The following is a 540,430-nucleotide window of genomic DNA, read 5'->3' as shown; positions in this document are numbered from 1 at the left end:
CCCAGGGCAGAGAACCAGGGAGGGGAGAACTACACAAAGGAGAACTCCAGAGACCTGCAGAAGGTACCCCTCAGGTATTCAACAATGTACTGGTCAGGACACGTACACGAGCAAACTATCCAAGGCTGGGGAAAGGTTTAGAGGAAATAGTACTTGGAACGCACACAAGGCCAGGAGTAGAGGCTGTTTCCACTAACCCAGACCAGAAAGCCTCTTAATCCAGGGAGCACTGGGTAGATAATTAGCCAGTGCAGAACTGGGGAACAATTAATCCTAGAACAAATGTTCTGCTCTCTTAACAAAGCTTAAAAAGCAAGATCTGAAAGGAGCCAACTGCTGTCAAGAAATTTAACTATGTCCCAGAACAAAAATAACCAGCACCCGACAAGTTAAAATTTACATCTGGTATGCAATAAGAAACTACCAAGCATACAAAGCAACGGGAAAGTTATGACTTATAGTGAGAAAAAAATCAATAGAAACTGACCCAGATGTTAAAAATTGATACATGTTCAAAACGTAAAGCTGGAATATGTGGAAATATGAAAAACACCCAAACTGAACTTTTAAAAATGAAGACATCTGAAGTGAAAAGACTCCAGGTAAGATTAACAATAGATTAAACACAGTAGAAGAAAGTATTAGTGAATTTAAAGACGGTAATAATCTGACATGAAGTAGAAAAAAAAACCAAAACAGTGCATGGGTAAATTTTAAGTCACCTTCTAGCAGCCTCTGTGGAACTGAAGTCCCCAGCACAGAGAATGGGAAGGACAGAAAAAGATACCTGAAAAAATAATAGCTGAAAGTTTTCCAAATCTGATGAAAAACCACAAATCCAAGACACGCAACAAACCTCAGCCACAAGAAACAAAACAGCATCAGTTCAGTTCAGCTCAGTCGTGTCTGACTCATTGCAACCCCATGGACTGCAGCATGCCAGGCTTCCCTGTTCATCACCAACTCCTGGAGCTTGCTCAATCTCATGTCCATGGAGTAGGTGATGTCATCCCACCATCTCCAACCATCTCATCCTCTGTCGGCCCCTTCTCCTGACTTCAACCTTTCCCAGCATCAGGGTCTTTTCGAATGAGTCAGTTCTTCCCATCAGGTGGACAAAGTATTGGAGTTTCAGCTTCAGCATCAGTCCTCCCAATGAATATTCAGGACTGATTTCCTTTAGGATGGACTGGTTTGATCTTGCAGTCCAAAGGACTCTCAAGAGTCTTCTCCAACACCACAGTTCAAAAATCAATTCTTCAGCCCTCAGCTTTACAGTCCAACTCTCACATCCATACATGACTACTAGAGAAACCATAGCTTTGACCAAACAGACTACAGCATAGCACATTACAATCAAAATGCTCAAAACAAGTGATAAGGAGAAAAATCTTGTAAAAGCAAGAGGAAAAAAAAGACACGTACTGAGGAACAAAAGATAAAGATGAGATTTCTCATAGGACACAATGCATGTGAGATGCTGGATCATCATTATTAAAGGACTAAAAGCAAAAATGTCAACCTAGAACTCTATCCAATGAAATCATTCAAAAACGAAAGCACACAAAAACTGTAAGAACTCATAACCAGTATCTGTACCAACAAAACTAGAAATGTTGAAGGTTAAAAGACATCCTTTAGGCAGAAGGTGAATACCAGCAGCAACATGGTACCTACACAAATGAAGGAAGAGCACAGGCATAGTAACTACACGGGTAATACACAGGACATCAATCATTAAAACAGTAACAAAAAACAAAACACCCCATCTACTGTGAACACCATGCTCATCAAAGTAACAGTTTGTCTTTAGCAATGTTCTAGGGGTCTTCAATCCACTCTTCTGGGCTTTAAGGCTGATAGAAGAGTGTTTATTCTCTCTTCTTTAGTCCAAGTTCTGCAATTTCATATAGAATGTAATTTTGCCCCAAACATGGGCCTACAGAATCAGATTTCACATACCAGCATGTGGCTTGGTACTAAATATTTATACCAAAGACTCTGAATAGAAACCCAATTTTACTTTACATGCAATCTGAATGAGGCAGAAAGTCGCAAACAAGCTTTCAGATATCTAACAGCAGATGGTATTCTCATAAATACTTGGTAAACTAGCACCTAAGTAGATGATTTCTATTTGAGGAAGATCAACTTTTTTGTCAATAGCAAGGCAAACCAAGTCCTCCCTCCAACTATCCTTTCTAAGGCTCTGTTCTCCACCGGTAAAAACATCCCTTAGCTACTATCTGCTGGTCTCGAGGAGCAATGAAACACTGAGTAGACAAGCCATTCCCAACAAGACTAAGGTAAATTCACTAGCATTAAATTCCATAGTCAAAATATACACACACACTTCAGTTAATAAAAAAAAAGCAGATTAACCCAATAAACATGTAGATTTATTTTAGATTGGTTTGGTACATGATACAGATTGGTTTTGCAGTTTTTAATGAACTGAAATAGAAATTTCTAAATACAGCAGTGTCTGCCTGTGCAACAATTATCCATAAGGTAAGATATGGGATTTTAATAGAACTACAATCTGCATGAACAAATCAGGTGAAAAATCTGAAAATGTTTCTGTATACTTTCTGGATTAAAAAAAAAAAAAAAAACCAAATCATTAATGGCTCAAGATACTAAACTGCTCAAGAGGGGAAAAGGCTGTGAGTTCACTTTAAGAGCTCTTCTTGTAAAATCTAATTCCATATTATGATTCTGTTAGAGCAGTATTCAAAACTACAGAAGATGAGAGGCTTCGTCAGCTACATTTTCACAGAAATAGCTATAGCGTTAACATTAATGTGTGGCAAGGTATTCGTATCTAAGTAAATGACAATTACACCATTGTAGCTAATTTTTACCCCTTTGGGAGAATGGAAATTCTGTGTATTTTCAACTGAATTTTGTACTTAAAGCAATTACTAAAAGCTAACAGCCATGGCACCATAATAAAAATTTTTGTGAGGTACCTAGAATATCACTACTGAGAGAAACACAAAAATGTGAGGTAAGCCTACCTTTTCCCAAAAACCTTTGAAGCCAGAGATTTTAAACAATTAAGGCACTTGAAAACATTAGGTATATGTACAAATGTGCAAGTAAAACAAACTTTAGCTGTACCAGCAAGTAACAAAGAAACAGTAAATCTTCACTTTAAGAACCTTTAATTATCTAAATATAAGGAATTCTGGCTTATGAAATGGACCAAAGCAACTTGTCTTGTACTATAAAATATTGAAAACCAGTACTAAAATCGGCCCCTACAGGCTAAAGAAACTAAAACAAAACATCTTAATGACCTAGAAAAGCAAAAGTTCATTTTAAACTGATTTAAGCCCCTGAACTAATCCAATGTGTCAAAGGCAGGGAAGAAATATCCCTCAACCTGAAAAAAAACTAGTGCTTCATGAGGAAACTAAAAAATAAAAAGTACACATGCTTTTCCTACAACAGGAATTGAAACTAAGAAGAAAGCCTGGGAGAGGAGAAACAAAAAGTTCAATCTGTTTATCCAGGGCAATTATCAATAAAAATTTAGTCATCTGATCAACTAAATTTTTTCTGAAATTATACTGCTCACATTTGCTATTTCAAAACTTAAAATGACTGTCTCATTTAAAGAGTTAGTAAATGATTGTAAAACAACTTATTTCTTCCTTGTCTTATAGAAGTTACTTTTCAAAAAAGCTCAGTGGAAATCTTTTTAAGGTACAACAGTGTTAGGATACTTTTTTGAAGTACAAAGGAAAACACAATTAAATCAACTTTATCTTTATACTTTTTAACAGCCGTAAGAAAAACGGTGGGAGGTCCAATAGATGAAGGCTTTCGACTCTGTAGAACATCATTTAAGTCACTCAGGCTTGAAATAAAGTAGCTAAGTTTTCAATTAAATACTAATAGTATGGTATCTAAAAGCAGGTTTACTACTGCTCACATCAACAGTTACATCCTCAAACCAACTTTTCCCTTCATTAACGTAAAAGAACAAATCACCAACATTTTTAAGTTACAGTCTACCTTTCAGTCTGTCTTTTAAGGCACTGTTCTTTATTTCTCAATGATATAAGGTGCTTTACAAGTATGAACAATAACCTGCTATACTTTTCATGTTGTGTATCCTCTCATTTCTTTAAATCTGGAATGTAATTCCCTGTGTGGCATCTTTTTTTCTAATGTAGAAAAAAATAACTGTTATCAAGCACAAAATTTTACTCTAAGGGTACTAAATTTATAAATTTATTCCACTTTTGAAACGATAGCCAAAAATCCACCTGACTGATGCTCATTTGGCACATTCTTCTCAATTCTGGTCACTAAACTACATCCTGAGTTAGGATGAAAATAATGCAGCTTTCAGGCTTAAAATGATTACATTTAAATTGCCAAAAGAGTCATGAGGTTGTCTGCGCAGGACAATGTTTTCCATCACTTAAAGTTACATTTGGCATGTCAAGCAGAGAGAACACAATCCCACAGCAGCAGCCATGTAAAATGAAAGACAGCCACAAGGACTCATGCAGCGTACTTTAAATAGGCCCGTTGAGCAAAGTGACTGAACTGATTCTTCTTCAAGGGTGATGCTCCTATATGCATCCTTTGAAAAATTAAAGATCCTAGAATAGCGTCTTCCATGTGGGACATCTTGAAAGATAATATTTTGGTTTCAGTGAGTTACACGCCAGTCCTTGTTAATTTAGTGGGTCTCTTTACAGAGTGTGGTAGTTTCGTTCTTTAGATTTGCAGAATTTATAGAGAAAGAAAATTACAGCCTGCACACCCAAGACAAGGACAATTCCTCCAATGAAACTGGCTGCATCAAAGGTAGACTTCCGCGTAGGTTGTATAGTTGGAGATAGAGTGGTATTAGTTGTACCTGGTTAAATGAGATAAAAGAAATAACAATACTTAGTAAGATACTCAGGAAGTCTCATGATCCTCTATGATAATTTCAAGACTCATCTGAGGCTTTTTGTCATGTGTTTCTATAAAGTATTTCCTCTTGTGTCAACAGCTTCCTAATTGAGGAAGACAATCATTTATCAATCCCACTCTTCATTCTATCCAACATCAAGTGGTCAATGGTGCTAATATAATTTCAAATATGAAAAGGAAAATTTATTCTCTTGGCACATTATGCCCTGTGAACATATTAAGCACTTTTAAAATTTGCAGTTTCTTCAGACTACATATCTTAGTTAATTGCTAGAGTAAATATTAATATGTGTTTAAAATTCATACTTTGCATTTTTCTAAATTTATAAAAGGTAAATGAAAATTTGATTACAGGTTTTCAAATTACAAAAATAATCTTAATAAAGCCAAAAAAATTCACAGAACCAAAATTTTCAGTATTACCTAGAAGTAAAAAGGATGGCTATATTATCTTCAAATTGACACAGTCTAATACAGCACACAACCAATCTCCAACAGTAATCAGTGTTTAATTTTTAAGTTATAAGAAATTAGATTTTACCTACCGATTGTACTAAAAGGGTTTTAGAAAACCGTTACTATTTAATTCTAACATTTCACGCCAAATGTGATTACAATTTTAAAATGTTTTAGAGGACTCTCAGCAAACCTATCCTTATTGCTTTAACAGCCTACTACCTTGGTCTTCCAAATCTAAGAGATGAATTTCAGTTCCTAACTATTTAAGAATAAAATTGGGACATGATAACAAATAGTAAAAGCTAACACTGCACACACATCCTATCTCACTTAGTTTTAAAACCCACAATTACCTGATGTAGTAGCTGTGGTGGAAGTTGTAGTAGTGGAAGGCAGAGTTGTGGTTTTAGCTGGAATGCAAATGAAATGTATTAAAAACTTAAATTTCTCAATTATCTAGCATCTATCTTTTAAAAACATAACTACCACTTCAACATGCTTCCAGTTGTTTTTTTTAACAGAATAAAGGCCAAATCTCAGTTAATGGTTTACTAACATATCTGCACATTCAGAACATTAGCTTTGAAGTGTATTCTAAAACATTAAGCAATCATCAAGTTGTATCTATGTTAGCATCTATGTACATATATAAAAATTTATATATACACCTGGATACAGTTTGCAAAAAAAACACATAGGTGGGCAAGAATTTAGGTGAGGGAACTATTGGTTCTTTCTCAATAATCCTGCTTCTAAGACAAAACCCATTAACTTAGTAAGTTATGGTAAGAAACGAATACAATTCAGTATTTCTTAAAGTAGATATCAAGATTTATCTTCTTCATTTCAGGGGTTTGGCAAACTTCTTAACGAGGCAGACAATAAACACTTTAGACTTTGTGCACGGTGTAATACACAAGCAGCCAAAGACAAGGAGCAGATGAATCCACATGGCTGTGTTCCAAAATTTTTATTTATAAGAACAGGTGCCCTAAGGCCCTAATTTCCCTCATCTAAATGATGTTAAGAGCCCAAGGGTAAGCTCTCCTCTACTGTAGCACATGAGTTCAAACAATTATCTTCTGGTGTCTCTAAAGAAATGCACACTCATGGGAAGAATAAGTTTGAATGTAAATACATTTTAGGAACTACAGCACTATGTTAAAAGAGACTTCAGACAGTATCAATACTACCAATAAACATTAGTAAACACTATGATATGTGCACACACTTATTTGTACTCCTTTCTCTGTCATTGTAAGCACTGTGGTCCCACTCTTGGTTGGACAGTTAGGTCATCTTTCATTTCTCCAAGCTATGAACATCTCACAGGGAAATATGTGATCTCCTCTCTGATAGGATGGATTCTTATACAGATTTCCTAGATTAGAGGGTATGGTTATTTTAAGACTCATAATCTGTTCAAAGTTTTCCTTACTTGTACCTTTTGTGAAACCACAAAAAAATGTACTTTATAAATTAAACATGTATCAAGTCCTTTACAATACTAAAATACTATTACTAATTTTGTCTGACAACACTGGGAGAAAAAATTCGCAAATTTGCCATTTGTGTCTCACTATTCGGGCACCGCACTCCAGTACTCTTGCCTGGAAAATCCCATGTACGGAGGAGCCTGGTGGGCTGCAGTCCATGGGGTCACTAAGAGTTGGACACGACTGGGCGACTTCCTTTCACTTTTCACTTTCATGCATTGGAGAAGGAAATGGCAACCCACTCCAGTACTGTTGCCTGGAGAATCCCAGGGACGGGGGAGCCTGGTGGGCTGCCGTCTATGGGGTCACACAGAGTCGGACACGACTGAAGCGACTTAGTAGTAGTAGTATTCACCCTCTGAACATGGCAAAAAAAATTATTTTTTAATTTGCATTGGTTTCAATCTCTGAAGCACTAGAAGCCTACTACATAATCAATGAAGACAGGGCTATGAGGTTTAATTTTTAGATACTTGTAGAAGTTGCCCTCATTTTTAAAAACAGTTCTCTAGAATTATCACAACGGAATACCCATCTGTGTTCAATCTTGCCTCTTTCCAAAAGCCTCTCTACACAGAATAAGTTATTATAATGCAAATCTCATCATATGATCTACATGGTTTAAACATGCCAGCAAGGCATACAATGGCACTTCTCAGTCTGGCTCTTGACCTGTTGATTGTCGTGCTTGTTCTCATCTTATTACTGGATACTCCAAATGCAATTCCCTGACTTTATTATATTACACTCTTTCACCTCTCCTTCACATGTGCTGTCTGCCCTGCTCTACTTGGGAAGTTCCCCTCTTATTTTACCAGGTAACTTCAAGACTCAGACTGTCAACATCTCCAGGAAGTTGTCACCACATATTACTCAACACACACACCTTCCCACAAATACCCCAACACACTGTGCTTTCTGACCTTTCATAGTTCCTACAAGAGACAAAATACTATCTTACTTCTGTTCCTATGTCCCTATCTTCTAACCTAGTACTTGTCCTGGAGTAGATGTTTTTATTTACTCTATTAAACTGGTAAAAAATTTATACAAGGAGATAATATTTAATGCTGTTGAAGTGAAGTGACAGTCACTCAGTTGTGTTCGACTCCTTTGCAACCCCATGGACTGTACAGTCCATGGAATTCTCCAGGCCAGAATACTGGAGTGGGTAGCTGTTCCCTTCTCCAGGGATCTTCTCAACCCAGGGCTCAAAGCCAGGTATCCTGCATTGCAGGCGGATTCTTTACCAGTTGAGCCACCAGGGAATGCTGTTGAAGGTGTGGTTTAAAAACTTTCCGGTTTCTGGAAAGCAAACAGTATTAAGAGCCTTAAGATTATCATATCCTCTGACCCAGAATGCTGTTTGAATCAATCCTACCAGAGCTGACAGCAAGTATTTTCCTGTAAGATATTCACTGCACAGAGAATGAAAGATGACCTATCCAACTAAGAGTAGATGAGTAAAGTGCATACAACTACATGTGCAGTACGAAGGCAATTCAAATGTGCATGGGCATGTCAACCAATTTCCTAATAAGTGTATTTATTAGGAATCTATAGATATAAATATAGTTAGTTCTGAAAGAACTGAAGACATTTTGGTGTACCTATGGATGACAAGAATTAATTTCCTTTAGGCTTCTGTATTTCCTTAAGAGTTCCACAAAATCCACAAAACGCAGTTTTCAGACTCAATGTACAAAACTACAACAAATCTGTTCAGATTCAATGAACGTGAAACACTACAGTTATCCGTCTGTCACAAACAGTACATATTAATGTAATTATTGCAGTCCAAGACTAAATGTCTACTCATTTTTAAAATTAAACTAATGATTTTTAGGTATTAATTACTAAAGTTACTCATCAACAAAAGTTTAAAAAACCCTCAAAGGAGGAGGAAAAGAGTCAATTATCTTGTATTACCTGTAGAATTGGTTGGCGTTGGTGTGGTAGTGGGCACTATTTAAAAAACAAACATGTAAGTCAAAGCTGTCTAAAATATCATAATCAAAGCTGCTAAAATATCATAGTCTATAACACTATTTCCCAACCTGCAGTCATTTGAGTACTTTTACAATTTTTTCATTTTAGTACCACCTATGGAGGAGACAGACAGTTGCTGTCCCAACATCGGTCCTCCATTCTTTAGAAACAGCACCAATTTTTAGTGACACCCTCCCCTGCAAAAACATTTCTTAGTCTCCCCTGCAGCTAGGTAGCCATGTGTAACTGCTAGAAAGCATCCGTAAGGTAGACACAGGTCTCTCACTTTCCTTTCCTCTTCCTGTTGGCAGAAAAACCATTCTGATGGCTGGAACATGAGCATTCACCTTGGACAATAAGGGCAAAGCCATTTCTGAGGAATGACACAGTAAAAGCATAGAAAGAGCCTGGGACTCTAATGATTGCAGATGCTACTCTAGCCTGCTAGCTCCACTCAAGCCCAGATTTCCTTTACATGAGAGCCAAATTAATCTTATCAATTAAACCACTTTAATTTGGAGTTTTGTGTCCTTGATGGCCAAATGAATAGAATTATTCAATTTTTCCTTAACATATTTTAAAATTTTATACTCTTATTTCTAAGCAATATTATCATATAATTAAATACTAAAACTATTCATTCATTTACTACCTAAACCATATTATGGACTGTATGTAGGGTATAACTGATCTCAATCTAAGGAAAGTTTCAGTTAGAAAGTTCAAGTTGGGGTGAGGGAAGGGAAGGGGAAATGACTACTGAAACTAGTTACAGGTAGACTTGAAGGTTATTTACTCTAGAAAAATCTTTTATTCTATTTAATTATTAATATACCAAATTAGGAATTTGACTTTCCCATTAATTTATAATCTTTTTAGAAAAACCAGCTTTCATCCAGGAATTTTAACTATTTCCTGGGCAAAGATGAAAGGTTAAACCATCAAGTTTCTCAAACTAAAATACAGAAAACGGATGAATAAAGCAGGGATTCATTTAATCACAGCAAAAACTAAGCTGACTGTGATAATCACCAGTACCATAATAAAGAAAGTGACAGAACAATGTTGTTCAAGCCTGTAAAATGCAGCAAATAGAGAGGGTCTAAAATTCAGTGAGTATCTGGAAGAGGTTAAAGAAAAATAAAGTAGAGGAACAGATATCTGTACTTACAGCATTCCACATTATGTACCACCCAACGACTAAATCAAGCTTCAATGCAATGAGTATGAATATGCTATTAAGATCCAAATTTCTTGCAAGATAGAATTATGGAAATGCTTCAAACCAAATATTGAAATAAGGTTTCCTAAGGCAATGATCTTCCTCATCTCCTCTTCTCAGATACCAAAGTGAACACTTACCAGAACAGAATCCTGTGGTGTTCACCACCTTGCAATCACCAGCTGTTGAATTATCTGAACAGTAGCTTTTACCTGTTATGGGAAGTGAGGGTGGTGTGGGATGAAGGAAAGAAGAATATCAATTACTCACTTATGTTATCTCTGACTTTGTTACTATGCTCCAGAGTTCCTCCCCAAAATAGAACTCAAGTACAAACTCTCTAGAAGTTCACAAATACTCCATTATTATCTTTTCCCCATTGTTTTAAATACTACACAGGATCTCTCCAAACATCCTTCTAAAATCCACATGAATATACTGAACAGATAAGTCAGAAACACACAGACCTCAGAACTGTGGTATAACGAAGGTTGCTAGAATTCACAAGAGGGCTGAGTCAGTAGGGAGAAGTGCTTAGAAACTAATAAAGGCTTAGTAAACATGGGAGGTGCTCCAGAGCAGCAGCTCTGTTCCAGACCTCTGCTTTAGTCTTCTACACTTTCTAAAACTGCTTTCCTGGATGGGAAGATGTGTAGCAAGAGTAAGAGAAAGTTTTCCCCAACATATTCAATGGTAAGGCATCCAATCTCCAGAACTTGCCGATCCTGTCATACAAGAGGGGAGGGGCACACTCTTAAATTCCATTTTATGACCTAAAGAAAAGTGACCCTTATATAACAAAAAAGTTAATTCAATTCAAACTTAGGCTAATTCCTTATTTTTAAGAGGTTCTTAAACTTTCTTACATACTGATATAATTTCCAGAACTCTTAAATTTTTCAATGAAGAATAACAAAGTTTAATACCATGTAGCTTTGGATTTTTCTTTATATAAAAAGGAAACCTGAGAGATTATTTTACCAATAAGAAAAAATTCAACCATCTTATATTTGCAGAAGATAAATATGGTTCAAACATTTTTCAGGGCAACAGTTTTCAGGGGAAAATCCCTTAACTTTCTTTCATGGCTAATTTCAGTGTACTAGTACACTTAACCTAACCACAAAGGTCTAAAATTTCTCTTCCTTTTAAAGGTATTGAGCCTTAACTATCAAGCCTAAGAAATTAAAGGGGGGAGCATGGGAGACATGGGAGACAAGCATGGGAGACAACAAAAGATTTTAGGGGGAATATTAAGCAACTGATATTTTAAAGGAAAAGTATTCGATTTGCAAAACAAACAGTGCCCACCATCCTAAATGTTTTACATTTCCAAATGTTCAAGAATACCTTGCAGCAATTTTTTAAAATGTTAGAACAAAACAATATAGCATTCTCAAAATTAAAGCAAACCCAAAGATCTTACCTTTACATTCTATCCAAAAGCAGGTAGCATTACCATCAACACAGGAAACACAACTGTTTCGGCTTCCACAGATATCTAGGGGTGGGAGTTAAAATACATAAAATCCATCAATCGGTAGCTCATTCCGAGTCTGTACTACTTATCTTTGTTAAACAGCAGCAAGCACTGCATACACTACCAGACTTACTTTTTCACAGAAATGGCAAAACTTTATAACTCATTCACAGAGGAATGGATACAAATGTGCTACACAAGAGAATATTATTCAGCCATTAAAAAAAAAGAAATCCTGTTATACACTAAAACATGGATGAACCTTGAGGACATTATGATGAATAAAATTACCTGGTCACAGAAGGACAAACACTGCACGACTCTACTCACATTAAGTATCTAAAATAGTCAAAGTCTGAAGCAGAATGTAAAATGGTGGTTGTCAGGGGCTGGGAGAGGGGAAAATGTTTGCTGTTCAATGAGTACAAAGTTTCAAACAAGATGAAAACTTCTGGAGATCTGTGCTTCTAGTTTATTATGGTACAGTACACTTACAAATCTATTACGAGGGCTTCCCTGTTGGTCCAGTGGTTTGGAATCCGCTTTGCAATGCTGGGGTTACTGATCCCATCCCTGATCAGGGAAGACCCCACACGCCTCAGGGCAACTAAGCCCCTGTATCAGAAGGGCACACCTAGAGTCTGTGCTCTGAAACAAGACAAGCCACCCCACCGAGAGAGGTCACCTCTGCAGGAGGAAACTAGAAAAAGCTGGCACCTAGCAACAAAGACGACCCAGCATAGTCAAAAATAAAGAACAAAAATATCTTCTTTTTAAAAGCTATTAAGAGGGTAGATCTTATGTATTTTTAAACCAGACACATAAAAAACCCCACAAAACTATAAAGCGGTTTACTAAAAAATTCTTTCCAATCATTATAAAAGACTTATGAAACCAGAAGGCAACTCAAGAGAAAGGGGGAACAAAGCACAAGCTAGTGTTAACACTCAATACTTCATGGTGCCTATCTAAACAACCCCTTGTGCACAGCAAAAATTTCAGATGCTCAGTTTCTTGAGGCATTTTTAAAAAAGAAAAAAATTGGAAAAAAGGCTGTTAGAAGGCCAACACTACACACAGGGAAATCACCGCCCCCAAACACCAGATGTGAAATGGAATTTTTAATAGTAATAAAGATTTATTATAGGTTGAACCCAAGCTCCGATGATGTCTACTCTGAAAAACCTGAGATCATAAACACAAATGATCCAAGCTTTCCAGGGTTTTCCATGAGAGGATAAGAGACAACTCACCTGGAAGGGGCTACATTCACAAAATTTAACAAGTTAGCATGGTCTTTGTCAATAACTTAAGCCAAACAGCTCTGAGACAGAACACTGAAGAAGGCTACATACAATTCAGTGTCTGGACTATGGAACTGGGCTCTACACTTTCCTAGAAGCTAGGTGCCTCCAAAAATATTCTCATTTGCTTTCCCCCTGCCTAAAAAAAGAGTTCTGCAAAGAGGAATTGCATTTCAATATTTATCAGAAATTGGAACAAATACAGTACTTTTTTAGGGGTAGGAGGAGAGTTGCAAAGTAAGTTCGTTCAGAGGTTTGTATACACCTGAAAAACGCTAGTTTAAAATCTTTTGTGCTTGTAATGAATGCTTGGTTAGCATAGCGTGTGTTACTTACAATGAACTAAACTGCTGCCTTTCAGACTGCAGTGTATCCAACCACCACTTAACAGAAGAGACTAATCATCTCCTTTGCACTCATTTCAAAATACACAAATACAATTAACGTATCTCCAAACCTCTCTTCAAACACACACACACACCCTACCAAAAAAAAAAAAAAAAATTCTAGGAGGAAAGTACCAAAAGAGCACAAAACAAATTCTGCTCTATCATCTTGGAAATAGTGAGGTTAGAATCTCCAGTACTGTACTGCATTCCTCATTAAAAGATGTTTACAATCTTTCATTATATGTTTTATTTAAACCCCTATAAAACACAAAAACTAGAGAAGATATTTTCAAATAGATCGGCCTGGAAAAAAATTCTTACACTGCAGCAATTCTTAGGTCAATATGTTACTCCTTACCCAGTATTAACTAGGATAACCCATCAAACTGGACTCTTAAGTTTTAAATATCTAGGGAGGGCCTTCACTTTATTAACTCAAATTTATCTCCCCCTCCGTTGCGCGTGTTGTCATGACATTGATTTTTCTGCTGTAAGACTCTCAGCGTACGTTTCAACCAGTCCCCAAATGGAGTCAGAGCTTAACGAAAGGTCCCGATCGGGTTCTGAAAAATCGATTGACCTGGGTTCCAATGTCAGCTTCACAATCTCTAAACACAGGATTCTAGTGGAATTACTTTATCTCCATCCAGCTCCTAGGTTTCACCACTTATCTTCCAGTTTAGCCTAAATTACTAAGAGATATACGCGAAACACCGGGTACACAAATAGGTACTTTTCCTCCTTTGCACACAGCACCGAGTATAAAGTTTTAATTAATTAAATGCTCAAACTTCAGATATATCCTGCAAAATCTATGTAATTAAGTCCCAAGCGACTAATTTTTTCAGACCCAGGACTGAGACACCAGCGCGGATTTTTGTCTCCCACCTCTCTTTCCTTCTTTCGCCAACTTCGGGAGAAACCTCCCTTCGAAAAGACGACCTGGGTTGCCCGGGTGGACACAAACGACTAACCTCGGGGAGAGGGAGTTGGGTCTCATCGCTAACTTTGGAGGCGGTCGCCTCGCCCCCCAATCAACCTCACTGCCGCCACCGCAGAAGGAAGCCACGTCCCCTCTTCAGAGCCTCACGTGAGGCTGGGGATTACTAGGCGCTTTTATACAACACCTCGGCGCCGAACACTGTGGGGTCGCAAACAACCCTACGCCCTCCGAGGCTCCCCCAACCCTTCCAACCAGGGCACTCCGCAACCGCGGCCACCTCGGCCCGGCCCCAGCCGGACTCGGACGGGCCGCCATGTTGCCGGACCGCGGCCCGCCCCGGCCCCGCGCACCACACGCAGGGACGGCCGCTCGGCCCGACTGGCGGGCGGGCGAGCGCAGAAAGCCCGTTGGGCCGGCGCCCACCTGGTGCTGGAGTGGTGACCGGCAGCGGCGAGAGAGTCGTCGGTGACACCGGGACTGTCGTGGTGGTGGGCGGTGGAGACGAGGCTGTAGTCACGTTCGGGGCCAGGGTGGTGTTCCCAGCCGCTGTGATTACGCAGAGCGCGGCCAGGCAGCCGACGGCCAAAAGCAGCGGGCGAGACAGCCCAGACATCGCGTCCTCCGCGCTGGCGCTAGAGCGAAAGCTGGGACAACCTGGCTGCGTCCGTCCCTCTGTCCACTGCAGCGTCGCCTCCGAGACTCCACTCCCCCAGCGGGATCGCGCCGGCGTCACTTGAGGGCGGCGTGCGAAGGCGGGGCGCCGGCAATACCAAGTGGAATCCTCTGGGAGGAGGGGAATGGAGGAACCGAGAGGAAACCGAGGAAAGGTTTTCTCTCAGGCGACTGTATTGGCCAATCGAAGAAACTGGCCAGATACAGGAAACTCTTTTCTTTGCCCTCAGGTTGCCACACAGGGCGCTGCCGGGCTTTTCTCGTTCCTGCAATAGAGAAGGATCCCACCTCGACTCAGATGGAACAACCTACATGATGTGGCGACGGCGTCCTCGCGAAAGACTTGCTAGGCCCCATGTGACCTCTGGGGCGGCGCCTTCCCGGACGGATTCGAGCTGGGCGGAAGTTGTTTCCGAGCGTTTCGGTTAGAACCCCGGCAAGAGTTAAGTTTTTACCGTCCTCCGGCGTTCCCAGCATGCTTGCATAGGTATCCTTCGTAGGACCCGCGCATTTCCCCGTGAAAGTCGATTTCGCTGAAAGTAACCTTGTGTTTGGACACCCCAGGGAGATGGAGACCCCACGCATTTAAGGAATTTGTGCTCCGCCGCCCATGTAGTGAGAGCGGCTGAAACACCGAAAGCAGTCTGCTGGTGCCGCGCTCCGTCTACTCTGCCACGCTTTCCCACCCTGACTTATCTTGGGGATTTCAGCCAGCGGTAGAAACAGCTAGTCAGTGCCACCTTTGTAGTCGAAGAATCAAAGACAGTATGGGTTGGAGATTGATCCGGTCTGTTCCCACTCCCACTTCACAGGTGAAAACACCGAGACTCAAGAGACTTGACCCAAAGGCGCAGTTGCTTAGCCTCAGGACTGTGTTTCAAAATCCCTATCACGGCTCAGCCTTTTAGTGAGATGAGCGCCATCTGATGTCCAGTCTCACAAAAATATTTACAAGTGCAGCCATGCTTAATATCAAGTGGTTAAAGTTCGGTCATAAAAGCTGTATTTAACTCTTATTTTCAACTATTTGTATTTATCATCTAATTTTAATTACAAACATTAACCCTTTAAAATAATAGGACATCAGTTGCTTTTTTTGAGATCTGCTTTGCTATGCAAACCCCAAAAAAGACTGTATATATGCACCTTTAAAAAAAATCTAAACTTGAAGTCTTTCCTAACCCAACCCTAAAATCCAATCAGTACCCTCATGACTATGAACATTTGTTCCATCAACTACGCTAGTTGGAGATTTGCTTGGATGTAAACAAAAAACTCGGTTTTTGACTGATCCAACCAATGGCAAGAAGTGTCAGTACAGCCAAGTAAGTGAGGTCTCATCCGTCTTCAAACAAAAAAAGGTATCTTCTCTCAGGATATCCCTCACACGGTGTTTATTTAGCGCATAACCTGACTCTAGAGCAAATGAAGGCTACTAGTCAACCGTTATTATTTTTAAGGTTAAAAATATAAATTCTCTTTTCTTCGGATAGCTCGATGGAGTGTCTTGTTTACCTCACTGTGGAGGCCATTGTTTTACAAGTTGCCATCTCGGTGTTTACCCCTTGTCCTCAAATTTTTGTTAGTGTTTTTAGGGGGACATTTTACTTTCTTGAATTAAGACTAGAAAAGCATCACCAGTTTTTTTTCTTTTTAATTTTTTTTTACATGGCATCTGTTGAGCTAGATCAAGAACTTCAAAAGTTTTTTTCACCCTTTCAGATCAAGGACTGGGATCTAAAATACAGGATTTTTAAAAATTGAAATCTAGTTGATTTACTGTGTTGTGCTTTTTCACTGATCAAAGTGATTCAGTTATACATATATACGTATATATCTGTTTTTAATTCTTTTCCATTATAGTTTGTTACAAGATATTCTTTATAGTTCCCTGTGCTATACAGTGGAGAAGGCAATGGCACCCCACTCCAGTACTCTTGCCTGGAAAATCCCATGGATGGAGGAGCCTGGTGGGCTGCAGTCCCTGGGGTCGCTAGGAGTCGGACACGACTGAGTGACTTCGCTTTCACTTTTCACTTTCATGCATTGGAGAAGGCAATGACAACCCACTCCAGTGTTCTTGCCTGGAGAATCCCAGGGACGAGGGAGCCTGGTGGGCTGGCGTCTATGGGGTCGCACAGAGTCGGACACGACTGAAGCGACTTAGCAGCAGCAGCAGCAGCAATGTGCATATGTTAATCCCATACTCCCAGTTTATCCTCCCAAACCCCTTCCTTTTTGGTAACCATAAGTTTCTTTTCTATGTCTGTGAGTTCATTTTGTAAATAACGTCATTTGTACATTTTTTTAGACTCCACATGTAAGTGATCTCACATGATATTTGTCTTTGCCTGACTTCATTTAGTGTGATAATTTCTAGGTTCATCCATGTTGCTGCAAATGGCATTACTTCATTCTTTTATGGCTGAGTAATATTCCATTGTATTAATACATCTGTGTACCACATCTTCTTTATCCACTCCTCTGTCAGGAGACATTTAGGTTACTTCCATGTTCTGGCTATTGTAAATAGTGCTGCTCTGAGCAATGGGGTGCACGTATCTTTTCAAGTTACAGTTCTCTGCAGTTATATACACAGTGTTCTTGCCTGGAGAATCCCAGGGAAGGCGGAGCCTGGTGGGCTGCCGTCTATGGGGTCGCAGAGTCGGACACGACTGAAGCGACTTAGCAGCAGCAGCAGGATTGCTGAATCTTACGGTTATAATTTTTAGTTTTTTAAGGAGCCTCCATACCATTTCCATAGAGGCTGTATCAGTTTACTTTCCCACCAACAGTGTAGGAGAGTTCCCTTTTTTCCCTTTCTAGCATTTGCTATTTGTAGACTTTAATAATGGTCATCCTGACTGGTATGAGGTGATACCTCATTGTAGTTTTATGTTTCTCTAATAGTTAGCATTGTTGAATATCTCTTCAGGTGCCTGTTGTCCATCTGTATGTCTTCTTTGGGGAAATGTCTATTTAGGTCTTCTATCCATTTTTTGATGCAGTTGTTCATTTTTTTTGTTATTGAGTTGTGTGAGCTGTTCGTATATTTTGGAAATTAAGCCCCTGTTAGTTGCTTCGTTTGCAAATATTTTCTCCCAGTTCATAGGTTGTCTTTTTGTTTTGTTTGTGACTCCCTTTGCTGTGCGAAAGCTTTTATGTTTGATTAGGTCCCATTTGTTTATTTTTGCTTTTATTTCTGTTGCCTTGGGAGACTGACCTAAGAAAACATTGCTCCGGTTTATGTCAGAAAATGTTTTGCCTATGTTCTCTACTAGGATCTTACGGTGTCATGTCATTAAGTCATTTTGAGTTTATTTTTGTGTATCATGTGAGGGAGTGTTCCAACTTCATTGATTTATATGCATATAATACAGTTTTAACATGTTTTATTTTTTTTCCTTTCCCTTTGCTATATTATACTTTTGGCTTTTATAGTTTTTTTTTTTTTTTTTAACTCTTGATTCATGTTTATTTAATGGAAAACGGTAACATGGAAATAAATGGGTTTGGGAGCCAAAGCATGATCTAGAATCCCATCCCTATCATTTTTATTTTATTTTTTAACTTTACAATATTGTGTTGGTTTTGCCATATATAACATGTTTTAAAGCTTAACTAACTTTGAACAAAGTTAGAGAAGGATTGTAATAAGGCAAAGATTAATAGTGAGCTAAAACTGTATATTCAGATTCTTAACGTTAACACTGTGATTAGGGTTGGCGATAAAATACTAGAGATGCTCTCCACTTTGACTGTGGATATTGCTTTGATAATTGTTCCAGGGTTTCATAGGGAAGCATTACATTTTATAGAAGTTGTTCTCAACTTCGGCTGCACATAAGAACCACCAGCAAGTTTTGAAAAGCAGTGATGCCTGGGTACTGATTTAATTCGTCCGGAATGAAGTTTGGGTATCAGGAGTGTTAAAAGCTCTGCAGATGTTTTTATTCTGCATCTTAGGTTGCAAACCACTGCTTTACTCTTGCTTCTCAAAGTGTGGCTTATGAACCTGTACCATTCATAGCCCTTGAAGACTTGTTATAAGTGCAGAATTCAAGCCTCACCTCAAACCTCCTGAATCACAGTCTGCATTTTGTTCCATATGCAGATCAAAACATACACCTACTAAAGTCTAAGAAGACCGCTTTACACTTTAACCCATGGAGAACTATTCTACCCTCCCGAGTGGCTGCAATACTTAGTGGTGAATCCTCTACAAAATTACATCAAGCAGGACATGTTGTGAAGTTTTTGTTTCTTTGTTTGGGTTTTTACTTGTTTTACAAATGTATGTAAGGTTGGGGTACAAACAACACAAAACTCCTGGATGTGCAGGAGTCTTGGAGCCCAGCCTAGGTTCCCTGTAGACTGGCACTTGGGATGCATTTCTTTTTATTTCTATACTGCTTTAAATCCTGGGCAGGCTAGAACTTTCCCCATTATATCTCTTAGTCCTTTAGGAAACAGAGAAAGTCTTGTTAATAACTCATTCCTTAGGAACAACCCCAAAGTTCAAGCTGAACTATACCCAGGCAGCTTTCTGATACTCAGCATTACTTGCTACCTTCTCCTGTGCCCAGGCATCTTTGTGCTCCTCCTAATCAAACCAGTGAGTGGTAAAGGAAATCAGTTCTGAATATTCATTGGAAGGACTGATACTGAAGATGAAGCTCCAATACTTTGGCCACCTGTTTTTCAAAAAACTGACTCATTGGAAAAGACCCTGATGCTGGGGATGATTGAAGGCAGGAGGAGAAGGGGACGACAGAGGATGAGATGGTTGGATGGCATCACCACCTCGATGGACATGAGTTTGAGCAAGCTCCGGGAGATGGTGATGGATAGGGAAGCCTGGCGTGCTACAGTCCATGGGGTCACAGAGTCAGACACAGTTGAGCAACTGAACTGAACTAACCCTATTTTGGAGTGCTGCTTTTCAGCCACAACACACCCTGATGAATATTCTGCTTCTTAGCAACACACCCTGATGAATATTCTGCTTCTTAAAAATATTCAAGTGATTCTGTTCTGAATGGTGAAGGGCACCACCCTGAGCAGCCTAAGGGTCCCCGACCCCTCCTCTGAAACCCCAGACTTGGCCCCGTTGCCTCTCCAGCAGTGGAGGGCTCACCTCCAACCCAGCCAAGAGCTCTGGGACCCTGCATCAGGCCTCTAGTTGCTATCCCTTGTGATTGGCCAGTGTTTGCCTACCTCCCTTCTGCCTTGATGAAATCAGTTTCTTAACCATTTTTCATTCTTTTCTCTGTGTGTGTGTGTGTGTGTGTGTGTGTGTGTGTGTTTGTGTGTTGTTTTGGGTTTTTTTTGGCCATGCCACTTGCAGGATCCTAGTTCCCTGACCAGGAATCAAACCCCGGCCCTCTGCAGTAGAAGCCCGGAGTCCTAACCACTGGACTAGCAGGGAATTCTCCTCATTCTTTTCTGTTGTCACACTTCAGTGTTTAGTAACTTTTATCTTTGTTCTGCATACCTGTATGCCCCAAGTCTCATGTATCTATGACTTCAGTACATTCCAGTGGTTCTTTTTTTTAATTTTTAGGTTTGGGTGCACCGGGTCTTCGTTGCTACGAGTAGGCTTTCTCCAGCTGCAGCAAGCAGGGGCTCCTCTTCATTGTGGTGTGCAGGCTTCTCGTTTCAGTGGTTTCTCTTGGTGCAGAGCACGGGCTGTAAGTGTGCTGGCTCAGTAGTTGTGGTGCGCGGGCTTAGTTGCTCTGTGCCATGTGGAATCTTCCTGGAGCAGGGATTGAACCCGTGTCCCCTGCTTTGGCAGGCAGATTCTTGTCCACTGTACCACCAGGGAAGTCCCCAGTGGTTCTTAATGTGTGGTCTCCAGATCGGCATCACCTGGAACATGTTAATGCACATTCTCCAACTCACTCCAAATCCACTGAACCAGAAACTGGTGTGAGGTCCAAGAGCCTGTGGCTTAAATAGGCTCAAGCATTTTGATGCACACTGAAGAACGTATGATTCATCACATTTTCAAAGCCTGCTTTCAAGTGTCAGACTTTATGTTGTGTTACTACTGAGTTTGTTACAAATATTTTGTATGGTGTATAAAACTTACTGGAGATATGGACTGACTAGATTTGCTAGTTTAAGTCATGATTCCATTTTGGGAAGGGTATGAGCAATATAGTAGTTTAAAAAGTGAGTTCCCATGAGGGAGAGAGTATCACAGGTTGATAGAGATTAATTTTTATTTTGAGGATTATACCTTTGAATTAATTCAGTCAATTGGAAATTAGTATGTTAGTGAGAATAGCTAACACTGAGCGTAACAGGGATTTGTTGTTCTTGAAATGATAATAATGTTCTGTTAGTGGCAGTTTCTCTGGTTTTTGTGGGTTGACATTCCAGAAAGGAAACCAACTTTTGTTGAATTTATGCTTTATGTCAAGCATCATTAGAGGTGTCTTCACAAATTAGTTCAATCCTCAAGCCGTTATGAGATGTGCCCCGATTTTACTAATGAAATTGAAGCCCAAAAGTAAATTATATGTTGTTATTGATCATATAAATTTACTCGGGGAACCACCACAGTATTAGAGCCAGGGGGTAGCTGACAAGCTTCTTTACTTCTTTTAACAAATGAAGAAAATGCAAAGTTAAGTGATTTGGCCACCATTTTGCTAACTAGCTGGGACTAAAACAAACACACCTGATTTTAAATATGTATAAAATGTAAATACTCTTGAGTATGGAATCCTGAGGTTGCCAGCCTTTCATTCATTAACAAATAGCTGGCATTGTTTGGAGTTGGGGAAAACATGTCCTTTGGGTAGAATTTTAAACATTTATCTCAAATCTCCTCCAAAATGAACAGATACCACACTCTGCTTATCAGCATGGCTGGCTGTAAGATACAGCGTTATGTGCTTGCCTTTGTTGCATAACTAGCATTTTGTATAAATCATCAGAATGCCCTTACTCTTGTATTTGTGGACTTGGAAAAATTTAGAATTCCTTCTATTTAATCAAATCAAAATCTTTCAGTTTGGTTAAATCAAAGTCTTATATTTGGATTTAGTTGGATAAGCTTGTGTCCCTTTTAATGGTTTCTCCAAATGTTACAGTTAAATATATAAATCATTCTAAGATAGAATATATTTTAATACAGAAGTATCAGTGTGTGTGCCTTTAAATGATGATGATAAGAACCACTGCATATGTAGATTTGTGATTAAAGTTTCTACACACCCTGAAAGTGGGATGGGAGAGCAGACAAAGGGACCGTGAACTTGCTCCTTTAGGTGGTCAGTGGAGTTCTACCTTTACAGTGCAGCTAAACTAAAAATAAAGAGTTTCTTGTGTCCATGCCGATACCCCAGTTCTTTAACAATATTAGATGAATGCTTAATTCTCACTGTCAGTAAGAATTGTTCTGCTGCTGCTTATTACATGACTAATGCTTGTAATGTGTTTTAACCAGGATTTTTGCAAAGCGTCAGTTTGATTTATCACATGCTTCGGGAGTTGCTGAGACTCTGTGGCAAGCTCAGCACCCCTTTGTTCGAGGTGTCATCAGTGTGACCGGAGGAACCCTCCAAATACAAAGAGCTGGGATTCTTAGGTAGGGTGCAGGTCCTCAGAGTAGAGGAAAAGGAGATAGCTCCTCTTCAGTGTTTTCCAAATTTGGCTGTTAATCAGTCATTGCGGGAATTTTTAAAAATGCAAGTTCCTTGACAACACTTTGAAGGTCATACACCAGGAATTTATTAATCATACATATATTGAGCATTTAGAGCGTAACAGTTAGTATTCTAGATCCTGTCTACAAAGTATTGATTCCCTGAACTCTGAGAGCTGCCCTGTGTGGTAGGTACTACTGTTTTGAGACGAGGCAAAAAAGACAGCAAAGTTCTTGCCTACGTTCATGCAGCGAGGAAAGGGCAGAGCCAGGACTCTAACTTTGGCTGTCTGGTTCCAGAACACACGTTCGTAATACTCTGCAGCCCCCAGATCATTGATAGCGTGACACAGGCAGTACGCTTCTTCCTCATCCACCTCAGACCTGAGGATGGAACCATATCACTGTAGCAATGAAGCTGTTATTAGGAAGGAAGAGAGGGAGGGAGATAGATGGACAGATGGATAGATATATAGATACTGGTTGGCAGGAATTAGGGATGGGGGGAACCAGAGAGGTAGGTGTAACTATGAGGGCTAGCCAAGGGAGGTCTTTGTGGTGCTGAAAAAGTTCTGTGTCTTGACTGTGGTGCCAGTCACGCAGATCTGCACAGGATAAAATGACAACGCTGCTACTGTCGACTGCCTGGCTTTAATATTGTACTTTAACATAAGATGGGCTTCCCTGGTGGCTCAGATGGTAGAGAATCTGCCTGCAATGCGTGAGACCCAGGTTCAATCCCTGGGTCAGGAAGATCCCCTAGAGGAGGAAATGGCACCCACTCCAGTATTCTTGCCAGGAGAATCCCATGGACAGAGGAGCCTGGTGGGCTACAGTCCATGAGGTTGCAAAAAGTTGGACACAACTGAGCATCTTTCACTCATAAAGGTAGGACCTCTGGGGAAATGGTGATCAGTATACAGGACCACTCTATTTTTGCAGTTTCCTGCGAATCTATAACCATTTCAAACAAAAAAATTTTTAATCCTTTGCCTCCCTTTGGCAAAACCCAAGTCAACTAGAGGGCTGTCTCCTGAAGATTGAGAGATCGCTCTTGGAAGACAGACCTTCATTTAAGTGCAAGAAAAGTGTGGTGGCTCTGGGCAGAGCAGCAGTGTGGCAGCAGAGGTGGTGAAAACTGAGAGTGGCCACCACCAATGCAGACAAGCGTGCACTAACTACAGAAGGGGGCCGAAACTTGCTGCTGTGTCTTGCAGTGATTCCCAAGTGACCAGTGCTCAGGTGACTAAGTAAGAACCTGGGGAGAGAGCTGGGTGAATGCCAACTATCTGTGTCCCATGTTTAGAGACTCTGTGGCTCAAGGATACGTTCCAGCCACCTGCGTTGAAAAAGTTCCCTAGTTGATACCTCTTAGCTTAAGGAGCAGCTGATAAAACTGGATCCCAATAGCATCTCAGGAATCTACTACCGTGGGGACTGTAACTCAAGCCCTTGGTTTTCACATGGTTGGTGTGACTCAGAGACAAGCTTTCTACTCATTAAAAACATCCAAAGTGTATACCCTTTTCTGAATGCTATGTATAAACAAATATTACAATGAATTTTTTTCTATTGCCTCTCCTATTTGACTATTTACCAAGCTTCTTATGGAAGAAATATAAACAGCAACATAATTCTATTATAGTTACAAATGTTTTAGGATTCAAGGCCATTAAGTACTGCTGCTAAGTTAAGAATGGTTTTGGCTACAAGTAACAAAATCAACCAACCAACAAACAGTAGTCTATTTGTCTCTATAGTAAGAAGTCGAGACATAGGTAGGTCCTTACAGCTTGAGAACTGGAGCTGATATCTTTGTGTTCTCTTGGCCTTTCCTTCATGGCTCCAGCCTCTCTGCATTCAAGACTGGATAAAAGGGAAGGGGCAGGACCACTGGCATTCTGCTCCTGTCTGACTGGCCGATACAGTAACCCATGGCTACTCCTGATGCAAAGGAAGTTGGAAAATTGTGTATTTTGCTTTAGATAAGAAAGGAAAATGGGGAGGGATTGGGTGTTGGAGAGCTACCCTACAGCGTCTGCCAGAGCTTTCAAATTAAATTTTGTCAAACACCATTTAATTAAATCTAGAAACAGCTGATCAGATATATAATAAAACTGTCAGAAAATACTGATGTGAAAGTTAGGCATAAAGCTGTCCACTGGCAGTAATTACACAATTTTGTATTGGTCTTTCATTCTCTGTTGGAACTGATTCTAGATGATGAAGAACATCTGTTCCTTCAATCAATTGCCTAGATCGGAGAAAAAAATGGAAAAAAAAATTGTCAAGTTTCACGTATACCTTACATTCTTAAATTGAGTCCTGTCTAGCTTAGCTAAGGCTACAAATTAAATTAACCTCAGTCATAAATATCTTAAATTTTTCTAGATGTGTGTACTCTGTCACGCTCCTCCACACCTGCTCCGGGACTCTTCCAGTCTGTTATCCTCACTGCCGCCAGAGTGATGTTTTAAAAATGCTAATATAGTCTCACCTCCCCACTTCAATAATCTCCCATTATCCTTAGGATAAAGATCGAAGGTCTTTACCATCACCCACCTCCCCACTCCCCTTGAGGGCGCCCTGCAGCATGCTCCCTTGCTCTCGGCTCCAGCTGGACCAGCTTGCAGCACCTCAGCCACCCCATGTGCCCTTCCTGCCACAGCTGTCTGCTTTGCTCTTGCCTCCCACTCCTCCTGCCTGGTCACCTCCTGGCCTTCCTTCAGATCTCACTCAGTCATCACTTCCTTGGGGGATGTTTCCTAGACGCTACCCTGCTTCCCCACCCGACTTATATCAAGTTCCCCTTCTTTATAGGAGTGATCAGGGATAAATTTGACACTTATTTCTATGCTTCCTGAGTTAATTTCTGATTCTGCCCTGAAGGCAGAGATCATGCTGTCGCTTAGTGCTACTCAGTGCCTGGCACAGAGTAGGCACCTCATCGGCATCCACTGAACACATGAATTAAAGGCAGCCCAAAGCCACACTAGTTTGAGTCTCTGTACTCATTCAGTGGCCACAAGCCAGAACTCCCTGATTGGAACTAGACTTCTGATGGTTCCACAACTAAAAAAAAAGGCAGCAGGGGCCAGAGAGCCAGCCCTAATCATAGAACTGTGCCCCCTGCCAGGGTTTGGGTTGAAGCAGTGGTTGGAGGGAAGGTGTGATTTCCATTTCATGATCCTTTATGGGGACACGGTCAGTGCTGACACTGACCATATGCTAGTCATCTCTCTCTTTTTTCTTTTTTTTTGGGGGGGGGGGTGCTGTATTTTTTCCATCCCAATTAGAAAACATGACAGAGCAGGACAATAAGTATATTCTCAGGATGGAGAGCAGGGAAGAAATGGACAGACTCACCTTTGTCCAAAGAGGATGTGAAGCCTATTCTCCAGATTGGTTTCATAGACACTGAATGAGCACCTACCATATGCACCTCTCCAGGTGTTAGGGCACAAGATAAGGGAGGCCCAGTCCCTATTTCCAGTTGTTCACACTGTGCCAAAGAGGACAAGGAAGCAGCTTGACTTTGGTAGTTGGTGGGGATTTCTGACCTAAGCCCTGAATGGGATTTTGGCAGACTGAAGGAAGGCAGAAAGTGACAAGACAAGCAGAGGCCCAGAGGGTGTTCTGGGAGGGATGGTACTCTGGGTCTGGCTGCAGCTCAGCCGCCATGTTGAAAGCTTCCAAATGTACACCTCCAGCCCTGGTCCAGCTTGAATCCCTTACTTCTGGTATTGAGGAGTTGCCACCTGCCTGTAATAGAGCTGTCTTCACTTGAAACATAACTTGTCCCTCTTGAATTCATGGTCTTCTCTCCCATATCTTCCTTTTTGTATTCTCTGCTGAAGTGAATGGCACCAACCATCCAACCAGTTCCAAAATCCTCGGAGTTCCTCCAGCTCTTCACTGCCAGTATGGTAGCCACTAGTCATAGGTGGTGATTACATTTAATTAAATTTAGTTCCTCAGTTGCACTGGCCACATTCCAACTTCTCAGTGGCTCTCTATGGCAGGGGCTATCATATTGGGCAGCACTGATCCTAGTATATTTCCATCTCTATGGAAAGTTCTATTAGGTATCATTGCTCTAGAATTTTCCCATAACCTCACCACCAACATCTAAATAGTCATAAAGTCTTGTTGAATCTAAGTTCCAAATATCTCTTGAATTTGTATTCTTTTATCCCCTGCTCATATGTACTGCCACTGCCTTAGATGAAAACTTCATGGCCTGCTGTCACCATCACTTGTTAACTGGCCTTTCTCCCTTCATTTTCATCCTTTGCTAATTAATCCCTCACTTCTGCTAAAAAGATACATTTTTCAGAGCGAAAACCTCGTCATGTTGCTCCTAATTTAAAATTCTTGCATGGCTTCCTAGGGCCTTCAGGTGGGGGTCCATGCTCAGCAGCATGGCACCCTCAGCCCTTTGAGAGTTGGGCCCTGGCCGTCTCATCTCCAGCCACCACTCTCTCCGTTTCCCCTGGGCACTAAGCTCTAGCCAGACTAAGTGATTGGTAGATAGGATACTCCTCTTACTTCTCAGGTCCCTCTGCAAAGGCTCTTCACTGCTTCCAAAACGGATTTTACTCATTTTGATTTCCACTGTGCTCTATCTGCCTAACTTCTCTATGACTTTCAGTCCTCATTTCACCTTCTCATGAAACTTTCTGTGACTCCCCCCCACTTTAGGGGTCCCTTATAGTGCAATTAATTCCTCCCTAGCACTATTCCCCACATAATATCCCTTCTACCTTTGTGTGAATGGACTTGTATTTTGATATTCTTTCCCCATGAAACCACTGGGCAAGGGCATCAACCAGACCGGCTGTGGGTTGACACCGCCTCCCCAAAGGGCATTCCCAGTGTTATCCTTCTGAAGACAAGGCAAGGTAATGCACCAGAGATGAGGGCTTGGATGGAGGGTCTGTCTCAAATAGGAGAGGAAATTTCTGTATATCTCTGGACTTTGCCAGCCATGTCTGAGCTTCTGGAAGCTCAGATGAAGCTGGGGGTGCTCTGTGATGACAGGGAAGAAGCATCTCCCACTAGAGGCAGCCCCACAGTAGGGAAGGAGGATATCTCTGAAGGAGTTGGTTCTATTTTGTCGGATTATCTAGTTGCCTACTATGGTATTACTTTTCTGCTTCTCCCTTAACCTTCTGCAAGGTCTTGTTTAAATAGTTCAGCCCAGACTCAGCTGTTATTTGGAGGCTTCAAGGGGGAAAAAATGAGATTATACTTAGGCTAGAGCAATAAAACGGTGCAACTGCCTCTCTGAGGCCAATAGTTGTTGGTGATAATGATTCAGTGGGAGAGATTCCCCCAAAGATGAATCACATGGGAAAAGCAATCATCAAAAGGAGACCAAGCACTCCTCTACTCCACTACCGTCCTGTAAGGATCTGCGTTGGCTTTTACTAAGGAGCTGGAGGGTATTTATTGCCTTGCCCTCCCTCCTGTATTCTCAGTGCACTTTTTACAGGGCTTGCTGTCTCACGGCTCACTGTCTCACAGTTGTTGGGTTTTCTAACATATTATAGGCTCCCTGAAGGCAGGAATTGTGTCTCATCACTCTTTCCTCAGGACTGAGCACAGGGACCAGCATTTGGTGGGAGCCTAATAAAATGCTAGTTGAATAAATAGGTCAGAAGGCCAGCCGCAGTGAAGGCTGAAAAAAGGTGGGGGGCCAGAGGGTGCAGGACCTAAAATGCCACTCTGAACTCCAGGCTGTATGCATCTGGGGGTGGAGATGGTGAAAGAGGCATTAAGTGTTGCAGAACGGTCACTGTGTGTTTGAGAAAGGTTCTTTTCAGAAGGATATAAAGAATCATCTCAGTATGTGGTTGAGGGCAGTGACACTACCAGAAGGTGACAGGAAGATATTTAAAAGATCTAAGAAATTGTGAGAATTATTTGGACTTAAAAAATATTGAAAAATGCATTTTCAAAATCAGAATATAGTTTATAAAAGTCCAGGGAAGATGGAGGAAAATGCATTATTTTAGCTTATGTAGCTGTTAAAATTACCTCTTTAAAGAAATCTCCTTTGGCTTAAAATACACTTTATGCTTTTTCAACCTGGAAATATCATCCACATTACCCTGAAGGAATAATTGTGCTTAAAATTGGCCTGGAAGTTTTCCTTAGAATGAAGGGTCAGTAATTATCCCTATGGAGTAGCTGGAATAATCTAAATATTCAGAAGTGTTCTGACACTTTATACATCATTTCAAGAAAGACTAAGTATAAGCTTCAACTTATATTCATTTCAGTAATCAAATAGAGATATGAAACACAGGAATGATGAATAGTATCATCACCATTCACTTTAGGTCCACATACCTATATGCATCAGAGAAGGCAATGGCACCCCACTCCAGTACTCTTGCCTGGAAAACCCCATGGATGGAGGAGCCTGGTAGGCTGCAGTCCATGGGGTCACTAAGAGTTGGACACGACTGAGCGACTTCACTTTCACTTTTCATTTTCATGCATTGGAGAAGGAAATGGCGACCCGCTCCAGTTTCTTGCCTGGAGAATCCCAGGGACGGTGGAGCCTGATGGGCTGCCGTCTCTGGGGTCGCACAGAGTCGGACACGACTGAAGCAACTTAGCAGCAGCAGCCTATATGCATCTTGCTAATAATATTCTAATAATTATTACCTGAGACATTTCTATATTTTAAGGGCTTCCCTGGTAGTTCAGATGGTAAAGAATCTACCTGCAATGCAGGAGACCCAGGTTCAATCCCTGGGTCAGGAATATCCCCTGGAGAAGTGAATGGCTACCCACTCCACTGTTCTTGCCTGGAGAATCCCATGAATGGAGGACACTGGCTGGTACAGTTTGTGGGGTCTCAGAGTTGGATGGACATGACTGAGCGACTAAGCATGCATGCACATTCCACGGTTTAAATTGCTCCGTAACAGAAAGTTACTTGTAACTTGGATGACTGTCATCTTTCTCTTCTCAGTGTTCATGGATAGTTACTTAAATGGCTTTGCCTCACTTCTGCATCTAAATATATATATACATTATTAAGAGCTATGGTATTATTCACTTTCATTGACAATATCCTTGAGGCTAAAGATCCACAGAAGGATGGATGATGGATGAATGGATGCACAGAACATTGTAATGGCTGAATAGTTTCTGTGTTTTTAATAGCTGGCAAGCTTCTTGTATGTTCAGTCGCTCAGTCATGTCTGTCTCTTTGTGACGCCATGGACTGTGGCCTGCCGAGTTCCTCTGTCCTCAGAATTTTCCAGGCAAGAATACCGGAGTGGGTTGCCATTTCCTTCTCCAAGCAAGCTTCTTATGAAATACTTATTTCTAAATATATTTGTCTATAGTATTTGTATTACTTTTGTTTTTTTAATTGTTTTTAGTTTATTCGTAGGCTATGTACAAATACTCACCCAAATATTTTTGAACCACATTTTAACATATATAAATATTACATAGACAAACTTAAAATGCACATACCCAAAAGCCACATATTTTTTATCTAGATACGGAGCAGCCTGTAGTGTGATATAGAATTGTGACCCATTGCTGTGACGGCCTTTGTTGACCATTCCAAGAACTCCCCTTTTATTATGAGGAACTGAGAAGTTTTCATCTAGAAAAGATAATACATAGTAGGTTATTAAAATATTTATTTTCTTGGCTGACTGTAACACATAGAGCACAAACAGAATGCTTGGTTACAAGGATTCACAATCATATTTATCAATATATTCCAAATTGTAAATATTCTATTTGTTTCATATAACTTTCACTCAACTAGGCTGTTAAAAAAGATAAGCTGGAAAGTCGTATTAGAACTATTTAAACATTTACCTTTAGTTTATCATTAGCATCATTAAAAACAAGTGTGGTAAGAAAATTGATAACGTAAAAGCAAAAACTTGAAATTAAAAATGTAAAAGGAAGTACATACTTTTTTTAGGAATTAAAGTCAGTAAACATTCTTGTATTGTTTTGACAGTAATATGCAAACTACCAATGTGATTATTAAAAATGTCTCCTTGGAGATACCTTTCATGGACAGAGCCTTCCCTTCACAGCATCTTCTACAGGCCTCTATTGTAGTCTTTAAAATACCCTGTAATTGTTCACAGGTTGTTTCCTGTTTGTGAAGGCAGGGATATCTCATCATACCTTTTATCCCCAGGGCCACCTAGCACGCACATGTGTGACCTTAAATATTGATGATGAAAATAATTTATGCTTATTGTTAGTAGTCTTTAAGTAAATTTTCATCTCAAACCTTACATGGATTGACCAAGATTTTGTGGAAAGTGATTTTTTTTTAGCAGAAGATTTAACAAGTAAAAAGAATTATACGGTGATTATCAGACCACCATTTGCAGGAAGAACCATTTCCAGCATGAAATAAGATTTGCCTCCAAACTCAAAAACACAGAAGGAAGTAATAGAAGAGAAATTAAGTAAAAGTTTTCATTCAGGAACTATATCAAATTCTGGGGATAATTGAGAGAGGAATATTAACTGTCAAGATTTTCCTAAACTGCAGTTGCTGACTATTCTTATTTTAAGTTTCAAAGCTAAGTCAACGAAACAATTAAGCCATACCCATGGTGGTTACTTTTAGCTTGTTAAATTGCACACTGAATAAAGACCTGAAATCTTATGAAATGCAAATAAAGTATTATTGTGCAAATGTATCTTTATAATGACATTGATACTCCATATTCATTTTGGTGGAATAAAGAGTAACCCATTAATTTCACAGAAAATGGCATGGCATAAGAAATCTGCCCAAGCAAAGATTCAGAGAATTTTAACAAAATGATTTTTGTCATTGCTTTTAGATATTATGATCAATTTTTCCTAAAATCTGGAATTAGTTGGAAAGAAAATTTATAGAGTTGTAACATTTTTACCAAAAATTCTGTGATTATGGGAGAACTTTTAAAGCATTAAAGGTGTAACTTTGTTTGAACTAGAAATCAGAATTCAACTGCCGATGAAAATCAGTTTCTGAATTTAATATAAAACTCATTGTGATGTTTATAATGAAAGCAACTACTACTTTACCAGGTTTAGGGAAATTGCCTTGCATTCTCTCTGGTAAGAGAATAATCAGACAGTTTAGGGGCGTTTGCATATAATTTTCTGAAGACAGTAACGTCAAGTAGAAGTTGGACTTGAATCGTGCAACATCAGTTTTTTAAACCTACTGCTCTAATTTTACCAGCATCTTTAAATAATAGTAGATATTCACTAATTATTGCTATATAAAAGTAGGTGTGCTACCTAGCATTTTTAAACTGCTGCTTCAATGAATTATTTTTTATATTTTTAAATAAATTATAGTTGATTTAAAGTATATTAGTTTCAGGTGTGCAGCATAGTGATTGAGTATTCTTACAGATTATATTCCATTAGAAGTTATTACAAGAAAATGGATATAATACCCTGTGCTATGTAATATGTCCTTGTTGTCTATTTTATACATAGTGGTATGTATCTCTTAATCCTATACCCGACCTTGTCCCTCCCTGCTTCCCTCTCCTCTCTGGTAGCCACTGGTTTGGTTTCTGTATCCATGAGTCTGTCTCTGTATTGCTAAATACCCTTGTTTATATTACTTTTTAGATTGATGTATAAATGGTAACATACAGTATTTGTCTTTCTCTGACTTACTTCACTAAGTATAATACTCTTAGGTCCATCCGCACTGCTGCAAATGACAGTATTTCATTCTTCTTTATGACTGCATGTGTATTGAGAGACGAATATTAACTGTCAAGATTTTCTAAACTGCAATTGCTGACTATTCTTATTTTACATTTCAAAGCTGAGTCAACGAAACAAGCCATATACATGGTGGTTACTTTCATGGTTATGATATTCAAAATGGAAGATTACACATACATAAACACTACAAAAACACATACACACATATATGCACTATATTTCTTTATGTGTGTGTGTGTCTGTTGATGGACACTTAGGTTGCTTCCATATCTTGGCTATTATAAATAGTGCTCCTTTGAACACTGGGGTACCTGTATCTTTCTGAATTAGTGTTTTTGGTTTTTTTTTCTGGATATATACCAAGGAGTGATATTGCTGGATCATGTTGTAGTTCTATTTTTAGTTTTTTAAGGAACCTCCATACTGTTCTCCATAGTGTCTATACCAACTACATTCCCATCAACAATATGCAAGTGTTCTTTTTTCTCCACACCCTCTCTAACATTTGTTATTTGTAGATTTTTTGATGATGGCCATTCTGACTGATGTGAAGTGATATCTCAATGAATCAGTCATTTTGATTTATATTTCTCTACCCCATGGACTATAGCCCACCAGGCTCCTCTGTCCATGTAATTCTCTAGGCAAGAATACAGGAGTGGGTAGCCATTCACTTCTCCAGGGGATCTTCCTGACCCAGGGATCGAACTTGCTCCCCTCATTGCAGGCAAATTCTTTGCCTTCTGAGCCACCAGGGAAGCCCCAGTGATTAGTGATACAGAGCATCTTTTCCTGTGCCTGTTGGCCATCTGTATATCTTCTTTGGAAAAATGTCTATGAAGGTCTTCTGCCCATTTGATAGGGTTGTTTGGGGTTTTTTGAAATTGAATTGTATGAACTGTTTATATGTTCTGGATATTAAACCCTCATCAGTCATATCATTTGCAAATATTTTATTCTATTCAGTAGGTTGTCTTTATTTTTGTAGATGGTTTACACTGCTGTGCAAAAGTTTAATTAGGCTATTTATTTTCACTTTTATTTCTTTTGCCTTAAGAAACAGATACAAAGATGCAAAGCAACCTACAGATTTAATGCATTCCCTATCAAAATACCTATGACATTTTTCACAGAACTAGAAAAAATTCTGTGGAACAACAAAAAATTTTACAGAACCACAAAATATCCCAAATTGCCAAAGCAACCTTGGGAAAAAAAGAATAAAGCTGGAGGTATCACCCCCTCAAACTTCAAACTATACTTTAAAACTACAGTAATCAAAACAGCCATGGTACAAGTGCAAAAACAGACACACAGATCAATGGAGCAGAATAAAGACCCAGCAATAAATCCATGGTCAATTAATCTATGACAAAGAAGGCAAGAATATACAATGGAGAGAAGAAAATCTCTTCAATAAGTGGTGCTGGGAAAACTGGACAGCTACTTGTAAAACAAGATTAGAATACACCGTCACGCCCTCAAACTATATACAAAAATAAACTCAAAATGGATTAAAGACTTCAATGTAAAATCTGAAACCATAAAACTCCGAGAAGAGAACATGGGCACAACATTCTTTGGCACTGAAATATTTATTTTAAAACATGTTGACTCTGTGCATGACATTAGGAATAAAAAGCCAAGTGTTCATCAATACATGAATGGATAAAATCTTTAAGAATTTTCATAGTATTAAACCAGGAAAATGAAGAGAATTCCCGCTGTGACAACATGGACAAAGTTGATAGGCAGTGATGAACAAAGGAAAGGACACAGAGCACCCGCCATACAAGTCCACTCATTACTGTTGCTCAGTTGCTGCAGACTCTGCAGCCCCATGGACTGCAGCACGCCAGGCTTCCCTGTGCTGCTCTGTTTCCTGGAGTTTGCCCAAACTCATATCCACTGGATCAGTGATGCCATCCAACCATCTCTTCCTCTGTCGCCCCCTTCTACTCCTGCCCTCAATTTTTCCCAGCATCAGAGTCCTTTCCAGTGAGTCGGCTCTTCACATCAGGTGGCCAAAGTATTAGAGCTTCATCTTCAGCATCAGTCCTCCAGTGAATATTCAGGGTTGAAGTGAAGTGTTAGTTGCTCAGTCATGTCTAACTCTTTGTGACCCCATGGACTGTAGCTCTTGGGCTCCTCTGTCCATGGAATTCTCCAGGCAAGGATCCTGGAGTGTGTAGCCATTCCCTTCTCTAGGGGATCTTACCCCTCTGCGCCCCCGACCCCGCACCCAGGGATTGAACCTGGGTCTCCTGCATTGCAGCCCAATTCTTTGCTGTCTGAGCCACAAGGGAAGCCCAAGTCCACTTTATATAAAACCAAAAATAGGAAAAACTTAATTTTTTTAATTTAGGAATTTATGCATGAGTGATTGGAGAATCCCGTGGATCAAGGAGCCTGGCAGGCTACAGTCCATGGGGTTGCAAAGAGTTGGACACGACTTAAGCGACTTAGCATGCACGCATGCATGAGTGGTAAAACTAACAAGAAAAGAAAGGGAAAAGTTAGGTTAGAGGCTACCTCTAAGAGGGAGACGGAGTTATTATTGAGGATGGGCAGATGAGGTGCTTCTGGCATGCTGGTGGTTCTTTCTTGACAAGGACAGTAATATAAAGGGTTGCTTTATAATTAGTTTTAAACTGTATATATGAAATTTATATATATATTATAAATCTCAGAATTAAAAAAAAGTAGCCCTTAAATGGCTACCCAGCCATATTATCTTCAGTTCTTAATTCTACCAAAAAATACTTTTGTACAACTTTAAGTTGCATTATTGAATATTAACAGTGCATCAGGCGCTCTGCTTTTTGTTAATGTCTGCTGCTGCTGCTGCTAAGTCGCGTCAGTCGTGTCCAACTCTGTGCGACCCCATAGATGGCAGCCCACCAGGCTCCTCTGTCCCTGGGATTCTCCAGGCAAGACACTGGAGTGGGTTGCCATTTCCTTGTCCAGTTATTAATGTCTACTTACATTTAAAGGTGATCTAGGAATTAGACAAATGGATTTTAAGTGCTGTATCTGTTTGTTAATTAGAGCACATGCTAATATTAAGAAACTGGTCTACTTAAAGTAATAAGGATAATCCAGTATTTAAATACATTACTGACTTCCCTAGTGGTGCAGTGGTTAAGAGTCCACCTGCCAATGCAGGGGTCACAGATTCAGTCCCTGGTCCTGGAAGATTCCACATGCTGCGGAGAAGCTATGCCCGTGCACCACAGCTACTGAGCCTGTGCTCTGGAGCCCATGAACTAAACTCCCGAACCGCACGCAGCAACTGCTGAAGCCTGCATGCTTAGAGCCCATGCTCTGCAACAAGAGAAGCCACTGCAGTGAGAAGCCTGCTCACCATAATGAAGAGTAGCCCCTGTCCACCACAGCTAGAGAAAGCCCTCGCAAAGCATCAAGGACCCAGCACAGCCAAAATGAATAAAATTATTTAAAAATACATATATCTTTTCTTTTCTTCTGCTGTTCACATAAATAGCCTTTTCTCTAGTCAGCCCAAGCCATGGAGTCACCAATCCTTTGAGAGTGGGAAGGATTAGGGATATTATACAAGGAATACAAAGCAGGGGAAGAGTTGATATTTAGCTTCTAACATTCACAACAGGATCTGGGAAGACAAAAAAAAGTTGTGATTCAAAATAAAGCAAAACAAGGCTTCCCTGGTGGCTCAGTGGTTAAGAATCTGCCTGCTAATGTAGGAGACGCAGCTTTAATCCCTGGTCCGGGAAGATCCCACAAGCTGCGGGGAAGCTAGGCCCGTGCACCACAACTACTGAGCCTGTGCTCTGGAGCCCATGAACTACAACTCCCGAGCCTGCACGCAGCAACTGCTGAAGCCTGCATGCTTAGAGCCCCCGCTCTGCAACAATCTGCCTGCCAATGCAGGAGACGCGGCTTCAATCCCTGGTCTGGGCAGATCCCACATGCTGTGGAACAAATAAGCCCACGTGCCACAACTTCCGAGCCTGTGCTCTGGAGCCCAGGAACCACGACTACTGAGTCTAAGCCCCACAACCTACTGAAGCCCACATGCTCTAGAGCCTGTGCTCTGCAACCAGAGAAGCCACCACAAGGAGAAGCCTTCATGCCGCAACTAGAGAAAAACCCACGCAGCAACAAAGACCCAGCACAGCCAAAAATAAATAAAAAATTATTCAAAATAAAGCAAAACAGACTTTCCTCAAGTTAAAGACTAACCAATTTATAAAACAACAATTATATAAAATTTATTTCATTCTTTTAAATTCACTGTGTTAAGCTTAATAAAAGTGGTTTTTGTGGTTCTAACTTTTTAAGAAGCCCTGGGTTTTAACTGTGCATCTCATGGAAGTGACAGTCCAGTGAGAGAACGTAGAAGAAGGTCTGGCTGTCGATGTATTAATTAACATTCCATGGGGCTGGGGAGGGTGAGTCTGCATGAAGAGGGAACCCGTGCTGTGGCTGTTTTGAATACTGGCCCCACATTCTGTCTTTCATCCATTTATCTTTCCTTTGGGAGCATCTCTTCACTTGACAGTGTACTGAATTCCCGATTCTGCACTGCCAGACAAACAGGAATGAAAGCTTCCCTAAGCCCACCAGGCTCCCTGGGCACCAGAGGAGCCAGGCCTCCAGCTGGAGAGGAAATCCCCACACTATCTAATGCGGGCGAAAGGGGAATGGATGGAGGCATGGGGATGTCCAGAGGGACAAGTGAGCAGATGAGCCAAGAGATCGATCTCCCAGACAGAAGACCCAGGCTCTGCCTGGGACTGCACTTCCAAGCAGAAAGAGTTTGGGTGATCTGATAATGGCTGTGGGGTGGAGAAGTTTGGTGGACCCTGATGGGAGATTAAGGATTTCAGGAAAGCTGCCCAAATGCCCTTTCCTCGTCTGCAATGTCTTATTTTAAGCCCTAGCTCAGAGCTTCTCTGGTCAGCACCCTCAGCTCTCCCAGGCAGTTGTTTCCTGATTCTCTGGCTTCTTCCTCTGTAAAGGCATTGGGCACCATACCAGTACTTTTATCTGTTTAAACATCTGTCTGTTTAAACATCTGAAATCCTTAAGGGTGGAAACTTTGTCATAACATCTATGTTTCCTAAGGTCCTAAGCACCATGTTGGCACCTAAGAATTTAAAGTTATATGAGCAAATAAATGAGTGGTGTCACTTGCATGATTTCATTTGATAAAGCTGTCTCCGCATGAATTTAGAAGGAAAACTAGCTCTTACTTTTCCTGTTCTCTTTGGCCATTGATTCAATATGATTATTTAAAAAAAAAAAAAAAAACAACTTTTCATTCTATTAAAATATAGACACAAAAAGCCTTGTAAAACTAATGTATAGTTAGAGTTATTGTTAAGGTTATTATAAGGCAAATACCCTTTTAAACACCATTCGGGCCAAGAAAAAGAACTTTGCCAGCCTTCCCCAGAGTCAAGTCCCTCTCCCCCTCCAAAAGCATGTACTTAATGTTTTATGTAACTCACATAGTTTTACCATCCAAGTATGCCTCCCTAGGCACTATAGTTCAATCTCTCTCATTTTACCAGACTTGTGATGCCTTTTAAATCTCTCTTTATCCACAGGTTTCCTCTCTGTCCCTTTCTTTTCCTTGCACTGTATCTGTTCCTGAACCTGAGCTAGTTCACCTTTAGGATTTCTCCCAGGCTGGAATCTGCCAATTGCATACACGCGGTGCAGTTCAGCAGGTTTCTCTTGTTCCCTGTCCTGTCAGTTCTGTGTGAATGCTTGTGTTGAAGATGCATATTGCTTCACTTTGATTGATACGTGAGGGAGGGAATGACTTGAGCATGATGAAGCTCACCCCTGCTTAATGTGCCGTTCTCTCCGGGAGAACCACCAGGTAACAATGGCCTTCACTGAACTGAGCCTGCTGCCCAGGAGCACAGACACCTCAGACGTGACCAACCACCTTGGTCACCACATGTGAGTCGCGTCCACCCACATCTGGAGTTACAGCCTCCCTCCGACTGCAGAGAACGCTCCTGCCGCCACCTCCAGATCACTCACAAGATGCAGCTCTTCCCACACCGCCTCCACAGACATCAGGGGCTTTTCAGGGTAAAGTGCCTTATTTATTATCACACTGATGTGTTTCTTGACCAAATAAAACATACAAAACTATGTTACTGTTTTTATTGCGAACTTATTTTTTAATATGTCACCGAGGAATTTTTTTTTTACCTCAGTTATGGCATCAGTCAGCCCTGTGGTTTTTACTGTGTGGTTTGACAAAGCACAGAGATCTTTGAAGAACATATTACTAGCAGAACTGGTTGCATTTCTCACAAACTGGATGCTGGGTCCAAAAGCTTCATCGGGCTCATGTTCTATGCCTTTGGTAGTGTGTTCTCTCAGCAGAAGGCCCAACTGTCTGACTGTCCCTGTTCTTGTGAAGGCAGTAGATTCTGATGCAGCAAATGCCCACATCCATTACTTCACTGGGGGCAGCAAAGTGGTGACATTCTAATTTCCTTTTCACTGTTAATTGGAATTCTTTTATAACAAGATGTTTCCCCTTATCTATGATTTAGTATAGTTCCTATAGGAGAGGCAAGAGAAATGCTTGATTTTTACCTATATTTATCATTTTCAAGACAATGAATTCATTTCCTATCATTTCCCCGAAGGTAAACAAGTAGGATTTATTTTACAATATCATTATGAACTCATGGATTTAAAATCTTTGTTGGGTTTCAGTTAGCTGAAATTACCACTCAAATTACTCCATCTTTGACCAGTGAGAGACTCTTCAAATTGACTCCTGAGCCCTTTGCCATGACCCCAGTAAAGTTTTAATAGTGCTCTTGGCTAAGTCATGACAGCATGACTGAACATGAGCTTCCACGCTCATTTTGAAATTTCCTGTCTCAAAACTGGAATCTGCCATGTTTTCCAGAGACCCTGGTTTATTTAAGCATGAAATGACATTTTAAAACAACAATCCAAATTCCAGGAGAATGTATCACTACGGGGCTGGTCACTGTAGATAAATTCCATGGCCAGAACTAAGATATAGATACAATACTTCTTGAGTTTAACAGGATATTTCCAATTCATATTCAGGACTACGGAATATTTTACTTATTAACCTCTATTATATTTCATCTGTATTTCCTTTCTTCCACAATAAAGATTCTAACTCTGAAGGACAGGAAATTATAAAATTAGACTATCTCATACTTACTTGTTTTTTCCTACATTGTATATACCACAATCTCAGTATAATACAACTATCACCAGTAAAATTTAACTGAAAGTAGTTTAAAATTTTGTGTATATTCTCCCCATTTCTTTCATTTTTAAAAAATTGTTAGACTAAGCATATAGTCATTATATATCATACTCTCACCCTTTTATTCCTCATTAAATTTTAGTTTTATAAGTAATTATGTGATTAATGCTCACCACCAATTCTTCTGTCAGGATCCCTCTTGTAATCTGGCTGAATGAAACTCATTCTGCAGTCATTGATTCCTCAGGAACGACCCATGACAACACTATTCCCTGAAGTTTTACATACTGATAACTCTGTGTGCCCTTTAAAATTCACATTCAGTTTGACTGGATATAAAGTCCCCAGGTCACATTTCATTTTAATTGAGCATCATAAATATATTACTCAGTTTTCTTCTGGCATAAGAATATGATGATAATGTACTTTTCTTTCCCTTATGAATCACTTACTGTTTTTGTCTAACTGCCCAAAGATTCTTTTTTCTTTTTCTTTAATATCTAATAATATTAGTAAAATATGCCTGTGTTGGTTGTTCTGGTTCAGTATTGTCAGGTAGCTGTCTGTTCTTTCCGTAAGTAGTTTCAGGTTTTTAAAAAGATATTTTTACTTGAGGTATGAATATGCAGTAAAATGCATATATTTTAGATGTTCGGTTTGATGCATTTTGACAGTTGGGTGTAGTTGTGTCACCACCACCCAAACAAAATACAGACTATCAGATCCTTTTTTATTTCATGAAAGCTTCTTAAAATTATGATTTTTAGTATCTGTTCCATTCCCTTCTATTGGTTTAATTCCTTAAGGATACTTATCATCTGTATGCTGGATCTTCGTTCTGTATCACTTTGTTGTAAATCCTTTTCATCTGTATTCATCTCGTTTTGGTTTAAAAAATGTTTTTCTCCTTCTGCCTTTTGCTTCTTTTAATACACATATCAGTTGTTTTTATTTGACCTTGTGTTCCTTATAATTTGTTCATTTCTGGAATTTTCTTTTATTGTTAATTCTTTTATTCAGTTCTGTAAACAGCCTCGTATCTGAGGTTTTCTAATTCTGATTTACGAGTTCTTTCCTGTCGTATCATTTTCTTTATGTCTTTTATAGCTTATTTTGAAATCAGTTTGACCTGTGAGCTTTATTTCTATGGTGCTTTCATTATCCGTAGTTATATGACTATGCATCTTTTTTTTTTCCAAGAAAATTTCTGCTGCTTTCTAATGCAACTTTATTTTTATGTAGAATTAGTCTCCCTCAGTGTTTAGAAGGAGGTGTGGCTTTAGAAGGAAGGTAGTTTCCCGACTTCACAAACTCCCTCTAGTGCTGTTTTCGTGTGTTGGTCATCTGTGTGGCAGCTTGGTTTCTGGGATTCCTAGCTCTGTTCCCTTTCCCTCTTCATCACTGTTACCCCAATACCTGCTTAATTTTGATTCCATTCCCAGCACTTCTTCTCAGTGTGGGCCTGTCCTGGAACAGAGGGCTTTCAGATCAGTTTTGAGAGTTCACAAAAGTTTGACTGCTCTGGCCTCAAGCCTTATGAGGGGTCCCATGCACTACCCTGCTCTTGCATATTGTGGGGTTTTATATCCTCAGCTCTGACAAAAATGTCCTGCTTTCACTCACATCCATGCTAATACCATGCGGATTGTGTGACTGTTGGTAGTTTGACCTCACCTGTTTATATTTGAAATTCGTGTAGATACCTTGCATGTAGTTTTGTTGTGTTATCCATGGGTCTTTAGTTTTCCCATCGAGTTTTTTGTCTATTTTTAGGTTGGGATTTCAAAAAATTAAAAAACTATGCCACTACCACTACCATCTTCCCAGGATCCCCAATGACAATCTTAGTAGGATGGTTATCAGGTACCAATTCTAAGTATGAGCATAGCAAAGTACAAGCCTTAAAAATATAAATTCCCTTCTATCCTTACAATCCTAATTTTAGAAACTTATTCTAAAGAAATAATACAACGAGGCAAGTGAAAGAAAGTACAAAGCTGTTCTGAACTGGACAGGGGGGCCTCCCCACCCACCCCATTTCTAACTCCCACTTCTGGCATGTGTCCTTGTAGTGTATCACTCCAAATGCTCTCTTATTTCAGATCGTGAAATTGTCCAGTCCTGTTAAATTTGAATAATCAATTAAAATATGACTGACAAAATTTAGAGACACATACCTTCAAATGTTGGTCCATAAATTGACTCTCCATTATCTCCTTTCCCAGCAACTATATCTGAGAAATAGCAGTAAATAAACATTAAAATTCTGAAACTAAAAAAGAGATAATGGCAGGGGAAAATGCTTTAAATTATGATTCCATTTATAACAATAACTAGAGCAAGTGACCTAATTGTTCAGTGTCTATACCATGAAAATACTTCTATAATGATTTCACTTGTATTTTGTAAGTACTTTAACATTCCTGATCCCTTTTTTTTCCCCTCATAACTCCCAAGTAGGCTAAATTTAATGTAAAGCCTTTGAAATGATGAAGTATTAAATTATAATTGTGGCCAGAATTTAAATTAAGTGTGTTCATATAGGTTCGACTTATTTCACAAGTTATTCCATGGTTGATCTTACTTTTCAGATAAAAAATGGAAAGATTTAGCTGAGGATGACACAGGAACAGTGAGGTCTTTTAAACACAGAATGAAAATAGATGCTCCAAAAAGAATTAATGTTCAAATTTTTATTCTTTGGAACTCTGTAGTGATAACTCATTTATCTGGTGTTTTAGAACTGAAGTTCCTTTGCAATATGAAGATTTTTAAATGGTATTTATAGAACCTGTTTCACATTATATGCATTATATGCATATTTTGGCTTAGGCAGTGATCCTACTATAAAACTCCTCTCTGCACAGCTACAACAGAAGCAAGGCTTTCTGTAGTGAAACTAGAGGTCTCCGAGGTCTGTGCTCTCCCCTCAGCCCCTTTCCTTCTTTCAGCCCTTTAGACGGCCTCCTCGAATAATGTGCAATAAATAAATGCTGAAGAACTGGCCCATTTAAACTCAGTACGAGTGCTTTATCATAAAAGTATCTGTGCTATTTAAAGAAATCTGATGCAACAGCAAGCATGTGAAGAGAATTTATGCAGGAAAGGGTCATATAGAGTTTAAATTATACTACTCATAAAGCTGGTTCAAAAGTTAACTGATAAACCTTAAGTCTTCAACCTACTCTGCCAGATATATACTTCCTTCCTGCCACTCCCGCCGCATTCAACACACAGCCCAAGGCTGTTCTCAGAAGCCTGCTGCAGTAGCCACAGGCTAAATCTGGGTTTGGAGAAGATGCATGTCCTCTAGCACCAATTCCTTCCTGTGCCAGAGTTTGCTTTGCTTGGTGAACCTGCCCAGGTGATTCCCCTGTCTGCTGACTTATGTAAATACCAGTGACACTCCCTTGCTTTCTTTCTCCAACACTTGTCACTACTCTTGCCCTTTGCTTCTGATCTCCCAGGTGAATATTTTATATTGACACCATGTCAGTCAGTATTTAATATTTTTTATGACCATAACCCACCCCTTTGAATTCAGCTCTGGGATATCTTCTATACTTCTGACAACAGATTCAGCAATGCAGAACAGTGGTTAAAGGTAAACTCCAAAGTCAGATGATTTTTATTTTGATCTTGATGTTGGTTACCTTTCCCAACACTGTTTCCTCATCTGCTATAGACAGAGATGATGGGAAATGCCTCCCAGGTAGTTCTGAGTGTGAAATGCAGTCATGTAGGGAGAGCACTACACATGGACATCACCAGACGGTCAACACCGAAATCAGATTGATTATATTCTTTGCAGCCAAAGATGGAGAAGCTCTATACAGTCAGCAAAAACAAGACTGGGAGCTGACTGTGGCCCAGATCATGAGCTCCTTATTGCCAAATTCAGACTTAAATTGAAGAAAGTAGGGAAAACCACTAGACCATTCAGGTGACCTAAATCAAATCGTTTATGATTATACACTGGAAGTGAGAAATACATTTAAAGGACCAGATCTGATAGACAGACTGCCTGATGAACTATGGATGGAGGTTCATGACATTGTACAGGAGACAGGGATCAAGACCATCCCCATGGCAGAGAAATACAAAAAAGCAAAATGGCTGTCTGGGGAGGCCTTACAAATATCTGTGAAAAGAAGAGAAGCAAAAAGCAAAGGAGAAAAGGAAAGATATAAGCATCTGAATGCAGAGTTCCAAAGAATAGCAATGAGAGATAAGAAAGCCTTCTTCAGCCATCAATGCAAAGAAATAGAGGAAAACAACAGAATGGGAAAGACTAGAGATCTCTTCAAGAAAATTAGAGATACCAAAGGAACATTTCATGCAAAGATGGGCTCGATAAAGGACAGAAATGGTATGGACCTAACAGAAGCAGAAGATGTTAAGAAGAGGTGGTAAGAATACACAGAAGAACTGTACAAAAAAGATCTTCATGACCCAGATAATCACGATGGTGTAATCACTGACCTAGAGCCAGACATCCTGGAATGTGAAGTCAAGTGGGCCTTAGAAAGCATCACTATGAACAAAGCTAGTGGAGGTGATGGAATTCCAGTGGAGCTATTTCAAATCCTGGAAGATGATGCTGTGAAAGTGCTGCACTCAATATGCCAGCAAATTTGGAAGACTCAGCAGTGGCCACAGGACTGGAAAAGGTCAGTTTTCCTTCCAATCCCAAAGAAAGGCAATGCCAAAGAACGTTCAAACTAGCGCACAATTGCAGTCATCTCACATGCTAGTAAAGTAATGCTCAAAATTCTCCAAGCCAGGCTTCAGCAATAGGTGAACCATGAACTTCCTGATGTTCAAGCTGGTTTTAGAAAAGGCAGAGGAACCAGAGATCAGATTTCCAACATCCGCTGGATCATGGAAAAAGCAAGAGAGTTCCAGAAAAACATCTATTTCTGCTTTATTAACTATGCCAAAGCCTTTGACTGTGTGGATCACAATAAACTGTGGAAAATTCTGAAAGAGATGGGAATACCAGACCTCATGACCTGCCTCTTGAGAAACCTATATGCAGGTCAGGAAGCCACAGTTAGAACTTGACATGGAACAACAGACTGGTTCCAAATAGGAAAAGGAGTACGTCAAGGCTGTATATTGTCACCCTGCTTATTTAACTTATATGCAGAGTACATCATGAGAAATGCTGGACTGGAAGAAACACAAGCTGGAATCAAGATTTCCGGGAGAAATATCAATAACCTCAGATATGCAGATGACACTACCCTTATGGCAGAAAGTGAAGAGGACCTAAAAAGCCTCTTGATGAAAGTGAAAGAGGAGAGTGAAAAGGTTGGCTTAATTAAAGCTCAGCATTCAGAAAACTAAGATCATGGCATCTGGTCCTATCACTTAATGGGAAATAGATGGGGAAACAGTGGAAACAGTGTCAGACTTTATTTTTCTGGGCTCCAAAATCACTGCAGATGGTGACTGTAGCCATGAAATTAAAAGACGCTTACTCCTTGGAAGGAAAGTTATGACCAACCTAGATAGGATATTCAAAAGCAGAGACATTACTTTGCTAACAAAGGTCCACATGATTTTTCCAGTGGTCATGTATGGATGTGAGAGTTGGACTATGAAGAAAGCTGAGTGCCGAAGAATTGATGCTTTTGAACTGTGGTGTTGGAGAAGACTCTTGAGAGTCCCTTGGACTGCAAGGAGATCCAACCAGTCCATCCTAAAGGAGACCAGTCCTGGGTGTTCATTGGAAGGACTGATGCTGAAGCTGAAACTCCAGTACTTTGGCCACCTCATGCGAAGAGTTGACTCATTGGAAAAGACTGATGCTGGGAGGGATTGGGGGCAGGAGGAGAAGGGGACGACAGAGGATGAGATGGCTGGATGGCATCACTGACCCGATGGACGTGAGTCTGAGTGAACTCCGGAAGTTGGTGATGGTCAGGGAGGCCTGGCGTGCTGCAATTCATGGGTCACAAAGAGTTGGACGTGACTGAGCAACTGAACTGAACTGAGGGAGAGCACATGTATGGTGACTGGCAGAGTATCATGCGCCTTCATTAGTGGCCATTATTATTGTGCATTATCACATACTTACGGAATGCATCTTCTCATTATCATTTTCACTATCATTCTGATGACCATGATGATGATAAAATATATTAAAGTAAATCTCAAGAGATCCTTCTCAAGGCAGTTTGCCTTGTGGGAGCCACAAAGAGGATCCTGCCAAAGTGACTTAACAACTTGGTATCTTCATTAACTTCAACTTTAGAAACAAACAGAATGTATGCTTTCTGTTTATCTTCATTCATTCATTCTTTGAACAAACTTTTAAAAAGCATCTACTAATACTGTATGCTAGGCACTGTTCTCTAACTTGAAGATGTAACAGTGAATGAAATAGATAAAAATCTGTGCACTCATGGAACTTACATTCTACTGAAAAGAAATAGAAAGTTAACAAAGAAGTATTAATAGTATGTCCTGTGGTGAAAAGTGCTAGAAAGAAAAATAAAGCTCGGTAAGGGGACAGGAGAGCAGCCCAGAAAGGGGAGAGGAGAGGTATATGGAGAGGAAGGTGGGAGTTTTTGAACAGGGTGGTCAGGTAATTCCCTCCTGAGATAAGCTCTTAGCAAAAACCAGAAACAGGTCAGGGGGTGATGCAGGGGATATGCAGAGGAATAGCTGGGTGTACATAGCTCTGGCAAAAGAAACAATGAAAGACCTCAGGGCATACATATGCTTGGTATACTTCAGGAACAGCAAGGAGCCCTATGTGTGGAGCAGAATTAGCAAGAGGGAGAGGTCAGATGATGAGATGGGGTCGAGGGAGGAAGAAGACGTTGTAGGGCCTCTTGGTCCCAGCAAGCAAGCAGTAGTGCTTGGAAGCATCCTAAGGCACAACACCAAACCACAGTCAGTTCCTGTACTCCAAAATGCTACCCAAAGCCCTCTGAGAATCTGACATCTGAAGGAGGAGGGTGCTTATGGAGCTTAGCGGTTCAAAATACCATGTCCTTGAATCCTCACCATATCCTGTAATATTATAATTATCCCCATTTTGTGATTAGGAAACTGACTGAGAGATGACAAGTTCCTTATCCAACATGGTGCAACTTACACGTGTCAGTTTGGAGCTGAATCTATTAACCAGAATTTTTTTTCCAAACTCCTTAAACAGCATTGCTTTGTTATCTGAAAACATGAACTGAGACCTATGCAATTTTTGGAAATTTTGCTTCAAATAAATAAATATCATGGTCCACTTTCCCCAAATCCTGGTCTGGCTCACAGGGGTGAGAGGAGGTCTAGCTAAAAACAAAATGGAAACCGCATCTGGAAGATCAGTGACTACAGTGAACTAAGTACCAGGAGACACGGATTTGGCCCTCTTGAGGATTATCTTATACTAACAAAAATCAAAACTGTCTAAATGTTCACCAATGGGAAACTACTTCAATTGGCATAGCAATAGGATGAAAAACTAGGCAGATCCTAAACATTTTCTATGTCAATATACATAACCACATAAAATTTTTAGGGGCTTCCTTGTTGGCTCAGATGCAGGAGACCTGGGTTCAACCCCTGGGCTGGAAAGATCCCCTGGGGGAGGGCATAGCCACCCATTCCAGTATTCTTCCTGGAAAATCCACATGGACAGAGGCACTGGGCAGGCTACAGTCCATGGGGTTGCAGAGTCAGACACAACTGAGCGACTAAGCACAGCATAGCACAATTTTTCATTATATTGCTATGCTGATTTAATTAATTTCCCATTGGTGAACATTTAGACTGTCTTTCACTTTTTGTTAGTATAAGACAATCCTCAAGAGGGCCCATAAAAATTTGATATATTTATGTGTACTGACATGGGCTTTCCCAATGGCTCAGGGGTAATGCAGGAGACTTGGGTTTGATCCCTGGGTTGGGAAGACACCTAACAGGAGGAAATGGCAACCCACTCCAGTATTCTTGCCTGAAAAATCCCATGGACAGAGGAGCCTGGTAGGCTACAGTCCAAAGGGTTGCACAGAGCCAGACATGGCTGAGTAACTGAACACATGTGTGCACGCACACACACACACACATATACTGACATATTTATGTGTACTGACGTGGGCTTTCCCAATGGCTCAGGGGTAATGTAGGAGACTTGGGTTTGATCCCTATGTTGGGAAGACACCTAAGAGGAGGAAATGGCAACCCACTCTGGTATTCTTGCCTGAAAATTCCCATGGACAGAGGAGCCTGGTAGGCTACAGTCCAAAGGGCTGCACAGAGCCAGACATGACTGAACGACTGAGTGTGTGTGCACACGCACACACTGAGTGTGCACACGCACACACACTGACATATGACCAGGCTTTCCAGGTGGCGCTAGTGGTAAAGAACCCGCCTGCCAATGCAGGAGATGGAAGAGACATGGGTTCGATCCTTGGGTTGGGAAGATCCTCTGGAGCAGGGCATGGCAGCCCATTCCAGTATTCTTGCCTGGAAAATCCTGTGGACAGAGGAGCCTGGCAGGCTACAGTCCATAGGGTCGCAAAAAGGCAGACACGATTGAAGTGACTTAGCACACACCATAAACATTAAGTAGAAAAACAACTGGATTAGAAACAGTACTGGTGATATCTCATTTTGGAGAAGCTGATTTACATACAAGAGCTGATTTATATACAAGATACTTGGATTAAATCTATATTTTTCTCCTCATCAGCCTGAGAATGTTCCAGATTATAGAAAAATAATGAAACATTATTAATTTAAGCCTTTGCATATTTCATCAAGTTCAAGAAAATCTCCTTCCACACTAAACCAATTATTTTTAAATTGCTGCCTGATTGCTCCCTATGGGATATCTCCTAAAAGGCCTCTAAAATTGAATTTTGTGTTGCTAATCAAGGTACCTCCTTTGTGTAAAGCCAAAGGATTGACCTGAAAAGAAAGCAAAGATGGAGACCAAAATGCTTTTGATCTTATTTCAGTTGTAACAGTGTAATATCTTTGGTGAGAAATAAGCTGTTTTTCATTTATTCTGTTTTCAAATTCCTACCTTTAGCATGTTTCTTAAAAGCACTGTATTTTCTATATACTTTATTTTTAGGTGAGCATTTAAAATTATCTTTTGGTTAAAAAAATGTTACCCATCCTACTTTCTTATACCACTTTTTAATCTGGAATATTCCTAGTAACACACTTTAGATTTATTTTAATAATGATGGAATTTTTAAAAAGAGTATGAATATCAATTCATCATTTGACCATCCTTTAAATATATCTATATAACATATAATGTTAAATATATTCTAATTCTATATGAATTTCAAAGAGGCAGATAAACAGAAGTTTGGATATTCGGATTTGATGTTGCAACTAAGTTGTATTTAAGGTTTCAACTTAAATAGTTTAAAAAAACTCACCTCCTCCTTGTACCCAGCCATTCCTTACCACTCGATGGAAAATGGAACCTGTGTAATGTAGCTTGATGCCACTTTGAGAAAACCCTGCTTTTCCTGTGCACAAGATCTGAAAATTTTTACATGTTTTGGGACATGTATCAGAATATAGCTAAAAATAAAGATAAAAGTTTTCAAAGATTAAACATTCTGATAGAGAGTCTCACTCTCCCCAACTTATTAAAAAACAACCACCAAAATCCTCTTACCTCAAAAATCAATCTTCCAATTGGATAAAGATCAATAGAAATGTCCAAGAACACAAAATTATGCTATTAAAATTAAAGAGAAGAAGGCAATGCAGGTCAATGTTTTGGAAGAAAGTTTTAGAAGTGACCAAAAATATAACATCATAATGTTTTCTGTGTTAAGATGACTGACAGCATTAACATAGATGATGTAACAGCAAAATTAAATGGATGACTTTAAAAAGTTTGTTTCATTTTATTATACTACAATTTTATAACTTAAGTAACATGCTTTTTAAAAGCTTTCAGTAGTAAGTCACATTAACCTATCACACAAGACTGAGAACACATGGCCTAGATAGCAACCACATCACAGACTGGGTGTGGAAAGGGACACTGATCAGTCCCTTTGGGAAAAAGAGCAGACTGGGAAGCCTTTTCTTTCCTGAGTAATTCTGGAAAAAGATCCACATGAGCCCATAGATTTGGTTACTGTGTGTTCTGGATTTTGAAAGACTGCACAGATTAGCTAAGCAGAGCCAGGCCACAGTCTCTCTGAGTGGAAAAATAAGACCACTGTATGCATAGGTACTATGCAAGAGATAGGGAAGAGAGGACGCTGTACCTTTTAGTTCTCTCTTTTATGACCTCATACTCCCAGACGCCCCAAGCTCTTATTTTCAATTGACATCCTTTCTGGTAGAGGCAGCTAACATTTGTGAGCCCTTGTCTAGCCCTACAAAGAGGCACCCAAAATGAAAACACTGTTCTCCATCACAGTGGCATTCATTTTGGTAGCAAACCACATCTAATAGAATACACTGCAACTCTTAGGCACCATTCTCCTACATAAAAATGCTACCTGATTTAACAAGTACATAATTTGTCCTGCCTTATTAAGAATCTAGGAGGCATAAATGAAATCACTTTTAAATGTATCACTATCATTATTTTATGTTGCTCTAAGCTCTTTTTTTTTCGGAGAAAGCAATGGCAACCCACTCCAGTACTCTTGTCTGGAAAATCCCATGGGCAGAGGAGCCTGGTGGGCTGCAGTCCATGGGGTTTCGAAGAGGTGGACACGACTGAGCAACTTCACTTTCACTTTTCACTTTCATGCATTGGAGAAGTAAATGGCAACCCACTCCAGTGTTCTTGCCTGGAGAATCCCAGGGACGGGGGAGCCTGGTGGGCTGCCATCTATGGGGTCGCACAGAATCGGACACAACTGCAGGAACTTAGCAGCAGCAGCAGCAAGCTCTTTTTTAAATTAAAGACTAAGATAGTATTATAATACCTGGTATCCAGGAATGAAGTATTTATATCCATGCTATTAATAATTATGATTATGTTTGTGCCTCTCTGCTTCTATATTACAAGTTCTTAATCATAAAAGAATATTATAACTTTAAGAGGCATAATATCGTAAACTTCACAGGTTTAGGAGGAAAAAGAGGACATATTGGAAGTTATGATTGACTTCTAAAATGTGTGAATCCATTCAGGCATTATTAAATTTCCCTGGGCATCAATATATTATCTTTATGTGGTTGTCAAGAGTAGATAATTTTAGAAATCCTAATGAAAACAGAACAAGTGACTTGTAACACAAGGTAATGTCACCTATCAGCCAAACCTAATTATCTACTCTATCATTTCAAACCAGAAGTAAACAAGTCTCCCTGGGTTTAACTCAGCATGAAAAATCTAGCCTCTGGGCAAAAAATCCAAGGGTTTTCTCTAGAATCTGGGTCCTCTTTCCTCAGTCACTAATTAATTCAGGCTGCCATTATTTCTAGCCTGCACTACTCCAGCAGCTTTCCAAATGGCCACCCTGCCATCAAGCTTTCCCTACTCCATGTTTTCCTGCTCTGTGGCCTCAGCCCTAAACTTTTTTCTAAAACACCAAAGAAGGTTATGTCATACTTCTGATGAAAAGTTCTGTTGGCCTGCTTTCTTCTAGATAAAATCTAACTCCCTGGTTAGAGTGGACAGTAAGTTCAACCTTTGCTTAGTGGATCTGGTTTGGGGGGTTTTCTGTTTTTTGTTTTTATAAAACAAAAAAATAGGAAAAGAAAGCAGCTTTCCTATTTGGGAAACTCCTGCACCAGCCTCTGCAGAACATTCTTTCTTTCCCCACCATTTGAGAGCCAGGGTGTAGGCACATAACCTGGGCTTGACTGGTCAGGTGCTTCTGCCTGGGGCCTTCGGCCTCTGGGGAGCCACAGAGACCCAAGGAGAACAGAGAAGTTATGCTCAGTGAAGGCGGCAGGGAGACTCAAGGGCCAGTAGGCACCCATGGCAGCACCCTGGCTGCACTTGCCTGGGGCGTGACTCTGGCCATGTTTTCCTGCTGCCAGGTCTCCCTTGGTTCCTGCCTGCTTTCCAAAGCTGGTCTCCAACTTTTTTTGTCAGTTGTGGATTTACCAACATCCCTCAGTACATACTTTTTCTCCTTAAGTTAATCAGAACAGCTTGGTACTGTTGGCACCAAGAATCCCGACTGATGCTCTCATTTTCCCAGCCTCCTTCCTGCTCATTCAGGCCTCCTTACTGTCCTCTGCCGTCCCCAGAGCACACCATGTACTTTGAGACTCTTGACCCTTTGGGAATGAACTGCTATGAATGTTAAATTCCTCTCCACGCCTTAGAGTTTAGAGCATTTTGCAAGTATACTGTTTATTCAACAAAATATTCACTGAGCACCTCCTATGTTTCAAGTTCTGTTCAAGGCAGTGGCTGAATAAGGGTGAACAAGAGCCAAGGTCTTTGCCATTGCATGGCTCAGATCCTAGCTTTAGGTAGGCACAGGCCACCATGGGCATGCCATGATTTTCAGCATGTGGTAGCTGTTGCTGCAACAAGGTTCCTGAGCAAAACTGCATCCATTTACCAGCCTCACGGCGGTTGCCCATTCCACCCTGATGTCTGTCTCTTGCTCTCTGGACCTCAAGCTTCATGACTGTCGTCTACCATCGGAAACCCCAGGGCCATCACTCGACTGCTCCTCCTGCCGCCTATGCGTCACCTTTCTTCTCAGACTTGCCAGTCTCTCCATGCAGGAGCTCTCACTTAGGCGTTACAACATACTAATCAAAATATTTCATGCTCAAAGTGAGTAAAGGATAGGTTCGACTTTGTCTGAGGGAGGAGGTCTTAATATTTTTAAATAGATGCGAATTAACGCACATAAGCTTCTCGTGGAGAGTCAAAATGTTTGAATAGGGATGCTCTTCTGCCTGTGCCATCTACCTGCTGTGAGATAGGCTGGCTTTACACACCACCAAGCCAAACCCCATCAGTTCTTTGCAACTAGAGATCACAAGTTCATTGAGAACTTAACCTAGTCCTCTACTCTTTTATATTCCCTTTTCTAGGTTTATCAGTAATTAGTGCTTAATATAAATGCTCAAAGATTTCACTATTTTCCTTTTTAAAAAAAATTAGTGTAACTTGCCTTGGTGTCTCTTAAGAATTTGGCAGAATAATCCACAGTAAGTGCTTCGTAAAGTGCAGGAGGCTTAAAATCAACTATATCCCACACTTTGTGGGCCCATTTCTGTAGATCAAGTGCATCACCCAGGAGCTTATCATTAATAAAACACATCACATAGGAAGAATATTCCCAGACTTCATTCTTAAGTTCCTGTAAAGGAAAAGGGCCCCCCCCCAAAAAAAATTAATGGGGCATGGGGATGGGGAGTGAACCTTGCTAAACCCACAAGCCAGAGCTTTGATCAATCCCAGGACTGAACCTTTAAAAAAATGTAATTTTTGCCATCTTTCAGAATTTTGCTCTCAAAGGGAATTTAAGAACATTTCAAAATTCTGAAGGTGCTGAAATCAATAACCTAAAAGTAATCCTTAAAATGGTACAATCTTAGAAAATAGATGGTAATCTGGTAATAAAAGTCAGTGTGCACAGCATACTTGTTATATATGAATATAAAAACAAAAATGCAGTCCTCTAGCTTCATTTCTAGAGCACATTTTACTGTACGCATACTTGGTTAGGGGTCCTAAATAAGACCTGGTTTTCAATGCCAAGGATGGAAAAGAGTGCTTTTTGATGGAGGGAAGTCAGAGCAGGTGAGGAAATGCCTCCTGAGGGCCAGCAGGGTTTCTGGGACACACGAGGGCCATGAGGAAGGGAACTCACCTTCTTTAACACTTTTAAGTCCTAAACCCTTCAAAATTAAGTGTGTAAGTGTTTTCATCCACACAACAGTGACGGCCAGTGTGCTAAACCTCAGTGTGTGGCCGCTGAGTAATGTCACCTCGGAGGAGATCTGGTTTATTAGTACCCAGTGCCAGTCCTGGCAAAACCATGCATCATCTGGGACAGCTGTTCTCCAGTTTTAGTGGGCAGTCAGAATCATAGATTCCTGAGCCCCACCCCAAGTTTCTGATTCTGGGATGGGGACTGAGACTGCATTTTTTTTTTTTTTTAACTAGCATCTCATGAGATGCTTCCAGTTTGCCTTGATTCATGGACCTAACATTCCTATGCAATATTGCTCTTTACAGCATCAAACCTTGCTTCTATCACCAGTCCCATCCACAACTGGGTGTTGTTTTTGCTTTGGCTCCATCCCTTCATTCTTTCTGGAGTTATTTCTCCACTGATCACCAGTAGCATATATTGGGCACCTACCGACCTGGGGATGGGGAGTTCATCTTTCAGTGTCCTATCTTTTTGCCTTTTCATACTGTTCATGGGGTTCTCAAGGCAAGAATACTGGTAATAGTTTGGCCTTCCCTTCTCCAGTGGACCACATTCTGTCAGGCTATGGTTTTTCCAATGGTCATGTATGGATGTGAGAGTTGGACCATAAAGAAAGCTGAGAGCCAAAGAATTGATGCTTTTGAACTGTGGTGTTGGAGGACTCTTGAGAGTCCCTTGGATTGCAAGGAGATCCAACCAGTCCATCCTAAAGGAGTCAGTCCTGGGTGTTCATTGGAAGGACTGATGTTGAAGCTGAAACTCCAATACTTTGGCCACCTGATGCGAAGAGCTGACTCATTTGAAAAGACCCTGATGCTGGGAAAGATTGAGGGCAGGAGGAGAAGGGGATGACAGAGGATGAGATGGTTGGATGGCATCATCAACTCAATGGACATGGGTTTGGGCGGTCTCTGGGAGTTGGTCATGGACAGGGATGCCTGGCGTGCCATGATTCATGGGGTCACAAAGAGTCAGACGCGACTGAGTGACTGAATTGAACTTAACACGAGATGCTGTTGCTGCTGGTCTGGAGACTGCACTTGAAGAAATGCCAGTTTGGGGAATGGTGTGCCTTTAGCTGCCCACATGCTCCATTCCTGGCTCCTGTCTCAGGAGGAGCTCACTTCCAGTTCCTCGCTTGTTCATGCTGAACTGTCAGTCACTAAGATAGCCCCTGGGTCAGTACTCCCTGGAATGTTTACATTTATCAGGGGTCTCACATTTTACAGGACACAAAACTTGTGTGAAAAAAGAGAGGTAAAGTGTTAACTGTGGATATTTCAGTTAGCCTGGTAGGAGAAATGCAGGAACAGATAGACTTTATTGGGAAGTTGAAGGTTATTACATGCTTTGTCCGCATGTCTTCTACATGTAAGGAGCCCTCACCACCTGCCTCAAGATAGCGGGCTGGACCCGATGGTTTCCAGGGCTTTCCAGCACTAAGATGTATGATGCTCCCTTTTTTGAGGTGGGGGAAAGGCCTTCCTGAAGGTTCAGAAGCCATCCCTCAGAGTTGGCGTTACATTCTGCTGAAGCATAAGGCCACCTCAGACTAGCCTCATATGTGCTAAGAAGCACTACGTATAACGTAAGACAGTGCTCTTTTTAAAAAACTATTTATGTGTTTGGCTGTGCTGCATCTCAGTTGCAGCACACGGGACCTTTTAGTTGTGGCATGCAGCATCTTTAGTTGTGGCATGCAAACTCTTAGTTGCAGCACGTGGGGATCTAGTTCCCTGATCAGGAATCAAACCCAGGACCCCTGCACTGGCAGTTCAAAGTCTTAGCCACTGGACCTCCAGGGAAGTCCCATGACAGTGCTTTCGTAGGAGAACAAAAGACTGAAGAGGAAGAAGAGGTTAAGGTGGCAAGTATCCAGGAGATGAGGGTCGGGTGGAGGTGGAGAAAAGAAAGACAGGAGTTAAAGGGTATGTGGGAAGAAGCAGCAGTAATGACCTAGGAAGCCTCATTCAGCCCCCATGGGAAAAGCAGAAGAGAACACAAAACATCTCAACATCAGCAACCCAGACTGACGGGTCAGAAACTGCAGAAGGGAACCCACGCCAGTCTTCCCAGTATGGTGGGAATATGGGAGAGAGTGGGTGCAAACCTCGAAGCATGAAATCATGGCTCTCTTGTAGGTGGAGAAAATGGTATGATAGGCATTTTAGGAAGTTTGATGATAAAAATTAAGAAAACCATTGTTTTACATTAGAGTGCCCAACTATCTGGGTTTGCCTCAGACCATCCCAGCTTAAATCAACCCTGTATATTCATTGGAAGGACTGATACTGAAGCTGAAGCCCCAAAACTTTGACCACCTGATGCAGAGAGCCAACTCATTGGAAAAGACCCTGATTCTGGGAAACATTGAGGGCAGAAAGGAGAAGGGGACAACAGAGGATGAGATGGTTGGATGGCATCACCAGCTCAATGGACCAAATGAACTCTAGGAGATAGTGAAGGGGAGGGAAGCCTGGCAGGCTATAGTCCAGGGGGTTCACAGAGTCAGACATGCCTTAACAACTGAATAACAACAACAATCCCAGCTTTAGCAATGAAATTTGTGCATCCCAGGAAACCCCTCCAATCCAGGCAAACCAGGACCATTGGTCACCATAGCTGTTGTAATGATTAGAGTTAATATTTATAGAAGTCATTAGAATAGAGCCTGGCATATAATAAGCACCATAGGCTAAGTGTTTGTTATATTTCTATTTGAATTCCAATGAAAATGTACTGTGGCTGTGAAAATGGTATGAGACTTAAATGGTATTCTTAACTTTATCTTGCACTATTCATGTGACTGGGGAGACAGTGATCTGGTAAAGCAGCACAGTCTGCATGACAATCATAGGACATCCTCGTGCAGTCAAACACAGGACAATCAAAACTGCTCTGATCAGGAGAAATTCGATCTCATCAGCCAGTGAGAGATGGGGTGGGGCAGGGAAACCAGGACTGGGGCTCTCTACAGGACTGGGCCAGGAGATGTATCCGTTCCAGTCTGCCCCCAAACACGAGCTGTAACAGAGCCAGGATGCCACCTTAGAATCCTTCATATCGCACGTTCCAGGCAGCACTACCAGTTAATTAGGGTTGGCATTCAAGAGGAAACCAATCTGCCATCTCTGGATAATCTCTGCCAGCCTTAGGACCTGGGGTCCTCAAGGGGTACTGTTATCAGGAACAGTGCAGAGAAGGCAGCTCCCATTTGGACATGGTTATCCTGTGGGAAGCTGATGCCTGCCCTCAGAGCTCCCCTGGAACCCCACATGCTCTCCTGCTGTTTCTGTGCTGGACACCACTGAAACCTTCCAGAATTCGGGCCTAAAAGAGTGCCAAGCCATAGTAACCTGAGTGCCAGGGTGTCACAGGAAGTAGGACTAAGTGATATGCAGGGAAAGAGGGGTAGTCATCAGCAAGAGTAAATAGCAGCATTGACAGTGTCAAACTTACCTTTATTGCTTGCCTTCCAAAAGAAAATCCTGGAAGTGTTTTACTTTTTCTTAATATCAGCTTGGTAAAATGACTGAAATAATTTAGGAAAAGTGCATAATTTAGAGAAATAAAATCTATTTGTATGAAAATCACTGCTTTCGTTTTTCCAAAGCAATGCATAGGTAAATAATTCAGGCAAAACTTTGCTCATTTCCCATACCCCAAATATCCTTTACCCTTTTTTTCTCTTGTAGATATTGATGCCATGCAAATTCTTGAACAGGAATTATTATTGGATCTTCAAAATTGGATGGATAATTACTCTTCAGACTCTAGGTTTCAAAACAGAATATTATTTTAGAGTACATTCTCTTTTAAAGTAGAAATCACTCCCCCTGATTTTTATGGAGTCTTCAGGAAGTTTTACATGGTGTACACCCAAGTCACAAAGTCTGGCTTAGATGCCCCCTGCCAGCTCCCAGAGGGCCCTATGCTTACCTCTATTGAGTCCCTCCCCAGGCCACACTTATTTGTCTGTCATCTGAAGAGAATAAGCCCCTCGAGGGCAAAGACTACGTCTTAGTTTCCCACTGGCCTCAATATTTGGTACATAGTAGACCATCCACACATAGCAACTGCATAAACAAGTGAACAAATGAGTTTATGCCAACAGTTTTGTGATCGGCCATGTTCTTTTAGGACCAGTTTTTCCCTAAATTAACTCTTACTACATCTTAGTGGAGCCATGATTACTTTTAACTAAAAAAAAAAAAATTTATTACTTTAATTCACTGACATGGAGAATAACCAAAAGATATGGTTGTGGTTATAGCCCCTGGGGAAAAGAGAAGTAAATATTAAATATGTTTTGGTCTAGATATTGAGCATGTATTGACTTAATGTATTTTGTTTTGTCTGTATGTATCAGAGAAAATTCTTTCTGGTTAACAATACCTGTTTAAAAAAAAAGTTTTTTTTAATGTTAATGCTCCTTTTAATGCTATAGTTTGTCTTCTTCTAAAGCAAGAGAAGGCAGTTGAGGTAGCACTCTTCTGAGCAGGTCTGAGGAGTAAATGAACCAACAGGGAAAAGTGTCAGCTGGCTGCTTCTGTCATGGTCTAAGGGGACACTGGCTTAGCACACTTCCTCAAGGGCGGATAGTCCAAGGGGGAGAAAGCCAGGACATGAGCGTACCCTGCCTTGGGACCAGGGGTAGCAGAAGAGGGCAACAGCAATCTGGCCATTGCCTTCCTAGACCACTGTGCCCAACCAACAGCTGATGTGTCCTTTTCCCTCAAATCTAGTGTCTGGGCTCTGAGGCAGTCATACAAGATGACTGCTGTTTCTCACTGAGGGACCACCTGGTATAACTAATAAGCCCAAGAGTTTTCAAATTAAGCATACTTAATCATACTTTCTTCATAATTTGTTCCAGAATGGACTATATTATGTAATGCTACACTTTATAAATCTAAATATTTCAGTTAATTAGGTATCGGAGATTGCCTGCAAGTGATCATGTTGGAAACATATTCAAGGATCCTTTATTAACACAGAACTAACTGAATTTACATTGATATATTTTCATTGAAATATATATATATTTCAATATATATATATTACAGTAAGCAAAAGCTTAAGAAAGTGAAAACCAACATTATTAATAAAATAAAGACATTGTTTTCTTGACTTAGTGTTCTCTCTGACAGGGATGGGCAAGCTGAACAGGAGGCAAAATCTGGACCACTGCCTGTTTTTCTGAGACCTGAGAACTAAGAATAATTTTTAGATTTTTAAACAGTTAAAAAAGAATCACAAGAAGAATCATTTCATGTCATGTGAAATTATATACAAGTCTAATTTCACGGTCCAGAATAAAAATCTTATTGTAAAATCACCATTCATTTACAAACTTTCTATGGCTGCTTTTGCACAAGGACAGAGTTGAGTAGTCATGACTGACAGCCTGTGGCTCCAAAGGCCTAACAATTTTATGTATGGACTTTACAGAAAAATCTCTGCCAACGTCTTCTCTACAGTATGAAGAAAACATGCTCCTTCAATAAGGAGCTAAGAAAAAGCAAGAGAAAAAAGTCCCTCCAACTCATTAAATACAGTTGTGGGCCGTATAACTTTGCTGATCCCATCAGCCCAGCTAACACAGACTGTTTTCACAGACTTCTTATCACTTGTTCTCTTCATCTTGAGACTTCACCTATTTCACAAATTAGTCACTATTTCCTGATTTGATATAAACTCAAAACTGTAACTCTGTGGACTTGGAGCAGGCAACAAGTTAGGAATTTCTTAAGATTTCTTCTATTTGGGAACATTTTGTGTCAACTGATCCAGCTGGGTACTTTGGGAGATACAAACTTTAATAAGGCTTTGTCCTGTAGTCTAAGTGTAGTTTTGAAGGAGGGAAGCTTGGCCTAATCTTATAACAGCATATGTGGAGCAAACCCCAAAGACATGCTGAATTTTACATTTCAACATTTCACAAACTTCTACATTTCTCCTGTGTTTGGGTTATCGGAGTGTTGCAGCATTGCAGACCTGGCCAAATTCTTTCAGTTCCTTAAAGTGTTTTTCATTTTACAATGTTCTGCCTGTTTACAAAGAAATGTCTGGATTCTCCAGAGCACTTGGGGGTCATTTGTTAAGAAATCCCTTAAGCAATAATTCGACTGGGATGTAGTGACTGCTATAGAAAATTTAAGGAAAAAAACAAAAAACAACTCCCCCCGAATGAACAGCTTTCAAAAATCATTTGGGGAAGGAGTTTGTAAAAATTCAGCTAGTTAATGGTAATATTTTTTTAGATTAGAATATCTTTAATTTAGTATAAATTTCTAGTAGATCTAATCAACTGTGTTTTCAATGACATTCAGTTAATGATAATGTTGCTTGTTAAGTATTTTATGAAGTTATATGGTAATATTTTTTTCCACGGAGTTTCAAAAGCTATCATTTCAGTGAAAAATTAATGTGGAATAAAATGTGTGTTAATGTATAGATAGGAATCACCTTCCATTCCCAGCAAGGTTCTGAACGATTCCTTCACTCGAATCTCCCCTTAAAGGCAGCCCTTCTCGAAGTGGAACTCCCGCCCAGACCGGCACTTGTCACCTGCACGCTTCGATCCATTCTGACACAGCCAACCCCAGTCGGGACAACCCTTCCCTGAACCTCGACTCCCGCCACCAGGTGGTGCAAGACCAGGAAGCGGGTCGCACTTGCGGTTTCTTCGCAGTTACCTCAGCGGCGCTCTTAGCGATCTGAAAGCTGGAACTCTTGAAAAGCCCCACCACCTTCACCTGAAGCGGCTGCTCGGGTGGCGACCGCGAGATGCACGGAACCGAGTGCTGCTGGCTCGCCATGCCTGCGCGCGGGGACTCCTGGGGTCACAAACACTGCGCGTCGCCAGGGCAACCACGGCGCGGCCCCGCCCCCGCTGCTCGCGGGGGGAAAGGGGGGCGGGGCGACGGGCGGGGCGGTCGGCGAAGGCCCGGCCTTTCCTCAACTTTGCGCCTGTTGCTGTCGAACCGGCGGAGAGGCTGGAGAGGACCCATAGGCAGTCGCCACCAGGGACGAGCTTCAGAGAAAAGGAACGCGGAGTCCACGTCCCGAGTGCCTCAGTCCGGTTCGCCGCTGCCCAGAACCTCCTCTGGGAGCCCCCACCCGGGGAGCCCCCAACCGCCCCCGCCTCTGGGATCCCTCTGGGATCGCCCAGGGTCCTCCAGCGCGGCTGTTGCCTCGGGTCAGCGCCAGACTTTCCGGGTTGGCGCGCCGCCAGGTTGGGGCCCCGCCGGCCGGTTGCCTGGGTAACGCGAGAATCTGCCCCCAGGCGCGTGCACTTGGGCGCCGCGGCCTTCCGGGGAGCGCGGGAGCCGGGCGGCCACCTGTACGCAGTGCCCCGGGAGGACCGCCGCCCGCCCGTGTCCCCCGCCGCGGCCGTCGCTCTGGAGGCCGAACCGTCCCGCGCCGCCCAGCGTCCCCGCCATGAAGCCCAACTTCACCCTGCGACTGAGGGTCTTTAACCTCAACTGCTGGTGAGTGCGCCCCCTCACGCGGGTCTGGGGCCGCGTCCCGCCCGCACCCGCACTGCCAGAGGAAGGAGGCCTTCCTCACATCCGGGCCACGGCGCTCCCCTGCCCTACAGCTTCGGGGTGCGGGGGGCAACCCGCACCTCCACAGCCGGCCCCTGGCCCCAACTCCGGTACTGCCCCGGAGCGCCGAGCGCCCGCAGCCGTCACCTCCCCCCTGCGCTTCTCGTCCTCAGGGGCATTCCCTACCTGAGCAAGCATCGCGCCGACCGCGTGAAGCGCCTGGGAGACTTTCTAAACATGGAGAGCTTCGACCTAGCTCTACTGGAGGAGGTGGGGTGCGGAACCAGGCTGCAGGGGGGCAGCGGCAGTGGGGGCGCTCTCCCAGGGGGAAGGGCCGGGAAGGTATCTTTAACCCCTTCCCCCAGGTGTGGAGTGAACAGGACTTCCAGTACTTGAGACAGAAGCTGTTGCCCACCTACCCAGCTGCACACTACTTCAGGAGGTGAGCAGCCAACTGGCCTGGAAGCCTAGTTTCAGACCTTGAGGTGCTTGGCCTGCCAGCCCCTCCTCCCTATGCTGCCTGCACCCTGCTTCCTCTTCCCCAGCATCCTCTCCTCTGGGTGTGGAAGCAGAAGGTGGAATGAGGAAAATCTAGCTCTGCAGCTCATCAGACTTACTCTCAGGCCATCCTATCACCCCACACAAACAACTAACACTTTGTGAGCTTCCATCAGCTGCAAAAAGAGAAAAAAAAGCTGATAAGAGCTGGGGGAAGGGGCTGGGTATTTCTCTCCCTGCTTTTGTGACCGCTAACCAGGATTTGGCTTTCAGTGGCATCATTGGCAGTGGTCTCTGTGTCTTCTCCAAACACCCAATCCAGGAATTCACCCAGCATGTCTTCACCCTCAATGGCTACCCCTACATGGTGAGCCTGATCTCGAACTCATCCACCACCCTCCCCCACCTCCACTAACACATGGTAAAGGAGGTAACCTTCCCAGGACTGCAAGGGATGGGCAGAGAGAGGGTTGCAGTGCTCTGAGTTCTGTCCCACTCCTGCCTGCAGATCCATCATTGTGACTGGTTCTGTGGGAAGGCTGTGGGGCTGCTGGTACTCCATCTAAGTGGATTGGTGCTCAATGCCTACGTGACCCACGTGAGTGAAGCCCACAGTGCTTAGGGCTGGGAGAGGCAGCCTGGTCCTGGGAGGGAGAGAGGGGACACCTTTGGTGGAGTCTCCTTGGGGTGAGTTGTAGGGGCAGGATTCCTAAGGTCAGTAGGCAGAGTTCACACATTTTACCAAGCACCATGCCAAATGACAAACTTGATTTACATCTGCCCTTGGGACCTTGAGTCTCACCTGTTACTGTCTCCTCTATCTTTCGCAGCTCCATGCCGAGTACAATCGACAGAAGGACACCTACCTAGCACATCGCGTGGCCCAAGCTTGGGAACTGGCCCAGTTCATCCAGTGTGTGAGCCTGGGCTTAACAGGGGAAATAGGGTGGGATCGAGGGATTGAGTGGTGGCTGTAAGGTCCCACTTTTAGGGCAGAGCTGATGAGGGAAGAATTCCTGCCTCACCATCTTGGTTCCTCCAGCCACACATCCAAGAAGGCTGATGTGGTTCTCTTGTGTGGGGACCTCAACTTGCACCCAAAGGACCTGGGCTGCCGCCTGCTGAAAGAGTGGACCGGGCTGCATGATGCCTATCTGGAGACCCGGGACTTCAAGGTGAGGACCTGTCTAATTATTTCCCCACCTACGCCCTCAGCCTCTTTCCCTCCTCCTTCCCCTGCATCCTCACTCAAGCCCACTCTTCACCTAGGGTTCTGAAGAAGGCTGTACAATGGTACCCAAGAACTGCTATGTCAAGCACCAGGAGCTGGGGCCATTTCCCTTAGGCATCCGCATCGACTATGTACTTTATAAGGTCAGGCCTCTCCCCGCCGCACCCACCATGTCTCTTCATCTCTCACCAGGCTGTGCTGATCCTTTGTCCAGCTGGTCTAGTCTTACGTCACTGGCAGCTGGAAAATGGATAGCCAGGAACTGGTTCTCTGGAAACATACTTCCAAATAGAAGTTTCTCTTTGGCCCTTTTCCTAGGCAGTGTCTGGGCTATACATCTTCTGTAAGACTTTCAAAACTACTACAGGCCATGACCCTTACAGCGGCCCCCCCTTCTCTGATCATGAGGCCCTGATGGCTACCCTGTGTGTGAGACACAGCCCCCCGCAGCACAACCCCAGCCCTACCCATGGTGAGTCATCCGCATCCTTTTCTTTGGCACTTCCGCACCACAGGTACGCCCTCCACTCTGACTGTTATTCTGCCTCCCCACTCTCCTGCCTTGTAGGACCAGCAGAGAGCTCGCCGTTGACCAGTGTGCTAAGGGAGGCCTGGGCAGAAGTGGACCAGGGCATGGCCCAGGCTCACTGGTGGGCCACCATGGCCGGCTATGCAGTTGGTCTAGGGCTTCTTCTCCTAGCGTTGCTGTGTGCCCTGGCGGCCGGAGGATGGATCAGGGAAGCTGCTCTACTGCTCTGGACCCCCAGCGTAGGACTGGTGCTGGGGGCAGGTGCCTTCTACCTCTTCCACGTGCAGGAGGCCAAGGGCTTGTGTAGGACCCGGGCCGAGCTTCAGCATGTGCTGGGAAGGGCAAGAGAGGCCCAGGATCTGGGCCCAGAGTCTCAGCCAGCCCTGCTCCTAGGGCAGCAGGAGAGAGAGAGAGCTGAGGAACAATAAAGCTTGACACTTTTGTGGCTCGGCCTTTTTCCTTGTAGAGGCAGTGACTGGGGCCAGGGGTCAGTGTGATTGTCACAGTGTAGACCTTTGGGCTCCCACCCGTCTGCCCTCCCTGCTCAGTCCCCACCTCACACCTGCAGCTAGCCAGAAGTCCTGTTTATGTCAGAAACTTTTTATTGTAAACACTGAGGCACTCTCCCAGGCAGCCCAGATGAACACAGGGTAGCACTGTCCTGGGGTAAGGCGGTCTTCCTGGCAGATAAGTCAGGCAGCCTGCCCTCTTCTAGCCCTGGACCCCGGGCTCCGAGGCCAGCTCACTGAGCCTGCGCTCCTCCTGGAGGCGGATGAGAGCATCTCGCTGGTTCACCACATCCAGTAGCTTCCTCAGGACCTGGTCCTCAGCCTGCCGATCGGCAGCTGTCTTTAGGGTTTCTGAAGGGAGGAGATGAAGCTTAGAGGACAGAGGATGCGGCAGAGAGGCCCAAGAGGCACAGCCTAATCCTAGCCTGTGTGACTTCTATAACCCCTGCTGTTTCCCACCCTGTGAAATTGGCTTATCAACACTAATGGTTTTCTAGCATTGTTAGCTGCAACATCATTCTTAAAGGAAATCTGGTGTAAAAGCTGAGTTGTGCAGCTCTGACTGAAGGTGCAGAGTAGGCGCTTGGAGCCCCATCCTCTGGTGTCCTTCAGTTCAAGAGGCAATTCAGGAGGCATTTCAGCCTCAGAGGTACTCAGATTGGAAGACTGTTGCTGGGCAGTATCTGCAGTCACGAGGCTTGTGCAAATACCAGCCTCTCCCCACATCCTGCTTACCTTCCCGGTTCATGTAGGTTCGCAGCTCTTGGTCCAGCTGCCACTGTTTCTCCTCCAAGTTCAGCTCCTGCACTCTGTGGAGGGCAGGAATAGAAAAGGCTTAGATGCCTAGGGTGAGCAAAGCCCTGGCTGGGGCCTGCCTGACTCAATGCCACTGTCCCCCACTCCCCAACCCTGACACCCCTTACGTGATCATGAGCTCAGCCTCCTCGGCCACTAGGCTGTTTTTCTTCTGGACGAGCTGTAGCAGCTGTTCCACCCATAATGCCTTTTGCTTTTCAGGGGAACCTGATAAGGAAAAAAGGGGGCCAGTCAGGCCTCCAGCCAGGATCATAGGAGTCATGGCATGAGGAATAGAGCCTGCTGTGAGCCAGACCTAGCAGTTTGGGGGTTGCTGGGGGCAGAACACAGTGCCAGGAGGCAGAGGTCTCCTAGTTTTATCCCTCCCCTATCCTTACTCACTGCTTTGGCTCCTCAAAGCCAGCTCCAGCTCTGTGCCCCTGGCCTCCAGCTCCCTTAGAGCAGCCTCGATCTCATTTAGTCGCCGCTGGATGGCCTGAGGAGTACAAGACGGGGCCCAGGAGTCTCATGATCGCTCAAGAACAGAGTCCCAGGGGAGCTCTTATCCCCAGTCTCAGGATTCTAACCCCATCAGAACCTCGGAACCCTGAGGCCACACCTGAGCCTTGCAGAACCGCTTCATCTCCTCCTCCTTGGCCCGGCGCAGCAGAGTCCGACGCCACGTTGGATAATTGTTCATGGTGCCTGAGTTCTCAGCCAAGTTCCTCAGAAACTGTGACAGAGTCAGTGGATAGGGGTTGGGGAAGCTCCATTTAAGAAGGACCAGAAAGACCCTAGACTGGAAGTGGGGTAAGTCTGATAGAAAAGGTAGAGGCTTAGGGACATGAAAGAGTCAGACCACGTGAGAAGGTAATTTGGGCTCAGAAGAGGCTGGGTGCTGTGGGTTTCTCCTGGGTGAGGGGAGGCGTGTGTTGAGTGGATGTGTGCTGGCTTGGGCAGAATAGGTGGCCAGGTTCTTCCCACTCACATGTTCCATGTCTGAGTCCAAAGGCACATCTTCCTCTTCCTCTGTTTCCTCTTCACTGGAGGAGGACCTCTCTTCTTCCCCCATTTCCATGGCCTCAAGAACTGAGCAGGACGTGGACATGGGCTGGAATCCCCACGACCTCCCTCCCCATGCCCCACATACCTGTCCAAGAATCCAAAAACCACCCATGCCATCCCCACCCCGAGCCAGCAGCTACCTTGAGGGCTCTGGACTGGCATTCCCCAGCCCTTGAAGCTTGCTTCCAGGGCTTGGTGGGCCAAAGTGGAGCAGCTTCGGGGGGGCTTGGGTGGCGGCTCCATTTCCGGGTCAGGGGTGAGATGAAGGGAGGATAAACGCTGGCGTTCTGGGCTGGAGAGGCGGATCAATCGACGGGTGGGCTGGATGGGGTTTGGGACAGGACTGGTCCCTTGATGGAGGTCCACGGGAGTTGCGGGGCCTGATGGCGTGTTATTCTCACTCGACATGGGAAGGTCCTAGAAAAGCCACCAGATGTTCTGGTCAGTGAGTGACCTGCCCAGCATGGGCTGAGGCTGCCCCTTGAGACAGATGTGGTACCTGGCATTCATCCATTTGTGCCATTTACTGAACAGTGTCAGGCAGTGTTGTGGATACTTGAAAATATGTCAGTAAGTAAAACAGGACAAAGATCTCTGCCATCATGGAGTTTACACTCTCGTGGAGGACATTCAGTTTCCCCCCATTCACTCTGCTGGGCCGGGGAGCCCTTTCCTCCTCCTCACCCCCCCACCACACACTTCCACAGCTTTTACCTGACTCTCAGGACCTCTATCGCTGCTATCTTCTTCGTGGCCTGTCTGAGGCAGGTGCTGGAGGCAGTATAAATATCCTGAGAAGGTGGGAGAGGGAAGGAGGCATCAGATGTAGGCAGACCAAGGATCAGATATTCAGTCTATCAGGGAAGGTGGGGGTGACAAGACTGCATTTGTTGGTGAATTTCTACCAGCCTCCTGGTTTCTCAGAACCCCACATTTGGGGCTTTGGAGGGGACAGAGAAGACTGAGCTTAGGAGAAGAAAGCGTAATCTTTAGTTTGTTTTTCTACCTCATGCGCAGCACCCCAGTTCCTCTCCACTTTCAAGCTCCTGACCCTGCCTGGTAGGGCCAAATGCAGAGTCCCTCTGAATGCTTCCCAGGCCAACTCACCATCTCCTGGGTGCTGCCTATAGCCACCTGGCCATAATGTGGCCTCACAGATATGACAGCGGAAGCAGCTCCGGTGGAAGAAACGGCCATCAGCACAGAGGCGTTCCAGGATATAGAGGTGTTGCCCACAAAGTGCACACAGATCCTCAGCACTGGCCTGCAGTGATCCCCAGGTCCCAGGTTAGCTGGAGTCAAAGCCAAGGTCGGCCCTTCCCCTGAAACACACCTCCCTGCCCTTCCCAGGTCTTTGCCTGCAGACAGGGCCCCCGTGCTCACATCCTGCTGCTGGGATGGTGGTGTCATTGGTTCATCAGGCTTTGGGACAGGTGGCTCCTCAGTACTTGGGGTCTCCGCCTTTACCTGAAAAGGCCGAGAGGTAGAGGGACAGGGTCAGTTAGGGAGTCATGTGTGCAGATGAAAGAACTGGAAGGGAAAGGCGGTGAGACTGGATGGGGGGTTGGGTACAGGAGCTTGGGTAGCAAGCAAGACCTGGGGGACAGGACGTGGGAGAGCACCTCAGGGAAGGGACTGTCCAGCCCCTGCGTGCACTTACCTCCAGGCGAGGCTTCTTGCCACCAGCATCCTCCCCATTTTCCTGCAACAAGCCCTACATTCTAAGCATGGGCTCTGAGCCCCCACTTCTTTCCCCCAACTCTGGATGTCGTCCTCTTCATCTCAGGGACCCCCACAAGAACCCCACTGCCCAGCCCAACCCCACCCAAACTCTCTACCTGAGTTCGGGTCCGTTGCAGGGTCCTCTGCAGTTTGCCAAGGAATAGTACAGCGCTGGCAGTGCCCGGGGAGCCTTGGCTGACCGAGCCTGTGAGGAGAGTCGTGGAGATCAGGGGCGATACTATATCCCCAGAAGAGAGCTATGAGCCAGCCCAGAAGGCTAAAGGATACCTCTCCCAGGATGTCCCTTAGAGGGCGCTCTCTTGCTTGCTCTGTCTGTCTGTCCCTCTCTCACACACACACACCCTTGTCGTCCCACCCTTGTCTTCCAGCTCACCTGGGTTGTGTGGTACGCTCTTGAAGGCACTATGGAAGTGGCTGAGGTAGGCAATGAGGCCAAGTGGGTCACTCCCTGCCACCATCGCCTGTGCGGACAACACTGGTGTGATGCCCAGCTCATGCTCTGCCATCTTCAGCGCCCAAGAAGTAGCTTCCAGAGCCCCCATTCCCTGGAGCTCGGAGGGTTCCCTATGGGGCAGCAGGGAGAAGGGTCAGTGGGAGACCCAGAACTTGAGCCCACAGAAAGGGGAGGGATAGCGGGAAAGGGAGGCAAGGGCAGGAAGGGTTTTTATTCTCCGCTGCACACCCACCACCACCCAGCCAATCACAACGGCTTCTGGCCTTGGGGGCCTCCACCACTCACAAAGCTCTCCCTATTGAATGCATGCTCATGGGCAGAGGGGCAGGAGTACTATCTCTACAGAGGTGAAGCGACTAGAGCAGGATTATTAGCAAGTGATGGTGCTGGGATGCAGTGGCTGTACCACCTCCTACATGGTGATCCCCTGTCTCCTACATGGTGATCCCCTGTCATTCCACACTGCCTGGAGGGGGCGGTGGAGAGGCATGGAAGAGAGGGAGGGTCTATCAGGGACCCCCAAGCCCAATCCCTGACTCACAGTAGGGCGGGCCGCAGCCGGTGCACCAGGGCACACAGAGCCAGCCCATCAGCCCAGGAGGAAGACAGGTCAGTGACATGGACACCTGGGTATCCAGCCGTCTGCTCCTGGCACCAGCGCAGCAGCTCCTCCTGGGAGCCCACTGCCCCTAGGAAGAGGAGGTTGCACTTGTACCCAGGGCACCCCAGCCCGCAGAGAGAGCCCAGCTGCTGGCTGTGGGGTCTGTATGGGAGCCAGAAGCAGGGACCCACCCCGACTGAGCACCAGCCTAAGAATGTGAGCAGTACCTCCTTCATCCCCATTTTCTCATTTGAAAAAAAATCTTTTGGGGGAATAAAGTGAAATCACTGCTAGCCACAGAGAGGCCAGCAGGCTATGAACTGAGGGGCAAGGGAAGCCCAGAGGCTGAAAGGAGAGGCAGGTTTGGGGTCTGCCAGGTGGGAAGGGGCAGGACAGCCAAGAACAGCGCAGCACGGCTGCCATCCAGTGTTTCAGTGGTGGTTAAAGTGCTGAGATACTCCGCACAGGCTGCCAAACGGCTGCTGCCAAGCGCCTGCTGCCCTGTGCTCTCCAGGATGCCCCCAATCTCCACCCCCCAACCCAGCGGGGCTCCAGCACCCTGCTCCCTGCTGCCAGCAGCTGCAACTGCTGTCGGTGCCTACGCATCACTGTTCGGTCAAGGTTTTAGACGTGCCCGTGGAGGAGGACTGCTCACCAGTGGCTGCCTTTCCGGAGTCTGTCTCGTCACTCATCCTCTGCACAGGCTCCTTGGCCTCCATGTCGTATAGGTCTCGTACCTACGGCAGCCCCTTTCAGGTCTCCAGGCGGGCTGACCACACACCCGCTCAGCCCATGGGGGAGGGCTGCCTGGGTGGGGCTCACCCAGAGGGACAGTGGCTGCGGGGACCAGGAGGCAAGGACTGTGCTGGGGTGGAGTGCTGACCTGACTGGGGGTCACAGCCCGGAGGTTCAGGTTGGGGTAGCGGGTGGCGGGGTCCAGCCCGTACTGTGCCACGTTGCGGTGCATGTTCTCCGGGGACGTCTGTGACAGGAGCTGGTACAAGCTCTCTCTAGGGGATGAGGGTGAGGGACGGGCACAAGCAGGAGGCCACCATTAGCGCTCACCCCTCAACCACCACCGGGCTTTTGCCTTATTCTCCTTTATCCACTCCCCTATCTACTCCCCCAGCATCTCCGAACCTATTCCCGTGTCTTGTCCCACATCCAGCCCTGCCCTGCCCCACCCCCCAACTCAGGCCTCACCTCTCTGCCAACACCTCTAGGGGCCCAGCGCCCTCTGCCCACCGCTTCACCATCCAGGCGGCATCAAAGGCTGCCAGGAAGCCCCGGGCCACTCCAGTGCCCAGGGGCCAGAAGGGCTGCAGGGCCAGAAGGACAAGAAACAGCTCAGTGAGGGCCCAACGGAGGACCCAACCCCCAACAGGGTTGCCCGAGCCCACATGCCCCCAGGGGCAGAGCTGGAGGCCCCCTGACACCACCAGGCCACCCTCAGCTCCTCTTTACAACAGTAAACATTTTATTACCCTCCCCCCCCCCACTTCCCATGAGGCTGCTTCTTCCCCCAACCAGGGAATCCCCGTGCCTCCTTACACAGAACCCAGAGAGCCACTCCCCAAGCAGGGAACACTGAGCCCTTACCTCCACCAGGCAGTCCCCGACCAGCCCCAGCAGCAGGCGGGTGCCGTGCCTCTCCTGCACCCGAGCAGAGCTCTCTGCCCGCATCATACTTGTGAAGTCAAAGGCAGAGACGTCCGGCCGCCCGTGGGCGTCCCGGGCAAACTCCAGCTTCCCAAGTTTGCCGTGGGTGGCGAAGTCGGCAGCTGCCCGAGCAAAGCGCTGCAAAGCCTCGGGCACCACATTGGCGCTGCCCAGCAGCCGTTCAGTATCGGGCCAGTCCTGTGTGGCCGACAGATCAGAACCATCAGTGTCCCATCCCCTCAGGTACACATCCCTGAGGCCCCAGGAATGGGCTTCCCCAGATTAAACAGCAGTTGGAGGCTGAGCTGGGACTAGACGTGAACATCCTGCCTCCCAGGCCCAGCATCATTACATGTGTTCAACTAGTTCATTCAGCAGATACCTTCAGGGTGCTTACTACATAGCAGGCACCATTCTAAGCTCTGGGAATCATCAGCAAGGAAGAGACAGACAAAACCCCTTGTGGAGCTTAGTCCTCATGGAGTGCAGTGCTGTGACTGGTATATGGTGTTGAGCCCAGAATAGGATTCAAGTGGCCATGTAAGTCTCAGAGGAGAAGAACTTACTGAGGTGGAGAAAGTGCCACTGCAGACAGGATGGACTCCCTCCACACCCAGGGGGAGACCATGTCCAGGCCTGGACCCTACCTCCCAGGGTCCACCATTCAGTCCCCCCATGCCTGGGCCTGGGCCCCACCTTATGCAGCACTCCCAGCCGTAGCAGGCACTGCTTCTTGGCTGTCATCACAAAGTAGTGGGTGTCATCTTTGTAGTACACGATATTCTCCAGATCGATGCCTGTGGGGTCAGGGTAGGGTGCAGGGGATGTGTCTCCTCTAGTTATGTGTCACTTCTCCAAATACACCAGACATGCCTGACCTCTGAGCTGGGATCACAGCTTAGCCTGCAGTGGGTCCTTCCTACACAGGGACCCATGAGTTCTGGTGGCACCATGGACCATCTATCTCAGGCCCAGCAGATGGAGGAGCAAAGAGAGAAACCAGGGTGGAGTGGCAGCAGGGAGACATGAACCACACGGTCACAGGCTTACAGAGGACAGCCTGGCTTCTCCAAATGAGATGCGTACACTCCAAAGGGCGTGGTAGTATGAAGCCAAAGAAAACCTAGAACACCTTCTGGAAGTACCACTTACACTTTGAATTTATGTCACTTTTATATTAAAGCCTATGTACAGAAGCACAAAGCAAAAGCCCATGCATTTGGCAAGAGATTTCTAAGACTTGTCATGCTGGATGGCCAAGTGCGGTTGTGCCTGCTGACTCCCTGAGGGCTCAGGTTCTTTGCTGCCAGGACCACAAAGATGGACAAGTGTGGGATTCTTTGGACTGTGGACAGGTCTAAGAGGGAGAGTCGGGAGCTAGGCCACAGTCAGGCACTCGGAAGGGAAACCCTGTGAGGAAGGGCCCTGACCTGTAGCTTTGAGCAGGCTCTGGAAGAAGCTCTGGTTGTAGATCCTGGCCACACCACTGATCTCGGGCACCTGTGTCTCTTCCACGGTGCGCCCGTTCACAAAGTTAGCCGTGATGCCAATTGCCAGTTTGCCGCGCATTTCTCGCACTGTGAAGCCTAGAGGTGGGGACAGGTGGGGAGTGGCCGGGGGATGAGGGGCGTAACAGCCTAGAAAGGCCCAGGAGGAGCTCAAGATGCTGGCTTCTTCAAGGGAAGGGATCACTCACCTTCAGGGACGAATTTACCTCCAGCCGCAGAGATGAGGACATCAAATTCATACTTGGCCAGTTGGGCTGGGGGGCTGGGCTGGAGCTGGGCACGCCAACCACTCCCTGGAGCAGAAGATGTGAGTGGCACAAAGATATAGAAAACTGAAGGGGTGTCTATATTCCCAGGACAATCCAATGAAATAAATAAACATTTAAAGGGTTTTGTGGTTTACAAAGCAGTGACACAGTCTATCAAATGACACCTTCACAACAGCCATGGAAAGGAGGTAAAGAAAGAAATACTTCACATTTTACAAAAGTCCAAAATGAGGCTCAGCAGGGTTTGAAAAAGGCCAGGCTGTGAGAAAGGGAGACTCAGCTGACTCCCAACCCCACCCTTTTTCTTTTGCAAGGCCAGGGTATCCTTGGTACATGGGGGTTCTCAAGAGCAGAAAAATACCTACCCTTTTTGGGAGGAGGCTGCAGGCCAGTGAAAGTGATGCCCCAGTGGATTTCCACCCCCAGCAGTAATGCCACTTTCAACAAGAGGAGCTGCAGTTGCCGGATGCCTGGAAGGGAGAGGACATTAGCGACAGGGACCCCAGGATCCTACAGCCTCCCCAAATACCAGTGTGTACCTGGTCTGGGCTGGAGAAAGTCTTAGAGCTCACTCAGTCCAAGTGCCTGTTTTACAGGTGAGGGACCTGAGTCCTGAAAGCCATCTGACTGCAGTGAATCTTGACCACCCTGCCCTGGGCTGGCCCAGCAGCCCCCAACCCCCACCCTACTGGCCTGTCTCTAGGCCCAGGCTCATCCGCCCCTCCAGGCCACCACACGGTGCTCACTGATGTGGTCCAGGGAGCCTGTGCAGAAGCGCCCATAGAACTTCTTGGCGCCGAGTGCCCGAAGGTCGTGGATGGTGAAGGGCCAGAGGTGGAGCACGTTGTGGCGAGAGAACTTGGTGCGCTTTTCCACCAGCACCACTCGGGCCCCCAGCATCGCCAGCTCCACAGCAGCCCGCAGACCGCAAGGTCCCGCACCCACCACCAGGCACTGCGAACACATAAGGCAGCACAGGCATGGCGGGGGGCGGGGGGAGAGGGGGCTCCTCTGACTCCGCCCACTCTCCAAGCCCCACCCCAGGCACTGAGACACACCTTAGTGCCGGTGCAGGCCCGGCCCTGCTGGTAGACCGGCTGGCTCGCTCTCTTGTCCAGCTTGGCCCACAGCGACTTGGCATTCCAGTAGTTGAGCTGGGCCTTGACCTTGTGGTACTGGGAGAGCCCCCCACCAGGCTCCACCCCCAGGGCCCCGCATAGCCCTTGAAAGCTGCTCAACACATCCTGGCACAGCTGGGCCTGCAAGAAGCTCTCAAAGTGGGCATGCGCTGGGTTGGTGGAGATGGTTGAGGCCATGGAGACCCCTGGGAGGGGATCCTGGGGAGGGGCAGAGGCAAGTGGTTGCTGGAAAGAAGAAAGGAAGAGATTGCAAGAGGCTGGAGAAAGGAGGAAGGGAAAAGAGGAGAAGAAGGCAGTGTGGTATCCCCAGGGAGCTCCAAGTCCTACCCAGATGGGCTCCTCTCCTCTCTGTCAGCTGCTCCACAGACAGCCGCAATCCATTCAACTTCAAGTGAAATCTGCCAAGTTTGGAAATGAAAAATCAGCAGTCCTGAGCCCAGTGGGCCTGCAGAAAGCTAGGGAGCCTCCAGCTCAGCCTTGTCAGCCAGGAATCTCCAGGCCCTACTCCAATCCCTGGGGGACAGCAGTTCTTACCCGGCCTTAAGCGAGGCCCTGCAAGCAGGCCAGGGGAATTTCTCAGACATGAAGAGAGCAGGGTGTCAGAGAAATGGGCTTTCCTTGCAGTACAGATAGGGACAAATCTAATATCTGCAACACCAGCTGCCAGGCACACATACTGTCCCATCTCACCCCATGCCTCCTTGTGCCCGGCAGCCCTCAACGGACTCAGTGTGCTGTTGGGTGTGGTGTGTCTTATGCCAGGGGCAAAGTTTTCCTCCTTAGCACTTGCCATTGCCTCTTAAAGGGGAGGAGGAGGTGGTGGTGGTGGTTTAGTCGCTAAGTCGTGTCCAATTCTTGGGACTCCATGGACTGTAGCCCGCTAGGTTCCTCTGTCCATGGGATTCTCCAGGCAAGAACTCTGGAGTGGCTTGCCATTTCCTTCTCCAGGGGATCTTCCCGACCCAGAGATCGAACCCTGGTCTGCATTGCAGTCAGATTCTTTACCAACTGAGCCGCTAGGGAAGCCCCTTCTCTAACCACGTAGGATCCACTTCCCACCACCAAACTACCTTAACAGACAGCCCCAGGATGTTGCATCTGTCTGGTGACAAACAACTAACTGGGCCTATTTCTGACTCACTGTGGTCAGAATACTTCCCCTGTGACTTGCTGCTGCTCCAGTGGCCACAAGACCGTTGGGGAGTTGGGGGGCGACAGGGCAGCAGGATTCGCTCCGCCCAGCTTCTCTCGCTCCCATAGACACCCCGCCCCATCCCTGCTCGCTCTCCCAGGAATCTCTCCAGACAAGGCTTCTCTTTGTCCCCTTCTCCCTCGCTCGGGCACCCACGCAACTTGAGGGGTGGCAGAGCTTTCTCACTTTGGGACCAGGAGGAATCAGAGGGTACGGGGATGTGGTTTCCCACGGGGGAGTTAAGGACGGTGGTGGCGTAGACCAGGGAAGACCCTTGAGCTGATCCCCCTGACCCCATCAGTCGCCTTCCCGGTCCCAGCCCGGAGCCCCGCAGGCCAGGCCCAGGCAGGAGATTAAAATCACCGCCATAGGTCACCTGGACGAGGCGGACTGAATGTCAGTAAGAGCAAAGGTCTCTCTTGTAAGGTGGAAAGGAGGAAGACCTCAGCGAAGTGGGGAGAGGAGCGACCCAATCTGGAAACACCAAAACAAAGAATGTGCGAGCGGTAGGGCGGTCCAGGATGGAGGGAGCTGGACCACTGGCAGCGGGCGGTTGGGAGTACTCACACTCTGGACCGTAAAGTTTGGGAGGGGCTGGGCAGGACGGAGGCGCAGAGAGACGGCGCCTGACGGGCCAGGCGGGATTCACGAGGGCCTCGAGCCACGGTTCCCAGGAGGCGCGTCCCTACCCCCCCACCCCGGGACCCCGCGGGGCGGGGGGCGCACATTTGGCGCAGCTGGACAACTTACCCGGGGGCTTGGGAGCCCGCAGGGGTCTCTTCCTGCCAGGCGGGAGTCCCAGTCCGGGCGGGTTGGGAGGCGGGGACAGAGGAAGGGGGGTGGAGGCGGAGGAGGAAGGGGGGGTGGAAGAGGCAGAGGAGGCGCGGACCAAAACCCGGGATTGAGGGGCTGCGGGCCTGTGCGCCCGACCGGCGAGTCTAGCTGGGCGTGGGCTTCGGCCAAGCAAGCTCAGCCGGCAGAGCCTTTATTGGAGCCTCATTAACATCTCATTAGCCGGCGATCCCCGGCTGGGGGCAGCCAGGGGCCCGCCCACGGCTGCAGGGTGGTGCCCGAGGGCGTGGCGCCGCAGACTCAGTGTTCCGGCTAGGGGCGGGAGACCCCGGCCCAGCCTAGCCCTGTCGCTTAAGCCAAGCGTAGGAGGCTCCGGGAACCCAGCAGCACACTAGCGGCGGAGGCTCCGGGAGCCCGGCAGCACACTAGCGGCCTCCGGCTCCATTCCGGAGCCTGCGCCTAAAAGCTTGTCCTTCCCAGGCGGGCGAGGCAACCCGCCCTTGCGCAGTACCTACTGAGCTGCCGCCTTCGAGACCTGGGCCGGAGAAGGAGCTCGCGCTGAGCAAGAAGTTTGCAGAAGCTGTAGGGTAGCGCCGAAGCATCTGCGTCCTTTACACCTCTCCTACGAGGAGATTCACGGCCCGGGTACTCCACGATGGATCCAAGCTCGGTGTCCACCTACCCTGCAACCAGTCTGCACCTAGACCCGGGCTGAGGGCATCCGGCACGGACGCAAAGTCCTGGAAACTCGGCAATATGCAGCATCCACAGCGGCAGAAGTGAGAGGGCAAGAAGGTCTTGGGGTAGGGCTGGGGGTGTTGGACCACTACTAAGACAGACAGAAATGAGAAGGGTGTAAATGAGAGGCTGGCTCCCCAATATTCAAGAATGCCTGGGAGAAAGGACCCACAGAACTGTTTGGTACCAACTTCCTCATATTCCCAATGAGGAAACAGCTGAATGTGAAGGCACTCTTCCAAGGTCATTCAACTAGTTAATATTAATAAAACATCAGTTTTCCTTTATTAAACGTCTACTATGAATATTAATCTCAATGATCACAAATGTCCCCTTTTACTGAAAAGGAAACCGAAGGTCACCCATGGCAAAGTTACACAGCAAGTGGCAGAGCTGGTATGGGACCCAGGTCTATCTACCACCACACCAGTGTTGATCTAATGTGACAAGTGAAAGGCTGGCATCCTGAGAGACTGCTTCTTGTTTAGAGGAAGTGACACCATTACACTGGAAACACTCACAAAACAGAGGAATGAATGGCACTGGAAAGAGCTGGGGACCCTATGGCTCTCCCCTTCTCTTTATTCTCTCTTTGCATTGCCTGGAAACCCTCTGAGACCCAGTAAGACCTATATATACACTGCTCCCAGCTTGAGATGAGAAGCAGGGAAGGAGAAATGCCTACTTTCTGCTGGCAGAGGCAGGGAATTGAGCCAGGTCCAGCTCAGGAAACCAGGGCAGTCTCCCAGCTGGGCCCATCCTAGCCCTTGGGTATGACTAGTCATTTGGCTTGAAATCAATTTGCCAAATATGAGACACACCCATATTTAAATACATTGTGTCAGAAGGATTCTAAGTCCACTCTGAATGGGTTACCTGTTTTAGAATCATTCCATTTCCCTTTCACTAGTAGATGGTAAATAATCAGCAGCTCTGACTTTGAGGTTAGCAGAGGCCCTGCAAGGTCTGGCTCTTGACTCAATGACTTGCATCTCAACCAAATAGGGGTTTGTGGCTCTCCAAATGGCAGAAAGTAAAATTTGTCTTTAAAAAAGAAAACAGAATAATGACTTCATCAGTGCTTAAAAATAACTGCTGACTTGGAGTTTCACTCTATGTTAATTAAAGATACATGGTAGAGCAAAGAGCAATGGGGAATGGTTTGTAATCTAGAAGATCTGGCCAGATGGCAGCTTTACTTCACATGAACTTAAGCGACCTTGAAAAGTCACCAACCAGTATGTTTCAGTCTCAGCTCTAAATGGAGGCACTTTAATTACTGAATCTTTTCAATGCATTTTGATTCTAAAATCCTGTTACTCATTGTTGGTGATTCTAAGAAATGTACAGTCTAGAAGGCCCAAAACAAATTCTATTTTAGACTTTCTTCAAAGACAGTCATGATCCACATTATTGAGTCATGATCCATATTACATGTGTATACAAAACTAAAAATACTGGCACAGACACACTGGCTAATTTATACTGGGTCAAATAAGTGGCTGATATGTGAAAAATCAGTTGGGTTTTTTGTTTGTTATTGGCCATGTGGGACATGGCCTGTGGGATCTTAATTCTCTGACCAGGGATCAAACCCAAGCGCTGGATATGCTGAGTCCTAACCACTAGATTGCCAGGGAATTCCACAAAAAGTCACTTTTAAAAGAATCTCAGGACTTCCCTGGTGGTTCAGTGGTTAAGAATCTGACTCTCCAACTGGCAGATGGTAAAATGTCTTTAAAAAAAGATCACAGAATAATGATCTGACTGCCAATTCAGAGGACATAGTTCCATCCCTGGTCTGGGAAGATCCCACATGCCATGGGGCAGCTAAGTCTGTGGGCCACCGTGACTGACCCTGCGCTCTAGAGCCTACAAGCGGCAACTCCTGAAGCCTGCGCACCTAGACCCTGTCCTCTGCCAACAGGAGAAGTCACTACAATGAGACCCCCCTACCGCAACTAGAATAGTCCCTGTGTAGCAACAAAGACCCAGTACAACCAAAACTAAATACACATTTTAAAAAATAATAAGCTCAAGATGAACAGAGAGTGCTTCCAGAGAACTTGTGCATCTGGGTGTGAAGGGAAGGCCCCCGCTAGAAGATGATGCCTGATTTGAGAAAGAAGAGTTACTCAACTGAATAAAAGCAGGAAGCAGATTTCAAGAACATAAACAAAAAAATAAATAAATAAATAAATAAATAAATAAAATAAAAAAGAATAAAAGAATCCCATTCTAATGTTTTTGCAAATAAATCATGCGAGTAGTGGCCTAGGTTAAAAACCTGAGCCATTAAAACAGGGTTCCTTTCCTCTAATTTACACCATGTTGTCTTTCTGCAATGCCATCCTTACCTCACCTGTCATCCTTTCATCTCCTAAACCTGGAGTCAGAAACTGGATCCCATACTGCAGGTGATGGTTCTAAGCCATCCTATATATGACTTTACACCCGTAGGTCAGTGTGTTCAAAGGCCACACCCACAGTCCTGGGTCAGGAGCCACAGCTGCTGTCTAACCAAGCAGACACAGGAGCAGACACAGCTCCTAATGTAAAAATAATTACCAGCTGAGTCCAAAGTGTAGCGTGCTGTGGACAGATATGAAAGGTGGCTTGACTGAGATTAAAGGGTAAGAGACAATTAGAGGGTGGGGAAGTGACACTTGCACTGAATTCTGACAGATGTGCAGACGCTGAGACGGAGAGGAGGTGCAGAAACCTTTCAAGCCTGAGAAACTGCCTGCCTCAAAGCCTAAGGCAGGAAGTTGCTGGCTGTGTTTCGAGAACAGCAAGGAAGATCGTGTGGCTGGAAGTGAGAATGGGGGAGGGACCCAAGAGGAAGATGGGCTGGGGATTTTATTCTGAGTGCAGTCGGAAACTGCAGAAGGATTATAAGCAGAGCAGAAGTAATGATCATATTTGCATTAAGCACACAATATTCATGCATTTAGCAAGGCACTGTGCTTGATGCTCAGGACAGAGCAGTGAGCCCAGATGGATCATCATTTCCAGCAGAAAAGGGGGCGGGGGAGGGGAAGAAAGGCAGGCATACCGGCAAGAGGACATGCTGATGGTGCAGCAGTTGGGATGGAGGAAGTGGATGGACTCAAAATACAGTCTGAGGTGAAACTGATATAACTTGATGATGGATTGGGAGTGGAGGGTGAGGAAAGGCCCATCAAGAATGAATTCCAGCTTTCTCTTAAGGCTGGTAAGAGTGAGTGACTTGAAAATTTGGGTCCCTCATCCTTTCTTACTCTGCCCTGAAACCTCATCCTCTATAGGCTGCATTTTATTCAAATACTTTCCCCAGAAATCAATGATGATTTCATATACTCTGAGATAACACAAAGGACAGAGATTAAAAACACAAATAGGCTCAGGATGTTTAAATACTTTCCTATATTTTTGTTAAGAGAGTACTTGCATACTTCAGACATTAAGATTATAGGAAAATTTGTCCAGAAGCCACTTAATCATACTAGAATTATGTATAAGAGGTAGATTTTTTTTTAAATGTAGACATTCTTGTTTATAACTAATTTAGCCTAAGGAAGCTTCAGTTTAACTTTTCATCCAAGGATGAAACAAACTAAAACAAAAGCCAAACTATTCCTTTGGAATATTTTCAAATCCATATATTAAATGATCTAATATTATGGATAAGATTTCCCTGGTGGCTCAGATGGTAAAGAATCTGCCTGCAATGCAGGAGACCTGGATTCAGTCCCTGGGTCAAGAAGATCCCCTGGAGAAGGGAATGGCAACCCATTCCAGTATTCTGGCCTGGAGAATTCCATGGACAGAGAAGCCTGGCAGGCTACAGTCCATGGGGTTGCAAAAAGTCAGATAAGACTGAGCGACTAACAGTATCATGGATATTAAGAATTCAAAACAAATTGGGACTTCCCTGGTGGTCCAGTGGTTAAGACTCATGCTTCCACTGCAAGGGGTGAGGGTTCAGTCCCTGGCTGGGGAACTAAGATCCTCCATGCCACATGGTGTGGCCAAAAAAAAAAAAAATTCAAAACAATAAATTATGCTCTGAGACCAAGAAACTTCCCTGACCTCTGCTCAAATTTTTTCCTTTCTATATGTCACACTGGATATAGTACTATTTTTCACTTATATTATAAAGGAAGAAAGCTAAGATCTCTTCCTAATGTTATCTAAAGTTCCTACACTTTGTTGAGAAGGTAATCAAATGAGCTTCAGTATAAAAGCTCTTCTGAAAGTAGTGAAAGTGGGAGTCACTCAGTCATGTCCAACTCTTGGACAGGCTCCTCTGTCCATGGAATTCTTCAGGCAAGAATACTAGAGTAGGTAGCCATTCCCTTGTCCAGGAGATCTTCCCCACCCAGGGATTAAACCCAGGTCTCCTGCATTGCAGGCAGATTCTTTATTGTCTGAGCCATCAGGGAAGCCCAAAAGCTCTCCTAATGCTGATGCTGATGCTAAGTCGCTGCAGTCGTGTCCGACTCTGTGCGACCCCATAGACAACAGCCCACCACGCTCCCCCGTCCCTGGGATTCTCCAGGCAAGAACACTGGAGTGGGTTGCCATTTCCTTCTCCAATGCATGAAAGTGAAAAGTGAAAGTGAAGTTGCTCAGCTGTGTCCGACCCTCAGTGACCCCATGGACTGCAGCCCATCAGGTTCCTCCACCCATGGGATTTTCCAGGCAAGAGTACTGGAGTGGGGTACCATTGCCTTCTCCTAGTGTGGTACATTTCCAGTAAGAATGATGATATGTATATATATTCTAGTCAACTCATGTGTTTGTTGTTTAACTATGTGTAAAGAATTTGAAAGCAAGATAAACTATCGCAGTGACATTCCAGCTTCTTTTAGAGGTCATTCCGTTATACCTGCTGTTTACAAAAGGCAAAGGGAATTTTTTTGGGGGGGGCGGGGGGCGGGTAACTCCTCCAGATCTACTCTTTACAAAAGCAGGACAAAGCATTTTCTTTAAATTCTTGAGAATTTAAGCTTATTTTAGTTTGGAAACTAAGGATGAACATTTACAAGGTTAGCAAAAATAAAGCAAATCTGCCCTAAATACAAAATAGCTTCAGTCAGAAATCTGAAAAAAGGGCCCACTTACAGAAGTTCTATTTTCACTTTAGTAGAAACTTCTATTCAATTGGCAAATTGCGATTAAGCTTTGAAGCTTAATAGTAGTAAAATACCAACATGAGTATTATTAATATGGTAGTTACTGCATTTCTGTAGGATAGAGACTAACTTTTACTATTATTGTTTTATATAAAAAGCTTATGATTTTATGCTAAAATTTCATAAGCAGATCCTCTAGTCAATAAGGTTCTACTACATGAAGCAGATCATATGTAAAGAGAAACCCAGCTTAATGTTTCAAAAGGCTGATGGTATTAAGCCCATCCGGTAGAATAGCCAGCCCTGTGCTCTAGTTCCAGTTCTGCCACTTACTGTGTGACCTTGGGCAATGGGCGTCATCTGTTGGTGCCTCAGTGTTCTCATGTGTAAAATAGGTGTAATAATATAGAAACGTCATGACAATTAAGTAAAGTAAGATTGTGCTTCAAATGGGTTATGGGTGTGTCCCAGACACTACTTCAGATGCCAGGTGTTACTGATGCCCATACATCAAAATGTGACTATTTGGAGATACTGCCTTTAATGAGGTAACCAGGGTAAAATGTGGTCACCAGGGTAAGCCCTAATCCAGTATGAGTAGTGTCCTTACAAGGAGATTAAGATAAAAACACAGAGAGGAAGAGCATGTGAAGACACAGGAGGAAAAGATGGCAAGGAGGCCTCAGAAGACACCAGTCCTCACCAGTCCAACACCTTCATACTAGACTTTCGGCCTCTGGAACTGTGAGAAAATAAACTTGTCATTTAGGCCACTCAGTTTGTGGTATTTGTTATAGCAGCCCTACCTAGCAAACTAATTTGCCAATAATGGCCAGAGATGCCTGAAGTCCTCTAACTGAAGGGTACCATGTAAGACCTTCTGTGCACCCTGATACAGAAAAGGTTTCAGAGGCCCTAAGATAGAGACCTGAAACACCGGCTTTGCTCAAGGCCTACAGTAAAGATTCAACGTAGTAGATATTGTTATTACTCCAGCTTATGAAAACCTAGGTGTAAGCATCTCTAATGAGACTCTCATATCCCTCAGCATCATGTGACCAGTTGCTCACATTCACAGCATAAGAACCAGATGCAGAAAAATAACACAGATGAGAGACAGAAAGAGTTTCAAGAAACACACAGGGCAAGCTCAAGGACAGCTCATTTTGATGGCAAGAGCTCAAGTCTTCCCAAGGCTAGCCTCCTACTGAGAGAAAACCAAAGATTCACCTTCAAAAGTGATAGGGTCATTTCAGCAGCCTGGAAGCGTAATATTCTGCTATAGTTCTATAGTGTTAGTCGCTCAGTCATGTCCGACTCTTTGCGACCCCACTCAATGTGGCCCACCAGGCTCCTCTGTCCGTGGAATTCTCTAGGCAAGAAGACTGGAGTGGACTGCCATGCCCTCCTTCAGGGGATCTTCCTGACCCAGGGATCGAACCCGGGTCTTCTGTTTTGCAGGCAGATTCTTAACTGTCCGAGCCACCAGGGAAGACTTACTAGGCTTCTACTAGTACTACTTCTCTACTGGTCCCTAAGAACCGCAATTTGTATTTCTGTACTTGTTAAAACAATTATTTCAATTGCACAAGCTTAATACAAAATAAGTTGTGAAACAATGAGCCAACAACTTCTCAAAGACAATAGAAACATTTTTTCTGTACATGTCATTTCCTTTGGGTGCAGTTACTGAATTTTAAAATTAGGATTTCAGGGACTTTCCTGGTGGTCCAGTGGCTTAGACTCCATATTCCCACTGAAAGGGGCGAGAGTTTCAAGGAAGGAGAGTTCAGTCCCTGATTGGGGAACTAAGATCCTGTGTGCCCACACCTGGGCTGGCCAAAACAAAAACCAAAACCGATGAAACCTTAAAATTCAGGATTTAATTCAAAGGGACAGAATGTGTATTTGGGACACAGAAGAGAGACTTGATTTATAAAGCTTTCCTTTTCTCACTTCCCTTTGACAGCTGGTCAAATAACCCAGAATCTTCCAGGAGAGATTTTTATTGCTGAGCCCGGCTCTCATGCTAGAGACGGGTAACAGGTGCTCCAGAAGCCACTAGCTAACATGTGGGTACCAAGCGCTCACAATGCAGCTAGTGTGACTGAGGAACTAGGTTTTATTTTTAATTAATTCTAATACAAATTTTAAAACACACTTGTTTCAGTTATTGGGGAAAAACCTGTATCTGTAACCTAGATATGTGAACCTAGGTTTTCAACTGTAAACTGTATGAACCCTAAAAACGTGTGTCATGAACATTAGCATCCAAACTCAGTGTGCAGTCCCCATGGAAAATACACCAGATTTTGAAGAATTTGTCAAGTATGATTATAGTTTAATATTTCATATTGACATGCTGCAACACTTGGCACATGTTAGATTAAATAAGTGATTTTATTAAAATTAATCTCATCTTTCATGTTTTTAATGTGGCTACTAGAAAATTTTAAATTATGCATGTGGCTCACGCTACGTTTCTCTTAGAGGCAGACTGTCATAAAGCTAGTTAAACCTCACTTGGAAATAGTCATATGATCATGATCATACTTCCTGAATAATTAATTAATAATTATCCAGCTACCCACAATGAGTAATTAGGCATTTATCTGCTTTAATATTACATATCTCCAGGAGAAAAAGATGTGGGCCAGTAGGCTTTGAAAAGCTGGTAAAAACAATACATTTTAACAATAAGGTTAAGATAAATAGTTTAAATGACTAAGTCAAGAATCTGAAATGGTATTTAGGACATAACTGTATTTATAAAAATTGTCTCCAGTCAGGCCTGATTTAGCATACTTTGGCTGATACATATAAGATAAATCATTTAAGAATTTTTGAATTATATACAATAAAACAACTATAGTTTGGTAGATATGTTAGAAAAAGACTTTCATCCTCTCTCAACCTGAACAATTCTAAATTTTCTCCAAAAACTTATTTGACTCGGGTAGAAATCAAAGATCTCTAAAACAAAGAAGTGACTGATGTGAAGATCCTGTTAATTTTAGTGGCGATTACTGCTACTCTCAATCAACATTGTTAATTTACATACACTAGCGCCCACCTTCTTTTCTCAATAACCCTCTACCAGTTTACTTGAGAGAAAGTGGTCAAAGTATTCAATAAAATAGGCTGGGCTGGAAAACTTAACAAAAACATAATTTAACCTTCTGACAATTATTTGAAATCACACTATTATAGATAATGCTGGCTTACTAAGACGCTGAGGCTCAAAAGTATTTTTAAAATTAGGAAAATTTACTTTTAAAAATTATGTGTCTATTTAGTGAGATTTAACCTACTTTGTGATAAAAACAGGTTATAGTAAGTTCCTATCAAAAAACTTACCAGACACAATACACAGATCAACATTTTTAGAGATCAATTAGAATCCAGTATATTTAACACAAATTACACTGAATTTTGCACTCCAGGATAATTAATAAAGAATTTACCTTCATCATGGAGATTAATATCAACGCTGACAGAAAGTTCAGAATTTGGGGTGAACATCTTGTCCAATTTCATACCTTAATTACACTTTAAAATTTCCAACAACCTGCTTTTAAAAACCATGTCAATCTATGCTTTTCAGAAAAGCTCAATTCAGAATTTAAAAAATGGTCCTATCTTTCTGGCTTTCCTCTCTTGTAAATTTCAAGTTAAAACAGACACTTAGTTTCTATGTCTTTGAATATATCTTAAACATGATGTGATGAGCCCACTGTACACGCAAAGATTAAATTTTGAGAAGTTACTCTATCTTAAGGGATTGGAAGTTATTAAAGGACAGAGTCCCCAAAGTCATAATCTGTTACATTCAGCCCCAACTTGTAGTAGCAACTGTGTTGCCTAAGACAAATACGGAAGGGGAACCAACCATTTTACCCAATTCAACATATGACTTCATTTGTTCTAAAAAATCAAAAATATAACTAGAAAGATCAGCAAGACCGTATCTATAGCTGTGAATATTTAATACTCACTTAGAAAAAGTCTAACACAATGCCCTCAAAGAAAAGTTACCCAAGTCTTTAAGAGATGTAGTAAATGAAAACCACTCATCAATATCGAAATGTTAAGTCCAAATCAACATTAGATATAAAACATGATACACACATCCTGCTCCTCAGATGGAAAGCATTAAGCTATTGGCTAGCTTAGCAAGCTACCACTTCTCTGTAAGAATCCATAAGTGAGTGTTGCAGAAAGCCTAACTTCAAGCACACAGTCCGGTCACAGCGGGCTGACGGAGAAGAGACCGACAGAGCAGCCAAGCCTGTGAACAGGTCAGCTCTGCTCCTGGCTCAGCGACGTGGGCTGGGGCACGTGGTGGGTGGCTGGCGGCGGAGCTGGCTCCTGCGTCAGCTGCAGGTGCTGAGCCGGATCTGAAGCGCTCGCTAAATGAAGCTCCCCTGTTTGCTCCTGATGGGCGTGCAGATGTTCCAAAGTCTCCTTGGAGAGTGTGATGACGTGCACCGGCTCAGTCTGTGAGGGCTCCATCTGGCTTTCAATCATATTGAGGCTCTGGATGTGTTCTGTTTGCTCCTGTTGAGCTGAAAGAATTAAGTTCTGCAGTTGCTCTGGCTGCTGCGTGAGTAGGGTGAGGTTTGCAGTCTGGTCTGCTGTCATGTTCTGGGAACTCTCTGCAGTGACGATGCTGATTCCTTGGCTAGGACCTGGCATGAAATTGATGTTATGTACGGAATCGGTTACCAGAAGCTGAATTTCCTGCTCTCCGGAGGTAGAGAGTTGATAGGGCTGTAGCTGAAGAATATTCCTGACCTCTTCGCCATTATTATTGCCAGAAATACTGCTGGCATCGGACGCGTGTTTCTCTTTGCTGTGGATTTTCAAGTGAGCCTTCAAGTTGTCTAAGCGAGCAAACTGTAAGTTACACTCAGGGCAGGTGAAAGGCTTTTTGCCTGTGTGTAGAATGCAGTGTCTCCTCTTGGCACTCGAGTCAGAGAAGGATTTGCCACACACGGCACAGGAATATGGCTTTTCTCCTCTGCAAGAAAATATACATTTTATTTTTAAAACAGAAAGATTTCACTACTTCCTGACTATTTAGGGAGAAGCAGTCCAGAGGAGAGGAAAATTAACCTGACTTGGAGACTTAAGTCATGGGTTCTCTTACTAACTTAAGGACTTGGAACAAGTATCACACCTGCCAAGGGCTTCAGTTTCTAATCTTAAGGAAAAAAAAAAAAATGGGGGAGGGGAAGGATGTCTAAGGATGGGGCTGTGGGGCTGAGTCAGATGTGATAAAATTTTATGGTCACAGTGTGTACTTCAGATAAGAAGGTAAATATTAATATATGTCACAAAAGTTCTTTTTTTTGTTTTTAGTTCTCACAGCCAATTTTTAGATTCTAGATGCCAAACGAGTACATATATGATTGATTTCAATATTAAAAATATGCTGCTACTGCTGCTAAGTCGCTTCAGTCGTGTCAGACTCTGTGTGACCCCACAGACGGCAGCCCACCAGGCTCCCCCGTCCCTGGGATTCTCCAGGCAAGAACACTGGAGTGGGTTGCCATTTCCTTCTCCAATGCAGGAAAGTGAAAAGTGAAAGTGAAGCCGCTCAGTCGTGTCTGACTCTTAGCGACCCCATGGACTGCAGCCTACCAGGCTCCTCCGTCCATGGGATTTTCCAGGCAAGAGTACTGGAGTGGGATGCCATTGCCTTCTCCATAAAAATATGAGTAGTGCCTAAATATTTGTGTTAGAGGAACTACTAAATCAATTCTGGAAACAAGTTGCGTGAACAACAACAAAAAAATTTATTCAGAAAATATTAAGTTAAATTTAATTTAGTTTTAGGGGCTTCTTTGGTGGTCCAGTGGTTAACAATTCACCTTGCAATGCAGGGGACATGGGTTCGATCCCTGGTCCGTGAAGATCCCTCAAGCCTCAGAGCAACCAAACCCCTGCTGCTAGAGAGTAGCTCCTGCTCACCAAAACTAGAGAAAAGCCCTCACACAGCAACAAAGATCCAACACAGCCAAAAATAAATAAATATATATATTTTTAAATTTAGTTTTGATTGAAGATTTAAGTTTTGGATCATCCCCCAAGGCCAAAATCAAAATTCAACAAATGACACCAGTAACTCAAACTTTTGCTGGTCAGAATCAGTTTTTCTAATTTTGCCTGCATGAGGAATTTCTTAAAGCAAAATAACAAGCTTCCCAGGAATTTCTCCTAGGGTAATAATTTGGGGGAAAGCACTATACAGGCTGGGACTTCCCTATAGCTCAGATGGTAAAGAACCAGCCCGCAATGCAGGAGACCCAGGTTCGATCCTTGGGTCAGGAAGATCCCCTGGAGACGGCAATGGCAACCCACTCCAGTATTCTTGCCTGGAGAATCCCATGGACAGAGGAGCCTGGTGATCTATAGTCCACGGGAGGTCACAAAGAGTCAGACATGACTGAGTGACTAACACACACACCAAGTAGGTAATGGATGTCACCCTGCTGAACGCCAGGGCTGGACGAGAACTCCACGGGAGAAAAGTATGAGGGAAACTTTACCGATGGATCCTGATGTGGGTCTGAAGAGAACTCTTTGCTGTGAAAGATTTGCCACAGATTTCACACGTAAATGGCTTCTCACCTAAAAAAAACGGGAAAACGTTTGTTTTATCCTAGATAAAACAAAAAGCGAAAACCACTCCCACAGTTTCACAATATAAAAAAGAACAAAGGCAATACCACTTGAACCCTCAATAAGCGTGAGTGACTAAATGCAGCACTTAGTAAGCACCTACTATGTACCTGAGCACTGTGTCCTAAGTGTCAGGAGGACACAGAGAAAGAGTGAGGTGTGGTTCTTTCCCTCAAACATGTAAACACCGAAGCAAGGAGGAGAGCAATTCTGTGGAGGAAACATTTGCTCCTGTATAGTCCACCCATGAGTAACTTACGGAAAAACCCAAATGGACTTTTTTGGCCAACCCAATTTTCTGTGGCATGAAGTGAGGTTTCATTTATGAATAGTGCTCAGTAAGTACGTCTCATCTTGCTAACCTACAAAGATGTGATTTCCCCACAGAATAGTGCGACACAGGATAGTGGGCTTTCAAAGTAGTCTACTTATAAAGTTCCCACACAATCCACAATACGCACAGCCTGAGGAAGCGATTCTGAATATTTCATTTCTTGCTCTCCTGAAAACACGAAATACACTGGAAAGAAAGGGTGAGATGGACTTTTACCCGTGTGTGTTCGCAGATGTTTCTTTAGCTGAGACACATCCATGAATTTGCGGTGGCAGTCGTTGCATTCCGGTAATGAGTGGCCTTGTCGCAACAATAAAAAAAGTGTCAGTGCATATATGCTGTCCCTGCATTTCTTCAGTGATTTGTGTTAAAGCACTTCCCTGAAAAATAATCACTTTAAATATGGTACTTTAATACAACAACAATTTTTAAATTAATTTTGGTAACAGTTAATATTTTCCTATGCATCTCAACTCACTGCTTCCCAAATAAAAGGTGGGACCCTTCCCATCTCCCTAAGTGTAAATCTCCTTTTCCCCTCAAAGCACTGGTGCAACTATGGCCAACTGATCTCAAATGATGCTCCCAATCTCCTCTTCATCTTTCATCAGCTGGCAGGAAGGAAAAAAAAGGACAATGGGTGGGGCCAGGCTGGAGAAAGCCTGGACTGACAGCTACGGGGTGGTGACACCTCTGTCCAGACACAACTAACAACCAATCGACTGGTGTCCTCTTAGCCAAGTGGCACCCTGAATGGCACCAATTCTATAGGGTTTCTGTGTGTGGCACAGAAACTGTCATATAAAAATTCAATATAAATTGCAAGGTGGTAAGAGTAACCCAAGGACATCTAATTTAGACTGCTTCCCTAAAAACTCACTTATCTTTTACAACATGAACCTACTGATTCAGAAACAATTTGTATTTGCATTTCTCCCCCACCAATCCAAATTTTCTCTCACTTTATTGTACCTGTATGAACTCGGTAATGGCTCTTTAGTTGTCTTTTCTGGCTGAAATATTTTCCACACTGATCACAGGTAAAAGACTTCTGTCCTGCCAAATAAAAAACAAAACAGCAAAAAAACTGTAACGAACTAGAATGCTCACTAATGAAGCAATTAAGTATCACAGTGGGCCCAGGTCTACAAATAACACAAGTGACTTGTCTACAAACCCAAACGTCTTCAGAGTCATCAATGTGCAAAGGCACGTAGGGCAATAGGGAGTGGTGGAGACTAGGGCAGCGCTAAAGAATTCAAGTTCCCCCCAACATTGTCCAGAGTAAAATAATTCTGAAGCCTGGTGCTTAAACACATCCTGATTATACATTCAACTTTCAGTAGCCAGTTTAAAAATGCTAGTTTAAGGCTCAAGGCTGGGCAGAACTGTTAACTACACTCTGAGAGATACACAATTCTGTCTTTAAATGAAACCACATGGGGAATGACCTGAGACTGAGAAAAGCCCATTTAAATGAGCACAGTAATGCCCACCCCGGGAGCGAGCACCCGGCGGCACCAGGCTCCCGAGTGCGGGCCGTACCTGAGTGCAGGCTCATGTGCTCCAGCAGCGAGTGCTTGGTGGTGAGAGCCTTGCTGCACACCGTGCAGGTGTACGGCCGCTCGCCTGTGTGCATCCGGGTGTGGACCTGCAGGGAGTGCTTCTGGGCAAAGCCTTTTCCACACTCATTACATTTGAAAGGTCGCTCCCCTGGAAGAAGAGCCCCAGGAACATGGTGTGAGCAAGAATCTGCACATCTCTTTGTTCCCTCCCAAATGAAAATCACAATTAGCAGGAGAGACAACATCAGCAATAACATTTTACAAGTGGGAGCAGACAAGTGTGATGCCAGCGGCGAGGAGCACTGATACACAACCTAACTGAAGACAGAGCCTTCACGAGGTCAGGAACTGTTGGCATCTGTTATCTCTGAAAATGGGGGTGAGGAAGAAATAAATGACAGTCTGTTTCAAAAGTAGTTTGGCCCCCCCCAACCCCCACCCCCACACACAGATCCAGTCTCCATGCAACCAGGAGACTGGCCTTCTCCCCAGTGGAAGATGGAGACTGTTCTTGAAGCGGCTAAATCAGATAAAGGATCTCCAGACTAGGGGTCTCTGGGTTAGAGGTCACCCGGCGCAGTGGAATAGGACTACCATGGGGACAGCAAGTCAGAGTTTACACCTGGGATGATGAGACTACCCGGAAAACGTCTGCCTCCTCCTGCACCGGACACTGGCAGCCAGGCCTACGGCTCCAGGTGGGCGCTGGAGCATCTTTTCCTGGAATACAAAAGGCCCGCAGTAAAAGAACTGAGGACCTGATGCCACGTATCAGCCAGGATGTCTACAGGCCCTCTCCACACCTGCAGAGCTGCAAGTAGCTATGAGCAAACCATTCTTGCATATAATTAAATATGAGTTAAAAAAAAACCCACCAGACACAGTAGAAATAGATAACAAAACAGAGAAGAGAAAAAGCAACCTGCAGAAAACAGACACTTCCCAGAGTGAAGAAAACATTAAAAAATAACAAATAAGTAAAAGTTATTAAGAGGCTCATAAAAGCAAGACGTTATACTGTGAAAGAAAAAGATTCTACTTAAACAAAAAAAGAATTTCAAAAAGAGTTCCCAGAAGTAAAAAAAAAAAAAAGTAGAAAAATAAAAGTTGAAAGATAAAGTAGAAATGTCCCAGAAAGTAGAGCAAAAAGTAATGGAAAATAGGAGAGAAAAGATAAAGTTAGAGGATGAGTCCAGGGGATTCAACATCCAAATAGGAGGAGTTCCAGAAAGAGAAAGCAGGGATTACTATGAAATCATTCAGGAAATGTTTCTGGAACTAAAAGATAAGTTTCCATACTGTATGGATCTACTGGTATCCACTCAAATGGAAGAAGAGCCCCGCACTAAAGTGATTCAATGTACAACTCCAGGACACCTTGAGGGAAAGGGAAGAGCCTACACATTGTTTTCCGTAAAATCTTATAGAACTATTTAACTCTTTAGCCTCTGTCACAAACAAGCAAATATGTCTTAAGTGTCTATTTTGTTCAAAGAACCAACTTCAGGGTTCTCAGGCTCTCTGTGCTTAAAATCTCCGGGGAGCTTTTAAAAACACCACCGCTCAATAAAACCAGAAGCTCTGGGGCTGGGACCCAGGCCCTGGTAGTGTAAGAAGCTCCCTGGGAGACTGTCGGTCCGTCCGCAGGGCCCCTCGCCTGTCTTTCCCTAGGAGGAAGGCAGGGGTTGGGTGTGGCCTGTGGCCCTGACCTTTGGTCTCCTGTCCCCCGCCTCTGGGCATCTGTGGGGCCAGGTTGAGAACCACAGTGCTGGATGCTGCTGGGTCTTAAGGCAGCAGGTCGCTTGATGACAAGAAGTCTTAAGTACCAGACTCTATACTTAACGCTTACAACTAGGCAGAAGGGTATATAACTACTGCCTGATCCAAAGCAGACTGAGGTAGGTACATAAGAGACAGCTCAAAGGAGGACGGGATTTCTGCCTAGGGCTGCACTGTCCAACACAGTGGCTATTTAGTGAAAATATTCAGATCCTTAGTCACAGTCCCACATGTCAAGCACTCAAAATACATCTGTGGCTAGAGGTCACCAAAAAGAACAGCACAGATACAGAACATTTCCATCCTCACAAAAGGGTTTATTGGCCAGCCTTGGGCTAGAAGGATCAAAAAGCAAACATTTACAAACAGATGGCTGAGTGAGAGAACTGTCCAGACATATCCAAGCAAAAATACAACTATGGTCAAGATGAGGAAGCTTCAAGAATCATAAAGCAGATTAATTTTGGCTAGAGCTCGATTCCTGAACATTCAAGCCTTGAAGCAACAACTTCAGGTAAGAAGAGAGGTTCTGGAATCAGGTTCCTTGTGTTCACATCCCACCTCTGTCACTACATGGATGCCCTGGGCAAGTACTTTAAGGTTTCTACAACCTAGTCTCTTTAACTGTACAATCGGGATAACATTTCGTATTTCACCAGACAGTTTGGAGAATTTAATGCAGTAACACATACTTTGTTACAATGCCCATCATATAGATGTTGCACAATAAATGAAAGCTGTTATTACTGTTACTTCTCCAAAACACATTCCAATAAGCTGCAAAAGCATAATTACCTGTGTGGCTTCTCTGGTGGATTGCTAAAAAGTGATTGTACTTAAATACTTTGCCACAGTCTTTACAACGGGCCTCAGGCCCACCGGGGCGCTTTCTCCGTCCACAGACCCTCTTGGCTGAACCCTGGTCATCTTCATCCCCTACAAGTTTGTAGTCTTTCAGTTTGACAGACCTCCGAATCCTCCGCTTGCTGCACCGACTCTGGCTGTCCTGCCCAGAGTCCTGGGTCTTGGGATCACAGTTCTCATCTTTCTCAACTGGCATCTCCTCCCCTCTAGCTGGCTCACAAGTCGGCTCAGATTCTTCCAGTTCTTTTGCTGTAATCTGTTCATTCAGTACACCACTGTCTCCCTCTTTAACTACAAAGTTTTGCCTGTTTTGGACAGAATTGTTCACTCTCAGCTGTATTTCTTCCTCTGCAGCCAGTTCTGACTTCCCTTCCTGTAAACTGTTGACTTTCCTTGGTCTTCCCCGTTTTCGCTTTGGATGATCACTTTTCTTATTAGAAATAACAACCAATGGAGCACCAGCTGTGTTCAAAGTCGGTGGCTTTGGGGAACTATGATTATTTTGAAAGTCCGTGTAAGCCTTTACCAGGTCATAGACTTTTAAGAACTGGGCAGTAGCCAGGATCTGTTCTGTACTTTTCTCACTGGCCTGGAGACAACCAGTGTAGATAAATTCTAGCAGGATACCAAATGTGTCCGCAACCATGCCTTCTAGCATATAAATGGACTGGCCGATCTCCCCCTCTTCAGCAAACATCATTGAGAAGTATTCACTACTGGCAGCAAGCAAGGCTTTGTGGGCCCGGAAATGCACATTCTCCACGATTAAAGTAATGTCACAGAGAAAGCCTTTCTTCCTCTGATCCTCAAAACTGGCCAGGACAGTGTCACTGTGTGTGTCTGAGTGTACAACCAGCTGCCCAGAAGGCTCTGATGATGTTTCTGCCATTTTCTTTAGAAGCTCAAGAAGGATTAAGCCTGAAATAAGAAAGTAATGTTTAAAAGGGAGACATTCTCTAGCAAAATTAACCCCAGCCCAAAGGAACTATTCACTTTTGTTAGTTATTTTTTTTTTTACCATTTTTAAAAGATTATGTAAAAACTTATAGTTTGGGGTTCTTATTCCTATTGTACCATTATCCAGCTGGGGTGCACTTCCGACGTCCACGTGACCTCTCGGGGTCTGTTTTCTGCTCTGTAAAATGAAGGAATTGGGATCAACTATCTCTAAAGTCCTTCACTGCGCTAACTTTCCACAGTTGCACACACACGAGAATAAAAACTACGGTGTCTCGATTTCATATAATAGGAGCCATTTTGTCTGTGAAACAAAAATGGAAAGGGAGAAGAAAACGTACAGGTACGATGTAAATTTGGAGGTGGTTGCAATGGACAATAACGTAAGGCCCATTGGCCCTCGCTTTGGAAAGGCGGCACAGATCGCCCAGCCTGGCGCCCGACCGCGCGCGGCGCAAGGGGCCGGGCTGGCGATTCCCCGGAGCCCACCCAGCGGGGAGCCGGCCGTAAGGGAGGCCCCCTACCTCCAAGCCTGGACCCCTGGGGACCGACCGGGGAGCGGCCGGCTGGAGAGGAGTCGATACGCGCACGAGTGCAGCGCCCACCGACAGAGGGCTGGTGGCGGACATACCTCTCTGGACGCCCGGAAGGGTCCGGATCGCCGCCCGCCCCCTTGGCTGCCTGGCGGGCGCGCCAGCGCCGGGCCCGCCCAGGCTCCCAGTTCCGCCCGGCCAGCCGCTGGCGTCCCTGCGCCGCCGCCGTAGTCCCAGCCAACCCGGAAGCTCCTGCGCGGGATCCTGCTGCGCGCGCGCCAGACCAAGTGATCCAAGGAGGTGTCAGGGGGCGGGGCGGGGCGGGGCGGCGCCTGCGATCCCTGGAGGCTCTGCAGGGACAGTCCCGGCAGGGCGTGTGTCTGGTGTGAGTGGCGATCAACGGGCGGTAATGGTGTCGTCACTCTTGCCGTTAGGGGAGTTTTATATCCTGTTAGCCTGGTAGGCTGCAGTCCATGGGGTCGCTGAGTCGGACTGGACTGAGCGAGTTCACTTTCACTTTTCATGCACTGGAGAAGGAAATGGCAGCCTACTCCAGTGTTCTTGCCTGGAGAATCCCAGGGACGGGGGATCCTGGTGGGCTGCGGTCTATGGGGTCGCACAGAGTCGGACACGACTGCAGCGACTTGGCGGCAGCAGCAGCAGCTGCTCACTGACACCTTCATCAGTTTTGTCTTTTCCGCTTTTTGAATGCTGAAGCTGGCTTTCAGGTCTCGAATGTATGAGGAATGAATGAAAACGCCTTTACATTCACCGTTATCACCGAGATCATCAGCACCAACATCCAATACCTTAGTCCAAGGGAATGAAGAGAACGCTGCAGTCAAACAGATCTAGGTGCTGAGTGACCTTGATCAAGTTATTTGTACTTATCCTCTCAACCTTCTTTGAGTGAGTGAGTGAGTGAGTGAAGTCGCTCAGTCGTGTCCGACTCTTTGCGACCCCGTGGACTGTAGCCCACCAGGCTCCTCCGTCCATGGGATTCTCCAGGCAAGAGTACTAGAGTGGGTTGCCATTTCCTTCTCCAGGGGATCTTCCCAACCCAGGGATCGAACCCAGGTCTCCCACATTGCAGTCGAAGCTGACACCAGTGCCAACACTGGGTGGCTGTGGGGTAAACAAGATTAAATATGTGACGGGCCTATTGGTTTAATTCATGTCTGCTGTCATTTACATGATTGTTATTATTCAGACTTTCAACATCTTTTTTCAGTAGACGATTAAAGGTTTCTAAGTAGCCTTAGTTACAGTGTTATTCCTGCTAATACACAGGAATACAGGAGATCTTCCCAAATGCAAATCACATCCAGAGACTGGAGTCACTCCCTTGCATAGAATCCACTGTGGCTCCCATGTACCCTTAGGAGAAAGGCCCAGCTTCTGGATATGGCTACAAGCACCACTTAGATTCAGTCCCCTCCTACTCAACTATTTCAGCATTTTCTCTCAATTTATGCTTCACTAACACCTAACTTTTTAATTGAGGACACCCAACACACCCTCCCAGATCCCAGCATGCCATCTCTAGTCTGAGATTTTGAGAAAGCAGGTGTAATTACCTCCTGGCTCTTTAAACATTTTTTTTTTTTTACTAGTTTTTATTAAAATTAGCTCCTTCTTTGAAGTTTCCCTCTTTGTCCTTAATTGCCTCTAAACCCCAGGGTTTGTGGAGTCCAACGGGGAATCTTTTTATTATCTCTAGAGTTTTGCCTTTTTCAGAACATGTAGCTGGAATCACATGGTATGTAGCCTTTTCACATTAGCTTCTTTTTTAAATTTATTTATTTATTTGGCTGTTCTGGGTCTTCATTGCTGTACTGGGGCTTTCTCTAGTTGCAGTGAGTGGGGGCTACTCTTCTCTCTTTGTTCTGCTGGCTTATCTTGTTGCAGAGCATGGGCTCTAGAGCACAGGCTCAGTAGTGTGGCACACAGGCTTTACTCCAGCACTTTGCTCCAGAATCTTCCCACACCAGTGATTGAACCTGTGTCCCCTGCATTGGCAGGCAGATTCTTAGCCACTGAAACACAGAGGGAAGTCCCTGACTCTTGGTTAGAATCTCAATTTTTTTTTTTTTAAATCTCAATTTTGAAAGGTCCATTTAATTCAGATGTTACCCTTCTAATAATTATTCCAGAACCATCCATAGTTAAGAGCCCTCCAGCTTTGTAGATAAACCTTTACTCAGACTTTCATTTGTAAAAGCAAAACAAACCAAAAAGATAAAACAAAAAATCACCCACAGTGAGACTGAGGCATACATATATAAAATATATCTTATTCTTTCCCTATTCTTGAACTGCTCCTTAACCAATGAATTTATGAAAACTTTCAATAAATGCACTGAGAATAAAATGAAATATATGAAACTTAAAATATTTTTTAAAAACATATTTACTATTATGAGTTTTGGAAAATTTAAAACAACAGCTCACAACACATCCAGAAATGAATTCTAGGCAGCTTAGAGAATTAAATATAAACATATACACCAACAGTAGAAGAAAACAGAATATTTAATCCCTGAAGATGGAATAACTTCCAGAGTTTAGAAAAGGATTCAATATCATACAATATAGATGAACAGCTTTCATACCTTAAAAATCGGACTTATTTACTGCAGATACATTGGTGTGTATTTTACATAAAGAATTTTTATAAAAGAACTGAAAAACAGCCAATGAGTTAAAGTGCAAAAGGCATGAAAAAAAATTCACAGAAGTACAACTGGTGACCAACATATATAATAATGTTCAATATCACTGTTAATTCAAGTTAAAGTAACAAGGTTCTGCTTTCTTCCCATTTATTATTATGGGTCACAATTTCTATTACTAAGCTGCCTTCCAAATAACAATTCACAATGTTTCTAGGAGTATTTCCAAGAGCATCACTTTGGAGAAGGAAATGGCCACCCACTCCAGTGTTCTTGCCTGGAGAATCCCATGGATGGAAAAGCCTGGTAGGCTGCAGTCCATGGGGTCGCACAGAGTCGGACACGACTGAAGCGACTTGGCAGCAGGCAGCTTTATATTTTTAGTTTTTTAAAGTCATTCCCTTTCACCCTGTACTTTTGTTTCTTAGAAAATTTTTTAGACTAATAATCCCAAATATGGTGAAAAAAAGTTCATCACAGCTTTTAAAAATACAGTAAAACAGTACATGGTCCAGCAATCAGTTTAGTTCAGTCGCTCAGTTGTGTCTGACTCTTTGCAACCCCATGAATCGCAGCACACCAGGCCTCCCTGTCCATCACCAACTCCCAGAGTTTACCCAAACTCATGTCCATCGAGTTGGTGATGCCATCCAGCCATCTCATCCTCTGTTGTCCCCTTCTCATTCTGCCCCCAATCCCTCCCAGCATCAGGGTCTTTTCCAGTGAGTCAGTTCTTTGCATCACGTGGCCAAAGTATTGGAGCTTCATCTTCAGCATCAGTCCTTCCAATGAATATTCAGGACTGATTTCCTTTAGAATTGACTGGTTTGATCTACTTGCAGTCCATCTATGGGTATGTATCAGTAACTGTTCAAAGGCTTTTGGGGTTTATCCTAAGTTTGACAATAGGCATTTAGCTTTTGTTTAAAAATTGTTTTATTATGAAATATATAAAATAAATCTAAAACAGGCTTCTAGTTTTTAATTAATGTTGAAATTATAGATATCAAAGACAAGATGAGTGAATTTGAAGGGTATGATGCTAAATGAAAAAAGCCAGACAAAGACAAATACTGTATGGTATCACTTATATGTGGAATCTAAAAAAAAAAAGACTCATAGAAGCAGAGAGTAGAATGGTGGTTTCAAGGAGTCTAGGGAAGGGGCACATAAGGAGCTATTGATCAAAGGGTACAAACTTTCAGTTATAAGATGAGTAAATTCTGAGAATCTAATGTTTAACGTGGTAGATATAGCTAATAATACAGTAATAATACTTGAAATTTCCTAACAGACTGATTATTAAGTATTCTTATTACTCACATACACACAATCACAGAAACACACTGAAATAATGATGTGAGGTGGTAGGTGTGTTATTAATAATTAACCTGATTGTGGTAAATATTTCATAATATATAACTATATCAAAATCATGTGGTACAGTTTAAACATATAGAATTTCATTTGTCAATTCACCTTAGTAAAGCTGAAAAAAAGAGCTAAATCATTCACTTTAGAGATTAAGAAACAACAAAAACTCATAGAAACTGAGATTTACCTAAGGTTAAATAAGATAATGGTTGTATTTTTTAATTTTTTAAAAGAGCCAATCTTGCTATTTCACATTCTAGATTTGTTATACGCCTGCCAAAAAAATGATAATTTATTTTTAAAATCTCATCCAAATTCAATATAGTAATTTTCCTCTAGCATATATGTCTTGACAATGTCATATAAAAAGACTCTAGCATTCATCCTCAAGTATCCGGTGATTTCTAACTACAAAATAACGTATAAAATGTGTTTCCTTGAACACTTGAGAAAAAGAAAAGCAGCAGCCATTTAGTTGTCTCTAAATCTGTTTATTTGGTTGGGAAAGTGATAAAGTATTTTTAGGTTCACAAAGTTTACAAACAACTCTCTAAGTTAAAAGTGCAACCAATATTTCTATTTTATTTATAGCAATGTTAATTCTTTTCTTGAAGCTTTCTAACATTTACTGCATAAGTTTCTTTAACAGAGACAGACTTCTCTAATAAAAATATTAAAAAGGAAAATGAACAAAGGATTCATTAAGTCAAATACGTTACCTAAATATTCTAAATGAAATAGTTTTTGTTGAAGCATCAAAGTTCAGGCAAACAGCAATAAGCTTTACAAGTATATGAGAATTTAGGCTTACAGAAGAGTACTTCTTCCTGGCTGGCAGAGCTCAGAATTCATTGGAAGTCTAGAAGCCAAGGCGTATCACTCAGGAGGGAAAAGTACATCAGAGAGGCCCAGATTTTCAATCTACTTCCTTTTATCCCTTTCAGATAACTCTTAAGATTCTGGGTGCATTTAGGCAAACATTCTAACCATTGACTGGGTCTATATTTCTAAGAGAGAGAAAGGTCTGTAATTTATGATCAAAGTCAATGGCTCTAAACTGAGGTTCCTTGTATTTCTTGGTCATCTTGGCACTCAAGTATGTAATGAGTTCACATCTCTCCACAAACTGCTCCATCTTCTTCTTGTATTTTTTTCTTGTATATTCAGAACTATTGGGATTAAAGGCTGTAGAAAATTTTACAGGACTGTGAATGTTTTCTGTTAGGTTAGTGCATCATTAAAGAGAAGGAGAACTATGTGTGTGATTGAGCTGCACAGTTTGACCGAGAAGATATCTAAATCCCAAATAAGATTTGGGGATTATTCTATTTTAGATCATAATTGTCACTATTCACCTTCGGTGTGGATTATTATGGTGTGAATAATACAGTGTGGATTATTGAGAGCTGGTTATGTTACTCATGGTACCTGCTTTAAAAACTAGAAACTCAGTTTTGCTAAAATATTTGCTACCAGCACACACACACACACGCACAGCACACAAGTGACCAACCCAGTTTGACAATCCTATTTATCACAATTAGTGCTAAATTAGTTCTGAGTAGCATGTCATTTCTAGCAAAAAAAGAGACATACCTTTCAGATGAAGTGCTATATAAAGTAGCGCAGATCTCCGTACACTTAAGAAGGGGAATTTGGGCTTTAAGCATCCCGCTGCATTCATGGCTTTAATTAGAGCAGTTGCAATACCCTGCAGGTAGGGAACGAATTATGTGTAATTTGAGTCTGTTTTCTTTTCTTGTGGCAAATAGATAGAGGCTATTCTTTGCTTCAAATAGCCTCCTCAGGATTGAGGATGGAGCTTAAAAAGATAGTTAAATGAGCACTTGCTGCTGCTGCTAAGTCACTTCAGTTGTATCCGACTCTGTGCGACCCCATAGACTACAGCCCACCAGGCTCCCTCATCCCTGGGATTCTCCAGGCAAGAACACTGGAGTGGGTTGCCATTTCCTTCTCCAATGCATGAAAGTGAAAAGTGAAAGTGAAGTTGCTCAGTCGTGTCCAACTCTTAGCAACCCCATGGACTGCAGCCTACCAGGCTCCCCCATCCCTGGGATTCTCCAGGCAAGAACACTGGAGTGGGTTGCCATTTCCTTCTCCAATGCATGAAAGTGAAAAGTGAAAGTGAAGTTGCTCAGTCGTGTCCAACTCTTAGCAACCCCATGGGCTGCAGCCTACCAGGCTCCCCTGTCCATGGGATTTTCCAGGCAAGAGTACTAGAGTGGGCACTTAGCTCTACAGAAAAGAAACACAAAATACATTTGAATAGGAAAAATTTAAAACTATTGATTGGTTTAGTGCCAGGTAGGTGATGGATACATGGGTTTCATTATGCAATTCTATTTTTATATGCTTGACATTTTCTGTTTAAAAATAGTTGAAAGAAGGAGACACCTAGTTGTCTTGGTCCATCTCTGCTTCCGTTGCTCAGAATTGGCCAAATTCTACTCAGGACCCTGGGCCACCTACCCGGGAACTCCAGAGACCACAGTTACCACTATAGTCAAGATTCTGGGGCCCCGAGTAGGCAAAGAGGAGGACACTCTTCTCTGGGTGAGTGTCCTCTTCCCTTTTGATATTAAACTTGATCAAAACCTAACCATCTAGGGGAGATGAAAAAAAAAAAAAACTGGTTAAGAATTTGTAAGAAATATATGAAATTGTGCCCTGGGCATCTGTTTTATAGAATTTTTTTAAAAGGCCTTTTAAATAGTGGTTGGTGACTGATACATCTGACTGTATTTAGAAAGTGTTAGAGAAATAAGAGTGACTTGAGTAGATAGCTTCATCCAGATTTTGGGCAAAATATGTATTTGGTGGTTCAGTTGTGGTGACATCTTAACTCTTTCAAGCCGGTGGTGGGGGGGAACCTCTCAGAGACTGAATTTGCATATTTCACATTACAGAAAAGTTCTACAGACACTGAAATTTCAAAATAAGAAACAAACTATATGTCAAATGTAAATAATTTTCTACAATCCTACTCTTTCTTCACTTTAGTGCAGTTATTTGGGAATTAGCTATGAAAAGGGGGGCTTTCCTTACATTTTATTTTCATAACTACTCAAAACCAAAATAGGTTAAAAGTGGATTTGCAGCTTAAACTCAGGACACTCTGCCTTTAATTTCATTGTTACCAAAATAAAAATGATTTTTGAAGGAGAGATAGCTGTCGTCTTCTAATATCTAAACAGAGAAACCCATGTGAGCGAACCTGTTCCAGATATCCAGGCAAAGGCAGGCTGGTGAGAGACATTGGTTCCTTCAATGGGGGAAGTTTGTAAGGAAGCTTCTGATTCCAGTATTTCTGTGGTGACCTACGAATACCAAATCCGTTAAATGGATGATCACAAATGTCTTCATTGTGTCTACACAGGAAGATAGGTACACAAGGCAACTAAAAGATAATGTTCATTACTCATTTTTCTTGAGTGGAGAAAATGATACAGAAGCAGGAAGACTGAGGCTCCTAGAAATTCATGACCACCAACTTCACCTGGGGCCCTAGCCCTGCTCACCGCTTCTCAGTGTTCTTGCTTTTAACAGCACCTATATGAAACTTTCTTTATATACTTTTATCCTCACACTTTTATTTTGAATTGACAAGATACTTCAATTCCGCATGTAACTTCTTCGTGAAAAGTGAAAGTGAAAGTCGCTCAGTCATGTCTGACTCTGCAACCCCATGGACTTTACAGTCCATGGAATTCTCCAGGCCAGAATACTGGAGTGGGTAACATTTCCCTTGTCCAGGGGATCTTCCCAACTTAGGGATCGAGCCCAGGTCTCACGCATTGCAGGCGGATTCTTTACCAGCTGAGCCACAAGGGAAGCAACTCCTATGCTGGCATTGTTTTTATCTTGTACTACAATTCTCTCACACTAGTAACCCTCTCAGGGACGCCCCCCCAACACAAGGTGCCAGGCTATAAAAAGAGAAGTCTTCAGAATAGAAAGTCCTCGGCTGCTCACCATAAGCAGAATCACACACAGGTTGCTTTCTCCATGGCAGAGCTTACCTCCCACCTAAGATCAATCTCCACACATTCTTTGGATGCCTACTCCACCCTGTCTCCAGAAATCTTAAGTAGCAATAGAGAGATAACTCTCTTCCGCCTTCATGACATTTCCTTTATTAGATCCTTCCCATGTACCTGCATTTAAACATGTTTATCTCTTTCCCATTGGAAAAAAGAAGATAAAAGAGAAAAACCACCTTATTCCTTCAATCCTATATTCCTTTCGGCAACTAATGTCTCTTCTCTTTTTACTATTAAATTTCCTCAAACAGCTTCATGAGAGGTCACAAACCACTGCACAAATTCTAGCTGCATGTATGATTTGATGGACTTCCCTGTGGCTCAGACGGTAAAGCATCTGCCTACAATGCAGGAGACCTGGGTTCAATCCCTGGGTCCTTAAGATCTCCTGGAGAAGGAAATGGCAACCAACTCCAGTATTCTTGCCTGGAAAACCCCATGGACGAAGGAGCCTGGTAGGTTACAGTCCATGGATTCGCAAAGAGTTGGACATGACTGAGCGACTTCACTTTCCTCGTTTCCTTTATGATTTGATCCACATTGTCATTTTTGAAAAAACTGAAGTGCAAGTGAAGTTGCTCAGTGGTGTCTGACTCTTTGCAAACCCATGGACTGTAACCTACCAGGCTCCTCCATCTGTGGAATTTTCCAGGCAAGAATACTGGAGTGGGTTTGCCATTTCCTTCTCCAGGGGATCTTCCTGACCCAGGGATGGAACCCGGGTCTCCCACATTGCAGGCTGATGCTTTACCATCTGAGCCATGGGGAAGCCCCCCCCCCCAAAAAAAAAAACTGAATCAGTCACAAAAGTTTAAAAATCAGATAAACATAAGAAGAAATTTGGTTTCCAACTTCTTGTGAAAGACAGAAATGTGTGGCAGTAGGTAAAGGCTGCCCCTTTCAGCTGTGTGTATGTATATGTGTACATATATGTATGTGTTTATGAGTGTGTGTAAACTCACATATCTTTCTGTCCCAGGATAGTGCATTTAACATAGATATTCAATGAATATTTGTGACTTAGTGAATGGTCTCACCTCAAAAATTTCTGAAGTTTTTCTCTGCTCTCACAAATATATATACGATCACGATATTCTAAAGCATAGTGAATGTTACCAGGTACTAGGGCTTCGTATCTGAAAGACAAAGGAACAAACAAAAACCACTATGTATTGTATCATTAATATGCAGCTGGGAAAGACTGAAGGCAAGAGGAGAAGGGGGTGACAGAGGATAAGATGGTTGGATGGTATGACTGGCTCAGTGAGTTTGAGCAAATTCCAGGAGATGGTGAAGGACAGGGAAGCCTGGTGTGCTGCAGTCCATGGGGTTGCAAAGAGTCAGACATGACCTAGCAACTGAACAACAGGAATGACAACTATGTAAATAAAATGTCATAAATATTTTATTTTTCTATCATCACAGCTCAAGGAAGAAAAAGAATACTTTCCAGTTAAACAATAGTGACCTTTTGATAAAAATGCTACGATTGTCGTATAGACCACTTATTCCAAGTAGAGCTATTGGCCTGTACTCACACGAGGGCAAGGACTTGCCTTTGTCTGCCATCCTGGTAAGTCACTGGACAGTAACCCTGGAGCTCAGCACACTTAGGGAACCGGCTCTTCAGCTCTGACAGTGTCAGCCTCTTGGGGATCATGTCGGTAGGTGGAAGTGGATGAGGTGCTAACGGAGGTACGTAGAATTCTGGATTGTCCAAAAATTTCTATTAAAAAAAGATGACAGCAACATGACTGTTTGAAACAGGAATACTTTGCCAACAAAAACCCACTGAGGCTCTCCTGCTGCTCTTCCCATTTTCGGCAGCAATGTTCAGTCCCGCAAACCATCTGAGAGGAGCTTTCTGCACTACAGCAACTCTTTCCCTGACTGGAAGTTCCTTACAGTAATACCTGCAAGTGATGTCACTTACAGTCTCTCTCCTTTTAATGCTTTCACACACTCACTCATCCACCTATACTGAAAAACATTTGTTGAGCTTTTACTTTGTGCCAGACCCTGGAGTGCATAGTCCCCTGCCCTGCTGTCCACCTGTCCTGCAGTATAACTAACTAGAGGGTGCACTTTGGCAGGTGAGTTAGCTTCTCCAGCTTCAGTTATCACACTGTAAAATGAAGGGGGCAGACCAGGCACATGGTTGCTAATGTCATTTCCAATTTTAAAATTCTGTGATTATCACTTAAATAAGCAGAAAGAAAGTAATGTCTTCTTTATAAAGTGATTTAAAAAATTCAGATTCTTCAGAGGAAAATAAAATGTTCAGAGACACCTGATTAGTTTTCAACTACAATCTTTTTATGTCACCATATTATGGTCAGTGGAATACTGGAACAAATCTATATTCTGTTCCATTAAATAGAAGCATAAGGTACCCAGGAGAATAAAGTGATAGAAGAAAGTTGAAAGCACAGGCGAGTCATTTCTACTGACTCTGACTTCCCTTCTGCACCTTTGAATGGAATGTCCTGGATGCCCACTCCAGGGCTGAGCTCAGATGCTCAGCATCCCCTCCATGTTGGGGTTGCCCTTGGGTCTCCCCACCTCTTATGCTGACCCAGGTGGAGGGGCCGTCACCGACCCTGAACTTCTGCTTTGTGCCAGAATATGTCTTGGGATGCCGTCTTAGGACTGGCCTCTGAGTTGCCTTATTGAACCCAAGGATCACAGTTTCCGAAAATGGGGTCCCTGGTCCCCAGCGCCTGGTGTTCCCAGCTGTGCCCACCCCTTCCTGTCTGATGAATTCTAAGACAGGTATTTTCTTTCCCTGGTAAATATTTGGAGTTAAGAACAAACTTACATTCAATTTCTCTAGAGAACTCATTTTATAATAGTGCCCTCTGAACTCTGCTGCAAATTCCAAGGAATCATTTGAAGAACAATCAACTAATTCATATGATTCTGCCAGGCTGACAGGGCAGAACTGTCCAAATTCACCCAGGCGAGAAATCAGTTCTTCAGGGGAGATACATAACTTGTCAATGCAGGCGGCTTTTCCTATTATTAACAAATTAACTGTTGTTATAAATATATATTTTCACAGAAAACACAATCATTTTCAAAATGAAAATAAATTCAATTATGCTAGCACTATACCAATGAGTAAACGCTGTAAAATTCCCAGAGTAAAGAGCAAAGGTTTCTTTTCATATGTCCATCCTCTCAATCCAACATTCCTCCTGAGAGATAATCACTGTTGAGTTTGTATCTTTTTCAGATTTTTTTATACATTTGCATACACACATGTATATATTTTTTGCAGATAGGATGCTTATGCCACTATACTGTAAATCTTATTCTGCAACTTGCTTTTATCAGTTAGTTATAGCCTTTGACATCTTTCCATTTCAGTTTATATGATTTACCTAATTCCTTTTAGTTTATGCATAGTATTCCATTGTATAAATGTACATATAGATTATTCAATCAATTACCTGTTGATAAATATTTTGGTTGTTTTTAATTCTTAGCTATTATAAACTATTTATGTTATATACTATATACACATACACACACATATATATACGTATCCACTTACACACATACACATGAATTTGCTACATATTTAAAATTTTTCTGTGAGATAGATTTCAGGAAGTACAAATAGTTTGTTGACACAATGTTAGTGACATAAAGCTCTCCCTGTTCCCTGATGGCATCCAAGAAATAGAAAGAAACATTTAATCCAGAAGTGACTAGGTTTACCTTAAAGAGTCGATTTAAAAAGAAAGGCCCAAGTTCATTCAATGCATAAGTTTGAGTTGTCTTCCCAGGACTCCACTAGAATGGAGACTCCAAAGCAGTATTAGATTTTACAGAAAATAAAATTACTTCTTTATACATCTTAGTTATAATGAGTAAATTTTGATCCTGATATATTTTCTTAATAGCTCTTTTCACCAGTGGAAAAAAAAATTTTTTTTAAGTATTCCAAGGAACGTCTAATGCTAACTCAAATTATGAAGCATACATCATAGTTTAGTTTGCTATGTGACAGTGTAAGCATAAAACTGACCCTTAGGACTGCAGTGATGTGTCTATATGCAAAGAATGCAGGGGCCTCGTGGCAATGCTGGACATGAAGAGAAAGGCGTGGAAGCGAGTCTCTCCTAGAAACCTCAGAGTGAGTACAGCCCTGCCAACGCCTTAATTTTGGACATCTAGCCTCTGGAACTGTAAGAGGATACATTTCTATTGTCTCCGTTATCCAGTGTGTGGTAATTTGCTATGGCAGCCTTGGGTAACTAGAACAGTTACAACAGACTATGATTTCTGTTCTTTTGGCATTCTTTCTTGCTTTGTCTTGTTCACTTGGTAAAGCAAGCTGCCATGTTGGAAAGGTCCATGTGGCAAGGCACTGAAGGTGGCCCCTGGTCAACAGCTGGCAGGAAACTGATGCCCTAAGTCCAAGAACCCTCAAGGAACAAACTCTTGTCAGCAATACATGAATGAGTATGACAGTATATTCTTTCCCAGTAGGACCCTCAGATGAGACCTTAATCCTGGCCAACACCTTGGTTGTAGCCTTGTGAGAGACACTGAAGCAGAAGACTCAGTTAAACTGTGCCTGGACTCTTGACCCACAGAAATTGTGATGGAGTGTGTATGTGTTGTTTTAAACTGTTAAATTTTGGAATAATTTATTATGAAGCAATAAACAAACTAATCCATGATTCCATCTATTGTATATGATACAGATGAAAAGGCTAAGACGGTTCTTTCCTACAAAGAATATTATACTACTACAATGCTACAATGGTGTAATATTGTTATTCTAAAGTACTATAATGCACAGTATTATGGTATAATAATAGTGTTGGTAAAGAATACACTATTGTATAGCGCTATAATATCATACTAAATGGCACTATAGTTTTACAATTGTGTGTTGCTCTTTAGCTCAGATGTGCTGACCTCACCTCATAGGTTTTGTGACAGGATCATTTAGAATCAAATCACTTCAAGTCTTAAAAGACACTCAAATATCTTTTTCTGATTCTTGGGGTATTCTTGATGACATCTGACAATGTCTATCTATCTTTTTCTGGAATGCGACAGAATGAGAAGGAATCTCTGGTTTTCTGGTCCTGACCTCACTCTATCTCATTAGTGAGAATAAATTGGTCACTAAATCAACACTAAATTCAAACAGTCAGATACAGATTACCAGGTAGATGGTGAAGCAGAAAAGTAGGAGGACAGTTTTAATTAAACTCTTCCAGGCAGAGGCATGTGTATCTGGAATAACATGGTGGATACTGTGGTGCTCCATGAAGATCCCTCATCAGGGCTGATGCACCCATCCCCCAGCTGCTGAAAATATCTGTGTTGATGGCTCGTAGTTGCATTGGGACTTGCCCCTGTTCAGTATATACTCCCTCCCAGAGTGACCTTTATACAAGTCAATGGGAGGATATAAAGCCTGGCCTCTCCCCTCAGTTTGGGAAATTCTCAAGGTCCATCCCAGCTGCAGTGCTTCCCTGTAGGGCCTACCAAGGCCTCTGTTTCCACCACACTGCAGGCTAGTGTCTCCCTCTGCCAGGTCTACTAGCCTCGGTGTCTCTCCCTATTAGAGTTGACAGATAAAGCACAGGATGCCCCATTAAGTTTGAATTTCTGATAAACAATGAACAGTTTCTAGTATGAAATGTCTCATACCACATTTGGGATATACTTAGACTAAAAAATTATTTGTCATTTATCAGAAACTTACATTTAACTAGGTATCCTATATTTTTATTTGCCTAATCTGTCAACTCTACTCCTGAGTGTCATGCATGTTCAGTCATGTCTCTTTGCGAGTCTGTGGACTGTAGGCCAGTAGGCTCCTCTGCCCATGGGCATTATCTAGACAAGAATACTGGAGTGGGTCACCATTTCCTCCTCCAGGGCATCTTCCCAGCCCAGGGATTGAACCCACATCTCCTGTGACTCTTACATTGGCAGGCAGATTCTTTACCACTGTGCCAGCTGGGAAGCCCACTTTTAAGAGTACTTCCTGATAAAGATTCTGCACACAGCTTTTCATCCTGAGTCTCTTCTCAGGCAACCAAGTCTGAGGCAAGAAGGGTGAAGCAGGGTAACAACAAGATGAATGAGGCACAAGTTTTGCTTTCCAAGTCAGCTGTGGAATGTTTTACTAGTGTGATGCTATCCAGAACTTATTGGGAGTGGGTTTCTAAAACTCATTTATCTTTTCACTTGCACTTTTATCTTCAAGCCTTATAATCTGCAGGCAAACAGAACCAGAGATACTGGGGATGCCCAAATAATGAAGCAAATCAAGATTCAATGATGCCATTATGATCAGAATCCTCACTGCATTTTCCCTTGTACAATATTCTCTTTGTCACGTTGATCCCTCATACCTCCAAGTACCTTCTCCCTATTTTCCAAAGTCAAAGTCATCAGATGTCTGTGACACCCCTCCAGACAAAGTCTTTGGTGTCATCGTTCTTTTTAGAGACATGAGGAGTTCTAGATAACTTTCTTTTTTTTTTTTTTTGATAACTTTCTGTCTGTTTTGTGTATTTTTGGAGAAAAATGAAGAAACTTCTAGGAGTATACAATCATTTTCTTTCATAGATTCCAAATATAGATTAAAAAAAATTCTATGTTCAAGTAATATTTTTTAAGAGAATCAACATTTATATAATAATACAATTTTATTATGTAAATAGTTCACAGTAACTAATTCTAGATTCCTAAACAAAACTTTTCCAAGTGTCACACCACAGACCCCTCCCCTCATATAACTACCATTCTTGAAACTAGCTTCTTATGTGGCATTCCAAACATTATAAACTCTTCTAGTGAGAGACCATGTATTGTTTTATGTAATAGGTTCACATGGACATTCAGTATATGACAGCTTGAATAGAGGCAGTCATTTATTAGAACAAATGTACATGCCCACAATAACTTGGAAATAATATGCATTTAAAATACTGACTAAGGTTCATTAAATACTGATTAAGGGGACAAATGTTCAAATTGAATGAATTATGGCAACATGAGTCAGGCATGCGTAGACTTCAAATTCACATTTTTTTGTTTTTAGAGTTATAGGTCTTCTTACCTGCTTTTATTCTTTCCATATATATCTGCATGTATTTATTCACCATTTTAACCTTCTTAATGACTTCATTCCATATCCACCATTTGCTGTGAAAGCCATCAATCACATACCAGTTCTGATGTTGTACTTCATAATATTGCCTAATCTCACCAATATTTTTGCGGTACCTTGAGTTCTTGACAGCTATAATCTGTGAGCTGTTGTGCAATGGATAAGGCAAACTAAGAGAGGAACAGAAAAGAAATGGAAAAAGCTGTCAAAAACCTGCTGCTTCTTCTGGATTATTAATGTTCACTCTTTTATCATTGTTTTCATCACATACATTACCTTGACTCCTTTTTTTTTTCCAGGAGCAATCTTCTGAAAATCTCTTTGGAAGGCACATCCAGCTCAAAGATAATCATGGGGATGATTGACCTAGCTTCTAAGAGACTCACTTGATACTTAGTTACAGGATATCCATCAATGACAACACTAGTAAGGAGAAATATGAAAATTAAAATTCCAGATTTCTTTACTCTCAGACCTTCCTTTCTGTCTTCCAGAAAAAGTCTGTCTTTAGGATTAGCCCCATACCATTCCTTACGGAACTTGATTTACCTTGTCACCTTGCCCTCTTCTATATATATACATATATATTTTTAGGAGGCTGTACTTTGCAGCTTGTGGGCTCTCAGTTCCCCAACCAGGGACTGAACCTGGGCCCTGGCAGTGAAAGCTTGGAATCCTAACCACTAGGTCACCAGAGAACTCCCTTTGTCTCTGTATTTTTAATCCCAGTCAGCCCAAGAGCCAGAAGAGGGCTGCATACATACAGACACAGCTCTGACTCATATACTTAGCATCATAGAGCTAGACTTTGATGGACTTTGAGAGATATTACACATAATACCTTGAACCTTGTGTTATTTAATTGGTGCTATTATTCTAAGCATGAAACAGTGGGAAGAGGGACTTCGCTGGCAGCTCAGCTGATAAAGAATCCACCTGCAATGCAAGAGGTCCCGGTTCAATTCCTGGGTCAGGAAGATCCCCTGGAGAAGGGATAGGCTACCCACTCCAGTATTCTTGGGCTTCCCTGATGGCTCAGACAGTAAAGAATCTGTCTGCAATACAGGAGACCTGGGTTCGATCCCAGGGTTGGGAAAATCCCCTGGAGGAGGGCATGGCAACCCACTCCAGTATTCTTGCCTGGAGAATCGCCATGGACAGTGGAGCCTGGAGGGCTATAGTCCATGGGGTCACAAAGAGTCAGAACACTGAGCAACTAAGCACAGCACAGAGCACTTGAGTCTAAGCATGAGACAGTGGGAAGAGTATAGGTTTCAGAGGCACACAGACTTAAATTTGAAACTGGGTCTGACCTCTCTGAGCCTCAGTTTTCAGTAAAGTAGTAAATACTAAATATAATAGTGAAATAATGATATTTAACCCTTGTGTGTGTATGCCCATGTTTGGTCATGTCCAACTCTTTGCGACCTCATTGCCTGTAGCCCGCCAGGTTACACTGTCCGTGGGATTTTCCAGGCAAGAATACTGGAGCGAGTTCCCATTTATTTCTCCAGGGGATCGTCCTGACCCCAGGATAAAGATTGAACCTGCGTCTCTTGTGTCTCCTGCATTGGCAGGCGAATTCTTTACCAGTTAAGCCAACAGGGAAGCCCTATTTAACCCTTAGATTTATCTTAAAGATTGTAGATCAAGTGTGTAAAGCAATTAGCAGATTAATTCACATTCCTTATAATAGAATGCCTGGCATGGGAAGAATTACCCAACTCTGATCTTAATATTGTAGTTTTGTAGCAAATTGTGTAAAATTTTTTGTACAGAAAGGTCAGTGTAAGATAAGATGTCTTGTAAATCAAGATTTTAAGTACATTAAAGTGTTTTAAAATTTAAAAAAAGCCCTGCATAATTGATAGTATTTTAGCAAGAGATTAAGCAAATATGGGAAACATTGTGTTCTAAACTTGATTTTCTAGTAAAATTCTGTAAGGAGGCTGGGTGTGGAAGGGGAGATGAAGAGCTGGTGAGAGAGCCCTGTGGTCTCTGGAGAGAACCATTCCATCAGGACCCATCAATCCTCTAGGCAGAAATAATAGAGAATTTGTTAGTCCAACAGACTAAGCTAAAGAGTGTCATCAGCAAACTGACAGGATGAATGAAGGCTATCTGCAAATTTCTAAGTCAGGAAACTGACTCTGTGGGGCCAAGTTGGGCATACTGGCTGCTGGTCACCAGGAAGGGCTGGTTCATCTTACCTTGGTGCTCTCCAGACTTAGGCACTACCTAGTCCTACATCCCATGGCAGAGAGGACTATTAATTAACAGAGCCCAAAAGCCAACTAGAGAATGTATGCAGCTGCCATTGTTGGTTTTTTAATGGCTCAACTTCTTTGTCCTGTGAAGAATCACTTGAGAGGCCCTCGGGATTAGGGAAATTCAGGGTGACTGGGCAGTCACTGTCCTGGTATTAAAGTGAAATAAAACTTTTGTGAGTCCACAGTAGCCCTCAGTAAGATCTCTTGTATGCAAAGTTGAATTTCAGGAAGGAGGTAACTCAATTTGCTAGAAAGTCCCAGGACTTTCTCTGCAGGGGGGATGGGGGGGTTTGGTGGGATGGGGTTGTGGGTGGGGGTGGATACTCGACACTCCAGAATCTGCTCCCCACCATAACAGGAATTAGGAGAACTGATACGGACTTGATTAAGGACCAGTGGTAGGGAAGGGCAAGGAGGTTCCTGATAGAAAACAACTTTGCGTGACTCAGCAAGATTTTAAGTCAATGACCTGAGCTCAAGAGCAGGGCTTTAGGTTTTATGGGCTTTTACTACTGGGTGGTTTCCCTGAGGGCTTCTCTGGTGGCTCAGAATCTGCCTGCAATGCAGGAGACCCGGGTTAAATCCCTGGGTCAGGAAGATTCCCTGGAGAAAGGAATGGCAATCCACTCCAGTATTCTTGCCTGGGAAATCCCATGGACAGAGGAGCCTGGCGGGTTACAGCCCATGGGGTCGCAAAAAACTCTGACACGACTGAGAGACTAACACACTTACTTTCTACTGGATGTGAGCTGGGGAAGTCATGGTTGAGTAGAGGAGTGTAAACTGAAGACCAGCTCAAGCACAGGGCTCTCCTGTCCAAACGCAGCATTAAGGGAGGGGCGCTGCTACCTGTGCAGAGACTGGACCGGTGAGAGACTGTCTCCATTGGACCAGTACCATCTGGGGAAGGGGAAGGCCACACCTTCATCACTCCATCGGGCAGTGAGAAGTTCTCCTGGGCTGTAGAAGTCACATGGGTCTCCTATAGACTGTGTAAACCTGGAGACTTTGGGACAACTCAGGAGTTGCTGCAGGGAGTGAAGTTGGCCTGTGAGTGTTTAAGCTGAATTTTAGCCTGACCGAAAATTAAATTATTAATATGCAACCATATCGGTGCCCAGACTTTGAGAAGCAGATCACACACCCTTTACAAGAGCTTTAAACTCTGTTTAAGGTATTTTAATTAATTCCAATGAGTAATTTCTTAAAGATTTAACTCCCTCCCACTCTCTCCCATCCCTATGGCCCCCACTTACCCTGCGGTATTACATACACTTCCCATCAGAGATAATTCTAAGGCCTGAATAGCCAGTTCATCAGGTGCCGTCATTCCTTTATGAAGATGCCAATTTAGCATAAGTGCCAGCTCTGTGTCTGGTTGGTTGTTTAATACATAACGCAAAGCATCTCCTATCGACAAACGCTTTAAGCCATATTCACTTGAAATCTTTTTGGCAACTGAAAAACATTAAAATTTTAAACTTATTCTGTTTCACAAACCCATCTGTTAACCTTGGTTTCAGATTCTAGTTAACTGACAACAACAGCAAGTTAATCTTCACATTTCTCAAAGAAATTTCAAAAATTAAAATAGCTACATTTTATTGAATTAATGGGCTTCTCTGGTGGTGGCTCAGACGGTAAAGAATCTGCCTGCAATGTTGGAGACCCGAGTTCAATCCCTGGGTCTCGAAGATCCCCTGGAGAAGGGAACGGTTACCCACTCCAGTATTCTTGACTAGAGAATTCCATGAACAGAAGAGCCTGGTGGGCTACAGTCCATGGAGTTGCAAAGAGTCGGACATGGCTGAGCAAACAACACTTTCACTTCACTTCATTGAATTAATACTATTCAAAGGTCAGTCATTATTAGCACTTCAGGTATGTGGCTGACAGATCTGGTTAATGAGCCAACTATGTTAGGTTTTTCCATAACCAAACCATTTAAGTGTTTTTTCCTTCTGTACAAGGTAGCAAAAAATTTGAGAGCTTTATAAGGCATCCTGTGTGTACTATTAATATTTGGTCTTTTTATATCCAAAATAACAATTCAATGTTCTTGTGTCATTGGGTTAACCCATTTCCCTATCTATACACTTATGACTTCAGGCTGCAATCAGGATAACTTACCCTATACAATTAAGTGCACTCAAGCCTCTAGGACATAATTTTTTAAATTTATTTTCTAAAAATTATAGTGGTGATAGTGGTGTATCTGACACTTTATTAATAATTTACAGTTTATAAGGCAGTATTTCTTCTGTGACTTTATTTGATACTTTCAACTATTCCATCAAGTGTGGAGAGTGGGTACTGAAATTCCAGTTTTACAGGTGAAAGAACTGCAGCCCACTGAAATGGAATGGTTTGTCCAAGGGCACACAGATGTTGCCACTGGCTGAAAGAGGACTCGGCCACAGCCTCTGCTTCTGCTACGTGAGGCCATAGATTAGGCTTCTGTGTGTGTACATGCTCAGTTGCTTCAGTCGTGTCTAACTCTTTGCAATCCTATGGACTGTAGCCCTCCAGGCTCCTCTGTCCGTGGGGATTCTCCAGGCAAGAATACTGGAGCGGGTTGCCATGCCCTCCTCCAGGGGATCTTCCCAACCCCGGGATTGAACCCGTCTCTGATGTTTCCTGCATCAGCAGGCAGATTCTTTACCACTAGCGCCGCCTGGGAAGTCCAGTGGTTTCCAGTTACTGTTAAATGCAGGTGTGCTCTGATGGAGTCTACAAACCTTGCCTCATCATGGTCTGGAGACAGGGTGTATAGAGGACACTGGAGACAGCGTGTGTAGAGGACATTGAGACTCACCTGGTCCCATGGGGAATGCAGGTTAACTGGCCACAGTTAGGGCCACTGGGAGAGATGCCCCTGTGAGGGCTGCAGAAGCCTTCATCTCAACTTTGCCACAAACACTAGGGTCAGACCCATTATTTTTCAGCTATAAAAACAAACTTTTACAATTTGGGATTCTGTTAAAAAAAATTAGCCTCTATTTTGACAAAGACCAAGAAATCTGATTGTACTGTATACATGTTACTTTTTTGCTGTGTTGGAGGATCTTATTTTGAATGTCAATGTACATTAAAATACACTTTCCATCTAAAGAGCTAAAACACGAAACTCTCTTTTATTATTTCTGGTGACAAATCAATATTTGACCTAATCCCTCCCTTTCATTTTCTATGCCATCAGTCATTAAGTCCTGCTGTTTTCCTTTTAAATATTTCCGGTATCTATCCTTTCCCATTTTATTCTCATTGTGACCAACCACTACTCATGTGATTATCATGTCATTTTGAAATACCACACTCACCTATTGTTGGACTACTTGCTTTAAAAAATATATAGAAAATTCAAACATTATAGTTTACTAAATGCCTTTATCAGCAATGATTAAGATAATGAATTTTCACTCTTTAACTTATTAATATAGTAGATTATATTTATAAATTATAAATATAATTTTAATTAAATAAAATCAATATACTATTATTTGACTATATATATAAATAATATTAGTTTGTAATTTCTTTTCTTATATTATCTTTGTTTAGTTCTTATATCAGGGTCATACTTAAAAATGAATTTGTATTTATACCTTTTTAATTATTTAAAAAAAACTGAAAATAAATTGGACAGCTTACTTTCATTTCCCTTGCTCTGGAAAAGCTTATAAAATCACAGGAAGTATCTCTTGAATTTTTAATTTTTGAAAGGTTGACATAATTTCCCTCTAAAACCATTTGATTGTGGCCTGTTTTGGAGTGGGGCTATATTTTTGAATGCCTTCTCTTCAGTGGTTATTGGTCTGTTTAGTTCTTCTGACTCTTACTGAGTCAGTTTTGATAGTTTTTTTTTAAAAATAGTTCTCATTTTCAGGAGATTCTTGTATGCTTAAGGATAGCAAAGGCAGACACACCCTTACCTGTAGTTTTTCCAGATTTTGGAGGCCCCAGAATTGCAATCCTAATGGGGATAGTAGGCTTAGGTTTGGGTTGACAGATATATTTGATTGGATTCTTCATAAATTTTTCTTTAGTTTCTTTACTAGATAAAAAATAAATATACTGACGATGGATTACAGGATGAAGTGGATTCTCTGAATTTTCTACTGGTTTGATGGTCTCTCCTTCATGTAGCTGCAATATATACACAATTGAATTAACAAATTAGCCTTATTTTAAACAGCATTTCCCCAAAATATATTTCTAAGAACAAATTTGTAAAATCTTTCTTATAGAACAAGAAAACTAATTATAATTGAATATTGGTATTAAAAAACTGTGTAAAAAGAACAAGTTATTTTACACTCACATGCAATAAATGTTTTTCTTTAATGGGTTTCAGTTTCTGACAATTATAGTTCTACTTCCTTTATAATGTGTTTAGTGTATACTGAATGTTTCTGCCAAGGTGTGTAAAGGTGTTCGGATATATTCATGGGCCAATTTATCTACACAAACAGGTCCATTCCTAAGGTGGTGTTGTGTATGGAAATGTGCCTTCCTAAAATCATGGTTTGAAGCCCTAACCCTCAAAGTGACTATATTTGGAGACAGGACCTTTAAGGAGATGACAAAGGTTAAATGAGGTCATAAGAATGGGGTTCTAATCTAAGAGAACTGGGGTCCTTAGAAGAGAGACACCAGGAGTGCATGAGCACAAAGGAAAAGCATTGAGGACCCAGTGAGGAATGGCCACAGTGAGACACACCAGAAAAACCACCCCTGCTGGCACCATGATCTTGGACTCCAGCCTCCTGAGCAGTAAGAAAATACATTTCTGTCATCTAAGTCACAAAGTCTGTGGTATTCCAATATGGTAACATATGCAGACTAATACAGAATTCTAATTTGCTGTCCAAAGATGTTATTCCAGTAAGACAGCATGGATAGGCTAAAGTATGTGGTATTCCAATATGGCAGCATGGTATCCCAATATGGCAGGTGGAGTCCTGGGATATCTTTGGGAGTATACTGGTCAGACAAATCTCACTGACTTCTCTTTTACATTTTTATACAGACAAAATCCCACTCACATAAATATGAATAGCGGCCATAAAAGGGAAAAATACACCAAAACAGCAGCCTAACGTATTGGTATGGAATGGAGAGGAAGGACTGGTCTCACGTCTTTGCACTGGTAATGATGATAAATGGGTAATTAATGGATACCTTTTTTATATCATCAGATGGCCCAGCATCAGTTATCCCTGGACTTGACAGAGTAGGTGGGCAATGGTGTGGTAATATTGCTTCTCCCCTAGAGTTAGAGTATTCCATGGACAGAGGAGCCTGGTGGGCTACAGTCCATGGGGTTGCAAAGAGTCGGACACAACTGAGCGACTATCACACACACCTAGTGTTACACCAGGTCAGTTGTCACAGGTAAATGGAGTTATCAGCATCATCATTTTGGGGCTGGAGTGATGTTCATGGCTGAGTGTAAGTGCTAGGGATAAGAAGAAGCTTAGGGATGGGGTGGGAATGTCTGCTCTATTTCTTATGTTTGGTAGTAAAAGAAAAGCTGAAAGTTTAATGATTCCATTTCAAATTCCCAAATTAACTATGAATTCTTGCAATGGTTTCTGCTATTTCCCAAAAGATCTACCATGTATCTTTCTCTTCTATAGGTCAGAATACCCAAGGTGTCATCAAATCTGAAACATCAAATTGTCAGGACCTGGAAAGATTCCCAACAGCCCTGAAAAATGATTATTTATATGCTTAAAGCCTTCCTATGACCATGCACTCATTTATTCACAAGACATTTTTGTGCAGTCCTAATTATGTTCAGACATGGGCCCTTGAATAGGGTTCGGACTTTGCCTGCTTCTTCCCCTCTCTTGCCCATCTCAAAGAGACAGTTAGGGTGTGACTGTGATTTTTCAAAAGCTTTCTAAACGATCCTGCTGCTACTGCTGCTAAGTCGCTTCAGTCATGTCGACTCTGTGCGACCCCATAGATGGCAGCCCACCAGGCTCCTCCATCCATGGGATTTTCCAGGCAAGAACACTGGAGTGGGTTGTCATTGCCTTCTCCAATGCAGGAAAGTGAAAAGTGAAAGCGAAGTCACTCAGTCATGTCCGACTCTTAGCGACCCCATGGATTGCAGCCTACCAGGCTCCTCCATCCATGGGATTTTCCAGGCAAGAGTACTGGAGTGGGGTGCCATTGCCTTCTCCGCTAAATGATCCTAATACATGCTTAATTTTATCTGATTATTTATGGAGGGACTTGTCATAATGTTTCTATATTTTAGCATGATATTTAAAAAGATTTCTCTTGACACCCTTATGGTTAAGGTAAAGAAGATATTAATATAACAATTAAGTAAAACTGAAAATGACTGTATCAGTATCAACCAAGAAGGTTTCAAGTAATATGCATATTGCTCTATTTTGGATCCCTTCCTCCAAAATGTTTTTTATCAGTGACCAATAAGAGTAATACATATTAATAACAACATTGTTATTATAATGTTGTATGTATACTGTTATAATGTTATAATTTATACTATTGTTGTATATTTTGTTATTATATATGTTATATATAAAACATATTTAATATAATATTTATATTATGTATATATTATATATATTGTTATTGTAATGTATTTATACTATTATAATATATTTATACTATTATAATGTATGTATTTATACATACATACATGTAATTTATTTTACATGCATATTATGAAGTAAAAGTGAAAGTCACTCAGTCGTGTCCAACTCTTTGCAACCTCATGAACTATACAGTCCATGGAATTCTCTAGGCCAGAATACTAGAGTGGTTAACTTTTCCTTTCTCCAGGTGATCTTTCCAACCCAGGGATCAAACCCAGGTCTCCTGCATTGCAGACGGATTCTTTACCAGCTGAGCCACAAGGGAAGCCCAAGAATACTGGAGTGGATAGCCTATCCCTTCTCCAGGGGATCTTCCCGACTCAGGAATAGAACTGGGGCCTCCTGCATTGCAGGTGGATTCTTTACCAACTGAACTACTTATACATATTTTATATATGTATTATTTATACACATAAATATGTATATTATATAATTTTATATACATATTATATACATATCTCCTGCAATACGGGAGACCTGGGTTCGATTCCTGGGTCAGGAAGATCCCCTGGAGAAGGAAATGGCAATCCACTCCAGTATTCTTGCCTGGAGAATCCCATGGACAAAGAAACCTAGCAGGCTATAGCCCATGGGTTCTCAAGAGTCAGACACAACTTAGCGACTCAACCACCAATATGTAATGAACATATATGAATAACAGCATTGCAGGCAGATTCTTTACCAGCTGAGCCACAAGGGAAGCCCATTAATAATAACAGCTTATGTTAATTGAGCACTCATGAGAAACCACGCATGGTTGCAAACACTTTCCAATAACTAACTGATTTAATAATTGTAATAATATTGTGAGGTAGGAACTATTCTTATTCCCATTATGCAAATGGGAATGGCTCAGAGAGGTTCAGTAATTTGTCCAAGGTCACTCAGCTAGGAAGCCGTGGTTTTCAACTCAGGCAGTCTGACTCCGGAAGCCATGTTTTCTCCACTCTACTTCTGTGCTACTTCACTGACGGAAATAGGAAGGTGCACTGGTCGAGAGGGTCGGTGTACCTTTACAAGGCATTTCTTTACTGTCTTTCTAGCACTTAATACAACCTGACTAGAACCTATTTGTTTACTCATGTATTGCCTGTTCATCCTCTCCAAACCAGCTATCATATAAAGCCCATGACAAAAGGAACCTTGCCTGTTTTGTTCACTGCTCTGCTCCCCGGGATTGGAACAGCAGCTAGAAGGTTCTTATTTAAAATTTGTTGAAAATCATCCCACATTTGAAGTCACTGAATTCCAATTACATCAAATATGTTTGTCCACACTACATAAAAATATTCTACTTGGCAGTAAGTTTGTGATGAACATTAAAGGCACATTTTGTTTGGTATCTCACACTTTCCAGAGGACTTCATATTCTTGCATTTGATCACATTGGCCTGATGGCATTCTCCCACTTTACAAGTGAGGAAACAGAATCAAAGAATTTAAATGGCTTGCCTAAAACTAAATAGCAAATTAGTGCTGAAGCTCAGCTCACTAGATGTCTAGTTTGAAAATATTTCTACTACGAACTTCCTCTGCTGCAGAGTTAGAACCAAGTTGGATCTGAATTATCTCTACAGAAATAGATGAAAGGAATTTAAACCCTTCAAGTACTTCTCCTACTTCAGAAAGGCAAAACAACAACACATATTTTTATAGCTATTTAAGAATACTGTATAATGCTTACAGTTTTTAAAAATTATCCACTGTCTTCTTCTTAGACATACTTCAAAAAGAAATAAAAGAAGAAACGTGAGTTTCAGATGCATTTGCTGATATTACCTTTACAGGGTCCCAGTAGCCGAATGAGCTTATATACTTGTAGGTAAAGCTGAGCATTTTCTGGGCAAGGCGTGATGATATTGGATAACATTTCTCAAAAATGCTTGCACGATTCTCTACTAGTGGTTTCAGTTTTGTATTCAATGTGTATTGGACAATGTGGATTTTCCGAGATCCATTAATGAGAATTACTGGTATCAAAAACTTCTCAAATTCTTCCTGATCAGAAAAATCATAAAACCAAATATTTTTAGTGGGAAGGAGGCTGGTAGTATTCAGTCACAGTGCATAGACTACTTCAGTCTAGAAAACAAATACTTTTAAACTTCCAGGTGACTCTGTGGTGGTAGCTAAAACTTTTGACCCTATGTGGTTTCCGTGTTGCCCTTGATTTATTAACTAGTTTTTATAATTGTAAGTGGTACTCAGGGACTTAACCCCTAAAAATATACATTTCTTTTGAAATGTTAAAAAGAAACCAAGGAATAAACCAAATTTCTTTTGTTTCCTTCTCACATGTTAATTTTTGAATTATGAAAAAGTCATAACCTGTATTATTTGTAAATTACTCATATCTGCTTCAAATTTTTCTCCGAGTTCACCCCTCAGGCGTTCGAGAGCATCAATTTCCTGCTCTTCCTCTTCCTCACTCATCACTTCCTCATCTTTTGGAAATTCATCTTCGAGAATGTTATCAATATCATCTTCATTGTTATCAGGTTCTTCCTCACTCATGTCTTCGTCTTCTCTAACAGTCTAAGGAAGAAAATATTCCCCTTTGTTATAAAACTGAAATATGGAACAAATGTCATGGCTAACTAATCATCTGGGATATTCTGGAATAAGTGGATATTGGTTAGTGTGGTATGCAATATGCAACATTCATCAACTGATACAGTAAAATTTCAAATATCTGGTACCCAGAAATGTAATGCCTTCAAGACTAACACCACAGTGATCCCTAGATAAATACACAGACAAGATATTAGCTTCTAACAGTTAATGCTATGGTCGTCAGAACATTACGTGCTTTTCATGGTCTTCAGCAACAAAGTTCCATGCAACTCAAAGAGTATAAATCACTCCAACCTATGTTAGCTTGGACAAGATCAGTTTTCTCATCTATAAAACAGGAATAATGAAAGGACCTCCCTCACATGATTGTTGGCAGAGTTATATAAGTTCATACGTGCAAAGCCCTTAGAAAACTGTCTGGTAAGCATGCAAATGATAGCTATTATTCCTATTATTATGTTATAATAACTATTATATTATTGTCATTTTGTATAAAGCACTGTTCTAATAGAATAGTACATGCCCCTGAGGAGGCTGCAGCTTATCTGAGGACACAAGAATAACAGATAAATGATTATTAAAGACTGTGACAGGATATTGATACTAAGTGGTGTTGTATAGGCTTTAAGTGCTGTGGTTCAATTTGCATAAAACTGAATCCTATCGTATTGATTCTCCTGCACTGTCTCCTGGCATGTTGCCCTGAAGTAGTCCTTGTCCCACCCAACTGGAAAACTGCCTTCCAGTCAGAAACCTGGGAATTACCTCTGCTCCTCACTCCCCATTATTGCACATCGCATTTCCAAGGACAGAATACTTAAGCTCTCTCCTCCTTTCTAGTCCTGCTCTGCTGTTTGCCCTCTCATTATCTCTTGCCTGCACTCTTCTGATTAATTTGATGTTTCCTAATCATTCTAACTAAAGAGCCTCTTGATGAAAGTGAAAGAGGAGAGTAAAAAAGTTGGCTTAAAGCTCAACATTCAGAAAACTAAGATCATGGCATCTGGTCCCATCACTTCATGCCATCACTTCATGGCAAATAGAAGGGAAACAATGGAAACAGTGAGAGCCTTTATTTTCTTGGACTCCAAAATCACTGCAGATGGTGACTGCAGAAATGAAATTAAAAGACGCTTGCTCCTTGGAAGAAAAGCTATGACCAATCTAGATAGCACATTAAAAAGCAGAGACATTACTTTGCCAAAAAAGATCCGTCTAGTCAAAGCTATGGTTTTTCTAGTAGTCATGTATGGATATGAGAATTGGACCATAAAGAAAGCTGAGTGCCGAAGAATTGATGTTTTTGAACTGCGATGTTGGAGAAGACTCTTTAGAGTCCCTAAGACTGCAAGGAGATCAAGCCAGTCCATCCTAAAGGAAATCAGTCTTGAATATTCATTGGAAGGACTCATGCTGAGGCTGAAACTCCAATACTTTGGCCACCTGATGGGAAGAACTGACTCATTGGAAAAGACCCCGATGCTGGGAAAGATTGAAGGCAGAAGGAGAAGGGGACAACAGAAGATGAGATGGTTGGATGGCATCACTGACTCAATAGACATGAATTTGAGCAAGCTCTGGGAGTTGGTGATGGACAGGGAAGCCTGGCATGCTGCAGTCCATGGGGTCGCAAAGAGTGGAACATGACTGAGCGACTGAACTGGACTGAACTGAATCTTTCTAACTGATGAGACCCTGCTTCCTTGAAAAGAGTCTGCAGCTGGAATTTGGACTTGTAAGGGCTGAGAGGAAGATGAAAAGATAAGGGCCCTTCCTTGCTCTGTGCCCAGGCTTTTCTCTCCCCAGAAGGAGAGACTTCTGTTGGGACTACAACAGATGTTTGGTGTTGGGACTGTGCTTCTCAGTTCTTGCTATTTTTTGTTTGAATTTTGAAGTCATTTGGTTCTCTGACTACTTTTTCCTTTTTCTTGTATTTTGACAATTTTTTATGGTGAAATTTGATTTGCTAAGGAACATCGGAAGTACGGTGGGGTGAGTCCACACTGCCAGCTGGGACATCTTAGCTTCTGATGACCTGTGCTCACCTCGCCAGCTCTACCTAATAGGACTTCCAACTTGTTTGTGATAGAAAGCTCTGTCTTTTGTCACCTACAAAAGGTGACTTGGCACTTACCATCTACTTCTAAAAGGAGTAAATTATGAGCTGCTACAGCTGCTGATCTTCAACACCAGAAATGAGGCACTCTGTGCTTTGGAAAAAACTATCAGAACAGGTCTTCAGATAGATATATTCAGGAGATGATTTTATGAGCCCAATTATTGCATTTCCTCATAATTAGAAAAACACTAAAATCCTTCATGGTGATGTCTGCTCCTTTTGACTAGTAGTAGCCATGAGACTAGCAGAACTTTCTGTAAAAATATGTGCTTTATTGCATGTACTCCCCCTTCACCAAAATCACATATATACTGGCCTTGCCCCTTACCTCTTTGGGGCAGTTTCTCAGAGTATCTGAGGCTATTCTCCTCATTTTGCCCTAAATACAACTTAACTCACAATTCTCATGTTGTGCAATTCTTTTGGAGTCAGCACTTTCAGTTGGAGCAAGCAGGGGGAGAGAGCCACAACCAGGGGACTGGAGAGTGAGAAAAAACTTTAGAGTTGAGAGAGCCAGCAAAGGATATACAAATCAGTTCACAAAGATTATCCAAGTCTCTGGCTAATCTCTGAAAACCCCACACATATTGGCTGTTTACAACAGTATAAACAGAACTGCTGCCCATTCGTAGGCATGACAGAGTTTGCAGGTTTAGTCTCGCCAAGTTAATTGTCTGCTAGAACAATAACACCATCCCTCTTTGAAGGCATACAACAGAATCCAGAATCCCCACAATATAACATTCACAATTCTAGGATATAATCCAAAATTACTGAAACTATAAAGGCTCATGAGATGTGACCCATTCTCATAAGAAAGATAATCATTAAATACTCAGTTCAGGTGCTAGAGTTACCAGCTGAGAACTTTATCACAGTTATTATCACTGGGATCAATGAGGAAAAGGAAAAAGAAGTGAAAATATAGGAAATTTCATGATGGAAATAAAAAATATAAAAACAAACCAAATTGAAAGTTTAGAAATAAAAACAACAATATTTGAAGTTTTTAAAAACATTGGGTAGGCTTAATACATGAACCGTGAACTTCCAGATGTTCAACCTGGTTTTAGACAAGGCAGAGGAACCAGAGATCAAATTGCAAACATCCGCTGGATCATGGAAAAAGCAAGAGAGTTCCAGAAAAACATCTATTTCTGCTTTATTGACTATGCCAAAGCCTTTGACTGTGTGGATCACAATCAACTATGGAACATTCTGAAAGAGATGGGAATACCAGACCACCTGACCTGCCTCTTGAGAAATTTGTATGCAGGTCAGGAAGCAACAGTTAGAACTGGACATGGAACAACAGACTGGTTCCAAATAGGAAAAGGAGTACGTCAAGGCTGTATATTGTCACCCTGCTTATTTAACTTCTATGCAGAGTACATCATGAGAAACGCTGGGCTGGAGGAAGCACAAGCTGGAATTAAGATTGCTGGGAGAAATATCAATAACCTCAGGTATGCAGATGACACCACCCTTATGGCAGAAAGTGAAGAGGAACTCAAAAGCCTCTTGATGAAAGTGAAAGAGGAGAGTGAAAAGTTGGCCTAAAGCTCAACATTCAGAAAACGAAGATCATGGCATCTGGTCCCATCACTTCATGGGAACTAGATGGCGAAACAGTGGAAACAGTGTCAGACTATATTTTGGGCTCCAAAATCACTGCAGATGGTGATTGCAGCCATGAAATTAAAAGACGCTTACTCCTTGGAAGAAAAGTTGTGACCAACCTAGATAGCATATTGAAAAGCAGAGACATTATTTTGCCAACAAGGTCTGTCTAGTCAAGGCTATGTTTTTTCCAGTGGTCATGTGTGGATGTGAGAGTTGGACTGTGAAGAAAGCTGAGCACTGAAGAATTGATGCTTTTGAACTGTGGTGTTGGAGAAGACTCTTTTGAGAGTCCCTTGGACTGCAAGGAGATCCAACCAGTCCATTCTGAAGGAGATCAGCCCTGGGTGTTCTTTGGAAGGAATGATGCTCAAGCTGAAACTCCAGTACTTTGGCCACCTCATGCGAAGAGTTGACTCATTGGAAAAGACTCTGATGCTGGGAGGGATTGGGGCAGGAGGAGAAGGGGACGACAGAGGATGAGATGGTTGGATAGCATCACCAACTTGATGGACGTGAGTTTGAGTGAACTCCGGGAGTTGGTGATGGACAGCGAGGCCTGGCGTGCTGCAATTCATGGGGTCGCAGAGTCAGACACGACTAAGCGACTGAACTGAACTGAACTGATAAATATTTTAGACAAAGAAATGAGTGTTTCAATCCTTCTGCATAGTTTTGACTTACAGTTAAGTTTTACTGTATCAACAGTCTTCTGTACAACATAAGCATATTGGCGGGGGGCGGGGGGCAGGGATACATGGTTGCACATGCAGCAAGTCATATTTTCTGTTATTTCTCTTTTCTCCTTCCCTTTCTTGACTATTTTTGAACAGATGGAAATCAGATTACAGGAGGGTCAGCCCTGAGAAGATATTATAAGGGTGCTGAAGCCAGAAGGAAATGGAAGAAGGCAGGGACTATCTTATCTTTTGTCTTGGTTACCAGGGCACTGGTAAGCTGATTATATAAACAGGAGCTTTAAGTCCTTTGCAGAACAAGCTTCTCTACTCTGCCTCCTCTTTAACTTTGGCACCTCTGAGTTGCTTGGCTGTAGCATTTGGGTCAGGTAGGTCAACTTGGGACTAGCTCCTCTCTAAATAAAACAAAATCCATGATCTTCAAGGTTTCTCTTTTTTTAAAAAACCAGCGGATGGAAAAGAGGAACCATATTGAACATTCTGCAGAGTATGTGACTCTGTCCACAGGCTCTGCCTCATTCCATTCTTTATCTCAATGAAAGCATTTTAGCTCCAGCACAACTTTACAGTGTGTGTGTGTGTGTGTGTGTGTGTGTGTGTATGTGTGTTAGTCACTCAGTCATGTCTGACTGTTTGTAACCCCACAGACTGTAGCTCACCAGGCTCCTCTGTCCATGGGATTCTCCAGGCAAGAATACTGGAATGGGTAGCCATGCCCTTCTCCAGGGGATCTTCCCAGCCCACGGATCAAACTTGGGTCTCCTGCTCTGCAGGTGGATTCTTTACTATCTGAGCCACCAGAGAAGACCACAACTTCATAAGCTCTTGGTCTAGACCTTATTCCCATTCTCTCAGCCTATCTCCCTGTGACTTGGACTGAAGTGTGAAAAGCACAAAAAATCAGCGAGAAACATAATTTAATGTAGTATTATTATATTTTGTATTAGATTGTTTAAACATCTTTAGTGATTTCCTTTCCTTTAAAAGTGTTCATTTTTCTTATCATAAAAATAATAAAAGTTCATTGTAAGCAGTTATAAAATACCAGAAGTATAAAAAATGATACATAATCTAAGTACTAGTACATAAACTTGATATTTGCTTCAAGACTTCTATGCATCATTTTGATGCTCAATATCATGAATTATTAGAGAAATGCAAATCAAAACTACAATGAGGTATCACCTCAAAACAGGCAGAATGTGCTGTGCTGTGCTTAGTCGCATCCGACTTTGCAACCTCCATGGACTGTAGCCCCCTTGGCTCCTCTGTCCATGGGGATTCTCCATGTAAGAATACTGGAGTGGGTTGCCATGCCCTCTTCCAGGGGATCTTCCCAACTCAGGGATTGAACCCAGGTCTCCCACATTGCAGGTAGATTCTTTACCATCTGAGCCACCAGGGAAGCCCCAGAATACCAGAGTGGGTAGCCTATCCCTTCTAAAGGGGATCTTCCTGACCCAGGTATTGAACTGGGGTCTCTTGCACTACAGACAGATTCTTTACCAGCTGAGCTACCAGGAAGCCCCAGTCAGAATGGCCATCATCAAAAAGTCTACAAACAATAAATGCTAGACAGGGTGTGGAGAAAAGGGGACCCTCCTACACTGTTGGTAGGAATGTAAATTGGTACAACTACTATGGAGAACAAAATGGAGGCCTTAAAAAGCTGAAAATAGAACTACCATATGACCCAGCAATCCCACTCCTTGGCATATAGCTGGAGAAAACCAAAATTTAAAAAGCTACATGCACCCTAGTGTTCACTGCAGTGCAATTTACAATAGCCAAGGCGTGGAAGCAACCTAATCGTCCATCGACAGATGAATGGATAAAGAAAATATGGTGCATAAATACAGTAGAATATTACTCAGCCATAAAAAAGAATGAAATAATGCCATTTGCAGCAACATAGATGGACCTAGAGACTATCACATTAAGTGAAGTAAATCAGAGAAAGATAAACATCATATCATTTATATGTGGAATCTAAAAAGTGATACAACTGAACTTTATGAAACAGAAAAGACTCACAGATTTAGGAAACAAACTTATGGTTACCAAAGGAGAAAGGTCAGAGGAGGGATAAATTAGGAGGTTGGGATTAACAGATACATACTATTATATATAAGATAGATAATCAACAAGGGCCTACTATATAGCACAGGAAACTCTACTCAACACTCTGTAATAAACTATATGGGAAAAGAATCTGAAAAGCAATAGGTATATGTATATCTGAATCACTTTGCTGTATACCTGATATTAACATAACACTGTAAATCAACTGCACTCCAATATAAAATAAAAATTAAAAAAGACTACTGTGCATCTTTTCATTTTATATGCTTGAGATTTTATATATATATATGTAAAATATATATATGTAAAATATATATTATATATATGTAAAATATATATTGTATATATGTAAAATATATATTGTATATATGTAAAATATATTTTTTATATATGTGTGGGTGTTTGTGTGTGTATGTGTCCATTTTATTTTTTGAGAAAAGCAATTTTATTTACTTACCACCCCTCCTTTCCTCCTTTTTTCTCTCTCTGTTATAAGTTCAGCCCTTCTTTTAGCAATCATATCATCCTGTTAAAGAAAGAAGCATTAAAAATGTCAACAGATAATAATAAAATTACTTTCTATGTATTAATATTTTTCCCAAATGGGAATAATATTTGGTCAGAGGATACTTTCCAGAAAAGATTGTGATGGTGATAATTATGTCACATGTATCTTTGGACCTCTGGCCCTCTTGATCAGCTGTTTCCCTCCAGAGGTATAAGTGGCACTTGGGATCAGTCAGTTTTTCTTCAAACTTTAGAATCCCTTTTCAAAATGTATTACTTATTTGTTTGCTTTGGTGGAGAGGTGGATTTTGCACATGGAGAAATAGGGAGGCTATTTGTTGAAAATGTCTGATAATTTTTCATCATATTATTAAGATGTAATTGTCTAAAGAACCCTAAAAGCACATATATACATGAGGAAAGCATTTGTACTTTGGATACTTTCACACATATGGTATATGGGTAGTCCTCTAGTTTTTTCGCGGCCTCTAAATCTAACGCAATGAATGGGTCCTCTGATGTGACCTTAAGGTTTGCATGAAAGCTAATCAGCTACCCTTGGGTTCTGGGGCTCATTGGTTCACGACTCTTGAAATTGCAGTCCCTTTAAATACTCAGAGATCAGAGAGGTGCCTTAAAGACATGCCCTGGGGGCTCTGGTCTAGGCCAGTAGCACCCTGCTCCTTTTATCTGGCAGTTACTGAGTATACATCCCAGATAACGTATGTTTGCTTGACATTCAAGAAAGAATTATAAAATCAAATGAAATAAAATTAATTTCATATATGAATCCCAGAGAGATTCTGTAGCTTTTCAGAAGGTGAGGATTATAAAAACTCTAATTTCCTTTTTTTAAACCAAAGTTTTACCATAGGTACTTTAACTGTAAAGCTATAAAAATAGTCCCTTTTGCCTGAGTTGTGGGTGTGAAAAGAAAGGAGCAAATGCACAAGGTTATGAACTAGCTCCAGAAATCTGTCCTTTCCTGTTACACATGCCCTACAAATTTTAGGGCATGTGATGGCTAGGATGGGGCTTGATTGCTTTACAGCTGCTCTGTCCAATATGGCAGTTACTAGCCATCTGAAAAGGATTTAAGGCAAAAGGACAAGGGGGTGGCAGAGGATGAGATGGTTAGATAGCATCATTAACTCAATGCACATGAATATGGGCAAACTTTGGTATGCCCTCTGCTTTCTTTTCCATTCTCATGCTTACAGAGCCTCTTGCCTAGCAGACAGTTGGGCCCATTTTCTTTAGAGATCAGCAGCAGAAAAGTGAAGGATGTCACACAGCAGAGTGTGAAGCTTGGTGTCTCTCCATATCTCCCTCCTTACTTTCATAGTACTTGGAAGACTGAGAGCTGGGCTTGCTTTGATTGTGCTGGCCACAGATGACCTGGGACAGGCAATACTTTTTTTGGCTTCACAGGATCTTTGTTGCTATACACAGGATCTTCTGTCTTTATTGTGACACGTGAACTCTTAGTTGTAGCATGTGGGTTCCAGTTCCCTGATCAGAGATCCAACCTGGGCCCCCTGCATTGGGAGCATGGAGTCTTAGCCACTGGATCACCAGGTCCATGTTCCAGGGCATGCAATCTTAGTTCCAGGGCATGCAGTCTTAGTGTGGTGGTGCAAGGGATGGATGGAAATGCCTTTAGAGGGATTTCCTCCAACTAAGTCCAAGATGAAAAGAATTTGACAACTGTGTCTGAGCGGTGAAAGAAGATCTTCATGGTTTTAACACGTGATACATTAATGAGTACTGAGTTGTGATAATGAATCCAATAATTTAAGTCATTGTATCTCAGAATTGGAATTAACTGATTAGCTCTTTGACACTAGAGAGCTTTCTTCCATATTCTCCCTACCAAATGTCTACTTAGCCTATGCTTATCTGCCTTCGATAAGTAGCTCACTGCCTTCGGTCTTTGTTCTTTTGGAAAGTCTTACTAGTACTGAAATACATCTTCCTGTACCTTTCTCCTACCAATGGTGTTTCTTTTGCCCATGGCCACATGGAACACAACAATTTCTCTTCAGCATAAAAGACTATCACATAATTTACCACTGCTCTCATGCCTTATCTTGGTCTTCCTAGTTCCAGACTTGGGAAGCTCCATTCATTCTACTCAATCCAGAAGAGAAGCGAAAAGCAAAGGAGAAAAGGAAAGATATAAACATCTGAATGCAGAGTTCCAAAGAATAGCAAGAAGAGATAAGAAAGCCTTCTTCAGCGATCAGTGCAAAGAAATAGAGGGAAACAACAGAATGGGAAAGACTAGAGATCTCTTCAAGAAAATCAGAGATACCAAAGGAACATTTCATGCAAAGATGGGCTCGATAAAGGACAGAAATGGTATGGACCTAACAGAAGCAGAAGATATTAAGAAGACATGGCAAGAGTACACAGAAGAACTGTACAAAAAAGATCTTCACAACCCAGATAATCACAATGGTGTGATCACTGACCTAGAGCCAGACATCCTGGAATGTGAAGTCAAGTGGGCCTTAGAAAGCATCACTACGAACAAAGCTAGTGGAGGTGATGGAATTCCAGTTGAGCTATTCCAAATCCTGAAAGATGATGCTGTGAAAGTGCTGCACTCAATATGCCAGCAAATTTGGAAAACTCAGCAGTGGCCCCAGGACTGGAAAAGGTCAGTTTTCATTCCAATCCCAAAGAAAGGCAATGTCAAAGAATGCTCAAACTACTGCACTATTGCAGTCATCTCACATGCTAGTAAAGTAATGCTCAAAATTCTCCAAGCCAGGCTTCAGCAATATGTGAACCGTGAACTTCCTGATGTTCAAGCTGGTTTTAGAAAAGGCAGAGGAACCAGAGATCAAATTGCCAACATCCGCTGGATCATGGAAAAAGCAAGAGAGTTCCAGAAAAACATCTATTTCTGCTTTATTGACTATGCCAAAGCCTTTGACTGTGTGGATCACAATAAACTATGGAACATTCTGAAAGAGATGGGAATACCAGACCACCTGACCTGCCTCTTGAGAAATTTGTATGCAGGTCAGGAAGCAACAGTTAGAACTGGACATGGAACAACAGACTGGTTCCAAATAGGAAAAGGAGTACGTCAAGGCTGTATATTGTCACCCTGCTTATTTAACTTCTATGCAGAGTACATCATGAGAAATGCTGGATTGGAAGAAACCCAAGCTGGCATCAAGATTGCCGGGAGAAATATCAATAACCTCAGGTATGCAGATGATACCACCCTTATGGCAGAAAGTGAAGAGGAACTCAAAAGCCTCTTGATGAAAGTGAAAGTGGAGAGTGAAAAAGTTGGCTTAAAGCTCAACATTCAGAACACGAAGATCATGGCATCCGGTCCCATCACTTCATGGGAACTAGATGGGGAAACAGTGGAAACAGTGTCAGATTTTATTTTTCTGGGCTCCAAAATCACTACAGATGGTGACTGCAGCCATGAAATTAAAAGACGCTTACTCCTTGGAAGGAAAGTATGACCAACGTAGATAGCATATTCAAAAGCAGAGACATTACTTTGCCAACAAAGGTTCATCTAGTCAAGGCTATGGTTTGTCCTGTGGTCATGTATGGATGTGAGAGTTGGACTGTGAAGAAAGCTGAGCATCGAAGAATTGATGCTTTTGAACTGTGGTGTTGGAGAAGACTCTTGAGAGTCCCTTGGACTGCAAGGAGATCCAACCAGTCCATTCTGAAGGAGATCAGCCCTGGGATTTCTTTGGAAGGAATGATGCTCAAGCTGAAACTCCAGTACTTTGGCCACCTCATGCGAAGAGTTGACTCATTGGAAAAGACTGATGCTGGGAGGGATTGTGGGCAGGAGGAGAAGGGGACGACAGAGGATGAGATGGCTGGATGGGATCACTGACTCGATGGACATGAATCTGAGTGAACTCTGGGAGTTGGTGATGGACAGGGAGGCCTGGCGTGCTGCGATTCATGGGGTCGCAGAGTCGGACACGAATGAGCGACTCATCTGATCTGATCTCATCAAGACATGTCATATAAATGGAATGAATCATAGAGTACATATAATACTATTTTCTTTGCCTGGTTTCTTTCACTTAGCATAATGATCTTTTGTAGGGAGTATCAATACTTCATTCCTTTCAAATACTGAGTACTACTCCATTATATGAATATACTATATATTTATTTATTATTTTCCCAGCTTTGTAAAAATGAGAGATATTTAACGTGTATGTCATTAAGATTTGATGTACATATACATTGTGAAAGGACTCTTCCCCCATTTGGTTAAGTAACACATCCATCACCTCACATACGTATCCTGTGTGTATGACAACATTTAAGTTCTACTCTCTTGCCAAATTTCAATTATACAGTACAATATTATCAACTATAGTCATCATGTTATACATTAGATCCTCAGGCCTTAATCGTATTATAACTGAACTTTTTTATATCATCTTACCAACCTCTCCCCATTTCCCACACCCCCCAGCCCATGGCAACCACTTGTATACTTTCTGTTTCTATGAGTTTGATTATTTTTTCCCAAGATTTTACATACAAGTGATAGCTTGCAGCATTTGTCTTTCTCTGTCTGGCTTGTTTAACTTGGGATAATGCCCTCAAGCTTCACCTGTGTTGTTGCAAATGGCAGGATCTCCTTCCTTCCCATGGCTGAACAATGTCCCATTGTGTATATATCTACCCCACATCTTCTTTGTCCATTCATCTGTTGACAGACACAGGTTGTTTCTATACCTTGACTATCGTGAATAATGCTGCTATGAACACGGGAGAAGAGATATCTCTTTGAGATAATGACTTTGTTTCCTTTGGATACATATACCCAGAAGTGGGATTCCTGAATCATATGGTAATTCTATTTTTTAATTACTTGAGGAACCTCCATACTGATTTCCATAGTGGCTGTACTAGTTGACATTCCTATCAACAGTGTACAAGGGTTCCTTTTTCTTCACATCCTCATCAGCATTTATCTCTGTTCTCTTTTTTTATTTAGACATCCTAACAGGTGTGAGAGGTGATATCTCATTGTGATTTTGATCTGCATTTATCTTATGATTACTGATGTTGAGCACCTTTTCATGTCTCTGTTGGTCATGCCTTCTTTGGAAAAATGTTTATTCAGTTCATCTGCCCACTTAAAAAATTAGATTGTTTTTTTTTTTTCCTCTCTCAACTCCCTCTTCCCTATTCCCTTCCCACAATTTACTCTTCTCTATTTCCCTTATTACAACTGAATATAATACTACACTTTATTTATTACTTACCTGTCTCTCATGGAAATGGTATTGCCACAAACACAGAATTTTTTCTGTTTTGTCTACTGTTATTTATCTCCAGCCTGACACATAATAAGTGTTCCATAGTATGTGTTCAATGAATGAATAAATGAACACATACTGAGTACTTACTATGCACTGAATATTATATAAGTCCTTCACATAGATTTTTTCTGTTTAAACTTTTTATTTTGTACTAGTGTATAGCCGATTAATAATGCTGTGACAGTTTCAGCAAAGGGATGGAGCTGTACATATACATGTACCCATCCTCCCCCAAGCTCCCCTCCTATCCAGGCTTCCACATAACATTGAGCAGAGTTCCATGTAATTGTTTGGTTTTTTGATACTGAGTGGTGTGAATTCTTTATGTCTTTTGGACTTTAACCCCTTATCAGGTATATGATTTGCAAATATTTTCTCCTATTCCCTAGACTGTCTTTTATTTTGTTGATGGTTTCTTTTGCTTGGAAGAAGATTTTTTTAGTTTGATGTAGTCCCACATACTTATTTTTGCTTTTGGTGTCAAATAAAAGACATTATTGCCAATATTGATGTGAAGGAGCTTACCCCTTTTTGTTATAGGAGTTTTAGGGTTTCAGGGCTTGTGTTTCAAGTCTTTGACCTACTTTGAGTAGATTTTTGTGTATGTTATAAGATAGGTGTCCAGTTTTATTCTTCTGTGTGTGGCTGTACAGTTTTCCCAATGCCATGTATTGAAGAGACTGTCTGTTCTCCACGTGCATTCTTGGCTAGTTTGTCATGAATTATGGGATTATTTCTGTGCTTTCTACTCTGTTTCACTGATTTATGCATCTAGAGTCTGCTATTGAACCCCTCTGCTGAATTTTTTAGTTTGGTTACTCTATTCTTCAGCTCTATGACTTCTGTTTGGTACTTTTATTTTCTGTTTGTTGAAGTTTTCACTTTGTTTATGCATTGTTCTCCTGACGTTGGTGAACATACTTATGACCATTATTTCTAACTATATATCAGATAAATCACTTATCTTTGTTTCAATAAGGTTTGTTTCTGGAGTTTTATCTTGTTCCTCTGTTCAAAATATAGTCCTCTGTTCCTTCATTTTCTTTGACTCTATGTGTTGGTTTCTGCACATTGGATAAAGCAGCCACCTCTCCCAGTCTTGACTGGGGGTCTTGTGTAGACGATGAATACAGCTCAGGTTGGCCTGAGGTCCTGGCCATCTCTCAAGCCTTTGTGCTTGTGTAAGACATGTTCTTGGTTTTCAGTGGCTCCCGTAGTTAAGGGTGTGCCATGACCTATCAGTGTCCCAAACGGAGGATCACAGTCATTACAGATTGATAGGAAGCTAAGACCTTCAGGTAGCAGCTGTTTTGATGTATTAATAGGTGATGTGGGTATTTTCTCAATTACCCAATGTGCAGGAATCTAGCTTCTCCTAGACTAGTTTCTCCAGCTAGTTTCTGCATTTCTTTCAGAGTAGACTGAGTTCAGAAGACTCATGTGTTGCCACCTTGAGCTGTAACAAGGGAACCTGTCTGGATATTTGTCACATTTTGTTTATCCATTCATCAGTTGATGGACATTGAGTTGTTTCCACTTATTGGCTATCATGAACAATGCTGTGTGAACTTTCACAAACACATTTTTACATGGTCTGCTTTCATTTTCGTTAGATTCCTAGGAGTGCAATTACATAGGTTCACTATAACACTTTTGAACATTTTATGGAAACTTCTCAGAATACAGTTTAGGAAAAGATATTTTAAGCTAATACCTGGATTTATTTTACTATGGGCTAAAATGACCTTGATGGTTGGTGTTGGAGCTAGTGAAAGTCAATGAAAACTTTGAGTTTCAAGGTTTGCTCTACTTGCTGCCTCGTCCACTGTGCTCCCATGTCTAGTACAAGGATACTTTGGTGCAGCCACTATCTTTAATTTTGTTTGCCTTGAAGAGAGAAGCATTAACATGCAGATAATCACAAAGGCCTCAAATAATTCTTAACTCTTTCATGATAAATTGTTAAAATTTGATGAAAATAGTTTGCATACTGAATGTGGTATTAAAATCAGAAAACTACATTTTTGTAAAGGTCACTTTATAAATTGGATAGTTGCTGAACACATTTACCCTCATGCTTTTTCAAATGGATACATACCTTGATTTTTGCCTTCATTTCTTTGATGAGTTTTTTCCTTTCTAATTTCTTCTTTTGTTTTGCTTTCCACTTTCCAATTTGGACAGGAAGGAGGCGATCAGAAATATCTTGATCATCAACTTGTATAAACACAGCAGCATCTGGGAAAAGCCCATGTTCCCCCAGGAACTGGACCTCATCTGGATACCGCGGGAAACCGTCTAATACAAAACCTGTAGAACTATGTAGAAATTTCATAACTTACTTTATTTGCTTAAACTATTATAATATTGATTTAAAAATGAAAAAAAAGTACTGCTAAATCTCAACTTTATATTAGATGTCCAATGAAACTTTTAAAAAGTTTAAATAGTTTATTGTAGTATCTTTTATTTCTTTTAATATTTCTACTTGTATAAACATGCTGCTTCTTCTCCCAAATGTATCAAATTAGATTAAAGTTATAATATTTGATATTTATAGTATAAAATTGTAGTCAATCAGTTTATAGACAATTACTGTTAAATACAAGTTTACTAAAAGTTGTGAGAAGATCACAGGAAAGGAGAAGGTAAGTTCTCTGCTTGGGGTGAGTGCCCATCCTAATGATGGTGTCACCCTTTATGTAAAGAGTTTGTTTGGCTGCCTCCCTACCCCCACCCCTCTTTACTGAGAATCCTTTTAGTCATTTTTCTCCTAATGATGTTCCTCTTCCCTCCCTCTTTTTGTAAACAGTGACAATTATTAATGTTTTCGTGGCTCGTATGTGTAGGATGACTATATTCAAATAGGATCATCAAACTTGCCCAAGTATGATAAAACTTTAAGAATCATGAAAATAACTTGGAATGTTAACACATTTTCATTAGGGAATATTTATAATACAATCAGGCTTGGAGAGGGCTTCCCTGGTGGCACAGTGGGAAAGAATCTGCTTGCTAATGCCAGAGATGCAGGAAACATGGGTTCAGTCCTTGGGTCAGGGATATCTCCTAGAGGAGGAAATAGCAGTCCACTCCAGTATTCTTGCCTGGATAATCCCATGGACAGAGGAGCTTGGCGGGCTACAGTCCATGGGGTCACAAAGAGTCGGACACAAATGAGTACTGAAAACATACCCAGGCTTGGAGAACTTGGCTTGGTTTAGTTTGGTCCCTTTTTGAATGAACTTATTCTGTTTCTCTAAAATTTGGTTTAACTATTTATATTTAAATATACATTTTCTTCTTCATATGAATATGGTTTTCAAGAACATTTGATAATTTTAGCTCTTAACTGGCATTTAGAAATGTTGTATCCTTTCTATTTAAATGGGCAAATTTATATATATTGCCTTAAGATATGTTTCCTTTTCTTCAGAGATGCCTTCAGCAAAATCTCTTTTGTTCTAGTTGTCACTTCTTTGTCAATGACATCTAAATCTTTTTTTTTTTTTTTGATGATACCCTTACTTGCTTTATTTTTTTTCACCTTTATTCTCTTTATTTTTTTTAATTTTATTTTTAAACTTTACAATATTGTATTAGTTTTGCCAAATATCGAAATGGATCCGCCACAGGTATACCTGTGTTCCCCATCCTGAACCCTCCTCCCTCCTCCCTCCCCATACCCTCCCTCTGGGTCGTCCCAGTGCACCAGCCCCAAGCATTCAGTATCATGCATCGAACCTGGACTGGCGACTCGTTTCATACATGATATTATACATGTTTCAATGCCATTCTCCCAAATCTCCCCACCCTCTCCCTCTCCCACAGAGTCCATAAGACTGATCTATACATCAGTGTCTTTTTTGCTGTCTCGTACACAGGGTTATTGTTACCATCTTTCTAAATTCCATATATATGCGTTAGTATACTGTATTGGTGTTTTCTTTCTGGCTTACTTCACTCTGTATAATAGGTTCCAGTTTCATTCATCTCATTAGAACTGATTCAAATGTATTCTTTTTAATGGCTGAATAATACTCCATTGTGTATATGTACCACAGCTTTCTTATCCATTCATCTGCTGATGGGCATCTAGATCGCTTCCATGTCCTGGCTATTATAAACAGTGCTGCGATGAACATTGGGGTACACGTGTCTCTTTCCCTTCTGGTTTCCTCAGTGTGTATGCCCAGCAGTGGGATTGCTGGATCATAAGGCAGTTCTATTTCCAGTTTTTTAAGGAATCTCCACACTGTTCTCCATAGTGGCTGTACTAGTTTGCATTCCCACCAACAGTGTAAGAGAGTTCCCTTTTCTCCACACCCTCTACAGCATTTATTGCTTGTAGACTTTTGGATCGCAGCCATTCTGACTGGTGTGAAATGGTTACCTCATAGTGGTTTTGATTTGCATTTCTCTGATAATGAGTGATGTTGAGCAACTGACAAACAACTAATTTCAAAAATATACAAGCAACTCCTACAGCTCAACTCCAGAAAAATAAATGACCCAATCAAAAAATGGACCAAAGAACTAAATAGACATTTCTCCAAAGAAGACATACAGATGGCTAACAAACACATGAAAAGATGCTCAACATCACTCATTATCAGAGAAATGACATCTAAATCTTTACCTCTACATCCAAGCTCTTTTTTGAATTTTTATTTAGAATTTTCAACATAACTGCCTTGTTTCTCTATCTGAGTGCCCTTCAGGAGTTATATATACATCATACTATCAAAAATCATGCTCACTGTTACCCTTCTACATGGCTCTTCCTCTGACTCACTAGGGTCCAGGGGCCAAACTTCAGAGACCCTTCAACTCCCTCCTGCTTCTCACATACAGTAGCTGCTCCTGCTAAGTCGCTTCAGTCGTGTCCGACTCTGTGCGACCCCATAGACGGAAGCCCACCAGGCTCCCCCGTCCCTGGGATTCTCCAGGCAAGAACACTGGATTGGGTTGCCATTTCCTTCTCCAATGCATGAAAGTGGAAAGTGAAAGTGAAGTCGCTCAGTCGTGTCTGACTCTTAGCGACCCCATGGACTGCAGCCTACCAGGCTCCTCCATCCATGGGATTCTCCAGGCAAGAGTACTGGAGTGGGGTGCCATTGCCTTCTCCCATACAGTAGCTAAGTCTTGGCAAACCCTCTTCTGAATCAACATTTTCATTTCTACCATTATATCTCAGTAATGTAATGCAATTAGCTATACCTCAGTAACTAATAGGAGAAGGCAATGGCACCCCACTTCAGTACTCTTGCCTGGAAAATCCCATGGATGGAGGAGCCTGGTAGGCTGCAGTCCATGGGGTCACTAAGAGTCGGACACGACTGAGCAACTTCACTTTCACTTTTCACTTTCATTCATTGGAGAAGGAAATGGCAACTCACTCCAGTGTTCTTGCCTGGAGAATCCCAGGGATGGGGGAGCCTAGTGGGCTGCCATCTATGGGGTTGCAGAGTTGGACACGACTGAAGCAACTTAGCAGCAGCAGCAGTAACTAATAAGCTCTCTCTAGGATTGAGTGAGGCCTTTTAAAAATGTGCTGATTTTTTCCTAATTATAAAAGCAATATATTTCACTATAGAAAATAAGAAATTAAGAAAAGCACAAAGAAAGGACAAAATTATCTATAATCTCATATCCAATAAGTTATTGACATTTTGTTTTGTTTCTTTCTAGTTTGTTCTTCATTTGTTGAACTTTCTATCATAAATAACTGTGTATCCTCTTTTTTTAGTTTAACATTATATACTAAAATTTCTCATGCTATTACAAACTTTTCATTATAATAAGTTTTGATGGTAGTGCTAATGTTCAGCTATTTTATTTAGGCTTTTAGAATTTCACTTTTTCCTTTTCTTCAATCCATATGTTTATTTGTTTGTTTTCATGTGTGATGTAAGATTAGGAGCTAAGTTAATGAAGAACATCCCATGATTATGTTGTCGCAAGCAACATGCCTAAGTTTACCTCAACTGTTGATATAATACAGGGAATAAGAAATTAAAATTAAAGTGACTAATAATCCCACTTACTCAGTTAGGTCAGGGACTAAGTAAAAGAGAATGACCAGAGAAGCACTGGGACCTGCTAGTTTTTTTTAATTCTCATTGATATAGTTTCCTTATCTCCAAAATGAGAAAATAAAAGTTCCTGTCCCATAGGGTAGTTATAAGGATCAAGGAACTTAATATGAATACAATATAGAAGAACAGTATTTTGCACACAGTAAGTTCCATATACGTGTTTGCTATTAGCAGTACTGTAAATATCATTTCACTTTCTTTTGGTGGATATCAAGGTAAGAGATTGTGGTTAGGAAATTGAGGCAGAGTTTTACATTCTGGTGACCTGTAACTCTTAAATTTGTTCTGTCTGGGGTCAAGTTGTTCCTGGCTTTTGGTAAAGGTATAAGACTATGGACAGCTATTAAGTGATGTGAACAATAACCACAATATAGAGTGTTGCTCACCAACCAGTAGTATGGGGGTTAAATCACAACCCACTGTAGTCACCTACTGACAATGCACCCTGAAAAGAATTCAGAATGAAAAAATAGGGTGAGGCATTCTGTCTATTGGATAAATGGGCCCCTAGATAGTAGACTGCCTATCTCAGGAAGGATTTCAATGACCCCAGATTCTTGCATTTTCCCAAATGTAGAAAAGCACTAAAATCATTAACTTGGGATATTTGTTCTTCATGATTAGCAGTAATCTTTTTATCAAGATGTATGCTTAACTACATGTATTTCCTAATCATGACTGAGCTTTCCTGGTGGCTCAGATGGCAAAGAATCTACCTTTGGGTTCCATCTCTGGTCTTGGGATTGATCCCTGGTCAGGGGTCTTGGGAAGATCCCCCGAAGAAGGAAATGACTACCCACTCCAGTATTCTTGCCTAGAGTATCCCATGGACAGAGGAGCCTGATGGGCTACAGTCCATAGTGTTGCAAAGAGTCAGACATGACCGAGCGACTAAGCACACACACACAGCCACGACTACACATTATAATCCCCTGGGAGGCTCCAATGGCTAGGTCCCCCTTGCACCTCAAATTTTAATTCAATTGTTTGGAACCTCTGGCATCAATATTTTAAAAATAATCTCCTAGATGTTTTTAATGTGTGGAATCACTAGTTTACATTGGAGTAAAGGAGAAAATTCTTAACTTTATGTTGGATTACATTTTTAACTTTTAAGAATAAAGCAAATGAAAGTCAATAAGTGTATAAAAGTCTATATAAATTAAGATACCATATCGGTTCCTTAAACCACCACTCAGAAAGAATTGCTTCAAGGATTTCAAGAGGCAATGGCTCATTTTCAGTTAGGTTTAATCTGATTGCTTCTTCTTCTTCTGTAAGTTGCACTTCCTGAGGCTACAAACAAGAATTATAAAACAAACAAAACTTAAAATTCTATAAATAGTAATATGTTACATAGTTAATATAAGACCTGTTTTTCTCAGGTCACTTTTCACTGTTGTTTGTAAGCATTTAAAAATCTGAGTACTTTTCTTCAAACCAATATTTAATATCAGTTCAGTTCAATTCATTCACTCAGTCGTGTCCAACTCTTTTCGACTCCATGGACTGCAGCACGTCAGGCCTCCCTGCCCATCACCAACTCCTGGAGTTTACTCAAACTCATGTCCGTTGAGTCAGTGATGCCATCCAACCATCTCATCCTCTGTTGTCCCCTTCTCCCTCCACCTTCAATCTTTCCCATCATATGGGTCTTTTCCAATAAGTCAATTCTTTGGATCAAGTGGCCAAAGTATTGGAGTTTCAGCTTCAGCACGAGTCCTTTCAACGAATATTCAGGACTGATTTCCTTTAGGATGGATATGAAATTATACTTACTATTGCTAAGAGGTGGAGAAGGCAATGGCACCCCACTCCAGTACTCTTGCCTGGAAAATCCCATGGACGGAGGAGCCTGGTAGGCTGAAGTCCATGGGGTCACTAACAGTCGGACACGACTGAGCGACTTCACTTTCTCGCATTGGAGAAGGAAATGGCAACCCACTCCAGTGTTCTTGCCTGGAGAATCCCAGGGACGGGTGAGCCTGGTGGGCTGCCGTCTAAGGGGTTGCACAGAGTCGGACACGACTGAAGTGACTTAGCATAGCATAGCATAGCATTGCTAAGAGGAGCTACTAGCAAATAGCATGACTAATTTTGATTGTCTCATCATTTTTACTAAAACCAAGATCAATCTATATCACACACCTATAAAGGTTAACTGATTTTTGTCACCTATCTTATAACTACTCAATCTAGATCCTGATTAAAGGATGGGCCAGGCAGGCAGTCATCTAATATAATCTGTACCTGTGTCCATTTATAGAAGATAATTTGGAAAAAAAGGGTTCAGATATATCAGAAATGGTTAAAAGGCGAGTTAAAATAATGAACTTTCTCTATACACCCAGATAGAAACCACCTAAGAGATACATTGAGGGCAGGAGGAGAAGGGGTGACAGATGATGAAATGGTTGGATGGCATCATCGACTCAATGGACATGAGTTTGAGCAAACTCTGAGAGATGGTGAATGACAGGGAAGCCTGGCATGCTGCAGTCCATGAGGTCGCAAAGAGTCAGACATGACTGAGTGACTGAAGAACAAAAAGATACATACAAACTTTCTTATGAGGAATCATTAGAAATTAATATTTTGAGATCTCTACTGGTGCAGAGGCAGATTTTTTATAGTATTATTAATAAATAGAAAACACAGAACACAATAACAGAAATCTTATCATCTAGATCAGACATCTCAAATAACATTGTTGTTTAGTCACTAAGTTGTGTTGGACTCTGCAACTCCATGGACTATAGTCCACCAGGCTCCTCTGTCACGGGATTTCCTAGGCAAGAATATTGGGGTTGGTTATCATTTTCTTCTCCAGGAGAATCTTCCTGATGCAGGGATTGAACCTGCATCTCATGCATTGGCAGATTCTTTATCACTGAACCATTTGGGTAGTCCATCAAATAACAGCCCCAAATAAATGCTATACAACACTCTTGTCAGGGAAAGCTTTTCTGTTTTTCATTGGAGTCATGTAAAACTCAGTACTCTATATTCTAGATGAGTAGCAAGGTCTGTATTTAACATATTGAGAAGATGACTCTTAAATTACTTTTATGGGCTATTTTTTTTTACTTCTTCGAAATTGTATATAGAGAGTTTTATACTACTTATATTCTACTCCCTCAAAGTAACACTAGTAAGCACAATTATCTGCAAAGAAAGTATTAATATTCCTACCAGCTTCTTTGTATTTTCTTCCTCAATTGTAACATTGGCCTGAATTGCAAGCTCTTCAAGTTCTTGTTTTACAAATTGTTCATCCTCAGAATCGTCCTCAAATTCAGGTCCCACTTTCTTTTCAGTTTTGAGCATTAGTTTTTCTTGAAGAAATTCTTCAAACTGAATATGAAAAATGCCCAATTTTTCTGCCAGCTGTCTTCCACAGACAGTTTTGCCAGAGCCATGGGGGCCGAGAAGGCATATTCTTAATGGCGGAGCCTGAAATAGGGGATAAGTCAAGGATTGGGGTAGAGGAGAGGGACAGTGAAGAAGAAGAAGCTTTAAGAATTTAGAAAACCTTACTTAGGCTTATTAACTGCTCTCCCTAAGACTGAATTATCACTTCACAAACTCAAGGATGTTTCGACATTAGGATACCAATTAACATGATTCATGGCATCAACCATGAATTCAGGAAGCATCAACAAATACAGAGCATCTTGATATTAAGTGCTCCAAAAGGCATTTAATAAAATAAAATTAATTTTGTTTCTTTTTAAAAGTTTTAATTGTGGAAGAATGCAAAGACATTTTCTTAGTACGAAAAAAACACCACCACCACCACCACCAAAACCTCTCTACCAAACAAAAAGCCCACTGATACAGGAATGTTAGAGGTGCCTTCATTAAATCTGCAATCTCTGTATTGGAGACAAAGTGAAAGTAGTGAAAGTGTTAGTCGCTCAGTCATGTCTGACTCTTTGCGACCTGTGGAGTCCACTAGGCTCCTCTGTCCATGGGAGATAGGGAAGCCCCCAAACCAGAGAATCCACAGAGATCCAGGTGTATGGACTGTCCACTGATGCTCAAGCTGGTCAAGAACAATGATGAGGTTTGGGATGAAGGAGCAGATAAATCTTTTGTAAATGTGGGGCAATGACTCATATTTATAGATGACAGCAAGAGTGGGAGATGGTGATATATTTGGATGGAATGAGCCTCAAAGAGGCTCGTAGTAATGAATTTTGAGTAGCAGAGGGAAGCAAGCACAGCCTCATCACCTTTTGTCCTTGTGAAGGAAATGGTCAGAAAAGAGTTTAAAAGTGTATGCAATAGCCATGAAAATGGCCCAAATTATCCAGAAGAGTTTAAATTGTGTTTTACATGCTCTGTTTAACAAGGCATCAGTATTATTGAAAGTCCTGACAATATGTTGTTTAGTGGCTGAGTCATGCCCACCTCTTTGCAACCCCATGGTCTGTAGCCTGTCAGGCTCCTCTGTCCATGGAATTTTCAAGAATACTGGAGTGGGTTGCCATTTCATTCTCCAGGGTATCTTCCATACTAAGGGATCAAACCCACCTCTCCTGTACTGACAGGCAGATTCTTTACTGCTGAGACACCAGGGAAGCCCCACGACAATATACTTTGATTTATAATTTTGATCTTGTAATCCCATTCTAGGGAATTATACTAATAAAATAATTAAGAGAAAGAAAGAATGATATGCCCAAAGATTTCCTAAGTACTATTTCATATCTATAATGGCAAAATCACAATATTGTGAGGAAAAAAGTCTAACAAGAAGTTAGATGTTAAAATGGTACATCAAAATGATTAGGAAATAAATAAGTCCAATAAAATTACAAGCAATAAATTCAACTGTGACTTCCTATAAAATACTTCAGCTAAAAAAATGTGTTGATTTGATGTAAGGTATTACTGAAGAAATAAAATAGATAATTAGATTATCTTGTTCTTAAAACCTAGATATTGCCACCATACTGTTTTATTATACTGGTGACTTCACTATTGAGTAAAATGGTGGAGACTGCTAACAAGTCTCTAAACAAGGATGCAGGAGCATTCATCAGGATGGGAATATTGTTTTCACCTTTAATGGTTCATCATGAGCCACATACTCTTCAGGCTGCTCCAAAAACTTTTCTTTAGCTTCAGGACTTGAAAAGTAATAGATCTTTTCTCGGTATTTAGCTGCTTCTTCTGGGGTGCCTGGTTGTAGGACGAAGTTTTCTTTGAGAGCCACTGGACAAAAGTGCTTTGTATCTCCCAAATGCCTTCTCTTCTCCTTAATTATATCTTCATTCTAGAAATATCATCCAAAGTTTGGAGAACACTATTAATGCACTGTTCTCATAATACTAAAGAGGGAATTATAAAAATGCATCTTTGAATAGTATTTAATCCATAACAATATCCCTTTAAAACAATCCACAAAAGACCAGTTCTTGTACTATTTGAATTCATCAAAAAATAAGTTTCTTATATTCCTCTGAGTTCAAATCCCAAGTGTCTTTATTTTATAAAGAAAATGAAGCAGCACTGAGAATGAAGGTGTCCCAAGCCCTTTATAGACAAATGTGTAATAAAAACCCTTGTAATGTGTGGATGGATGCAGGGTCACTGTGAAGTCAGTTTCTAAAATAAAATTATTTCCAAGAAGTAAAAGCTGAGTCAGGGTCACAACTTCTTAGTCATTGAAAACGAAAATGGGCGATGTCTCAGGATTTGCTTTGTTTCCTACTCAGTGGATATATAATCAAATACTTTGGAAAAATTTTATTTTATTCAATTGGAAATGCGATAGATGAAGAAACCATGTGTAAAGTCCCTTAGGGACTCTTGTACTTGAAGTAAGTGAAAGTGAAAGTTGTTCAGTTGTGTCTGACTCTTTGCAACCCCATGGATGGTCCATGGAATTTTCTAGGCTAGAATACTGGAGTGGGTAGCTTTTCCCTTTTCCAGGGGATCTTACCAACCCAGAGATCAAACCCAGATCAAACCCAGGTCTCCCCTATTTCAGGCAGATTCTTTACCAGCTGAGCCATAAGAGAAGCCCAGGAATACTGGAGTGGGTAGCCTATTCTTTCTCCAGGGGATCTTCCCAACCCAGGAATCAAACCGGAGTCTCCTGCATTGCAGGCAGATTCTTTCCCAACTGAGCTATGAGGGAAGCCCTATATTTAAAGTAAAGTATATTTTAAAAATAATTTTGTGTTGTACAATGCATGCTTGCTGTAAAAATATTCAAAACGTAACCACAATGCATGAAGAGTGAACATTTCCTCTCACCTTTCCCTTCCAGTACTGTCTTAACACTCAATCGTTTTATGTGTATTCTTTCAGACTCATTTTTCTCAGTATAGCTTACACATTTACATACAAAGACACAAATTTAGGCACAAATACATTATTTTTTAAGATAACAACGAAATAATACTTTGCATGACTATTCTACAACATGCCTTTTTTTCTTCCCCCAAACAGGATGTAAAAAACAACTTTCTGTAAATGTGCAAAACTAATCTCTACTTTTCTTGTGTCACTCATTCAATTTTTGTGTCAGGGTTATGCAAGCTTCAAAATGAGCTGGAAAGTATTGAAATTTTTCTATGCTATGGAAGATTTATAACATAAGACTTATCTAACCAACAAGAAAAGCCCTACAACTCCCTACAGTTATTTTTGTTTGTCCAGCTTTTATCTTTTATCTTAAGCACATTTTAGTAATTTGTATTTTGAAAATGCTTTGTATTTTGACTTTACAATTTGTTAGTATAAAGTTGTAATTTAAAATGAACCTCTTTCAAATCTGATTTCTGTTTCAAATGTTATTTACTCCTCCTTCTTTTTACTTCATTTTGTTTGCCAGAGGTTTGTCTATTTTATTGCTCTTGTCAGTAAACCAATTTTTCATTTTTTTTGAAGGTAGGCCTACTGCTTTTATTTGGTCTTTTTTTCCTATTTCATTAATTTTGGCCTTTAATTTCCTTCTTTTTACTTTATTTGGTCTATTTTGTTATGCTTTTTTTCTCTAGGTTCTTGACTTGAATGCCTAATTCATTTCTCTAGTCTTTCTTGTTTTTCAATAAATGCACTTAAAGTAAGGTTGCCAGACTTTTAGCAAATAAAAAATGAAGGCTCACCAGTTACATTTGAATTTCAGTTTAAAAAAAAGTGAGATATGTGTGTAATAGTGATAAGGATTGGGGCGTCTTGGAGCAAGGGATTCTGGGAAGATGGTGCTCTAAAGACTCTCCTCATTTCTCTACCACCTCCTCAGTGTTTAACTTCTAGAGCAGGTGGTGGTTGGCCTCTGTGGACGTCTGAGGGCAGACAACTGTACAACACTCTTCACCACTATGGACTGGATGAGTATCTGGAGACAAGCATCAGAGGGACCAGAGCATCCAGATGGCAAGTCTTAGGAGGAGTTTTCCTGTAGAAATCTGTGGATTTCCTGGGGAATGTTAGCATCAGCAGCTACCACCCTTTGTGGTCTCTGTGGCCTGCAAGAGACCAAGAAGGAGCTGTATGGGTGGGAGGAGTCCTCCCTGACCTTGCATCCGGGCAAGTATGAGGAATTCAGGTAACTGGGCTTGTCTCAGGCCTCAGCAACAAATAGGTGGCCTATCTGTCACTATACTCCTGAATGCTGGGGAGAAAAGTCAGTTTGCCCTTCATAAATTTTGAGGATGTTGTCACCTAAAGCACTCCAGCAAGACTTGTGAACTCCACTGAGCCAAAAAAGAAAAGAAAGAAAGAAAGAAAACAACCACCCCTCTCAGGAAGCCTAACACACACTGGAAGAAGGGATGATAAATTAGGAAGAGTAAAATGAGGTAAAGACACTATGTTATCAATGAAGACCATACTTAAAAATTTAAGTTTTTAAAATTACAGACAGCTTGAGAACTGTTTGCAGGTACAAGAAAGACACCATGTTCTTGCAGACCACAGCAGGTCACAAAAGAAAAGAGAGAGTCTAAACATTATTGGGACAAAACCCACACCCTTTAACCACCCTGACTGAGAGTCTCAGCAGTTTCTTAGGATAAAGTATCGAAAGCTATTAGCAGAATCACACTGCATAACATTTTTTGTTTGACACATACATATTTGGATTTAAGTCAAGCAACAAGTTAATTACAAATGAATGTTTGTCTAACCTATTATTTTGCTTTATTTATAAAGACCAGAATTAAAGGAATCACTTCCTATTTTATTATTGATACATGCCTTAATTAGGAGGCTATCCCTTGAAAATAGTTATCAAAATTGTGGTGCCAAGGGAGTAGATTGGTGCCTAAAATGAGTTGTTCCTCTTTGAGAAAACCACTTGTTTTCATGCCATCAGCCCTTCAAAGATGCCATTGTTGTATTTTACATAAAACACCCACTTCTGTTAAATTTATAAAATATTTCTGTCTCTAATATGTATAGATTTTTCCATGGGAAAAAAATTTAAAGTTTTCTCTTTCCTTTTTTCATGGGTGTAACATACTGTCTAAGTAGCTCTGGCATTTCAGAGGTCAAATGAAGCTGAGTGGAGGCAAAATGTGTTGAAAATGTTTACAAATCTGAAGATCCCTGCTTGTTTTCTTGAAGCCTAGAAGTGCCAGTAACCACTCTGGATATGTGCACCTTCAGTGACGTGACCACGGGCAGTGAGCAGGAGAAAAGCCCCCCACCTCTTCCTCTTCCTCTTCTTCCTCTTCTAGCTCCTCATCGACATCGGCTTCAGCCTGATAGTCTTCTGTTTCTTCATCATAATCTTCTATAGTTAACTCCCAAGCAGCATGGTGAAAGGGTTCTTTCAAAAACAAACACAGTTGGGAAGACATTTTTAGGATAAAAGCATATGAACATATTACAGTAGCAAGATTAAGAAAATTAACTGTAGGGCTGGTCTCTTAGCTTACATGTGTAGGCAAATAGGCCTTTCCAAATTCTTTAGGTGACAAGTGGCCAGTCTGGCCAGTGCTGTGTGTCCAATGGCTGTTCTGATGGGTGTTCTAGGACAGTTGTTAAATATTTTAAATATCATCCCTGGATATACTGAATGTTTTACTTCATAAACCATAGGCTTTAAACTTTCACAGTACTTTTAATAATATGGCTTGCTCACGACAATAAATGTTATGATTACAGCAGCCCTTACTTTCCATAATTTCAATGACTTTTTGAAGTAGTTCCTCTGGAGTTTTGCCAGCAATCTCCAGGTTTAAAATTTGAGTAAAAGAGTCACTGATAGCTGTTTCCATCTGTCTCCAGGCAGCGTAGAAAGAGCTGACATTCTCTCTAATTGAATCCATTTCAGGAACATCAGGATAACCATCTTCCGGAAATTCAGGTAGTAGAACTTTTGAGTAAAATTTAAAAGAAAGAAAAAAGAGACTTTAAGCATTATATGTTTAGCTATATTGCCAAAATAATTTATAATACTTTTTAAACATTTAAAAGAAATAAACTTAGAGTTCTAAGCAATAATATGCATTTATAAATTCATATTTCAACTATGCTTTGTTCATTGTTTTGGCTGTAGATGAATTGTTACTTATAAATAAAATCCAAATTATTTAGATAATATGAATTTCATATGGCAACTTTTTTAATAAAAGTAGAACATAAAATTTGTTGAAAAACTATTATAAGTTGGCTAGATACACTTTTTAATAAGTTAGGCAAATATAACACACATCAACCAGCATATAACTGGCATAGAAAGAAATAGGTAGGAAATTGGTTTTATGCCTAAAATTGTAAGAGAATATGAAAAGCATTTCTATGCACTACTTTTATTTTATAATCTAACCTGTTTCAGGTAATTCTTTAGTTTCCAGGCCCTCTCTGGATCCTTTTGGAAATTCTGCTCCGACTGTAGCATCCTCAGGAGGCTCAGATACTTAAAAAAATATCTAATAGTTAGTGTTTGAGTTTTAAAAACATTATTCCTTTATGAAAATTTTGGCACAAAGAAAATATCAAAAGTTTAAATTGTGTATACTATGTCAAATTGATAATACAGTTCTCACTAGGTAAAGTACTGCTGCTGCTAAGTTGCTTCAGTCGTGTCCAACTCTGTGCGACCCCATAGACGGAAGCCCACCAGCCTCCTCCGTCCCTGGGATTCTCCAGGCAAGAACACTGGAATGGGTTGCCATTTCCTTCTCCAATGCATGAAAGTGAAAAGTGAAAGTGAAGTCGCTCAGTCGTGTCCGACTCTTAGCAACACCATGGACTGCAGCCTACCAGCCTCCTCCGTCCATGGTATTTTCCAGTCAAGAGTATAGGAGTGGGTCGCCAGTGCCTTCTCTAATTAGGTAAAGTACTGATTTCCCCTAAAACCGAGTTCCCCTGCTGAGTTTATGATTAATCTCTTTATTCAAAACATTATTCCCTTTCTTGTCCCCTCTGACCTCATTTCTGTGCTCAGTTCAGTTTAGTTCAGTTCAGTTGCTCAGTCGTGTCCAACTCTTCGTGACCCCATGAATCGCAGCACGCCAGGCCTCCCTGTCCATCACCAACTCCCGGAGTTCACTCAGACTCACGTCCATCAAGTCAGTGATGCCATCCAGCCATCTCATCCTCTGTCGTCCCCTTCTCCTCCTGCCCCCAATCCCTCCCAGCATCAGAGTCTTTTCCAATGAGTCAACTCTTCGCATGAGGTGGCCAAAGTACTGGAGTTTCAGCTTCAGCATCATTCCCTCCAAAGAAATCCCAGGGCTGATCTCCTTCAGAATGGACTGGTTGGATCTCCTTGCAGTCCAAGGGACTCTCAAGAGTCTTCTCCAATACCACAGCTCAAAAGCATCAATTCTTTGGCGCTCAGCCTTCTTCACAGTCCAACTCTCACATCCATACATGACCACAGGAAAAACCACAGCCTTGACTAGACGGACCTTTGTTGGCAAAGTAATGTCTCTGCTTTTGAATATGCTATCTAGGTTGGTCATAACTTTCCTTCCAAGGAGTAAGCGTCTTTTAATTTCATGGCTCATTTCTGTGCTAAGTGAACACTAATCAACCAGAATCAGATAACATCATTAATGTACATACTCAGGTTGTTTCTCCAGGGCAAGATGAGCTAACAGATCCCTGGATCATGAATCACCAGATACTCATAAAAAGATTCATAAACATGGAGAAGGAAATGGCAACCCACTCCAGTATTCTTGCCTGGAGAATCCCAGGGACAGAGGAACCTAGTGGGCTTCCGTCTATGGGGTTGCACAGAGTCGGACACGACTGAAGCGACAAAGCAGCAGCAGCAGTGTCCATCTTACCCATTGACTAGGGCTCATCCCCATTCAGGGCAGGGACTGTCTTGCACACATTTGTTCACTGTACTAGTCTCATATCTGGTCTCTTTGTATACTGGCTCTTAGTAGACCCTTGGTAAATATCTAGAAGTCACACATTCAACAGCCATTTATTGAAGGCTACCAGTAGGTTCGAGGGATACAAAGGAAAAAAAACCAACAACTGCATTTAAAGAATTCCTCCTAGTGCAGGAGGTAGACAAAGAAGCATAGTTACAGGGGGAGACAGGGAGGGAAAGGGATGACTGGGAGTTTGGGGATGGTAGATGCAAACTATTACACTTCAACACATTTAGGATGGATAAACAACAAGGTCCTATTGTATAGCACACGGAACTATATCTAACCTGGGACAAATTATAATGAAAAAGGATATTAAAAAAAAAAAGAATGTGTATAACTGAATCACTTTGATGTACAGCAACTAGACTTCAATAAAATGGGGAAAAAGCAAAAAAAAAAAAGATTCATAAACAGTAGGCATCCTGACCCCCAAAACAACGATTAAGAAATGTCACAGGATGATGATTAACTGCAGATTCTTTGTTCTTCCCCTTTGTGCATGAGCTAAGTTGCTTCATTCATGTGCAACTCTTTGCAGCCCTATGGACTGCAGCCCACCAGGCTCCTCTGTCCATGGGATTCTCCAGGCAAGAATACTGCAGTGGGTTGCCACACCCTCCTCCAGGGGATCTTCCTGACCCAGGGATTGAACCCATGTCTCTTACATCCCCTGCACTGGCAGGTGAGTTCTTTACTACTAGTGCCACCCGGGAAGCCCTCTCCTCCTTAAATGCCCGCAACTCAAAGACCAAGTTGGAGTGGATCTCAGGCTTGTCTCCCACTCCCTCCCTTGGTGTCCTACTACTAAGCCCTTACTTTGCTGCAGACATCTGCAGTCAGAGTTTAGTTTTCTACACTGCAAACACACGAACCCACTGGTTGGTTCCAGGGAGGCATAAAAATACATAATAAAATAAGGCAGAAAATGAAGAATATTCTTAAATACACAAAAGGATGTTGACCAGAATAATAATTGATACATACAGTTCTGATAACTGTTGTTAAATATCATTCAAATGTCTATTCACATGGCATCAAAAATGCCTGAGCATTCTTTTAATTTCTTGACATACCCATAAAGATATTCCTAAAGACTGTAAAGTGGCCAAAGTCTCAGTTGTGGGTGTAGGTGTGGTGAAACTGAGGAGAATCTCAATTAATAGCACTTTTGAAGATACAGATCAACAACTGCTTTCCTGGATAATAAAAGACATGATTCACATACAGATCTAGTGTAGATAGTTTCAGGGAAGGAAGGACTAATTATCTTTCTTCTCACCCCTTAGTCTTTCCTAGTTCTGAGACACAAGTTTTGTGTGTCTCACACACACACACATATATATTAACAAAAAAATGTATATATAGCCATTCTGTAATATTGTGCAAACTGTCCTGCAAGTTAGCTAAAATAATAGTTGGGTCCTCTTTCAATAGAATCTATAATGTTTAATACTCAAGAGAAGAGGGAGTAATTCAACACTAATTGTGCTTCGAGGCATTTATGAGCCCTGCTTCCACCACCATGAAGTGCCTGATCTTGCTGCTTAAGTCCACTCTCCAGTCATGAGAGTGACTCTCGTTGCCTTATAGACTCCTTCTTGCCCTGTCCCAACCCAACAAACTGGACATTTGAGGAGGGCTGGCTTCATGGGTATATAAGCTGTGTGGGTGTCCTGTATCTCTTGCCCAGAATGGCCCCATACTTAGTTTAATGCACTTTGGTTGTCATTTTGATCTTTGAACCGAGTTTTGTAAGCAAAATCCAAAGGGACTCCAGCAGGACAATAGGGCACACCTGTGAGCAGAGATCTGTCTGCCATTCTTTGCCATCTCATTCCTATGAGTGTTCCTGATACCCCATCATGAGCACAGAATTCTAACAGGGCCCACGATGTGTGGGAAAAAGTGTGACTTAGTGATTTGGGGATGGGAAGATGCTGACAGGCCTGACCATGGTTCCCCTTCAAATTAGAACTTGCTCCAGATGCAGAATGAAGGTAATGGCATTTAAAGAGACATGAATGACTATGGAACCTCATCACATCCTTTCTTAGGTTTGCATTTAAAAGTGGCATTGGGCAACATAAAGATGAATGGTAAAATTCATGCTTAAGAACTTAAAATTTTAATTTTTTTTAGAATGACTTTTTTTTTTTTTTTAGAATGACTTTAAACAGCAAACATAAAATACTATGACAAGTTAAGAGAGACCGTGGAAGGAAAGAAAGAGCTTTATATTCTTGTACTTTTAATGAGTCTTTTTTCCTGATATTTGAACACTGTGCCCCCCAAATTATATAACAGACCCTGACAAGAGTGCCAGCACCCGGGCAGAGCACTCAGCTTTCTTACCATACTTTCAGCCACCTGCTGCTCTCTGGGGCCACATCTCTGCAATCTCAACCTGCTTCCACTTTATACCACATCAACAGACATACACACACATGCACACAAACATGCCAATAGGCAGCAGTGGAATTAAGGACGCACTCTTTAATAAAAGTCTAACCTGATTCATGTTCTGTTTCTGGGGCCTCAAAAATGTCAGACTCCTCGGGTAAGAACCCCCTGGTCTCCTCAGCAACCTCAGGGGTCTCAGACCCTTCGTGAAGTTCAGACTCCTCAACTTCAAAATCCTCAAAAGCCTCGGCTTCAGCTTCTTCTGCTTATACAAAAAAATGAGAAGAAATAAATTATTTAGTTTAAGTCAGCAGATATTTAATTGGGAACAACCCCTGGAGCATGATGCTTAATGAAAAAGATAGATACAGTCTCTCTATATTATATCTATTAAAATGGAATATAAAATATATTCCCAAATATATGCCATAGCATATAGCAGTCCCAAATATTATAACAGTAAAAGACAGGAAACAGCCCAAATGTCCATTTAATAGGGAATGGCTATTCCTGCACTATCTGATACATAGCCACAAGCCACATGTATCTACTGAGCACTTGAAATGTGGCTAGTCCAAACTGAAATGTGCGGTGAGTGTAAAATACACAATGACTTCAGAGACTTTGTGTGAAAAACTGAATATAAAAACATATCAATAATTTTTGCATTGATTACATGCATGAATCAATGTTAATTAAATTTAACATAATTTGCATTATGTTAAAATAATAATTTGGATATAGTGTATTAAATAAAATATACAGTTGGTTTTCTGAATCTTCAGGTTCTGTATCCATGGATTCAACCAACCACAAATTGAAAATATTCGAAAAAAAATTTCAGAAAGTTCCAAAAAGCAAAACTTGAATTTGCTAGCAACTATTTACATAGCATTTACATTTTATTAGGCATTATAAGTTATCTAGAGATGATTTAAAGTATATGCCAATGTGTTTAGGTTATACACACATACTATGACATTTTATATAAGGGACTTAAGAATTTATGAATTTTTGGTATCTGCAGGAGTCCTGGGACCAATTCCTGATTGATATTGAGGGATTATTGTAATTCATTTGTTTCTTTTTATTTTTTATGTGCTTACTAGAAAATTTAAAAACATGTTGCACATGCTGATCCTGCCGTGTATCCCTCTTACAAGGTGGGTGAGTAGGTGTCTGTGTTAGGAATCCATTTTCTATGAATTCATTACTGCTGTGATCATACAGTGCATTATCCAAATTGGAACACAACGAGAAGGAGAGGGAGTCAAACAGATATTTCAGGAACCTGGGCATAAACCTGGACTCTAACGGGCAAACTGGGAAACATGGTCACTCTGTTTATGCTGCCGCTGCCGCTAAGTCGCTTCAGTCGTGTCCAACTCCGTTCGACCCCATAGACAGCAGCCCACCAGGCTCCCCTGTCCCTGGGATTCTCCAGGTAAGAACACTGGAGTGGGTTGCCATTTCCTTCTCCAATGCAGGAAAGTGAAAAGTGAAGTGAAGTCACTCAGTCGTGTCCGACTCTTAGCAACCCCATGGACTGCAGCCTACCAGGCTCCTCAGTCCATGGGATTTTCCAGGCAAGAGTACTGGAGTGGGGTGCCATTGCCTTCTCTGCACTCTGTTTATAATTCTCTGTAAATACTGCAACTTTGCAGTCACAACACAAAATCAAATGACACATTATTAATCATATAATCTTGTGTTTGCCTTTTGCTTTTGCAGTCATAGCTTCCAATAGCTTTCGATTTTCTTCTTCTATTCTTAATGCCTCTTCCTTGACTTTTCTGAAATGAAAAGGTCCAAAATGTAGTTATCTTTGGAAATTCAAATATCTTACAATATCATAGAATTTAAGGCTTATAATAGTAAAAATAAAGAATAAATCATTTATAATATTCACTATACTTTTTACTTTACCACATAAACATTTAATTTACTCATATTGAGGCTAGTTAATGTTCAGAATTTTTTGTGTGTTTTGGGGATCTTTTTTTGGTAAGGAAAGTTAAAATGTTGTTTTTAAAAAACTCTGGCTATTAATTAGGAAACCTGGAAAAATTGATAAAGAATTGTCTAACTCTCAGCTGGTATCATTTTCCCTCTGACTAAATGAGAAATGTTCACAGCATAGAGTTAAGTGAAAAAAGATATAATACAAAACTATGTATAATACAAATTTTTTATTTAAAATGTATATAAATGAAGATTAAAAGACTAGAATAAAGTGAATCAAACTGTTAATAGTAATTATCTATGGATGGTGGCATTCTGACAGCTTTTAAATTTTATTTCACATTTTTTGCACTTTAAAGTTTTTTCTGTATGAATAAGTTGAAAATTTGCAAATTTCCTTTGTATTCAGAAAATTAATTTATTTTCTTTTCAACAAAGTAATGATGAAATTTAAAGAGGTTTGGGATAAGGGAATCTGTTTTTCATTAGGGTTGAAGAACTAGGAATTTAGCCCTCAGGTATTGGCATACTATTACACAAAGAAACATGTATAAGAATGTTGACTGCATTTTTAAAAACAGTATCAAAAAACTGTATCGAGCAGTCACCAACAGGGGACCAGTTAAGTGGAGCAGAGCCCATTCATGTGAGTAGGCCACTCTGGACAGTCTTCTTCAGACTGTTCTGTAGGTGGGTCATTCTCTCATACTCAGTGTTCTTTTGGTGTCCTTTTCCCCTTCCTTTGAAAATCTTTACACATATTCTCTTCAAATATATCACTACACCTCTCCTCCCAACAGTGTGTACCTTGGTTTATTTATCTTTGGCTGTGCCGGGTCTTTGTTGCTGCACCCGGGCTCGTCTCTAGGTGTAGCAAGCAGGCGCTACACTCTCGCTGTGGTGCTTGAGCCTCACATTGAGGTGGCTTCCCTTGTTGCAGAGCATGGGCTTTAGGGTGTGTGGGCTTCAGTAGTTGCAGCTCACAGACTCTAGGCTGTGGGTTCTATAGTTGTGGTATGTGGGCTTGGTTGCCCTGAGACATGTGGAATCTTCCCAGACCAGGGATTGAACCAGTGTCCCCTGAACTGGCAGGCAGATTTGTAACCACTGGACCACAAATCCTGTTTCTTGTTAATAGGAAGTGTTGTCTCACTATATTCTAAACCCTGTGACCCTGTGATCCAGACTGAAGTCTTAGTGTAATTTGAGTTCTCTTGTTCATGACCCAGACCTTTGAGACTACTGAGCATTGTTTCTGCATGGCTTCCCTACTTGGTAGTGTGTGAACTGGCAATTCTTCTACTTTTCTAGTTAGGTAGGGCTCTTTTGTGATGCTTTCCTCATCCAAAACCTGGATACTATATGTTGCGGCTGCTAAGAATCTAAAATCTGACAAGGAGGAAGAAGAATTTTGCTGCCAGTTTCTAGCTACTTCCATATACTACTTGGGTAGATCAAAGACAAATGGTGGTAAAAGAAATTATCTTGCATTTGACCAGCACATTTGGAAACTAATGCTGGAAAACAGGTATAATCAGCATGTCTGTAAATATTTGGCCAAAAATGTAATTCTAAATCCTATACATTTTATCTCTTTTCCAACCAAGTTGCATTGCATCTCTGACCAATTTTTTAAAAGCATTTAATTAATTTATTTATTTGGCTGCACCAAGTCTTAATGTGGCATGTGGGATCTAGTTACCCCACCAGGGATTGAGTTGACATCCTCCATATTGGGAGCTCAGAGTCTTAGCCACTGAACCACCAGGAAGTCTCAAGAATAAGCATTTGATGTTGAACCTATCAGTTATGAATAACTAGTCTTGTTCTTGGGAGAAGGCAATGCAACCCACTGCAGTATTCTTGCCTGGAGAAACCCAGGGACAGGGGAACCTGGTGGGCTGCTATCTATGGGATCACAGAGTCGGACATGACTGACGCGACTTAGCAGCAGTCTTGTTCTTTACCTTATGTAGAACTTAGTCAAGCTTTGAATTTAAGTCATATGACACAAGTGTATTTTCACTTTTTATATTATTTCTTTGACCTGTGGATTCTAGTTAGTAAAATTAAGTCACAGATAAATAGAGTAGAAAATATATACTTTCTCTGTGTTCATTAAAAAATATATATTTATTTATTTGACTACACTGAGTCTTAGTTGCAACATTCAAACTCTTAATTGAGGTATATGGGATCTAGTTCCCCAACCAAGGATCGAACCCAGGCCCCCTACATTGGGAGCTTGAAGTTTTAGCCTCTGGACTATCAGGACTTTTTTTCACAATGTCTTTTGAAAGTAAACATTTGGTTTAGAATGTCTGATTTGGGACTGTGAAAATACCCACAGCTATATACTTTAGAGATTCTGGGAATATTTATGAAATTACTATTTTTCTTAGAATTAGAATTGGATCTTGTTAGTAGGCCTGTTTTGATGTTAAAGGCATTTTATGAATATAAATCATAAGTAGATTTTTAACAGTTGTAAAAGGTTAATTAATATCATTTATTGTGCCAGGCAGATTACCTTGCTGCTTCTTCCTCTTTTCTTTCCTTTAGTAGTTCATCTAATAATCTTTCTAAAATCTTAGAGTCAATTTCTTGTTTATTCTCTAAATACAGTCTATTATATAAATATTTTCCTGAAATACAGATAAACAGTAATATTAATTTTAAAGCTCTATAAAATATAGTGAGATATATTTTGGAAATTAGAAATGAAAAATTATTTCTGTCTATATCCAAATATACTTTCCTTTAAGTATTTATCTAAATAGAGCCCAGATTTTTTCAGACCATCTTAAATCCTTCTAAAAAGGTATATATTATACTGTAAGTAACTAAAACATAAAAAGTAGTATAATACAGTCTCCCCCTGGAAATTCTCTTTTCAAATATATTTCCTTAAGATGCAAAATAACAATATTTTTGGCTCCCTTATCAAATATTAGTTGACTGTATATGTGTGAGTTTATCTCTGGGCTCTTTGTTCTGTTTGATTGGTCTATGTCATTTTTTTCTGGTAGTGCCATAATTTTTTATTACTATAGCTTTATACACAGTGACAGAAATTAAAATTTAGTTCTGCTATCTTTATCTACTTAGTATTTCCCATTTGAGGGGAAAAAGGATTAATAGATAGTTTTGCCCTCAGCCTTATATATTTTTCATTCAGAAGTTATAATGCTGACTGGGATGAGGGTTGTTAAATGCTCAGCTCCAAAGAATAATGATAAGAGTGTACTGGAGCATCCAGTGACCCAGCATACCATCCGTGGCCACCTACTCAGTGGTTGGATGTTTCCTTTTGTGTACTTCTAGGTCATGAAGGGACTGCTGGGGTGGTATTTGTTGTATCCAGGGAAGGTGGAGAGTTTTCCATTTTATAGTTCATAAAAATATAAACTAAAAATATTATCAGCAGTAAAAACTTCACTCTGAATTGACATGATAAGTATTTACCAACCATTGTTTTCTGTGTCTGATAAACAGATGACTAAATCGGGTAGAACTCCTTTGTCGACTAAGACCATCCAGAGTTCTTTCACAAGAGGGCAGTTGTCCAGTATCCATCCTCCATATTTGGGGGCACCATAAAACCTATTCTTGTTTTCTTCAACTACCTGTGAAAAATGACACACTGAAATTACCATCATAGGCATCCAAGTCAAGGATGTTACCCTGATATGTCACTTTCCTGGACCTTAACCAAATATCTTTTGAGTTCTTCTGACTTTCAGAAGAAAAAAAAAGAGCCACTTAATTTTAAAAGAGAAACAATTTGAAAGCACTAAAGCTGTACATTAAGAACAAGAAGCAAAAGCCTCTGTTAAATAAATATAACAAAACATGCTTGCTATATCTTACTCAGTATTACAGAACCTAGATCCTGATTCAGAAGGTCAAGGGCAGGGCCCATGAGTCTGTGTTTCTAACATGGTCTCAGGTGACAATGGCCCCTGGTCTACTCTACTCCCTGGTCCCTGGAGTCACCAGGTCTGTGCTCAGTCTGCCTTTTTAAGTGACAATGCTCTTTACTTCCCTTTAGATTTTTAGCCTTTAAAGTGAGAGCTGAGAGGTCCTGAGATGTTTACTAACAGCTATAGAAAGAAACTGATTCAAAACAAATCTTGCAGGTGCTTTGTGAGTTCTGCTAAACTATCCCCCACCTGCCACCCAATTATAACAACTTCAATACAAATGTGGAGATTAGTGATGTGGGTCTGTGAATACACCAGTTCCGAAGGTTTTAAACAAATCTGTATGCAATCAGGAAGTCACAGAATATTAGAAGTCAAGGGAAAGAAATCTTGAGAGGACCAGTGTAACCCTTTGGCTTATGCAGATTTACCTGCTTTTTGAAATTTCCATCTGAATGAAGAGCATTTGGGGCAAAAAAAAGAATTTTAAACACTTGGAAAAGTTTCACATGAGAGAATTAGGAGGGAAAAGCTATAATGAAGTAGTATAAGTGAAATAAGTTAGAGAAAGACAAATACTATATGACCTCATTTATTGTGAAATCTAAAAAAACCAAATTCATAGAGAAGACACTGGTGGCTGCCAGAGACAGAGGAAAAGGTGGGAGGAAATGAGTCAAAGGGTCAAAAGGTAGGGCTTCCCTGGTGGCTCAGCAGTAAAGAATTCACTGGCAATGCAGGGGCCGCAAGAGATGAGGGTTTGATCCCTGGGTCAGGAAGGTCCCCTGGAGGAGGGCATGGCAACCCACTCCAGTGTTCTTGCCTAGAGAATCCCATGGACAGAGGAGCCTGGCAGACTAGAGTCCATAGGATCACAAAGAGTTGGACATGACTGAAGCAACTTAGCATGCACACATACATGGTCAAAAGGTACAAACGTCCAGTTACAAGATAAATAAGTACTGAGAGTGTGATGTACAGCATGGTAACTACAGTTCACATGCCATGCACATGGGTGTGAGATATCTCTTCAAAACCCTGCTTTCAATTCTTTTGAATATATAGCTGGAAGTAGGTTTGTTAGTTCATGTGGTAGTTCTGTTTTTAAAAAATAAACTTTACTTTTAGAACAGTTTTATTTTTTATTAAGTTAATTTCATTTCTTGGCCATGCCATGAAGCTTGTGAAATCTTAGTTCCCCCACCAGGGATTGAACCTGGACTCTGGCAGTGAAAACCCTGAGTCCTAACCGCTGGACAGCCAGGGAATTCCCTTTAGAGCGGTTTTAGATTCACAGCAATCTTTCTGTTCTATTTTTTCCATTGCCCTATACAACTGTATATCAAAATAAAAAGTTTAAAAAAGCCACTTGTAACCAGAGCATTTTTAACAGTCTTTTTTCATGTAAAGAAGTCCTTTTTATTAATAAACTTACTATCATACTTAGATAAGCCTGCAGTGTGCCTGCAGTGCCACCTGAGATCTGGGAGACCTGGGGTTTGATCCCAGGGTTGGGAAGATTCTCCTGGAAAAGGGAAAGGCTCCTCGCCCCAGTACTCTGGCCTGGAGTCCATGGGGTCACAAAGAGTCCTGACAGGACTGAGAGATTTTCACATCATACTTAGAAATGTAGCAACATAGATGCCATATTAACACTTTCAAGGAATAGGAAGTTGCAATTGAGAGAAATCTATAGTTTGAGGTAGAAATTCCGTCTTAATTTTAATCTTTGTTTGAACTTCTTGTGCTGTTTGGAAAATGTGAGAAAAGATCACCATAAAAGCTCATTTATTGAGCACTTCTGTTCAGTTGCACTGAAAAACGCAGAGGGAATGAAAAAGATAACTTATCTGGTATTCTTGCCTTGAGGTGCTACATTTAATAGGCATTGATGGACGTGTAAACAAAGTTATAATGCTGTCAGTTCAGTTCAGTCCCCCAGTCGTGTCCAACTCTTTGTGACCCCATGAACCACAGCACACCAGGCCTCTCTGTCCATCACCAACTCCTGGACCATAGCCAAATTCATGTCCATTGAGTCGGTGATGCCATCCAACCATCTCATCCTCTGTCGTCCCTTTCTCCTCCTGCCCTCAATCTTGCCCAGCATCAGGGTCTTTGCCAATAAGTCAGTTCTTCTCATCAGAAGTTTCAGCTTCAACATCAGTCCTTCCAATGAACACCCAGGACTGATTTCCTTTAGGATGGACTTTGGATCTCCTTGCAGTCCAAGGGACTCTCAAGAGTCTTCTCCAACACCACAGTTCAAGAGCATCAGTTCTTCTGCACTCAGCTTTCTTTACAACTCTCACATTCATACATGACTACTGGAAAAACCATAGCCTTGACTAGACAGACCTTTGTTGACAAAGTAATGTCTCTGCTTTTGAATATGCTGTCTAGGTTGGTCATAACTTTCCTTCCAAGGAGTAAGCATCTTTTAATTTCATGGCTAGAGTCACCATCTGCAGTGATTTTGGAGCCTAAGAAAATAAAAGTCTCATGTTTCCACTGTTTCCCCATCTATTTGCCATGAAGTGGTGGGATCAGATGCCATGATCTTAGTTTTCTGAATGTTGAATTTTAAAGCCAACTTTCTCACTCTCCTCTTTCACTTTCATCAAGAGGCTCTTTAGTTCTTCACTTTCTGCCATAAGGGTGGTGTCATCTGTATATCTGAGGTTATTGATATTTCTCCCGGAAATCTTGATTCCAGCTTGTGCTTCTTCCAGCCCAGCGTTTCTCATGATGTACTCCGCATTGAAGTTAAATAAGCAGGGTGACAATATACAGCCTTGACGTACTCCTTTTCCTATTTGGAACCTGTCTGTTGTTCCATGTCCAGTTCTAACTGTTGCTTCCTGACCTGCATACAGATTTCTCAAGAGGCAGGTCAGGTGGTCTGGTATTCCCATCTCTTTCAGAATTTTCCACGTTTATTGTGATCCACACAAAGGCTTTGGCATAGTCAATAAAGCAGAAATAGATGCTTTCCTGGAACTCTTTAGCTTTTTTGATGATCCAGCATGTTGGCAATTTGATCTCTGGCTCCTCTGCCTTTTCTAAAACCAGCTTGAACATCTGGAAGTTCACGGTTCACATATTGCTGAAGCCTGGCTTGGAGAATTTTGAGCATTACTTTGCTAGCATGTGGAGAAGGCAATGGCAACCCACTCTAGTACTTTTGCCTGGGAACTCCCATGGATGGAGGAGCCTGGTGGGCTCCAGTCCATGGGGTTGCACAGAGTCGGACACGACTGAGCGACTTCCCTTTCACTTTTCACTTTCATGCATTGGAGAAGGAAATGGCAACCCACTCCAGTGTTCTTGCCTGGAGAATCCCAGGGACAGGGGAGCCTGGTGGGCTGCCGTCTATGGGGTTGCACAGAGTCGGACACAACTGCAGCGACTTAGCAGCAGCAGCAGCAGGGTACATTACATATTAACAGTGTTACTGTAAAATGCACGTGAATTAGGATGCTATAGATTTCAACACTGCCATATGGGATTCAAATATAATTGTACATATACCAGGTTAACATTTTCTCAGATACTGTGAAATCAGAGATAAAAATAAAGATTCTGGATTTCTTACCTCTTGCAGAACTTCATCTAAGATCTCAGCAATTTTTTCATGTGGCTGTTCAAAGTTCATATTCTTTGCCATTTTTACTGTCTCATTTATTATGGAAAGAACTTCTGGATGATCAGCAGTTACCTCTTCTATCTCATAGTCTGTTACATCTAAAGTAAAGTAAATCAATACATTAATGCCCTTAATAATTTTAGTAGACAATGTTATTTGCAACAGAACATGATCGTAAATACCTAACCCAAGAAAGCACTCTTTGTGTTACTGCTGAACATGCCAGAAAAAGGGAGAAATGAACTAGAGAGGAAATAAGTCTGGAATCACAAAACAGTAGAATAGTGGCTTAAAGCCAGTGCATCAGAACAAAAGCATATGAGGCAAGAAAAAAACTCATGTCAGGCAGGAGTAAAAACTCAGAAAACCAGGGAGAAGAGGTAGGAAGCAAAGGCTTCCAGGAGTCAAGCTAAAAGACAGGCAACTAAAGAATGAGTCAGAAAACAAAATAAATGCTTTCAATTAATAATTGTTTTTATTATTTATTGTTGGCTGTGTTGGATCTTCGTTGCTGTGCGGGCTTTTCTTTAGTTGGGGAAGAGTTCTAGTGGGGGCTTTTCTCTAGTTTTGAAGACTTCTCTTGTTGTGGAGCATGGGTTCTAGGGCATGTGGGCTTCAGTAGTTGCAGCACGTGAGCTCATTAATTGCATCTCCCGGGCTCTAGAGCATAGGTTCAATAGCTGTGGTGCACAGGCTTAGTTGCTCTGTGGCATGTGGGATCTTCCCAGACCAGAGACTGAACCCATGTCTCCTGCACTTGCAGAAGGGTTCTTTACCACTGAGCCACCAGGGAAGCCCTAAATTGTATGCATGAGACTACATGGGACAATAAAAGGAGAGGGGGTGGGCAAGAGGATGGTAAAAAAAGGTAGCATAGGCTGGTTTTTCAGGTGTTAGCCTTGATTCCTGCCTCACTGTGTGCTGAATGTTTTCTTACATGGCTGAGCTGGCTTATAGGCTGCACCATGATATAAACATTTATCCATGTGTCTAACAGGACATGAGATTGGCAGCGCCACCAGACTGTGGAGCGACTCTTCTACCTCGGCCTTTCCAGTAGTGCTTTCTGAGCTCCATCCATCAGGGTCTCCTGCCAGAGCCTAATTGATCCTCTCGCAGAAAAAATCCCAAAGGACTTTTGAGGAGCAGCTTCCTGCTGCCCTCTCTGTCATGAAGTGAGAAGTCCATTCTCAGAGATACAGAAAACCAGCAATTCCTGGATAGTCAGACATAAGAACCCAAGATCTCATAGCCTGGGAAAGGGGACATGAGGAAGCAGAAATAGCCAGGCAAAAATACTAAATGTGCCACAAGATACTACTTGCCTAAACAATATCCAGTTCTCCTTTCCTGTAGTAACAGAATGCTGATTTTGTTAGGGTCAGCAATGTGCTTAGCTGTTTAAAAACACTACATCTCCTAATTTCCCTTATATTGATAGTTTCACTGGTAGATAAAATGCAAGAAGAACTTTTTGGGGGTGAGTCTTGTTGTTTTCTCTTTAAAGAGGAATAACTCAGCAGTGGCCACAGGATTAGAAAAGGTCAGTTTTCATTCCAATCCCAAAGAAAGGCAATGCCAAAGAATGCTCAAACTACTGCACAATTGCACTCATCTCACATGCTAGTAAAGTAATGCTCAAAATTCTCCAAGCCAGGCTTCAATAGTACGTGAACCATGAACTTCAGATGTTCAAGCTGGTTTTAGAAAAGGCAGAGGAACCAGAGATCAAATTGCCCAACATCTGCTGGATCATCGAAAAAGCAAGAGAGTTCCAGAAAAACATCTATTTCTGATATATTGACTATGCCAAAGCCTTTGACTGTGTGGATCACAATAAACTGTGGAAAATTCTGAAAGAGATGGGAATACCAGACCACCTGACCTACCTCTTGAGAAACCTATATGCAGGTCAGGAAGCAACAGTTAGAACTGGACACGGAACAACAGACTGGTTCCAAATAGGAAAAAGAGTACATCAAGGCTGTATATTGTCATCCTGCTTATTTAACTTCAATGCAGAGAACATCATGAGAAACGCTGGGCTGGAGGAAGCACAAGCTGGAATCAAGATTTCCAGGAGAAATATCAATAACCTCAGATATACAGATGACACTACCCTTATGACAGAAAGTAAAGAAGAACTAAGGAGCCTCTTGATGAAAGTGAAAGATGAGAGTGAAAAAGTTGGCTTAAAAGCTCAACATTCAGAAAACTAAGATCATGGCACCTGGTCCCATCACTTCATGGCAAATAGATGGGGAAACAGTGGAACAGTGGCTGACTTTATTTTTCTGGGCTCCAAAATCACTGCAGATGGTGATTGCAGCCATGAAATTAAAAGATGCTTACTCCTTGGAAGGAAAGTTATGACCAACCTAGACAGCATATTCAAAAGCAGAGACATTACTTTGTCAACAAAGGTCCGTCTAGTCAAGGCTATGGTTTTTCCAGTAGTCATGTATGGATGTGAGAGTTGTAAAGAAAGCTGAGTGCAGAAGAACTGATGCTCTTGAACTGTGGTGTTGGAGAAGACTCTTGAGAGTCCCTTGGACTGCAAGGAGATCCAACCAGTCCATCCTAAAGGAGATCGGTCCTGGGTGTTCATTGGTAAGACTGATGTTGAAGCTGAAACTCCAATACTTTGGCCACCTGATGAGAAGAACTGACTCATTGGATTTGCTGGGAAAGATTGAGGGCAGGAGGAGAAGGGGATGACAGAGGATGAGATGGTTGGATGGCATCACTGACTCAATGGACATGGGTTTGGGTGGACTCTGGGAGTTGGTGATGGACAGGGAGGCCTGGCATGGTGCAGTTCATGGGGTTGCAAAGAGTCAGACATCACTGAGCAACTGAACTGAACTGAATTGACTGAACTCAGCTGGATGGAGTGCTATTTTTTTGTCTCTTGCCTTTTCTCTCTTCTTGCCCATTGATGTAACAACTGGCACACTAGCAGCCATCTTGTGAATTATTATGGTAGCCACATGCCAGGAATGACAGAACAGAAAGACAGATATCCTATCTTTCCAATATTCTTGTTCATGAAAACAGTATATCACATTCTTCTATCTGTGTTTCTGCATGTCCAACTGTTCATATTATAGTAGTCTTTAAGACAGAGTAAAGGTTTCCCTGATAGCTCAGTTGGTAAAGAGTCCGCCTGCAAGTAGAAGACCCTGGTTCGATTCCTGGGTTGGGAAGATCTTCTGGAGAAAGGATAGGCTACCCACTCCAGTATTCTTGGGCTTCCCTTGTGTCCCAGCTGGTAAAGAATCTGCCTGCAATGCGGGAGACCTGGGTTTGATCCCTGGGTTGGGAAGATCCCTGGAGAAGGGAAGGGCTACCCACTCCAGTATTCTGGCCTAGAGAATTCCATGGACTGTATAGTCCATGAGAAGTGGAGGGGGTGGGTGGGACAAAGAGTTAGACATAATTGAGTGACTTTCACTTAAGATAGAGTAAGTTGATATTAATAAGATTTTTAAGTAAAAAAGTACATGGTTATCCTTCAAAATTCTAAAGGAATTATTTGTGATTTTTACCACAGTATAAGAGAACCAATTAAAAGACATTTATGTGTAGCAGAACCAATACAATATTGTAAAGTAATTAGCCTCCAATTAAAATAAATATATTTAAATTAAAAAAAAAAGAAAGTTATGACCAACCTAGATAGCGTATTAAAAAGCAGAGACATTACTTTGCCAACAAAGGTCCATCTAGTGAAGGCTATGGTTTTTCCTGTGGTCATGTATGGATGTTAGAGTTGGACTGTGAAGAAAGCTGAGTGCCAAAGAATTGATGCTTTTGAGCTGTGGTGTTAGAGAAGACTCTTGAGAGTCCCTTGGACTGCAAGGAGATCCAACCAGTCCATCCTAAAAGAGATCAGTCCTGGGTGTTCATTGGAAGGACTGATGTTGAAGCTGAAACTCCAATACTTTGGCCACCTCATGTGAAGATTTGACTCATTGGAAAAGACCCTGATTCTGAGAGGGATTGGGGGCAGGAGGAGAAGGGGATGACAGAGGATGAGATGGCTAGATGGCATCACCGACTCGATGGACATGAGTTTGGGTAAACTCCAGGAGTTGGTGATGGACAGAGAGGCCTGGCGTGCTGCGATTCATGGGGTTGCAAACAGTCGGACACGATTGAGCGACTGAACTGAAGAGAACCAAATCACCCTAGTAATAATTTACCTTTTTTGGAATCCTTCTTTAGATCTCGACTAGAGTCTTGCTGACTTCTTTGACGTGTAAACATTTCACTTATTTCTTTTTCATCTGAAAATAAAACTCTGTTAAACACATAAAGAACAGTACTTAAACTGTAGGTGATTCCTAAGGAAGATTGTGGTATGAGCCCAAGGACCCAGGACTCAATGCTCCTAATTCCTTAAAAATTTAAAATAACAACCATAATAAACAAATAGGTAGACATATTTATCAGCAGTAGAAAATACAGATAAGAAAACCAGGAGTAATTTCAGTTTCATATGATGCCAATGGATGTAAATTGGAAAAAAATAAAATTTTCCCTTCCTGGTGTCACAACAGACTCTCTTGCTCCAAGAGGTAAAAGGTGTGTTTATCTCAGACACATGGGGGAGAGAGGCTGTCTTTTACCACGGCACACCAGCAGTGCTGGTGATCCTCTGGCAGTGAGTAGAGGTACTGATGATGTTGCTACATTGGACGGCTTCCCCTAAAGAGGGAACAGGTAGTACGGGGGAGGGCCTCTCTGTGTACATATTGGTGCTGGGAACTCTCCAGGAGCAGAGATGGGGTTCCCAGATGTCACTTGGCAAAAATGTTAATGTCCAGGTCCTTCTGTGAAGTGTGTGTGTGCGTGTGCATGCAGGCTGGGAAAGGAGGAATGCCATATATGATTCTGCCAGTGCCCAGTTCAATTCCTACTCAGCTTGAAATAAACACAAGGCAAAGACACATCTGTCTGAATCAGGAGGAGGAACCAAATAAAGAAGATCAGCCCTACATTATACAACACAATAAACTGTAGATGGAGTTGAAAGCTAAATACAAAAAGGCAGCACCAACTTAAAAAAAAAGTATATATGAAATCTCTGGTTGAGAGGAAGACTTTTAAGCCAGAAAGTAAATGGAAGAAATTAACAAATGGAAATTAATTGACTATGAAAATGTGAAAAACTCTGCTACCTCAAAGTCAGCAAGATGACTTAAAAGACAAACCACTCAATTTGGAAAAAAATATGAAAAATAAGTGACTAATACAGAACATTTATATTAAAACCATATAATTGATACAACAATTTAGAAAAATGGGCAAAAGACAAAAATGGTCACCTCAGAAAAGAAGAAATATAAATGGCTAACACAGTATTACAACACTAAACTTCAGAAATAGTCAAATAAAAATTAAAATAATATTTAAAAAGAGAAAATACTGAAGAACCTAGGACATGTATTTGCATATTCCTGATGGGAACATAAATTGAAACTTTATGCAAAGCAATTTGACTCTCTATTGCTTCTTACTCATTAAACTAGTAACTCCATTTGTGTCAACATACAGGCAAAACTTTATGTAAAAAATACAATGGAAAAAAATTCTTTGAATTTTTTAGTAGCAAAAATATAAGTTTTCAATGTAATGAACTAGTTAAAACTAATACCTCTAAATAAAGAAATTATGCAGTAATTTTAAATGATGGTTAAATTATTTTCTAATGAAATTATGTAATTAAATGTAACACAAATAAAAAATAAAAGTAGTTTACTTTGTATGCTCTTGATTATGTTAAAATATAAATGGAAAAGTTTTAGAAGAGTATAAAGTGAAAGTGTTAGTTGATAAGTCATGTCTGATTCTTTGTGACCCCATGGACAATTAGCCTGTTAGGCTCCTCTGTCCACGAAATTCTCTAGTCAAGAATATTGGACATGGTAAATAGCACTAAATGATAAACACTTCACAGCTACAACTCTGGGTTTATGATGCTCTGATTCCAGTCCATTAAAGGAAGCAGAGAGCTTTTAAGAAAGAATTTGTTATTGTACAATAATGATTGTATCGTGTTTGGAAAGATACAAAAAATTTTGTAGAGCGTTCCAATAGTATTAGACTTGTGTTCTGTTTTCTCCTTCATTCTAGTAGATCAATTTCTGTTCTACAGCTGGTCAGTTTAAATCTGTAAGAGAAAAACTTAACTCTTTTACTCCTAAAGTTTCCAATTTGAGGGTGAAGGGAGGATAAGTTTAAGCTTCAATATAAACATGATAACACATGAAATAAATGGAAATAAGATCTACACGCATGGCATTAGCAGCTCATTTTGTTACCATCTTTATCATCTGACTTCATTTTGGCTTCTTCATTGTCTTCTAAAGAGCTTTCTCTTTGGGATTCAAAAGTGAACACTGCAGTGAAAGAATAAGACACTCCATCAGCTAATCTGTTTATACTAGGAAAGATTTGGCCAATAACATTAGCAACATTTTCTTTACCATCTTCATCAAGTGACGACTGCAATTCTTCTGCACTTCTGTATTCATCAGTTGGGACTTCACTTTCCCTCCTTTCAGATTCTCCTCGAAGGTCTTTTGAAGTTGACTGAGCTGTAAGATAGTAATTGACTGTGTTAGCAAAAGGTAGCTGGGGGGCAGGTAGACAACCTTGGGCATGTGAGTTCTAACTGAGTCAATGTGACTTTTGCGAATCATTTGCTTTCCCTGTCTCAGTTTGAATCATTTGATCTTCCTGTCTCAATTATTACTGGGCAAAATGAGGATCATTAAACTAAAAACACAGTTGCAACATCAAATAAGATAATGGGTGTCAACAAGGAACATAGAAAAGGCTTGGCACCCGGGAAGCCTGCTCCATGTTAGCTCCCATCTTTTGTGTTATTATATTATATAACTTTCTATGCTAAAAAGCCTCAATATTCTCCACTGGCAAAATTTCTTAAAAAATATGTTGGAGTAAAATCCCTGGCAAAAAAATATACAATTTTTAAAATTTTAAGAAGGGCTATGCAGAGTACATCATGAGAAACGCTGGGCTGGAAGAAGCACAAGCTGGAATCAAGATTGCCGGGAGAAATATCAATAACCTCAGATACGCAAATGACACCACCCTTATGGTAGAAAGTGAAGAGGAACTAAAAAGCCTCTTGATGAAAGTGAAAGTGGAGAGTGAAAAAGTTGGCTTAAAGCTCAACATTCAGAAAATGAAGATCATGGCATCTGGTCCCATCACTTCATGGGAACTAGATGGAGAAACAGTGAAAACAATGTCAGACTTTATCTTTTTGGGTTGCAAAATCACTGCAGATGGTGACTGCAGCCATGAAATTAAAAGACACTTAAAAAAAAAAAAAAGACCCTTACTCCTTGGAAGGAAAGTTATGACCAACCTGGATAGCATATTAATAAGCAGAGACATTACTTTGCCAACAGAAGTCTGTCTAGTCAAGGCTATGATTTTTCCTGTGGTCATGTATGGATGTGAGAGTTGGACTGTGAAGAAGGCTGAGCATCGAAGAATTGATGCTTTTGAACTGTGGTGTTGGAGAAGACTCTTGAGAGTCCCTAAAACTGCAAGGAGATCCAACCAGTCCATCCTGAAGGAGATCAGCTCTGGGATTTCTTTGGAAGGAATGATGCTAAAGCTGAAACTCCAGGACTTTGGCCATCTCATGCGAAGAGTTGACTCATTGGAAAAGACTCTGATGCTGGGAGGGATTGGGGGCAGGAGGAGAAGGGGACGACAGAGGATGAGATGGTTGGATGGCATCACCGACTCAATGGACGTGAGTTTGAGTGAAGTCCGGGAGTTGGTGATGGACAGGGAAGCCTGGCGTGCTGCGATTCGTGGGGTCGCAAAGAGTCGGACACGATTGAGCAACTGAGCTGAACTGAACTGAATCTTATTGTCTGGGGGCTTACCTGGTGGCTCAGATGGTAAAGAATCTGCCTGCAATGCAGGAAACCTGGGTTTGATCTCTGGGTTGGGAAGGTCTCCTGGAGAAGGGAATGGCAACCCACTCCAGTATTCTTGCCTGGAAAATCCCATGGACAGGGGAGCCTGTCAGGCTACAATCCATGGGGTTGCAAAGAGTCAGACAGGACTGGGCACACATACCAGCTTCCCTGGTGGCTCAGCTGGTAAAGAATTTGCCTGCAATGCGAGAGACCTGGGTTTGATCCCTGGGTTGGAAAGATCCCCTGGACAAGGGAAAGGCTACCCACTCCAGTATTCTGGCCTGGAGAATTCCATGGACTGTCCATGGGGTCGCAAAGAGTCGGACACAACTGAGCGACTTTCACTTCACTTTCACCTCAAGGACAGGAGCTTCAGGTGTCTTGTTCACCCCTGTAGCTCAATGTTTAGAACAGTATCTAACACAAGAAGGTGCTCAAGTGTTTGTTGATAGAATTATTCATTTTTGAATGAATTCATTTTTAATTTTAAAATTATTCATTTTTAATGAATTTTGAGTTCATTTCAAAATTCAATTTTGAATTCAAAAATTCATTTTTGAATCAATTATTCATTTTTGTTATTCAAAACTGAATGACAAGCCATCTTAGAAGTTTGAGTCAATATTTCCAGATATCTTACATATTTATTAATTGTCCAAGAGTATTTTTTAATTTTGGTCTTAATTCTGAAGATAATATGATAAACACATAAATTCATTCTTTATTATCTGTGCTCAATCGATCAGTTGTGTCTGACTCTTTGAGACCCTGTGGACCATAGCCCACTAGTTTCCTCTGTCCATGGGATTACCCAGGCAAGAATACTGGAGTTTGTTGCCGTTTCCTATCCCAGGGGATCTTCCAAACGCAGGGACTGAAGCTGTGTCACCTGTGTTTCCTGCATTCCAGGCGGATTCTTTACCACTGATCCATGATCATTTGGATGGCATATTATTTCAATGCTGGTCTTTTTGTGGTTGCTTTTTGTAATCTCTCAGGCACCAGGTTGTACTTTCTTACTTGATTATAGGTTAATGAGAAAGAAGAGAGGCAGATTTATTAGGCAAAACCTGTGTTCTTTCCTAGCAAAAGCTCAATATTGCCATGTAAGAAGTAATTTCCTTGATCTTTAAATAGTTTCCAGCATAGGAAATGATGGGGAGCTTTCCAGTGTATGTAAAAAGTTAGTGAAATCCTAATAGCAGATTCGGACAAATAGAGGATGTTCAAGTCTTAGCTATGCCACCATCTGGATGAATTTCAGGAAGCCATTTAACCTCTTGTGCTTCTGTCTCCTCATCGATGACTTTTTCATTTATAACATTTTGAATCTGAAAATAATATTCCCCAAATAAAAACACTGACTTACAATCAAGGCTGACGCAGAGGCCTAGAACAACAACAGCAGCAGCAATAACACAAACTCCATGAGTCAAAGTGTCGTTGTTGTCATTGCCCCTGGTGTAAATAAAGGGGTAAATTCTGCCCAGGAAGCAGATCCATAAAAGAAAAGAAATTTAAGTTTGAAAACTCTTTATGATTCCTTTCCTTAGAAATCCACAGAGTTGGAATCTTTTTCTCAGTGTATGATTTGGGTTTATGTGTATTCATTTCTCCAACCACTTATTCTGAGGCTGCAGTGTGCAAGATGCCAGGGATATCAAGACAAACCAAGACTGTGCCCTCAGGGAGCCAGGCTTAACTACTGTTAAAACACACATTAAAAAAATAGTTCACCATTTTTAGCTTGTAGTTCTAAGAGAAGCCGTTCTTTGACAACTTTAATGGCTGCTTCAGTGGCCTCAGCTATAGTGTTTCTGGTTAACATTTCAAGGGCTTTATCAAAACGTGGTTGAATCACTTTATCATAGTCAACTACCTGCAAAGAATATTTGAGAAAACCAATATAAGCACAAGTTACTCTGAAAACTAAGCACATTGTTCATCAACATCTATTTCTACGGCTATACCTATGTATCTCAAAAATCTTAATGCTGCTTGAGGTATGTTATTTTCAGAATTCACCGATTTTTAAGAACTAGCTTTCAAAGAAAGCTAGTATATATATTATATATGTATGATCATGTAATATGTATTCAAATTACATATATATTTTAAACATCAACATTTTATTTATAGTCTAATACAATAAAAGGCACCCATTTTAAGTACAGAGTTTGATGAGTTTTTATAAATATGTACATAAAAACCACTACAATAAAAATATAGAACATTTTTATCACCCTCTAAAGTCTCCTCATCACCCTTTATAGTCAGTGCCTGGCCCTTAGCAACCACTTTGTTTACCATCATATACAGACAAATTTTGCCTTTTCTAGAATTTCATATAAATGGAAACAAACAGTATATAATCTTCTCCAAGCTTTTCTCCCTTAGCATAATGTTTTTGAGATTCAACAATATAACTGTATATCTCAGTGGTCTATTCCTTTGTGTTTTTGAGCAGTATCATTGTATGAATATATAGTTGTTTTTTTTTTAATTCATTCATCATGGACGTTTGGGTTATTTCTAGTTTCAGTTCAGTTCAGTTCATTTCAGTTGCTCAGTCGGGTCCGACTCTTTGCGACTCCATGAATTGCAGTACGCCAGGCCTCCTTGTCCCTCACCAACTCCCAGAGTTCACTCAGACTCACGTCCATCGAGTCAGTGATGCCATCCAGCCATCTCATCCTCTGTCGTCCCCTTCTCCTCCTGCCCCCAATCCCTCCCAGCATCAGAGTCTTTTCCAATGAGTCAACTCTTCACATGAGGTGGCCAAAGTACTGGAGTTTCAGCTTTAGCATCATTCCTTCCAAAGAAATCCCAGAGCTGATCTCTTTCAGAATGGACTGGTTGGATCTCCTTGCAGTCCAAGGGACTCTCAAGAGTCTTCTTCAACACCACAGCTCAAAAGCATCAATTCTACGGCGTTCAGCCTTCTTCACAGTCCAACTCTCCCATCCATACATGACCACAGGAAAAACCATAGCCTTGACTAGACGGACCTTTTTTGGCAAAGTAATGTCTCTGCTTTTGAATATGCTATCTAGGTTGAACATAACTTTCCTTCCAAGGAGTAAGCGTCTTTTAATTTCATGGCTGCAGTCACCATCTGCAGTGATTTTGGAGCCCCAAAAAATAAAGTCTGACACTGTTTCCACTGTTTTCCCATCTATTCCCCATTTCTAGTTTGGGCTATTATAAATAAAGAAGCAATGAACATTTGTGAGAAAGTCTTTTTGTGGACCTATGTTTTCATTTCTGTTGGATAAACAGCGAGGAGTAGAATTACTGGGTCATATGATAAGTGTACGGAGAAGGCAATGGCACCCCACTCCAGTACTCTTGCCTGGAAAATCCCATGGACGGAGGAGCCTGGTAGGCTGCAGTCCATGGGTCCGCAAAAGTCGGACACGACTGAGTGACTTCACTTCACTTTTCACTTTCATGCATTGGAGAAGGAAATGGCAACCCACTCCAGTGTTCTTGCCTGGAGAATCCCAGGGACAGAGGAGCATGGTGGGCTGCTGTCTATGGGGTCGCACAGAGTCAGACACGACTGAAGCGACTTGGCAGCAGCAGTAGCAACATGATAAGTGTATGTATGACTTTATCCTAAACCACTGAACTGTTTCCAGAGTGGTTGAAACTAGTTTATATTCCTAGCAGCAAAGTATTAAAATTGCAGTTATTCTATCTCATCATTAGCACTTGATTTTGTGAATCTTTTACATTTTAGCCACCCTAGTTGGTGAGAAATCTCATTGTATTGTAAATTTAACTATCCCTGCTGCTGCTGCTGCTAAGTCGCTTCAGTCGTGTCCGACTCTGTTTGACCCCATAGACGGCAGGCTCCCCCGTCCCTGGGATTCTCCAGGCAAGAACACTGGAGTGGGTTGCCATTTCCTTCTCCAATGCAGGAAAGTGAAAAGTGAAAGTGAAGTTGCTCAGTCGTGTGCGACTCTTCGTGACCCCATGGACTGCAGCCTACCAGGCTCCTCTGTCCATGGGATTTTCCAGGCAAGAGTACTGGAGTGGGGTGCCATCGCCTTCTCCATTAACTGTCCCTAATCACTAACAATTTTATGAGTGTATTGGTAGTTCATTTACCCATATGTTTTTAAGCATATGTTCAACTTTCAAAAAACTAGGTTAGAATTCTACATATTTTTGAATATAAGTCCTTTGGTAGATACTATACTTAATACTGAATATTGGGATGTTAGATTTCTATATATGCCTTTTAAGTTTAAATAATGTTTTCATACTTCTAGATTTCATTTTGCTTTTCCTTCAATATGCTTGTATTATTTTATTTTATGCCAATAAAAATACATCCAGACCATCACTTTTTTTCACACCAACATTTTTTAACTTAAAAATATGGCTTTATTGAGATATACCATCCAATTCACACAGTTAAATTAATCCATTAATTTTTAAAAATTTTATTTTTAACTGGGGAATAATTGCTTTATTAATACAATATTGTATTGACTTTCGCCACACAATTATGTGAATCAGCCATTAAGTATACATATGCCCCCTCCCTCTTGAACCTCCCTACCACCCCCTACCCCATCCTGCCCCTCTAGATTGTCACAGAGAACGACATTGAGCTCCCTGGGTTATACAGAACTTCCTATTAGCTACTAGTTTACTTATGGTAATGTATATGTTTCACTGCTACTCTCTCAATTTGTCCCACCCTCTGCTTTCCCTGCTGTGTCCAGAGTCTTGCCTTTATGTCTGTATCTCTATTCCTGCCCTGCAAATAGGTTCATCAGTACCATTCTTCTAGATTTATTAAATATGCATGAATATATGCCCTATCATTTTTAATGGATGTAAGTATTATATTAGATAAAAATATTACAACTTATTTAAAGTACCAATAATACATATTTTGCTATTATACACTAGGCTATGGGTATGTATATGTCTTTGACAGTTTTTTCAAGAAAAATCTATAGTTCAAAGGATATGCATAGATTTTAGACTTTTCTAGATATGTCCAATAGCTATCCAGAATGGTTACACTCTAACCAGCAATGTATGAGAATGTACTTTCCTAATCCTAGCCACACATTGGTATTGGGTGATTTTTCAACAGTGAGGTTAACATAATATATCTCTGGGTTTTTTGGCCTCTCCCTGATTATTAAGGTGATAATCCTTTTCTCATGTGTAATGGCTATTTGAATCAATTATTTCATGAATTGCCTGTTTGCTATCTTTTTCTACTGGGGCTTTAAAATACTGATTTGTAAAAATGCTTTACATTTTAAAATTATAATTCTTTTGTCTGACACATACTCTGATGGTTTTAAAACATATCCACAAATTCTTTAATACTCTTTTCTTCAGAAGGTGAAGCCTAATTCCCATCTTCTTTAGTTCAGTTCAGTCGCTCAGTTGTGTCCGACTCTTTGCGACCCCATGAATCACAGCACGCCAGGCCTCCCTGTCCATCACCAACTCCCGGAGTTCACTCAGACTCACGTCCATCGAGTCAGTGATGCCATCCAGCCATCTCATCCTCTGTTGTCCCCTTCTCCTCCTGCCCCCAATCCCTCCCAGCATCAGAGTCTTTTCCAATGAGTCAACTTTTCGCATGAGATGGCCAAAGTACTGGAGTTTCAGCTTCAGCATCATTCCCTCCAAAGAAATTCCAGGGCTTATTTCCTTCAGAAAGAACTGGTTGGATCTCCTTGCAGTCCAAGGGACTCTCAAGAGTCTTCTCCAACACCACAGCTCAAAAGCATCAATTCTTCGGCGCTCAGCCTTCTTCACAGTCCAACTCTCCCATCCATACATGACCACAGGAAAAACCATAGCCTTGACTAGATGGACCTTTGTTGGCAAAGTTAATGTCTCTGCTTTTGAATATGCTATCTAGGTTGGTCATAACTTTCCTTCCAAGGAGTAAGTGTTTTTTAATTTCATGGCTGCAGTCACCATCTGCAGTGATTTGGAGCCCCCAAAAATAAAGTCTGACACTGTTTCCACTGTTTCCCCATCTAATTCCCATGAAGTGATGGGACTGGATGCCATGATCTTCATTTTCTGAATGTTGAGTTTTAAGCCAACTTTTTCACTCTCCACTTTCACTTTCATCAAGAGGCTTTTTAGTTCCTCTTCACTTTCTGCCATAAGGGTGGTGTTATCTGCATATCTGAGGTTATTGATATTTCTCCCGGCAATCTTGATTCCAGCTTGTGTTTCTTCCAGTCCAGCATTTCTCATGATATACTCTGCATATAAGTTAAATAAGCAGGGTGACAATATACAGCCTTGACATACTCCTTTTCCTATTTGGAACCAGTCTGTTGTTCCATGCCAGTTCTAACGGTTGCTTCCTGACCTGCATACAGATTTCTCAAGAGGCAGGTCAAGTGGTCTGGTATTCCCATCTCTTTCAGAATTTTCCACAGTTTATTGTGATCCATGCAGTCAAAGGCTTTGGCACAGTCAATAAAGCAGAAATAGATGCTTTTCTGGAACTCTCTTGCTTTTTCGATGATCCAGCGGATGCTGGCAATTTGATCTCTGGTTCCTCTGCCTTTTCTAAAACCAGCTTGAACATCAGGAAGTTCACGGTTCACATATTGCTGAAGCCTGGCTTGGAGAATTTTGAGCATTACTTTACTAGCATGTGAGATGAGTGCAATTGTGCAGTAGTTTGAGCATTCTTTGGTATTGCCTTTATTTGGGATTGGAATGAAAACTGACCTTTTCCAGTTCCATGGCCACTGCTGAGTTTTCCAAATTTGCTGGCATATTGAGTGCAGCACTTTCACAGCATCATCTTTCAGGATTTGGAATAGCTCAACTGGAATTCCATCACCTCCACTAGCTTTGTTCATAGTGATGCTTTCTAAGGCCCACTTGACTTCACATTCCAGAATGTCTGGCTCTAGGTGAGTGATCACACCATCGTGATTATCTGGGTCATGAAGATCTTTTTTGTACAGTTCTGTGTATTCTTGCCACCTCTTCTTAATATCTTCTGCTTCTGTTAGGTCCATACCATTTCTGTCCTTTATCGAGCCCATCTTTGCATGAAATGTTCCCTTCGTATCTCTAATTTTCTTGAAGAGATCTCTAGTCTTTCCCATTCTGTTGTTCTCCTCTATTTCTTTGCATTGATCGCTGAAGAAGGCTTTCTTATCTCTTCTTGCTATTCTTTGGAACTCTGCATTCAGATGCTTATATCTTTCCTTTTCTCCTTTGCTTTTGGCTTCTCTTCTTTTCACAGCTATTTGTAAGGCCTCCCCAGACAGCCATTTTGCTTTTTTGCATTTCTTTTCCATGGGGATGGTCTTGATCCCTGTCTCCTGTACAATGTCACGAATCTCATTCCATAGTTCATCAGGCACTCTATCTATCAGATCTAGGCCCTTAAATTTATTTCTCACTTCCACTGTATAATCATAAGGGATTTGATTTAGGTCACACCCGAATGGTCTAGTGGTTTTCCCTACTTTCTTCAATTTAAGTCTGAATTTGGTAATAAGGAGTTCATGATCTGAGCCACAGTCAGCTCCTGGTCTTGTTTTTGCTGACTGTATAGAGCTTCTCCATCTTTGGCTGCAAAGAATATGATCAATCTGATTTCAGTGTTGACCATCTGGTGATGTCCATGTGTAGAGTCTTCTCTTGTGTTGTTGGAAGAGGGTGTTTGCTATGACCAGTGCATTTTCTTGGCAGAACTCTATTAGTCTTTGCCCTGCTTCATTCCGTATTCCAAGGCCAAATTTGCCTGTTACTCCAGGAGTTTCTTGACTTCCTACTTTTGCATTCCAGTCCCCTATAATGAAAAGGACATCTTTTTTGGGTGTTAGTTCTAAAAGGTCTTGTAGGTCTTCATAGAACCGTTCAACTTCAGCTTCTTCAGCATTACTGGTTGGGGCATAGACTTGGATTACTGTGATATTGAATGGTTTGCCTTGGAAACGAACAGAGATCATTCTGTTGTTTTTGAGATTGCATCCAAGTACTGCATTTCAGACTCTTTTGTTGACCATGATGGCTACTCTATTTCTTCTGAGGGATTCCTGCCTGCAGTAGTAGATATAATGGTCATCTGAGTTAAATTCACCCATTCCAGTCCATTTCAGTTCGCTGATTCCTAGAATGTCGACATTCACTCTTGCCATCTCTTGTTTGACCACTTCCAATTTGCCTTGATTCATGGACCTGACATTCCAGGTTCCTATGCAATATTGCTCTTTACAGCATTGGACCTTGCTTCTATCACCAGTCACATCCACAACTGGGTATTGTTTTTGCTTTGGCTCCATCTCTTCATTCTTTCTGGAGTTATTTCTCCACTGATCTCCAGTAGCATATTGGGCACCTACTGACCTGGGGAGTTCCTCTTTCAGTATCCTATCATTTTGCCTTCGACTTAATGACTTACTTTAAATGAATTATATTATGGTACATTTTTCATTTAAGAAGTGAAAAGGCAAAGCAGAACAGTAGAAAATATTTATAATGTCTATAACAAAAATTTGTATGTATACAACATAAGGAACTCCTGCCAATAATGATGCAATAAAGTTGGAATGAGCAAGAAGCTTGAACAAACACTTCTAAAAGAGAACACATGAATAACATATAAAAAATGTTGAACCTCATTAGTCATAAGGGAAATGCAAATTGAATCAGCTAAGTAGTTACCTTTCCTTTGTAATGTTTTGCAAGCAAATTGCTAAGTGTTGTTTTCCCTGAAGACTGAGGTCCAAATATGAATACTTTAAATGGTGGTGCTGGCATAGGTGGAATAAGATAGGGACGTGGGTTCAATAGAAATGTTTTTAATGCCTCTTCTGATGAAAGACAGTACATTTTACCTAGAAAACTAAAAATATGTCATTATCATAAACAACTGAAAAGAAGTATGGGCACATTTTAAAATTAAATTCTGAAAATCTTACCTACCTCACAGAAAAATCTGGCAATCCTTGAAAAATGTTACCTTCTTTTAAAGTCACAGGACATGTACGTCCCCATCGGCTTCTCTGCCATCTATATCTTGGTGCAATAAGTTTATAAGATGCGAGAGTACGGAACAGCTCATCCTGTTAGTAACAAACATTAAACGTGTGGGCATAAGTTTTGCTGAAATTCACATTATTATTTCATTTGTTATTTGACCATGCTCTACTATTTAAGAAATAATTAAGACAGGATTTTTTTTTCTTAATTGCAGCCATCTGCACTTGTCCAACATTTACTTAGATAAATAGTTTTCATTTCTGTTTTAAGACCTTGTTTAAATTTTACCAAGTATTTTCTGTTGTAGGTTAGAATGAGCATAAGGTGGATAAAGGGTTTTCTATAATCTATTTCAGGAAAGTTGGAAAAATTCTTATTGAAAAGGTTTGAAAATAGTTACTTTAGTTAATTTACCTAAGTTTTAAAATAGTAAGATGCCATAGGCATATTTGTATTGACTTAGCTCTTTCATTTTTCTTAAATATAAAGTTTCCCTCAGTAATCTTCCATTTATCACCTCCCAAGAAGTTAAGAACCACTGTTGCAGCATCAGAGAGCAAAGAGGCATGCTGGTTGTGGGGATCCTGCCTGGATGTCCCCAGTTGTAGGCTGCAAGAAGCTAAACTTGAAGGAAACTGTCAATGCTTAGGCGAGCTGTAGGAGACTGAGAACTTTGTCAGTGGGGTACACTGGGCTACACCCTTCTCCATGAATCAACAGACAGTGAGCTAGGGACTGAAAGTGAAAGTCGCTCTGTTGAGTCTGACTCTTTGCGACCCCACGGATTATACAGTCCTTGGAATTCTCCAGACCAGAATACTGGAGTGGGTAGCCTTTCCCTTGGTACACAGTTAAGTCAGGAAGCAGCTGCTTTTTCCTCACTATCCCTATTTCCTGTCCAAACTTGGGAAAAGTGTTTGGATAGCTGACCATGCTCCCCTCTCAAGTCTCTGGGCCATGTATCTATTGGGGCAATGAGAAGATAATCTTTCAGATGACTTTGATATCACAGCCTTAAAAAAGATCAGGACTGCCTCTGGTTAAACAAGGCAGACTAGCACACGCATTTGGGTTTGCTGATTTCCTAAAACCTTGCGGAAATCACAGCAGAATTCATTTCATGAGAAATGGACAGAGGAACAGGAGAGAAAGACCAGAAGAGCTGACAGCTGGGCAGTTGCAGCTAAATACTTCCGTAAACTAAAAAGCAGGTGGACTAGTGGTAACTGAGGTCAGAGGAAAGTGAAAGCTCAGTGTCTGTGGTGGCAGGGAGGGTGATGGAGGATGGGCTGAGGACAAGAAGCAGCAAGTCAAGTTCCCGAAAGGCTCAGGACCTGACAGCAGGCACCTCTGAAGAGGAGGAATGGACAGCAGAAGACAGGATTGGCTGAGAATCTTTAAGAGGAGGTTCTAGTGGCCAGGGCTGCACCCCACTTCACTTAGTCAGCCATTGCCTCTTCAGAAGACCTCAGCCAAAAGACTGGATGCTTCCCTTTGGGAGAGGCTGAACCAAAAGAGGAGAAAGATTAAGCCCATTTGGCTTTTCCTTGTGAAACTACCCTCCACTAGCCCTCTCCCTCTCTAGCGCCCTCCTCTCCTGCGGTTCACTCTTCCAGGGCCTCTCAGGCTCATTCTCATTCTTTTCCCGCGAGAAGTTGAGAACTAGCCACTGTGGCCTGCCGCCCACCATGCTCGGAGCTGCAGCAGTGCCCAGAGCTGCCCTATCCTGGCTTGCATCCTCCTCCATGCCATCATCCTTTCCCTGACGCCGAGACCCCGGGGTCTGCAGGCTGAAAGAACCTCCAGGTTTTCTGAATACTTTAAATTTTTCCTTCAATGATGACCTAGAAGAAGAGGCTCAGTACAGAGCCTCTGTGTGCATCAGGCCCACCTTTCCTCCTCTTCAGTATCAATTCGTGTTACCTATTCCCAGCTATGTTCACCCATTAAAATCTAGGGATTACACAGTACAGGAAAACAAAATGATCTCTATCCTTAAAGATCATTTTATTTGAATTATAATACCTACTTATGATTCTGGCATTAGTTGTTTAATTCCTATTTTTTTAAAAAGGCGAATCTAAACTTCCCAGAATAGATTAAGTCCTCCAGCTAAAAAGTCCTGGTGGCTCTTTTAGCACTCGGCAATTTATAAGTTGAGGACCGTCACATCCACATTACGTCACTTTAGTAGTTATTTTAAAAACTGGTTGAATGATGGAGGGAATGAACAAATATTTAGAGAATTGAGGGCTGTTGTGTCTTTAGTGTTGCGATTTTTTAAAACTAAACTTGGGTTTCTTTATTTCTTATTATACTTATGAAATTGTTCTGATTTATTGTCTTTCTTTGTTTCAAAACTTCTGTTTAGTGTTTACAAGGATATTGTGCCAATATTATAGCTTCTGAAAAATCAAATCTATTTTTATAAAAGGTATTCTGAGATCCCTTTAAACCTTGAAAGGATACAAATTAAGGGTGCAACATAAAGGGGAAGGGTAGACTTTCAAACAGTTAAAGGTAACTTACATTTTCCATTGTGTCATTAATATCTTCCTCTGTACTCTGAAGTTTGGTTATAACAGCTGCTCTTTTTAGGTTTAGATATTTAAGTCGATCCATAACCGTCTAAATTTAAAGGAGAAGTCTTTTTAATACATTGGCATTTGAACATTTCAAATATTTTGAAAAAGTCATGTGCTCATGAGCAGAATATTTACTTGTTCTTCCTGGCTTCTGGTAGACTGCTGGCAATTTTTAGTGTTGCTTGGCTTGTAGTTGCATCACTCCAATCTCTGCCTCTATTGTGAGCCATTTTCTCCCTGCATTCATAAATCTCTTAAAAGGATGCCAGCCACATTGGATTAGGGCCCATCCTAATTCACTGTGGCCTCATCTTAACTTAATTACATCTGAAAAGATCCTATTTCCAAATAAGGTCACACTTATAGGTATTGAAGTTTAGCTCCTCAATATTATCTTTTTTTGGGGAAACAATTCAATCCACTAGAGTCTGCCCTTTGGTCCTCAAATAGTCATGCCCTTTGAGGTCTAACACTGTGGGAGGTCTTCAGGCAGAGGGAAGAAGGCAGCCATGTAAAGATGGAAGCAGATGTTAGCATTAGCTACCACAAGCCAAGTGGTGCCTGGTGTTACCAGAAGCTGCAAGAGGCAACGATGGATCCCCACTTAGAGGCTTTGAATGGAGTGAAGCTCTGCCAATACCTCGATATTAGACTTCTAGCCTCTAGAACTGTAATAAATATCTGTCATTGTAAAATACCTAGTTTGCAGTACTTTGTTATGGAAGCACTAAGAAACTAATATACTATGTAGAAGACTATGAAACAGAGTCTGAGATGAGAGATGGTAAGATAGACAAGGTCCTGATGGAGTATTGCAATCTATGGTAGATTGTATTGTTTATTCACAATCCATTCTTTCCTCCTTTCCCTTGTTAATGTCCTAGTTTATGTGAGAATACTTAGTTCATTGGTATTGAGCTTCTCCATGTAACTTGTTCTGGCCAATGAACTGTAGGCAGAAGTACCAGGGTGCCAGTGCCAGCTGGGGCCTTAACAATCTTGGTGAATTTCAACCAGGCCTGGTGGAACTTCTGCCCTTTCCCTTGAGGAAAGTATCTCCCAGGTTGTAAAAAGTAGTCAAATTCTGAATGTATTTTGAAGAAGAAAAAGCCTGCTGTGTATGCTGACAGGTTGGTTGTTGGATGTGAGAAAAAGAGCGGCTGGAAGGACGGATGTGGCATTTACTGAGAGGGGAAATCTCTGGGAGGACTGTCTTTGGGGCAAGATGGTGGTGATGGTGGACCAGAATTTGTTGAAAATACTTTACTTTATGTATTTGGCTGTGCTGGGTCTTAGTTGTGGCACGTGGGATCTTCAGTCTTCCTTGCAGCATGTGGGATCTTTAGTTCCTGCATTCTAACTTAGTTGTGGCATGTAGGATCTAGTTCCCTGGTCAGTTCAGTTCAGTCACTCAGTTGTGTCCGACTCTTTGTGACCCCATGAACTGCAGCACTCCAGGCCTCCCTGTCCATCACCAACTCCCGGATATCACCCAAACTCATGTCAATTGAGTTGGTGATGCCATCCAACCATTTCATCATCTGTCATCCCCTTCTCCTCCTGCCCTCAATTTTTCCCAGCATCAGGGTCTTTTCCAATGAGTCAGCTCTTCTCATCAGGTGGCCAAAGTATTGGAGTTTCAGCCTCAACATCAGTCCTTCCAATGAACACCCAGGACTGATCTCCTTTAGGATGGACTGGTTGGATCTCCTTGCAGTCCAAGGGACTCTCAAGAGTCTTCTCCAACACCACAGTTCAAAAGCATCAATTCTTCAGCACTCAGCTTTCGTTATAGTCCAACTGTCACATCCATACATGACTACTGGAAAAACCATAGCCTTGACTAGACAGACTTTGTTGACAAAATAATGTTTCTGCTTTTTAATATGCTGTCTAGGTTGGTCACAACTTTCCTTCTAAGGAATAAGCATCTTTTAATTTCATGGCTGCAATCACCATCTGCAGTGATTTTGGAACCCCCAAAAATAAAGTCAGCCACTGTTCCACTCTTTCCCCACCTATTTGCCATGAAGTGATGGGACCAGGTGCCATGATCTTAGTTTTCTGAATGCTGAGCTTTAAGCCAACTTTTTCACTCTCCTCTTTCACTTTCATCAAGAGGCTCTTTAGTTCTTCTTCACTTTCTGCCATAAGGGTGGTGTCATCTGCATATCTGAGGTTATTGATACTTCTCCCAGCAATCTTGATTCCAGCTTGTGCTTCTTCCAGCCCAGCGTTTCTCATGATGTACTCTGCATATAAGTTAAATGAGCAGGGTGACAATATACAGCCTTGACATACACTTTCCCCAATTTGGAACCAGTCTGTAATTTCATGTCTGGTTCTAACTGTTGCTTCTTGACTTGCATACAGATTTCTCAGGAGGCAGGTAAAGTGGTCAGGTATTCCCATCTTTCAGAATTTTTCACAGTTTGTTGTGATCTACACAGTCAAAGGCTTTAGTGTAGTCAATGAACCAGAATTACATGTTCTTCTGGAATTCTCTTGGTTTTTTCTATGATCCCATGGATGGTTGCAATTTGATCTCTGGTTCCTCTGCCTTTTCTAAATCTAGCTTGTACAAATGGAAATTCTCAGTTCACATACTGTTGAAGTCTAGCTTGGAAGATTTTGAGCATGACATTGTTAGCATGTGAAATGAGTGCAACTATGTGGTAGTTTGAACATTCTTTGGTATTGCCCTTCTTTGGGATTGGAATGAAAACTGACTTTTTCCAGTCCTTTGGCCACTGCTGAGTTTTCCAAATTTGCTGGCATATTGAGTGTGGCACTTTAACAGCATTTTCTTTTGGGATTTGAAATAGTTCAACTGGAATTCCATCACCTCTACTAGCTTTGTTTGTAGTGATGCTTCCTAAGGTCCACTTGACTTTGCACTCCAGGATGTCTGGCTCTAAGTAAGTGATCACACCATTGTGGTTATCCAGGTGACTAAGATCTTTTTTTGTACAGTTCTTCTGTGTATTCTTGCCACCTCTTCTTAATATCTTCTGCTTCTGTTAAGTCCATACCTTTTCTGTCCTTTATTGTACACATCTTTGCATAAAATATTCCCTTGGTATCTTCAATTTTCTTGAAGAGATATCTAGTCTTTCCCATCCTATTGTTTTCCTCTCTCTCTTTGCATTGTTCAGTTAGGAAGGCTTTATCTCTTTGCTATTCTTTGGAACTCTGCATTCAGATGGGAATCTCTCTCCTTTTCTTCTTTGCCTTTCGCTTCTCTTCTTAGATATTTGTAAGGCCTCCTCAGACAACCATTTTGTCTTTTTGCATTTCTTTTTCTTGGGAAGTTTTAGATCACTGCCTCCTGTACAATGTTATGAACCTCCATCCATAGTTCTTCAGGCACTCTATCAGATCTAATCCCTTGAATCTATTTGCCACTTCCACTATATAATCATAAGGGATTTGATTTAAATCATACCTGAATGGCCTAGTGTTCTTCCCTACTGTCTTCAATATAAGTCTGACTTTTGCAATAAGGAGTTCATGATCTGAGCCACAGTCAGCTCCTGGTCTTATTTTTGCTGACTGTATAGAGCTTCTCCATTTTCAGCTGCAAAGAGTATAGTCAACCTGATTTCGGTATTGACCATCTGGTGATGTCCATGTGTAGAGTCATCTCTTGTGTTGTTGGGAGAAGATGTTTGCTATGACCAGTGAGTTCTCTTGGCAAAACTCTGTTAGCTTTTGTCCTGCTTCATTTTGTACTCCAAAGCCAAACTTAGCTGCTACTCCAGGTATCTCTTGACTTCCTACTTTTGCATTCTGGTCCCCAGTGATGAAAAGGATATCTTTTTTAGCATTAGTCCTGCTGCTGCTGCAAAGTCACTTCAGTGGTGTCCCACTCTGTGCGACCCCAGAGACAGCAGCCCGCCAGACTCCCCCATCCCTGGGATTCTCCAGGCAAGAACGCTGGAGTGGGTTGCCATTTCCTTCTCCAATGCATGAAAGTGAGAAGTGAAAGTGAAGTCACTCAGTAGTGTCTGACTCTTAGCGACCCCATGGACTGCAGCCCACCAGGCTCCTCCGCCCATGGGATTTTCCAGGCAAGAGTACTGGAGTGGGGTGCCATTGCTTTCTCTGGTGTTAGTCCTAGAAGATTTTAAATGTCTTCATAGAACTGTTCAACTTCAGCTTCTTCAGCATTAGTGGTTGGAGCATAGATTTGGATTACTATGATACTGAATGGTTTGCCTTGGAAACAAACTGAGATCATTCTGCCATTTTTGAGATTGCGTCCAAGTACTGCATTTCAGACTCTTTTGTTGACTGTGAGGGCTATTCCATTTCTTCTAAGGGATTCTTGCCCACATCAGTAGATTTAATGGTCATCTGAATTAAATTCGCCCATTCCCATCCATTCCCATCCCGACACAACTGAGCGACCAACACATCCATTGTATGAATATACATTTTATTTATCCATTCATCAGTTGTTAGACATTGGGGTTGTTTCTACCTTCTGGCTATTGTGAATAGTGCTGCTATGAATATTCACATACAGATTTTCATTTAAACACCTGTATTCAGTTATTTTGGGCATATACCTAGGAGTTAAATTGCTGATTCATATGGTAACTCCATATTTAACCTTTTGAGGAACTGCCAAACTTTTTTCCAAAGTGGCCACACCATTTGCAGTCCTACCAACAATGTATGTTGGCCTTTGCTCGTGGCTCAGCAGTGCAGGAGATTGTAATGCAAGAGACTCCAGTTTGATCCCAAGGTTAGGAAGATCCCCTGGAGAAGGAAATGGCAACCCACTCCAGTATTCTTGTCCAGGAAATCCCATGGACAGAGGAGCCTGGCAGGCTACAGTCCATGGAGTTGTAAGAGTTGGACATGATTTAATGGCACTACCACACAGTGTATGAATGTTCTGATTTTTCTACATCCTCACCAACATTTGTTATTCATTATCTGTTTTTTTGTTTTTCTTTTTAATTTTAGCCATCTTAGTGGATTTGAAGTGATATCTCCTTACAGCTTTGGTTTGCATTTCCCTATTACTCATGTTAAGCATTGTATCATGTGTTTATGGCTCTTATCTGCTTTTACTCTTTTTCAAGATACTTTTTGTCACACAGAGGTTTTAAATTCAAATGTAGTTTTGATTTAAATATGGACAGATGAATAAATATCATATCAAATTTTAAGTGTCAAAATGAATTTTTCAAAAATAAATGGTATTCAAAATGTAAATCTATTTCTGATACGAAAATAAGTATCATTCAGTCAATACTTTTTTGATTTTCCAAACTGTGACATATTCTTACTGAGCATTGCACTTACCATGAACAGCTCCTCTGGGGGCTTATTTCCATCTAGCTCAATGAGATACTGGGAATCATGTTCAGCCATTACTTCCTGCAGATAATCAAAAAGAAGCCTTATCATTCAGGATCATTGGCAAAAGTTCAGTCTTCATATACCATGAAGAAATCTTAAATGCTAAATTATTTGCTATATACATGACATACTGGATGTTATTTTCAGTGCTCAGGAGAACTTTTACAAAAGCCTAAACTAGTCATACCATGAATTCTGCTCTTTCTGTTTCTTCTGTTTTTCTCTACAGTGAAGCCAGGCTTTCCCAACAGAGATGTTTGGGGGCATCCATCTCTCTGCATATATTCATAGAATAATTTCTGCCAAACTGCTAGATGAAGAATGGCTTTGGTTTGTTTCACTTTTTATTCCCCTGGCTGTGGGTGATGTTCAGTATCTAGAAATCCATCTCTGTAAACTACTGAACCATAACCTCTGTGCATTTTGTTAGACCTTTCTTTTCCTTAACATTCATGAAAAGTCTTTAACCTTTATCTGCCATATGGTTTGCAAATGTTTTACCTGACTATGATTTATCATTTGACTTTGTTTATGGTATCTTTTGTATTATAAAATATATTTATGATTAAATCTGTTATCATTGTTTCTGGATTTCCTTTCTTCTTTAAATTAGATTTTTCTGTATCTCAAGATTATATTAATATTCTTGTAAATTTTCTTCCATTCACAGAAAGTAGGGATGGTGGAGAGATAAGATCCATCTCTACCCTTCCTCAAAGACTCAGATAAGATCCATCTCCATCTTTTTTCATGGTTTCCATAAGACCCTTATTTACCTGCCTCCATAAAACCCTAGCCCCTCTCTTTGATAAAGTCTTCATTAGTGAATATTTTCCCTGTTGCCACAGTCTGAACAAAATCACCTACTTAAATGTCCAGTACATTTTGTCTTCCATAATACTGTGCAAGGTTAGGTTCTAAGTGTTTCTCTACTTCTAGACAGAAGAACCATTATGCCTGCATTGTTTAACCATAAATTTAGTTCAGTCACTCAGTCTTGTCCAACTCTTTGCAACCCCACGGACTGCAGTACATCAGGCCTCCCTGTCCATCACCAACTCCCGGAGTTTCCTCAAACTCATTTCCACTGAGTTGGTGATGCCATCCAAACATCTCATCTTCTGTTGTCCCCTTCTCCTCCTGCCTTCAATCTTTCCCACCATCAGGGTCTTTTCAAATGAGTCAGTTCTTTGCATCAGGTGGCCAAAGTACTGGAGTTTCAACTTTAGCGTCCGTCCTTCCAATGCATATTCAGGACTGATTTCCTTTAGAATGGACTGGTTTGATCTCCTTGCTGTCCAAGGGATTCTCAAGAGCCTTCTCCAACACCACAGTTCAAAAGCATCAATTCTTCGAGTAGAATCCAAGAATCCAACCATAAATTACGATGTTCTAAACAAGGATGTACATCATGCTTTTCTGCATTTCAGATACTTTCCTTAAACTAGATTCTTTTTATCTAATAGTCTTTTTACCTTAAATTAAAATTTTTTTTTTTTTTGCTTTACCACACAGCATGTGGTGTCTTAGTACCCTGACCAGGGATCAAACCCACAACCTCTGCAGTGGAATCTCAAAGTCTTAACCACTAGACCACCAGGGAAGTCCTAAGCTAGGTTCTTCAGAATGAAGTTAGTATACTAAGTCTAAAGGTATGAAGACTCTTAAGGATAAAGACACAAACACCGGGTCAGACCAGTAGTCAAGCTGGGATTTGAAGACAGGCAAGAATGAAGACGTGGCCTTGGATTACTCCTGAAGCAGGATAGAAGCCAGACACTGATGCAGTTACTTTGCTCCTGCTTGCTTTCCTCATGTCTTTTAGAGGAATACTGAATTTTGGTGGTCTTGGCCTCCCAAGTGAATCCACATCTCAGCCAGATCAGAGGAGACTAGAATTGTAGGCTCCTGCCTTTCAAGGCTCTTCCCGACCTCCCTCCACATATATCAGCACTCTGAAATTACCATAGAAGGCAAGCTATACACTAGACTTGAAGTCTAGGTTCTTGGCCTAGAAATTTTTGTCTGAGCAGTCAGTTCTTATCTATGCTTTGCTGCAGGGCCTAGTAATTTTCCACTTCTGTGCTTTTCTCAGGCAAGCTATCTAAAAACCACCATACTAATTTATATTCCTTTCAGCAGGGTATAGAAGTGTTTACTTTACCATATGTAGTTGCTAGAATTAGGAATTCTTATTCCTTGTCCATCTTTTAAAATTTAATTGGGGAAATATTTCTTTAGCATTTAATTATTATCAGTAAAACTGAATATTTTTCTATAGACTTGTTACTCTTTTGTCATTAATTTTTGTGAATTGTCTGCTCATATTTGTTACCCATTTATTATCTGGAGGGTAAGACCTTACAGGTTTTAGAAAAATCATATCTATGATCTTTTTTTCCTACGTTTTAAAAAATTGAAGGATAGTTGATTTACAATGTTGTATTAATTTCTGCTGTATAGCAAAGTGATTGTTATATATGTATATGTATATTATTGATGCTTTTGAACTGTGCATCAGACCCTGATGCTGGGAAAGATTGAGGGCAGGAGGAGAAGGGGACAACAGAGGATGAGATGGCTGGATGGTGTCATCGACTCGACGGCCATGGGTTTGGGTGGACTCCAGGAGTTAGGGGTGGACTCCGGGAGTTAGTGATGGACAGGGAGGCCTGGTGTGCTGCGGTTCATGGGGTCGCAAAGAGTCGGAGACGACTGAGTGACGGAACTGAACTGAACTGATTATGTATATATAGACATACACATTCTTTTTTTTTAATTCTTTTCCATTGTGGTTTATCATAGGATATTGAATATAGTTCCCTGTGCTATATATTAGGACCTTGTTATTTATCCATTCTATATATATTAATGCTAATTTGCATCTGCTAACCCCAAACTTCCAATCCATCCCTCCTCTACCCACTGTCCCCTTGTCAACCATGTCTGTTCTTTATGTCTGTGAGTCTATGACCTTTCAATATATTAAAGCTTTAAATATTTTATCATAGTCGATGTGGATATTTTTCTTTTAAGTAAAGATTTTTAAAATTATGTCTAGAAATTTACATGTAATGAAATGGAAGCTGTTATTTTTCCTTTGTGACATCATCATTTGTTCAACTGAACATCTGTCAAGCATTTACCACTCGCCAGACTTTGGGCACTGCACTGAACATTGATGATGCTGGGAGTCCCTATCCTTGAAGAGACTACCTCTGCTTCCCACTCCCAACTCCCTACCCATGAATATAATTTTATAATCTTCTGAATTTGATTTTAATTATGCTGTATTCATACCCAATGCAGCAGCTCAAGGAATATGTAGAATATTTTTGTTGAAGGAGAAAGAATGTTATAGATAGACATGTAAATTACTGTTAAGAAGCTATGTTTAGAGGCCAGGGATAGAAGAGGAAGAAGGGAGGAATCAAAGTCATACATAAGGAAACAAAAATATTGAATCACTGTGCTGCATATCTGAAACTAACACAGTACTGTAAATAAATTAAAAAAATAAAACAATTTGGATCTCACTGAGGGGGTGGACAATGGGAATGAAAATGATCCACTTGTCTCTAAAAATATATAAACATTATAAAACACCATGAAACAAATTATTTTAATTTCTCCATCAGATGGGAAGAGGCAGTTTGAGGACTGTTTTTCATTTGTCTTTGTAGTTCTATTGCTTAGCATGGAATCTGGGCAAATACCATATAATAAATGTTTGTTGAATAAATCTCCAATATAAATTGGGCAGAGTCTGCCCTGGATTTTTAACCATAAAAATATGCTTTTCAATAATCATAATTTCAGTAATCATCCTTTTAAAATGCTGATTCTTTTCATTATAACTTTTCTATTATAATATATAATAGCCTTATCATATTTACAAATAACCAACTTTGAATAGGATACACAGAGAAACCAGTCTTGGATGGCTTTCTTTAGATTGTAATTTAACTAAATTAACAGTTCCTTTCAGAGTAAAAGATGCACCTTAAGTGTACATTTGTTTTTATAAACCCATACATTTTGGATTCAAAATGCTTTCACAAAACAATGCCTTAATATGGACTTTCTAATCCCCAACCATACATAAATTTCCCTAATGACTTTGAAAAAGGCAATTCATTTATCACTTTTCAGCAGCACTGTTGCTTTGTAAGAGTAAAACAATGTTGCTCTGTGAAACAGCCTTTGGAATGCAATCTTATTCTGAAAGCATTTTACCAAGCTCAAGAGGAGGAGAATGAAGCAGATAATACACACGGTGAAGAAATGTGAAAGCTATTTAACTGGGGCTAAAACACAAATAGGGCTTCCCTGGCAGCTGAGCAGTAAAGAATCTGCCTGCAATGCAGGAGATGCAGGTTTGATCCTTGGGTTGGGAAGATCCCCTGGAGGAGGAAATGACAACCCACTCCACTATTGTTGCCTGGAGAATCCGATGGACAGAGGAGCCTGGTGGGCTACAGTCCATAGGGTCACAAAGAGTTGGATGTAAACCAAAGCAACTTGGCACACGTACACGCAAAACACAAGTATCAACGTTCTTTTTTCAGCAATGTAGCTTTTTCTTACTTCTAAAGGATGAAGAATTATTTCCTTATAAAGGTTAACGATGTGTTCGATATTTTCCAAATAATCCTCAGGTCTCTGAACGAGGTGTTGAAGAACTTCAGCCACTATCTGCATTTCAGCAATAAATGCCTAAATGGAAAAGAAGTTGTGTTGAATATCTTTATGTTAATGATTACTTCATTTGCAAGTCATATCCCTCTCTCCCTATACCTGCATGCCATTTTGGGGTAAGAAGCAGGGAAAAGGAGAGATTGGAAATAGGATTTTTATTTTAGAGAGACTGAACACCCTGAAGGTCTTTTATCAGATGGAATAAAGTTTTAAATTGACTTGGATACTTACTCATTTCTTTTGACCCCCAATGAGTAGGGAAGAGTATGGGAATAACATCAGATTTTTAGAGACAAAATAAAGAAGTTGGATTTTCTCTAAGTACCTGAGCTTGTAGCTCATTCACTCATTGATTCATTCATTTATTAATAGTAAAGCTTAAGTGCCTACCCCATGCCAGACACTGTTCTAGGAGCTTGAAATATGACAGAGAACAAAACTAAGGGCTTAGGGCTTAGACAGCACACATCCCAATTGAGGAAGACAGAGCATAAACAAGTAGACAAATAGATACATCACAGGTTAGGCTGTGGTGGTAAGAGCTAAGAAGAAAGATGATGGCAGGGGAGAAGGGATGGAGAGTGATGGGGGAAGGTGGTTATGAAAGGGTTCACAGAAAAAAATGACATTTGTATCATATTTATTTCCCCGTTATTATCATCATATTTGGGCTTCCCAGGTGGTGCTAGTGGTACAGAACCCACTTGCCAATGCAGGAGACTGAGATGCAGGTTCAATCCCTGGGTTAGGAAGATCCCCAGGAGGAGGAAATGGCAATTCACTCTAGTATTCTTTCCTGGAGAATCCCATGGACAGAGGAGCCTGGTGGGCTACAGTCCATAAGGTTGCAAAGGGTCAGACATGACTGAAGCCACTTGGCACGCATGCATATATTTATTATACTAATTATGATGGTATGCTTTATTCATGTTAAAATGACACATTTTTATTCATATTTACTATGAGTTTACTTGAAATATTTACCTAGAATAGTTGCTGGTTATTTATCTAATGCCTTATTTGCACAGGGAAGATTATTTTATATTTTTAAATGGGCATTCTTACATTAATAGGTTTTTAAAATTGAGCTATAATTGACATGTAACATTACATTAGTTTCAGGTGTACAATAGAATGATTCAATACAGTTGCTCTTTGGGCAATGTGAGTCTGAACTGTGTGGATCCACTGATCGGATATTTTTCAATAGTAAATACATAATGTTACATGATCTGTGGTTGGTAGGATGCAGAACCGTGGATATACAAGGCTGACTGTAAAGTTAACTTGGATTTTCAGCTGCACAAAGGGTCAGTGCCCCAACTCTGGAGATATTTAAGGATCAAGTGGATTTGTACTTATTGTGAAATGATCATAATAAATCTAATTAACATCCATCATCATACATGCATGCGTGCATGCTAAGTCGCTTCAGTTGTGTCTGACTCTTTGCAACCCTACGGACTGTAGCCTCCCAGGGTCCTCTGTCCATGAGATTCCAGGCAAGAATCCTGGAGTGGGTTGCCATTGCCTTCTCCAGGGGATCTTCCTGACCCAGGGATTCAATCCAGGTCTTCCACATTACAGGCAGATTCTTCATTGTCTGAGCCACCAGGGAAGCCCTTCATCATACATAGTTATAGTGTTTAACTATGAAGTTAACATAACCCCTTAAAAGTTCTGCTCCTAAATGAAAGATCTTTTCATTTAAGATCTGCTCTTAAATGAAAGAACAAATGTCAAAAATTCATTTAACCCATTAGTGAGGAAATCAGCAGGATGACAGAACTGAAGTGTACATAATCACTGAAATCAGAGTGCAAAGTTTGATATCCTGCTTGACATCCTTCAGGGAAATAAAACTGTTGCCTTTGGGGTTTATCTTTTCTACTAGAGAAATGATTTGCAATGTATCCTTTTCTACATTAATGTCAGATTTAACTGAGTCTAGGCCCTAATAGAAATAGTATTTATTCATGATAATTTATAAGTTATAGAAACTATTTAAAATTATTAAACATTATAAATAAGTAAATCTATAATAGAAATCACAGGTATATTTCAATAGAGCAAGGACTGGCAAGTTATGACCTGTCTCACTCACCCCAGTGGGCTAAATCCAGCCCATTAGCTATTAACAAACTTCCTGAGTGAGTGAAAGTCACTCAGTCATGTCAGATTCTTTGCGACCCCATGACTATACAGTCCATGAAATTCTCTAGGCCAGAATACTGGAGTGGGTAGCCTTTCCCTTCTCCAGGGGAATCTTCTCAATCCAGGTCTCCTGCATTGCAGGCGGATTCTTTACCAGCTAAACAGAAGGGATGCCCAAGAATACTGGAATGGGTAACCTATCCCTTCTCCAGTGGATCTTCCTAACTCTTAGTATCAAATTTTCCTCATTAAGTCTGGTATAAGATTCTTTTGAGGTCCTGTTGCAGTATGCTTACTAGTATTGACTTTAGGATTGTTATTATACGTGAAATTGGGATATAGATTTCTTTTCATGTGCTCTCTTTGTCAGAGTTTGGAATCGAGATTATGTTAACTTCATAAATTGGATTCTACCTGGGCTACCTTCTTCCTCAAATTACATATGTTTTCTGTTGCTCTGACTCTTCACACTAGCTTGCATAGTGCTTGACACATGGCAGGTGACCAGTAACTCTCTGTTGCTATGGAATGAAGCAGATTAGCTGTCAGGATATGGAGGGACTTCCATCCTGACAAGAAGGATGACCTTAAACTTGATGACCTTTACATTCTGATTTAAAGTTCTTGAAAACATGAAATATTTTTTCTGTTTCCTCTAACTAAATCAAACCTTAAGGAAAATATAATTTTCTGTATAGAATATTCATATTCTGTCATTTAATTATAGCAATTTAAAAAAATGAAACCGATACAGCAAGCAAGGTGTTTTTTATTTCTCTTTTTAAAAATGTTAATTTATTTGGCTGCACCAGGTCTTAACTGTGGCATGTGGGATCTAGTTCCCTGATCAGGGATTGAACCCGGCCCCCTCTGCATTGGGAGTGCGGAGTTTTAACCACTGGACCGTCAGGGATAGTCCCTATAGCAAATTTTAGAAGTATAGCATTTTGTGTACGGATATTACCTCTTCTTCTTCTTGCTCTTCTTCCTCTTCCCCCTCCTCTTCTCCTTTTCCTTCCTTTTGGGCTTCTTTCTTCTTTTTCCTACGATTCTCAATGACTTCAGGATCCCACTGATCTCTTGTGTATATGTATCCTGTGGTACTGTGCTGCCTTTGCCCCGAAATTCTTTGGCATAAATCATAGTCAGGGCACTAAGGAACAACATTAATCATTACTCAAAACATTTTGAGTATGCCTTTGCTTCCTGTTCATATATTATACAATACATAAACCCCCAAATTCCTCAAAACCCTGAGCAAATGCAGTACTATAAATGGTATTTTGAATCAGATTTCATCACATGCCAAGAGAGGCACAAGATACAACTTTTATGTTATGGCAACACTTTTCTTTACCGAAAAGTAATATATGAGAAAGTTTCAGAAGCTGTAGAATAAAAGAAAGAGAGAATAACAGTAGAAAGAGCTAGAGAAGTAGAATAGAAAATCTGTTTAGTTAGCAGAGGTATACAGGAGGATTTTGTCAGATTAGTTTGCAAAGGCTGAGAATGGATGAAAATGGTGGGATAGCCACATTATTCCAACAAAAAAATATATCACATATTTATAGTATTTACTATGATATCCAGCTCTATGGATGAAGTATTTCATAAAATAGCATCAGTGAATGGGATCTGAAAGGTCATCTGGTTTAGTCTAACCTTATCATTTGCAAATGAGAAAACTGAATCTGGATAGTAAAAAAGGCCAAAACCAAAGTCTATGAGTGATTTTCTCATTTCAAGTGCTTCCATGTGTATAATATTTTACTCAGTTCTTAAACTAACGCTGTCAGAGAAGTAATACAATGTTAGGATTCAAACCATTTTCAGATCGGAGAGGGACTGCTCTGGGCAGCATCAGGTCACAGTGTCATGAGGGGAAACTGCAACCCGAGCCCAGGCCTTCTGCTCCACAGCCCACTCTCTGTAACTCATTATTAATGATAAACTAAGGTTGGGGGCTGTAAAGCCCGCTCTGAGTATTTTTCAGGATAAAAACCTCTGGATGACATTCTCCAGTAGCGGTTTTAAAACATTAGAGTGTAACTCTATACAGAGGATTATAAATAAAAGTTTCTGCTTCCCTTGTGATTTATTAAGTTTGGAGTAAGGCTCAGGCATTTTAATGAACATCCTCAGTGATTCTGATGCCAACAGTTTATGCACCACACATTTGAGAAAGGGAGCAAGAAACTTTAGAACTTTTCATGCTAATATTCTGATTGCCTCAGACTACTTCTATATGGAAATGGGATGGGAATTTATTGAGGCAAGACTTTTATTTAGGCTAATTTTTCACACACAAAAGATTTCAACCCATACTGGTAATTAAAAAAAAAAAATGCATATTTGCCCTTATTCAGCAACCTAGAATACCCACATTGTGGGTCCTTGGCAAAGACTATTGCCTCTAGCTGTCTCCTCTTTTCGTGTATCAGTTCAGTTCAGTTCAGTCACTCAGTCGTGTCTGACTCTGCGACCCCATGGACTGCAGCACGCCAGGCTTCCCTGTCCATCACCAACTCTTGGAGCTAGCTCAAACTCATGTCCATCAAGTCGGTGATGCCATCCAACCAACTCATCCTCTGTCGTCCCCTTCTTCTCCTGCCTTCAATCTTTCCCAGCATCAGTGTATTTTCCAATGAGTCGGTTCTTCACGTCAGGTGGCCAAAGTATCGGGGTTTCAGCTTCAGCATCAGTTCGTCCAGTGAATATTCAGGACTGATTTCCTTTAGGATTTGATCTGCTTTCAGTCCAAGAGGTTCTCAAGAGTCTTCTCCAACACCAAAGTTCAAAAGCATCAATTTTTTGATGCTCAGCTTTCTTTATAGGCCAATTCTCACATCCATACATGACGACTGGAAAAACCATAGCTTTGACTAGATGGACCTTCTCACATATAGGAAGTGATTTAGCAGTCTTAGGGTGAGGTTGTGCCTCAGAGCAGTCCTCAAACTTCAGCAGCATCAGTGTCAGCTGGAGAACTTTTTCAACACAGACAGCTGGATGCCACCCCCCACAGTGTCTGTAGCTCTGGGTTGCTCCCTGAGAATCTGCATTTCTGACGAGCTTCTTGAGTGCTGCTAATGCAGTTGGCTCTAGGAATAAACTCCAAGGACCATTACTGTAGTAGATCACTGGCCTTTAATGCTTTTTTTTTTTTTTTAAGTACAGACTGCTTTAGAATATGGTGATGCCATTAGATTTTGCACAAGGAAAATGCCCATACACATAAAATTTGCATATAATTTCAGATGGTTCATGGGTGCTTAAGTGTTCTTGGACCCCAAGCTTAGAACTTCTGGTCTAGAAATCCCAGACTCCATTCCTAAATAAGGTCAGACCTTCAGAGAATTGTGGGCTGTACTGAAGTTCTGTTTCGCACGAGGTCCTCTGATTACACTCCAGCTACCTATAGGAACTGCCATGGACACCTACCATCACACTTATATCAGTGGGGTTAACGACTTCATTTTCTACACACAGTACAATCCTTATATTAAACCCCTGTTAAGATATATCTCTCATTTAGTTTTTCCTGAGGAATTCCTCATCTTTTCAAGGACAATGTGAATTTTATATAACTGGTCACACGTCCCCTTCTACTTCGGCTCGTCAAACTTAGAACCAAATTCATGACCCAAATTTAGTTAGCATTTGGGGCCTTACTGCCTGTATATCTGTGTGTTCTTATTCCACTAAGTCTTAATTTCCTATACACTCTCTATTTTCCATGGCCTAGACTTTATATTTGGTTTCAGTTAAATCTTTGAGATTTTTTTCTTTTCTCCATTATACACATGTTCACACAGGTAACATTCCGAAAGTCACAAAGGGATATTGATTGGCCCCTGACCGTGATCTGTGGCTGGGGCTGCAGATGACACCACCCCAGCACTGTATGCCACCTGTCTCTCACAGCTGGCCCAAACACACCACTGAGTCCCCACACCTGAGCTGAGAACCATCTCATTTATATATTTTGAGTTGTCAAACCCTTTGGGGAACCAGGCAGGGTATTATTATGAATAGCTATCATTCATTTTATAAACGAGGGATCCTCACCTCACTGTATTCTTACCATAACCCTATGAGGCAGCTATCTTTGAATCATCTTTGTGAAGAGGAAATTGAAGCTTCTAAATGTGATTTACCAAGTTCTACAGTTGGTAAAGGAAAGAACTGGGACCAGCCTAGCAATGTTATTAACATTCATACATCTGAATCATTTGTTCAGCCTTTCATTTTATTTAACTGGTAGACTTATTAGGTACCATTTATTGTGCTAGTTGATGTTTACAGGAGTAAGACATGGTTCCAGCCTCCAAGCAAGGCATGAGTCTAGAAGAAAATGGATGATTATACTATAATGCAGTATTAATAATATGATAGAAAAAAGCAACATGAATGGTTGTCAGATAATATTTAACTTTTCTGTGGTGAGTAAAGGGTGGGGTATAAGGAGAGAGAGAAAGAGCATAGGAATGAGAGTCAGTTAATGTTTGTGTTAATGTGAAGGGGGTGGTCATCAGGGAATGTTCTGTAGAGATGATGCCTGAACTGACTTTCAAAGAATGACTATGATTAAGTCTGGTGAAGGGACAAGAAGGTATTTCCTGTGGACAGAGCTACGGGAGCAAAAGAACGGAGGTATGAGAAAATACAATTCAGTCCCTAAAATTGATTCATAAGCTATTTTTCCTTAACTCCTTAAAAAATTAATAACATTCCTTGAATTTAACTACTATCAAAAAGAATGTTTATATACTCTATACTAGAAAGACATATTCTTACCTTAATATTGATTATAATATCAGGTTTCAATTTTAAATTTCTAATTAATTCTATTTGCTGCAGAGTAGTCATGGCATCCTGTGAAAGTGATGGTATTTCAGTGATAATATAGCCTGTAGAGTGAAATATAATTTTAAAAGTTTTATAATATTATCAACATCTGAGAGAGTGGGTTTATTATTATTTATAAAAACATCATTTCTTTATTGATGAATACTAATGCTGATCTTAAAATATCTGTTGACACTTAAAATTAATGGTTAAGGTTATTGCCACATGACATATAACTATGAATAATGTTTTTCTGGCAATAAAACTATTGGGCTAGAGGAGACATCTTTAAAAATTCCAAATCAGTTTATTTTAGGCACAAGAGGTGCCTAGAGAAGGAAATTCCATGCCAGTGATTCTTTAACTTATCTTAGGAAAACTCATATGATGAGTGGTAAAGGTAAATGGTAGGGGTTGCATGGTATATTATTTTTCTTTCTTGAATTAATATTTCATAATATAATAGAATATACATATACAGTGTTTATATAAGTTACAGAGAGTAAAAAAAATACCCATGTAACCCTCTTACAGTTTAAGAAACAACATTATTAATATGATTTTGGCTTATTATGTTTATTGGCTTGCATCGCTACCCAAAAACCTACATCTGCTCGTTGAAATTCACCCTTGATACCATTATCATATTGGTTTCCTTAATATACTTATTTAATATGTCACTCTTTTGTTTGAGAAACCTTTCTCTTTTTTAAAATTTATTTATTTTTTAATTGAAGGATAATCACTTTAGAGAATTTTGTTGTTTTCTGTCAAACCTCGACATGAATCACCCATGATGCACGTGTACTCCCTGCCTTTTGAACCTCCCTCCCATCTCCCTCCCTGTCCCACTCCTCTAAGTTGATGTAGAGCCCCTGTTTGAGTTTCCTGAGCCATACAGCAGAGAAACCTTTCTCTTAATAGAACAGAATAAAGTCTTGACTCTGTCACTGGAAGTTAAAGGCCTTCGACAAATTTTTCTGTTTTATAGAATATTTTTTCCTTGGAGGAGCTGACAAATTATGGTTATTAAGCTTTGATTCTTGGCACACATTTTATAAAAAGTTAGTGGAGTGAGGTTGTCAAGACTGACCAGTGCCTCCTCTGGGACACGATGGCTGGCACACTGCAGTGCCGGGCGCTGCGGTGAAGGTGACTGCATGACTCAGCCCTAGATTGAATTCAACCCTCGCCCAGCTGACCCATCTTGATCAGATAAGTCCAGAGACCAGTCAGTCCCCAGAGATCATGCCCTCCTCCTCTAAGCAACAAGGGATTACACAAGACCTCCCTCCCATCCCCTGTGCTGCCAGCACTGCTCTCCTCTGTGTATCTCAAGTGGATAACAGAAAGCTGCTTGGCACTCTGTTTGCAGTGCTCTCTAGCACCCTGCCCATTACCACAACCACTGCCACTGCTCAGAGAGCTTCTCAGGCATTCCAAGTGTGACTGTTTGCAGGCATGCCAAACCTTGGGTAGACATGTATATTCGAATGAATTTCCTACTTGGTCTCTTTCCTGGTGGAACCAGCAGGAAGGTGGAACCAGCAGAAATAGAAGGTTGTTTCCATGGGGTCTGGCTCTTAGTGTTCTGCCTCAGTGTTCTGAGCAATGGATCTGGGGGCTTTACCCATTGAGAGATGGCCAGTTATCATCATATCCAGACCTCAGAAATATATTTATGGAAGAATTGTGGCAGAGATAGTTATGTTGCTTGTCTCACCATTGAAGATTTAGAGGAATAACTTAGTTCTCTAGATCCAATTCTGGGAAGATCTCAAGGGGATACTGCTTAGAGTGGCTGAACCCACCACCAGCTTCTCTAATCCCAGAGATGTGTTGTAAAGATGGAAGCGTAGGTGAGGAATCCACCATCCCATCCCACCTTTCCTTGATGCCATTACTAAGCCCTTATACTCCATGCTTTGAAGATGGAGGAATGGTAGACCCCACACCCCTCCTTGCTGGGAAGCTCTGCATATACCATCACAGGCAAGATAGGCACTCGGCAGGCTAATGCCCAGCCTGCGTCACCCCCACCAAGGGACAACTCAGACTGTTCACACCACTGCCCAGGGGAAGCCAACTGGCCCATACCATCACTTTGCCACTGCTTTCTGGCACAGTGGGAAGAAGAAGGTATTCCCACAAAAGATGGCATGCCACTGCTCTTAGGCTGAAGTGTTGAGAGATCCATGGACATCGGGTAGCTTAGCGCCCAGCCAGCTCTGATGGTTATCTCACCTCATGCCAGCCTGACATGAATGGACACACTGGTGCCCAACGACTTACAGTACCATCTACAATACGACACCCCGGGGCAGGGGCTGCCCAGACCAGGGCTGTCCATCAGTCACTTGGGAAAATGATTTTTTCTGGAATATAGAAAGAGAAAGCAGAGAGGGGCTTCTTAGGGTACCCAGGAATTGACTCCTCCTTTTTCTCTTGGGTAAGGATGCAGCTCATGGAATCTGATTTTGGCTCAAGGCCAACACATCATGACAGGCTGTGAATAAAAGGTTTATAACTAATAGATAATGTAAATTTTTTTTTTTTTTTTTAAATAGTGATAGACGCTCCAAGTATAAAAGGGCTCTGGTACAGAAAAACATTGATTGGATCTGGCAGTACTTTACTGTGAAGGGTTCCTGGCAGCACATATCCATCTTTGGGATTTTGGAATCATTAATCACCCAGCCTCACCCAGGCCCTGACCCAAGTTAATATCTCTATTTTGAAAGCCCTTCACTTTCAATATCGCTTGTACCATCTACCAGGCTGCTGGATAAGACCAAACATCAGAAAGAATCCTTGCTTAGCAGAGAGTTTCAAACTGTGTTTAGCAAAGTGCTAGGTTCCAGAGAAATTTCTCTGGGCCTGCTGTAGGATGGATGAGGGGAGGCTGGGTAGAAGGGACTCGACATCCTGCCTTCTCTATAGCCTTTAAATGAGCCCAGTTGTGCATGCCTAGACTAAGGCCATGCACTTGCATGCTCATAGTATGGCCCTCAGGCTCAAGAATTATTATACAACTGACTTTTCCTCTGCCAGCTCCCAGGACCGGTACCAGCGTACCAGAAGTCTAGGGGAAAGAGGAATACATTGAATGATACCAGGGGGTGTAACTGGCAAAATTCAGAAGCTTAGGAAACTCAAAGACAAATAATCAGTTTCTTCAGCATAAAAAACACAAGATGCTAGACAGAGGTATGGGTAATTTATAGATTAAAAGGGAATTGTGACACATGAAGCAATAGAAATATGTGAAACCTGGTTGGTTGGATCCTGCTTCAAACAAACAAACAAACAAACAACAAACTAAAGCCAGCTAGAAAAAAAAATATATGAGGTACAGGGTGAAATTTGACCACAGATTGGTTAGTAGATGAATTATTATTAATTTTTAGGTATGATAATGATAATATGATAAATTTTAAAGGAATCCTTATCTTTTTGAGATACAAACTAAAATATTTACAGATGATATGATATGGGTTAGCTTCAAAGTAAAGTTGGTTGGGGGAGGGGTATAGTCAGAAGTATGAATGAATATGACGGGACAAGAGTTGTCATTGTTGAAGCTGGGTGATAGACACATGGGGGATTTTATACCAGTCTCTCTACTTTCATTTAACATTTTCCAAAGTAAGTTAAAAAGTTTATGAACATTGTGAATGGCAAGCTGAGTAGATTTATTTTTCTAATGTTTCTTTTTTTTCTTTCTCTTTTTGCCAGTACTTACAATTTATGCCATCTTTTTGTGACCTAGTAAGTCACTCTAAATTTTAAGAGCTAAGGTGAAGTAAAGAAAAAACAAAAAGATATTTGCCTATATACCTTTATATATAGTCTTCAGTTTCAATCATTATACTTTTTGAGGTAATTTAATGACCTATTCTGGAATTCTGTGATTGTCTTTTTTACCTTGTTATTCATTTTACTTTCCTCATTCTGAGTGCTTTTCCTAAGTTCATTCTCTGTGTTGGAGGAGGGAATGGCAACCCACTCCAGTATTCTTGCCTGGAGAATTCCCACAGACAGAGAAGCCTGGCGGGCTACAGGCCATGGAGTCACAAACAGTCAGACACAACTGGGTGACTAAAGACATTCTCTTTATTACTGATCAGTATATAGTTAAATGGATGGATAGATAAAGTGTATTTATATGAAATAAAAGAGATGATATGTGGATATATTAATATATTTATGTATTAAATAGTTCATTCTGTATATATAGATCTTTCTTCATATAGATATAGATGAGATATATATATATATATATATATATATATATATCATCTACATCTCTGGCCACTGATCAACATTGACTGCAACTAACTATATATGTATACACAAACACACACATATATATATATAGTCTTCAGTGGGAAGTCCGCTGTTGCTATTTCCAATACTGATTTTCATTGTACTGCACTTTATTTGTGCCCCTGTATTCTTAATAGTCACAGCGCCCTCTCTTAATGTACTGAGACTATAAAGCAGATCTCTATATTTTTTTCTCTCATTCAGTAAATCTCTTTCAGATGGATGATTTTCTCCCAAACATATCTTTATTCTTCTTTCTTCTTTGGCAAATGCCATAGAGTTTGCCCTTTTCCTTTTAGTCATTCTGAACTTTCGTAGTCTGTCTTGGGAAAGTAGGTCCAAAGTCCCAGTTCAACATCTGTTTGAGCACAGAGAGATTTCTCGGGTCCAGAGTCAGAGGGTAGACTGGACAGAGGCTGAAGCCTGCAAGCATCTGGAGCCAGAGGATAAGTTGGTGTCATTCTAGTTCCCATTTCTGTCTTATGAGTGTGGATTAATGCAGAGAAACCTAACCATTGACAGGGCTTAGTAATAAAACTCAGGGCAAATAGGAAAGCAGTTAACAGAGGCTGTCGGCACTGCATGAAGGACCACAGCAGGTTATTGATGCTTTTGCTGGGTAAGATGTTGCTAAAAGAAGGCTGAATCACATAAACTTAAATTTTGAAAACAAATGTAGATTCTGAAGAACAAAAACAAGTAAACAAGCAAATAAAACTATCAGAGTTACTCAGTTGAATTCAGACTCTGGGATTCCTGTGCCAGGGGGAAAAATTAAAGGTGCAACTCCAGGAATTATTTGTGCCTTAGATAAACCATGAGTTTTAAGGTTGCTCTGAGAGCCACTGATGTATAAAAATGAACATACCAAAGTGAGAGACTTCTGAGGAGTTCAGCTTATCCAACATTAACTTTGTGACAAGTTCATCTGGAATGCTTTGGCCACTGATCAGCATTGACTGCAACTAAGAACAAGCATAGATATTGTATATGACTGTACAATGTACATGTGATACACAGCTTTTAAAGAAATCATAACAGTTTCGAAACTTAGATTTACCATAGCTCCCGTTACAGTGTCACTGGCAATCTGTTCTTCCAAAATTGGTAAAGCTAAAATATGAATTCAGAATATTAGCACAAATTGTTCTGAGAATTTTCAAGTAAGAAACATATTTGTGTGTTTTTAACTAGTAACACAGATTGATCTTTGTGTCACTTTAGAGTTTACAAAGCACATTTACATTCAGTATATCATTTAAGCCTATGTAAAGGACAAGGTAGCAGAATGTATTCCATAAACAACTTCTCTCTGACATTCACCCAGCTAAAAGATCCTGGGGAAGCTAACTTCCCAAACACCTTTGCACCTTGCATGCCTGAGCTCTGTGTAGTATACCAGGGAATACGGATGAAATGGGGTTGTATATGACAGTAATTTGGAAATTAGAAAGTATTATGATACTTTTATAACCATGCATAGTTATATCTACTGCCCATTAATTTTGCACACTGATTGTATAAAAGGAAATTACACATCTAGAAATGTTTAAAATAGATAAAACTCTGAGATTAATCTAGGAAAAAGGGGTCCTGAGGGTGAAATTCTATAACTTGGTTCCTTTTTAAAATGAGATATTTAATCCCATGATGAAAGATATTCTAGGACAGAAATGACAGGGGCATAACCTAGGGGAGGACCCAGGAACCTATGATGTCCCTATCTGCTGTTAATCTATGATAAGTTTGGTGCTTTTTAAGATTTCCTACAAGTGGATTTTATTTTGATAAAGAAAAAGGAGACACTTTTAAAGTTTTGGGTGTGTTTTTGTGTTACGTGTTAACAAATTGTTCTCCCTCCAAGTTGTAAAGATCACCATTTCACTAACAGCATGTGAAATGCTCATTTGATAACATTCTTACCAACAATGATAGTAGAAACTGTAAAGATTCACTGCCAATCTATTCAGCAAATATGGATCAGATTATTTACATTAGCATTTCTTTGAATAATAACAAAGTTAAACTCTTTTTCGTATATTTGTCCATTTTTATTTCTACTTTTATGAATTATAGATTCATTCTTTTGCTTATTTTTTTAAGGAATAAATGGTTTTATTGATTAAAAGAATATATATGTACAAAGATATAAATCCCTGTCTTATATATTGCAAAGAATGAAAAGTGAATTACAAATGATAAAAAATAAAATTAATCATTGAAGATAATTTAGTCCTGGGAAATCTTCCCATGAGCAGCTGTGAGAGTTCCATCTCTTCTCATCTTTCATAGGGAGATACCCACAACACACGTACCCCCATTCGTTCTAAATTATGCAATTAGAGAACTGGAGGCAGTAGAATGGAGTCAAAGATGTTTCATAAACATCTTAAATTCTATGACCAAAATTAAGACTAACAAAAGGGCAAAACATGTTTGATGCTATTTTAAAGATAACATTAAACAGGGTTGGTAGTGATGTCTGATAAAGCAAACACAGCAAATAATCATAGACTCTAGACAGTAAGTAGATGGGCGTATGGGTGTTCATTGTATAATGCTTTACCTTTTAATGCATATTTGAAAGTTTTCATAATAAAATATTGAGGGGGGAAAGGTAAAATTTACCTTCTACACGAATACATTTCCATGCCTGTGTTATCTGTTGGGCTAATGTTGTCTTCCCAACCCCCTTAAAAAGAAAGACATTATGTAAAACCTAAGATAATAGCTATTTTCCAACAAAACACAATTTTTAAAGATTATATTAATACGTACTACAATTACATAAATATTATCAAGTAAAATTTTTCCATACAATAAATAAAGAATAGACCCTAGGTATGAAATATGTATAGCTTCATTTTTCTCTGTTAACTGTCCCACTTGTCACATTTTGTGAAGTGATTTAAGTTTTTTTTTTTTAATAGTCCTGAAACAAGGAAGGTGTACTGTAATGGTATTCTAGGTATTGCCCTCTTCAATTGTTAAATTTTATAATTCTGAATACAAATCATTGTGATAATATTGTGATTCATCATTTTATTTCCTTCCTAAAGTTTATGATTGTGAATGACTAAATGTAAAGACTTCCATATAGTAACTATCAAGAGCAAAAACTTGCTTCTTAATAGACATCTTTGAAAAGTATAATAGTTTAAAGATAAAAGCTCACTTTAATGAAGTAATGTTTACATCTGATTGCTTCCACTGTTGACTTTTAAAACTCCACTATGTTTTTAGAAACATAATAAAAGTTATTGGAAACATTTCTTGACTCTGTCCCAGGGTCGGCAGAAAAGCAAGTCAAGAATTGGGTTCAGTCCTAAGACTCTGCTATTCCAGAGAGGCTTTTATGTTAACTACCTCAGGCCCTTTAATGGTAGCTACCAACTAGCTCACTGGCTAAAAACAGTTCTCATCTAGAGGTCTTACTAGAACTGCCTAGGAAGGAAAGCTATCTTACAACAGCCATTCTTGGTTCCTTCCTGTTTTGTGGAAAACTGATAACATAGGTCCACTAACAAACTGTGGGTGAAGATGAAGCACATTCCCTCTCAGGAGCTTTAGACACTGATGGGAGAATCTTCTGTTTGTCTCTTTAGAGTCCTGCCTTCACATATCCAGAGAGCCTCACAACAAACTTCATAGAAGTTTTATGTGAAAATTGAGTGTGAAATAACTTTGGATCACATACTATTAATAATTGTCATGGAGCAGTGCTTTGATGAGTTAATTTTTTCATAATATAAAAGCAAAGATAAATACAACCTAGGTTCCTTTTCAGTAATAGTGTACAAGAGGAGAGAAAGTTATAATTTACAACCAATACTATATCAGCGTTCAAGTCATACAATGAATGTCTAAAAAACACTCAAAAAATTAGCACATTATATGGTTTTCATTTTTATATGGTAACAGTAGATTATGACTTTAAAATTTTTAAATTATATTAAATAATAAGTTAGAAGAGATAACTTACTGGTTTCCCAAATACAACAAAGCAAACAGGTTTAGACAACATAAAGTTTATGTCAGCTTCATCTTCATTAAATATATCCGCAAAAGGATGCTTTTCTGTCTTCTCTTGAGAAGTCATAATACAAAACACTATAGTAAGAAAGAGTAAGATTGTTAAAGTGCCTAATTTAGGAGAAATAGGCAGGTAGGTTGGGGAGAACTAGAATATTCTGTGAATTTACTAAGCTCAGAAGCCATTCCACTCCACTGAGAGATGGGTTTTGCCAGTAATGGCAAATAAATTAAACTGATCTATTAAAACAATACTTGGTTCATAGTTTGAGACAGAAAGCAAAAGCTAATATATGCTACATAAAAAACAGCTAAAATAAAGTCTCTTTGAAAGACTAAATTAAGGAAAAAATACACACATGTACATATACACAGGTATGTTTTGATGTGTGTATTCTATTAAAGGTCAAATTAGTGTACACACAATCACCAAAAAAAGCTCAATAACAGACACTTAAAAAAATCAAATTAAATGCTATATGTATACACACATAAAAATTTGTCTATGGGTATGTATGTAGGGCCTACTAGTGGCTCTAAAAGAAATCCTGATGGAAATGAGAAAATATGTAGAACTGAAAAACAATGAAGCTAATATATAACAAAATATGTAAGCTTACAATTTAAGAAGTTAGAAAAAGAAAAATAGGAAAAATAGAAAAAATATTTTAAAAATTAATAAATTAGGAAATAAACATTACACAAAGAAGGTCAAGAAAGCTAAATAGTGGTATTTTGAAAAGACTTACAAATAGAAAACTCTATCAAGATTTATTAAGAACAGAAGATAGAAAGCACAGACAATATTAGACATTAGTTTTTTAGAGGTGTGTTTTCTCACATCTCAAAACTAAGATTTTCCTATGTTTTTGTTTTTTATTTCTTTCATTATAGTCAGAGAATGTTCTCCATGTTATAATAATTCTTTGAAATTTGTCAAGTCTTATCTTATGGCCTAGCACATGATAAATTTCAAAAAAATTCCCTAAATCTCTGAGAAGAAGAAACAATTTATATTTGTTTGATGTAGTATTCTTTAAATGTTGACATCAAGTTTGTGAATTTCATTGGTTAAGTCTCCCATAATGCTTACTGATTTACTGTCTACTTGATCAAACAATATTCGACATAGAAGGAAGCAAAACAGAGAAAATAATGCTGCAGAGAGATAATAAGATGCTATCATAAAGTTATCCCAAATAAATGTGAAAACTTAAGCAAAACTGACAAATTACTAGAAAAATCAGCTTCTTAAGAAAAGGAGAAAAACTTGAGTGGTTCTATAACCATTAAAGAAATGGAATCAGTAACTATAAGTCTTCCCACAAGGAAACCAGATGGTTTTATTGCAGTGCTCCAAGTCTTATAATTATATAGACAGTCTTTCAGAAAAATGATAAAGTGGAGACTTCTTACATCAGTTTATGGGTCTCATATAACCTCCATACCTAAACCAGAGAATAGCACAAAAAAGCAAAATTATATGCCAATTTCATTCATGAAGAAGATTCTTAAAAATCCTAATCACAGTATTAGCAAGTTGAATTTAGCAATATATGAAGAAGATAAGATCATTACACTAAGTTGGGTTTCCCCAGGAATTCAAGGACAGTTTAATGTGGGAAAATTAATTTTCATATTAAAATAAATTTAAGGAGAAAAACTATATGATCATCTTAATAGAAGTATGAAATAATTCAGCACCCTTTAATGGTCACTAAAAGATAAACCTCTTACCTACTAAGAATAGAAGTTCTTTTATTGGTAAAGTGTATGACAAAAAGATAACCATTATATCAATGATTAAATACTTAAAATATTCTTTTTTTAAAACAAAACTGTAATTATTTCCAGATGATATGATTGTTTACATAGAAAACTTAAATATACCACAGATAAATTTTAAGAATTAATAAGATAGTCCAGTTTGCTGAATTCAAAATCATTATACAAAATTCAGTTGTATTTCTATAAATCAAAAATAGCTAGAAAGTGTAACTAAAGATAAATATGACTTAGCAGCAAAAACATCAACTAATAATTTAATGAGGATTAAACAGAACAAAAGATATACAAGCCCTTTATGGAAAAGTTATAAAACCTTATGAAAATATTTTAATGAGCAGACTTTCCATGAAAAATGGACCAAAACTTTGTCCTAGTAGTCTGGGAAATTGCTCATGGAACCATGAAAAATGGATTAGAGGGGAATATATGTGTGTGTGTGTGCTCAGTTCACTTCAGTTGTGTTTGACTCTGTGACCCCATGGACAGTAGCCTGCCAGGTTCCTCTGTCCACAGAATTATCCAGGCAAGAACACTGGAGTGGGTTGTCATTTCCCTCTCCAGGGGATCTTCCCAACCCAGGGACTGAACCCGCATCTCCTGTATCTCCTGCACTGCAGGTAGATTCTTTACCATTGAGCCACTGGAGAAGCCAGAGGGGACCATATCCTTCCGGGTAAATGTGATATGGTTACATTTTCTGTGGAAGTTAAGAATATTTGAATAGGCTTAAAATACCAATATTATTTTAAGATGACAATATGAAACAAGATGTAGTAAGAAATAATACTAATATATTAAAAAATTGAGATGAAAACTTCATGAACTAAAGGCCTGAAATTTCAAGATTAGAAAAAAAATACCGTGAAATTAGTATAAAATGTAGTTGTAAAGGGGAAAATGCATCTAAATGTTCTCAAGAGAGCATGCATTTATTAGGGAGTCTCCATAATATACAGTAAAATCAGGGCCCTGAAGCCTGGGATGGAGATATGTAGGTGGATGTCTAAGTACCTTGAATCTTGAATCCCAAATGCTCTGCATTAACAGAAGTAGTTTTCTCATATCTGGAAAAGAGCAGCTTCTCCTTGCCTCACCTGAGGCAGATGCCTCAGAAAACAAGCTTGACCTTTACAAGGTCTACCTTTATTTTCTCTCATAACTTCTAGAGCAGTAACTGGGGTTAAGTGTCAGCCCAGCCCAACTGGAGGCACTGGTCAGGAAGAAAGTTATGCAACTAAAGAGCTCCAGGGCCTGACTGTGATGTACCAACAGGAACCAGGAGAAAATGCCTAGGAAAGATCTTGAGGGTGCCAGGTGGGGGGAATGTAGACTATCCAGTTGGTTGATATGTGGGCTGTCTTACACTACTCATAGTTTAACATCCTAGCTAGGACACCTAAAGTAAATCCTAATTTTCACTGCTGGTAAGGTTACTTGATGCTTGGGAAAAACCAATAGACTATAGTAAATGAGGTGAAAATGCCAGACTGCCTTAGAGGGCATAGAGAAAGGTGTTAAATACTCATGGAGTATACTCCCCAGCCCTTCTCCAAGAGAACCTACAACCATTAACCAGAGAAACAGACACTCTGGATATAGGAATATTCTCCTTTTTCACAAGCTATAGGACACAGGGTCTGAGCTGATATCAACACCAGCAGATCCAAAATGCCATCATAGCCTCCTGTTAGAATAAGGGCAAATGGAGAACCAGTGATAAATGGGGCCTTGGCTCAAGTCCATCTTATAGTGCATCCAAAGTGTTTGCAGGATCACTCAGTGGCTATTTTCATGGTTCTTGAGTGCATAACAGGGACTGCAGCTGGCAAAACCTTCACTGGGGTTCCCTAACGGTAGAGTAAGGGCCACTGTGTAGAAAAGGGCAAGTGGAAACTTCTGAAACCGCATACCCACTCCTTAGCTTCTGGCCATGATAAACAATAGTAAATCATTCTGAATGAAATGGAAGAGTGCTACCCCTAAACTGTTTAAAAGATGCATCATATTGTTGTATCGGAGAAGGCAATGGCAACCTACTCCAGTACTGCCTGGAAAATCCCATGGATGGAGAAGCCTGGTAGGCTGCAGTCCATGGGGTCGTGAAGAGTCAGACACGACCAAAGTGACTTAGCAGCAGCAGCAGCATGTTGTTATATAGTTGCTCAGTTGTGTCTGACTCTTTTGTGACCCCATGGACTGTAGCCCACCAGGCTCCTCTGTTCATGGGATTTCCTAGGCAAGAATACTGGAGTGGGTTGCCATTTCCTTCTTCAGGGGATCTTCCCAACCCAGGGATTGAAGTTGTGTCTCCTGCATTGGCAAGTGAATTCTTTACCACGGAGCCTCCAGAGAAGCCCTTAAAAGATGCACAGTCCTGTTTAATTCTGTAGTCTGAATTTCTGCAAAAACCAGACAGATCATGACAGATAATATTGGGCCACTGTAAACTTAACCAAGGGGGCAGCCCTAATTTCAGCTGCTGTGCAGAGCCCTTTTTCTAGAGGGACACAGTTTCTTGTACTTGGTATGTAGCTACTCAACTGGAAAATGTATTTTTTTCAATACACACCAAGGAGGAGGGTCAGAAGCAGTTTGTATTTACATAGAACAGTCAGCAGTAAACATTTAATCTTACCCCAGGACTCTCCTGCTCTTTGTAACAAATATAGTACAAGGGGGTCTTGTTGATCCACAGTATTGACAATACCAGGCCTGGTAAGCAGGAAATAGCCAGTGTTCTAGATGCCCTCATAAGATATATGAGCAGCAAAAAGTGGGAAATAAACCTTTAAAGACTCAAGAACCTGTTATAATATATTGGTGAAGTTTTCAAAGGCCAGTGGCCAGTCATCTGGGACATTCTGAGACATTCTCTCCAATATAAAGTACAAGTTACTATACCTTACACCTTCTACTTCTAAAAGGGAGGTGCAATATTTTGTAAATGTCTTTAGTTTTTGGAGGCAACATGTAAAACATTTGGGAATACTGTTCTGATTCATTTAAGGGGTGACTTGGAAAGCTGTCACCTTGGGCTTCCCAGGTGTTGCTAGTGGTAAAGAACCTGCCTGCCAATGCAGGAGATGTAAGAGGCTTGGGTTTGATCCCTGGGTTGGGAAGATCCCCTGGAGGAGGGCATGGCAACCCACTACAATATTCTCACCTGGAGAATCCCATGGACAGAGGAGACTGGTGGGCTGCAGTCCGTAGGGTCGCAAAGAGTTGGACATGACTGAAGCGTGGAATCCCTCCTTGGAAAGCTATCAGTTTTCAGTGGGGCCAACAGCAAATTGCCAACATTCGTTTGATCATAGAGAAAGCAAGGGAATTCCAGAAAAACACCTACTTCTGCTTCATTGACTATGTTAAAGCCTTTGGCTGTGCGGATCACAACAAATTGTTGAAAATTCTTAAAGAGATGGGAATACCAGACCATCTTACCTCACTCCTGAGAAACCCAAATGTGGGTCAAGAAGCAACAGTTAAAACAGGACATGGAACAATGGACTGGTTCAAAATTGGGAAAGGAGTACGTCAAGGCTGTATATTGTTACCCTGCTTATTTAACTTATATGCAGAGCACACTATGGGAATGCCTGGCTGAATGACTCACAAGCTGGAATCAAGATTATCAACAACCTCAGATATGCAGATGATACCACTCTAATGCAGAAATGAAGAGGAACTAAAGAGCCTCTTGATGAAGGTGAAAAAGAATGAAAAAGCTGACTTAAAACTCAACATTCAAAAAATTAAGATCATGCCAGTCCCATGCTGCTGCTGTCACTTCAGGCATGTCCGACTCTGTGCGACCCCATAGACGGCAGCCCACCAGGCTCCCCCGTCCCTGGGATTCTCCAGGCAAGAACACTGGACTGGGTTGCCATTTCCTTCTCCAATGCATGAAAGTGAAAAGTGAAAGTGAAGTCGCTCAGTCGTGTCCGACCCTCAGTGACCCCATGGACTGCAGCCCACCAGGCTCCTCCGTTCATGAGATTTTCCAGGCAAGAGTACTGGAGTGGGGTGCCATCGCCTTCCGCAATCCAGTCCCATAACTTCATGGCAAATAGATGGGGAAACAATCGAAACAGTGACAGACTTTATTGTTTTGGGCTCCAAAATCACTGCAGGTGGTGACTGCAGCCATGAAATTAAAAGACACTTGCTCCTTGGAAGAAAAGCTATGACAAACCTAGACAGCATATTAAAAGCAGACATTACTTTGCCAACAAAGGTCTGTCTAGTTAGAGCTAGACAGGGGTTTTTCCAGTAGTCATGTATGGATGTGAGAGTTGGACTATAAAGAAAGCTGAGCGCTGAAGAATTGATGCTTTTGAACTGTGGTGGTTGGAGAAGACTCTTGAGTCCCTTGGACTGCAAGGAGATCATACCTGTCAATCGTAAAGGAAATCAGTCCTGAATATTCATTGGAAGGACTGATGCTGAAATGGAAGCTCCAGTACTTTGGCTACCTGATGCAAAGAGCTGACTTATTGGAAAAGACCCTGATGCTGGGAAAGATTGAAGGCAGGAGGAGAAGGGGATGACAGAGGATGAGATGGTTGGATGGCATCACCGACTCGATGGACATGAGTCTGGTGTGTTGCAATCCATGGGGTTGCAAAGAGTCAGACACAACTGAGCAACTGAAGGGAACACATTTACCAGTTGGAAAATCCTCTAGCAGTGAGTTCTGCGATTAACAGGGGGCCCATCTCCTGGGAAACCTAGCACTTCTACCTAGGCTAGGTTAGCTGCCATTCCAGTACATCTAACACCTCACAGTAGGTGCTCAGTAAATATTCGCTGAATGAAGACATTATCCCCTGAAAAGGGAAGTGGGTTTAAAAAGCGGGATTTATGGAGATCCCAGTTCAGTTTTCGGAGAAGGCAATGGCACCCCACTCCAGTACTCTTGCCTGGAAAATCCCATGGATGGAGGAGCCTGGTGGGCTGCAGTCCATGGGGTCGCTAGGAGTCGGACACGACTGAGCGTCTTCACTTTCACTTTTCGCTTTTCTGCATTGGAGGAGATTACAACTCACACCAGTGTTCTTGCCTGGAGAATCCCAGGGACGGGGGAGCCTGGTGGGCTGCCGTCTGTGGGGTAGCACAGAGTCGGACATGACTGAAGCGACTTAGCAGCAGCAGCAGCAGCAGCAGTTTAGTTTTGCAAGAAAAGGCACTGGTTTGGCGTCCCCGCAGGAGATGGGATTCCATTCATGCGACACCAACATGCATCTGAGCGGTGAATTCCGACCCCTACTTACCTGGCCTCAGCAGACCCCGGCAGACCCCACCGGTTGGCCGCAGCCGGCTCCCGGGACAGTCTGTTGAGCGGTTGCCAAGGGATCTGTTGAGCGGTTGCTGAGGGAACCCAAGGCCGAGAAGATCGCAAAGCCTCTTGGGGCGGGACCTACGGATGGGGGTCTATGATTTACTGAGTTATTTTCTTTTTTTATTAAATGTTCACTTTTGTACCAAATTTTGTATTCATAATTATAATACACTCCTTTTCACAAATATGGACAGTGATGATCAAGGAGGGTACGTGCACTATGTTCACGTACATCAAAAGAAAGAAATCTTTTAACGCAGCACTCTAAAGCCATTGCTACACCGTTACACTCCGCAATTCACTCTTAGAATTTAGAAATGGTTAAACTTATGCACAAACAAACATGTGACAAAGTTGGGAATTTCCAACTTTAGATGATTAAAAGAAATTACCTGAACCACACACCCTCTGGATAATATGAATTCTGTTGATTCTCCTAAGGGTAAAAATAGACAACAAAGAGATGGGAGGGAAAAACAGACACTAAGAGAAAGAACACAGCTTTTCAGGAATATAAGGGCAGAAGTGGAAGGAGGCAGGGAAAATAGACCAACTTGGGAATGAATCTGTCCGCAACTCGGAGAACCGTTTCAAAAGAAGCAATCCAGTCCCAAATTATCCACTTTTCCAAAGAGAAGGACCACAGAAGGGAGAAATTCAACTAAATCGGCAACGCTCTTCCCCTCCCACGTTTCCTCCTGCCAGCATCAAATATGGCGCTCTTTGCTTCCTCCCCCGGCAGCACGCAGGTTCTGGAAAGCTACACCACCTCTCTTTGGTAAATCCTCCAGCCCCGCCCCCGCGCGTCTGGGGCGGGGCTTGCCTGGAGGTGGGGCGTAGGGATCCGGAAACACCTGAACCATATTAGCTACTCCCTTATAAATATAGCGTGCAGGCAGTGTATTTCCCGGCTGAACTTGGCGTCCAACTGCTAAGGCGTCTCCTCTTCGAATCTTTTGGGGGCAGCCCAGAGGCTGCGGCAGTTTGGGCCGCGGCCTGGTGCCCTGCCGTGGGGGCCCCCATATTAGCTCGAGCCATGCCCGCGGCTGCTGCCCCCATCATCAGCTCGGTTCAGAAGCTGGTCCTGTACGAGACTAGAGCTGTGAGTACCCCGCGCCGTGGGGCGCCGGCGGGAGGATGGTGGCCGAGTAGGTGTGGGACAGAGACAGCATTCTCCCCCTTTGCTCCCCCCATTTTCTCAGTTCCCTTATCCCCGCAGAGGGGAATGTGTCCGGGGCTGGGGGTGGGGTTGGGAGTGGGAGCGGTCTTCGCCTTGTCATCGCACCCAGGGCACTGCTGCTTTTGCATGCAAACATTCCCACTTAAAGAGCCACGGTCGGAGCACACGGGCAACAGGTGTTTGTGGTATCTCAGAAACTGTTAATGGGGCTTTATACGAGTTAACTGAATTCTTTTCAACTTTCAGAAAGGCTTAAGAGTTCTGCAGTTCACTGGTTGCAGTACAGGCAGGGGTATGGAGAGTGTTTTTGATCATGGCACAGCATTGCTGAGATTGATGTTAATTACGTGCGCTGTACTTGCTGACGAATTTCTCTTGATTTGAAAGGAAGGAAAAACGTATTTTCTTTAAAGACAGTCGATTTGTTTGTATAACATTGTTTTGCTTTTCACTTGACTTTTCCAACACATTTTATTTTATTTCGTCAAATCGCCATGAAAATAGTTACTCGTAGAATAAGCAGACTCGTTTTTAGGTTACTGCTGCTGCTGCTAAGTCGCTTCAGTCGTGTCCGACTCTGTGCGACCCCATAGATGGCAGCCCACCAGGCTCCCCCTTCCCTGGATTCTCCAGGCAAGAACACTGGAGTGGGTTGCCATTTCCTTCTCCAATGCATGAAAGTGAAAAGTGAAAGTGAAGTTACTCAGTCGTGTCCGACTCCTAGCGACCCCATGGACTGCAGCCCACCAGGTCCCTCCGTCCATGGGGTTTTCCAGGCAAGAGTACTGGAGTGGGTTGCCATTGCCTTCTCCCACATACTATGTTTAAAACATCAATTTCAGCCCATTAAGCCGAGCATGCCTGAGGACTGGCTGATATGTGAATGTTCTTTCTAAAGCAAAATTCATATTATAGGGCTTTTCTGCTCAGAAACTTCAGTGGCTCCCATTCTGAGGAAAGGAAACTCTGCATTCCTTAAGTTGCCATTTAGTTACTGGCAACTAAGTAGATCCAAGAATAAAAGAAAGATCCAAGAAATAAAATTTCTTTAAAATAAAAATGGTCAGTCAGTTCAGTTGCTCAGTCGTGTCCAACTCTGTGTGACCCCATGAATCGCAGCATGCCAGGCCTCCCTGTCCATCACCAACTCCCGGAGTTCACTCAAACTCACGTCCATCAAGTCGGTGATGCCATTCAGCCATCTCATCCTCTGTCGTCCCCTTCTCCTCCTGCCCTCAATCCCTCCCAGCATCAGAATCTTTTCCAATGAGTCAGCTCTTCCCACGAGATGGCCAAAGTACTGGAATTTCAGCTTTAGCATCATTCCTTCAAAAGAATACCCAGGGCTGATCTCCTTCAGAATGGACTGGTTTGCTCTCCTTGCAGTCCAAGGGACTCTCAAGAGTCTTCTCCAACACCACAGTTCAAAAGCACCAATTCTTCGGTGCTCAGCTTTCTTCACAGTCCAACTCTCACATCCATACATGACCACTGGAAGAACCATAGCCTTGACTAGACGGACCTTTGTTGGCAAAGTAATGTCTCTTCTTTTGAATATGCTATCTAGGTTGGTCATAACTTTCCTTCCAAGGAGTAAGCGTCTTTTAATTTCATGGCTGAAATCAACATCTGCAGTGATTTTGGAGCCCCCCAAAATAAAGTCTGACACTGTTTCCACTGTTTCCCAATCTATTTCCCATGAAGTGATGGGACCAGATGCCATGATCTTCGTTTTCTGAATGTTGAGCTTTAAGCCAACTTTTTCACTCTCCTCTTTCACTTTCATCAAGAGGCTTTTTAGTTTTTCTTCACTTTCTGCCATAGGGTGGTGTCATCTGCATATCTGAGGTTATTGATATTTCTCCCAGCAATCTTGATTCCAGCTTGTGCTTCCTCCAGCCCAGCATTTCTCATGATATACTCTGCATAGAAGTTAAAGAAGCAGGGTGACAATATACAGCCTTGACGTACTCCTTTTCCTATTTGGAACCAATCTGTTGTTCCATGTCCAGTTCTAACTTGTGGCTTCCTGACCTGCATATAGGTTTCTCAAGAGGCAGATCAGGTGGTCTGGTATTCCCATCTCTTTCAGAAGTTTCCACAGTTTATTGTGATCCACATAGTCAAAGGCTTTGGCATAGTCAATAAAGCAGAAGTAGATGTTTTTCTGGAACTCTCTTGCTTTTTTCATGATCCAGCGGATGTTGGCAATTTGATCTCTGGTAATGGTAGCAGGTTGTATTAATGAGAATAATAGCTAATACTCTTGGAAGAGTTATATAGTCCAGGCACTGGTCAAAACACTCTACATAGTTCATTATTTAATCCTCATAAAGCTTCTGAGACAAATATTGTTGCTATTACTGTTATTATTTGGTGAAGGAAAAAATGAGGCAAAGAAAGGTTAGGACATTGAATGGTGTGGGCTGGTAACTGGCACCAGGCGCAGAGAGTGTGTAACTGGATGGCAACAAATTGCGTATATAAATTGAGAGTAAATGACTAGAAATTTTCACAGCAATTTGACAGAGTAATTGTATTTCAGATGAATCAGATAAACGTAGGGCTTATGGATAATGTCTTTGGTTTTTTGTTTTCAGCTTTATTATGGAAATTTCAAGAAAATACAAAGTAGAATAATAAACAGAATAATAAACTCCCATCTAGCCATCACCCAGCTCCAAAATAACCAACATTCTGTCATCCTCTATTACCTATAGCTTGTTCCACTTCCACCCACCACATATTATTTTATATGGTTCTTTTTCTTTAAAATGTACATAAATTGAACATGCAAATCTAAGCTACAGAATTTGGACAGGAGCATACATGTGTAACCACACCCCTGTGTTGTCACAGAAAATTCCCTTGTGTCCATATCTGGTCACCTGTCCCTTCCTTCCTGGCAATTAATATTCTGTTTTTTAAATGTTAGATTAGATACGCCCATTAAAGAATTCTATGTGAATAGAATTGTGCACACTGTCTTGAGTCTCGTGTCTTTTGCTTGGCGTCATGTCTTTGATGTTCATCCATGTTGTGTGTAACAGTAGCTTCTCCTTATGGAGTACTTATCCACTGGATACGTATTCCACAGCTTTGTTTATCCCTTAACAATATTGGCTTAGAATGTTACCACGTTTAGACTGTTGTCTCTTAGTTATGTGTCTCAGAAGTGTAGGCCAGGGAAGCAGTATGAACCAGGGGAAGGGCTGTCCTCTGTCTCAGGTCGCATGCAGACAGGAGATAGAAAGCAGGGTAGCAGACGCATTAGTACATTTAAGGTGGTTGGAGTGGAGGTCACTAACTTATTGGGGGGCTTACCTCTAAGTGGCTATTTTAAAAGGTGCTCTGGGAAAAGCAAACCAGGAATTTATGGTAGGACTCCTCAGCTCACTGGTTTATCTAAATGTCCACACTGTTGGTATGAGCAGGGAAGAATACTGAAAAATGCCTAGAAACAACTCAAAATAGTGTTTTTCTCATCACACTCAGGTACAGTGGATCTCACTACTTCTTTTTTGAAATTCACTTTAATTTTTATGTTTTACTGCAGTAAAGTTGATTTAATATGTTGTGTTTATTATAGGTGTACAGAATCTTTTTTAGTTCAACATACAGATTCTTTACTCAAATAGGTAGCAACAGGGTGTTGAGTAGAACTCCCTTGCTATACAGTGGGTCCTTGTTGATTACCTGTTTTATATGTATTATTGTGGATTTGTTAATCCCAACCTCCCAATTGATACCTTCCCTCACCTTTCCCTTCTGGTAACCATAATTTTGTATTCTAATTTGGAGACTCTGTTTCTCTTTTGTCTGTTGGTTCTTGGGCGTCAATGTTCAGATCCCACCAATATGTGATGTTTGTCTTTTTTTTTTTTCTGACTTACATCACTCAGTATGGTGACAACTACTTTCATGCATGTTGCTGCAATAGGAATTGGCTCATTCTTTCTTTTTCATGACTGAGTACTACGCCATTGTGGACATGTACCACTCTTTCTTAATGCATTCGTCTGTCCTTGGACATGTCTCTTGCTTCAAGGTCTTGGCTATTGGAAGTAGTACTGTAGGGTACATTTGGGTGCAAGTTTTTTGTTTGTTTGTTTTAAGAATTCTGGTTGTCTATGAATATCCTGTTAGGAGTGGGACTGATGAAATATATATGGTATCTCTGTTTTTACAGTTTCATAGTTCTGTATTGTACCGTTATCATTCATACACTCCTGGAGAATCCCATGGACAGAGGAGCCTGGCGGGCTGCAGTCCATAGGGTCACAAAGAGTCAGGTACAACTGAGTGACTAACACTTACTTAGCAATGTAAGAGGATCCCCTTTTCTCCACCTCTACTCTAGCGTTTATTGTTTGTAGACATTTTGATGATGGCCATTCTGAACACCAGAAGGTGATCCCTTCTGATTTGCATGTCTCTAATAATTTGTGACTTTGTACATCATTTCATGTGATTTAAAAAAAAAATAGTGTCAGTAGTACTTGCCTTTTCATATTGTCTTGATGACACTTTGCCCTTTGTAAAGATTTCTTTTAGAATACTTACTGAAAATTTTGAGGACAGGTATCTTGCAGCCCAGCGGTCCTTTTGAATATTGTCCCCTGAGCAACAGTTTTCAAGTTGTTTTTGCGTCAAACGGCCACAAGGCGGCAGCATTTCTTCGAAGCCCAACTCTGCCTCCTTTAGCAAACAGCCTCAGTGGAAGTCGTGGTTTAAGGTTGTATATTGGACTGGATTGTGCCAGAAGCAACACCCCAAAGCTTGGATCTTGTTGCTTCCTATTTTTCCCTAGTGTTATGTATAGTTTTTCTTTGAGTAACAGTGATATACGGTGTTCTGTGTGTATAGAATCTTTTACATTTACACATATACATATATCACTTGATCTTCAAATTCTTATGTCATAGAGATTATTACAGAATGTTGAGTAGACTTTTCTTGGTATACTCAAGTCCTTGTTGATTATGTATTTTGTATGTAATAGTTTTTATTCGTTAATCCCAATTTCCTCATTTATTCCTTCCCAACATCTTTCCTCTTGTGTAATGATAATTTTATTTTTGACTGTTGTGAGTCCGTCTGTCTTTGGTCAGTTGGTTTCTTGGTATTAATTTTTACATTTTCCCTCTAAGTGATATATGATATCTGTTTTTTCTGAGTAACATCTCTCAGTATGCTTAGAACTAGGTCCATGTGGGTTCCTGCAGTTGGTATCATCTCCTGTTTCGTGGCTGAGTCTCGTTGCATTGTGGACATATGCCACTTCTTCTGAGTTCATTCATCTCTCTGTGGGAACTTTGTTGGCCCCAGGTCTTTGGCCTTGTAACTGGTGGTGCAGTGCAGATTTGGATGCATGTTCCGTTTTGAATTCTGGTTTTCCCTGGATTTTCTCATAGGCGTGGGGCTGTGGATCATGTAGGTAGCTCCGGTTTTCCTTTAAAAGCACCACACGCTGTTCTCTAAAGGGAGTTCAGCCAGTTTCATCCCACTTGCGTCTTAGGAGGCTTTCCTTTTCTCCAGGCCCTCTCCACTGTGGATTCCTTGAAGACTTACTGATGATGGCCATTCGGGCTCTGGCATTGTGAGGCCTCACTGCACTTCTGATTTGCATGCCTCTAAGAAGAGGGGAATTTGTGCACCATTTCATGTGTTCTTTTCTTTAACTAAATGGTGATAATAAAATTGACTTGTAGTTGGCTCCCTGAAAGTCAACCAGGTGTTGAATTTTTCCGGATTACCTACTTCAGGACATTTATTGACAGAAGGCTATCATTTACAACCCTGCAATTCTTGTGAATATTGCATGCCCAATAAGCATTGATTTTAAATTTGCTGTTTTGGAAAACAGCCACAGTGCGGCAGGATTTCTTCACGCCCAACTGGTTACCAGAAAGCAGAGCCATGGTGGGCGTGGTGTTTCTGGGTGTAAATTAGTGTGGAACCTGCCAGCACAAACACCCCTAGTCTTGTGTCTCATTACTTACTGGTTTTTAAATTAATTTAGTTATTATTAATAACTATTATTTTGGCTACTGTAAGTGCGGCTGTAGTGCACATTTGGGTGCCAGTTTCTTTTAGAAATCTGGTTCTGTTCCAATATCCTGTTAGGATCAGACTCTCAAATCTATGGTAGCTCTGTGTTTACCTTTTTAAAAAAAATTATTTATTTTAATGGGAGGATAGTTACTTTCCAATGCCATACACCAACCTTTTAAAGACAGTTCCCTATTGTTGTGTCTCGTGGCTGTTACCATCTATATGCCGCTGGCATTTTCTCCACCCCTACTCTGGCATTCATCGTGGACATTTTGATGAGGGGAGTTTTGACTGTGATTCCTCGTAGTTTTGATTTCCATGTCTCTAATAATTTGTGACTTTGTGCATCATTTCATGCGCTTTTTAAAAAAATCATGTGAGTAGTATCTACCTTGTAATATTGTCTTATGAAATACAGCCCTTCTTAAAAAATATATATATATATTTTTAGAATACTTACCCTAGATAATTTTTGAGGACTCATACCTTAAGTCCAGTCATCCTTGTGAGTGTTAGTTCTCGTAAAGTGAAAGTGTTAGTCGCTTAGTTGTGTTCGATTCTTTGTAATCCCATGTAACGTAGCCCTCCAGGCTCCTCTGTCCATGGAATTCTCCAGGCTAGAATATTGGAGTGTGTAGCACTTCCCCTTCTCCATGGGATCTTCCTGACCCAGGTATGGAAACCGGCTCTCCCGCCTCGAAGGCCCATTCCTTTACAGTTTGAGACACCAAGGAAACCCATTTTCCTGTGTGGGTGTGTTAGTTGCTCATTTGTGTCCGACTCTTTGTGACCCTTTGACTCAAACCCATCAGGCTTCACTGTCCATGGAATTCTCCAGGTAACAACACTGGATTGTGTAGCATTCCCTTTTCCGTAACAATTTTCAAGTTGCTGTTGCGAAATATGGCCACAAGGCAGCAGCATTTTCCAAACCACAACTCGGTCCTCTGGCAAACAGCCTGAGCAGACATCATGATTTGGGGTTGGCAATTAGACCGAAATGTGCCAGAAGCAACACCCCAAAATTTGTGTCTTGTCACTTCTTTCTTTTCTAATTCAATGTTTAGGTTTTATTGGGTGTAACAGTGATGTGCAAAGCTGGATGTGTACAAAACTGTTATATTTACACATACACATGTATCTGTTGATCTTCAAATTATTTTCCATAGAGGTTATCACAGAATGCTGGGTTGATCTCCCTTGGTATACCTAGGTCCTTGTTGACTATATATTTTATATGTAATAATTTTTATTTGTTAATCTAAACATCCTTATGTATTTTACATGTTATGGTTTTTATTTGTTAAACCAACTTCCCAGTTTATCCCTTCCCCATATGTTTCCACTTTTTTTTTGTTTGTTTCCACTTTTTTAATGATGATTTTATTTTGTTTCTCTTTGGTCAGTTGTTTTTCTTGGTTAGTTTTCAGAATCCACCTTTGAGTGATATCATGTGATATGTCTTTTTTTTTGAGTTAGCTCTCTGAGTATGGTTAGAACTACTTCTATGTTCAGTTCAGTCACTCAGTCGTGTCTGACTCTTTGTGACCTCATGGACTGCAGCACGCCAGGCTTCCCTGTCCATCACCAACTCCCGGAGCTTGCTCAAACCCATGTCCATTGAGTCGGTGATGCCATCCAACCATCTCATCCTCTGTCGTCCCCTTCTCCTCCTGCCCTCAATCTTTCCCAGCATCAGGGTCTTTTCCATTGAGTCAGTTCTTCACGTCAGGTGGCCAGATTATTGGAGTTTCAACCTGTAGGTTGCTGTAGTTGTATTTTTTCGTTCTGTTTAATGGGTGAGTCGTGCGCCATTGTGGACCTACACCGCTGTCTGTCTGTGCGTTCATTCTCGATGGACACTTTGCCTGCAGGTCTTTGCTGCTGTAACTGGTGATGCAGTGCAGCTTTCGATATATGTTCCTTTTTGAATTCTATTTTTTTCCAGATATTCCCTTGGTGTGGGCTGCTGGATCACAGGTTGTTCTTGTTTTCCTTTAAAGGCACCTGCATACTGTTCTGTGTCAGGATTTTACCAGTGTCATCTCACCATCGCCTTACAGGCTCTGCTTTTGTCCAGGCCCTCTCCACCAGTATTCTTCGAAGACTTGATGATGCCCATTCAGATTGGAATGAGCTGAGCCCTCATCATGGTATGGATTTGCATGGCCCTAAAAACTGGCAAATTAAATTTTTTTTTTTAAACAAAGTGTTAATAAAATTGATTGTTGAAATTGGCTCCTTGAAAGTGGGCCATGTGTTGAATTTTTTGGATTACCTTCTTCAGGACATTTAGTGACAGTGGGTGTCATTTGCACATGTTGTCTGTGAACGCTGTGTGCCCATGAGCGTTGATTTTAAAGTTGCTATTTGGGAAAAAGCCCACAAGGAGGCAGGATTCCTTTATGCCCAACTAATTACTACAGAAAGCAGAGACTAGTGGGAGTGGTGTTCTTGAGTGTGAATTCGTGTGGAATGTACTAGCACAAACACTCATAAGCTGTGTCTCAATATTTGATTTTTTATTAATTTAATTTTTAAAATTTATTATTTTTACTAATGTTTTTACTTGTGTAGAGAATCTTGGAGAGGGCAATGGCAACCCACTCCAGTATTCCCACTCCAGAATTCCCATGGACGGAGGAGCCTGGTGGGCTGCAGTCCATGGGGTCGCTAAGAGTCGGACACGACTGAGCGACTTCACTTTCACTTTTCACTTTCATGCATTGGAGAAGGAAATGGCAACCCACTCCAGTGTTCTTGCCTGGAGAATCCCAGGGACGGAGGAGCCTGGTGGGCTGCCGTCTATGGGTCACACAGAGTCGGACACGACCGAAGCGACTTAGTGGCAGCAGCAGCAGAGAATCTTTTCCAGCTCTATGGGTATCTCTTCCTCTTTGGCTTTTTTTCAGGGTTATTACAGAATGTGGTGTAGACCTCCCTTGCTCTCCAGGAGGTCCTTTTTGATGACACCACTGATATCACTCAGCACATTAGACCTGGGTTCACATCTGTTGCTGCAGTAGACATTGTCTCATTCTCATTCTTTTTTTTTAAGCATTCGAACAGAACATCTAATTTTATTTTTATTTTCTTTATTTAAATAAAATTTCTTTATTTAGTTTTTTAACCCCCAAAGCATTTTGTATTGGGATATGGCTGATGAACACTTTGTGACAGTTTCAGGTGTACAGTGAAGGAACTCAGCCATGCGTATTATTTTTCATGACTGAATATTACGCCGCCACGGACACACACGCCTTCTTCTTTAGCCTTCCTCTGTCCTTGGACGTTTTGGTCGCTTCCAGCCAGCAGCGGTTGCAGGCGCTGCTGTGGTGCACGTTTGGTGCATGCTTCTTATAGAAATCTGGTTGTTTCCAAATGTGCTGTTAGGATGCGGCTGTGACATCAATGGTAGCTCTGTTTTTACTTTTTAAAGACAGTTCCCTGTTGTTATTTCTGGTGCCTGTTAAGTTTATCTACCACAGGCCCTTTTCTTCACCCCCTCTCTTGCATTTATTGTTTGTGGACATTTTGATGATGGCCATGTTGACACTGCAATGTGATCCCTTATTGTAATTTTTATTTCCATGTCTCTAATAAATGTGATTTTTGTGCATCATTTCATGTGCTTTTTTAAAAAAAATAGTGTAAGTAGTTTCTACCTCTTGATATTGCCTTGATGAAATTCAGCCCTTTGTAAGGAAAATTTTTTAGAATACTTACCTAGGAGGGTTTTTGAGGACTGATACCTTACAGCCCAGCCATCATTGGGACTGTTAGTCCCTTAAAGTGAAAGTGTTCGTCGCTCAGTTGTGTCCGACTCTTGGTCACCCTGTGGAATGTGGCCCACAAGTATCCTCTGTCCATGGAATTCTCCAGGCAGGAATATTGGAGTGCGTAGCCATTTCCTTCTCCGGGGGATCTACCTTGACCTGGGTGTGGAACCCAGGCCTCCTGCATTTCCGGCAGATTCTTTATTGTCCCAGTCACCAGGGACACCCAGTTTCCTGTGGTGTGTGTTAGTTGCTCAGATGAGTCCGACTCTTTGCAACCCATGGACTGGATTTCTCCAGCTCCCCTGTGCATGAAATTCCCCAGGCAAGAATACTGGAGTGGGTACCCAGCCATTCCCTTCTCAACTGGTTGTGCTTGGTGTTGTGGGCAACGTCCACAAGGTGGCAGCATTTCCCCAAGCCCAACTCTACTCTGGCAACCAGAGCCTCAGTAGACATCTTGGTTTGGGGTTGGAAATTAGACTGATACATACCAAAAGCCATTTCCTTCTCCAATGCATTGGAGAAGGAAATGGCAACCCACTCCAGTGTTCTTGCCTGGAGAATCCCAGGGACGGGGGAGCCTGGTGGGCTGCCGTCTATGGGGTCGCACAGAGTCGGACACGACTGAAGCGACTTAGCAGCAGCAGCAGCAGCATACCAAAAGCAACACCCCAAAACTCGTGTCTTGTCGCATCTTTTTAAAACAATTCAGTGTTTAGTGTTTTGGGGCGTGACAATGTTGTATAATGTCAGATGTCTACAGAAACTTTTATATTTACATATATATAACTATTGATCTTCAAGTTATTTTCCATAGAGGTTCTTACAGAATGTTGAGTTGACCTCCCTTCGTATACCAGGTTGATTACATATTTTAAATGTAACAGTTTCTATGTTAATACAAACTCCCTCATGTATATATAATTTCCTTCCTCATTTTATATATAATGATTTCTATGTGTTTCTCTAATTTACTCCTTCCCCACATTGTTCTCCTTTCTTAGTGATCATTCTATTTTCTACTTGGTAACTGTTTCTCTCGGTCGGTTGTTTTCTTGGTTATATTTTAGGTTCCATGTGTAAGAGATATCATGTGATATGTATTTTTTTTTTTTTAGTTAACTGTGCCCATGTAGGATGTGGCACATGGTTTGTTTTTTTATCCTATTTAGTGGGTGAGCCATGCACCATTGTGGACCTCGACAGCTGTCTCCTGGTCGTTCATTCTCAATGGACACTTTGCCTCCAGGTCTTTGCTGCTGTAACTGGTGACGCAGAGTAGCTTCGATGGATGTTCCTTTTTCAAATTCTGGTTTTCTTCGGATATTCCCTTAGGCATGGGACTGCTGGATTACAGGTTGCTCTTATTTTCTTTCTTATTTCCTGCATAACTGTTCTTACCAGTTTGATCTCACCATTACCTTAGGAGGCTGTGCTTTTCTCCAGGCCCTTTCCACCAGCATTCTTCAAATATTTATTGATGATGGCCATTTAGACTTGGTGAGATCAGCCCTTGTTGTAGATTAGATTTGCATAGCTCTAAGAACTGGTAATTTTGTGCATCATTTCATATGCTCTTTTTTTTTTTTTTTAACATTGGTAATGAAATTGTCTTGTAAAATTGGCTCCTTGAAGGTGGGCCGTGTATTGGGTGTTTTTTTGGATTACCTTCTTTAGGACGTCTAGTGAAAGCATGTGTCATTACAGCTGTGCAGTCCTTGTGACTGGTGTGCCCAGAGCATTGATTTAAATTTGCTGTTTGGGAAAATGGCCTCAAGGAAGCAGGATTTCTTCGTGCCCAACTCTAGTAACTAGAGAAAGCAGAACCTAGAGGAAGTGGTGTTCCTGGGTGTTAATTTGTAGGGAATGTGCCAGCAGAAACAACCATAAGCTTGTGTCTCAGTGCTTGTTTTTTTTTAAATATATTTAATTTTTAGTTTGTAATTTAGTAGGTTGTTTTGTAAAGTGTTTTTTTGTAGGTGTAGAGAATTCTTTTCAGTTTTGTATGTATCTACTCATCTTTGAGCTCTTTTCTTCTATAGGTTATTACAGAGTGTTGTATTGACCTCCCTCGCTCAGCAGCAGGTCCTTGTTGATTACATATTTTATATATATTATTGTGGATTTGTTAACCCCAACCTCCTAATCGATACCTTCACACCCACCATTCCCTCTGGTAACTCTAATTTTGTTTTCTAATTTTTTTTTTTTTAGCCCAGAAAACAATATTTAATATCTTTTTTTTTTTTTTTTACTTTACAATATTATATTGGTTTTGCCATACATCAACATGAATCCGCCACGGGTGTACACGTGTTCTCCATCCTGAACCCCCTCCCATCTCCCTCCCCATACCATCCCTCTGGGTCATCCCAGTGCACCAGCCCCGAGCATCCTGTATCCTGCATGGAACCTGGACTGGCGATTTGTTTCACATATGATATTATACATGTTTCAATGCCATTCTCCCAAATCATCCCCCCTGCCCCACAGAGTCCAAAAGACTGTTCTCTACATCTGTGTCTCTCTTTTGCTGTCTCTCATACAGGGTTATCATTACCATCTTTCTAAATTCCATATGTATGTGTTAGTATACTGTATTGGTGTTTTTCTTTCTGGCTTACTTCACTCTGTATAATAGGCTCCAGTTTCATCCACCTCATTAGAACTGATTCAAATGTATTCTTTTTAATGGCTGAGTAATACTCCATTGTGTATATGTACCACAGCTTTCTTATCCATTCATCTGCTGATGGACATCTAGGTTGCTTCTATGTCCTGGCTGTTATAAACAGTGCTGCGATGAACATTGGGGTACACACCTTATCTTTGACAAAGGAGAAAATGGAGAAAAGACAATCTCTTTAAAAAGTGGTGCTGGGAAAACTGGTCAACCACTTGTAAAAGAATGAAATTAGAACACTTTCTAACACCATACACAAAAATAAACTCAAAATGGATTAAAGATCTAAACATAAGACCAGAAACTATAAAACTCCTAGAGGAGAACATAGGCAAAACACTCTCCGGCATACATCACAGCAGGATCCTCTATCACCCACCTCCCAGAATACTGGAAATAAAAGCAAAAATAAACAAATGGGACCTAATTAAAATTAAAAGCTTCTGTGCAACAAAGGAAACTATAAGCAAGGTGAAAAGACAGCCTTCAGAATGGGAGAAAATAATAGCAAATGAAGCAACTGACAATTAATCTCAAAAATATACAAGCAACTCCTGCAGCTCAATTCCAGAAAAATAAATGACCCAATCAAAAAATGGGCCAAAGAATTAAACAGACATTTCTCCAGAGAAGACATACAGATGGCTAACAAACACATGAAAAGATGCTCAGCATCACTCATTATCAAAGAAATGCAAATCAAACCCACAATGAGGTACCATTTCACGCCAGTCAGAATGGCTGCTATTCAAAAGTTTACAAGCAATAAATGCTGGAGAGGGTTTGGAGAAAAGGGAACCCTCTTACACTGTTGGTGGGAATGCAAACTAGTACAGCCACTATGGAGAACAGTGTGGAGATTCTTTAAAAAACTGGAAATAGAACTGCCATATGACCCAGCAATCCCACTGCTGGGCATACACACCGAGGAAACCAGAATTGAAAGAGACACATGTACCCCAAAGTTCATTGTTTTCTAATTTTGTGAATCTGTTCTCTTTTTTCCGTTAGTTTATGGGCATGAATTTTAGACTCTACTGCGAAATGATATTTGTCTCTCTTTTTCTGACCAGTGTCACTCAGTATAATTACAATGAGCTCCATGAATTTTGCTGTAGCTGGCTCTGTCTCATTTTCTTCTGGACAGCATAATACACCATTGTGGAGAGGTGCCACTTCTTTACGCATTCATCTGTCTTTGGGCGTTTTAGTTGCTTCCAGGTCTTGGCCGTTTGCCATGATGCTGTAGTTCAATTGTGGGTGCAAGATTCTTGTAAGAATTCTGGTTGTCTTTGACTATCCTGTTAGCATTGGGACTGCTGGAATATATGGTAGCTCTGCTTTTACAGTTTCATCGTTGTGTATTGTGGCGGTTACCATTTACATACCACTAGAAACATAAGAAGGTCCCTTTTCTCCATCCCCAGTTTAGCATGTATTGTTTGCAGACATTTTGATGGTGGTCATTCTCACCGCCTGGAGGTGATCCCTCATTATGATCTTAATTTGCATGTCTCCAATAATTGGTGATTTTGTGCATCATTTCATGTGCTTTTTTTTTTTACAAAATAGTGTCAGTAGTCTCTGCCTTTTCATATTGTCTTGATGACACTCTGCCCTTTGTAAAGATTTCTTTTAGAATACTTACTGAAAACTTTTGAGCACAGGTATCTTGTAGCCCAGCTGCCCTTTTGAATATTAAGTCCCCTAAGCAACAGTTTTCAAGTTGTTTTTGTGGAAACAGCACAGGAAAGCAGCATGTCTTCAAAGCCAACCCTGCCTACTCTTGCACACAAAGGTTCAGTAAAAGCTGTGTTTTGGGGTTGCACATCGGACTGGGCTGTGCCAGAAGCAACACCCCAGAGCTTGAGTGCTGTCACTCCATTTTTTTTTAGTTTACTGTGTAATTCTGCATTAACAAACAGTGATTTACAGTGTTCTATGTGTTGTATGTGTACAGAATCTTTTACATTTGCACATATACATATGTCTGAAGGTGAAAGTCACTCAGTTGTGTCCAACTCTTTGTGACCCCATGGACTCTACAGTCCATGGAATTCTCCAGACCAGAGTACTGGAGTGGGCAGCCTTCCACTTCTCCAGCGGATCTTCCCAACCCAGGGATCGAACCCAGGTCTCTTGCACTGCAGGCGGATTCTTTACCAGCTGAGCCACCAGGGAAGCCCTATTGATCTTCAAATTCTTATCTCATAGAGATTATTACAGAATGTTTATTAGACTTATCTTGGTATACTGAAGTCCTTGTTGATTATGTATTTTGTATGTAATGGTTTCCGTTGTTAATCCCAATTTCCTCATTTATTCCTACCCACATCTTTCCCCTTGGTTAATGATGATTTTATTTTTGACTGTTGTGAGTCTCTGTGTCTTTGGTCAGTTGGTTTCTTGGTATTAATTTTTAGATTTCACCTATAAGTGATATCATATGATATCCATCCATTTTTTCTGAGTAATGCATCTCTGTATGCTTAGAACTAGGTCCATGTGGGTTGCTTCTTCGGTATTATCTCATTCTATTTCACGGCTGAGTCTCATTCCATGGTGGAGTGTACTGCTTCCTCTTTAATGCATTCATCTCTTGATGGAAACTTTATTGGCTTCCAGGTCTTTGCTCTTGTAACTGGTGATAAAGTGCAGCTTTGGAGGCATGTTTCTCTTTGAATTCTGGTTTTCCCTGGATATTCTCATAGGCATGGGACTGTAGATCATAGGTAGCTCCAGTTTTCCTTGAAAGGCACCTGCATACTGTTCTCTAAAGAGAGTGCACCCATGTCATCCCACCTGCATCTTAGGAAGTTTTCCTTCTTTCCAGGTCCTCTCCACCACGGATTCTTTGAAGACTTATTGATGATGGCCATTCAGACTTTGGTGATGTGAGCCCTTGTTGTAGTTTTGATTTGCATGTCTCTAAGAACTGGTGAATTTGTGCACCATTTCATGTGCTCTTTTCTATTTCTTATCAGTGGAAATAAATTGACTTATTGAAGTTGATTCCTTGACAGTCGACCAGGAGTTAAATATTTTTTTTTTGATTACCCACTTCAGGACATTTAGTGATAGAAGGTATCATTTACAGCCCTGTAGTCCTTGTGAATATTGCATGCCCATAGGTTATTGATTTTGAAGTTGTTGTTTTGGAAAACGGCTACAAGGAGGCAGGATTTCTTCATGCCCAACTCTTCAGTTCAGTTCATTTACTGAGTCGTGTTGGACTCTTTGAGACCCCATGGACTGCAGCACACCAGGCTTCCCTGTCCATCGCCAACTCCCAGAGCTTGCTCAAATTCATGTCCATCGAGTTGATGATGCCATCCAACTATCTCATCCTTTGTCATCGCCTTCTTTTCCTGCCTTCAATCTTTCCCAGAATCAGAGTCTTTTCCAAAGAGTCAGTTCTTTGCATCAGGTTGCCAAAGTATTGGAGCTACAGCATCAGTTCTTCAATGAATATTCAGGACTGATTTCATTTAGAATTGACTGTTTGATCTCCTTGCTGTCCAAGGGACTCTCAAGAGTCTTTTCCAACACCACAGTTTGAAAGCATCAGTTCTTTGGCCAACTCTAGTTACTACAGAAAGCAGAGCTTTAGTGGTAGTGGTGTTCCTGGGGTGTACATTAGAGTGGAAGGTGCCAGCACAAACACCCCTAAGCTCATGTCTCGTTTAATTACTGTTTTTTTATTAGTTTAGTTTTTTTTTTAATTAAAGAGATTTTATTTATTCTGTTTTTCGTACACACTTTAATTGGTAGGCAAAGATATTCACCATGTTTTTACCACACGTCATTAAAAAAAACAACTCTATTGTTCTTATTCCCAGAAGCTAGCCAACTCATTATAGTAGTAAAAACTTCACTGGCTCTATTAAACTATATTATGCATCATATTTTGAAAATAGAGCCAAACAGCACATATTATCATTAAAAAAAGAGCCCTTTTGTAAAAAGATTTTGTGAAAATTAACTGCAATATATAAATGAACATATAAGTGTACATATGAACATAATTTTCATTTAAACCAAAGGTATATTGCCTAAAACAATTTAATCAGACCATTTCTGCATTAAGCTTTCTGTTACGTGCTTTGCATCATCTCATTCCTTTTTTTTTTTAAATTTTATTTTATTTTTAAACTTTTCAATATTGTATTAGTTTTGCCAAATATCGAAATGAATCCGCCACAGGTATACCTGTGTTCCCCATCCTGAACCCTCCTCCCTCCTCCCTCCCCATACCCTCCCTCTGGGTCGTCCCAGTGCACCAGCCCCAAGCATCCAGTATCGTGCATCGAACCTGGACTGGCGACTCGTTTCATACGTGATACTATACATGTTTCAATGTGGATAAATTTGTTTTAAAATGTTGAGTTGGTTGTGTGTAGATAATGTTTTTCTGTTTTATATATATATATATATATATATAAATGTTCGGGTTCTTTTTTCGTGTAGATTCCTACGGAATGTTGTGTAGACCTCCCTCGCTCAGCTGCAGGTCCTCACTGACTACCTATTTTCTATGCATTACTGTGGATTGGTTAGTCCCACCTGCTAATTCCTCCTCTCACATTTCCCTTCTGGTGACAATGATTTTGTTTTCTAGTTTTGTGAATCTGTTTTTCTGTTTCAGATGGTTCATGGGCATCAGTTTTCAGACCCCACAGATAAGTGATATTTGTTGTTGTTTTTGACTGACATCACTCAGCATCATTACACTTAAGTCCATGTGTGTTGCTATAGGAGACACTGTCTCGTTCTTTATCTTTTTTTAAGCATTCAAACTGAACATCTAATTTTATTTTTTATTTTCTTTATTTTATTAACATTTTAATTTGTATTTTTAACCCCGAAATCATTTTGTATTGGGGTATAGCCGATTAACAATTTGTGATCATTTCAGGTGTGCAGCGAAGGGACTCGGCCATACGTATACATGTACCTGTTCCTTCTTTCCCATGACTGAGCAGTGTGCCATCATGGACGTGTCCGCTGCCTTCTTTAGCATTCTTCTGTCCTTGGACGTTTTAGTTGCTCCAAGCAGGTGGTGACTATTGTAAGTGCACGTCTGGGTGCATGTTTCAGAATCTGGTTGTTTTCAAATCTCCTATTAGGATTGCACTCCGATGTCAATGGTAGCTCTGTTTTTCCCTTTTCAAGTCAGTTCCCTATTGTTATATCTGTGGCTGTTTATATATCACAGGCATCTGAGAGTGTCCTCTTTTCTCCACCTAAAGTGAAAGTGTTGGTTGCTCAGTTGTCTGACTCTTTGCCATCCCATGGACTGTGGCCCGCCAGGCTCCCCTGTCCATGGAATTCTCCGGGTGAGAATCTTGGCTTGGGTAACAATTCCCTTCTCCATGGGATCTTCCTGATCCAGGTGTGGAACCCGAGTCTCCCACATTGCAGACAGATTCTTGACTGTGTGAGCCACCAAGGAAGCCCAGTTTCCTGTGTGTGTGTGTTCGTTGCTGTCGTGTCCGACTCTTTGCAACACATGGACTGTAGCCCACAAGGCTCATCTGTGCATGAAGTTCTCCAGGGAAGAATGCTTGTCTGTGTAGCCATTCCCTTCTCTTTAAGTTTAAAAATTTTCAAGTTGCTGTTGTAGGATATGACCACACGGCGGCAGCATTTTCCCAGCAACCAGAGCCTCAGTGGACGTGGTGGTGTGAAGTTGGAAAATAGAATGAAGTGTGCCAGAAGCAGCACCCCAAAACTTGTGTCTTGTGACTTCTTTTTTAATTTAATGTTTATGTTTTTTTGGGACATAACAATGATGCACAATGTCGGATGTGTGCAGAAAATTTTATATTTACTCATATACCTATTGATCTTCAAATTATTTTCCATAGAGGTTACTACAGAATGTTGAGTTGACCTCCCTTGGTATACCTAGGTCCTTGTTGATTATATATTTTATATATATAATCTATATATATATAGAAACTATATAATAGTTTCTATTTGTTAATCCAAACTTCCTTATGTATTTTGTATGTAATGATTTCTATTTGTTCCTACAGCTTCCTAATTTACCCCTTGCCCACATCTTTCCCCTTTTGTAATGGTAATTTTATCTTCTATTTTGTGACTGTTTCTCTTTGGTCAGTTGTTTTCTTGGTTACTTTTCAGAATCCACCTGTAACTGATAACATGTAATATGGCTTTTTTTTTTTTTTTAATATTACCCATCTGAGTATGGATAGAACTAATTCCATGTAGGTTGCTGTAATTGTTGTTTTTTCATTGTGTTTAATGGGTGAGTCATGCAACGTGGAGGACCTGTACAACTGTCTCTCTGCATTCATTCTCAGTGGACACTTGGTTTGCCTCCAGGCCTTTGCTGTTGTCACTGGTGATGCAGTGCAGCTTAGGATGCATGTTCCTTTTTCGAATCTTCTGTGGATATCCCCTTAGGCGTGGGACTTCTGGATCACGGGTTTCTCATGTTTTCCTTTAAGGCACCTGCATACTGTTCTGTGCCAGGACTTTTACCAGTGTCGTCTCACCATCGCCTTATAGGCCCTACTTTTGTCCAGGCCCTCTCCACAAGTATTCTTCGAAGACTTGATGATGCCCATTCACATTGGAATGAGCTGAGCCCTCATTGCAGTTTGGATTTGCATGGTTCTTGAAAACTGGCAAATTTGTGCACCATTTCATGTGCTCTTTTTTTTTTTTTAATTTAAATGGTGATAATAAAATTGGCTTGTTGAAATTGGCTCCTTTAAAGTGGGCCGTGTATTGAGTTTTCTTTTTTGATTACCTTCTTCAGGACACTTAGTGACAGCGGGTGTCAGTTCACAGCCACGCAGTCCTCGTGAATGCTGTACGCCCATAGAAGCATTGACTTTTAAAGATTCCCCCTGGGGAAATGGACACACGAAGGCATGATTTCTTCATGCCCAACTCTAGTTACAACAGAAAGCACAGCCTGGTGAAAGTGGTGTTCTTGGACGTGCCAGCAGGAACACCCATAAATTGTGTCTCAATACTTGTTGTTTTTTTAAATTAATGTAATTTTTTAATTTAGTGAGTTGTTTCAAAAAGTGTTTTTGGTAGGTATAGAGAATCTTTTTCAGTTCTATATGTACCTATTCATCTTTGCGTTATTTTCTCATTTAGATTATTACAGACCTCTCTTGCCCTACAGCAGGTAGTTTTGGATTTTTTATTTTATATGTAATATTTTATGTATTATTTTATTCTATTTTATATGTATTATTGTGGATTAGCTAATCCCAACCTACTAATTGGTACCTTCCCCCACCTTTTCCTCTGGTAGCTCTAATTTTGTTCTGTTGTCAGTTGGTTTACCGGCATGGATTTTCAGATTCCACCAAGAAGTGATATTTGTCTTTCTTTTTCCCAGTTGATGTCACTCAGTATGATTACAGCAAGCTCATGTATTTTGCTGTAGTTGGAATTGTGTCGTTTTTTTCTTGATGAGATATCTGCTGCTGTGGATATGTGCCACCCCTTATTTATTCAGTGGCCGGTCCCTGGATATTTAGTTGTTCCAGGTCTTGGCTGTTTGCTGTGATGCTGTAGTGCCCATTGGGGTGCCAGATCCTTTTAGAGTTCTGGTTGTCTTCAAATATCTTGTTAGGAGTGCTGCTTTGCTGCTGCTAAGTCGCTTCAGTCGTGTCCGACTCTGTGCGACCCCAGAGACGGCAGCCCACCAGGCTCCCCCGTCCCTGGGATTCTCCAGGCAAGAACACTGGAGTGGGTTGCCATTTCCTTCTCCAGTGCATGAAAGTGAAAAGTGAAAGTGAAGTCACTCAGTTGTGTCCGACTCTGTGCGACCCCATAGATGGCAGCCCACTAACTCCGCCATCCCTGGGATTCTCTAGGCAAGAGTACTGGCGTGGGGTGCCATTGCCTTCTCTGTGTTAGGAGTGGGACTGGTGAAATACATGGTAGCTCCGCTTTTACAGTTTCATCGTTCTGTATTGTGGCTGTTACCATTTACATACCACTAGCAACATAAGTTGGAGAAGGCAATGGCACCCCACTCCAGTACTCTTGCCTGGAGAATCCCATGGGTGGAGGAGCCTGGTAGGCTGCAGTCCATGGGGTTGCTAAGACTCAGACAGGACTGAGTGACTTCACTTTCACTTTTCACTTTCATGCATTGGAGAAGGAAATGGCAACCCACTCCAGTGTTCCCAGGGATGGGGGAGCCTGGTGGGCTCCTGTCTCTGGGGTTGCACAGAGTCAGACATGACTGAAGTGACTTAGCAGCAGCAGCAGCAACATAAGAGGGTCCCCTTTTCTCCACCAACACTAGCGTTTATCGTTTGTGAAAAATTTTGTTGATGGCCACTCTGACCACCTGGAGGTGATCCCTCATTGTAATCGTGATTTGCATGTCTCCAGTAATTGGTGATTTTGTGCATCATTTCATGTGCTTTTAAAAACTAATGTCAGTAGTATCTGCCTGTTCATATTGTCTTGATGACATTCTGCCCTTGGTAAAGATTTCTTTTAAAATACTTACCTCCTGAAAATTTTTTGAGGACAGATATCTCGCAGCCCAGCCATCCTTTTGAATATTTGTCCCCTAAGCAACAGTTTTCAAGTTGTTGTGGAAAAACGAGCACAAGGTGGGGCATTTCTTCGAAGACCAACTGCATACTCTTGCAAAGAGAGCCTCAGTGGAAGTCGTGGTGTAGGGTTGTATACTGAATTGGAATGTGCCAGAAGCAGTACCTCAAAGCTAGGGTCTCGTCACTAGTTTTTTGTTTTTAAGTTTACTGTATAGTTTTGCTTTGATTTACAGTGATTTATGGTGTTCTGTGTGTATAGAATCTCTTACATTTGCACATATACATATATCTACTGAGCTTCAAATTATTCTCTCATCTTCTTACAGAATGTTGCGTAGACTTTCGCTGGTGTATTTAAGTTCTTGTTGATTATGTGTTTTATATGTAGTAGTTTCTATTGTTATTCCCAATTGCCTTATTTATCCCTTCCCCACATCTTTCCCCTTGATTAATGATAATTTTATTTTCTACTGTTAGGAGTCTTTGGTCAGTTGGGTTCTCAGTATTAATTTTTATAAGTGATATCATATGATATCTGCCTTTTTTCCTGAGTAACATCTCTCAGTATGCTTAGAACTAGGTCCCTGTGGGTTCCCACAGTTACTATTATTTCCTTCTGTTTCATGGCTGAGTCTTGTTCCATTGTGGACACGTACCGCTTCCTCTTTAATGCATTCATCTCTTGATGGAAACTTCGTTGGCTTCCAGGTCTTTGCTCTTGTAACTGGCACTGAAGTGCAGCTTTAGAGGCGTGTTTCTCTTTGAATTCTGGTTCTCCTGGGATATTCTCATAGGCATGGGACTGTGGATCAGAGGTAGCTCTAGTTTTCCTTTAAAGGCACCTGCATCCTGCTCTCTCAAGAGAGTGCCCCCGTGTCATCCCGCCTGCCCCTAGCAGGGTTTCCTTTTCTCCAGGTACTCTCCACCATGGATTCTTTGAAGACTTATTGATGATGGCCATTCAGACGTTGGTGATGTGAGCCCTCATTGTAGTTTTGAGTTTGCATGTCTCTAAGAACTGGTGAGTTTGTGCATCATTTTATGTGCTCTTTTTTTCCCCTAAACAAAGATAATAAAATGGACTTCTTGTTGTAATTGGCTCCTTGAAAGTCAACGATGTGTTGATTTTTTTTTTCTTTTGATTGCCTACTTCATAACATTTATTGACAGAAGGTATCATTTACAGCCCTGTAGTCCTTATGAATATTGCATGTCCATAAGCATTGAGTTACGGAGTTGCTATTTTGGAAAACGGCCACCAAGGCGGCAGGATTTCTTCATGCTTAACTCTAGTTACCACAGAAAGCAGAGCCTTGATGGAAGTGGTGTTCCTGGCTTGTAAATTAGCGTGGAAGGTGCCAGCACAGACATCCCTAAGCTTGTGTCTCATGACTTAGTGTGTTAATTTTATTAATCTAATTTTTATTTTCTAATATAGAATGTTTTAAAATGTATTGTTTTTTTGGATGTGTCGAGAATATTTTTCAGTTTTATATGTATCTATTTATCTTCAGGTTTTTCTTTTTAATATGGGTTACTACAGAATCTTGTGTACGCCTCCTCCCTCTTCAGCAGGTCCTGGTTACTCCCTGTTCTATATGTATTGTGGATTTGTTAATCCCACCTGCTAATTTGTCCCCCCACATTTCCCTTTTGGGAACAATGATTTTGCTTTCAAATTTTGTGAATCTGTTTCTCTTTTTCAGGTGGTTCATGGGCATCAGTTTTCAGATTCCACAGATAAGTGACGTTTGTCTTTTTTGACTCTCGTCACACAGTATGATTACAACTAGGCCCATGTGTGTTGGTGCCTACAAGTGGGTATTGTCTCATCCTTTTTCATTACTGAGTAATATGCCATCGTGGACATATACCACTTCTTTAGCATTCAGCTGTCCTTGGACATTTTATGTCCTTCTACCTCTTGGCTCTTGTAAGTGCTGCCGTAGTGCACATTTGGGTGCCAGTTTCTTTTAAAACTCTGGTTGTCTTTGAATATCCTGTTAGGGTGGGACTCTAAAATCGATGGTAGCTCTGTTTTCACCTTAAAGACGGCTCCCTGTTGTCCTCTTTTCTGGCTGTAGCTGTTTGTATACCATGGGCGTCTGAGGGGGTCTCCTTCCTCCACCCTTACTCTAGCGTGTATTGTGTGTGGACATTCTGATGAAGGCCATTTGACTCCTGCAAAGTGATCCCACATTGTGATTTTGATTTCCACAGCTCTAATAATTTGTGATTTTGTGCATCATTTCATGTGCTTTTTAAAAAAGTAGCGCGAGAGGTATCTACCTCTTCATATTTTCTTGACGAAATTCAGCCCTTTGTAAAAAAAATGTTGTTTTTAGAATACTTACCCCGGACGGTTCTTGAGGACTGGCGTCTTACAGCCCAGCCATCCTTGTGAGTACATTAGTTCTCTTAAAGTGAAGTGTTAGTCTCTTAGTTGTGTTCTGTCCTGTCAGACCCCGTGTAATACAGCCCGCCAGACTCCTCTGATGATGGAATTCTTCAGGCAAGACTATTGGAGTGGGTAGCCATTCCCTTCTCCAGGGGATCTTCCTGACCCAAGTATGTAAACAGGGTATCCTGCACTGCAGACCAATTCTTTACCATCTGAGCCACCAGGGAAGCCCAGTTTCCTCTGTGTGTGTGTGTGTGTTAGTTGCTAAGCCCTGTTCGACTCTCTCTGACTCATAGACTGGGGCCTGCCAGGCTCCTCTACCCATGGAATTCTCCAGAAATACTGGAGTGGTTAGCCATTCCCTTAACTGTTTTAACGTTGCTGTTGCTGGAAACGTCCACAAGGTGGCAGCATTTCCCCAGTACCAATGCAAGATACTCTGGCAACCAGAGCCTCAGTGGACATCCTGGTTTGGGGTTGGAAATTAAACTGGAATGTGTCAGACACCCCGAAGCTTGTGTCTTGTCACTTCTTTTTCTTGTCAGTTGAATTTATAGCTTTGCTTGCAGAAACACGACATACAGTGTTGTATATGTTGTGCTGTGCTGCGCTTAGTTGCTCAGTCATGTGCAACTCTTTGCAGCCCCACAGAGCTTCTCTGTCCATGGGCATTCTCCAGGCAAGTATGTGTACACAGTCTTTTACGTTTGCAAATATACATATATCTATTGATTTTCAAATTATTTTCTCATAGAGGTTATAACAGAATGCTGATTATACCTCCCTTGTTATTTGTATGTCCTTGTTGATTATGTGTTTTATATGAAATTGTTTCTATTTGTTAATCCCAACTTTCTTGTTTATCCCTTCCCCATGTCTTTCCCCTGTTACAACGATAACTTTATTTTCTAGCCTTGTGAATCTGTTTCTCTTTGGCCCATTGGCTTCTTGGTATTAATTTTTAAATTCCACCTATAAGTGCTCTCAGTCTTTTTCTTCTTAGCTACTAACCCTCTAGCATCGCTAGGAGTCAGACACGACTGAGTGACTTCCCTTTCACTTTTCACTTTCATGCATTGGAGAAGGAAATGGCAACCCACTCCAGTGTTCTTACCTGGAGAATCCCAGGGATGGGGGAGCCTGGTGGGCTGGCGTCTATGGGGTCACACAGAGTCGGACACGACTGAAGCGACTTAGCAGCAGCAGCATGGTTAGAACTAGGTCCATGTGGGTTGCTGTAGTTGGTATTATTTCATTCTGTTTCATGACTGAATCATGTTCCTGGTGGACATGTAGCCGTTCCTCTTTATGCATTCATGTGGATGGACAGTTTGTTTCCAGATCTTAGCTGTTGTAACAGGTGGTGCACTGCATATTTGGGTGCATATTTCTTTTTGAATTCTGATTTGGCCTGGATATTCTCTTAGGCATTGACTGCTGGTTCATGGGGAGCTTAGTTTTCCTTTCAGGACCTGCACTCTGTTCTGTTTAGGGGCTGTTTACAGTTTCATCCCACCAGCACCTTGGAGGCTTTCCTTTTCTCCAGGCCCTCTCTACCATGTATTGTTTGAAGACTCATTGATGATGCTCATTTGTACTGTGGCGAGATATACCATTGTTGTAGTTTTGATTTTCATGTCTCTTTCAACTGGTGAATTTGTTCACCCATTTCATGAGCTCTTTTTTTTTAAGATTGGTAATAAAATGGACTTGTTGAAATTGGCTCCTCGAAAGTGAGACATGTTGAATTTTTGTTTTGATCACCTTCTTCAGGATATTTAGTAACAGCAGGTGTTATTTACAGCTCTACTGTCCTTGTAAATGTTGCCAGTCCATCAGTTCAGTTGCTCAGTTGTGTGCAGCTCTTTGTGACCCCATGGACTGCAGCACCTCAGGCTTCCCTGTCCTTCACTATCTCCCAGAGTTTGCTCATACTCATGTCCATCAAGTCGGTGATGCTATCCAACCATCTCATCCTCTGTTGCCCCCTTCTTCTCCTACCCTCGGTCTTTCCCAGCATCAGGGACTCTTCAAATGAGTCAAGTGGCCAGAGTAATGGAGTTTCAGGTTCAGCATCAGTCCTTCCAATGCATAATCAGGGTTGATTCCCTTTGGGATTGACTGGTTGGATCTCCTTGCAGTCCAAGGGACTCAAGAACCTCTACAGAACCACAGTTCGAAAGCATCAGTTCTTCAGCACTCAGTTTTCTTTATGGCCCAACTCTCACATCCATATATGACTTACTGGAAAAACTATAGCTTTGCCTCTATGCAGCTTTATTGGTAGAGTGATGTCTCTGTTTTTTAATACTCTGTCAAAGTTTGTCATAGCATTTCTTCCAAGGAGCAAGCATCATTTAATTTCATGGCGGCAGTCACCGTCCACAGTGATTTTTTTGTGGCTCAAGAAAATAAAGTCTGTTACTGTTCCCATTGTTTCCCTGTCTATTTGCCATGAAATGATGGGACCAGATACCATGATCTTATTAATTTTTGGAATGTTGAGTTTTAAGCCAGATTTTTCACTCTCCACTTTCACTTTCATCAAGAGGCTTTTTAGTTCCTCTTCACTTTCTGCCATAAGGGTGGTGTCATCTGCATATCTGAGGTTATTGATATTTCTCCTGGCAGTCTTGATTCCAGCTTGTGTTTCTTCCAGTCCAGCATTTCTCATGATGTACTCTGCATATAAGTTAAATAAACAGGGTGACAGTATACAGCCTTGATGTACTCCTTTTCCTATTTGGAACCAGTCTGTTGTTCCATGTCCAGTTCTAACTGTTGCTTCCTGACCTGCATATAAGTTTCTCAAGAGGCAGGTCAGGTGGTCTGGTATTCCCATCTCTTGAAGAATTTTCCACAGTTTATTGTGATCCACACAGTCAAAGGCTTTGGCATAGTCAATAAAGCAGAAATAGATGTTTTTCTGGAACTCTCTTGCTTTTTCCATGATCCAGTGGATGTTGGCAATTTGATCTCTGGTTCCTCTGCCTTTTCTAAAACCAGCTTGAACTTCAGGAAGTTCACGGTTCACATATTGCTGAAGCCTGGCTTGGAGAATTTTGAGCATTACTTTACTAGCATGTGAGATAAGTGCAATTGTGCGGTAGTTTGAGCATTCTTTGGCATTGCCTTTCTTTGGGATTGGAATGAAAACTGACCTTTTCCAGTCCTGTGGCCACTGCTGAGTTTTCCAAATTTGCTGGCATATTGAGTGCAGCACTTTCACAGCATCATCTTTCAGGGTTTGGAATAGCTCAACTGGAATTCCGTCACCTCCACTAGCTTTGTTCGTAGTGATGCTTTCTAAGGCCCACTTGACTTCACATTCCAGGATGTCTGGCTCTAGGTCAGTGATCACACCATCGTGATTATCCGGGTCGTGAAGCTCTTTTTTGTACAGTTCTTTTGTGTATTCTTGCCATGTCTTCTTAATATCTTTTGCTTCTGTTAGGTCCATACCGTTTCAGTCCTTTATCGACGGCCCCCCTTGCTCTACAGCAGGTCCTTGTTGATTACCTGTTTTACCTGTATTATTGTGGATTTGTTAATCCATACCTTCTAATTGATACCTTTCCCTTCTGTAACCCTAATTTTGTTTTCTAATTTTGTGAGTCTGTTTCTCTTTTGTCAGTTGGTTTATGGGCATGAATTTAAGCTTCTGCCAATAAGCGTTATTTGTCTTTTTTTCCCCCTACTGACTTCATTCAGTATAATTGCGAGAGATCCTCATGTGTTACTGCAGTTGGCAGTGTGTCATTGCTTCATGACTGAGCAGTGTGCCATTGTGGATGTGTACCACTTTTTCTTTCTGCATTCGGTCAGTTTGGACGTCTTGGTTGCTTCCAGGTCTTGGCTACTGGAAGTGGTGCTGTATGCAGATTTGGGCGCCAGATTCTTTTAGAATTCTAGTGACGTTCAAGTATGCTCCTACTAGTGGGGCAGCTGTAATGTATGGTAGCTCGCTTTTTAACTTTTAAGGACAGTTCCATATTGTGCTCTGCTGTGGTTCTTACCATTTGCATACCACAGGCAATTCAAGAGGGTCCCCTTTTCACTGACTCCACCGTGACCTTTAGTTTGTAGGGATTTTGATGATCGTCATTCTGAGTGCTGTGAGGTGCTCCCTTATGTAATCTTTATTTGCATGTCTCTAATAATTCTGATTATGTGCATCATTTCATGTTCATTTTCTTTCTCAAATATTGTGAGCTGTATCTACCATTTCATATGTATTGACGAAACTCTGTCTTTGTAAAGATTTCTTTTCTAATAATTACTCCTGGGAAATTTTTGAGGACAGGTATCTTACAGCCTGATCCTCCTTGTGACTATTAAGTCCCTTTAAGGACATTTATCAAGGTGCTGTTGCAGAAAGTGGCCACAAGGTGCCAGCATTTCTTTGATGCCAATACTGCTTACTCTGGCAAACAGCCTCAGTGGAAGTCCTGGTTGGGATTGTACATTAGACTGCAATGTACCAGAAGCAAGACTCCAAAAGCTTGCGTCTCGTTACTTTTTTTTTTTTTTTTGTCAGTTTGATGTTTAGTTTTGCCTGGAGTAACACTGATATATGGTGTTGTATATGTCGTATGTGTACACAATGTTTTACATTTGCGCATATATATATATATACACACACATATATATATATTGATCTGCAAATTTTTTTCTTATAGAGGTTGTTACAGAATGTTGAGTAGACCTCCCTTGGTATACCTGTGTCCTTGTTAATTATGTATTTTATAAAAATTGTTTCTATTTGTTAATCCCAACTTCCTTATTTATCCCTTCCCTGTATCTTTCACCTTGTATAACGATAATATTATTGTGTAGTTTTGTGAGTCTGTTTCTCTTTGGTCCATTGGCTTCTTGGTATTAATTTTAGGTTATACCGCTAAGTGTTATCTGTCTTCTACTTCTTAGTTGCCCTTCTTAGCGTGGTTAGAACTAGGTCCGGGTGGGTTGCTGCTGCTGTTATTTCATTCTGTTTCATTTCATTCTATTTCATGACTAAGTCACGCTCCTGGTGGACATGTAGCAGTTCCTCTTTATGCGCTCATCTGGACAGACACTTTGCTTCCAGATCTTAGCTATTGTAACTGGTGGTCCACTGCGGATTTGGGTGCATATTTCTTTTTGAATTCTGGTTTTGCCTGGATATTCTCTTAGGCATTGACTGCTGGTTGATAGGGAGCTTAGTTTTCCTTTCAGGCACCCGCGTATTGTTCTGTGTAGGGGGGTTATTAACAGTTTCATCCTATGGGCTCCTTCGGAGGCTTTCCTTTCCTTCAGGGCCTTTCTATCATGCATTCTTTGAAGAGTCATTGAAGATGGCCATTCAGTCTGGGGCGAGGTGAGCCCTCTTTGTAGTTGATTGGCATGTCTCTAAGAACCTGGAGTTTGTGCACTGTTTCATGTGGCTTTTTTTTTTTTAGTGGTAATAAATTGACTTGTTGAAATTGGCTCCTTGAAAGTGGCCCATGTGTTGAATTTTTTGATTATGTCTTCAGGACATTTAGTGACAGCAGATGTCATTTATAGCTCTGCTGTCCTTGTGTGTATTGCCAGAGTCTAAGTATTGGGTTTGGCTTCCCTGGTGGTGCTAGTGATAAAGAACCCTCCTGTCAGTGCAGGAGTGTAAGACATGGGTTCGACCCTGGGTTGGGAAGATCCTCTGGAGGAGGGCATGGCAATCCCCTGCAGTATTCTTTCCTAGAGAGCCCATGAACAGAGGAGCCTGGTGGGCTCTGATCCATAGAGTCACAGAGTCGGACACAACCTAATCAACTTAGCATGCATGCATGCAAGAATTGGTTTTAAAGTTGCTGTTTTGGAAAATGGCCACAAGGGAGCAAGATTTCTTCATGCCCAACTCTGTTCACTGCAGAAAGCAGAGCCTCAGTGAAAGTGGTGCTCCTGAGTGGTGAATAAGGGTGGCAAGTGCCGGGACAAACACCCATACGCTTGTGTCTCATCACCTTTTGTTTTTATTAATTTAGTTTTTAATTTAGTAAGTTGTTTTAAAAATGTTTTGTTTTTGTGTGTGTAGAGAATCTTTTTCAGTTCTCTATATATATTTATTCACTTTGGCTCCTTGACTCATATAGGTTATCTCAGAGCGTGTAGACCTCCCTTCTCTACTGTAGGTCCCTGTTGATTGCCTATTTTATGCATATTATTGTGGAATGTTACATAAGCTCTTAACTCATTCCTGCCCCCACCTTTCCCTTTTGGTAATCCTAATTTGGTTTTCTAAATTTGTGAGTCTGTTTCTCTTTTATCAGTTGGTTCATGGGCTTTTCCATCAATTTTCAGCTGCCACTGATAAGTATAATTTGTCTTTTTTTATGTCTAGGTCTGTGTATGTGGCTGTGGTTGGCATTTTCTCATTTTATCATCACTGAGTAATATGCCATTTTGGGCATGTACCACTTCTTCTATATGTGTTCATCTATCCTTCAATTTTGCTTGTTTCCAAAATCTTGTCTATTGAAAATGGTGCTAAGGTGCACTTTGGGTGCAAGATTCTTTTAGAATTCTGGTGGCCTTTGAATGTACTCTTAGGAGTGTGACTTCTGAAATATATGGTAGCTCTGTTTTTACCTTTTTATTTTATTTTATTTTTAAACTTTACATAATTGTATTAATTGTGCCAAATATCAAAATGAATCCGCCACAGGTATACATGTGTTCCCCGTCCTGAACCCTCCTCCCTCCTCCCTCCCCATACCATCCCTCTGGGTTGTCCCAGTGCACTAGCCCCAAGCATCTAGTATCGTAAGGACAATTTCATACTGTTGTCTGTTGTGACTGCTACCATTTAAATACCACTGGCATATAAAATGGTCCTCTTTTCTCCACCCTCACTCTAGCATTTATTGTTCGTAGACATTGGTGATGGCCGTTCTGACTGCTGCAAGGTGATCCTGCTTTGGAATCTTGGTTTGCATGTCTCTGATAATTAGTGATTTTGTGCATCACTTCATGTGCTTTTTAAAAAATAGTGTCAGTAGTATCTGCCTTTTCTTATTGCTTGACGAAACTCTAGCCTTTTTTTAAAGATTTCTTTTGGAATACTTATCTCTGGAAAATTTTCAGATCAAGTATCTTTATAGCCCAGCCGTTCTGGTGAATGCAAGTCCCTCAAGCCGTAGTTTTCAAATTACTGTTGCAGGAAGCAGACACAAGGTGGCAGCACTTCTTCACCGCCCAGCTCTGCTTACTGTGGCAAACAGAGCCTCAGGGGAAGTCCTGGTTTGGGGTTTTACATTACAGTACAATGCGCCAGCGGAGAAGGCGATGGCACCCCACTCCAGTACTGTTGCCTGGAAAATCCCATGGATGGAGGAGCCTGGTAGGCTGCAGTCCATGGGGTCGCACAGGGTCGGACATGACTGAAGCGACTTAGCAGCAGCAGCAACAATGCGCCAGAGGCTACACCCCAAAGCTTGTGTCTTTTCACTTGTCTTTTTTTTTTGTCTGTTTAATGTATAGTTTTGCTTGGAGTAGCACTGATATATACAGTGTTTTATGTGTTGTGTACACAATCTTTTACACTTCCACATATACATATATCCATTGATCTTCAAATTATTTCCTCATAGAGCTTATTGTGAAATGTTGAGTAGGCCTCTCTTGGTGTACTATGTCCTTGTTAGTTATATATCTTACATGAAATTGTTTCTGTTTGTTGATCGCTACTTCCTTATTTATCCCTTCCCTGCATCTTTCCTATTTGTTAACAATAATTTTATTATCGACTCCTGTGAGTCTGTTTGGTCAGTTGGTTTCTTGGTATTTTTAGATTTCACCTATAGGTCTTATCATATGATACGTGTCTCTTTATGCTGAGTTACCTTTCGCAGCATGGTTAGAAGTATCCATAGGTCCATGGAGGTTGCTGCCTTTGGTGGTGTTTCATTCTGATGCATGTTCTGTGGTGGACATATAGCAGTTCCTCTTTATTTCTTTCTCCTTGATGGACACTTTGTTTCCAGATCTTGGCTATGGTACCTGTGCCCCACTGCAGCTTTGGGTGCATGTTTCTTTTCGATTTCTGGTTCTTTGGGGTTATTCTCTTAAGCCAGGGAATATTGGATCATTGGTAGCTTTAGTTTTTTTTTTTTTGAAAGACAGCTGTGTACTGTTCTATCTAGGTGCTGTTAACAGTTTCATCCCCCCTGCACCCTAGGAGGGTGTCATTTTCTCCAGGCCATCTCCACTGTGGATTCTTTGAGGACTCCTTGATGATGGCCATTCAGACTTTGGTGAGGTGACCCCTCAATTGTAGTTTTGCTTTGCATGTCTCTAAGAACTAGTCATTTTTGTGCACAATTTCATGTGTTCTTTTTATTTTTTTTTTAACGGTGGTAATAAAAGTGACTTGTTGAAATTGGCTCCTTGAAAGTGGGCCATGTGTTGAAGTTGTTTTGATTACCTTCTTCGGGCCATTTAGTGATAGCAGATGTCATAGCCTGGTTGCCCTTGTGAATATTGTGTGCCCATGAGCGTTGGTTTTGAAGTTGCTGTTTCAGAAAATGGCCACATGGCGGCAGTGTTTCTACATGCCAAGTGGTAGTTACTACAGAAAGCAGAGTCTTAATGGAAGTTCCTGGGTTGTAAATTTTTGTGCAGTGTGCCAGTACAACACCCATAAGCTTGTGTCTTTTTATTTATTTTTTTATAATATAGCTTTTATTTTTTATGGAATAAATTATTTTAAAATGTTGTGTTTAATATAGGTGTAGAGAATCTTTGCCAGTTCTACATGTGTCTATTCATCACGAATTGGTTTTGTACACAGGGTATTACAGAGTGTCGTGTAGACCTCCCTTGCTCTACAGTGGGTCCTTGTTTATCACCTGTTTTATATGCATTTTTGTGGATTTCCTAATATCAACCCCTAATTGTTACTTTTCCCCATTTTCCCCTTTTTGGGTAACCCTAAATTTGTTTTCTAATTTTGTGAGTCTTTTCTGTTTGTTCACTTGGTTCATGGGCCTCAATTCTATGATTTCAGCAATAATGGTGTTTGTCTTTTTTTTTTTTCTGACCTGCTTCACTCGTTACGATTACAACAAGGTCCATGTACATCACTGCAGTTAGAATTGTCTCGTTCTTTTTCGTGGCTAAGTATTATGCCACTGTGGACACATCCCACTTCCTCTTTACGCGTTCATCTGTTTTTGGACATTTTGTCTGCTTCTGGATCTTGGCTTTTGGAAGTGGTGCTGTGGTGCACATTTGGGTGCAAATTTCTTTTAAAATAGTGATTGTCTTTGCTGGTCCTCTTAGGAAGGGGACTGCTGGAATGTGTATGGCAACTCTGTTTTTCCCATTGAAAAACAGTTTCATTCAATGGTCTATTTTGGCTCTGACAGTTTATATACCACTGGCAACATAAGAAGGTCCCCTTTGATCCACCTTCACTCTAGTATTTTTTGTTTATAGACATTTTGATGCTGGCTATTCTGAATCCTGGGAGGCGATGCCTCACTGTAATCTTGATTTGCGTGTCTCTCATAGTTTGTGATTGTCTGCATTAGTTCATGTACTTTTTTAAAGAAAATAATGAGTAGTATCTACCTTTTGCTATTGTCTTGATGAAATTCTGCCCTTTGTAAAGTTTTTTTTTTTTTTTAAAGAAAATTTATTTGCAGCAAATTTTTATAATAGGTATCTTACAGCCAAACTCTCCTTGTGAATCTTAGTCCCCTTAACCACAGGTTTTAAAAGGCAAAGAAACCAGAGATCAAATTGCCGACATCCATTGGATTATCGAAAAAGTGGGAGAGTTCCAGGAAAACATCTACTTCTGCTTTATTGACTACACCAAAACCTTTGACTGTGTGGATCAGAACCAACTGTGGAAAATTCTTGAAGAGATGGGAATTCCAGACCACCTGACCTGCCTCATGAGAAATCTGTATGCAGGTCAAGAAGCAACAGTTAGAACTGTACATGGAACAACAGACTGCTTACAAATCAGGAAAGGACTGTGTCGAGGCTGTATATTGTCACACTGCTATTTAATTTCTATGCAGCGTACATCATGTGAAATGCTGGGCTGGATGAAGCACAAGCTGGAATCAAGATTGCTGGGAGAAATATCAATAACCTCAGATATGCAGATGATACCACCCTTATGGCAGAAAGCAAAGAGGAACTAAAGAGCCTCTTGATGAAAGTGAAAGAGGAGAGTGAAAAAGTTGGCTTAAAGCTCAACATTCAGAAAACTAAGATCATGGCATCTGGTCCCATCATTTCATGGCAAATAGATGGGGAAACAGTGGAAACAGTGACAGACTTTATTTTGGAGGGCTCGAAAATCACTGCAGATGGTGACTGCAGCCATGAAATTCAAACACGCTTGCTCCTTGCAAGAAAAGTTATGACCAACCTAGACAGCATATTAGAAAGCAGAGACATTACTTTGCCAACAAAGGTCCATCTAGTCAAAGCTATGGTTTTTCTAGTAGTCATGTATGGATGTGAGAGTTGGACTATAAAGAAAGCTGAGCACCAAAGAATTGATGCTTTTGAACTGTGGTGTTGGAGAAGTCTCTTGAGAGTCTCTTGGACTGCAAGGAGATCAAACAAGTCCATCCTAAAGGAAATCAGTCCTGAATATTCCTTGGAAGGATTGATGCTGAAGCTGAAATTCTAGTACTTTGGCCACCTGATGCAAAGAACTGACTCATTGAAAAGACCCTGAAGCTGGGAAAGATTGAAGGTGGGAGGAGAAGCAGACGACAGAGGATGAGATGGTTGGATGGCATCACCAACTGGATGGACAGGAGTTTGAGTAAGCTCTGGGAGTTGGTGATGGACAGGGAAGCCTGGTGTGCTTCAGTTGATGGGGTCGCAAAGTGTCAGACACGACTGAGCGACTGAACTGAATTGAACTGAGTCGCTCAATCATGTCCGACTCTTTGCACCCAGGGATTGGGCTCATTAGGCTTCCCTGTCCTTCACTGTTACCTGAAATTTTCTCAAACTCGTGGCCATGGTGTCGATAATGCCATTGAACCCACCCCATCCTCTGTTGCCCCCTTTTCCTCCTGCTCTCAATCTTTCCCAGCATCAGAGTCTTTTTCAGTGAGTTGGCTCTTTACATCAGGTGGCCATGTATTGGAGCTTCAGATTCAATCCTTCTAATGATTATTCAGGGTTGATTTCCTTTTTAGAATTGACTGGTATGATCTCCTTGCTTTCCAAGAGACTCTCAAGAGTCTTCTCCAGCACCAGAGTTGGAAAGCGTCAATTCTTTGGTGCTCAGCCTTCCTTATAGTCCAACTCTCACATCTGTACATGATTATTAGATTAAAAAATCCGTAGCTTTGACTGTATAAACCTTTGTTGGCAAAGTGACATCTCTGCTTTTTGATATGCTGTCTAGGTTTATTGCAGCCTTTCTTCCAAGGAGCAGGAATTTTTAAATTTCATGGCAGGTCACCACCTGCAGTGATTTTGGAGCCTAAGAATATAAAGTCTGTCACTGTTTCCATTTTGCCCCATCTACTTGCCATGAAGTGATGGGACCAGATGTCGTAATCTTAGTTTTTTGAGTGTTGAGTTTTAAGCCAGCTTTTTCCACTCTACTCTTTCACCTTCATCAAGAGGATCTTTAGTGACCCTTTGCTTTCTGCCATAAGGGTGGTGTCATCTGCATATCTGAGGTTGTTGATATTTTTCCTGACAGTCTTGATTTCAGCTTGTACTTTATCCAGCCTAACATGATGTGCTCTGTGTAGAAGTTCAATAAGCAGGGTGACAGTATACAGCCTTGATGTACTACTTTCTCAGTTTGAAACTAGTCCGTTGTTCGATTTCCCATTCTAACTCTTGCTTCTTGACCTGCATACAGGTTTCTTAGGAGTTAGGTAGCGTGGTCTGGCATTCCCATCTCCTTAAGAATTTTCCACAGTTTGTTGTGATCCACACAGTCAAAGGTTTTAGCATAGTCAGTGAAGCAGAAGTAGATGTTTTTCTGGAATCCCTTGCTTTTACTATGATCCAAGAGATGTTGGCAATTTGAAATCTGTTGCTCTGCCATTTCTAAATCCAGGTTGTACATCTGGAAGTCTTTGGTTCACATTATTGTTGAATCTCGGATGGAAGGATTTTGAGTATTACCTTGCTAGCGTGTGAAATGAGTGCAATTGTTGTGGTAGTTTGAACATTCTTTGGCATTCCCTTTTTTTGGGATTGGGCTTCCCTGGTGGCTCAGAGGTTAAAGCATCTGCCTGCAATGCGGGAAACCTGGGTTTGATCCCTGGGTCGGGGAGATCCCCTGGAAAAGGAAATGGCAACCCACTCCAGTATTCTTGCCTGGAGAATCCCATGGATGGAGGAGCCTAGTGGGCCACAGTCCACGGGGTCTCAAAGAGTCGGACACGACTGAGCGACTTCACTTTCACTTTTTTTGCGATTGGAATGAAAACTGAACTTTTCCAGTCCTTTGACCACTGCTGAGTTTCCCAAATTTGCTTGCATGTTGAGTACAGCACTTTAACAGTATCATCTTTTAGGTTTTGAAATAGCTCAACTGGAATTCCATCAACTCCACTATTTGTTTGTAGTATGATTCCTAGGGACAGTTGACTTCATGCTCCAGAATGTCTGTCTCTAGGTGAGTGAGCACAGCATTGTGGTTATCCGGGTCATGAAGACACTTTTTTTTTTACAGTTCTGTGTATTCCTGCCACCTCTTCTTAGTATCTATTGCTTCTGTTAGGTCCATAACGTTTCTGTCCTTTATTGTGCTCAGCTTGCATGAAATGTTCCCTTGATGTCTCTAATTTTCTTGAAGAGATCTCTATAGTCTTTCCCATTCTATTGTTTTTTGCAATTTCTTTGTATTGTTCAGTGAAGAAGGCTTTCTTATTGGATCTTGCTATTCTTTGGAACTCTGCATTCAGATGAGTATATGTTTCCTTTTCTCCTTTCCCTTTTGCTTCTCTTTTTTCCAGCTGTTTATAAGGCGTCCTCAAACACCCATTTTGCCTTGTTGCATTTCTTTTAAGTTGCTGTTGCAGAAGATGGCCACAAGGCGGCAGCATTTCTGCACAGCCCAGCTCGACTTCCTCTGCAAACAGAGCTTCAGTGGGAGTTGTGGTGTGGGGTATAAATTAGCCTGTAATGTGCCAGATGCAACACCCCAATGCTTGAGTCTCATCACTTCTTGGTAATGTGTCATTTTGCTTGGAGTCACAGAGACATAAAATGATAAATGTGCTGTATGTGTACAGAACTTTTACATTTACACATATACATACATAGAGAGATCCTCATTACTTTCCCATAGCTGTTACTCCACAAAGTCTAGTGAGCTCCTGTCATAAACCTATTTCCTCACTGATTATGTATTCATAAGTAATAGTCTGTTTGTTAATTTCAGCCTCCTAATTTGTCTCTTTCCTGCATCTTTCCCCTTTGTTAGATATAATTTTATTTTCTAGTCTTGTGAGTCTGTTACTTTTGAGTCAACTGGTTTCTTGATATTAATTTTTACATTCTACCTATAGAGTTGGTTCAATCCCTGGCTCAGGAAGATCCTCTGGAGAAGGGAATGGCTACCCACTCCAGTGTTCTTGCCTGGGGCTGCAAAGAATCGGACACAACTGAGCAACTAACAGTTTCACCTAAGTGATGTCATATGATGTCTGTACTTTCGTTCTGAGCTACCTCTCTCATCCTGCTTAGAGCTAGTTCCATGTAGGTTCCCACCATGGGTGTTAGTTCATTCCGTTTCATGGCTGAGATGTGTCCCATGGTGGACATGCAGCAGTTCCTCTTGTGAACTCATTCTCGATGGACGCTTTGTTTTGTTTCCAGGTTTTTGCTATTGCAACTGTGGCCCTCAGCAGCTTTAGAGCATGTTTCTTTTTGAATTTTTGTTTTCCCCTGATATTCTCTTAAGCGTTTGATGCAGGGTCATAGGTAGCTCTCGTTTTCGTTTCCAGACCCTGCACGCTCTTCTGTGTAGAGACTGTTAGCGGTTCCCTCCCAGCAGCACCGCAGGAGGCTGCCTTTTCCCCAGGCCCTCTCCACCAAGTGTTCTCTGAGGCTCACTGATGATGGCCTGTCAGACTGGGTGAGTTGAATCCTGGGAGTTTGGATTTGCATACCGCCTGATTTGGGCATTTTGTGCACCATCACACGGGTTCTTTTTTGTTTTAATGGCTGTAAGAAAATCTACTTGTTGATATTCGCTCCTTGAAAGTGGGCCATATGTTGAATTTTTTTAAATTATCTTTTTTTTTTATTACCTTTCATTTGTTAGATATGCACTGATGCAATGATTGACCACAGCTGCTGTTTGCAAGTGTCTGAACGTGCTGGGAATTCTTGTTTTGGGTGCTGGGAGCGTATTCTTTGGTGAGGAAGGCATTATGAGATGCATTAATTGAAGAGAGACACTGGGCAAGATAGGGTCCTATCCTGAGCCTTCCTGTAGAATGGCAGCTGGGCAGAAGTGTTCCTGAGGTTACGTTTATGTTGGTGGTGTTACTTGTGTTTAATGATGGATTTTGAGGACTCTTTGGGTAGCAAGGGAGATATGTTTATAGATTATATGCTTTAGGTCTGGTTCTATTCCCTCCAGAATCTTACCTGTTCTTTTTGTCACTAAGCACCTTCATTTTCCCTTTAGCTCATTGTGACCCAGGCCTACAGATGAATTTGGGCTATACCTCACCCTGATGCTCATATACCCCAGGGTAACCAGGAGTTTCCCATTGGAGACTTACCAACCTGTTATTTTCCGGGGAGAAACTATGTGATTTCCCAGTGTCTAGTCCTTGCTTTGTCTATAATACCCCTGAGGTCTTACCATTGCAATAAGGGACCATTTTATAATAAAGGAAGGGACATTATAGTGGTTAACTTTAAAACTGATAGTTGAACAGAACTGTGGTAGATTTTTGTCTCTGAGTATGTGTTTTATGTGTATAGGTTGTTAAGATAACTTTTACTCTTGCTAGCTCAAAATTATTATTGTATGTGTATGTATGTTTGGGTTTATTTCAAGTCCCGCCTTGTTCTAAAAGGATTAAGGTAATTTCTCCCTTCTTTCCATCTCATCACATGAAATAGAATTAAGTATGTCTGAACCACTTTGTGAGGAATGCAGCTCATTTAATTAGCATTGATTTGGAAATTAGAGGACAGGAGAGGATGTCACAGGATGTGGGTCACAAAGGGACTGGAACTGGGAACCAGTTGATGTAAAGTTGGAAAGAGAATCATGGTGATGATGGCCGGTTTAGGATGTGTGGTTGGAGGTGACAAAGTGTCCACTTGTTTCCAGAGGGGATTTAATGCTTCTCCTTCAGCAAAGCCCTGACGCCATGAAGAATGAACTTGGCAGCATCCCTCTGACTGTCAGAATCTCCTTTCTCCTTCTGGGCTGGGTTACTGGCTGTACGATTGCTGGGATCAGCGAGGTGGCAGGCCTGCAAGACTGCTAAAGATTGTGAGAAGTGACTTTGTGATCTTTAAAAATAATACCTTTATTCTGAAAGTTCAAGTGCAGTTTAACATTAATCGAAGCTGTCAGGACAACCTAAAATGTCTCCTCTTTCAAGAAAGCTGATTTTCTTCCCTCAGCTGAAAACTGAGTGATTAATTAGCCTGTCATTATCAAAGAAGATGATAATGTTAGTAGATAACTGCATTTCCTGTTAAGTGGATTACCTTCTGTATTGCATGTGGAGTTCATGTGTATACTTTAGAAACACATTCATCTTTAAACCAAGTCACTGCTGTTAAAGCTGCATGGTGAGATTTTAAGCTTTTTCTTGGTATTTAACTTGCAAAAGTCAGCTCAGAGCCTTTCTGTCTTCATGGGCATCTTAAGGCAGCTTCTTTTGGTGTCCTGATTCTCCACTCCAGTTCTTGCCAACCCCTCTGCCCCTCAGCGAATCTATGGACACACACAGACGTGTCCCCAGCAGAATCGATTCCTTTCATCCACGAGTGTGCCCGTGTTCAGGCAGTCCGGCTGACGTGTGCCCGATTATGAAAGTCCCGAACACTCCAGTTACTGCTCCCTTTTTCCCTTGGTTGCTTTTGGGCATTTTGGTTACCTCCTCTTTCACCTTCACCATTTGAACTTCAGACTGCAGGTACCTGAGATGACCTTTCCTTCTTCCTAAAATCCCGTTATTCCTAATTTATAATGGTTTCAGCCCAACTTTCCAGATATGTAAGTCCCCTCTCAGCACATTCACACAGTAGGTATTCTTCTTGGCTTCATCTTCTGAAGCAGTGGCTCAGATCTGGACTGGTTGCTCCCACGGCCTCCAGCTCAGCTGCTGTCCTGGGATCTCCCTTAACCACCATCCCATCACCTCTCCTGTGATGATTTCCTTACTTTCCCAGATCCTGGATTTTTTTTTTTTTTTCCTCTCTTGAGTTATGCCCTCATTTTGGTGGAGCATCTACTTCAATTGCTTCATGAGGAAGGGTTCCTCGGCAGGAATCTTTTTGAATCCATGGACGTGTGGAACAGTAAGGACCTAACAGAAGATTAAGAAGAGGTGGCAAGAATACACAGAAGAACTGCACACACATAGAAAGGTGTTAATGACCTGGAAAACTGTGATGGTGTGGTCACTCACTAGGGCTGGACATCGTGGAGTAGGATGTCAAGTGGGCCTCAGGAAGCATTACTGTGAAAAAACCTAGTGGAGGTGATGGAATTCCAGCCGAGCTATTCATATTTGAAATTCTAAAAGATGATGCTGTTAAGGTGCTGCACTCCATATGCTCGCAAATTTGGAAAACGCAGCAGTGGCCATGGGACTGGAAAAGGTCAGTTTTCGTTCCAGTCCCAAGAAAGGCAATGCCGAAGAACTCCTGCACAGTTGTGCTCATTTCACCTACTAGCAAGGTTACGCCCAGACTCCTTCAAGCTCAGTTTCAGCAATGCGTGAACTGAAAACAGACGTACAAGCTGGGTTTCAAAGAGGCAGAGGAACCAGAGATCAAATTGCCATCATTTGTTGGATCGTGGAGAAAGCAAGAGAATTCCAGAAAAACACCTACTCTGCTTCATTGGCTATATAGTAAAGCCTTTGACTGTGTGGACTGCAGCAAGCTGTGGAAAATTTTTAAAGAGATGGGAAAACCAGACCACCTTACTGCCTCCTGAGAAATCAGTATGCAGGTCAAGAAGCAGCAGTTAGAACCGGACATACTGACTGGCTCAAAATAGGGAAAAGAGTATGGCAAGGCTATATATTGTCACCCTGTATTCAGAGAACATCATGTAAAATGCTGGGCTGGATGAATCACAAGCTGGAATCAAGATTGCCACAACAACAACCTCAGATATGCAGGTAATACCACTCTAATCACAGAAATTGAAGAGGAGCTAAAGAGCCTTTTGATAAAGATGAAAGAGGAGAGTGAAAAAACTGGCTTGAAACTCAACATTTAAACAAGTAAGAATATGGCATCCAGTCCCATCACTTGATGGCAAATAGAAAGGGAAAAAGTGGAAGCAGTGATGGATCTTATTTTCTTGGGCTCCAGAATCACTGCTGACGATGACTGCAGCCATGGAAATAAAAGACACTTGCTCCTTGGAAGGAAAGCTATGACAAACTTAGTGTATTGAAAAGCAGAGATATCACTTTGCTGATAAAGGTATGTGTAGTCAAAGCTATTGTTTTTCCAGTAGTCATGTAGGGATATGAGAGTTGGACCATAAAAATAACTGAGCACTGAAAAATTGATGCTTTCAAATTGTGGTGCTAGAGAGGACTCTTGAGAGTCCCTTGGATTGCAAGATCAGTCTAATCAACCCAAAAGGAAATCAATCCAAAAAGGAAACCTGAATATTCCTTGGAAGGACTGATGCTGAAGTTGAAACTTCAATACTTTGGCCACCTGATGCGATGAGCCAACTCATTGGAAAAGACCCTGATGCTGGGAAAGACTGAAGGCAAAAGGAGAAGAGAGAGGCAGAGGATGAGATGGTTAGATAGCATCACCAACTCAACGGACATGAATTTGAGCACACTCCAGGAGGTAGTGGAGGACAGAGAAGCCTGGCATGCTACAGTCCATGGGGTCGCAGAGTCAGACACAACTTAGTGACTGAACAGCAACAACATCTGAAAATGCCCTTATTAGGCCCCCAGGTTTGATTGATAGGCCTAATTGGAGTTAAAGATTGAAATTAATTTTCCCTTAAAAATTTGAAGGCATTGTGTCCCTGTCTTCCACCTTCAGTTTTGCTGTCGAGAATTTCTAGTGTTATGCTATTCTTGATCTTTAGCTTGAAGCCTTTTTTTCCTCCTTAGAAGCGTGTGCTAGCTCCTTTTTAATCTTCAGTTTTCTGAAGTTTTACACTTCTCCCTCCAGAGATAAGAGCTGCAACAAATTTTCATGCCTTTGGGGGTTCTATAGCGCAAATTGGATTGCTTCTTGACTTGCTACTGCTTTCTTTCTTGGGCATACTTTTCAGTTTCAAATGATTTTTTTTTTCTTTTTTCTGCAGTCTGCTTCTCTTTTTCTCTTGCCCTTGAGGCTTCTAAGAAAATGACCATAAAAAACTTTATTGTGATTTTAGTGAGGTGTTTGGCGGGGGGAGCAGAGCCCTCCATTGCTCTCTCTTTGCCTGGAAGGCTACCCATTTGCTCGTCACCCAGCTCTGCTGTGGCTTTTTGCCCCCACTCCAAGTGGAGACAACCCCTTGCCCCCAGAAAGACCACTCACAAGCTCTTGTCCTCCAACCCCACCTTTGCGGGCCCTGTCCGAAGCATTTGCTCATCAAGCAAAAGTAATCGGATTGATTACTTCTTTTTTTCCCAGTCTAATCCACTAGCAAGGCATGTGCCTAAAATATAGCTTCAACGTATCGTTGTCCTTAGGTATCTAGTCGAGTGCCTGGCACACAGGAGGCATTCACTGGTACATGGGCGGATGAGTGATGTCAATAGGAAGCCAGGAAAATTGTTAAAATTGTGGACTCTCTTAACATGTTCTGAAAGACAGTCTTTGAAAGTAAAGGCAGGGCGACTGTTCTAGATTAAAAGATATTTTATAAAGGCCTGGTTACAAGTGCTATACAGAATCCTTGATTGGATTCCATGTTTGTTTTTTTTTTATTTATAGATAGCTAGAAAGGATACTGGGCTTCTCAGATGGCACTAGTCATAAAGAACCCCCCTGCCAATGCAGGAGACATAAGAGACCTGGCTTCAATCCCTGGGTGAGGAAGATCCCCTGGAGGAGGGCATGGCAATCCACTCCAGTATTCTTGCCTAGAGAATCCCATGGACAGAGGAGCCTGGTGGGCTACAGTCCATGGGGTCCTAAAGAATTGGACACAACTGAATGGACATAGCACATAAAGGATACTATTAGGACATTTGGGGAAACTTGATGGATTATAGGTAATGTTGTATCAATGGTTGTTTTGATTATGTGGGAGGATGTCCTTGTATTTAGAAAATACAAGTTGAGGGCTTTTGGGATGATGTGTTATGTTACCTGCAACTTGTTTTTCACATGGTTCAAAAGCAAAAAAAAAAAAAAAAAGCTTATCTCTAGAAGGAAGAAGGGAGAAAAAAAATGTAGCACAAAATTAACCATGCGTGAATATAGCTGAGTGGAATGTGGGTTTTCATTTTGCCCTTCTGTCTATTTTACTGTAGGTTTGAAAAATTTTCGAAATAAAAAATTTAGAAAAAAACAGTGGAAAAAAAAAAGAAAAGAAAAAAACAGTAGAGAAGAATTTAAGGAAAGATATTTCAGGGATATTTTTAAGCCCCAAAATGCTGAAATTAATTTTGAAGCATGATGTTAAATATAATAAAGCCTAAGGATATATGTGTGTGTGTGTGTGTAGTTAATCAAACGAAATAGAATTAAGGCCTTTCTGGAAAAGTTACCTCTTAAAAATTTGGCCTGAAAGCCTGTGACTCACCCACCAGGGGGCAGTGCAGGAGCGTCATTCTGTGCACTGCTGAGCGCTGTGGATTTCCGCCACATAACTGTTTCCACAAGAGGTCGCTCTTCTCTGCACAAAACATTTTCAGGATTCTTAGACCACTTTAAAGGAGAATGTGGATAGTTACACTGCTTCCCGTTTCTTTCTTCCCACTCCGATCTGCTTCTGAGTTCTGTGGATTTTTGCCTTGGCTCCTCTGCTTCGTGGAGTAAAGACTTAATGGAAGGGTCTGGATAAGAGGGGTGCAGATCCGCTCTCCTGTGTGTGCTTCAAAGGCCAAGAGTGCATTTGTCTACTCCTACCCCAGGAATTCAGTCTTTTTATTACAAACTGCCAAATCATGGTCCTACTGAAGTTCATCTTTAGATTTCCTAGGATGTGTTGAAATTCTAGGAATTCCACTCAGCAGTTTTACCTCTCTTAAAGCTGTGATGTGGCTCCTTACTGAGTGATTCAGATATATATAGCTCAGACGGTAAAGAATCCACTTGGAATACAAGAGAGACAGGTTCGATCCCTGAGTAGGGAAGATCCCCTGGAGAAGGGAATGGTAACCCACTCCAGTGTTCTTGCCCAGAGAATCCTATGAGGTGGTTGACTTAGAAGGACTGTCTTTCTGTGCAGTTAACCAAGAAAGATGGCTTAGTGTAAATGTTGTAGAAAGTTACCCAGCAGATTAAATGGTTAGCCTGTGGTGAGTGATTGTTCTTTCATTTAACATGTACTCAGTGCCTGCAGACCCAGATTGCACTGCTGGACTAGAATTAAAAACCACAAGAGTCAGACTCCAAAGCTGCTTATAATAGGCAAACGGGATAGAGTAGCCCCAGACAGATTTATCAGGGTGCTCAGAAGAAGTGCTGACTTCAGCTATAAGCAGAAGTGCTCTGGGAGGGGGAGGAGGGAGGGATGTTACTTGCTCTGTCTTGGCTCAAAACAGAGTGCTGTCTAGAGATCCTCCAAGGCCAAACCTAGCATCAGGACACCACCAGCCTGTCTGGACAGCTTGCTCTGACCTTCCCCGAGTGAGCGAAGCGCCCTTCATGTGCTGTCATCTGTGCAGTTCAAACCTCAGTAATACGCGCTTTTCGTGCTGGTTCCTCTGCATGCTCTCCTGTCCTGAGGACAGAGGCTGATTACTCATAGGTTGGTGTATTTTCCCCACTCTGGTTCCATTCTGGTCCCATGTGTGCCTTTTTTCCCCTCTGGGCACTCTCTTTTTCCCTCTTTTTTGAAGTCTTTTTCTCAAGTACAATGACATAGACTTGCTAATATCTTAAAAAGTAAAGCAAAGCAAAGTAGCCCTCACTGAGTGCCTTTTTCTGTGTTGTACCCTTCACTGTGTTAGGTGTTTCCTAAGCATCTTCTCCGTTAATCTTGTTCCTCTAACAAACTCGGCCAGCTTCTTCGCTGTTCAAGTCTTTGCACTCACTGTTTCCTTTCCTAGGAAACTGTTTTTCCTTAAGTGCTCAAGAAGGTGGTTTCCTTTTCTCCTAACAAACATGTAGTTTATAGGCTCTTCTTCTGTGGCTGAGTTTACTAGGCTGGTGACCCCTCTTTCCTCTCTGTGGTGGGTAGGGTCTTGGGGGGAACTCACTGGGCCAGCCTGAGAACTTGGACCTCTTCCCTCTCGCTGGGTCCCTGCCCTTCCAGCTGCTCCTCCAGCGCATCCTGGTCACTGGATGTCTTCTTTTACTTTACTAATTTATTATAATTGCTCTGTTTCATCCTCATGATAACTGATACTTTCATCTAGACTCTATTTCTCCCTAGAAGACGAGGGATTCAGTATTTTGGTTAGTTTTCCCCTTAAGCATGGGCTAACCCATCATCTTTTTTTTTTTTTAATTAACATAATTGCATTTATTTATTTATTTTGGCCGCTCTGTGTGGCATGCAGGATCTTAGTTCCCTGACCAGGAATCGAACCTATGCCCCTTGCAGTGGAATCACAGAGTCTTAACCACTGGATAGCCAGGGAAGTCCCTAACCTATCATCTTTTAACATACAGATTTGTTCTTTATAATCTGAAAGTCTAGATCATACCTTTGTAAACAGATATACACTTAATTTAAAAACTCATCCGTTTTTACAGCTTTAGTATTAAAACGATATAACCAAGTTCTCATCTTTTGTTATGGGGCTTCCCAGGTGGCGCAGTGGAAGAGTCCACTGGCCAATGTAGGAGATGCAAGAGATGCGAGTTCAGTCCCTGGTTCAAGAAGATTCCCTGGAGTAGGAAATGCCAGCCCACTCCAGTATTCTTGCCTGGAGAATCCCCATGGACAGAGGAGCCTGGTGGGCTACAGTCCATGGGGTCACGAAGAGTTGGACACGTCTGAGCACATGTGTATCTTCTATTATACATATCTTCTATTATAAAATCTTACCTTAAAAAATCTTCTCCAACCTTCAAGGCTCAATTTAAGTCCTAAGTCCTCTGAGGTTTTCTGCACCTTTAGTACCTAACATTAATCTTTCCTGCTCTCAGTACCTATACTTCAGTTTGGCCATTAATCTAAAGAATCTTATTTGTTATTTAATTGCTTTGTCTATCTGTGTCTTATGTGACTGATGAGATGGTTAGATGCCAGTTGATGGTGGCAATGTGTTCTTAATTTTTGCAGTGTTTGAAAAAGAGTCAATTTAAAGGACTTTTTTGAAGCAAAATATTATAAATATATTTTTCCTAATGGAGTTTTATGTATTTTCTTAAACACAGTATAAAAATGATTCATCTGGTTTGGGTTTTCTGAAAAGCATTTTCTTTGACTAGAGGATTTTTTTTCTGTATATTTGGTATTCATTTTATTCTCAGTATTCATTTAAGAAGACTGATGTGTTCAGGTATAATGCTCCAAGGAAGTGTTTCAGAAAATAAAGAATATTAATTATTTCCTGTAGCTTATCTATAAAAAGCCATTTCGGAAAGTACATTCATTTTAATTTTTTATTGGGACTTTGCAGCTGATTTTTACAGTTGCTGTATTAAAGTCATTTTTAGTCTTCTACAGAAAATGTATAAAGGTTTATTTGATAAAATATCAATATTTTAATAGCTATAATTGTCTAAGCATTCCTAATTATGTGTTGAGCTTTCTAATTCTTACCAGAGCTGCTGTTTCCTGGCAAAGTTTAAACATCAGTCCCCAGTCAGTTAGGTTAATCTCTGTATAATATAATTAAATTCATCTGACCTGGTTACTGGGTACATTTTAAATATCAGACTGCTAATCATGACACCACGACGAATATTTCAATTTTAAAGTTGACCTTTTAGAATCAGCCTTTCTTTAATCTGCCAGTTGTACTTAACAGAAATATTTCTTTTAAAAAGTAACCTGACTTAATTCATGTATTTAATGAGAAAAAAACCCAATTTATTATAAAATGTGTATAAGGCAAGCTGTCTTAAAAAAACTAATGACATTTCTTTTTCTTTATAGAGATACTTCCTAGTTGGGAGCAATCATGCAGAAACGAAATACCGTGTTTTGAAAATTGACAGAACAGAACCAAAAGATTTGGTTATCATTGATGACAGAGTAAGTATCTCAACAACCTGAATACAGACAGAAACCTTTGTACTTCTTGTTTAACGGATATGAAATATCCTTACAGCTTCTAGTGATGTATACTTTTTTTAATCATACGTCTAAATATGACAGTTTTTCATGGTTGGCTAGAATTTTTAATCTCTAATCTGGTTTCTAAAATTACTGAAGTCAGAAAGTTTGCCAGAATTACACTTTGCCCTTCATTTTGATTTTTTACGAAGCAAACTCTTTGGATAAGATAATGAATATATTTTCTTAAAGGGGTGCCATTTTAAGGATCTGATATAACTCTCAATTTGCAGCCACCAAAGAGATTATTTATTCTTCTTCTTTAATATGAAGCTCCTTGAAGTCAAAAAGGACTTCTCTACTGCAGACTTGTTATTATACTGCTAAAAGTGATTGGTAGGGTCACTTCTGATGACTTGCTAGAGAAATGTTAAGCTATTCTTATCTACGTGTCATATTATTCAGAGTTGGGACTTAATTCAGGTTGCACAAAAATATGAGGCTTTTAGTCAAAAGAGAAATATAGTAAGGTGGAATTGAACAGTTAATTTTAACTCTCAGGTGAGAGCAGCTAACACTTTGTGGTGAAGTTCCTGTCTGAATATTTCTGAATCTGTGTGGATTCCTGGTTTTTCAAAGGTATCAATAGCTGTAGTTTGGAACTCATTTTCACTAAGCTCTTTGGAAAACTAATTTCTATGTTATAATAATTTTGGGTATATTGTATTTTGTGACTTCCCATACTCTTGGGTATCATGGTCCTCCTTCGCCCACACACATAGCATCTGGCAGTATTTATTAATATGATGTAATGATACTTGGCTTTACTTGTGGGTAGGGGTGGCTGATTGGGGCTCTCTTTGAGAATCTAAGAAAAGCTATGGGCCTTCTCACAAAAATACACATATGCACATATCACCAAAACTTTGCATACAATTTTAAGGAGTTTATAGATTTCTTGAAACTTGTCTGTGGATTCCTCATACCTCTGAATCTCTGATCCAGAAGATAAGGTTTTGGTATACCTTTTAAGTACAGCAATGTGTGATCCAGTAACCACCCTTAATTAACTGCTAATGTTAAAAAATGTGTTGGCTTTTTAAATTGTAGCTTAGTCCTGCACTTTTATATACTTCTCTGTGAAATAGCTAATGATGTAAAGCTGTAGGAAACTTTTAATTTTCAGAGGTAAATAAATAATGAATCTAAAAATCAAACACAACCTTACAGATTAATTTGCTTATTTCTAGCATGTATATACTCAACAAGAAGTGCGAGAACTTCTTGGGCGCTTGGATCTAGGAAACAGAACAAAGATGGGACAGAAAGGCTCCTCGGGGTTATTTCGAGCTGTTTCAGCTTTTGGTGTCGTAGGTAAGAAAGGTGCCTCCCTCTTTCAACCTCTTTTTTTTCCCCCCTATAGAGACTACTTGATAGTTTGCAAGGCTCATATTTATATAGGTTTGTAAATGTGACCCACCTTCTGTGTCTTTGGTTATTTAAAACTGAATCATCTATCAACCAGGTATCAAACAGCCTTTATATAATATCTGCTATATGCCCAGGACTGTGCTCAGTTTTGTATAGGATATGAACAAATGTAGCGATGGTTTGGACCTCTAAGGAGTCTGGCTTGTCAAGAAATGAAAAAGTGAAAATTGGCTTGGACTTGTAAACGTCAGCTGGAAAAACAGATACAGGTAAAACCAGCTTTTAAATTAGAGGAGTTTCTCTCAAGGACATGCTGCAGTGTAAAGTGTCACAAGCCCCTTCTCTGAGCGACAACTGCTTTCTTACTCTCAGAGAAACTTTGTTCTCTAAAATCACAGAGAGTCGGAAACTTTGCTCTTTAAAATTGTGTCAGTGAGAAAGAACATCCCCCTGTCGCCTGGATGATCTAAGTCATTTTGACGCAGAGAGGCAGCCTCGGTTGACAAGGCGAGCGCCGAGCTTCAGATAAGGGCTTTCTGGACGCAGCCGACTGTAGCTCTGTACACTTTATTGCTTTCAAGGAAATGAGACTCCGAGTCCGCTTCACAGTCCAGACCTGATGTTTATCTCTTTACATTCAGTCTTCCTCTGGTTTGAGCCTCTTCATTTAAATTTTACCTAATCTCTTTCCCAAATCCTATAATAACGCCTTTACTTATTCATGAACAAGCATAGCAATGGCCTTGGCCTTTAAAGGAGTCCATGGTCCAGCTTGTGGGGCATTTCGGACATGCCCCGCGGTTCTTCTGGTGCGTTGTCCCTCGTGACAGTGGGTCAGAAAACCTATCTTTGCTCCTGGACTTGTCCCAGGGAGTCTTAGGATGATTGGATTGGACGGGGGCGGGGTGGGGGTGGGGGGGCTGGGGGTACAAAACCCAGTGCCCAGGAAACAACTCCAGGACTGGAATTTGGATCCCAGTTGTGTAGTCAATAGTAAATGCTGGAGATTGCGTAAGAGATAGACTACTTGGACCTGGAGTGGCCAGGAAAGATTTCCTGGAGAAGACAAGACTCAGGCTGGACCCTGGAGGAGAAGCAAGCTTGGGATGGATGTGGGGAAGGGAGGGGAGAGCTCCAGGAGGGGTGACGGCAGAAGCACCGGCATGAAGATGCCCACGGGTCCTGGAATGCTGGCAAGCGGTTGGTGAGGCCAGATCACTGGGGCCTTGGCAGCCAGGCAGAGGGCAGTTGTGTTTCAGCTTCCCTGTTGGCATGGCCGTGTTTCAAGTCTTCCCCCCACCGCCCCCCAACACAAAATTATCTTTCTGCTTCTTAAACCCGCTGAACTGTCTATAATATTTACTGAGTGGTGTCTGTAGATGTTAACCAAACTAATATGGACTGACCTGTGCTATATAGTTTCATAGTCTTAGGTTCATTTTTCTGATTAGCACTTTCTATTTGGTGAATGTGTACTTGTTGAGACTTTGATTATGCATATTCTGCGGTGTTTGAAGTTTGTTTTTCTCGATGTGCTCTCATAGCCCTTCATGTGGAATCCCTTTAGGTCCATTTTGTGTCTTAGGCAGCTGCCAGGGGAGGTCGAGAGTGGTCGGTATGATTAGTTTCTTCTGCATAGGACTGGAGCCTTCTGTGTACCTTCTGCTTAGTCTTGACAAATCCCTTGAGGTTTCATGTTTAATGGATGAGTGTTTAACGGATAACATGTGTGTGTTAGTGTATGTCAGGTGAGTTCATGTGTTTCAATTCCATATATTCCATACATGTAAATTCCACTTTAAGTGTTACTTAACTCTTAATCAAAGAAAAAAATCTAGAAATAAAGTGTCTTAAATACATTAGGCTTAATCAGATACTTAATAGGTTAAACTCATTTCTTTAAATACTAATACTTTCTTACAACTTTTGAAAAAATATAAATTTCCTAAGGTATATGTAATATTGAATGCCTAATTAGTCAGAGTTAAATATTCAAAATTGAACCTTCCTTGCTAATTAAGTATAATGAGTTGAAGATCAGTTGTGGGTGTGTGTGCTAAATTACTTCAGTCACGTCTAACTCTTTGCGACCCTGTGCGCTGTAGCCTGTCAGCTCCTCTGTCCATGGGATTCTCCAGGCAAGAATACTGGAGTGGGTTGCCATGCCCTCTTCCAGGGGATCTTCCTCACCCAGGGATTGAAGCCGGGTCTCTTATGTCTCCTGCATTGGCAGGCGGGTTCTTTACCACTAGCACCACCCGGGAAGCCCATTGAACTCTATTTTAAAATAGATGCCCTTGGGTATTTTGGAGTTGTATTGGATAGTTTGCTTTTTACATTAAGTGGCCTCTAGATGCTTTCCTCGGAGAAGGCAATGGCACCCCACTCCAGTACTCTTGCCTGGAAAACCCCGTGGATGGAGGAGCCTGGTAGGCTGCAGTCCACGGGGTCGCTAAGTCGGACACGACTGAGCAACTTCACTTTCACTTTTCACTTTCATGCATTGGAGAAGGACATGGCAACCCACTCCAGTGTTCTTAGCCTGGAGAATCCCAGGGACGGGGGAGCCTGGTGGGCTGCCGTCTGTGGGGTCTCACAGAGTCGGACATGACTGAAGTGACTTAGCAGCAGCAGATGCTTTCCTGGATTTCGCAGGGGGCACTAGTGGTAAAGAACCCGCCTGCCAATGTAGGGGATGCAGGAGACGTGGGTTCGATCCCTGGGTCAGGAAGATCCCCTGGAGGAGGGCATGGCAACCCACTCCAGTGTTCGTGCCTGGAGAATCCCATGGACTGAAGAGCCTGATGGGCTACAGCCCATAGGTCGCAAAGAGCTGGACACGACTGAAGTGACTTAGCATGCATGCACGCATGCAGATGGTGTACTGTGTTACTTTAATGGTACTTTGATCATTCTTCGCTGTTCTGGGCATATTTGCTTTTAGCAATATTCCTTGCCTCATTTTAAATTTATTGATAACTAAGCTTGTAAAACCATAGCTTTATTTTAATCCACAGATAACCAAGTTTATAGCCAAATAAATACTCATTTTATACACAGCTATTAATAAACTTTGGATGAGGACTGAAGATATTGCCATGTTTCTCTTAGGTGGCATTCTTAGATATTGTGGTACATTTCTATCACAATTTGAGGCCCTTTTGAGACTCTCCTTGGATGGTGAAGTCACAACAAGGTTGACTTGCCAGTAAAGTGACACAGTAATGTGCTAAGTAAGCATTTATTACTTTCGTGGAAATGCACTTTATTTATTCTAATTCAACCATGCTTAGAATCTTTGAAGAGTAAATAAGGACATAATAAAAGGCTATGATTTGTCTAGTATTGGCTAGACAAATGAGGGCTACTGAAATAGCAAAACGCAAAATAAGGGCAGCTGAAATAACAAAACACAAAATATTTAACCTTGGAAATATATGTAGTCTGATTGTCAGAATAAGACATGTGTGGACGGACTTGAATGGTGGTCTTCTGTTCTGCGGCCGAAGTATTTTCTCTCTCAATTTTTTCAGCATGCCCAATTTGTGAGTAGTATTTTTGCTGGACTGTTTAGAACTGTTACCATGGTTTAATTTAATTCACAGTCTATAAGAATCTAAAGCTATGCTTCTCAACTGTCTGCAGTAAAGGACCAGTCTTTTTTCCAGCAGTGTATCAAGATCAACACAAGAGCCTAAATGGGCATAACTTGTCATCAGCCTGGACCACATGTGACTCACCACATAAGTTCATAATATCCAAACTAGTCTTGTCTGTTCCAGGCAGGCTCGTTGATGATGAACTCTGATGTTCCTGAGCCCTCCCTTTCAGTTCGTTTGCGTTTCTTTCCATGGACGGCTACTGAAAGCTCATGGACCGTCTCTGGTCCCTAGACATGGATTGGGCCTGCCCTGTAGCTGTGGTGCCCATTTGTGACTTGTTCCATTGTGGCTTGACAGCCAGGAGGTTTGGGAGACCACCAGATAGGTCGTGAGCATTGCTCACCCAGTTTTGTTTTTTTTGTTTTTAAGCTCCTGCCTGTGACACACTACAGAAGGCAAATCTGCAGAGTCAGAAAATCAATCAGTGGGCGCCAGGTGCTGGGGGTGGGAAGGGTGGATGGACATCGGAGGAGCCTGAGGGGGTGTTTTTGGAGTGATGGGAATATTATGTTGACCTCAGCAGTGGTTCCAAGACTGTGTGAAAGTGAAAAGCGTTAGTCGCTCTCACTCAGTTTGTGATGTGGTCCTGGGATGTTTGGGTGGAGGCCTGTAGTCCTTACTACTCTCGGTACTCTGACCATCCAGTTCCTTTTGGTATATGTCCTTTTTCTGCCTGTGTCACCAGTGAGAGGAAACGCTTGTAAGCTGCTAGTAGGCTGAAGGGGAGTGGTAGAGTATGTGTCTTCATAGTAGACTACGTGATGGGCTTGGTTGCTCTTTAAAGGAGCAGCCTTAGAAACAGATTGCAGAGTCAAGAGGAGGGGAAAATGGCAATGCTGTGGGCCTCGACTCGTGAGGGACGATAGACTTGGTGTTAGAGTGTCACTTCGGTCCCCTGTGGTTTTTGATACGTCTCTGTCAGAGTGCAGAGAGGCTCTGAAGACAGTGACGAGCTGACAAGGTGACCCAACAGGATACTGCCCTCTTCCCTGTTGGTGAGCCTGTGGGATCCTCTCCAGCCCCCAGAACGCCACAGCACTCCATCCTCTCACACTGCCCCTTTTTATTTACTTTGCTTGGTGTCCATCACAAACGACACAGCCGGCCTTCTCTACTTGGAGAAAAAGAAGTCACTTTTGCATGATGACCGTCGTCTAGGCTTCTGGGAAGAACTTGGGGAAATTGGTCTGGGATCAGAAGTGCATAGAATGAAGATGAAAAAACTTGTCCTGGTTTCTCATGTGTTAAAATGATGATGAGGCTGACTTTTGACAGAGGTCTGTGCCAGACTGAAGCCTTTTAACTGTTGGCTGTATTTGATGGGAACCTTTAAAAAAAAAAAAAGAGTGACATTTCCAATTAGTAGTAAAAAGAAAATAATCTCATAATATGCAAAAAGCACTTATGCTGGTAGAGAGTGTTCTTTTGTACAGTATATTTATTAAAAATATAAAGGGATATGTAGGATGAAATAGTCTAGAATTGAAAACATAAAATTAAAATTCAATTGGAATGCAGGTTGGGGGAACTTATCACAGAGAGGTTTTTTCCTTATATAAAAAATACATAACAAGAACAAAAGGAAAACTGATTTGTCTTGGAAATATTTATTACTTAAACTCAATTAGATTCCCTTTTTGGGTTTTTATGCTGCTTCCAGGACCCTTGATTTTGTAGGTTTTGGCCTTCCTAAAGGATAACTGCTTCCTAACTTGCTTTTAATGAGATTGACATTAAGCTTTATTTCCTATTTTATGTCCTTCAGCTTTAGTCAGGGAATTTTGAGCTAGTCTACAAGTGAAAGTAGCCAAACATGACATGAAAGTCATGTTTGACTCTTTGTGACCCTATGGACTGTAGCCCACCAGACTCCTATATCTGTGGAATTCTCCATAATACTGGGGAGTGTGTTGCCATTTCCCTCTAGTGGGGAGGAGCACAAATGAACATTTAAAAAAAATGCACTTTGTGGCTCTCCAAAATATTTTAATAGCAGTAACGTGGTTCATTTGGAGAAGGCAATGGCACCCCACTCCAGTACTCTTGCCTGGAAAATCCCATGCACGGAGGAGCCTGGTAGGCTGCAGTCCATGGGGTTGCTAGGAGTCGGACACAACTGAGTGATTTCACTTTCACTTTTCACTTTCATGCATTGGAGAAGGAAATGGTAACCCACTTCAGTGTTCTTGCCTGGAGAATCCCAGGGATGGGGGAGCCTGGTGGGCTGCCGTCTATGGGGTCACACAGAGTCGGACACGACTGAATCGACTTAGCAGCAGCAGCAGCAGCAACGTGGTTCATTAAAATCCTTATGGTATCTTTCAGTTAAGTATTTTGGCTCATTTACATTAATACGTTCAATTACTAATCTCAACTAAGAATAACACGGCAGAGACTATGGGTATTTGCCAATTCTAGAGCAAAAATTTATAGCCCCAAGATTCTAGCTCAGACTTTATAGAGTGCAACACTCGGAGAGAGAGAGAGAGAGGGCAAGTGCAAGTGGGACTCCCACATGCACACACAGGAAAGTTAGTTTTGAAAAAACATTAGGCTGTATGTGTAAGAGCCTTGGCTGAGTTTTTCTTTCAGTGCTTTGGATAAGTTGCCCCACAGCCTTCTGGCCTCCGTTGTTTCTGGCAGGAAGTCAACTGTGTGTGACCATTATCTGACTCCCGCAGTGAGTGAGCTGGGGTGACGGGATCCGGTATCTGTACTGGGGTAGAGCCTCACTCTACAAGTAAGAGCCGGTAGAAGAAAGGAGCCCCTGGTGTCAGGTGTGCTTGCCTGGAATAAAGAATTTGCAGCACAGAGCTGGAGGGGATGAGAAACGCTGGTGGCCTGCACCTCCTGAGCAGAAACCAGGGCCCTAGACTGAGAGCTGGGGAGGGGAGAGCGGGTACTGTCTTTGGGGACACCTGCTGGGAAGTAGACACCCGTTAACACTGAATTGGGAGAAGGGTATAGGGAAGGAAGCAAGCTATGGTTCGGATGCCACAGACTGGCTGATCTTTCCAAGATCTAGTAGATTGTTTTGAATTAATGTTTCTCCATTTGCTGTATGCCATTAGGAGAATTTCCAGAAACTCTCAGTGTTTTGTTTTTATAATTTTCACCAGTCACTGGGGAGAGGGTCTGCTGAGCTCCTCACATAGCCGGTTCACCAATACAGTATACTAACGCATATATATGGAGTTTAGAAAGATGGTAACAATAATCCTGTATACGAGACAGCAAAAGAGACACTGATGTATAGAACAGACTTTTGGACTCTCTGGGAGAGGGAGAGGGTGGGATGATATGGGAGAATGGCATTAAAATACGTGTAATATCATATATGAAACGAGTCGCCAGTCCAGGTTTGATGCACGATACTGGATGCTTGGGGCTGGTGCACTGGGATGACCCAGAGGGATGGTATGGGGAGGGAGGAGGGTTCAGGATGGGGAACACATGTATACCTGTGACGGATTCATTTCGATATTTGGCAAAACCAATACAATATTGTAAAGTTTAAAAATAAAATTAAATTAAATAAGCAGTTGACAATAAAAAAAAAAAAAAGAAGTGTGCCCCTCTCCCTCCCCCCAACCACCGAGAGAATTCATTTTAACTCCCAAAGCAAAAGTTCTGGGAGCCAGAACATTTTTAACCAAGACTGTATGGTAACTAGTGTGTAGTTGGGATTTTAGCGTTACTGAACCTTAACACGTATGGTCTTCTTATAATCAAATTGTTCAGAGTAGTATTTTTAAGTGAGATAAATATTTCTAGAGAATAATTCTAAAACAGCTGAAAATTTGTATGGCTGTAAATCAGAGAAATAATAAAGCAGGAAATATGTCAAAGTCTTTTCGCCTTTTAAATATGTATCTGAAAGCATTGCTAAGTTTAGGAGATGTATTTATCTTTCTGTTTTGTTGTTGTTGTTGTGTAGGTTTCGTCAGGTTTTTAGAAGGCTATTATATTGTGTTAATAACCAAAAGGAGGAAGATGGCAGATATTGGCGGTCATGCAGTATATAAGATTGAAGATACAAATATGATCTATATACCCAATGATTCTGTGCGGATTAGTCATCCTGATGAAGCTAGGTATGTACTGACAGTAACTGCTGTTTTTGTATCTGTAGACCAATTGAAAATCAAAATATAGTCGATAGATTATAAATGTTAAAATGTAAATACAGGCTCAGAATGCTACAGCTTTTGTTCAGGCGCTATTGAAGACCCTGCATTATGATAATTGATTTGGGCAAGAATCAATAATGGCTGCTAAAACCATCAGATGAGAGGTTATTGTTGACATACTGTACTTCATGAATGTCTCAACATACTGTACTTCATGAATATTTTTATTATTTACAAAGAGAAAAAAATGATAAACACACTTAACCAAATGATCAAACTTGGCACCACCAATAATGAGACAAAACTGACATTATTTGCCTCTTAATATGAAGCAGTGGGAAGGACACCACTAGCCTGTGTAGTTTTCTTACTAAAAATATTTAAATTGAATCTAAGCATGATAAAAATATTTAAATTGGATCTAAGCCTGAGGAAAATAATCAGACAAATCCATACGTGGGACTTTCTGTAAGACAACTGGCCCAGACCCTTCAGGAATGTCAGGAAGAGCCAGAGAGTAAGATTTTAGAATAAACATGACAAAGTGCAGGACTTGAATTTCTGTTGGATCCTGGGTTAAAATATGTGCACAATGTGTACACACACAGGCACAGAGCTTTAAAGGACTTTACTGGAATGGTTTTATATGAACTATATACTAGAAGCATCGGATCAGTGTTAAATTTTGAGTGTATAGTGACATTGTGGTTATTTAGGAGATTGTCCTTGTTCATAGTAGTTGCGTAATATTAAGATATATAATTTTAGGACTGTCATCATATCTGCTTACTGTAAATGGTTTAGAAAAATAAAATGTACTTGTGTATTTAAAGACAGAGAATGTATGTATGTATAAGGAGAAATATTTAACAGTGAATTCAGGTGAAGGACATACTGCTATTCATTATACTATTTCCCCTCACCCCTAATTTTTCTATGCATTTGAAAGCTTCAAAAAGTTTTTTGGGGAAATGATTGGAAACTTGGGCGTATGGGGAAAGACTGTTAATAAATAATACATTGATAGAGAAAATGCTAGAATTGGTTTGATATTATAAAGACTCAAAATGGAACAAAGTTAGGCATGTTTGAATTTTTAGGGAAGATAGCAGCTTAGGTTTTAATTACACTTTGTACCTTTATAGTGTTGTTCTAGAACATGAACCAGAATTTAAAGGTGAGGTGGTTTTATTGCTTAAAACCTTCTTAGATAGTGGTTTTCTGGAACTTTGTGACACTATCTTTGATGTTTGGAAGTGGGGTAAAAAAATAATTTTGTTTCAGACAAGAGTAAGAGTTTAGCAGATAAAGTTGAATTTTGTCTTATACTAACTGAAAAAAATTATTTCATGTAGTTTTCTGTCATTTTTTCCCAGTTTTATTGAGATAAAATTGACATATACCACTGTGCAAGTTTAAGGTGTTCAGCATAATGATTTGACGTATGTATATTGTGAAATGATGACCACGATAGGTGTAGTTAGCATCCATCATCTCATAAAGACACAATAAAAAGAACATTTTTTTTCCTGTGATGAGAACTTTTAGGATCTACTCTCTTAACTTTCATATATATCATAGCAGCGGTAACTGTAGTCATCATATTGTTAACTATAGTAATCATTTTTTTAAGGTATCTACGAATATTCCAAAATGTGGACCTATCCAGCAATTTTTACTTTAGGTAAGTTTGAGCTTAGTTTTACTCCTGTCAGTCTCTTAAATGTTTATATTATTTCCTACAGGGTAAAAAGAGAATCAGAGGACACAGTAGTACTTTGATTATTCTTTTTTAAAAAAATAGCCAAATCTTTTCATCTGAAATAATATAAATACAAGTATTCCTCCTTTAAAAAATCTAATTTTTAAAATTTTGAATGGATAAATTAAATGGTAATTATTCTTACTATGAACAATCATCTTTTCATTATGATTTTAAAGAAATACTTTTATTTTATAATTTTTTTTGAGTTTGAAGATATTTATACTTCTGAAGTTTTCAATATTATCATTATCTCTGAAACAGGAAAATTTAAAATTCCTGCATCCTTTATTCAAATGAGAGTGGCAATAATAATTTAAAATTATACACTGATCTTTTATTTTTTACATAAGAGCAAATTAAAGATTGAAGAAATTAAATTACTTACTCCTGTAGGACTGGCAAGAAGCACTCTATTAATAATTTTATTGCCAGTTCTCAAATATACATTTTCATCTAGTACACCAAATAGAAAATGTCACAAGGTACTAAATCTAAAGATTAGCACATAAACACACAGTTGTTGAATTAATTAAGGGCCAAACTGTAAAACATTAACAAAATAAATATTGAAAATCATGTCTATTTCTGCAAATTTTAAAAATTTTTATTGGAGTATAGTTGATCTACAATATTGTGTTAGTTTCTGCTGTACAGCAGCATGAGTCAGCTGTATGGGGGAGGGGATATGTGTATCTACTCTGTTTTTTTTAAAGATTCTTTTCCCATATAGGCCATTACAAAGAATTGGTCATAGATATAGAAAACAAACTTATATTGCTAAGGTTAAGTGTGGAGAGGAATAAATTGGGAGATTGGAATTGACATACATACCCTATTATATGTAAAATAGACAACTAATAAGGACTTACTGTATAGCACAGGGATCTCTACTCAATACACTGTAATGGCTTATTTTGTGATTTTGAATTACAAAAATTAAATCTGCATTGTCTATATACAGGGAGGTGGGAGGGGGATTCAGGATTGAAAGGGACACATGTATACCTGTGGTTGACCCATGTCAATGTATGGCAAGAAGCATCGCAATATTGTAAAGTAATTATCCTCCAATTAAAATAAATAAATTTTTTAAAAGTCTGTATGTAGAGTTGTAACCGTTTCACAGTTTTCAGTTAACAGTCTAGTAAAAGGTAAAAATAAACTCAAAATAGGGAGAACTTTTGCAGTACCAACATATTGTTGTTGGCATTGTAAATTAATAATTTTCCTGGGGAGGAATGTAGCATCAAGTATGTATGAAAATATATCTGAAGAAAATAAATCAGGAGGGAAAATATTAGTCCCTGTTTGTAAAGGCACCAGCTTTACAGATAGCGTCTCTATCGTGGCCCAAACAAGCAAACCAACCAATGCAGGGACAACCCAAATATGGTGAATTGAAAAATAAGCAATAAATTATGGCAGAGCATCCTGGGAGAGTGTTATACCATCACTGAAGTGACCAATATGTAGGCCAGGTATATAGCAAGTTATTATGCTGCATGGAGAATTCTGTCACTTACAACGTCCAAGGTAAAATGTAGAACACAAAATCGCAATCAGTGGACTTGGGTCATAGGACTAAGAGGACCCAGAGTGTTGTAGCCGTTGGCATTATGTACTGTTAGGGTGCTTTGCATTATTTTAAATTTATTTTTAAACTCTTAATATAGTTAACCATTTATTTATTTATGAAATAAAAACGTTTACTATGTAGAGTGGATTATGTCTTCATGATGTGAAACTGAAGAAAGTTAATTAATTTAGCAATAGTATAGTGAAGGGCTTCTAAAGAAATAATTTTCACTTCCACGAATGTTTATTGAAAGTATATTTCCATTGTATTTGTCTCCATCATTTGCTTTCCAGCCATTATTGCTTAATTGTTTATAGTCTCTGAGGTATTACTGAAGCTCAGTGGAGCTCAGCTGTTAGAAGGGATTTCTCCTTCATGGTTTTCAAGTTCATCTGCATTCTCCTACTGAGTTCTTATCAAGTTATCCCATAAGTAAAAAATACGAGGTTAAAGACTTTAAAAAAGGTTGTATTACATTAAGATTCAGCTAGGATAAATCAGTTGTTTTAAATAGGAGAAGTTGATTGTTAAAAGTAAAAGCCCAGTTTCTCACCCTGCCCCCAGCTTTATTGAGATATTACTGACATCTGTAAGTTTAAGTCGTACAACGTGATGACTAGATACATGGATGTATCACAGAATGATTACCACAGTGTTAGTTAACACCTTCATCCCATCACACAGTTGTGATTTTTGTGTGTGTGTACTGATAACACTTGATTTACTGCCTTAACACATTTCAAGCACATAATTCAGTGTTGTTGTTTTTTTTTCATTCTTTTTTTTGTTTTGTTTTAAATTTATTTATTTTAATTGGAGGCTAATTACTTTACAATATTGTATTGGTTTTGCCATACATCAACATGAATCTGCCATGGGTGTAATTACAGTTACCATGCTGTATGTTAGATAACCAGATCTTATTTATCTTATGGCTAAGAGTTTGTACTCTTTGACTGATAGTTCTCCATTTCCCCCAGCCACTGGCAACTACCATTTTTTTTATATACCCTATATTTTATTTATCTGTTCCTTTGTTAATTTATTAATGTGTTCATTTGTGGTTGTTGCCTCATCTGGGTATTTTGATTAATTCTACAGTGAGCATGGGGGTGCAGATAGCTCTTTGAGATGGTGATCTTTTTTCTTTTGGATATATAACCAGAAATGGGATTTCTGGATCCAATGGTAGTTCTGCTTTTAATTTTTAAGGAACTGCTATTTTATTTTCCATAATGGCTGCACCAATTTATGTTCCCACCAGCAGTGCAAAGAGTTCTCTTTTCTCCACATCCTTGCCAACCCTGCCGTTTCTTGTTTTAATAATAGCCATTCTAATAGGTATGAAGTGATATCTCATTGTTGTCTTGATTTGCATTTCCCAATGTGATGTGAGCATCTTTTCATGCATTTATTGGCCATTTGTGTGTCTTCTTTGGGGAAATGTCTATTCAAGTCATTTGCCCATTTTAAAATTGGATTATTTGTTTGTTGTTGAGTTGTATGAGTTCCTTATGTATTTTGGCTGTCAACCCATTAACAGTTAGGTGGTTTGCGAATATTTCCTCCCATTCAAAAAGTCGCCTCTTTATTTTCTCACTCACTCTTTCTCTGTGCAAAGCTTTTTATTTTGATGTTTCATTTGTTTGTTTTTGCTTTTGTTGCTTGCACTTTTGGTATCATGTCCAAAAATAATATTTGTGAAGACCAATGTCAAGGAGCTTTTCCCTGTGTTTTCTTTTATTTGTTTATAGTTTCAGGTCTTACATTTAAGTCTTTAATCCATTTTGAGTGGATTTTTGTGAGTGGTGTAAGACAGGGGTCCAGTTTCATTCTTCTGCAGGTGTTTGTCCAGTTTTCCTAACACATTTATTGAAGAGACTATCCTTTCTCCATTTGTCTTTTGGAAAAGGGGTTGTCAGTCACTCAGTCATGTCCAACTCATTGAGACCCCATGGACTGTAGCCCGCCAAGCTACACTGTGCATGGAATTATCCAGGCAAGAATACTGGAACAGGTGGCCATTCCCTTCTCCAGGGGATCTTTCCAACCCGGGGATCAAACCTGGGTCTCCTGCATTGTATTGCAGGTAGATTCTTTACTGTCTGAGCCATCAGGGAAGCCCATCCTTTCTCCATTCATCTTTTTGGCTGCCTGGTCAAAATTTAGTTGACTGTATCCGAGTGGTTTTATTTCAGGCTCTCAATTCTGTTCCATTGGTCTGCTGCTAAGTCACTTCAGTCGTGTCTGACTCTGTGCGACCCCATAGACGGCAGCCCACCAGGCTCCCTTGTCCCTGGGATTCCCAGGCAAGAACACTGGAGTGGGTTGCCATTTCCTTCTCCAATTGGTCTAGGTGTCTTTTTTATCTTGTAACATGCTGTTTTGATGCTGTAACTTTGTGATGAAGTTTGATACCTCCAGCTTTGTTCTTCTTTCTTAAGAGTGCTTTGACTATTAGGAGTCTTCTGTGGTTCCATACAAATTTTAGAATTGTTTTTTTCTATTCCTGTGGAAAATGTAATTGGAGTTTTGATACAGATTGTATTGAATCTGTAGATGGCTTTGGGTAGTATGGTTATTTACACAGTATTCTTCTGTTTCATGAACACTGGGTTTCTCTTATGGCTCAGCTAGTAAAGAATCTGTCTGCAATGTGGGAGATCTCGGTTTGATCCCTGGCTTGGGAAGATCCCCTGGAGAAGGGAAAGGCTACCCAATCTAGTATTCTGGCCTGGAGAATTCCATGGACTATATAGTCCATGGGGTCACAAAGAGTTGAACACGACTGAGCGACTTTCACTCACTCCATGAACACTGGATACCTTTCCATTTATTTGAGTCTTATTCGTTTATTTTATTCATGTCTTATAATTTTCAGTATATAGATCTTTTACCTCTTTGGTTAAATTTATTGCAAAGGTTTTTTTATGCTCTTGCATATGGGATTGAGAAACCAACTTCTTAATACAGTTTTTATCTCTCTGAGATCAGACGCTAATAAAATTAATGGCTCTATCAAGAAAATGTGGTAGATTTAAATTTAACAGATTAAATAAAAATCAATTTCAAATTATATTAATAAACTAAAGAAGAAATAATAATGTGTGAGAATCTGAAGTTGTAACCATTTTAAAGTATGACTAGAATACTTTCAAATTTGTATAACTTAAGAAATTCTAGATACTGTCTAAAATTCTGTGCTAAAAATATATAGCTTAAGATACTTATAAAAGTTGATTTTGTGCAATTTTATTTGCACAGACTTATAATTTTTTTAATGACATGCTTCTCAAACATGTATCACTCTAGTGGCTTGTGTTATTCACTTATTCTTATTTTATTACTAAATAAATTATGGTGCCACCTTTAGTAATTAATATAATTATTTTCATTCAGGTAAACTAGAGTACAGACCTTGTATAATACTATTAGAGTGGATATTATAGCATTTTTAATAGTCCATTTAGATAAATATAAAAGTGTGACTTTGTTATACAAAACTATGAAGTTAGATTAATTTCAGTGTGAAGCACAAAGTGCATATGCAAATCAGTGAATGTAGGTTACTAACATTTTATTGTGTATTTCTAGTTATGCAAATGCCTAAGTCGTGTAATGATTTTTAAATTTCCAATTATATTCATGATTTACTATGTTTAAGGTGCTTATTTGAACAACATCGCTTCTGTTGTTGGTGCTAACTAATTCAGTTCATAATTAGGTGCTAACTAATTTAGTTCATAGGTTTTAATTCCTTCTGGGAGCCAAGATTATGAAATATGTTTTGCTTTTCTAATTCTTATTAAGCTTTCTCTTCTCAGTTATAGCTATGATTTGTCCCACTCACTTCAGTATAATCTCACAGTCTTACGAATGCCCCTGGAGATGTTAAAGTCAGAAACCACCCAGACTCGCCAGGAAAGTTTCGACATCTTTGAAGATGAAGGATTGATTACACAGGGTGGAAACGGTAGGTGGTTTTCAGCACATCCAATATATGTTAATGTGACATCTATGAAATGGCATCTCATTAAATTCACTCACATTTCCTTCATATTTCTCCTTTCTTATTTGTTCTTTGTCTTTTCATGTAGTTGCTTCAGATATATGAATTCATATAAATGAATTCATTTTTATAGAGATCATGGTGGTGGTTTAGTCGCTAAGTCTGCCAGGCTCCTCTGTCCATGGGATTCTCCAGGCAAGAATACCTGAGTGGCTTGTCATTTCCTTCTCCAGGGGATCTTCCCGACCCAGGAATTGAACCTGGGTCTCCTGCATTGCAGACAGATTGTTTACTGCCTGAGCTACCAGGGAAGTCCAGAGATCATGTATCACCAAATTGATTTCATTTGTGGGCAAGGCAGAAAATTGTATGCTGATGTTTTCTAGCAAAATTTTATGCACCTTTTATGGAATTCATTCAACTTTAGTCTTTGGCTGGAGAATTTTCTTTTTAAATATTGAAGAATACACACCACCACCTATTTTTCTTTATAGAGACCAATTGTGTATAACTTGAATTGTAGAAAAAAGTTACCCTGGGTTTCCTGTTGCAGCCTAGACATTTATGTATCATATCTCTAATCCTCATAAAAAGCTACTCAGGAGGTGTAATGCTGCTTTCAAATAAATACATGATAAGTAGGAGGCCGAGACCTAGAGGTTAAGATCACAAGGCCAGTGTCCAGAGGAACCCTTGCAGAAGGTCAGAGGCTGTTCTGACATGATTGGTCTCAGTTTGACCCACCTGTCCCTCCCACAGCCTGCTTCTGTCAGGACTGTTGTGGGGTTACTGCAGGACCTGTGTGTGACTGGTCTAGGGTGACCCTGGGGATCTGGGACTGACCAGCCACACAGCAGAATGGATACCTTTATCTCTAGATTTAGGGATTGGTCTAGCACTCTAAGGCCAGAGACATTGCCAGAGTGAATGTTGTGAAGGCATTGCTTCAAACTTAAAGTTAAGACAGTTTAGCTGAATTGGCCTTACTGTGGAAACGAAAAGTCAGTAGTGTCTTTGGGTCCCTTCCTCAGTGCCACTTCTGTGACAGTGATGAAGATGTGGGTGCAGAGGTCGAAGGTAAGTTCCAGAAGGTTTGTCCTTGCAGGACACTCGGGAAGAGGCTGTGCTCTGTTAGCCTTTTGCCAGAAGTTCTGGTCCACTCTAAGAAGACTGAGACTTACTTCAACTGAATGCCATCTCTGTTCATCGCCTTTGACTCTTGTTCATTTATTAGATTGACTGTCACTTGAGCTAAAGCAAAACCCTGTGCACCCTCCCTACCCCAAAACATCTAGATCACAGAAATTTGCTGTGGTTCATCTGAATTGTGATCTTTGCCACTCGAGGCAGGTGGAGGGTAAGATAATGTGTACCTGAGTATTTGTCACATCATTTCTTCTAAATATTGTGCTTAGTGATAGAAAAGCTAAAAGCATTAGTAAGTATGCAGTGTGTGTCATCTCCCATGTGAATCTGAATATCTGTACTGAGATCTGAATTAAGACTCCAAAAGCTACCTAACTTTTTACTATCGCTCGAGCAGTTCTGCTTGATAGATATGAATAAACTGTGTATTAGGTTTTTATGACTGCTGTAAGAAATTTCCACAAATTAAGTGACTTAAAACTATACACATTTATTATCCTACAGAAGTCAAAAGTCCAAAAGAGATCTTGGTGGGCTAGAGTTAGAGTGTTGGTAAGGCTGCATTTCTTTCTTGAGACCCTAAGGAAAAAGCCATTTCCTTGCCCTTTCCATCTTCAGAGCCAGCAATGGCTGGCCGAGGATTGCCCACATGACGTCACTCTGACACTCTCACTCCCGTTCCCCTCTTTCACGCACAATGCCCACGTGATTACAGTGGGCCCTCTTGGACAATTCAGAATAGTCTGCCCATCTTAATTAGCAACCTTAATTCCATCTGCAGCTTTAATTTCTCCTTGCCACATGACATAACTTACTCACGGGCTCTGGTGATTAGAACATAGATATTTTTCTGTGGGGAAGGGACGCATTATTCTCCTACTACACAGGGAGAAACTGATAGGAAAGAGAAAGTGAGGGCAAAAGTTGTCTGCGTAGGTAGAAAAGGAAAATAATACATTTTTAAAAAAGTCTCTAACGTGTCAGGCAGCATGTTAGTCACTTTGCATATATTATATATTTTTTTAATCTGGATTATATCTCTGAGGTGAGTGGTATCATCATTTTACAGTTTAGAAAATTGAGGTTCTGAGATGTTATGTAACTTGCCAAAGGTCACAGAGCTGGTAAGTGACTAAGACGGGACTCCTTTCCATTATTCATACTCAATGTAATGTCATTGAAGGGGCAGAGAAGGCTTACTTTTTATAAATAAAACCAAAGGGTATTTGTCAGAGTATATATAAACACTCTTAACATACATGTTTTGAGAAGAAAAATAGTACTGATTGTCTCTAAGCAGAACTGTTACAATCTTTTAAGCCATTACTTGTATACTTATTTCTTATTTTGTACTTTATATAAGTTTTGTAAAACTTACTGATATTTAGTAAATTTATCTGGATATCCTGAAATGATGCTTGATGAAATTAATTTTGTCATATCAAAAAAGCTTGATGTAATAACTACCACTTATGGAATTATGAGTAAGACACGAGACTTGTTCTGAGCATTTCATGTGCATTATCAACTTGCCTTTACAACAATCACGCGAAAGGGGCATGCAAGAGCAAACGGGGCACTGAAATAAGTGACCCTCTTGGTCACACCTGTCACCCTGCTGGCGAGGCAGAGCTCTGATGTGGACCCAGCACTGTGACACCAGAGCCATGCTCCTAGTCACTGCTCCTGCTGTCTGTCAGCCTCATTCATGTATTTGTACGTGTGTCCTTAATTTCCCAGTTGCTTGCTTTTCTCTAGGTTCAAAACTCTCATAGATCAGAAAAATGTGTTTTTTCTTTAACTTTGTACAGGATCAGCACAGTGTTCTGGGCAATGAGATGAGTTATATCCACTGAAAACAGCAGTGAGATTTATCAGACATTTTGAAATTAAAAAACAAAAGTTTAAGAGCTTAAAAATGAATTGAATGTCAACCAATTTCCTTATCTTCCTGATACCAACTCTTATTTTTTCAGGTGTATTTGGGATCTCTAGTGAGCCTTACATGAAGTACGTGTGGAACGGCGAACTTCTAGATATAATTAAAAATACTGTCCATCGTGACTGGCTGCTATACATTATTCATGGATTCTGTGGGCAGTCAAGTATCCTTTTTTAAAGCATTAAGATATTATTAAATTTATGCTATAACATTTGTAGAAAGCTGTATATGAATTATACGATCATTATAATTATCTGTGCATCCTGCAGATAGATTACAATTATGCTTTCTGTGTGGTTGAAATACAAAGGAATGCAGATCTATTATGTCTACAGACAGGTAAATAATAAGGAAGAAAATGTTCTGGGCCCAGAAAGTGCTGTGGGTAGTAAGTGTCATTCTTACCTAAGAGCAGGAGCAGAATCGCTAACCGGAGGGGAGGATGGGGCCAGGCTCATAGGAAGAGTTGAACTTGGCTTGACTTGATCAAGAAGCAGGCCTCAGCAGTGAGACTGTGGGCTGGGGAAGCATCATGAGTGTAGAGGTGGAAAAGTTTATGGGAGTGTACTTGTGGTTTGTGTATACAATGCCTGGGAGGCGCAATGGGGTGGAAAGGAGATGGGTTAGGGAGGAGTCAGACTGCCAGTCACCAGATTACTTTGATGGTCGGATGAAGGACTTTTGGTTTGGTGCTAGAATTTTTGAAAGTTTTTTTCAAATGGTAACATACAAATTAGTACTTAGGAAGCTTGGGTGGGTAACCATTTTCAAAGTGTGTTGGTCACTCCATAATGTCCCACTATTTGTGACCCTGTGGACTGTAACCCTCCAGGCTCCTCTGTCCATAGAATTCTCCAGGCAAGACTGGACTGGATTGCCATTTCCTCCTGCAGGGTATCTTCCCAACCCAGGGATCAAACCTGGGTCTCCTGCATTGCTGGTAGATTCTTTACCATCTGATCCACCCTAGACCAAGGGACATGCATTAGGACAAGATTGCAGTGGTTCAGGCATAATGTAATGAAGATCTGGATTGAGAAGAGTCATAATAGATTAAATAGACATAGGTTGAGCTTGGTATTAAGCTGGTAAATCAATCTTATAAATATCATTTGTTGTTTTATTTGATTTCTAGGTATAGTGAATGTGTTCTTATGAGGCTTAAGAAGGCAATGTCTACTTTTTAGAAGTGGTGTTAAGTTTTTTCCTGCCCCTTTTAGAGATCCTGAAGAACATTTGTGCACCTAGCATGCTTTCTGGTTGACATTCTTCCTTGTGTCTTAGGTTTGTTAAAAACCTAGAGTGAACACTTCAAAGGAGTGGTTGTCTTGAGACCACTGAATGGGTGAATGTGATAAACCAATAATGTGCTTTCTTGCACCAGAACATTGACAGGAGTGGAGTCAGGGAGTCAAAGGGTAGGGTTGGAGAGGTTGGCCTTGGAGAGGACCTGTTTTGCTTCCTTTGTGGCAAGTGAGGGTGAGGAGAGGCTAGATGAAGATGCAGAGGACTTTTGGAATGAATTTGGTGAGATTTACCTGTTACACGTAAAATGGCTCATTACCTTATACTCATTTTCAACCAGTGAGTGGTATTATCTGCTTGATCATTCACCGAATAATGAGATTTGGCCCCAAATTACTATATATTTTTCCAAAAGTAGAATTAAACTGGAAAAAACACACAGTTTCTACCACCTTCATTAAAAAAAAATAAAATAAAACCACTGCAGATCCAAAAAAAAAAAAAGAGAAGGTGCTACAGTTTCTAAGGGCAGTTTCTAAAAAGTAATTTTAAACTGTCTTTTATTTCTCAAGAGCTAACTCAGGCCTGGCATGTATTAAGTACAATAAATGGTTGTTTCTTTAAAGTAGTAAATAGCACCATAGATTATAATTTTAAAGCTCATTAGTTGAAATGATGAATCCAGTCTCCCAGTTAACAAGCATTTAATGAATTCTGGAATGTATATCATGGTAACAGTCATTGCTATTCATTGAATGTTTGCTACAAGCCAGGCGCACATTACCAAACCCAGTCTTCCCAACCACCTAATAAAATTGGTTACTTTTTTTTTTTTGCACTTACACCATTTTACAGAAGATGAAACTGAGGTTCAGAAAGTTAACTAAGGTGACAATATTAATTGAAACTTTATTTTGGTTATACAGTTCCCAGTGTTCAGTTTTGCAGTTAGGTGACAAATTTGGGTGCTCTCACAGTACTATGCTAACTCCATTCCCTCAGAATTAGCTATTGCTTCATAATTTAAACACCCTGTTAATGGAGAGGTGGTCACTTTGATAGGTGTATGGTCTCTGAAGAATGAAGAAGGATTAATTGTACCTTTTACATTCTTACCTGGCTGCAAAGGAGGGACCACAGGTCTTCCCTTGACCAATAACCCTACATCCGGTTACCATTTCCTCTGAAATTCATGGAAACCACTCTTTAGTAAGGTTTGGTTTTACCTTAATACCTTCATACTTCAAAAGAGCAGTTAGACCCAGTGCTGTTCCATTTCTTGGGTGAAGCTTTTTGGTGTTCTTTAACCTACTGAACAAAATATATTTAACATAGAATGATTCTCTTGGTTGGGTGTGATGGTCATGAGCGCTAAACAGCTTTAACTAGATTTCTAAGAGCTGTTGATCTATGGACGACCTGTGTATGTCACTTTAATAGCTAGAAGATCCAGTAAGTTCGCTGGGACCCGTTTTCTCAAAAGAGGTGCAAACTGTGAGGTAAGATTCCTGCTGGCAATTTAACTTTTTATTTCAGCTCTGGTGACAGATAAAGCAAAGTGGAATTTTAGAAAGTGGAATATCTCAGTTTGGGACATTATCAAGAGAATAATGAATTCTCTAGAGCCTCTGAAACTTGTGAGGAATATGACTAATGTATAGATGTTCTGAAAAATCAGCTATCTTAGCGTTATGCAGTGCCTTAGGGAGTTATAAAATGTCTAATGTTTCGGAGGATGAGCCATTTCTGTAATAGATTTTAAAATGCAGTACATATTTAGTGGAGAGACTAAAATAGCAAAGCATCTCCACCCAAGGAATAAATGGAGGGGAGCGCTCTTTGGAAAAGCATCCTTGATGAGAAAATTGAGTAAAGCAAGGCCTGGAAACCCTTTACCCGCTTCCCTCTGCTTTAGTTTGGCTCAAGACAGACTCCTTCCGCTCATCCCTAGGAAAAAAACAACATATTCATCTGTTCTGCCTTTGGTCATGTAGCGTGCTTTGAGTGTTTCATCTCTTTCTGCAACAGACAACTGGAGTCTTACACTGATGTGTGATCGAGTAGATAGACTGGGTGAGACATTGGGTTTTGATCCTGCCTTAATATAGCAACATTCGTTCTTAAAATCATATCAACAATGAACATAGATATAACTGTCGCTTTAAGAAAAAAAGATGTACCCATCTGAATGCAGAGTTCCAAAGAATAGCAAGGAGAAATAAGAAAGCCTTCATAAGTGAACAATGCAAAGAAATAGAGGAAAACAATAGAATGGGGAAAACTAGAGATCTCTTCAAGGAAATTAGAGATACGAAGGGAGCATTTCATGCAAAGATAGGCACAATAAAGGACAGAAACGGTAAGAACCTAACAGAAGCAGAAGACATTAAGAAGAGGTGGCAATAATACACAGAAGAACTATACAAAAGAGGTCTTGCTGCTGCTGCTGCTGCTAAGTCACTTCTGTCATGTCTGACTCTGTGTGACCCCGTAGATGGCAGCCTACCAAGCTCTGCCATCCCTGGGATTCTCCAGGCAAGAACACTGGAGTGGGTTGCCATTTCCTTCTCCAATGCATGAGAGTGAAAAGTGAAAGTGAAGTTGCTCAGTAAGTGTCTGACTCTTCGTGACCCCATGGACTGCAGCCCACCAGGCTCCTCCATCCATGGGATTTTCCAGGCAAGAGTATTGGAGTGGGTTGCCATTCTCCAAAAGAGGTCTTAGTGACCCAGAAAACCACAGTGGTGTGATCACTCACCTAGAGCCAGACATCTTAGAGTGTGAAGTCAAGTATGCCTTAAGAAGCATTACGATGAACAAAATTAGTGAAGGTGATGGAATTCCAGCTGAGTTATTTCAAATCCTAAAAGATGATGCTGTTAAAGTGCCGCACTCAATATGTCAGAAATTAGGAAAACTCAGCGGTGGCCCCAGGACTGAAAAAGATCAGTTTTCATCCCAATGCCAAAGAACGTTCAAACTGCTATACAATTGCACTCATTTCACACGCTAGCAAAGTAATGCTCAAAATGCTCCAAGCAAGGCTTCAACAGTACATGAACTAAGAACTTCCGGATGTTCAAGCTGGATGTAGAAAAGGCAGTGAAACTGGATATCAAATTGCCAGCATCCTTTGGATCATAGAAAAAGCAAGCGAATTCCAGGAAAACATCTATTTCGGCTTCATTGACTATGCTCAAGCCTTTGTGTGAATCACAACAAACTGTGGAAAATTGTTAAAGAGATGGGAATACCAGACCTCTTTACCTGCCTCCTATGAAACCTGTATTCAGGTCAAGAAGCAACAGTTAGAACTGGATATGGAACAATGGACTGATTCCAAATTGGGAAAGGAGTACATCAAAGCTGTATATTGTCACCCTGCTTATTTAACTTATATGCAGAGTATATCATGCAAAATGCCGGGCTGGATGAAGCACAAGCTGAAATCAAGATTGTGGGAGAAATATCAATAACCACAGATATGCATATGACACCACCCTTATGGCAGAAAGCAAAGAGGAATTAAAGAGCCTCTTGATGAAAGTGAAAGAGGAGAGTGAAAAAGTTGGCTTAAAGCTCAACAGTCAAAACACTAAGAGCATAGCATCTGGTCCCATCACTTCATGGCAAATAGATGGGAGAAGAATGGAAACAGTGATAGACTTTATTTTCTTGGGTTCCAAAATCATTGCATATGGTGACTGCAGCCATGAAATTAAGAGATGCTTGCTCCTTGGAAGAAAAGCTATGACAAACCTAGATAGTGTGCTAAAAAGCAGAGATGTTATTTTGCCAAGAAAAGTCCGTATAGTCAAAGCTATGGTTTTTTCAGTAGTCATGTATGTATGTGATAGTTGGACTATAAAGAAAGCTGAGTGCTGAAGAATTGATGCTTTTGAACTGTGGTGTTGGAGAAGACCCTTGAGAGTCCCCTGCACTGCAAGGAGATCAAACCAGTCAATCCCAGAGGAAATCAGTCCTGCATATTCATTGGAAGACTGATGCTGAAGCTGAAACTCTAGTAGTTGGCCACCTGATGCAAAGAAGTGACTCGTTGGAAAAGACCCTGATGCTGGGAACAATTGAAGGCAGGAGGAGAAGGGGATGACAGAGGATGAGGTGGTTGGATGACATCACCAACTCAGTGGACATGAGTTTGTGCAAGCTCCGGGAGCTGGTGATGGGTAGGGAAGCCTGGCGAGCTGGAGTCCTTGGGGTCACAAAGCATTGGACACGACTGAGCAACTGGACAAGAATAGAGTTTTGCAGCTCTGTTATGTAGTTTTGGATATAGCAAGGGTAATTAAACAGTCACGTTATTAATGCCTCTAAAATTATTCTTTGTTAAATCCTCATATACATTATAAGTAAAGCTGTCTCAAGGTTTTTTTTCTTGTGTCCATCAGGCATTTTATTTGAATCTTACTTTTTGTCCTTTCATTCCTCCTTGGTCTTCAGAATTGAATTTTTATATTTCACTGGTCTTACTAATCTCCTGTAATATCTTGTAATTGTTTTCCTTTTCTCTCCTTCTCTGTACTCTATTATCTGTATTATTAGCTATTAATTTGATTTTTCCCTCGTCTATTCTCTGCTATTTTTAATTGCCTTCCTTTATTGCATCTTAATGATTTTCCTTTTTTAATATGTGCATCAAATATTGATCAGCACTTACCTCTTTTAAAATATCCTAAGAATAGGAATTGGGGTGGGGTGCCATTGCCTAAGAATAGGAATTATATTTTCATTCTGTACTTGACATTTTTTTCCCTGAAAAAATTCTGAGAATATAAAACGCCTGTAAATGCACCTTTCTTTCCAGGGTGATGTTGCAAATGAAGTGGAGACTGAACAAATGCTCTGCGACGCTTCTGTCATGTCTTTTACTGCAGGAAGTTATTCTTCTTACGTGCAAGTTAGGGGATCAGTTCCCTTATACTGGTCACAGGACATTTCAACTATGATGCCTAAGCCACCTATTACCTGTGAGTGCAACAGTCTTTTCAGTAGTAACTCTCCTTTACCCACATTAGAGAGTAAACTGCTGCCAACAGAAATTTCATAAAAGCATGGAGTTTTAGGTTCTGAAAAGTAGATAATTTAGAATCAGGACTACTGGTATTTTTTATGCAACAGCTTTATATACTTTCATTTTTAATTTTGGCCACTAGAAAATTATTTATATTTTAAAATATGTAAATATAATTAATTATATTCAGAAATGTAAGAATCATTCAAATTCAATAAATATATGAAGAATGATGCGCTGAAGAGGAATTTGAGACATGAAACTACCAGAAGATCAATTGAGTTACATTTCTATAACCATTATAAAGTGAAACAAGACCCTGTGCTGCTTTTATTCTTGCTGTATAATTTTCATTCTGGTACTTATTTGTTTTTTCCTCCCAGTGGATCAGGCAGATCCATTTGCCCACGTGGCTGCCCTTCACTTTGACCAGATGCTTCAGAGGTTTGGCTCGCCCATCATCGTCTTGAATTTAGTGAAGGTATGACTTGCTCTCTGTTTGCTTATGAAATTCAATCACACTGGACAACATGAAGGGGCTTAACTAGCCTGCTTTAAAGGAGGAGAGGGTTGTGGGTTGATTGTGCTGTGACTACTCACCATGTCTGAACTGTCTGAACCTCTGTCCTTTGGCCTCAGAGTCCACGTGGCCTCTTCCCTGGGTAACTTCAGAGACTCTGTGGTGGGTTTTCTGGAAGAAGAGAAATGAGCATGTCTGTCTTCTAATTTCCTGGGGGTGAGCTAGGTATGGGTGAAATTCTGCCTCAGTTTCCAGGACATCTGGGAGAAGGACGCATGGAGATCAAACACTCACAGGCTAGCCTTGATAGAGTAACTTCCCTTGACAATCCAGAAGATCTGCTGGGCAAGATAATATGTGGTAATAGGATCTAAGGACTAGATTCAGAAATTGGGGTGCAGTTATGGCTCAGGAACCTGGTGGACAGCGTGGTGACCTGGTCTCATATTTCTGTGCTTCCATGTCAGAGAACACTGGTCAGCGTGTTTTGTGTATATGAGTAGGCAGCCAGGTCAAAGGCCTGGCACGGAGTATAGGAGACCAGGTAGGAAATTGTATCTGTGTCTATTGCAACCAAATGAAATGGAGGAATCTCATTCTGTGGCTAGGATAACCCTGAGTATGAAAAGTGTTTTGTTTATTATGGCTATGGCAGTTGGCCAACACCTTCTAGTATCTGAGATTATTCTGACAAGTTGGTTAATAAGTATTTGTTGTTGTTGTTCAGTCACTCGGTCATGTCTGACTCTTGCGACCCCATGTACTGCAGCACACCAGGCTTCCCAGTCTTTCACCATCTCCCAGAGTTTGCTCAAACACAGGTCCGTTGTCAGTGATACCATCCAATCATCTCTCCTGTGTCACCCCCTTCTCTGTCTTCAGTCTTTCCCAGCATCAGGGTCTTGTCCAAAAGTCAGCTCTTCATATCAGGTGGCCAAGGTATTAGAGCTTCAGCTTCAGTCCTTCCAATGAATATTCAGGACTGATTTCCTTTAGGATTGACTGGTTTGATCTCCTTGCTGTCCTAGGGACCCTCAAGAGTCTTCTTCAACACCACAGTTCAAAAGCATCAACTTTTCAGTGCTCAGCCTTCTTTATGGTCCAATTCTCACATCTGTACATGATTACTGGAAAAAGCATAGCTTTGAGTATACAGACCTTTGTCAGCAAAGTAATGTCTCTGCTTTTTGTGTGTGTGTGTGTGTGTGTCTCTGCTTTTTAATACACTTTCTAGGTTTGTCATAGCTTTTCTTCCAAGGAACAAGCATCTTTTAATTTTATGGCTGATGTCACTGTCTGCAGTGATTTTGGAGCCCCCAAAGATTAAGTCTGTCACTGTTTCAATTTTTTCCCCATTTATTTGCCAAGAAGTAATGGGACCAGATGCCATGATCTTAGTGTTTAGACTGTTGAGTTTTAAGTCAGCTTTTTCACTCTCGTCTTTCACCTTCATCAAGAGGCTCTTTAGTTCTTCTTTACTTTCTGCCATTAGGGTGGTGTCTTTTGCATATCTGAGGTTGTTGATATTTCTCCTGGCCATCTTGATTACAGCTTGAGTTTCATTCAGCCTGGCATTTTGCATGATGTATTTTGCATAGAAGTTAAATAAGCAGGATGACAATATACAGCCTTGATGTACTCCTTTCCTAGTTTGAAATTGGTTCTAACTGTTGCTTCTTAACCTACATACCGGTTTCTTAGGAGGCAGGCAGGGTGGTGTGGTATTCCCATCTCTTTAATATTTTCCACAGTTTGTTGTGACCCACACAGTCAAAGGCTTTGGCATAGTCAATAAAGCAGAAGTAGATATTTTTCTGGAATTCCCTTATTTTTCCTGTGATCCCCCAGATGTTGGCAATTTGATCTCTGGTTCCTGTGCCTTTTCTAAATCCAGCTTGTACATTTGAAAGGTCTAGGTTCAGGTACTGTTGAAACCTAGCTTGGAGGATTTTGAGCATTACCTTGCTAACATGTGAAATGAGTACAATTGTGTGGTAGTTTGAACATTCTGTGGCATTTTTCTTCTTTGGGTTTGGAATGAACCTTTTCCTGTCCTGTGGCTGGATTTTCCAAATTTGTTGGCATATTGAGTGCAGCACTTTAACAGCATCGTCTTTTAGGATTTGAAATAACTCAGCTGGAATTCCATCACCTCCACTAGCTTTGTTCATACTAATGCTTCCTAAGGCCTGCTTGACTTTGCACTCCGGGATGTCTGGCTCTAGGTGAGTGATCACACCATCGTGGTTTTCCAGGTCATTAAGAATTTTTTTGTACAGCTCTCCTGTGTGTTTTATCATCTCTTCTTAATATCTTCTGCTTCTGTTTTATTCATAGTTTCTGTCCTTTATTGTGCCCATCTTTGCATAAAATGTTCCCTTGGTATCTCTAATTTTCTTGAAGAGATAGCTGGTCTTTCCTATTCTATTGTTTTCCTTTATTTGCATTATTCACTTAAGAAGACTCATATCTCTCCTTGCTATTCTTTGAAACTCTGCATTCAGATGGGTGTATCTTTCTTTTTCTCCTTTGCCTTTCGCTTCTCTTCTTTTCTCAGCTCTTTGTAAGGCCTCCTCAGACAACCATTTTGCCTTTTTGCATTTCTTTTTCTTGGTGATGGTTTTGGTCACCACCTCCTATACAATCTTATGTCCACAGTTCTGTCCATAGTTCTTTAGGCACTCTATCAGATCTAATCCCTTGAATCTATTTGTCACTTCTACTGTAAGTGATTTGATTTAGGTCACACTTGAATGACCTAGTAGTTTTCCCTACTTTCTTCAAGTCTGAATTTTGCAATAAGGAGCTCATGATCTGAGTCCTAGTCACTCCCAGTCTTGTTTTTGCTAACTGTATGACCTGGATAACCAAGATCATTAATTATAATAAGCATAATTCAATTTAATTAGAAGCCAAGGAATCCTATGTCCATTGAAGCCACCGTTTAACAGTTTTGAAGGTTTCCCATGTGCCCAAGGCAATCATAAAAACAGTCCCTGTCTTCTCTGGGCTCACAGTCTAACAGGAGATGGTAAAGTGAGGCAGAGGTACCAGAACAGGGTTACGATTCTGGGAGAGCTTATAGCGGGAGAGAAGTCTTCCCTGAAGAAGTGATGAGTCAGTGTAACGCCTCTGAATGAAGAGGCCTTTACAAGGCCAAGAGGAAAGAGAGCAGCAAGCGCAAGGCCCTGGGAAAGGAGGGCATAATGTGCGTTTGAGGAAGAAAAAGCCTCTCTGACTGGGTCCCAGAGAATGCAGGCAGGAGAGCCTGCTGTGAGAAGAGACTGAAGAGGTAGTTATGCCAGATTTTAAGAGCCTTGTAGGGTGTGTTAATGAGTCAGGTCTTATCTTGACTTTCCAAAACCATGGAAGGTTTTGTAGAGTTGAGAAGATGGTGATCAGATTTCTGTTTTGAGAAGATTATCCTGATCTCAACGTAGAGAACGAATGGATTGGTACAGACTAAAGTTGATGTTGGAAGACTGTTATAGGCTGTTATAATTATCCAGAAAAGAGGTAACTGGCCACAGCTAGGGTGGCATGGCAGAGGTGGGGAGGAGTGCACACAGGCAGTAGAGCCAGTGATGAGCTGGGTCTGAGATGAGGGAGAGGGAGGGGTGAAACTTGATCCCCAGGTTCCTGGCTCACTCAGGTGAATGGGTGGTGATGCCAGGCACTGAGCCGGGGAACACAGACTGTCTGTGAGGGAAGGCGATGAGTGTGGTTTGAATGTGTTGAGGTTTGAGATGGATGGAGTCCTGTCAAAGGAGATGGTAAGTAGGTGGTCGCTGTATGAGATGGAAGCTCAGGAGAGAGGTCTGGGCTGAGATGTGATATTATGGCCCATCTGAGTCCTGGCGATATTTGAAGACATGGGTGTGGAGAGGATGCCCAACCGAGGGTACCGAGAGAGAAGAGTGGAAAGCCTCTGGTCTCGACTTGAGAACCTCCAACTCCTGATGTCCAGGCAGAACAGGCTGAATCCATAAAGGAGTCAGAGGAAGGACAGATGAGAAAGTAGGAGGAAAACCAGGTGAGTGCTGTGCTCTGACAGCTAAGAGAAGGCATGTTTTGTGGTGAAGGAAGCAAGCAGTTGACTGTGGCAAAGGCTGCTGACGGGCCAGGTAAGATGAAAATGGAAAATATGCTCATTTATGTTCCCAGCACCAGGGCACTGAGTGACCTGGACTGAGCTGCAGGAGGACTTTTTCCCTCAGTTCAGTTCAGTCGCTCAGTCATGTCTGACTCTTTAACCCCATGGACTGCAACACGCCGGGCTTCCCTGTCCATCACCAACTCTTGGAGCTCACTCAAACTCATGTCCATTGAGTCGGTGATGCCATTCAACCATCTCATCCTCTGTCGTTCCCTTCGTCTGCCTTCAATCTTGCCCAGCATCAGGGTCTTTTCCAATGAGGCAGTTCTTTGCATCAGGTGACCAAAGTATTGGAGCTTCAGCCTCAGCATCAGTCCTTCCAATGAATATATAGGACTGATTTCCCTTAGGATGGACTGGTTGGATCCTCTTGGAAAAATGAAGCACCTAGTGAGAAATGTGGAAGAGTTGGTGTTTTCATCTGGTTGTTGTTTCTTGAAGAGATCATAATGATGTGTTTAAAAGTGTTTGGGAAGGAGCCATTTGAGATCCTTAAGGAGAGGAGAGAATACAGGAAAGAGAAGGGATGATCAGGGGCATCATGTACTTGAGAGGAAAGGAAATCTGAAACCTGGAGGGAGGAGTTATTTTAATGGGAGGACAGAATCATAAGGGTACGTGTGTGTGTGTGTGTGTGTGTGTGTGTGTGTGTTGTATATGCATCCACATGCACTTAGGTTCCCTCCTGATGGCTTTAACTTGTCCTTAAGGTCAGAGGGAAGGTTACCTGCTCAGAGCGGAAGTTTGAGGGTGGTGGAAGTTTCACAGCCTTCATATATGTGGGAAGGTGGGTTGACCAGAGACCTCCAGGCAATGCTAAGGGCAAATTCCAGGTTGGTAGGGGCAAATTCCAGGATTTTTTAAGTCATGCTATTGCCTGACTTTTCCTGGCAGTGCTAGTGAATGGGTATAAGCACAGAAAGTGAAATTCTCTCAGTCATGTCTGACTCTTTGCGACCCCATGGACTTCTTTGCGACCCCATGGACTATACAGTCAATAGAATTCTTTAGGAGAGAATACTGGAGTGGGTAGCCTTTCCCTTCTCCAGGGAATCTTCCCAACCCAGGGATCGAACCGGGGTCTCTTGCATTGCAGGCAGATTCTTCACCAGCTGAGCTATCAGTGAAGCCCAGACACACAGAGAAGTAAATAATTGGGTTCATTTAGTTTTGCCATACAGGTGTGACATAAAAGACAGATCATAGGAGTTTTGGGTGTTGGCAGTTGTCTAATTGAAGTGGACTGTGAAACCTGAGCTGGAGGAGGGTGAATAATGGAGAGGGTGGTGGAGAAAGCAGAGCTGTCAGTGGACTGGGGTTCTTGTGAGGTGGGGTGTTTAAAACAAACTGTCTGAAAATAAAAGAGGTTCTGGATAAGAAATGGTGAGGGCAGAGGAGTTACCTGTGGTGAATGGCTTGAGCTGGAGATGAGGGTGGGAATGATGGCCTAGCCATAGTGGAGGCGGAGCGTGGGGTAGGGATGCCAACTGTGAGCCAGTTGCTGGGAGAGGACCATAGCACTAAGTGCATGCGTTCAAAGGAGCGGGGTGTGTCTGTGTGTGGTGTGTGTGTGTGTCAGAGGAGGAAGGTGATGAGAAAGGGAGCCGTGGACAGTGAGGCAGGAAGCTTTAGTGCATGAATTCAAAGTTGTGTGTGTTTGTGTGTGTGTGTGTATGTGGTGTACGGTGTGTGTGTGTGTGAGGGGAGGAAGGTGATGAGGAGGGGAGCTGTGGACAGTGAAGCAGGAAGCTTTAGTGCACGAATTCAAAGGAGGTGTGTGTGTGTGGTGTACAGTGTGTGTGGTGCACGGTGTGTGTGGTGTACGGTGTGTGTGTGTGTGTGTGTGTATGTGTCAGGGGAGGAAGGTGATGAGGGGAGCTGTGGACAGCGAGGCAGGAAGCTTTAGTTCTCTCTTTATCGCTCTTTGGCTTAGGAAATTATTGGTCTGCTTCAATTAGATGACTGCCAACACCCAAAACTCCTGTAATATTATTATATATAATATAAAAATAATCAAGGATGGACTCTGTAAAATAAATCAAGTATTAAATAAATAACTTTTTAGACTTTTGTTCACATCAGTTCAGAAATTTCATCTCTCTCGCTGTCAACTCAGAATAATATAAGACAATAGCTGGATGACCCATAGCCTCAGCCTGATATTACACAGTAGCTATAAGAAACATAAAATAATTCAAGAAGCAACACTCTACTAACAAGAACCTTCATGAACAATTTTCTAGTAAATGTATAGGCAATAAGATATTGTTTGTATAGAAATAAATTATTGCTGAAGCACTAAATTAAAAAGTTATCACTAGAATATAAATGTCAACCTAAGTTAGTGAATTTTCTTCATATATTACAGAGTCCTTTTAGTGTAGTTAAAAGCTATGGTTAAATGGAGATTCATGATGTATGAAATAAACTATTTCTCTACTAAGTATGCAGGTTCAAAATATAATATCAGATACATGTGGTTATAAAGTGTTCCTGCCCAGATTTCTCAAGTGAACATTTACTTCTTAATATTTAAATGCCAGTCAATAGATTTTAAAATTATTGTAGTTTATTATTTCATTGTCATAAAAATCCTGACAATAACGAGAAAATACTTTGGAGATTAAGTTGCTGTTTTGTAGAATAGAAAAAAATGTTTGTTTTTGTCATCAGTTACTTTATTCATAGGATAGAAGAAGATGTTTATTCAGTTCACTTGGAAGAATATTAACATATTAACTAGTCAAAGTGTGTGTGTGTGTGTGTGTGTGTGTGTGTGTGTGTGTATAGATACCAAGGGATAGTCACTCTTTGTTCTGCCTCTGTATGAAGTGTCAAAAATGGAATACCTTTCTTGATTTTTCTCTTAGGTCCTGTATGTGAACTGTCTCCTTCCCACCCCCTTCCCCACCGTGTGTAAGTTTGAGACACTGCTTGACAAAAATTTTGCAGCAATCCTTACACTGTCAGTGCTGCTGCTCAGGATTAATAGGAAGCCAGCCAAGGGTCTGATGTCATTATCCATCAGAGGACTTTAATTTGGGGGCCTTGGACGGCTATTGGGAGGATCTCTGAACCCTTTGAAGTGATGTACAAACTCACTTGCATACATAAAATTTTCATCTGGTTGTTAAACGAGTCCGTGACCCAAAGGCAGTCGACTAAACAATTCAGTAACAAATCCACTGTGGGCAGACTGCATAAAGCACGCTCTTTGCATAGAGTTGATCCCAAGTTGATGCAATAACCTTACTTCTGCATCTCCTTAAATGTCAGATTTGACATAAGAAATTCACAAACTTTTTGTTTCTCTAGTTGGTTTAAAATACTTTTGAGAAAAATTCCAGGTATGTAATTTAATTTTCTCAGATGTAAAAATAAGCTAATATTTGTTCATCTAAAACTGATTTATCACTGGTCTTAATCAACTCTAATTCCTCCATTTGATATATACAGTTATGCAAAATAGATATTTTTCTTTTGTTTCCTTGGTGATTATCTAATTAAATTCATGACAGTTGAAAAGTAACCAGCATGGTTGAAAACAGCATAGACCTATCCTGATGCCAGTAGTAGTCCGTTACTGAGTTACTTTTTGTTTGCATGTTTGTTTCTGAGTAAAGTCCTGATCAGAATAATAATACAAATGGTCTGTTTTGTATTAATACTTACCATGCGTCAGATGCTCTGATAAGAAATTACCATGTTTCATCTCCTTTAAACCTCACATTAATCCTTTAAGAGAGGTGCTGCTGTTACCCATTTTATAGATGAGGAATTCAGGAGGCAGCGAGTGAGCTGGTAGGAGGCAGAGAATGAGCTCCAAGCTCACAGCTGAGTAATAACACACCAGCCCCCTTGAATGGGAGACGGTGCGGTCTCTCCGGAGCTACAGCAGGCAGGCGAGGAGGTGGACCGCTAAGATGTAGTCCCAGTCACGCCTCTCAGCTTCAGTGCCTTCAGCCACAGTGTGAAAGGCGAAGACAAGGCTGCCTTGGCTACCTCCAGGGGATTTTATGAGAGTCAAGTTTAAAAGCATATGAAGGCTATGAAAACACTCTCCACTCTGCCAGTTTGGGGATTATCCATCCAAGCCCAGTTGATTTCTGTCTGGTCCTTAGCTGGCTGGGGCTTGGGGGTCCTTTCTTCTGGTCTTTGGGGAGTTCTCCTTCGCCACAGTGGGGTGTGGAGGGTGTAGGACAGGTCTGTGTAGGGTGAGCTGGACTTGAGACTGCAGGAGGTTACGAGGAAGAAATCTGATCTCCTCGAGTCTTTAGTGCTCATTATCTGTTAATTGTAATTCAGTGGCATATTTATATCTTAGCATTTACTTTAATTTTAATAAGGTAGGTTTCATTTTTTTATATTTAGCACTTCATCTTTTTGTCTTGCCTTAGTAGCAGTTATGTTTAAAGTCTGTTCCTCCAATTTAAGACAGTTTGAACACTGACGATGTTTAATTTTTGGAAAAGGAACGAGAAAAAAGGAAGCATGAAAGAATTCTGAGCGAAGAGCTTGTAGCTGCTGTGACCTACCTCAACCAGTTTTTGCCTCCCGAGCACACGATTATTTATATTCCGTGGGACATGGCCAAGTACACCAAAAGGTGAGCAGATGCTCGTCTTGTCTGGTTAGGTTTTCCTCTTGTGATGGAGAATAGCAGGAAGCGACCTCCCCCGTAAAGTCACTCTTATTTTCCTTTGTGATTCTGCTTAATGGGCTGTTTAACTGCTGGTGTATAATTAGAGGGCTTAAATTAATTAATCAAACTCTCTGCCCACCATTTTTTCCATTTGCAAATTCTCTTTGAAGTATCCTAGTGACTTCAGAACACCTCTCCTCAGCTGCTTTTCCTCAAAGGTGTTAGTTTTACCTTTTCTTTCTATTTCATTCTGTCTCCCTGTTTAATTCCTTTCTCAGATGCCACTTTCAGATGTTCTCACTCGTGGGTGAACCAGCACTAACTCCCGACTGTTTATAGTAAATCCAGACCCCTTGGTGTAAGGTGAAAGCCCCAACATCTGGTTGGTTCCAGAATGTAATAACTCCTTCTTTATTCCCAGGGCTATTCTGCTCCTGCAAAGCTATCCAGCAGGTTCTGTCTCCAGTGTAGCAGCTGAGGTCCAATTCTGGACCCTTTGTTCCTATTATTTCCTCTCCCTCCACTCCTCCTCCCTACCCCCCAGGGTGCTTTCCCACCTCTCTTACCGTCAAGTTCTGATTCAAAACTCATCTCTTCCAAGGAGCTCTCATTAACCTTGCATTGTCCTTTGACTCATTTTCTGGGCGTCCTACAAACACTAGGTTCACATCAAGGTCTCTCTCTCATTTTCTTAATGTCACTGTGTTGTTTTGCACTTGACTCATTGTACTTTTCTCTGAATCATCTTACATAGTTAGATACATGCACGTGCACACACACACACACACACACACACTTTCCCAGAGTATAAGCCTGGTTACTGGTTGGTGCCGTTCATAGTAATGTATTTCCCAGTGTTTTCTTCCCAAACAGCCGCACTGAGCATTGTGCTGTCTTCACATTTCATGACTGTGTGTTGACTTCACTGACTCCACTCTTGGGGAGTGAAAGGCTTTGGAAAAAGCTCTTGCTGGGAGATGCCATGTGCCAAGTTTAAGGCTTGGCAACAATTGCTATTGAGTTACAGGCCCTTCTTGTGCCAAATCTTGCTAGTTATTGAGTACACCTTGCATTCTAGAAATTAATTCTTACAATGAGCCTATTGAGTACAGACCAGAGATTTAAAAAATTACATTCCCAAGTACCATTACTGTAGCCTTGGCTTTGGGTATAAACATAGGTGCATGTTAAGAGTCGGGCCATTCTCACTTCTCTTACTCTTCCTCCTTGCTCTCAGCAAGCTGTGTAATGTTCTAGATCGCCTGAACGTGATTGCAGAAAGTGTGGTGAAGAAAACAGGCTTCTTTGTAAACCGCCCCGATTCTTACTGTAGCATTCTGCGGCCAGATGAAAAGTACGTATGGTGTTTTAAAACCTAAGATATCAAGAAGTTAGCGCTTATAGACAAAAAATATTCTAGACATGAGCAGTTTGTACTCCTTGGAAGATAGATGACTATTCCTTTGGGGAGACGACACCCTGCCCACGTTGTCTGTGGAATGAACGTTCATGAGGGTGGGAGATTCTCTTGGCAGCTACATACCTTGAGATGGAAGCCACAGAATCTCTTGCTTCTTAGAATAAATGTTACATAAAGTATTTCTGTAAAATAAAACTTTCTGTAATGAATTCTGTGTTTCAGTATTAAATAGGAGCAGGAAAATTTTTTCATATGCACCCGTCTATAGATTAGTATTTATAGTAACATTTTAATGAAACTTGTCAGTGTATTAGTTATTTGCTCACAGATCTTTCTTCATTGGGGCTTCCTTGGTGGCTGAAAGAGTAAAGAATCTGCTTGCAGGAGACCCGGGTTTGATCCCTGGGTCAGGAAGATATCCCGGAGAAGGAAACGGCAATCCACTCCAGTATTCTTGCCTGTAAAATCCCGTGGACAGAGGACCCTGGTGGGCTACAGTCCATGGGGTCCCAAAGAGTCAGACCAGTCTATACTAACATTTTAACGAAATTTATCACTGTATTATAGTTATTTGCCCACAAATCTTTCTTCATTAGTACTTTGTGAGCTTCTTTAGATCAAGCATCTGTGCTTAATTTATCTTGAAAGAACCAATATTATGTATTTCCAGCATTTTATTTTCAGTTAACAAAGTTAACTATAATGGTAAAGAAAAAACATGCAAAAAGCAAGGAAAAAAAAAACCTAACCAATTACTAATGTGTACATCTTCTGTTATAGTTTGAATTTCAGGGCACCTGTGACCAGGGTCCCCAGGACTCCTCCCAGGCTTGGTGATTTCCTAAGAGAACGCAGGAGTTGTAGTGTATTGTTGTCCTCTTGGCTGTGATTTAATATGAACAAGCAAAACAAAGCAAAATTAGCCGAGGGAGAAAGCACATGGGACAAAGTCCAGAGGAAATGAGGGACTCGCTTCCAGAGTCCTCTCCTGCTAGAGTATGTTCAATTCCCCCGGCAACTTGCGACAGCGAATGTGAAGTGTTGCCAACCAGGGGAGATGATTGAAGACTTGGTGCCAGGGTTTTTACTGGAAGTGGTCCCACAGGCAGCTCTGCCTGGCAGCTACCAAAATTTCAGGCTCCCAGAAGGAAAGGCTGTTCAGCAAACCATGTTGCTTCTACAAACAGCTTAAGCACTGTGAGCCATGCTTGTCTGTTCTGGGAATAGTGGGAATTAAAGTTCCCGGCACCAGCCAGGGGGCAGCCTTGTAAGCGGGCCTTTCTGAGCATAGCAGTCAGGCCTGCTGTGTTAACTCTTTTTCTGCACTGCACCTTCTTTTAAATAATTAAAAGATTAATGTCATTACATAGTACTTATAATAGAATATTTCCCCATGCCTTCGTTGGCGAAGGCATGGAGAAAACATGTGGGAAGGAAAATAATAAAGAAGTTTGTAAAAACAATGAAAGGACTGTAGCAAAGCTCCATGAAGAAAAGCTGGAGGAAGTAGAACCTCCTAAAATCAAGGGGAGAAGGACCAGGCTTGGTAGATTGTATTATAAAGTTGATCTGCAATTATTCATGTCTGTAGAGACTGAACAGGAAATGGGCTTAAAGCAAGAGACTTTGGATGAACGTGGGTGACGAAATGCTAGTGTGCGGGGCTGGAGCAGGTTAAGATGCTCCTTTCCTGGCCTCCCTTTGAGGGGAGCATGGGTAGCATTCCATCTCTGTTATTTGCAAATTCACTTACCTGAGAAAGTAAACTGAATCAACGGATTGTTCAGGGGCGTTCAGCCCTATTACTTTCATTCTTAATTAAGAGCTGGTACCAAATATGAATATAGATTATGTTATTAAATAGTTTAAAATTAAAGCATGTATTTTTAAACACAGGTGGAATGAACTAGGAGGATGCGTGATTCCCACTGGTCGCCTGCAGGTATAGATGACATTGTGTTAATAATGAACAGAATTTGTATCCACTGTGTGTGATGTTTTCTGAAAGCAACCATGGAGAGAGATACTTCTTATTGAATGCAACATTATTAATCATTTGAGAACAAGTTTTAATGCCTTACAGCTAGTGTTTAACTCTTGGAAAGGATGTATAGCTTAAATAGTAATGGCCCATAGATTTTCGGGGGGGCTTCCCAGATAGCTCAGTTGGTAAAGAGTCTGCTGCAACGCAGGAGACCCCAGTTCGATTCCTGGGTTGAGAAGACCCACTGGAGAAGGGATAGGCTACCCACTCCAGTATTCTTGGACTTCCCTTGTGGCTCGGCTAGTAAAGAATCCTCCTGCAATGTGGGAGACCTGGGTTTGATCTCTGGGTTGGGAAGATCCCCTGGAGAAGGGAAAGGCTACCCATTCCAGGGTTCTGGCCTGGAGAATTCCATGGACTGTATAGTCCATGGGGTCACAAAGAGTCAGACACACTGAGCAACTTTCACTTTCATAGACTTTTTTCATATAATATAAAATTATTGGAAATAGAAACAAACAGAAATGTGTAAAGAACAAATTAGAAGGACTTTGGAAAATGAGCCAGATAATCACTATATCTATTAATTATGCTTTAAGAATGAAACTGCCTCAGCCACTAAATGGTTTGGTTTGTACAGTAAAGGAGACAGACCAGGAGGAAAAGCACATATTTAACTAATTGGCACAGGTGGAAAATGTTAGCTGTTTGTTTTATCTTGTTAAACTAAAGAAAAATTCAAATATAGACTAGAAGGTATAATGATGCTATTGGAGCAATATTGTGACTACCAAATATAACCTTTTATAGTGAAAAAAAATGCTTCATTATTTGCTCAGGAATAACACCCTACTTGCAGCTTGTCTTCTTAAAGAAATCTTGCGTAGGCTGGAAGTAGTTCTGGTGACTGAATAATGATTGACCGTTCAAGGTGTTTCTCTTTAGACTGGTGTTCTTCGAACCAACTGTGTGGACTGTTTGGATCGCACCAACACAGCACAGTTTATGGTGGGGAAATGTGCTCTGGCTTATCAACTGTACTCCTTGGGCTTAATTGACAAACCCAATCTACAATTTGATACAGATGCAGTTAGGTAAGCCTTATTTTTTTTGCCTTTCAAATGCTGGTAATGACAGAAAGCAAACTTGATTAATCATAAAGGACTTTTATGAACTCATTTCCCCTTTTGGCTTCTCAAAAATTATGTTGTTAAAAGACGTAATTTAAATTTGGTAACATCTATTTCTATTAAAGCCCTATGTGTTGTTGCCATGGTTTTGTTTTCCTATTTGTGTTAATTATCAAAAAATGCTGTGTACTTTAGATAAATCCAAACTAGTGAGTTTCTTTGAAAAAAAAAAATCTCAGGCTGTGTTAGGAAAAAAAGTAATATGCCTTCGTATATTTTGAATTAAACAGGTCAGATAGATAAAAGATTGAAGAAATACTGTTATTTCACTGCCCACTGGGTCCATGACAGGCATGAAGTACTGTTTCTTGAAATGCAGTGATCGCTATTATCAGTCCTCTGAGATAGTCATAAAGGCTCTGTCCAAAAGAGTGCTCAGCTTACAAATGGCCAGATCTCAGCCATCACTGCATTAAAAAACCTTAACAGGCACTTGAAGAAACAGAAGTTTCAAACATATATTTCTAGGAAAGAATATGGTTTGATGTGACAAGAGCTTGTCCTTTCTTCCAAAGGCAATTCAGAGAGAACAGAAAATTCTGGCATGGGAGGTAAATTGAGCTGGCAGGCTGCAGAAAGTTAGGAGTCTTTTAAGAGAGTAGAACCACCTTGGTCTAGGCTTGGGTGGATTATGCTTTTTGGTCCCCCTGCTTTTTTTTTTTTTTTCCCCTTAGAGTTTTCTGTGATTTTGTTGTTTATTGGACTATTACTCTAAAATGTAATACATTTTGTGTATGCATTTATCTTCCAAGATGTTGAAGAGTCTACTTGAAAAGAAAGGCTCAGGGGAATTCATGTACGAAAAGACTTGTTTTGAATCTGTAGCTAAGTGAATAAGGTGTATAATACTTTGGATGAAATTCTTTAATGTTTGTGTGTTTTACTTGGGCTTCTTAGGTTGTTTGAGGAACTCTATGAAGACCATGGGGATACCCTGTCCCTTCAGTATGGTGGTTCCCAACTTGTTCATCGTGTAAAAACCTACAGAAAGATAGCACCGTGGACCCAGCACTCAAAAGACATCATGCAGACCCTATCTCGATATTACAGCAATGCTTTTTCAGGTAATTCTGGAGTTATATGCATTTCTGAGACTTATCCTGATGCACATTTTTCTCTTTTACATATCCTTGTTTTTAAAGCTAACTGGAAAAGTAATGTCAAAGTTAAATATTTTTTAAAAGTTTAAATAAAACAGAATCTGTCGCTTAGGAGGTGCTCAGTAAATATGCAGTAAATGAATGAATAAACTTTGTATTTTAAGTAGGGCACTTTGGCCACCCATAACTGGAGCTTTTGTATACTTCACAGTACTGTGATTCCTTGGCTTCTGCCTCATTCCTAGTTTCTGCTTGTAATGAAAGTGAAAGTCACTCTGTCGTGTCCGATGCTTTGTGACCCCACGGACCATACAGCCCATGGAATTCTCTAGGCCAGAATACTGGAGTGGGTAGCCTTTTCCTTCTCCACGGGATCTTCCCAACCCAGGGATCGAATCCAGGTCTCCTGCATTGCACGCAAATTCTTTACCAGCTCAGCCACCAGGGAAGCCCTGGAAATACATAGATCAATTTAAGAGTATTGAGTAATTATTTTTAAATAGAGTTCATCATTTTAACAGTTGTCTAAGTATGTGAATATCACTGTATCTTTTAAATGTCAGCTAGAAATGAGAAGTAACATTAGCACTAAATTTTAGTCTTTTCTCGTTTTATGACTTGGGAGTACTAACAGCAACAGGTGGTTAAAAGGGCACTTTTTCTGCCTCCATTCTGATGTCACCCACCAAAGTGACTGTGAGACAGGTCCCGTGCACAGAATTTTTAAAGGAAGAGCTCAAGTTGATTTTGTGAGTCTTGGACTCTTAAACTAGATTAAAGACAAAACCGTTTACAAAATGTAGAGAAGAGGAATCAGCAAAGAGATTCTTTGAATTTTTGCTACGCCGTGACTGTCCCCAGCCCCTGCTCCTTTACCTCCAGCCTGGAGAGAACTGGATTCTGGGCAGGCTTAATGAGGGACCCCGTGGAGTTGTTGGCTTCGGGCAGCTGTGTAGCAAAGCTGAAGCAGAGGGACGGGCTGAGGAGCGGGCTGCCATGTTGGGAATGGCCTCCCCTCCTAGAGTTGCTGAGGCCAGAGGATCAGTAGGCCTACCAGGTGACCAGAGGTGGCCCGTGGGGGAGGGTGCTGGCATGGCATTGGCCTAGGTCCTGGCCAGAGGGACCATAGCAGCGGGAACCAGGAGGTGATTGATCACTGGCTTCCCAAGGAAGGAGTAGCAGGAAAATGCCTGATGTGAGAAGCCTGTGCTCATGCCAAGGGAACTGCAGGTGTCTCCAGCGCTGGGAACCTCAGGAGAGTACGTGAAACCATCCACAAAAGAATCAGCCTTCAGCCTTTTCCGTGCCCAGAGAGAATGCAAAGGCGGCTTGCTATACTTCTGTGCAGGCATATTCATTTCCTGTGCTATCTAACAAATTACTGAAAAATTGAGAGCTTAAAGCAACATATATTCATATCTCACGATTTCTGTGGGTCAGAATTCCAGGCCCAGTTTAGCCAGGTCCTCTGCAGAGGGTCTCACCAAGCTGTAGTGGAGATGTCAGTCAGATGTGGTCTCATCTGGAGGCCTGATTCGGGGAGGGTCTGCTTCCCTGCTCATGTGCTTGTTGGGGGAATTCAGTTCCTTGTGGACTTGTTCCTTGTAGGGATCATGGCAGCTTGCGTCTTCATCACTGGCATGGGAAAGGGTCTCTAGAATGAGTCTTCTGGCAAAACAGTCTTATATAACATAATGTAATCGTGGGGTGTCATGCCATCACTTTGCCATATACCATTGCTCAGAAGCAAATTGTGGTCCCACCCACACATGAGCAAAATCTGTGACAGTTTCCTAAGGCTGCTGCAACAAAATACTAAGAACTAGGTGATGTAAAACAACAGAAACTTATCTCACAGTTCAGAGGTAGAAGTTCAGTGTGAAGTTGTCAGCAGAGCCACCCAAGTTCACTGTGAAGTCCACAGAGGAGAATGCCTCTTCCCAGCTTCTGATATTTTGCCAGCAGTCCTCAGTGTTCCTCGGCTTGCAGCTGTCTTGCTTCCACGGTCGAATGGTCTTCCTCTGTGTGTCTAGGTCTGTGTCAAGTTTCCCTCTTCCTGTAAGGACACCAGTCATACTGGGTTAGCATGCGTGCACACTCAGTCACTTCAGCTGTGTCCGACTCTTTGCGACATGGGGTGTAGCCCGCCAGCCTCCTCTGTCCATGGGATTTTCCAGGCGAGAATACTGGGGTGGGTTGCCATTTCCTTCTCCAGGGGATCCTTGACCCAGGGATCAAACCTGTGTCTCTTACGTGTCCTGCATTGGCAGGCCCTAGTGCCACCTGCAAAGCCCTAATTGGATTAGGGTCTACCCTAATTCAGTATGGCATTATCTTAACTTGATTTGGGCTTCCCAGGTGGCGTAATGGTAAAGAATCCACCTGCCAATGCAGGAAATGCAGGAGACCTGGGTTTGATTCCTGGGTCAGGAAGATCCTTTGGAGAAGGAAATAGCAACCCAGTCCAGTATTTTTGCTTGGAAAATTCCATGGACAGAGGAGTCTACTGGGCTACAGTCCATGGGGTCACAAAGAATCAAATGCAACTGAGCACACATAACTTGATTATGTCTGAAAAGACCCTAATTTCAAATAAGATTACATTAATGGATATTGGGGTTTAGGGCTTCAGTATATCTTTTTAGAGAGAAACAATTCACTACACAACACAGGCTATCTATCACACTAAAGCATGAACAGCAGGAAGTGGGGAGCATGGGGGTCACTTTGGAGTCGAGATCAAGTGAGACCATCCCCATTACCACACTGCAGAGGGGTTGGAAGCTGGTTGGCAGCCGAGTGGGTGTGGGGGGACGTGCGGGAGAGACCTAGAGGTCCTGTGTGGTCTGGCCCCGCCTACCTTGCCATTCTGCCATTCATGCCATCCCCTTCCCCCATCACAGCTCTCCAGACACACAGACCTTCTCACTCTTTCCTGACTAGGTTAGGCTTCCTCTGCCAGAGGCTCTTGCTGTGCCCCTTGGAACATTGGAAGATAAGACTGCAGTCTTCTGAGCTTTTGAGAGCTCACTCTGCTTTTACTTTCTCAAGGAAGGTGCTCCTGTTTTTGTTCTTGGAGCATTCTGCACCTTTGCAGCACCTGGCACAGTTGCACTTAAATCCTTGACTGTGCTATTAGTTGGGTTGTGTGTCCCTGTATCCCCCACTGTGAGACCCAAGAGCTCATGAGCATCTTATTTACTACTGGTTCACTATGGTGTCCCTGCTGCCTTGCTCATGGCACATAAACTGTTTATGGACTGAATTAATAAATGCATGAGTTAATTCATTACCTATGCCCTCCCCAGCTTCCCCTTTTCCCTGAATTCAGAAATCAACAGGGCTAAGTATATCAGCCTAATAACATGTGGCTTATCAGGAATGCTCTTAGACTGCTCAAATCATGTCTTTCGAATTCACTGAGAATTATGGCCTTTATACAGCTGGTGAGCTCAATGTGTAACATAAACCACAAAGCCACTATAGACCTTTAGAGTGTTTGGATATTGCTCTGTGTGCATGACTCCTTGAGCTGGATTTAGGAACTTTACAATCAAAGTATATTAATCTGAACAAAAATCAAGAGTTAGGAAAGTCAAATTTAGAAATTCAGGTCAGTGGCGTAAGTTTAAATTCTAGATTTCTAAAGCAAAAATATTGAAGTATTCCCATCATCCTTTATTACACTTACTGCTGTAGTTCCCAATAAAGATATTATGTATTGATGTATTCCAAGTGGCTACAACATTATTGCAAATGATTATTATAAATAGCTAAAAACACTAAAAATAACACGTGGTTTCACTTGTTTTTGTAAATTAGAATGGTTTTAAGGTAGTCTCTCTAAAGGCAGTCTCACTGGCTATGCTTCATTATTGTACTGGTTTTCTAGGACTTCTGTAACAAAGCACTACAAGCTTGGTGGCTTAAAACAACAGAAATGTGCTGTTTCACAGCTTTGGAGGCTTTAAGTTGGGAATCAAATGTCAGCAGGGCTGTGTTCCCTCTGAAGGCTCCAGGGGAGGTTCCTTACTTGCTTCTTATCTTCTGATGGTTTGCTGCTGATCCTTGGCTTGCAATTAAAACTGTGGTGCTTTCATTTCTGTCTCTGGTGTCACACGACATTCTCCTCTCTGTTGTGTCTCCGTGGTGTTCTCCTCCCTGTGTGCGTGTGTCTCTTCTTATGAAGACACCAGTCATACTGCATTCAGGGCCTGCCCCATTCCAGTGTGGCTGTATCTTAACAGGATTACATCTGCAAAGACTTGATTTGCAAATAGGGTCATATTCACAGGTCCTGGGGCTTAAGACTTTTAATATCCCTTTTGTGGGGAACACAGTTCAGCTTGAATAGCTATGTAAGTCATGTGCCAACAAGTACATATACCTCTGGATATGTGTTGAACAAGGTTTAAAACTTCCTGTTCAGGGTTGTTCCTGAATTGGGAGTCATTATGATACAACCAGTCCATCCTAAAGGAGATCAGTCCTGGGTATTCATTGGAAGGACTGATGCTAAAGCTGAAACTCCAATACTTTGGCCACCTCATGCGAAGAGTTGACTCATTGGAAAAGACTCTGATGCTGGGAGGGATTGGGGGCAGGAGGAGAAGGGGACGACAGAGGATGAGATGGCTGTATGGGCATTACCGACTCGATGGACTTGAGTTTGAGTGAACTCCGGGAGTTGGTGATGGACAGGGAGGCCTGGTATGCTGCGATTCGTGGGGTCGCAAAGAGTCGGACACAACTGAGTGACTGAACTGAACTGATTGACACTTAAGGACAAAGTCATGTGTTTTTCAGTAAGATTAGAGCACAGAGAGTGAATGTGTAGCTGTGCATGATTAAAAATGAAAGGAGAACAATTAAAAGACAGAAGGTGGTCATAAATAAGTAACGTGCACACGATGGAAAGGTAAAGCAAAATTATGCACAACTGAAAGAGGAACTATTATGAAAGGAATTATTTTATGAATAATATGGCTAAAACAGACTTCTGTATTTTGAGAAGCATGGTGCCATTGGGGTGTACAACTTATTTTAAAATTACAATGGATATTATATAATGGTAATATATTAATAGAACCCTTTTCTTTAAGCACTCAAGATAACTTTGTGAATCAGTCTCTCCGTGTCATGTCTCTGAGGTAGACAGGAAGGTTCTTGAAATGAGGTTGTTAAGAATTTTATCCTTGGTTCATATGGACAGATGGAGACTATGTGGGTAACCCACCTGACTCCCTTTCAGGTTCATTTTAAAAACTGTTTTGAGTTTTCACATACTATTACCATGTTCTGGGGTTTCTTTTCTTTCTGAGAAATGTCCTTTGGTTTCTCCCATAACTGGCTACAGAAGCAGTTGTAGGACGTCAATAAGAGAAGAACAAGTACCTAGGTATTCTCTTTGGATGTTAGGAAGAAGTTTATAATTGTAATTCCTTGTCAAGTTCTAATTTTCTTTTATATTTATATGTAGGTAAACCTGAATATTTTTTTCTGAAGCTTATTGAATTGAAATCCTATTTTAAGGAAAAAAATATAAGATACCTGCACAGTTAATAATAGAACAGCTGTATATACATACATATACACACGTATATATAGATATATATGTGTGTGTGTGTGTGTGTGTTGTTTAGTTGCTCAGTCATGTCCAGCTCTGTGACCCCGTGGACTGTAGCCCGCCAGGCTCCTCTGTCCATGAGATTTCCCAGGCAAGAATACTGGAGTGGGTTGCCATTGCCTTCTCCCGGGGGTCTTCCGGACCCAGGGACTGAACCCCTGTCCTTACATGCTCACTGCCGTATGCGGTCAGTTTCCCCTCTCTGCGGCCTCATTTCCATGAGCATGGAGGCACACCTTGTGTTTTCCATCTAATCTTTCCTTCTGTTCTTAACCACACCCACTGCTAACAAAAGCTCTGCTCTCCTGAAGCAAAACCTCTTGGAAGCGTTATCTGCACACCTGTTCCCTCTCTCATATCCTGTTCTCTCCACCTGCTTCACTGAGCCTTTGCCCTGTCATGCCCCCAAACCCGTGCTTATCACAATCACCCCAATCTCCCACTGCCAAACCAAGGGCTCCTTTTCTGTGTTCATCTTGCTCAGCTGTTTGGCAGCTTGTATCACAATGGAGCACTCTTTCTTGAAACTCACCTCTGTGCTGTCTCTCTCAGTCCCGCTGGTGACTTCTACCCTATTTCTAAACTCTCCTCTTCTCTTTCTACACTTTTACCTTAGGGGCATCTCACCCAGCTTTTAAATACCATATGTTTGACACTCAAATATATATCTCTTCCCTGACTCCAGACTTAACTAAATGCCTACCTTGCAGGCATTTCCTTCTGAATATTGTGTTAGTTTTCTACAGGTGCCATAACCAATTATCACAGACTCAGTGGCTTAAAACAACACCCGTTTATTATGTCCCAGTGTTTGTGGTTCAGAAGTCTGGGAATAGCATTACTCACCTGTGTTCTCTGCTTAGGCTCTCACCTGGCTGCAGTTCAAATGAGAGCAATGAAGTCAGAATGTGGGCTCTGATCTGGAGGCCTCTGGGCTCATTCAGGTTGCTGGCAGAACTCGAGGTGGTTCTCGGACTGCTGTCCCCGTGTGCTGTTGGCTGGGGCTCATTCTCGGGTTTGAGATGCTGCTTACCTTCCTTGGCTTGTGGTCCACTCCATCTTCAAAGCCAGCAATGGTGCATCAACCCTTGTGCCTAAAATCTGTCTGCTTTCCTCCTCTTAAAGGATTCTTATGATTCCAGTGGCCGATCCAGGTAAGACACGATAATTTTCCTACGTTGATGTCATTGATTAGTCATTTCAGTTACATCTACAAAGTCGCTTTTGCCATCTAAGATGAAATGTTCATGAGAAACTATGGAGGGAAGGTCATGAGGCCAAGTTTCTCCCTACCACGGATATCTGAGAAGAATCTCAAACTAATCATTTCCAGCAGGAAATGATTTGCTGCTGCTGCTGCTGCTGCTGCTAAGTCGCTTCAGTCGTGTCTGACTCTGTGCGACCCCATAGACGGCAGCCCACCAGGCTCCCCCATCCCTGGGATTCTCCAGGCAAGAATACTGGAGTGGGTTGCCATTTCCTTCTCCAGTGCATGAAAGTGAAAAGTCAAAGTGAAATCGCTCAGTCGTGTCCGACTCTTAGCGACCCCACGGACTGCAGCCTACCAGGCTCCTGCATCCATAGGATTTTCCAGGCAAGAGTACTGACTCTGCCCCAAACTTGTTTCTCTACTTTTTTTCTTTTTTCACCTCTGCTTCCATTGTTCCGTTCAGAATCCTAGGAATCATCCTTAATTTCTTTATTCTCCTTATCTTCCCTGGTCTCACCTCTCAGCAAACCTGGTTGGCTCCACCTCCAGAGCATATCCCCAATCCTTCTGCTGTGTTTCCTCCCCACTGTTGCCGGGCTGGTTCAGACAGCTGGTGGCTCTGAACAGCTGCCGTGGCTCCTGATTCCTCCCTCGGCCTCCCCTCTTCTGTTCTTGCTCTTCACAGCAGCCACAGTGATCCTTTCGAGAGTTAGATCATATCACTCCCCACTCTGAAATCCCTTCCAGGGCTTCTCATCGCATTTAAGATCGGACTCTTTGCCATGACCTTCGAGGCCGCGTGTGGTCTGCCTCACTGTCCCCAGTCCTGCTCTTTCTTTGCCCCCTGCCCTCTAGCCCCCTGCTCCCCCCTCCACCTTCGTGCTGTTCCGGACACTGTGCAGCCTCCACCTGCTTCCCTGATCACCGACCTAAGTGTCCCTCTTCTCTCTCATTACTCTCATGTCACTCTTATTTTTTCAAAGAACTAACATCCTCTGAAAGTACCCTGTACCTTATTTACTTGAGAATTATTTTTGCTTCCCACTGTGGAATGTAAGCCCCATGAAAGCCAGAATCAGTTATGTATAGACCATATACCTAGTGTGGGACAGACATAGTAGGCTCTTGGATGAATGAATGGTGGGTTTTTTTTTTTGTAGTTATGAAGGTAATATATGCTAATTATAAAAAGTATAAAATAACTCACAAATAAATCATATAATCCTCACCTTTCAGAGGTAGCAACTTGTTCATATTTAGCAGAACATGATCCTTCTAGTTACTGTACAGGTAATGTATATCTGCTTTTTCCCTTTTAGATAATGTTGAGTAATCTTTATGACCCTAAATACTCTTTTACAACTTAATTTTTGGTAACCTTGTGGCAGTCTGTCCTTTAGAAGCACCACAGTGAGGTTACCTGTTTTTATTGTGCATTTATGTTTCTTTTAAACGAACATCTTTTTTGAATGTTTTTTATATTATGAAAATTTCAGCACCATATTTATTAGGTCAGAGTATACATATTTTCAGGATCTTTAAAGACATATATGTATATGTATAGCCAGATAGCCTTAACGAAAGGGTGTAGCAATCAGTTCTCTCTCAGCAGAGTATAGGAGTGCCCATTTTGGAAAGTATTTGCCAGCTTAATAAGTAGAAAATGGTTTGCATTGTTCTCAGTTTGCATCATTTACTGAATACTAGTAAAGTTGAGTTTTTGAATGTTTACCATCTATTTGTTTCTTTTAAAAATTGCATGTTTTTCTATTAGGGTGTTGATCTTTGTCCTTCTGACATTTAGTTGGTATTTATTTCAACATACAGTAGGAGGCAGTGGTCCAAGTTCACTGTCTGCTCCTCACCCTGGTTAAATAGTACTGTTTATCGAATAGCATCCCATTCCATTACTGATTTCAGAGGCCACTTTATCATGGACTTAATTTAATATTTGGTCAACAAATACTCTAGTTTCCAAATAATCATTTTTGGCTAATTAAAAAGAACTGTTGACTACAACTCCCAGGATGCTTTGGGCGCCTAGACTACACTTCCCGAGATGCTCCGCAGCAGGACCGGGCCTGCGTGCGGGGCCAGGGAGGGCGGGGCCGCCGCGCCAGATTAAAAAAAAATAAAAATAAATAAATAAATAAAATAAAAAGAACTGTTATCTTCAAGCCTGACCTATTGAAATACAGTGTGTTAGTGATTAACTATCTGGATGGAGTTTGAAAGGTGCATATTCCTTTTTCCTTTAAAGCACAATTGAATATAAAAGTAGGTAGTTATTTTGCCCTCTTGTTATCTGCAACTGCAGAGAACCTACCTATTTTAAGCTTTTGTCTCGGTCCAAAGTACTACTGTCTTCCAGAGGGCGAAAACTTCATCTGCAGTCAAAAGTAGCCAGGAAAAGTTCCTGAGGCTCATTAGGACTAGCCTTAGATTCCAAGCTTAGTTCAGTTCAGTTCAGTTCAGTTCAGTTGCTCAGTCGTGTCCGACTCTTTGCGACCCCATGAATCGCAGCAAACCAGGCCTCCCTGTCCATCACCAACTCCCGGAGTTCACTGAGACTCACGTCCATCGAGTCAGTGATGCCATCCAGCCATCTCATCCTCTGTCGTCCCCTTCTCCTCCTGCCCCCAATCCCTCCCAGCATCAGAATCTTTTCCAATGAGTCAACTCTTCGCGTGAGGTGGCCAAAGTACTGGAGTTTCAGCTTTAGCATCATTCCTTCCAAAGAAATCCAAGCTTAGTAAGTGACCATAAATACCATAGATACATTGTAAGTTAATGTAACAGCAGTACATTCAAGAAGTCTCCATTATGATCCTTTGAAGGCATATCTATTATTTGGTTAGGTTTCTCAATCTTACATTTTATCATACTTGCTAAAAATTAAAGGAACTACTAATTAGTCTTAATTAGGGATAAAAGAAACTCCTTGAAAATGTGGCTGAAAAATGGAAAGCTTCTTTAGATAGAATTAAGATATTTTGAGGTACTGCATAGTGTGAGTTATTAAGTGCCATTAAGGCTACCCAAGAATCATAAAGAATATAATTACTATAAAAGCAGTATGTTTACTTTCATATTGTGTTAAGAGGGTGCAAATTGGGGTGGTAATGCCTTCATCATTTAATACTTGATGTTTTCTCTCAACAAATGGAAAAAAGGCTCCAAGTATACTCATCATATAAACACATCCCTTTCATGTATTACTTGTAGCATAAAAGGTGAGCGCTGTTTTAATGGAATGCTTCCTGTCAAAATATATAACTGGAACCCATGTTTAATGTACCAGATTTCATTTATTGCTTCTGCCAAAATGACCAAATAGCCCAATGAGAACAGTGTTGCTAATTTCAGATTTTTCTGTGTTCACTATAGCTGTTGGAAGGAAATTGATTTTATGATGATGATATCCTGTTTCAAAAGCAGTCATTTCTGTTGGCTTTTTGGTTCTGTGCTCAATTTCAGAAAGAGATTATTATTTATATTGTGGATGTCTGCCCCTAACTTGAATATACAAGGGCTCCGAGACCAGAATGGAAAGAATGAAGGATGCTTGGGAGGGGGCTGTGCAGGACAGGAAGGATGGCTCATGAGACCACTTCAGTGCTTATCGTTTTTACCAAAAATACAATTGAGAAAAAGAAGAGGAGAGACAGCGTGTGTGTGTGTGTGTGTGGTCAGTTTTACTAGTTTGTTTTTTATTTTATTTTATTTTTTTTGGGGGGGGGGAGTTTTATTTTTTTTTAAATTTTATTTTATTTTTAAACTTTACATAATTGTATTAGTTTTACTAGTTTGTAGTCTGTTTTGAAAAAGTACTTTTGGAGAGGTTGAATGGTTAGAGTGACGCTGTTTTCCGTGTGCACACTCTGCCTTCTTTATCAAACACAGCTGTAGGGGAAACCAAATGTTGTAAAGGTTGTCTCTGCTAAAGAAATGGAGTATCTTTTCATGGATTAAAAGCAGAAACTTGGAAACTGACTTGTTCAAGGATGTGCCACAGAATATGGGTAGGAATTGGGCCGCTTTATTTGTCTGACTTCTCTTCTGTCTTTGCCATAAAGTGAAGATGTTCTTTGTTTCAGGTAAACTCACAAATGGTGAGAATGTTTTTATTCTAAAAATGCAATCACTAAGGTAACTAGGGCAGTTCTTAAAGACTTTTTAAGAATCTCTCAAAATTCAAGAAGCAGTTTACATTCACTATCCTCTATGTTATGAGACGTATAGAGTAAAAAGGAAACATTTTGAAATAAGATTTTAATTTTCAAAATCTTGGTGGGTGTTTTAGATGTTGTGGATGACTTTTACAGTATAAATGCTTTTATTTTCAGAGGTGTGTTCTATGACATTCCAGATGTACCCTTAATCCTCCTAAAAAAGCATTCCCCTGGGTTGTTTATATGAGTAATAGAGTTCCTGAATTATGTATTTTTGCTTTTTAGATGCTGACAGACAAGATTCCATTAATCTCTTCCTGGGAGTTTTCCATCCCACTGAAGGGAAACCTCATCTCTGGGAACTCCCGACAGATTTTTATTTGCATCACAAAAATACCATGAGACTTTTACCAACAAGAAGAAGGTATTTTTCTTCCTGGTCTACTGTGTTAAACTCAGCTTTGATATTATTTTGAATATGAGAGAACTTTCTTTTTGAGAAATGATAATATAGGCTAAAGTAGTCAGCCTTGCTACATGTTTGCCAGGAGGAATTTAGTATTGTTGATGTCCTGATAGTTCAGTTCAGTCGCTCAGTCGTGTCAGACTCTTTGCGACCCCGTGAACCGCAGCACGCCAGGCCTCCCTGTCCATCACCAACTCCGGGAGCATACCCAAACTCATGTCCATTGAGTCAGTGATGCCATCCAACCATCTCATCCTCCGTTGTCCCCTTTTCCTCCTGCCCTCAATCTTTCCCTGCATCAGGGTCTCTTCAAATGAGTCAGCTCTTCACATCAGGTGGCTAAAGTATTGGAGTTTCAGCCTCAACATTGGGAAATTGTCATTAACAAATACAGTTGTTTTGCATTTTCATAAGATACAAAGTTTCAGAGCTTCATCATTGAACTGTTAAGTTGAAGCTCCACTGGAGCAAACCAGTAACATAACTTTTGAGTGCTTCCTACAAATGTGGGGTGATAAAGAACTCTTAACATGTAAGGAATCGTCTTTGGTTTTTAAGTGTGGTGTCTAGGCAGCCTCACTTTGGAATTCCAATGTTCTTTCCTCCAGGAAGCACAGGGAACTCTTGGTGACACTGGGGAGGACAGGAAGCTAGAGCCATGGTGCTCGTGGCAGGCGCCACTCCCACCAGCCCTGTTGCTCAATCTGGGCTTTCTTGAGTCATTTGCTGTATGGGCTATTATGATGACAGTTAAATTGGTAGCAGTTGTCCCCAAATACGGAGAAGCCAATGGCACCCCACTCCAGTACTCTTGCATGGAAAATCCCGTGGATGGAGGAGCCTGGTGGGCTGCAGTCCATGGGGTCATGAAGAGTCAGACATGACTGAGCGACTTCACTTTTACTTTTCACTGTCATGCATTGGAGGAGGAAATGGCAACCCACTCCAGTGTTCTTGCCTGGAGAATCCCAGGGACAGGGGAGCCTGGTAGGCTGCCATCTATGGGGTCGCACAGAGTCGGACACGACTGAAGTGACTTAGCAGCAGCAGCAGTCCCCAAATGAATGAACTATCTCCTGAGGATAGGACAAGACTCTCTGTGTAGCACAGGCTGCAGGGTCAGGGGACTTGAGTTGGCGTCTCTGTAGCCGTGTGACCTTGGACTAGTTATTTAACTTCTCTAAGTCTCATTTCCTTCCTCTGCACAATGTAAATGACAGGACACACATTACAGAGTCATTGTAAGGGTTTAATGAGAGGACTCTTTAGCACTGTTAATTGAAGAGTCATGTTCTAATAATGGGCAACATTTTTCACATATGAGACTTGAGCCTGGTCCCTTCTGCTCAGAGCCCTGTGATGTCAGGTCTGCTCCTAAGGCTCTCCTCTCACAGCATCCGTGTGATCTAGCCCTCATTTTGTGCAACAGTGCCTCGCAAACACTACAGGGTTCATTGCTGGTCTGTGCTAACTGTGTGGACAGACCACAAGCAACTGGTGAATTAGCAAGTGCTAATGTTATAGATGTTGCCAAATTCTCTATTACTTCAGGAACATTTCGAATATTAAGAAAATGTCAGAGTTTATGTGTTTCTCAGCTTTGTTCTTTTAAGTGTATTTTCTTGGAATAACCAGCTTAATGCTTGACCTTACTTTCCCTATAAATGAAGCAGTGCTGATTTTTCCACTATATTAATAAATGATTGCCATGAATTTTTGCTGACAAAAAAATCTGGAGCTAATTATGTTTATTTGATGAGAGATAAACATAAATGCCTATATTTAGCTTTGTTGATGCAATTGACTATGGGTAAATATGGTTGATTTTCTGAAACTTTATATTACCTTAAAGTATTGAAGCTATTAAGATACAACTTGGAGAACAAGCAAAACTCAATTTTCTGTTGCTGAAATTAGCTAGTAAATTACAAGCATAAGTTAAACCTAGAGTTACATAACTGAGGCAGGCAGTGTTGGTGCTTATTTGTGGAAATAAAAGGAAGCTGATGTTACATTCCCATTTTTAAAATTAAAAAAAGGAAACTGAGTTGCAGAGAAAATGTGTCTTGACTGAGGTTATGTAGCCGATTAGACAGCACAGTAAGTGAATACACTAAACACCTCCCACTGAGAATAAACTTTTATCAAAGTAGGTACTGTGGCTCTCACAGTTGACTTGGTCTCCTTGTTTTGTTTTTCTCTAGAATGTGAAAATTCCAAAAATTGATTTTTGGCATCAACAACTGATACTAATAAAGACTGTAGGATAAATTTCAGTACTTTATTTTGGCCTTTCTAGTCACCCACCGATACTAGTTATTTTGATGAGGGTTAAATCCATATGCTGATTCTCAGAAGAAATAGCCAGAGGCTACAACCAGACTGGAGCATGGATGCTAGGGTAGAGCTGAGTTGGATTTTCTGCAGGTGTGTGACCTTAGACCTGTTTCTAAACCTCTGGAAATCTTGTTTTCCCAACTATAGAAAGGAAATGACTACACACACCTCACAGGTCACTTTAAGGATTAAATAAAATATGAATGGGAAGTACTTCCTACTGGGTCTGACACATGATCCACGCAGTCTGGGAGCAGCCAAGCTCTGGAGGGACTGCCTGCAGTTAATACCTGTGTGACCCGAAGCAAGACATGTAACCGGTCCAATTCTCAGTTTCCACATTAGTAAAATAGAGATAGTGATAGTGTCTGACCTGTAGGTTTTTCTGAGAATCAGATGAGATCATATAAATCCTTAGTACATAGTAGTCCAACAGATACTAGTATTGTTATTGTTCTTTAAAACGACTGCATTCCTTAGTTGTGAGTGAAGTGAACCCACTCAGTCGTGTCTGACTCTTTGCGACCCCGTGGACTGTAGCCTGCCAGGCTGCTCTATCCATGGGATTCTACAGGCAAGAATACTGGAATGGGTTGCCATTTCCTTCTCCAGGGGATCTTCCCAACCCAGGGATCAAACCCGAATCTCCCGCATGGCAGGCCGATGCTTTATCCGAATGACCATTAAGTCTGGAAACTTAGATAATATTATTTTATCACTTATTTTTTGTTGTTCATTCCCTAAATCATGTGCAGCTCTTTGTGATCCCATGGACTGCAGCACGCCAGGCTTCTTGCCCTTCACTGGCTCCCAGTTTACTCAAATTCATGTCCATTGAGTCAGTGATGCCATTCAACCATCTCATCCTCCGTTGTTCCTTCTCTTTCTGCCCTCAATCTTTCCTAGAATCAGTCTTTTCCAATGAGTTGGCTCTCTGCATCAGGTGGCCAAGGTATTAGAGCTTCAGTATCAGTCCTTCCAATGAATATTCAGGGTTGAATGCCTTTAGGTTTGGCTGGTTTAATCTCTTTGCTGTCCAAGGGACTCTCAAGAACCTTCTCCAGCACCACAGTTCAAAAGCATCAATTCTTCAGTGCTCAGCCTTCTTTATGGTCCAGTTCTCACATCTGTACATGACTACTGGAAAGAAAGAAAAACAAAGCTTTGACAATACAGACTTTAGTCGGCAAGGTGATGTCTCTGCTTTTTAATGTGCTGACTGGGTTTGTCATAGCGTTCTTCCAAGGAGCAAGCATCTTTTAATTTCACGGCTACAGTCACTGTTTGCAGTGATTTTGGAGCTCAGGAAAATAAACTCTGCCACTATTTCCATTTTCTCCCCATCTATTTGCCATGAAGTGATGGGGTGGGACCAGATGCCTTGATCTTAGTTTTTTGAATGTTGAGTTTTAAGCTAGCTTTTTCACTCTCCTCTTTCTCCTTCATCAAGAGGCTCTTTAGTTCCTCTTCACTTTCTGCCATTAGGGTGGTATCATCTGCATATCTGAGGTTGTTGATACTTCTCCCAGAAATCTTGATTGCAGCTTGTGATTCATCCAGTCCAGCATTTCACATGGTGTACTCTGTATACAGGTTAAATGAGCAGTGTGACAATATACAGCCTTGATGAACTCCTTTCCCAATTTTGAACCAGTTCATTGTTCCATATCCCATTCTAACTGTTGCCTCTTGACCTGCACACAGGTTTCTCAGGAGGTAGGTAAGGTGGTTTGGTTTTCCCACCTCTTTAAGAATTTTCCACAGTTTGTTGTCATCCACACAGTCAAAGCAGAAGTAGATGTTTTTCTGGAATTCTCTTGCTTTTTCTATGATCCCACAGATGTTTGCAATTTGATCTCTGGTTCCTCAGCCTTTTCTAAATCCAGCTTGTACGTCTGGAAGTTCTTGGTTCATGTACTATTGAAGCCTAGCTTGAAGGATTTTGAACATTACCTTGTTAGCATGTGAAATGAGTGCAGTTATACAGTAATTTGAACATTCTCTGGCATTACCCTTCATTGAGATTAGAAATGAAAACTTACCTTTTCCAGTCCTGTGGCCATTGCTTAGTCTTCCATATTTGCTGGCATGTTGAGTGTAGCACTTTAACAGCATCATCTTTTAGGATTTGATATAACTCAGCTGGAATTCCATCACCTCTACTAGCTTTGTCCATAGTAATGCTTCCTAAGGCCCACTTGACTTCACATGCTGTGATGTCTGGCTCTAGGTGAGTGACCATACCATCATGCTTATTTGGATGATTAAGATCTATTTTATAACATACTATTAGTGAACATTTTATTATGTATTTGTCTGTGTTTCCAAACTTTGTGACCATCTGTATTTTACACTGTTTACCAATGACTTATTCTGAAATAGTATTTTTATAAAATGATAAGGGAAGGGGGGATAAACTAGCTTTGCCCAGAATTCATCCAAACCAGTTCTCTCGAGATAACTACTTTTGTGACTCAAAATCCCACATTTATGAATCTGTTCAAACTGCTGATTGAAGCTTTGTTCTGAATAGTACTGGGGTGGGTTGCCATTTCCTTCTCCAGAGGATCCTCCCAACCCAGGGATCGAACCTGGGTCTCCCGCATTGTATTCAGATGCTTTACCATCTGGGCCACCAGGGAAGTCTGAAATAGGTTAATATGTCATATATCATCTCAGATGCCATTTTGGAATCAGTGTTAATAAAGTCACCAGGGTATTTTTAGGCATTATACATTGTCTCTTTGACTCAGAGTTGGGAGGTTTCCTGGCACTATTTTCTGTCTGATGTATGAGTTCCCTCTGTATCTTCCCAGGTGGGGCTCAGCTGTACTGTGCTTGGCTGGCGTCGGTTTGTCAACCAGCACCTGTCAGATTGAGAGGTAGTCGTTTTTGGACAGTTTACTCACATTATTCTTTCTCATATCATGCTGAGATCCGTTTGTCTGTAACTTTACCTACTAATCTTAGTTTAATCCCCTGAGACCTTAAGAACACAGTTTTCTCATTCACTTGATGGTCTTTTAAATATTTGAAGACAGGTTCACACATTCTCAAAGTTCTTCTTCTCCAGGTTAAATAGCTCCACTTTCTTAACTGTTTCTCCTGTACTGTGGTTTTAAGTCTGTTTAGCGTTCAGAAGGCTTTCTTCTGTATTCCAGTTTATATCAGTGCTCTTTTTAAACTGGAATTCAAACCTGGGTCCAACAGTAGTCCGACTCTGGTTTAATTTGTGCCAAGTGTTGTGGGACCATTGGTGCCATCGTTCCCCTTGTCCTGGGTAATCTGTTTTTTTATCATGAAGTACAAAGTTACATTGACTGTTTGCAGCAATGCTATCGTAATGTTAATTCTCTGGGCTTCTATCCACTGGAATTCCCGTCTTTTTAACATGCCCTATTGCCATGCCTTATCTCTGCCATCTTTTCTTGCCTGTATATGCTTTGCCTGCTTCCAGAAAAAATACGTAAACACGTATCCTATTTATTAGCTATTTCCTCTAGCTTTGTAGCTTCTTCAGAATTAATCAGTTGGCTATCTTGATCCTAATGTAAGTCCTTGATGAAATAGGGTGAGTCCTTAAACAGAATAGGATAGCAGAGCCCTGTGGGCTACCACCCAACAACTCCCTCTACCTTGACACTGTTACGTGATTTTTGATTGGAATCATTTCAACAGCTGTAACTAACCATGCTGTCAACACTTGACTGTCCTATCATCCTGCCCATGTCTCTGTCTTGTTCACGTATATCAGTTGCTTTGCTCAGATCCATATATGTTATTTCAGAGAGCTCCCAAGTTTACTAGTGGAGTTAAAGAGCCTTTTAAAATCATAACCTTTCTATGTGAGCCAGTGGAATTGAATACTCTTAATACTGGAGAGTGAAAAAGAGAAAAGAAGCTGACTTTCTAGGTGTTTATGCAGAGGCGGAAGTGGCGCCCACCTGCCATCGCCTGTCCTCTGATACCTGGTCCGGAAGCAGATTTCTGTCCCGGTGCAGGTGCTCTTCCCCTGGGTGAATGTGCTGGTGGGGGAGGTGATGCCTCCCAGTCCTGGGCTCAATCCTCTCAGATGCTCTCCTCCTCCATCCATCTCAGCCCAGCTTCCCCAGAGCAGGTATTTCTTTGGGCTTCTTTCCTTCTGAGACCCACTTAGAAGAGTTAGACTTAAAAAAAAAAATTATTTACTTTTAATTGAAGGATAACTTCTTTACAATATTGTGCTGATTTCTGCCATACATCAACATGAATCAGCCATAGGTACACATATGTCTCCTCCCTCTTGAACCCCCCTCGAACCTCCCACCCCTTCCCACCTCTCTAGGTTGCCACAGAGTCCTGGTTTGAGTTCCCTGGATCATATAGCAAATTCCTATTGGTCTTCTGTTTTACAAATGGCAGTAGTGTATATGTTTCCATGCTACTGTCTCCATTCATCCCCCGCTCTCCCTCCCCACAGCCCGTGTCCATAAAGCTTTTCTTCTCTGTCTGCATCTCCATGGCTGCTCTGCAAGTAGGTTCATCAGTACTATCTTTCTAGATTCCACACATAGGTGTTAATATACAATATTTGTTTTTCTAACTTACTTCACTCTGTATAATATGCTCTATTCATCCACTTCATTAGAACTGACCGAAATGCATTCCTTTTTATGGCTAACATTCCACTATATCTGTGTACCACAAATTCCTTATCCATTCATCTGTTGATGGACATCTAGGTTGCTTCTGTGTCCTAGCTATTATAAATTGTGCTGCAGTGAACATTGGGGTACATGTGTCTTTTTTAATTTTGGGTTCCTCAGGGTATATGCCTAGTAGTGGGGATCATATAGTATGCTGGGTCATATAGTAGTTTTATTTCTCATTTTTAAAGGAATCTCTGTACTGTCTTCCATAGTGGTTGTATCAGTCTGCATTCCCACCAACAGTACAAGAGGGTTCCCTTTTCTCCACACCCTCTCCAATATTTATTGTTTGTGGATTTTTGATGATGGCCATTCTGACTGGTGTGAGGTGATATCTCATTGCAGTTTGATTTGCATTTCTCTAATAATAAGCAATGTTGAGCATCTTTTCATGTGTTTATTAGTCATCTAAGAGACACGGGTTCAATCCCTGGGTCAGGAAGATTCCCTGGAGAAGGGCGTGGCAACCCACTCCAGTATTCTTGCCTAGAGAATCACATGCACAGGTGAGCCTGGCAGCCTACAGTCCATAGGGTCACAAAGAGCTGGACACAACTGAAGTGACTTAGCACATTAGTCATCTGTGTATCTTCTTTGGAGAAATGTCTGTTTAAGTCTTTTGCCCACTTTTTAAAAAAAATTTTTATTTTTTAATTGAAGGAAATTGCTTTACAGAATTTTGCTGTTTTCTGCCAAATATCAACATGAATCAACCATAGGTATACCTATGTCCCCTCCCTCTTGAACCTCCCTCCCATTCTCTCCCCATTCCACCCCTCTAGGCTGATACTGAGCCCCTATTTGAGTTACTTGAGTCATACAGCAAAACTGACTATCTATTTTACATATGGTAATGTAAGTTTCCATGTTACTCCTCCGTACATCTCACCCCCTTCTTCCTCCCCTCCAAGCCATGTCCTTAAGTTTGTTTTCTATGTCTGTTTCTCCATTGCTGACCTGAAAATAAACTCATCAGTACCATCTTTCTAGATTCCATGTATATGCATTAGTATACAATATTTATCTTTCTCTTTCTGACTTACTTCACTCTGTATCATAGACTCTAGGTTCATCCACCTGATTGGAACTGACTCAAATGCATTCCTTTTTATAGCTGAGTAATCCGTTGTATATACGTACCACAGCTCCTTTATCCATTCATCTGTCAATGGACATGTAGGTTGCTTCCATGTTCTAGCTATCGTGAGTGTGCTGCAGTGAACATTGGGGTATTTGTGTCTTTTTCAATTTTGATTTCCTCAAGGTATATGCCCAGTAGTGGGATTGCTGGGTCATATGGTGGTTTTATTCCTAGTTTTTTAAGGAATCTCCATACCGTCTTCCATAGCTGCTCACTTTTTGATTGGGCTGTTTTTCTGGTATTGAGTTTTATGAGCTGTTTGTGTATTTTGGAAATTAATCATTTGTCGGTTGTTTCAGTTGCTATTATTTTCTTACATTCTGAAGGTTGTCTTTTCACCTTGTTTATAGTTTCCTTTGCTGTTCAAAAGCTTTTAAATTTAATTAGGTCCCACCTGTTTATTTTTATTTCCATTACTCTGGGCAGTGGGTCATAGAGGAGCTTGCTGTTATTTATGTTATACAGTGTTCTGCCTATATTCTCCTCTAAGAGCTTTATAATTTCTGGTCTTACATTTAGGTCTTTAATCCATTTTGAGTTTATCTTTGTGTATGGCATTAGGAAGTGTTCTAATTTCATTCTCTTAACATAGCTGTCCAGTTCTCCTAGCACCACTTATTGAAGAGACTGTCTCTTCCCCATTGTTTGCCTCTATTGTCCAAGAGAAGGTGCCCATAGGTGTGTGGGTTTATTTCTGGGCTTTCTATCTTGTTCCATTGGTCTGTATTTCCATTTTTGTGCCAGTACAATACTGTCTTGATGACTCTAGCTTTGTTGAAAAGTATTGTTAAGCTTTATTTTGCATAAGGATACAGTTTAGTAATATTTTTTAAAAATTTATGGCCTGATCTCTTAATTTTCTCTTAATTCTTTTTCTTCACATGGTGCATTCTGAGTTAAAACATGTTCTTTATAATGTCTTCTTCTTTTTCCTAAGTAACCGTTTTTTAGTTATTTATTTATATATGCGTTGATACCTTCTCTGCTTTCCTCCTCTGCCAATTCTGTCTGCCATCATTAGAATTTATGCCTGTGCTTGCTCGTGGGTGAGTTCTTTCTCTCTCTAACACACATACACCCTTTTAAATGAGTTAGCCCATGTCTTTTTCATTCCTTTGATCTGATAATCTGATTTTTTTGGAAAAGGAAATGAGAATAGCCTGGTGTGGCTTGTTTTTATGAATAGATGTGGTTTCATAGAAGTCACCGGTCATCTTCTTAGGTTACTCCCATCTCTAGTAAATACTTGATTTGTTATCTTGCCTGCGTTGACATCACACTCATTGCTGTGTAGTTTTTGGAGTCTTTCACCCTCTGGCTTTTGAACATCAAGACTGCATTTGCCCATTTCCAATGTCAGTTCTGCTCTTTAAAAAGAGTATTGAGCGCAGCTCTATCAGGACACCTGAACGCTCCCAGAGATTCTGTGCTGTCTCCTTCCGCCTCTTGGGCTGTGCACAGTTCCCTCTTATCTTGTGTATTTCTCTTTCCAGCATGAAACTTGTGCTGGTGAAGATCGGAACAATACTGTAGCTCTACTTTCTCTTTATTTTCAACACGGCATTTCTAAAGTGTAGAACAGTGTTTGACACACAGTAAGTCAATAAATAAATTGCTTAATAAATGGTGAAAGACTGAATGAATTCTTTGTAAGCAGCAGACTTATCCCTTTTCTGTTGTTTTTTTTTTTTCCCCCATGCTTTAAAGCCTTGCTATTTAAAAAGTAGTCTGAGGGCCAGCCCCTTTGATATCACCAGGGGCTTGTCTTAAATGCAGAATCTCAGACCCCACCTACTGAATCAGAATCTGCCTGTTAACAGGATTTTCAAGTGATTCATGTGTATGCTGCCTTTGAGAAGCACTGCTCTAAAGCATGACTTCAGTCTCAAGCAAAATTTTAGGAGCCTTTCCTGTTACCCTAGTACTAACCACCCCCTACCATAGTTCGTTTGTCTAGATAACACATTTTATCTAGTGAATTGTAGAAAACCAGCATTTACATTTGGCGCATTTTAATCCTTTTTTTTTTTTAATAGTTACACTTACTGGTGGACACCAGAGGTAATAAAACATTTACCACTGCCTTATGATGAAGGTAGGTACGCTGTTTCTCTAGTTTTTATGCCAACCTATTTGGAAATTATTATTAAATGATCTTGAAGCATTCGTTTCATATAACATTTTATTAGGAGGAAATGAATGACTATTCAGGGTTATGTTGCTGTTATAATAGATAGGAGATTATGACATCTTAGCTTTTTTTAAAGGGTAGAGATTGTATTATACTTCTTTTGTCTAAATAGGCCAATACCTTGTATTGTGTCTTACCAGTTATCAGGTATGTCACTCAGATGTTTAGTGGATATATTATTTCATCATTTAAAATTAGTACTTAATATATTCCTACATATTTGGGGGGAATAGGGGAGGAAGTGAGGACCCATTCACAAGGAGAAATAAAAACTTTCCCTATATCTAAGCAGTGAAAAAGGTACAGATGTATGTATAAAACTGTATTTTAGTCACTGAAAATTACATATTAATTTGTCAGAAAGGCAGGAAAGTTTTTACATTCAAAGAATACCTTCAGATGTATTTTGACATATTAGAACAATGTTTCCAAGTTTAAATAATTGATCAGTTTGAAATAGAGTTTATTCTTGATTCTATTATTGATTCTTCCGACCATGGACAAGCCAGTTTTCTCAATTGTGAAAGGATGCGATGATCTATTGCCAATCTGAAACACTCCAGTTGAAGATTCCATCTAGTCACGTTTGACCATCCCGTTTTTGGATGGTATGGTGCAGGCCATAAAGTAAGAAGATTGCAAATAAGTTCTTCACAAATTATTAATTATCTTTTAAAAAGCATTTGTTAATCTTGAAATTCTGGACAAAATCATAAATCATACAGCTGCTAAGAAGATTCAGTTGTTCTAGGAAAAAAGATAGGAATTTAACAACCTAATGTTGCCCATAATAAAGAGGATTTGAAATATAATGGAAAATTTAATAAAATAGCTGCATAATTTTTATCTCTAAGGCAGAGGGTGTTGATTTAAGAGAAAAAAGGAATTTAAAGAATTGAGTGATTTGATTTCTTAAATAATTCCCCACTCCCACCCCAGCTTCCAGAGGCCTCTGCCTCCTTGGCGATTGTCTTGCTCAGCTTTGCCGTGTATGTTCTGTGCACATGTCTGGTTTCAGCTCCAAGTGTGTTAGTGCCAGAGGCACGATCTGAGCCTCGTTCAGTGTACTCTCTGTGAACACAGTTGCCATGACAGAAATGTTTAGGAGATGTAATCTGAAGACTTTTAAGAGTAACAGGCAGTATCTCTCTTAGTTATCTGTGCTGCGAACTTAAAGAAGTTAGTAGTGAAGAAATTTCACAAATATGAAGAGGAGATTGACATCCACAATGAGTTCTTTCGACCATATGAGCTGAGTAGCTTTGATGACACCTTTTGCTTGGCTATGACGAGTTCAGCACGGTATGTTGTGAATTCTCTGAAACTGGAAGCATTGGGGAACTGTGGTTTTCCTAGTTTGTTTAGCTGTGTCTTCCTTTACTGTTCTGCATGCCTCCTGCAGGTGGTTGTCCAACCTCTGAAATTCCTTCTGCAGTTGGGAGCCCATTACTCAGGAGGCAGTCCTTCTATTGTTGGACGGCTCTCCATCCTGGTCTGTCACCTTTGAACATACTTCATTTTTCTGTCTCTTTTGGACTTTAATGGGGCCTTTTAGGAAAATGATGGGTCTAGATTAAGAAAATGAGGCTCAGAAAATCAGTTTTTGACCATTATGTTTTATACTAAAGTTTGCATTCTTGTGTTTACCTTTTGTGTTTCAAATTTTCTTCAAATGTGATATATGTGTGCCTGAACTTAATATAGTACATGGTGAAACATATTTCATGGTTTGTTTCCTAGAAATCACTCTACATTTTTCTTTGGTTTCAGATAGAAAGTTTGGAATTTTTACTTGCTTGATTTTCAGTTATACTTGTTAAAGTTTAGCAGTTTTAACTGTGAGGTTATTGTCATTTTCCTTTGGGTTATACATAAATTTTAGTGAGTAGCAAATTCTCAAATATGTCATCCATAAATCATGAAGATCAACTGAGTAGTTCAAAAAGAAAGAAAAATTAAACTACTTACATTTGAAAGGAGCATTTTCAAAGTGTTAAGTAGGCATTTTGAGTCAGATTCAATACTACTTTCTTTTCCTTCAAAAAATGTAATACTGAGTCACATGCTTGGAGCAGTATCCTTGCCAGAAGTTATGAGTCTTATCTGCATAAATCATGTAACGATTGCTTATTTGGCATCTATTAAGGAGTTTTGTCTGGCATCAGCAGTAATAGTAAGGTAGCCCCTGTATCATGAGGAAGTAGCTTCAGCTTATCACAGTAAGTGGTAAATTAACAGTTTCTATTTAAAGTGTTCCAGTGTTATAATGAATTAACTCCAGACTAATGAAATAGATGTTGATACTTCAATTCATATCACTGTGTTTTTGATAATTGTGCCTGCCTCCTTAGGTGGTATAGTGTAATAAAAACATTGTCCATAAAACCGAGCAGCTTACTGTCTTGCCATCAGTTTTATGAGTTTAATTTTACTTGAAAATGAATCATGATATACAACCAGAGATGAATCTTAATAGTAATTCAGATATCAGTTCTGCTCCAGAAAACAAAATCTTGAATTCAAAATTGTTGGGCCTCTTAATCAGAGAAAATTCACAGTGAAGACTGCTAACATTGAAGTTACCGAGTGCCGTTGATTCATGGGGTCTTATGGCCCAGATCACCTGAACTCCCCTGAGTATTTCACTTAGAATATATATACCTCTGAAGGCTAAGAAGGAACAGTATAAGAATGTGAATAGAGAGGGAAGCCGATACCATCTGGATGGACAGTGATTCACATGGAATTTTTTCCCCTTTCTTCAGTGACTTCATGCCTAAGACCGTTGGTATTGATCCAAGTCCATTTACTGTACGTAAGCCAGATGAAACCGGAAAATCGGTATTGGGGTAAGATTTACATGTAGAATAAAATTTTAAAGATTCACATAAAAATAATATAGCACTTTCACCCAAAACTAATAACTTCAAGTCATATAGTTTACAGCATAGTATGTACACTGCATCCACGGGCGTGCTAAGTCACTTCAGTCATGTCTGACTCTTTGTGATCCCATGGACTGTAGCCCGCCAGGCTCCTCCATCCATGGGATTCTCCAGGCACGAATACTGGAGTGGGTCGCCATTTCCTCCTCTAGGGAATCTTTCTGACCCAGGGATAGAACCTGCATCTCTTACGTCTCCTGCATTGGTAGGTGGATTCTTTACCACTAGCACGACCTGGGAAGCCCACTGCATCTATACAGATAGCTTATTTATAAAACTGGGATTATTAAAGCATGGTTGACACTTAAGTAGAATTTATGGGAATTTCAGCAACACAGTACATTTTACTTAAATTAGATGTTCCGTAGATGGCATAAAGTTAGGTAGCAGATGTTATGTATGTCCTTTAATAACTCCATATCCTCTGTTTCCCGCAACATAAAAGACTTAGGTAAAAATGTGTATTTGTTGTGTTTATTTTTGCTGGCACCCGGAGAAAACATTAAAGCAAATGCTCAGACAGAGGACTTAATAGATCTTCTGTGTACTCCGTTAACATTGTGTGGGGGATGGCTGTTATTTTATTGTATACAGCAGTATGAGGAAGAGAACAAACCACGTTTAAATCTTTATGCTTTGAGACTGAAATGAAATGTGTCCTAGTCTGCGCATCTCTGTTACTGCCGCTGACCTGAGTGATCCCAGTGATGAGAATTCTCCTAGGCCCTGGCCAGACCGTGGATTTTGAGTCCTAATTGTATTTGGGAGTGTGTACAGGGTCTTAATTGGATTCTAACTACATGTGTGATTTATACAATGAGATATATACTGATATTACTATTTCCCAGATACACCACTTATGTGGCTTAAATATGTGTCCTGGACCAGGTGCTATGAGGAATTTAAAAGAAGGAACGGCCTCAGGACATTTAGAATTTAAAGTGTTCCTGGGACAAATACATAAATGACCACTTATATTAGTGTATAGTTCTGAAATGTATCAACTTTAATTTTTAGTTTCATGAAGTCAGAAATGAATTTATTTTCTCTAATATCTAACCCATGGTTAGATAGTATTACATATTTCTTTTCTAGAAAATGTAGAATATTTCAAGTCCCTTGCAGATAATTTTTTCAAGTAAGAATATTAAATATATTAAATATTTTTCATAAAATCCAAAAATATTACCATACATTTTTTTAATTAAGAAAAAAACAGTATTCTGACTACTGTCAAATTTGGCAATGAAATAAAAGCAAATAATGTATATTTTTTTCTGTTTCCCCTCATCCACTCTCTATTATTAGAAGACATCATCAGCAAACATAGTTATTTACTAATAAATTGTTTTAAAACAGTTTAAAATCTTAGTTTATGTTCATCAGTTGCTCATTACTTCGGTACAAGTAATCAGCTGCCACTGTGATTGATAAAAATTCATAGGAAGGCCAGAAACACACATGGATTTGGCTATTGACCCTTTCTTGATGCTTCTACAAGTTATAGGTAATTTCACTAATATCTCAGATATAACAGTCTTCTACTGTACTATAAATTTTGAAAATCCTGATTTCAGTTACCAAAAGGGAAGACACAGTAGCCAAGTGGTAGAAAGGCTTTTCTGCACACTGCAAGCACATACTTGCTTATTTTCTGAATTCATAGCAAAGCTTAAATTCATAGAAGGGTCAGTACATGTACATGATAAACTATTAAACTTTTCCCTTCAGCACAACTTGAATCCAGACGCTAGCTTCTCACAGTCATTTTCTTAACACTTCTCCAGGACTAAGGCTTTGGGACAGAGTGATACGCGGTGAGCACTGAGGGTTCGGTTTACAGATGCTTCACATCCATATTCATCTTTTTAAAGAAATAAGAGCAACAGAGAAGAAGCCGTGTTACAGCGGAAAACAGCCGCCAGTGCCCCGCCGCCGCCCAGCGAGGAGGCCGTGTCCAGCAGCTCGGAAGACGACTCCGGGACCGACCGAGAGGAGGAGGGCTCCGTGTCCCAGCGCTCCACCCCAGTGAAGATGACCGACCTGGGCGACAGTGCCAAAGTGACAGAGGTGAGGGACGCAGGAGAGGCTGCTGTCCAGTGAGGCTCTGGACAACCAGCTCCAGCATCCCGCTTTCAGCCGAAAGGTGAGAGTGAGGAAGAGTTACATCACCTCACTCCACCATTCTCATGCCATGTTGGAGGTGCTGCAGAGACAAATACATTTGGCAAAGATATTACTGAAAATGGTTTCTGAAATTGGTATTTTTGCTTCCACGTGTAATAGTAAATTTCTTGTCACTTCAGAATTCTTAAGGCGAATCCTGTCCCTCTTTGAGCAACGCATCCACTTGAGGTCTATTTGTTCCCTTGCTTAGCACATTACGGGAATGCAGGGTTTGCACCTGGGCCTCACAATCTCTGTCTAATCCCAGTGGGAAGTTCATCCTGTTGAATTTGATATTGATAGTATATTGAGGGAAAACAAAAGGCAAGTGAACAATAGAAAAATCAAATTTAGCTTTAGGGGAACTGGATTTCTAGTAAGAGCCAGAAGTCATTTGAGGTAGACATGGCAAATAAAATGTAATGATATGGGAACTAAATCTTATTCTGGGCATTGGCAACGTGCAGCCTATTGGCCAAAGCAGCTTGCTGCCATTTTTTCTAAGTAAAGTTTAATTTACAACCAGCCATGCCTATTTGTTTATATGTTATCTATGGTTGCTTTCACCCTGTAACAGCAGAATTACACAGCTGTGGCAGAGATGATGTGACCCAAAGAACATAAAGTATTTACTGCCTGACCCTTCACAGAAAATGCTTGCCAACTCTTGCATTATACAAAAGCAATTAGTAATTACCAACTAATTTTTATCTATAATCTATTTTAGTGAAAATGAAATAAAAATTTTTAAAAATCATTGAGAAATTTAATGAATATGTTGAAACATTGTGATGGTTTTTATGGGGAAATTCACAGGGTTGTTTTCTTCATTTTTGGAAATTATTAATGTGCTAGATGTCTAAGAACTCTTCCTGATTCCCTTATTTTTGACCCCAGAATGTAGTCCAGCCCATGAAAGAGGTGTATGGAATCAACCTCTCAGATGGCCTCTCAGAAGAAGATCTTTCCATTTATTTAAGGTAAGGTATTTTCAAGAGAAATTAAGGACAAATGCAAATGTATTACAATAACTTACATCTAATATAACTTTTAAAAATTGAAAGTAGTCAACCATACAGGAGGAAGTGACTTCCACTTGGAATAGTAGCATTTAGGTCAGATTCTGAAACAACTTATATTTGGAATTAAAAACCCTTCTTACTGTCTGAGACTCTTGGGCCCCTGAATGATAACAGTTTATGATACTTACACATATTTTCACTGCCCGAATATAAACTGCAAACTGAAGTTCAAATGCATTTCTGCATTCTTGCATTAACAAATTCTCAAGATCAAGTACCTTCTTACAAAATGAACTTGGGATATTGACAGTTGACGACTTTGTATTCAATTTAGCTTGGGATGGGTGGAGGGGGTGGATGTGGCCCTGGTGGGAGTGGTGACTGGGGAGGAAAAAGAAGCAGTGATGAAAAGGTACCAATTCAGAGTGTTATAGACTTTTATTAGGAAGATCTAGCTAAAAGGTGGAGATCTACCAAAAGGTATCCATAAAATCATGTACCTAAAAATGTGTCTGTGTGTGTTTGCAGAGATTAATAGTTATCAGATTCTCTAAAGAATTCCTCACCCCCAAATCCTCAAAAACCTAAGGATTAAACACCCATTTAAACACCACCTCAACCTAGTATTAATATATGTATTAAGAATTCGTAATTATTTAACAAATGAACATGGTCCCACTTATGTAAGTTTGGCTTACGTAAAATGTAATATAAATGAGTACTAGTCTTTAGGTCTTTTTTAAGGAGGGTATTTGTTCTGCAGAATCCACTGAGCTGATTATTTTTTGTTCTCTACTTCAAATTAGTCAGATCTGCTGTAGAATATGTAAAATATAGAAATACATAGCATTTCTTAACTGCAGAAGCACTGGTATGACTATGTATACTGTCCTACTGGAAGTCAACTGAGTCATTGAGAACTCAGCCATACCCTCCTCACTCCTGGACACACAATACATTCACAACAGCTGCCACACTCTGTCACTTAACTCTAATAGTAGTTGAAGTAGACCTCTGTAAGCAACATGGTCTAGAAGAATGAATTATCTGGAGTTAGTGACCAATATGACTGTACTTACTGCAGACAGCATAAGTGTACATGTCAGTGATGTTCACTTGCTGAAGATGAAAGCTGGACAAGACTAAGCTAATTTAAAAGTTTTTCATAGCACTGTAATGATTTAATAATTGGTAGTTTCTGAAGCACTTTTCCTGACCTTTAAAAAACCTAATAAAAACTACAGGCTGCATCCCTGAGGGTCAGATGGATGCATGGAGCACAGGCCACACCTCAGATGGGTGTACTTGAGAAATATCAGGGGCCCATTGCTAGGCATCCTCTCACCTTGCTGAGTGGGCCTGGGGCCTCCTCTGGCCCTTAGCTACAAGTCCGGTTTAGTGTTGTTGGAGGCTTCTCTGAGGAGGCATGGTGGGCCAGTGAAGCTCAGCAGGTGGTCTCCTCAGCCCCCTCTGTCTCTGTTGAAAGTACCCTTAGTAGTGGCTGGTGTACGTGTGGGGATTCTTGTGGTCCTGAGGAACCAAGTCCTTGTCCTGGGATCTTAGCAGCATCCTTGCTTCAGGAGCTGGGTCTCTAGCCTGATCCTGCCGTTTCCTTGTCATTTGTCTCACCCAAGCACCATCCCCCTCCCCTTGTTTCCCTCTGCTTCCTGCTGCGGTCACCCTCAGACCCGCAAGGGGTTATGGTCAAATTCCTGGCCTCAGGAACATTTCGGCTCAGGTTCTATACCACGTTTGAGTAAACAGAATGCAACAAAGTAAACATTTTCTTTCATTTTTATATCCATGGTTATGACTTAAATTTTAAGCATTTCCTCCTCCTCTATTCTCATAAACCCACTCTAACATCAGGCAGTCATTTATAAACCAAGTCTTCTGTCACATAGGGTCCTCTTGTGTGCTTTTCTGATAGAAGTATATTACTGTCATTTGAACACCCATACACTTTGTGTGATCTACTGAATTTGTGGCAGGTACTTCCTTTAGCTTACTTTTTTTTACACATTATAATTTGTAGATTTGTGCAGCTGGGGCAGAGTCAACATAAACAAGACAAGAGCAGCCAGCAGTTCTGTTCCAGGTGCCCAGATGGAGTTATAAAATTGTAAGTACTAGATTAGACCTTGTAAAAATAATCTTTGTATTCATGCCTTTAAGACTTTGTAAGAGAAATATTAGGACCAAATTAGTATAAGCACTAAAGCATCTCCTCCTGGTATCCTATTGGAGGAGAACTGGGTATCTATGGGCATGTGGAAGAGGCTGGCAGCCTGACCTGTGCTTGAAATGCGCCCTTTAGAAATGGGATTGAAATTGCTGGGGGATTCCCACCAGTGGGTAGGGCCGGGATGAAAAAACAGATCTGATCCTGGAGACAAGCTCCTCAAGTTCACTACCAGACCCCTGAGGGCAGGAGTGGTTTGTCTTTTCTAACACTGTATCTTCACCAGTTCTTTTAACTTGCTGTTTAGTAAATTAAATAAACACTCTGCCACTTTTGGGGTTTTTTACGTTAAGCAAGTAATTTTAAGTCCTGTGTGGCTCAGTTTCTTTATCTGCAAATGTGATAATAATCCCTGATTCATGGGAGGGTGGTGACACTTTCAATGAGATCATGCATACAAAGTGCTTAATATGTTCTCATTATGTTGTGATCATCACCATCATCACATTCTTCTTTGTATTTATCATTGTTCTCTGCTTTTTGGGACCAAGCAAAGCAGAGGTTGTGACCAGGAGTGGCTCCCTGATGCCGTGTGCTCAGCTGAGTTTCTTTTATGAAAATGGGTCACTGTGGTGATTAAGTGAGGTGTAATATGTAACGTGTCTAGATCAGTGTCTGGCATAGAGTTGACATTTAGTAAATGTTCTCTTCCCTTTTCTTAGTCCAACTTTATCAGTTAGTTTAATAAACCATTGATACTGATTGCCCGACTTCTGTCTGTACTATATCTGTGTGTTCCTGATTGTTAAGAGGCTACTGTAGTGATCCAGGCAAAGATTGGTGGCTTAGAGAGTAGTGGCTGGGAGAATTTTGGAAATGAGATGAATCTAGGAAATGTTTAGGAAGTAAAATAGAGAGGAGTTGGATATGGAAAAAAGGCCTTACCAAGGATGGTCATTAGGTTTTTTGGTTTGTGCAATAGGTTTGATTGATTGATTGTTTCATTCATTCACTTAGCAAATAGGTACTAAATACCTATTAGGACCTGCCATTTATCAAGGTAAAGAGCACTGTAGGAGAACCCCATTTGCCTTTCAAGGGGGAACCAAAGTGGCCATGTTTAGGAAGCAGTTGAATCCACTGATATGAACTCAGAAAAGAGGCTCTGGGATTATGAATGCATATTGATGATAACTGAAGCCATTGGTCAAAGATGACACCACTTAAGAGAATAACAGACTGAGGAGATCTACAGGTGAGTCTTAAGGGGATCTGGGTTTAACACTGAGAAGAGAAACAGAGATGGCTAATCAGAGAAGGGGAAGGAAAACCAAGATTATTTTATCACATCGTCCAAAAGGTCTATTTATCCCTTCTTTCTCTCCTCTGTCACTATTTTTTTCCTCTCTCTTTTTAAAAACATAAGAGCTCATTAACTTAGAAACAGGTTTTCTTTCTTAGATCTAGTTAGCATACGGAAGTATGAGCTCCCAAATAAGCTGATATTGCTGCTGCTAAGTCACTTCAGTCGTGTCCGACTCTGTGACCCCATAGACGGCAGCCACCAGGCTCCCCCATCCCTGGGATTCTCTAGGCAAGAACACTGGTGTGGGTTGCCATTTCCTTCTCCAATGCATGAAAGTGAAAAGTGAAAGTGAAGTCGCTCAGTCGTGTCCGACTCTTAGCGACCCCATGGACTGCAGCCTACCAGGCTCCTCCATCCATGGGATTTTCCAGGCAAAGTACTGGAGTGGGGTGCCATTGGAGGTGGCCAAAGAAGGAAAAGTGTTTAAATGTGTTGGTAAAGTAAGAGACTCTGTTATCAAATTGTATTATTTGAATTGATTCTTCCATTAAAATAGTATAGCACAATTTAGGAGGAGCAGATACTAAAGGGAATATAGCTTACAAAATAAAAGAAAAACATCTTCCCATTTCCTTCAACATTGTGTCTACTTTGATCTGTAACTGGTCTTGCTGATAAGTTACTTTTAAATTCTTTTTCTTACAGTATTTAGTATTTGCTTTTCTGAGTCTTAGCACAGATAAAAAAAAAACAAACCATGTGGATCTTGAATTTTTTTAACCTTTTCCACTTAATTAGTAAAGAATCTAACATGAGTATCTTTGCACAGCATCTTCAGCAGGATAACAAAGAGCTTGGTAGGCTTTGTATTATGTTGTCATGGCAACTGCTCAAGAGTGTTGTTTTTTGGTGTGTGTGTGTGTGTGCGCGTGTGGCCTGTGCACTTGCTTTAAATTGAAACTCTGTAACTAGGTTCTTAAAATGTCAGCTGTTCAATTTTAGATTTTTAACGCTGTGCCAAAACCAAGAGAAATTAGATTTATGTGAGATGCTCCAAATCCTCATCTTGTTATGGTTCAGGTTCTAGTATATTTTGAAATATAGCAAGTTTTTTTAAGTTTATATACATTTGTGTCTACTGATCTCTGGATAATTCATAGTCTTATCAGTTTGTCTTGAAATTATGAGGCAAACAAGTACTCCTTTTCTAAATGAGGTATGTAACAACCAATATAAAATATATTGACAGTGATCAACTGGCAAGGAGCCAGTAGACCAGGAGCTCCTGAAGCAGAAGTATAGAAAACTGGATGGAGGAGCTGGACATGGTCACTTGTGCTCTTGCAGGACATTTCTTAGGAGTGGATCTTAAACCCCAAACTGGTCAGTGTCTGCACTGTCAGCCCAAACACTCACAGTTATATCCTCTTTGAGCGTGACCCTCCCTTTGACTCATGCCACTCCCTCAGTGTGTGGGTGGTGATTAGGGAAAAGCGACATCAGGCAACACTTCCTGAGCAGTGCGTGATGGGCACTGTTCTATGTACCTTAACCTGTATCAACTCAATTCTCACAATAACTCTAGGAAGTAGGTCTTAACTATCGTCTTCATTTTACAGATGGGGAAACCCCACAGAGAAGTTATATAACTTGCCCAACGTCAAACAGCAACTGACATTCAAACCCAGACGAGCTGGCTGTCCATCACTAAGCTGTAAATGCCTAGTGTTACCAACTGCTTTTATAACCACAGTGGTAAAAATACTGGGTTATTAGTGTGAACAGCCTTTATTTTGATCCTCTGACATGATCTGGTTTATAGGCGGCTCCAGATGCAAACCATAGTGTTTCTGCCCTGTTGAGCTTGAACTTTTTTTTTTTTAAATAATATTTAAAGAGAATATGCCTTTATTCTTTTCCTGGTCCCGAGCATATTGCCTCAAATGTAGACTTGCTTCCTGGACAGGCACACTTTGCTTGATTCATAACATGGTATGGAGGTTAAGACGTCCTGGGAACAGTGTTACTGCTGTTTAGGGTCATTGCCATCCTAATTTGTAAGTTCCCCTGCTGCCTCTTGAATTGTACCTAAATTGGGTGCTCAGTAAATGTCTGTTGAAATGTGCTGACTCTCACCCCTGCCCCCATTACTGTCCGAGTACGCGCGGGGCGCTGTGAGCATCTCTCACGGCCCACCTCATCCATCCGTGATCACTTGTTAGTTCTTCCCCTATTCTGCTTCCTGCTCATAAACCCCCTGCCCTCTCCTGTTTGTTTCCCTAGTGCCTTCTAATAGAGGAGAAGAGTGAACACATCAAGGATTTAGCGTTTTTTCCCTCTCTGTCCTGCTTCCACTTGCACCTGTGACCAGATGCAGAGTGAGACAGGCCTGCAGGGAAGAACTTGCTGAGCCCGGGCAGGTGGGGCACTGTATTCAGGACCACCCTGCCCTCATTGTACACTCCCAGTTCTCAGCACTTTTTAACTAAGCAATATATGCCAATCCGTGGAGGTTAAGAACATGAACACATGTATTATTAGTGCCTGCTATTCCACGGCTCACCTATTCCAGGTATATGTCTCACTTGTTTAAACATTTGTCTCTCAGCAATGGTTCAAAATGTAATACATAGAGTTTGGTAAAAAACTGTCTAATTTAGGATCCTTCCAATGGAGGATGAGCTAAATAACTGTTTACTGTATTAAGACCATAGGTTGAATTTATTTGCTAAGAACATCTCACAATAAACAGCATCTGCTGACCTTAGAGGGAATGCCCCTGGGTTTCGGCTTTGGCTAGGGGATCCTCTCACTCATCAGAGGATGCTTTTACACAGAGTCAGGGCATGTTTTCGCACCCGTGAGGTGAGCATGACATTAGGCCGTGCTTCGCTCAACTTTGTTGACTTTCCGTGGTGTCACTTTCGATGCTGTGTTGCTATGTACATGTCACTCCGGGGTTCCCACCCCACAGTGGATTTCATCTAGTCCTCTGCAGATAATATTCTCATCTCCGCTGCAGGCTAAAAAAGTATTTTATGGGTCACTCTTGTTATCTTTTCCAAACACCCAGGGGTACAGTCTTTAAAGGTTTAAGGATCAGAGCAGTTGGGAAGCAGTGATCAATGATTAGCAGCTAATTCGCTCCATAGGAGGGAGACGATGGTGACAGCAGTTCCTCAGCCCAAGGAAACTAGGTTGTGACCCCAGAAATTACCACAGAAGTCTTTCTTTCTCTGGCTCAGGCCTTTATTTTTCTCTTTAACCCTCTCTGGCTTTTTTCTATATGCTTTTCTAATGATCTCTTTCTGCTTCCCCCAACCCCCTGTTTATTTTATCTTCCTCTCTTTCTCCCTCTTTTTTCCTTTGCCGTCCTCTTTCCAACCCCTCCAGGGTATTTTTAACTCTGTTTAGTTTTTAAAATACAGTAATCTCTCCAGAACACAAATTTCTTTCCTGTATTTTAGGATAGTGCTTTTCAGATTACAATTCTAGACTCATTAGTGGGTCTCATGAAATTAATTTGGTAGGCCTCCACACAACAAAATGAAAAGAAACTGAATTGAGTCCAGTAGAAGGCTCTAGTGCATGGCACAGGGGTTGAGTCTTGTTTCATGAAATTCTATTTCTATACATAAATATAGCATTGTGCAAAATGCATTTCTCCCTGTGGATAACAGTCACAGATTGAGTTTATATGAATGCACCTTTTCTGAGACCAAATGAATTAAAAATCTTAACTCTGTTCCCATTATCCAGGCACTTAATGAATGTTTGTTGTTTGAATGAAAATGTGTGAATAATTTCTGTTTGGAATAGACAGGAGAGGTCAGGACGGAAAGGGATCAGAAAGAGGTGTAAGAGGTTTCTGTGGTGTATCCAAAGTGGGTAAAGTAAATGCAGGCTTTGGAAAATACACTCTCATTACTTACAATGAGTTGAGCACTGGGATGACCATGCAAAGGAAGGAGGTAGCAGGAAGCTCCAGCTGAAAGGCAAAATGAAAAGCTATTGGATGTATAAAGGAAAGACAGAAAAGTGAATGCCTCTTTGTTTGAATATTATCTATAATAGTACCTGCAGTCTGAATATTATCTATTATAGCACCTGCATACTATGTTAAACAAGAAAATTTAATGGAACAGGGTGAATTTTTTGAACCTTTCAGAGAAGGCTATCCTGAAAGGTTTCTAGCATATAAGGAGTAATAAATGGAAATTTAATTATAGGTAATTGTGTAATTAATTTACTGTATCTAAAATAACTTCTGATATTTTAAAACTTTAGTATATTGACTGTTTTATTTTGGTGACTACAAAGCATACCACTTATGGAAATTCTGCAGGTTCACACGAGGACTGGAGTCTCCACCCCACCAGTATAGGCTTTTCTTTTTTTCCAAGAACCTAGCTAGTGATTCTGTAAGGTGAGATATACTTGTGTGTGTGCACTGTTGTGCCTGACTCTCTGCGATGCCGTGGACTGTATAGCCTGCCAGGCTCCTCTACCCATGGAATTTCCCAGGAAAGAATACCGGAGTGAGTTGCCTTTTCCTCCTCCAGGGGATCCTCCTGATCCAGGGACCACACCTGCATGTCCTGCATTGTTGGCATATTCTTTACCACTGTGCCACCTGGGAAGCCCAAGGCATACTTTTGTAATACAGTAAGGCATGATAGGCACTATATGCCAGGTTAGGTGTATGTACATTAATACACAGTGAGTGAGAGAGAGAGTCTCTGCTTCTGAGGGTTTCCCTGGTGTCAGCAAATTCCAGGTGGTGGGAGGTGCTGTGAAGGTGGGAGGTGCTGTGAAGAGGAAGCTGTGGGAGTGCAAAGAAGAATACAAATCAGATTCCTGGGCAGGCTTCACCCAGGCTAAATTTTAAGGGAAAATGGAGTTATCTGGTTGAAGAAGGCAGAGAGGGCAAAGGTTCAAGACCACACACCACTTTTGGAGACCCATACAGAATTCAGTGTCTAATGCAAGGGGATTTTCAGTGAGTAGGCCAGAGATACAGACCGACAGGAACAATGAGAAAGAGATGCTAAGTGAGAGAGAGTGACCCTTGTCCTAGAAGCCTGTTTTAATCAGGGATGTGATAAAAGTCACTGTGGAAATAGCATGGAGAATGGATTGGAGGCCAAGAGATAAACAGCACATCTATTAGAAACCTCAGGGCAAAGAAGTGATTGGAGTCTGTTTTTGGCTGCTGAAATAAGGGGATTTATTTTGTAAGGGTAGATTCTGTAGGACATGGTACAATTTGGTAACTAATTAGGTGTGAGGAATGTGTTAGAGGCAGGAGTGTTCTAACTATGTTGACTAGATCTGGTCACCAGAATTGGAAATATAAATCCAAGCTTGGGACAATGATAGGATCAGGTGATTTGTCTGGCGCTCCGGGGGATGGTGAGGGACAGGGAAGACTGGCATGCCGCGGCCCTTGGGGTTGAAAAGGGTCCACACGACTGAACAACAAACAGCAAGAGGTTTTACAGAGATTCAGTGATTTTGTGGGTGTTTTTTTTTTTTTTTTTGCTCTTGATTTTAAAAGAAAGTAAGTGAAATTCTGTATCTTTCTTTGATGGGGTCCAAGTTAAATAGATTATTATATGTGTTTTTTAAATGTTTTGGAGATTCATGGTCCTATTAAAGGGGAGGGAGATCCTCCAATTACTGATAGAAATGAAGAATTTAGGGGTTTAAATGTATTTTTAGCCCTTAAAATACTTATTTTTTCACATGAACAAGCAGGTTAATCCTGAGGGAACAGATCTGCATATCTGATATGGCCACGTGAAGAGTATTACTCATTGGTTTTCTTAGCTCTGCATAAAGAATCACATTTTGTAACTGTTTAACCTTTTGTTATTTTGTTGGTTTACCAAATTACCATCAATTCTGTGGATGGAAGGTGAGTGGGATGGTTTTGGGCAGATGGAGTGGTTACTGAGTCTTGTGCCATGTCACCGTGCCTTCCTAACAGCCTTTCCTTTTGCACAATGACGATGTGAGCCCAGGTTTGATGTATTCATTGCCCTTGTCTTCTCTGAGCTTCTGCAAGAAGTCTTTCCAGCTAAGATAAAATTTTGGTTCCAATACAAGAAAAAAGCATTTCAATTGTATATTTAAATATAGATCTGTCATCCTACATATGACTCAGAACCCTTTGGGCCTTTTACACATAATTTTAAAAATAAAGTACAAATCCCATTAAGTCCTAATTTGTGTTTAGAATCCACCAATAGGCATCAATAGTCGTAATGTTGGATCAGTAATTTTCTGTGTTTAGCATTTTAATATTATTTTTCTTATGGTTTATGAAGAAATTTAAGAAGTATTACCATAGAAATCAATTGCATTGCTTTCAAAATTAAAGGTCCATTCATTTTATAACCATCCTTCTGTCATCCCTCCTAATTTAATGGGAACAGAAAGTCCTTGAATAAAAAAAAAAAGCTGTGGTATTTTAAATCTGAAATTAATTTTAAAAAAAACTGTTAAGTTACTTGAGGGCAAGGCTTACCTGCCTTTGTGTCTGCAGTTCATAGCATAATACCTAAGGTGCGGTAAGCATTAAGTAAATTAGGAATGAGTAATATTCAGTAGTTTAACTTCTTTAAGGAATGTCATGCAATAGTTAAGTGTGATGGGAAAAATAAAGAAATGTCAGGGTTAACAAATTGAAGCAGATGGCAAGACAAATGATAAATATTTGTTAGTTTTCATTTCACTATAGTATATTTTCAGTTTTAGATGTAACAACACAGAGTTCTTGGCAGTTGTCTCATGATTGTCTCAACTGACAAACCATTGATGTTCTTATTAATTTATATGTTAGTAGGACAGGCTAATGGCACCCCACTCCAGTACTCTTGCCTGGCAAATCGCATGGACGGAGGAGCCTGGTAGGCTGCAGTCCATGGGGTTGCTAGGAGTCGGACATGACTAAGTGACTTCACTTTGACTTTTCACTTTCATGCGTTGGAGAAGGAAATGGCAACCCACTCCAGTGTTCTTGCCTGGAGAATCCCAGGGATGGGCAAGCCTGGTGGGCTGCCATCTTTGGGGTCACACAGAGTCGGACACGACTGAAGCAACTTAGCAGCAGCAGCAGGACAGGCTAAAATAGGATCATGATTTTCCTTTTAAATTTTTTTCAGCTTTATTAAGATAGAATTGACATATAGTATATGTAAGTTAAAGGTGTACAATGTAATAATTTGATGTATACATATACTGCAAAATGATTACCATAATAAGGTTAGTTAATACAACCATCACTTCACATAGTAACAGTTGTATATGTGTGTGTGTATATGTGGTGAGAATGTTTAAAAATTTACTCTTAGCAACTTTCAAATGTACAAAACAGTATTATTAACTATAGTCACCATGTTGTATATTACATCTCCAGAATTTACTTTATAACTAGGAGTTTGTACCTTTGACTGCCTTCATCAATATCCCCTATCCCTCAGCCCCTGCCTCTGGCAGCTACCAATCTGTTTGGGGTTTTTTGGAGGGTGGGGTTGTTTAAGATTCCACATATTAGGGAGATCATATGGTATTTATCTGACTTAATTCACTTAGCAAATTGCCCTCAAGTTCCATCCATTTAACATAAGGCAAGACTTCCTTTTTTTTATACAGGTGAATAATATTCCTTTGTGTTTATATATAACACATCTTTATCTATTCATGCATTGATGGACACTGAGGTTGCTTTCCCATCTTGACAGCTGTAACTAATGCTGCAATGAACCAGGGGGGTGCGTATATCTTTTTGAGTTAGTGTTTTTTGTTTTCTTCAGATAAATAGCCAGAATTGTGATTGCTGAATCATATGGTAGTTCTATTTTTAATTATTAGGGGAACCTTTATATTATTTTCCATAGTGGCTGTACCAGTTCATGTTCCCACTATAATGAACAAGTGTTCCCTTTTCTCCATGTTCTTGCCAGCACTTGTCATCTCTCCTTTTTGACAATATTCTAATAGCTGTGAGGTGAGCTCATCATGGTTTTGGTTTTCATTTCACAATGAACCTTTTCACATTCCTGTTGGCCATTTATGCCTTCTTTGGAAAAACATCTATTCACATTCTTTGCCCATATTTTAGTTGGATTGTTTGTTTTTGTTCTGTTCAGTGGTTTGAGTTTCTCTATATTTTGGCTATCATTTTGCCTTTTCATACTGTTCAAAGAGAAACTCCCCAGGTCAGTAGGTGCCCAATATGCTACTGGAGATCAGTGGAGAAATAACTCCAGAAAGAATGAAGGGATGGAGCCAAAGCAAAAAGAATACCCAGCTGTGGATGTGACTGGTGATAGAAGCAAGGTCCAATGCTGTAAAGAGCAATATTGCATAGGAACCTGGAATGTCAGGTCCATGAATCAAGGCAAATTGGAAGTGGTCAAACAAGAGATGGCAAGAGTGAATGTGGACATTCTAGGAATCAGCAAACTGAAATGGACTGGAATGGGTGAATTTAACTCAGATGACCATTATATCTACTACCGTGGGCAGAAATCCCTCAGAAGAAATGGAGTGGCCATCGTGGTCAACAAAAGAGTCCAAAATGCAGTACTTGGATGCAGTCTCAAAAATGACAGAATGATCTCTGTTCGTTTCCAAGGCAAACCATTCAATATCACAGTAATCCAAGTCTATGCCCCAACCAGTAACGCTGAAGAAGCTGAAGTTGAATGGTTCTATGAAGACCTACAAGACCTTTTGGAACTAACACCCAAAAAAGATGTCCTTTTCATTATAGGGGACTGGAATGCAAACGTAGGAAGTCAAGAAACACCTGGAGTAACAGGCAAATTTGGCCTTGGAGTACAGAATGAAGCAGGGCAAAGACTAATAGAGTTTTGCCAAGAAAATGCACTAGTCATAACAAACACCCTCTTCCAACAACACAAGAGAAGACTCTACACATGGACATCACCAGATGGTCAACACGGAAATCAGATTGATTATATTCTTTGCAGCCAAAGATGGAGAAGCTCTATACAGTCAGCAAAAACAAGACCAGGAGCTGACTGTGGCTCAGACCAAGAACTCCTTATTGCCAAATTCAGACTTAAATTGAAGAAAGTAGGGAAAACCACTAGACCATTCAGGTATGACCTAAATCAAATCCCTTATGATTATACAGTTGAAGTGAGAAATAGATTTAAGGGCCTAGATCTGATAGAAAGAGTGCCTGACAAACTATGGAATGAGATTCGTGACATTGTACAGGAGACAGGGATGAAGACCATCCCCATGGAAAAGAAATGCAAAAAAGCAAAATGGCTGTCTGGGGAGGCCTTACAAATAATTGAAAAGAAGAGAAGCGAAAAGCAAAGGAGCAAAGGAAAGATATAAGCATCTGAATGCAGAGTTCCAAAGAATAGCAAGAAGAGATAAGAAAGCCTTCTTCAGCGATCAATGCAAAGAAATAGAGGAAAACAACAGAATGGGAAAGACTAGAGATCTCTTCAAGAAAATCAGAGATACCAAAGGAACATTTCATGCAAAGATGGGCTCGATAAAGGACAGAAATGGTATGGACCTAACATTAGCAGAAGATATTAAGAAGAGATGGCAAGAATACACAGAAGAACTGTACAAAAAAGATCTTCATGACCCAGATAATCATGATGGTGTGATCACTCACCTAGAGCCAGACATCCTGGAATGTGAAGTCAAGTGGGCCTTAGAAAGCATCACTACGAACAAAGCTAGTGGAGGTGATGGAATTCCAGTTGAACTATTCCAAATCCTGAAAGATGATGCTGTGAAGTGCTACACTCAATATGCCAGCAAATTTGGAAAACTCAGCAGTGGCCACAGGACTGGAAAAGGCCAGTTTTCATTCCACTCCCAAAGAAAGGCAATGCCAAAGAATGCTCAAACTACTGCACAATTGCACTCATTTCACACGCTAGTAAAGTAATGCTCAAAATTCTCCAAGTCAGGCTTCAGCAATATGTGAACCATGAACTTCCTGATGTTCAAGCTGGTTGTAGAAAAGGCAGAGGAACCAGAGATCAAATTGCCAACATCTGCTGGATCATGGGAAAAGCAAGAGAGTTCCAGAAAAACATCTACTTCTGCTTTATTGACTGTGGCAAAGCCTTTGACTGTGTGGATCACAATAAACTGTGGGAAATTCTGAAAGAGATGGGAATACCAGACCACCTGATCTGCCTCTTGAGAAATTTGTATGCAGGTAAGGAAGCAGCAGTTAGAACTGGACATGGAACAACAGACTGGTTCCAAATAGGAAAAGGAGTTCATCAAGGCTGTATATTGTCACCCTGTTTGTTTAACTTATATGCAGAGTACAACATGAGAAACGCTGGACTGGAAGAAACACAAGCTGGAATCAAGATTGCCGGGAGAAATATCAATAACCTCAGATATGCAGATGACACCACCCTTATGGCAGAAAGTGAAGAGGAACTCAAAAGCCTCTTGATGAAAGTGAAAGAGGAGAGTGAAAAAGTTGGCTTAAAGCTCAACATTCAGAACACGAAGATCATGGCATCTGGTCCCATCACTTCATGGGAAATAGATGGGGAAACAGTGGAAACAGTGTCAGACTTTATTTTTCTGGGCTCCAAAATCACTGCAGATGGTGACTGCAGCCATGAAATTAAAAGACGCTTACTCCTTGGAAGGAAAGTTATGACCAACCTAGATAGCGTATTCAAAAGCAGAGACATTACTTCACCAACAAAGGTTCGTCTAGTCAAGGCTATGGTTTTTCCAGTGGTCATGTATGGATGTGAGAGTTGGACTGTGAAGAAGGCTGAGTGCTGAAGAATTGATGCTTTTGAACTGTGGTGTTGGAGAAGACTCTTGATAGTCCCTTGGACTGCAAGGAGATCCAACCAGTCCATTCTGAAGGAGATCAGCCCTGGGATTTCTTTGGAAGGAATGATGCTAAAGCTGAAACTCCAGTACTTTGGCCACCTCATGCAAAGAGTTGACTCATTGGAAAAGACTCTGATGCTGGGAGGGATTGGGGGCAGGAGGAGAAGGGGACGACAGAGGATGAGATGGCTAGATGGCATCACTGACTCGATGGATGTGAGTCTCAGTGAACTCTGGGAGTTGGTGATGGACAGGGAGGCCTGGCGTGCTGCGGTTCATGGGGTTGCAGAGTCGGACACCACTGAGCGACTGATCTGATCTGATATTTTGGCTGTTAACCCCTTATCAGATACATTGTTTACAAATATTTTCTTCCAGTCCATAGGTTGCCTCTTCGTGATCACTTTTTACTATACAGAAACTTTTTAATTGGATTTAACCCCATTTATTTTTGCTTTTGTTACATCATTGACAAGACCAATATCAAGATATTGATGCCAATATCAAGTGTTGTATTAAGAAAATGATGGTTTCAGGTCTACATTTAAGTCTTTAATCCAGTTGTTATTTTGTATGTGGCATAAGAAAGAGGTCCATTTTCACTTTTTTTGGATGAGAATATCCAGTTTTCCCAGCATTATTTATTGAGGAGATTATTTTTTCTCCATTGGGTATTCTTGGCTCCCTGGTCAAATATTAGTCAGCCATGTATGCACAGGCCAATAGAACAGAACTGAGAGCTCAGGAATAAACCTGTGTGTCAGTTTTTATGCCAGTATGGTTTCTTTCTTTCTGGATTGCTTTGGCTGTTTGGGGCCTTTTGTGCATTCTTAAAGCTCAAGTGAGCTTCTTGCAGGCAGCATTTCACTGGATCTTCTTCTTTAATTTATTCACCCACTGTATCTTTTGACTGGAGAATTCAGTCCATTTACATGTAAAGAAATTATTCATAGGCAAGGACTTACTATTTCCATTTTGTTCATAATTTTCTGTTTTGTAGATCTTTTGTTCCTTGCTTCCTCTCTTGATATCTTCCTCTGTGATTTGATGACTTTTTTATTCCAATACACTCAGACTCCTTTACTCAGTCTTTTTTGTGACCACTACAGATTTTTTTCCTATGGTTCCATGAAACTTACATAAAATGTATTTGTAATATTCTATTTTTAAGGTGATAATAACTTCAGCAGCATACAGAAACTTTGTACTTTTATATCTACCCCACCATCCATTGTGTTTTAGGTTACTAATGATACCATTTACATCTTTTTATTATATACAGTAAGTCCCCTACATTCAAACGAGTTCTGTTCCAGGAGCACATTCATAAGTCCAATTTGTTCGTAAGTCCAACAGAATTAGCCTAGAATATCCAAGTAACACAGTAGGGTATATAGCACTTACTGTACTAGGTTTATAATACTTTTCACACAAATACATAAACACACACAAAAAAAGAAAACGTTTTTAATCTTACGGTACAACACAGTACCTTGAAGAATATAGTAGTATCAGCTACATCACCACTGCTTTTACACTTGCTTCTGGACATCCTGGGCTTGAAATAAAGATAGTGTGCTACTTACTGTATTCTGTACAGTACTGTATAGTAAAGTAGAAACACAACTACTTGTAGAGGATACATGCACAGGACAGTGTACACCAGACACATGAACTAACTTACATGACTGGACATGCAGATGCACGTTCACATCTCTGAAAGTTTGGGACTTACTGTGCCCAGTAACAAATTATTCTACTTATGGTTGCTTTTAATGCATTTTAACATTTAAAGTAGAGTTGCATGCAAATTATGCACCACCAATACAATGTTAGAGAATCTGACTTTGACCATGTGTTCACTATTACCAGTGAGATTTACACATTCATAGGTTTTTGCAGTGTTAAATTAGCATCCTTTTTTTTCCACTGCCCACCAAGTTCCCTGGCCAGACAGGGCTACCAGCACAGCTCTGCAGATGGAAAGAGCCTCTGGCTGCAATCTCTGATCAGTTGTAGCTGCAAAGAGGAATGTGTTCTGCCAATATCTGATTGATGGTTACTGTAAACCTGGCCCCCCTTCTCCATGTCTGAGTCTCCATGGTCAAGTCCCACAGATTTCCCCAGTGATCCCTGTGAGGGGAGACCCAAGTGGACTTTCTGGGAAGCACCCTACAGTGCTAGGGGAGCTGAATTTTTACTTTGGGGTCCTTCTCCCTTTTCCCCTACGCCCCCCAAAAGCTATAGGCCCAGGGGCCATCTCATGTGGCCCTGTAAGTGTGCAGAGAATGGGCAATGCAGTTGGAGTGTAGACCTTCTTCTTACCTTTGTAATGCTTTCCTTCTTGGTCTCTGTGGGTCCAAGGGGGTGCTCCCACCTCACCCCCTGGGTTCTGGAATTTTCACAATAGTAACTTGTTTAAGTACCTATCTTGTGAGGGGGATGACTTTGGGGACAACCTACCTTGACATCTTGATCCATGATTTTCTTACTTTCAGTTCAGACTGCTGAAGCTAAAGAATCCCTTGATCAACATGCCTTGAGTCAAATCATGATTTCTTGATTTCCATTTGCCTGTTGTTTCCAAATATGAGAAACGCTGAAAGTTTTGCCTTGTTTTTATATTTAACTTACTCTTAGAATCTTACAATTAAAAAAAAATTATGGCAGTTTGATCTCAGTTGCAAAGAAGGAAACTTTTTACACTGAAAAAAATCTTCCATTTGCTTGCAAAAACACTGTATAAGATGGTTTACATCCATTGGTAAAGGGTCACAGTTTCTATTCTGTATGTGTGATGTCACCAAAACACTAATTAAGTCCCAAAATATCTGAATAAAATATATCCTGTTCCTCATGCAAGAAAAAAAGAGGCCTTGAGACTATCTTGACTTTCTTAACCATTTTGTTTTACTATTTATAATTGTGTTAGAAGTTCATTACTTAATGTCAAAATAAAGTCAATTAGTGCTTTTTAAGCATTGTACATCAAAGTAATACCTCTTTAAATATAAAACTCTTAGACTTATTTCAAAGGATGAATAGCTAAATTAGTAGTTCCTTTATCATGTGGTTGGAAAATAGGGAAGTAAATTGACTAAATAGAGTTAGTATGTTCAGATACATTTACTTTCAGTAATAGAGCTGCTGTTGCTAAGTCGCTTCAGTCGTGTCTGACTCTGTGCAAGCCCATAGACGGAAGCCCACCAGGCTCCCCCGTCCCTGGGATTCTCCAGGCAAGAACACTGGAGTGGGTTGCCATTTCCTTCTCCAATGCGTGAAAGTGAAAAGTGAAAGGGAAGTCGCTCAGTCGTGTCCGACTCTTAGCGACCCCACGGACTGCAGCCCACCAGGCTCCTCTGTCCATGGGATTTTCCAGGCAAGAGTACTGGAGTGGGGTGCCAGTAATAGAGCTAGGGAAAAAAATTCTGATCATCTCAGAAACATCAGTAAATATTTAGTAGATAGAAAAAGAGCAAAATATAACTTTAGGTATGTTTCTGGGAACTCTAAATAAAATTATATTTGAAGCTTCTGAAACCAATAACTTCATCCTTTACAATCTCTTCTACTCATTTTTACTCTTACTTGCCCAAAGATTTTGCTTTTACTTGGTTTGAATGGTTTTAACACATGTCATTGAACATATCAGTAGGTATTAACTCTTAATTGCATCTTCTCGTGCTGTAACAAAATCAGTTACTGGTTTTATATATCATGTAAATGATACAGTTAAATTGAATTTATTGTTTACTAGTTTATTATTTCATTTTAGCATTTAATTTCTGTTTTTACATATGGAATCTTGGATATTTCCCAATAGTGTCATCATGAGAAAATCAGCTGATGTCACCTGAACTCTTTGCATACTTCTTTCCTCCCAAAACCTGTCTGTAATGACTTCTAGAGATTCAAAAATACAGTCAGAGTTGTGAAGAAGGGCACAAAACAGCATACTCAGAATGTTCCATTTGTGCACACACGCATTTAGCATATTAGGACCACAACGTTTGGGGACTGGAAGATGTTTAGAGATCACTGGACTCAGTCCTCTGATTATCTAAGAAAGCCTGCAGAGGATCTGCAGTTGATTCAGTTATAGAATTCTTAAATGATGAATCTGGAACTCAAACTTCATTTCTTTGGGACTTAAACCCAAAGTCCAAAAACATGAAATCTGGAGCCAGGCAGCTGGAATTTCTCCAACCCATGCTTCTACTGGTGCATCTAAAAGTGGAGGAGCCTCCCACAGGCAGCACGGACAGTTACAAACAGGGACACCTGGCACCTCGAAACCAAAGGAAGCTATAGAAGCACAAAGCAGTGAGGCTCACATGTGGTCTGCACACTCCCAGGGAGTCCTCCAGCCCCCGCTGAGTCAATCCTTCTCTGGCCTGGCTCCTAAAATGAATGTACTTTTATCCCCAGCCAGGCCTTCAGGATTGGAAGGGCCATGAGGAAAGGGTCAAGGGGTGTGTGTGTGTGTGTGTGTGTGTGTGTGTGTGTGTGTAAGACTGCTGAGAGGCAGGTAGGCTAGTTCCACTTAATTTTTAGTGCTTCATCAAGGAATTACTTAAGTATCAACCCTTGAATGCATGTCTTTTTAATATGGTTTGTGGCAAAATGGGAGATGCACATAAAAGAATTCTGTTGTACATCAAAATCGGAGAAGGCAATGGCACCCCACTCCAGCACTCTTGCTTGGAAAATCCCATGGATGGAGGAGCCTGGTAGGCTGCAGTCCATGGGGTCGCTAAGAGTCAGACACGACTGAACGACTTCACTTTCGCTTTTCACTTTCATGCATTGGAGAAGGAAATGGCAACCCACTCCAGTGTTCTTGCCTGGAGAATCCCAGGGACGGGGGAGCCTGTGGGACAGCTGTCTGTGGGATCACACAGAGTCGGACACGACTGAAGTGACTTAGCTGTAGCAACAGTAGCGGTACCTCAAAATATGGAGATTGTCTCAAGGAAAAGCACATATGAGAGCTGAACCCATTGCTTTTTTCATGGAACACTAAAATAATGACTGAGAGAGAAACTGTGGGTCTTCAGACTTGAGTATTTGGCAGATAGGTTTTCAAAAATGAATACAGTAAGCCTGTCACTTTAAGAAAAACAATTGAAAGTACTTGTTACCAGTGATTGAAATATCAAGCCAAAATCAGAATTTTGGAAAACCTGTATCCACCATTATGAGCAATACTTAAAAGATTTTTCTGGTGAGATGAGATTGGTAATGATCTTAACCAATGTGAAATTTTTTTTTAAATATTGTATAATGAAATGTCTTACCACCTGGAGGATCTTCATAACTCAGTGAGTCAGTATTATTGAAATGACCAATGCATGCTTTTAAAAAAATATCATCCATGGATAAGAAAACTTATTCCAAGTGTAAGATGGACCAATGGAGAATTCTAACTCATTATTGATCAGAGACATATTAATACATCTTTTGTTACCCAAATGTTACTGACTAGAGGCATATCAATACATTTTTAGAGACTGATATATTATTAACTGTATCACCACGCAAAGTTGTTAAAGCTTAAAATTAATCAAGAGTTTATTATACAGCTTATGATTGTCATTGCTCATATTTTGCTCCATTAGGTTTTTTAAATTTATTTTTAATTGAAGGATAGTTGCTTTACAGTATTGTGTTGGTTTCTACCAAGCATCAACATGCATCAGCCATAGGTTTACCCATGTCCTCCATTAGGTTTTCATTCCAACATTGTTTATATTATAAGTGCAAGTTTTTTAACCATAAAATTTTCAAAAATGATGCATTGTGAAATTTTGAGTGAAGAATTTTTCAGTGAATTTTATGCAGATACTTTCTTTGGTTGTCCAAGAGACATATATACCAGTGTCTTAGAAAGATGATAGTTCCTCAGAATATAGTTCTGATACAGACAGTGTGAATATTAAATCAATAAAAAGACAAAAAACCTTAGTGATTGATTCTGATATAGAAAGTGAAAATGAAACAGTGATGGAGAATGCTATTTTGGTTCTACAAAAGAGTGGATTGAAGAGAACATTTCATGAAAATTAGAAAACTTTATAGCTGTGTCAGTGTAAAGTAACCATTGGATGTAATAACCAACAAAGTGTTAGTAAAATACCAGAGTTAATTTTTGGTAATGACTTTTTCGAGTCGGTTGCTTCTCAAACAAACTTGTATCACCAACAGAATGAAAAACCATATTAAAAGTATAAGGCTTTAAAATGGACTGATATAACCAGTGGTGACATGGAAAAGTTTCTTAGATTAATAATTTTGATGGGACAAATAAAGCCACCCTGGAAAGAATATTGGTTGATTGATTCCTTATTTGATCTTTGAAAGATTTATGATGAGAAGGTTTGAACAAATAATGACATTTCTTTACTTTAATGGTAACTCAGAAACTCCACTTCCTGGAGATCGAATTTCAATAGTCAAACCTCTTTTGGATTATTTTCTACCAAAATTTCAATATATATATTGAATTGAATATATATATATATATATATTCAATATATATATATATATTGGGTGTATATATATATATATATATATATATATATATATACACCCAAACAAGAGCTTGATGAGGCAGTGATAAAGTGGAGAGGATCAAAAACCTATAATCCTGGAAAACTTACAAAACTTGGAATTTTGGTCAGGAAGTTTAGTGAAAGTGAAAGCTGGATATATATGCAACCTTGAGATTCACACAGGTATAATAAAGAAACTGTAGGAAACAGTATTATTGGGCCTACAACCTTATCTTGGTTCTTGGCACTATATTTACCAAGACAATTATTATATTACAACAGTGTGTCCATCTGAAATATTGTTGAAAACTAAAACCAAAGTCTGTGGAACTATAAGAGAGAATCTTGTTTCTACAAACCAATTGAAGGAGAAATCTTAAAATCTACAGAGAAGAGAAATGACATTTTTACAGAAGGGAGAAGTGATTGTTCTTGTATGGAAAGACAAGAGGCTAGTCAGCATGGTGACTATTCATGACGCCTCCATAGCATCGACAAAAACGGGAGACAGGAGGACTGACCATCACATAACTAAGCCCACTTGTATATTAGGGTTTAATAAATATATGAAAGAAGTTGACTGATCCGATCAATACCTGGCAAACTACAATGTCCTCTGGAAAACTCAAAAATGGTATTAAAAAGTGGGTTTCTATTTGAGTAATTGTGGTTTACTCAATGCATTTAAAATTTACTGTAGCCTTAATGCACAGAATAAAATGACAGTTTTTGTTAGCAGTAGCTAGAGAATGGGTAACTGACCATTCTGGTGACTGTAGTCCCACACCTAGTCCTTCTTGTGGCGTTTCTAAAAAAACTCCTGACAAAGACCTACCTTGTCAACTACCAGATGAAATAAACGAACATATCCTAGAGGATATAGTACTCACAGGACTAAAAGAACAAAATGCTGCCAGAAAGTGTAGGGTCTGTTCTGCCAGGGAAAAGTGCAGTGCAACACAGTATATTTGTAACAGATGTTCTATTCTGCCTGCTATACCGCCTGTCACACTCTAAAGAAATATTAGAATGCTTTAGTATAAGACATGTACAGAGTTTCAAATAACTACATTAAGTGCAAAAAAAGTTGTTGATATTTACTCAAACATGGGTGTTTCATTATTATTTATGTAACAAATCATTGGCCACAGGCATTAGTTTCTGCAAAAATCCCCTGATCAATAATGTGTTAAGATTAAAGTATGTGAAAAGTTCATTGATATGATTTCAGATTCTAGATTGCAATTAATCTTTAAGAAACTAGTCAAGTTTGGGTGTAATATCAAAGAAAAATATTCTCAGTTATCTGGAAAGACTGTTAAAACACTTCTTTTCCAATTACATTGAGTTCAGATGTTCCTCATATGTACATTTCAACCAAAACAATGTATTATGACCAATTCAGCTAGAAGCAGATGTGAGATTTCAATTGTCTTGTTATACCAAACATTAAATTAAAAGATGCTTGCTCCTTGGAAGAAAAGTATTGACAAACCTAGACAGCATATTAAAAAGCAGAGACATTACTTTGCCTACAAAGGTCTGTATAGTCAAAGCTATGGTTTTTCCATAGTCAGTCATGTACAGATGTGAGAGCTGGACAATAAAAAAGGCTGAGCACTGAAGAATTGATGCCTTTGAACTGTAATGCTGGAGGAGACTCTTGAGAGTCCCTTGGATAGCAAGGAGATCAAACCAGTAAATCCTAAAGGAAATCAACCCTGAATATTCATTGGAAGGACTGATGCTGAAGCTGAAGCTCCAATACTTTGGGCCACCTGATGCGAAGAGCTGACTCATTAGAAACGACCCTGATGCTAGGAAAGATTGAAGGCAGGAGGAGAGGGGGACAACAGAGGATGAGATGGTTGAATGGCATCGCCGACTCAATGGACATGAATTTGAGCAAGCTCCAGGAAATAGTGAGGGACAGGGAAGCCTGGTGTGTTGCAGTCCGTGGGGTCACAGAGTCAGACATGACTGAGTGAATGAACAATACCAAACATTGAAGAGATTTCCTAACGTAAAGCACTGCTTCCTTTTAAATTTATTTTAGAAAATAGTATATTTTAGGTTTCTTATTATTTTTAAATGAAGTAATAAAAATTTAAAATTTCTCATACAGTAATAATAAATATAGCCCAATAAATCAAAGCTGAGTGGAGGTCCTCAATAATGTTTTTAAGAATATAAAGGGGTCCTGAGACTAAAAAGGTATAAGATAGATTAAAAAGACATAGAATTTATGTCAGTATTAGCACCAAAGCAACACTACATTATAGCCTTGCCAGCTGAATGATATTCCTATTTGAAGAAATGTTCATTTTTCTATAGTTTTTTTATTGTTTAAGAAATTAAGGAAGCATATAGAAACCTTTAAAAGGAAACTGTCAAATTGTTTGAACCTCTTAGGATACTTTCAGTTCTGAATAACAGAATATCTGACTTACCTGGTTTAAATAAGGTAATTTTTCTTTCTGTTTCACTGAAAGACCACAGATGGGGCAGCCTCCAGAGCTGATGTAGAAGCACCCAGATTCTTTCCATTTTTCTGCTCTCCCGTCTTCAGACTGGCAGCAAGATGGCTGCAGCTGGTCCAAGTACGAGTCAGACAAAGTAGTGTATGAGGGAGGAGAGGGATGTTTTCCCTGTGACTCCTCCTCAGGAACAAGGAGTCAGAATCTGCCCAGTGGACTTCTTCTCAGGCCTTGATGGCCAGCATTGGGTCACATGCCAGTCCCTAAACTTGTCACTGCCAGGGTCCAGGGGCTTACTGTGACTGGTGTAAAACAACCAGTTGGGGGACATGGATATAAGGAAGTTATCCACAATGACTTAGTTATTAAAAACAAAACAAAATCCTTTTGTACTTACTCAGTTAACTGGAAATGTTCACAGGTGCCCAGTAAGACAGGCAGTGTGAACCAGTGAGAGAATGCTAAGCCTGAGAATCTGGAGCCCTGGAGCCTGGTCCCGCAGCTGGCACTGTTGAGGAATGGGTCCGTCCCTGTCAGGACCCTGCTCCCTCTGTAACATGAGGGCGTGGACCAAGCACTGGTTCTGATGTCCTCGGATTCATTGGTTTCTTTATTCACTCACTCACTCCTTCATTCAATGGGTTTTTTCACAGAAATAGAACAAAAAGTTTTTTAAATTTGTGTGGAAGTATAAAAGACCTCAAATAGTTGAAAGCAATCCTGATAAAGAAAAATGGAGCTGGAGGAATCAGGCTCCCTGACTGCAGACTATATTACAAAGCTAGTTATGGTACTGGCACAAAAACAGAAATATAGATCAATGAAACAGGATAGAAAGCCTGGAAATAAACCCACACACACCTCTGGCCAATTAATCTGTGACACAGGAGGCAAGAATATACAATGGAGGAAAGATAGTCTCTTCAATAAGTGGTTCTGGGAAAACTGGAGAGCTACATGTAAAAGAATGAAACTAGAATATTCCCTAACACTGTACACAAAAATAAACTCAAAATGGATCAAAGACCTAGATGTAAGGTTGGACACTATAAATCTCCTAGAGAAAAACATAAGCTGAAATGTGGGACCTAATTAAACTTAAAATCTTCTCTACAGCAAAGGAAACCATAGACAAAAGGACAGCCCTCAGAATGGGAGAAAATATTTGCAAATAAACCAACTGACAAGGAATTATCCTCCAAAATATACATCAGCTCATGCAGCTTTATATCAAAAACAACACCAACCAACCCAATCAAAAAATGGGCAGATCTAAATAGATAGGTCTCCTAAGAAGACATATAGGAGAAGGCAGTGGCACCCCACTCCAGTACTCTTGCCTGGAAACTCCCATGGATGGAGGAGCCAGGTGGGCTGCAGTCCATGGGGTCGCTAAGGGTCGGACACGACTGAGCGACTTCACTTTCACTTTTCACTTTCATGCACTGGAGAAGGAAATGGCAACCCACTCCAGTGTTCTTGCCTGGAGAGTCCCAGGGACGTGGGAGCCTGGTGGGCTGCCGTCTATGGGGTCGCACAGAGTCAGACACGACTGAAGCGACTTAGCAGCAGCAGCAGCAGCAAGAAGACATATAGCGGTCCAAAAAGCACATGAAAAGATGTTCAACATCACGAATTATCAGAGACATGCAAATCAAAACTACAGTGAGGTATCACCTCACACCAGTCAGAATGGCCATCATCATAAGGTCTGTAAGCAATAGGTACTGGAGAGGGTGTGGAGGAAAGGGAACCCTTCTACACTGTTAGTGGAAATGTAAATTGGTACAATCACTATGGAGAACCAGTATGGAGGTTCCTTAAAAAACTAAAAATAGTACTGCCATATGATCCAGCAGTCCACTCCTGGGCATATGTCTGGACAAAACCGTGATTTGAAAAGATACATGCACCCAATGTTCATAGCAGCACTATTCACAATAGGCAAGACATGGAAGCAAACTAAATGTTCATTGAGAGAGGGATAGATAAAGAAGGTGTGGTACATATATATACACACACACACACAATAGAATAATACTCAGCCATAAAAAAGAATGAAATAATGCCGTTTGCAGAACATGGATGAACCTAGAGACTGTAATACTACAGTAAGTCTGATAGAGAAAGACAAATATGTGGTGTCACTCATATGTGGAATCTAACTTTTTAAAACAAGATGCTAGTGAACTTACAACACAGAAACAGATACCAAAAACAAACTTACCGTTACCAAAGTGAAGTGAAGTCGCTCAGTTGTGTCTGACTCTGCGACCCCGTGGACTGTAGCCTACCAGGCACCTCTGTCCATGGGATTTTCCAGGCGAGAGTACTGGAGTGGGTTGCCATTGCCTTCTCCAGGGGATCTTCCCAACCCAGGGGTTGAACCCAGGTCTCCTGCATTGCAAGCAGACGCTTTACCGTCTGAGCCACCAGGGAAATCGTTACCAAAGGGGAGGGATAATTCAGGAGCTTGGGATTAACATACACTCACTACTATGTATAAGATAGATAACCAGCAAGAACCTATGTAGAACACAGGGAACCTCCAATATTCTGTGATAACCTATGTAAGAAAAAAAATCTGTAAAAAAATGAATATATGTATTTGTATAATTGAATCACTTTGCTATCCACCTGAAACTAACACACCATGTAAATCAACTATACTCCAATAAAAATTTTTATCTATTTGGCTGTGTCAAGTCTTAGTTTCAGCTCATGGGTGCTTCATGCAGGGCAGGAGCGGGGGGAGGCGCACGGATTCTGTTCTTGCGGCACTGGCTCTGTAGTTGCAGCCCATGGGCTCAGTTGCTGCTCAGCATATGGGATCTCAGTTCCCCACCCAGGGCTGGAGCCCATGTCCCCTGCATTGGAAGGCAGATTCTTTACCAATGAACAACCAGGGTAGTCCCTCCAGTAAAGTTTTTAAAATATATAGAGTGCTTACTCTATTGCAGAAGTCACTGGGAAGAATACAAATATGCACTAGAATGTTGCCCATTTAATCACAACAGATGTTCTTCCTCCTATACTACACACACTGATAGCCCCAAGGGGTGTAAGATCCAAACTGTTTTCACTCATAGAATAAATTGTTACTGCCTTCGGCAAATAGCACTTGCCACAAAGCTCATTAGCCAGCAGTTACATCATGAAAGTTCTCTCTCATCTTATTGAATTATAAACGATATTCAGAAGTGAGGACATATCCTCACAAGTATCTTCTGCAGAAGATAAGTCTTTGTCTCAGGGAAGATGCTCATGGGCCTATCTGTGATTGTTGCAGTTCCCTCAGTATCAGAAAGGGTGTGATGCAGAGAAATAGGCTGTTAAGAGAACACAAAGACAGCCACGAGAAATGAGACCGTTTTCTCTGAATACCCACAGGCACACTTAGGTTTTATTTTTCAGATAAGATGCTTAGAAAGGCTTTATTTAAAGCCTTTATTTAAAGCTGCTAAACATTTGCAGACTTTTCTCATGTGCGGGGCTGGTTAATTTTTCATGTTACATGAAGTGTTGAGATAGCTGGGAGAATATATCTCAGAGCTTAAAATCATGTGATCATTCCCTCAAGTAATGTTTGAATTACTGTCAGGTGAAGCAGGACTTTTTCAAGTTGTTTTGGGATCAATAAGTAGAATATACAGATAGGAAGATTTAGGGTCACAGAATAGAAAATCTTTCCAGAAATTAGAGCTATCAACATTGATATGTAAACATTCCATTATTAAAAGTCACAAATTCTATCACTGAAAGTCCTCAAACAGAGGCTGGATAACCTTCTACCAGCAGTGTAGTGGAGAATTTTTTCATGTAATCTGAGTTTAGATAAGATTATTTGGAAGGAAGGTCATCTCTAGGATTCTGTAATTATTATCACAGCCATCAGACATCTGCTGATGGCTGTACTGTCTGATAGCAGAGAGTACATGATTTATTTATTCACCACATTTATTGAGCACTTATATGTCACTCTTCTAGACACTGAAGATAAAGTAAAGAACAAGACTGACAAGGTCTCTCAAGGCACTAATGTTCTAGGGTAGGCAGACAAGTACTGAACTAATAACAAAACAATTTCATGTTAGGATACATGCCTTGCAGAATACAAACCAGGATGATGGGAGAGAGTGGTTGGGCAGGGAACGGTTAAGAACCATTTTAGATTAGGCTTTGAGGGAAAGTCTTTTTGAGGAATTGAAGTTTGAACTGAGACCTAAATGCAGGGGAGGCATCTGTCCTGAGAAGACCAGGGAAGAGTGTTCAAAGCAGAGAGAACATGTGTGGAAGACCAGAGCAAGAACAAGCTTGGCATACAGATGGCCAGTGGGCACATGGAAAGATACTCAGCATCAGTAATTATTAGAGACATGCAAATCAAAACTACATTGAGTTATCACCTCATACCAGTCAGAATGGCCATCATCAAAAAGTCTACAAATTATAAATGCTGGAGAGGGTGTGGAGAGAAGAGAACCCTCCTGTACTGTTGGTGGGAATGGACTTTGGTGCAGCCAGTATGGAGTTTCCTTAAAACACTGAGAGTTGCCATATGATCCAGCAACCCCACTCCTGGGCATATATCTGGAGAAAACCACACTTTGAAAAGATACATGCACCCCAGTGTTCACTGCAGCAGTATTTACACTAACCAGGACATGGAAACAGCCAAATGTCCATCAACAGATGAATAAATAAAGATGCGGCACATATATACCATGGACCGCTGCTGCTGCTGCTAAGTCGCTTTAGTCACATCCGACTCTGTGCGACCCCAGACATAAAAAAGAATGAAATAATGCTATTTGCAGCAACATGGATAGACCTAGAGATTATCATGTTAAATAAGTGAGAGAAAGACATATCATAGATCACTTATATGTGGAATCTAAAGGAATGATACAAATGAAATTATTTACAAAATAGAAATATAGAAAACAAACTTACAGTTACCACAGGGGAAAGTGGGAGGGGGGATAAATTAGGAGTTTGGGATTAACAGGTACACACAGTTATATAGAGGGCTTCCCAACTGGCTCCGTGGTAAGGAATCCGCCTGCCAGTGCAGGAGACTTGGGTTTGACCCCTGGGTAAGGAAGATCCCCTGGAGAAGGAAATGGCAACTGGCTCCAGTATTCTTGCCTGGGAAATCCCATGGACAGGAGGAACCTGGTGGGCTACAGTCCGTGGGAGTCGCAAAAGAGTAGGACACAACTTAGCGACTAAACAACAACTATTATATATAAAATAAATAAGGTCCTCCTGTATGGTACAGGAAACTATATTCAATGTCTTGTAATAAACTATAATGGAAAAGAATCTGAAAAAGAATATCTGCGCATGTGTATAAACTGAATCACTTTGCCGTACACCAGAAACTAACATTGTAAACCAACTATACTTCAGTTTTTTAAAAGCATATAGATTAAAATACAGTAAAAATATTGCATTAAAAAAAGAAGCAAACAGTCAAGTGCGAAGCACAGAGGGTTGTGCTTTGGGATGGAGTAAGGCATAGATAGGGGCCAGATCTCACCAGAGCTTAGCTGTTACTTATCCAGTGAGAAGCATGGGGTGTAGGGGTGGCCGGGGGATATTTTCAGTGAGTGGCATGCTCTGATGCTGTATCTAAAAGGTGACTATGTGTGCTTTCTAGAGGGTGAATTGTAGGGGCCAGGGATGTAAACAAAGAAGGGAACAGGAGGAAACTCAAGAGAAGTGTGGTCTCACAGAAGCCAAAAGAAGAAAATATTTCAGAAAGGAAAGAGTGGGCAGCAGTCTTGAATAGGGAAAAATTATCAGGGAGGTATTGATGGCCTTGATGAGCAATTGTTTATGGGTGGTAGCTTTGCAAGCCCTCTTCAGTGAATTTAGGAAACATTGGGAAGTGAGTAAGAGAACATAGGGAGAAGAAACCATTCTTTCAAAAATGCTGCGGAGGGGTGCTGAGAGGTAGGACTGCCTTTGGATGATATAAAGTCAAGGCCTCATTTCTAAAATAGGAGCTACTACAGCAGCTGCTCCATGTGCTGACAGATGGGGGTCAGCAGAGAGGCAGACTCTGGGGATGCTGGTAGTTAAGTGCAGGAGAAGGCTCCTCAAAGGGGGACTGTGAACTGTTTTGCCTTGTTATTGAAGTTGAAAATGGCATTACCTTTATTGATTAGTTTATAGTTTTTGGAATGTTCTTATATTAAGTTGAACCATATGAAGTTACCAGTATGCATACATTTTGACCTACAGAAACATCTGTGGCAATATCAGATCAGATCAGTCACTCAGTTGTGTCCGACTCTTTGCAACCCCATGAATCGCAGCACGCCAGGCCTCCCTGTCCATCACCAACTCCCGGAATTCACTCAGACTCACGTCCTTCGAGTCAGTGATGCCATCCAGCCATCTCATCCTCTGTCGTCCCCTTCTCCTCCTGCCCCCAATCCCTCCCAGCATCAGAGTCTTTTCCAATGAGTCAACTCTTGGCATGAGGTGGCCAAAGTACTGGAGTTTCAGCTTTAGCATCATTCCTTCCAAAGAAATCCCAGGGCTGATCTCCTTCAGAATGGACTGGTTGGATCTCCTTGCAGTCCAAGGGACTATCAAGAGTCTTCTCCAACACCACAGTTCAAAAGCATCAATTCTTTGGTGCTCAGCCTTCTTCACAGTCCAACTGTCACATCCATACATGACCACAGGAAAAACCATAGCCTTGACTAGACGGACCTTTGTTGGCAAAGTAACGTCTCTGCTTTTGAATATGCTATCCAGGTTAGTCATAACTTTCCTTCCAACAGTGGCCACAGGACTGGAAAAGGTCAGTTTTCATTCCAATCCCAAAGAAAGGCAATGCCAAAGAATGCTCAAACTACCGACAATTGCACTCATCTCACACGCTAGTAAGCTTCAGCAATATGTGAACCGTGAACTTCCAGATGTTCAAGCTGGTTTTAGAAAAGGCAGAGGAACCAGAGATCAAAAGACGAGAAAGCGTCTTTTAATTTCATGGCTGCAGTCACCATCTGCAGTGATTCTGGAGCCCAAAAAAATAAAGTCTGACATTCTTTCCACTGTTTCCCCATCTATTTCCAGTGAAGTGATGGGACCAGATGCCATGACCTTAGTTTTCTGAATGTTGAGCTTTGAGCCAACTTGTTCACTCTTCTCTTTCACTTTCATCAAGAGGCTTTTTAGTTCCTCTTCACTTTGTGCCATAAGGGTGGTATCATCTGCATATCTGAGGTTATTGATATTCCTCCTGGCAATCTTGATTCCAGCTTGTGCTTCCTCCAGCCCAGCGTTGCTCATGATATACTCTGCATATAAGTTAAATAAGCAGGGTGACAATATACAGCCTTGACGTACTCCTTTTCCTATTTGGAACCAGTCTGTTGTTCCATGACCAGTTCTAACTGTTGCTTCCTGACCTGCATATAGGTTTCTCAAGAGGCAGGTCAGGTGGTCTAGTATTCCCATCTCTTTCAGAATTTTCCCCAGTTTATTGTAATCCACACAAAGGCTTTGGTATAGTCAATAAAGCAGAAATAGATGTTTTTCTGGAACTGTCTTGCTTTTTCGATAATCCAGTGGATGTCGGCAATTTGATCTCTGGTTCCTCTGCCTTTTCTAAAACCAGCTTGAACATATGGAAGTTCACGGTTCACATATTGCTGAAGCCTGACTTGGAGAATTTTGAGCATTACTTTACTAGCGTGTGAGATGAGTGCAATTGTGCGGTAGTTGGAGCATTCTTTGGCATTGCCTTTCTTTGGGATTGGGATGAAAACTGACCTTTTCCAGTCCTGTGGCCACTGCTGAGTTTTCCAAATTTGCTGGCATATTGAATGCAGCACTTTCACAGCATCATCTTTCAGGATTTGAAATAGCTCCACTGGAATTCCATCACCTCCACTAGCTTTGTTTGTAGTGATGCATTCTAAGGCCCACTTGACTTTACATTCCAGGATGTCTAGCTCTAGGTGAATGATCATACCATTGTGATTATCTGCGTCATGAAGATCTTTTTTTGTACAGTTCTTCTGTGTATTCTTGCCATCTCTTAATATCTTCTGGTTCTGTTAGGTCCATACCCTTTCTGTCCTTTATTGTGCCCATCTTTGCATGAAGTGTTCCCTTGGTATCTCAATTTTCTTGAAGAGATCTCTAGTCTTTTCCATTCTGTTGTTTTCCTCCATTTCCTTGCATTGATCTCTGAGGAAGGCTTTCTCATCTCTCCTTGCTGTTCTTTGGAACTCTGCATTCGGATGCTTATATCTTTCCTTTTCTCCTTCGCTTTTCACTTCTTTTCTTTTCACAGCTATTTGTAAGCCCTCCCCAGACAGCCATTTTGTTTTTTTTGCATTTCTTTTCCACGGGAATGATCTTGATCCCTGTCTCTTGTACAATGTCAGAAACCTCCGTGCATAGTTCATCAGGCACTCTGTCTATCAGATCTAGTCCCTTAAACCAATTTCTCATTTCCATTGTATAATCATAAGGGATTTAATTTAGGTCATACCTGAATGGTCTAGTGGTTTTCCCTACTTTCTTAAGTCTTTTTTAAGTCTGAATTTAGCAATAAGGAGTTCATGATCTGAGCCACAGTCAGCTCCTGGTCTTGTTTTTGCTGACTGTATAGAGCTTCTCCATCTTCGGCTGCAAAGAATATTATCAGTCTGATTTCAGTGTTTACCATCTGATGATGTCCATGTGTACAGTCTTCTCTTGTGTTGTTGGAAGGAGGATGTTTGCTATGACCAGTGTGTTCTCTTGGCAAAGCTCTATTAGCTTTTGCCCTGCTTCATTCCGGACTCCAAGGCCAAATTTGCCTGTTACTCCAGGTGTTTCTTGACTTCCTACGTTTGCATTCCAGTCCCCTATAATGAAAAGGACATCTTTTTTGGGTGTTGGTTCTAAAAAGTCTTGTAGGTCTTCATAGAACCGTTCAACTTCAGCTTCTTCAGCATTACTGGTTGGGGCATAGGCTTGGATTACCGTCATATTGAATGGTTTGTCTTAGAAATGAACAGAAATCATTCTGTCGTTTTTGAGATTGCATCCAAGTACTGCATATCGGACTCTTTTGTTGACCATGATGGCTACTCCATTTCTTCTGCCCACAATAGTAGATATAATGGTCATCTGAGTTAAATTCACCCATTCCAGTCCATTTTAGTTCACTGATTCCTAGAATGTCAACGTTCACTCTTGCCATCTCCTGTTTGACAACTTCCAATTTGCCTTGATTCATGGACCTAACATTCCAGGTTCCTATGCAATATTGCTCTTTACAGCATCAGACCTTGCTTCTATCACCAGTCACATCCACAACTGGGTATTGTTTTTGCTTTGGCTCCAACCCTTCATTCTTTCTGGACTTCTTTCTCCACTGATCTCCAGTAGCATATTGGGTACTTACTGACCTGGGGAGTTCCTCTTTCAGTATCCTATCATTTTGCCTTTTCATACTGTTCATTGGGTTCTCAAGGCAAGAATACTGAAGTGGTTTGCCATTCCGTTCTCCAGTGGACCACATTCTGTCAGACCTCTCCACCATGACCCATCCATCTTGGGTGGCCCCACATGGCATAGCTTGGTTTCATTGAGTTAGACAAGGCTGTGGTCCATGTGATCAGATTGGCTAGTTTTCTGTGATTATGGTTTCAGTGTGTCTGCCCTCTGATGCCCTCTCGCAACACCTACCATCTTACTTGGGTTTCATGGACCTTAATATATCAGAGGAATGCATGCATTTGAATGTCTATGGCTGCTAAACTCTTTTTAAGGTACTGTTGATTTCATCAGATCCACTAGATGAGAAAAAGTATATAGTGTGTACACAGATGCATATATGCTAAGTATATAGATATATTTAATAAATAATATTTATATGTAACATTTATACTTATATATATTAATATATACAAATGTTTTCTTTAAACATAATGCTGAGGAAAGGGCTATGTGTGTGTATATATATATTTCAACACTCCCCACAAAGTGATATATACTTCAAATGAGTCCATGGGACCTCATTTTTACAATGTCCTTTCCACTGTGCAGACACTAGAACAAAAGTATAGTTGATGAGTATTTAGGGTGCTATCGGAGAAGGCAATGGCAACCCACTCCAGTACTCTTGCCTGGAAAATCCATGGATGGAGGAGCCTGGGAGGCTGCAGTCCATGGGGTCACACAGAATCAGACACGACTGAGGTGACTTAGCAGCAGCAGTAACAGTAGGGTGCTATGCTCAGTCACTCCATCATGTCCAGCTCTTTGTGATCCCATGGACTGTAGCACTCCAGTCTCCTCTGTCCATGGGATTATCCCAGCAACAATACTGGAGTGGATTGCCATTTCCTTCTCCAGGGGATCTTCCTGCCCCAGGGATCGAACCCACATCTACTGTGGCTCCTGTATTGGCAGGCAGATTCTTTATCACTGTGCCACCTGGGAAGCCCCCTAGATAATGTATAACACTTATTCTTTCTTAGAATTGGAACATCTTGCTTTTAAAATGTGACTTTCTATTTTATACTGCCATACATAAGGGCCTTAGAGGCTGTTACAAGCTTGTGAGAGTGAAGTTTTTGGTTTAAATGCCATTACATCACTGCCACACATGCATGTTAGAAACAAAAAGAACAAGGTTTATCCAATATTTATCATGGAAAAACTGTTGTGCTTTAAATCTATCAATGCTTTTCACCTTTTTATTGTAAATAAGACCTATAGTAGAAAGCCACACAAAACACACACACAGAATTATTAGAAGGTAAACATTAGCTGGGTCAAGAAGCAGAAATTTTGGCAGCTGACCCAGAAACCCCTTCCATGTGTTCCATCCTCATCACAACACCCTCTCTCCCCTTATTAGGAGCCATCAACCTGACTTCTACAGTATTCACTTCTTTGCACTTTAAAGAGAGATTTTTTTCATTCACATGGGCATCCCTAGACTATAGTTTAATCTTGCATGAGTAGCCTTTTAATCTACAGATTCTCCCTCCTTTCTTTTCCTTAACAATTTATCTGTTGAAGAGACCAGGTTGTAGAATTCCTCTCAGTCTGGATTTCTGGGTTTTGCTGATGGCATATTCATGATGCAGTTCGAAAATGTTCCTCTGTTCTTTATACTTCCTGCATGTCAGCAATTGGATCCAGAGGCTTGGTGAGATTTACAGTTGCTGTGGTGAGCACACCGGAGGTAGAGTGCTGAGTCATCAGAAGGGCCGCAGTGTCGAGCTGTTTTTTTATGACTTCCACAATCACTGATGTGCTATGCCTAGATCAACTCATCACACTTTTTTAAAAAAATGTATTTCTTTATTTGGCTGTGCCCAGTCTCTTATTTGCAGCATGTAGGATCTAGTTTCCTGACCGAGGATTGAACCCAGGCCCCCTGCAGTGGGAGTGTGGAGTACCAGTGGATCACCAAGGAAGTCGTATGCTGATTCTTTCACTTTATTAGCCCACTTCCCAGATAATGAAATAGTTCCTTATTATCCTTGTAAGGTAACCATGTTTTTAAAAAACTAATCATAAACTCACAGATTTAAACATATGTGAGTTCCATTCTATTGCAATTGCTATTCTTTTTGAAGTTCAAATGGTTCCATCTTTGTCCAGGGAGCCAGCATCACTAGAGTATCATAGTCCATATCACTAGTCCAGGAAAAGATCAAAATTCAAAATTTGAAGCACAGTTTTCTGTTGAATGCATATCACTTTCACACCATCGTAAAGTCAGAAAATTAAGTTGAACCATTGTAAGTCGGAGACCATCTGCACTCCATTTTTTTTTCCCCCTGACATAAAGTGTTGCATTTAAAAGCTTGAGAATAATCCAATTTGCTTTCCCTTAAAAGACATTCTGTCTTTTAGATGTCTAAAGGAACTTTTTCCTTTAAAGTCCAGTTAACTTACTACGTGGTATTATTTTGGGTCAGTATTCTCAGGGATATGTTGTGCTCTTTGAGTAAGCAGTTTTCAGTTTCAGGAAAAAAGTTTTTTGGCATTACCATTTTTAGTATTTTTTTCAGTTTCCTTACTTTGTTTTTCTTCATCAAGGCTCCTCCTGTCCATGCTAAATCTTCCTTGTCTATTGCCTACATGTGACATTTTCTCTAAATCTTTTTAATATCTTTCCTCATTATTTTACTTTTGGCTGTGCTGGGTGTTCGCTGCTGCAGGCTTTTCTCCAGTTGTGGCGAGCAGGGACTACTCTCCAGTTTTGGTACATGGGCTTCTCAGTGCAGTGGTGTCTCTTGTTGCAGAGCACGGGCCTCAGGGCATGAGGGCTTCAACAGCTGTGACACGTGGGCTCAGTGATTGCGGCTCCTGGGCTCTAGGGGACAGGCTCAACAGCTGTGCCGCACAGGCTTAGCTGCATGTGGAATCTTCCCAGACCAGGGGTCAAACTCGTGTCTCCTGCGTTGGTAGGCAGATTCTTATCCACTGTGCCACCAAGGAAGCCCCTCTTGTTTCTTTTTGAATTTTAGAGTTTTATACTTTAAGCTCATTTTGAAATACTATGCTTCAGTGTTTCCTTTTTTTAAATAAAAATTTATTTGTATTTATTTTTTAACACTGAAAACATTTTGTATTGGGGTTGTGAGAGTTTCAGGTGAACAGTGAAGGGACTCAGCCATACATATACATGTATCCATTCTCCCCCAAACCCTGCTTCTATCCAGGCTGCCACATGACATTGAGTCGAGTTCCATGTGCTATACAGTAGGTCCTTGTTGGTTATCCATTTTAAATATAGCAGTGTGCACATGACCTCCCCAAAGTTCCTAACTATCCCTTCCCCCTGGCAGCCATGAGTTCATTTTCTAAGTCTGTGAGTCTCTTTCTTTTTTTTAAAGTAAGTTCATTTATATCATTTCTTTTTAGATTCCACATATAAGGGATGTCTTATATTTCTCCTTCTCTGTCTGACTTACTTTACTCAGCATGACACTCTCTTGCTCCATCCATGTTGCTGCAAATGGCCTTATTTCATTCTTTTAATGGCCGAGTAATATTCCACTGTGTGTTTTTATATATACACACACACACACATACATGACTTCTTTATCCATTTCTCTGTTGATGGACATTTAGGTTCTTTCCATGTCTTGGCCATTGTTAACAGTGCTGCAGTGAACACTGGGTGTATGTATCTTTCTGGGTCATGTTTTTCTCTGGATATATGCCCAGGAGTGGGATTGCAGGCTCATATGGTAGCTCTATTTTTAGTTTTTTAAGGACCTTCCATACTGTTCTCCATAGTGGCTGTACCAGTTTACATTCCCACCAACAGTTATGCTTCAGTTTTGACCTCTTCCATCAAGTTGTCTTTCCAGCATGCTTTCATCAGAGGGATGTTATTCTGCTCCCTGTTCTTTCATCTCCCTAGTAACTTCTTATGAGCTTGGAAGTTGATACTTTTCTGTGGCTCATTATGCAAAATTAGCTTTTCTGAGTAGTTAGAAGGAAGTGCAGTTCAAGAAAATCTCACTAACTTGACAGAACTCCCTCTTTGGTTATCACCATGAAGTATTTAAAACCATGGCCTCTTGCTTTTTGATATTTCCTGTTGTCGTTTAATCGCTAAGTCATGTTGGCTCTTTGCGACCCCATGGATTGTAGCCCACCAGGCTCCCCTGTCCATGGGATTTCCCAGGCAAGACTACAGGAGCAGGTTGCCATTTTCTGTATCTCTTCCTTTTCCCCACCTTCATCTGACTTCCTCTTTCCCGCATGTCTCCTGGCACTGTTGTGCTCAGTTCTGACTCCACTGTCAACATTTTCTCTTCAGCTGGCGCCCTGGCCTGGAAGAGGGCTTTGGTTTTAGGGTTCCGGAGTTAATGTGGCCCAGACTGCCTGAGTTCCTTTCAGAACCCACCAAGAACCCTGGCACTCCTGTGGCACTGAATTGGGTAAAACCCCTGCCAGTCTCAGCTGCTGTGCTCACATCAGCCTGCACTCATTTCCAGTGCACTCCTGTTACCTGTTCTGGGGTTCTCCTGGCCTCAGGTCTGTCAGATGCCCTGTTGTCCCCCAACCCCTGACTTACTCCTCTCGTACAAACACTGGTATCCTTCAGGTTTTGTGGCTGCTGGAGGTTTATCTCCACCACCTGCTTATCCTTGGAGATCTGTGGATAACTCACTTGGTTCTGATGTACGTGCTGCATATGTGTATTTTGTGCCACCTAGTTGTCTGTTTTACATGAGGATTCAGACATTCGAATAACAATGTTGCTGCTGTCTTTTTCCCAGAACCGATTAGGCACATCTATCTTCAAAGTCTATTTTTCACCCATCCCCAAAGCTAGTCACTAAATGTGACATACTGCTGCCTCATGGCCATACTGTCCTTGCTGCTGAAGTAGGCATTGCCACACCACTGCTCCTTACCCTGGGCTTTTCTCAGAGAAAGTATTAGAGACAGCTGAAAACTGCAGGGCCCAGATGCGGCTGCTGCCTTAGTGATGCAGAGACTGGGGGGGGAGTGGGGAAAACATGGTAGGGCCTATAACCTTGTGGTTTATCTGCATTTGGCTAATCAAGCATTACTACCTCAGTGGCAGCAGAAAAAAGTACAAGTAGAGATAGGAAAATTTAAAAAAAAAAAGAGAGAGACTGCCTATCAGCTTTACTTTTGTGGCAGCTAATGCAAGATGGCTAGGATTTGGGTCATGGGCTTAACAGAACAAGGGAGCCCTTCCGATGGCTACCCAAAGACCTCACTCCATCATGCAAGCAGGTGATTTCACCGTTCTTGCCTAGTGGAATTTGATGACTACTAATACAAATGACAATCGTATGTTTCCATTTTCTCCCTTTCTGGAATCCTTCCATTTTCCTTTGCCTTCCAGTGTACATTGAGAGCAGACAGGCCATCTTTTAACTTAAGGTCACTAGGTCACAAGCAGCCTTGTCTGGACTTGATAAGGAGAGCTGCACAAAACCCAGATATCCTGGACTCTGAGTGGGATGCAGTGATGAATGGAGGAGGGAGCTGGTTCTACTTATAGCAAGAGGAGTGTGTGTGGATAACGAGAGGGGCAGACTGTGACAGATAACATAAATTAGATTGGTCAGTATCCATTTGAATTTCCTGTCCTATATGCAGAGGTTGAAAAACAAAAAAATAACATCTCAGACACCCTTGCAATTGAGGTTCAAAATGTGATTTAGATTCTAATCACCACTTAAACTCACAGGAGTCTGATTTGGAATAGTCATACGGGAAGAAGCAATATGTAGGTTATTTATTTTGCAGACTGTGGCAAAGGCAACATGCTCTTGAGCTGGCCACCGCAGTGGCAGCTTCCTGATTTTAGCTGAAGTGGCTGGTTTGTGGCCAACAGCCGCTGGGATTCCTTCCTGATCTAGGCAGATGCAGCAGCCTCACTGAGGATTTGCCATGTGGTTTGGGGAGTCATTCCTGGCAGCCTGGTCTACAGCCTGTCTCTTTAGCCCTCCAGGGATTCTGAAAGCCACTGAAAATCCTATGAAAATCACTTTTTGTTTAGTCTACCTAGAGTGGATTATGTTTTCCACTACTAAACTCTGACCCACATAGCCTGCCAATGCACAAAGCAGAGGCAGCTCCAGCTCTCTTGCTTTATGTACCCAGGAGCAAGCACCAGGTGCCTAGGTAACCCCATTTCTGGATGTTTCTAGCAACAAAGGGGATAATTCTTGCAGTTGGGCACATGTTTTTGCTGCCCTAGGAGACAGAAGGGACAGTCTGCCACAGCACATACATGAGTGGCGATGGTGGTACTTTGATGTTTGGGCCATAGCTGTTGGTGTTTTTACTGGTATGGGAGAATGATACTCTTCTACATTCTCTCTGAGAATGTAAAATTAAAATGTTTGCGTTTCTTATTTTTAAACTAATTTTTATTAGACTGCAGTTGCTTTACAACATTGTATTAGTCTCTACTGTACAGCAAAGTGAATCAGCTGTGTGTATACATCTATCCCCTCTTTTTTTAAATTTTCTTCCCATTTAGGTCGTCACAGAGCATTGAATAGAGTCCTCTGAGCTCTACAGTAGGCTCTCATTAGTTATCTATAGATAGTATCAATGGTGTATACATGTCAATGCCAACAGTGTATATATGTCAATCCCAATCTCCCAATTCATCCCACCCCACTCTGCCCCCTTGGTGTCCATATGTTTGTTCTCTACATCTGTGTCTCTATTTCTGCTTGGCAAATAAGATTGCTTTGTGTTTTTCAAAAGGACTTTTGGCTTTAGACAAACAAAGTAAGATGATTTGGGGGGTAAAATGCTTCCAATTCAGGACGCAATTTATAAATTGTAGGATTTCCCACCCATTTTGTATTATATGTTATCTGTCCTAGAATAAAAAGAAATGTAGTTTTCCCTCTGTTTCAGGCATGTCTAAGATTACAAACACCAGGGATGCACCCAGTGTAAGTGGCTGCATGGTTTTGTAGTCTTTGTAGACTTGAACATTTTCAGCTGTTGTTTAATGACAGCACTCTTGGCTTTGAGCCACTGGCAGCAGGGACTTGTTACCGTGTGCAGCACTGGGTCTGCTCTGCCAGTAAAGGCTGCACATCAAACCCATAACAGCTGTTCTCAAAGGGCAACGAATACACCTGCCCCTCCCAGAGTCATCTTTCCTCCCTGCCTGTGAGCAGGCCCTCGGGGCAACTGGTCATCTCTGAGACCTTTCCACAGTGACCTTTGGGAGCAGTCTGTCCCTTCTGCCCTTAAATTTCCTGGAACAGCAGCAGCACTGGGCTCTCACTCCCGGAAACGCAGACCAGTGAGCTGCAATAATGGCCCCGTGTCTCATCTCCCACATGGAAGTGATGACCCCTACTTATATCCTTCATGCCTATTTGAATACTTTCATCTTTTCCTGATGATTTACAGAGCGCTATCTTCGAGTTTGCCACATCACACCATTACATCCCCTGTAAACTGCATCTTTTTTTCCTAACACGTTTTATTGTAGACTCTCTTCAGATTTATAGAATTCTGTGCAGAGTTCCTACATACCTCGTACATACCCCAGTATTCCCTATTGGTGATGCCTTCCATTAGCATGGTATGTGCTGCTGTCCTGTGCTTAGTTGCTCAGTTGTGTCCGACTCTTCGTGACCCCATGGACTGTAGCCCATCAGGCTCCTCTGTCCATGGGGATTCTCCAGGCAAGAATATTGGAGTGGGTTGCCATGCATTCCCCAGGGGATCTTCCTAACCTAGGGATGGAACCCAGGTCTCCCGCATTGTGGGCAGATTCTTTACCCTCTGAGCCATCAGTGAAGCCCAAGAATACTGGAGTGGGTACCCAATCCCTTCTCCAGGGGATCTTCCCGACCCCAAGAATCAACCTGGAGTCTGCTGCATTGCAGGTTGATTCTTTACCAGCTGAGCTACCAGGGAAGCCCCTAGGATGGTATATTACTTGCAAATAATGAACTGATGTTGACATTTATTACTATCTAAAATCCACACTTCACTTTAACCCAAAGTCTTTTTTCTGTTTCAAAACTTCATCCAGGATACACTGTATTAGGTGTTGTTTCCCCTTAGGGTCCTTTTGGCAGTGACAATAGACTGTCCTTGTTTCTGATGACCTTGACAGTTTTGAAGAGCATTTAACCTGCATCTTTTCAGAGTTATCCTTCACTTTAGTAACAATAAGAATCAGAGAAAACTGATTTTTGGAAGGAGTTATCAGTAGGATCTGGAGAAGGCAATGGCAACCCACTCCAGTACTCTTGCCTGAAAAACCCCATGGACGGAGGAGCCTGGTGGGCTGCAGTCCATGGGGTCGCTGAGAGTCAGACACGACTTCACTTTCACTTTTCACTTTCATGCATTGGAGAAGGAAATGGCAACCCACTCCAGTGTTCTTGCCTGGAGAATCCCAGGGACAGGGGAGCCTGATGGGCTGCCATCTATGGGATCGCGCAGTTGGACATGACTGAAGCGACTTAGCAGCAGCAGCATCAGTAAGATCAAGAGCCCTCAAACCAAATCCTGCCTGTCCTGAGTTTTCAGAAAGCTCATGTGGTTTTATCTCTATTAATGTCTCTCTGTGATGGAGGGCTGGGTGCAGGCCCAGTGGATCTTCAGACAGCTGCTGCAGAAGCTGGAAGAGTTGGTGGAGTGAGAGGTTCTACAGCCTGACTGATCATTACAGTCAGTGGAGAATTTTGTAAAGCACAGATGCCCAGGCCTTAGCCCAGGTGTAGTGAATTAGAATCTCCAGCCATTGCGTCTGGAATTCTATATTTTGTATTGCTTAAAAAAATAATAATCTTGCTAATTATGTTTTTAATATATAAAATTATAAAAAACATGGGCCATAATCCTATGAATATACATAGATGTATAAATGTAGAAAATGTAAAGAGGAACCAAAAGTCTAAAATGAAAAATGAAAGCCTCCCTATAATCTATATAACTATTTTTTAAGGATGCTTTGGTTTCTCCCTGTTTTTAGTGCTGTCTTTTGTTTGCTTGAGATTTGTATTTCTGCAAGCTTCCAGGGTATTCTGGTGTAACCAGAAATTTGGAACCCACTACAGATGAGATTCACAATTCACCTGGCCGGGGGTGGGGTGGGGAGAGAATGTTCCTTTCAGTGCTGACATCCATTATAAAATCACAGAGGCCTATTCTTCCCCTTTCCCTCCCTGAACAAGTCAGCCCTAAAGCCATCAGTTGGAGCAGAGCAAGGGGAGGCAGCCTGTGACAGCCTTTCGGAGCCCAGCTGGATTGACAAGGGCATCCTACAGAGGACAGATCCTGTATGCGGAGTTCAGGCCTGAGTGTGTGAGGCTGGCATCCATGGGTAGGGGCAGGCTGAACAGGGAGCAGTGGGTGTGAGTATCCATGTAGAGGGGTGGCCTGGGGCCCAAGGGGATAAAGAAGGCATTCATGAGGGTGGTGTCTCTGAGAAGGGAGTCAGTGCCTGAATAGAAGGCGTCTTTGGCTTCCCTAGTGGCTCACATGGTAGAGAGTCTGCCTGCAATGCGGGAGACCCGGGTTTGATTCCTGGATCGGGAAGATCCCCTGGAGAAGGAAATGGCAACCCACTCCAGTATTCTTGCCTGGGAAATCCCATGGACAGAGGAGCCTGGCAGCCTACAGTCCATGGGGTTGCAAAGAGTCTGACACAACTGAGCAACTAATACTTTGTGGGGGAAGGGGTGGATGCAGTGGTGATGGGAGGCTGTTTATATATGCAGGAATGAATTAAAGAAATATAATAAAGGTAAGGGGAACCATGTTTCTCACTGTTGGACAAGGAGGTCACTAATATGCAAAGGGAGAAGGACAGAATAAACCCAGAAAGAAAGTGAACTCCCCATGGACTACACAGTCCCTGGAATTCTCCAGGCCAGAACACTGGAGTGGGTAGGCTTTCCCTTCTCCAGGGGATCTTCCCAACCCAGGGATTGAGCCCAGGTCTCCCGCATTGCAGGCAGATTCTTTACCAGCTGAGCCACAGGGGAAGCCCAAGAATACTGAAGTGGGTAAGTCTATCCCTTCTCCAGGGGATCTTCCCAACCCAGGAATCGAACCAGGGTCTCTTGCATTGCAGGCAGATTCTTTACCAATTGAGCTATGAAGGAAGCCCCAGAGTACCCTACAATTAGAGATATGAGTATGAACTTATGGATTTAAGATATAAATCTATACTTATATTATACTTACAAATATATACATTTATCTTATAGAGTATATAAAATATATGTGGCATATATTTGTAGATACATATGTGTATGTTTGCATGGTTGTATATATTTACATATATGAATATATTTAAATGGATATATGTCCTTTGAGTGGGCTTGGGAGCAGTGATATCCATTGGTAGTAGGTACACCCAGTGCCCACTCCTTGGCTGTAATACCATTTTCCACTAAAAAGAACCAGAGGTCCTTGGAGAAACGACTGATTTCAGGGCTGGGGCAGGCAGAGAACATGATGAGTTTAGAACATCTTGTGCCAGAAATCAAAGACATACTTAAAGAATGATGAGGACATGTCCAGAGAACACAGGAACCAGGCTGAAAGGACTCAGGTGAAATTTGAAACAGTTTGAACATTAAAACAAATAATGACAGTAATACACTATATCCTATCCAATAAGATAGAAATCCAAGACCTCATACTGAGAACAATAAATGAAACTTTGACGGAATATTTACATAGTTTCAAAGCATCTCCCACAAAATATTCATTAATTAAAAGAGAGAGAAAAAAAGAGCAACTTCACAATGGAAAATCCCAGAAGATTCTACTTTAATCAAGGGACTAAAATAAAGATGACTAGTAATGACATGAATTGAAATTGTGTGTCACGCGACAGACTGTACTGAAAAGCACCCACCATCACTTCTATGACATTCTTGCCTGTATGCATTATGTACCGGGAGCCAACAAACATTTGTTTTTGTCACAGTTTCTGGGGTCAGGAATCTGAGAGTGGCTTCATTGGGTGACTCTGGTTTTAGGTCTGTTACAGGGTTAAAGTCCAGCTGTCGAACGATAGACATCTTGGGGTTTAACCAGGCCTGAAGAATCCACCTCCATGCTCACTCACATGGTTGGCAGGCCTGTTTCTCCTGGCTGTTGGCTAGACGCTTCAGTTCCTTGCCATCTGGGCCTCTATGTAGGACTGCTCACAACATGACGTTTGCTTGCCCCAGAACAAGTGATCCAAGAAATCACTTCCGTAACCTAACCACTTTGGCTCTATGCTCTTGCTTACAAAGACCTACTCTGGTACCATGTGAAAGGAGACTCGTGAGGGTTTGAATAATAGGCGTGCGTGTGCAAGGTTCTTTCAGTCGTGTCTGATTTTTAGTGACCCTGTGGATTGTAGCCCGCCAGGCTCCTCTGTCCATGGGATTCTCCAGACAAGAATACTGGAGTGGATTGCCGTGCCCTCCTCCAGGGGACCTTCCTGAACCAGGGATCAAACCTGAGTCTCTTATGTCTCCTGCACAGGTTTTTTACTACTAGTGCCGCCTGGAAAATCCTTGAATAATAGGAAGTGGGGCCAATTTGAAGGCTGGCTATGAAACTGCCAATAATAATCATGACAAACTCAGATACGGAGCTGTTCTACAGAATCACTGATCTATATTCTTCAGTGTCAACATCATGAAAATCAAGGAAGAGACTGGGGAACTGTTGCAGAATGAAGGAGACTAAAGAGACATGACCACCAACCGCAGTGTGAAATGCTGGACTAGTTCCCTTTGAGATTAAGGACATTGGAGGACACTAGCAAAAGTTTTCGTGGGGTTGAAGGATTAGCTGGAAGCAATGGATTAATGTTAATTTCCTGATTTTACTAGATTGTACTATTATTTTATAGAATAATGTTATTTATAGAAAACACCCATTCAAACGTTAGGGAGAGATAGGAAAGCAGGTTTGTAACTTACTCTCAAAAGGTTTGGGGCAGGAGGGAAGTATTCTTTATTCTTTTACTGCAACTCTGAGAGAAGATACTAAGAAGAGGTGGCAAGAATACACAGAACTGTACAAAAAAGATCTTCATGACCCAGATAATCACGATAGTGTGATCACTCACCTAGAGCCAGACATCCTCAAGTGTGAAGTCAAGTGGGCCTTAGAAAGCATCACTACGAACAAAGCTAGTGGAGGTGATGGAATTCCAGTGGAGCTATTTCAAATCCTGAAAGATGATGCTGTGAAAATGCTGCACTCAATATGCCAGCAAATTTGGAAAACTCAGCAGTGGCCACAGGATTGGAAAAGGTCAGTTTTCATTCCAATCCCAAAGAAAGGCAATGCCAAAGAATGCTCAAATACTGCACAATTGCACTCATCTCACACACTAGTAAAGGAATGCCCAAAATTCTCCAAGCCAGGCTTCAGCAATACGTGAATTGTGAACTCCCTGATGTTCAAGCTGGTTTTAGAAAAGGCAAAGGAACCAGAGATCAAATTGCCAACATCCACTGGATCATAGAAAAAGCAAGAGAGTTCCAGAAAAAAACATATATTTCTGCTTTATTGACTATGCCATAGCCTTTGACTGTGTGGATCACAATAAACTGTGGGAAATTCTTCAAGAGATGGGAATACCAGACCACCTGACCTGCCTCCTAAGAAACCTATATGCAGGTCAGGAAGCAACAGTTAGAACTGGTCATGGAACAACAGACTGGTTCCAAATAGGAAAAGGAGTACGTCAAGGCTGTATATTGTCACCCTGCTTATTTAACTTATATGCAGAGTATATCATAAGCAACGCTGGGCTGGAGGAAGCACAAGCTGGAATCAAGATTGCCAGGAGAAATATCAATAACCTCGGATATGCAGATGACACCACCCTTATGGCAGAAAGTGAAGAGGAACTCAAAAGCCTCTTGATGAAAGTGTAAGAGGAGAGTGAAAAAGTTGGCCTAAAGCTCAACATTCAGAAAACTAAGGTCATGGCATCTGGTCCCATCACTTCACTGGAAATAGATGGGGAAACAGTGGAAACAGTGTCAGACTATTTTTTTGGGCTCCAAAATCACTGCAGATGGTGATTGCAGCCATGAAATTAAAAGATGCTTACTCCTTGGAAGGAAAGTTATGACCAACCTAGATAGCATAGTCAAAAGCAGAGACATTACTTTGCCAGCAAAGGTCCATCTAGTCAAGGCTATGGTTTTTCCAGTGGTCATGTATGGATGTGAGAGTTGGACTACAAAGAAAGCTGAGCACTGAAGAATTGATGCTTTTTAACTATGGTGTTGGAAAAGACTCTTGAGAGTCCCTTGGACTGCAAGGAGATCCAACCAGTCCATCCTAAAGGAGATCAGTCCTGGGTGTTCATTGGAAGGACTGATGCTGAAGCTGAAACTTCAATACTTTGGCCACCTCATGCGAAGAATTGACTCACTGGAAAAGACCCTGATGCTGGGAGGGATTGGGGGCAGGAGGAGAAGGGGACGCCAGAGGATGAGATGGCTGGATGGCATCACTGACTCGATGGACATGAGTTTGGGTGAACTCTGGTTGTTGGTGATGGACAGGGAGGCCTGGTGTGCTGCTGTTCATGGGGTTGCAAAGAGTCGGACACAACTGAGCCACTGAACTGAACTGTACTTGGATCTATAAATAACTTTTCTCTTTTGTTGATGTGGCTTTTAGGCTTAGGCATAAAATCCTAACTTTGGTGAGACTGCAGTGCTTTTCTGGCTGGCCTGTCACTCATATGCCTCCCTGACACATTGAAGGCAGAGATGTGTTAGAGAAACACAGTAGGTTTTGCTGTCCTCACACTCCATACCCAATGGCACCTACTCCTCTCCTATCAAAATCTACAAAGACCTAATCTGTCTAAGGAGTTGAGATTCCTTACTGCTGAGCCTTTGAAGGGCCTTATATATAGACAGTGCCTCCTGCTCCCTGGGTCTGCAAGGTTGTGCATTTTATGTTCCATCAGCACAGATTATATTCTTCAGTTCCTTCGCATCACACCTCTTGCTTCTTCTAATGGTGGGTTATATAGGGACTGGCATTATTGTCATCTTTGCTTTAATGCATTTTAACCTGCTTGTGAAATTTTGAACATCCCTTCCAGTGTCCCTGCTGGAGGACAGTCCAGTCATCCATTATAATAGCAGCTGTTAAAAGAGTTTGGAATGTGTTTGGATTTGAAGGAATCAGATTTGTAGACTATTCTGTATCATGTTCATGCCAGCTGTCAACGGCATAACAAGACTGAAAATTTAATTGGACTTTGGGGAAGTCATGCATTAGGTTCATAGCATTTTGTGTGTGTAAGATAGAATTCCTGTCAAGAAATAATTTTTCTTTTTAATTTTTACCTTGATGATTTTTAGAATGTTATCAGCAGCTAATAAAATGGTGTCATGTCCTAATGCATAGATAAGTGCTTGGCCCTCAAGCCTGTGGCCTTAACTTTGTGATTTCATGTATGTCTACCCAAAGATACATGAGAGTGCCCTTGGGGTCAGTCACTCAGTCAACTTTTTGTGACCCCAAGGACTGTAACCTGCCAGGTTCCTCTGTCCATGGAATTCTCCAGTCTAGAATACTGGAGTAGGTAGCCATTCCCTTCTCCAGGGGATCTTCCCAACCCAGGGATCGAACTGAGGTCTCCTGCATTGCAGGCAGATTCTTTACCATCTGAGCCACCAGGGAAGCCTGTGGAGGGGAAGGCAGCAAATGTGCTTACCCATATCTCCAACATTGAACCTGGCTTGACAGGGTATTTAAAAGTGAATTACATAGGCAGAGCCTGCCTCCCAGGATATAGGAACATCTTTTGCCTTTCGTTTTATTACAAGTGGTTTGAAGATTGATGCATTCCTCTTGATTTCAGCCCATTTAGTGAATTTGTTGATCTAAGTCATTGTTATGGGTTTCCCAGGTGGCATTAGTAGTAAAGAATCCATCTGCCAATGCAGGAGACTTAAGAGATGCGGGTTCGATCCCTGGCTCAGGAAGATCCCCTGGAGGATGGCATGGAAACCCACTCCAGGATTCTTGCCTGGAGAATCCCACGGACAGAGGAGCCTGGCGGGCTACAGTCTAAAGGGTCACAAAGAGCAAGCAATAAGTAGCATAAATGGGCGATTTATGGGCAATTAGAACACACCCCTCCTGCCTCACTCTTGTTTCTTGAGCTTTGATAATTTTGTGCCACTAGAAAGCACCTCAGCTTCCCCTGAGGGAAGTGGACAGTGTCCTAGATAGGACATAAAGCCCCTGTTGTCTTTATGGGTTATCTGAGGAAAGGAGCTTAAAATTTGCCAGACTTCTGTTGGGGAATCCTACCTCCGTATCATCCAGAGTAAACCAAATCATACTGCATTCAGATTCTGAATTTAGAAATTCAAGATAAAATCATCTTCCTTAACCAGACATCATTCATGCATTCAGGGAATAATTATTAAATGTTTACTGTATGCCAGATACTCTTCTGGGCATTGGGGATAAAGGTAAGCAAGAGAGAATTCACATTCTTGAAAGTATATAAACAATAAAATGTGTTTAGAAAGAGATACTCAGAATTCCCGAGGGAAAAAAAAAATAGCAGGAAAGAGTTTCTAGAAAAGTCCAGTTGAACTTTCTATAATGATGGAAATGTTCTATACTGTACTTTCCAGTGCAGTAGCCACTAGCTGCATGTGGTTTTAAGGAACTTGAAATGTGGTTATTGCTACTGAGGAATTTTAAATTGTATTTAATATAAGTATAAATGGCCACATGTGGCTAATGGCTACCATATTAGACAAGCATGGTTTGAGAGCTATATTTTGGACTTAGGTGTCTATACTTGTACACAGAATGGGAGTAATATTCAGCAGTATCTTGATTTTTTTTTTTTAACTCAAAGAACCAAACACATTCTCACTGTATCATCTTTGTAGAACAGATTCATGACTAGACTTCAGTGTTTGAGTACTTAGTTGGAAAGATACAAGATCAAGCAACCTAATAAGGAAGCTTAAGAGAAGCAATGGATGGTCACAAAAAGATGTTAGAATGGTACCCACAAACTGAAGGCTAAAGGCTCTGAGCAGTATTAAAAGCTTGAAAGAGAGAAAATCACTGCATGGCAATGTGTGCCATAGGCCCCTCTCTGCCAGGAAAGTAATAAGGGATGTTATTTCCTAATAAAAATTACAAGGCCGGCAGAAAGAGAATTAGAATAAGAAAGGGTTCGTGCTTTCTTATTCTTTTAAGACATTTGCTGAGGTTTTTGCCCCACTGAGACCAGAGCATCTGATTAACTTTGATCCTGCCCTGAGGAATGACCTAATGGCCATTGTCTGCAAGTAAGGCTGTTGGACAGGGTCTTACATAAGGGCCTCTTCAACTGAAATATTCTTTTAATTTTGTCAGTCATGAGCAACAGAGAACCATTTGGTGATGTGAAAACAGCAACTTGGGAAAACTTGGTGTTTGTAGTAGCAACAGGGGGGAAATATATCCTGTTTTTAGAACCATTACTAAATTTTCTGGAAAAGTCAAATGGATTTGGTGTGTGACAAAATGCTCATTGTAGAAAAAGTATAAGATTTTAGCATATTGGAAAAGTATCACAAGTATAAGATTATTGAAATTATTCAAGTATTGTCTAATTCTTCTATGACCAACCACAAATCATCATGACATTACTAAATCCAGAAAGCAGTTCAATCTGACCAGTTAAATATTTTCTTGTCAAATCAACAAATGCTTCAGTTCAGTCACTGAGTCATGTCCAACTCTTTGCGACTCCATGAACCGCAGCATGCCAGGCCTCCCTATCTATCACCAACTGCAGGAGTCTACCCAAACCCATGTCCATTGAGTCGGTGATGCCATCCAACCATCTCATCCTCTGTTGTCCCCTTCTCCTCCTGCCCTCAATCTTTCCCAGCATCAGGGTCTTCTCAGATGAGTCAGCTCTTCCCATCAGGTGGCCAAAATATTGGTAGGAATGGCACCCCACTCCAGTACTCTTGCCTGGAAAATCCCATGGACAGAGGAGGCTGGAAGGCTACAGTCCATGGGGTCGCTGAGGGTCGGACATGACTGAGCGACTTCACTTTCACTTTTCACTTTCATGCGTTAGAGAAGGAAATGGCAACCCACTCCAGTGTTCTTGCCTGGAGAATCCCAGGGACGGGGGAGCCTGGCGGGGAGCCTGGTGTCTAACTTGGAGCCTGGTGTCTAACAGCCTAACTTGGGCTGCCGTCTGTGGGGTCGCACAGAGTCGAACACGACTGAAGTGACTTAGCAGCAATATGTTTAAGTTAGAAAAGTCATCAATAGGAACTTTTAAAGGGACTCAAACATTAGTTATGCATCCAAGTATAAGGTACAGATATTTTAGTACACGGTCACATTATAAGCAAACAAGTAAGAGCATATTTAAGAAAGGGCATAAGGACTTCCCTGTGGCCCAGTGGCTAAGACTCCACATTCCCAATGTAGGGAGCCCATGTTCGATCCCTAGTCAGGGAACTAGATCCCACATGGCAAAGTGAAAATTGAAGATCCTGTGTGTTGCAACTAAGGCTCAGGGCAGCCAAATAGTTTAGAAAGAAAGAAGATAGGCATAAAAGGGCACCAATAAGCATCTTCTTTAAAAACATGTAGTATGTCTAATGAATTTCTGCCTAAAGTGTTTCTTGTGTGTGTGTGTGTGTGCACGTGTGTGCTCAGTTGTGTCTGACTCTTTACTACCCCAGTCACTGTAGCCCACCAGGCTCCTCTGGCCTTGGAGTTTTCCAGGCAAGAATACTGGAGTGTGTTGCCATTTCCTACTCCAGGGGATCTTCCCAACCCAGGTATCAAACCCATGTCTCCTGCATTGACAGGTGGATACTTTACCTCTGCGAAGCAGTTAAGGCTAAGTATCATAATCTTCGGTGCACTGAGTGGGTTCAGCAGTGCATAAATGAATTAGTTAAGAATGCAACATTCCTTGAGGGGAGATACAGAGACCCCCTGAAAATGGGCCTTGGTTTTGTAGATAAGAGAAATGAGCCTGCAAATTTGTAATAATATTTCATCTCCGAAAAGACTACTAGGATTTGAATAGGACTGTGAGGACAAGCCAAAAACAATAATTCTGTTAATGGACAGGAGAGAAACATGGAACCTTTTTTTCCACTATGAAAGCACAATAATAAGCCGTCTCTCTCTACTGGAATGAGTAAGAAAATAGTCTCATAATTTCCACATCACTTAGTGTTGAAATACTGGTCTTTTTACTCATAAACAAAGGCCGTTTAAGCTAATAAAAAGACTAATGGAAGTGTTATTGGGATTACCTCCATCCCTTTCCAGTGCCCTCAGAGACAAGGTGCCTGCCAGCACCCCCTTGTGAGGGTCTTGGATGGTTTTATGTTTCTTCCTTGCCTTGCATAAGCCAACAGGGAAATCAAGTGTCTCCTCATTAGGAAATGGAATATTGCTACTTATATCTTTACAGTTAAGTGTTAAATGATGCCTGCTCAATGTAGGGCTGGTGGTAGGACATCATTTAAGAAGAAATTCCTACTTTAAAATGTTCAGTGCTGTTGACTGACTGCGAATAAGATTTTATTTAGCATTTTAAATCACAGTTTGATCTCAGACCAAAGATTCTCAACCTTTCAATTCAGTTCAGTCGCTCAGTTGTGTCTGACTCTTTGTGACCCCATGAACCACAGCATGCCAGGCCTCCCTGTCCATCACCAACTCCCAGAGTTCACCCCACCTATGTCCATTGAGTCGGTGATGCCATCTAACCATCTCATCCTCTGTCGTCCCCTTCTCCTCCTGCCTTCAATCTTTTCCAACATCAGGGTCTTTTCAAATGAGTCAGCTCTCGCATAAGGTGGCCAAAATACTGGAGTTTTAATATTGGTCCTTCCAATGAACACCCAGGACCGATTTCCCTTAGGATGGACTGGTTGGATCTCCTTGTAGTCCAAGGGACTCTCTAGAGTCTTCTCCAACACCACAATTCAAAAGCACCAATTCTTCGGCGCTCAGCTTTCTTCACAGTCCAACTCTCACATCCATACATGACCACTGGAAAAACCATAGCCTTGACTAGATGGACCTTTGTTGACAAAGTAATGTCTCTGCTTTTCAATATGCTGTCTAGGTTGGTCATAACTTTCCTTCCAAGAGTAAGCATCTTTTAATTTCATGGCTGCAATCACCATGTGCAGTGATTTTGGAGCCCAAAATATAATGAGTAGCAAAATCACCTGGAGGGCCCATTACTGAACACCTTTGCTGGGCCTCATCCCCGGAGTGTCTGACTCAGCAGGCCTGGAATAGGGCCTGAGAATTTGTATTTCTAGCACATTCCCAGGTGGCACAGATGCCGCTGGTCTGGTGACCATACCTGAAGAGCCACTGCCTAAAGACCAGGAAGAGCTCATCGGGATAAATTTCTTGATGTGCAAGTACAATGAGGAAACAAAGGGTTTTTTGTAAATCCCTTTCTTCCCATTCCTCTTTCTGATCGTGCCAAAAGTATTGGGTATGTCTTAAGCTCCTTTCTGGCCCAAATCCAATAATAAACATTCTAACATTACAATTTCATTGTTTAATATAGACTTTGAATCTTGTCTGAATGAAAAAGATAAAAGGGCTGATTGATGCGTTTTCTGACTCCCTATATTGTTTTGAAACCACACTGAGGTAGTGCTGGAGCCCTAAACCCACCTGCCACTCAATCTGATACCATTAAAAGCTGAGGTTGGACATTTCATATTTCCCATCTTTGTAATGCGTTTTCCATTATTCCACACGGCAGTGACACTGTTTACTGAGAAGTAGAGTGAGGACTCCTGATAAAAAAAAAAAAACTCTAGGCACTGGGTGGAAGCGGCTGTTCCATGGCCCCAGTCGTGGTTGACCGGCTCTGCTGCTCTCCCTCCAGCCTGCCCACCCGGGTACTCGGCTGAGCTTCTGAAGGACAAAACAATGACCTGGATTCTCCCTTTCTCACTTGCATTAAGGTTTGGTACCTCTCTGGTGTGATGCCAGCCAGAAAGCTCTTGGTTAATGTACACAGGGTTCCAGGCTTCAAAGCACAGAAACCATTAGTTCCATTTTTAAATTGACTTCAAGTGTCTCATCTGTAAAATGGAGGATGTAGATGCTAGACAGGTATGGATGGTGTGGTACAGAGGTGTTGCTGTGGCTGGCACTTTGATGGCAATCTCTAAAACCACTAATGGAGGAGCCCCTTTTAAGGGTTCAGGTTAAAATGGCTTGACCTTGAATATTATCAACTGTTAAAAGATTTTAGCATCTTGTTTTGAATTGTGTAAATGACTGAGGAGTTGCTCTGTTTTTGTGAGGGAAAATTGAGAAGAGTTCACATATTAATCATCCCAATTATTCCTCATGTTAACCACAGATATTTGAATAACTAACATGTATGGCAAAACCAATACAATATTGTAAAAAAAAAAACAATTATTACAATTGTTATGGTGAATTAATGACTTTTGATGTTACTGCTGTGTTACAGTATGACTTGTTGAAGGCTTGGATGATGGTTGGCATTTTTAGCAATTAAGAATTTTTAAATTAAAAAAAAAAGAAAAGAAAAGCACTGCTGCCAAGCTGGCATTCAAACTGAAATTCAGACATCTCAAGATTCTTTCACCTTGGCCTTTTTTTTTTTTTTAATTTTAAGTAAATCACTACATCCTTTGGTTTTTATTTTCTTATGTAAGGATATAGTCTAAGATTATCTAAAATTATTATAGTGCTTTGGAAAAATAGGAGTATTTCATAAACCATTTACCAAATTTTAGTTTAACTATGTTACCCCCGAGGTCCAACAGTTGAGGTTGACTTCCAGAAAGCACATTCGGCCTTGAGTTATATTTTATTTCAAAGCCATTTTTAAAGCAGAGTATCCAGTCATGGCAGGATGTGTTAGTTTTCTAAAGGCAGAGTACAGGGAGATAACGTGACTTTTTTAGAAGAGTAAGAAAGAGAATAAAGTCACTCAGTCGTGTCTGACTCTTTGGGACCCCATGAACTGTAGCCCGCCAGGCTCCTCTGTCCATGGGATTTTCCAGGCAAGAATACTGGAGTGGGTTGCCATTTCCTTCTTCAAGGGATCTTCTTGACCCAGGTATCAAATCTGGGTCTCCCACACTGCAGGCAGACTCCTTACCATCTGAGCCACCAGGGAAGCCCTAAGTAAGAAAGACCCAAGTTCAACTGTAATGCGTCCTGTGAGAATGGAGGGCTTTACTGTACAGCTCTTGTCTCCGGCTGTGTGTCACTCACTGCACCTGCCTAGTGTCCCACAACATGCTCACATTGCACGTACAGACCTGGCTGCTTCTGAGGCTCATTTCTGCTTCTGACTGCAGGGAATCCCGCCTCCCTGCCCCAGCTTAAGAGTCCCAGCTAACTCAACAGCCAGGCATCTGGGATGCCTTTCTGTTCCCCTGACAAGATGTCCATGAGCATGGCTGAGGTCCCAACTCAGCAGAACAGATCCTCCAGATGTCTTCTCTGTTATCTTAGTACCCTGAAGTGGAGAAGTGTCCCTTCCCCCTGCAGGGCAAGCCCTGGGCTAAGTGGTGGAGTGTGTTGTCATTGTACCCCCAGTCCCTCACAAGGTCTAGCTTAGCATCCTCGCCTACCCATGGCCTCATCTTGACCTTCCATGCACACTCACTCTGCAGTGCACCTGATTTGGTGGTTGACTCATTCCTGGAGGGCCCGCCCCCAGCTAAAGATGTAGTAACTAGCAGGTGTTCACACTACGATGAACTATGGATGTGTCAGGCACCCAGCTACACTTTGACAAGGTCTTTTTTGGAGACGCTGCCTTCCCCAAGGGTGGATGGAAATTTCAAGCACTATGGCAGGCTAGGTGGGGCAGGAATAGAGGGATACTTTTGAATTGAGAAGTTCTTGGGTGCTTTTCAAATCACCGCAGAAAGGAAGGAAGCTGCCTATTACAGATTTCCAACTTTTCATCTAAAAAGCATAAAGCCAGATGTATTTCAGAATTCAACATCCCCTGCATGATCTGAGGCTGATAACTAAACACATTAATATTCACATGAAATGGGATGACTGTTGCATGTTGTACCACCAGATGAGTTTCAATTGGGTCAGGTTTTGCTGGCAAAGTCATGTTTGGTTATTACAGCTTTGAGGATTTCAGAATTGCAGATAAGGAATTATGCTCCGGTAATTGTTAACAATAGTTTACTATTACTGAGCACTAATAGTGTGCCAGGCACCAGGCTAAGGGAGAACTTTACTGATATAAACTCATTTACTCCTGCCATCAATGTGTGAGGTAGAATACATTAGTATCCCCTACTTCACTGATTCCTCCTAAGTCTTCTGTGAAAAAAAACAAACTACTGGGTATGTACCAGATACCAGGAAAAGGGAGCAAAAAAGTCTGTCCAGCCCCCACTTCAAGTTACTTGAGTCCTGGGAGAGAGGCAGATGGGCACACAGACATGGGTGTGCTCAGAGCTGCAGGAACAGAGGAGGGGGGCCCACCCAGCCTACACAAGGGGAGAGCTCCCTGGGCAGGCACTGTTCTTGCTGTCCTCCATGCAGGGGAGAAAGCCAGCCGAGAGGTCACTACCACTGCTTGTTACTAAGTTCACTGGTTCAAGGTCAGTGACTCTCAAGTTCTCTTGAGGTCACAGGTCCCTGTGCTCCTTTCTTTTCTTTAATGTTGCTCTGTCCTCCCTTCTCTTCTACAGAACACCCATCTCCGCTTTCTCTCAAGACAACATCTATGAGGTTCAGCCTCCAAAAGTAGACCGAAAGTCTACAGAGATCTTCCATGCCCACATCCAGGCCAGTCAAGGTATCATGCAGCCCCTGGGGAAAGAAGACACCTCCATGTACCGAGAATACATCAGGAACCGCTACCTGTGAGGAGAGAGCAGGTCCCCGCAGGGGGCCCAGAAGGGGACCAAAGTCCCACTTACTTGCATTCTAACCTGTTTGTCTCATCTTAAAAAGGTAATTTCCTGTCAGTCCTTTACATCGGAAGCCTTTTACTCTTTTTATAACTGGTTAATTACTAATCATTGGTAATAATAAAGAAATGACTGAATATTTTGCTGTCATTGTCTTTGCTTTATTTTAGAAATACTTTGCTTAGAAATGTGGTTATGTAGTATCACACCATCATGTTTAGACATTAACAGTATTTATTGAAGACCTGCTGTGAGGGTTCCCTGGTGGTCAGTTGGTTAAGAATCTACCCGCCAACGCAGGGGACACAGGTTTGATCCCTGGTCCAAAACATCCCACATGCGGCACAGCAACTAAGCCTGTGTGCCACAACTGCTGAGCCCATGCCCTGGAGCCTGTGATCCACAACAGGAGAAGCCGGCGTAACGAGGAGCCTGCACGCTGCCACGAACAGTAACTCCCCCGCAACACAGCAACTAGAGAAAGCCCACACTCAGCAATGAAGACCCAAAGCAGCCAAAAATAAATAAATGACTCTTAAAAAAAAAAAAAAGCCTGCTCTATGCCAGGCCCTATGGCCCATAGGCCAGGCCCTATGGCAGGTCTGGGAATATCACAGTAAGCAAAACAGGTCCAGACTTTCCTCCTGTGTGACACGAAGGCAGAGTTTTTCTTTGTAGTTAGCACTTCTTAAAATTTATTCTGATGGTTTATGTTAACTTTATGTGTTGATAAAAATTTATTTTGAAAGCCCTTGTTCTTAGGGAATAAACAGTGAAATATTTCTAGATAAAGTGACAGGATGTCAACAAAGTGCTCTCCGGTGGTTCAGGAAAAAAGAACACACAATAAAGCAAATGCAGCAAGATATTAATAATTGGTAAATATGGAAAAGAGCAAAACACAAGTTCTTTGAACTTCTGTAAATATAAAATTACATCAAAATAAAACATTAAAACTGTGTTCCTCTGCATAGCATTTGCAGTAAGCAGTTGCATTACATGATTTGATATTTGATGACCAGTCAGGGTGAACACACAATGTACTTGTATGTTTGTTCTCTGTATCAGTTCAGTTCAGTCACTGAGTCATGTCCCACTCTTTGCAAACCCGTGGACTGCAGCACGGCAGGCCTCCCTGTCTGTCCATCACCAACTCCCAGAGTTTACTGAAACTCATGTCCATTGAGTTGGTGATGCCATCCAATCATCTCATCCTCTGTCGTCCCCTTCTCCTCCTGCCTTCAATCCCTCCTAGCATCAGGGTCTTTTCCAATGAGTCAGTTCTTTGCATCAGGTAGCCAAAGTATTGGAGTTTCAGCTTCACCATCAGTCCTTCCAATGAATATTCAGGACTGATTTCCTTTAGGATGGACTGGTTGGATCTCCTTGCAGTCCAAGGGACTCTCAAGAGTCTTCTCCAACACCACAGTTCAAAGCATCAATTCTTCGGTTTTCAGCTTTCTTTATGGTCCAGCTCTCACATTCATACATGACCACTGGAAAAACCATAGCCTTAACTAGACGGACCTTTGTTGGCAAAGTAATGTCTCTGCTTTTTAATATGCTGTCTAGGTTGGTCATAACTTTTCTTCCAAGGAGTAAGTGTCTTTTAATTTCATGGCTGCAGTCACTATCTGCAGTGATTTTGGAGCCCAAAAAAAATGAAGTCATGCAAAGATGGGCACAATAAAGGACAGAAATGGTATGGACCTAACAGAAGCAGAAGATAAGAAAAGGTGGCAAGAATAAACAGAAAAGGTCTTAATGACCTGGATAACCACAATGATGTGATCACTCACCTAGAGCCAGACATCCTCAAGTGTGAAGTCAAGTGGGCCTTAAGAAGCATTACTGCAAACAAAGCTAATGCAGGTGATAGAACTCCAGCTGAGCTATTTCAAAACCTAAAAGATGATGTTGTGAAAGTGCTGTACTCAATATGCCAGCAAATTTGGAAAACTCAGCAGTGTCCACAGGACTGGGCAAGATCAGTTTTCATTCCAGTACCAAAGAAGGGCATTGCCAAAGAATTTTCAAACTATCACACAATTGCACTCATTTCACATACCAGCAAGGTAATGCTCAAAATCCTTCAAGCTAGGCTTCAACAGTACATGAACCAAGAATGTACAAGCTGGATTTAGAAAAGGCAGAGGAACTACATATCAAATTGCCAACATTTTTGGATTATAGAAAAAGCAAGAGAATTCCAAAAACAAAAAATCTACTTCTGCTTCATTGACTATGCTAAAGCCTTTGATTGTGTGGATCACGACAAACTGTGGGAAGTTCTTAAAGAGATGGGAAGACCACTTTACCTGCCTCCTAAGAAACATGTATGCTGGTTAAGAAGCAACAGTTAGAACCAGACAACGATGGAACTAGATCCAAATTGGGTAAGCAGTATGTCAAGGCTGTATATTGTCACCCTGCTCATTTATCTTACATGCAGAGTGCATCATGCAAAATGCTGGGCTGGATGAAGTCAAGTTGGGATCAAAATTGTTAGGAAAAACATTAATAACCTCAGATATGCAGATGACACCACCCTAATGGCAGAAAGCAAAGAGGAACTAAAGAGCCTCTGGATGAGGATAAAAGAGGAGAGTGGAAAAGCTGGCTTAAAACTCAGCATTCAAAAAACGAAGATCATGGCATCCAGCCCCATCAATTCATGGCAAGTAGAGGGGAAAAAATTGGAAACAGTAACAGACTTTATTTTCTTGAGGTCCAAAATCACTGAGGACAGTGATTGCAGCCATGAAATTAAAAGACACTTACTTCTTGGAAGAAAAGTTATGACAAACCTAGACTGTGAATTCAAAAGAAGAGATACCACTTTGCCAGCAAAGGTCTGTGTAGTCAAAGCTATGGTTTTCCCATTAGTCACATCTATTAGTATGGATGTGAGAGTTGAACCATAAAGAAATTGAGTGCCAAAGAATGGATGCTTTTGAACTATGGTTCTAGAGAAGACTCTTGAGAGTCCCTTGGAGAACAAGAAGAATAAACCAGTCAGTTCTAAAGAAAATCAACCCTGAATATTCATTGGAAGGACTGATGCTGAAACTGAAACTCCAATACTGTGGCCACATGGTGGGAGACCCAACTGATTAGAAAAGACCCTGATGCTGGGAATGATTGAAGGCAGGAGAAGAAGGGGGCAACAGAGGATGAGATGGTTGCATGGCATCTTTGACTCAAGGGACATGAGTTTGAGCAAACTCTGGGAGACAGTGAAGGACAGCACACAGTAAAGCCTGGTGTGTTGCAGTCCATGGGGTTGCAAAGAGTCAAACGCGACTGAACAACAACAGATTGAATGAGAAGTATAACTCTCACTGTTTGCAGATGACATGATACTGCTGCTGCTGCTGCTAAGTCGCTTCAGTCATATCCGACTCTGTGTGACCCCATAGACGGCAGCCCACCAGGCTCCTCTGTCCCTGGGATTCTCCAGGCAAGAATACTGGAGTGGGTTGCCATTTCCTTCTCCAATGCGTGAAAGTGAAGTCACTCAGTCGTGCCTGACTCTCAGCGACCCCATGGACTGCAGCCTACCAGGCTCCTCCGTCCATGGGATTTTCCAGGCAACACACAGAAAACTTGAAATATATTATCACAAAATTACTAGAGCTAATAAGTGATTTTAGTAAAGTTGCAGGATACAATATCAGTACACAGAAATCATTAGGATTCCTATACTCTATCAATGGAAAATAAGAAAGAGAAATTAAAGAACCAATCTCATTTACCATTGCAATAAAAAGAATAAAATACCTAGGAATAAGCCTACCTAAGGAGAAGGGGGCAGCAGAGGATGAGATGACTGGATGGCATCTCCAATGCAATGTACATGAAGTTGAGCAAACTCTGGGAGATGCTTAGGGACAGGAAAGCCTGGCATGCTGCAGTCCCTGAGGTCACAAAGTGTTAGACACAACTGGGTAAGCAGTCCAGGAGACAAAAGAGCTGTATACAGAAAACTATTAAGACACTGATCAAAGAAATCAAAGGTGACATAAACAGATGGAGAGATAGTCCATGCTCCTGGGTGGGAAGAATATTGTGAAAATGACTATACTACCAAAAGCAATCTGCAGATTCAATACAATCTCTATCAAATTACCAATGGCATTTTTCACAGAACTAGAATAAAAAATTTCACAATTCATATGAAAACACAAAAGATCTTGAATATCCAAAGTAATATTGAGAAAGAAGAATGGAGCTGGAGGAATCATCCTTCCTGACTTCAGACTACTACAAAGCTACAGTCATTAAGAGAGTATGGTACTGGCACAAAAACAGAAATATGGATCAATGGAAGAAGATAGAAAGCCCAGAGATAAACCCACGCCATCTATGGGCACCTTATGTTTGACAACAGAGGCAAGAATATACAATGGGAAAAAGACAGTCTCTTTAATAAGTGGTGCTGGGAGAACTGGACTGCTGCATTGAAAGAATGAAATTAGAGCACTTCCTAATATATTATGCAAAGATAAACTCAAAATGGATTAAAGACCTAAATATAAGACTAGAAACTATAAAACTCTTAGAGGAAAAAATAGGCAGAACACTGTGTGATATAAATCATAGCAAGATCCTCAAAGACCTACTTCCCAGAGTAATGGAAATAAAAATAAACAGGCAGGACCTAATTAAACTTGAAAGCTTTTGCAGAGCAAAGGAAACTATAAGCAAAGTGAAAAGACATCCCTCAGAATAGGAGAAAATAATAACAAAGGAAACAACTGACAAAGGATTAACTTCCAAATATACAGCAGCTCATACAACTCAATACCAGAAAAACAACACAATCGAAAAGTGGGTAAAAGACCTAAACAGACATTTCTCCAAAGACAACATATAGATAGCTAATAAACACATAAAAAGATGCTCAACATTGCTCATTATTAGAAAAATGTGAATCAAAACTGTGATGCGATATCACTTCTCACCTGTCAGAATGGCCATCATCAAAAAACCAACAAACAGTAAATGCTGGAGAGGGTGTGGAGAAAAGGGAACCCTCTTGTACTGTTGGGGAGAATGTAAATTTATACAGCCACTTTGGAAGACAGTATAGAGATTCCTCTAAAAACTAGGAATAAAACAACAATATGACCCAGTAATCCAATTGCTAGGCATATAATCTGAGGAAACCAAAATTGAAAAATTCACATGTACCCCAATGTTCACTGCAGCACTATGTACAATAGCTGGGACATGGAAGCAACCTAGATGTCCATTGATGGATGAATGGATAAAGAAGCTATGGTACATATACACAATGGAATATCACTCAGCCATAAAAGGAATGCATTTGAGTCAATTCTGATGAGATAGATGAAGCTAGAGCCTATTCTAAAGAGTGAAGTCAGAAAGAGAAAAACAAATATCACATGTTAATGCATATATATATACATGGAATCTAGAAAAATGGTATTAATGAACTTTATTTGCAGGGCAGCAATGGAGACACAGACATAGAGAACAGACTTACGGACGTAGGCTGAGGAGAGGAAGGAGAGGGTGTGAGGAATGGGGAGTGTAGCATAGAACATATACACCACCATATGTAAAACAGTCAATGGGAATTTGCTACATGACAGCCAATGGGAACTCAAATCAGGGCTCTGTAACAGCCTAAGAGGAGTGGGAAGGGGTGGGAGGTGGGAAGGAGGTTCAAGAGGGAGGGGACATATGTATACCTATGGCTGATTCATGCTGATGTATGGCAGAAACCAACACAATATTGTGAAGCAATTAATTATCCTTCAATTAAATTTTTTTTTTTTAAAAAGTAGCTTGCCAAAGATGCTAGGGAAAAAATTCCTTCAGGCTAGGCTTCAGCAGTGTGTGAGCCAAGAACTTCCAGATGTACAACCTTGATTTAGAAAAGGCAAAGGACCAGAAATCAAATTGCCAACATCGATGGATTACAGACAAAGCTAGGGAATTCAAAAAAAAAAAAAATCGACTTCTGCTTAATTGACTACGCTAAAGCCTTTGACTGTGTGGATCATAACAAACTTTAGAAAATTGTTAATGAGATGAGAATACTGGACTAACTTACCTGCCTGTTGAGAAACCTGTATGCAGATCAAGAAGCAACAGTTAAAACCAGACTTGGAAAAATGTACTGGTTCAAAACTGGGAAAGGAGTACATTAAGGCTGTGTATTGTCATCCTGCTTACTTAACTTATATGCAGAGTAGATCATGTGAAATGCCGGGCTAGATAAATGACAAACTGGAATCAAGATTGCCAGGAGGAATATCACAACCTCAGATATGCAGATGGTTAACACTCTAATGACAGAAAGTGAAGAGAAACAAAGAGCTTCTTGATGAGGGTGAAGAAAGTGAAAAAGCTGGATTGATACTCCGCATTCAAAAACCTAAGATCATGGCACATGGTCCTATCATTTCATGGCAAATAAATGGGGAAAAATGGAAAGAGTGAAAGAGTTTATTTTCTTGGGCTCCAAAATCAATGTGGACTGTGACTGCAGCCATGAAATTAAAAGGGACTTGCCCTTGGAAAACCTAGACAAACCTAGACAGCGTATTAAAAAACAGAGACATCTCTTTGCTGACAAAGATCCATATAGTGAAAGCTGTGGTTTTTCCAGTAGTCAAGTACAGATGTGAAAGTTGGTCCCTAGAGAAGGCTGAGCAGCAAAGAATTGATGCTTTCAAACTGTGGTGCTAGAGAAGACTCCTGAGTCCCTTAGACAGCAAGAACAAACCAGTCAAAGAATCCACCTTGAGAACAAGATGGCGGAGGAGTAGGTGGACGTGGAGTACATCTCCCTCCACGGATACATCAGGAAGACACCTTCAGACACAGAAGTACATGCAGAACACCAGCTGAGAGCGGACAGGAGTATCTGACCAGAGGAAAAGAATATATAGAACCAAAACTTGGTAGGATGAAGGAACTAGGGGGAAAAACAGGAGTGTTAGTAGGATTGGACCTGTCTTCAGTTGGGGGACAGAAGCAGGAGTCCAGTCCCCACATCGGGGCAATTGTCTGAGTCAGAGGAGAAACATTTAAGGCTGAGAGTGAAACAGCTGATCTGTGGCAGCCTAAATGGAATAAGAATCAGACAGTCCTTGCTGCAGTCATGTATACCCAGGAGAGGGATGAGGTCCCCTGGAAGGTGCAGCAGCTGGGAGCTAGAGTTTGGGAAGTGTGGAGCGATCCAAGGGCAAAGGCTGCTGTTGACTTTGGAGAGATGGATCAAGGGGAGGTGAGGGAGGAGATTGTGATGGGAATTGCCTGTTGGAGGAAAGGTGGGCAGCCAAGGAAGCAAGGTGATACTGCTAAGTCATGCATAGGTGGTGGAGCCATCACCATAACCTCTCTCTCCCCACATGCCAGCATCCACAGCTGAACAATAGAGAGGCTGGCCCATCAAATGCATCTGAGGGCACTGAACTACAGAGTTCAGAAGGTAGGCTGAACTACCCAGGTGCTCCTTTAAGTGACTGATGCGCTGAACTACAGAGTAGGACCCCACTCAGGGTGCCCCTTTAAGTGCCTGATGGGCCAATCTATAGAGTAGGAACCCAGCCTGGGGGGCCCCCTCTATGTGCCTGACACACCAAACAACAGAGAAGGACCCCAGGCAAGGGAGCCCTCTTAAGTGCCTGAATGGGCAGAGCTATGGGAAAAGACTGGCCAAAGAGGCCTTCTGATCACCAGCTACAAGAGGCTCGAAAAAAGACTCTGATAGGGCCATAACTCCTGTGGCACAGGCAGTCCATGTCCCTGCACACTTGGCGCCACCAGAGTCCCCGCTACCCAAGCAGGTGCTCCACCTTCATGCTCAACACTTACTGGGGCAGAGCTGCCACAGGCAAAAAAAGCCTTGCATCTATGCATGCAGGGTCGCTTTGGTAGTGTCTGACTTTGCGACCCTGTAGACTGTGGCCTGCCAGGCTTCTCTGTTGAGGTTTCTCCAGGCAAAACTACTGGAGTGTATTGGCCAATACTGGTTGCCATACCCTTCTAGAGCACTGTATTTCCTGCTGCCCTAGACCCCAACTCTCCTGAGTACCTGGTGCTGCCAGAACCCCTGCAACCCAAGCAGCTGCACCACTTCCACACCTGGCCCTCACAAGAACAAACCGAAGTCCTCCAGGGCAGCCTCAGGAGCAAACCCCAATGGATGACCCACATGCAGAGGTGGAAATAAAATCACAATTGAAACCCAGGGACAGTGGGGCTAAGGAAGAAGACCCAAAACCTTCCCACCAGCTGTACAAGATTCAGAATAAATCCACACGATCAACTAGGCAGACTCTGTGTCTATGGAATACATATGAAGGTCATTGAGCACTCCCACAAAAGAAAACACACTAGTTTTAATAGCGTGGACATTGGAGGCAAAAACACATAGGAGTGGACAGGATTAGAGTCTGAGCTGCCCCCACAGGTCCAGAGATCAGCACAGTGTTGAAGGGCATCCTAGGGAGGTGAGGTGGACTGTGACTCCCAGTGACAGAAAGGACTCTGACAGCAGTGACTCAAGAAAAACATCTATTAGTCTTAGGTTTTGACTTGCTCTGTAGATTCTTTTGGATTTTTTCTTTTTTCCTTTTTTCCCCTCTGTTGTAGTTGTTGATTTTATTGGCAATATGAAACTAATTAGGCTTTTGTGCTTTTTTTTTCCCCTCAGTCACATTTTTTATTGCTGTTATAAACCTCTGCCTCTGCGTTGGGCTTTTGCAGGTCTGTGGAGTTTGCCTTTGTTTTTTTTTTTTTTTTTTACTTTTTTTACTTTTAATTTTGAATTGTTTAAACCTATTATTTTTTCAACATTTATTCAATTGTTTGCTTTTCCTACCACTTTTTACCCTTGCAGTTAATCTTTAATGTATATAAAACTTCTTTATCTACCTCTGTTTAACTTTGCATATCTATTCTTTCTTTTCTTTCCTCTCAACATATTTGTTGGTTTTATTTTCATTGCTATATTCCCCAATTGGTACCTTTCTCTAGTTCTGTTTTCCAGTTTGTGCTTTAGTTAGTTTTTGTCTGGAAGATATAATTTTTGGTTTCTCTTGTTTGCTGGGTCAATCTATTGTACTTTATTTTTGTTGGACTGTTTTGATTTTGCTTATGGGTATATATGTATACTTGTATATTCAGTCACAATTTTTCTTATTGTTATAAACCTCTGCCTCTACATTGGGCTTTTGCAGTTGTGTGAAGTTTTATTTTTCCCTTTTTTCTTTTCTCTTTATATTTTTAATTTTTTAAAAAACCTATTATATTTTTCTACATTTATGCCTTTGTCTTTCCTATTATTTTCCCCTTGCAGTTAATCTTTAATGTATATCATCTTCTTCATCTACCTCTTTTTAACTTCATGTATCAATTCTTTCTTTCTTTTCTTTCCTCACAACATATTTGTTAGTTTTGTTTTCATTGCTTTATTCCCCATTTGGCACCTTGCTTTAGTTCCATTTTCCAGTTTTTGCTTTAGTTAGTTTTGTTCTTAACTGGTAAATATAATTTATTTACTTTATTCACTGGGTCATTCTACTGTACTTTATTTTTATTGAACTGTTTCACTTTGATCATGGGTGTATACTATATGTGTATATTCCATTATTTTAATTATTATTTGTTTGATTTTGTAACTGCCATTTGTCTCAGGTTCATCTTTGGTTTCTTGTTTTTGGATATTTGTTTTAATCTCACTTAATGCCATAACAGACCACTTGTGGAATCTTCATTCCTGAGCAGAGCTCAGCCCTGAGCCTTTGGAGTGGGAGCACTGACTCCAAAACCCTAGACTACCAGAGAATTGGACTTCCCTGGTGGCTCAGACTACCAGAGAATTAACCCTAGGGAGTATCAAATAGTGAGAACTCCACAAAGGAAACCACTTGAATAAAGACCCAGCATCAGCCAACCACATGTAGCACACCTACCTGTGCAGGACGCCTCATCTAAACAACAAACAAAACACAAATAAAACAAAACCAAACCAGCAAAACAAACAATCATCAGCAGACAGGATTACCACCTCACTCAGCCTTGCCCATCAGAGTAAAAACAAACAAACAAAAACTCAGGACAAATCTCACCCTACTAAGTTTACACAAACCAATGGACCAAATTTAGGAGGGCAGAAACCAAAAGGAAGAAAGAATTCAACCTTGAAGCCTGGTAAAAGGAGACCTCAAAGACAATAAGTTAAAAAAAATAATAATGAAAAGGCAGAGAAATACTACACAAATGAAGGAACAAACTAGAAACACAGAAGTCCAAATAAATGAAGAGGAAATAGGCAAACTACCTGAAAAAGAATTCAGAATAATGATAGTAAAGATGATCAAAAACTTTGAAAACAAAATGGAGAAAATGCAAGAATCAATTAATAAAGACCTAGAAGAATTAAAGAATAAACATACAGACAAATAACACAATTACTGAAATTAAAAATACTCTAGAAGGAATCAATAGCAGAATATCTTAAGCAAAAGAACAAATCTGTGAGCTGGAAGATAAAATGGTGGAAATAACTTTTGAAGAGTAGAATAAAGTAAAAAGAATGAAAAGAACTGAGGATAGTCTCAGAGATCTCTGGGACAATATCAAATGCACCAGCATTCGAATTAGAGTGGTCCCAGAAGAAGAGAAAAAGAAAGGGTATGAGAAAATTTTTGAAGAGATTATAGTTGAAAATTTCCCCAACATGGAAAAGGAAATAGTCAATCAAATCCAAGAGGTACAAAGAGTCCCATACAGGATAAACCCAAGGAGAAACCTGCCAAGACACATACTAATCAAACTAACAGAGACTAAACACAAAGAAAATATTGAAAGCAGCAAGGGAGAACCAACAAGAAACATACAAGTGAAACCCCATATGCTAAACAGCTGATCTTTCAGCAGAAACCCTGCTGGCCAGAAGGGAATGCTGCTGCTGCTGCTAAGTCACTTCAGTCGTGTCCAACTCTGTTTGATCCCATAAACGGCAGCCCACCAGGCTCCCCCATCCTTGGGATTCTCCAAGCAAGAACACGGGAGTGGGTTTCCATTTCCTTCTCCAATGCATGAAAGTGAAAAGTAAAAGTGAAATCGCTCAGTCGTGTCCAACTCCTAGCGACCCCACGGACTGCAGCCTACCAGGCTCCTCTGTCCATGGGATTTTCCAGGCAAGAGTACTGGAGTGGGGTGCCAAATGGCAGGATATATTTAAAATTCAGTTCAGTTTAGTCGCTCAGTCGTGTCCAACTCTTTGCGACCCAATGGACTGCAGCACACCAGGCCTCTCTGTCCATCACCAACTCCCAGAGTTTACTCAAACTCATGTCCATTGAGTTGGTGATGCCATCCAATCATCTCATCCTCTATTGTCCCCTTCTCCTCCTGCTCTCAATCTTTCCCACTATCAAGGTCTTTTCAAATAAGTCAGTTTTTCGCATCTAATGGCCAAAGTATTGGAGTTTTAGCTTCACTATCAGTCCTTCCAATGAATATTCAGGACTGATTTTCTTTAGGATGGATCGGTTGGATCTCCTTGCAGTCCAAGGGACTCTCAAGAGTCTTCTCCAACACCACAGTTCAAAAGCATCAATTCTTTGGTGCTCAGCTTTCTTTATAGTCCAACACTCACACCCATACATGACTGCTAGAAAAACCATAGTTTTGGCTAGACAGACCTTGGTTGGCAAAGTAATGTCTCTGCTTTTTATACTGAAAGGGAAAAATCTACAACTGAGATTACTGTAACCAGCAAGGATCTCATTCAAAATTGATGGAGAAATAAAAGGTTTTCAGACAAGCAAAAGTTAAGAGAATTCAGTACTACCAAACCAGCTTTACAATAAACATTAAAGGGACTTATATATTCAAGAAATACAAGAGAAGAAAAAGATCTACAAAATCAACTACAAGCAATTAAGAAAATGGCAATAGGAACATCAGATCAGATCAGATCAGATCAGTCGCTCAGTCATGTCCGACTCTTTGCAACCCCATGAATCGCAGCATGCCAGGCCTCCCTGTCCATCACCAACTCCCGGAATTCACTCAGACTCACATTCATCAAGTCAGTGATGCCATCCAGCCATCTCATCCTCTGTCATCCCCTTCTCTTCCTGCCCCCAATCCCTCCCAGCATCAGAGTCTTTTCCAATGAGTCAACTCTTCGCATGAGGTGGCCAAAGTACTGGAGTTTCAGCTTTAGCATCATTCCTTCCAAAGAAATCCCAGGGCTGATCTCCTTCAGAATGGACTGGTTGGATCTCCTTGCAGTCCAAGGGACTCTCAAGAGTCTTCTCCAACACCACAGTTCAAAAGCATCAATTCTTTGGCACTCAGCCTTCTTCACAGTCCAACTCTCACATCCATACATGACCACAGGAAAAACCATAGCCTTGACTAGACGAAACTTTGTTGGCAAAGGATTGTCTCTGCTTTTGAATATGCTATCTAGATTGGTCATAACTTTCCTTCCAAGGAGTAAGCGTCTTTAAATTTCATGGCTGCAGTCACCATCTGTAGTGATTTTGGAGCCCAGAAAAATAAAGTCTGACACTGTTTCCACTGTTTCCCCATCTATTTCCCATGAAGTGGTGGGACTGGATGCCAGGATCTTCATTTTCTGAATGTTGAACTTTAAGCCAACTTTTTCACTCTCCACTTTCACTTTCATCAAGAGGCTTTTGAGTTCCTCTTCACTTTCTGCCATAAGGGTGGTATCATCTGCATATCTGAGGTTATTGATATTTCTCCCGGCAATCTTGATTCCAGCTTGTGTTTCTTCCAGTCCAGCGTTTCTCATGATGTACTCTGCATATAAGTTAAATAAACAGGGTGACAATATACAGCCTTGACGTACTCCTTTTCCTATTTGGAACCAGTCTGTTGTTCCATGTCCAGTTCTAACTGTTGCTTCCTGACCTGCATACAAATTTCTCAAGAGGCAGATCAGCTGGTGTGGTATTCCCATCTCTTTCAGAATTTTCCACAGTTGATTGTGATCCACACAGTCAAAGGCTTTGGCATAGTCAATAAAGCAGAAATAGATGTTTTTTCTGGAACTCTCTTGCTTTTTCCATGATCCAGTGGATGTTGGCAATTTGATCTCTGGTTCCTCTGCCTTTTCTAAAACCAGCTTGAACATCAGGAAGTTCATGGTTCACATATTGCTGAAGCCTGGCTTGGAGAATTTTGAGCATTACTTTACTAGCGTGTGAAATGAGTGCAATAGTGTGGTAGTTTGAGCATTCTTTGGCATTGCCTTTCTTTGGGATTGGAATGAAAACTGACCTTTTCCAGTCCTGTGGCCACTGCTGAGTTTTCCAAATTTGCTGGCATATTGAGTGCAGTACTTTCACAGCATCATCTTTCAGGATTTGGAATAGCTCCACTGGAATTCCATCACCTCCACTAGCTTTGTTCGTAGTGATGCTTTCTAAGGCCCACTTGACTTCACATTCCAGGATGTCTGGCTCTAGGTCAGTGATCACACCATTGTGATTATCTGGGTCGTGAAGATCTTTTTTGTACAGTTCTTCTGTGTATTCTTGCCATCTCTTCTTAATATCTTCTGCTTCTGTTAGGTCCATACCATTTCTGTCCTTTATCGAGCTCATCTTTGCATGAAATGTTCCTTTGGTATCTCTGATTTTCTTGAAGAGATCCCCAGTCTTTCCCATTCTGTTGTTTTCCTCTATTTCTTTGCATTGATCACTGAAGAAGGCTTTCGTATCTCTTCTTGCTATTCTTTGGAACTCTGCATTCAGATGTTTATATCTTTCCTTTTCTCCTTTGCTTTTTGCTTCTCTTCTTTTCACAGCTATTTGTAAGGCCTCCCCGGACAGCCATTTTGCTTTCTTGCATTTCTTTTCTATGGGAATGGTCTTGATCCCTGTCTCCTGTACAGTGTCACGAATCTCATTCCATAGTTCATCAGGCACTCTATCTATCAGATCTAGGCCCTTAAATCTATTTCTCACTTCCACAGTATAATCATAAGGGATTTGATTTATGTCATACCTGAATGGTCTAGTGGTTTTCCCTTCTTTCTTCAATTCAAGTCTGAATTTGGCAATAGGGAGTTCATGGTCTGAGCCACAGTCAGCTCCTGGTCTTGTTTTTGCTGACTGTATAGAGCTTCTCCACCTTTGGCTGCAAAGTATATAATCAATCTGATTTCGATGTTGACCATCTGGTGATGTCCATGTATAGAGTCTTCTCTTGTGTTGTTGGAAGAGGGTGTTTGTTATGACCAGTGCATTTTCTTGGCAAAACTCTATTAGTCTTTGCCCTGCTTCATTCCATATTCCAAGGCCAAATTTGTCTGTTACTCCAGGTGTTTCTTGACTTCCTACTTTTGCATTCCAGTCCCCTATAATGAAAAGGACATCTTTTTTGGGTGTTAGTTCTAAAAGGTCTTGTAGGTCTTCATAGAACCGTTCAACTTCAGCTTCTTCAGGGTTACTGGTTGGGGCATAGACTTGGATTACTGTGATACTGAATGGTTTGCCTTGGAAACAAACAGAAGTCCTTCTGTCATTTTTGAGATGGCATCCAAGTATTGCATTTCGGACTCTCTTGTTGACCATGATGCCCACTCCATTTCTTCTGAAGGATTCCTGCCCGCAGTAGAAGATATAATGGTCATCTGAGTTAAATTCATCCATTCCAGTCCATTTCAGTTCGCCGATTCCTAGAATGTCGACGTTTACTCTTGCCATCTCTTGTTTGACCACTTCCAATTTGCCTCGATTCATGGACCTGACATTCCAGGTTCCTATGCAATATTGCTCTTTACAGCATCAGACCTTGCTTCTATCACCAGTCACATCCACAGCTGGGTATTTTTTTTTTGCTTTGGCTCCATCCCTTCATTCTTTCTGGAGTTATTTCTCCACTGATCTCCAGTAGCATATTGGGCACCTACTGACCTGGGGAGTTTCTCTTTCAGTATCCTATCGTTTTGCCTTTTCATACTGTTCATGGGGTTCTCAAGGCAAGAATACTGAAGTGGTTTGCCATTCTCTTCTCCAGTGGACCACATTCTGTCATATCTCTCCACCATGACCGGCCCGTCTTGGGTTGCCCCACGGGCATGGCTTAGTTTCATTCAGTTAGACAAGGCTGTGGTCCTAGTGTGATTAGATTGACTAGTTTTCTGTGAGTATGGTTTCAGTGTGTTTGCCCTCTGATGCCCTCTTGCAACACCTATCATCTTACTTGGGTTTCTCTTACCTTGGGCGTGGGGTATCTCTTCACAGCTGCTCCAGCAAAGCGCAGCCATTGCTCCTTACCTTGGACGAGAGGTATCTCCTCACCGCCGCCCTTCCTGACCTTCAATGTGGGATAGCTCCTCTAGGCCCTCCTGCGCCTGCGCAGCCACGGCTCCTTGGACGTGGGGTTGGTCCTCCCAGCCACCGCCCCTGGCCTCGGTGGTGCGGTTCCTCCTCCCCGCCACTGCCCTTGGCCTCGGGCTTAGGGGCGTGGGGTAGCTCCTCCTGTCCGTCGCCCCTGGCTTCGGGCTTGGGACGTGGGGTATCTCCTCCAGGCTGCCGCACCTGACCTCGGACGCGGTGTAGCTCCTCTTGGCCGTTCCTGTGCCGTTGCAGTCTGGTACTCTCGGCCGCTGCCCCTGACTTTGGACGTGGGGTAACTCCTCTTGGCCGCCACCCTTTGGGCATGGGGTCCTCCCGGCTTCTGCCCTTGACCTTGGACGTGGGGTGGCTCCTCTCAGCCGCGCTAACATATATATCAATAATTACTTTAAATGTAAATGGATGAAATGCTCCAACCAAAAGACACAGACTAGCTAAATGGATACAAAGGCAAGACCCATATATATGCTATCTACAACAAACCCACTTCAGAGCAAGACACATATAGACTGAAAGTGAGAGAGTGGAAAAATATATTTCATGCAAATGGGAAGCAAAAGAAAGCTGGAGTACCAAACCTCATATCAGACAAAATATACCTTAAAGAATATTACAAGAGAGAAGGAAGGACACTACATAATGATTAAGGGATCAATCCAAGAGGAAGACATAACATTTGTAAATATCTATGCACCTAACATAGAAAGTGAAAGTGAAGTGAAAGTGAAGTTGCTCAGTCGTCTCCGACTCTTTGCGACCCCATGGACTGTAGCCTACCAGGCTCCTCCCTCCATGGGATTCTCCAGGCAAGAGTACTGGAGTGGGTTGCCATTTCCTTCTGCAGGGGATCTTCCTGACCCAGGGATCGAACCTGGGTCCCCTGAATTCCAGGCAGACGCTTTAACCTCTGAGCCACCAGGGAAGTCCCACACCTAACATAGGAGCACCTCAATACATAAGATTAACACTAACAGACATAAAAGGAGAAACTGACACTAATACAATAATAGTAGGATACTTTAACACCACACTCACACCAACGGGCAGATCATCAAAACATAAAATTAATAAGGAAGGACAAGTTTTAATGATACATTAGATAAGATGGATTTCATTGATATCCGAGAGGACGTTCCAACCAAATGCAGAAGAATACACCCTCTTCTCAAGTGCACATGGAACATTCTCCAGGATAGACAACATCTTGGGTCACATATCAAACCTCAGTAAATTTAAGAAAATTGAAATCGTATCAAGCATCTTCTCCAACCGTACACTATGAGACTAGATATCAATCACAAGAAAAAAAACTATAAGAAACACAAAGACATGGAGATTAAGCAACATGTTTCTAAATAACCAACAGATTAGTGAAGAAATAAAAAGGGAAATCAAATGTTTCTAGAAACAATGACAATGAAAACATGACAACTCAAAGTCTACGGGATGCAGCAAAAGCAGTTCTAAGAGGGAAGTTTATAGAAATACAATCCTACCTCAAGAAACAAGAAAAACATTGAATAGACAACCTAACTTTACATCTAAACATCTGGAAAAAGAAGAACCAAAAAAACCCAAAATTAGTAGAAGGAAAGAAATCATAAAGATCCGAGCAGAAATAAATAAGAAACGAAAGAAACGATAGTAAAGATTAATAAAACTAAAAGCTGGTTCTTTGAGAAGATAAACAAAATTGACAAACCCTTAGCCAGACTCATCAAAAAAGAGAGAGAGAGAGAGAGAGAGAGAGAGAAGAATCAAATCAACAAAATTAAAAATAGAAAAGAAGCAGTTACAACAGACAATGCAGAATACAAAGGATTGGAAGAGACTATTAAGAACAACTATATGGCAATAAAATGGATAACCTGTAAGAACTGGACAAATTCTTAGAAAAGTTCAATCTTCCAATACTGAACCAGGAAGAAATAGAAATTATGAACAACCCAATTAAAAACACTGAAATTGAAGCTGTGGTCAACAATTTCCCTAAAAACAAAAGCCCAAGGTGAGATGTCTTCACAAGAAAATTCTATCAAACATTTAGAGAAGAGCTAATGCCTATCCTTTTAAAGCTCTTTCAAAAATTACAGAGGAAGGAACACTTTCAAATTCATTCTATGAGGCCACCAACACCCTGATACCAAAACCAGACAAAGGCAACACAAAAAAAGAAAACTACAGGCCAATATCACTGATGAACATAGATGCAGAAATCCTCAACAAAATTTTAGCAAACAGAATTCAGCAACACATCAAAAAGCTCATACACCACGATCAACCTGGGTTTATTTCAGGAATACAAGGATTCTTCAAAATATGCAAATCATATGTGAAATAGATCATCAGTCCAGGTTTGATGCATGAGACCGGGTGCTGAGGGCTGGTACACTGGGATGACCCTGAGGGATGGGATGGGGAGGGAGGTAGGAGGGTGTTTCAGGATGGGGGACACATGTACACCCATGGCTGATTCATGTCAATGTATGGCAAAAAACCACTACAATATTGTAAAGTAATTAGCCTCCAATTAAAATAAATTAATTTTTTAATATGCAAATCAATGTGATACATCTTGTTAACAAATTGAAAGATACAAACCATATGATCATCTCAGTAGATGCAGAAAAAGCCTTTGACAAAATTCACTCATTTATGATTAAAACACTTCCAAAAATGGGCATAGAAGGAACCTACCTCAAGATAACAAAGGCCATATATGATAAGCCCGCAGCAAACATTATTCTCAATGGTGAAAAACTGAAAGCATTCCCCCTAAGATCAGGAACATGATAAGGATGTCTATTTTCACTACTATAGTTCTGGAAGTCCTAGCTACAGCAACCAGAGAAGAAAAACAAATAAAAGGAATCCAGATTGGAAAAGAAGAAGTAAAGCTCTCACTGTTTGCAGATGACATGACATGGTACATAGAAAATCCTAAAGATACTATCAGAAAATTACTAGAGCTAATCAGTGAATTTAGCAAAGTTTCAGGATACAAAATCAATACATGGAAATCACTTGTATTTCTATATACTAACAATGAAAAATCAGGAAGAGAAATTAAGGAATCAATCCCATTCACCATTGGAACAAAAAGAATTAAATATCTAGGAATAAACTTACCTAACAAGACAAAAGAACTGTACACAGAAAATTATAAGACACTAATGAAAGAAATAAAAGATGACATAAACAGATGGAGAGATATTCCATGCTCCTGGGTAGGAAGAATCAATATTGTGAAAATGACTATAAGCAATCTACAGAATCAATGCAATCCCTATTAACTTACCAATGGCATTTCCCACAGATTAGAATGAAAAAAGTTTTACCATTTGTATGAAAACACAAAAGACTTTGAATTTCCAAAGCAATACTGAATTGACAAAACAATCTTGAGAAAGAAAAATGGAGCAGGAGGAATCAATCTCCCTGACTTCAGACTATACTACAAAACTACAATAATCAAGACAGAATGGTGCTGGCACAAAAAAATATAGATCAAAGGAACAGGATAGAAAGTCAAGAGATAAACCTACACATCTGTGGTCACCTAATCTTTGACAAAGAAGGCAAGACTATACAATGGAGAAAAGACAGTCTCTTCAATAATGGTGCTGGGAAAACTAGACAGCTACATGTTAATGAAATTAGAAAACCCCTTAACACCATACATAAGAATAAACTCAAAAATAAACTCAAAATAGATTAAAGACTAAATGTAAGGCCGGACACTATAAAGCTCTTAGAGGAAAACGTAGGCAGAGCACTCTGACATAGAAAGATCTTTTTTGACCCATTTCCTAGAGTAATGAAAATAAAAACAAAAATAAACAAGTGGGGCCTAATGAAACTTAAAAGGCTTTTGTATAGCAGGTGTGCTTGGTGGTACAAAGGATAAGAATCTGCCTGCCAATGCAGGGGACGTGGATTCAACCCCTGGTCTGGGGAGATTCCACATGCTACAGAGCAAATGAAGCCCATGCGACACAACTACTGAGCCTTGTGTGCTGCAACTACGGAAGCTTGTGTGCCCTAGAGCCTGTGCTCCACAACAAGAGAAGCCATGGCAGTGAGAAGCCTGTGCACTGGAACAAAGAGGAGACCTGCTCACTGTTTGGATGAGCAGTTGTTCAATTAGGTAAAAAAGCCCATTAAGTGGGACTCAAATGATACATATATACATATGTAAATATGGTGTCTTACAGAGATTTCATTTTAACATAATGTAGAAGTGTAGGTTCATTTGTCAAACTTTTGTTGTAGGGCCAAGAACTTCTTTGTATTGGAATTTCTGGGCTTCCTTGGTGGCTCAGTCGGTAAAGAATACACCTGCAATGCAGGAGACCCAGGTTCAGTCTCCGGGTTGGAAGATCCCCTGGAGAAGGGAATGACAACCCACTCCAGTATTCTTGCCTGAAAAATTCCATGGACAGAGGAGCCTGGCGGGCTACAGTCCATGGGGTCACAAAGCGTCGGAAACGACTGAACAACTAATATAACCATAACCTGAGAAACCCTGTGCCCAGCAGTGAAGACCCAGTGCAATCAAAATAGATAAATAAACAAGCTTTTGTACCAAAGGAAATCATAAACAAGATGGAAAGACAACGCTCAGAATGGGAGGAACTACTTGCAAATGAAGCAACTGACAAGGGATTAATCTCCAAATATACAAACAGCTCAGGAAACTCAATATCAAACAACCAAACCATCCAATCAAAAGATGGGCAGAAGAGCTAAATAGAAATTTCTTGGAAGAAGACAGATTGCAAACAAACACATGAAAAGATGTTCAATATCACTAATTATTAGAGAAATGCAAGTCAAAACTACAATGAGGGGCTTCTCTGATGGCTCAGTGATAGAGAATCCACCAGCCAATGCAGGAGAGTTGGGTTCAATCCCTGTTTTGGGGAAGATGCTGTGGAGCAACTAAGCTGATGCACAACTTCTTTGTCCATTTCTAGAGCCCGTGACCTGCCCTGGAGCTGCACACTGCAATTACCGAGCCCACATTCTGTAACTACTGAAGCCTATATGCCTAGAGCCTGTGCAACAAGAGAAGCCACTGCAGTGAGAAGTCCACACACTGCAATGAAGAATAGCCCCCACTCTCCACTACTAGAGAAAGGCCTGAACAGCAACGAAGACCCAGTACAACCAATAAATAAATAAAATTATTAAAACTACAATGACATATCTCTTCACACTGGTCAGGATGGCCATCATCAAAAATTCTACAAACAAATGCTGGAGAGGGTATGGAGAAAGGGGAACCCTCACACACTGCTGGTAGAAATGTAAACTGTGCAGTTACAATGGAAAATGGTAAAGAGTATAGAGGTTCCTTAGAAAACTAAAAATAGAATTACCATGTGACCCAGAAATCCCACTCCTGAGCATATACCCAGAGAAAACCATAATTCAAAAAGATACATGCACTCCAATGTTCACTGAAGCACTATTTACAATAGCCAGGGCACAGAAGCAACCTAAATGTCCATCAACAGAGGAATAGAAAAAGAAGATGTGGTACATAACTACAAAGGATACAAGGGAATATTTTTTGTTCAGTCACAAAAGGAACAAAATTATGTCATTTGCAGAGATGTGGATGGACCTAGAAACTGTTATACAGAGTGAAATAAATCAGAAAGAGAAAAATATATATTGTATATTAATGCATATATGTGGAATCTAGAAAAATGGCATAGATGAACTTATTTGCAAAGCAGTAATAGACACACAGATGTAAAGAACAAATATATGGAGACTAAGGAAAGAAGGGGGGATAGGTTGAGAGATTGGAGTTGGCCTATATACACTACTATGTATAAAGTAGGTAACTAATGATAACTGACTGTATAGCACAGGGAACTCCATTCAATGCTCTGTTGTGACCTAAATGGGAAGGAAATCCAAGGAAGAGGATATGTGTATACATGTGGCTGATTCACTTTGGGGTACAGCAGAAACCAACACAATGTAAAGCAACTATGCATGTGTGATACTCAAATAAATAAGATATACAAGCAAGCTCAATGGTTACATAGACATAACACACAGGGTCCAGATCCAAGCTCCATCTGCAATATAGTCAAACAGAGCCTCTCCATCTTAACTGGGCTTCTCCCATTTCTAGTCGCACTAATTGCTATTATCCTGTTTATTTTGGGGGCCTTGCCTCTTTAACAGCCTTGTCAACTTCATTAGCAAATAGCTTGAAGCCATCAGACTTCAGATCATACTAACACAAGGGCACCAGCAGCTGGGACTGCAGCAGGGTGACAATCAGACTTATTTTAGGCCAGTCGGGAAACAGTACTGCTCCTCTCTCCAGGGAAAAATCACACTGATGTTCAATGGAAAGCAGCTTCAGAAGTCAGACCTTCACCCTTAGCGCCCCTCAAGAATGAGGAGGTGCAACAGGGAGACTTTGTTGCCAGAGCTGCTCCAGGCCTTTGCTCAAAACCTGCCAACCACTCACCCCACCTTTAGCAGCAGTTAACATAAATCTTAAAGGGTCCAGAGAGAAGAAAGTTACAAACAAAAAAAAACAACCCTGACAACCAGCTGGGACCAACATGGCGACGAATCTTCCTTCTAACAGACTCCAAGTCTCATTATACCTTGATTTTACTACATGTATTAAATGACACATCTACCGAAGCCCATGATTGGACATTAAAGACCAGAATAGGATAAAAAGGGGGTGGAACCCCACTGCCTCAGAGAAAGCCTTGCCCCTTCCCTGGTAGACTAATGTGTACACCTCCCCATCTGCTTGGCAGGTGGCTTGCTAGGTGGAATAGCAGTAAAGAATTCGCCTGCCAAGCAGGAGATGCAGGTTTGATCCCTGGATGGGGAAGATCCTCTGGAGAAGGAAATGGCTACCCACTCCAGTACTCTTACCTGGGAAATCCCATGGACAAAGGAGCCTGCCGGGCCACCGTCCATGGGGTCGCAAAGAGTTGGACAGGACTTAGAGACTGAGCACACGTACATGCCCCGTCATTGACCTCACTCCTCCTCTGCCTTTAGTCTTTAAAAATTAAATCCCTTTCTCCAGGTGAACTTAGTTCCTGCTTCTCTATTCTTTGGCCACTGAATAAAGCCTGTGCGGTGTCCATCTCACCTTCAGTTTTGTTATTCACCTACTCAAACTTGAGTGGAAAAAAATATTCTCCTTGCCAAGACAGAGAGCCTCGGCCAGGTTAGGGCCTAAGCAGGGTCTCTATGACTTAATTCAGTAACATAATGGCAGCCAATATCTCCACGACAGCCTTAGGGGTGTCTATGAGCTCTCTGTACTCTCTTGGCACCCCACTCATCAAGGACAACCACACCAGGACCCCACATACTAGCGGACGGCGATTCCAGGGTTCCCCTGGAACTTTTAGGCCCCAAACATTGGTGGACACCCCTGCAGGTTTCCATTCCCCATCCTTATTTCCCAGCATCTCAGCACACACGGAAGTTTTCTCTGTCCCCTGGGCGGCACAAGGCAGCTTTGAGATGGAAGAAAGAGCCTGAAGTCAGTGGCAGAGACATCAATGGCTTCATGGATGGGGAACTTACACGTCTGAAGCGAGGTCCTGGAGTGACACTCCCCTGTGTGCAGCAGATGGCAGATAGGGCAGAACATGGCCACAGACTTTGCCTTCAGCTGGAGGGAGGAGGCTACTTATTACAGGGGGAATTGATGTCAGGTGGGCTCATGAGTTACCAAGGAAACTAACAGAGGGACAGGGCCCTCTCCAGCCCTTTGAGAAGCTATCAGGTGGAGATGTTCTAATTTTTCAATTAGAACAGTCACCAGCTGAGGTGGGGTCAGGGTTAAGATTTGGGCTGGTCAAAAAGTTCCTCAGGTTTTTCCACTACATATCTGAACAAACTTTTTGGCCAACCCAGTATGTAGGAAGGTCAGTCATGTGAATAGAATGTAGGTGAAGTAGGTGCTGGTCAAGCAGGAGATGTACATAGAGCAAGAGAACAGCCATCTTGGGTGGCCCGATCAGATATCTACAAGTAATAGCTACTGCAATATCTATAGCAATAGCTGCTATGGTATGGGATCTCACCCTAGTCTCCCTAAATCCAAGAATACTCCCAAATTGCCGAGGAGATGTCAGGTTATAGACCAAACATGGATCTTCATTTTTAAAATTTATTTTTAACATGGCTTCTCCAGGGTCCATCTCCTTATGAAAAGAATGGAGGCTTCATGAAGATCTGGAACCCATCTTCTTTCATAACCTTTTTTTAGCTGTAAAGGAAGGATAATAATTCTGCTCTAGTACGCTTGCCTGGAAAATTCCATGGACTGAGGAGCCTGGTAGGCTACAGTCCATGGGGTCACAAAGAGTCGGACACGACTGAGCGACTTCACTTTCCAGTGTAATGTGAAGTGTAATTGAAGTGTTAGTGTAATGTGAGGTTTTGAGGTAAGGTGTGTAAAACAGGTGGCTGTGGTTCCTGGCACATAAATGCTCAGTGAATGGATAGTTGCTGTTGACACAACAGTGGTGGGCGGTGGTGGTGGTGGTGGCAACGATGGTGCTTTTCTGCGAACACCATGGTGTTCTCCCCTGAAGGCAGCTGTCTGTGTCCTCACAGGTAACATGGTTTTGACATAAGATGGTATCTGAACTATTAACTTTGGCATTAATTCAGATTATTTCAACTTTAGCTGTACATGGAAGCTCTTACAAACTAATTTTGTTGATTAGCCACTAAGTTGTCTCTGACTCTTTTGTGACCCCATGGACTGCAGCCTGCCAGGCTCCTCTGTCCATGGGATTTCCCAGGAAGGAATACTGGGAGTGGGTTTCCATTTCCTTCTCCAGGCATCTTCCCCACCCAGGGATCAAACCCACATCTCCTGTATTGGCTTGTGGATTCTTTACTGCTGAGCCACCAGGGAAGCCCCTATAAATTGATAGCAAAGTAAATATAATATTTAACCTCTAGAAAGAAGTTAATGACCTCAAGGAGCATATAAATGGAAAGAATTTATACATGAAAGCACTAAAAAACTAACATGCAATAGAAAGTAGAGAGGCTGCTCCAATTTTCAGACCCAAAGAGGAGAAATATCTAATGGTTAAAAGTTAAAAGCATGAGCTGTGGCCCCCATCACTTACAAGCTGCTGCAGGGCTTTGAACAATGACTCAGTGTCTCTAAGCCTCAGTTTTCTCATCTGATCTAGGAGTTGTTGAAAGAAATAGCCTAATACCTATATAGCATGGTCTATCACATAGTAAACATTCATTAAATTTCAGTTTAAAAGATCACCAGTACTGTGTAATCACCAGCACTTAACCTGGTGCCTGAGCATCATCTCAAACCAGGACCATGTATCCACCCACCATGCCCTCGTCACTGAGAAAGAAGCCTTTTACTTCAGCTGGATATTGAATATTTCAATCCTTTAACAGAAGCAATCTGAATGAACCTTGAAACATAGCACATGATAAATTATCAGCAAGTAATGATAAGATCCTATGAAATAAAATTGTTATCACACCTAAGAGCCAAGTGAGATGTTCACATTAATATACAGCGTGACCCTCCTCCACAAGGAGCTTCCCTTATGGCTCAGCTGGCAAAGAATCCACCTGCAATGTGGGAGACCTGGGTTCAATCCCTGGGTTGGGAAGATTCCCTAGAGAAGGGAAAGGCTATCCACTCTAGTATTCTGGCCTGGAGATTTCCAAGGACTGTATAGTCCATGGTGTCACAAAGAGTCTGACACAACAGAGTGACATTCACTTTCACTGTTTGTGACCCTCCTAAGGGTGTACCAAGGGAATATTTCATGCAAAGATGGGCACAATAAAGGACAGAAATGGTATGGACTTAAGAGAAGCAGAAGATATTAAGAAGAGGTGGCAAGGAGAACTATACAATAAAGATCTTTATGGCCCAGATAACCACACGGTGTGATCACTCACCTAGAGCCAGATATTCTGGAATGCAAAGTCAAGTGGGCCTTAGGAAGCATCACTACTAGCAAAGCTAGTGGAGGTGATGGAATTCCAGTGGAGCTATTTCAAATCCTGAAAGATGATGCTGTGAAAGTGCTGCACTCAATATGCCAGAAAATTTAGAAAACTCAGCAGTGGCCACAGGACTGGAAAAGGTCATTTTTCATTCCAGTCCCAAAGAAAGGCAATGCCAAAGAATGCTCAAACTACCGCACAATTGCACTCACCTCACATGCTAGCACAGTAATGCTCAAAAATCTCCAAGCTAGGCTTCAAGAGTACGTGAACCGTGAACTTCCAGATGTTCAACCTGGATTTAGAAAAGGCAGAGGAACTAGAGATCAAATTTCTAACATCCTCTGTATCATAGAAAAAGCAAGAGAATTCCAGATAAACATCTACTTCTGCTTTATTGATTACACCAAAGCCTTTGACTATATGGATCACAACAAACTGTGGAAAAATTGTAGAGATGGGAATACCAGACCACCTTACCTGCCTCGTGAGAAATCTGTATGCAGGTCAAGAAGCAACAGTTAGAACTGGACATGAAACAATGGACTGGTTTCAAATTGGCAAAGGAGTATGTCGAGGCTGTATATTGTCACCCAGCTTATTTAACTTATATGCAGAGTACATCATGTGAAATGCCAGGCTGGATAAAACACAAGCTGGAATCAAGATTGCCAGGAGGAATATCAATAACCTCAGATATACAGATGACACCACCCTTATGGAAGAAAGTGAAGAGGAACTAAAGAGCCTCTTGATGTAAATGAAAGAGGAGAGTGAAAAAGCTGGCTTAGAACTCAACATTCAAAAAACTAAGATCATGGCATCTGGTCCCATCACTTCATGGCAAATAGATGGGGAAACAATGGAAACAGTGACAGACTTTATTTTGGGGGACTCCAAAAGCAGTGCAGATGGTGACTGTAGCCATGAAATTAAAAGACACTTGCTCCTTGGAAGAAAAGCTAGTACCAACCTAGACAGCATATTAAAAAGCAGAGACATTACTTTGCCAACATAGGTCTGTCTAGTCAAAGCTATGGTTTTTCCAGTGGTCATGTATGGATGTGTGAGCTGGACTATAAAGAAAGCTGAGCACCAAGGATTGATGCTTTTGAACTGTGGTGTTGGAGAAGACTCTTGGGTCACCTGGGGCTATGCCGGACTTGGAGTGAGCTCTGTGGGCTGAGCCGGGCTAGAGCTGGAGACCTGGAGCGGGTCCCACCACCCCACCTCCTTCGGTGTGGGGGTCCCTCCGGCACCCCCACCCTCTGGCGCCCCCACCAACCGGCACTCTGGGAACTTTCGCCAAGACACCCCATCTCCTCTTCCCTCAACCGCCAGACCCAGAGCTAGATTTTATCACTTGAACCTTATTTGTACATTTTAAAATAGTTATTTGTATGGGAGCCAACTTATTTTAAAAGAAATAGAATATTTTTCCTCTTTGTGGTAAGAGAATAAAATGTGTAGGGTTGGGTCCCCCCAAAAAGAGTCTCCTTGGACTGCAAGGAGATCAAACCAGTCCATCCTAAAGGCAATCAATCCTGAATATTCATTGGAAGACTGATGCTGAAGCTGAAACTCCAATACTTTGGCCACCTGATGCAAAGAACTGACTCATTGGAAAAGACCCTGATGCTGGGAAAGATTGAAAGCAGGTGGAGAAGGGGATGACAGAGGATGAGATGGTTGGATGGCATCACTGACTCAATGGACATGAGTTTGAGCAGACACCGGGAGTTGGTGACAGACAAGGGAAGCCTGGCGTGCTGCCGTCCATGGGGTCGCAAAGAGTCAGACACGACTGAGCAACTGAACTAGGGGTATGCATGTAATAGTGGAAGAACATGCTTTCTTTCTTTCTTTTTAAAATTTATTTGGTTGTTCTGGGGCTTCCTTGCTGCCTGGGCTTTTCTCTAGTCGTGGTGAATGGAGACCTCTCTCCAGCTGTGGTGCACAGGCTTCTCATCACTGTGGCTTCTCTTGTTGCAGAGCACAGACTCTAGAGTGTTTGGGCTTCAGTAGTTGCAACTCCAGGGCTCTAGAGCACAGGCTCAGTAGATGCGGCAAAGGGGGTTAGTTGTCCCATGACATATGGGATCTTCCCAGATCAGGGATAGAACTCACGTCTCCAACATTGGCAGGCCAGTTCTTTACCACTGAACCATTAGGGAAGCCCCAGAACAGTGATGTCTTAAACCCGGTTTGTGTAAACCTAGACAGGCCATGGAGGAAACTATGTTTCATTTTGTCAGACCTAGAGATGCTTTCAGAGAAGACAATGGTAACCCACTCCAGTACTCTTGCCTGGAAAATCCCATGGATGGAGGAGCCTGGTAGGCTGCAGTCCATGGGGTCGTGAAGAGTCAGACATGACTGAAGCGACTTAGCAGCAGCAGCAGCAGCAGAGATGCTTTGGCTTGGTTGGACCTTTCCAGCCTGCATGCTGCTGCCATGCTGTTGGCAAGGCTGTTATCATATGGCATAAATGGTCTTGGCATGAAACATCCTTCTTTTATCCTGAAGCAGAATTTATATGACTGTAATCTGTCCTCAGAAGAGTTTAACTTTAGATTATGTGAATACAAATTGAAATTACATGAAATTCATTTCTCCATAGAAAAGTGACTCCTCTCTGAATTCAAATAGACTTTGTTCTTTCTTACATGTGCATAAATTAATTGCCACTTGAAAATGAGATGCCAACTTTAGTTCTGCAGGTGGAGAGTTTGAAAAACATCCTTTTTTGTTGTTGTTATTGTTGTACTGGGTCTTCATTGCTTTGCAAGGGCTTTTTCTAGTTGTTGCAGCGAGTGAGGGGCTACTCTTCATTGCCTTGTGCAGGCTTCTCATTGCAATGGCTTCTCTTGTGGTGGAGTACAGGCTGCAGGCACATGGGCTTCTGTAGTTGCAGCACTCCGGCTTGGTAGTTGTGGTGTGCAGCTCTAGGGTGTTCAGGCTTCAAGAGCTGTAGCTCATGGGCTCTACAGTGTGGGCTCAGAAGTTGTGGCACACCGGCTTGGTTGCTTTGCATCATGTGGAGTCTTCCTGGACCAGGTATCGAACCTGTGTTCCCTGCGTTGGCAGACAGATTTCTATTCACTGTGCCACCAGGGAAGTCCAAAATCATTCTGTACCTTACCATGTCTCACAGTAAAGGCTTCTTCCCCAACTCAGTTTTCTCCTTCCTAGAGTCTACCCGGTGCCAAGCTGGAGTGTTTTCTCTTTCAAAAAACATGTGTCACAATTGTCCTTACATGTGCCTTTGGGGCAGGCTGCTCAGGATGAAATTTCTAGAGTGGACAGAGAAGGCGAGGCTGTCCTCATGTTCCAAACATGTTGTTCTTGAAATCACGTTTTGCTGTTTTAAAATGAGTTTAAAATACGTTCCCTTCCACTGGTTTGTCCTCGTGGCATTTTTTGCTTTGTTATGTTGAGATAAGTAGGCTTGTCAGAATCTCTCCTGCTTGACAAACAATAGAGCTAACTGATTATTGTTATAGCTGAATAAATCCTTCACTGAAAGAAGAATGATCTGTTTTACTTCCTTATTGAGACTTACTTCCCTCCCTTTGGAAGAGGTGATGGATTGTTTTGGAAGCTGCACGTGTGGCCATGTGCTCCCAGGTAGGTCAAGGGTCTCTATGTGCACACGAGCAGCTTTCTTCAATCAGCTCTTGATTCTCCTTATCATATCCAGAAGCTGGAGGGCCATTTGCTAATAAAGAACAGTAAGCTATCATTTAACTCTTGCTACCCACACACAAAATATTTGGGGGGTTCATTTCCTCAATATAGTCATCTGAATGGACTCCCATGTAATTGCCATCCAATTGGTAGATAAGATTGGATCAATTGAATTGATCCTAGGTAGTTGGCGAATACTTGGGTTGCAAAGAAAATTACAAAACTAAATGTTAGTTTATAAAGAGAGAAAAGGACTGGGAAATTGCTGCTAAACTAGGCAGCAGCCAAGATGCTGGTCAAAGGCAATGGAGACATGGCATGGATGATAGGAAGAGGATCAAAGATACTGTTGCCTCAAGATTGGTTGCAGAAAAAAGGAAATGCTTCAATATACATTTTTAAAATTAATAACTGCTGAAAGGCAAGTCATTCTGGCATTCCCCAACATGATTATTTTTGTCTTTTAAAAATGGGAATTATAATTTGAAATCAAGTGTTCTTATCTCCCTTGCCCTTCTCTGCATCCCCCAGTCCTTGTAATTGAGATGTGTTTGGGCTGATGATAAAATTAACTGTCTGGTTCCAGGGAAGCAGAATATCTAAGACAGGAACATCCCAGAGATCTTGCATTCAGGGAATGATGGTGATGGCACAGTGACATGCCTCTGGCTACAGTAGCTGGATGGGGCTCTGAGTGATTTCCTATGGGGAGGGAGTGCATGCTTAAATTTATGTGGGAGATCTCTGGTGTATATCAGAAGATGTTTCTAGAAGTGGTTGGAGGAAGGGAGGAGGTCTGTGTGTGTGCTGAGAAGTTAATGTGTGCCTGATGTTTTGTCTCGTGTGCCCCTCCTTCCGAGGGGTGCCCCACCCTACACCAATTGCCACTATCCCTCCTTCTGCCCCAGAGTTGTTAGGTCAGGGCAGGGGAATGAGATGAAATTCCACCCCTCCTTTCTTCCTTTACTTGAATTCAGTGAGCATCACCAGTGTGCTAGGGGCCATGCTAGCTCCTAGAGTTATGAGTATAGGGTGAGGAATGCCTTCCTCACCCTAAGGAGCCTGAAGAATAAAGGGAAAGACAGATGTGTAAACAACCTCATACAAAATTATTTCTCAAGATCATGGCTCTGTGTCAAGCCACTGGGGCCCTGAGAAGGGGCCCACTACTAACTTCTAGGGTAATGAGGACATTTTTCCTGAGCTTGGTTTTAAGAGAATGAGTAGGAACTTGACACAAAAGGGTAGCAGAGACAGCATTCAGAAGAACCCTGGAAATAAGGGGTACTGTCTGCCTGGGGGACATCAGGCATTGTGAGAAATGGGAATAGTTGTGGAAGGAGGGGGAGATGATGGGAAGGGAGAAGGCAGGAAATCAAGTGGGAAAGATAGGTCAAGCAAGATGGAGAAGGGCCTAATAGGCTCATACAGTGGTTCTCAAACTTTTGCTGCCAGAACCCCATCACAATCTTAAAAATTATTGAAGACTCCAAGAGCTTTTGTTTACATGATTGGCTGTCTATCAGTATGTACTGCATTTACAGATCAAAAGTGATAACTTTTAAATGTGTATTAATTCATTAAAATAGCAACAATAAACTAATCTTCATAATATAAACAGCATATTTTTATGAAAAAATAACTTTTCCAAAACAAAAAACCTTAATAACAAAACCATCAGATGTTAGCAAAAATAGCATTGTTTATGAAAAGTAACTTTTCCAGAACAAAAGAACAAAATACTTAATGAAGATTGGCGTTGTGTTACATTTTTGAATCTTTTTAACATCTGGCTTAATGCAAGACAGCTGGATTCCCATGTTTTCTCCTAAATTCAATCTGTTTTGATAAATTGTTTTGGCTAAAGTTTATGAAGAAGATCAATCTTCATACAGATATGAATTTGGATAAAAGAGGGATATTTTAACCATCTTTTTAGATAATTGTGGATATTCTTTCTTACTACACCAAAACTCAATAAGTGATACTTTCTTAAAGGATTGGGCTTCCCTGTTGGATCAGATGGTAAAGAATCTGTCTGCAGTGCAGGAGACCCAGCTTTCATCTGAGGGTCCAAAAGATCCCCTGGAGAAGGGAATGGCTACCCACTCCAGTATTCTTGCCTGGAGAATTCCATGGACAGAGGAGCCTGGCGAGCTACAGTCCCTGGGGTCACAGCAAGTTGGGATGTGATTGAGGGGCTAACACTTTCACTTCTTAAAGGATTAGTTACGCTGTGGAATCCGAAATTGTAGAATTGAAGTTTTCAGTCTGTGACATTAAAATCCATTGGTCCATCTTGCACTTAGGATGGATATTTTACCCATGCTTGATTTTGTAGCACTGCACATTGCTTATTTGGAAAGTACTGGCTCACTGAGTTAGGCAGAGCTTCCAAATATTGACATATTCCTTTATAGCCAACCAATCCTCTAGAAAAGCTTTTAAGCACTGGGAAATTGCCAAGCTCGTAGTGTAGATACAAGTTTCCCAAAATTATAATCTTTGCTTGAAAGCTCAAATGTTATCATTGGCAACAAATACTGCCAGTTTTCTATGTAATAACAGGCAGGCTTCCTTTATTCATTTTCAAGAAAAGGGATGGGGAGGTGGGGAGAGAAGTTGCCAAATACTCAAGCCTCATAATTATAGTTTGTTTGACAGTCCTTCTTTCAAGTAAAAATGGTCTTCCATGAAAAGGGGCTAGGTCAGCTCACAAACAATCGCAATATTCCTCAAGACAACCGGTTCTTTAGGTACATTTCCCATATCATCCCATGGACTATTTCAAAAGACTGTATTCAAGGGTGGAGATTTACTACAATCAATCATTTTTGCTATTTTATTGGGGACACTCAAGCGAAGCTGGTTGTTTACTGAGAGTGTGCGGTGGTAAAGAACACCATCCCAAAGATACAGATGGCTCCCCTGTCTTGTCTGGTGTGGAGGCTCTAGCAGTTCTATTCCCACTGCCTTTGCACCATCAGCATCAGTGTTAACACAGCAAGAAAGGCAGATTATATCCTAGTATCAGGAGAGAAGAGTCTGACTTGACCAACTCCTTGAACGGGTCCTGGGAAGTCTCACCCTGCATCTTGAGAACTACTGCACTGACAGATTACAGGCTTCAGGTGGTCAGTAGTGGACAGTTTGGCCCCACTAGGGTCTTAAAGAGGGTGCTTTGGTTGGACATGCTTTCCTTGGGGTGCTCACAGCATCTGGGTTTCTTACAGTACTTACCATGGTGTTCTGTAGGATGTGTTAGGTACCTGTGCCCCCAAGAAGACAGCATCCTGTGAGAGAGCCCTATTGCACTCACCTGCACCTCTAAGTCCAGAGCCCCCCAGCTGGGACTTCATAACCATTCTCGCCTGACTGCTTTGAGGGTGACTCCAGCTGCACTGTGACACTGCGGAGGCTCAGAACCAGCAGGGGACTTGAATCATCCTCTGGCCTAGGAGTGTTTAGCCCATTTAGAGAAGTGTAAGCTCATTCCTTTTTAAAAAGCTGTCTAAGGGTATAGCCTGGCTTCCCTAGTGGCTCAGACGGTAAAGCGTCTGCCTGCAATGTGGGAGACTCAGGTTCGATCCCTGGGTTGGGAAGATCCCCTGGAGAAGGAAATGGCAACCCACTCCAGTACTCTTGCCTGGAAAATTCCGTGGACTGAGGAGCCTGATAGGCTACAGTCCATGGGGTCGCAAAGAGTCGGACATGACTGAGCGACTTCACTTCAATTCACTTCACTTCAAGGGTATAGCCTGCCAGGTTCTTTTGCCATGGGATTCTCAGGTAAGAATGCTGTAGTGGGTTGCCATTCCCTTATCCAGGGGATCTTCCCAACCCAGGGATCCAACCTGCATCTCTTATGCCTCCTGCCTTGGCAGGTGGGTTCTTTACCACTGGCCCCACCTGGGAAGCCTATTAAGATGGTATGTAACCCTCTGATCCTAACTGGCTCTTTGGATCATATTTCTTTGTGAACTCCCATATGTATAAAGCTCTGCCTTTTCTCTTGTTAAATAAATAATAAAACGAAAGCTGTCCTAGGATGTGTTGACTGTACCTTCTTTTAACCCCAACCTGTTTCATGACTGTCTGCTACCAACCATGGGTGTTCTAAGTACAGACTACATGCCTTGTTTTTCTGGAGAAGAGACTTATGTGAATATAGAATTTGCTTTTGTTTATCACATCCAAAATGATCAACTAGTACAGAACCTTAATATTTTTGGATTTGGTGATTGTAACATACTAAAAATTGTATTGATAATGTTAAAAATTCTTAACTATTTTTAGTACTATTTCATCCCTTTTTATTGACTTCTGATGGCTTTTTAGCAGGGTAATATAGACTAGAAATTATATTAATATACTTTTTTCCCACTTAACTGTGGAGAATCATAATGTAACTTTCCACTTCCAGATGACTAGCTGCAGGGGTCTGGTTTTTTCTGAGATACAGATAACCATTTTGTGAAGTCTGGTTTTGCCTCAATAAAATCTAAAGCCTCTGAAAAATCAAGCTGAGAAAAGACACCACATGTTGGCAAATCACGTGTGGTAAAACCTTTTTGAATCTCTCTTCCCTGATTATGAAGTCATCTTTCACTCGGTTCAATAAAACATTTAATTTTGTCTTTATCTAAGGAGACAGAAATTCACAGGTCAGCTTGTTCACAGAAAACATTTAGTAAATGGAAGTATATGACCTTTCTAATCATTTCAGGTCAATTAAGCTTGTGTAAAAAAATCTATTTTATCTTTTTCTCATAAAATTTTTGGGACAAAGATTTAAATCATTGGGATAATGTAATTAAATGTCTCTGTGAACCTTCTGAGAGTCTTCTGCATTAAAAAAAAAATGTCTATTCAGGAAACTCAAATAATTACCTGCTCTAAGGGCTTTTGTTTGACATACTTACAAGGATGAGTTTATTATTGTTCTTAACAAAATCAACTTCCAGGGTACTGGAGGCCAGCATGAAGGTGGTCCTCTGGACCTGGGTCAGGACTGGCTGTGAGTGGAAATGTCCCATGCCTGCATTTACTCTGGAGATATCATTTCTAGGGCACCAGGAGCAACCCAGGGCTGTACAAAACTGTTTTTTAATAGTGACTCTAATCTCTACCTTATGACCTGGGTGTGATATGTTTTGTTTTGCAATTATGGCCCTTGAGAAGAGGTTTTGTCACTCTGAGAATTCTAACTCACAGTCCAAGAATCTAATGTGGAGGTTACTCCAACTACCAAGTATATCTGTTCCAATTACACGCTCAAGGTCTGGAAAAACATCCACCATGGACCCACTGGGTCCACAGTTTGCCACCATAGCCTGGCCCTCTCTATTTGTTACCTGACCTCTGGGAATCTTCATTCCAACAGGGAAAACTTTAGACTTTACATCTCCAGGAATCACTGTCAACTCAGATCTGTAAGGGTTGTTGAAATGTCTGAATAGTTCCCTTTCCCCAGTGTCTAGTCACTGATGTAAATGGCCATAGGTCACTTTAGGGAAAGACATGGGGAATCACCACAGGATATATAGCTGTGCACTTCTTCAGCTGGTAGGACTTCCCTCATCACTCAGTTGGTAAAGAATCCACTTGCAATGCAGGAGACCCCGGTTTGATTCCCGGGTCAGGAAGATCTCCTGGAGAAGAGATAGGCTACCCACTCCAGTATTCTTGGTCTTCCCTTGTGGCTCAGCTGGTAAAGAATCCACCTGCAATGTGGGAGACCTGGGTTTGATCCCTGGGTTGGAAAGATCCCCTGAAGAAGGGAAAGGCTACCCACTCTAGTATTCTGGCCTGGAGAATTCCATGGACTGTATAGTCCATGGGGTCACAAAGAGTTGGACACGACTGAGTGACTTTCACGTTTTCACTTTCTTCAGTTGGTAGGTGCTCAGTGTGAAAATTGCTCAGGTTTGGGAACTGAGCAAAGGGATTGTGACTTTTTCCTGGGGTGTCCTCAGCCTCCTGCTTCTTCCTTCTCACTCTGGTTGTTAAGCAGCACTCTGTTGGTTGCCCATTTTCCGCCAAGGAACACCACACTCTACAAATCATCTTCACCTTGTGGGTCAAGCTCCTTGGCCTGTCCCAATTTAGTGCTCATTTCAGCACTAGTAGGGCTTCCCTGGTGCCTGAGATGGTAAAGAATCTACCTGTAATGCGGGAGACCTGGGTTTTATCCGTGGGTTGGGAAGATACCCTAGAGGAAGGCATGGCAACCCACTCCAGTGTTCTCGCTTGGAGAATCCTCATGGACAGAGGAACCTGGCAGGATATCATCCATGGGGTCACAAAGAGCCAGACACGACTGAGCAACTAAGCACAGCACACAGCACAGCACTAGTAAGAGAGAAAAAAACGTATATGTGTGTCCAAACATATATGTGTGTTAGTCGTGTCCAACTCTTTGTGACCCCATGGACGGTAGCCCCCCAGCCTCCTCTGTCCATGGATTTCTCCAGGCAAGAATACTGGAGTGGGTTGCCATTCCCTTCTCCAAGGGATCTTCCTGACCCAGGGATCAAACTCCGATCTCCTGCATTGGAGGTAGATTCTTTACCATCTGAGCTACCAGGGAAGTCCAGATGGCTTTAGTGGTAAAGAACCCATCTACCAATACAGGAGTCCCAAGAGACATGGGTTCAATCCCTGGGTCAAGAAGATCCTCTGGAGGAGGAAATGGCAACCCACTCCAGTATTCTTCCATGCAGAATGCCATGAACAGAGGAACCTGGCAGATTCTAATCCATGGGGTCACACAGAATCAGACATGACTGAAGCGACTTAGCATGCAAGCATAGCACTAGTAGCTCTAGCAGGAACTGACCTCTACAGTATAGGTCTCCTCTGTCCCTGTGATTATCAAGAAGCTCAGCTCTGCAGCCACCTCTGCTGTGTACACTAAGCACTGGCCAGCAGACGAGACCCTCCCAGAACTTCTGAATGCTGCTGGTGCCTCTCTCACTGGTGCATTCCTGATAGTCTTGCTGAAGGGTATGTCTTCAGCCCTCACATAATAAATACATGCCAACGTTCTCACTTCCCTCAGCCTCTTTATCACTTCCTCCAACAACTGCCAGGGCAATTTAAGTATTTCCACTTTGCTCAGCACATGGATCATTTATTCTTCCCTGAGCTTCTGATAACCACCCTGAGTAAATTTGTCTCATTGTATAGGATTCTTGCCAGGGTATTAAATCCTGTATCTCAATATAGTGTTCCCAAGTCAATGTACTCTTGTTTACCCAGTCTTACATTCCAGCCTCTTGACCAGCCACGCAGTAGGGGTGAAAGCCCTTGTACATGTGATGATTTCAGAATCAGGATCTAATCCTAGGCACTTTCCTGGCTCCAGCCATGCACACATGCTAATTATTACAGCTCATTTGGTGTACACTGCCCTTCATCCCTTACCTGCCTAGCACATCCCCAGGCAGGTTATGCTGGGATTAACCCTTGTTGTATGTAGCCTGGTGAGCAGCCCAGAAACTGTAGGGGCAGCCCATGAGGGGTTGCTAGTTGCTTTGTTAAGGAGAGGCCTTTGCAGCATCTTCTAGCATGGAGAAGTGCTAGCTTTTACCAAGGAGAGTAAGTTCTGCAAGCTCTGTGCATTCAGGGGGGTCTGCAGAGCTGGTATCTTCAGCGGCATCCATCCAGATATCCCTAGCCCATAGTTCAGAGTCCAGATTTTCTCAATTGGGGTTCTGACTTTAGCATAACCAACCTGCCCTGACTCAGCATTTTGACATTTCTGAAGCTCTGTGACTCAACTCTCCAGTCTTCAGCAGGCTGCTCCACTGTGCACACTCTCCACAGCCAAAGAGAAGGGCCTCTTTTTAGCTCTTCCCAAGAGGCCTTCTGGTGCTCATATTTCGACTTTAATGGCTTGTTCATGGTCTTCCATTTTCTCATTGTCCCTCTACAGAGCATCAACACAACTGAGCAGTAACCAACTAATATCACTGTCCTTGAAGACACTGTTCTATCCATGTCTTGCAAATGCCTCCATTGTGGCATCTGCAAGGACAGTTGAGTCTACCAGGACATTTCCCAGGTCACCACTAATGACATCTTTAGCAACTGTGCACTGCTCAGGAGGGTGGGGTGCAGTGTCCTCTTTGCCCCCTATCAGTTATATGAATTCAACCTAATACCTATTTTCTTGGGTTGTTCCTTTAGTGTTGCTAGATAAAATGCAGAATATCCAGTTAAATTTGAATTCAGATTAACAATAAGTATTTTTTTTTCAGTGTAGGTTCTATGCAATGTTTGGGACATACTTATGCTAAAAAAAAAAATCATCGCTAATCTAAAATTCAAATATGACTAGGTATGCAGAGTACATCAAGTGAAATGCCGGGCTGGATGAAGCTCAAGCTGGAATCAAGATTGTTGGGATAAATCAACAACTTCAGATATGCAGATGATACCACTCTAATGCCAGAAGTCAAAGAGGAACTAAAGAGCCTCTTGATGAGGATGAAAGAGGAGCGTGAAAAAGCTGGCTTAAAACTCAGCATTCAAAAAACTAAGATCATGACATTTAGTGCCATCACTTCATGGCAAATAGAAGGGGAAAAAGTGGAAGCAGTGACAGATTTTATTTTGGGGGGCTCCAAAGTCACGGCAGATGGTGACTGCAGCCATGAAATTAAAAGAGGCTTGCTCCTTGGAAGAAAAGCTATGACAAACCTAGACAGCATGTTAAAAAGCAGAGACATCTCCTTGCTGACAAAGGTCTGTATAGTCAAAGCTATGGTTTTTCCAGTAGTCATGTACAGATATGAGAATTGGACCATAAAGAAGGCTGAGCACTGAAGAATTGTGGTGTGGAGAAGGCTTTTGAGAGTCCCTTGGACAGCAAGAAGATCAAACCAGTCAATCCTAAAGCAAACCAACCCTGAATATTCACTGGAAGGACTGATGCTGAAGCTGAAGCTCCAATACTTTGGCCAACCTGATGCGAAGAGCTGACTCATTGGGAAAGACCCTGATGCCAGGAAAGATTGAGGGCAGGAGGAGGAGGAAACAGAGGATAAGATGGTTAGATGGCATCACCAACTCAATGGACATGAGTTTGAGAAAACTCTGGGAGATAGTGAAGGACAGGGAAGCCTGGTGTGTTGCAGTCCATGGGGTCACAAAGAGTCAGACACAACTTAGAGACAGAAAACAACAAAGCCTGTATTTTAATTTGCTAATCTGGCAACCGTGTTCCTGATACCACTTGTGTTGGTTCAGTTTCTCCAGGAAGCAGCAGAGAATTGGGAACATGTTTGTAGAAGATAAAGGAGAGGAGCCCAGTGAAGTCTCCAGCACCTGTGAAGGAGAGGGGACATGGGAGGAGGATCAGGTAGGAAGAATCTCAGACTCTGCACAGTTTGAGGAAGGTTTGACTAGGCTGCTGGGGAGTTCTAAGCCAGTCACTCTTCAGAAGTAACTTCCCCTCCGCCTGCTCACTACCGTCTGGGAGCAGCCTGCAGGAACGTGGCCTTAGGACAAATGCAGTGATGGTCCCAGAGCGGAGTAGCTGAGGCGTCAATTAAGTATGCCCGACATAGCAGGAGATCTGAATGGTGTGTTTTCTCAGAGTTTATAGCAGCAGATTGGTCACTCTGTCAATTCAAGTCCTTTAGGAAGCAGATGCTGTGTTAGAAATATGAGCCGTTTACTGGAGGACACGTCTGTGAAAGACAAAACATCAGGCAATGAATGTCTATTGCCATGCTGATAAGACCCCAACCTGATGCAGAGCTCCATAAAAAGAATGCCATTGCCTCATTGAGTGGAAATGATTAATCCTTAGCACCCTCACTTTGCCCTGTCATTGGCTGGTAGCTATCCATCAGCAGCAAGATCTCAGCTCCAACACCACCCTGATATAACTAGGCTGTCAGCCAGCTATAGTCCTCACAACTGAATGGCACCCTCGTTCTTGAAGGGAGGTCTGAACGGTGGACCTCCTTGGCTACCAGTCACCACGAGGCAGATTCTGCACCATTTATCAAATACCCATGATTGTGCTGCTGCAGGGACTTCCCTGCCCTCAAGACCTTTTGGTTTGGTTGAACACGGAAGAAAACCATAAAGAGGTAATTCTGTTGCAGCATGGAGCGGTCGCATATAGTGCCAGTGGACTATAATTTCAGGGTATGTTGTTGGTCAGACATACCTAGACTCAGCTGTTAGGTTGCTGATGATGTTCAAATGACCTGGTCTCCATTCTGACTGAGACAGTGTAACACAGAGGTTATGTCAATAGGACAGGGTAAGATGTTCTCCAGTCTCTAGGATGCGGTCTGCCCCATGGGCCCTTTCCACCACTGCTGAGAAGTTAGGAAGAGGTAACTGAGAGGAATGAGAATAACCTCAGCTCAGCAAACAAGGATTCCAACTTCTAGGGAGGCGTGTGCATATAAAGAGAAAAACAGGTTCTCTTTTGGGGGTGGGGGCAGGGCAACCCAGTAACAGAGTAACTGGAGGAGGCCAGCAAGTCCAGGCTGCTGACAGTGGCAAAGCTAAGCTTAGGGTCACAGAGACCAGAGAAGGGAGCAGGAATGCATACCAGGCACACTGCACTTAACGCTTCAAAGAGACAATCTCATTTTCCTTTTAACAAGTCATTCGGTTGGACTTCTCTGGTGGTCCGGTGGTTAAGAATCCACCTGCCAATGCAGAGGAAATGGGTTCAGTCCCTGGCCCAGGAAGATTTCACATGCTGAGGAACAACTCAGCCTGTGCACCGCAACTACTGAGCCAGCCTTCTAGAGCCCGTGCTCTGGAGCAACAGACGCCACTGCAGTGAGGAGCCTGTGCACAGCAATTAGAGAAAGTCCACACTCAGCAATAAAATGAAGACCCAGTGCATCCAAAAATAAATAAATAAAGTAATTCTGTTAAGGTTGAAGGTAAGCTCTTCTGGTGCCCAGAAAACCCTATTAATGAACATCTTTAGGTCATTTTTAAAGTTATATCTTTTCGACTCCCCCTTTAGTAATTGGAATCTGATTAAACTAGAGGTGTGCTGAGATGTGGACCTAGAATGGCTGTTTGTGGCTAGCCTCTGCACTACAAGGAGCAGGCAGATGGTGGCTGGCACTGTCCAAAGGCTGAGGTCGCCTGGTTTTGTGACTCTTTCATTTAATACATGCCAACACTACAGGTTTTTAATAAAATCTGGTTGGGAGCACTTACTTTATATATAATAATGCACAGAGGTTGGTTTCAAATTAAACAGTGTCTTCATATTTGAAAAAACAGGTGTGCATTCCTCAACATGAGCAAGTTTTCTGATTGGAACTCCCAGGGCCAATAATGATAGCTGTTTCTTTATTAGGGAAATATGTTCAATAAATAGTCTGTTGAAACCTCTAGTGGGGCAAACATTTCCTATGGAGGACCATGCAGTAGGGCTTCCTTCTTCGGTTAGAAGGCAGCACTCTCTGGGGTCCACATAGAATGGGGAACTCTGCCCAGCCTTGGGGTGGGGATTTCAGGACAAAGAAAGGAAGGAAGGAACCCTGTGGAATGTGGAGCACTGGCATCCAGGCTGATGAGAGCCCCCCATCTGGTAAAGAGCCCAGATAGAGACTCTGGAGCTCCTGAATGACTCCTCAGCCTTAGAAGTGAGCTACAAGACTTCTAGCCGTTGATCCTTGCCATCCCCAGCCAGACAACCACCAACCTTCTATATGGCTCTTCTTGTCTTAAAAGCTCCCTCCCTCCTCCAACTGAGGCCTCCGAAGGCCATAAGAAGGTGGCTGCCTAACTAAAATGTATGCACCCACTTATTCCTTGGTTTAAGCACATCTCCAGCTAATTCATTCAACAATTATTATTTTTTGGGGGGTACATATGCCATGTGCTAGATTGAGGGGAAGCACAGAGACTTAGGTGTAGTGTAGAGTTAGGGGCCAGGTCTCCCCAAGTGTGTCTGCCAGTTGCCAAAAAGGAAAAGGTAGCTTGCTGTATGGCAAAGCAGGACCATTATAGGATTAGACCTCACCACCTGCTCCATTTAGGCTCTTTGCTAGAGACTGAAAATATACTGGCAAACAAAACATAGGTTCTTTCCTCAAGGAATTTATAGTCTGTAAACAATACAGGCAAGACAGGGGCACTTTGGATCTGTAATGGTAAGTGTGGTATAGGTTGGAAGTACAGGGCATCAGGGGAGGGCACCCAGGCCAGCAGGACTTTGCTTGGTAGGCAAAGACAAGATTTAAAACAAGGCTTCATGTGGACACCTTTTCCATTGGTTCCCCATTGGTGTGCAGGAATCCCTTCACCAATGTGCTATCGATTTTTAATCAGTGTGTCCAACTCATTCAATGACCCCCAAGTGTTCAGACAGCGGGACTGTGTTGTCAGACTGAAATGGGGCTCAGCTGGTTGGGCGACTGTTACAGGTAAGAGATGAGAGGTGGAGCTCAGTCCAGCGCCTTCAAAAGGGAGAGCTCCTGCACATGGGCCGTGGGAGAAGCTGGCCCCAGACCACTGGACAGGTAGCTCAGGCAGCAGTCGCTCTGCTCAAACACTAGGTCGCTGTGGAGGAATGACAGGAATCTGACAATCACTGGGCTGTGTCATGGGAAGGTTTGTTTTGCAAAGATTATTGACCAGTTTTGCACTGTTCTCATCTTTTCAACACCTTTACATATATCACCAAAGGTTTTGGTATTAGAAAGACTCTTGGGATCACACACACACACACACACACTGAAAATTGCTTCATTCTCATCTAAGCCTCAGAGAAGCTAAGGGGTTGCCTTTTCTGCTTCCAGCCTCGGTAACAACAAACAACCCAGTCTGAGTCCGTCACACGCCACTCTCTTGCTCTGAGAGGGTGAAGCTCACCCATGAAAGGGTTTAATCAAACCTTCCCTTTTGCCATGAATCACAAAGTGATTTCTCTATACATTTTTTGAAAAACTGTTTTCATTGTGAGAGTTTAACTTCACTCCTACTTTCTGAAGAAAGGGCAGAGGAGATACTAACATCCTTTGGTAACACAGGCAACACATTATCCACAAAAACTTTCAGGGCTGGAGCCCTGTGCAAACACAGCCCAGGACCACAGCCTCCTTGCAGCCTGGCAGCCTGAGGAGGGGAGGCCGCTCCTTACCACGGGGGGTTCTTATGTTTCTGGCCCTCCGGGGCGGTATTTAGCAGTGACCTCACAGCCTGGAATGCTTGAAGATTCCACTCTTTGGGGATATTCAGACACTGAATTTGAAGAAGCACTGCCCACTCTGCCCCAGGCCTGGCCAAATGCGCCCAAAGGAGGCTTCCCCTCAGGTCACACAGGCAGTCTAGTCTGAAGTGAGGAGCTGCTGGAGGGACTCTGGGCTGCCGGGAAGTGGATCAGTAGAATGGACTCGGAGAGCTGGAGAGGCAGTTTAGAGCCATAAAGGGCCTGAGGAAATAGCTTTTCCCTCTCCAGATGCTCTTAAAGGACCACTTAGGTATCCCTACCATCAAGTTCAGGTTTATCTTAATTCACTCTCCTCAAGTCAACCCTGCCCAGCAACAGACAGCAACTCTGAGGGTGGGTCCTGCTGTGCTAGGGTCTGTCCCTGCAGAGCACAGGCAGGCAAATTCAGTGCAAGTTTGATTAACAGGGCTTTGCATATGTTCTCATGTTAATTTTGTGAGTTAATTCTCACAAAAAGTATGTGAGAAACTTGTTATTTTCCACGTGGGAGAATCTTTAGGGAGAATAACCTTTTCCCCTGATTGCTCACTCCTCTCTACTCTCTTCTTCCCTCACAGCCAGGCCATTTAGGGACCACAGCCATGACGGAGGAAATGATGGGAGCATTTCTTGGTTGGTTTCCCTGAGCCAGTGACAGGGGAGAAAGGAGAGGACTACTGGAACTGCCAAAATGTCTGATGATTTTGAAAAAGGGGAAATTATCTTTTGCTTCCCCTCCCCACTGTGGGCTTCACTCCCCCTCTACACATACACACACACACACACACACACACACACACACACACAGGAAAAATGACAGGGAAGCAAGTGTAGACTTTGGAGGGTCCTGGAGAGAGGGGCTGTGGCAGGTTATTGTTTTCAAACATGTTCCACTATAGCAACGTCCCCCATTCCACACACTGTCCTTACGATGTGACTGTGACAGTTTTCCCAAAGACAGGTGGGGTCTATGTCCCCTCCCTTTGAGTCTGGACAGACTAGAGACTGTCCGCATCTCTAGGTCCCATCTGATCTCTGCCTGATCTCTGGGACCTGCAGAATTCCCCCCACCACACCTAGCCCATATTCGCAGATATGGTGATAGCTCATTCCAGTAATGGCTCTGTATCTAAATTTTTTAAAGCAGTTAGAAGGAAGGTTAAAAGGTTCTTTCCAAGTCATTTGAATGTTGATTGTTTTCATGATCAAAATAATCTATGTGCCATTTTGGAGGTAGCGAACTTTACTCCTCTCTAATCTTCACGCTCAATTCTCTAAATTTTTCATTTGAATATCACATTGCAGCTGCTTCTGGTCAGAGAACTTGTGAGTGAGTCCATTCTGAGATGAACATGATGAGCATCTCTAGTTCTGTTTGGGACAAAGTCAAGGAGAATGTTTTATTTGGGCCAAACCGTTAACAAGAGACAACAAAGCAAAACAATCAGAGTAGAGGGTAACACAAAAATTGATATTTGATTCTGACATCAGACAGATACCTGGGTGCTCAAAACGTTATGCAGTGACTTTCCAGCTCTGGCTTCACTTGGGAAAAAATTCAAATGTTGCTTTAAAGCACTGTATCAAATTAGGTAAAACTCCTTTAGGAAAAAATATTATAGTTAAAATGGCATTGCTTTCTCTGATTCTTGTAATTAAATTCTGCAGCCTCATTCTGGGGGAGATGATGAGTTTTAATTTTTTTTTCATGAATAATGCAATATGTGAACCAATAAACATGGAGAAAGATGATATTAACACATGTTTATTGTGCCCATATAGCTACTGAGGGTGAAGCTCCACGCCACAGAGCACACCACATTTTCTAGATTCAGGGAGGTATTTCCAAGATGGGTGATCCAGCTCCTGACCTCCCAGGATTAGGTGGGGTGGCGGGGGGGAGGTATATGATTATAGCTGGCAAGTGTGGGGAAATACATGTACAAAATTAGAGCTGGCAGGTGTGGGGGAAGAGAAAGGCAAAAGAGGGAGAGGAAAGTGAGACGGGCAGGGCCTTTAAGAGTGTGGCCTGGAGCTGATATTCCCAGGAGCCACTGACGGTCACCTGGAGCACTTCAGCTCTGAACACGACAGTGAGCACACTCCTGGGTGGGAACAGGAACTGTGTGCAGAGAAATTCTGCCCCACATTCAAGGAGGGTCTGAAGACTTCAGTTGTCCAAATGTAACCAAGCAGGACCCTAATGGGCCTTCCCAGGACAGATCCCACCCCCCATATCCTCTGCTTTAACTCCTCTCTAAAAGGTAACAGTATCTGATACACATTTTCTGAATTGTTTTACAGATGCTAAAAGTCTGACCAAGTGGATGAAGTTAACTAACTACTTGACTGTGTGTTCACAGGACCATGAACACGTCGTCCCCAGACATACTGGGGCCTGAGGATGGATGATGTTAACTCCTGTGACCCTGCCCTATTCTTACCATCAACCAATCAGAGAACTGTGCACAAGCTGATCACACCCTGAGACGGAACCCTCTTACACTGTTGGTGGTAATGCAAACTAGTACAGTCACTATGGAGAACAGTGTGGAGATTCCTTAAAAAACTGGAAATAGAACTGCCATACGACCCAGCAATCCCACTGCTGGGCATACACACTGAGGAAACCAGAAGGGAAAGAGACATGTGTACCCCAATGTTCATCGCAGCACTGTTTATAATAGCCAGGACATGGAAGCAACCTAGATGTCCATCAGCAGATGAATGGATAAGAAAGCTGTGGTACATATACACAATGGAGTATTACTCAGCCATTAAAAAGAATATATTTGAATCAGTTCTAATGAGGAGGATGAAACTGGAGCCGATTATACAGAGTGAAGTAAGCCAGAAAGAAAAACACCAATACAGTATACTAACGCATATATATGGAATTTAGAAAGATGGTAACAATAACCATTTATACGAGGCAGCAAAAGAGACACTGATGTATAGAACAGTCTTTTGGACTCTGTGGGAGAGGAAGAGGGTGGGATGATTTGGGAGAATGGCATTGAAACATGTATAATATCATATATGAAACGAGTCGCCAGTCCAGGTTTGATGCACGATACTGGATGCTTGGGGCTGGTGCACTGGGATGCCCAGAGGGATGGTACGGGGAGGGAGGAGGCAGGAGGGTTCAGGATGGGGAACACGTGTATACCTGTGGCGGATTCATGTTGATATATGGCAAAACCAATACAATATTGTGAAGTTAAAAAAAAAAAAAAAACGCTTTGCTGAAATCCACCTGGAGTTCAGGTGTTTCAACCCTAGCTTCCTGGACTCCTTGCGTGGCGGCCTGCTTTCCTTCACAGTCTGGTGTCAGTAGATGACTTTACTGCACATGGGAGAGCAGATCCAGGTTTAGTCCAGTAACCCAAAAGCAGGGTGAATAGAAAATCTTTTTCTGTATTGTCACATAAAGCACAGAAATAGAGCAACACACACACACAACTTGACTATACAAGGAACTTGAAGTCCCAAATGACTGAAGGCATCTCTTCCCAAGACCTTCACGCCCCATGCAGGCCCTTCCTAACCTTTTTCTCTTCCAGGAAAAGGACTTGATTCCACTTTTGAGAACAGCACTGCACCCAGGATGGGAACCAGTCACAGTGGGGCCAAAGTGGGGTGGGGGAAGGGCTGCAGGGTTTGTGACCCCCCTCTGATTGGTTGGGGGGTGAGATCCCAGTTTCCAGGGATCTCAACCATCAGCCTGCAGACTTCAAACAATCTGGGCTCCATGTCCTTGTGCTCAGCCTGAAGTTATCTCTTTCACGTGGGTGGGGGGGTCTTAGATCCTATAGAAGAACTCAAAGATGTATTATTCTATGTATTCCTTGAGGGGGAACCAGGACCCTGCCCCATAGCTGTGCTATTGTTTGGTGACTGCTCTTCCTTTCTGCATTCCCTCCCCTCCATAATTAGTAACTGTTCGAAACTGCCCTTTGAAACTCAGGGAAGGCCTAGAAGGCCGAAGGCTGTCACCTAAACAAGAAATGGGGCACATGGAAAGGCTTTTGTATCTGGAAGGGCCACATGGTTTCAATCCCCCCTTTCCTTTGATACTCCTCAGTCCTGTGGGGAACAGGTGTAAGAATCGTAAACTCAGCAGAGGAACTTCATTTTAGGGGGATTTGGTTTTATTTCTTTATATCTATCTCAGCACATAACCCATACCTGCTGTGTAATAGGCCTTCAAGGAATGTGTGTGAATGGGTGCGTGACCAGTGGTTGTTCTAGAGGTGCAGTTGGAGAGGCAGATGACTGTGGGCTGTGGCCCTGAACTCTCACCTGTTCTCAGCCTGTGTGTGGACTGTTAGCCACAGAGCAGTGGCTGATGGCTGATCCACAGGTTTTCTCTGGCTGGTCTTCCAGCCCCTGAAAAGATCTTACTCCCCAGAAGATTCTAATTTAGCAACATCAGGAAAATTTTTCATCAAAGAAGATGGCTTCAATCTCTGAGATAAGCTGGATTTGCTATTAATTTATGGGTTAGAGATTATTCTTCAATTTCAGCACTCTCTTCAAAACCTTCTTTTCCAAAAACGGCTTGCAGTTAAGTAGTTTGATTTCTGCTCTGTCCTGTTGCTTCATGCATATCTCTGTAACCTTAAAAAAAAAAAAACAAAAAACACCTTTCTGTCTCAGCAACTGATCTTAGCTGTGCTCTCTCATGGGAGCTAGATTTATATTTGCTTGAGGTGTTTTTCCTTCCTCCCTTCCCTGTTTACCTGTTTGCTTGCTGCCATTAAGGATAGTTTTGTGAATTTTTGTTTTTAGAATATTTTATTTATCCAAAAGCAGTCAGTGCTGGGAGGAGGAGGAGCTGGTGAAGAAACCCTGGCACCAGCCTGATTGCACAATCCCAGCTTCATGCAAATCCCCCTGCTGAAAGCAGAGCAGGTGGCACCCTGCCCCCTCTGCTAACAGGGCGTTTCTACTTCTGAGTTAGTCCTGTGAGACATCCACTGTCCTCCTTGGCAAAATGAGAGAGTATCTGCTCTCATGACTCTGGTAGCTGGGGGTCGGGGTGGGGGGAGTGGACAAAGGGGAGTGAGAACCACCTGGGAGCTCTGATAGAATACTGGGGCCCTGGCTCTGCCCTGGGACTCCAGGGGCTGGGCCTGGGCACCAGCATTTCTGAGTGTCCCAGGGGATCCTTCAGGGTAGTCTGAGCTGGGAGCTGGGGAGCTAGGGTAAAGCCAGGACTGAATGAGGCATGCTTCTTGTTGCCTGTAGCATCAAAATTTCTCAAAAACTTCTGAGTAGGTCAGAAGGTTGGATAAATTGACTTTCTAATCTGTAAAGTTTAGAAACTGTATGTCTCCTGAGAAACCTGTATGCAGGTCAGGAAGCAAGAGACAGAACCAGACATGGAACAACAGACTGGTTCCAAATTGGGAAAGGAGTATGTCAAGGCTGTATATTGTCACCCATATATTTAACTTATATGCAGAGTACATCATGCAAAATGCTGGGTTGGATGAATCACAAGCTGGAATTAAGATTGCTGGGAGAAATATCAACAACCTCAGATATGCAGATGATACCACACTAATGGCAGAAAGCAAAGAGCCTCTTGATGAAGGTGAAAGAGGAGAATGAAAAAGCTGGCATAAAACTCAGTTCAGTTCAGTTCAGTAGCTCAGTCGTGTCCGACTCTTTGCAACCTCATGGACTGCAGCATGCCAGGCCTCCCTGTCCATCACCAACTCCCAGAGTTTAGCCAAACTCATGTCCATTGAGTCAGTGATGCCATCCAACCATCTCATCCTCTGTTGTCTCCTTCTCCTGCCCTCAATCTTTCCCAAAAAATTAAACATTCAAAAAGCTAAGATCATGGCATCCGGTCCCATCACATCATGGCAAATAGATGGGGAAAAAAATGGAAACAGTGAGAGATTTTATTTTCTTGGGCTCCAAAATAACTGTGGACAGTGATTGCAGCCATGAATTTAAAAGACGCTTGCTCCTTGGAAGAAAAGCTATGATAAACCTAGACAGTGTATTCAAAAGCAGAGATATCACTTTGCCAACAAAGGTCCATATAGCCAAAGCTATGGTTTTTCCAACAGTCGTGTACGGATGTGAGAGTTGGACCATAAGAATGCTGAGCACTGAAGAATTCATGCTTTTGAACCTTTGAACAAGAAGACTCTTGAGAGTCCTTTGGACAGTAAGGAGTTCAAACCAGTCAATCCTAAGGTTAATCAGTCCTGAATGTTCATCGGAAGGACTGGTGCTTAAGCTCAAACTCCAACCCTCTGGCCACCTGATGGGAAGAGCTGACTCACTGGAAAAGACTTTGACGCTGGGAAAGATTGAAAGCAGGAGGAGAAGGGGGCGACAGAGGATGAGATGGCTGGAATGGCATCATCAGCTCAATGGACACGAGTTTGAGCAAACTCCATGAGATAGTGAAGGACAGGAAAAGCTGGCGTGATGCAGTCCACAGGGTCACAAAGAGTCAGACATGACTGAGTGACTGAACAACAACAAAAACCTGTAAAGTCTCTGACTCAGTGAGTGATGCTGTTTGAGCCCAGAAAATTCAGTGGGGAAAAAAGAAAAAAAGGTTGATCTTTACAGCTACTAACAGGCTCTCAGCCAGATGCTTTAAAAAAAAAAAGTTAGAATTAAACCATTGCTTTGGAAACAACCTTTTCTCCATGTGAGATTAAAAACAACAACAATCACAACAAAAACACTAGTTATGCTTTAAGACATTAGCAGTGTTCAGTTCAGTTCAGTTCAGTCGCTCAGTCGTGTCCAACTCTTTGCGACCCCATGAATCGCAGCATGCCAGGCCTCCCTGTCCATCACCAACTCCCAGAGTTCACTGAGACTCATGTCCATCGAGTCAATGATGCCATCCAGCCATCTCATCCTCTGTCGTCCCCTTCTCCTCCTGCCCCCAATCCCTCCCAGCATCAGAGTCTTTTCCAATGGGTCAACTCTTCGCATGAGGTGGCCAAAGTACTGGAGTTTCAGCTTTAGCATCATTCCTTTCAAAGAAATCCCAGGGCTGATCTCCTTCAGAATGGACTGGTTGGATCTCTTTGCAGTCCAAGGGACTCTCAAGAGTCTTCTCCAACACCACAGTTCAAAAGCATCAATTCTTCGGCGCTCAGGATACTTAAGTACAATAAGTAGAAGTTAGTGACCCTGACCTCATTCTTACTTAGAATGCGGCTTTCCCAGAAACTGCTCTATGTCTCTGTCAAACAGCCTCATCTCTGATCTCTCGATCTGCTCTGAAATCAGTCAGTGAGTGTCGAGACCTGGTGGGCTAGATGGTAGCACACCCTTCCCCCATCCTGGGTGCTGAGCTTTAGAGGGCCCAGCTCTGGCCCGAGCCCCACTGTGCTCCTCCCCCTGGGCCAGGAATCCAGTGGGTCAGGGGGAGGAACCTGCTCACAGTCATAGGCCCTCACCTTCTGTGCCAGGCACTGGGTATTCAGGACTCAGTATACCCTCCTTGCTATAGACTGAATATTTGTGCCCCCCCTAATTTATATGATAAAACCCTAATCCCCAATGTGACAGTATTAGGAGGTGAGGCTCTTGGGAGTTAATTAATTGGTCATGAGAGAGAGAGATCTCATGATGGGATTAGTGCCCTTACAAGAGACATGAGGGGAAAAAACTCTCTCTTTACTGTGTGAGGACACAGCAAGAACGTGGCCTTCTGCAAACCAGGAAAAGGGTCCTCACCAGACACTGAATCAGCTGGCACATGGATCTTGGACTTCACAGCCTCCAGAAGTGTGAGAAATAAATGTCTGTGACCTAGCCATTCAGTCCATGGTATTCTGTTAGCACAGCCCGAGCAGACTGAGACACTACTCCAGAGTCCCCGAGCCCCTGCTGGGCCCTGAGTGGGCCTCTGCCCCAGGCCACTGTCCCGCAGCCGTCTGCTTTGCTGGCACTTGTCTCCCAGGGGCCTGATGGGTGGCCCAGAGTAGCTGTTGGCTGAAGTGCCGCTTGTGTGGAGATGGAGACGTAGGTGGCACAGCAGGACAGGGTGTGCCATACGCAGGCCTTGCTGTCCCACCACATTTAGACACTGCACTGAGATCCTAAATGTGAAGTTAGTCCTTCCAAGCCATCATGAAGAATATTTGTCAAAATGGGGAGGCAGTTAATGAGCTTGATTTATGACTTCTACAGAGTTAGACCTACGGGGTCTGGGCCTTCCTTTGTGCTCCTACGTGCCGGTCATAGTGCAATGTACACACAGTACTCCATGTGCAAAACACACAACCCAACTGTCTTCACATGCCAAGGGCCTTTCTGCATTTATTGCCTATTCTGAAGAAACTGTGTAGAGAGATCACTTCTGTTTGTCGAGTGTTTCTATTCATTCCAATCAGATTTTCCACCCCTTGACTTGCAAATGCCTTGTGCTCCTACAGTCATGTGAGAAGCAGTTACTTTATGAGCAGTAGGCTGATGATAAAACCCCTACGGCACTCTTCTGAACAGTCGGGCAAATGTTAACAAGTAAGTAATTTCTTCTTTAGTGGAAAAACAATTCCACAAGCACCTGCTTCCTAGCTCAGTTAGTCACTCTTCCTTTGAGTCCCAGTAGGATGCATATCTCACAGTCCTTGCAGAAATGTGTTTTATTCCCTTTCTCTCCACAAGGTTCAGAACTGTTCAAGAGCAGGTGCTGTACCTTCTTCCCCTTCAGAGTCCCAGCACCCAGCTGGAACACAGTGTCCTTAATTCTGTAATGGTCAGCTTCCTAAAACATTTATTTTTGATTCTGAGCAATTCTGTTTCTTGTTAGCACTGTGGTATATTGCAACTGTACATACAAATTAGACCATCAGAATTCTGTTAACTGTTATTAAAAAATAGATGATTTTTAATGTAAAAACTTATGTTAATGCAGGGCAGCAAAGGAGACACAGATGTAAAGGACAGACTTTTGGACTCTGGGAGATGGCAAGAGTGGGATGATTTGAGAGAACAGCATTGAAACAAATATTACCATATGTAAAACAGACAACCAGTGTGAGTTCCAGCATGCAGCAAGCAGAGCACCCAAAGCCAGTGCTCTGGAATAACCTAGAGGGGTAAGGTTGGGAGGGAGGTGGGAGGGGTGTTCAGGATGGGGGTGACACATGTATTCAGTTCAGTTCAGTTCAGTTCAGTCGCTCAGTCATGTCCGACTCTTTGCAACCCCATGAATATACCTATGGCCAATTCATACTGATGTATGGCAAAAACCATCACAATATTGTAATTATCCTCCAATTAAAATAAATAAAATTTAAAAACTCATGTTAAAGGATATGGGGAAATATTTTTATATATGGCATTTCTCTTACTACATAAATCTTTCTATACATGTTTGATTACTGTCAGATAAATTTCTAGAGAGGGATCTGCTGGATGAGGGACCATGCATATTTTAAAAGCTATTATTGATTCACACAACAAGCTATTGTACTGACTGTCTAATTCAATGTCCTCTCTCCTCCAAGGCTTGGGGACCCACCTGGGGAGAGGGCCTCTGCTGCTCTTTCATGCTTCCTCCTCCCTCACACTGATAGCTTACGGTGAACGATGTTGGATTCATGATCTCTGAAGATGAAGAGTTACCTTTGGGACCCAGGCACCAGGCTTGATCACTCAAGAGCTTTTGTGTAGTAGAGCTTTATTAAACACATGTATACCTGTGGCAGATTCATTTCGATATTTGGCAAAACTAATACAATATTGTAAAGTTTAAAAATAAAATTAAAAAAAAAAAGCTGAATAATATAAAAAAAAAATAAAGTATAAAAAGGGACACAGACAGCTTATGACAGACATCAGAAGGGGGAAGGAGAGTGCCCCTCTCAATAGTCTTATCAAGACCCTGGTGGCTCAGACAGTAAACCGTCTGCCTACAATGAGGGAGATCGGGGTTCGATCCCTGGGTCAGGAAGATTCCCTGGAGAAGGAAATGGCAACCCACTCCAGTACTCTTGCCTGGAGAATCCCATGGATGGAGGAGCCTGGTGGGTTTCAGTCCATGGGGTTGCAAACAGTTGGACACAACTGAGCGACTTCACGATATACTTTTACCAGACTGACTCCCACAACATACATCTTAAATTAACAAAATTAGAACTATAGAAAGGTCTTACCAGACCCACTCCCACATAAGATAATCAAGATTAGTCAGAAGGTTCCTGTTAAGAAGGAGAAACATGTCCTTGAGCAAGATAAGATGTTGTTATATAATCATTAGTACAGAGCTTAAGGAAAAACATACCCTTGAGCAAGATGAGTGGTTTTGTTGTGTAATCATTAGCTCTGGGCTTAAAGAAAGTGTGGCAGCAGGTAGTGAGCTGTGCAAAAGAGAGAAAAGGAGCAAAAGTCTTAGTATTGGTGTGGTCTTTGTCCTCTGGGTATTGGGCATCCAGATACTGGCTGTCTTGTTGAGCACATGGTGAGAGTCTATGGGATGCCTCCTCTCAACAGTTACCCCACATGGAGATGTGCTTCCACTGGACCTTGCTCCACTCCAAGTCCAGCCCACAGGTTCTTGCTGCTGGTCATCCCCTGGGCAGGGATCCAGAAAAGCAGTACAGCTTTGCTTCCTTCCTCAGCACCCACTTGGCCACAGGCAACTCACATTCCTTGCTACATCTACACATTGAAATTGGGGATTGGGCACAGAATCCTCTTAGTAGCTATTTGAAATCTGAAGACTACTTAATGGGAAATATTTATTGAATGCATTTATTGATATATATTTAATCACTTTTGCTAAATGAAGAACTTAATGTCCAAAACCACATAATCCCATGTTTGTAAAATACATATTTTATACCTATAGATTCACAGAAAAAAAATCATTAGAGGAACATTCATAACATCATTGTCTTCCCAGAAGGACAGAATTATAAGTGATTTTCTTCACTGTGTTTTGGGGAGTTCTTACATTTCTATGAGGACATGTTATTAATACTTATTTTGATAAGTAAAACATTATTTCTGAAAAATAAAATTAAATGCTAACCTCCCTCCTATTCACATCCCCCACAAATGTTCTTTTTCCTTATTGACTGTTGAATTTTCACTACCAGTGAAGCTGTTCTCTTTCCAAGCTAATGAAGGAGCAGAAATGAAAGCCACATACACTGGTACTAAATTCCCAGCAGCCAGCAAAAGCACACACGTGCTGGACCTGCTTCAACAAAGCATGGTGGAGCTCAGATAAGGCAGCCTCATCGACAAGTGTTTGAGGAAGAGTGATTGGAGCAGAGGTCGCATCTGGGTGCACATTGGAAACACCTGGGATGCTTTAAAAAAAAATGATGTCAGGCAAAAGGAGTAAAAACCTGGAGTGATTCCAATGTGCAGCCCAGGTTAAGAACCCCGGCCCACGGGTGGGAGCTCCACCAGCAAGCCTGTTTGCCTCCTTATTCCTGCACCTTCTGTGGGAGTCTCATGTGTCTTTTCCTATATAAATTGTCTGAAAGTATTTCATTACAAACATAGTCCCCTAAATATACTAAAAGTAGGTGGCAGGAAGACAAAGATTGCAAGCTTTATGCTGAATGGAATAATATCTCCAAAAGATTTATGTCAACCTGGAACCATAGAATATAACTCTATTTGGAAAAAGAGTTTTTGAAGATATAATCAAATTAAGAAGCAATCATACTGGCATTGAGGCTTCCCTGGTGGCTCAGTGGTAAAGAATCTGCCTGCAATGCAGGAGATGAGGGTTCGACTGCTGGGCTGGGAAGATTCCCTGGAGAAGGAAATGGCAACCCACTCCATTATGCTTGCCTGGAGATCCCATGGACAGAGGAGACTGGTGGGCTACAGTCCATGGGGTTGCAAAAGAGTCAGACACAACTTACTGACTAAACAACAACGAAGTCAGCAACTGGTGTCCTTATAAGAAGAGGGAGATCTGGAGATAGAGACATAGATGATGGGAAGATGGCCATGTGAGGGTGCAGACAGAAATGGGAACTATACAGCTATAAGCCAATGAATGCCAAGGACGGCCAGCCACCACCAGGCGGTAGGAGAGAGGCAGGGAATAGAGTTTCAGAACCTCCAGAAGAAGCCAACCCTGCTGACATCTTGGTTTTGGATTTCTGGCCTCCTGAACTATGAGAAAATAAGCCTGATATTTTAAAGTACCAAGTTAGTGATGATTTGTTATAGCAGCCCTAGGAAACTATGCAGGCTGCTTCCACAGTCTTCCTTGGAAGCAGAGAAGAGATGCTGCCATTACATCTCTGTAAGAGGGAAATGCTCTCCTTAGCACAGCTCTTTTCTGGATCTCAAAGGTCTCTCCTCTGCATGCCCACTTCTATTTGTATGCATGGAAAAAAAAACATCTTAGATAATCCATGTCAATTTTCTTTCAATATGTATGGTGCAGGAGCTATTTGGTTTGCAAGGTGGGGGGAAAAAAACACTATGCATTTTTTTCCATTGCTTTTCCTAGTTCAGTCAGATGTTTCTTATTAACAGTCACTCACCTGATAACTAATGAGAATTGCCAGGCTTTGAAAAGCAATGACTTCTAAGTAAAACAAGCACTTCTTTGAGTCAGAGAAGACTCTACATATTGTAAACAAGTTACTATATGAACAGGAGTTGGCAATTTCTGCTTCAATTTTGAAAAACTTCTTTCATCAAGATTATCTTTAACACAGAATGGGAGGATGGGGACTGAGGCCTTAAGGGGCCATTTATTTCCTAGCTCTTTGGGCAGCACCAACTATGTAAATTAAGCTTCTTTCAACCGGATGAAGAATTACTGCATGCCTTCTATGTTAGGCAGTGGCGGTGAAAAACAAGAGGTGTGACTGAAATTCTGTTTGAAGAGAAATTAGATCTCAAGGCACTTGCCAACTGGAGCAGCTAAGAGGAGAGCCACCCATCTCCACCCAAGAGGGCAGGAGACATACTGCTAGAGAGCAGGACAGAGCGGGGCTGCAACACAGTAGAGGGTGGGGGAAAGTGCTGTTCTGACGGCGAACATCTACAGCCAGACCACGGTACTCCCCACACTCTTCCTCTGTCCCCACTTCCAGGAGGCTGGCACCAGGTGTGCAGATGGCACGGATGGCATTTGGGGTGACAGAGGGAGCGGAAGGGAAGAAGAAATCCAAGTCCTCCCTGAATCACTTTACTGTCCTACAGATCCCCCACTAAAGTCTACACATACATGGACCAGCCCCTCCCCCCATACACACACAGAGCTTCCATCAACCTTGTAGGGTTTAGTGAACAGTATACTCAGAGAGGGCTTCCCAGATGATTCAGTGGGTAAAGAATTTGCCTGCAATGCAGGAGACATAAGAGACTCAGTTTCGATCCCTGGGTCGGGAAGATCCCCTAGAGGAGAACATGGCAACCCACTCCAGTATTGCCTGGAAAATCCCATGGATGGAGCAACCTGATGGGTTACAGTCCAAAGGGTCGCAAACAGTCAGACATGACTGAAGGGATGGAGCACGCATGCATAACTCAGAGAATTTTACTGTTGAGGACTCAGGTTCAGTGCCTGGTTGGGGAACTAAGATCCCCAGTCCTGTGGCCAAAAGCAAACAAAGAAATAAAAAACCAGTGTACTCAAGACACTGGAGAAATGTTTGTAACATAAAAAATAGAAATCAAAATAAGTAATAGCGAAAACCAAATTCAACAAAAAGAGATAGGAAAATTAAAAACAAAATAAAAAATCTTAATAGCCTTGGAGAGAATGCACCCCTTAACCAAAAAGAACTTGCTATTAAAAAGGAATGTGATTCACAATAGCCAGGAAGTACAAGCAAACTAAATGTCCATAGACAAATAAATGGACGAATAAAAAGTGGCATAAACTACATAGAAAGGATTATTTTTCAGTCTTAAAAGAAGAGGAAACTGTGTCACATGCTACAACATAAATGAAAATTGAGGACATTATGCTAATTGAAATAAGCCAGTCACAGAAGGACAAATACTGCATGATTCCATTTTTCAAGAGGTATTTAAAGTAGTCATACTCCATAGAAGCGGAAAGGAGAATGATGGTTGCCAGAAACTGGAGGCAGGGGGAAATGGGAGGAGTCGTTTTCAGTGAACATAGTGTTTCAGTCATACAAGATGAAGATGTATAGATTTGCTGTACAACGTAGATGTGGTTAATAGTACTGGTCCTGTACACTAAAACTGTTAAGAGGCTAGAGGTCTTTGTGTGTGCGTGTGTTTACTATCATTTTTTGAAAAGGCAAACTCATCTCTGGCCTATACGAGCTGTGTGACCTTAAGTTAGTTGCTTCAGCTCTCTGAACCTTCATTTCTTCATCATTACATAGTAGGGATAGTAACTACACTGCAGAGAAGATTCATCTATATAATGTACATAAAGCACTAAATCTAGCAGCAGAGGACCAAAAAAAAAAAAGGAAAATTGGGAGAATACATAAAACTCATCAGCATTAAAAATGTTAGCAGAAACAAACAATGAGGTACATAATGATTTAATTATATGGAGAATACCATTTAGAGGAGTTTTTGAAGAAGTTGTGATAATGATATAAAAACCAAATTAAAAAAGAAAAAGATAATTAATACTGGGAAAACAAGAAAATTGTACAAGAAAGGAAATTGAATTTTATTATACAATTTGGGTTGCAGTGAAGGACAGTCTTGTAATCAAAATAATATAAACACTGAACGCTCACTGAAAATATGGTATCACATAGTGATAATACTGAATCCTTCATCCAAATCAAAATATTTAGGTTTTTGCTCGGTTCTACAATATACATAAAATAATTTCAGAATCGCTACATCCTTACTTCTACCAGCAGAAAACATACTGAGAGTTTGAGATTTGTTTGTGCACCTCTTTGTCTTTAGACTGAGGATGTATAGTTAAAATGTTGCCTTCAAAAATTAATTGCATTAGTTCTCTATTTCTCTTCTGTGTGATTACATTACTCACTTGAAACCTAGTTATTTGTTTCTGTTTGAATTCAATTTTCCCCAACTCCCATCCCTGTTTTAGTTAAAAATAAACATTAGCACACTTTCAAAATGAAAACTAGGTAAAATGCTATACTCAGAGAAACGTTACTCCCTCCTACATCTCTTCTGCTCCTTTCTATCTATCTCTCATTGTAAGTAACCAATTTCACTAGTTTTTATTTTTCCTGTATTTCTTTTTGCAAAATACACACACATATGTACTTGCACACATTTGCACACACACACACACCCATTCTTATTTCTCCTTAGTAGTCAGAGTATTTTTATTCAACAGCAATCCTGGACAATATCTAAGAGGTACTCTATTAACACAAGAAGCCAAAGATACGGTTGTGATTCTCAAAGACAAGGGGAAAACATGCGGAAGAAAAGAGAATGCAAGGCTTCATGTGACAGAATAGTTAAACTGAAGGAATTAGGCATCTTTTCTGTCGGCCCCTGGTCACCCCTTGATGGATAATCACCCCCTGATGGATAATCACCCCCTGATGGATAGTTATCCCTCTACTGCTTAAGTACCTCCAGAGAGGGTTAGTGAGGCAGTTAACATGGTGGTGAAGAGCAGACACTCTGGAACGAGAGACCTACCATTGACTATGCATTGACTATGTATATCACTAAATTTCTATCAACATCGGTTACTTTACTGTAAAATACAGATAATGGTACCCTCCTTATAGGGTTGTTAAGAGGATAAAAATGCTTAGCAATGCATGAGGTATGTATGATAGCTTTCTCTCACTTTAATTATTATCAATGTCACCTTGGGGCAGCCGATTTACAGAATGTAGGGTTCACAAATAAAATACAGCACACCCAGTTAATCTTAATTTCAGATAAACAACTAATGCATTTTTAGTATAAGTAAATACAAATTTTTAGCATGTTTATACAACATTCTATTAAACATACCTATACTAAGAATCTATTTGCTATTTATCTGAAATAAAAATGTTTCTGAGTATGCATTTTTATCTGCTAATTCTGACAGCCCTACTTGAATGCAACTGAGGGATACAGGTTGTAAGTGCCAGAGCTCCTCAGAGAAGGGAGAGATCACTGTGGAGCCTGGGAGGTTTAACTGCTAGCTGAATTCGAGTTGAACTTCCTGAGGTATAGCTTCCCAAAAGATAAAATCACACTTTCATACAAATTTGAACTGAACATATTAGATACTTTAATTAACTAGAGTGCCAGGAAGATGTTAAAATAGACTCAAAGGTGAATCTGAAGAACACAGATCCAGACAAACGCAGAAGCAATTTAGCCCTACAGGACAATATTCATTGGCATTGCTGTGGATAAGAACCATTACTCTCAGTCTTCTTTAACTTCTACTTCTATTGGGGTTGTGAAATTGCTTGATCATTAGAGAGATACAAGTCCACTAGACAGGGCCCAGCACATCACTGAAAAGACAGCCAGTGATCTTTTTTGCCCATTTCCAAATCTTTTGTTATTTTATCTGTCAGTCTTTTGTAATATTTTGCTACCAGAATTCTGCACAGGAGAATGAAGCACACATGCAATACAGTTAGAAATCAGACATTATTGTTTAAAATATCAGTTTGGTAGATGAGCAATAATGGGAATTGAGTAATGCCAGAAGCACAAGCTGGAATCAAGATTGCTGGGAGAAATATCAACAACCTCAGATATGCAGATGACACCACCCTTGTGGCAGAAAACAAAGAAGAACTAAAGAGCCTCTTGATGAGGCTGAAAGAGGAGAGTGAAAAAGCTGGATTAAAACTCAACATTCAAAAAACAAAGATCATGGCATCTGGTCCTGATAGCTATGGTGAGTGGTGTCAGATTTGTGACCTCCAAGGAAGATTTAACTTCAGGACCAGGGACCGGGCTTGATCATTCAGAGTTTTTGTGTGGCAGAAGTTTTATTACAGTGAAAGCTTCTGACATAGACATCAGATGGGGGACGGAGAGTGTCCCACTCACTAGTCTTGGACTGCAAGATCAAACCAGTCAATCCTAAAGGAAATCAGTCCTGAATCTTCATTGGAAGGACTGATTCTGAAGCTGAAACTCCAATATTTTGGCCACCTGATGTGAAGAACTGACTCATTAGAAAAGATCCTGATACTGGGAAAGATTGAGGACAGGAGGAGAAGGGGATGACAGAGGATGAGATGGTTGGATGGCATTACCAACTTGATGGACATGAGTTTGAGCATGATTTCTCCCTTCTTTGAGGAGCTCTGGTACTTACAACCTGTATTCCTCAGTTGCACTCAAGTAAGGCTGTCAGAATTAGCAGATAAAAATACAGTATACCCAGAAACATTTTTATTTCAGATAAACAGCAAATAGATTCTTAGTATGCTGCTAAGTCACTTCAGTCGTGTCCGACTCTGTGCGAACCCATAGATGGCAGCCCACCAGGCTCTGCCGTCCCTGGGATTCTCCAGGCAAGAACACTGTATGGGTAGGTTTAATAGAATGTTATATAAACATACTAAAAATTTGTATTTACTTATACTAAAAACGCATTAGTTGCTTACCTGAAATTAAAATTGACTGGGTGTCCTGTATTTTATTTGCAAACCCTACGTTCAGGGAATTGGCTGCCCCAAGGTGGCATTGATAGTTGACAACACTATGCCAAGTGAAATGAGGCAGACATAGGAGGACATGTATTTTCTGATTCCACTTAGAAAAGGTACCCAGAAGAGTTGAATTCATAGAGCAGGAAGTAGAACAAGTGGTATCAAGGGGCTGAGGAGAGGGGGAATGAGAGGTTATTGTTTAATGGGCTCAGAGTTTCAGTTTGGATTGATGAAAAAGTTCTGGGAATGGATGATAGTGATGGTTGCAGAACCTTGCAAATGTACTCAATGTCACAGAATTGTACACTTGAAAATGGTTAAAATGGAAAGTTTTATGTTACGTATACTTTACCACAAACTATTTCTGAATACAATCTGCCCTTTAGTCCAGAACAATAAGACAACAACTAGGATGGTTGTGATGTCTGATTTACATGAGATATTTTTCCTCCTGCAGTCTCACTATTACCTAGAGGATCAAGATATTGGTGACTCACTGAGCTATTATATAAAGTAACTAATACTTAAAAAAAGGACTGCCTTGCTCATTGCTCTGTGAGACTAGCGGACAGTCAACTCTGGGAGACCAGCTGATGGCAAAAGGACTAGAATGGATAACTGTGCCCCCAGAGAAGCAGACTCTCATTTTGCCAATAGCTTCACCCTCCCCACCACTTCCCATCTGTCCAGAGTTGCTAATGAGTGGCAAAATTGACTGCTCTCACCTCCTCTCGCAGCAAGACTTCGCCTCTAGTGGAAGTGCTAATGAGCCCTGGCACTGCCTCAGCTGGAGACTCAGGTGGAGAAGTAAGAGTCCTGAATAATCCACTCACTGTTGCAGAATATTCCAGAACCAGCTATCAAAGGAGAGCAACCACCCTCTCCCCAGCTTCTCCTGCTGGCTCAGAAGTCTCCAGATTCTGCTTTTTGTACTAGCGTCAACAGAGCTACCTCATTGTGTCAGCCCTCACACCTTCAACAAGCCCAGACCAGACAGGGACTCAGCAACAAGATTTATTTGGCCACTGGCCCCTCAGGGAGCAGAGAGCACTGACTCCAGGAGCCCACCCCTGGATGGGGTCTCCTTTACCACTTTTCATCCTATTTCCACAGCAGATTGGACACTGACTGAAATGCTGAGCAGCCTGGACACACAGAGGATGAAGGAAATGTCCTTCATCCAAAAACCTGATTTCAAACTGGGAAGTTCGGAGATGCCCGCAGGAAGAGGTAGACTGATGGTCCACTGATGCACTGATGTCTGTGTGCTGGTATGTATGTGGAAGCACTTTGAGAAAGACGTGAAAGGACGCACTCCAGGCTGGGACAGACTTCACCACAAGGTGATGATGGGTCAGGTGGCGGCAGGGACCCAGCTGTCAAATGGCAGCTTCCTCCCTGTCTGCTTTGTAAAAACAAGCATGGGTAACTTTTGTATTAAAAAAAAATTCAATGAAGTGAAAGAGAATAAACAATCTAGGGTTTTCCTGGTTGAACAACAGTATTTCATATTCTGCAGAACTCTTCATTTTACAGTGGAGATCAATCACTTCCAGTCTCCTGAGAGCCTGAACCACAAATATAGATGGGTTTGCCCCTTCCTAGATAATAAGAGATGCAGAGTACATCATGAGAAACGCTGGGCTGGAAGAAGCACAAGCTGGAATCAAGATTGCCGGGAGAATTATCAATAACCTCAGATATGCAGATGACACCATCCTTATGGCAGAAAGTGAAGAGGAACTAAAAAGCCTCTTGATGAAAGTGAAAGAGGAGAGTGAAAAAGTTGGCTCAACATTCAGAAAACTAAGATCATGGCATATGGTCCCATCACTTTATGGCAAATAGATGGGGAAACAGTGGAAACAGTGTCAGACTTTATTTTGGGGGGCTCCAAAATCAGTGCAGATGGTGATTGCAGCCATGAAATTAAAAGACACTTACTCCTTGGAAGGAAAGTTATGACCAACCTAGATAGCATATTCAAAATCAGAGACATTACTTTGCCAACAAAGGTCTGTCTAGTCAAGGCTATGGTTTTTCCAGTAGTCATGTATGGATGTGAGAATTGGACTGTGAAGAAAGCTGAGTGCTGAAGAATTGATACTTTTGAACTATGGTGTTGGAGAGAACTCTTTTTTTTTTTTTTAGAGTCCCTTGGACTGCAAGGAGATCCAACCAGTCCATTCTAAAGGAGATCAGTCCTGGGTGTTCATTGGAAGGACTGATGCTAAAGCTGAAACTCCAATACTTTTGGCCACCTTATGTGAAGAGTTGACTCTTTGGAAAAGACCCTGATGCAGGAGGGATTGGGGGCAGGAGGAGAAGGGGACGCCAGAGGATGAGATGGCTGGATGGCATCACCAACTCAGTGGACGTGAGTTTGAGTGAACTCCAGGAGTTGGTGATGGACAGGGAGGCCTGGTGTGCTGCGATTCATGGGGTCGCAAAGAGTCAGACACGACTGAGGGACTGACCTGAACTGAGATAATAAGAGAGAATGAATTCCAAAAGAAAATTGGTTATTTCACGACCACCCAAGGCCCTGGTTATCTAATAAGAGGGTGTTGGAGATAGGAAGCCTGAATGGCTTAGAAAGTAAGATGTGTGGCCCATGGTTACAGCCCCCACTTGGCCTGGTCTGTCAGCCCAGAGGCATCGCAAGGACACTGAGTTCACTGGTGCAATAACCCTGGCAGTTACTGATGTAGTTAAGTTGCTGTGGCCTTTTGCAGCCACTTTATAGCTGGAAGGCACACTGGGAGCCAGCAACGACTTAAGCTTGGTTCACTCTGAGGAAGCAAAGTGCATGTGCTAAAGTTTCCCTTGCCTGGGGCTCCCAGTACCTGAAGACACAGCTTCAGAATTTGCTATAAATTTAGCTATAAACCAAACCATGCACACCTATATTTTGCTGTGGAGCCCATCTTCTCTGGCCTGCTGGAATCTCATAGCCCATCTTAAGCTTTCCTAGTATATGAACTTCATGAAATTCTGCAGGGAGAAATAATCATCAGAAAAGTAATCTTTGTAACAGAAAATTTTACAACTTAGGGAAGAAACTCATGAATGTTGTTGGATAAAGCATCATTTTATTCAAGTATGACAACAAATGCAAACATTAAAATAAAACCTATACCTTCTGTCACATTGCTCTAGAGAGTCTTGGGTCAAACTGTGCCTCTTAGAGTAGAACATAATTGTAGAAAGTGAAAAGGAACTAAAGAACCTCTTGATGGAGGTGAAAGAGGAGAATAAAAAGCTAGCTTAAAACTCTACATTCAAAAAACTAAGATCATGGTATCCAGTCCCATCACTTCATGGCAAATAGATGGGAACAGTGGCACATTTCATTTTCTTGGGCTCCAAAATCAATACAGACAGTGGCTGTAGCCACAAAATTAAAAGACACTTGCTCTTTGGAAGAATAGCTATGACAAACCTAGACAGTGTATTAAAAAGCAGAGACATTACTGTGCCAACAAAGGTCTATATATTTAAAGCCATGATTTTTTCAGTAGTCATGTACAGATGTGAGAGTTGGACCATAAAGAAGACTGATCACTGAAGAATTAATGCTTTCGAACTGTGGTGCTGGAGAAGACTCTTGAGAGTCCCTTGGAATGCAAGGAGGTCAAACCAGTCAATCCTAAAGGAAATCAACTCTGAATATTCATTGGAAGGACAGGTGCTGAAGCTGAAGTTCCAATCCTTTGACCACCTGATGCAAAAAGCTGACTCACTGGAAAAGACCCTGGTGCTGGGAAAGATTGAGGGCAGGAGGAGAAGGGGGCAGCAGAGGATGAGATGGTTGGATGGCATCACTGACTCAGTGGACATGAGTTTGAGCAAGCTTTGGGAGATAGTGAAGGACAGGGAAGCCTGGCATGCTGCATTTCATGGAGATGCAGAGTCTGACATGACTGAGCGACTGAACAACAATAACAGAGGAGAACAGCAACATCAGTTTTGTGATATAAAGTTAACCCTGTTTCCCAACAGCAATACCAAAGGGATCCTGCCATAGATGTTAGATCAAGAAGACAAAGGATGAAAAAAGAAAAATCAGGGACCCAAGGACAGAGAAAAGTTGGTTCAATTGTATATAACAAGAGATTAACTTGATATAACAGAAGATCCTACCTGAGGGAAAAATTATCAACTGTGGACTGGACCACTAAGAACCATCAGAGACCCTCTTCTTCTTGGCATTTAAGATATTCCTTCTGTGCTGCTGTAGATCACTCCTTCCCTGTAGGAATGAAAGGTACTGGGGCTTTAACAACACTTCCTGTTTGGTCCCTAGGACTGTCTAGCTTTCTGGCTTTCTAGAATTCATCTTCTTTTTGTCATCAGTGATTTGAATATGGCATTGGCTTTCTACACAGGGCAATGTATGCTCTGTCCTGCTCTGAAGATTTAAGAGAGGATACGGATTCCTCAGCATTCCAAGAAAGTCTCATGATTTATTTTATCTCCATCCACAGGGATGAGTTACCAAGGTGGTATATTCAAATTTATCATTCCCTTTCCAACTTTCCCCCAAAATATATTTTTGCCCCTTGTAACCTGCTTGGCCTGACATCACATGTTGAATGAGTCAGAGCTGTCTCACTTAAATGCAGCTGACACTAAAATTGTGTTATTGATTTCTGATGCTCTCTTTACTTTTCCTCGGTGTTTGTAAAAGTTGGTTCAACTAGCATTATTCTAAATATGTAATGCTGGCATTAGCCCTGTCTCTCTCCCCACTCGCCTAACTTACCGTCATTTATTGGAGTCATTTTTACGTCAAAATATTTTTTTTTAAGATTTCAAATAATGGATTTTTCCATTCCAAAATAGTTCCAAATGTCATCTAGCTGTTTTTTTTTTTTTTTTTTGGTCGTAATAGAACACATCCATGCTGATATGGTGTATTCCTCCTGACATATGTAGGGTAATAGTAAACCAGTGTTGAAAGTATATAGGTTTGAGCATTGAAAGACCTGTTGAAATCCTGGCTCCATTCCTTATTATCTGCATGATTTTAGGCAAGTTTTTCAGCTTCTTTGGGCATCAGTTTCCTCATTTACAAATTGAGCTTTTGGCATTTGTTGCACAGGATTTTGTGAAGCTCCAATGAGGTTATGTAGATAGAGGTGATTTGTTAATATTGATCCTACTACTCTGACACTCCCACTCAGCTCTCTTATATTGGAGACACACCCAAAAAGGGCAGGATGGTCTTATGGAGGAGACCGTGAGAGAGACCAGGATGTGAAAAAGGCTATGATGTCTGCTTCTTTGTCTCCAGGCAATGTCATCTCATCCTTCAAAACCCAGCCTAAAAAAATCACCTGCTGTGAAGGTACCCTTGAATTCTCAAGATCAACATGGACTTGCCTTTCTTTCTTCTCCAATAGTATCTACTGTAAATTTTCTCTCCAGCTCTGTGACATAGGTGCCAGAAACCCACAACCCCTACAGAATACAACAGCTAGGAAATTACCACTTTATTTGAAAATATAGATTGAATAATGGAGGTTATAAGTGATTCCCTGACACTATTTATTACATTCACTAAAATAGAATAATAAAGATGGGATATTAGATAAACAGAGTATTAATAACATTCTGCATTAATAGTAATATACATTTTATGATTAATATATATTTATGAGAAAAATCTTTATAAAACTTTATTGGAGTATAGTTGCTTTACAAAGTTGTGTTTGTTTCTCCTGTTAATATTACAAATAGCTAAGGAAAGAAGAGAAGCAAAAGGCAAAGTAGAGAGGGAAAGATATACCCAACTGAATGCAGAGTTCCAGAGACTAGCAAGCAGAGAAAAGAAAGCCTTCTTAGTGAACAAGGCAAAGGAATAGAGGAAACAGTAGAATGGGAAAGACTAGAGATCTCTTTAAGAAAACGATACCAAGGGAACATTTCATGCAAAGATGGGCACAATAAAGGACAGAAATAGCAAGTACCTAACAGAAGAAGAAAAGATTAAGAAGCGGTAGCAAGAATATACAGAAGAACTATAAAAACAGGTCTTAATGACCTGGATAAGCACTATGGTGTGGTCACTCTCCTAGAGCCAGACATTCTGGAGAGTGAAGTCAGGTGGGCCTTAGGAAGCATTACTACAAACAAAGCTAGTGGAGGTGATGGAATTCCAACTGAACTATTTCAAATCCTGAAAGATGATGCTATTAAAGTGCTGTACTCAATATGCCAGCAAATTTGGAAAACTCAACAATGGCCACAGGACTGGAAAAGATCCAAAACGTTCTTTGGGTCCAATCCCAAAGAAAGGCAATGCCAAAGAATGTTCAAACTACTGCACAATTGGGCTTATTTCACATGCTAGCAGGTGATGTTCAAAATCTTTCAAGATAGGCTTCAAGTGTACATGAACTGAGAATTTCCAGAAGAACAACTGGATTTAGAAAAGACAGAGGAACCAGAGATCAAACATTTACTGGATCATAGAAAAAGCAAGAGAATTCCAGAGAAACATCTTCTTCCACTTCATTGATTATGCTAAAGCCTTTGACCATGTGGATCACAACAAACTGTGGAAAATTCTGAAAGAGATGGGAATACCAGACCATCTTACCTGCCTCCTGAGAAATATGTATGCAGGAGGCAAGAAGCAACAGTTAGAATTGGACATGGAAAAATGGACTGGTTCAAATTGGGAAAGGAGTACATTAATATTAGCATCCTGCTTATTTAACTTATATGCAGAATGATTCTCCAGGCCAGAATACTGGAGTGGGTTGCCTTTCCCTTCCCCAAGGGATCTTCCCAACTCAGGAATTGAACCCAAGTCTCCCTCATGGTGGTGTTTTCTTTACCAGCTGAGCCACCAGGGAAGCCCATATAGAAGAGTGCATCATGTGAAATGCTGAGCTGGATGAATCACAAGCTGGAATCAAGATTGCTGGGAGAAATATCAGCAACCTCAGATATGCATATGATACCACTCTAATGCAGAAAGTGAAGAGGAACTAAAGAGCCTCTTGACAAAGGTGAAAGAGGAGAGTGAAAGAGCTGACTTAAAACTCAATATTCAAAAAACAAAGACCATGGCATCCAGTCCCATCATTTCATGGCAAATAAATGGGGAAAAAGTGGAAACAGTGCAGAGTTTATTTTGGGGGGCTCCAAAATCACCGTGGTTGGTGACTGCAGCCATGAAATTAAAAGTCACTTGCCAACAAAGGTCTATCTAGTCAAAGCTATGGTTTTTCCAATAGTCATGTGCAGACATGAGAGTTGGACCATAAAGAAAGCTGAGCAACAAAGAATTGATGCCTTTAAATCCTGGTGCTAGAGAAAACTCTTGAGAGTCCCTTGGACAGCAAGCAGATCAAACCAGTCAATCCTTAAGGAAATCAACCCTGAATATTCATTGGCAGGACTGATGCTGAAGCTGAAGCTCCAATCCTTTGGCCACCTGACGCATAGAACCAATTCATTAGAAGAGACCCTGATGCTGGGAAAGATTGAAGGCAGGAGAAGGGGTCGACAGAGGATGACATGGTTGGATGGCATCACCAACATTGGTTGGATGAGTTTGAGCAAGCCCGGGGAGACAGTGAAGGACGGGGAAGCCTTGCATGCTGCAGTACTGCTGCTGCTGCTAAGTCGCTTCAGTCGTGTCCGACTCTGTGCGACCCCATAGACGGCAGCCACCAGGCTCCCCCGTCCCTGGGATTCTCCAGGCAAGAACACTGGAGTGGGTTGCCATTTCCTTCTCCAATGCAGGAAAGTGAAAAGTGAAAGTGAAGTCGCTCAGTCGTGTCCAACTCTTCGAGACCCCATAGACGGCAGCCACCAGGCTCCCTGGTCCCTGGGATTCTCCAGGCAAGAACACTGGAGTGGGTTGCCATTTCCTTCTCCAATGCAGGAAAGTGAAAAGTGAAAGTGAAGTCGCTCAGTCGTGTCCAACTCTTCGAGACCCCATGGACTGCAGCCTACCAGGCTCCTCCATCCATGGGATATTCCAGGCAAGAGTTCTGGAGTGGGGTGCCATTGCCTTCTCCAATGCTGCAGTACATGGGGTGGCAAAAAGTCAAAGTAACTAAACAACAGTTTCTCCTGTACAGCAAAGTGAATCAGCTACACACACACATATATCCCCTTTATTTTGGATTTCCTTCCCATTTAGGTCACCACAGAGCACTGAGTAGAGTTTCTTCTGTTGTACAGTATGTTCTCACTAGTTATCTATTTTATACATAGTATCAATAGTGTATATAGGTCAATCCCAATCTCCCACTTCATTCCACCACCGCCCCTTCCTACTTGGTATCCATAAGTTTGTTCTCTGCCTCTGTGTCTCTATTTCTACTTTGTAAATAAAATCATATATGCCATTTTTTTTCAGATTCCATATATATGTGTTAATATTACAATAATTGTTTTTAAGAGAGAAATCTTTAAGCTCTCTTTTCCTTGGCTGTTTCAATGAAACCCTTAAAAGTGAAAATTTTACTTTCTCATAGATATTTTTCCCAATAAAAAGGATTCTCTTCTGTGTTTGCTTTGCTACCCAAATGTTCAAAGCCTTTCTGATTTTATATATTGAAATTTTTGGCTCTTAACTTCCAGATCTCATTAATTCAAAATAGCTTGGAGGGCTGGGAAGCTTGACTACATAGAAGTATCTCAACTTCCTCACTCTTACAGAAGGCTAAAGCCTTTGCTCTGTCCGTGATCACTTCATGCACTTCCTTTCTGATCACCAGTCTGGTAAACATCTGCACTTCTCTCTCTCCTGACAGAGGCTCCCAGTGTCTCTGCTCTCTCTCCCAACGTTGCAATAAAAATGTCTCCATTTTAGCTTCACCATTCACAATATCTCCCTTGTTTGCACTCATCCTCAAGCTCTATCCTCCCTACTTCCTGAGTCTAAATTACCTCAAATGGGAATGATTTAATGCATAGATACTGGAGCTGGAATTCTAATCACCTCTTTAGTGTCTGTCTCTACCATGGACTATGAGCTTCTTGAGGGCATTTTCTCATGTACTATTTTGTCTTTTGCATCAAGTACGGATTCTGATGCATGTGAAGCCATTGATTCACACTGAGGGGACGCATCCTTGCTAACAGACCACTTTTGAGCTCTGCTCTACTTGTCAGCTTCACGCAGATAAGGTGAACTTTCTTGAATGTCCTCTTCCCAATTATAACTTTAGTTTCTAAATTAGAAAACTGTAAAAAAAAAAAAAAAAAAAAAGAGCTACATAAGGGCAAAGAAGACAGAGGAGCTAAAGAACAGTTTACTGGGACTTCCACTTGTGGTCCAGCGGTTAAGCATCCGCCTTGTAATGCAGGGGATGTTGGTTCGATCCCTGGTCAGGCAACTAAAATCCCACATGCTGCAGAGCAACTGAGTCTGAGTGCTGTAACTAGAGAGTTAGTGCTCTGCGACGAAAGACCCTGCATGATGTGACAAGAGATCCTGAGTGTTGTGACCAACACAGACAGATAAATGAAATTTAAAAAAAAAAAAACAAAAAACAATTCTACCTATAGAACAGCTAAAGGTGGGAGGGGTAGGTGGAAAACCAGGTTGGCAGGGAGTCTTTGTAGAGCAACACAAGACGTTGGGAAAGGCTTGGTACACTTGAGGGGAAAACTCCAGGAATGTGCCACATGTCTTCTGCTACCTGCTCTCACAGTGAGGACTGTCTGGGATTTTGACCCTCCTGCAGGCTGACCTAGTCATACTGGATGCGTGGGATGTGGCCTGTGTATGGGACTGGGAGCCCAGGATCAATGTGTCTGCACAGATAGTACTGTCACCTCCCTCCCTGACCCTTCTTAAAGGTCCAGTCTTACAGCTTCTTGTGAAGCCATTAATATTAGAGTTCACTCTGAGCTCTGATTTACCCTCAGTTTGGGTACTCTCCCGGGCTGCCCAGTGCCAAGGCAGGCACAATTACAACTCTCTGCTCAGCATGAATGCACTCTGAGGGTGGGAGCAGACTGTCTTTATAGGAACTAAGCAGTACTCTAATACTCTTTGTCCTGCACATGAAAAAGAGGAAAAAAGCTCAAAGAAGCCAAGTTTTGGGGGCAGAGACGCCAATGCCATTCCACCACTAGGACTAGGCTTTGTTAGTACACGGCTGGTGTGCTGGGGAGGGGGGACAGACGTACTGAGACTCTTGGCACTGGGGACAATGGACACCAAGCATTCAAAGAGAAATCGCTTATCGTCACTATCACAGGTCCTGAAAACCTCGTGGTTCACCATTGCAAACTTGTGGGTATTTTCACAACAGAATTAACATACAGAGTCATGTTAGTCAAAGGTCCTAGAAAAATAGTAACGTACCACAGATTATAGTTACTCCAAGACCATGTCAAAACACTGGATATTGTTTTCTGAGAGTCAACTTACTGAAACAGCTGGCTTGATCCTTTTTTTTAAACTAATAAACTATTTTTATGGCAGTTTTAAATTTACAGAAAATAAAGTTTTCCATTCCCCATTTCCCTACACAAAGCTTCTGCCAAATTACTAACAGTGTGTCCCATGTGTTACAATTGATGAGTCATTGTGATACATTGAGTTCAGTTCAGTGGCTCAGTCGTGTCTGACTCTTTGTGACCCTATGGACTGCCCCACGCCAGCCTTCCCTGTCCATCACCAACTCCCGGAGCTTACTCAAACTCATGTCCATCTAGTTGGTGATGCCATCCAACCATCTCATCTTGTCATCCCCTTCTCCTCCTGCCTTCAATCTTTCCCAGCATCAGGGTCTTTTCTAATGAGTCAGCTCTTCAGATCATGTGGCCAAAGTATTGGAGCTTCAGCTTTAGCATCAGTCCTTCCAATGAATATGCAGGACTGATTTCCTTTAGGATTGACTGGTTTGATCTCCTTGCAGTCCAAGAGACTCTCAAGAGTCTTCTCCAACACCACAGTTCAAAAGCATCAATTCTTCGGCGCTCAACTTTTATAGTCCAACTCTCATGTCCGTACATGACTACTGGAAAAACCATAGCTTTGACTACACAGATCTTTGTTGGCAAAGTAATGTCTCTGCTTTTATATATGCTGTCTAGGTTGGTCATAGCTATTCTTCCAAGGAGCAATCGTCTTTTAATTTCACATCTGCAGTCACCATCTGCAGTGATTTTGGAGTACAAAAAAATTAAGTCTGTCACTGTTTCCATTGTTTTTCCATCTATTTGTCATGAAGTGATGGGACTGGATGCCATGATCTTAGTTTTTTGAATGCTGAGTTTTAAGCTAACTTTTTCTCTCTCCTCTTTCACTTTCATCAAGAGGCTCTTTAGTTCTTCTTTGCTATTTACTATTATATATTTATGTTTATTATAGTTACAGACTTATATATTATTAATTTTTATCATTATATTGGGGTTTCCCTAGTGGCTCAGTGATAAAGAACCCGCCTGCAATGCAGGAGACACAGGAGACCCAAGTTCAATCCCTGGTTCACGAAGATACCCTGGAAGAGGGCAGGGCAACCCACTCCAGTATTCTTGCCGGAGAATCCCGTGGACAGAGGAGCCTGGCAGGCTGTGGTCCATGGGGTCACAAAGAGTCAGACACAACTGAAGCGACTAAGCACAAGCATCATTAGACTAATTAAGGTCCATAGTTCACATCGATTCTCTTTGTACTGCACATTCTATGGGTTTGACAAATGTATGATGTCATGTATCCACCCTTACAATATCTTACAGAATAGTTTCATCGCCCTAAATATCCCCTGTGCTCCATCTGTACATCTCTCCCCAGCCCTGGGCAACTGTTGATTTTTTTTTTTTTACTGTCTCCATAGTCTGCTTTTTCAGTCATAGGGCTTCCCTGGTGGTCCAGTGGTTAAGAATCCACCTTGTAATGCAGTGGACACTGTTTCAGTCTCTGGTCTGGGAAGATCCCACATGCCGTGGGGCAACTAAGCCCTTGAGCTACAACTACTGAGCCCACACGCAGCAGCTACCGAAGCCCGAGTACCCAGAGCCTGTGCTCCACAACAAGAGAAGCCACGGCAATGAGAAGCCTGTACGAGTCATCTGGAGAGTACTCCCACTCCCTGCAACTAGAGAAAGCCTGCATACAGCAACAAAGACCCAGCATGAGTAAAAAACAAAACAAATATTAAGAAAAGAATGTCAATCGTATAGTCTATAGACTTTGCATAGTCATTTTTCACTTAGCAATATTCATCTAATTTTCCTCCATGTCCTTTTGTGCCCTGATCACCCATCCCTTTTTATTTTTGAGTAATATTTCATTACATGAATGTATCAGTTTGTTTATACACTTACCTATTGAAGGACATCTTGGCTGCTTCCAAATTTTGATAGTTATGAATAGAGCTGCTATAAACATCTGTGTGCAGATTTTTGTGTGGACATAGTCTTTAACTCTTTTGGGTAAATACGGAGGTGCTCTATTGCAGAATTGTATGGTAAGAGAATGTTGAATTTTGTAAGAAACTGCCAAACTGTCTTCCAGAGGGGCTGTGCCACTTTGCATTCTACCAGCAGTGAATGAGAGTTCTGTTGCTCCACATCTTTGTCCACGTTTGGTGTTGTCAGTGTTTTGTATTTTAGCCATTCTGATAGGTGGGTAATGATATCTCATGATAATTTTAATTTGCAATTCCCTAATGACATATGCGAAGAGTTGACTCATTGGAAAAGACCCTGATGCTGGGAGGGATTGGGGGCAGGAGGAGAAGGAGGCGACAGAAGATGAGATGGCTGGATGGCATCACCGACTCGATGCATATGAGTTTGGGTTAACTCCAGGAGTTGGTGATGGACAGGGAGGCCTGGCGTGCTGCGATTCATGGGGTTGCAAAGAGTCGGACAGGACTGAGCAACTGAAATGAACTGAACTGAACTGAATGACATATGATGGTGAGCATCTTTTCATATGCTTATTTGCCATCTGTCTATCCTCTTTGGTGAGATGTTTAGAAATTTTACTAATTGACTCTTTTTTGTTTAATTGATATTTTAACTGAATGAGCTAACTGGCAGAATCGCTTAGATGTTGCCTCCTTAGAGAGAGGAATGTTCAGCAACTGTGGCAAATGATTGTTTTAGAATAGGGCATTAAAAACAGACCCAATTTATACAGATATGGTTTTTGCTTTGTTTTTTAGTAACTATAAAACACCCAAAACTAGTTTTTCCTAGAATTAATCAAGAAATAAATATTTCTTTTTCTTAGGGAACTCTTCTACAATGTTGGTAAGAATGTAAGTTGGTGCAGCCACTTTAGAAAACAGTATAACATTCTTCAATTATATTGCCATGTAATCCAGCAGTCTTACTCCTGGGCATACATATAGATAAAACTATAATTCAAAAAGATACACTCACCCCCTATGTTCATAGCAGAACTATTCACAATACGTAAGACATGGGACAAGCCTAAATGCCCACCAAGAAATGAATGGATAAAGAAGCTGCTTCTTTTATTTTCTTTTTTGGCCAGTGGTATATTTCTTTAGAGTTGAACACAGCTTAGTGACTAAACCACCACCACCCTATTTCTTTATAGAACTGCCCGTGTAAGATCTTTGCCTATGACAGGTGGCTAGTGTTTTGTCCTTTGTGGCTTCCTGCAAGGGGAGAGGTGACCATAGTTGGTAGGGTTGGTGTTGCATCCCTGACATAGGATATAAATGATCTTCAGAGAACATCCTCCACAGTAGGATACCCTAAAGCAAGAACCCTAAAGCAAGAAGGCTCTACCTTACAAGGGTCTACAGGGTGGATTCATTATTTGGAATGACTATAATCTGTGCTCCATAGACTTTGAACATTGGACTTATATCTAGAGAATTCACCATCTAATAATAAGTGCACACATCAAATAAAGCCCTTTTTTGTTCCCAATTTATTTGCCCCCTTACTCCAACCCTAGAGGCAATAAAATGAGTGAGGAGAAAATGAGGTGGCTGGCCTGTCAGTGGGGAAGCAGTGAAGAAGCCAGCTATGCTGCCTTTCACCACTGCACGTTTCTGACCTTGAGTTAAGTCTACAATTGGGAATGAAGACTAAAGTTTTGACTTTAGACAGAATTGGACCACTCATATCTCAAAATGCCCAGAAAAAGCATTGAGATCTAGAGAGTTCATCCAGGGATGGGCATGAATGGTCTAGCAGTAGAGAAAATAAAATAAAATTGGTTTTTGATTATACCCTACAGAATCCACATGTTAGTTTCCTCAGGCTGCTATAACAGACATCCAAAATCAATGTGCAGGCAGGACCATGCTTGCTCTGAAGCATCCGGAGGCAGATCCTTCCTTTCCTCTTTCGGTTTTGGGTAGTCCCAGAGGCTCCTTGGCTTGTGGCAGCAGAGCTCCAGTCTGTCTCCATCTTCATGTGGCATCTTTCCTCTGGGTCTGCATGTCTCTATGTCTTCACACGGTGTTCTCCCTGCATTTCATGTCCAATTTCCCTCTTCTTATAAGGAGGCAGTCATATCAGATTAAAGTCTATTCTAATGACCTCCTTAATAATCTAATCTAATAACCTAACCTAATAACCTCAGATATGCAGATGATACCACCCTTATGGCAGAAAGTGAAGAGGAACTAAAAAGCCTCTTGATGAAAGTGAAAGAGGAGAGTGAAAAAGTTGGCTTAAAGCTCAACATTCAGAAAACGAAGATCATGGCATCTGGTCCCATCACTTCATGGGAATTAGATGGGGAAACAGTGGAAACAGTGTCAGACTTTATTTTTTTGGGCTCCAAAATCACTGCAGATGGTGATTGCAGCCATGAAATTAAAAGACACTTACTCCTTGGAAGGAAAGTTATGACCAACCTAGATAGCATATTCAAAAGCAGAGACATTACTTTGCCAGCAAAGGTCCATCTAGTCAAGGCTATGGTTTTTCCAGTGGTCATGTATGGATGTGAGAGTTGGACCGTGAAGAAGGCTGAGTGCCAAAGAATTGATGCTTTTGAACTGTGGTGTTGGAGAAGACTCTTGAGAGTCCCTTGGACTGCAAGGAGATCCAACCAGTCCATTCTGATGGAGATCATCCCTGGCATTTCTTTGGAAGGAATGATGCTAAAGCTGAAACTCCAGTACTTTGGCCACCTCATGCGAAGAATTGACTCATTGGAAAAGACTCTGATGCTGGGAGGGATTGGGGGCAGGAGGAGAAGGGGACGACAGAGGATGAGATGGCTGGATAGCAGCACCGACTCGATGGACGTGGGTTTGAGTGAACTCCAGGAGTTGGTGATGGACAGGGAGGCCTGGCGTGCTGTGATTCATGGGGTCGCAGAGTCAGACACGACTGAGCGACTGAACTGACTGACTGAACTAAAGACCTCCTTGGAACATGATTAAATCTGCAAAGACCCTATTTTAAAATAAGGTCAGATTCACAGGTATTAGGGCATTAGGAGTTCAGTTTCTTTCTTTTTTTTTTTTTTTTCGGTAGGAGGACACAATTCTACCTGTAACAGTCCACCATGTCAATAAATAGACTCTGCCTGTGCCGATTTCTGAAGCCACGTCCATGTGATTGGGCTGTGTTTTCTCTGGCAAAGGGGCTCGCTTTTTCATTCTCCTTTCCTCTAGCCCTTCCTCTTCTGCCTCTCAGTCTGTCTTCTGCATGACTGAGAGTAGGCAGGGCAGAGATTACTCTGATTTTCAGTATCAAGACCATGGCAACATTTCATGTCCATGGGGCCCTAATAAATGCTTTTTGGTTGTGTTACATGTATTATACACACACACGTGTGTGGTATCCCTAAAATCCTCATAGTAAATCAGGTAAGTGAGCATGGGAACGCCAGCCTGAGGGTAGGATCAGACACAATTCTAAAATTTTACCACCTACACTGCACAATATCAGAATGCTATTGAGCAAATATTATGTTCTTTGGGAAAAAATTTTTTTAAATCATAAAATATTTTAAAAGTAACATTTCCAAATTGCAGAGCCATCTTTCTGAGAAAAAGAAAGGGAAGAAATTTCTTCCCTCCAGAAAGTCCTCTGACAAGGTTTTGAATGATGGGCCAAGGAAGTTAAAGGGAAAGGGGTGTTAAAAGTAAAATCTCAGCACTTGTCTCCTGGAAACTGACTGTGTGCTGGGAACCACACTGAGCTTCTTCCTCCAAAACCGGGATGGTCAGGGAAGACACAGAAAACAAATCATTGAGGGCATGACTTGAGTGCAAAAATTAAAATTGGCAATCATTTTAGTTTGCAATTTTACCATTGAAACGAATCAAAAACTGTTACCAACGTTGGAATTTTTGAGATGATGTGTACTGAACCCAGACACTGGAGTGAAAAGGGCATGGAGAAGGAATTACCTTGCTGAACTTAGAGACAGTATCTCCCTTCTGACAAGCGTACTATCTTCCAGACTTCCCACAGCATCCAGCATTAATTTTCAAGCTCATTTGCAGTTTTAAAAGCTCTTCATTTCCTCCCAGGTTCAATTCATCCATCTGTCCCTCTATTTATAAATCTACACATCAAGAGGGCTTGGGTTTAGGACTTCTCTAGTGGTCCAGTGGCTAAGATTCTTAGCTCTCAACGCAGGGGCATGCATGCATGCTAAGTCGTTTCAGTCGTGTCCAACTCTCTGTGACCCTGTGGACTGTAGCCCGCCAGGCTCCTCTGCCATGGGATTCTCCAGACAACAATACTGGAGTGGGTGACCATGTCCTGCTCTAGGCGATCTTCTCGACCCAGGGATCGAACCCACATCTCCCGTATTTCCTGCACTGGCTCACGGGTTCTTTCTCACTAGCGCCTCATGGGAAGCCCAATGCAGTGGACCTGGGCTCAAACCCTGGTCTGGGAACTAGATCCCACATGCCCCAGCTAAGTCCTAGCAGAAAGGAGAGGGCACAGTTTTCCTTGTGTCTCTTTTTTCTCAATTGCCTCCAGCTCAAGATAATCCTTATGCCAGAGTGACATGTTTTGGGGTGACATACTCTGACCCTCTTCGATGCGCATCACATTTTGGTGTAATGCTTATTCAACAATAAAACTTTTGTTTTCTTTGTTTTGTTTCTGCTACTCTTGTAGAGGGGTTTTCCGGGTTAAGAGGACATGTTGTTTGTTTTATATTTCCCCAATGCTATCCAATAAAATGCTATTAAATACTTGCTCTGTGCCAGGCAGTCTTCCTTCTCATTGTAGCAGAGAGTTGGGAGTACCATGGGGGAATAACTTCAGCTCTTATTTTAGCCAGTCTCTGATGGACAATGATCGGCTTGCTTTTCAGAGAGCAAATGTTATAAGGGGTCCACTATCTCTTATTATCCTTGTAATGAAACTATTCCCATTAGTTTAGTTTAATGATTCCTCCTCAGTAATTCTAGTTAATGTTTACTAAGTGCTTGTTATGCACCTGCCACTGTGCTGTGCATTTACCCATGTTATCTTATTTAATCTTCACTAAGGCAATGGCACTCAACTCCAGTACTTTTGCCTGGAAAATCCCATGGACAGAGGAGGCTGGTAGGCTGCAGTCCATGGGGTCGCTCAGAGTCGGACACGACTGAGCGACTTCACTTTGACTTTTCACTTTCATGCATTGGAGAAGGAAATGGCAACCCACTCCAGTGTTCTTGCCTGGAGAATCCCAGGGACCGGGGAGCCTGGTAGGCTGCCGTCTCAGGGGTCGCACAGAGTCAGACACGACTGAAGCGACTTAGCAGCAGCAGCAGCAGCATCCTATAAAGTGGGTATTATAATTCTCACCATTTCATGTATGTGGAAACTAACGAGAGCAGATTAAATGACTTGCTCATGGTCACAACGGTGATGGAGCTGAGATTCAAACGAAGAACCGTCAGGCTCTCAGCGTCTGCTAGGATGTAGCAGCTGTGAGATGAAGGAGGAACAGAGCCAGGGGAGGGTGGCGCCCAGGAGGCAGGCCAAAAAGGGGAGGACTAAGAAGTGGGGGTTTCAATAATCACTTCTCTCCCACCTCAGCTCCTGGTGCCCCATTCCAGAGAACCACAGTTGAGAGGTCCTCATGTCTTTCCACAGCTGGAAGAGGGAGAATCCAAGTGTCCATCCCCAGGTATCCAGGTCCCACCGACTCTCCTTGATTGATTGCTGGGTCACTGCAGGGGCATGAGGGATACATGTATATATTAAATTAGTCAGAGATGGAGCCAAGTCAAGGGGGCCCAGCCAGGAGTTGTGGGGCGCAGCCAGGAGTTGTCAGGGGTGATGGGTGAGCACCTGGCTGTGATGTAGCGGAGTCCTGTTTCTAGGCTGCTGGCCTAAGAAATAGCTGTAGTGGTTCTGATGGGGTTGTTGTGCTGTGCTTAGTCATTCAGTCTTGTCTGACACTTTGCGACCTCATCCACTGTAGCCCGCCAGGCTCCTTTGTCTATGGGGATTCTCCAGGCAAGAATACTGGAGTGGGTTGCCATGCACTCCTCCAGGTGATCTTCCCAACCCAGGGATCAAACCCAGGTCTTCTGCATTGCAGGCAGATTCTTTACCAACTGAGTCACCAGCTACAGGCAGAGTCATCACACTCCCCTACCCCACCCCAGGCTCCAGAGCCTTGAAGGTGTCTCCAGGCGGGGAGCCGCCACCAGGTAAAATTCGGCTCTTCCTTCTGGCAAGCCCAAGGTGAAGGAGGAAAATATACAGGTACAGAAAACAAGTTAAAATCTCCGATTACGGCTCAGCCACACAAGCACACACATGACCAGATACGGCCTTCTGTTTCATGCAAGAAGCAGTATACTACACTAGTCTGCTACTGCTATCTCCTCCTCACTTTCTTGTTTTTAAACAAGATAGTTTAGAGCTGTTTTCACATTGGTACGTATAACTCTGCCTTATTCTCCTTAATTATGGCTAATTAACTGAATGTTTATCTTCATGACAGACTCTTGAGGTACATACATTCTTAGCTGTATTTTACAGATGAGGGAAATAAAGCTTCCATATTTTACAGAAGCTGCAAGGGCTTGAGGACTCAGCCAAAGTCACAAGTTCAGGCTGTGAGTTCAGGACAGTAGCAGCAGCACAGGGGCCACAGGACACGATGCAGGAAACTCCTGCTGGGTGTCTGACACAAGGCCGTGCTCAGGAGTTGCTTCTTCCCACTCTCCCGGAGCAGCACCATGGGGGCCCTGGGCCAGCACCGAGTAGGATGAGGGGCATAGGGCCTCAGCCTTGTCTCGGGACAGCCTTTCCTATTACCTCTCTAATCCCATCAAGATCCACAAAGCCGCTCAAACCCTCCCAGCGCCCCCTACTGGCTAGAATCTGAGTACCCCTCCATGTGAACGGCTCCCTGGGAAGGATCTGCCTGGTGGGAAGATTCCCCTTGTGCTATTGCTGACAAGCTGGGAGAGCTGCCAGCTCGAAAAGGGGGCAAATGAGGAGGTAGGGGGGCATCTGTTACCAGCACAATCCTCTGTGCTGCCTCATGAGGCGTTAATGCAGCAGACTGAGGCCCGGCCCTTGATGAGAACTTAGCTCTTGTTTTCTCCCTTCCATGCAGACTTGTTTTCATCTCTTTGGCTGTTCTTCTGGGATAAAACTCTCCTCCTCTCTGGCCACCCCTTCTCTTCCCACTGTCATTTGTCTAAAGTCCCGTTGCCACAGGTAGCTAGGAGCCAAAGTTGTTTTGTGCAAGAGGAAGGCAAAAGCAGCTGGAAGCTTTGAGAGTGGAGAGATTGCAGTCTTAACATTCTTTCATTTGGAGCGACAGCTACGGATCAGGCATAGAAAACCCATCACCAGTGTGGGCAAAGGAGCGTGATCAACTCTCGGGACAGGTGCTAGGCTATGCAGGGATCTGGAGGATTTCTGAATAATTATTATTCAGATAATAATTATTTCTCTGAATAATTCTCATAAGAAAAGTTAACATTTTACATGTGACCAAGACTCAAATATTCATTAAGTAAAAATAGACCCTCTTTTCTTCTGAATGAAATCATCTTCAGAAATCCTGCTCAATTTCCAGTAAAAGCCTATGGATCCAGATCCTTATTATTTCTGTGATAGTCTTTGCATCAGACCACGGCAGGCTGGCTGCAGGTCAGTCAATGGTGCAGCTGGTCCACAGCGCACATTCCGCACAGAGCCATGGGACACAGTAGCAGCAAACAGGGATTTGAAATCTAACCATGCAGGGGAATTCAGTTTGAGGGCATTGCTTTGTCTTGTAATTCTTTGTGAAAATTTGTATGAGAAATATAAGGTTGTTCTAAAATAAATTAAACTGAAATCTGCTGAAATTCCCCCACTCTGAGAATAACCACTAGAAGCAGATTCTTCCAAACTTTTCTCCACTGTTTTAGTTTGCTAGGACTGTGCCATAACGAAGTACCACGAACTGGAGCTTAAATTGTTGTTGTTCAGTCGCTCAGTTGTGTCCAACTCTTTGCGACCCCACGGATGGCAGCACACCAGGCTTCCCTGCCCTTCGCTCTCTCCTAGAGTTAGGTCAGATTCATGTCCATGGAGTAGATGATGCCATCCAACCATCTCTCCTCCGCCATCCCCTTCTCCTCTTGCCCTCAATCTTTTCCAGCATCAGGGTCTTTTCCAGTGAGTCGGCTCTTTGCATCAGGTTGGTCGAAGTATTGAAACTTCAGCTTCAGCATCAGTCCTTCCAATGAGTATTCAGGGTGGATCTCCTTTAGGAGTGACTGGTTTGATCTCCTTGCAGGCATTTATTTTCTCAGTCTTGGAGGCTCGAAGTCCAAGGTGAAGATGCAGGCAGGTTTGCTTTCCCTGAGACCCGAGACCTCTCCTTTTCTTGCAGGAGACTGTCTTCACTCCTCACATAATCTTTCCTCTGTGTGGGTGCACGTGTGAGTCTGAATTTCCTCGTCTTCTAAAGATGCCCATCCTATTGGATTAGGACACATCTTAACATCTCATGTTAATTACTGCTTTAAAAACCCTGTCTCCAAATACAGTCCAAACATGGTTCTGAAGTATGGGGGTTAGGGCTTCAGCATGTGAATTTTAGGGGTATGCAATCCAGCCCATAACATCTACATATCTTTCTGTAAAAATACACACTTTCCCCAAATTAGGAACCACAACAAAATTACTATTTAATAATCTGCTTTTTAAAGCCTTTAATAATATGTGCTATCTCTACGGCAATAGTTACTGATTAGGTTCTGATTCAGGATTCATGGTCTGAGTAGATGCATTAGCCTCCCACTCCCTCCTAAGACTGAATTAATAAAAATAGTCATGGTTACTGGGTGCTTATTATGTGCCAGGCACTGTTCTGACTACTTTGTGTGTATTCAATTATTCAACTCTCACAACTCTGGGAGATGGGCATTATTATCTCCATTTTTCAGATGCTGAGGGGTGAAGAGTCAGTGCTGTCTCGATTGAGGAATCGAGAGGATTTTTCTTTCCTGCAGGGAGAGCCTGGAGTCAGTTAATAGAAGCAAGGAAGGACCAGAGAGGAGAAGGCGCCGAGGTGGCTCCCCTATGTTTAGGACATCTGGCGTCCACACCCTCCAGCGTGAGTGGTCCCGTCCCCCTGCAGGTATGTGCACATCCTGATTCCCACTCCAGTCCCTGGGTGCCTTTATTTCCAGCACCCAGCAATGCACCTCATGCACAATAAGCCTGTATAAATATTTGTTCAAATAAATATCCACTAAGATGAGCATCCTGAAAGGCTCTCTTATAGAATCATTCTTATGTTTTTAAAGGTTTTAAAAACATTTTAAGACTTCCTAGAGATAGAGGGCAAGGGTTCTCACTTCAGAGAGACCCATTTCTGGCCACAGTTGAATATATCACATTTTTCTTAGTAGGAGAAAGAAAGTAAAGAAGGGCAGAAAATTCCCCTGTCCTGTCTGAAAAAAAAAAAAAAAAAAAAGCTTTGGCTAAAGGTAAGAACATGAGTCTGATTTCACTTTACCATCTGCAAAGCATGTTCAAGCAGTGGAGGTTCCAGGCCTGAAATGGAGATATTTCCTCAGCTGGTATGAATGACGGTGCTTTCGCTTTCTCTCATCACCATCTAACTCCATTCCAGACACCACAAGATCATCATCAGCCTGGATCTCTCCTTCCAGCCCAGATAATTTCATAAACTCCTCCCATCACAGAGCATCCCGGGATGCATGTCCAGCCTGAGCACAAGCTGAGACGCCTTCTCCTCTTCTCTGTCCCAGCTCTCTGCACTAAGTGGGAAGTGAAGTCCCTCAGTCGTGTCCAACTCTTTGCGACTCCATGGACTGTAGCCTACCAGGCTCCTCCCTCCATGGGATTCTCTGGGCAAGAGTACTGGAGTGGGTGGCCATTTCCTTCTCCAGGGGATCTTCCCGACCCAGGGATCGAATCTGGGACTCCTGCATTTCAGGCAGAAGCTTTAACCTCTGAGCCACCAGGGAAATCCTACAGAAAGGTCACGTCCACCAGGAAGCCCTCTCAGACCCACTCTCCCAGCTTCTCTCACTCAGTCCTTTCTTTGCCCCCTGAGTCCACAGATGTCTGGATCCCTGGATGAAGGAGTTGATTGTTAGCATTCCTGCTCCCCTGAGCACAGGCACACAGAAGTCCCGCATCTGTCACCAGCCCTGAGGAACCTATATTGTCAAAAACTTGAAGCTCACTGCTCCTGAGTCACAGTCTCAGTGCCACACCTGCACACTGCAGGATGCTTTGTCATGAGGACAGAAGAGCATTGTCAGGGCTGGTCACTCATTGTCCCTGTCCTTGCCTTCTGCTTTACCCATCAGCTTTCTAAGAGTTTTGAATCACCGAATGGTTGATTCAGAGGGAATGGTTGCTCAAAGGGAACATCACAAACATTCACCACCCTCATCTGAGTGATCAACGTATCCTGATTCTTAATTATATATGAAACATATACAGTTTCATTATAAAGGACAGCTCAGGAAGAACCCAATGGAATAGGGCAAGGTCTGAGGGCATGAGAGGGTGCCAGAGCTTCTGGCCCCGTGGAGTCGGGTACACCTGATGCTTAGCTAATGTTTAAAAGCCACTTTGTTGCCTTCTTTTGTATCTGCCTCCTTGTTGCATGAAATAAGAAATTAAGATGTGAGGAAGAAATGAAGGGCTGTGTCCTTTGGCAGCTTGTCCCTCCTATTTTTCTATAGCTACCCAGGCTGGATAAATTGATCTCAGTCATAATTATGAAAAGACAATCCTAATCACGCCACCAGCAATTTCCCATCTATTTTACCGAATAGAAAATTCCCAGGTTCTGAGTGATTTGTCCTCTCAGGCATGAAATATCTGTTAAGAGAACAACAAAATGTGCATAGTCCTTATTTGTATGGCTTCCCTGTGTCCCCCGAAGAGGACACCCTGTACAGGAAACACAAAGCACTACGCTGAGGGGAGTACAAAGAGGCCGTTCCGAAGAGGTGATTTTAAACAGATGATTGCTGAAAAATAGAGTTCAAAAGGTTTTTGTTTTTTCCAAAAAGGAGAGAAACCCACACGACAACTGATTGCCTATTGTTGTGGGTTGCTTGTCCTTCAAGGATGAAACAGGTCCAGACTTCCCTTCTACTGCCATTCAGTGTGCTCATGATGGCCACAAACCATCTTCTAACTACTCGGCCTCCTTCCCTGGCATTACACAGGTTCTCACAGGAGAACGCCCCGGGCATCCACAGAATGACACAGCCTACAGGGACTCAGATACAAGATAAGGGGCTTTACCATTTACGTGATAAACTGGTCTGAACCAATGACAAACCATACTTGTGGAGCTGGCAGCTTCCCAACCTTTGAGAAACAAAATCATATCTTGTTCCCCAAAAGTCAGGAGTGTGGAGTATGGGGTTGGGGAGAGAGCAGTGAGCAATGGACAAGAGTTGCTACAAGCACTCAATGGTGAGCAGCAGGGTTCACTGAACCATCCCCTTCTGGGCATCCTGGCCAGTCACAGCCCAAGAGGCATATTGGAGAGGGAGCCAGCAGGGAGGTCTGCCTGCCAGGGGCCAACGCCTGCCGGGGCTGAGATTCAGCAGTGGTGAAGGACTTCTCCTCCCAGACAGATTTGTGGTTCCAAATCTGGTGATCTGGGGAAGTCACTTCACCTCTTGGAGTCTCAGTTTGCCAAACCATTAAACATGAGATTCACCCAAGTGACACTAGAGCTTTACCCCGAGGATAAAACCATAAATGTGTATTAGACACTTACTGAACTAAATATACTCTTACCATATGATCTAGCAACCATTCTCCTTGGTATTTATCCAAAGGAGTTGAAAACATGTCCACACAAAAACCTGTTCATGAATGTTTATAGCAGCTTTATTTATAATTTCAGCCAAAACTTGAAATCAACTAAGATACTCATCTGCAGGTGAATGCATAAATTAACTTGGAGATTCAGACAACAGAATATTATTCAGCACAAAAGAGAACTGGGCTATCAAGTCATGAAAGACATGGAAGAACCTTACACGTATATTGCTAGGTGAGAGAAGCCAGTCTGTAAAGGCCACGTTCTGTATTATCTCAAATACATGACATTCTGTAAAAGGCAAAATGACAGAGACTGTAAAAAGAATCCAGTGGTTGCCAGGGGTTCAAAGAGAAAAGAGTAAGTAGATGGAGAACAGGGGAATTTGAGGGCAGCGAGATTGTTCTATATGATACTATTATAGTGCATACGTGTCATCACACATTTGTCCGAACTCACAGAATGCACAATACCAAGAGTGAACCCCAATATAATCTGTGGACTTTAGGTGATTAGGATATGTCAATGCAGGTTCATCAATTATAACCAATGTACCACTCTGGTGGGGGTTATTGACTGTAGGGGGATAGACGATGGTGAGTGGGTTATATGGGAACTCTGTACTTTCAATTTTTCTGTGAACCTAAAACTGCTCTAAAAGATTAAGTCTAAACCACACAGTCTAAAATATGCCTGGTTAGCATTACTTATTCCTTTTTATTACTCCTGATTGGTGACCTCAATTGTAGAATCAAGCTGGTACTGCTTAACTAAATCATTAAACACAGGCATATTGTCAAATTCATTTTTCCTATACTGGAAACTTTATAATAGTAACACCTACAGGAATAAATGACTATTACTCACAACATGCCCCAGATTGAACCAAAGACAGCAACATTTGGAAGCGACTTGAAAATTGAGCTTCCTATCTTAGCTCTCAAATCTCACATTTAAACAGGACAGTGATGGCTGAAAGAGTGGGTGTGCAGGTTCCCTTAGGAGACTCCCAGGGTTTGAGGGAGGGCCAGGTCAGAAGGCCATAGGCAAGCGTACTTTGTACATGTGCAGTGACTCTGCTCAGACTCAAAAGAGGCTGTCTGCCTGACACACCCTTGAAAATGCCAAGGGTCCACTCAGTGCCTGGGAGGGGCAGAGAAGGAAACCTGTAGTCTTGTTTTGATCTAGGAGGCAGGGGGAAAAACCCCATGCAGGGGAAATGCTTGGTGGAGCCAGTTGCTGCAGCAGAGGCAGGCAGGCAAGAACAAGGATTTGTGGAGACTGGAGCAGGGCTTGAGGTTGGGGGTAGAGGGGAGACAGCCTGCACCCCCGCTCTAAGTGTGCGCTGTGGTTCTCACTGACCTCCCAGGCCTGCCCCTGCCCTGTGCACAGCTCAATATTGGCCTCTGCTGAGGCTTCAGATGAACTTGGCCTTTTTTCAGCACTACAGGTAAAGTTGCTGGTCACCATTATCACATTCAAGAAAACTTGAGGCCTTTTCTTGCCTCATTGCTGCCTCTTGCAACACTATCATCCTTCACTTTGGCTTGACTTGCCAATAGCTGAGGCCTGCACACTGCAACCCTTGTGTGTTTCAGGCCATGTCTCAGTCCAGGGGTGTGGGTGAAGACTTTTCTGTTATAAGGGACAGAAGCAAAGCTCAAACATGCTTTTATACCAGGAGGAAATTATGGAAAGAAGGGACAGGAACGTCACTAAGGGTCTTAGGACCCTCAATAGATTGGAAGGACCAGAAGATAGGGACACTCTTCCACCTGCTTACTTCTACCTACTTCCTTTCTTGTGCTTCATGCTTTGTGTTGCTGTATGTTAGCTTATCTTCATGGCAAAACAAACACAACGTCAATAAAACTGATGAAAAAGCAAAGTTTCCCAGTTTTGCCATCTACAGTTTCAGATGTCAAAATCTCTCTTGGTCTTAAGTTCAAGGGTCTCTTGAAAGCCCTTGGTGGAGATCTGGGGTCAAATACCCACCCTAGACTGATCAGTGATGGCCTCAGGGAAGACTCATACATTCCTGGGGCCAAATACCTGTTGGTATTTCTGACTTTTCCTGTCTTCTCTACCTGTCCATTAAAAAGAATGTTGCTTTAATCAGAATCACTAATTTACTCAGAATTAAATTAGAAGTCAAAAAGAGATTGCAACAAGTTGTTGAACAACCATCGAGAGAAGAATGCTGGAATCCACCAAAAACAATATCCCATATCCAAAGACAAACAAGAAGCCACAATGAGGTGGTGGGAAGAGCACAATCACGATAAAATCAAATCCCACACCCACTGGGTGGGTGACCCAGTGGGTGACCCACAAACTGGAGAACAATAATACCAAAGAAGTTCTCCCATTGTTGTGAAGGTTGATTACAGGACTTCCACAGGACTGGGGAAAACAGAGACTTCAGTCTTGGAGGGCACAAATAAAATCTTGCATGCACCAAGACCCAGAGGAGAGGAGCAGTGACCCCACTGCTGAACCAGTCCAGGAGACTAAACCAAAACTCCGTGCTAGTGTTGAAGGGTTTCCTGTGGAGGCATGGGTTGGCAGGGGCTCACCACAGGGACAGGGGCACTGGCAGCAGCAGTCCTGGAAGTTCCCCTGTGGTGTAAGTCCTCTTAGAAGTCACCAGTAACCCTACCATAGAGCCTGTAGACCCCAGAGCTGGGTTGCCTCAAGCCAAACAACTACCAGGGAGGGAGCAAAACCCCACCCATCACCAGATAACTGGATTAAATCTTCACTGAGCAAGGCCCTCCCTGCCAGAGCAAGACCCAACTAGGAACTGGTACAGCCAGTGCCTCTGATCAGGAAGCTTACACAAACCTCCTAGCCTCCTCCATCAAAGGGCAGACAGAAGAACCATGATCCCACAGTGACTAGAACCAAAACCACATTACAAAAAGTAATTCAGGATGAAAAAGCAGAAAGTTATGTCCCAGATGAAAGGAAAAGAAAAAACCCCAGAAGAACAAGTAAATGAAGTAGAGATAGGTAATCTTTCAGGAAAAGAATTCAGAATTACAATAGTGAAGATGATCCAGAATCTCAGGAAAACGGTGGAGAAGATGCAAGAAAGGTTTACCAAAGACCTAGAAGAACTAAAGAACTAACAGCGATGAATAATACATTAGAAGGAATCAATAGCAGAATAACTGAAGCAGAAGAATGGATAAATGACCTGGAGAACAGAAGGGTGGAAATCACTGCCACAGAACAGAATATAGAAAAATAGAATGAAAAAAAAAAAAAAAAAAAAAGAAGAGGACTGCCTATGGGACCTCCAGGACAACATTAAACACACCAATATTTGCATTATAGGGGTCCCAGAAGGAGAAGAGAGAGAGAAAGGACCTGATAAAATATTTGAAGAGATAATAGCTGAAAACTTCCCTTATCAGGGAGGGCTTATCTTGTAGCTCAGTTGGTAAAGAATCTGCCTGCAATGCAAGAGACCTGGGTTCAATTCCTGAGTAAGGAAGATGCCCTGGAGAAGGAAATGGCAACCCACTGCACCATTCTTGCCTGGAGAATCCCATGGACAGATGAGCCTGGCAGGCTACAGTCCATGGGGTTGCAAGAGTCGGACACGACTTACCAACTAAACCACAGAGTTGGGCACGACTGAGCAACTAACACTTTCACTTTTCCCTAACATGGAAAAGGAAATAGTGAACCAAGTACAGGAATCACAGAGAGTCCCAGGCAGGATAAACCCAAGTAGGAACACCCCAAGACACATAGTAATCAAACTGACAAAAATTAAAAGCAACAAAGGAAAAAGACAAATAACATACAAGGGAACTCCCATCATGTTATTAGCTGACTTCTCAACAGAAACTCTACAAGCCAGAAGAGAATGGCATAATATATTTAAAGTGATGAAAGGGAAGAACCAACAACCAAGCAAAACTCTCCTTCAGACTTGATGGAGAAATCAAAAGCTTTCCAGACAAGCAAAAGTTAAGAGAACTCAGTGGACCAAGCCAGTTTTACAACAAATGCTAAAGGAACTTCTCTAGGCAGGAAACACAAGAGAAGGAAAAGACCTACAGAAAATAAACCCAAAACAATAAGAAAATGGTAACAGGATTACACATACCAATACTTACCTTAAATGTAAATGGACTGAATGCACTAACCAAAAGATACAGACTGGCTGGGCAGATGAAAACATGTGCACAGATGCACTTCCACTTACCACATCACTCTGCTTGACCTCCCAAAGTGTATGCAATTATTTTATATTGTTAGGTTAATCATGTTCCTATCATGGCTTGCAATTGTAATTATAATTCATTTTTTGTCTGGCAATTGAGTGTGAAAATTGATAAACATCCTTTACTACTGTGATTATGTAACTATTACTCACTTAATATCACTGTATCATGATTGGTCAACAGAAAAATAATAGAATTTTGAATCGGAAGCATCACGACGAACACAGCTAGTGGAGATGGTGGAACTCCAGTTGAGCTCTTTCAAATCCTAACAGATGATGCTGTTAAAGTGCTGTACTCAATATACCAGCAAATTTGGAAAACTCAGCAGTGGCTGCAGGACTGGAAAAGGTCAGTTTTCATTCTAATTCCAAAGAAAGGCAATGCCAAAGAATGTTCAGTCTACCCCACAATCGCACTTACCTCACACACTAGTAAAGTAATGCTCAAAATCCTCCAAGCCAGGCTTCAACAGTATATGAACCATGAACTTCCAGATGTTCAAGCTGGATTTAGAAAAGGCAGAGGAATCAGAGATCAAATTGCCAACATCCATTGGATCATAGAAAAAGCAAGAGCATTCCAGATAAACATCTATTTCTGTTTTAGTGACTACGCCAAAACCTTTGACTGTGTGGATCACAACAAACTGGAAAATTCTGAAAGAGATGGGAATACCAGACCACCTTACATGCCTCCTGAGCAATCTGTATGCAGGTCAAGAAGCAACAGTTAGAACTGGACATGTAACAACAGACTGGTTCCAAATCAGGAAAGGAGTACATCAAGGCTGTATATTGTCACCCTGCTTATTTAACTTATATGCAGAGTACCTCATGAGAAATGCTGGGCTGGATGAAGCACAAGATGGAATCAAGACTGTGGGAGAAATATCAATAACCTCAGATATGCAGATGACACCACCCTTATGGCAGAAAGTGAAGAAGAACTAAAGAGCCTCTTGATGAAAGTGAAAGAGGAGAGTGAAAGTTGGCTTAAAACTCAACATTCAGAAAACTAAGATGATGGCATCCGGTCCCATCACTTCATGGAAAATAGATGGGGAAATAATGGAAACAGTGACAGACTTTATTTTGGAGGGGGGGGCTCCAAAATCACTGCAGATGGTGACTGCAGCCATTAGATTAAAAGATGCTTGCTCCTTGGAAGAAAAGCTATGAGCAACCTAGACAGCATATTAAAAAGCAGAGACATTACTTTGCCAACAAATGTCTATATAGTCAAAGCTATGGTTTTTCCAGTAGTCATATATGGATGTGAGAGTTGAACTATAAAGAAAGCTGAGTTCTAAAGAATTGATGCTTTTGAACTGTGGCATTGGAGAAGACTCTTGAGAGTCCCTTGGATTGCAAGGAGATCAAACCAGCCAATCCTAAAGGAAATCAGTCCTAAATATTCATTGGAAGGACTGATGCTGTAGGTGAAGCTCCAACACTTTGGCCACCTGCTGGGAAGAACTGACTCATTGGAAAAGACCTGATGCTGGGGAAGATTGAAGGCAGGAGGAGAAGGGGATGGCAGAGGATGAGATGGTTGGATGGCATATGAGTTTAAGTAAGCTCCAGGAAGCCTGGCGTGTTGCAATCCATGGGGTCATGAAGAGTTGGACATGACTGAGTGACTGAAATGAACTGATATCACCCAAACTACAATTTAATAGAAAAACATGTAATCACTTTTAAAAATCCAGATGTATATCAGAATTATCTTGAAATTTTTTGAAAAATACAAATGCCCAGGTATTGCTCTATTTTCCTCCAGAGTTTCAGATATGTTTCTAATGAGCAGTCATGTTTAAAAACAGCTGGACTGTGTGGAGATTTCTTAAAAAACTGGAAATAGAACTGACATACAACCCAGCAATCCCACTGCTGGGCATACACACCGAGGAAACCAGAAGGGAAAGAGACACGTGTACCCCAATGTTCATCGTAGCACTGTTTATAATAGCCAGGACATGGAAGCAACCTAGATGTCCATCAGCAGATGAATGGATAAGAAAGCTGTGGTACATATACACAATGGAGTATTACTCAGCCATTAAAAACAATATATTTGAATCAGTTCTAATGAGGTGGATGAAACTGGAGTCGATTATACAGAGTGAAGTAAGCCAGAAAGAAAAACACCAATACAGTATACTAACGCATATAGATGGAATTTAGAAAGATGGTAACGACAACCCTGTATGCGAGACAGCAAAAGAGACACTGATGTATAGAACAGTCTTTTGGACTCTGTGGGAGACGGAGAGGGGGATGATTTGGGAGAATGGCATTAAAACATGTATAATATCATATAAGAAATGAATCACCAGTCCAGGTTCAATGCAGGATACAGGAAGCTTGGGGCTGGTGCACTGGGTGACCCAGAGGGATGGTATGGGGAGGGAGGTGGGAGGGGGGTTCAGGATGGGGAGCACGTGTACACCCGTGGTGGATGCATGTTTATGTATGGCAAAACCAATACAATGTTGTGAAGTAAAAAATAATAATAAAAAGAAAAACAAAACAAAAAAACAGCTGGACTATATGATGACCTTTTATTTTTATCTAGTATGCTTCATTTTTCTATTTGATATTCAGTGCCATTTCATTTACTTTATGTTTTCATTTAGTTTAATTTCTCCATCTCTTTTTTATGTTATTTCTCAAGCCTTTATCAAGCATAGTAGAAAAGCTTTTGTATACATATATTTAAATAGTATGTATAATATACATATTTTAGAAAACTTATGAAATTTTGCCTAATTAAAAACTTTATGACATTTTGATTCCACTTGTTTGACTTAGTATGAATAGAATACTAGATTTCTAATTTAAAAAATAGATATGCAACAAGCAACAAAGGTTTACTATATAGCACAGGGAACTATAGTCAATATGTTGTAATAATCTATAATGGAAAATAATCTCAAAAATAATATAGGTGTATATATATAACTGAATTACCTTGCTGTGCACCTGAAACATTGTAAGTCAACTACATTTCAATTAAAAATATATATATTAAGAAAAAAAGAGATAATATATGTTAAAGTACTATGTACATGTCCAGTGACATTATTTTTACTATTTTTATTCTTTGAGGAATCCCCCAAGCTGCTGCCCAAGGAGAATTCCCTCTTGCTAAGCATCTCTTGTCTACATCCCTTATGAGAGAGAACAGAGTTCAAATGCATTGTATTGAGAGGCTGCAGAGACTGAAAGAGACACAGGGGTGGGAGGGAAGGAGACAGGAAGATGAACCGGCCTCATGGGGGAAAGGGTTAGGGAGTTGGTTGCTAGGAAGAGGCTCTAGAGAAGCTTGCGGCAGTGAGGGAACGGGGTGGGATAGGAAGCAGGGTTTGGAAAGCACTGTGGTGAGATACAGGCTTTAATGATCTTCAGAAAATGTGAATAAATATTTGAATACCTTCATATTTAACATTGGCTGCTGGACAATAAGTAAGTCCATGCAGAGAAGGGGTCATGTGTGGTTTTATTAATGTCAGATACAATACTGTACAGAATTCTGGGGCTCATAAAAATGCTGATGGTTGTGATCATAGTGGTGGTGGTGGTGGTGGTGGTGGTGATACAAAACATTTATTGAACATTCACCATGTGCCAGGTTCTGCACCAAGGGTTTTTACAAGCATTTAATGTTCCAAAAAAACTCAAGGAAAGGAATATCCTAAAACAAATATGAGGAAAATGAGGCTTACTGATGTTAAATAACAAGTCTAAAGACATGTATGTTAAGTGGTAGAACTGGGATTTGCATTTGGGTTGTGAAGAATCTGCCTGCAGCGTGGGAGACCTCGGTTTGATCCCTGGGTCAGGAAGATCCCCCGGAGAAGGACATGGCAACCCTCTGCGGTATTCTCGCCTGGAGAATTCCATGGACAGAAGCCTGTCTGGCTACAGTCCATGGGGTTGCAAAAAGTCGGACACAAGTGAGTGAATAACACTTGTGTGACTGCAGCTGTGAAACAGAAGCTATATAAGGTGCTGACAAATGCGGCTTGCTACATGGTAAGAGATTTGTCCATTTCTAGAAAATGGGTCCTGGACAGAAAACCCCACTAGGTCAGGTAACTTTAGCCCCAGCAGAGGGCTTCTGCTAGACTTCTCTCAGTAGAGGATTGCTAGCTGCTGTTTGGGTCATATTAAGAAGTCCTCTCTGTTCGAAGTCCTGTTTCAGTTCCCATTGACCTGTCTCCCTGAAACTCAAGCCCTGATCTGGCCTCATCAGTCAATACTGGCAGTGTGGCCCGGTGCCTCTGAACCTCACCATCTGTCTTGCACACATGCATGCTAAGTCACTTCAGTTGTGTCTGACTCTCTGAGCCTGCTAGGCTCCTCTATCCATGGGATACTCCAGGCAAGAATACTGGAGTGGGTTGCCATTTCCTTCTCCAGGGGATCTTCCCAACCCACGGATTGAACTCATATCTTCTGTGGCTCCTGCATTGCAGGCAGATTCTTTATTGCTGAGCTGCTGGGCAAGTACCCAGTCATCTTACCCACATGCTTTCCTCCAAGGAGTAACCAGCTGGCAACACAACCCCTATCCTTGTTAATTGAAAGCAAAATGAGGGGACTTCCCTGATGGTCCAGTGGGTAAGACTCCATGCTCCCAACGCAGGGGGCCCAGGTTTTCTGGGTCAGGGAACTAGATCCCACATGCCACAGCAAAGATCAAAGATCCCACATACAACTAAGACCCAGGGCAACCAAACAAAAAAATAAATATTTCAAAAAATAAATGAAGCAAAGTGATATCAGAGGATTAGCCAGTATCAGAGGTAGGGTTCCCCGGTAGCTCAGCTGGTAAGGAATTCACCTGCAATGCAGGAGACCCTGGCTCAATTCCTGGATCAGGAAGCTCCCCTGGAAAAGGGATAGGCTACCCACTCCAGTATTCTTGGGCTTCCCTGGAGACTCAGATGGTAAAGAATCCACCTGCAATGTGGGAGATCTGGGTTTGATCCCTGGGTTGGGAAGATCCTCTGGAGGAGGGCATGGCAACCCACTCCAGTATTCTTGCCTGGAGAATCCCATGGACAGAGGAGCCTAATGAGCTATAGCCCTTGAGATTGCAAAGAGTCCGACATAACTGTACAACTACGCACAGCACAGGGGAAGCAGCAGAGTGGCCTTCAGCAAACTGTCTTTGGATGTTTTACCAATGTCACAAAGTTCTTATACAGGTCACATTTCTAAGTCCACATTTATTGTTTGGATCATCTCCAAGCCCAAAATGAACATCCATAGAGCAACTCACTGAGTACATGTTTCATGGAGACTTAGGCTTAGTCCATGGTCAGGGGAAGAATTTGAAATGCATAGAAATCTCCTCTCTAGCAAAAAGGATACAAATTGGCAGACTTCCTAGGGTGGTAGTTAGCCCAGGCTCTTCTCTGAGAACTTCTCAGGGATATTAGCAAAGGACTAGTGTCTCTATCCCCGATTACCACCAGCTACAATGAGCACCAGGCTTCCGTTGGAGGAGCAGGATGAGGCTGGGTGAGGACCCCATGGGGCCATTGATTCCCTCATCATTATGGTCAAGGCAATTGTTAACTATGAGAGCCAAAGACCCATTAGCGATAATGCAGTCAAAATGGAAACTCAAAATGGCTCAAGTCCAAGACAAGAGCAGAATCTGTGAATTAAGAGATTGAGTCATCCTTTATAAGCCTAGGAAAAATATATCAATTTATAGATTGTCACCTCAGTACCTGAGAGGGAGTTCAGAGAAACAGAAAAAGGAAGAATTTGAGGAAGTTGGAAGTTGGCTTGTATTCTGCTAGGTCATTATTATTATTACTAACTGTTGCTTTTATTATATTACTATGAGCCAGGCATTGTCCAAGCATTTTATAAGCGTTAACTCATTTTATCTGACCACTCTATGAGCACCTCATTGATATGGCCAGGATGGGACTGCCCATTCCTTCAAATCTCTCCTTGATTTCTCCCCTTTATAATATAATTCTTTCAGGACCAGTAACTACAGGCATCATGTGATGTAAGGAGTAACTTAGTCATTAGCTTCTAGTGAATGCCTGAAAATCTATCATGAGACACTAGATAAAGATATTGACATAGGTTATGTGCAAATCCATCTGTAAGGGATAAATTTGCATTTTTTTAAAGTGCTGTTAAATATCAATTATGTATAAGGCACTATCATGAACATTATTTCATTTAATTCTCACAGTCCTACAAGGAAGGTGGTATTTGGTGGAAATAGCGACTAAACAAAAACAACAAAGTTAAGAGAAACTCAAGAAACTCAAGTAAGTCCTCCTGGTTAAAAGATGGAGAGACGAGAATTTGAGCCCAAATCCTAGTTCTAACAACACCTAACACGTTCTTGCTCCTGTACCCTAGTGTCTTAGCTCTGTATCAATAAGTTTTCATTTATTACTGTTTCATTATATGTTAATAATGACTTTAAAAACATAATCACAATACAGTTTTCACACTCAACGAAATCAACAATAATTTACAATAAAGCACATGTTCCATTTTCCCTGGTTGTCTCAGATATATCTTTTTAAATTAAGATTTGTTCAGATTTGCCTCCAAACAAGAGCCACACATCTCATTTGGCTAATAGCTGTTTTCCTCCCTTTGATTTCTAAAAAAATTTGAACAGAGAAGTGGAAAGAATACTATAATGAACACTTGTATATCTTTCAAGTTGATATGTCTTAAATCTCTTTTTATCCACAATTGTTTCACTTCTCTTTTTTAAAAAGAATAATTTATCTCTAAATTAAACTACATGATTTAACCTGTAAAATTTCACACACTTCATGTTTCTGATTCAGTGGCTCAATGTGTCATTTAATGTGTTCCTTTTGGTCCCATATTTCCTGAGAACTGGGAATTAGATCTAGAGTTGGACTACATTCGGGTTCTTTGTTTTGGGGGAGATGGAGGACAAAACTTCATAGGTGATGCTGTGCGCTTCCATTTGCGTCACATCGGGATGTACGTAACACCTGGTTCATTTAGCCTTGACCTTGGTTCAGATGGTGTCAACAGGATCACTGAATTCCCCGTCAAACTTTAACCTAACGGCTTTAGCTGCGACTGGTGACTATCACCTTGAACTGTTATTTTGTCAGGATTTTCACACCGGTGAGTTCCCGATTTTATCATTCCTATTGCATTACCAGCTGTGTTTCTTACATAAAGAACTTCCCTATAGCAAATATTTTGGTTGCTGTGAGGTACAAACTATGAGGCTTGAGGATGACTACTTGATTCCTTTTCTTTCACCATCAGTTTTCAGAATGATGACCCGGTGTTCTGGTAACTTCCAAAGTAACTCAAGACGTTTTCCCTATTGTGGCAGTGGGGTGTGTGTGTGTGTGTGCATGGTGTATGGAGCCTGTGTAGGGGGTATGGAGTGTATATAGGGGATAGGAAGTATCATTATGAACACAGGGACTTTTACATATTGATGTATTTCAATCCATTCCAGTGGGTTTTTTTTTCCTTGAATTTCAAACCGTTTTATCTTTCGTAAGTGGGGGGCCCCTTCAGGTTAGCTACCATGTCATTTTGATGTGACAATAATCTTTGACAGCTTCCTTGCTTTCAGGCATGACAAGATGTTCCAGCTCAAGAAGGCCTTGTTCCTTTTAGCGGGAAATGGAATCTAGAGACTACAATCTAAGGACTAGGGGTGATGTTGTTATTGAGTTACCATTGTTTCTAAATCTTTTCAGTGCACGTCACTAGGAAATATCAAAGTTTTTTAAAAAGGAGAGTAAATTGTGAATTAATACGAATATTTTCAATTTGAAGAATTACAAGATTTTATTTAAACTTCCTGATTTTATTCATGTATATGTCTATGTTTCATCTTTTTACATGGAAAATCTTGGTTCCTTCCTAACAAGATTTGAGCAAATATACTTGTTTCATCTTATTTTCTGGTTTCAAAATAATAATATCAATATTACCACTGATAAGAAGATCACTGAATGCAGATTCAGGCTTCTTGACATCTTTGTGGTTCTTTTACGTCCTTGTGATCGGCCCCACTAGAAGTGTGTAGTGAAAATACTGTGACTTAGAGTCATCTGAAATAAGCCTCTAGTAAGTGGCTGTGCCACCCACTAGATACACAATTACTTTTTCTTTCAGTTTGGTGTCCATTTTTAGGGGATTCTTTTTAATTAAAAATTATATAAAACACTTACTGGTTTTAAAATCAAACCACAAACAAGATGCATTCAGAGAGGTCTAAATGTCCCAAAGAAAGGCAATGCCAAAGAATGCTCAAACTACCACACAATTGCACTCATCTCACACGCTAGTAAAGTAATGCTCAAAATTCTCCAAGCCAGGCTTCAGCAATATGTGAACCGTGAACTTCCTGATGTTCAAGCTGGTTTTAGAAAAGGCAGAGGAACCAGAGATCAAATTGCCAACATCCACTGGATCATCGAAAAAGCAAGAGAGTTCCAGAAAAACATCTATTTCTGCTTTATTGACTATGCCAAAGCTTTTGACTGTGTGGATCACAATAAACTGTGGAAAATTCTTCAAGAGATGGGAATACCAGACCACCTGATCTGCCTCTTGAGAAATCTGTATGCAGGTCAGGAAGCAACAGTTAGAACTGGACATGGAACAACAGACTGGTTCCAAATAGGAAAACGAGTTCATCAAGGCTGTATATTGTCACCCTGTTTATTAACTTATATGCAGAGTACATCATGAGAAATGCTGCACTAGAAGAAACACAAGCTGGAATCAAGATTGCCAGGAGAAATATCAATAACCTCAGATATGCAGATGACACCACCTTTATGGCAGAAAGTGAAGAAGAACTCAAAAGCCTCTTGATGAAAGTGAAAGAGGAGAGTGAAAAAGTTGGCTTAAAGCTCAACGTTCAGAAAACGAAGATCATGGCATCCGGTCCCACCACTTCATGGGAAATAGATGGGGAAACAGTGGAAACAGTGTCAGACTTTATTTTTCTGGGCTCCAAAATCAGTACAGATGGTGACTGCAGCCATGAAATTAAAAGATGCTTACTCCTTGGAAGGAAAGTTATGACCAACCTAGATAGCATATTCAAAAGCAGAGACATTACTTTGCCAACAAAGGTCTGTCTAGTCAAGGCTATGGTTTTTCCTGTGGTCATGTATGGATATGAGAGTTGGACTGTGAAGAAGGCTGAGCACAAAAGAATTGATGCTTTTGAACTGTGCTGTTGGAGAAGACTCTTGAGAGTCCCTTGGACTGCAAGGAGATCCAACCAGTCCATTCTGAAGGAGATCAGCCCTGGGATTTCTTTGGAAGGAATGATGCTAAAGCTGAAACTCCAGTACTTTGGCCACCTCATGCGAAGAGTTGACTCATTGGAAAAGACTCTGATGCTGGGAGGGATTGGGGGCAGGAGAAGGGGACGCCAGAGGATGAGATGGCTGGATGGCATCACTGACTGGATGAATGTGAGTCTGAGTGAACTCCGGGACTTGGTGATGGATAGGGAGGCCTGGCATGCTGCGATTCATGGGGTCGCAAAGAGTCGGACACGACTGAGCGACTGATCTGATCTGATCTGAAATGTCCCCAAGTCCCCAAGCCACTCCCTTGCCTCTGTTTCTCTCTCTTCTTCAAACTTTTTATAAAATGAGTGTTTGTGTTTGTGTGTATATGTATGTATGTGTGACACGTATTATATGTATATGTGTTCAGTAGCTTCAGTCATGTCCAACTCTTAGTGACCCTACGTACTAGGGTCACTAAGTCATTCTTTTTGACAGTTGTATTCTATTATAAGCATGTTCCACAGATTTTTCAACCAATTCTTTGTTTATAGACATTTGGTTTCAGTCTTGGCTATTACACATTGGACTAAGTGAATAGTTTTATGCATATATCACCCAGTAGTTTTTCTAATATCTTTGAGGTATAATTCTAGAAGTGTGGTGACTGGGTCAAAGGGCAAATGCATCTATAGTTGTGCTTGATCTTATCGTTTAGTCACTAAGTCGTGTCTAATTCTTTGTCACCTCATGGACTGTAGCCCGCCAGGTTCATTTGTCCATGGAATTTTCCAGGCAAGAAAACTGGAGTGGGGTGACATTTACTTCTCCAGGGGATCTTCCCAACCCAGGGATCAAACCCAGGACTGAATCTGCATCTCCTGCATTGGCTGGTGAATTCTTTACCACTGAGGCACCAATAGATATTGCCAAATTCCTTTTCCTAGGAATATTGTTCTGAACCATTCAGAACTAGTGTGTCCTAATGCCTGCTGTATGCTCAACCCTGTGACAAGCTGTTTGAATATTAACATCTGGGAGATTGCACTGCACTTGATATTTAGAAAATGTGATTGCTTTGCTAATCAGCTACATTTTCAGCTTGCCTGAGCCTCTGGCTTTCCTTCTCCTCTTTGAAAGGATACTCTGGTGGTATAAGCACATCATCAGAGCCATGGGTATAAGCAGAAATGTTCCCCTCAGAATGAGTCCAGAGATATTGTGAAGCTACAGGACCTGAAGTGAGATTTTGATCTATAGCTAGAGATAATATCCCTATGTTAGGCCTTACCTGCCTCCTGAAAAACCTGTATGCAAGTCAAGAAGCAACAGTTAGAACCGGACATGAACAATGGACTGGTTCAAAACTGGGAAAAAAGTACATCAAGGCTGTATATTGTCACCCTGCTGATTTAACCTATATGCAGAGTACATCATGGTAAATACCAGGCTGGATGATGCACAAGCTGGAATCAAAGACTGCCAGGAGGAATATCATTAACCTCAGATACACAGATAACATAACCCATTAGGCAGAAAGTAAAGAGAAACTAAATAGCCTCTTGATGAAGGTGAAAGAGGAGAGTGAAAAAAACTGGCTTAAAACATTAAAAAAACTAAGATAATGGAATCTAGTCCCATCACTTCCTGGCAAATAGATGAGGGAAAAAAATGGAAGCAGTGACAGACTTTATTTTCTTGGGCTCTGAAATCACTGCAGATGGTGACTGCTGCCATGAAATTAAAAGATGCTTGCTCCTTGGAAGAAAAGCTATGACCAACCTAGACAATGTATTTAAAAGCAAAGACATCACTTTGCCAAAAAAAGGTCCATCTAGTCAAAGCTGTGGGTTTCCCAGGAGTCACATACAGATGTGAGAGTTGGACCGTAAAGAAGGTTGAGCGTCAAAGAATTGATGATTTTGAGATGTGGTGCTGGAGAAAACTCTTGAGAATCCCTTGGACAGCAAGGAGATCAAACCAGTCAATCCTGAAGGAAATCAACCCTGAATATTCATTGGAAGGACTGATGCTGGAGCTCCAATCATTTGGCCACCTGATGTGAAAAGTTGACTCATTGGAAAAACCCCTGATGCTGGGAAAGATTGAGGGCAGAAAAAGAAAAGGGGATGACAGAAGATGAGATGGTCGGATGGCATCACTGACTCAATAGACATGAATGTGAGCTAACTCCAGGAGATAGTGAAGGTGTCACAAAGAGTTGGACAGGACTGAGCAACGAAACAACAACAAAAGCCCTGGTAGACAGATGGTTCCAAGCATAAAATCTATCATGCATGTGGGACTTATACACAGCAACCAAGAATGAAAGAAAACTCCAAGTGAGTCAGTATTTCTGGGTACAGACTCTGATGAAGCTTATACTAGAGATTTGTAGCTGGGAGATTAGAGGTATACAGTCCTTACAATCAACTCCATAGTTCCAGCTCCTTCCTGAATTTGCTTTCCAAGTTCCTCTTCTTTCATTAAAAACTGTCTCAGGTGGGTGCTCCCATTTTCCATTTTTTAGATCACTTTTCCATACACGAAGCTGTAGGTGGGAGTAGGAATCTTCCCCCTTACCTTACTTATTTAATCCTCATAACAATAATTCTATGAGGCAGGTTATTTGCACTTTCTAGATGAGAAACCTCCAGTACTCTTGCCTGGAGAATCCCATGGATGGAGGAGCCTGGTAGGCTGCAGTCCATGGGGTCGCTAAGAGTCAGACATGACTGAGCAACTTCACTTTCACTTTTCACTTTCCTGCATTGGAGAAGGAAATGGCAACCCACTCCAGTGATCTTGCCTGGAGAATCCCAGGGACGGGGGAGCTTGGTGGGCTGCCGTCTATAGGATCGCACAGAGTTGGACACGACTGAAGTGACTTAGCAGCAGCAGCAGATGAGAAACACAAGGTTCAGAAAGGGTAGGTTATGGGCCCATTTGAAAATATTATGTAAGTAGTGAAGTCAACCTATGTCTTTAACTCCTCTACTGAGATCCAAAGCCTGTGAGGGGGACAAGCTCTAAGGATTGTACCCTCTAATCATCGTACCCTCTAATTTTCATGTATTTTTTACTCTGAGGGAGGGGACGCTAGAAAGGGTGTTGGGCTGGATAAGAGCTGGTGCCATGGGTTCATTTTTCTCATTGAAGTTCCAGAGATCATCATTTGTCCCTGCTTACGTGGTCCTCCTCAGCCATTGCCTTCCAAGGTTTTGGAGTCTAACAGCATCTGGATCATTACTATGTGCTATTCCAAGTGATATGACTTCACCAGAAGTCACAGTGTGCAGTGTGAAGGCAGGGTAGACCCTGATTTCACAGCCTAACATTCTGGAGGGATGCCTTGACAGTTTTTTCCATCAACGTCATGAAAGATTCTTAGGAATAATTCTGCTTGTGGTACTGGACCCATGATGTGGCTGGGACACATTTTAGAGGAAGAACATGGAAGCTTGAACCTGTGGACTTAAGCTTTTACTCAATGTAATGCTAAGCTCTTCTGGGAAATTTATAGGGAAAAAAATAATAAATAATCTATCACCCAAACCTGTACACCATTCTGAATTCTGTTTAATGATGAAGGGATCATATGTTCACCCAAGCCAAAGACCAGAAAGTCATTCTACATTCTTCCTTTTCTTTTTCTCCATTCATCTAAGCAGTCACTAAGCCGTCTTAATTTCACCATATTACTTTTTTCTCAACTCACCTCCATAGCCTTAGTTCAAGTCTTTGATATTACTCAGTGGCTTCAATTATCTCCTAACTATCACTTCTTTCCAATTCAGCCAGCAAACCTGATCATGTCACTCTCATTTTTAAAGTACCTTTCACATCTCCCCATGGCCCAGAGTGTCCAAACTCCTTAGCACTCAAAGAAGCTGCTCCCAAATCCCCACCCCGTGGTCTATCCCGGCCAATTTCTGCGGCTTAACATACCAGATATTTATTTCTTAGTCACACCAAGTCCCCTGTGGGACCACATCCCCACAAAGGGGGTGAGAAGTGTAACCTTTCATGTGCTCAGGGAAAAAAAAGAGAGCCAGAAACTGTTAAACAGTAGTAATGTCCACCATGTGCTGTGGCCTCCTTAGCAAACCCTGCCGTGCAATGCCTCTGTACCTCTGCACATGCTGTTCTCACTCTCGGGAATGCCTCTCTCTTCCTTCCTTTCTCATTTCTCCTAGCCTTTCTTTCTCTGACAACATATCTCCTGGGAAACTCTCCTACTTGGTTTTTGGAATCTAGAATTTGTCTCCTCCACGAAGCCTTTCTTTATGGTCCTCAGGCCCAAAGATGGATGATTTATACCCTCTTCAGTGCCATAACACTATTAGGACAAGTTATTGACTTTGCATGTTGAGATAGTTTGTTGATTTGTTCTTCCTGCTTACCAAGATCTTCCCACAGACTCTGGCTGTGGCAGTTGCCCACTGAGTGCATTCAGAACGTTGAGTGAGTGAATGTGGTCCTTACTCGGAAGGGCCCAGGTCTTTCTCATGGGCCCCATATCCATTAAACTTTCCACAACCAATGAGGTTGGATGCAGTGGTCCATGTAAGAGCTTACATTTTCAGTTTCTCTAAACCCTCCACCTGTGTGTCAAAGGGGCCTGTTGTCTCCTTGGACCTAGCAAGCACTTACAAGGAGCACGTAAGAGGTTAGGTTAATTCTTCAGGTTCCTGTGAATATATTCTTCCCACTCATTCTTGAGGCTAAGCCCAGAGTTAACAGAAGAGGGGAATAATGCTAAGGGAGTAGGAGCTTTGGAAAATGGAAGAAAATGTGAAAAGTGGTGTAGATCATCAGAGGAGTTAAAGGCATTTCTTCCCTTTCCCTCTTGGGTATAATCACCATAGTGTTATTATTCACTGTCATGTCCAACTCTTTGAGACTGCATGGACTGTAGCCCACAGACTCCTCTGTCCATGGGATTTTCCAGGCAAGAGTACTGGAGTGGGTTGTCATTTCCTTCTCCAGAGGATATTCCCGACCCAGGGATTGAACCCGCATCTCCTGTGTCTCCTGCATTGCAGGTGGATTCTTTACCCGCTGAGCCTTTGGGGAAGTCTTTATGTCAACCTCTGTACAATGAGACTCCTATTGATAATTTACCCATTGGATCCTGAGGTAAAGAGGTGTTAACATCAATTCTCTCTTCTTTCAACTGCATCTGGGCTTCTCTCACTAAGGTGGCTGTTTCCACTGGACTCTACTTCTAGTAGGGCTTAACTGATTACACCTCAACAATGCCCATTCTGTAAACTTAGTCTCAAACCACCTAGCTTCCTCTTTCCTGTCCATGAAAACTAATTTTCCAACTAATTTTCCAGTTTCCTCTGGAGATCCAGTTTATGGGCAAGGCCATGCTAACGCAGGGTTCCTGGTGAACTATGATGATAATAATCGGTATTCCCTTCTTCTTAGTAACTTTCGGATAGTTTGCATCTAGGATATTCTCCCCCTCATTTTCTTTCTCTATCATCAAAACTCATTTTACTGTCCTCATTTCACATACTCAAAGGCTCAGAGTGAGTGAGTGTGACATACGTGCTTCCCGCTGGCTAGCTGTGCCTTCTAGATGAGCATCCACAGTAGATTTAATTAGCTCAGTGTTTACCTCTGCTTTGTGCTCATTACGCGGGTATACCTGTGGCGGATTCATTTCTATATTTGACAAAACTAATACAATATTGTAAAGTTTAAAAATAAAATAAAATTAAAAAAAAAAAAAAAAGATATCACAGCGAAGCATGCTCCCATAACAGCCTGCCTAAGCCACGTCCAGCTGTATACATGTGAAAAGAGGGCCATGTGATTATTTGTGTGATAACTGACATAATAATATGTTTATAACCATTTCCTCAGAAGATCAGCAGCCTCTTCAGAAGCAATTGTCATACCATTATTACTCTCAAAACCATATTTTTAAAATCAATAAAGCCCTTAAAAGATTAAAAAAAAAAATTCCCTTCACCGTTTCACCCTCTCCACATCTTCTCATTGATCCAGAGCCCCTAAAACAGAAGAAAATGAAAACAAAGTCAAAAGTACAGAGCTGGATGAAAAGAAAAGGAATGGTGAGCAAGCCTCTTGCCACCAGTCACCAATGGCTCTCTGCCATTGGTTGGAACATACCTTGTTTGCGGTGCCTTGACAGTGACTTGTAGGATGTTTTTAATTATCAATTATTTTCTCATCTAAACCAACTTGAATTCATATTTGAGAGGGAAGATTTCATTAACCAATTTAGAGACCCCTATCTGCAATATTTACTATGAATTCTTCAGTTATTAATTCCAGAGGTCCAAGGGTATTTGGACAATGCAAAGAATTCTTATATGTGAAATATCTCAGTAGGGTCACTGAACATGATTGCTATACATTGCCAGTATAACTAGTGATAAGAATGTAAACTGTCCTCCCATAGAGTTGCCCCCAAGACATCTGTAGAAAGGGTAAAAGTGACACAGAATATACTTGGGAGGGGGACACAGAGGTAATAGGAGCAATAACATACTGTCGGTTACATGGAGGCTACTATTAGGGAGGCCTCGGAGGTTTTAAGAGCACCCCAATGATTTCTATTAAACTGATCAGGGGCCGAGTCCAGGCATGTGTATTTTGAGAAAGCTCTCTTTGGGTACATCTTCCTTTGAAGAAGCACTGACAGCACTTCATGGTTTTCAATGTTCTTTTCCATCCTATACAACTGCTTGATGAGACTGCTTCCACACAGTTAGATTCAGGGTCACTTTTCTGATCTCTTGGCCTCTCAGTTGACCACTCACCCTTGGTCAGACACTCCATTCTTTTCTTGCCTTCGGGGACACCACACTCTTCTGCATTTCCTCTGACTTCAGTGACTACTACTTCTGTCTCTTTTGCTGCATCCTCTTCTTCACCATCATCTAAATGTTGAAGAGCTCTGGGGCTCATTCCCTGTGTATCTTCTCTTAGGTAACTCATCCAGCTCCATGGCTTTAAACAACTCCTTTATGCATAAATCCCTCATTTATATCTCCATCTCCTACCTGCCTCCTGAATTTTGGACCCCAATACCCAACTGCCTGGCTAACATTTCTCCTTGGATACTTAAAAGACATTGCAAAGTGAAAATGTCTTTAAAAAAGAAAAGAATCATTGACCCCTCCAAACCTGTACCTTTCCTAGGCTTCCCCATTTCATTCAACCAGCTGCTCAAGCCAAAAATCTTTATTCTTCTTTCCCCCTCATATCCAATCCATCAGGAAGACTCATAACTGAGTAGCATCCATTCTTATCCATCTCTCTCCTACTACCCTGGACCAATTTATCATCATCATCTACCTGGACTCATGCAACAGCCTCCTGACTTGTTTTCTTCTTTCTGCTTGGTTTTCACTTTCCTCAGAATGACCATAGAAATCTTTTTAAAACAAAAATAAAATCATGACACCCCTTCTCTCATGAAACCATTCCTATAGCTTCCTATCTCTCTTAGAAAAAAATCTCAATTTATTACCTGGATTTACAAAGGGCTGCAGGACCCTGGCCCCTGGCTCTCTCTCTCCTTCACTCATCACATTCCAGCCATGGCCTTTTTTAGTTTCTGGAATACTACAACTTTGTTAATGTAAAAGGACCTTTGAAATACATGTGTCTTCTACTGATTGACCTTCCCGTCAACTTTGCCTGGAAGGTCCCTTCCTGTCATTCAGAACTCAGCTTAAATGCTACTTCTTCAGAGATATGTGCTCTGACTACCTTCACCCCAGTCTAAAGCAAATGTCCAGTCACTTCTTCCACACTCCCCTGTTCATTTGTCTGCATACTATATCAGTTCAGTTCAGTTCAGTCGCTCAGTTGTGTCCAACTCTTTGCGACCCCATAGACTGCAGCATACCAGGCTTCCCTGTCCATCACCAACTACTGGAGCTTGCTCAAACTCATGTCCATCAAGTTGGAATGCCATCCAACATTAGCATCCTCTGTCATCGCTTTTTCCTCCTGCCTTCAATCTTGCCCAGCATCAGGGTCTTTTCCAATGAGTCAGTTCTTCACATCAGGTGGCCAAAGTATTGGCGCTTCAGCTTCAGCATCAGTCTTTCCAATGAATATTCAGGACTGATTTCCTTTAGGATTGACTGGTTTGATCTCCCTGCAGTCCAAGGGACTCTCAAGACTCTTCTCTAATACCACAGTTCAAAAGCATCAATTCTTCAGCGCTCAGCTTTCTTTATAGCCCAACTCTCACATCCATACATGACTACTGGAAAAACCATAGTTTTGACTAGATGGGCCTTTGTCAGCAAAGTAGTGTCTCTTTTTTAAATATGCTGTCTAGGTTGGTCATAGCTTTTCTTCCAAGGAGCAAGCATCTTTTAATTTCATGTCTGCAGTCATCATCTGCAGTGATTTTGGAGCTGAAAAAATAAAGTCTGTCACTGTTTCCATTGTTTCCCCATCTATTTGCCATGAAGTGATGGGACTGGATGCCATGATGTTAGTTTTCTGAATGTTGAGTTTTAAGCCAACTTTTCCACTCTCATCAAGAGGCTCTTTAGTTCTTTTCTTTCTATAATCTTGAGCATTATTTTGCTAGCATGTGAGATGAGTGCAATTATGTGGTAGTTTGAACATTCTTTGGTATTGCCTTTATTTGGGATTGGAATGAAAACTAACCTTTTCCAGTCCTGTGGCCACTGCTGAGCTTTCCAAATTTGCGGGCATATTGAGTGCAGCACTTTAGCAGCAGCATCTTTTAGGATTTGAAATAGCTCAAAAGCATACTATTTACACCCTATTTATTATTTTTCATTTATGTATGTACCTTAGAATGAGAGGAGAAATTTTGTCTCATGTGCATTTGAGATATTTCCAACCCTAGATAATTGTTCAATGGATGAACCAATTTAGTTTAACTGTATCAATCTGGCTGTGAAGGAGGCTTGATCACTCTTTTTTACAGATGAGAAAAATGTCATCCATGTGGGCCATGTGACTTGCTCAAGGTCCCATAGCTAGATCAGTGGCCGGACAAAACTTTCAAGTCTTATTCCAGTTTTCCTTCCTACATATGTTGATGCTGCCACTACTTGGGAAATTTTACCTTGAAAAAGAACAAAGCTAGTGGAGGTGATGGAATTCCAGTTAAGCTATTTCAAATCCTAAAAGATGATGCTGTGAAAGTACTACACTGAATATGCCAGCAAATTTGAAAAACTCAGCAGTGGCCACAGGACTGGAAAATGTGTTTTCATTCCAATCCCAAAGAAGGGCAATGCCAAAGAATGTTCAAACTACCACATAATTGCGCTCATTTTACATGCTAGCAAGGTAATGCTCAAAATCCTTCAAGCTAAGCTTCAACAGTATGTGAACCGAGAACTTCCAGATGTACAAGCTGGGTTTAGAAAAGGCAGAGGAACCAGAGATCAAATTACCAATATTCGATGGATCATAGAGAAAGCAAGGGAATTCCAGAAAAAAACATCTGCTTCATTGACTATGTTAAAACCTTTGAATGTGTGAATCATGACGAACTGTGGAAAATTCTTCAAGAGATGGGAAAATCAGACCACCTTCCCTGCCTCCTAAGAAATCAGTATGCAGGTCAAGAAGCAACAGACTCTCACCTACCTGCTACCCTGCTGGTCTCTTCAAGCTGAGAAAGTGCTTCTAGACTCAGCTCTCACCAAGCTCAGGAAGCCAAGAAAGACACCTGTCTACATGGAGTCTGCAGACCTCTATTTGGAAAGAGGAACCAGAAGGAACTATAGACTGTCTTGAAGAAATACCACGGCTGGGTTTGGAATTTTAGGACTATCTTCCTGGCTCCTGTGTGTGGTGGATTCAGAAGAGATCAAGCCTTTGGGGTGGGAGCACTGACTCAAAGAACTAAGACTACCAGAGAACTAACCCTAGGGAGTATCAAATAGTGAGAACTCACACGAAGGAAACCACTTGAGTACAACACCTGGCATCATCCAACCACCAGTAGCACCCTGTGCAAAACACCTCATCTAAACAAAACACAAAACAAAATACAAACCCAATCATCAGCAGATAGGATTTCCACATCACTCAGCCTTGCCCATCGGAGGAAAAACAAACAAAAACTTAGCACAAATCTCACCCTATACGAAGCTTACACAAACCACTGGACCAAATTTAGGAGGGCAGAAACGAAAGGGAAAAATGAATTCAACCTTGAAGCCTGGGAAAAAGAGACCTCAAACACAATAAGTTAAAAAAAAAATAATGAAAATGTAGAGAAATACTACACAAATTAAGGAACAAACTAGAAACACAGAAGTCCAAATAAATGAAGAGGAAATAGGCAAACTACCTGAAAAAGAATTCAGAATAATGATAGTAAAGATGATCAAAAACCTTGAAAACAAAATGGAGAAAATGCAAGAATCAATTAATAAAGACTTAGAAGAATTAAAGAATAAACACACACACACAAACAACACAATTACTGAAATTAAAAGTACTCTAGAAGGAATCAAGAGCAGAATATCTGAAGCAGAAGAATGAATCAGTGAGCTGGAAGATAAAATGTCAGAAATAACTTTTGAAGAGTAGAATAAAGTAAAAAGAATGAAAAGAACTGAGGATAGTCTCAGAGATCTCTGGGACAATATCAAATGCACCAGCATTCAAATTAGAGTGGTCCCAGAAGAAGAGAAAAAGAAAGGGTATGAGAAAATTTTTGAAGAGATTATAGTTGAAAATTTCCCCAACATAGAAAAGGAAATAGTCAATCAAGTTCAAGAGGTACAAAGAGTCCCATACAGGATAAACCCAAGGAGAAACCTGCCAAGACACATACTAATCAAACTAAAAAAGACTAAACACAAAGAAAGAATATTAAAAGCAGCAAGGGAAAAGCAACAAGTAACATACAAGTGAAACCCCATACACTTAACAGCTCATCTTTCAGCAGAAACTCTGCTGGCCAGAAGGGAATGGCAGGATATATTTAAAGTACTGAAAGGGAAAAATCTACAACCAAGATTACTGTACCCGGCAAAGATCTCATTCAAAATTGATGGAGAAATCAAAAGTTTTTCAGACAAGCAAAAGTTAAGAGAATTTAGTACCACAAAACCAGCTTTACAACAAATGTTAAAGAGATTTATATAGCCAAGAAATACAAGAGAAGAAAAAATATCTACATAGTCAACCCCAAACAATTAAGAAAATGGCAATAGGAACATATATATCAATAATTACTTTAAATGTAAAAGGATTAAATTCTCCAACCAAAAGACTCAGACTGGTTGAATGGATACAAAAACAAACCCATATATATGCTGTCTACAAGAAACCCACTTCAGACCTCAGGACACATATTGACTGAAAGTGAGAGGATGGAAAAATATATTCCATGCAAATGGGAAACAAAAGAAAGCTGGAGTACCAATCCTCATATCGGACAAAATAGACCTTAAAATAAAGAAGATTACAAGAGATAAGGAAGGACGCAACATAATGATCAAGGGATTAATCCAAGAGGAAGACATAACAATTGTAAATATCTATGCGACTTCCCTTTCACTTTTCACTTTCATGCATTGGAGAAGGAAATGGCAACCCACTCCAGGGTTCTTGCCTGGAGAATCCCAGGGATGGGGGAGCCTGGTGGGCTGCCGTCTATGGGGTCACACAGAGTCGAACACGACTGAAGTGACTTAGCAGCAGCAGCAGCATGCACTCAACATAGGAGCACCTCACTATATAAGACAAACACCAATAGACATAAAAGGAGAACTTGACAAGAACACAATAATAGTAGGATACTTTAACATCCCACTCACACCAATGGACAGATCATCAAAGCAGAAAATTAATAAGGAATCACAAGTCTTAAATGATACATTAGATGAAATGGATCTCATTGATATCTTCAGGACACTCCATCCAAATGCAGAAGAATACACCTTCTTCTCAAGGGCACGTGGAACATTCTCCAGGATAGACCACATCTTGAGTCACAAATCAGACCTCAGTAAATTTAAGAAAACTGAAATTGTATCAAGCATCTTCTCTGACCACACCACTATGAGACTAGATATCAATTACAAGAAAAAAAAAGCTGTAAGAAACACAAACACACAGATTAAACAACATATTTCTAAATAACCAACAGGTTACTGAAGAAATCAAAAGGGAAGTCAAAAAATTGCCACAAAAAAATGACAATGAAAACATGACAACTCAAAACCTATGGGATGCTTCAAAAGCAGTTCTAAGAGGGATGTTTATAGAAACACAATCCTACCTCAAGAAACAAGAAAAACATTGAATAGAAAACCTAACTTTACATCTAAAACAACCAGAATAAGAAGAAAAAACACTGCAAAATTAGCAGAAGGAAAGAAATCATAAAGATCCAAGCATAAATAAATGCAAAAGAAATAAAAAAAAAACAATAGTAAAGATTAATAAAAGTTGGTTCTTTGAGATGATAAACAAAATTGACAAGCCTTTAGGCAGACTCATCAAGAAAAAAAGAGAGAAGAATCAAATCAACAAAATTAGAAATGAAAAAGGAGAGGTTACAACAGACAATGCAGACATACAAAGGATTATAAGAGACTATTATGAACAACTATATAGCAATACAATGGATAACCTGGAAGAAATGGACAGATTCTTAGGAAAGTTCAATCTTCCAAGACTGAACCAGGAAGAAATAGAAATTATGAACAACCCAATTACATGCATTGAAATTGAAGCTGTGATAAAAAAAAAAAAAAACTCTCAGAAAACAAAACCCTAGGACCATATAGCTTCACAGGAGAATTCTATCAAACATTTAGAGAAGAGCTAATGCCTATCCTAAAACTCTTCCAAAAAATTTCAGAGGAAGGAATGCTTCCAAACTCATTCACAAGGCCACCATCACCCTGATTCAAAATCAGACAAAGACAACACAAAAAAAGAAAACTAAGGCCAATATCACTGATGAACATAGATGCAAAAATCCTCAACAAAATTTTAGCAAACAGAATTCAGCAACACATCAAAAAGCTTATACACCATGATCAAGTTGGGTTTATTCCAGGAATGCAAGGATTCTTCAATATATGCAAATCAATCAATGTGATATACCATATTAACAAATAGAAAGATAAAATCCATACGATAATCTCAATAGATGCAGAAAAAGCCTTTGACAAAATTCAGCACCCATTTATGATTAAAACTTTTTGAAAAATGGGCATAGAAGGAACCTACCTCAACATAGTAAAGGCCATATATAATGAGCTTACACCAAACATTATCCTCAATGGTGAAACTCTGAAAACATTCCCCCTAAGATTAGGAACAAGACAAGGGTGTCCACTTTCACCACTATTATTCAACATAGTCCTGGAAGTCCTAGCTACAGCAATCAGAGAAGAAAAACAAACAAAAGGAATCCATATCAGAAAAGAAGAAGTTAAGCTCTCACTGTTTGCAGATGACATGATACTGTACATAGAAAACCCTAGAGATACTATCAGAAAATTACTAGAGCTAATCAGTAAATTTAGCAAAGTTGCAGGATACAAAATCAATACACAGAAATCACTTGCATTTCTATATACTAACAATGAAAAATCAGGAAGAGAAATTAAGGAATCAATCCCATTCACCATTGCAACAAAAAGAATTAAATATCTAGAAATAAACTTACCTAAGGAGACAAAAGAACTGTACAGAGAAAATTATAAGACACTAATGAAAGAAATGAAAGATGACATAACAGATGAAGAGATAGTCCATGTTCCTGAGTAGGAAGAATCAATATTGTGAAAATGACTATACTACCAAATGCAATCTACATATTCAATGTGATCCCTATCAAACTACCAATGGCATTTTTCACAGAACTAGAACAAAAAATTTCACAATTCATATGGAAACATAGAAGACCCCAAATAGCCAAAGCAGTCTTGATAAGGAAGAATGGAGCTGGAGGAATCAACCTTCCTGACTTCAGATTATACTACAAAGCTACAGTCATCAAGACAGTAGAGTACTGGCACAAAAACAGAAATATAGAACAATGGGACAAGATAGAAAGCCCAGAAAGAAATCCATGCACCTATGGGTACCTTATTTTTGATAAAGGAGGCAAGAATATACAATGGGGCAAAGAGAGCCTCTTCAATAAATGGTACGGGGAAAACTGGACAGCTACATGTAAAAGAATGAAATTAGAACACTTCCTAACACCAAACACAAAGATAAACTCAAAATGGATTACAGACCTAAATGTAAGATCACAAACCATAAAACTCTTAGAGGAAAACATAGGCAGAACACTCGATGACATAAATCAAAGCAAGATCCTCTGTGACCCACCTCTTAAAGTAATGGAAATAAAAGTAAACAAGTGTGACCTGATTAAACTTAAAAGCTTTTGCACAGCAAAAGAAACTATAAGCAAGGTGAAAAGACAACCCTCAGAATGGGAGAAAATAATAGCAAATGAAACAAGTGACAATGGATTAATTTCCAAAATATACAAGCAACTCATACAACTCAATGCCAGAAAAAAAAACAACCCAACCAAAAAGTGGGAAAAAGACTTAGACACTTCTCCAAAGAAGACATACAGTTGGCTAACAAACACATGAAAAGATGCTCAACATCGCTCATTATTAGAGAAATGCAAATCAAAACCACAATGAGATATCACCTCACACCAGTCAGAATGGACATCTTCATAAAGTCTACAAACAATAAATGCTGGAGAGGATGTGGAGAAAAGGGAACGCTTGTGCACTGTTGGTGGGAATATAAATTGATACAGCCACTATGGAAGATGGTATGGAGACTCCTTAAAAAACTAGAAATGACTCAGCAGTCCCACTCTTAGGCGTATATCCTGTGGAAAACAAAATTGAAAAAGACACATGTATCCCATTGTTAATTGCAGCACTATTTACAATAGCTAGAACATGGAAGCAACCTAGATGTCCATTGACAGATGAATGGATAAGGAAGTTGTGGTACATATACACAATGGAATAGTACTCAACCATAAAAAGGAATGCATTTGAGTCAGTTCTGATGAGGTGGATGAACCTAGAACCTATTATACAGAGTGAAGTGAGTCAGAAAGAGAAAGATAAATATTGTATTCTAATGCATATACATGGAATCTAGAAAAATGCTACTGAAGAATTTATTTACAGGACAGCAATGGAGAAACAGACATAGAGAATAGACTTACGGACATTGGGAGAGGGGAGGAGAGGGTGAGATGTATGGAGAGAGTAACATGGAAACTTACATTACCATATGTAAAGAAGATTGCCAACAGGTATTTGCTGTATGGCTCAGGAAACTCAAACAGGGGCTCTGTATCAACCTAGAGGGGTGGGATGGGGTGGGAAATGGGAGGGAGGTTCAAAAGGGAGGGGATATATGTATACCTATGGCTGATTCATGTTGAGGTTTGACAGAAAACAACAAAATTCTGTAAAGCAATTATCCTTCAATAAAAAAATAAATTAAAAGAAATATATATATATATATATATGTGTGTGTGTGTGTGTGTGTGTGTGTGTGTAAAGAAGCAACAGAAATGAAAATGAAACAATGGACTGGTCCAAAACTGGGAAAGAGGTACATCAAGGCTGTATATTGCCACACTGCTTATTTAATTATATGCAGAATACATCCTGTGAAATGTCAGGCTGGATGAAGCTCAAGCTGGAATCAAGAGTGCTGGGAGAAATATTAATAACCTCAGATATGTAGATGACACCACCCATTAGGCCGAAAGCAAAGAGGAACTAAAGGGCCTCTTGATGAAGGTGAAAGAGAAGAATGAAAAAGCTGGCTTAAAATTCAGCATTCAAAAATCTAAGGTCACAGCAACCAGTCCCATCACTTCATGGCAAATAGATGGGGAAACAATGGAAACAGTGACAGACTTTATTTTCTTGGGCTATAAAAGCACTGCAGATGGTGACTGCAGCCATGAAGTAAAAAGATGCTTGCTTCTTGGAAGAAAAACTGTGACAAACCTAGTCAGTCAGTTTAGTCACTCAGTCATGTCCGACTCCTTGTGACCCCATGAACTGCAGCACACCAGGCCTCCCTGTCCATCACAAACTCCCAGAGTCCACCCAAACCCATGTCCATTGAGTCAGTGATGCCATCCAACCATTTCATCCTCTGTCGTCCCCTTCTCCTCCTGCCTTCAATCTTTCCCAGCATCAGGGTCTTTTCAAATGAGTCAGCTCTTCGCATCAGGTGGCCAAAGTATGGACAGCATAATAAAAAGCAGAGACATAACTTTGCCAACAAGGTCCACAGAGTCAAAGCTATGGTTTTTCAAGTAGTCAAGAACAGATGTGAGAGTTGGACCATAAAATCTGAGTGGAAAGAATTGATGCTTTTGAACTGTCGTGTTGGAGAAGACTTGTGAGAGTTCCTTGGACTGCAAGGATATCAAACCAATGGAAGGACTGATGCCGAAGCTGAAGCTCCAATCCTTTGGCCACCTGATGCAAAGAGCAGACACTTGGAAAAGACCCTGATGCTGGGAAAGATTGAGGGCAGGAGGAGAAGGGATTGACAGAGGATGAGATGGTTGGATGGCATCACCAATGTAATGGACTAGAGTTTGAGCAAGCTCCAGGGGATGATCAATCACAGGGAAGCCTGGTGTTCTGCAGGCCATGGGGTTGCAAATAGTCTGACATAGCTTAGCAACTGAAAAACAACCCTGGGCAAAATGTCCTCATGCTCCTTTAAAATTCAAATGTCCAGGGAATTCCTTGGTGGTCCAGTGGTTAGTATTTCACACGTCCACTTTAGGGGACCCAGGTGCAATCCTAGTTCCCAGAACTAGGCTGTGTGGCACAGCCAAAAAGAAAAAGTAAATATCCTGCACAGCAATGCAAAATAAAAATGGTGTGCAGACTCTGGGTCTCAATGCAGAAAGAAGCAATCTTTTCCTGAGGACTAATGTTTGGTGGATTCTGCTGACCAAATGTGATGTGACCTCTGGGAAGGGAACATGGTAGAGCATAAAATAATTATACTGGGCTGTGTGTGTGTGTGTGTGTGGGTGTGTGTGGTGTGACTAAGTATGGGCATACACCACTCCTCATCCATAGCTCCTTTGTGCTTGTACTGAACCAAGGCTCCTAGGATGAGAGTCACCAGTATGCATTCCTTGACTTGAACCAGCAGCACCTCCCTCACCAACCAGTGCTCACCGAGGAAACAAGCCCAAGGGGAAAGTTTGAATGTACTGCAGGGCAGACCCTGCAGGGACCCCTATGATTAGAAAAATGAGGCTATCAATTAGTTTTCAAGTGGTGAAAGAAAGCTTCAGGCTCTATCTTTGTGTCACGCGATCACTTTGCCATTCTTTCTCCAAATGAGCCAGCTGAAGGACATGCGTTGACAATGGCAGCATTTACCCAGACCTGAGTGTTTCTGTAAATGTGTAGGAAATTGTTCCCATAGCAACGGACAGATGGCAGTTCAAGTCTGCTTCTCCTGTTGGATCACAGAATGCAGCAGGTGAGTTCTTCTTCTTCAGACCACAGCTCTCCTTGAAAAGGAAATGATCATGTTCTTAAGCACACCTTAACCTCCACTTAGCTTCCAGATCTGCCTGTTCAGAAAACACAGCCAGGTCTTCACAGCAATATTTCTAAACTCTTTCAAGGACATCCAAGGAACGAAAGAGGTTTGAAACCTCCTCATTCCTGATGGCTTTCCTAAACCCTCTGGTTATTCTGGACTCTCTGATCAGTTCTGTTTTGTTTGGCAGCTAATGGCAAGTGTTAGCACCTAGGCTTGAAACACCAGCTGCCACTCTCCATTTCCTTTGGTTTCCATGCTTGAGCCATGAGATTGTCATGAATAGCTGTGAGGATTAGCAAGGTCCTGTTGTTCTGGGGACTCTACCCTGAGTGGAAAAACTGACTGGAGTACAGAGGAAGTTAGCTGAGGGTTTTACCAGCTGTATGGCAGCAAACAGATCCCTTAGTCTCTCTGAATTTTAGACTTCTCATTTCTAAAACAGGATTTACACTGCAGGATAATTTAACAGATTTAGTACAAAAAGTAGAGAAATCATCTAGTTCAGTGCCTGGCCAGTGGTAATCCTCCATACACTCTGGTTGTCTTCCCCTTGATACTCCAGTCTCAAGGCCACACTTTCCTCAGGAGGAAAGACTCCCTAGACAGAGGCAAAGAATCTGGGGAGAAGAGAGCTTCCTTATGGGCAGGGTGAGAGAGAAGAGGGACAGTGGACACCAAGGATGTTGCTCTTTGAGATGAGGTGTGTGTTGGGTGGCATCCAGGCAGAAAAGACCCATGAACATGTTTTGTGGTCTTTGGTAGAAATCTTCCAGGTGGCTTCTTTAAAGGCTGCTGAATAGCACTTTCTTAGTTAATTGACATTTTCTCCAATCCTGTATTGCTTATAGTTCCACCAGATCTGTGGAAGCAAGGTGTGAAATCCAGGGGGATAGGAGGACACTAAATAAAGACTGACCAGGAATAAAGCAGCACTGGGCAGTCTTTGCATGGAGTTGCCACATGCCTTCTATTCATGAAGAGGAAGACAACTGGGGCGGGTGACTGTGGTTTATTTAATATTTCACTTTGTAATTCTGCAAACTGTTCACCTCTGACCACAAAACTGAGAAAAAAAAATTTAGTATACTCAATAAACTCAACTCCTGTAGGGGAGGGGAAAAACTTTTCCCTCTGCCCTCCTGGGTTCTCCATCTGGGGCCCTGGAAATAAAAGTGACAAAAGACTAATAAGAGAAAACATTTTTTAAAAATTATGCGCAGAGATAGGATTTGGGGGTTTATATGGGGGTGGCTGTGGCTGCGACTGGCGCACGAAGCATGGCCAAGAGGAGCTACCCCACGTCCGAGGTCAGGGGCAGAAGCCAGGAGGACCCCATGCCCGAAGGGCCGTGGCCAGGAGGAGTTACCCCACGTCCAAGGTCAGGGGCAGCGGCCGAGAGTGCCAAGCTGCGACGGTGCAGGAATGGCTGAAAGGAGCTACCCAAGTCCGAGGTCAGGGGCGGCAACCGAGAGGAGCTACCCTGCGTCCAAAGTTGGGGCAGTGGCCGAGAGGAGATACCCGTGAACGAGGTCAGGGGCGGCGGCCCGCCGGGAGGAGCTACCCCACGCCCCAACGCCCAAAGCCAGGGGCGGAGGCCTGGAGGACCAACCCCACGTCTGAGGCCAGAGGCGGCGACTGGGAGGACCAACCCCACGTCCAAGGAGCAGTGTCTCCCATGTTGAAGGTCAGGAAGGACGGCGGTGAGGAGATATCCCTCGTCCAAGGTAAGGAGCAGTAGCTGCGCTTTGCTGGAGCAGCCATGAAGAGATACCCCACGCCCACGGTAAGAGAAACCCAAGTAAGATGGTAGGTGTTGCAAGAGGGCATCAGAGACAGGACACACTGAAACAATACAGAAACCTAGTCAATCTAATCACACTAGGACCACAGCCTCGTCTAACTCAATGAAACTAAGCCATGCCCGTGGGGCAACCCAAGACGGGCAGGTCATGGTGGAGATATCTGACAGAATGTGGTCCACTGGAGAAGGGAATGGCAAACCACTTCAGTATTCTTGCCTTGAGAACCCCATGAACAGTATGAAAAGGCAAAATGATAGGATACTGAAAGAGGAACTCCCCAGGTCAATAGGGGCCCAATATGCTACTGGAGATCAGTGGAGATATAACTCCAGAAAGAATGAAGGGATGGAGCCAAAGCAAAAACAATACCCAACTGTGGATGTGACTGGTGATAGAAGCAAGGTCCAATGCTGTAAAGCGCAATATTGCATAGGAACCTGGAATGTCAGGTCCATGAATCAAGGCAAATTGGAAGTGGTCAAACAAGAGATGGCAAGAGTGAATGTAGACATTCTAGGAATCAGTGAACTAAAATGGACTGGAATGGATGAATTTAACTCAGATGACCATTATATCTACTACTGCGGACAGGAATCCCTCAGAAGAAATGGAGTAGCCATCATGGTCAACAAAAGAGTCCGAAATGCAGTACTTGGATGCAATCTCAAAAACGACAGAATTATCTCTGTTCATTTCCAAGGCAAACCATTCAATATCACAGTAATCCAAGTCTATGCCCCAACCAGTAACACTGAAGAAGCTGAAGTTGAACGGTTCTATGAAGACCTACAAGACCTTTTAGAACTAACACCCCAAAAAGATGTCCTTTTCATTATAGGGGACTGGAATGCAAAAGTAGGAAGTCAAGAAACAGCTGGAGTAACAGGCAAATTTGGCCTTGGAATATGGAATGAAGCAGGGCAAAGACTAATAGAGTTTTGCCAAGAAAATGCACTGGTCATAACAAACACCCTCCTCCAACAACACAAGAGAAGACTCTACACCTGGACATCACCAGATGGGCAACATCGAAATCAGATTGATTATATTCTTTGCAGCCAAAGGTGGAGAAGCTCTATACAGTCAGCAAAAACAAGACCAGGAGCTGACTGTGGCTCAGATCATGAACTCTTTATTACCAAATTCAGACTTAAATTGAAGAAAGTAGGGAAAACCACTAGACCATTCAGGTATGACCTAAATCAAATCCCTTATGATTATACAGTGGAAGTGAGAAATAAATGTAAGGGCCTAGATCTGATAGATAGAGTACCTGATGAACTATGGAATGAGGTTTGTCACATTGTACAGGAGACAGGGATCAAGACCATCCCCATGGAAAAGAAATGCAAAAAAGCAAAATGGCTGTCTGGGGAGGCCTCACAAATAGCTGTGAAAAGAAGAGAAGTGAAAAGCAAAGGAGCAAAGGAGAGATATAAGCATCTGAATAGCAGAGTTCCAAAGAATAGCAAGAAGAGATAAGAAAGCCTTCCTCAGTGATCAGTGCAAAGAAATAGAGGAAAACAACAGAATGGGAAAGACTAGAGATCTTTTCAAGAAAATTAGAGATACCAAGGGAACATTTCATGCAAAGATGGGCTTGAAGGACAGAAATGGTATGGACTTAACAGAAGCAGAAGATATTAAGAAGAGATGGCAAGAATACACAGAAGAACTGTACAAAAAAGATCTTCACAACCCAGATAATCACGATGATATGATCACTCATTTAGAGCCAGACATCCTGGAATGTGAAGTCAAGTGGGCCTTAGAAAGCATCACTATGAACAAAGCTAGTGGAGGTGATGGAATTCCAGTGGAGCTCTGAGAAATCTGAAAGATGATCCTGCTGCACTCAGAACAGATCAGATCAGTTGCTCAGTCGTGTTCGACTCTCTGCAACCCCATGAATCGCAGCACGCCAGGCCTCCCTGTCCATCACCAACTCCCGGAGTTCACTCAGACTCACATCCATCGAGTCAGTGATGCTATCCAGCCATCTCATCCTCTGTCGTCCCCTTATCCTCCTGCCCCCAATCCCTCCCAGCATCAGAGTCTTTTCCAATGAGTCAACTCTTGGCATGAGGTGGCCAAAGTACTGGACTTTCAGCTTCAGCATCATTCCCTCCAAAGAAATCCCAGGGCTGATCTCCTTCAGAATGGACTGGTTGGATCTCTTTGCAGTCCAAGGGACTCTCAAGAGTCTTCTCCAACACCACAGTTCAAAAGCATCAATTCTTTGGCGCTCAGCCTTCTTCACAGTCCAACTCTCACACCCATACATGACCACAGGAAAAACCATAGCCTTGACTAGACGAACCTTTGTTGGCAAAGTAATGTCTCTGCTTTTGAATATGTTGTCTAGGTTGGGCATAACTTTCCTTCCAAGGAGTAAGCGTCTTTTAATTTCATGGCTGCAATCACCATCTGCAGTGATTTTGGAGCCCAGAAAAGTAAAGTCTGACACTGTTTCCACTGTTTCCCCATCTATTTCCCATGAAGTGATGGGACTGGATGCCATGATCTTCGTTTTCTGAATGTTGAGCTTTAAGCCAACTTTTTCACTCTCCACTTTCACTTTCATCAAGAGGCTTTTGAGTTCCTCTTCACTTTCTGCCATAAGGGTGGTGTCATCTGCATATCTGAGGTTATTGATATTTCTCCCGGCAATCTTGATTCCAGCTTGTGTTTCTTCCAGTCCAGCGTTTCTCATGATGTTCTCTGCATATAAGTTAAATAAGCAGGGTGACAATATACAGCCTTGACGTACTCCTTTTCCTATTTGGAACCAGTCTGTTGTTCCAATGCCAGCAAATTTGGAAAACTCAGCAGTGGCCACAGGACTGGAAAAGGTCAGTTTTCATTCCAATCCCAAAGAAAGGCAATGCCAAAGAATGCTCAAACTACCACACAACTGCACTCATCTCACACGCTAGTAAAGTAATGCTCAAAATCCTCCAAGCCAGGCTTCAGCAATACGTGAATCGTGAACTTCCAGTTGTTCAAGCTGGTTTTAGAAAAGGCAGAGGAACCAGAGATCAAATTGCCAACATCCGCTGGATCATGGAAAAAGCAAGAGAGTTCCAGAAAAACATCTGTTTCTGCTTTCTTGACTATGCCAAAGCCTTTGACTGTGTGGATCACAGTAAACTGTGGAAAATTCTGAAAGAGATGGGAATACCAGACCACCTGACCTGCCTCTTGAGAAATCTGTATGCAGGTCAGGAAGCAACAGTTAGAATTGGACATGGAACAACAGACTGGTTCCAAATAGGAAAAGGAGTTCGTCAAGGCTATATATTGTCACCCTGCTTATTTAACTTCTATGCAGAGTACATCATGAGAAACGCTGGACTGGAAGAAACACAAGCTGGAATCAAGATTGCCAGGAGAAATATAAATAACCTCAGATATGCAGATGAAACCACCCTTATGGCAGAAAGTGAAGAGGAACTCAAAAGCCTCTTGATGAAAGTGAAAGTGGAGAGTGAAAAAGTTGGCTTAAAGCTCAACATTCAGAAAACGAAGATCATGGCATCCGGTCCCATCACTTCATGGGAAATAGATGGAGAAACAGTGGAAACAGTGTTAGACTACTTTTCTGGGCTCCAAAATCACTGCAGATGGTGACTGCAGCCATGAAATTAAAAGACGCTTACTCCTTGGAAGGAAAGTTATGCCCAACCTAGACAGCATATTCAAAAGCAGAGACATTACTTTGCCAACAAAGGTTCGTCTAGTCAAGGCTATGTTCATGTATGGATGTGAGAGTTGGACTGTGAAGAAGGCTGAGCGCTGAAGAACTGATGCTTTTGAACTGTGGTGTTGGAGAAGACTCTTGAGAGTCCCTTGGACTGCAAAGAGATCCAACCAGTCCATTCTGAAGGAGATCAGCCCTGGGATTTCTTTGGAGGGAATGATGCTGAAGCTGAAAGTCCAGTACTTTGGCCACCTCATGCGAAGAGTTGACTCATTGGAAAAGACTCTGATGCTGGGAGGGATTGGGGGCAGGAGGATAAGGGGACGACAGAGGATGAGATGGCTGGATAGCATCACTGACTCGATGGATGTGAGTCTGAGTGAACTCCGGGAGTTGGTGATGGACAGTGAGGCCTGGTGTGCTGCGATTCATGGGGTCGAGAAGAGTCGGACACGACTGAGCGACTGAACTGATGCCACCCCAAAGGGCAATAGAGGGTTGAAAAGAGGCTAGACTAAAGAAAAGGCATTTGGGTCTTTAAAACAAAACAAAAGTATGCCTATTCTAGTTCTGACAACCAATAAGCCTTTTTATAACTTAACCAGGGACACAGACGTATTCCCAAAGACAGTGCAAAAAATGTAGCTTGCATGACCCAAAGTCTCTCCCAATGATAACTGAAAGAAAGATTTACATAAACTCTCTGCAACAGGCAACTGTCAGGAAGACATCAGTCACACTGTGGGTGCACCCCACATTTCTGTACGGCTATCTACAAATTCTCAGGGCCTCCAACCTAACGGTTTGCCATCTACAGACGCTGGCCTACCAACCTGTGCCCACTGGTAGGCAGAAAGCCAAACCAAGCTGTCAGGATGTGGAGCAAGACAAATTGTAAATGTCCCTAAGCAGGAAAGGACCAATAACCAATGAGTGCATGCCTGCATGCTAAGTCTCTTCAGTCATGTCTGACTCTTTGTGACCCTATGGACTATAGCCCGCCAGGCTCCTCTGTCCATGGAATTCTCCAAGCAAGAATAGTGGACTGGGTTGCCAGGCCCTCCTCCAGGGAATCTTCCCGACTCAGGGATTGAACCCTGGTCTGTAGATCCTGCATTGGCAGGCGGATTCTTTATTGCTGAGCCACCGGGGAAGCCCAACCAATAAGTACTCAAAACAAAATTCACATGAGTCACAATGTAAGTGATTCTTACCAACATTTTTCTCCTGATAATCTAAATTTGGAAAGGAAAACATGAGATTCTTAGCTGCCCTCTATCGACTGAACCCTATAGGATGAAATCTGGGAGGCTTATGTAGTGAGAGTTTTCAACTTTTGCTGACTTTGTCTGACATCCCAAGGTTCCAGCTGTAGCCTCCAGAGTGAGTTGGGTATCCCAATCACCGCTTTGTAGTAGAAGGAGAATATTCTTCTTCACCCCTCCTGGTTCAACGTCTGGGATCCTTGAGTCAAACTGATAAAAGATTAACAAGAGAGAAATTTTCCTGGTGGTCCAGCAGTTAAGACTCTGTGCTGCCAGTGCAGGGGGCACAGGTCCAATCCCTGGTTGGGAACTAAGATCCCGAATGCCATGCCGCATGGCCAAAAGATTTTTTTTTTAATTGGAGAAAAAAATAGATTTAATTGTGTATATATAATGGAAGTTCACAAAGGGAAATGTGGCTCAAGGAGGAGTTTAGAACGTGGGGGCTTATATACCACCCTAAAGAGTAACAGTGTGGAGAAGAGGCTAGCCCAAGAAACGAGAGGTTTGGGGCTTCTGGGCCATGGGGATAAGGTTTGGAAAGGTAACCAGGAAAAGCAGGTAAACAAGGGTTGTTCAGAAAGGTCTGCTCTGCAGATGTTAGTCCCTGCCTTATCCGCTGATGGGTTATTAAGAGTCCTTCTCTTCCTACTTCAGGAGAGGGAGACTCATTTATGAACTCAAATTGCACTTATAAATGTAAAATTTCCCTTACAGAAGAGAAAAATGCTTTGTTTTTAGAGCTTCCCCATGTTTGCTGTTCCTCAATTGCCTTCAGCTCAAAATAACCCTTAAGTCAAAGAGGGGTATTTTGAGGTTTCATGGATGTCCTGGTCCATGCCACTCCAAAATCATGGCACATAGATTTCTCTTCTCTACCCATAAACCTCTGACTCCTAGCAGAAAATGGCCAGAATATAACAGCATGAGTGAGAAGAGGAAAACTTCCAGATAACCCATGGATGAACTGGTAAACCCTTCCATAAAGAGTTGCCTCTGGAATACATATTTTAATGTGATGAAGTGGACACGTTAGCCATGCTGGAAGGTGGAGGCTCTCAAAGGGCAGTGACTGTGAGAGTGAACCTCCTCTCAAAGGAGGTTCTCAGGGAGGATCTCCTTGGAGGGAGCACGGAGTCCTAATGAGTCTCTGGTCCAGGTCTGGCCAATTCTGCTACAGGGAAGACAGACACAGAGACAGGGGATCCAAGCAGAGAAATCTATAAACTACAAGGAGGATATCAAGATGACTTGTTATCCAGCAACTGCTCCAGGCTCCTGTAGGTACTGCCCACAGGTGTGGCAGAGGCAGGAATAGAAAGCCAGGGAGACCCTGGGCCTGTTTCTGAGGGAACTCTGCATACGGAGCTAAGCAAAGTTCTGCCCATCCTACACAGATTGACCATTAATCTGCAGTGACAGAGCACTGACGGTTTAGCAGTTCCCATGGCCAAAATGCGGCTGTCCCACTCCTTCAACCTCACAGGTTGCCTGCTGCTGCAGGAATAAGACTGAGGCTTGGTTCCTCAGGTTTCCAGGAACCTAAGCTTCCAGCCTGGTTCTCACTCCCAAGCTAGGGGATGACTATTAGATACAGAGTTGGTAGCAAACACAGCTGTGAGGCTGAGGGCCCAGAGATCTGCTGTGTCCTCAGAGGTGGTTAGTTGTTAGTCACCAAAGCACCCACCTCTAGGAACTGAGACCAGATGTTTCACTCTTAGACCCACTAGAGATGATGCACCCACTCAAGGGAGTGGAAGTGATTTATGGAGACACACTGTCCTTACCCTAACTGATTTGCCACAGAGAAAGCAAATATTTGGCTCTGTTTAACATTATTGATTATTGCTATTATTACTGCTCATACAGAATTTTGCCAATCAATTCTTATCCTAAAGGACCTTCAGCCCCCAAACAATAAAACTAGCAACATTCAGTCCCACTCCTCCCTTCCCTCAACTCTCCATACATGTACACATATGAAAAAATTAAATGAAATGGTTAAACAACTTGGGTCCAATTCCTAAATCCTTACTAACTGTATGATTTTGAATGAGTTATTAAGTCTTTCTGTGTTTTTCCTCTGTAATTTATAAAATTAAGATAATCAGAGTGTCTCCATCATTTTTTGGAAATGATTAAATTGGATGATGTGTATTATTTATGTGCATGCCAGGCTTATAGTTATTGTAGGTATTATTATTACTATCTGATACACACTGTGCCTAGTGTAATAGAAAGAGTAGCAGCTTTGGTATAAACTAGTTCTGGGGGCAAACTCTGATTCTACTACTTATTAATGGTGTGGTGGTGGCAGTTTTGTTGCTAAGTTGTGTCCAACTCTAGTGACTCCGTGGACTGTAGCCCTCCAGGCTCCTCTATCCATGGAATTTCCCAGGCAAGAATCCTGGAGTGGGTTGCTGTTCAGTTCAGTTTAGTCACTCAGTCGTGTCCGACTCCTTATGACCCCATGAACCACAGCACGCCAGGCCTCCCTGTCCATCACCAACTCCCGAAGTTTACCCAAACCCATATCCATTGAGTTGGTGATGCCATCCAACCATCTCATCCTCTGTTGTCCCCTTCTCCTCCTGCCCTCAATCTTTCCCAGCATCAGGGTCTTTTCAAATGAATCAGCTCTTCGCATGAGGTGGCCAAAGTACTGGAGTTTCAGCTTTAACATCAGTCCTTCAAATGAACACCCAGGACTGATCTCCTTTAGGATGGACTGGTTGGATCTCCTTGCAGTCCAAGGGACTCTCAAGAGTCTTCTCCAACACTGCAGTTCAAAGCATCAATTCTTCGGCGCTCAGCTTTTATAGTCCAACTCTCACATCTATATATGACCACTGGAAAAACCATAGCCTTGACTAGATGGACCTTTGTTGACTAAGTAATGTCTCTGCTTTTTAATATGCTGTCTAGGTTGGTCATAACTTTACTTTCAAGGAGTAAGCGTCTTTTAATTTCATGGCTGCAATCACCATCTGCAGTGATTTTGGAGCCCATAAAAATAAAGTCAGCTACTGTTTCCACTGTTTCCCCATCTATTTGCCATGAAGTGATGGGACCAGATGCCATGATCTTTGTTTTCTGAATGGTGAGCTTTAAGCCAACTTTTTCACTCTCTTCTTTCACTTTCATCAAGAAGCTCTTTAGTTCTTCTTCACTTTCTGCCATAACGGTGATGTCATCTGCATATCTGAGGTTATTGCTATTTCTCCCAGCAATCTTGAGTCCAGCTTGTGCTTCCTCCAGCCCAGCGAGGGGGTTGCTGAGCTTAGGCAAATTACTTAACTTCAGTCAGCTTCAATTTCCTCCATGAAATAGGAGATTAGAGACCTCCCAGGGATACTGTCATCCACCCCCAAGGGAGGTCACACAAATAAAGCCTCTGGCCATGCTTGGTATCCAAAGACACTCCATTCAGTTCAGTTCAGTTGCTCAGTCGTGTCTGACTCCTTGTGACCCCATGAATTGCAGCACGCCAGGTCTCCCTGTCCATCACCAGCTCCCGGAGTTCACTCAGACTCACGTCCATTGAGTCGGTGATGCCATCCAGCCATCTCATCCTCTGTCGTCCCCTTCTCCTCCTGCCCCCAATCCCTCCCAGCATCAGAGTCTTTTCCAATGAGTCAACTCTTCGCATGAGGTGGCCAAAGTACTGGACTTTCAGCTTTAGCATCATTCCTTCCAAAGAACACCCAGGACTGATCTCCTTTAGAATAGACTAGTTGGATCTCCTTGCAGTCCAAGGGAGTCTCAAGATTCTTCTCCAACACCATAGTTTAAAAGCATCAATTCTTCAGTGCTCAGCTTTCTTCATAGTCCAACTCTCACATCCATACATGACTATTGGAAAAACCATAGCCTTGACTAGACGGACCTTTGTTGGCAAAGTAATGTCTCTGCTTTTGAATATGCTATCTAGGTTGATCATAACTTTCCTTCCATAGTCATCAGCTAACGTTCCTTCATTTCTTCAAGACCAGCTTAAATATAACCTCCTTCTCAAAGACTTTCAAGATGCCATAGAAGCAATGCTTCTCTCCCTTACATTTCCATACCATTCACTTATTTTTATAGTAAAGCCCTGTTTTGGTTTGCTAGGGCTGCCATAACAGTATCACAGATTAAGTGGCTTAAATAGCAGACATTTATTTTCTCACAGTTCTGGATGCTGACATTCAAGATCAAGGTGTTGGCAGGTTCGGTTTCCCCTAAAGCCTTTCTCCTGGCCGTTCAGATGGTTGCCTTTTCTCTGTCCTCACATGGCCTTTCCAGACCTATTGGATTAGGACCTCAATGAATTCATTTAGGTCATATGACCTCATTTAACTTTACCTCTGTAAAGGCCCTATTCTCAAATACAGTCACTTTGAGGGTTTGAGCTTCAACATATGAATGTTGAGGGGACACAGTTTGGCCTTGACCAAGATACTGCCATAATGCTTGGCACAATCCACAGCAAAGATGGAAGGGAAACTGGCTTAGACTGAGCTTGTGACTGTCAATGCCAACTACCTCCACTCCTGGACATGCAGCTCAGAAGTGGCCTTGTCTCAACCGATGAGGTCCTTGTTATCTAGTGAATGAGGAATAATGCATCATGAGAAAAGAATTTTGTAGAACCCCAAGAGCTGCCAAGGTGGCATAACATTTATTAAACACATGCCATGTCCCTCTGGACTGGAGACCAGATAAAACAGACACACTCTTTCCTTAGGGAGTTCAAGGTCAGTGGAGGAGGTAGTCAATAAGAGAAGCCTTCAAATGCACCTTGCAAACTGGTAGTGCTGTGGAGGGAAAATACAGATGCAGAAGGCCATGGGTGGTGTACCTGACCTGGGCTGAAGGCAGAGAGCTTCCCTGCGGAGCAATCAGAGGAACCTGGAGCTTACTAGTGGGGTCAGATGATAGACTGGCTTTCCTTGGCAGAAAGCACCCTGAGTCCACAACCGTTCACTCCAGGACAGCACACCTTTAGTGAAACTGGTCTGGACAAGTCCTGGCTAGGGATCCTGCCCCTCCACTGGTCATCAAGGTTGGTTTGCTGATTACCCCTCACATCTCCCCAAAGCTAAATGTTGGTCAAACAGTCGCTTTCTCAGAAACTTTGTAAAAATTCTTTAAAGATGAAAATTGTTTTTAAAGATCAGAAACAATAGTTATTCTACTGACATGATTTTCTGGCAGGATCAAGTGGGGAGGAGAGTCAGCTCGCTCAGCTACACCTCCATTAACAAAGCTCCCTTCCTAGTCACGTGCACACCGTGGGCAAGGGCAATCGCTCCAGGATCTCTGCTTCTCCACCCACACATGGCAGGGACAAGGAGCCCCCCTCCGCCTTGCCCCAGAAACGATTCCACAGCTCTTTGTGATGAGTTGTGTTTTGTGAAAACCTTCTCCCAAGACAAAGACAATCCCTAGGAGAAACAATTAGGCAAAAGAGGCAGGCAGAGAACAATGAAATCGTCAACTGGAACTCAGCTTTGTTTAAAAATGAGGCAGAGAAATCTCTAGTTCCTGTGAGAACGCTGGCCAAGTGGGCTGTCGGCCTTCTGCTAATAAAGCAGGGCCATGCAGGGTTGTGAAGCAAAACAAACTTTCTGCCATCTTCCTCCTGTCCTTTCCTGGTGTATTTGGGTTTCTCAAAACACCCTTCACCCTCACTCCCGCCCACCTGGGGGCAGCTTGTGTAGAAGTTTGCCCTGTACCACATTAAAGAGCATTTGCTGTGTGCCTACTAGGTCCATCCTGTGCCAGGTGCTGGGGAACAGGTGGGATGGGAGATGTACGTTCATTCTTTGGGTGAAGAAAGATCCGTGCCAGAGAGACACCCAGGCTGAGAGTAGGGAAAGTATTTGAGGCAGAGGGAACAATGTGAGAGGCATGAAATAACATGATTTTTTAACCATATAGGTGTGTCTTGCTGAAGTGGGAAAGAATGAAGGAGAGAAACATCATGCTTACATAGAAGCCAAGAGTAGAACAGGGTGGTTGCCAGGGGCTAGGGAGCGGGGGTTGGGGTGAGGAACAGGGAGAGGTTGGTGAAAGGATACAAATGTTCACTTATAAGATGAATAAAGTCTGGGGATCCAGTGTATAATGTGGTGACTAGAGTTGATAATAACTGAAATTTAACTATAAATGGAATTCTATAAGAGAGTAGAACTTAAGTGTTCTCACCTCCTCTCCCAAGAAGAGGTAAATATGTGAGGTGATGAGTGTGCTAATCAACTCAATTGTGAGAATATTTTTACAGTGTGTGTGTGTGTGTGTTAAGTCATTTCAGTTGTGTCCGACTCTTTGCGACATTATGAACTGTATCCTCTGTTTATGGGATTCTACAGGCAAGAATACTGGTGTGGGTTGCTGTGTCCTCCTCCAGGGGATCATCCCAACCCAGATATCAAACCTGCTTCTCTTGAGTTTCCTGCACTGGCAGGTGGGTTCTTTACCACTAGCATCACCTAGGAAGCCCTTTCACAGTGTATATGAATGTCAAATCTGCCAAAGAATTGCACAGAGATCAAAGCAGTGAAGCCTACAAATCAACCCTAAATATTCAGTTGAGGGACTCATGTTGAAACTGAAACTCCAATACTTTGGCCACTTGATGCAGAGCCGACTCATAGGAGAAGACCCTAACGCTGGGAAAGATTGAAGGCAAGAGGAGAAGAGGACAGCAGAAAATGAGATGGTTAAATAGCATCACCAACTCCATGGACGTGAATCTGAGCAAACTCTGGGAGATAGTGGAGGACAAGTACATCTGGGGTGTGGCAGTCCATGGGGTCGCAAAGAGTCAGACATGACTTAATGACTGAACAACAACATATCAAATCATCACATTATACACTTACAATATATTCAGTTCAGTTCAGTTCAGTCGCTCAGTCGTGTCCAACTCTTTGCGACTCCATGAACTGCAGCACGCCTCCCTGTCCATCACCAATTCCCGGAGTTCACTCAGACTCACGTCCATTGAGTCAGTGATGTCATCCAACCATCTCATCCTCTGTCGTCCCCTTCTCCTCCTGCCCCCAATCCCTCCCAGCATCAGAGTCTTTTCCAATGAGTCAACTCTTCGCATGAGGTGGCCAAAGTACTGGACTTTCAGCTTTAGCATCATTCCTTCCAAAGAAATCCCAGGACTGATCTCCTTCAGAATGGACTGGTTAGATCTCCTTGCAGTCCAAGGGACTCCCAAGAGTCTTCTCCAACAGCACAGTTCAAAAGCATCAGTTCTTCAGCGCTCAGCCTTCTTCACATTTTTCAATTACCCATCATAAAAGCTGGAAATAAAGAATGAGGGAGAGAAAGAAAGAGGCAGGAAGAAAGTGCTGGGAAAAATTCTGAATAGACAGGTGGACACCAGATCATAATTGATTATAGGTGATGTCATTAGAGGAATTTGAGCAGAAAAAAATTGTATGATCAACTTAGCAAATTTAGAAGTTCTCTGTGATTAAATATAGAAGCAGGGAACTTTACAGGAAGATCATTATAAAAATCTAAGCAAGAGGTGAGGAGAGTCTGACAAAGGTTGTGGTGGCAGGAAATGAAGAAAAGGTGAACTAGAGATTTTTCAGCCTGTATCAAGCTAGCTTGGGTTCAAGACCCAGTGTTGCTCCTTATTAACTTCATATCACCAGACAAGTTGCTTCATCTCTTGGTATTTCAGTTTCCACATCTATGAAATGGAGAGGGAAATATTACTTGCTTCACAGTGTTCTTGGGATGAAAAATGAATCAACAAAAGTAAAACACTTGGAAGGGCCTGCCTAGTTCATGGTAACCCCCAACCCCCAAATTCTGGCCATTATTAGTATGATTGCTGCTGCTGCTGCTGCTGCTGCTTAGTCACTTCAGTCGTGTCCGACTCTGTGCGACCCCATAGACGGCAGCCCACCAGGCTCCACCGTCCCTGGGATTCTCAAGGCAAGAACTCTGGAGTGGGTTGCCATTTCCTTCTCCAATGCATGAAAGTGAAAAGTGAAAGTGAAGTCGCTCAGTCGTGTCTGACTCTTAGTGACCCCATGGACTGCAGCCTACCAGGCTCCTCCGTCCTTCGGATTTTCCAGGCAAGAGTACTGGAGTGGGGTGCCATTGCCTTCTCTGATTAGTACGATTAGATGCACAGAAAGAGGAAGAGGAGACTTGGAGAACAACTGAGTGTGGGGAGTGGACATGTCGGTGTCAGGTTTGTACTTTGTCTTTAGGGCAGAGTCCTTACCCCTGAAAATGGTACTTTATGTTAAGGTGTAAGCTTTCTTAGGTCTCACTCGAATACTTGTCATTCTCAGGATGTTTTCTCTGTCCCGACTGGGCTTAAACTCCTGTGTCTCCTAGCACTGTAAGCCTTGGTGTCCACACTCAGTCCTCAGCCCCCACGCACAGGATTCTTTAGGCCTGGTGATGTTTCACTCTACACCCTCCAGCCCTGGGTAGCCAGGGCCCAAGGGGACTCCCTTTGTGTGCCTATTCTATCCCCACTCAGCAGCCCCCAGCTCTGAGCTCTGCCTCCCTCACCTAGACAAACTAGCTTTGCACTCATCCTGCCCCTCTCTGTGCCAAGGTCTGAAGGTGCCCAAGCAGAAAGGAAGGAGAGGAGAGGGGAGTGGGGGTGGGCATGGAGCTGACTTTGGGTGTTTCTCTTCCCTCCAGAAGGCACTGTGCTGTCTGCTGGGACACATTTGCTTCCTTTCTCTCATCCAATTGTATTGTTGTTCATGGCTAGAAGATAAGTCCATTGTCAATCATTCTGTTGTGGCTAAATACAGAATTTCTAGCCTCAATGCCTCAATGAGGAGGTGTGGATAATGCAAGGAAAGGACTAAAGAAGAACATTTATATATCAGGACATGATGTGGCATTTATCAAAAGGAGATGCACTATAAATGTGATACTTTATTCTTTAACCCCATTTTAATTAATTATGATAAAACAAACCAAACTCCTCACACACACTTAAAGCACATCATAATAAAATTAATGAAACCAAAGATAAAGAGAAAATACTAAAGGCAGCCAGAAATAAAAGATGTATTATATACAGAGGAATAATAAGACTATTAATCAACTTCTCATGAGAAACAATGAAATCCAGAAAGACAATGGAAAAAAGGCTCAGAAAGTTCAGAAAAACATTCTTAGAGAATTAAGTGCCAGCAGAACGGTGCTATAAGAAATACTGAAGGTGAACCTATACGGAGTAAAGTAAGTCAAAAAGAGAGGAACAAATATCATATGTTAACACATATATATGAAATCTAGGAAAATGCTACCAATGGTTCACATTTATTTTCAGGGCAGGAATAGAGGCACAGACATAGAGAACAGACTTAGGACACAGGGGGATAAGGAGAGGGTGGGATGAATTGAGAGAGCGACACTGACATATACGCCACCACGTGTGAGACAGACAGCGAGTGGGAAGCTGCTGTACAGCACAGGGAGCTCAGCTCAGTGCTCCATGATGACTGGAGGGGTGGGGCAGGGGATAGAAGGGAGGCTCTGGAGGGAGGGAGCATATGCATACATACAGCTGTTCAAGAGTCGGGCTGAAGGAGAGTGACTTTCACTTTTCACTATAGCTGATTCATCTTGCTGTACAGCAGAAACGAACAGAACATTGTAAAGCAATTATACTCCAATTAAAAATACATTAAAAAAAGAAATGCTGAAGGAAGTTCTTCAGACTTAAAGAAAATGATATCAGATAAAAATTCAGATCTATAAAGAGTTACTAGAAAGCCAAATATGTGGGCAAATGCAAAAGACCACCCTTTTTATTTTCCCAACTTCTTTAGAAGACAAATGACAAAAGAAAAATTACAATGTTTTGTATAGTTCAAAATATAAGTAGAATATATGATAACAATAACAAAAAGGACAGAAGTAAGAATAAATCAAGTATCCTGTTGTAAAATTCTTATATTATAAGTGAAATAAAATGATATTCTAAGTAGTCTGTGATAAGTTATGGATGCACATTTAAAACTGCCAAGCAGCTATTAAGAAAACAAGACTATACACCAAGAGGAGAAATAAAATAAAACAGTAAAAATATCCAATTAACCCAAAAGAAGGCAGAAAAGGACAAAGGCACAAACACCAAATGGGACAAATAGAAGACAAATACCAAGAAGACTGACTCAGACACAATCATACCAACAGATACATGAAATGTTAAAAAACAAGATATTCCAGTTGTGTCAAAGCTTGTCAGAAATGGATAAAAGACCAAGATACAGTATATACTATCCACAAGAGATACATTTGAATTCAAAGACTCAGGTTGAAAGTAAAAGGATGGAAAAAGGTATACCACGCAAACAGTTAAACATAAAAAAGGTGGTGTGGCTGTAACATCAAACAAAGTGGATCTTATGGGCTAAACTGTGTCACCTCCCTTCCCCGCCAAAAACTCTTCTTAAGTTGAAGTCCTAGTCCCCAGAACCTCAGAATACAAATGCATTTGGAGAGTCTTTAAACAGGTAATTAAGTTAAATGAAGTCGACAAGGTGGGTCTAATCCAATCTGACTGATGTCCTAAAAAGAGATTAGGACACAGAGGGAAGGCCATGTGAAGACACAGGTAGAAAATAGCCATTTGCAAGCCAAAAAGAGAGACCTCAGAAGGAACCAACTCTGCTGACACCTTGACTTGGACTTAAACCTCCAGAACTTTGAGGAAATAGATTTTTGTTGTTTAAACTACCCCATCTGTAGGACCCTGTTATGACAGCCCTAGTAAAATAATGCAATAGATTTCATGGTAAGTGTGCAAAAAGAGGTAAAGAGAAATATTTTACATGAACAAAGGGACAATTCATCAGGAAAATATAACAACCCTAAATGGAGGTGTACCTAATAACAGAGCTTAGAAATACATGAAGCAAATGACAAAACTGAAGAGAGAAACAGAGAAATTCACAATTACAGTTAGAGGTTTTAACACTCCTCTCTCACTAATTGATAGAACAACTATACTAAAAAAGAAAAAAGAAAAGTATAAATATAAAATATTTAAATAATACTAGCAACCAGCTTGACAAAATTAACATTTATAAACATTACAATCAACCACTGCAGAATACTCATTCTCTGAAGTGTACATGGACTCTTCAACAGAATAAATCAATTGCTGGATTATGGACTAAATCTCAGTAAATTTCAAAGGAATGAAACAGTAATAGACTATGTTTTTTTAACCACAACAAAGTTAAATTAGAAATTAATAAGAATAAGTTATCTAGAAAATCTCCCTAAATATTTGAAAATTAAGCTACATACTTCTAAATAATTTACCTCTTTCCTCTAGGCTAAAGAAGAAATCACAAGATAAATTAGAAAATATTTCAAACTTAATGAAAATACAACATACCAAAATTTGTGGTATACAATTAAAACAGAACTTAGAAAGAAATCTATGGCTTTAAATACTTGAAGTAGAAAAGAAGAAAACTTTAAACTAAGTAATCTAAAAATAACCTAAGCTTCCACTTGAACTCAGGAAAAGCAAATTAAACCAGAAACAATAGAAGGTGGGAATAACAATGGTAAGAACAAAAATGAACTGGAAAACTGACAAAAAAAAAAAAAGTCAAAAGCCATCAAAGCCAAAAGATCATTCTTTGACAAGTTCAATAAAGTTAGTAAACCTCTAGAAGACCAATAAGGAGGACTTCCGTAGTGGTCCAGTGGTTAAGAATCTACCTGCCCACATAGGGGACAGAGGTTCGATCCCTGGCCTGGGAAGATCCCACATGCCATGGGGCAACTAAGCCCGTGCACCACAGCTACTGAAGCTGGCATGCCTAGAGCCTGTGCTCCACAACAAGAGAAGTCGCTGCAATGAGAAGTCCGCATAGTCCCACTAGAGAGTAGTCCCTGCTCACCCACCACAACTAGAGAAAGCCTGTGCGCAGCAACAAAGACCCAGCACAGCCAAAACTAAATAAACTGTAAAAAGTAAAAGACTGATGAGGAAGAGATAAAGATAATGAGCAAGGGGTAGAACACGAATTACTAGTATCAGAAATAAAAGAGGGACAACATTACAGATGGTAAAAGAATAATCAGGGAAGTCCCTGTAAGCTGGTAAAGCCTGCAATGCAGGAGACCCTGGTTTGATTTCTGAGTTGGGAAGATCCCCTGGAGAAGGGATAGCCTACCCACTCCAGTACTCTTGGGCTTCACTGATGGTTCAGCTGGTAAAGAATCTTCCTGCAATGTGGGAGACCTGGGTTCAATCCCTGGGTTGGGAAGATCCCCTGGAGAAGGGATACCCTCCCACTCCAGTATTCTTGTCTGGAGAATCCCCATGGAAGAGGAGCCTGGTGGGCTAGTCCATGGCGTCACAAGAGTTGGACATGACTGAGAAATTAAGCACACACATGAACAATTTTGTATCACTATATAAATTTGACAGTTTAGATTAAATGGATAAATTCCTTGTGTAATATTTTCTAAAACTGACACAGGAAAAAATAATTTTTTAATGGAATATCTCCTATATTAAGGAAACTGAATTTACAATTATAAACATCTAAGACAACTCCACACCCAGATGGTTTAACTGGTAAATTCTATGTATATTACTAGCATCAAACAAAATCCATCAAAAAATAGAGAGAAAACGCTTTCCAATTCATTTTATGAGACCTCCATGATCCTGATACAAAAATCCAATAAAGATATTGTAAGAAAATTACAAATCAATAATCCTCATAAATATAGATGCAAAAATGCACACAGTAAAATATTAGAAAAGAGAATTTAGCAATATATAAAAAAGATACATCGTGACCAGGGGGTATATCCCAGGATATCAGATTTCCTACATTCATCACAATGACTAAAATTAATAAGACTGAAAATGCTAAGTTTTTATGAGGACACAGAGAACTGAATCTTTCATATGTTGTTTTGACAGCCTTTTATAAAGCTAAACATAAGTACCATATAATCCAGTCATTCCATTACTAAGTATTTACTAGGAAAATGATAATGTCTGTGAAATTTTATACATGATTATTTATAGTAGCTTTATTCATTATTGCCCCAAACAGGAAATAATCCAAATATCTAACAAGGGGGGAATAATAAATAAGTTGTAATATTTCCAGTCAATTACTCTGCAGTAAAAAGGTACAAACTACTGATTTCAAGCTATGACATGAATGAATCTCAAAAACATGATACAAAGTGAAAAAACAAACAGATAAACCAATGATTTCTGTATGAGTCTATTTATAGGAAAATTATGAAGAGGTAACATTAATCTACAGTAGAAATCAGGGAGTGGTTGTGTCAGAGGGCAGAGACTTCCTGTAAAGAGCCCAAGGGAACCTTTGTGAGGGTGACAGAAATCTTTAATGTCTTGAGTGGAATGTTGATTATGTGAATGTATAAGTTTGTCAAAAGTCAATGAATCACTTAATATTTGTGAATTTCTGTCTGTGCAAATATTATTTTAGTTTTAAAAGAATAAGAAAAATAAATCTCCAAACCAATACAGCAAGGAAGTCTCTCTATCTTAAAAATATCTTTAAAATTGACCCAAAGAAATTGAAAATTTGTGTACACACCAAAACGCTTCCCTGGTGGCTCAGATGGTAAAGAAACTGCCTGCAATGCAGGAAACCTGGGTTTGATTCTTGGGTCAGGAAAATTCCCTGGAAAAGAGAGTGGAAAGACATGCACACAGTTGTATATAGGAAACTTCTTCATAACTGGCAACACTTGGAAGCAAACAAGCTGTCCTTCAGTAGGTGAATGGACAAATAATCTGTGGTACATCTAGACAGTGGATTATTATTCAGTCCTAAAGAAAAATGAGTTCCAAAGAATAGCAAGGAGAGATAAGAAACCCATCCTCTGTGATCAATGCAAATAAATAGAGGAAAACCATAGAATGGGAAAGACTAGAGATCTCTTCAAGAAAATTAGAGATACCAAGGGAACATTTCATGCAAAGATGGGCTCAATAAAGGACAGAAATGGTATGGATCTAACAGAAGCAGAAGATATTAAGAAGAGATGGCAAGAATACACAGAAGAACTGTACAAAAAAGATCTTCACGACACAGATAATCACGATGGTGTGATCACTCACCTATAGCCAGATATCCTGGAATGGGAAGTCAAGTGGGCCTTAGGAAGCATCACTACGAACAAAGCTAGTGGAGATGATGGAATTTCAGTTGAGCTATTTCAATTTGTAAAAGATGATGCTGTGAAAGTGCTGCACTCAATATGCCAGCAAATTTGGAAAACTCAGCAGCGGCCACAGGACTGGAAAAGGTCAGTTTTCATTCCACTCCCAAAGAAAGGCAATGCCAAAGAATGCTCAAATTACCATACAATAGCACTCATCCACACGTGACCAAAGTAATGCTCAAAATTCTCCAAGCCAGGCTTCAGCAATATGTGAACCATGAACTTCTAGATGTTCAATCTGGTTTTAGAAAAGGCAGAGGAACCAGAGATCAAATTGCCAACATCTGCTGGATCATCGAAAAAGCAAGAGAGTTCCAGGAAATCAACTATTTCTGCTTTATTGACTATGCCAAAGCCTTTGACTGTGTGGATCACAATAAATTGTGGAAAATTCTGAAAGAGATGAGAATACCAGACCACCTGACCTGCCTCTTGAGAAATCTGTATGCAGGTCAGGAAGCAACAGTTAGAACTGGACATGGAAAAACAGACTGGTTCCAAATAGGAAAAGGAGTACATCAAGGCTGTATATTGTCACCCTGCTTATTTACCTTCTATGCAGAGTACATCATGAGAAACACTGGGCTGGATGAAGCACAAGCTGGAATCAAGATTGCCAGGAGAAATATCAATAACCTCAGATATGCAGATGACATCACCCTTATGGCAGAAAGCGAAGAAAAACTAAAGAGCCTCTTGGTGAAAGTGAAAGAAGAGAGTGAAAAAGTTGGCTTAAAGCTCAACATTCAGAAAACAAAGATCATGGCATCTGGTCCCATCACTTCATGGCAAATAGACAGGGAAACAGTGCAAACAGTGACAGTCTTTATTTTGGGGGGCTCCAAAATCAGTGCAGATGGTGACTGCAGCCACAAAATTAAAAGACGCTTACTCCTTGGAAGAAAAGTTATGACCAACCTTGATAGCATATTCAAAAGCAGAGACATTACTTTGCCAACAAAGGTCTGTCTAGTCAAGGCTATGGTTTTTCCAATAGTCATGTATGGATGTGAGAGTTGGACTATGAAGAAAGCTGAGCACTGAAGAATTGATGCTTTTGAACTGTGGTATTGAAGTAGAATCTTGAGAATCCCTTGGACTGCAAGGAGATCCAACCAGTCCATCCTAAAGGGAATCATTCCTGAATATTCATTGGAAGGACTGATGTTGAAGCTGAAACTCCAATACTTTGGCCACCTCATGGTAAGAGCTGATTCATTTGAAAAGACCCTGATGCTGGGGAAGATTGAAGGCAGGAGGAGAAGGGGACAACAAAGGATGAGATGGTTGGATGGCATCACCAACTCAATGGACATGAGTTTGAGTCAACTCTGGGAGTTGGTGATGGACAGGGAGGCCTGGCATGCTGCAATCCATGGGTTCGCAAAAAGTCAGACACGACTAAGAGACTGAACTGAACTGAACTGAAAAAGAAATGAGCTATCAATCCACAAAAAGACACAGCAAGATCTTAAAGTTATAATGTTAAGAGAAAGAAGCCTATCTGAAAAGGCTACATGTTATATGACTCCGAATATATGGCATTCTGCAAAAGGCAAAACTGTGGGAAAATTTACTAATTAAAAAAAGAATCAATGGTTTCCAGGGGTTTAAATAGAGGGAGGGGGTCACTAAATGTAGTATAGGGAATTTTTAGGATATTGAGACTATTCTGTACGATACTAAAATGGTGGATCAGTTCAGTTCAGTCACTCAGTTGTGTCTGACTCTTTGTGACCCCGTAGACTGCAGCATGCCAGGATTCCCTGTACATTACCAACTCCCAGAGCTTGCTCAAACTCATGTCCATCAAGTTGGTGATGCAGTCCAACCATCACATCCATCCTCTGTCATCCTGTTCTCCTCCTGCCTTCAATCTTTCCCAGCATTAGGGTATTTTCCAATGAGTCAGTTCTTCACATCAGGTGGCCAAAGTACTGGACTTTTGCCTTCAGCATCAGTCCTTCCAATTAATATTTACGGCTGATTTTCTTTAGGATTGACTGGTTTGATCTCCTTGCTGTTCAAGGGACTCTCAAGATTCTTCTCCAACACCACAGTTCAAAAGCATCCATTCTTCAGTGCTCAGCTTTCTTTATAGTCCAACTCTCACATTCATACATGACTACTGGAAAAACCATAGCTTTGACTAAATGGACTTTTGTTGGCAAAGTAATGTCTCTGCTTTTTAATATGCTGTCTAGGTTGGTCATAGCTTTTCTTCCAAGGAGCAAGCATCTTTTAATTTCATGGCTGAGTCACCAACGGCAGTGATTTTGGAGCTCAAGAAAATAAAGTCTCTCACTGTTTGCACTGTTTCCCCATCTATTTAACATGAAGTGATGGGACCGGATGCCATGATCTTAGTTTTTTGAATGTTGAGTTTTAAGCCAAAATTTTCACTCTCCTCTTTCACTTTTATCAAGAGGCTCTTTAGTTCTTTTTGCTTTCTGTCATAAGGGTGATCTCATCTGCCTATCTGAGGTTATTGATATTTCTCCTGGCAATCTTGATTCCAGCTCGTGCTTCATCCAGCCTGGCATTACTTTGCTAGTGTGTGAGATGAGTGCAATTGTGTGGCAGTTTGAACATTCTTTTGCAATGCCTTTCTTTAGGATTGTAAAGAAAACTGACCTTTTCCATTCTTGTGGCCACTGCTGAGTTTTCTAAATTTGCTGGCATATTGAGTGCACCACTTTCACAGCATCATCTTTTACAATTTGAAATAGTTCAACTGGAATTCTAACACCTCCACTAGCTTTGTTCATAGTGATGCTTCCTAAGGTCTATTTGACTTCTGATTCCAGGATGTCTGGCTCTAGGTGAGTGATCATACCATCATGGTTACCTGGGTCATGAAGATCTTTTTTGCATAGTTCTTCTGTGTATTCTTGCCACCTCTTTTTAATATCTTCTGTTTCTGTTAGGTCATACCATTTCCGTCCTTTATTGTGCCCAACTTTACATGAAATGTTCCCTTAGTACCTCTAATTTTCTTGAAGAGATCTCTAGTCTTTCCCATTCTGTTGTTTTCCTCTATTTCTTTGCATTGATCACTAAGGAAGGCTTTCTTATCTCTCCTTGCTATTCTTTGGAACTCTGCATTCAGATGCTTACATCTTTCCTTTTCTCCTTTGCCACCTTGTCTTCTTTTCTCAGCTATTTGTAAGGCCTCCCCAGACAGCCATTTTGCTTTTTTGCATTTCTTTTCCATGGGGATGGTCTTGATCCCTGTCTCCTGTACAATGGCACGAATCTCATTCCATAGTTCATCAGGCACTCTATCTATCAGATCTAGGCCCTTAAATCTATTTCTCACTTCCACTGTATAATCATAAGGGATTTGATTTAGGTCATACCTGAATGGTCTAGTGGTTTTCCCTACTTTCTTCAATTTAACTCTGAATAGCTCATGGCTCCATAATGTAGTGGTTAGCATATCTACTTTACACGCAGAAGGTCCTGGTTTCGATCCCCAGTGGAAGCAACTCCTAAGGTTATGTCTATGCTTCCCTTGTGCCTCAGCTGGGAAAAGAATCCGCTTGCAATGCCGGAGACCTGGGTTTGATCCCTGGGTTGGGAAGATCCCTTGAAGAAGGAAATGGCAACCCACTACAGTACTCTTGCCTGGAGTGGACAGAGAGGAGCAGGACATCCTCCATGGACAGAGAAGTGGGACAGGCTGCAGTCCATGGAATCACAGAGTCGGACATGACTGTGCAACTAACCTTTCTTTCTTTGCAATAAGGAGTTCGTGATCTGAAACACAGTCAGCTCGCAGTCTTATTTTTGCTGACTGTATAGAGCTTCTCTATTTTCAGCTGCAAAGAATATAATCGATCTGATTTTGGTATTGACCATCTGGTGATGTCCATGTGCAGAGTCTTCTCTTGTGTTGTTGGAAGATGGTGTTTGCTATGACCAGTGCATTGCCTTGGCAAAACTCAGTGAGACTTTGCCCTGCTTCATTTTGTACTCCAAGGGCAAACTTGCCTGTTACTCCAGGTATCTCTTGCCTTCCTAATTTTGTATTCCAGTCCCCTATGATGAAAAAGACATCTTTTTTTTTGGTGTTAGTTCTATAAGGTCTTGTACATCTTCATAGAACCATTCAACTTCAGCTTCTTCAGCATTAGTGGTTGGGGCACAGACTTGGATTACTATGATGTTGAATGATTTGCCTTGTAAATGAACAGAAATCATTCTGTTGTTTTTGAGATTGCACCCAAGTACTGCATTTCAGACTCTTTTGTTGACTATGAGGGCTACTCCATTTCTTCTAAGGGATTCTTGCCCACAATAGTAGATATAATGGTCATCTGAATTAAATTCGCCCATTCCAGTCCATTTTGAAAGTGAAGTCGCTCAGTCGTGTCCAACTCTTTGCGACCCCGTGGACCGTAGTCTACCAGGCTCCTCTGTCCATGGGATTATCCAGGCAAGAGTACTGGAGTGGGTTGCCATTTCCTTCTCCAGGGGATCTTCCCGACCCAGGGATTGAACCACGGTCTCCTGCATTGCAGGCAGATGCTTTAACCTCTGAGCCACCAGGGAAGCCCTTTCAGTCCATTTTAGTTGACTCCTAAAATGTCGATGTTCACTCTTGCCATTTCCTGTTTGACCACTTCCAATTTACCTTGACTCATGGACCTAACATTCCAGGTTTCTATGCACTACTGTTCTTACAGCATCAGACTTTACTTCCACACCAGTCACATCCACAGCTGGGTGTGTTGTTTTTGCTTTGTCTCTGTCTCTCCATTGTTTCTGGAATTATTTCTTCATTCTTCTCCAGCAGCATATTGGGTACCTACCAACCTGGGGAGTTCATCTTTCAGTGTCATATCTTTTTGCCTTTTTATACTGTTCATGGGGTTCTCAAGGCAAGAATACTGAAGTGGTTTGCCATTCCCGTCTCCAGTGGACCACGTTTTGTCAGAAATCTCCACCATGACCCATCCGTCTTGGGTGGCCCTACACAGCAAGACTCATAGTTTAGTTGAGTTAGACGACGCTGTGGTCCATGTGATCAGTTTGGTTAGTTTTCTGTGATAGTGGTTTTCATTCTGTCTGCCCTTTGATGGATAAGGATAAGATGCTTATGGAAGCTTCCTGATGGGAGAGGCTGACTGTGGAGAAAACTGGGTCTGGTTTTGATGGGTGGGGCCATGCTCAGTAAATCTTTAAGCCAATTTTCTGTTGATGGGCAGCGCTGTGTTCCCTCCCTGTTTTTTGACCTAAGACCAAACTATGGTAGGGATAATGAAGATAATGGCGACCTCCTTCAAAATGTCTTATATTCAGTGCCCCTGACCCTGCAGCAGGCCACTGTTGACCCATGCCTCTGCTGGAGTCTCCTGGACACTCACAGGCAAGTCTGGGTCAGTCTCTTGTAGGGTCATTGCTCCTTTCTCCTGGGTTCCGGTGAATGAAGTTTTCTTTTTGCCCCCCAAAAGTCTCTATCCCCAGTCCTGTGTAAGTTCTGTAATCAAATCCCACTGGCCTCCAAAGTCAAATTCCCTGGGGGTTCTCAGTCCCTTTGCCAGATCCCCAGGTTGGGAAAACTGTTGTGAATATATGTCATTAAACATTTGTCTAAACCTATAGAATGTACAACACTGAGAGTGAATCCTAATATAAACTGTGGGCATTGGGTGATAATGATGTGTCAAGGTAGGTTTACCAGTTACAACAGTGTACCATCCTGGTGGGGGATGCTGATGATGAAGGAGGCTACCCACATGTAAGGGCAACAGGTATATGGGAATCTCTGTACCTTCCTCTTAATTTTGCTGTGAACCTAAAACTGCTCTAAAACAAAGTTCTATGTGTTTTTTTTTTTTTTTTTTTAATGAGAGAAAAAAGAAAGAGCAGAAGTAATCTCAAGGTGGATCAATATAATGTAAAACATTGGAACTCAACTTTTGTTTATCATGTTAAGTGCAAACAAAATAATGAATGTTCAGTCTGGTGGAGAAAGATTAAAATTGATTATGCAAATAGTGGTGGGCAAGTTAAACCAGTGCTATATGAGACAAGCTCCGGAGGCATGAGATTAGAAGTGGAGTACCTAACCTAGATTGAGCACTAGGGATAGATTCTTGAGAAGGAAACATTTAAACTGAGTCTAGGGAGATGTGTTAGCAGTGCAAAGAGGACTTCAGCCAGAGAGAGCTGCATCTGAGCAGACCCCAGGCGGGACGGAAGGCCAATGTGCCCTGAGAGAGAGAGTGTCTGGAGATGAGCAACAGATCAGGGCCCCTTCTCAGAGCCTTATATGGTAAAGATGTGGTGTTTTATCTTAAAAACATTTCCTTGGGAAGTTACTGAAGGGGAGAAGCATGGCAGTGACATGATTCATTTGCCCTTCTAAAAGATTACCATGGGTGCAGTGTGGAAAATAATTTATTCCAGCACTATCCATTAGAAATAATAAGAGCCACAAACGCAAGTCACATATGTAACTTTAAATTTTCTAGCAGCCGCATTTAAAAATGCAAAAAATTTAAAACCCAGGAATAATCTTAAGAATATATTTTGTTTTACTAAAAAAAAAACCTAAATTATTATCATTGCAACAAGAATGAATGTAAAGAATTACTAGCGAGATATTTTTACATTTTTCTTTTTTTTCCCCCAAAGTCTTCAAAATTCAGTGCATACTTGCAGCACATCTCAAATCATGCTGGCCTCATTTTCAAATGCTCAGTAGCTACATGTGACTAATGGCTACTGTAATGGAAAGTGCAGGTCGAGGCTAAAGCAGAGCGGGTTAAGGGACTTCAGCAATTTCAAGGCAAGAGAAGATGGAGGCTTGAAACAGGGTGAGCAGCAGGGGTTGATTTGAGAGAAAATTTGGAGAAGGAACAGGGGAATTGGTGACTGGTATCAATGTCTCAAATGAACTCTTCTCTCTAGTAATCAGTCCTTGCCTTACTTAACCCATTTGATGTAGCTGATCATTTCCTCCTTGAAACATTTCCATCAATTGACTTCAAGCACATCACATTCTTCCACTTTTCTTTCTACCTCTCTGGCTCCTTCTTCTCAGCCTCCCTTGTTCTTTCTTTCTCATCTCTTTGCCTTTTAACAGAGGAGGTCCTATGGTTCAGGCCTATACCAGTTCTGTTCTCTATCCATAACCTCCTGCTGCCCTGGTGATCCCATCTAGACCTGTGGCCTCAAACACCATCTATAAGCTGCTGAGTCCCATATGCATATCTCCAGCCCAGATCCCTTCCCTGAACTCTAGATTTATAAATCTCTCATAACCCATGTCCATTTTTGTTGGCACTTCCTTTCTTCAAAAGAAACATCAAGGGTCCCTTGGTCCACTGTTTTCAGCCTAGTCTAGGCACTTGGAATACATTAGTAAGCAATACAATGATCCTTGCCCTCAAAGATCTTACATTCTAGTGGGAGGGGACAATAAACAATAACATAATCAATATTAGGTTAGCCAGAAAGTTTGTTTGGGTTTTTCATAATATCATATGGAAAATCCCAAACAAATGTATAGGCCAACCCAATAATGAAATTATACAGTATGTTAAAAGTTGATTAGGACTGGGGGAAATACAGAGCAGGAAAAAGTAGAAAAGGGGAAAGCAGGGGGTGGGAGTCCTAGTTGCAATTATAGAGTAGTCACAGTGAAGGAGGGGCAGAATCAAACTTGCACCTTAAAAGAGCTTCTTTCTGTCCTCAGTGTTGAGAATAGAATGAAGGTGCTCAAGGATTACCCATAGAGGAGGTGAGAAGTGTTCAGTTTCTGGTTCTCTTTTGCAAGTAGAGTCCAAAGGATGTCCCAATGATTTCCCTCATTATCTGTGAGAGCTGAGAGAAATTCTCTCTAGAGAACTATGTTTCTCCCTATGCTACCTGGCAGCATTTTAAACACTTTCCAGAAAGAGAGAATTTTCTTAATTTCACAAGATTATTCCTAATAAATGAACAACATCATACCAGGCTGCTAGGCTGTTGATCAAGCTCACTCATGAGCTAAACCTCTCACCTGTTGTTGCTGTTCAGTCACCAGTTGTGTCTGACTCTTTGTGACCCCATGAACTACAGCACACCAGGGCTTCCTGTCCCTCATCATCTCCCAGAGTTTGCCCGAGTTCATGTTCATTGCATCGGTGATGCACTCCAGCCATCTCAGCCTCTGACATCCTCTTCTCCTTCAGCCCTCGATCTTTCCCAGCATCAGGGACTTTTCCAATGAGTCGTCTTTTCTCATCAGATGATCAAAATAATGGAGTTTCAGCTTCAGCAACAGTCCTTTCAGTGAATATTCATCTCCCTTAAGATTGACTGGTTTGATCTGCTTGCTGTCCAAGGGACTTTCAGGAGTCTTCTCCAGCAACACAGTTCAAAGGCGTCAACTCTTCAGTGCTCTGCCTTCTTTACAGTCCAGCTCTCACAACCATACATGACCACTGGGAAGACCATAGCTTTGACTATATGGACCTTTGTCAGTAGAGCAATGTCTCTCCTTGTCAATACACTTGTCTAGGTTAGTCATCGCTTTCCTGCCAAAGCAATCGTCTTCTGATTTCATGGCTACAGTTACTGTCCACCGTGGTTTTGGAGCCCAAGAAGAGGAAATCTGTCACTACTTCCACCTTTTCCCCTTTTATTTGCCATGCAGTAATGGGGCCGGGTGCCATGATCTTGGTTTTCTTAATATTTAGTCTTAAGCCAGCTTTTTCACTCTCATCCTTCACCCTCATCAAGAGGCTCTTTAGTTTCTCTTCACTTTCTGCCATATGAGTGGTATCATCTGTATATCTGAGGTTGTTGATGTTTCTCCTGCCTATCTTGATTCCAGCTTGTAACTCATCCAGGAAGGCATTTCTCATGATGTGCTCAGAATATGGGTTAAACAAGCAGAGTGACAGCAGACAGCCCTGTCATACTCCTTTCTTGATTTTGAACCAATCAGTTGTTCCATACAGGGTTCTAACTGTTGCCTCTTGACCCACAAACAGCTTTCTCAGGAGACAGGTAAGATGGTCTGGTATTCTCATCTCTCTAAGAGCTTTCCACAGTTTATCATGATCCACATAGTCAAAAGCTTTAGTGCAGTCAATGAGTTTTTCTGAAATTCCCTTTCTTTCTCTATAATCTAGCACATGTTGGCAATTTGATCTCTAGTTCTGCTTCCTTTTCTAAACCCAGCTTGGACATCTGGAAGTTCTTGGTTCAAAACCTCTCAGAACAGGTGTCAAATCTGTGCCTCCATCTCCACCTGGTTTCTGCATGGGTATTGTTCCAAGTGTTCAGGAGGGAGCTAGAATTAAGAGCAGAGTTCTGAAACTGGACTGTCTGGATTCAAATCCCATTATGGATGCTTACTACATGAATAACCTTAGACAAGGGAATTTCAACCTCTGTTTAAATAAGGGTAACAGTCTATCCCTCACAGGGTTTTATGCATAACGGCCACATGCTAATGATCCCATGTTTGCAGTCCAGGCATATTCTCAGATGTGCAGCCAGGAGGAACACCAGGCTGTAGAAACCCTCCAATGCCTTCCTGTGGGCTCTATTTCCTCCTCACATCAAAGTGTGACAAGTGCCCCTCCCAGACAGTGCTCAACAGCCCCACCTAGGGGGCACCTGGCCCTTCCTGGCACAATGTGGAAATGCAGAGTCTGGGCATCCTCTCCTCAGAAACCTCCAAGGCCATGGGCATCTTTGTGGTCTGTGTGAGAAAAACTTCAAGAGGTCAGATGGTCCCATAGAATCAGGGATCTCTAGATGCGTAGAGATGTAATCTGTAAATATTCCCACAGGAATGGTTTTTCCCCTTTTAGGGGGATCCTGTGAACCCAGACCTGCTCAGGAATGACAGTCATAGTAGCGAGTGAATCAGAGAGCAGGAAATGTCGGATTCTTTGTGGAGATAAAGTGGTGATGAGTAAGATGCTGAAGAATATTGTTCACACCAAGAGTATGAAAATAGCTAAAATGTCAACATTATATTTCGTTAACATCTGTTTTTCTTCATCTGATATCTCCCTTTTATTTTGTTATTTTAAGTATTCCTTATGTTTCAGAATAATTTTCCCTTCACAGTGTAAGCAAATGCCTGGGGAAAAATTAACTTAAAATGGCTTTTAGTCATTTTGAGCAGCAAAAGCAAAAGTAGCAGCTGAATCAAAGCCAACTTAAAATTAAATTGCTGGTGCCTGCCTGCAGTTTACATAAGCAAATGTAATGTAAACACTCCATTATTAATAGGAATGAATGGGGACACCTAGGATCTAGAACTGTATGAGGAGGTGGAATGATGGAGGTGGAGGTTCTTCCATATGACTGGTTCTGGCATGTCTCCTAAATCAATTGCAATCTTCTTTAGGACCCACTAATGAAAGGCTTCTCTTCTGTCACCGTTATGTAACAGGACTACACATGTGTGTGTGCAAGCACAAGCGCACACATCCGGACACTGCAAACACATGTCAACATGATATATGTGCATGCATGCACACACACACACACACACACTCACCCTTATGTGGCACAGAAGCACAACATATGTCCTCACAAATACATACCCCTATATAACACATAGGCTCCACAAATACATAGCTCACAAAACATGCTTAACACACAAACACCTCACAAACACATGTGCATCACCCAAATGTTAAACCACACAACATATGAGCACCGCACACCCATGTAAAGCATGTGCAACACACACACACACGCACACTATGGCTTTCCTGTTGGTCTTCACAGGCCACAGTCTCAATATATTGATAGAGGCAGCTCACTTGGGCATGGAAAGGGCTGCCTAAACCATCTCAACTTTGGTTTTATCTCAATTCACGGGTCTCTAATAACCTAAAAGGCTACTACACACATGCATGCATGCTCAGTCACTCAGTCATGTCCAGCTCTTTGAAACTCCATGTACTATAGCCCATCAGGCTCTTCTGTCCACGGAATCTTCCAGGCAAGAATACTGGAGAGGCTTGCCACTTCCTACTCTAGGTGATCTTTGTGACCCAGGGATCAAACCCGTGTTTCCTGCATCTCCTGCATTGGCAGGGGGGTTCTTTACCACTGAGCCAACAGGGAAGCCCAAAAGGCCACTACAAACATTCCCAAGTTGTTGCAGTGGAGCTACATCAATACCTTATTCTCAGGAGAGTTGTGAAAACTTTTGAATTAAAATTGAGACAGTCTGTGGACTAGGGATGAGACCATGTGTCCTTTCCACCAAAAAAAGAAAAAAGAAAAGTAAACACAGTATTAAGTGTTGACAAGATGCAATATGTTTGAATGGAGTGTGAAAGTAGATCTGAGTGAAACTTCAGACAAGCGGTTTCAGTGAAAGATTTCACAGCTAGGAAAATCACTCCATGTATACGATTTTGGACCAGAGTTTTCAATATACCCCTATGTATTTCTTAGCTTTCAAAAATATCTAGGAGTTGGTTCAGCTGTGAAGTGATAGAAAATTCAAAATAGTAGTGAATTATATAAGATGAAGAGGAAGAATAATTCTCATGTAGATACAGGGTATCCAGGTCTGGTGCAATGGCCCACAGCCATGAAGGACCCAGTTTCTATTCTCTTAATTGCTCCAACACCTTCAGCATTATGGCATCCACTTCAGAGTCCAAGATGGCTGTTCTAGCACCAGCCATCATGCTCACATTCCAGTCAGCAAGGAGGAATGAGAAGAAGGCATGTCTGTTCCTTTCAAGGACACCTTCTAAAAAGTGATATATAACACATCCACTTAATGTATCTCACTGGTCAGAACAGTTACTATGACCACATCGAGCTGCAAGGGAGGCTTAAAAATATGCTATCTATTCTAGGTGGCTATTCATATGGTAGCTAAATATATGCTATGTATTCTAGGTGCTCAACTAAAATTGGAGGCTCCATTGCTATAGAATAAAGGAAGAATGGATATTGGAAGATAGTTAGTGGTTTCTGTCACACATTAAAAATAAAAAGAATATAGTCTCCATTCTGAGGTAACACTGTTAATTAACACTTTGATACATAGCATATGTATGTAAATATATATAATTTATTTTATAAAACTGAGCTCACATTGTATACACTCTCGTGTTTTTGTGTTGTGAATGTCTTTTTATGGCTATATGTGGTTTTCTTGGTTGTTGTTGTTTAGTCACTAAGTGCGTCCGACTCTTTTGTGACCCCATGGACTATAGCCCTCCAGGATCCTCTGTCCATGGGATTTCCCAGGCAAAAATACTGAAGTCAGTTACCACTTCCTTCTCCATGGGATCTTCCCAACCGAGGAATCGAACCTGCATTTCCTGCATTGGCAGGTGGATTCTTTACCACTGAGCCACCAGGGAAGTCCCAATGTAGATGTCTATTTTTTTTTTAAGCTCAAAATAAAAATCTAATCCACTTATAAAATAAGCATATTATGTAAGTCATTTAAATCAATTATTCTTGCTTGAAGACTCATTCAGTTCGGGGTTCAGGGTAGGGTTGTAAATCTACATCAAGTAAAGAGCCAGGAGAGCTTCCAAATCTATGAGAGGGTTGGGTCCCTGGCTGAAGAAACACTGGGGCTGTGGATATCCTGAGAATGCAGGTTGGAAGAAGACTCTTGGTGAGGACTCACTTCTGTGATACTTGGGAAGAAAGTCTGAGGGAGGAGGGCAAGGCAGATCCCTGCTGGCTTCCTCCTTATCTCCTGTCAAACACTCAACTTCTCCTGGCTTGAGAATCAAGCTCATTTGGGAAAACTACTTTATAGATTCTGTTGTTTATGATACTGAAGCTTTATTTCCCCTAGCAACCTCTTCTCAGTTTCAGAATCCTTCTTGAAAGATGAGGGGATTACAGTTCAGATACATCCAGAGTGGTGCCTTAGCAGCAACTCAGAAGTTTCCACTTGCTCTCATTGAACAGGATGCTATATTTACTTGGTGTCCTCAAGTGTGGCACAGAAAAACAGCGTGCTTCTGCTCTTCACTCCCTACTGTCTTCCTAAAATATCAGTTTAAACCAACTCTCTGCTGAGAATCCTCCTCTGGGTCTCCATTTCCTCTTTCACCAAAACCAAACTCCTCCACTTAACTGGCTGCATCCTCCAGAAGATGCTCACCGACTGGACTGATCTCTTCTCCCCAGGCCACACACTGTACTGATGCCAGGGCCACTTAAGGCCCCCTTCTCAGAGCTGAGGCCTTGTTTAGGAACATGAGGCTTGAGAACCAGATGGACTCTCTCATAAGCTATGTAACAGTGAATGTTAGTTAACCCCTTTGAGCCTCTGCTTCCTGGTATGTTAAATGGGAATAATAAAAATGGTCCCACAGTAGCACAGTGGGTAAAACTAGGTTATGGGCCTGGCCCCTGGCAAGGGTCTAAGTGATTGTGATGTCCCTTTCCCCATCACCTCTGTTGAGGGCTCCTTTTCTCTCAGGGTTTGCAGCAGGCTGTGTTCCAACTGGGTCATTACTGGGGCTGGTCTGTATCGCTCTCTCTGGGCTGGGCTATTCCATCGCCCAGAGCCTATTGGCCTCCCTTGCAGCTGAAACCCTAACCTGTGACCACACCCGCAGAGACCTATGCCAAAATTTGAGAGCCATGGTTTCCCATCTCTGCCCAAAGTTCTGTTGTCCTCATGTGCCAACACCCTCCTGTGGTAAATCATACAGGCTTTTACCTGAAGGTGGGCTTCTGACACTCAGAGGAGACTGTAGCCTGCCTCAGGGCCCATTCCCCTCCCAGAACCTTCTGTCTCCCCAGAAAATCTCTGTTCTCTCTCCTTCCTAATAAATGACAGGAAAACTCTACTGCAAAGCCACATATGTGTCTTTCTCAGGTACATTACTGTAAAAAAAAAAAAAAACACTTCATAAAAATAATAGCCAGGACATGGAAGCAACCTAGATGCCCATCAGCAGACAAATGGATAAGAAAGCTATGGTACATATACACAATGGAGTATTACTCAGCCATTAAAAAGAATACATTTGAATCAGTCCTAATGAGGTGGATGAAACTGGAGCCTATTATACAGACTGAAGTAAGCCAGAAGGAAAAACACCAATACAGTATACTAACGCATATATATGGAATTTAGAAAGATGGTAACAATAACCCAGTGTACGAGACAGCAAAAGAGACACTGATGTATAGAACAGTCTTATGGACTCTGTGGGAGAGGGAGAGGGTGGGAAGATTTGGGAGAATGGCATTGAAACATGTAAAATATCATGTAAGAAACGAGTTGCCAGTCCAGGTTCGATGCACGATACTGGATGCTTGGGGCTAGTGCACTGGGACAACCCAGAGGGATGGTATGGGGAGGGAGGAGGGAGGAGGGTTCAGGATGGGGAACACATGTATACCTGTGGCGGATTCATTTTGATATTTGGCAAAACTAATACAATTATGTAAAGTTTAAAAATAAAATAAAATTTAAAAAAATGTAATATCTCTAAACAATCAAAACTAAATCTAAAAAGGAAAAATGGAGACAATTTCCCTCAACTTGGACATGAAAATGATTAATATCTACTGGAGACTTTGTCAGCTATATAAAAATAGCATTAAGTCCTAACAGATAGAGGTTAAGAATAGATAATTCAAATAAAAGAAAATACAGATTGTTTAAAAAAGAGAGACAAATGGTCAACCTGCAGTTCAGTTAAGTTCTGTCACTCAGTCATGTCCAACTCTTTGCGACCCCATGGACTGCAGCACACCAGGCCTCTCTGTCCATCACCAACTCCTGGAGTTTACTCAAACTCATGTCCATTGAGCCAGTGATGCCAACCAACCATCTCATCCTCTGTCATCCCCTTCTCCTCCTGCCTTCAATCTTTCCCAGCATCAGGGTCTTTTCCAATGAGTCATCTCTTTGCATCAGGTGGCCAAACTATTGGAGTTTCAGCTTCAACATCAGTCCTTCCAATCAACATTCAAGACTGATGTCCTTTAGGATGGACTGGTTGCATCTCATTGCAGTCCAAGGGACTCTCAAGAGTCTTCAACACCACAGTTCAAAAGCATCAATTCTTCGGCACTCAGCTTTCTTTATACTCCAGCTCTCACATCTAGACATGACTACTGGAAAAACCATAGCTTTGACTAGATGAACCTTTGTTGGAAAAGTAATGTCTCTGATTTTTAATATCCTATCTAGGTTGGTCATAACTTTCCTTCCAAGGAGTAAGCGTCTTTTAATTTCATGGCTGCAATCACCATCTGCAGTGATTTTGGAGCCCCCAAAAACAAAGTCTGTCACTGTTTCCATTGTTTCCCCATCTATTTGACATGAAGTGATGGGACTAGATGCCATGATCTTAGTTTTCTGAATGTTGAGCTTTAAGCCAACTTTTTCATTCTCCTCTTTCACTTTTATCAAGAGGCTCTTTAGTTCTTCTTCGCTTTCTGTGAAGAAGGGTGGTGTCATCTGCATATCTGAGGTTATTGATATTTCTCCCGGCAATCTTGATTCCAGCTTGTGCTTCATCCAGCCCAGCGTTTCTCATGATGTACTCTGCATATAAGTTAAATAAGCAGGGTGACAATATACAGCCTTGACGTACTCCTTTCCCAATTTGGAACCAGTCTGTTGTTACATGTCCAGTTCTAACTGTTGCTCTTGACCTGCATACAGTTGCTCAGGTGGTCTGGCATTTCATCTTTTTCAGAATTTTCCACAGTTTATTGTGATCCACACAGTCAAAGGCTTTGGCATAGTCAATAAAGCAGTAGCAGATGTTTTTCTGGAGCTCTTTTGCCTTTTTTATGATTCAATGGATATTGGCAATTTGATCGCTGGTTCCTCTACCTTTTCTAAATCCAGCTTGAACATCTGGGATTTCAAGGCTCACTTCCTGTTGAAGCCTGGCTTGGAGAATTTTGAGCATTACTTTACTAGCATGTGAGATGAGTACAATTGTGTGGTAGTTTGAGCGTCCTTTGGCATTGCCTTTCTTTGGGATTGGAATGTAAACTGACCTTTTTTAGTCCTGTGGTCACTGCTGAGTTTTCCAAATTTGCTGGCATACTGAGTACAGCACTTTAACAGCATCATCTTTGAGGATTTGAAATAGTTCAATTGGAATTCCATCACTTTGGTGATGGTTTAGTCACTAAGTCGTGTCCAATTCTTGTGACCTCATGGATAGTAGCCTGCCAGGCTCCTCTGTCCATGGGATTCTCCAGGCAAGAATATTGGAGTGGGTTGCCATTTCCTTCTCCAGGGGATCTTTCTGACCCAGGAATTGAACCCAGGTCTCTTGCATTGCAGGCAGATTCTTTAACAACTGAGCTATGAAGGAAGCCCCCATTACCTTAGTGGTCATCAAATATAATTGAAGTCATTAATGAGGTACCACGAATGCCCACTGAATTCAAATAGCATTTTAAAATAATAAAACCCAGTGCAACAAAGCCTTAGGGAAATTGGTATGCTGACAAAGTGCTATTGGCATTGTTATAGTCATTTGAAAAGCAATTTGGCAGTGCATTTCAAGAGCCATGAATATGTTTCTGCCCTTTGGCTGACAATTTTCATGTCAAGATAATCATATGAATAAAAATAATCCTTTGTGTGAAAGTAATCATTATATGTTTGTACAGATGCAAACGTAAACAGTCTGAATGTTGTTTAACAGGAGAATTCATCTGTTAAATGTTGTTCTATGTCCTCAATGTATATAATATTGTGTAACCATCAAAATGTTAACTGTAGAGTCCATTCCATTTGTCAACTCACTATTAGCTGATGTCCTCCTCCCCAGATTTCACAAGGAATTAGAAGGCAATCCATTGATTTCCTGGCTCCCTACTTAAAATTACATGTATGGCCCCACCTGCATTCCTTGTCTTTCCTGTCCTTGTCCCTTTCTCAGGTTGATTTCTCCACTGTCTTCAGACTCTCTGTCTTCTCCACCATCTCACTCTATCAAATAGCGGTTCAGTTCAGTTCAGTTCAGTCGCTCAGTCATGTCCAACTCTTTGCAACCCCATGAATCCCAGCACGCCAGGCCTCCCTGTCCATCACCATCTCCCGGAGTCTACCCAAACTCAAGTGCATCGAGTCGGTGATGCCATCCAGGCATCTCATCCTCTGTCGTCCCCTTCTCCTCTTGCCCCCAATCCCTCCCAGCATCAGA

General features: G+C 41.5%; 7 protein-coding genes across 29 annotated transcripts; 2 read left to right on the top strand and 5 right to left on the bottom strand.

The window, feature by feature from the left end:
- Positions 1-2,377: 2,377 nt before the first annotated feature.
- On the bottom strand, positions 2,378-14,945 carry CD164 (CD164 molecule). 2 transcript variants are annotated; one of them, NM_001046041.1, is given in 6 exon segments: positions 4,224-4,879; positions 5,751-5,807; positions 8,823-8,858; positions 10,245-10,316; positions 11,531-11,605; positions 14,644-14,945. In NM_001046041.1, coding segments are annotated over 6 exon segments (597 nt in total). In that variant the 5' UTR covers positions 14,834-14,945; the 3' UTR covers positions 4,224-4,712.
- A 7,663-nt stretch (positions 14,946-22,608) lies between these two features.
- On the bottom strand, positions 22,609-60,348 carry PPIL6 (peptidylprolyl isomerase like 6). Of its 7 annotated transcripts, none has more exons than XM_005210818.5 (8): positions 60,100-60,348; positions 57,079-57,174; positions 52,634-52,822; positions 49,198-49,260; positions 48,953-49,058; positions 41,723-41,779; positions 30,044-30,179; positions 22,609-24,800 (listed from the first exon to the last, which is right to left on the bottom strand). In XM_005210818.5, exons 1-8 carry the CDS (start codon positions 60,220-60,222, stop codon positions 24,689-24,691), a joined length of 882 nt encoding a protein of 293 aa, XP_005210875.1. In that variant the 5' UTR covers positions 60,223-60,348; the 3' UTR covers positions 22,609-24,688. The 7 variants fall into 7 exon arrangements, with proteins under 7 accessions (XP_005210875.1, XP_005210876.1, XP_010806748.1 ...); XM_005210819.5 differs by having other exon boundaries at positions 48,953-49,100; positions 60,160-60,348; NM_001046537.2 differs by having other exon boundaries at positions 24,607-24,800; positions 48,953-49,100; positions 60,100-60,228.
- Positions 60,349-60,362: 14 nt separating this feature from the next.
- On the top strand, positions 60,363-63,654 carry SMPD2 (sphingomyelin phosphodiesterase 2). 3 transcript variants are annotated; one of them, NM_001075383.2, is made up of 11 exons: positions 60,363-60,602; positions 60,690-60,894; positions 61,125-61,221; positions 61,317-61,393; positions 61,723-61,816; positions 61,958-62,047; positions 62,280-62,362; positions 62,492-62,624; positions 62,719-62,823; positions 62,999-63,152; positions 63,249-63,652. In NM_001075383.2, the coding sequence occupies exons 2-11, from the start codon at positions 60,845-60,847 to the stop codon at positions 63,635-63,637; spliced, it is 1,272 nt and encodes a 423-aa protein (NP_001068851.2). In that variant the 5' UTR covers positions 60,363-60,602; positions 60,690-60,844; the 3' UTR covers positions 63,638-63,652. The 3 variants fall into 3 exon arrangements, with proteins under 3 accessions (NP_001068851.2, XP_024852252.1, XP_024852251.1); XM_024996484.2 differs by having other exon boundaries at positions 60,372-60,485; positions 62,441-62,624; positions 63,249-63,654; XM_024996483.2 differs by having other exon boundaries at positions 60,372-60,602; positions 62,441-62,624; positions 63,249-63,654.
- Positions 63,655-63,793: 139 nt separating this feature from the next.
- On the bottom strand, positions 63,794-75,104 carry MICAL1 (microtubule associated monooxygenase, calponin and LIM domain containing 1). Of its 6 annotated transcripts, none has more exons than XM_024996479.2 (26): positions 74,894-75,104; positions 73,279-73,349; positions 72,871-73,176; positions 72,559-72,766; positions 72,178-72,282; positions 71,732-71,836; positions 71,466-71,621; positions 70,732-70,832; positions 69,976-70,233; positions 69,580-69,695; positions 69,260-69,386; positions 69,032-69,113; positions 68,317-68,464; positions 67,695-67,885; positions 67,417-67,505; positions 67,239-67,292; positions 66,962-67,045; positions 66,686-66,842; positions 66,293-66,369; positions 65,719-65,995; positions 65,502-65,602; positions 65,133-65,246; positions 64,916-65,009; positions 64,642-64,741; positions 64,454-64,527; positions 63,794-64,069 (listed from the first exon to the last, which is right to left on the bottom strand). In XM_024996479.2, the coding sequence occupies exons 3-26, from the start codon at positions 73,126-73,128 to the stop codon at positions 63,921-63,923; spliced, it is 3,225 nt and encodes a 1,074-aa protein (XP_024852247.1). In that variant the 5' UTR covers positions 73,129-73,176; positions 73,279-73,349; positions 74,894-75,104; the 3' UTR covers positions 63,794-63,920.
- An 8,935-nt stretch (positions 75,105-84,039) lies between these two features.
- Positions 84,040-92,905, bottom strand: ZBTB24 (zinc finger and BTB domain containing 24). Of its 4 annotated transcripts, NM_001205737.1 has the most exons (6): positions 91,948-92,905; positions 89,354-89,521; positions 88,781-88,864; positions 88,025-88,108; positions 87,342-87,423; positions 84,040-85,810 (listed from the first exon to the last, which is right to left on the bottom strand). In NM_001205737.1, the coding sequence occupies exons 1-6, from the start codon at positions 92,903-92,905 to the stop codon at positions 85,090-85,092; spliced, it is 2,097 nt and encodes a 698-aa protein (NP_001192666.1). In that variant the 3' UTR covers positions 84,040-85,089. The 4 variants fall into 4 exon arrangements, 2 of the variants coding, with proteins under 2 accessions (NP_001192666.1, XP_059745784.1); XR_808736.4 differs by lacking the exons at positions 84,040-85,810; positions 87,342-87,423 and having other exon boundaries at positions 88,781-88,859; XR_808735.4 differs by lacking the exons at positions 84,040-85,810; positions 87,342-87,423 and having other exon boundaries at positions 88,064-88,188; positions 88,781-88,859.
- Positions 92,906-98,027: 5,122 nt separating this feature from the next.
- AK9 (adenylate kinase 9) lies at positions 98,028-214,876 on the bottom strand. Of its 4 annotated transcripts, XM_005210829.4 has the most exons (43): positions 214,660-214,876; positions 214,498-214,541; positions 214,038-214,183; positions 206,930-207,057; positions 205,576-205,639; positions 204,008-204,060; positions 203,816-203,912; positions 198,571-198,683; positions 194,738-194,926; positions 191,509-191,637; positions 186,865-186,939; positions 181,493-181,591; positions 178,907-179,046; positions 178,646-178,826; positions 171,695-171,836; positions 168,479-168,589; positions 168,314-168,391; positions 166,193-166,276; positions 161,937-162,085; positions 157,888-158,044; positions 156,949-157,063; positions 154,173-154,249; positions 152,566-152,718; positions 148,487-148,576; positions 147,833-148,033; positions 147,363-147,484; positions 143,765-143,977; positions 141,889-142,149; positions 139,868-139,992; positions 134,697-134,916; positions 127,216-127,284; positions 119,994-120,200; positions 119,445-119,663; positions 114,963-115,176; positions 112,287-112,488; positions 109,037-109,183; positions 108,710-108,930; positions 104,432-104,628; positions 103,170-103,339; positions 102,651-102,749; positions 100,788-100,890; positions 99,149-99,263; positions 98,028-98,737 (listed from the first exon to the last, which is right to left on the bottom strand). In XM_005210829.4, the coding sequence occupies exons 4-43, from the start codon at positions 207,044-207,046 to the stop codon at positions 98,535-98,537; spliced, it is 5,721 nt and encodes a 1,906-aa protein (XP_005210886.1). In that variant the 5' UTR covers positions 207,047-207,057; positions 214,038-214,183; positions 214,498-214,541; positions 214,660-214,876; the 3' UTR covers positions 98,028-98,534. The 4 variants fall into 4 exon arrangements, with proteins under 4 accessions (XP_005210886.1, XP_059745846.1, XP_024852734.1 ...); XM_059889863.1 differs by having other exon boundaries at positions 214,498-214,876; XM_024996966.2 differs by lacking the exon at positions 214,038-214,183.
- Positions 214,877-214,943: 67 nt separating this feature from the next.
- Positions 214,944-387,203, top strand: FIG4 (FIG4 phosphoinositide 5-phosphatase). Of its 3 annotated transcripts, none has more exons than XM_024996723.2 (23): positions 214,944-223,492; positions 262,180-262,278; positions 263,550-263,673; positions 271,330-271,486; positions 273,156-273,206; positions 278,688-278,836; positions 281,995-282,123; positions 284,604-284,704; positions 288,031-288,193; positions 288,621-288,718; positions 297,386-297,519; positions 298,793-298,909; positions 300,872-300,917; positions 301,905-302,053; positions 303,047-303,213; positions 314,543-314,681; positions 324,926-324,984; positions 326,235-326,382; positions 327,846-327,929; positions 329,900-330,095; positions 331,089-331,171; positions 333,249-333,335; positions 386,845-387,203. In XM_024996723.2, the coding sequence occupies exons 1-23, from the start codon at positions 223,490-223,492 to the stop codon at positions 387,020-387,022; spliced, it is 2,661 nt and encodes an 886-aa protein (XP_024852491.1). In that variant the 5' UTR covers positions 214,944-223,489; the 3' UTR covers positions 387,023-387,203. The 3 variants fall into 3 exon arrangements, with proteins under 3 accessions (XP_024852491.1, NP_001069482.1, XP_059745755.1); NM_001076014.1 differs by having other exon boundaries at positions 214,959-215,207; XM_059889772.1 differs by lacking the exons at positions 214,944-223,492; positions 263,550-263,673 and having other exon boundaries at positions 262,188-262,278.
- The last annotated feature ends 153,227 nt before the right edge of the window (positions 387,204-540,430 follow it).

Source organism: Bos taurus, chromosome 9 (assembly GCF_002263795.3).
Source record: "Bos taurus isolate L1 Dominette 01449 registration number 42190680 breed Hereford chromosome 9, ARS-UCD2.0, whole genome shotgun sequence".
Lineage (NCBI taxonomy): Eukaryota > Metazoa > Chordata > Mammalia > Artiodactyla > Bovidae > Bos > Bos taurus.
The sequence above is the reverse complement of the archived record's forward strand: the minus strand, read 5'-3'. Positions and strand labels throughout refer to the sequence as shown.

Excerpts from the sequence above, each read along its gene's own strand:
- FIG4 (NM_001076014.1), top strand. The coding sequence starts at position 215,142 with ATGCCCGCGGCTGCTGCCCCCATCATCAGCTCGGTTCAGAAGCTGGTC. Across the intron at positions 300,918-301,904 it reads TTCCCACTGGTCGCCTGCAG|ACTGGTGTTCTTCGAACCAA; the intron begins GTATAGATGACA and ends GTTTCTCTTTAG. Across the intron at positions 302,054-303,046 it reads TTTGATACAGATGCAGTTAG|GTTGTTTGAGGAACTCTATG; the intron begins GTAAGCCTTATT and ends TGGGCTTCTTAG.
- CD164 (XM_005210777.4), bottom strand. The coding sequence starts at position 14,833 with ATGTCTGGGCTGTCTCGCCCGCTGCTTTTGGCCGTCGGCTGCCTGGCC. Across the intron at positions 11,606-14,643 it reads GGTCACCACTCCAGCACCAG|ATATCTGTGGAAGCCGAAAC; the intron begins GTGGGCGCCGGC and ends TCCCACCCCTAG. Across the intron at positions 5,808-10,244 it reads CACCACAGGATTCTGTTCTG|CTAAAACCACAACTCTGCCT; the intron begins GTAAGTGTTCAC and ends TTTGCATTCCAG.
- ZBTB24 (NM_001205737.1), bottom strand. The coding sequence starts at position 92,905 with ATGGCAGAAACATCATCAGAGCCTTCTGGGCAGCTGGTTGTACACTCA. Across the intron at positions 88,865-89,353 it reads GCACATGAGCCTGCACTCAG|GACAGAAGTCTTTTACCTGT; the intron begins GTACGGCCCGCA and ends TTTATTTGGCAG. Across the intron at positions 85,811-87,341 it reads ACCCACATCAGGATCCATCG|AGGAGAAAAGCCATATTCCT; the intron begins GTAAAGTTTCCC and ends ATTTTCTTGCAG.
- SMPD2 (XM_024996484.2), top strand. The coding sequence starts at position 60,845 with ATGAAGCCCAACTTCACCCTGCGACTGAGGGTCTTTAACCTCAACTGC. Across the intron at positions 61,394-61,722 it reads GCTGCACACTACTTCAGGAG|TGGCATCATTGGCAGTGGTC; the intron begins GTGAGCAGCCAA and ends TTTGGCTTTCAG. Across the intron at positions 62,625-62,718 it reads TGGAGACCCGGGACTTCAAG|GGTTCTGAAGAAGGCTGTAC; the intron begins GTGAGGACCTGT and ends CTCTTCACCTAG.
- AK9 (XM_024996965.2), bottom strand. Across the intron at positions 139,993-141,888 it reads AAGAAAATACAAAGAAGCTG|CCTCAGGAAGTGCAACTTAC; the intron begins GTAGGAATATTA and ends TCTTGTTTGTAG. Across the intron at positions 104,629-108,709 it reads TATGGAAAGAATAAAAGCAG|GAAAAGCCGCCTGCATTGAC; the intron begins GTAAGAAGACCT and ends TGTTAATAATAG.
- MICAL1 (XM_024996479.2), bottom strand. The coding sequence starts at position 73,128 with ATGGCCTCAACCATCTCCACCAACCCAGCGCATGCCCACTTTGAGAGC. Across the intron at positions 67,506-67,694 it reads GAGCGTACCACACAACCCAG|GCTCGGTCAGCCAAGGCTCC; the intron begins GTGAGCTGGAAG and ends CTCTCCTCACAG. Across the intron at positions 66,370-66,685 it reads TAGGCAGCACCCAGGAGATG|GATATTTATACTGCCTCCAG; the intron begins GTGAGTTGGCCT and ends CCACCTTCTCAG.
- PPIL6 (NM_001046537.2), bottom strand. The coding sequence starts at position 60,222 with ATGGCGAGCCAGCAGCACTCGGTTCCGTGCATCTCGCGGTCGCCACCC. Across the intron at positions 52,823-57,078 it reads ATCTACAAGAGAAAAAAAGG|GAACTTAAGAATGAAGTCTG; the intron begins GTAAAGGATATT and ends TTTCCTTTACAG. Across the intron at positions 49,101-49,197 it reads TTGGAAGATTGATTTTTGAG|CTATATTCTGATACATGTCC; the intron begins GTAAGAGGATTT and ends CTTTATTTTTAG.